The sequence below is a fragment of the Apteryx mantelli genome, chromosome 10, assembly GCF_036417845.1.
Source record: "Apteryx mantelli isolate bAptMan1 chromosome 10, bAptMan1.hap1, whole genome shotgun sequence".
Taxonomy (NCBI): domain Eukaryota; kingdom Metazoa; phylum Chordata; class Aves; order Apterygiformes; family Apterygidae; genus Apteryx; species Apteryx mantelli.
The window spans coordinates 23,656,996-24,212,813 of record NC_089987.1 but is presented as its reverse complement, the minus strand read 5'-3'; the positions used below and the strand labels follow the sequence as shown (position 1 = coordinate 24,212,813).

The 555,818-nt window shown below is 51.3% G+C and overlaps 23 protein-coding genes and 16 non-coding genes across 52 annotated transcripts in view; 15 read left to right on the top strand and 24 right to left on the bottom strand.

Moving 5' to 3' along the window:
- LOC106484537 (SNF-related serine/threonine-protein kinase-like) overlaps nucleotides 1-4,573 on the top strand; it is an 11,036-nt gene extending 6,463 nt beyond the window's left edge. For both annotated transcript variants that reach the window (XM_067302769.1, XM_067302770.1), the window contains exons 3-6: nucleotides 332-473; nucleotides 772-984; nucleotides 1,227-1,355; nucleotides 1,667-4,573. In XM_067302769.1, the coding sequence (XP_067158870.1) occupies nucleotides 332-473; nucleotides 772-984; nucleotides 1,227-1,355; nucleotides 1,667-2,663 (1,481 nt within the window). In that variant the 3' untranslated portion in view covers nucleotides 2,664-4,573. The remainder of the gene's footprint in view (nucleotides 1-331; nucleotides 474-771; nucleotides 985-1,226; nucleotides 1,356-1,666) is intronic.
- Nucleotides 4,574-20,296: 15,723 nt separating this feature from the next.
- LOC136992860 (C-signal-like) lies at nucleotides 20,297-28,149 on the bottom strand. Of its 2 annotated transcripts, XM_067302767.1 has the most exons (6): nucleotides 27,929-28,140; nucleotides 24,272-24,323; nucleotides 22,590-22,777; nucleotides 21,863-22,021; nucleotides 21,423-21,533; nucleotides 20,297-20,601 (listed from the first exon to the last, which is right to left on the bottom strand). In XM_067302767.1, exons 1-6 carry the CDS (start codon nucleotides 28,073-28,075, stop codon nucleotides 20,488-20,490), a joined length of 771 nt encoding a protein of 256 aa, XP_067158868.1. In that variant the 5' UTR covers nucleotides 28,076-28,140; the 3' UTR covers nucleotides 20,297-20,487. The 2 variants fall into 2 exon arrangements, with proteins under 2 accessions (XP_067158868.1, XP_067158869.1); XM_067302768.1 differs by lacking the exon at nucleotides 21,423-21,533 and having other exon boundaries at nucleotides 27,929-28,149.
- Nucleotides 28,150-46,465: 18,316 nt separating this feature from the next.
- On the top strand, nucleotides 46,466-49,364 carry LOC106484504 (C-signal-like). The gene is made up of 6 exons (XM_067302937.1): nucleotides 46,466-46,657; nucleotides 47,161-47,212; nucleotides 47,623-47,810; nucleotides 48,166-48,324; nucleotides 48,716-48,835; nucleotides 49,146-49,364. The coding sequence occupies exons 1-6, from the start codon at nucleotides 46,511-46,513 to the stop codon at nucleotides 49,257-49,259; spliced, it is 780 nt and encodes a 259-aa protein (XP_067159038.1). The 5' UTR covers nucleotides 46,466-46,510; the 3' UTR covers nucleotides 49,260-49,364.
- A 2,764-nt stretch (nucleotides 49,365-52,128) lies between these two features.
- On the bottom strand, nucleotides 52,129-52,200 carry TRNAE-CUC (transfer RNA glutamic acid (anticodon CUC)). Its single transcript has one exon. It is a non-coding gene; the product is annotated as a tRNA-Glu (tRNA).
- Nucleotides 52,201-53,493: 1,293 nt separating this feature from the next.
- Nucleotides 53,494-53,567, top strand: TRNAN-GUU (transfer RNA asparagine (anticodon GUU)). The gene has a single exon. It is a non-coding gene; the product is annotated as a tRNA-Asn (tRNA).
- Nucleotides 53,568-55,656: 2,089 nt separating this feature from the next.
- On the top strand, nucleotides 55,657-55,728 carry TRNAH-GUG (transfer RNA histidin (anticodon GUG)). Its single transcript has one exon. It is a non-coding gene; the product is annotated as a tRNA-His (tRNA).
- A 1,102-nt stretch (nucleotides 55,729-56,830) lies between these two features.
- On the bottom strand, nucleotides 56,831-56,924 carry TRNAI-UAU (transfer RNA isoleucine (anticodon UAU)). The gene is made up of 2 exons: nucleotides 56,887-56,924; nucleotides 56,831-56,866 (listed from the first exon to the last, which is right to left on the bottom strand). It is a non-coding gene; the product is annotated as a tRNA-Ile (tRNA).
- A 13,185-nt stretch (nucleotides 56,925-70,109) lies between these two features.
- CCL17 (C-C motif chemokine ligand 17) lies at nucleotides 70,110-71,488 on the bottom strand. Its single transcript, XM_013948641.2, has 3 exons — nucleotides 71,384-71,488; nucleotides 70,771-70,882; nucleotides 70,110-70,355 (listed from the first exon to the last, which is right to left on the bottom strand). The coding sequence occupies exons 1-3, from the start codon at nucleotides 71,448-71,450 to the stop codon at nucleotides 70,250-70,252; spliced, it is 285 nt and encodes a 94-aa protein (XP_013804095.1). The 5' UTR covers nucleotides 71,451-71,488; the 3' UTR covers nucleotides 70,110-70,249.
- An 11,959-nt stretch (nucleotides 71,489-83,447) lies between these two features.
- LOC106489439 (fractalkine-like) lies at nucleotides 83,448-89,395 on the bottom strand. Its single transcript, XM_067302935.1, has 3 exons — nucleotides 89,267-89,395; nucleotides 85,592-85,712; nucleotides 83,448-84,683 (listed from the first exon to the last, which is right to left on the bottom strand). Exons 1-3 carry the CDS (start codon nucleotides 89,331-89,333, stop codon nucleotides 83,495-83,497), a joined length of 1,377 nt encoding a protein of 458 aa, XP_067159036.1. The 5' UTR covers nucleotides 89,334-89,395; the 3' UTR covers nucleotides 83,448-83,494.
- A 14,683-nt stretch (nucleotides 89,396-104,078) lies between these two features.
- TRNAL-CAG (transfer RNA leucine (anticodon CAG)) lies at nucleotides 104,079-104,161 on the top strand. The gene has a single exon. It is a non-coding gene; the product is annotated as a tRNA-Leu (tRNA).
- A 117-nt stretch (nucleotides 104,162-104,278) lies between these two features.
- Nucleotides 104,279-104,361, bottom strand: TRNAL-CAG (transfer RNA leucine (anticodon CAG)). The gene has a single exon. It is a non-coding gene; the product is annotated as a tRNA-Leu (tRNA).
- Nucleotides 104,362-105,775: 1,414 nt separating this feature from the next.
- Nucleotides 105,776-114,342, top strand: PLLP (plasmolipin). The gene is made up of 4 exons (XM_067302766.1): nucleotides 105,776-105,790; nucleotides 111,956-112,129; nucleotides 113,416-113,535; nucleotides 113,617-114,342. The coding sequence occupies exons 1-4, from the start codon at nucleotides 105,776-105,778 to the stop codon at nucleotides 113,728-113,730; spliced, it is 423 nt and encodes a 140-aa protein (XP_067158867.1). The 3' UTR covers nucleotides 113,731-114,342.
- A 4,145-nt stretch (nucleotides 114,343-118,487) lies between these two features.
- ARL2BP (ADP ribosylation factor like GTPase 2 binding protein) lies at nucleotides 118,488-128,610 on the bottom strand. The gene is made up of 7 exons (XM_067302765.1): nucleotides 128,558-128,610; nucleotides 127,335-127,394; nucleotides 125,035-125,096; nucleotides 123,153-123,259; nucleotides 122,354-122,439; nucleotides 119,845-119,941; nucleotides 118,488-118,817 (listed from the first exon to the last, which is right to left on the bottom strand). Exons 2-7 carry the CDS (start codon nucleotides 127,370-127,372, stop codon nucleotides 118,737-118,739), a joined length of 471 nt encoding a protein of 156 aa, XP_067158866.1. The 5' UTR covers nucleotides 127,373-127,394; nucleotides 128,558-128,610; the 3' UTR covers nucleotides 118,488-118,736.
- Nucleotides 128,611-129,346: 736 nt separating this feature from the next.
- RSPRY1 (ring finger and SPRY domain containing 1) lies at nucleotides 129,347-171,625 on the bottom strand. 2 transcript variants are annotated; one of them, XM_067302764.1, is made up of 16 exons: nucleotides 171,552-171,625; nucleotides 159,647-159,831; nucleotides 156,930-157,424; nucleotides 153,114-153,166; nucleotides 151,510-151,622; nucleotides 148,776-148,902; nucleotides 147,193-147,251; nucleotides 145,139-145,205; nucleotides 144,253-144,384; nucleotides 142,848-142,963; nucleotides 141,898-142,041; nucleotides 138,544-138,655; nucleotides 137,414-137,516; nucleotides 135,720-135,872; nucleotides 133,208-133,312; nucleotides 129,347-132,234 (listed from the first exon to the last, which is right to left on the bottom strand). In XM_067302764.1, exons 3-16 carry the CDS (start codon nucleotides 157,274-157,276, stop codon nucleotides 132,138-132,140), a joined length of 1,728 nt encoding a protein of 575 aa, XP_067158865.1. In that variant the 5' UTR covers nucleotides 157,277-157,424; nucleotides 159,647-159,831; nucleotides 171,552-171,625; the 3' UTR covers nucleotides 129,347-132,137. The 2 variants fall into 2 exon arrangements, with proteins under 2 accessions (XP_067158865.1, XP_013804103.1); XM_013948649.2 differs by lacking the exon at nucleotides 171,552-171,625 and adding an exon at nucleotides 163,656-163,914.
- Nucleotides 171,626-171,968: 343 nt separating this feature from the next.
- On the top strand, nucleotides 171,969-187,478 carry PSME3IP1 (proteasome activator subunit 3 interacting protein 1). The gene is made up of 7 exons (XM_067302763.1): nucleotides 171,969-172,063; nucleotides 175,536-175,676; nucleotides 175,866-175,964; nucleotides 179,391-179,513; nucleotides 183,339-183,471; nucleotides 185,428-185,492; nucleotides 186,707-187,478. Exons 2-7 carry the CDS (start codon nucleotides 175,547-175,549, stop codon nucleotides 186,922-186,924), a joined length of 768 nt encoding a protein of 255 aa, XP_067158864.1. The 5' UTR covers nucleotides 171,969-172,063; nucleotides 175,536-175,546; the 3' UTR covers nucleotides 186,925-187,478.
- A 3,585-nt stretch (nucleotides 187,479-191,063) lies between these two features.
- On the bottom strand, nucleotides 191,064-283,195 carry CPNE2 (copine 2). 2 transcript variants are annotated; one of them, XM_067302761.1, is made up of 16 exons: nucleotides 283,099-283,195; nucleotides 259,119-259,315; nucleotides 247,497-247,676; nucleotides 243,919-243,993; nucleotides 238,537-238,608; nucleotides 232,066-232,149; nucleotides 227,680-227,769; nucleotides 226,851-226,949; nucleotides 220,187-220,273; nucleotides 219,300-219,359; nucleotides 215,097-215,230; nucleotides 214,096-214,150; nucleotides 206,655-206,706; nucleotides 204,283-204,416; nucleotides 193,013-193,249; nucleotides 191,064-191,664 (listed from the first exon to the last, which is right to left on the bottom strand). In XM_067302761.1, exons 2-16 carry the CDS (start codon nucleotides 259,284-259,286, stop codon nucleotides 191,557-191,559), a joined length of 1,635 nt encoding a protein of 544 aa, XP_067158862.1. In that variant the 5' UTR covers nucleotides 259,287-259,315; nucleotides 283,099-283,195; the 3' UTR covers nucleotides 191,064-191,556. The 2 variants fall into 2 exon arrangements, with proteins under 2 accessions (XP_067158862.1, XP_067158863.1); XM_067302762.1 differs by lacking the exons at nucleotides 214,096-214,150; nucleotides 215,097-215,230.
- Nucleotides 283,196-286,329: 3,134 nt separating this feature from the next.
- On the bottom strand, nucleotides 286,330-343,213 carry NLRC5 (NLR family CARD domain containing 5). Of its 4 annotated transcripts, none has more exons than XM_067302758.1 (49): nucleotides 343,162-343,213; nucleotides 337,542-337,732; nucleotides 336,664-336,964; nucleotides 333,308-333,370; nucleotides 330,069-330,134; nucleotides 326,158-327,913; nucleotides 324,234-324,317; nucleotides 322,135-322,218; nucleotides 321,968-322,051; nucleotides 320,084-320,173; nucleotides 319,190-319,240; nucleotides 318,757-318,813; nucleotides 318,240-318,305; nucleotides 317,435-317,518; nucleotides 316,388-316,471; nucleotides 315,873-315,962; nucleotides 315,125-315,190; nucleotides 314,020-314,097; nucleotides 313,214-313,297; nucleotides 312,087-312,170; nucleotides 310,946-311,035; nucleotides 310,768-310,815; nucleotides 310,245-310,319; nucleotides 309,210-309,293; nucleotides 308,128-308,211; nucleotides 307,048-307,137; nucleotides 306,877-306,939; nucleotides 306,093-306,176; nucleotides 305,566-305,649; nucleotides 304,818-304,907; nucleotides 304,449-304,514; nucleotides 303,592-303,675; nucleotides 303,420-303,503; nucleotides 302,665-302,751; nucleotides 301,972-302,052; nucleotides 301,342-301,425; nucleotides 300,872-300,955; nucleotides 300,048-300,131; nucleotides 299,240-299,323; nucleotides 299,062-299,145; nucleotides 298,263-298,346; nucleotides 297,208-297,291; nucleotides 295,991-296,074; nucleotides 294,746-294,829; nucleotides 293,663-293,746; nucleotides 293,226-293,309; nucleotides 290,936-291,019; nucleotides 289,731-289,814; nucleotides 286,330-288,624 (listed from the first exon to the last, which is right to left on the bottom strand). In XM_067302758.1, exons 2-49 carry the CDS (start codon nucleotides 337,545-337,547, stop codon nucleotides 288,540-288,542), a joined length of 5,649 nt encoding a protein of 1,882 aa, XP_067158859.1. In that variant the 5' UTR covers nucleotides 337,548-337,732; nucleotides 343,162-343,213; the 3' UTR covers nucleotides 286,330-288,539. The 4 variants fall into 4 exon arrangements, with proteins under 4 accessions (XP_067158859.1, XP_067158858.1, XP_067158860.1 ...); XM_067302757.1 differs by lacking the exon at nucleotides 343,162-343,213 and adding an exon at nucleotides 341,891-342,035; XM_067302759.1 differs by lacking the exons at nucleotides 316,388-316,471; nucleotides 343,162-343,213 and adding an exon at nucleotides 341,891-342,035.
- A 1,379-nt stretch (nucleotides 343,214-344,592) lies between these two features.
- CETP (cholesteryl ester transfer protein) lies at nucleotides 344,593-355,382 on the bottom strand. Its single transcript, XM_067302934.1, has 16 exons — nucleotides 355,238-355,382; nucleotides 353,919-354,033; nucleotides 352,848-352,982; nucleotides 352,086-352,156; nucleotides 350,812-350,899; nucleotides 350,604-350,673; nucleotides 349,891-349,951; nucleotides 349,129-349,220; nucleotides 348,634-348,813; nucleotides 347,850-347,900; nucleotides 347,331-347,498; nucleotides 345,697-345,764; nucleotides 345,529-345,571; nucleotides 345,374-345,443; nucleotides 344,956-345,041; nucleotides 344,593-344,860 (listed from the first exon to the last, which is right to left on the bottom strand). The coding sequence occupies exons 1-16, from the start codon at nucleotides 355,380-355,382 to the stop codon at nucleotides 344,786-344,788; spliced, it is 1,518 nt and encodes a 505-aa protein (XP_067159035.1). The 3' UTR covers nucleotides 344,593-344,785.
- A 6,196-nt stretch (nucleotides 355,383-361,578) lies between these two features.
- HERPUD1 (homocysteine inducible ER protein with ubiquitin like domain 1) lies at nucleotides 361,579-370,324 on the bottom strand. 2 transcript variants are annotated; one of them, XM_067302754.1, is made up of 8 exons: nucleotides 370,162-370,324; nucleotides 368,475-368,552; nucleotides 368,317-368,391; nucleotides 367,048-367,169; nucleotides 366,551-366,673; nucleotides 365,522-365,869; nucleotides 364,103-364,208; nucleotides 361,579-363,196 (listed from the first exon to the last, which is right to left on the bottom strand). In XM_067302754.1, the coding sequence occupies exons 1-8, from the start codon at nucleotides 370,291-370,293 to the stop codon at nucleotides 363,026-363,028; spliced, it is 1,155 nt and encodes a 384-aa protein (XP_067158855.1). In that variant the 5' UTR covers nucleotides 370,294-370,324; the 3' UTR covers nucleotides 361,579-363,025. The 2 variants fall into 2 exon arrangements, with proteins under 2 accessions (XP_067158855.1, XP_067158856.1); XM_067302755.1 differs by having other exon boundaries at nucleotides 361,579-363,193.
- A 5,263-nt stretch (nucleotides 370,325-375,587) lies between these two features.
- Nucleotides 375,588-382,963, top strand: PARD6A (par-6 family cell polarity regulator alpha). Its single transcript, XM_067302933.1, has 3 exons — nucleotides 375,588-375,685; nucleotides 377,192-377,414; nucleotides 381,390-382,963. Exons 1-3 carry the CDS (start codon nucleotides 375,623-375,625, stop codon nucleotides 382,175-382,177), a joined length of 1,074 nt encoding a protein of 357 aa, XP_067159034.1. The 5' UTR covers nucleotides 375,588-375,622; the 3' UTR covers nucleotides 382,178-382,963.
- A 3,495-nt stretch (nucleotides 382,964-386,458) lies between these two features.
- Nucleotides 386,459-402,031, bottom strand: ENKD1 (enkurin domain containing 1). Of its 2 annotated transcripts, XM_067302932.1 has the most exons (9): nucleotides 401,898-402,031; nucleotides 401,425-401,518; nucleotides 396,013-396,121; nucleotides 395,034-395,258; nucleotides 393,444-393,616; nucleotides 389,629-389,790; nucleotides 388,968-389,137; nucleotides 387,881-388,017; nucleotides 386,459-387,367 (listed from the first exon to the last, which is right to left on the bottom strand). In XM_067302932.1, exons 3-9 carry the CDS (start codon nucleotides 396,095-396,097, stop codon nucleotides 387,207-387,209), a joined length of 1,113 nt encoding a protein of 370 aa, XP_067159033.1. In that variant the 5' UTR covers nucleotides 396,098-396,121; nucleotides 401,425-401,518; nucleotides 401,898-402,031; the 3' UTR covers nucleotides 386,459-387,206. The 2 variants fall into 2 exon arrangements, with proteins under 2 accessions (XP_067159033.1, XP_013804093.2); XM_013948639.2 differs by lacking the exon at nucleotides 401,898-402,031 and having other exon boundaries at nucleotides 396,013-396,115; nucleotides 401,425-401,605.
- Nucleotides 402,032-413,854: 11,823 nt separating this feature from the next.
- On the bottom strand, nucleotides 413,855-429,835 carry GFOD2 (Gfo/Idh/MocA-like oxidoreductase domain containing 2). Of its 2 annotated transcripts, none has more exons than XM_067302931.1 (3): nucleotides 429,740-429,835; nucleotides 423,451-423,794; nucleotides 413,855-416,155 (listed from the first exon to the last, which is right to left on the bottom strand). In XM_067302931.1, the coding sequence occupies exons 2-3, from the start codon at nucleotides 423,707-423,709 to the stop codon at nucleotides 415,257-415,259; spliced, it is 1,158 nt and encodes a 385-aa protein (XP_067159032.1). In that variant the 5' UTR covers nucleotides 423,710-423,794; nucleotides 429,740-429,835; the 3' UTR covers nucleotides 413,855-415,256. The 2 variants fall into 2 exon arrangements, with proteins under 2 accessions (XP_067159032.1, XP_013804090.2); XM_013948636.2 differs by lacking the exon at nucleotides 429,740-429,835 and adding an exon at nucleotides 424,098-424,146.
- Nucleotides 429,836-442,555: 12,720 nt separating this feature from the next.
- On the top strand, nucleotides 442,556-446,893 carry LOC136992891 (uncharacterized). The gene is made up of 6 exons (XM_067302928.1): nucleotides 442,556-442,722; nucleotides 444,209-444,517; nucleotides 444,771-444,824; nucleotides 445,109-445,213; nucleotides 445,785-445,831; nucleotides 446,540-446,893. The coding sequence occupies exons 1-6, from the start codon at nucleotides 442,608-442,610 to the stop codon at nucleotides 446,705-446,707; spliced, it is 798 nt and encodes a 265-aa protein (XP_067159029.1). The 5' UTR covers nucleotides 442,556-442,607; the 3' UTR covers nucleotides 446,708-446,893.
- Nucleotides 446,894-449,993: 3,100 nt separating this feature from the next.
- Nucleotides 449,994-450,064, top strand: TRNAG-GCC (transfer RNA glycine (anticodon GCC)). Its single transcript has one exon. It is a non-coding gene; the product is annotated as a tRNA-Gly (tRNA).
- A 629-nt stretch (nucleotides 450,065-450,693) lies between these two features.
- Nucleotides 450,694-450,764, bottom strand: TRNAG-GCC (transfer RNA glycine (anticodon GCC)). Its single transcript has one exon. It is a non-coding gene; the product is annotated as a tRNA-Gly (tRNA).
- A 1,545-nt stretch (nucleotides 450,765-452,309) lies between these two features.
- On the bottom strand, nucleotides 452,310-452,380 carry TRNAG-GCC (transfer RNA glycine (anticodon GCC)). The gene has a single exon. It is a non-coding gene; the product is annotated as a tRNA-Gly (tRNA).
- Nucleotides 452,381-455,474: 3,094 nt separating this feature from the next.
- On the bottom strand, nucleotides 455,475-455,545 carry TRNAG-GCC (transfer RNA glycine (anticodon GCC)). Its single transcript has one exon. It is a non-coding gene; the product is annotated as a tRNA-Gly (tRNA).
- A 1,546-nt stretch (nucleotides 455,546-457,091) lies between these two features.
- Nucleotides 457,092-457,162, bottom strand: TRNAG-GCC (transfer RNA glycine (anticodon GCC)). Its single transcript has one exon. It is a non-coding gene; the product is annotated as a tRNA-Gly (tRNA).
- Nucleotides 457,163-458,707: 1,545 nt separating this feature from the next.
- Nucleotides 458,708-458,778, bottom strand: TRNAG-GCC (transfer RNA glycine (anticodon GCC)). Its single transcript has one exon. It is a non-coding gene; the product is annotated as a tRNA-Gly (tRNA).
- A 3,094-nt stretch (nucleotides 458,779-461,872) lies between these two features.
- Nucleotides 461,873-461,943, bottom strand: TRNAG-GCC (transfer RNA glycine (anticodon GCC)). The gene has a single exon. It is a non-coding gene; the product is annotated as a tRNA-Gly (tRNA).
- Nucleotides 461,944-463,489: 1,546 nt separating this feature from the next.
- Nucleotides 463,490-463,560, bottom strand: TRNAG-GCC (transfer RNA glycine (anticodon GCC)). The gene has a single exon. It is a non-coding gene; the product is annotated as a tRNA-Gly (tRNA).
- An 11,698-nt stretch (nucleotides 463,561-475,258) lies between these two features.
- TRNAG-GCC (transfer RNA glycine (anticodon GCC)) lies at nucleotides 475,259-475,329 on the top strand. The gene has a single exon. It is a non-coding gene; the product is annotated as a tRNA-Gly (tRNA).
- Nucleotides 475,330-477,844: 2,515 nt separating this feature from the next.
- Nucleotides 477,845-477,915, top strand: TRNAG-GCC (transfer RNA glycine (anticodon GCC)). The gene has a single exon. It is a non-coding gene; the product is annotated as a tRNA-Gly (tRNA).
- Nucleotides 477,916-481,863: 3,948 nt separating this feature from the next.
- On the bottom strand, nucleotides 481,864-490,140 carry CIAPIN1 (cytokine induced apoptosis inhibitor 1). 2 transcript variants are annotated; one of them, XM_067302752.1, is made up of 9 exons: nucleotides 490,078-490,140; nucleotides 486,788-486,963; nucleotides 486,327-486,479; nucleotides 484,814-484,887; nucleotides 484,245-484,413; nucleotides 483,964-484,037; nucleotides 483,515-483,630; nucleotides 482,631-482,700; nucleotides 481,864-482,070 (listed from the first exon to the last, which is right to left on the bottom strand). In XM_067302752.1, exons 2-9 carry the CDS (start codon nucleotides 486,942-486,944, stop codon nucleotides 481,960-481,962), a joined length of 924 nt encoding a protein of 307 aa, XP_067158853.1. In that variant the 5' UTR covers nucleotides 486,945-486,963; nucleotides 490,078-490,140; the 3' UTR covers nucleotides 481,864-481,959. The 2 variants fall into 2 exon arrangements, with proteins under 2 accessions (XP_067158853.1, XP_067158854.1); XM_067302753.1 differs by lacking the exon at nucleotides 490,078-490,140 and adding an exon at nucleotides 487,128-487,218.
- A 16-nt stretch (nucleotides 490,141-490,156) lies between these two features.
- COQ9 (coenzyme Q9) lies at nucleotides 490,157-499,998 on the top strand. The gene is made up of 9 exons (XM_067302751.1): nucleotides 490,157-490,240; nucleotides 492,074-492,245; nucleotides 492,860-492,995; nucleotides 493,369-493,511; nucleotides 493,787-493,871; nucleotides 495,060-495,164; nucleotides 497,175-497,330; nucleotides 497,737-497,790; nucleotides 499,773-499,998. The coding sequence occupies exons 1-9, from the start codon at nucleotides 490,177-490,179 to the stop codon at nucleotides 499,806-499,808; spliced, it is 951 nt and encodes a 316-aa protein (XP_067158852.1). The 5' UTR covers nucleotides 490,157-490,176; the 3' UTR covers nucleotides 499,809-499,998.
- A 115-nt stretch (nucleotides 499,999-500,113) lies between these two features.
- On the top strand, nucleotides 500,114-508,163 carry POLR2C (RNA polymerase II subunit C). The gene is made up of 9 exons (XM_067302750.1): nucleotides 500,114-500,226; nucleotides 501,136-501,185; nucleotides 501,451-501,519; nucleotides 501,723-501,775; nucleotides 501,902-502,030; nucleotides 502,570-502,621; nucleotides 503,158-503,326; nucleotides 506,813-506,887; nucleotides 507,607-508,163. Exons 1-9 carry the CDS (start codon nucleotides 500,141-500,143, stop codon nucleotides 507,749-507,751), a joined length of 828 nt encoding a protein of 275 aa, XP_067158851.1. The 5' UTR covers nucleotides 500,114-500,140; the 3' UTR covers nucleotides 507,752-508,163.
- A 1,025-nt stretch (nucleotides 508,164-509,188) lies between these two features.
- DOK4 (docking protein 4) lies at nucleotides 509,189-518,851 on the bottom strand. Of its 3 annotated transcripts, XM_067302749.1 has the most exons (9): nucleotides 518,757-518,851; nucleotides 515,387-515,675; nucleotides 514,281-514,388; nucleotides 513,887-514,001; nucleotides 513,501-513,620; nucleotides 513,218-513,407; nucleotides 511,748-511,886; nucleotides 511,283-511,406; nucleotides 509,189-511,186 (listed from the first exon to the last, which is right to left on the bottom strand). In XM_067302749.1, exons 2-9 carry the CDS (start codon nucleotides 515,450-515,452, stop codon nucleotides 511,062-511,064), a joined length of 987 nt encoding a protein of 328 aa, XP_067158850.1. In that variant the 5' UTR covers nucleotides 515,453-515,675; nucleotides 518,757-518,851; the 3' UTR covers nucleotides 509,189-511,061. The 3 variants fall into 3 exon arrangements, with proteins under 3 accessions (XP_067158850.1, XP_067158847.1, XP_067158848.1); XM_067302746.1 differs by having other exon boundaries at nucleotides 509,189-511,406; XM_067302747.1 differs by lacking the exon at nucleotides 518,757-518,851 and having other exon boundaries at nucleotides 509,189-511,406; nucleotides 515,387-515,883.
- A 1,414-nt stretch (nucleotides 518,852-520,265) lies between these two features.
- Nucleotides 520,266-533,732, bottom strand: CCDC102A (coiled-coil domain containing 102A). Its single transcript, XM_067302745.1, has 9 exons — nucleotides 533,666-533,732; nucleotides 529,395-530,201; nucleotides 526,258-526,475; nucleotides 525,975-526,083; nucleotides 525,482-525,598; nucleotides 524,988-525,197; nucleotides 524,456-524,626; nucleotides 523,798-523,901; nucleotides 520,266-520,961 (listed from the first exon to the last, which is right to left on the bottom strand). Exons 2-9 carry the CDS (start codon nucleotides 529,998-530,000, stop codon nucleotides 520,835-520,837), a joined length of 1,662 nt encoding a protein of 553 aa, XP_067158846.1. The 5' UTR covers nucleotides 530,001-530,201; nucleotides 533,666-533,732; the 3' UTR covers nucleotides 520,266-520,834.
- Nucleotides 533,733-538,563: 4,831 nt separating this feature from the next.
- Nucleotides 538,564-543,965, top strand: ADGRG5 (adhesion G protein-coupled receptor G5). The gene is made up of 12 exons (XM_067302927.1): nucleotides 538,564-538,637; nucleotides 538,907-538,991; nucleotides 539,161-539,299; nucleotides 540,044-540,178; nucleotides 540,355-540,471; nucleotides 540,832-540,874; nucleotides 541,095-541,201; nucleotides 541,474-541,592; nucleotides 541,727-541,992; nucleotides 542,329-542,428; nucleotides 542,996-543,258; nucleotides 543,497-543,965. The coding sequence occupies exons 1-12, from the start codon at nucleotides 538,574-538,576 to the stop codon at nucleotides 543,580-543,582; spliced, it is 1,524 nt and encodes a 507-aa protein (XP_067159028.1). The 5' UTR covers nucleotides 538,564-538,573; the 3' UTR covers nucleotides 543,583-543,965.
- The last annotated feature ends 11,853 nt before the right edge of the window (nucleotides 543,966-555,818 follow it).

Here is a 555,818-nt window from a genome sequence, read left to right as displayed (position 1 = left end):
GGCATCCCCTCCAAAGGGCCCTGGTGTTTGAGCTCTCTCCTGCGCAGTGGAGGATGCAGTCTGAACACCTTCAGGCGCCAAGACTTGGCCCAGACCTGTTCTCCTGGAGAGTATGGGATCTCTGCATGAGCACAGACCTCGTTTCTGCTCTCACACTCTGCAGCCCCTATGGACACTAAGTGCTCAACAAAACCTGTGGAGCTGCTCCCCCCCAGGGCAATGCCAAAGGTCTGGGCTTTCCTTGTAGGTTCTCAAACCCAGCCTGGCAGCTGTGGCTGCATTGATCTTCTCAGAGGGGTTGCTGAGCTGCATCCTTCTCTTCCTCTTGCAGACATCTGGAGCTTGGGTGTCATCCTCTACATGCTGGTGTGTGGCCACCCACCCTTCCAGGAGGCCAACGACAGCGAGACGCTCACCATGATCATGGACTGTCGCTACACTGTCCCACCACACGTGTCAGCACAGTGCTCTGAGTACGCACCTCTCCCCACCCAATCCCCCCCTCACTGGCATGTTGGGCCTCCTGGCCCTAGTACAGCATGCCGCAGGTGGACACCCATCGGTGCTGCCTGACTCACTGCCCTTGTGGGTGGGTGCCCCATCCACGAAGGGGTGGGGATATTTGGAGGCTGGGTGGGCAATAAGCTGTGGTCTTGCAGCAGCTCTGGGGTGAGTGCTATCTGGTCTCAGATCGCAGCTGTGCTGGGTTGTGTTTTGCAGCCCTATGCATACACTCTACTGCTGGATTTGACACATGCCTTCTCCTGGCAGTCTCATCTCCAGGATGCTGCAGCGGGACCCCAAGCAGCGTGCCTCCCTGGAGCAGATTGAGAGCCACGCATGGCTGCAGGGGGTGGACCCGTCCCCCGCCAGCCACTCCCTGCTGCCCCTCACGTCACACAAGCGGGTGTCCAAGGAGGAGCATGACATCATCATCCAGGCCATGACATGTGGGAACATTGCAGACCGGGACACCATCCAGGAGTGAGTGATGGGGTGTGTCCCCACATGTGCAGTCAGTGTTGTCTGGCTGTCAGGTGGGAGGGAGCAGAGGGGATACTGAGGCAGGACTCCCTAAAGAAGAGCTCCTGAGGCTTGGGGGGCTGGGGGATGGTCCCTCCAAGCACATCTCCTGGGTAATGCATGGCTAGCAGCACTCCTTCATGCACTGATGTGGGTGCTGGGCTTGTCTCTCCCTTTCCTCCCCTCCCTGCCACATCCCCTAGGGCTCTCGAGGCTGACCGCTACAACCACATCACGGCTACGTACTTCCTGCTGGCGGAGAGGATGCTGAGGGAGAAGCAGGGCCACCGTCTAAGCCTTGTCTACAACCTGGCCAAGCAGGTCCAGAGCAGGTGAGCCCTGCTACTCCAGATCCCCATGCCCGGTGCCCCTGCCAACCTCATACTGGGCCCTCCAGTCCCACAGGCCAGAGCAGGCAATGGCCAGCCCTGGCACACTGCCCAAAGCCCAGACTGAGCACATTCTGCAGGTGCAGGGTGGAGAAAATGGTCCCCACAGGATACCAGGATGCCCATGTAGCCCCCACACAGGGTCCCTGCTGGCCCCACATCCCTGTTCATGCCTCAGACCTCACTGTTCCCCTGTGTCAGTGCATGGCCATGCTCCAGGCTGGACTGACTCTTCCATTCCCCCTATCTCTCAGGACCAACTTGTCGGACACTTTCAGCCCCATGGGCAGAACCAGCGACCTTTCACCGTTCACAGAGGTGCCAACCAGCCTCACCGCAGGTCCCGGCCCCCAGCCACCCTCCCTGCACATCAGGGGCAATGATGGAGATATCAGCCATGGAAGCAGGCAGCACGCTCGAGCACTGCTGAAGGCCCCCGTCATCGAGACAACTATTACCAAGAGTGCCCCGGCCCTGCAGCAGATCTGCGAGGAAGAGGAGGAAGATGAGGAGGAGGAGAGGAAACCCAGTGTGACTGAAAGGAAAAGTAGCTCATTGAACCAGGAGCAGATGCGAGACTTCCTGCACTCCAGGGCCTGCCGGTTGTCATGCCATGGGGAGGCACTGGGCTCAGGGGCAGAACCAGCTGCATGGCGTGAGGTGGGGGGCTGGGGCATGTGCCAGCCGGTGACAGATGCTCGGGGATGTGCTGCCTGGGATGGGAAGGGTGGGATCAGAGAAGGACATGAAGAGCTCAGGGCTGGCAGGTTCTCCCTGGAGATGCGGGGTGATGGAGCAGCAGGCAAAGCTGAGCCCACTGTGAAGAAGGAAGATGCTGAGCACAGGAACGCTTGGGCAGAGGCCCCCAAGGAAATGGGTGCTGTCCTGTCACCCAAGAGCTGTGAAAACCCTGGCGCTGGGGTCCCTCAGGCCCAGGGGGCAGAGACAACCTCCACTGCCCTGTTGGGCTCACTGGGGCCCGCAGACAAGTCCCAAGGGCCCCAGGCACCCACCATACCTTGCAGTCAAGCCAAGCCAGTGGCAGAGAGCTCCATCCCCGGCCCTGGGGGCACTGAGGCAGGTGCGGAGAATGTGATAAAGCTGGACCCAGGTAAAAACAAGAGTGCCAGCCTCAGAGACAGGATCCTGCAGTTTCCACTGTGTGAGAAAGCCCTGGCCTTCAAAATCCGGCCCAGCTCCAAGGAGAGCCTCCTGTCCCTGGGGCAGTTCAACTGTTGCCATGTGATTTAGGCCCAGGCTCAGGTTGTGAGGGAACCACCCCATTGCTGAGGATGTGAGTGTGGCTCCATGGCTGGGGTGCTGGCAGGCACGCACAGGGCTGAGAGCCTTCATGCTGCTTCAACCCTGCTCCCCTCTGTTTCATCCTTCCTTTGCCCCACAGAGCAGAGGCTGAGGGACTGGGGATGGGCATGCTACCCCTCCCATGTGGCCCTGCTCCACCTGCTTTGCCACCCCTTCCTGCAGTCCCCAACCTACCTGCTCTGTGCCACCTCCCACTGGCACCCAGGGCCTAGCACCCACCTTGGGTACCTGCAGCTGCTCCTTACAGGCTGGCTGGGCACCAAGCAGGAGGTAAGCTGGGACAGAGCATCCCCAGGGCACCCATCATGGCCAGAGGGAGCTGTCACCCTCTCTGGGTCATTGGGACAGCCCCCAATGCCCGGCAGAAAGCCCCATTTCCTCCATCTGGGCTAGAAATGAGGTTTGTGGTTGTTGTGCAGCTGGCAAATGCTGGTGCTACCCCTTTCCTTCCTACCCCTGGGCCCACCCCACACCAGGGTGGGGTTCCCTCCCTGCACAGGTTGGCATGCCCTGAAATGCCAGGGGTGAAGGGCTGCTTGGACATCTCCAGGGCCTAGCTGGCCACCAGTCCACCACTGGCTGGGGGATGGGGAGGCAGATGAACAACAACACATTTTTTAACTACTAGAAATAATTTTTTTAAATAGTCTATTTTAATGTAATTCAACAGAGATTGCTATATCCCCCTACCCATATCTGAGCACTCCCGGGATGGGGGTCCTGCCCCCAGCCCAGCAGCATGCGTGGCCCCAGGGCCAGGCTGTCTAGTCAGGCCACCCCCTTCCCAGGGGATGGCTCTGAGGCAATCACTTCTCCATCTGCAGTCCTCCCTGCCACCCTCCCCTGGGCTGGATGTGGGCACAAGCTGGGGCCAGGCACAGGCCTGCCCCATGTGTGCGCCCAATTGAATGCTGTCCTGCAGGCCTCCCTACACAGATAAGCTTTCTATTTATTATCTCTTTGTTTTCTTGCTGGCAAGAAATGAATAGTGACCAATGTGTGAGACAGAGTTCAGGCTGAGCTCTGTGTAGCATGCACTGAACGGATCAGAGCCGCTGGAAAGCAAAGTTCATCAGTCCAATAAAATGAGCTCTTGATTTCAAAGTAGTTGCTGTGTCTTGTCACTGGTCCCTGAGAAGCAAAACTGTTGCCATCCCATAGCCATTCCGTGGGGCAGGGCACCAGGGCTGGATGCTGTCCATGCAGGATACTGTGGAGCATCTGCCCAAGCCAAGTCCCTTGATCCTGGCAGAGCAGGGATTTTGAACGGGATCAAAGCAAATGGAGAAAGACAGTGCATAGCTCCCAGTAATATCTCTCCCCATCACCACTCTCCTACCTCAGCCCCAAAAGCCTTCCCTTGCTAGTCCTTGGCAGACGCTTGTTTCCCCAGCTCAGGGTGTCCTGCTGTATGTCCTTCTGATACTGCAAGGATGGGCAGGGATGTGGGACCATATCCTTCTTCTGGGCAACATCCCCTGTCTGTGCCTCTCTCTGCATCTGTTTCACAACAGGCTCTCTCCTGGGAGGGTGCAAGTGATGTATACACAGCCCACGGCCCTGACAAAGTCCTAGGCCTGCACGGTAGTGAGAGCTGCCCACCCCCGCTTCCCCTGGGAAGCCTGGGTTTCTCTAGCAGACAGCAGTAGGACCTAGAGATTGGAGCAGGGGTGGGAGGGTCCTGGGTAGCTGAGCTCTTCTGGTGGTGGGAAGGCAGTGAGGCCTCGCGGCTAGAACTGGGGTGGGGGTAGCCCATCAGCCAGGCTCCCTGGGATGGGTGCAGGGACTGGAGCCCCTCTTCTCTCCCTGCCAAAACTCTGGGATGAGCACAGGAGTGGAGGGAGCTAGAGGGGAGCAGTGCACAAAGGCAGAGGACAGGGAAGGACAAGAGAGTGGAACGGAGTTTTCTTCTCTCTCCTGTTCATGCCCTGGCCCCAGGTGTCTCCTGGGTTTCTGTCTGCGGAGGGACAAGCAAGACAGACTTTTCCACAAAGCTCTTCCTCCCCAGAGCCCTATGTATGGAGGAGCCTGACAGGCTGATCCGGTGTCGCTGGCTCAGCCAAAAGGTGATGCTGATCCCTGCATTCCCACCTGTGGCTCCCTCTTCCTCTCCTTCTGCCTGGGAGGGTGCTGCCTGCCCTGGGACTGCGCAGGGATAGCCTCACTCCATTTCTGGAGTGCTCCTGCACTGAGGGAGGAATAACTCCAGGCACCAGTACAGGCTGGGGGCTGACCTGCTGGAAAGCAGCTCTGCGGAGAAGGACCTGGGAGTGCTGGTGGACAACAAGTTCAGCATGAGGCAGCAAGGTGCCCTTGTGGCCAAGAGGGCCAATGGTATCCTGGGGTGCATCAGGAAGAGTGTTGCCAGCAGGTCGAGGGAGGTGATTCTCCCCCTCTACTCAGCCCTGGTGAGGCCACATCTGGAGCACTGCGTCCAGTTCTGGGCTCCCCAGTACAAGAGGGATGTGGCACTACTGGAGCAAGTCCAGCGGAGGGCTACTAAGATGATTAGGGGACTGGAGCATCTCTCTTATGAGGAAAGGCTGAGAGAGCTGGGCCTGTTTAGCCTGGAGAAGAGAAGGCCGAGAGGGGATCTATCAATGTGTACAAATATCTGAAGGGAGGGTGTCAAGAGGATGGAGCCAGGCTCTTTTCAGTGGTGCCCAGCAACAGGACACGAGGCAATGGGCACAAACTGAAACACAGACAGTTCCATCTGAACATGAGGAAAAACTTCTTCACTGTGAGGGTGACAGAGCACTGGCACAGGTTGCCCAGAGAGGTTGTGGAGTCTCCTTCTCTGGAGATATTCAAAACCCACCTGGACGCAATCCTGTGCGACGTGCTCTAGGTGACCCTGCTTGAGCAGGGGGGTTGGACTAGATGATCTCCTGAGATCCCTTCCAACCTCAACCGTTCTGTGATTCTGTGATTCTATGATTTCCCTTCCTGGGGGGGGGGGGGGGTGGAATTACAGCATTTTTTCTTTGGCCTGGGCCTACTCTATTTTCCAAAAACCAGGAGAAGAAAATGTCCAAAGGCTGGAGGTAGATGGGGGCAGCGGTGGGGGATGACAGCAGCGGCATTATCGAGGGAGTGGGAAGGATGCAACTGGGGCTGGGGAACAGCAGCTGCTTGGGGTCACTGTGCCACTCAAGCCATTGCCCTGATTGCACACAGCAGTAGTAGTCTGGGGGGCTCCTGGCAGGTAGCAGCAGGGCCAGAGAGATTGATGGGGGCTTGGATTTTCCTGCTTTGTGAAAAGTAATGCCTGAAATGAAGCAGTAGAGTCCAGCAGACAAGACTGGGTGCCCATGGGCCTGTTCTGTCTCTTTCTGCATTGGGACATGTGCTTTTTATGGGATGGGGAGCATCCATGGCCTGGAAACAATGTCCTCATCTCCATGGTGAGTTTGTTCAGCCCCCAGCTGCGGGGCTAGCAAGGCTTTCCTTGTGCAGGGCAAGGTTTGGGAGCACCAAGAGGAGATCAAATGACTGGCTGTGTTGGTGTAAGGAGTCTCCCAATGGAGCAGACAAGAGTTGGGTTCATGGAGCCTATATCCGCTTCCTCTCTTGGATTTGTAACCCTCCTTTTGACGGGTAGGACAGGTGCATTGTGCATCTTCACAGCAGAAAAATATCCTTCCTGGGCACTGTGGCCATGCATCATAAAAGCAAACAAAAAAGCCCAGCTAGAAACACTCAAGATTGAGAAGTCACTCAAAGTTTCCCTAGACAGTTACCCCTGGCCAGGGCTAATAGTGAGGGAAGGAGCCATGGGGTCAAGAGCAGAGACAGCTGCCTGCCTGCTTAGGGCAAGCACAGAGGAAAAAAGGTTTTCAGGTAGTTTGAAAGCAGACATGCTCTATTTGTACTTTTGAAACTAGGCTGAGTTTTTTCTGTCCTCTTGCATTACCACCACTGGTGGTGGTTTGGAGAAAGCCCTCCCTGCCCTCTGGGTGTACCGCACCTTCACCAGGGGCTGCCCAGATGACTGCGCTCCCCTGAGGTGAGCAACAGAAGCACTGGCATTTGGAGGAGGAGGGGTTATTGGGGACGAATACTCTGGAAGGATCGGTCCAGACCTCTTTCTTGTGCCAAAGCTCCAATCTCTCCATGGAGCAGTTGCAAGGGAAACCCGGGAGATTGGAGCTAATCCCAGCCCTCATCAGTCCTTGCCTGTGAGACAAATTCCAATTGCAGAGAATTACAGAGAACATAGATGCTTGAAGAAGTGAAATCATAGGTAACGAACTCTCATCTGAAAAGTATAAATCTCTTGGCAAATTGTGTATGTGTGTGTATATAAATATATTGTTCCTCCCCTACTCCACCTCCTAGGAACATGGTGAAGCATCATCCTGATGCTCCCTGTAGCTCCTAACTCGCCAGTACTGGGAGCACTTCATCTGAGGTGGGTCAGAGCTGCCTGGCAGAGAGTTGCGATGCTGGCGCTGCCACATGTCGCTGCCATCTCCAGAGCCCAGCTTCTCAGGGAAAAAACAGGGAAATCAGGTGCAGGGAAGTATCCCTGTGCGGTCAGCACAAACTCTGTGCATGTTCCCCTCCCCAAGGGCCCTGGAGATCTTGTGCTGCTGGTGGGAGGCCTGGTGATCCCTGTGGCATCTCTCAAGCCCTGGACACTGAGGTGAGGGGTGTTGCAGGGCTAGTGACCGTCAGGTGTGCCCAGGTGGTGAGAAGCAGGAAGGGACTCTCCATGCCCATGGCTAGTTGAGTGCTGGTAGGGATTGGCGGGTGCCAGTACAGACATTGTCTCTGAATTAGTCCATGCAGCAGCTGTGTGTATCTGACTCCCTGCAAAATGCGCTTCATCCCACTCCTGGCTGGGCCCGCAGACAGAAACAGCAGAAGCTACATCCATGGGCCTGTGTAACACAGGGCTCCCAGCTTGCACCCAGGCAATCCAGTGACTCACAGCCATGCTGGCTGAAGCAGAGGGGCAGATCCAAAGCTGCAAGGGTTAAACAAGTAAGGTTTGCCCGGCCATGTCTAAGGGTGAGTCAGGCAGGAGCTCTTAGCAATAAGGAAGAGTAAATGGGCTTGATCGGCAGTCAGTCTCAAATGCTTCTGAATCAATTAGACACTCTCCCATTCTGGCTCTGGGGCAATACCTATGATCTGCATGGGGTGGGAATGCATGATAACACAGTTCTCCTTCCAGGCATGATAACAGAATCTCCTTCTGCAGACAACACACAGTACCTAGAAAGACGTAGGAAGAGCTTCTGTTAGCTCTTGATGATCCTGCCCTGGATGGGATTTCCAAGGTAACAGCTGTCTGGAATCTCCCTTTTATTCCCAGGAGAAGCAGCCATCTACCACTGCCAGAGAAGCAGCCATCTACCACTGCCCTGACTCACCACAGAATTAACAACAATATTTTATTCTCTGCTGGTACTGCTCCAAACAGAATTTTTAAGATAAGAAACCCTTAACATGTAAACCCATTAACACATGTAAATCTAAAAAGACTCCATAAGAACCAAAGTAATTTTTTTCATACAAATGAGGTCTGCACCTAGCAAGAGAGAGCGGGAGGAAGAAGTAAAAGAAAAGAAGAAAGGAAGGAAAGCAAGCAGGTCCAAGCCCAACACCAGGATCTTGACTACACTCACCACTTCTCACTTTACTCATATGTGAAAGTGAAGCTCTTTCTCTCTCATAATTCTCTCACACTCTTTTTTCCTAATGCTCTCAGAGACATCTATCTTTAGTCAGTCATCCTTGCTGTAAGTTTCTTTCCTCTGAATTTTAACTGGATAATATTTCAGATTCTGGAGGACCCCCTTGCCAGAGGAATTCCTGGGTGATATAGCCTCTGTTTGATTAAATTGGGAGTTGCTAAGTTAACACAGGGCTGACTAAAGACATGATCCTATGTTCGTAGTAGAAATCCTGTTTTACCAGCAACTATTATTAAGGAACCCTATAACAAAATATGCATGCTTGTACATTCATGTTCCTATATTTTATTTCTGTCAATAAGACTCTGAATTTATTAATAACATGATCTGTATGTGTGTCTCATTGGGAATATGGCTACTGGCCTGTGCGCTTGTTACCCTGATGAGATGGAAGGAGCAGACTGGGATTGACCCCTGCACTTGGCCTAGTGATTCCTCATTCCTGGGTGCCCTGGGCTGCAGAGGAGCCTCCAGAGAAGGTATAAGGGTCTCTGTCTGCCCCAGGAGCTGCACCTCCCTGGAAGGCAAGGGCAGAGTGTTTTCATCTCGCCCCCAGCCTCCCTGTGCCAAACCAAACTGAGCAAGGCTTGCTTCTGATACGTGACTCTGGGTAAGGCTCAGAACAACCACAACCAGTAAGAGGTGCTTGCAGCCAAGTTCTCTTGGGCTCCTTACGCTGGCCCTGGCATGCCTATTCCAGCTCCAGAACAACTGCCCCTCTATCACAGCCCGGCAGGCAAGAGTGGCCTCATGGATAGCACAGCCCTGACTACAGCAGGTGGCGCTGGTGCGTCTCACCAGTCGGCAATCACCTGGGGTGTCTACGGCCTGAAGGACCACACTGCGGAGCTGTGCGGGAATGTAGCGATAAGAAAATGAGATGACACTGCAGAAACTCTCAATTCCGGTAGGACGTTGGGAAAATTAGTGATAAAGAAGTAAAACAAGGGAACTGTAGGGAATAATGAAACCTGATTAGATAAAAGATAATTCAGCTTGTGATTGGTTTAAACTGCTACTTTCAGGGGGAACAATGGGGAGAACTACAAAAGATTAATGCCATCCTGTATGGGGTGGACCCTGCTCTGGACAGCTGGACAACCCCCAGGACCCCCACCCGGTGAGAAGGAGATACCTGCACAGTGATTCCTCCATGACCAACGGGACATTGAGGGATCGGAATCCATAAGACAGCAACTCCGTTGCGAACCCGAAGGGCATGTAGAATTGTATTTTAATGCTTGGCTATAGCAAATTGGGCTGAAAGACTGCAATGCAGAAGTGAGCAATAAATTATTATAATTGACAGCCATGCTGCACCTGGAGTCCTTGCTCTTTTATGGATCCCCTTAAGTTAGTGAACATCTGAAAGAATCCCGGGTGCAGTGCCATCCTTGGTGCAACGCCACAACCACTGAGCTTCCTCTCTTCCCAAACTGACACCTTCGCCCTGGCAGATTCACAGGACGAAGGAGCCTCCAGCAAGGACACCCACCTACTACATCCAACACGAAGTGCTCACAGCCAAGCTCCCCTGGGCCAGAAGCAAACTCACAGCCAGCATCCAAGCCCTGTGCCTTCTGGTGGCCTGTCAGGTACTCAGGCAGAAGTGACCTCACAAGCACATACCCCCACCACATGCCTGCTGCTGCCCTATGGTCTTAAAGGACAGTAAAAATATTTTCCCCAGCCATGAACATGCTGCTGACCTCATGATCAACTTCCACACCTAACTGCCTGCTGCTGGCTTATCAGGAACTCAAGCAGAAGTCAATACCCAAGCCATTAGCACAGTGCTAGCCTTGCAGAAAGAAGTGACCTCATAGCAACCTTCCCAGCGATGTGCCTCCTTTTAGTAGACCAGATACCGAGACAGAGGTGAGCTCACAATTTTCCCAGCAGTGTGCCTGCTACTGGTCTATCAGATACTGAGAAACAACTGACCTCATAAGCACATTCTCCACTTCAGAGCCTGCTGCTGGCCTAGCAGCTTCTCACACAGAAGGGACTCAAAGACACATTTGCAGCCAGGTGCCTGCTGCAGGCCTTCCAGGTACTCTTTCAGAAGAGACCTCACAAGCAACTTCTACGCCCATCTGCCTGCTGCAGAAACCTGTCTACACACATAGAGCTGACCTCACAGTCTCCTTCACAGTCAAGTGCCTGTCAGTGCCTGCTCCTGTCCAATCAGGTACTCAGGCAGAAGTGACCTCACAATCAACATCCAATTCTTGTTCCTCATCCTGGCCTATCAGGTACTCAGGTAGAAGTGACCTCACAATCAACACCCAAGCCATGTGCCTGCTGCTGCCCTATCAGCTGCTTACAAAAATTGACTTGACAATGCTGATCTTCTTACAAGCTGTCATGGACAGTAGTGACCTCCAACCAACATCCCAGACTGCAAACTCATCCTGGCACTGCAGCTGCTGAGATTGAAGAGACCTGCCACATGGCAAGCTGCATCTTCTCTCCCCTCTGGCAAATATGTCTTCTCTACTGGGAGGCTTCTCCAACTCACGTCATGACCTCTTGAAGTCTGCCTACCCACCCGCAGACTGACAAAAAAAAAAAAAAAAAAACAAGAAAGAAAAAAAAAGAGCTCCCAGGCAGCACCTGGTCCTGAAGATCACTCTTGGCAGAACAGCTCTGGAGATCTCACTACGCACACCCCAGCCACATGGCTAGCTACTGAATGACCTCCCTGAGTCACGTTGAGGCCTTGCACTGCTCATAGTGCAGCAAAGCACTCATTAGGTACCATTTACTACCCCAAAAAACATTAGTTCTGCCTAGGTAGTACCTACAACTAGCCTGTGAAACTTGACAATTGGAGAAAGGCCTGCAAGTAATTCTTGGCAACATTTTCTAATAGGATGATTGCATAGGAGGAGCAATTATGAAACTGAAGACAGCACAGCCTCATGTCTGAGTCAGAGTGAGAAGCCTCCTGCAACACAGAAGTCTATTTCCTTCCAAAATGCAGAACAAACCTAGCTAATCCTCTACGCATCAACAAGCATTCTCCTATTTCATGCTTGGACAATTTGAAAAACACAGAAGGACTCGGGCAAGGGCATCTCAATTGGTAAAACCAGCAGAGGTGGAATTTAGCAACTCGTCGTCCTGACCTATGAGTATGGAAATAACAATGGCAAGTGGAAGACTGGCTGTTCATCAAGGCACTTGAGAAGCAAACAGCTCACAGTTACACAGCTGATCTGGATGCATCCTTCAGGATGCTTCCAGGGTCACAGGTCTCTGGCCGAAGCAAGAGGCAAGGAGCAAAAACAACGGCTAGGGCACTGCATGACATATAGGGATAGCCGTGGCTCTCAGACCCACTCTGAAATGCAATTTTCAGAATAAAAGAGAACACTGGGAAGGACACCTCGCGAGGACACAAGCAAGCCAGGTAAACTTTGCCCAGCTCCAAAATGAAGCTCTGAGCAGGACCTGGGGAGCACAGTGGGAGCAGCAGCTCAGGGAAAGGCTTTAAAATGGATCTCAGACCAGCTACATGGGAATAGTGTCCTGCATCCAAAACAACCCCACCAAGTCACCGCAGCTGAGCTAGTCTGGCTCGCAGGTCGGTTCCCCCTCTTTTACAGGTCGCTTTGTCCCGTGGTCACAGCCCCACTAGAACCTTCTGGAGCTCCTGGAGGAAAGCAGCCCCATCCCAGCACCGCTGCCCCCGCCCCAGCGTGAGGCATTTTAACACACCCACAGCCCCCACCAAACCCACTCAAACGCTCCCTCTCTCCTGCTCTTTTCTCTCCTTCTTTTCTCCCTCTCCTATTTCGCTTCTCTTTCACATCTTTTTCTTTTTTTTCCACATGGTGGAATCCGATTGGCTGAAAGACACATCAGCAAATCTGGCCCCGCCCTCCTCTTGCCGGCCAACAGGAGGGCCGCACTGGGGGCGGTGCCATGGAAACCTTGTGGCCACGTGATCAGGCAGGCCCCTTTCTGCCCCCTTCTCCCCCCTCCACCCGGGGGGGGGGGATCACCAGCCGATAGGGCAGCAGCAGGCACATGGCTTGGGTGTTGATTGTGAGGTCACTTCTACCTGAGTACCTGATTGGACAGGAGCAGGCACTGACAGGCACTTGACAGTGAAGGTGACTGTGAGGTCAGCTCTACCTGTGGAGACAGGTTTCTGCAACAGCGCTGTGTCGCAGGAATGGCCGCATTCAGCTGTGCGGAGGTTGACCATTCTTACGGGTCAGCTGCGTGCAGACAAGCTGCCCCACATGGGTTTCCCTTACTCAGACTTTCAGGCTTGGCCTTTTGAGCCCAAGGGCTAGAAATAAAAGGAAATACCCATGGTGGGGCCATCTGGAGGAACCAAAACTGGGATTCTCTAGGCATTCAAAAGTCTGCCCATGGAAGGCTGCATGGGCATGCTGGTGCTAGGTGTCCAGTGCTGGGGGACTGTATCCTGCAAGGTGCTGGGCAGCCCCTGCAGGTGTTGGCCTTGGAGTGTGTTGTGCATTGGGCTGGCACCAATACGGCGCGTGTGCCTGTGCGTGTGTCTGTGCACACACATGCAGGGTTGTACCGGGAGTGCATTCGTGTGTACATGTGCCCCTGCCTACTGCAGTGTGCACATGTGCATACACGTGTGGAGCCGGAGTGGCATGTCTCTGCATGCATGCCAGGCCCCTGCAGTACGTATGTGTGCACTGCAGTGTGTCTGCGTACACACCCCGGGCATGAAGCCAGTGGGCCCCTGCTTCTTGTGGTACCTCTGCCTGGAGCTTGCCAGCCCCTGTCAAGGCAGTGCAACTCCCATCACTCCCACTGCCTTGTCCCAGGCTGCTTGCGCCTTTCCTGCACTGCCCTGTCAATGTGCGTCTGTTCTGCACCCTGCAGTACCCAGGCCCCATGGAGTCCAGCCCTACTATGTACCCTGGGGTGCCAGCATCCCTCTGAGATGCTCATGGCCAGGGGAGCAAGGCTGGGCTCTGGAGTCCTTTTGCTTCGGCTTGAAGTGCTTTTAATGTGGTATCGTCTGGGGACCATCTCCCAGCACTAACTGGGCTGCAGAGAAAAGAGACAGGGACAAGTGGGGCTGGACAATCCAAGCTCCAAGCACATTGTTGGGGAGGCAGTGGGACAGCCCAGAGCATCTCCCTGACAACCCTCATGGGCCCAGTGGCTGGGTGACATACCTGTGCTCCTGCCTGGCCTCAGCCACACGGACACCGATGCTTAAGAAACGCAGCTCCACAGTGGCCAGCACTGGGAGGATACGGCCGCAGTGTAGAAGGTAAAGCTGTGCTGATGGGGGGACTGAGCCCTCTTCCTCACCAGACAAGAAAGGGGGAACAAATCTGGCACTGTTCAGTTGCAGGAGAATGAGGTGGCTTGGAGAAAGTTCCTCAAACGGTATCTGATCTTTGTTTATCCAAGAAGCTACAGGTAGCAAAGCCTCCTCCAGAGACTGCACAGTCCAAGTATGTCCTGGTTCTTTAAATGAAGCAGGTGAAGTGTTGCAATTTTCTTTCTCAAAAGAGCTTTTCTCCAAACTGTTTATGAAGTATTTGAGTTAAATTTGTGCAAAGTTGGGAGTGCTCAATGTAAAGCCGTCACCTCAGTGGTGCCTCTTCAGCTGGCCAGGGAGGCTTCCAGAGGAAGCACCAGGCAGGATTCAACTAGCTACAGTAGGGAAAGAACAAGGAGGGAAACACACACAAGTAAATCCTTCAGGACCTCCTCTCCCCCCAGAAAGACAAAAGTGCAAGCATCCTTCCTTGCAAGGGTACCTGGGGGTATGGACTGGCAAGCCCACCCTTGGAAGACTTGGGGAAGGGAGACCTGCCAGGAGGGTGCTACTGGGCCCCGGGGAGGTAAGGCCTGAAGTAAGCTTCTGCTACTGATCCAGCAACAGGCTTTGTACTGTCCTGCCAGGGTAGCCGGGGAGCCTTCCCAGCTCCAGACAAATGGAGCAGAGAGCAGCACGCTGGGCAGCAGTGGGTTAAACTCGAGGTGGGATTTGGTGAGCTGCTTCCTCCCAGCTAACAATAATACTGTGAGGGGGAGAGGGGATGCACAATGGGCCCTGCAGGGCCTGATAGCGGCCGAGTAACCCTGGCCCCGCAGCTGCAGCAGTGCAGGAGGAAGCCTCCGCGCGTTATCTGCTGGCCCCACACAGCCTCTTTGGCAGCCCTTTTACCGCAGGGACCGAGATGTGCTTCCTCGTGTGCAGCGTGCAGCATGCACCCGGGCCAGGTCCTAGTGCTGTCATGGTAGTCCTGTGCCCCAGCACCCTCCTCTGCTTTTCCCAGCATCGCTGCCACATCAGGCACCCTCAGACAGCACCAGGGCCCCGGACAAGCCCACCTTTCAAGCAATGGAAAGTCTGCTATCCCGCTGGACCCCAGGATTGCAGCTCTGGGAATGATCGCCTGGGGCTCTGAGCCACAGAGGCGCAGTGCTTCCCAGCACAGAGATGCCCGCACCGTGCCCATCCTGCTAGCCCATGCTATGGACAGTGCCCACACCTTGGCAGAATGAAGAGCTGTTCCAGCTGGAAGCAGGTGCAGCCTCGTGTGAGTGGGATTCCAGGTCCTGGCTGAGGTTCCTGCAGCTCTGTCTGCCTGTGCTCCTTGTCCTTCCCCTGCCGGCTGAGGTCTGCTGCATCCAGAGCTGCTGAGACCAGCTGCCCTGGCTACGATGGCTGTTGCTCCTCTTGCCTGCTGGGCTGCATCTCCCAGCACTTCCTCATGTGCTGGCTGTTTCTGACCTTCCTCCCATCTGCTGCTCCACCTCCCATAGAGCTGTGGCAGTCAGCTCCATGTCACAGGAGCAGCGCCCTTTTCCCTTCCCAGTCTCTTCTTTCACCTGTCTCTTCCTGGAGCTGGCTTTGCTTTCACAAGGGTTCTGCCACGTGCTGCTCTCCCCACTCATGCACTCTAAGACAGTCTCGCCCTGATCCTCGGGATCCTCGCCCTGGATCCCTGCCCTGGATGGTTCCTCTGGGGCTCCCCGTGTCCTTCCCACTGCAGTCCCAACCCCATGGGCATTTCTGACCCCAGCTCCTGGGGCAACAAGTCTTTGCCAGTGGCTCTTGGGCTGAAGCTGGCGGAAGACCTGGAAAATGGGTCTTTCCTGATGGTAAGATGTTCCCTGAAGTCAGTCCCTGGGCCTTGGAGCAGCACTGGGCTCACCAGAGCAGAGACATATGATTGCTCCTGGATACTCCTGTGGCTCACAGGGCCTGACAGGACAGCCAGAGCTGCTCTGCCTTGTGGGGAGTGATGGAGGGGCTGGCTTGGTTCAGGATGCCAGTGGGGCTTGGGGAGACAGGTCCCGTACAGCCCCCATATGAAGGACCCCTCCGGATGGTGGTCCAGATTTCCCCACATGCTGTACCCAGCATCCGCCCGGGATGGTGACCAAGTTCTGCGGTGCCATCCCCATTGTCCGTCTCTTCCAACAGATGATTGTTTTTCTTGGGACCTTGGTTTCAGTTTCACGCTGTTCTGCAAACCTGTCAGCTCCTCCTGTGTCTGTGGTCCCTCTACGTCTTGGACCTGGCTGCGAGGAGGCCAGACTCTCGCCATCATCTCTTTGCTGTTCCCCATTATAGGCAGAGGAGCTTTGGAGGTGTGTGCTCCCAGCTACCTTGGGGAACTCTCTGCAGCATCATCTCTTGTTTTTATTTCTGCACTGCAGGTGCAACCATCAGCTGGGAGGGCAAATTCTTTGATTACTTTGGAGCTGGGTCCTCTGCGCAGATGTGCATGTTAGAGGATGGGCAAAACTCCAATCTGCACCCAATCTGGTTGGGTCCAATCTGCATCCAGCCGACAGCTTCAGATTAGAGACATGTTAGGGAGACCCTGCTTTTAGCTGCTAAAAGCAGATGGATCTTGAATCATCCTTGCTCTCTCCCAGCTTGCCTGTGCTTCTACAGAGTGCTAGATGGCCTGATTGAGCTGGCCCTTCAAGTGCCTATGCTGAGTCCTGTGAAAGGATGGTGCATGGGGCTGCACGTGGCAGCAGGCTCTCCAAGGATGCTCTCCAAGGATTGCTGTCTCTCACTGCCACTAAAGCACTGGCACTGCCAGTCATCCTTCCACAACACAACAGGGGCCAGAAAGGGCAGACATGGATGAAGGAGGAAACTGTGGGCATGCTGAGCAAGAAATCTGTTGCTGTCCTGGAAAGGGAGTGCAGCTGAGTGGAGAGGCCATGAGTATGTGACCAGCCTCAGTGCCCCTCGCCCATCACTGTGGGCCAGGTGAGCACCAAGATCAGACACTGCCCAGAGCTGGGAGATAAGCCCAACACAAAGGGCAAAGCCAGCAAAAGGAAGAAAAGGGAGTGAGCAAGGCAGGAAACATCAGGCAGGAGAGGAAATGGGGAGATAATCAGCTGCATAAAGCACAAACACCCGGAATATGAGCAAAGGAAAAGCAAACACTACTTGGCAAGCATTTGAGCTGGAAGATCTGCCCATCTGGCCTCTTTCTGAGCCTTCCCAGGGAACAGGCGTCCCAGAGCAAGGTGTTTGGGCATCCCTGGCCTCTGAGGTACCATGGCTGGCATAGCCTTTGGAAACTCAGCTCTGGACATGTCCATACTCCCTGGGATGAACCTAGTGTAAGGCTTGGGGAGCAGCTAGCCTAGCTTGGGATGACAAAGCACCCAGAGGTGACTCCCAGTTGGGAGAAAAGGTTTCTGGGTTCCCTGGAAGACATGACAGGGGGCAGAGTCTGGGCAGTGCTGCCTCAGTCTCCTGTTTGCTTGAAAACTGGGACCAACATTGACAGACCTGCTGCCACTGCATGGCAATTAGCCTGCTGCACAGGGAATGTCCAAGTGCCGGAACGGAAGACTCTGCTGGGCTGGGCTTCCTACGGGCCATTGCTCATGGTGCTTCAACACATAGCACCCCCTTGAGGCTTGTTCTCATCCCCAGCGGCTGGGCTTCTAGTAGTGCAAGAGTGGGCTTCATCTGCACAGCTTCCTACACCTCCTACCCCTGCCTTGGGCACTCCTGGAGCACACAGGGCTGCCCACTTCCCAGGAGACCTGCCTATGCTGGGATGTCTCCATTCCCAGTGGGGCTGGGGACAGAGGTGCTCACAGATTTGCCAGCCTCTAGCATCTGGCCTGAGCTCAGCCAAAACCCCACTGCCACGGCACGTGGGCAGCCGTTCTGTGCCCCAGTGCTGACCATCACCAGCACTGCAGACGGTCCTGGCAGTGGAGCTGATGGAGCCTGTCCCACCTTCCAGCAATCCCATTTCTCCGAGTATGGCCAGGAAAGCAGCTGCATCTGTCTCCTGGGGCTGGCAACGATGTTGGGGGGCAGAGGGGTGTCACAGGTGATAAGCTGCCTACAAGCAATGGTGGGATCCCTGGCATAGCCCATCTACCAGTGCCCAGCACATGGCATGGGGCAGGAGGGAGAAAACTCACAGGGCGAGATAAACATGGGAAAGATAGGCATGGAGCCAGCTCACAGTGGCTGGCTGGGCTTCAGCTAGCTTGTGTGGAGCAACTAGGACGGGAGTGCTTCTGCCCAAGGGCGAGAGGGGCACTTGTTGGAGGCTCGGCCACATCTCTGAGCCAGTGCTGGGCAATGGCTGAGTGCAACCGTATCCCTAGCTGCAGGATCAGGCCTCCCCCCATGCTCCAGTCCTTTGGAGACATTGTTTTGCACATGGGATGTTTCTCACTGCAGGAGCCTTGTCCTCCTGCTGCAATCACAGTGCTTACAAATGCCCAGAGAGGTGCCCAGATGTGCACTGCCTCCTCCGGCTATAGATATGAGGTGGGGCTGGAAAGGAAAACAGCAAAGATGAGCAAGCATCAGTGTGGGGAGCCAAGTGGCTGGGAAGCACCCAGACTGCCGTGGGCTTCCCTGAGCGGGAGCAGCCTTGAGCCAGGGGTGCCAGCATTGCTCTGAGTCCCTGGCGCAGCTCGGTTTGTTTGGATGGATGCTGATGGCAGGAGGAAAAAGTTGAGGCCAGTGTCTCCCTGCCAGGGTGCCTCTGTGCAGCAGTGGGCGCCTCATGCATGGGTACCACTCCCAGCAGCTCTGCTGGCAGCACGCAGCACCATTTCCCAAGCGCCTTGGAAAGCACATTACAGGCCTTGGGAAGCAATTTACAGCCTGGGCATCAGGAAGACAGACAGCAAGCTCTGAACAGCCCAGGGGCCTGGCTTCCTTTGGCACAGCCAGGCAGGAGTTGGCATTAGCCCCATGATAGGGATAGGGAAGTGGAGCCCCAGCTCTGGGAGAGAATGGGGCTGGAATCCAGGCCTCCTGGCTCCTTTCTCCAGAAAGAAACTGTCCTTTTGCTAGAGCAAGTGCCTGCAGGGTAAGGGTTTCCCTCTCCATCCAGGGGTGCTTCCAGCACCCCTGAACTCTGTAGGGGCAGCTTGCCTCTCCTTCCATGCACGGCTGGACACTGTGGCTGCCTGGGGCTACTGGAAAGGTGGTACATGGAGCCATGGACACAAGCCCATGAGGTCTGGCAGCATTGCTACCTCCAGCCATAGGAACCTCATCCCTGCAGCAAAGCAAGGATAGCCCATGGGATGCAGAGCACCAGGTTCCTAGGCACAGGCTGCAACTCAGGCTGCAGGTGGTCCCTGCTGTCCCCCTTCCTGACCTCTCCAAACATTAGGCTGCCAAATTGCTGCCAGTGGCTTGGGAGGAACTGGAGCCAGTGAGGAAAACCTCTCCACTGCCTGTGACTCACCAGGCTCCTGGGAGGGAGGGGCAAGCCCGTGCCAGAGCTTGTCAGCTCACCTTGGTGGGGCAGAGCCACGGCCCCAGCCCAGCAATCTGCCCCTCATGCTCTGTGTGCCTGTGAGGGTGAAGTCTGGGTGAGGGGAGCCTGCAGCATTCACACTCATGGTTTGGAAATGGGGGACTCCTGTGCAGAGAAGCACAAGGCCTTGAACCTCTGGAACAACTGGAGCTGCCCAGCAAGCCCCATCCCTCCTGCAGAGAGGTATGACCCCAGAGGAGCCCAGAACCAGAGGGAGAGCAATGCTTCAGCCACACCTCAAGACTAGCCAGGAGATGTGGTAGCCGCTGGAAGAAGCAACAGTGGAAAACTCTGGGCTTTCCTCTCCTGTAATCCAGGTAGTTCTGTGCACCTGAGACTTGGCCTGGTTTTGAAGGAGCTTCCAGCTCCTTTTCCCAACATCCCCCCCAAGCAAAAGCTCTTCCCAGAAGATGCAGCCAGGGGCAGAGCCCTCCAGCTTTCTGAAGCTGCAAAAATCAAGTACTGCCCCAAAATCCTTTTCTTTGGGGGTGCTACCACCTCCTGGGCAAATTCATGCAGTCCAGGGCTGTGCAGCTCATGCAGAAGCCCTATCTGCTGCAGAAGGTCAGTTATTAAGGTAGATGCTCAGCTTCTCCATTGGCAGAAGAAGCGCCATTCCCACACTGTACTTTCCAATAGGACTGAATTTCCTCCAGTCAGGGGTACTGAGCCCAGTTGTGGTCTGATACTGGAATGGCTGGCCACCTGAAACTGCAAAACTGGAGCATGGTGCTAACAGGCCTCTCATTCCAGCCCCAAAGCTCCTCTCAAGGACCTTGTGTCTAGCTCAAAGCCCCCCCAGGAAGTCTGCAGCAAAGAGGCTGTGCTGGTGGCAGGCTTTGGGTGGAGGCATGCAGAGACCAGGCTGAGCCATATGCACTCAGCAGCCACAGAAGATAAGAGGGCTTTGTGCTAGTTAAATAGCCCCTGGGGCCTTCCTTGTGTTCAGAGCAGTCCAAGGTAAGGCAGAGAGACCACCAGGTTATTTTTTGAGGGGCCAGCTTCAGGCCAGGGCAGAGACGGCCTTGGCAGGGACACTGCAGCTGGGAGAAGACACAGGTACTATTGGTTGCACTATGTTTATTAGTAACTCTGACACAGGGATCACAGACTGTCCCGCATGTCCGGGGTGGGGTCATCCCAGGCAGCTCACTTGAAGACCACAGAGGGCTGAGCAGGTGATTCAGTACACCTGAAGTCCCCTGGCACTGCGTGGTCTCTTGCAGGGGCAGGCAGTGTGTGCTGTGCTGCTTCTCACCAAGGAATAGCTTTGCCTTCCCAGTTGAGCAGGCTCCCACTGTGCTTCTCAGACAGAATCGGCAGTACAGACAGCAGCCCCCGCACGCTTGTGTCCGCTGTCAGATCAGCCTGCAATGATCCAACAAAGGGCATGGTTGAGGAGCAGGATTGAGACGCCACAGCCATCGCTGGCCATCCACCAACATGCACTCAGCTGTGCACATCCACAGCAAGGCTCCTTCTGCCCAGACTCAGCATGAGAGGCACAGGAGGTGCGACAGGTCATTTTTGTGAGTGGATAGCAGGTACCATATGCTCATTGGCAGCTTGAATGGAGGCAGCTTGGGCTAGGAAGCCAGCTGCAGGCTTTGTGAGCAGGGACAGTAACCACACACATCGGCTTAGCCAAGCAGGCCATGTAAAACATCCTGCTGCAAGTGTGATGCTACAGGCAGGCTTCTCAAACCTCCAGGGCTGCAGGGACAGCCCTCCCCAAAACAGGGATCCTGCAGTGTGAACAGGATAACTGGAGACCTCCTGGGTCTGCAGCTCTCTGAAGAAGGGGATGCAGGACAGGAAAGTGCTGCTCTGTTCACTCCTGCTCCATTGAATCCCGGTTCTCTGCTCCTCTCTGGGCCTGTCCAAAGCCTTTACCCTCCTGAACAGGCCTCCTAGCAGACCTGGATGTGCTGCCCTGGTGCAGGACATGTGCTGATGCTATTTCCCAGAATGCCCTTGCAGTGAAGTATTTCTCAGTCAGCGCATACAGGCTCTGCAGGGGCCCAGCACAGACCCAGGCAACTCGTGGCCTAGCAGGCAGCTTCTTCTCACATGCATCCCTCCTCCTGAGAGCAGTCTTGACCACCTGAGGCACCTCAAGCATGAGTGTGAGTTTGCTGGGCTGGATCCCGTACGTGGGGCCCCCTCACCCCTGCCCAGCCAGAACCCACCTCCTGGGTGCCCATGTCGGTTTTCACCCAGCCAGGGTGAAGCGCCACGCAGAGGATTCCGGTCTCCTCGTAGGTCAGAGCCTGGCACTTGGTGAGCATGTTGAGGGCAGCCTGGAAGAGGAAGGGAGCATAAGCAGCAGGCAGCGCTTAGCAGTAGAAAGCGCCACACACCAGGCTCCACTCCAATGTCTGCCTCAAGGCGAAGGAGAAAAACCAACGCCAGGTCTCCAGGAGACAACGCAGAGTATGTGTCTTCCTTCAGTGAGCAGTGGCCAGGTGGGGGCTGGGCACGGAGATGCCCAGAACGCTCAGGCTACAACTGGTACAGTTAAGTCTCTCTATCTCGCAAGCTCAGGTGCTGCCCTGAGACCAGGCCTGGCAAGGGCTAGCTCTTGCTCCTGCTGAGCTCACAAGGGCAGGCAGGGTCCCGGTCTCCATACCTTGCTGCAGCGGTAGGAGATGACAGGCTTGAAGAAGGACTCAGAAGTTTTCTCGATGGACCCCATAATGGTGGAGATGTTGATGATGGCTGCCTTGCTGCAACTCAGTCCCTTGTCTGTGCTCTCCCGGGCAGCTTTCTTCAGCAGGGGAAGGAACGCCTGGGGAGAAGCAGCATGGGGTGCCTGTGCCTTGAGCCAGCCCCACTTCTGGCAACTGCAGCTCAGCCTCTCTGCAGCAGGGAGGATGAGGAGGAACAGTGGGAGCCCGGGTGTTTTGCTGCAGTGGCCCTGCCCCCTCCCTCCCAGGGCCCTTTGCAAAGTAATCTGGGATCTCTGTCATGACCACAGCAAAGAGGTGTGTGGCCAAAGACATAGGAAATGAAGGCCAGGCCCAGACTCCCTGCCAAATGGCTCCAATACCAAGGGGAAGCTCCTGCACCAATGAAGCCGCTGTCAGAGTGAAGCACAAAGCTGCAGTTTAGCTCCCTGCCTTGGCTTTGATTTCAGCACAGAGAAGTGGTGCCTAATACTCTGGCTCTGTAGCACCAGAGAAACAAAGGCAGTTTGTCCTGCAGGGTCTATGCTGACTCTCTCCAAGCCTCAACCAGCTGCATGCTCCTCCAGAGATGTGCAGGCAGCCATGCTCTCTGTATATCAGGCTGCAGACCCAGCTATGCTCAGCTGGGCCAAATTCCCCCTCTGTGGTGACTTCTGTCCCCAGGGTTACCTGGGCCATCAGCAGTGGCCCCACTGCATTGGTCTTGTATGCCCTTATCATCTCTTCAGAGTCCACCGTATCCAGCGTCGCTGGGGCGTAAATGCCAGCGTTGTTTATCAGCAGATTCAGGCCTGCACCATTCAGCTTCCCCTCCACGATCTTCACTGCACTGATAATGGCTGAGGGATCTGCAACATCTGCAGAGACAAAGGACAGGGTTTGAGAGCCATGGCTGACCTGATATCCCCCAGGCAGAGGTGTCTTCATTTCCTTGTAGAGCCAGAGCAGCCTTGGGGCTGACTGGGGACCGACAATACTCAAGGATGGATGTTCCTGTGGAAATCTCAGACTGGAGTTTTTTGGGCAGGGGGAGCAGCCTGGCCCTGGTCCAAGTCGTGGTGGATGGCCAGACCATGGCACACTCAGGCTGCCCTGGGTCTGCTGCACAGGCTGCAATCTTAAAGCAGTGCCTGTCCTACAGCAACATCTGCTCTCCTGGGAGAGCCATTCACAGAGGCCAAGGATGCTAACTGGCTTGGCCAGCGCTGGTTGGACCCTTCCATACAGGGGAGGGCTCCAAGCTGGGCTCCTGGTGCAGAGGAATGAACCCCCAGGACAGCCCACTCTCACACGTGTGGTAGCACAACCTGACAAAAGGGGCTGCTCCTGGCACCACTTGCAGTTGGCTGTCAACAGGTCCATCTCGACTGGGCTTAGCAGGAGTGCTCGAGAAAAAGGCCTGACTGTGGTTAGCGCCACCCCTGCCAGGGGAACGTCTGATTTTTGAATGCTAGGCATCTTTGTAACCTCTGCATCCAAGGTCCACCCAAGGGGCCCAGCAGGAAAAGACGCTCAACAACAGCTCTCTGTCCTGGCCTTCGTGGTCTCCCATCTGTGGACACCAGATGGTGCTGTGCAACCAGCTCAGAGCATCCTGAAACCCACAGGCTCCAACAGGTCCTACAGCTGTCTCCTCCGCCCCGCAGAATGAGTTCAGGGTGCCCCACTACCATCAGCCCAAGGGCTCCCCCCGGGGCATCCCACAGGGCAAAGCCACCCTGGAGACAGTCCCGTGGTGGCACAGTGCTACTGTGCCTTCCCTGCTGTGTCAGGATAGGCACCAGCAGCTCTGGCCTCCCATCCGTGAACAAAGTCCCTCCTTAAGCAGTTTCTGAGGAGCCGTGAGGCAGAGCGGAAGGTGGAACAGTCCCGACATGGGCTGTGTCGGGTCCTACTGCAGGATTGCTCTGCAGGACCCTATAGCCCTGTGCAGGCTCTGGGACAGCCACGCAGCTTTTCAGTGGAGCTGCCTTCCTCCCAGAGCCCTCTGAGTCTCACAGGTCTATCTGGGACTTGGGGTCAACATGGCTCAGCTGCATCAAGGCGCAAGGAAGCAACAACTCTGCTAGCAGAGTTGGAGGTGCCCAGGACTGGTCTCAAGTGCCTCCCAGTCCTGTGGCCACAGGACAAGGGGGCTCCAAGGAGCAGGGTACTGGGGGCAGGGAGACACAGGGGCTGAGGTACGTCCGGAGGAACTGGGCTTTTGGCAGTGGTGCTTGAAGCCTAAGTGTTGGGCAGCTCTTAAGAACTGGAGCCCAATACAGAGCCTGCAGGTGGGGAGGGAGGGAATGGAGAAATGGGGCCTCTGTGGCTAGCAGTGATGCATCCACTCAGAGGCAGAGTGCACCTACCCAGCTTCACAAGAACCAGGTTTGGGTGCCTGGACGCCAGATCTCTCAGCTCCTACAAAAAGAAACATGGAAACAATCAGGGCACCAGTAATCGTCCACCCTAAGGGAAACATCTTCCAGAGGGCCTTGCCTTCCCCCCAGGCCAGAGGGAGGAGATTAGTCCACACATGTGAATGGCTGCACATGGGGCCTGTCTAGGTGCTCAGGTATTTCCTAGGGTCCACAAAGCAACAGCCACATACACAGAGCAAAATGCTGTCACAACTGCAAGATGCTATGGTCACTCTTTCAATGGCTGCTTGGGTCTACATGCATAACACAGCCAGATCCACAGCAAAGGATGGGCACAAATTATTAAGGACCAGCTTACCTGGGGAATGATGCAAACCAACCAGGAATAAGGCCAGAAGAGTCTCCCAGAGGCTGCTGGAAGTGTTACAGGTCTGGGAATGACCAGGAATGCATTCCTGCCATTCCTGATGCTGTGCATCATCCTTGCTGCTGCAGGTGACTAGCCCTTGTACTGCCCTGTCCTTGGCTTTCCTATTTGTTCAACATTTCTCACCACAAGGATCATAGTCACCTCTAGCAACTCACTGGCCCTGCATTTTCATCCAGGTATTTTTAGCTAAAGAGCAGGGGGTTGTGTGGATCCATGCCTGCTCCAGTCTCCCCAGGACGCTGCTGAACAGCCGGGCCTGGCTGATGAATGTGAAGGCAGCAAAACACAGCTTTGGGGCCTGCACCTAAAGCACCTTCACACACATGCCAGACACAGACCTGCATGCAGATGGGGAGGGGACAAGAACTACACGGACAGCAACATCTGCTTCCCCCCTACAAGGACCTGGAGATTTGCCCCTTCTTTTTCTTGTAATTGGCTTAAAACAGTGTATCTTATCATATAACAGACACAGTTTGTCTGTGAAAACCTTGAGAAAACCTGTGAAAACCCTGAGAAAATAGGTTTAAAATAAATAGGGAGCTGCAGGACTGGGCAAGATCTCCACAGACCTTTCCCAGGACCAAAAGCGGTTTGTGTGCTCCTAGGTCATCAGCCCCTGAGTTTTGCCATGTTCAGCGGCACTGACCAAAGAGGGTAGGAGCACTGGCCTAAGTGCCTTGTCAGACTCAAAAGGCTTGAAGGCTGGGGAAGTCTTATCTGGATCCAAATAGCACAATCCCAGGACCCACTCTGCTCTGGACACTACATCTTACCCACTCAAGTGAAATGAAGCACTTTGCAAACTTTTATTGATTACTTTTGCCCAAAGGTAAAGGGTTCAGAAGCCCTTTTCAAAAAGGATAAAACCCAAAATGAGACTTTCAGCTTTGCGGTTCTTAACAGCTCTTTGCTTTCTCCCACTACAGCAGGTTTTAAATGACTGAAATCAAACCACCACATTCAACCTGGCCAAAACGATTATCTTTTACAACTATTTAAAATCTCTAACAGACAAATCCACAGAGAATGTGAGAGAGGAAATGCAAATCAGTGACGTCTCATGAGCTGCTGCAATCCCTTGGGCTCATCCTACCAGTGTGGAGTGGGAGCACTGGTCCTGGCAGCAGTCAGAGCTCAGTTGTCCCCTGGAGCTCTGTGCTTCACCATCAGGCTCTGCATTCTCACATTCCCTCTGGGCACAGGAAGTGATGGAAAATACTTCTAAAGGGTTTGCAGTGGCCAACAGGCATTTTTCCTCTCATGAAGTGCTTTGTTCAGCTGCTGGCCTCGAGAACCTCACAGCTCCCTGGGGTAAGTCTAGCCCCACTCACCCCCCAACATCTGATCCAGCCATGAAGGGGCAGGAGGAGTGAGTGTGGCTCTGACCTGGCGGAGGGTCACCTCACTCTCTGTCCCTCATGGTCACTGACTTCAGTAACACCTTGAAAATGCTGCCCTCACCCTGCCTCAGCTGGACAAGGCTTAAAGAAGCATACTGTGCCTGAGAGCAATGCACAGGGACCCTCTGGGAGAAATCAGCTCCAGTCCAGCCCTGCAAACAAGTCCTTTGATCTCATCAGTAACTGTCCAAGCCCAGCATGTGTCGGGGGAGAACGGGCAAAAATAAGGGACTGGAACTAGCTTTCACCCATCCAGTTTGGGCACCAGCAGCAGCAGCAGCAGGAGTTCTGCACCTCTGTGCTGGCAGCAGGGTTCGTTAGTCTCACCGTACTGTGACTACTCACACCTCAGAATAGCACAGGCAGCAAGCATGAGAAGAGCACACCATCCCAAGGACCCTCTAAGGTGTGCTTCCTGCATGCTCTGTGCTGGCCCCTGCACATGGCCAAGCTCTGAGAAGATGCAGCAAAAAGTCAGCCAAAGCTTGCCCTTGTCAGAGCGGTTGTCTCTCTTCTGATATTTTAGTGGGTCTGAGTAAGTGCAGGAAGAACAAAGCTGGCCTTAGTGGAAATAAAGGAAACTGGAAGTGTGGTGCTTTGTTCCCATGATTTCCTGCTGAAACGACATGTGTGTGTCTCTCATATTTCAGTGAGGTGGAAAGCAGGGGAGGGAAGGTCCCATGGCTGCTTTCAGACTCCATGGGCTGTCAGCTCATCAACTGCCAGATTTTGGGGAGATCAGTAACATATTGCAGAACTGGCAAGAGCAGCATCACTGTGACTCATATGAGATCAGACAGCCGCAGCAGCCACAGAGTCAGACCCTATCTTGCGCTAGCTGAAGCAACGGTCACCATGCACAGGGAAAGAAGGAGGGCTGGTTGCAGCACTGCCAATGTAATCTCAAATAGCTCAGTGGTGGAGTTCAAGAACAGTGCGGGCTTTCTCTTCTCTCACTTCTGCCAGTTGCATAAGAGACTTTCAAAGGGACTTTCATACCAAACATGCACCGCAGGCAGCACTCAGTGCAAGCATGAGAGGCATGAGATTCCTATGTAACTCAGATCATGATTTTTTTTGTTGTTGTTGAAGTTATCTGAGCATGTAACTAATGGCAACTGCCTGTGCCCAGAGACGCTGCCAACATGGTCAAAAGTCACTGCATGGCTGGATCTAGCCGGTGAGCTCAGAGCATGGGGCTCCATAAGGCAGAGCTGTGTGCACCTCCAGGCTGCCTAACAGTACGGCTCCCGGTCACCTTCCCTCTGCCTGCTCCCATGAGGAGATACAGCACCCAGCCTAGCTCCAAGGGCAGTGCAGCAGCCTGGGCCTGCCGCTGTGCCCGGGCAACGCCTCACCCCGAAGCAGGAGCACCCCCGACGCACAGCTTGCCAAGTCCAGCCTGCAGCTGGGGTCTGACTCACACCTGAGTCTGACCCCCGGGCAAGTCCGACCTGCAGTCGGGGTGTAACCTGCAGCGGGGGTGGGACCACGGGCGGGGGCCGACTGCGGCCAAGTTTGGCCCCCGGCCGGGGTCTGACCCGCAGCCGAGCCTGGCCCACAGCCAGGGCTGTCCCGCAGCCGGGCCCCGGCGGCCGCGCCGGGCCGCGCCGGGCCGGGCGGCACTGGGAGCGGCTGCCTGCCGGCACGTGCAGCCGCCGCGGGGGCCGCCGAGCTGCCGCGGCCCCGCTGCCGCCGCGCCGGGGCCCGGCCGCGTAGCCGAGGCCCAGCCCGGGGCCGCCGCGCTCTGCCCGCCCCGGGGCGGCCGAGGCGGAGCGGGTCGCAGTCGCAGCCGCGGCGCCGCGCACTGACCTGGGCCCGCGGCCCCTCGGGGTCCCGGCACGTCGCGAAGATCCAGGCGGGGGGCCGGGGCCCGCCCAGCAGCTGCTTCACCAGCTCCAGCCCGATGCCGCGGTTGGAGCCGGTGAGCAGCACGGCGCGAGCCCGCAGCGCCGCCATGCCCTCGCTCGCCCTGGGGCTCCGGGGGCCGGCGCGGCCCGGCCCGGGCCTTCCGGGGCCGCCCCGCGCTGCCGCCCGGGGGCCGGCCCGGGCCTTGCGGGGCCGCCCCGCTCCGCAGCCGCTGCCGCCCGGGGGCCGCCCGGGGGCCGGCCCGGGCCTTGCGGGGCCGCCCCGCTCCGCAGCCGCGGCCGGTCTGGGGGGCGGGGAGCGGCGGCGCGGCCCTCCGGGGAGGCGAGGCGAGGTGAGGCGAGGGCCCGCGGCCGTTCCCTGGGCAGAGCCGCAAGGGGAAGGGGCCGCGGCCCCTGGCAGGGCCCAGGTGGTGTCGGCGTGGGGAGGTTTCCCCAGAAGGGTTTGTGCCCGCGACCCCAAAGCCAGGTCCCCCACGAGAGCAGCCTGCGCCCTCCTGGGCCCCGTGGCTGGATGTGCCAGGCTGAGGTCTCTGCTCTGCCTCCGGCCAGGCTGACTCGGGCCGGGGTCGTGGGGGGTGATGATTTTTCTCACTTAGCGTTCAGCCCAACAGCTCGTCAGACAAGCTGGGTTTGAAACGTCACCCAAGAAGGCCTGAGCACAGCTTCAGGGCAGAGGCACGCACCCCGGGGCAGCGAGCCCAGCGTTGGCCCAAGCCCGGCCCGCAGCCCTGCCACCTGTCCGCTGCCTCTTCCCAGTGGGCCTGGGGTCCTGGTGCTGCTCAGATCTCCCTGCTCTTACTTACTCTGAAACAGCAGCCCCAAGGGTGGCCTGGGTTCCCCACTGGGAGGAGCAGTGGTTTACTGGGGAATTTTCAGGGGGCCGGGATTTTCTAGAGCTGTCTCAGCAGATTAGAGGGGGCTCCAGATCTTCCCACAGGTAGGATGGAGGGGAGAAGGAGGGAATTTCCAGCATCTCTGAGAAGCTAGGTGGTACCTCCAGCACCTTTGGCATAGAGATGTGATACATCCACGCTCCTGGGAAGGTAAAAAGTCCCAGTGTTGACTCAGGGGTTTACAATTTGTCAGGCAGGTACCCAGTATTTCACAGCTCGCTCTTATGGCCCACACAGAAATCAGCCTGATTTTGCCCTCTCCAGGCTAATCAGATCATGCATCCATAAAGTAAGCGTGCTGCAGTGCAAGGACACAGCTGCTCTGGGAGGCTTTCCCTACTTCCTTTGCTGATGGGCATCAGGAATCTGGTTCCAAAGGCATGGAAAAGAATAAAGCAAGAAAAAGGCTTGGTAGCACTAGGGCTGGGAGAAGCGCTGGAAAGAGAGAAATGAAGAGAGACTAAGTATCAGTGTCAACTGGAGGATGGTGTGTGGATGGGACGTACATGTTCTAACTCTGCTGTCTGCCCGGGTGGATATTGATGTGATGGAGTTTCCTGTTTTGTTTTAGTTTCAGTTATTATATGGGAAACTATATGCATGAACAACATTAAAATCCCATCATGGTGACTGTACAATGAGAAGCTCAACAGTGAAGTAATCACTGAGCAGCTCATATATATATAAATATATAAATATATATAAATATATATATATAAACATTATTATTTATGTTGCTGATTTTCATTCTTACTTGACAAACACTAGACAAAACACCTCTGATACCAATAAATAAACCAGCGTATAAATAATGATATCATATCAATTTGGCAAAATTATCAAGCAGCTTGTGCTAACTTCACTCTGCTCCATTGCAGTTCAGTGACATTGCTGTGCCTCTACTCCCTAGTTTGCCTTATGATATAAAAATGCTTTGACTACCCTTTGGTTTTAAACAGCTACACAGAAATTGGAGTTTACTAAAAATAAATCTTTGATTGTGCCAATAAATACTACAAAGCAGAAACCTTCATTATAACATAGTTTTTAATCAAGGTCCGTTCTCCTTCTCCTGCCTCGTTATATTCTCAGGCCCTGAATTGGGTGACTTGTCACCAGGAGTCCTGCTCCATCTGTTGCAAGGACTGGAAGATGTTTAGGAAATTAGGAGGGGTGCCTACAAAGAAACAGTCTTGATGAACTGCACTGAGAAATGTTTTTTTAGTGGCCTATTACACAGAGATCCTGTGTGTTGTGGGCACATCACATTAACCAACTCTTTGTAGATACTCACTTCAAAGACCCCTGGAAACAGGGATCGTCTGTGATCTGCTGTGTAGAAATGGTTAGCATGCACAGCCACAGCTGAGGTCAGTAGGAACTCTGTTCTGAACATAGTTAACGCAAGCCATGAAAAAAAAAGCGTGGTCTAGGCATGTGAAATTGAATACTTCACAGACTGCTTACCTCACTTTTATGCTTCAGTTCTCCATGTTCAAAAGAGGGGATTATAAATTTTTTGCAAACCTCATTAGTTAAATGTTGTGAGGCTACCCAAAGGTGATAGAGAAATGCAAAAAATATATATATATGTGTGTATATATATATATATAAGCTTACCTGAGTGCTTTATTTTCTCAGCAACATAGAGGCCTTGGTGACTTCCTCCTCCTGATGTATACGACATGGTGGCCTGGCTAATGCTGCCTGGTAAAACCTGTTTCTGATCTTACTGAGCTTTGGAGTGCTTGAGTGTTTAACTACAAACATGAACCAAGCATTTTTGTCTGTAACTTCTACCCACTTTGAGGTGCGTCGCTTGAATATTTTATACAGATGGTAGTAACAGACCTGACTGAAGCTTTTTGCACACCGAAGCAGTGGGAAAAATAGGTAAGAAATCAAAAGAAAGGTTGTTATAAACAAAGTGGTGGGAACTGTACTAGAAGGATCCTTAAAGCCCACAGAGTTTCTTGTTCTGAAGAGGCAATGAGTATGGAATAGCAGTAATGCTATTGTTGTTACAACCTGGGTTACTGTCTGTGTTATATATTCACTTCTTTGATATGAAGGCACGTTTCTTAGTTCTTTTTGGCAAGTTTAATTAAAAAGACTGCAGGGGTACCCTTCCCCCCAGTCCCAAGTCTCCCAAACCCAAAGCAAATACAGGATTTTCCCTTGCATGTTTTTATGACCCACTTGCGTAGAGGAATTTTTCAGAATAGTCACAGAGTGTACAAGTGTTTTGAGCTAATTAAACATTTACATACTGTCAAACTCGTTGATTACTTCTTCCACTTATGTTTACAGTAGCTTAGAGAGATCCTGGGTCCTTTTCATAACATATTGCTGTTTTCATGAAACATTTTCTTTAATTGGGGACATTTTCTTTAAACAGGAACATTTTCTTCAATCAGGGACCTACCTCCCTGTTTTGCTAGGTGAGCTTCTTCCCACTTGCTAGTTAGTGGAAGCACTTTAATTTCTTATTCTTCAGGGTATTGCTTTCTCGGTTGTTTTCCATTCATGGTTCCTCATTTCTTGATAAGAGCTAGGCTATGTTGAAGCTGAATACTAAGGTTGTTGCTCTGGGACGTTGGTCTTTTTGTGTCTGCCTAATGCCATGCATACAGTTTGGGTTGAATTCATCTTCTCCTCCACCACTTGTTCTACCTCTTTACTGCCATGCTACCCTCAACTCCTCTCTGATCTTGGTGACTGCTGGCTTCCTCTGAACACAGCTCTGCTATGTCTTTACAAACCCCTCACTGCCCACTGTGACAGTTGTTTCTCACTGCAGCCCCTGATGTTGTCCATGTGACCCTTAGATTTAATATCCTGTCCCATTGCTGGAAGTGGTGACCCTCAGAAACAGGAGATGAAGCTGAGCCATTTCCTACAAAGGAAGAAATCCTACTACAGGCTTAAGGTTTTTTTCCATGTCTTTCTTTGGTGTGTTCCTTAGTTAGGGTTTCAGTCAAATGTTTGGGTTCCGCTGTCTGAGAGGTTGGACTCTCACCACTGACCATCCAGTGGGGGCTGGTAAAACACTTTTAGGAGGAAGGTCATACACTTTGGCTTTAGCAAAGAAGAGGGACTAGAAAGGAGTTTTTTGTTCCCCCCCCCAGCATCATCAACCATTCATCAGGTGATAAATGCCAACTGCTCTTGCTGGCCTTGCCTCATTCTCTCATTACAACCCACTGATGTCCATCCAAGAAACTCACAAGCTGATCATTAAGCCATAAGTGTTTATAAGACAGGGGTATATCTTTTTGTCACATAAGGGAGCCCATTCTCAGACATCCCTGGTAGTAAATATGATATTGGGGGAAAAAAAATCCTGCCTGGTTGTCCATAGGTCCCCCTCAGGACATCTTCCAGTTCCTCCCTGAGGGTGGTAGGAAAGAGGCCAGTGGTGGTCTGCTGTGTTCCCTTGGGCCCTGGTAGTGTGGGTCTGCCACCCTGGTTGGCTCCCAGTGCTGCCAGCACTGCTGTGCCACCATCTGCAGGTGGCTGAGGTCTCTTGACTGCTCTTATGAGATGGATTTACCCCAGAAAAGTGCTTCTGAAGCCAGGCTGAGGCTCCTAGCTGACACTGGATCCAAATCCTGTGGCCCAGGTCAGGTTGTGTGCATAGTCTGAGCACTGTAAATCCTTTTCAGGGAAACATTTCCTTGAAAAAAATCACCACATAACTTTGCTGAGGTCTCTACAGGGGTGTTCAAGGCTCTGCACTTGCAGCTAGCTCTCCTGTCATCCTTGATGCCAGCCAACCCTGGGCATTAGACCACAAGTCAGATGTGTCCAAGAGAGTTCTCAAGCTATGCAGAAGGACTCCTGCAGGGAACATGGCTGTGCTGACCTCTGCAAGCCTAGTTCAGAGCAGACAACACCCAAACCATCTTTATGTTTTTCTCCCTCTTGCAACAGAAGTTAGTTCCTGAGAAATTGGTGTGGAGTGGCTGAGCCAGAGCTGTTGCACTTTCTCTTTGCATTTGCAGGGAAGGCTCTGTCTCCACGCTTTCTCTCTGTACCTTTCCTGACAGTCTTAAAACTGAGTGAGGGCAATGCAGTACATCACAAAATCTCCTGGTCAATGGACTTGTCTATGTTTGGGCAACTGAATCAAGCTCACTGTGTCTGAAAATCAGTCCAAATCTGTTGTGCTCTGTCTATATTTGGGATATGAAAGGCAGCAGTTAAAAGGTGTTGGTCAACATTTTTCAAACTGTCAAGTGAAAAGGGGCAGCAAAGTTTCCCACAGATTAGTGTGTCTTCCTTGACTGATCTTGTTATCTAAGGAGGTGCAAAGTCTGGCCAAAGCTTTTTTTTACAGCTGGGGCACTGAGAGTCCTCTCTTCTGTGTGGCTGCCTCTTTTCACTAAATGTTAGGACTTAAACTGTCCTTGGACCTTCACCATCTGTCAAACTTGGCTCAAAAGTTCAAGGGAGTCAAGAGTTATTAAGGTAGGACACACAGATAGAGAAGAGACTGGTTCTCCATCCATGTCATTACCTAACCCTCCTTTCTGTAGGTGATCAGGTTAAGAAATGCCTATTATCTTGCCTTAATATCCTTCTAACCAAATATAAGGAGGTCAGCAGGGTTAAACATCAGCCAAGATCAGGCTGGAAGCATTGGTGACTGCCATATCACAGAGGAAAAATGTGATGTCATTCAATTTTCAGTCAAAACCAGAAGAGGAGGAGAGAAGAAGTGAGTCAGAGAAGCAAAAAAATGACAGAGGAATAGAAAGGTGACAGGAGAACACGAGAATCACATGCTGGGTTGAAGAGAAGGGGTCACAGTAAGTTTACTAAACCTACTGGAGCAGCAAGTTTCCTCCATCTCTCATGGTCCAATCAGGACATCCGATGGGTCCATTATTTCCAGATATAAAGTCACCACCCAGCCCTAAGCTGGATATTACATTGTGGACAGACTGGTAAGGGATGGGAGCGAGATGGGATGAAGCTTTTGGGTGTGGAGAAGACAAAAAGATTGCCATTGTGGTGTCCTAGCCAAGAGCAGCTTCTGCAGAGAGTGGCGCAGTATTGGGAGTGACAGCCCTGGGCAGCCTAGAAAGGTAAGAGTGAACAGGACCTGCGCATGTGGGTATGTGGATCCTGTTGCCCTTGACCTCTGCAGTGTGGTCACTGATTGCAGCCATGCTTTTGAAAACCCAGTTCCGCATTCCTGTCCGCCAGCGGGAATGACTCACCCATGGGGAGCTGTGAGCAGGCCTCCTGCAATTGGGATTCAGAGAAGCAGGCCACCATTTTCATCACTAGTGTTGAAGAAATTCTCAATATATTTGGGTTAGGTCAGAACAGAACAAATAGATTTTACTATAGCTAGCTACAGGAGAGAGCACATGGAGGCAAAGGTGACAATAAGCCTCACCTATATAGTCTCTGCCTACCAAACAGGAACAAAGCCTTTTATGTACTTTCTTACTTATTCGGGAAGCTTCTTAAACAATCGAAGGTCATAATCAACAACCTTTCCTTTTATGGAACGCTCTACATGCCTCCTGCCTCAAGGCTGGTTGGATCCAGTTTTAATGGGTAATTCGATGCTAGAACAGTTAAAACATGACAGCCCTCAGCCAAAATTGCCTTTTAAATCTCTGAACAGTATATAAACCTTAAAATGCATTACATAGTCTGTATATATACACAAACTGCCACAACTGGCCCCTTGGAGACTACCAGTCTCGCACCTAGAGTGTGATAGAAGAGCTGCAGATGCCTAGCTCAGGGCTCCTAAACAGGACCTCTCACTGCTTAGGCAATGCTGTCCCTTCCTCTGCTCTTGCCTCTAGGTTCCCTTATTCAACTGAAATGAGCATAAGTTTATCAATTTCTTCCTTCTCTTGCTCACGAGCTTCTAGCACAGCAAGGCAGATACCCTGTACATCTTTGACCTTTTGCTGTCTTGATGGATGGTTCCAATTTAAGCAACAGTTACAAAAAGGTAACAGACAGCACTTAAGAAGAAAACATACAAAGCATAATACTACTATAACACAGACAATTATAAGAAATCCATATACAATCTTAATTCTTAGAGACCCAAACCGGTTCCACAAACTCCAGCTGTCTTCCTGATACAGTTGCGCAGCTGCTTTATGAATTCTCACACAGAATCACAGAATCACAGAATGGTTGAGGTTGGAAGGGACCTCAGGAGATCATCTAGTCCAACCCCCCTGCTCAAGCAGGGTCACCTAGAGCACATTGCACAGGATCGCGTCCAGGCAGGTTTTGAATATCTCCAGAGAAGGAGACTCCACAATCTCACTGGGCAACCTCTTCCAGTCCTCTGTCACCCTCACAGTGAAGAAGTTTTTCCTCATGTTCAGATGGAACTGCCTGTGTTTTAGTCTGTGCCCGTTGCCTCGCGTCCTGTCGCTGGGCACCACTGAAAAGAGTCTGGTCCCATCCTCTTGACACCCTCCCTTTAGATACTTGTACACATTAGTAAGATCCCCTCTCAGCCTTCTCTTCTCTAGGCTAAACAGGTCCAGCTCCCTCAGTCTTTCCTCATAAGAGAGACGCTCCAGTCCCCTAATCATCTTCGTAGCCCTTCGCTGGACTCTCTCCAGTAGTGCCACATCCCTCTTGTACTGGGGAGCCCAGAACTGGACGCAGTACTCTAGATGTGGCCTCACCAGGGCTGAGTAGAGGGGGAGAATCACCTCCCTCCACCTGCTGGCAACACTCTTCGTGATGCACCCCAGGATACCATTAGCCCTCTTGGCCACAAGGGCACCTTGCTGCCTCATGCTGAACTTGGTGTCCACCAGCACTCCCAGGTCCTTCTCCGCAGAGCTGCTTTCCAGCAGGTCAACCCCCAACCTGTACTGGTGCATGGGGTTATTCCTCCCAAGGTGCAGGACCCTGCACTTCCCTTTGTTGAACTTCAGGAGGTTCCTCTCTGCCCACCTCTCCAGCCTGTTCAGGTCTCTCTGAATGGCAGCACAGCCCTCTGGTGTATCGGCCGCTCCTCCCAGTTTTGTATCATCAGCAAACTTGCTGAGGGTGCACTCTGTGCCTTCATCCAGGTCATTGATGAAGAAGTTGAACAAGACTGGACCCAGTACTGACCCCTGGGGGACACCGCTAGCTACAGGCCTCCAACTAGACTCTGTGCCGCTGATCACAACCCTCTGAGCTCTGCCATTCTGCCACTTCTCAATCCACCTCCCTGTCCACTCATCTAGCCCACACTCCCTGAGCTTGTCTATGAGGATGTTATGGGAGACAGTATCAAAAGCCTTGCTGAAGTCAAGGTAGACAACATCCACTGCTCTCCCCTCATCTACCCAGCCAGTCATTTCATCACAGAAGGCTATCAGATTGGTTAAGCATGATTTCCCCTTGGTGAAGCCCTGCTGACTACTCCTGATCACTTTCTTGTCCTCCACATGCTTGGAGATGGCCTCCAGGATGAGCTGCTGCATCACCTTTGCAGGGATGCAGGTGAGGCTGACTGGCCTGTAGTTCCCTGGGTCCTCCTTCTTGCCCTTCTCGAAGACTGGGGTGACATTGGCTTTCTTCCAGCCCTCAGGCACCTCTCCTGTTCTCCATGACCATTCAAAGATGATGGAGAGTGGCCTAGCAATAACGTCCGCCAGCTCCCTCAGCACTCGTGGGTGCATCCCATCGGGGCCCATGGATTTGTGCGTGTCAAGTTTGCTTAAATGATCTCTAACCCGATCCTCCTCGACCAAGGGAAAGTTTTCCTTTCTCCAGACTTTCTCTCTTGCCTCCAGGGTCTGGGATTCCTGAGGGCTGTCCTTAGCAGTAAAGACTGAAGCAAAGGCGGCATTCAGTAACTCTGCCTTCTCTCACCAGGGCACCCACCCCATTCAGCAGTGGGCCCACATTTTCCCTAGTCTTCCTTTTGCTACTGATGTATTTGAAGAAGCCCTTCTTGTTGTCCTTGACATCCCTTGCCAGATTTAATTCCAAATGGGCCTTGGCCTTCTTCATTGCATCTCTGCATACTCTGACAACGTGCCTATAGTCCTCCCAAATGGCCTGTCTCCCTTTCCACATCCTATATACTTCCTTCTTCTGGCTGAGTTTTGCCAGGAGCTCCTTGTCATCCATGCAGGTCTCCTGCCTCCTTTGCTTGACTTCCTACTCATAGGGATGCACCACTCTTGAGCCTGGAGGAAGTGATGTTTGAATATTAACCAGCTCTCTTGAACGCCCCTTCCTTCTAGGGCCCTAACCCATGGGATTCCTCCAAGTAGGTCCCTGAAGAGGCCAAAGTTTGCTCTCCTGAAGTCCAGGGTTGCGATCCTACTTGGTGCCCTGCCTCCTCCTCTCAGGATCCTGAACTCCACCATCTCATGGTCACTGCAGCCAAGGCTGCCCTCGACCTTCACATCTTCCACCAGTCCTTCTTTGTTTGTTAGTATGAGGTCCAGCAGCACACCTCTCCTTGTTGGCTCCTCCACCACCTGTGCCAAGAAGTTGTCACCAATGCTCCGCAGGAACCTCCTGGACTGTTTGTGCCTAGCTGTGTTGTCTTTCCTGCAGATATCAGGGTGGTTGAAGTCCCCCATGAGAACCAGGGCCTGGGCATCATTTATTTTTTCATTATTGTCAGGGATATAAGTACAACATTCTTGGCTAGTGTTTCCTAGAGTGCTGGGCTGGCGCTCACTTGTTATAACTGCCCCACATTCATAACAAATGGGAACAATTTCTATTGTAGCAATTACTTGGACAAATTCTTTACATTTCTTTTCAAATAGGCCCAAGTGAGTTTTGAAGTGTTCCATGGGCCCTTATCAAACTCAAATTTAGGTCTATTTGAAAGATTAACAGGAACTGGAATCATTGGTATGCCCCCCTTTGCATGAATTAGGAAGTGGGCGCAAACCCAACAGTTTGAAGTATTTATATCTTGGGTATATTGGATTAACGTATTAAAAAAAATACTTGCACAACATGTAGCCAAATAAGCAACAACTATTGTTAACCAAAACATTTCAATCTATCAATAACTATCTAGACCTAGATCTTAAATTCTGTAAGTTGACTGAGATACAAATGGCGACTTATCCACTGGGTGATCTGTGTTCCTCAGAAAAAGAGATGTCTGTTCTTCTGGTGGAACTCTCTTGCACTGCAGTGTGAATCCAGTTAGGCAAGTCCTCGCACTTCAGTGCAGTGTTAGTGATTAGCGGCACTTGGTAGGGTCCTTTCCACCATGGCTGTAAGGCATTCTTCCGTTGGAATGCTTTAATATACTCCCAGTCTCCTGGTTCTAGGGAATGACAAGGTTCAACAGGTAAGGCCTGTAAGGCCTGGAGTACCTGTGTGTGGAGAGATCTTACACATTTCATTAAAGCTTTACAATAATTCAACAGTACCTCCTAATCAGTTAGTTATAAATTAGTTTGAGACAAATAGAAAAGTCTCTCTCTATATATATATATATACACAATACATAATCAAACCTTATTTCATTGTGATGCCATGGTTTAAGCAGAAAAGCAGAGTTTTTTATCCAAAACCCAGTTGCATTACAACCATCTTCTACAGTACAACAAGCCATGCTGCCAAGACATAGTCCTTTCAATAATGCTTCATTTGTTATTTATTACCTGAACCCTTTTTTTTTTTCAGCCGTAGTGGTAATAGCTATATGCGGATGTTATCATTGTGAAAGCCACGATGCACTTTCTGGGAAAATAGTTCCTGTAAGTTACTTGAGTCTGACTATGAAAAGTTATATTTTTATGTGTCTTTCCTATTGTTCACCACACAGTCTAAGACTGTGCACTACAGAAATACAGTTTGCAGTTCAGTGCTAAGTGGAGGATTAGATAAACAAATGAACTGTCATTCAATGTTCAGTAATGTGCTTCAGCTTAATTACATACAAGGCTGAATTTTTATCATATTAACACTTGTCTGAGAGAAGGAAAGACAAAGATCTGTTTTAGTGTTTGTAGCCTAAAAGTTTTTGTCAGTTTGAGAATTGACTGATGTGAGAAACTATCCCACGGTAGCAGGGTAGGGGAGTGCTTTCTCGTGTTATTTTAACAGGCTCCAAAGCTAAGGCAAAAGTTTTGGCTTCGGTCTATTTTGTTCCCTTCCCAGACATTAGGTTAGAACCATATAAATTCCTAAATTAGCAGTGCTCCTCTGTTTCAAAGGCTATACCGTTCAGGCATGAGTCACTGTTACAAGTCCTGCCCCTCCATTACCACTGCCATCATTGAATACATTGTCAGACTCATCCATTTCATTTTTTGAGAGTATTTATAGAGTATCCTAGTAAGCTACACCTAGCATTTCTCCGTTACTCACTATACGTTAACTCTCATAGAGTCCCGGGGCAGTAGCAAGGAAAATGTCCTTTAAACATGCAGTTCTGGATTTGGTGTTAAGATAAAGGTTCCCAGCTCCTTTAAAGGCTTTTTTAGTTCTCTCAAAAGCCATAAACTTCCATATAAATCATTAACTCCTTATGCCAATAGTCTGAAGTCCTACGTGCTAAGCACTTGATGAAATCTCAACCTTTAGCATCAAAGTTAATTAAGGTTTTGGTGGAAATGTCTGGTTTGAAATATAAATAATGCACTGAAGAGCTTGAGTTTCTAAAGAAAAATCAGACTGTGTCACAGACAGTGTTAGCTTACTGACAAGATAGCCAAACCCACAATTTTATAAAAATCTTTACTACTTTACATATTTTAATTTCAACTGTCTATTGAAAAGCAGCTATTAGTTTTATCTTCAGTCCAGTGTACTGCTTCAACAAGTCTGTAGCCAGTAAATATAAAAGCCCAAAGATATACAACCTCATATAGGAATGCTCATAAGTATTAACATTACAGCTGGACCTTGAAGCCAACACAAACTTTTCTGTTAGTATTGTTAGTGATTTCCTTGTTGGCAACACACGTTACTATGGAGGAAAATAAAACCCCAAGGATTTCAGGTCAAAAGGATCAAAAGACAGGCAACACCAAAGTCCATCTAGCATCAATGACATTGTTAAAAAGAAGACTTTGAAGCCTGATCTTATTCGTAAGCGTAAAGAAGTAACATGTAAGCCACAAAATCTAAATTGAACACAACTGTAGCAGATCAGGTCTTCGGACTGAAACCCAACAGCTTTAACCACTTCTCTAATTTTACAATTTTATTGCATAGGCCTAGATCATTTTAACATCCTGAATGCAGTTTAGCCAACCTGCATCATAGAGAATGCTTAAATGTGACAAAACTCCCCCTCTCTCTCTACAAAGACACTGGAAAGCTGGTTTTAAAAATCTGTATTGCCCCTACACATTGGCATAATTTTAATGCGTGACAAAATTTCTAGAAGTGCAGTAGAGTTCAGAAAGCCTATCAGAGATTCCCATAAACATCACAGCAACAGCAATGGTACCTATAACCAAGCTTCACAGGTGCCATATTAGAATTGTTATTGAAAGAAAGTGATCATGCACTGCTTACAAGAAACCCCTGGCTCAGGAACTTTGGTGACATTCAGACCTCAGGAGTCTGGACCAGAGAACCTTCCGTGGGCTTGGAAAGAGAGGAATGGCTTTACGCACTGTCTGAGATAGCCAAAAATGGCTTATGGTTCCCCATAGATCCATCAGGAGGTTTAGAGACAAGGCAGTTCCTACAGCTGTCCCAAAGTCTGACGTGGAAGACACTTGCAGCTTCTAGCTCACTGCAGGTACTTAGGGAAGAGTCAGTTGCCAGCTCTTTTTACACATCTTGTAACTAATGTGAGCAAACCATTAATCCTAGCTCACCTGCTCCTGAACTGCAGTGAGACTGAGCACAGCCTCCTGAGCCAGCCAAAAGTCTCTCTTCCTCTGGTCCCCACAGGGAGGAGCAGGGACATGATCTCTAGTGGGCATACCCTGCTCCCTGATCAGATGATTATTAAATGATGTTTGGGGCAAACAGCAGCACAATGCAAAGGGCAGAGGCCACTCAGAATCCTGCCTCAGCCTTGGTTTCTTCCCGTGTTAAGACATCGTTTGCTATGTCAGAGTCCTGAGTGCTTTGCATCCTCTTTCCTCCCTGCCAGGGGTTTGGGTGCCAGGGCTCAAGGCTAGCTCTGATACAGTGCATTTGTAAACTGGGATCAGGCTGCTGGGAAAACAGCAAGGTTGTGAAAGAGGGCCATGAGAAGCCTCACTGGGAACTCCCCACTTCACTCGGGAGCTGCATTTAAACTCAACCCTCACCCTTGGTCATTGCTTGAGCTATGTTGCAGCCATGCCCGGGCCTGGCCATGCACTTCGCTGACCCTGCCCTTCCCTTGCTGAGTGGACTTTGAGCTTGGCCTCAGACATGCCTCAGCACTTCGGACTTGGCTGGCAACCACTGGACTGTGCCTGGCCCTTGTTCCTGTCATTCAGCCAGCTCTGCCCTCCTTGCTTGGGTGCTGTGGGCCTGTGCCCTGTCGGGGAGGCCCCTGCATCTCCAGCCTTGCTGTGTCCCTCAGGTCCCACCTGCCTGCCTTTTAGGTGCAGCCTGATCCTGCTGCTCCCGGACACTCTAATAGCACCTTCAAAGACTTTGTTTTCTCATGTTTCGAAAGCTTGGGTTGGAAGATGACAAATTGAGCAAACAAGTGGATGAAAATAAAAGAAGCCTCGTACTCAGATAGGATTTTTCACTGACAGATCCCTTTACAATGGGGTGTCATTAGTCTTCTTTTACAGATGAGAAAATGAATCACAGAGGGTGGGCATGACTTGCCCAGCTTCATGATGCAGGCAGTGATGGGGCTGTGTAAGTCCCACACCACCACCTGATTAGCTCTTCGTTCATTTCTATCTACTGATTCTTCAGCAAGTGAATATTATGTGCTGACATGGCCTCAAACTGCCCTAAATACTTAGTGGAGTGAATAAGCTGCATAAATGCCAATGCATTTATTATTACATGGTAGATTAAACTTACTAAAGATAATTTTGTCATGCACCCATTCCCCAGGCTAACAAAGAAAAGCATAATTACATAAGCAACACTGGAATTGCCCTTTGTGCAAACATCAAGATGGGTGTGAACACAACTGAGCTTTCATAACTGATAGAGGAGAAGGTGTGGATGAATTTGTGTGAAAAATGACTCGGACTGTTCCTAGCTTGGTAACATAGAAAGCCCCTGTGCGTGAAATGCAGCTGTCTTTGGTTCTGGGTGACAGAAGTACAGTCCCACACTGCACATCCTAGCTGTAATGCCTGGCCTGAGCTATTGGGCAGCACAGTCAGCCTGGCAGCAGTACTGGGCTTCACTGGTGCTAGTGCGGAGCTGTCTGCACCTAGCTCCTATGGGCGATGTGGAGAGGGGGACTTTGACCAAGGCACTTATCCTTGCAGAAAGACAACCCAGGGCACATGAGCTCTCCTGCGGCCTGGCAGAAGGACTGCTCCACTCAGGACTGCTTCTGCAGTATGATTTCTCATGGCCGCCTGTTGTCCTCATGCCCTGGAGAGTATGTGGTTGTGAACTGTGTGTTCTGGTGGAAACCCAGGGCTCCTGGAAACTTTTGGGACCATTACTAGGACACTCAGGTCTCTTCCCCAGATCCTGAGCCTGCGCTACCTGAGCATCTATGAGGTGTCCACCTTCCTTTGCATGGTAGGGTTCAGGCATACCATCACAGAACTGGGTCGGTAGGAGGGGACCTCTGGAGGTCTCTGCTCCAACCCCTGCTCCAAAGTGGTTCAGTTAGAGCTAGAGGTTGTTCAGGGTAGTGTCCAGTCAAGATCTGAAAATCTCCAGGGATGGAGATCCCACACCCGCTCTTGGCTCTCAGACTTGCTCCAGACTGTTACTGTCTGTCCTCCACTGGGGAGCCCAGACTGTGTCAGTGTCCAGATGTGGTCTCACCAGAGCCAAATGGAAGGCAATAGTCCCTCTCCTCACCCCACTGGCTGCACTCTTGCTAAGCCTGCCCTGGTGCTTTGGCACAGGGGCATCCTGCTGACTTATGGCCAGCTTTTTGTCTCTCAGCACCCCCAGTGCTTTTTCTGCAGCCCTGCTCCTCTGGCAGCCACCCCAGCCTGGCCTGCTGCATGGGCTGCTTCCTCCCAGGGGAGTACATTGTGTTTGCCTTTGCTCCATGACGTTCCTGATGGCCCAATCCTCCAGCCTGTCAAGGTCCCACTGAACAGCAGCCCTGCCCTCCAAGATATCGATTGCTCCCTTTGGTTTGGTACCAGACACAAACCTGCTGAGAGTGGACTCTGGCCCATCAGCCAGGTCTGATAAAAATATTAAACAGGATACATCTTAGTGTTGATCCCCGAGGAACACCACAAGTGACTGGCCACCAGCTGGAATTTCTACAGCTAATCACAGCTCCTTTAGCCTGGTGATCTAGTCAGTTTTCCACTCATCATGTAATTCATTTCACTCATCATGACCAGTACGCCCCAGTTTTTGGCAATAAATATACCATGGGAGACTATGTCAAAAACCTTGCTGAAATCAAGGTTTACAACGTCCTCTTATTCTCTCCTTGGAGGAGGGGAAAGACTCAGATGAAAAGGCAGAGAGTGAGACAGTGGCACAAAGTGTGTGCAGGAGCCCCATCTGACAGGACAGGGGCATCCAGGATACGGTGCTGGGCATGGGGTGGTGCAAGAGCTGAGAAAGGATTCATTCATCCCACTCCTGAAGAAGACTGCCTCTTCTCATCTGGTTTTGCACCCATGACAGAGCCTTAGTACGCCTCCCCGCCATGTTTAACTTGCATTATTGTACACCCTGATCTCTGCTGCTCGGTCACTGTTTGAGTAAAGATATTCTAAAAGCAGCTCTTGGGAAGATGCTGCTTGTCCTGAGCTGGCTCCTCAGCCTCTGTTGATGCCAGAAGAGGGCTGAGCTCCCAAAGGGAGAATATCCCAGCTGTGTGAAACTATGAGAGAGCTTGGCTGGAGGGGTGAAGGGAGCTTCCTGCCTGGCCAGGACACTCAGCTCCCCTTGTATCACCCCTTAGCCATAGGGAAAAGTGGATCCTGACCAAGAGATTGGGGCAGAGTCAGAGAATTCCCCAGAGGCAAGGGCTAATGCCAAAGTGAGGGCACTACAAATGAGAATGTTTGTCAAAGGTGCAAAGTCCAGATCTAAATGAGACCCATGCTGATTTGATAAGAAACACTGATCTGTCCTGTTCTGGATAAACATGGACTGTGACCACCTGAGCCACTGCCTGAGGGAGAGTCTAGCGTATGCAGGCTAGAAAAGGAAGACTAGATCACTCAGGCAGCTGGACCATGCCAAGTCAGACACAAAGAGGCATAGTGGACACTGCCACGGTAATGGAGCCTTGTGCTTTTGGCGTTGTTGAGAACTGTTCAGAGTATAGCCAGTGGAAGCACCCTGCACTCTGCGCTGCAACTAGAGACAGCCAGAGCACACATGCCTCCAGCACTCCCAGCAAGGCCCAAGCCAGCAGGGCTGGAGGGAAGGCAAGAATGGGCAGCGAGGAAGGAAGGGGCCTACGGAGACAGAAGTAAACAAGCCTCTTTAGTTTCCATTTTGGATCAGTTCCCTGATCCAGACCACAACTCTGCTGCCTGAATAGGAGTGCTGGCACAGGGCAGACAGTGAGACGGGTGCAGCATGGCAGGACTGCCTGTTTTGGTGGCACCATGGTGACTGTAGAACTGGCCTGAGGTAAAGGGGTACCCAGGAATAAACTTGGGCACAGCAATATTTTGAGGATGTTTTGTTTGGGAGGAAGGTGAATGCAGCAATGAATGATGTGAGGGTGAGGTGCTGCAGGCTCAGAGCAGAACTGAGTCAGATGCAGGTGCAGGACTGAGTGGGGGCAGAGATGGACCTTCTGGTGGACATCCCTTCCCCCAGCCCCAAGCCATGTTCCTCTGACTGGGTTTGGTGAGGGCACCCCAGGCAATGTTGCCCCAGAGGGGCAGGGAGGACCTGCCTCACTAGTGGAGTCTGCCAGCCCAGCTCCAGAAAACAGGCGGGTGTGGGGAGGAGGAAAGGGGCTACTGCTGCAGTATGAGAGCTCACTTGGCAGTGCAGCTGGTTAACACTACTGCCAAGACATCCTGGGGGAGAAGGAGACATCTCAGAAGTATCAGTAGCTCCACTGCTGCCCTTCTATCCAGCACCCCAGTCTTCCATGGCTTTGGGACTCAGTGCTTGAAAGCAAGGGATTGCCAAGAGGTTTCTAGGGCTCTTTGCAGGTGAGCTGAGTGCAGAGACACTTGTGGGAGCAGGTGCACACAAAGGGCACACAGCCTAATTCCCACACTGCACATCCTGGCTGTAATGCTTGGCCCGAGCTATTGGGCATCACAGTCAGCCTGGTGGCAGTAGAGAATCACAGAATCACAGAATGGTTGAGGTTGGAAGGGACCTCTGAAGATCGTCTAAGTCCAACCCCCCTGCTCAAGCAGGATCACCTAGAGCACATTGTACAGGATAGCATCCAGGCGGGTTTTGAATATCTCCAGAGAAGGAGACTCCACAACTTCTCTGGGCAACCTGTTCCAGTGCTCTGTCACCCTCACAGTGAAGTTTTTCCTCATATTCAGATGGAACTTCCTGTGTTTCAGGTTGTGCCCGTTGCCTCGCGTCCTGTCGCTGGGCACCACTGAAAAGAGTCTGGTCCCATCCTCTTGACACCCTCCCTTTAGATATTTGTATACATTGATAAGATCCCCTCTCAGTGCTCTCTTCTCCAGAGTACTTTTCCAAGTACCAAGCTTCGCTGGTGCTAGTGCGGAGCTCCTATGGGCGATGTGGAGAGGGGGGCTTTGACCAAGGCACTTATCCTTGCAGAAAGACAACCCAGGGCACATGAGCCCTCCTGTGCCCTGGCAGAAGGACTGCTCCACTCAGGACTGCTTCTGCAGTATGATTTCTCATGGAGCAGCTGCTCTGCACTCCAACATGGCACAGATGCACACTCACACTGGGATTGTGTGCCACAGCTCCCAGAGGGAAGCTCAAGACTGGAGACAGCATCCAAAACGGGATGGAGTGCATGAATAGCAGAGGTGATGTGCAGACTGTGCAGGGTCCACTTCCTTCTGCCAGAAGGCAATGCTGGTGGTTTGCTCTGCAGGTCTTTTATGGGATGGTCAGGGATAGGACATTTACTTGGAAGACAGGGGAGAGCAGAGGAGCCTCCTGCAGCTCCATGTGAGGGGCTCTGGAAACCAGCAGAAGGGGAATGAGTTCAACCTGCCTCTGGTGTTATATGGGTAAGATGCAGAAAGCCTGTGAAGCTGTCAAGCCCGCCTGAGCCATGGGACACCCTGCGTCCCTTCCACAGGCTGTGCCCTCCCTCCTCGCTCAGCACAGCTTCTCCTGAGCAGAGTGGCTGATTGTTCCTGCTTCACAGGATCAAGATCCTAGAGGTCAGTTGTGTATGTCTGGGAACATTAAGTGCCTTTTGCCCTTTGCAGTGATGAGGGGCGGCTCCCAGCCAGGACCTGGGTCCTAGAGAGTTTGAAGAGCTGGAGAGTCTGTATCTAGAGCCGAGGCTTTGTGCAAGCCCTAAGTGGGTGGGGTGGCAGTTGAACAGGCTATAAGTAGCATTAGGGAACTGAGTGAACTATGCAAGCTAGAGCAGAGGCAGGAGGAGCAGCATGGCAGGACTCCGTGTCCGCTCTGCTCTGGTCACTGGGACCAATCGAGGAATCGGCCTGGAAATTGTCAAGCAGCTCCTGCAGATGCCAAACCCTCCTGAGTGGATCTTTGCAGCCTGCCGGGACCCCAAGGGAGAGCGAGCACAGGTGAGGCTCAGCAGAGCTGGCTTTGCTGGGGGCCGGAAGCGTAGGGCAGCATGTGCTGCCAGGGCAGCGTGTTGGGGCCAGGAGAAGATTTGTAAGGGCTCAGATGGGAAGCTGCAACCCTGCACCCCAGTTGCCAGGGCACCGGGCAGCCCAGCTAGCACGGCTGTGGGACGAGCTGTACATGGGGTGTGCAGAGGGGCCAGGGCTCCTGGAGGACAGCAAGGGAGCTCTTGGCACAGCCTGGCACCCATCTCCTCAAGGGCTAGAGGGAAAGGGCTTGTGTCTGCAACAGGAGGTCAGAGGGTGAAGTAGTGGCACGTGATGTGTGCAGGAGGCACGGAGCCCTGTCTGACTGGAGCAGGGCATCAAGGGTAGGGTGCTGGGCATGGGGGAGTGCGGGGGCAGAGCAGGAGTGACGGTGGCTGTGCCTGGGACAGGCTGAGAGCTGTCCTCTGCCCAGGTGCCCCTGCCTCTCTGTGCCCATGTTGTCCCCTCTCTTGCAGGAGTTACAACATTTGGCCTCCAAGCACCCCAGCCTGGTCATCATCCCGCTCGGTAGGTGCTCCTGGCTGTGCCCCAAGGGTGAGAGTCCCTTGCCCAGGCTCCCTCTTTAACCAGCACTGTGTCCTCCCGCAGTCCTGCCACTCGCCTGGGATGCTGTGCACACCCCAGCAACCCAGTGAGAGGTGGGAGCTGTGCCAACAGTCCCAGCACGTTGTGGGGGAAACAGGCTCGCTGCTGTCACTGCTGCCCACGGCCTGTCTCCAGTCGTGCTGGGACCCTGCCTTCCTGCCTGGCAGTGGCCCTGGACTCCTCTGTCCTCTGGGGCTGTTTCTCCCAGGTGCCCTGATTCCTGCCCCAGCACGTCCCTGAGGGCAGACGGGGCTCCTGTCCCGTGGCATCAGGCATGATGGGAGCCACGAAGGGGAAGCGGGTGCTTACCTCCCCCTGTGTTGGCTCTGTAGAAGTCACCGACCCCGCCAGCATCCAGGCAGCAGCAGCCAGAGTCAGGGAGCACCTGAAGGGCTCTGGACTGAACCTCCTCATCAACAACGCTGCAATGGTGTTGAACAGGACATTGGATATGGAGACGCTGCAGGACATGTCCCAGGTGTATGCCACCAACACGATTGGGCCCCTGCTGGTGAGCCAGGTGAGGACCCCCACCTGTGGCTTTGCAGCTCAGCTCCAGGGAACATCCCTTTCCCTTGGCTCCAGCTCCCCAAGCCAGGACATCCCAGGCAGGTGGGAAGGGCTGAGGGAAAGGGCCTGGTCTCTGCTCTGGTGCCCAGTGGGCTCTCATCCTGGCAAAGGGCCTTGCATTTTCCAGCTCAGATGGGGAGTGCATGGAGCCATGGGTCAGTACCAAGGAGGAGGAGCCTGGTGGTCTGAGGCTGCGAGAGCAGGAATCTGCTTACTGCTTTGGTACTGATGTGCCGCACTGTGGAAGGAGCAGGTCCTCTCTCCTGAACCACATCTGCACAGGCCCCTCTTTCCTCTCCTTGCAGGCATTCCTGCCCTTGCTGAAGAAGGCTGCCCAGGGAAGCCCGAGTTCTGAGCTGAGCTGCAGCAAGGCAGCCATCATCAACATGTCCAGCTCTGCTGGCTCCATTGAGGAAGTGTATTTATGGGATTATGGGCAATCTGTCTCATACCGCTGCAGCAAGGTACTGCCACGCTGTGCTGGGCATGAGCCCCCACATTTTTTTCTCTCCAAAGCACCCTCCAAGCCCTCTTGTGACTCCCCTCCCTCCCTCCACCTCTCTCCACTTGCAACAGTTCTTGGGAGTCCCTTTCTCCCTCTCACAGCGCTCAGCCCTTCCCGTCCCTGCCAGGAGATGCTGTATCCCACTTCCCAGCCTCATTCTCAGAGGGCTGTGCAGGGACCAACCTTCAGCTGTGCTGGGTGTCTGTGCATGGAGACTGTGGCAGCCCTGTGTGTCCCAGGGAGCCCTCCTCGCCTGCCCTCCTCTGCCCCTGCCTTGGGGTCTGCACATGTTCCCTTTGGGAGGGGACTTTTTTCCTCCCCACAGTGATCCTTGTGGTGTCTCCCTGCAGGCTGCTCTGAACATGCTCACCAAGTGCCAGTCCTTGGGGTACCGGCAGCACGGCATCCTTTGTGCTGCTCTCCACCCTGGCTGGGTGCAAACGGACATGGGGAGCACAGTAGAACACAAGGTAGGATTTTTTCTGGGGCAGGTCCAGAAGAACCTCATCATTCAGGAACCCAGAGAGTCCTATGTCCTGAACATCCCGAGACCTGCTGGGCTCTGGTGGAGCTGTCTGGACAATGCTCTGAGCTTGAGGCGCAGGAGGGAAGCAGATGACAGACAGGGACTCTTCCTGTGAAGTGCTGGTGTCTCCTCACTTCACTCACCCCAGAGAGCCCCAAGCCGCAGGCTCAGGGAGACAGTGGCCCAAGCAGGAGACAGGTCAGACCTTCAGAAGGCCTTGGGCACATGACTGTGTTTCTGCTCTGTCCCTGCAGCCCCCATTGACAACGGACGCGAGCGTACAAGGGATGCTGAACGTGCTCTGCTCCCTGTCTGAGAAGGACACTGGGACTTTCCTGGACTGGGAAGGGAAAGTAGTGCCCTGGTGAGACACCAGCCCAGTGTCGTGCCAGGATCCTGGCAGCAGGTCCTTTTGCTGCTGCACTGCGCTGTGCCTATGCCCTCAATAAACCCGTGTCTCTAAGCAACAAGTAGCACTGTCTGGGCCTTCTTCTTCTTCTCCTATTAACTTTCAAAGTTAGCATAAGGGTCTTTGCTAGTCCTTTGATAGAACTCCTCAGAGTTCTTTCTGCAGCTAATGGAGCTGATTTAGTCTGAATTTCAGATGTCGTCTGCTGGGGGGGGCCTGGCCATCATCCTGCCAGGGAGGTGCCCCTGGTCTTAGCCCTGAGTGCAGATGGTCTCATCCCCAAATTCTTCATATTCCCTATGACTGGAGCAGGGCATCAAGGGTAGGGTGCTAAGCATGGGGGAGTGCAGGTGTCCCCGAAATCGGGAGAAAAACTCCTTAACACCAATGTAGCATTAAGAAGCAGGCATTCTCTTTATTATGGCGCTGGGTGCACAGTGCTCCACCCAACGTGCACACCGTGTGTCACATCATCTGAAGTTTATATCGCTCTATCATATACATATGCATTAAATTTCCAGGAATTATTATACATATTCATTCTATTTCCTAGAACTAATTACTACATTTACATAATCATTACGCATGCGGTTTGAGTCTCTGGGGGTCTTCTGTGGGGGTCTCTGGTGGTCTCTGGTGGTCCCTAGTGGTGTCAGAAGAGGTGTCACTCAGCATCTTGCCATGAACTTTGCTCTACTTTTCCATACATGGTCTCAACTTGGCCTGCTTCCTTGTCGGAGAAAAGCTGTCTTGGTCCTAATCTTGGCTCCAACTGGCTTCTGCTGGTTTATCTGTACTTTCTCAGGATGTATCAGTCCCAGCTGCACCTGTGTCCTTTGGTATGTTTGTCTGAGGCTCCTGTTGAGACTCCTTCTTGTCGAGCTGGTAACAGTTCCCCCATTCCCCCCCCCCCCTTCGAGAATCTTCCTTGTCTGGGGCCTTTTGGTAACAGTCCCGCAACAGTCTCCCCATAGCTGCCAGCTGGAGCTGTGGGATGGGAAGGCTGGAGGATCAGACAGTTCCCAGCAGTCCCCACTAGCAAAGGAGCTGCAGGAGGTACCTTGAGGAGGTTTTTCTGTGCTGAGTTGTGCAGGGAGTGGATTCCAAAACCTCTAGTTCCAGCACCAACACCAGTGGTTGTGTGAACCAAGGAGTGACTTCCTGCCCTGCCCAAAGGTTGTAAAGGGCTACCTTCACACCCTCTCCTGGTCCAATAAGGCCACGAGAAATGGAGGAAAACAATACCTCATACTAAAACATGAGCATACTTTGCTGTTTCTCTGCTCCCTGGGCTGGGTCATCCTTTGCACTGGACTCTGCTATCGGTCCTGCAGTTTGGTCTTTTTTAGCCTCATTAATACGTTGCAGGAGGTCCTGCTTCCTCCCACTTTCCAGCTCCACGCTCACAGCCTGCACTGTAGGGAGTCCACTGCCCAGCCCATGCAGGCCTCCTCTGGATGTTCACTCTTAAAACAGCACAACCCTGCCCACACGCTCACCTCTCCTTGTGACCCATCTAGCTCCCTGCAAGTGGCAAAGATCCACTCTGGAGGGGTTGGTAGCTCAAGAAATCACTTCACCAGCCCGAGGCTGATTCCACAATTGCATCTGGTTACCAGGACACTCTGAATGTTAAAGTCTGCCATCACCACTGAGATACAGAGCTCAGGCTCCGGCCTACATGCTCTGCACTGGCCATTGATTCCACCTGCCTAAAGCCAGTGAGACTATAGAGGCATCTCTCAAAAGGTTGGATCTCCAAGCCATGTTAGAGGATCAGATTGTTCGTTATGAGCTCTAACAATATAGAAACTATGCAATGAGGCCAGCATGCATGGCTGCAGGAGGGCTGTCTATGCAGCCCCTGCCTCAGCTCTGTGTGCCAGTCCCTGAGCATGGCATGCAAATCAACAGCCAAATGCTTAGTCAGCCCACAGTTAACTAAGGAATTGTTTACAGCTAGGAGTTAACAGGCAGGTCCCACAAGATTTCTCTGGGAATAGAACAAAGATCTTATTATCCGCCAGACACAGGGGCTTTAGGCACTAAAGTCCTCTTTCTACAAGAGAGTAATTAGTCATGCTGAGTGTTTGAACAGTGAATAAGTATTTTACTCATGCCACAGCAATTCAGAAAGGCCCTTTAGTCTCACTCTTTTGTGCCTCAGGACCCCTTTTTTTGCACTCTGTTGCATCCCAGGGCCCTCTGAATGGCTTGTGCTCCTCTCAGGATACCTCCATTTGTACTCCTGTGCACCTCTGTCCCATCTCTTTGCCCTCCTGTGTGCTCCAGGATCTCCTGTTTGCCTCCCCATGTGTCTTTGTCCCCACCATTTGCCCTTCAGGAGCAGAGACCACGGAAGGGGAGCTTCCCAAAGCCCTGGTCAGTGTGCAAGAGCACCAGCCCTCATGCCAGTGGTGACATGCACTGGGAAGCATGGGAAGGGTCTCTCATGGCCTTTACTGCAGAGTCGCCTGCTCCTGCCTCTGTGGGATGGGATAGTGCAGGGAGCTCAGGTCTGAAAGATAAGGCAGCTCCTGCGGCAGGTGAGTCACGTCCCACAGACGCAGAGAGCCTTTCTGTGTCACCCAGTGCCTCCCAGGAGCCACAAGGAAAAGGGTATTCTCTGAGGGGATTTGGCAGAAGACAGGACTGCTCTGGAGCTGGATGCACAAGCAAGCCCAGGATGGCTGTTGCAACAGAGGAAATGCCCTGGTCCTTGTGCCTGCTCAGAGCTCTTTGTGGGTCCGATAGGGTCCCCCACTTCCTTTCAGGCTAAGCTGCCCCCAAGGGGGGAGGCCTGGCTTGCTGGGGCAATAGGGAGCCCTTTCCCTGGCTGGGAATCGAACCCAGGCCGCGGCAGTGAGAGTGCCGAATCCTGACCACTAGACCACCAGGGAGGAGATGCCCAAGCTGCCCGTGCACCTGCTGGTGGGCACCAGCCCAGCCCTGTGGGGGACCAGCCCCTCCAACCACAGCCCCACACAGTCAGTCAGGAAGGCAAATTGCCACGGCAGCCAGAGCCTTCCCGGGCAACTTCGCAGGCATTCTTCCTTCTTTCTGAGAATGCTGCCCTCAGAGGGCCAGGGCCTCTGGGCAGAGGGCACCTTGCAACAGGAAGGCCCAGGGAGCGCAAGGCAGTGATGTGGAGGGGGCTGGTCACCGCTGCACACAGGTTTGCGCCGTGAGCTATTGGCAGCGTGGTTGAGGCAAGGGCCTTGGGGCTCTTTCTGCACATTCAAATGCCCTTTTGCGCTGCTGAGATGGCCCCGGCTCTAGTCACGACACGCTGCCAGGAGGACACAACCAGTCGAGCTTCATAGCTCCTAACACCTTGGCAAAAACACCCTCCTGCATTGAATTCGGCTGCAGCTCTCCTAAGTGCGCCTCTGTGGGACAAAACTGCCTGTATTTCCGTTTCAAGCCAAGAGGGCTCACACACTGCTGTGCTCACAGAGCTCTGAACTGGCTCCCTGGGAGGGGAGTCTCTCCTCTGCCAGCGTCAGTCCATCGCCACGCAGAGAGGAAGCCACCGTGTGCCTCACTCGAATGCCTGCTCTGAAACAACCCCTGCCCCAAGCACTTCTTATTCTGGAAGTCTTTGAGAAATGGTCCTGAGGGCGCTGGCAGGGTCTGATGGTGCTGGGGCTCACAGGAAGCACAGACACCACTCAGTACCTATGGGCAGTGGACCCCGGGTGCTCAGGGCCCATCCAGGAGAGGAGCCTCCTGCTGCTGGCACCACTTCTACACTTTGCTCCGTGCAGGGGTGGCCAGAGGGAGAGGAGCAAATCCCTCGCCCTGAGTCACCTCAGCCAGGTCAGCAGTGCTGTGTGTGTGGCCGCTGTCCTGCCTCCAGCACCAGGAGCAGAGCAGGTGGGCACGGGAAGTGCCCTCTAAGGAGAGCTGCGCCCACCAGCTCTCTCTCGACACACAGCGTGTGGGAAAGCGACGCTGGAAGAGACTGAGAAAAAGCCTGTCCCCGAGCCACCTCCACCACGTGGTGCGTGCACATGCCCTCCACCTGCGCTGCTCTCTGTGCATGCAGCAGCACGGGAACCGGGCTGCAGCTCTGGCTCGGCCTTTCCCTGGCTCTTGGGATAGGGCCCAAGATCAGGGGCATTGCCAGTCCCTCAGCACTGAGGTGTGCGATGACACAGAAGGGAGCATCACCGAGACAGTCCTTGGTGGGGGTCTCTGTGGTGCAATGGGTGAGCACGCTCGGCTGTTAACCGAGAGGCTGGTGGTTCGAGCCCACCCAGGGACAGCCTCCTTTTGGCGGCACGCGTGGTGGGCTTGCCAGCAGGGACCCGCTGCTGTGCAATGTCCCTGAGCATCAACAGGTGCTCACAGTGCACCACCCACCACACTGGTGCCCTCGCCACAGCCACGCTGAGTGACGCTCCTCAGCGTCCTCAGCACCTGCTGAGGGGAATCGGGTGCTGGCTTCTCCCACATCCCTCCTGGGAAACTGCTCCTCTGCAGAGTGAGTGGCTCTGGCTGCCTGCAGTTGTGCTGCTGCCCTTGTGGGCAGCGCTGCCCTGCCGTGACCCATGTGCCAAGGCCTGAGCCCTGCGGTAGAGGCCTCTTGGCACCCTTAGCAGTGGTTCCGTCTCATACCATGAAGATCCTGCATGCAGGCCTCAGAGGAGGCCGCTGCTCAGCCTTTTGCTTTGGCTTGGGCCTGACCACAGGAGCCTGCAGCACCTGCTCCTCAGCAGAGAGGCAGGATTTGCCTTTTTCCCTTCCCCGGCGGGGCTTCCACTCCCAGGCAGAGACAGCACCAACTCTCCAGCAAGCGGGCTGGCCACTCAGTGCCCAAGGAAGTGTGACTGGACCCTGGGTCAAACTCTGCTTCCAGAAGATTTACCTAGCCATTTAATCCCGTCATGGTTTTGTTGTCCAAGTAAATCCCCAGAATTTATGCATCCGCTGTACAAATGAGAGTTAGGTCCCGAGAAGTGATGCTGTCTGTGCGGGGGTGAACTTCCTCTTAAGGCCGAGGTGGCAATGGGCAAATCTTGTGTCTTCTCCCTCGAGTGGCTGGAGGGTCCACGTGCTTGGCATTTGTGACCAAGATTAGCTTGGAGTTGCTGCAGCTGCTTTGACTCTTGGTCTTGGAGCAGAGCATTTGTCTGAGAAGGAAAACTCTCCTTTTGGAGCCCTGAGGACACAGCTGAGCTGGCGGGACAGAAGTGCTGCATCAACACCCACAGGACCCCTACCTTGCCTGGCCTCTCTTCCGAGGACGAGGAATGGGGTCACTCCAGGGAGGTACCGGGGGATGGCTCACATTTGCTCCTTTGTGCCTCTGGGGACAGTGAAAAACCAGAGCAAACAGATAAAGCGGAGGAGAAGGAGAGCTTGAGAAGGGCTGGGGCAGTGCTCTGGAACTATCAGCTGGCCAGAAATCTCAGCAGCCTGAGACAACAAAACCTGATGGCATGGGCTATGAATCCACCTTTCTGAGAAACCGGAGCCAAAATCCAGCTCCTTACACCGCTCAGCTACATCACCTCACGCAACATATCCGCTGTGGTATGCACATGCCTTCCCCCTACACCACCCTCTGTCCAGCTGGCTACACGAGCCGCTCTTTGCGGAGTTGTCCTTTCCTCATCGCCAGCCCCTGGACATGCTGTGAAACCACCCTGTAACTTCCTTCAGTGCAGTTCTTTGCCATCCCCAAGAACGGATAGTTCTGAAACGGCGAATATAGAGCGTGAACTTGCCCCCCCACTCCTAGGGAGGCACGTGAGGGCTTGCTCTGTTCAGGTGCTGGTCCGCAAGGACACAGCCTCACATTTTCTGGCTTCTCCCTGCTAGCTTGCCTTCACCTGACAGCTCTGACTACTCAGCCTTGCCGCTCCGTGGTAATGGGGATACGCGCACATCTGCTGAAAGCAGGGACTGAGTCCCCAGGCGCAAGGATTGTGTTCCCAGCCCTCACAGGCTGTGGGGCCAACGGCTTGCTGAGGAGCGCTGAGAGCAGGCTGTTCAGGTGGGCTAGAAGGAGACTCCCGGGGAAGGAAGCGCTTCCCTTGGTTGGCTTCCTGCCTTGCGAGAAGGCTTCCAGCCTCCCTTAGGTAAGGGGCGGGCTACTGGAGACAGGACTTTTGTTCTGCCCCTTCTCCTGGCATGCGGTGGGGTCCTGGCAGTTGAGGCTGGCGGCAAATGCGCGTGATGGGGCTGCAGAGTCAGGTGAGCTTTTGTTGCTCGTGTGAGCGTGCATGGGGGCCGGATGCTGCAGGATGCTGCAGGAAGGGCAGTTATGAGGCCCTTGCTGTTCCCACCCTGTTGCCTGAAGGAGGCAGGAGGGGAATATGGCCCAAGGAGGAAAGGCAATCGCATGGGCAGCTGTGATCGTATAGTGGTTAGTACTCTGCGTTGTGGCCGCAGCAACCTCGGTTCGAATCCGAGTCACAGCAAGGGTTTTGCAAAGCCCGCTGCCTGACAAGGAGACTTTGAAAAGACGAGGGAGGCACCTGCAAGGACGGGCCAACGCGTTGGTTTCCCAAGAGGCCATGGCCTAGGAAGGAGGTACAAGCTCTTCTGTGCTCTCTGCTCCAAACATTCCACGGGCTCATGCCTAAAATGATTTCCTGGTTTCTAGTGATTGTGCAATGTCTTCTCCTGTGGGGCTGCCGTGGCAGCTGCGCCTGCCTCTGGGAAAGCATTCAAGTTTCTCCATTCGCCAGGCAAAGCTTGAGAACTGAGAGACTCTGCCTGGAAAGCACCCAGCTCTTCACCTCCCCTTTCTCTTGCCCTTGCTCCCCATTTTGCAATAAGGGGACTCTCAGCTCCACACCGAAACCACCCTGCAACCCTAGCCCAACTGCAACTGCCACCCCACTCCATAGAGACCCAACACCACTAGCTCTTCCCTGGGAGAAAGAGGACGTTTTTTTCTTCACGGGGAGCGTGTGACTTTTCTGAGGCTGTGCCACCACGCTTGAACTCTTTATTCCTGTTCCGGCCAGGCTGTAAGCTGGCTGCGGGAAGGACACCCTCCATGGAAGGGCGGAGCTCCCTTTCTGCCTTGCCTGCAGAGTGAGAGGAGCTGTGAGGCGGCAGGTTTTGCCTGCAGCTCCACCCCAGTGCGCGGCTGCGGAGAGCCAAGAGTGCTTCCTCCTGGCCTGCCTGGAGGTGGAAAGGTTGTCTAGGAAGGATCTGCCACAGCGAGGCTGGGCAGCTGGTGCTGGGAGAGCATCCGCCTGGAGGGGAAATGCTGAAAAGCCAAAGGAAAATGATAGCGTCTGAGCACTGAGTGGGGTCTGGACGCTCTGGGGAAGAGGTGCACCTGCTGCAGAGAAGAGAAGGGAGGAGAGCCCAGCTCTGCCGCCGGGGTCCTGAACTGAGTGCTATGTGGGCAGGTCAAGCCCAGGTCAAGCCTGGAACGGCCCCAAGTGCTTCTGCTGTTCCAAGGTGTCTGTATTGACGGTTCCCAGCATGTCTGTATTGCGACAGATATCACTGCTAGAAAGCTGCACTGCCCAAGGAAAGGGGAAGCACTGCTTGGTCAAAAGACCATGCTCCAGGTGAGGCTTGAACTCACACCCTCAGCATCCCTCTGCTTCGCACTGCTGTATAAGTACTGCGTGCTGGCCCATTGCGCCACTGGAGCACACTTGGAAAGGTGGACTGGAGCCCACGAGCAAACATTTTTGCCTGTGATCACCGTGGCTCATCAGCATTAACCTGGCACCTCTAGTGCTTTGTTCCCGGTTCGGAGGAGATGCATGGACAGGCTTCAGGGAGCCCAGAGTTTGGAAAAGGCTGACAGGGCTGTCGAGCAGCCTTGAGCTGACCGTGGTTTACAGGGAGCTACTAGGTGCAGCTTTGAAAACTAATTCAAGAAAGCTCTAAAAAAATCAACCCCGTCCATGAGGCAAGAGAAGGGCAAACACAGGCATGCTGCTTTCCTGCCCCTTGGCCTTTTCTGCTACAGCCTGTGACTTGCAGAGCTGTGGAGGACCCGGGGGTCTTGATGGCCTGTCTCCCCACCACGTACCACAGCAGGATTGCAGAGCTGGACCTCGGAGGTGCTCCTGGCCTAGCAGGTCCAGGGGACAGGAGCATCCTCGGAGTATCCCTGAGGCCAATGGCAGACAGGACAGGGCTGGAGCCCAGGAAGGAGCAAAACGTGGCTCTGTGTCATGCCCCGTAGGGGGGGAGGCATGGTCTTGGAGAACACCCTGTGGGGATGGGGATGCCCCCAGCACAAGGAGGGGGGAGTTCATGGCCTCATACAGCTCCTGGGGTGGCAGGGGCTCTGCCTTCCTCCCCTGGGTGTGCCCAGCAGGGGCCGTGCAGGAGGGGAAAGGGCATCTGCTCCCCACCCTCAGAGCCCCAACCTGGGTGCCTGAGGGGCTCCCCTGGCCCACGGGGCATTGCACACACTTGTGCATGCGGAAGGGCAGGCATCTCCACCTGCAGGCAGCAGTCAGTGGTTGCAGGGATGGGGACACTATGCGCCCTCCAGGCGATGAACAGAGCACAGCTGCACTCCGCTGCAACTCTCCTCCTCTGCCCTTAACTCTTCCCCATACAATCCTGAGAAGGGCTCCAGGGTCCCCAGACACCAGCCCCTATTGCACCCCGGGGCTGTGGGCACATCCGGTGCAGCTGTGTCCTGGCCACCATGCTGTGTGAGGTGTGTGCGCACTGTGCTGTGTCTCTGTGCGTGGGGAGAGCGTGTGCCTGCGTGCAAATGCGTGTGCAGTGTCAGTGATGTTCCGGGCTGGGCATGTGCACTGCGGAGGTGCAGTCCTGGCTGTGTGTGAGGGTCTTGGCGAGTGAGAGGTGTGAGCTCTGTGCGTGTGCATCCTGTAGAGGGCAATGAAGGAAGGGGCGTGTGTGTGTGTGCGTGTGCACTGTCCTGACAGTGGGTTAGGAGGTGGTGTGCATGCACATCCAGTCTGTTCACGCGGGTCTGTATGCTGCGGTCCGTGTACGGGCGTAGTTCTGTTACGGCTCTACAAATAACTGTGGAGGAGCACATGGGGTTTAACAGCTCTTCCTTTCATCTTTCCTGCAGCACCGTCCTTTGTGAGGCACAGGCCGGTTACTCCAGCTGTGAGCAAGCACCCACCACTTTTCTTTTGCCCTTGTAGGTAGATTTTAATACCCTCTTTGCTAACAGCTCCGTGGCTGCAATGGAGACCACACGGAGAGCAGCCGTGGGAGCTCCCACGCTGACAGGCCTCCACTGGGCCCTGGAGCTGCAGCGCCTTGGGACTGGTCGCTCTTCAGGCCCAGGCAGGCTTCCACAGCTAGCAAGATGGCTCAGGACCATGCTTCCAGACTTTCCCGCAATGTTCACATCTCCTCTGCACCGCCGGCAAGTCCTGGTACCTCTCCCTTTGATCCCGGAGAGTCATCTGCTGCCCAGGGCTAGGGCATTAAAAAGGAACCACTTGGTTCTAGGCCCAGGGAGAAGGGCACGGAAAGGCTGCAGGCCTAGTGCAGGGCGGGTCTTCTGCGATCTGCTTCTGCTGGCATCTCTGTGCTTTCTAGGATGGCACAGGGGCCCTAGTGTCCAAGGCAAGGACATGGCAAGGTCCCATGTGCCACTAATCAGCCTGTGGAGGAGTCAGGCGGGGGGTGAGACTCTGGACCCAGCTGGCATTGATCCACAGGGCAAAGCATCCAGGTGTGCAGACTTGGGGAGACAAGGATGGAGTGTCTGTTTGGAAAAGGGAGAGCCAAAAGCCTGGAGGAATCCTTTCATCTTTGGAAGCCACAACGTTCTGGTCCCGTCTGGAAATCCCACCCCTGAGTGCCCAACACCTGCCCCTGGGCTGGAAGGGTGCCTGGTCCCAGGCCACAGCCTCCAAAGCCTGTTGCTCTCCCACGAGGGCTGCCAGCAAAAGACCCCCCCTTCCCTTGGGGGCTCCCGGGTGTGGAGGGAAGGCCAGTAGAGGGGAAGGGGAAACACCACCCCTAGCGGGAGAAATTTACCAGAGGAACTGCTTCTCTTCGGAATTCCTCCGCCAATTCAGCTCTACTCTCCGTTTCCACTCCTCCCCATGCACTTGGTAAGTCTCCAAGAGCTGCAGGGTGTGTTGCTCGGACAGAAAGCTGGCTGCAAGAGCAGGGAAAAGTTCTCTCCTCTCTTCCGGCTGAGACCCTCCTGCCTCTGCTCTCTACCAGCCGCTGCACACACGCTCCCGCTGCTACCCACAGCCTTCAACTCGCCATGCAGCTTGGGGCTGCCTGGCATCTGGGGCTAGCCCAGGTCATTCCCACGGCAAGAGAAATCGGGCAACGTGTAGCCAGCCCCAGAGCTCAGGCACTGGGCTTCTCACACCTTGGACAGTGCTGCCACTCGAGTTTCCCAGGCCGGCGCCAGGGCTGGTGCACACTTACTCTTTGTGCAGCCTCAGCAGCCTCTCTGCCTTGCTCTTCTTCTCCATTCTGTGCAGGAAGGCAGCAGTGCTCTCCTCTTTCCCAAGCGGGGGCACTGGTGAGGGTGGCCGAACCTCAGGCAGTGTTTCATGATGCCACCAAGCCTGCGGTGGCACCAGAGAACAAATCTGAGGCTGCTTCCGACCCCCCTCAGGTGCTCTCAACTTGCAGCGCAGCAGAAGCCAGCAACTACAGGATACCACCAGGGCTCTGGTCCCTGGCATCTGAAACAGAGACAGAGGCATGTGAGAGCATACCAGCGACATTACCGCGTTGCTTGGAAAGGCAGCAACTCCTTCTTGTGCTCAGGGAAGAGGCTGCCACCAGGACACCTGAAACAAAGCTTTCTTGCCAAATATTAGTCCTCAACTAGGAAAGCAGAAGATGCACAGCTCAGAGCTGAGACTGGGGAGCAACATTGCCAGGTGTTTTGCAGGGGCAAGTCTGCAAGGGCAAGACAGTCAAGGAGGACACTTCTTCTCTCCTACAGCAGAAGTCAGGCACAGGAGAAGGCGATTGCTTAGCCAGGGTTTCTTCAGGCTGGCTTTTGCCTGTTGGCTTGCTATGAGCCTCTGATCCTTGTCCAAGGATTCAGACAGTTGCATGCACTGCATGGAAGAGGAGAGAGAGAGAGACCCAGCCCTTGCTTTGCCTCTGCCCAGTGGGTAAGACCTGGGAGTTCCAACTCGCTGATTGGTGTCCAAGCAGCCGTGCAGGGTCTGATGAGGGAGCTCTGGGAACATGGCCTGACGAAAAGGCCCCGGCCCCGGCCCCGAGAACAGGCTGGGCATAGTCCACAGCAGCAGAGAGAAGGAGGAGGCAGGCCTGGGAAGCAGCAGCTGGGCTACAGCCTTCTTGTGTCTCTGTGAGCAAATCTTTTACCCCTCGGAAGGAGTGAGGGCTTCAGCTCTGACTGCTTTCACATTGCAGCTGCCTAAGGACACCTGGAAGCCTGGGTTGAAGGGCACAGCCCCACGAGAGAGCTGGGGAAGGGCATTGGGCTGGGGTGAGGAGACAGGCTGGGTCAGGCTGACCATGCCAAGCAGTGTGTGGATGCACGTGCGGGACAGAAGAGCCCCGTTCATGCCAGCGGGCCTCCAGGGGCACTGGGAAGGGCTGGTCAGCACCAGAGTGCCACAGATCCCTGCCTGCGTTGTGGCCTCTGTCCCCAGAAACTGCCTACTTGTGAGCCCCTAAAACCCTCACCATTCTCATTTCTAGCACAGGCAGCGGGATGCTGGGCTAGCCGGAGCCTTGGCCTAACCCAGGGCAGCTCTTCCCACGTTCTCCTATGTCACCCAGACCACTGCGTACGAGAGAAGGATGCTAGAGAGAGTTGACGTTGCTGGAGAGCATGCCTGCCCCGCTGGCCAGGAAGGTCCTGGCAGACCAGCAGAGATCAGTTCAGTCGTCCTTTGACAGGTGGCCAGAAGAACTAGGCACAGCACAGGCAAGTGATTGACTTACCCTGAGAAGAGCTTCTAGCAGCTTTCCAGTGTGATCCACTGTGAGGAGAAAGCCCTCATAAAATCTCGTGGTCACATCCTTGTTTCAGACGGAGAGAATGCCAATGTCCTTGAAGGCAAAGTCCACGTCCTGTCCTTTCGAGATGGCCTGGAAGAAGGCCACTGCGGTATCAATTATGCACTGCTGCACCGTTGTAAAAGGCATGCGGGCGCACACTGCTAGATCCTCATACCTCAGCATGACGATTCTTACATCAGCTAGAGAGCAGCAAAAGAGGAACAAAGTCACCTCTGCAGCAGGGCAGCAGGCTCCACTAACAAGGGGACAACACTTTCTGGCAAGACACTGCTGCTACAGAGCAGGCTCTTGACTGCTCTGCTGCAGCCCCCCGGAGCGTTTTACGGAGCCCCTTCTGGGAAGAGCCAGAGCACTCTGCAAACTGAGGGGCTCAGGGGGCAGCAGTGATTTTGCCAGTGCAGGAAGCGGAAGAAGAAAACTAACTGTCTGGTAGGAACACTTCACCGGTGGGCAGGACAAGGTGGGCAGATGGGTGCAGGTCCCATGACAAAGTGCACAGCGCCAGGTCATTGGGACTGTGCCCACAGCCCGTGCACTCTGGCTAAGCCTATGCCGTGTCAATAGAGGCAAGGAAGAAGCAAAGTGCAAGGACGGCACAGCAGCCCATAAGGATTCATCTGTGCCCCTGCGCCCTCATAGCCAGCAAATGTCTCTGCTTTTGAGGCCAGCGTCCTATCCCTCCCACGCACCCAGCTGGAGGCGTATTGTTAGGAAAGGACACCCCGGGGGCCCCTCTGAGCAGTTGCCCCTGGGTGGCCCTGTGCAGCTTGAACGAGTTGAAGTTGTTCTCAGGCAGGCCGCTTGAGGCATTCGGTCATGTCTTCAGAGCAGTTTGCATGCACCTCAAGCTTGGCACAAGGGCAGGCAAAGCTTTTAACCGCTCTTCTTACCAGGGACATCTTCTTGAGCACATCGGGCCTGGTATTCCTGGGCAACAACCTCCGATAAGCGAAACATGGGTCTCCGAACAATGGAAACCTCGCCGTTCATGGTGCACACGTAGTGTTTAAGCACATAGAATATGCCCACTCCTAATACCTTGACACCCTGAGAACAGCAAAGGGAGAGAAGGAACAAGCATCAGCATCCTGGAGGCAAAAAAGGCAACCAATGACTTGCCAGAGTGTGGGGCTGCTGCTCTGTGCCCTGCCCACCCCTACCATGCAAAGGGCAGAATGGGGCACTTGGGAAAGCTTTGGAGAGAAAGCATATGCTCCAGACCTTTCTCTGCTCTTGCTCCTCTGCTGTGCCCCAAAATCTCTTGGCAAAAGCAACAGCAGAGGCAACATTGCTCCTCGACATACAGTCGGAGGGCTTTCCAACAGCGGGGACAAGCCCTGAAATGGGGACCAGGCTTTGGTATTTCCATGCTGGCACTGGAGGGGAGAGAAGGCCCCAAAAGTGCTGAACACTCGTCTGCTTTGGCTGGACTTTCACGGTTACCTCTGGTGCCAGAGAAGCTGCTCTGTGGCACATTTGCCCAGGGCAGTGTCCTGCAGGGGTGCTGCTGCTCTCCTCAGGGGAGGGAAGCAATGGCACTGCATGGCACAGGGATGTCAGGACAAGGCAAACTGTCAGCATTTCGTGAGGGGAGGAACAGGACACAAGATGCACCTCGTTCTCTGCCAAGTGCTCCAGAACATATTCGGACACGCTGTCCCAAATGGTAACAATCTCTGGAAAGCAAGGCAAAGAGAGGTCATGCTCCAAGTCAGCAAGCTCACAACCATTCGGCACCCTGCTCACCAGGGAGGTGACAAGTGCCGGTGAGATGAAGCGTACTGCCACCCCAATTCACAACACGCAAGGCACTCCACAGGACGGGAGGTGCAGAGCTGAGCACAGTGCAAGGACACCACACGGACACCTCCGCCCACCTCTAAGCACAGCTCCTATCCTTTCAGGAGTGCATGCCAAAGGGTGACCCACCCACTAGGGAAATGGGTCACAGCAGCGAGAGGACGGCGCCTCCCCTGCAGGGACCACTTTCACCCCCGTTCCACACTTACACACACACATACACACACACACACACACACGCACACACACACACACACACACACTCTGCACGACCGCCTGAGCAGCTCCAGCCCTTTCACCCAGCCAGGGGCTCAGGGCACGCAATCCCCACTGCGAGGCAATGCAGGACCCTTGGTGCCAGGGAGGTGCCTGCCTGGCACTGCCTCTGCCTGGAGGTGCCCAAGAAGGCAGGGACAGAGGAAGGTCCTCAGGACGACGACCCAGCAGTCCCAGCTGCCAAACACACCCCTGGGCCAGCAAGGGATGAGCAGCCTGGTCTACTGTGGCACCCACTTGCCCTGTGCAGCCCTCCCCCACAGAGCCCAGCATTTCCATAGCTGTTCTCAGAGCTCACACCGTCTACAGCACTCAGAAAATACCTCTTGCAAGCCTTACCATAGCATCTGAGATTCCGGAGCGTTGGAAACGCGCTTAGCCACAGCTCGTCCATCTTCATGCCGCCTCATGCGCAATGAGGCCCTGGAGCAGGAGGGTGAGGAGGAAAGTTCTCCTCCCAGTCGCCTCCTTTCACTGGACACCACTGACAAGAGTCTGGCTCCATCTTCTTTACTTCCCCCATCCTGTATTTGGACACACTGACAAGAGCCCCTGTGGGCCTTTGCGTCTCCAGCCCAAACAGTGCCAGCTCTGTCAGCCTCTCCTCGTGTGACACGTGCTTCCCTCAGTCATCTTTGTGGCCTTTTGCTGGACTTGCTCCGGTATGGCCACATCTTGTACTGGGCCCAGCACTCATACAGGTCTCTCCCTGGCGCCTGCTGGAGGGCTGCTTGACCCTCTTGAATCACAACTTTGCTGGAACAAGAGCTCAAAGCTCCCAGTTTGACTGCACTCATGCCTCACTGCCATGCACTTGCCTGATGGATGGTTGAGCTGGGCCACCATCTCTGGGTCTGCCCTGCTTGCCTCCCTTGGGGGCTGTGGGATGGGGCCCTTGCTGGCGAGGACCCTGCGCTGCTGGTCGCGTTATCCCCCTCGGCTCCCAGGGCCTCGGCCCTCGGGGGCAGCTGGCCCTTGCTGTGCCTTAACGATGTAGTGGTGAGTATGCCTGCCGGTCTCGTTTGGTCCCCCGATGTGGAGGCATAAGCCTTTTGTCTGCACTACGTGGCTGGGCTGGAAGGTCCCCTCAGAGGGGAAAGCCAGATGAGATGTCTGGGAGGAGGAAAGGCCTGTGGCGGGGGATGGTTTCTCTCTGCACGCTGGCAAGAGCACACGCCTGTGGTGCCACTCTGCTCCCAGCAGCCCGGGGGCCGAGAGGAGCTCCCTGCATGGGCTTCTTGTCCCCAGCATCAAGGCCATGCACAGGCAGGGGCAGGTTTTGATGGCCCCTGCCTGCAACTGATGCAAACATAACCAACACAGACCTACAGGTACCTGGGCTCTTGTGCTGGACGGGGTGTTGGCCCTGGTTACCAGGGAGGTGATGCGAGCTGCCCCTGCCCCCAGACACAGTATCGTTCAGCCAGAACCTGCCCGGGTTTGGGGTCTTCGAGGCTTTCTCTGAGGTTTTGTGGTGGGAGGAGATGGGGCTGTTCTGGGAGGCACACAGTGAAATGGCCCGAGATGAGTCCCCATTGCCTTCCCTGCCTGAGTCTGCCGGCGTCGCTCAGGGCCCCCTTGGATACCTGGGCACGGCAGTGAGGGCTGAGAGCACGACGGGCCCAGCCCAGCGAGCAGCGCTGAGCACACGGGGGCTGGCTGTGCTAGATGACCCCTCGGGAAAGCCCTTGGTGGCAGGGGGCAGGCAGGTGCTTGCCCTGCACCCGTGCAGTCCCTCGCCCATGGCTCTCCTCTCCCCACAGGCGTCGCCGCCTGCCCGGACCCCTGCTCCCCAGCGATGGCCCTTGCTCCTCGGCACAGCGCTCCGGGCTCTGCGCAGAGCTTTCTCCTGCAGCTGTGTCACGGGGCAGTGAGAGGGACGGTGCAATGATGCAAGGGCCAGGCAGGTCTCCTGAGATCGGGGCTGGCCCTGAGGATGTGCAACACAAAGAGGGGGAGCAACGGAGACGCACACAGTCACGTCAGAGGCACACACACCTGCACTCTGTCACAAACACTCATCAGGCTACAGCCATTCCTGCTTCCAATAAAGACCTGGGAAGCTTTTCCCCCACTGCTACTTTGTGCTAGGTCGACCTCCAGAGAGAGCCTGGGGCAGGCCAAACCCAGGAAGGCAGAGAGAGCTGCAGGGAAACCCGGTCAGGCGTTGCCAGTCACAGAGCAGCCGGGGTGGGAAGGTGCTTTGGCGGGTCTCTGCTCCGACCTCCTGCTGCAAGCGGGGCCGACTGGAGCTGGCTTCCCAGGGCCTGGTGCCGTTGAGGTGCGATTGGCTCCATGGATTCCTCCACAACTCTGGGCCCCTGGTCCAGTGCTCGACCACCCTTAGGCTACAGTGTTTTCTCCTGTCTCTCATGGGGATTTCCCCTGCCACTGCCCCTCATCCGGTCCCCGGGCACCTCTGGGAAGGCTCTGGCTCCATCCTCTCGCCACCCTCCCATTAGGCAGATACAGGTAGCGGTCTGATCCCCCCACGCCTTCTCTTCTCCCAGCTGAACAGTCTCAGTGCCCACGGCCTCTCCTCACACGTCCTGTGCTCCAACTCCCAGCCTGCCCCACAGTGGGCACCTCCACACTCCCTTCAGGGTATCCCTGCCCTCATGTGGGTCCCCCACAGGCCACAGTCCCCACAGAGGCGTACCTCTGCTGGCATGGAGCACCTCCTTCCAAAAGTACGTCTCCAGCCATGACCCCAGCAATGACCCCCCTGCATGCATTGCCTTTGCTTCCTTCTGCTTTTCTCCAAAAACGTGCCTTGGCACCCTTCTCCTCACATGTGCCCTTTCGTGTGGCCTGCTGTGTCTCCTCCCATGCCACCCTGAGCAGGGGCATCTCTGGCCCTGCTGCTGCCTGCCCCAGGGAGGGGATGGCTCCCGGTGCCCCATAGCTCCCTGTCTCCCTCTCTCCATGCTGCCCCCATCGGGAGAAAGTCTTGCTTGGGCCATGCGTGGTGCTGCTGGGTCCCTGCTGCCCCAGCTGGGGGGAGCTCCCAGAGCCCCCGGCCCTGCACAGGCAGCCCCAAGCAGCACCCCAAGGTGGCACTGCTTGCTCCGGAGTAAGGACTGGTCATAGGGACTGTCAGGGGCTGGGGGGAGGCTCTACTGCCCAGGAAGAGGCAGGAGGGAGGGAGGGGTGAGCCAGGGCCTGGCAGCCCCCCAGGAGCTGGTGGAGAGGTGGGGCAGCCCCACAGCGGGAGCAGCAAGGGAAGGGGCCAAGGAGCAGGAGGCAATCCAAGGTGCCTCTTGCTCCTCAAGGAGCCCCAGGATGGAGCTGTTTGACCCATGTGTTGGCTCTGTTAGCAGGACAAACTCCCCAAGATGTTGTGCATTGAGCCCGGCACTCGGGTGAAGCAGTGCAGTGAGTTCCCATCCCAGCCCTTCAGGCAGCAGAGCAAAGCCCCTCTGCTGTGTGGTGCTTGGGCAGGGCTGAGCCCCCGGCAGGGCACATCTTGAGGAGTGTCCCTGTCGCTGTCCCCAGGGTGCTGCCATCATGCTGGGATTGGCTTAAGTCCTGCTGCAGCCCCAGGGTATGGCACAGCCCAGTGCCAGAAGGAGGAAAAAGAGGGACACTTGGTCCTGTCCCATCTGAGTTTCCTCATCTCTCTTTCAGTCCATGCAGCACCCAGCAGCTCAGACATCAGCGCCGCATTGCGGGGGGTGGCAGGCAGCTCGGGTCATCTCCCCTGGCTCCAGCCCTCTCTGCCACAACCCCAGGAGCCCTCCGTTCTGCCCCATGCAGCCTTGTCTCTCCCAGCACGGTGTTGCTTCTGTCGGGGCAGCACGGGGAGCGGCCCTGCAGCAGTCGGCTGTGCTGGGGCTGCCTCCCCTGGCCAGGGCAGGTTCCCTGCGGGCTCTGAGCTCAAGGCAGCCCCTGCTTGTGTGCGGGCCAGGCAAGGAGAGGAAGGGTCCCCCAAATCTCTCTCTCAGCTTGTCACCGCTTGGTTTGCCAGGCTGTCGGTAGCTGAAGCCAGGCTTTTCGTATTTCTTTGACTGCCCTGCAGTTCTTAGCAGGGGAGGGTTGCTGGGAGGAGCTGGTGCCCCTCAAATCCCATTTTCCCGGCAGAGCAGTGGACTGGTAAGGCAGCGCTTTCAGCCAGAGCCAATTGCTGGCTGATGCCTTCCTTTCTCAGAGGTCTGGTGGACCCAAGGCCAGCGGTGCTGCCTGCAGCCCAGTGCCCAGGCTGTGGTCAGAGGAGACATGCTCCTCGCATTGGTCCTGAGAGCTCGGCACCGGGAGGCACAGCACCCGCCAGCTGCCGTCATCCACCGCAGTCCACAGTTGTCACTGGGCATGTCTGGGTCACCAGAGGAAAGGGAAAATCTAGACGACGTTGGAGTCAATCAGACAGAATGGAGTGCAGAGGGGATATAATGCAATAGGCCCATAGCGCTTAGGGGGAGTACGCTGTGAATGTATAGTTAGACTAGTTTCAGTTAAGTCCAAGTTATACAATAAGTAAGCATGTAACAAAGTTCAGCTGATATTACTGTAAGCATGTAACTCAACAAGTAATTCACCGTCACCTGGGATTGGGCTGGGAGGAAGGAGCAGAATGGCACAGCAGGGCCTGGCCCCCACTGCCACCCCCTGCCCAGCCCCATGGCAGGGCCTGGCCCCCACTGCCACCCCCTGCCTGCAGCTGCGGTGGGGGGAGGACACGGCCGCTGCCCCCAGCCCCCCACTGCCGTTCTTCCCCTCCCCAAAGCCGCAGCCCAGCTCACCGGCCCACCAGCTGAATCCCTTGCTCAGTTCATACTGCCCGCTCTCCTTTTTCTGGTTAAATGGACAGGCAGCGACAAGAAGAAATCCGCCTGCAATTAAGAAGCCTCCACAGCCACAAGCCCTGCAGACACCTGAGCCAATGTTGGTGGGTGCTGGCAGCCCTGCACTGTCTTCACTTGCCTCTGCAGCAGGGATTGAATCGGAGAGCCCTTGCTTGGGTAGTGGCCCCTTCACAAGCTGGGCCCTGAGGGCCTTTCCCTTGAGCGACCTGCGAGATGTCTTATGCCGCTCCTTCAAATTTCTTTTTGAAGGCCAGGGTGAGCTCTGCATCGCTGTCAGAAGAGGGCACTAAGATGAAGGAAGCAGCCGGCTTCCAGAGGCTGCTGAAGAGTAAAGCGCTGAGTTTGAAACGCTGCCTCAAGCTGAAGCCCCTTTTGGTGCACCCCAGGGATGTGCTGGTGTGTTTTGGTGGTGCTTGTGAGCTCTCCGGTCCCCAGCCGCGCGGTGGGTCAGGGCCATGCCGCAGCCCTGGACACTCTTGCCTCTGCCATGAAGGCACCGCCGGGGTGCCGTGGCAGCAGTCCTGTGCCCCAGCAGCTGGGATGCCAGCAACAGGGCTTTTGGCAGCTCCAGCTTCCCTCTTCTTGCCCTGCAAGGGGTGAAGCCCAGGCTGCCTGCAGGGATGGGGTACTGCTGTCCCCAGTCCTCCTCCGGAGAGGCAGTGCAGCTCCAAAACCATATTGCAAAGCCCGCAGCCCCGGGCACAGGCTGTGGTGGGTTTCAGGGTGCATGCTGGGGTGCAGACCATGGGATCTACAAGCCTCTGAGGCCAGGGCACACCAGGACACACAGGGACAAGGCCATGCAGGTCTGACCCTGCAAGAGAGACCGCAGGAAGGCCTTGGGGTGGCCCTGGGCTGAGAGCAGCGGCAAGCAGGAGGCTCCGCAGGCTCTGGGCCCCAAACTGACAGCAAATTGTGCCTAAAAGCTGTCAGAGGAGGCTTCAACCCCGGTCAGGTCCCCTTGACGTGAACACCCAACTCTGCAGCAGCAGAGGCCAGGACAGACAGCTACAGGAGCAGGGCTGGGAGCCCATCCCCAGCCCTGGGAGCCCCTCAGGGACAGGGCAGAGGTGGGGATGGCCCCGGACAACAGGGCCCATGGCCACCAGACACCACTGCACCAGCCTGCCCCATGTCGGGAGCACGGCCCGTGCTGCTTGGGGCCGGCAAGGGCATCATCTCCCAGCCCAGCTTGTAGGGCTGAAGTTTTTCTAACCCCTTTGAGCCTCTGAGCCCCTTTCTACAGACTCTGCATTGCCCCAGGCTCCTCCACCTTCCCTTTTGCACCCTCTGACATCCCCATGCGCAGAGCCTCCTGCTGAACAAGCCACCAGGGTCACTCCACCTCCTAGAGACAGGGTGAAAGACACGGGCTATATCTGATGGCATCTTTCTCAGGAATAATTTAGCTAATTTTTTTTTCCCAGTCTACACTCCCTCTTCCTCATAACCTTAGGGGCAAAACGCTGATCTCCCTTTTATGATTTGCAAGAGACAAATATTCACCCCTTGTTTCCTGTAGCTAATCAATCCTGATCCCAGTCACATCAGAAGTGGTAGTAGCTCTTAATAAATTCAATTAGTTCATGGGACTTATTTGAAAGTCCTAAGAGGCCCAATGTGGCTCTGAGCCAGGAAGAGCTCCCTGCTTTCAGCTGCTTGGGAGTAGCTGTGAGGAGCTGAGGAAGACACTGTCCTCTCATCCCATCTTCCTGCCCGGCCGAGGCCTGGCCCCAGTTGCAGTAAGACCCTGCAAAGGCTTTGGAGGGCTGTGGGAAGAGCCCTTGCCCCACCTGCCCCTCAGCCTCTAGCACAACTGGCTCTGTGCCCCTGGCTGGCAGGTGGTAGTGCGGCTGCTGGGGCTGGGAGAAGAAAGAAATTCATACTCCAGTGCTGTGTGAAGTAAACCTTTATTTCGTTGCTGCACTCCATGGGTGGGTTCTGGCAGGGCATGGGCACCCTAGGAGCTGATACCTGGCTCACTGGCATGGGGCAGGTCTCCGGTAGGCCAGTGCTGTCTCTCAGCATCAAGGACTTGCCACAGTCCCTTTCCAGGAGGTTGAGTATAAATCTTTCCACCAGAAAGATGGGTAGCCTGAACTGGGGTTTCTGCTGTAGATCACGGAGCATGAGCACTCTTCTTTTTTTGAAGTTTCTCAACTGCTTTCTTCACCCAGGGCAGGTTCAGGTCTGCACAGACCTTGCTCCCATTCTTAGTCTCAAACCTGCCGAGATTAAGGGGAAAGCTTGATGAGAAACAGCAGCTGCAGTCCCACTCATGAGCCCACCGCCTTCCCTTCCTTGCACTCGCTTTCCCTTCCCTTTGGCTCTGCAGGCTGCCCTGGGTATTTGGTGTCTTCACAAGTAGCTCAACCCATGGTCCAAGGCCTCCATCCCTTTGGGAGCCACAGCAGACTTGTGTCAGGCTTTCTCTGGCCCTGCAGAAGGGGACGGACAGTAACATCCTCCCCTGCTCATGCTACAGGACAGCTACCTGGCTGCAGTCACTCTGGAGGAGGCCACACAGATGCATCCTGGTCCCCCACATGTAGCTATGTCCCTGTCACTAGATGGGATGGGCGAAAGCCCCTGTGGTGTCCCCGGAAACAGTGCAGTAGTAGGGAAGTTATCGGAACTTACACGACTGCTGGAAAGAAACACTCCTTGGAGGTCTCATAGAAATTCTTCAGATTAGCAAATCGGAGAGCATGTTTTGTATAACTGAAGCAGCATTCTGTAGGTGCGTAAGGGGCTGAAAAAGTAAGAGAGAAAGAGAGAGAGAGAGAGAGAGAGAGAGAGAGAGCGACACCGTGAACACTGGTTTTCGAAAGCAATCTTTAAGACCTTTTTTAAAGCCTGGCTGAAACACACACGCCTTCAAATTTTGCAGTCTCTACTTTAGAGAGTCCCATGGGATCTCCTTTCTGGGGCAAGAGGAGGAACTCCAGTACCCAGTGAGGCAGAATGTTACCCCCAGTGCATGCCAGCCCTGGAGCCAGCTTTGCCAAGGCCACCTGGTCCAGGGTACTGTCTCCCTCCTTCCTTACCCTCCAAGGACATTCAGCGCAGTGCCAACCAGGAGACCTCTGGGGTTGCTCCTCCTGGCAGTGGCATCATCCCCACTCCCCGCTCAGGTTTCTTGCCTGACCTCCTTGGTGGGACAAACCCAGCAGCAGCCCTGGAGTCCCCATACCCCCCAACCATAGCAGGAGCCAGTGATAGCAGCCTGCTGGCAGCAGGCAAAGCACCTCACCTGCTGTGCAGTGTGGGGAGAAGGTGAGGAGCAGCATGAGCGCCAGGACTGTCCTCACGCCGAGCATGGTGGCTGTGTAAGGGCTCTTCCTCAGCACAGTGATGCTCTGCCTCTCCTGAGGAGCTCGAATGTTAGCTCAGGCACAGAGGCACCACAATTTATCCTCTGTACTTCCTCCCCAGATTAGCTGCTTTCCAGAGAATTTCTACCAAATTCAAGTGAAAGCACTATGTGTTTTCTGAGGCTGAGGGGCTTTCCATGTCACATGTGGGATCTTTAGGGCTATAGACAGAGATAATCCCTAGAAAGACAGGACAAACAAAGTTCAACCACTTCTGCATTCTCTGTAAATTGTGACCAGTCAGTGGGAAGCTGCAGAGTCCATGGGGGAAGTGAAGTCTTACTCCTCCAAGAAAGCGTAAATTCAAGGGCTCCAAAAACCACAGAAAATGGATGTGCAGTGATAAAACAGGGAATGCCATGCTCTCAACATGAACTGTTCAGCCTTCAAGCAAAAATAAATGTGCTGGAGAGAGTGAATTACTGGCTCAATTGGATCACTTGTGAAATCCCAGTGGAGCAAAAATGCGGTAACCTCTTCCTCCTCCAACCCTTTGTGGCTGGAAAGATGGAGGATGTCAAATAATGCCAGAAATTGCATCACATTCTGGACTTCCTATGAAGAGGAAAACAAGTTATCCATAAAAAATCCCCATTTATAATTGGGAACTGAGGGGCAAAGTGAGAAAGGGGTGCAGCTGAGTGCTCCCTTGCAGAGGAGGATGGTTAAGCCCTTTGACTTCAGGACAGAGCAGGAGGCTTCCTTCAGGCTGAAGGAAGTGGAAGGAAAAGTTTGTGTTTAAGGTTTGGGGTGTTTTTCTAGCATCTTCTTTCTCTCTGCAGCCTTGTAGTCTCCCAGGACCCATGGGGACCTGCACAAAGGAGTTGCAGATCAGGGTCAGCCTCTCTGTGTTAACCTGAGGATTGCTTCTCCCCTCTGTGCTTGACTTTCTCTTTCTCACCCAGTCACTCAATCCCACCAGATCCTTCTGCATGTCTTTGCCAGTCACTCACATCCCCTGCCCTGAAGCTCATCCCTTTACCATTCCCTCTTTTTTTCAGGCCATAAGTGAATGCATGGAGAAGCATAGTCCCTGTGCAGATCCCCAGGGTGTCATGGTTCTCCCTTATCCACTGTGAGCCCTGTCCCTTTACTCCCCTCTCTGTCCCACACAGACAGCTAAGGGTTCACCATGAGCTCTCCTCGAAATTTTTACCCCCTCAGCCATCCTTCTCCCCTTTGGTGCTGGGTTTGAGCAAGAGGTTATGTTCCCAGGCACAGGGACAGTGCGCCCAGTGGGAGGGCCACTGAGCCCCCAGCAGTGGGTGCCTGCCCCACAGCTGGTGTAAATCAGGAGAGCTGAGTTCCCGTAGGGGCACTGCACTGTTTGCACAAGAGTAAGATGATGCCAGGCATGGCACAGCCAGGAGGACAGAGCGTGGTGTGGCAGCTGGGGGAGAAGGACTCTCTCTGGGGCTTCATTGCTCCTTTTTCCTCTGGCACTCATGGAACAGGACTCCGAAAGCAAATCTCCCTGACTTACTCTTTTTACTTTTGCCCCTGCAAACTGCCTCTCAAAGAATTTCAATGACATTCAACAGGATATCTAATGCAGTGTGTTCCCCAGACGCTTCCCATTTAGCTCACTGGGAAGCGACGCGCTGTTTGAGGAAAGACAAACCCACCACTTCTTCCTTCTTTGGAAGGAGATTGCCACAGTCTGCAGGGACAATGGTCACAGGCTGACCAGGGGAGGCGAGTTGGGCTCTGGAGCACAGCTTATACTGAATAACCACAAGCAGAGGTCAGGACCGCCTGCCCTGACTGGGAGCTTTCCTACAGACTTGCAGAGGTAACGTGTAACATGGGAGCAGCCTCTCCAGCAGTCAGCATTTACCCTGCACGTATGCTCCTTCCAGCAGTCCCATCTCAAAGAAAGCTGACAGAAAGAGGCACCATTAGCTCCTGAGTCATCAGGACCAAATGGATGAACATGCCGCTCATTCAATACAGCACCTTTATGGTTACATTTTAGTGTCCCAGGCCAGAAACAGCAGATTGGAGAAGGACCTGTCCTGCTGCAGCCAGCTAATGCAGAGCAGGGCATGCTCATCTGCATGACCCCCAGAGCAAGTACCTGGAGAATGCAGCCATCAATGTAAGGATGTGTATCCTCTTCACCCGTCCTCATCCTCTGGGATCAAAACCTAGCCACAGCCAGGGGCACCACACAGTTGTTTGTGCCATTAATGGGATCATCATGGATGATGATCCTTTGCAGTAGCCAGTAAGAGAGATAAGACGGCAGGCAAAGGTACTTAGTCTATCCCAGCTTACAGGGATCCCCAGCTGGCCACAGCTTTGGGGTGACTCTGTCTGCTCCTTTCCTCATTAACAAACTCTACATATTTGCCAAAAGGGTAGGAACAGGCAAAGCAACATTTTATCAGAACATAAATGAATACCGTGACTTCTTTAAAACCCAGCAGCCCCAGAAGTACTAGGTAGGATAGCCTAAAAATAACAAAGCATTTCTAAACAAGCTCCATGACACCTAAAGGCAATACCTTTCCTTGTGCTTGGGGTTCAGCCCAGCAATTCAATATCTCCCTAGGCTGCGATAAACTCCTTGTGCCCTCCTATCAATTCCCAAAAGCATCTTTCCTTTCTCCCAGAGCCTTTGTGTGTGCTCTCTTCCCTTCTCAGCCATCTCCCCATTTCTGCAGTGCACAGCCCCTCCTTGCAGCCTCACACACCTCTCCCTCAAATCTGGGCCATGGTTTCTAGGGCTGGAGCAGTTTCCCAACCCAGAGAGACCATCTCAGCACACGCAGCTGCTGGAGCGAAGCCCCCAGGCAACCTTTTGGAGACCACAACACACAGTGAACTACAGCCAAAGTGATTACACCAAGCTGGGGACATAGACCATATCACAGTTTCCGATGCCTCTGGCTCCAGCCACATTTTTGTCTTGCCTGTGATTTGCAGAGGACTGGGGCATCAGAGTGTAGGCACCATGCTGCTATCATCCCCATGGCAGAGGCAAAGACTGTGCCCCCAAGCCAGGGGATGGCAGGCTCTCCTGCAGCCAGGACACTTGCATCCACAGCCTGGGGGAGTGCACAGCCTGCCCTAATTACATCTGGGGGTAAAAACACATGCCCAAGGGCCAGACCTTGAGCAACACAGAAGGCTCATCTGGGAAGCATTTGGGGATTACACAGGCCCGACCTTGCCAGAAGCTCATCACATGCACCCCCCCCTATCTGGGTCCTCAGTCAGGGGCAATTGCTATGGAGGGCTGCTTTTGGTGCACAGGTGGGGCAGCAGGGCTCTGACATCTATGTGGTGCCAGGCTGCTGAACCCACCGAGTCTCCCAGCTGATCACTTTCTGCAGGACTGCTAGCTGGGAGCATGGGGCAGAGCAGAGCCCAGTGACCCAGCAAAGGAAGGGCACAGGAGCTGTGGGAGAGAGGACTATGAGAACAGGGGCACTCAGTGGCCAGGTTCAGGGGATGGAGAGGGTTTTGAGAAATAGGTAAAATGCTAGTGCAGTCCCATGCCTGTGGACTGTGTTTGTTTTTTTGGCAGATCTGGCTCAGGCTCTTCTTCTTCCCCTTTAGCAGATTTTCAAGACATCCCTACTGCAGCTAAACAATGCGTAGGTCCCTGGAGGCCTCTTGTTGTCTATTATTTTGGGGAAGGGAAAGGCTGATGTGTAGTCATTAACTGAGGGACGCTGGAAAGCCCCAGTCCTGGCTGAGGTTCCCTTTTCATTTGAATAAGCACTGAAGAGTTTCCTTGTTTACATTAAAAAATATATATCATCATCTTGATTGTGCAAAAGGAGGAGGAAGGCAGCTTGGGGACATCTCGGGTGCAATGTTCACCAGCACTTGTTCCAGTATGGAGAAGAAGGAGCCACAAAGAACAAGATATGTGCGTGGAACCTGAGTCTCAGTGGTAACTGAGCACTACCAACTCTGCTGAGAAAATACAGCAGAGAGCAGCCATGTGGTTGTCACACCACTTGGGAAAGCACAGGCTCTGCACTGCCAAAGCAACCTGACTGCAAAGACAGGCATGACAGCTGCACTATTCTACCTGGACATCACTGAGTGCCTGAAACCTGCCTCCAAGGAAGCAGTGGGACTGTTAGGGATAAACCTTTTTCTATTCTCTTTCATGCTACATATTCACTTTGAGTTTTCTCCATTTATAATATGAAACATTCTAGTTTTTCTTCTCTTAAAAACTCAGCTTTCTGAGCATAAAACCCTTCCACATTGTGTTGGGGTGCTCACTCTGTGGTCTCCTCTGCTCTCTTTCAAAGCTCTGGCTGACTCAGGATGTGTTCACAAAACAAACACGATGCTCTCATTCCTTCCAAGAGCCAGAGCTCACACTGGGACTTTGGGCGCGTGTACACCAGCTCCTGCAGGCTGGAAACACACTGTCAAAAGAGGGAAATGCAGAGTCTTGTCCAAAGTCTGCTTCCTCCAACTGGACACTGGAGACCACCAAATACTGGAAACTGGTGATCTACCAAACCGCACCCTTTGCGATAAGTCGTGTCCGGAGTCAGGAGACACAAAGGCAGGGCTGCAGGAAGGAAGCATCCAGGAGCCCTTCCCCAGGAGGTTATTAGTACCAACTCACTAGGCTAGCTTGCCCATCAGCTCCGGGAATAAAGCAGCTCTTCCTTGTACCCTGAGATACAGAAACTCATTGAGGCCAGGCAGGGAACTCCAGCAACAAACACCAAGCAGAGAGTGAGGGGCAGATGCATCTGGACTAGAAACTGCAAGTAGCCACTTTGCAAGGGGGGGGAAAAAAAGTATGATGCCAGTTATTTCAAATTATGGCACATAGGTGGGAGAGAATGACAGAGAACTCGGGGAAGGATTTTTATCCTTCCTATATCCATATAGAACATACCAAGACACATAGCAAGGAATTGAGAACCTGAAAATAAACTAGCAGAGGAGAAAGAAGGATAAGGCACCCTTGTCTTGCTGCTGACTTCCCACTTGTGGGTCATGCCAATTCTTTCCAGCCTTACCAATACAAAACAAAAAAAAAAACAAAAAAAAAAACAAAAACACGCACACTCTGTGTAAGCAGTGACCCTCCCAGGCTCCTGCAGGAAAACCCTGCTTAGAGAAGGGGGCTGGTAAACCTCTTTTCAGTACAGATCTTCCAGATCTGCAGATGGCAGACGAAAATATAGCTGGGACCTGCTCTGAAGCAGACTTTTTCTAGTTTCTCCAGTGAGGTTGATCAACTGCATTGAGGTTAAGCAAAGGATGGATCTGGGATGTCACATGGAGATTGGCAAAGCGTTGCTGCTCCCAAGGGAGAATCTGCGTGGGGAAGGCTTTTGTTTAAGGTGGAAGTCTGAGGGGGAATAGTGTTTGGTGAGGATTTCAACCCTGATCTTTCTTAGTCCATCTAGAGCTAGAGAATGCATTAGACAAAGCAGTGGAGACCTGCTCTAAGTCAGTTTTTAGAGCAAAGCTGGGATCAAAGCTTTGACAGTAGATAAAGTCAGGGATGGACTATGGAAACAATTTCTGCTGAAAGTGGGAAACTTCTAATGATTTAATTCTGAATAAAATCAGTCCCAATAACTCCAAGAAGGCAGTAGAGCAAGTATGAACTTACTTGTCCCTTGGTTTTTCATATCTCTTGAAGCATGCTGAATTTTTAGCATAAAGGAAAAATAATTGTCAATAGAAAGAATGCAATGAGAAAAAAAAGTTATATCAAGGTTCCTGAATATTGTAATAAAAAAATGTATTTGTGCTGAATGTGTTCTGAGCTGGAAAGGTGACATCACTTCCTTCCTTGGAGGACTCCTTTCACATCTTAACTCTGGAGAAAGACTTGCTTTGTGGCCTTGTAGCATATCTGGCAGAACTCAAGGGTCCTTCAGAAATGACCCTTTGTCCCATTACCCAAGACCTGAAGGCTGTCACTGAGAGGGTCTGACCATGGTGAGTCTTGAAAACACCTGTATTTATCTTATGGGGACTTAGCTACAAAAATGGCCCTTGTAGTGGAGTGAGTAGTGACACATTCCTCGTAAAAGCAAAGATGAGGCAAACAAGAAGCATGGGAGACCTGCCTGGGAAGAACCGCAGCCACACAACAAAACTGCAGCTGTGCTATAGGAGAGGCAAAAAAACTGCACTTCCTTACCATGTATTGGCAGGGGCCTTTTCTGCCACATCTTCAGCATTTTCTTGTAAGATCAGGATAAATCCTTAACTGAAGGCATCAATGGGTTCAAAATGCCTATGGCCTTCAGAAGAAAGGGGAATTGGCTCCTGTGGTTGCAGCTGCTGTGCAGTGGTGTGATAGGGTTGCAAGACATAGCTCAGCACGAGCATTCAGCATCCGGGCTAACAGCTCCCAGCAAACACAGAAAGGGAACCTCAGCAGAGAGTGAAGCATGAAGAGGAGATGAAAGACCTTTTGGTAACCCAATACATGCCTCAAAAGCCTTATCCAGAGATGAGCTGAAAGGAACATGATGTAAGAACATCCTACATTCTGCTAAGCCAGTATTAGGAAAGGGGTGGTAAGTTAGTTTGATCATAGGCTGCACTAAGCATGTACCTGTTTATACAATATTTCATAAGAAAAAACACATAGAGAACAGGGACAGACCCAGCTGAAAGATCCTGTAAATCCCAACCCAAGTTGCAAACCTGAGTGCACAGAGAGCTGCAGGAGGTTCTGCTCCATTACCCTGGAGAGAAGTCAAGGCTTGAAGAAGACAACAGCAAGGGTTCAGAGTACAGGGAACAGTGAGAGCTGGACAAGCCAGGAGCCAACGGTCTCCCCTGCACAGGCAGGGCCCTCATTGACAGGGTGAGGTCCCACAGGTTCTGAACACAACGAGCAGAACCAGGTGCTGGTAAAAGGGTCCCTTGACAGTCCCAGACACAGCAAAGTGAAGAACCAGGTCCAGGATCCACACTGCAGGGAGGGGGAGGTCATCTGCTCAGGAGCAGCAGGACTTGAGGCCAGAGACAGGGCTACAATACCAAAGGGTCTATCCAGGAGACCAGCAACCTGCAGCATATATCCAATGTCTATTTGGGACACAGGCCAGAGTCAGGACATGAGACAGATACACCTACAACACAGCTCAGGCAAAGACTGAAGGCACAGGCCTGAGCCTAAATGGGGCTCTAAGGCCATGGGGGAGGGAGTCCACCCACCGATGAGGCTTGTCAGGGCAATTAAGGCTATTCAGTGCCCTCAAGGCCTGACACAGCCCTGTCTGACCACTACTGTGGGGTAGTGAAGGCATGGAAGTGAGTCTGTGTGCAGTCCCAGTGACTTCTTGGTCTCCTAAGGGCAATCAAAGCAGCCAGCTAATGAAGCGGTACAGATGGTTCACACCGATGTGCAGGTGGAGAACAAATATGTTAGTCAGCAAGGTACCAGAAAGGGCATGCCATGCCCATGGGGCAGGAATACCCTCCCATCTTTGGTCCCAGTGGCTCCTGTGGGTTGGAGGAGAAACCTCAAGGCAGAAGCGCTTGTTTTGCATGCTAGCTGCAGGAGGCAAGGCTTGTTCTACTTGAGCGTTACAGACCTGGCATTAGTTAACTCCTGGGCCAAATTCTTTAGCCTGCTACATCTAAGGCAGCCCGTGAACCTCTAGGAGGAACAAGAGAAGGTGCAAATGTGTCCATCCTTTGCATAAGGTATTTCTTTGCCCAGTCAGATGAGAGAAAGGAGGGAGCAGCAGGAAAGCTGGCAGGGGAAAGTGTGCTGTGTGCATGAGTATTCAAATTCTCCCTGGGTGCTTTGGAGACAGTCCCCAAAGCTCCCAGCCCAGTGCCAGGTGCTTACACTGGCTTCCCATATTGGAAGTGATTCATCATCACTGGGGTTATGGGCTGACTTGTTTATAAAGCCTCCCCCTCCCTTGCACACTCTCTTCCCTGACAGCACAGAGAGGAGAAAAAAATGTGCTTCTCTTTCCACAAAGCCTCTTTGCAAAATGGCCTTTCTGGCCTGGTGGTTTATTCTCATGAAGTTATTTTTGACCTCGCCATCTCCTCGTGTAACCTCCCCTGGGCTGTGCCAGGAGCACGGCACGTACGCAGAGCAGAGTGGCTGTGCAGCAGAGCAGCACAGTTCTGGGGCATGGCTGGGGCGAGGACTCCTGGGCTGGAGGAGAGACACGCATCACTGACCCCCTTTTTATTTCTAACTTCAGGCGCCTCCTCAGCTTGAGCCTAGATTTGCCCAGAAGCGTGTCAGCATGAGAGGAGCTGGGGTCAAAGCCCATAGCTGCTAAGAGTTCAGTCTTGCAGTATCTGTCTTCAGAATGCCTCACTTCTGCACGCATCTGGAGGGGAAGGCAGAGAGCCTTAATCCTGGCAAGGCACGTCTGCCAGCAACACTGGCAGCTGGCCCAGCTCCGGGACTAACTTGCTTGTACTGCATCGCCTTTCCCACTTCTCCGCAACATTAGAGAATGAGCATGCAAGAGTAGCCCAGGGCCTGGCTGGAGGTGAGAGAACGGCGCCTGTTGGCTTTTTGATCCCTTACAGAACTGAGGTAGAGCAAAACTTTTTCCCACAGGATGCTGTCCAGTTGTCAGTTTGCCTTAGCAGGATCGGAAATGCTACTCTGAGAAAAGATTCTTGGCAAGCCTAAAACCCATAAACAGTAAAGAGATGGAGCAATAGCCCAGCCACACCAGTGCTGCTGGCTTTACCATCTCTCAGTAGCGCTGGAAGTTCCCCCCCACATCACTTTTAATCACACGCACCCTTCCCTCTGTAGGCACTAGACCTAGTTTATTCAGCCCTAGCGTGACTCCTCTGAAGACAGCAGTTTTTAACATAAGGATTTTATTACCTTTTAGTCCAAAAGAAATACAGAAAATATATATCACACTCATATACACTCAATACACAAATATATCAGAGCTTATAACATTCACTGCTCTCTAGAACATATTAAAGCTTAAATCCTGTGAACCTGTAATATTTACAGGCTCCACGTTTCTGAGCCTGTCACCCACAAGCAGTAAACAGCTACATTCACCTTGTGCCTTTCCAAACTGTCCATCACACAGCATAAAGCAAGGAGAAACAGTGGTCCTCACACTGCCCTGGCTGTGATGGGTAGGGAGGAAACTGCCCCAGTTTAAAAAAAAAAAAAGCCATTTCATGCCCCCAGCAGCTGCTCAAACCCCTCTCTGGGGCAGAGGCTGGAAAGGTCCCACGGGGAAACCCTGGCTGCCCTCTCGGTGCACCCGGAGATCCTGAGGGCAGGGTGCCAGCACCCTGCCATGACAAGCATGGCTGCAGCCAGCAGCAGGGTAGGGACAGCTGACATTAGGAGGGAACATGGCTTTTGTGTTCCCCCTGGGCGGCAGCTGCCCTGTGCAGACTCACCGATAGCCATGGAAATACATCAGCATGGCAAACACGAGGACAGATCAAGGCTGGAGAAACACCCCCCCCCGACAATGAGCGCCAGCATGACCATGGTAGCTGGAAGATCATGGGCAGGCAAGCTGGCCTGAGGAACTGAAACCTGGCTCCTTTCGAATGCCATGGTGGGACTCGAAGTGATCAGGTCTGCAGCGGTATGCCTTTATCTCCCCAGCATGGCCAAGGCCTTTGCTCACAACTGCTTTGGAGGGAAGAAAAGCACAGGAAAACGACTGTCCACTCCATTTGCTACAGTATCTGAAGAGACTGTAGTTTTACCTGTACCCACTGTGACTGTGATCTGTACCCACTGTGACCCACAGCTTGGAAAGTGAGCAAGAATAACAGCACACAGTGACAACTCTTAAGGAGTTGTGTCCCGCCTACCCATGTCCCAAGGAAAACCCCGAGAGCAACCCTGCTCTTGTGGACATACTCAAACCATCCAAGATTAGTAAAAAAAATCAACAAGGCATAGTATTTTTCAGCATAGCATGGTCTAGTTCCAGACTCTACAACACGCCACACACAAGAACATGACATTGCATGCATTTGCATCACTACAGAACTTCACTACAAAAATAATGTTTCTCATATTTTATATAAAAATAATGCTATAGTACAGTGTTCCACAAACTGCAAGGCCACAGATCCCAGCTGGAGGAATTCCTGTGTGCAGGAGTGGGATGGGTGGGGAGGCAGCACTGACGGTTGCTGCAATCCTTTGGGTAAATCAACCCCATCCAGTGCTACAGGGCAGGGGCTGCGCAGGGAGGCTTCCACACAAGGGTGGATTTCACCCAAGATTCTTGATTATAATTAATCTGATTGCATTCTGTACCTCTTCTACCTGCAACCCCCCAGACAAATCTCTGGTTCCCTCTTCCAAGTCAAAAAAGAACTGCAGAGATAAGGGGTTGAATGATATCAGAAAACAAAGGCCATTGCAGTCAGTCGTTTCTACCCTGAGAACTGGATCTGATAGATCTAATGGGCCAGCCTTTCTCTAGCTGTGCTTTACAGTTGGTTCATCATCTTTGCTTTGAGCAGCTTGCTTATTATATGTTTTTTCTCTCTTGTTCCACATGCATATTTATACTTTGGGACATGATCCACTGAGGTTAATCACTGCAGGATTAGACCCTCGATATGCATAAATACATCATCTCCTGAAGACCTTTACATGCTCAGGCAAAATTCATAGTGTGGTAAGCAGGACTAAATGTTAAATACGGGCCTTCAGGAACTGGCCACAGATAAAAGATAAGGCTTATGTACACAGCGATGTCTAGATGTGTGAAAATTAGAAATAAACTGGGTTTAAAAAAAAATCTCTGTTACTGTTATGATGCTTTAATAGCCCAGTGATCAATGCTATAAAAAAAGCTAAAATGAAACCAAAGCATAGGACCATGAACAGGCTTTTTATACCTTCTTCTGGATCAGCAAAAGTGCTTATTTCCAGAGACAGAATACAGGACTGAAAGGAACATAAGTCTGCTGTAGTGGAATAATTCCTGCATTACTAAATCCAGAATTGCATTTAGCTACTCCAGAAATGTATTTCCTGGCTTTTGTGCTTGCTAAACAGCAGAACACAGCAAAAAACCCTCCAATGTTATCACAGGAATAGCAAAGTTATTGGGTCCCTCTGATGATTTCTCCTTAGGTTTTTCTGGTTTGCCACAGCTCCTCTTCCACACAGTGTTATTCAGCTCATCTTCATTATCCTACCCTGGTGTTGGACACAACTGGACACAGGGTACATATGCTGGAAGAAGACTTTAATGGCAGGTACCCAGATTTGCCAAGAATCAGGTCTCAGGCTAAATCTGTAAATGCAACCGCCCTTAGCTGTTTTAAGAGAATAGTGGCCTGATTTTGAGGTGGAGATAAACTGCGGGTTGTCAGCATCTCTGAAAGTGAAACCTCTAGAACTGGTCTTCAGTTCCCTATAAATTTAGACAAATTAGATTTAGTTTTAGTCACCTTTGTCTGAAAAGCTGGATAGTACCTCTCAGGGCTCTAGCAAGAGTTAATGGGGTATTTAGTCAGGCCTGGAGAGCCAGCACCCCACTGACTGTCAACATCAGTCTTGGTCTGACAGAGCAGTGACTCAAAGTGCAAAAAATAAAGCAGCAGAGAGTTTGTAAGTGCAAAATATGTGTTTTGGTGTTACGATTGCTCAACGTGGCAGAGCGTTCTGCCTGAGTCCAGTAGTGTGGGTGAGTGGGTGGTTCCTCAGCTGGGTCATGATGAAACACAGAAAAATTCCCAGCACCAATTCAGAAACTCACTTTGGCCCACCACCTGGCAAAAAGCATCCAAGCAGCTCTAGAACAGCAATGTCCTTTGTACATAACAGTGCCAGAAAGAAAGGCTTATCATTTACTCCCAAAATACTGTCATTGCTTAATGACAACTTAGATATATTTTTGGACATTCTGCTCTGCAAAAAAACCATTTTCTTTGGTATTTGTATTCCCCGGCTTGTTTTGTACCGGTCATCAGATCAGTATAAAATTAGCTTTCCTACAGCAACACAAAGGATCTACGCCAAAAATGTCCATGCCATAAAGCATTCAGATTACTTCCACTGGATAGACATTGGCTTGGTGTCCCTTCTGCTGGTAGAGCAAGCCCTGTACCATTTCCATCGGCATTGCTTCTTTTTTGATTCCCAATTTTTTATATAGCCATACAGCAGCACTGCAAACAATCAGACCACCTACCAGAGAAACTGGGATGACAAAGTGCATTTGGGATCTTGACAAGAAGCTGGGAAAAGGTGCATCATTTGTTTTTTTTGTAGTCAGCTGTGCTCTGACTTGGCCTGAGAATGTTTGACTGGTAAAAGCTGATGTATCTGGAAGATCTTGCTTTCCTAAAGGTGATGAACGTTCAGGCGTTCTAGTATCAAAAGCATCTGTCCAGGAACCAAAAACTTTGTTGATGTGGACAGAATGACCTTCATCTATGACAGCTGTGGAGTTTAAAGCAGAAACTGAAGTAGCATCTGGTGGAAAAGGTGTTGTCGGGGTTGTGGTAATCTCAGTACTGCCTAGGATGGAGGGAAGATCTGAATTAAAACTCCTAGAAGCAATGTCTGATGTGTTGGCTCTTGCACTTGTAGGGCCTAGGGATTCATCCATGGAACCTACAAAATGGTCTGATGCTTTGGTAATGGACACAGGGTCTGAATTCAAGCTAGGAGAAGTCATGTCTGGAACAACAGCTGTAGCATTTGTGGTATATCCTACAGGTTCTTCTATAGATCCTGCAGAGTTCTCAAAGCCATGCACAAGAGCCGTGGAATGTGGAATAGACTGGCTGGGGACCGTGCCTGCTGCATAAGTTGTTGAATGTGCAGTAGCTTTTGTCGAATCTCTGTTTGCTTCTGAACTCATTTCAGAGTGGGCAGCAATTTCCCATATCACAGGGGACGATCCTGTAGAGAACTGTGTGATGTACTGTACGGCTGGTGTGGGTTTGCTGGACACCTCTGTCCTGAGAGTAGGAGCATCCAAAATTGTCGTGCCAGCCCCTTGAAAAGTACTGGTTGGAGCAGCGGCTTGAGATGGAGCAGCTACTGTAAGACCAACATGTTTGTGAAAAACGCCAGGAGCTTCTGGCACTGCTGCTGAAGTGGCAGCATGTGGAAGTGGGGATGCTGCTGAGGCCTTTTTCTGGTCCAATTTCCATATGACCTTCTTCACCCAGGCTTCTCTTGGATCTGCACAAATCTCCCAGGACTTCTTCTGAGTAATAAATCTGAAGTGAAAATAAAAAGGGAATACTTACTAGATACAGAAAACACTGTCTTAGTCTATCAGTGTGACACAGAAAGCATCCAGAGACGCTGGGAAATGCTGACTCTCTCAGGCCTCTACCATAGTAACACTGTCTGGGTTGGATGGATTATTTATGTCAGGAGGGCAAATGCCTCAATGATCTAATTTAGTTATCAGCAGTTGAACATGACTCATAGGTGAATGGCTTCCTCTAGGCAGGCTTTCTCTTTCGAAAGCATTGTTCAAATGTTCAGAAGGAGTGCTTGCTTTCAACATTACAGAACAATAAGCTTGGCAGGCACCGGCTGCACGGGGTAAGAACACATGAAAACAAAACCCTTGTGTTTTACTGAGAGAGACTTTCCGAGGTCAGTCCAGCAGACTCGCTTTGGAGCAACCTCCTGAGCTGAAATAAAGTGGTCTTGATGGTGCCTCACTCTCAGGGTAAGTCAAAGATGACAATTATTCTGGGGCAAAAAGGTAGCTTTTTTTTTGTCCAGAAAAGTGACTGGGTCTGAATCTGTTTCCACTGAAAATACCTACTTTCACAGTAATGTGTGAACTCTTACTCTCTGTGTGCTTGCATTTCCCCATTCCACCAGTATGTACCTTCATCAGTTCTTTTCCTCATGTATTTATCACTCATGACAGTGACTGTCTCACTGTGTGTGTGGACAGAAACCAGTGCAGTTTGGGCCCTGACCTCACTTGGAGGCTATAGGTTTTTAAATGGGGGGGGGGGGAAGCACCCTCCAAATAAATATCAGTGTTTGCTCTGTTTCCAAAATGCTCTTTGTTTCCAAACAAGGGCATTGGCTGACAGGGTTTCTACTTAATCAGTTGTGGAGTGAATATTGCAAGGGAATTGGACAGTAAGATGGTACTTACATGATGCCTTGTTTGGTGCATTGTGGTTCAGTCCTGCGATAGCTTTTTATCCGTTCCTCAGGTATTCTGGATGTAAAACGGCCACACTCCTTTGAACACTTCAGATGTGCTTTAGGTTGCCCTGAAATAAAATTTTCAACATATTAAACATTGGTTTATCATTAGATACAATAAAAATTGGCACTGATTCTTCTTCCTCATTCTCTCTTTAGGAGTCCAAAGCTTATCACAGAAGTTTCCAATCTCTGCTAAAATGAGGTGTCTTTACGAAAACAAATCCTGTCAAGGCCATGATTATTGGAATCATCCAAACAGGTCAGATGATACCCCTAAAAAATAGGTCAGAAAGCCCCTAAAAAATACTGTGAAAACTCTTGGGGTCTTGGAACACAGTTGCAGTTTGCCTTATAGGATATGCAGGAACTGCTTGGGAATCTGCAGGGCCTTTCACCTTTGGATTAGTAGTTCCCCTAGAAATATCATCCCTCCACACAGCTTAGCTGTGAGACAGGAGGACTAGTCTCAGCAGAATTCTCAGAAGACAAATTTCTTCATCCCCAAAAGACCTACTACAGCCATCAATAACTGGCTGTTGGTGCAGACAGAGCAGATCAGAAGGTAGGATGCTTGTCCTGTCTGTCTCCATCAGCTATATTTCTTCCCCTTGTAGGTCTTCCTCCCCAAGCAAACATCCTAACTCTCTGTTCAGCTTGGTTGTTATACAGTTTCTGAATGCTACTTGGACTCGGAGAAAAGGCACAAAGAAAGGATCTTTTGGTGAATGATATGTTGCTTCCATAGCTTTTATCTAAGTAGGGACATCTCAACAGCGCAGCTTCAAAGCCACAGCACAATTTCTCATCAAACTTATGTTTTCCACTCCACTAGAAAGTATGGTTTTCATTTTGCAAAGTGTAAAAATAAAACCCCACTTGATTCAGCAAAAGCATACAGCCTTGGGGAGAATTCATTCCAGCACCTTATTATTCCTGCCTCAAAGAATAAGCATTTGCCAAGTGAGTAGAGGTTACACAACACAGTCTGGCAATTCACTTTCTATGGCCCAGGGGGCAAAACTTAGAAAAACAAGTCCTAACTTCTCCAAAGTCCCCTCTGAAGAAAAGAGCTGGAGGCTGGTTTAAATCATGTAGTCTCTACAAAACACTCAGATTCCCAGATGAATTTGGTGAAGTTCAGTTGGGAATGATCCAGCCATTGGGTGTAAGAATGAGCGTCGCTCCAGGAACATCCTCAGAGCTTGGGGGATCTGTCCAGTGTCTTTTGATACATTTACTGAGGAAAACCATGGTTGCAAAGAAATCCCTATCAAACCCTCCTGTGGCCCTTCTACAGAAGAACATTTCAATCTCTACATCTCTGTAATGCTAAACCAAAACCCTCTGTTTAGACAGTAGTGTTTTCTGTGGCACTTTCATTAGCTATGGCACATAGCTATGGCTGGTGTCTTCCACTTCCAGGAACACTGTTCAACACATGATGCACTGCAACAAGAGAGGCAGATCCTTCCCCACTGACAGGCAGGGATCTGCATGGCAGGGAGCGCACAGGGGCTGCTCAGAGGAAAGCATTACTACTCTACCACTCTACTCCAGGGCACAGATATTTAGTTCTGCAAGTCCACAGAACCACCATGCCCCAAATACATCACGGCATGATTTAACATCCTTGAACCCTTCATCAGAAAGCACAGAAGACAATTAACCCAGTCTCTATGCCACAGGGAGAGGGCAGACTGCTGTCAGCATCCTAAAACCTTGCAACAAGGCAGGATTTGTCAGGAAATGCCCTACAACCACCACCCGCAGAGAAAAGCCAGAGTCCCAAAGGCCTTTCCACTCTGATCAAGGGAAAAAAGGCTTGGGACAGATTTAACCTTGAGCATGAAGAAAGAAATTCAGGATATTTAAAATCATGCAACTAAGGCCCTGAGCTGAAAAAGGGAACATTTTATTTGCCTCATAGTTTATTGCTTAGAGCAGTGACTGTCTTTGGATAGGCATGGAGGGAATATATCCCAAATGTGTCTCTTATGGCTCCTGTTAGCTAGGAGAGGTCCAACTACTGAGCTGCTCCTCAAACATCTTTCCTTTGAGAAATCCCAGTTCAAAGAAAGGCTAATAATCAATAACTGATTTTCCAGTTGTTTTCATAAAGAAATGGTTTGAAATTAGCTGAACTAATGATGTTTTTTCCCCAGAGTGGAGGGGCTTGGAAAGCATATTCCAAGGAGAGGGCAGAGCCACAGCTACGAGAAAGTCCCCTGAGTTAAAGGAACATACACGGTCACAGGGAGCACAGTGCCAGCCCTGGTGTCTTCTGTCCTCCCAGAGCATGCAGCCCCACATCTCCAAGCTCTATCCAAACCTTTGCCAAGGGGATCTTAGGGAAAGCCAAGGCCTGGGAGTTTTCCCACCCATGGCCCCCACTCCTCAGAGGGCACACTGGAAGCCTTCAATACCTGCTTTTCAGGATGATTCCTCAAGAGACTCTGGGCAAGGAGAGCCACCACATCCCCAGGTAATATCCTTGTTTCTGCAGAGCCCACTTGACTCCATCCCTTTCCTTCATCCATTAGGAGATGGATGCTTGGCCACATGCAGGCAGAGCTAGGCAGTGTTGAAGCGGGTAGCATGTTGCCAGGGAAGGATAAACCAGTCAGAGTCCCCACTGCCCACATTATTCGGGCAAGCCCTGGAGAACCTGCCCTGCCCCACTGTGGAGGATGAGGGGATGCACAGGTACCCTGACGGAGGTGTGAGGAGAGGAGGAACCTCCTTCCCCAGTTATCTTTCTTGCTGTCTTCATTCCTCCCATCTGGTGGCAGCAGGGGAACAAGCACAGATCTTAAGGGCTCTCTGCCTCTTTCCCTTCCCATAGCAGAGAATACACCATCCCCTCGTAGGAGGCAAAGTCCAGCTTTGTCTGCACTGCTGAGAAGCCTGCTGCTAGCCTGGCGTTCAACCCTGCTTAATTGCTGCTCTTGTGAAGCAATTACTGATCTACGTGATAGATGCCTTAAACTGAGATCAGCCCAGGGAGAAATGCACCCACCTCCTGTCCTCTTCTCCAGCTTCCACTCAGCCCACCACCCCAGAGCATGCAAGGATCTCTATCCAGAGACTAGCAGAGCGTCTCCCACCTGTACATACACACAGGTGAGGCATTAGCAGGAGAGCATACGCAGTGACCGCAGCTGCAGGCAACACACCACACACCGACATCTGGGGCACAGGCGTCCTGAGACCTGGGTGCCTGTATGGACAGACACCCATCCTTTGACAGACTGTGATCTGCCTCCCTTGCCTTGTCCCAGGGGGGACTTTGTGTCATGTTTCTTTTCTAATACTGACCATTAAAAGTCTCTCCAGCAATCCCCCCACCTACCCTCAGTGCAAACAGGTAACAAGCCATCACAGGGGTGTTGACTACTTTGCTGCAAGGAGTACTGTTGTAGCCTCCCCACTTCACTTCCCAAAATGCCCAGCCTGTTCCTGCCAAAAGATTTCCCACAGTCAATGAAGGGACATGGTCTCTTACTGCCTTTAATCTGACTCAGCACCAGACTTCCCCACCAGGCACACTTCACCAACCCCTTGCATTAACGTCACCACTCTCCTAGGGAGCCCAGAGGTTTTAAGTGGAGTCGTGCCTTACCTTCAGTCAGGGTCCCCAGATACAAGACCCTCAGCACAAACAGGACCTGCAGAGAAAGAGTCTTCATGTTCCTGTGATCTGCAGTAGGAAGGGTACACGGAGAAGGCTTACAGGCAGTATTTTTGTTCCTGATTGCCTACTGTATCCCCTGGAGCAATAAAGCTGCTGCAGCTCATTCCAAGAGTATAAAATCCCGACAGGAGTTTCCACTGTTATTTAGCTCCCCCGCATGTATCTCACAGTGACGACAGTAGGCGGAGGGAAGAGCTGGGACGGGGAGGGAATATTGCTTGTATTCAGGAGCTAGACAACTCCTGAAATTCCCCAGCAAATTTACATAAGCTTTTCATAGCACATGTGAAGCACCTCCAAACTCATTGACAAATAAGTCTGGAAGGGAACTTTGGAAGTCAGCTACTGCATCCTCCTATCTCACTGGCATGTCTCTCACACAGACAGCCTGTGCTACAGCATCACTTTCCTTAGACTTTGAAGGCTTTCCCCTAACTCCAACCCACAGCTCCCTGACACCCATTAAGCCTCTGATTTACCCTGGACACAACAGCAGTTATTCCCCTCCTTTTTGAAGCCATCTTAGAGCAGAATCATCAGGTAGCATTTGCTCATCAGCATCACAAGTTCATCAGCTAGGCTGGTGAACTGACACCAGTCTGCCTGTTAGGAGATGAGAACACCACCAGAGCCAAACGAAGCTGTGAGCCGAGAGACTCAGTGGCCTCCCTGAGCAACGACTGCAGAGATAAGGCTGTAGGGATAGTGGGATGTGCATTAGCTCTCCAGGGACACCTCAGCTACCCATGCTAGCTGGGTCACACTCACATGGATGGGCTGCTGGCCCTGCTGTGCTTACCAACCAGCGGTAAAAGAGCCTCCCAGAGATCCTCTTCTGGCCAGCATGCTCTAAGTCTGCAGCCATGCTGCCCTGTGCTGGCAGGGAGCTGTGACCATCCCAGCTCTCTGTTAGCAGTCTCTGCAACTACTAGCTATTCTTAGGTCCGACCTCAACCAGTTTCTTGTTTCTTGGGCATGCCATCTGTGGTGCACTTGCTAATATAGCCCTGCCCTCTGGTATATGACAAGGTATTAGCCATTAGGTTCTTGCTGATGCTAAGAACATGGGTAACAGGTCCCTGGTTCTGGAATCAACAGGGATGGCTTAGGGGATTCCCAGCACTTGCAACAAGCCAGATCTGAAGTGGACCTGCCAACATGGAGTCATATCCTGCACTTTTACTTCCTCTTTTATATCACAGATCCCAGTTGAATACATAATTTCCCCTGCCAACTCCCTCTACCAAAAGTCGAAGATAAGATCAAGTTTGAGACAGTGTGGCTCCCCTTGAAATCTTTTTTCCCAGAGATTTTTTAGGTGAGAAAATCTTTTCTTTTCTCTCTGGTGGAAATCTGGCTTCTCTGAGCCAGGGGAAATTCCAACAATTCTAGTTATGGGATTTTTTTTCCAAAACAGAGGAAAAACCCTGAAGTTCCCATAAGATGAATTTTCTAAAGATTTGGACAAAACTCCCGGCTACTAACTTCAGCCTTTGCTTATATTATAATAGATAGCAAAACCCCTTTTGAAAGGCATTTAAAAAATTTAAAAATCTTGAACTAGTCTATTTGATCCAGTCAGAATAGAAAATACTGTATCTATTGGGACACTTTTCTACCCCACTTCCCTAAATAGCATTTTTTCAGGCTCAGCAGAGCATTGCAGGAAGTTTTTATTCCAGGAACTGGCATTGTCTGAGGCTGAACACCCTGGCTGCTTGTTTCAATAGCATAACCAACCCACGCTCACATCTCCCCTGTAAAAACAGGTTATGCTCCTTCTGCAAACAGATAAGACTGAGGAAAGGCCCCAGCATGCCCGTAAGGTAGTAAGGTGAGTGCTTTTGTTTGTTAGAGGCATGATCTGGGGCAGACTTTGTTTGGTTTTAAGGTGCACACAGCTCTTTGGCAGGGTATAGCAGCTGCTTTCCCTGCACTGAGTGGACTGATACTGATTTTTACCTACTAGGGGACTTTGTTGCTCCAGGATACCTGCCTCTCAGTGACTGAAGATCTCCCAGCGAGCTCGGGAGCTGGATTTGGAGGCACCACCTGCAAAAGGAAATCCCACAGCATAAGGGCAGAGGGCAGCTGCCTGGAGAGCAGCCTCAGTGTGACTCTGCAGGACACAGAAAACCGTCAAGTGCCAGCAGCTTTGTGAGCCTAAGCCACCAGCGAACCCTACAGTTACCACCAAAACCAGGCCACAAAGGCACAGCAATCGACTCAGACAGGACTGGGCAGCTCCGACAAACTGTGACAGCCTAGACAGCAGAAAACTGGCATCATAGCTCCCAGCCCACTTCCTCTACCACCCTTCCCATCTCATTGCACACATGTCCCTCCACCACACCAGTCCCATCCTCTTACTGCGCTTCTTCCAGATCTTTCACAACTTTGAAAAACCCAAAGCCAGGGAACCTAGTGTAGCTCAGAAGATTTTCTGCTGCTACTAGCAAAAAGCCATAGGCTTTGTATTGATCTGACAGTGAAGGGTCTTGGGACTTCTCTGGGCTTGTCTTGGCCTCAGTCGATTTTCATTTATTTGGTTATGATGGAAATTGTCTAGGCAATTGCTATTGCCTAAATTTTAGTTTTGCTTTAGTTTATAGGAATAGCAAGTAGTTATTCAGTGTGGCTTTGGGACTGTAAAATAAAACATGATGTGGAAGAGGGCAGGCACACGATGATACTGGCAGTCCCAGTCCATAAACACAAATCACAGTGGTCAATCAGTGGATTGCAGCCCTGTGAGTCAGATAAAATCAGCTTTCAAGATAGTAAGGAACAGAAAAATGGGGTAACTGGGAACCAGTGGACAAAATTAACACATAGGCAGACTGTGTGATGAAAATGTATAGAAATGAAATGAAGCAGACCAAGGCTGAGGAGGAACAAAGCCCACCATGAACATTATATCATTCCAGCAAAGACCTCAGGATGCTGACAAGCACATCACAACTCCCCTCCATTCTTCCTTAGGAAGACTTGAAGAAGATTTCTTGAGGTCACCCTTAGGACCGAGACATGCCTTGAAAGGGTGACCTAACACTGAAGAACAGTAGTAGATACCAGGAAAGCTTTCTCTTTTTTCCTGTATAACAACTTACCCGCAGTATTAATGAGGCTTTTCTGCATTAACTAGAAAATTTGGACTATTAGACTGCTAAAACCTTAACTGGACTAACAATAATTTTTGAGGTCTATATATATGTCATGTTCCCTTTTGCCAATAACAAGATTTTGGTGGAATGCATTCAGTTTCCACAGTCTCCCAAGGCAGTCAGATTTAGACATAAAATGTCTCCTGCAGGCAGCACACACTGCTGACAGCACCCCACCGACTGCAAACATGATCTGGCCTTGGGAAGGACAACCTGGAAGACAGAAAGGAAACAAACAGGAATGTGCCATGCAACCCCAGTGCTATGCTCTGCTTGTGGATACCTTTGGCCTAACCTGCCTGGCATCTTTTATAAAGATCTTGTGGTAAATCCAGAAGAGACCTTTCTTTGTTACTATGAAGGTGAAGATGAAAAAGGAGAACCAATGTCCAAATGACAGGATACAGGCAATCTGGATTTACGTGTTTGCTTAGAGCACAGCCAATAACAGCCTTCTCTTGCAAACAGCATTCTCCCCTACTGTAGAGGAGCAATCTGAGGTTTAGTAGTCAGGACAGCCACATATGTCCACACTGCACAATCAGGCTATAAATCAGCAAGCTCAAGCACCAGCAAACGTGGTTGGCTTGGATCTCTGCCATGGTCCATTTATCTCAGAAATAAGGAGGAAGGCCTTTCAGCCTAGTCTGACACATGGCCAGGGAAAAAAACATGAACAAACATATGTATAAGCAACCTTGATTGGGTTAGGGAAGACAGACCACACCTAATGCACTGTGCACTGTCAGACTTGGGACTGTAACCTCTGGGCCAGATAACCCAACTCCAAGTTTGATCCTTAGCACTAGGAAAAGGACTCTGTGACTCAAGCCAAACAGTTCAGTGGCAAGGTTGGAGTTTGGACTGTCTGGCTCCAATTCCTGCTCCACTCTAAGGAAAGTTACATATCAGCCATAATGGATGTCCTGCTACTTAAACACTGGCTCTGCTGCAGAGAAAAGGAGAGCAAGGTCTGGTGTGGACTGGATGTGAGTGGCTGCACAGGACATGCTGAGAAGCCTCATCTGATGCCATACCCATAACTTTTGGTTTCTCTCTGGCAAGCATTAGCTGGGTATGTTTGCTCGGTGCTCCAAACCTTGGATACCATGGGCCAAATCCCCTCTTCCCCATCAGAGACAGAAAATTAGCTCCATCACTCTGAGCATTTCCCATCCACTGCAGCTTTTCTAGGGCTCTCCACAGGCAAGTGCTTGAGCTGTGCACTGTACAGTCTCAAGGTTCTCGCAGAGAGGTGGAAGGCATGACTAACACCGGGGGAATTGTTCTTGAAGGCAAAAAGCAGCTTGACCCTTCAAAAGCAATATGCAAGGAGAACAAGAGTTGTGTACTAAATAAACAGTAAACGACACTAAAACTTGGCCCTTGTCCTTCAGGGTGTTTCCATGTTAGAAATGCATGTTCCTTGGCCATTCTTGTTCCCCATACAGGAAGGACTAGGCGCTCTGTGTTACAGTAGGTCTGTCTTCCTGGAAACCATGTGCTCTGGACCTAGAAGGCTGTACGTTATCTGGAAGAAAAACACCCCAGTTCTGATCAGACAATAATGGCAATGACTTCCACTGCATGATGAGAGAGCTCCCCAGACCCCAGCAACTAGTCTTCTAGGCTGAACTGGAGCAGGGAAGCCCAGCACCTCTGGTAGTAGATCCCTTGCTCACCATGATGCCGAGTTTCTCCTCCCTGTCATGGAAGCTTAGTAGAAGGAGGTGACGGGAACACAGTTGGCTGTTGGGAATAACCAGCCAGTCTTTATGTGCAAAGGAGACAGGGTGAACCAGGACTCCAGCTCTGGACATATGATGAGATTCTCTTTCCTCTCTTCGTGCCTGTTGTACCTACTCCTACCCTTCCTCTGTTGTTTGAGCAGAGGTAAGCAGAGTCCTGGGTAAGCAGCAGTTTGCACCTGCTCCTGAGTTACTCATGTGAACCCACCGTAGTGGCTCTGGGAACCTCTAGACATAGGCAGCAACCATGAGTTGCTGGAGTAATGTCATCTCTCACCCTCTTCCAAAGTAAGGGGAACCAACACCAAAGCACAAGCATGACTTTCTCTGCTTACTCACAGCTCCAAGCTGCCTTGTGGCGACTTGATGCTTCACCGTACCCACCTCTCCTTGGCGGGGCTGGCGGCTCAACCACTTTCAATCCCCCTTTACTGCAGCACAGCTACAGGGAGAACATACCCGAAAGCATTAGACCCAAGGCAGCTAAAGCACTACTGCAGCAGTGCTGTGCACACTTACCAGAACTGGGCTTCTGCTTCTCTCGGGGACCTCACATCCAGTGAGGTCTGTGTGTCAGGACACAGGAGACCTATTGAATGCGTACCACAGACGAGGCCAGTGCCTGCAGCTTGTCCCTGATGTAAGGGATGTTCTGTGTCTGCATAGAACGATTGCAGCGTAATCCCCTGCATATAGGGAGCTTCCGAAGTCCCAAAGCTACTGTTCTGAAGTCCCACAGCTGTTGTTTCTTCACAGCCACAGTCAACACTGCTGCTCCCACCATGGTCTGCTGTCCAGAAATCCTGGACAACCATCCACATTCCTCTGTAATGAAGCACCAACTCCCATGAGAGAACAGATGACCACTGTCCTGCAGCCTCTGTCACTGGCCTTGCACACATTTCCAGAGCTGAAGTGATTCCCCAGTCCTCCATCATAAATCAAAGGGGAAAATGATCTTTCACAACACTCATTCATAAAGCAGATTTACCCCTGCAACAGCAATGCCACCGAGCTATCAGGATAGTTTGTTTTCTTGCAGACTGGTCTAAAATGGCACAGGAATATTTTAATGTCTTCCCTCTTACAAAAACAGCTGGTTTTTCACACAATGATTTCCCAGCTTTGTTCCATGAGCGCAGACACTTGGTGCTCCGAGAATACTATAAAAGACTTGCATCTGGAGAAACCCCTATGGCTTTTCCAGTGCCATTATGTGTCTGTCAAACCATTTGGTGGTATGGCCCAGAGCAGACCAGAAATGACCCAACAACCTCAGCTGTCCTGGCCAAGGCAACAAGTACCAGCCTCAGAAGACTACTCCTTAGAGCCAAAGGTGACCTCTCATTTTGGAAATTCCCTCACTCTATGCTGAATATAAAGCTCTTGAGCCATTAATATAGTAAAAGAGAGTACTAAAAGACAGGGAATCCAGAAAATCTTTTTGGCAAAGCATGACTTTGAGCTTTCTCATATTAAAGAAAAAGGCAGGAAACGAGGAGCAGCTGTTTGGGACTGTCTGTATTCAGCATCTCTTCAGGGGATGGAGCAAACACTATTTGGAAAGTAACTGCTTGTGTTTTTAAGAAAACACTTTACTTAGAAAATGTTGTTTTTAAAAATAGCAGAGAAGATCATACAAGCTTTCACTTCTCTGAAAATGATCGTTTCCTCCTTTCTTGCGAAGGAAAGCAAATTTGGGCTCAACAGACAGTGTCCAGCACACAGAGCAAAGTGCTGACGCGCTGTAATTTTCCAGTGAGGCAGCCCACGGCTACCAGTCAGGACCCCAAGCCAGCCAGGCCACAGGGGGCTAGCCCCAGCCTGGGGGGGAGCCCCAGCCTTATCTTGCCTTCAGTCACTTCCAAGTGCTTCAGTGCAAAACCAGATGTCTCGAGGTTCTTCTTTACCCCTGCATCAAATAGCACAGGGGGTGGCGGGGGGGTAACAGGGATCGGGTCATGTGGTGCTGGCCATGGGATGGAGCTCTTTCCCCTGGCAGCACCGCATCCCAAACACATCCTTGCCCCACAAGCCAGGAGCCGATCCCAGTGGCAGATTGCTGTGAGAGGCAAGCCACGGCATGGGTAGCATAGGCAGTCGGGTGAGTCGCACACACAGCGCACAGGATTTGACCAATCTGCAAACACCAGACAGGGCAGGGATTAGCCATGCTGCTTGCACATGTGTTGCAGAAAGGTGCATGACTGCAGTAATCAATGCCTCTCCTCAGCAGCCAGAATCGAGAACAAACCACTCCTCTGCAACCATCCCAGGGAGGCTGCCAGGGACAACAAATGGCTGCTGCAATAAACAAGATTTAAGCTGGTTTAAAACACTGCATGCAAAGAAACAAACACAGAGCCAGTTGGCTTGCAGCACAGTTAAGATCTTCCTAAACAGGACTCACTTATTTCCTGCAGAGCAACCCAGTCACTGGGAGCAAGCTCTTCCCCACTACAGGAGGTGGGGAAGGCTCTTCTTGGGATGTGTGGCTAGGTGACATATATGAAATTGGGGCTACTTTCCAGCTAAGGCAAAGGATCATGCTGGGACTCAGCCAGAATGGGCTGCCTGCGCACACCAGGGCCCAGAGGGCTCCTGCTAAGTGCATGCAGAGCTGGAGAGATGTCCTGGTGTTGCAATCTGTGTAGCTTCAGACCCTGAAGGCAATTATTTCCACAGAACTGGCATGAAGAAGGAAGTGCCAGAATAGCCCCAAAGGGCTGTCTTTCACCACTGCACTGTAGGCAAGATGGGGGAGCGCAGCAGCAGGTCTGGTCACAACGAGCGTGACAGAAACCTTCACATACGATAGAAAGCCTTAGCTGCTGCAGGAGTTGGTGCCAGGACTGCCCTTGTGTAGGAGTGGCCATGCTGTGTCTGTCCCCAAGGTGGGCAGGGGCGGGGGGGGGGGGGGGGAAGTGTCTCTTCTCTTTCCCATCAGTGCCCTACATGGCAAATGATCCTCCAAGGGTCATTGTGGCCACAAGCAAAAGGTAGGGAGCAGGAAGCATACCATGGCTCTACTATTGCACCTCTGCCAGAGCCCAGGACAAGGCTGGTACCTGCTGCCATGACTGTGGAAGAGGATGAAGGCATATGTCTCTTCGCAGCAGCCCCATCCCTCCCTCCCTCTCTCTTTCCCATAGCAGCAGGAGCAGCAAGTCCACCACACCAGCAATCCACCCATCCAGCCCCATCTCACAGCAGGAACAGCCAGGCACTGGCCTCAGCCCTTCACTCCAGGGACAGAAGAACTCAGTGCTGCTGAGCTCCTGCCTACTGCGCATGCAGACCTTGAGACCCATCGGATGACTTTCAAGCACCTCTGCCTGCCTGTGTGGGCCAGCATAAACATCAGCGCTCCAGACTGTCACTTCCTGCTCCTCCAACCAACTTGTTTGTACATGAATGCTGCCAGTCCAAGGAAGGAGCTTACCAGAAGCAGCTCTTTCTGTTGCTTTCTCGGAAAAGCTCACTGTTTTCCATCTTCTTAGGGCATGAGGCCACATGCTTTCCAACAGCAGCTGCAGGACCAGTTTGACATAGGCTCATCGTTAAGCTGGGACAGTGGGAGAAGGAGAGACTCCCAAGACTCCTCTGTGAAGGTACTGCTGGGGCTGACCCTTAACTCTGCAAGAGTCTGGGGTAGGATTGGCACCACTGCAGGGAATCAGGAGCAGGCCTCATGACCCCTCACAGGACTCAAAACTCACACATGCAGCTCTCTCAAAAGGGTCCTAACCCTAATGTTTCACACAGCTCAGCACAGCTGCAGATCAAGCAGCCGCTTACTTGTGACATTGGGGAGAAAATTTGTTCAGATCTAGATGCCCCAGGTCCCAGGGTCCCTCCACCGGCCCAACAGGCCTGAATGGAGAATCAGACTCTGCAGCCCAACCTGTGCACCCTACATGTGTCTATGTCCAGAGTGGACTGGGCCAAGCTAGACAGCAACACTTTTATCCAGGATTAAAAAATATTCAGCAGTTTTCTACAGACCTATGCTTCTAAAACTCAGCCTTATCCTAACCTAAAATTTAGGTCTCACCTAGGAAAGCAACTCCAAGATGCTCAAAAAAAGCCTGGGACCAGATTAAGCTTGAGGGTTCACAGAACTATAGCTGCAGAGTCCTGATTACTGTGGGATTGTCTAAAAACATGGCGATAGAAGCTGAGGGCTGGATGAGCAAGCTAGATCCCCTCCAATGGGTTCTCAAATCCTAAACCTAAAGCCCACCTCCAGCACTACTACAAATTTCAGCACAAGGTGTTCAGTGCTACTTCACACCAGACCTCAGTTTCCCTGTGTGAGCCCACAGTTCAGCAACAAAACCTACCCTTTGGCCTCTGCCCTTTTGAATTCTACCTCCGCGAGAGATGATGGCACCAGCATGCCTTCCCAAAGGGCAAGAGGAGCTGCCACATGCAGTGCTCTACTATGCTGCACCTGACAGTAAGTCTGATCTGGCCCTCTCCAACATGCTCTCAGATCCCTGCCAGGCTCTCACAGAAACCAGACACCACAGCCCTGCTCTCTTAGGCCCTCCAGACCAAAGTTGTCACCCCACTTGCCTGTTAAAGAAGCCCACTTGTTTAAGCAGCTCTTTCCGCCAAGCCTCAGGCACAGGCTGAGTTCACAGTTCATCCCCAGGGGATGCACATGAGCTGCAGCAAACAGCCTCAGGAGTCTCTACAGGTCCCAAAACCCAACAAGCCTTTACATGAACTCACACAAGAAACACACACAACTCAACAAACGCTGGCACACCTTTCTCTACACAGTCTCTTAACCCTTTTCAAGACTCCTTCTGGCTCAGCTGAGAGACTAGAGAGTCACCAGGCCCCTTTCTCTCCCTCCCACTCCCAGCCTCTCTCCAGGTTTCAGCTATAACCTTGCAGTTGACACTCTCTCTCACCAGTTTATTTAGGTGATCAGAGTAAATTTGGTCCCAGTGGAACACACTTTCGCCTTAACTGAACTCTCCTGAGATTATCACAGCTGCATGCCTCCTCCATCACCCTGTGCCTCATGCAAGCACTCCTCCAACCATCTCCAGACCAGCGGGCAGCAAATAGCAACAGGGAAAGCTGCCATAACAGAGGCTGGATCTACGGGGAGATTCCCCTAAGAGGAGACACCAGCAGTACTTGGGCAGATCTTCCAAAATGCAGCTGTGACCTAGAGCAGCAAGAGGTTGGGGTGGATGAGAAGTATGTTTTTAGGTTCACTGCAGTTGTCTCATCTCCTGAAATAGGAACAGGTTACGGATGCTGGCCATTAACACTTCACTGTTAGCTGGAGATAGCGAAAAAAAATGGGCTGCAGGGGCAAGGGGCAAGGGACAAGGGAGATTCCTGCCCTGGGCCACAATTACTCAAAATAATCCTGATGAGGCAGGGTATGGAGGTCAGGAGAACTGAAGAAAACATACACGAGGCAACCCAGCAATTCAAAATGCTATTTGGGGAATAGCAGCCTGAGACAGAGCTGATCTTGTCATGTGCTGTACCAGGGCTTGTGACTGAAGGCATTCATACGTGCAACCTGTGTCTCAAAATGAAACCAACCATCTGCTGCAAGAACAGACTTGCCTGTGGGGTACCAGTCCAGAGACACAGACAGTGCTCCACATCCAGCCCCAGCCCACACCTCCAGAACGCTGCACGTTTACCCTGCTCTAAGACTTAGCAAGCATAGGTCTGGTTGAGGGGTGGAATTGGGAAACAAACTGACTACAGGCAATAAGACATCCCAGGACACCCAGATCTGTGACAGACAGGACAGGGGAGCAACAGCAGTGTTAGAGAAAAGGCAAAAAAGAGCCATCTGGGAACATCTCCACCATTAGCAGCCCACAGGCTCCCTTCTTCACCCAGCTGGAGGGGTGCAAGGCAGTGGTGCAGACAGCCCTCTACTCCGTGAGCCTCCTGGCCACCACCTCCAGGCATCTGGTGAAGAGGAAAGGCTCCTATTAGCAAGGGATGCAAGGTTTTCCCTTGGCACTTACCAGATGGCTGATAAAACAAACCCGAGACACCCCCAGCTCCTGGCACGTGGCCAAGGCTCCTCGCTGGTCCCACTGTACAACCCACCCAGCCCTATAGGTACTATGGCCCACAACTGCGGTGCATCCTCTTCCGCTCTTTGAAAGGATACAGCTTGCACCAAGGAAATCAAACAGCACTCTCCCACTTGGGAATGCAGGCAGTAGATTATCCTGAGTTGTAAGGGGCTCTGCTTCTTGCACCACATGCCACATGTGGCTATTACTATTTCCTCAGCAAAAGTTTCTGTGCTAAGAATCTATCCATAGCACCACTTCCTTCCCACAGCTACAGAATTAACACCCTTCTCCCCCTCCAAGTGCTGCAACACCAGGAGATCTAACTAGGTGCAGGTAGCTCAGAGCCAGTGCCAGCTGCTATCAGTGGACTAGGACTCCCAAATACCAAAGTCACTGTGAGTTCTTGGTGCCTACACAGCTGGGACTCCCCTAGGAGGCCCTCTCCTGCTCTCCCACCTTCTCTGGATCCCACAGCAGGAACTACACCCACACATCAAGGGGCCATGTGGCTGCAATGAGTTCAGCACTATTGTATCATTTCCTGTCTACTGAGATTCAGCACGTGGACGTGGACAAACATCCTGCCTCGGCACCGGAAATGTCTCCAGTCAGACTGTTGTGAGGCCACTGGGACATTTACTGTAGGACAATGGGCTGGCTAACAAATTCAAAAAGTGGGTTTTTTTTCTGTTGACTTTTTATGATCCTCTGGACATGGGTTTTTCCCTTTCTGCCTGCCCATTCACTGAGCCTTTTTTAGCCACTCTCCCGACTTTCTTTCTTTGAGACATCTCCCTCAAAGATAGCTCAGAACAATTCCTCTGAGCCATGAGCATGAGCAGAGAGTGCAGTAAGCTGAAGGCAGGCTCAATATAGATTTTTCTCCAAATTGAAAGCTAAAGTATTTTCAGTAAAAGCGTTTTCAGGGAAGGGCTGGTCCCAAAGGTTTAATGCCCTGGGAAGTGCAGGCAGGTGCAGCTCTGGCTCGGATCAGTGCCATGGGCATCTCTCAGGGCTGAACGGATTTGAACAGACAAAGGGACCACAGTTTGGCCACCAAAACTGGGCCTTGAATCACTCCCTGGGGCTCAACCACACTGGCCTCAAGTGGTTTAAGTTACTAGTTTACAGGAGCAGCTCTAGAAGGGATTTGCAACCAAGACCTCATGTTACCCTCTCAGGCCAGCATGGACAGGTCCCACAGTGGCCGGTCCCCTTCTGTGCCAGCACACAGCACTTCCCCAGCAGAGACAAGGGCTGGGGGAGACAGGGAGAGAGGAGCAGATCCACAGAGGACTTTGTCTCACAACTGAACCACGTGTGATGCAGACTGCCCCAAAAGCACTGTTCACCTCCCCACATCAGAGCTAACACAGGCTGCCTGTCTAGGGTGAGAGGGAAGGAGGATCTGACCAAACTTGACCAGTCTTCACAGAGCAGTGAGAAAAGTCCCATTACTCAGTAACAAAGCAGAAAAAAAAATCCAAGGTTAATGCAGCAACTTGTGGAAGAGCACAGCTGGCCAACCCTGCCAGGATACCAGCTCTTCCACTGTTATTGCATAAATCTAGTATCTCTACCTCACTCCAGAAAACCTAGAATACAGCATGGGTAATCAGAAAAGAGTGAAATACATCTTCCAGCCTTCCTTGCTTGAAGAGAAGGAGGGATAGAGACACTGCACCATCTCCCTGGTGAGAGTGGCCATTTCCCAAGAGATGAAGGCATTGTACTGAACATGCAAGTGTTGTTCAAAACATCCTAGCATGTCCTTCAATCCCGTAGCAGTCCTCACTTCTCCAGAATAATTTATATTACATTTAGTATGAAAACAATATTAAACATACTCCAAAGAAGCATGAGAACCTGCCCTAAAGTGTTGAGATGATTTGCCTTTTCAATGCTATAGGGAAATCTAAGCATTGAGTTCTCTGCAACTGACCCACGTAACAGAGAATCAGCTGTTGCCACATCCTCAAGAAAGATGCTGTCAGCTATTTCTGGTCCCCATTTTTTTTCTTAAGAAAAATACATATGCATACCATTTGAGGGGTTGCTACACTTTCTTTTCTTCTCACACTTCCTAAAATGTTTGTCACTCACAAACACCAGGGTGCTAAACTGCCTGGAGAAGTGAGCCAAACTTGCAAATGAAACATAGGTTAACTCACACCATCAGTGGGGCAGAGAGTTAATGAAGGGTTTATATTACTTTGGGAGCAGGGACAGGCCCAGAAAAAGCCCTAAGGCAACTGCAAGGTGTCACAGACTGCAATACAACAGCAGATGGAAAACAGATAACAAGGCTTCACTCCCAGGACTCCCTCTCATTGAATGTTGAATGGGAACTATAAGAAGCATTGGATTCTCTGTGTCTAAATATACTACTTTTGAAGAATATCATGGTGAGGGAGAAGCCAGTACAACAGGCCAAAACACTTCCTATGCCTTCAAAGAGGCAAGTTACCAAGCTGCTGTGCTTGCTGCCAGCACATGAGGACCACACTTTGCCCAGTACAAACCTTTTATTGCAGCATGGCATCCAGCCCCATTCCAGCTTCACACCACCCTCCTCAGCCCTGCTCCCATCCCTGGAGAGGCAAGCGCCCAGCGCCACCCAAATCTCACAGGCTCCTGGCCATCGGCCCCGCAAGTATCAGCATGTTGGCACGGGAGGAAGCTTGGTGTGGTCAGATGCCAGCAAGACATGAGACTCACACTTTCAGCCATGGTGTGGTTTGGACCACATTCTTCTGTGTTTCTTTTCCCTTTCTTTTCCTTGTTTTCCCCAGGTCAGGAGAGCAAAGACTAGCCAAGCTCTAATGTGCACACACTTGTGCACAAGCATCAGGAATTTCCCCAGACCAGGCAGGAACTTCCAGAGGGTATATTTGTCTGGCAGATGGAAATGATCTTGGCAGGTTAACTCACACTCCAAATTTAGCCTCTGCAAAACAGGCTCTATTGTTTAGTTGGTTGTTTTAAGGCACGTGAGGGCACCGGCTTCTTTGAAAGTGACTTCTGAGGAGTGAACTGTTTGTAAGATTTAACCCCTTGCCCTTCATGTGCAGCAGCAGTGGCTTTATGCCTTCAGCTTTGCCACATGGTGCTGAAGCAGAGGGAAAGGAGCTTTTTACCACCGAGAGACACATTTGTGCCTTTGCCAGGCACCATGCAAAATCTCACGGTAAAACCAAACAATGAGAAGCGACCGCAAACGCTTCTTGTGCGTCAAGTGATGCCACCCCCAGGTGCAGGCCTGGCTTTCCAGGGCAGCACCGGCCCTTGCCCCCTGCGCTTCTCCCCACGCCATCTGGCGGGTGGCTGGGTGAGAGGGGGGCCCTTGGGTGTAACAGCCCGTTGACCACTGACGGCCCCTCCGAACAGCCAGGGGGTCCCGCAGCAGCCACGCGCCAACCGCCGAAAGCCACAGCAGCTCCCGGGCGCCACGGCAAATAGGCAGCGGGGGTCACGGGCGCTGCCGACGCTCTCAGTCCTTGCCCAGGAGATCCTCGGAGACGGGAAAAAGAGCGCGCACAAGCCGCGGCGGTCGCTGCGACCTGCCGGCAGGGAAGGACGGGCAGCGCCCCCTGGTCGCCACAGCGCGCCGCTCCCCGCCTCCCTCACGGCCAGGCCACGACGCTCCCCAGCGGCGCGCGACCGCGGCGGGAGAGGCGAGGCGAGGGGCTGAGGGCGCCTGCGCAGAGGGCGCGGCTCCAGGTTGTGTACAGCGCGGCGGGCGGGTTTTTTCAGAGCTGTCAGGATGGCCGAGCGGTCTAAGGCGCTGCGTTCAGGTCGCAGTCTCCCCTGGAGGCGTGGGTTCGAATCCCACTTCTGACAAGTGCTGAGTCTTTTGACTTTCTGCCGCTCTCCGCAGACGCTTTTACCGCCGGCTCCTCCCCCGCGCCCGCCCAGCGATTAAAAAGGCAGAGCCCCGGCCGCGGCAAAAAGGGAGCTTGTCAGAAGTGGGATTCGAACCCACGCCTCCAGGGGAGACTGCGACCTGAACGCAGCGCCTTAGACCGCTCGGCCATCCTGACCCGCTGTCTTAACGTTTCCCTGCAGCCAGCTTGGAGCGAGGTCCAGGGACGGCCTTGAGGCGATAGGTTTGGGTGTCGCTGACGGCTGGACCGGAGCAGGGGACAATAGCGGGGGTTATTGTCTCCCGGAGCAGGGTTGCCGTTGCTAACCAGGCCCAGGTGTGCCCTCACTGGGGCTGGGTGGAAGCAGAGCAGGACTCGGGCACTGGGCAGACTTGGCTCGCTTCACCCTCCCCGTTCCTCCTGGTGAGGGGCAGCCCCACGGCAGGGCCAAGCCCCCCTGATGCTCGGCCGGGCCAGGCCTGTGCGGGTGTTGCAGCTCCCTCGGCATGGCTGGGCCCTGTGAGGCAATAGCTCTGTGGACCCGAAAGAGGGGGAACTGGTGAGGAAAGGCCCCTCATCTGCTCCCCCCACACGTGGATGGCGATGAACATGCAGTGCTGGCCAAAGCAGCTCCTCTCCGCCAGCTCGGAACAGACGTCCTCTCATCCTCCTTGCTTCATCCCATCTCTCCTTCTTGCAGAGTGCACACAATGTGACTTTTCTTGCTGAGACCTTCTGCTCCCGCAGGTGGGAACATCGCGTGGACACGGGCTCCATGCAGGGCCAGGCCCCCTCCCATGGCTCCAAGCGGGACGCTGGGCCCTGGGCCCATCGCCCCCGAGCCCGCGGGGCGCTGCGGTGGACAGACGCAGGAGCTTTCCCAGGGACGGCAGGTCCCAGCCGCCCGCGGTTCAGTCCAGCACATTTCCCCACAAGTCCACCCCCAGCAGACCCATGTGGAGGTGAGAGCTGGGGGAAAAGATTTTATCCAGCCTCGTGCGGCTGCAATGGCCCCACAGCATCACGACCAGCCTTCTGCAAGACCACGAGTGATGCTGGTGACACAGCGTCACCGCGGCGGTGGCAGCAGTCTCCTCGCAGAAGAAAAACCCGACCCTCGCCTACGAAACCCAGGCTCCAAAAGTGCGTTTTCCGGCCCACGGAGAGTTACGGCACAGAGCAGCAACGACGGCAGGGCAGAGGCCAAAGGGCACCTCAGAAAGGGGGGTTATCGGGGCAAGCGGCTCGACGTGTTCCTGCGCTAACGGCTTGGCCCTTCACGCACCCCTGGAGCCGCCGGGCCCCCCCTGCCGGGCCGCCCCGTCCCGCGGCCGCGCTCCGTGTCCTGCCCCGCCCCGCCCCGCCGGGGCTCGGTGCCCGCGGCCGCGCTCCGTGTCCCCGCCCCGCCCCGCCCCGCCGGGGCTCGGTGCCCGCGGCCGCGCCGGGCGCAGCTGCCGCCGGGGCCCGCGGCATGGCGGGGCCGCGCGGCGCCGTGAGGACGCGGAGCAGCTCGCCGAGCGCTGCCGCGCTGCCCGCGCCGCGCGCCGCCGCCCTCGACGGCGCCTTCCTGCGCTCGCCGCTCGGCGGGCTCATGGGCGCCCAAGCCGTGAGTACTGGGGCCCGGGCCGGGGGGGCGGGCGCTTCCCGGCTGCCGCCGGGGCTCGGCTCGGCTCGGCTCGGCGACCCCCGCTTTCCCCGCGTCGCGCCCCGTCGGGCAGAGCCTCCTCCTTCCACCCCCAGCGCCCAGGTCCCGCGGTGCTGCCCAGCTTTCTCTCCTCGCTCGCCCTAACGACGTGACAGCTTCTCAGATGCCTACAGAAAGTCCAGCTGGATCAGACCGCCCGCGTTTCTCTTTGCCTAGAAAATCGGTTTCCTCCTGGTAGAAAGTCGGTGCGTCGCTTTGCCTCGACGTGCTGCATTTTATCGGTTCTCCAGTTGCCTCTCTGCCTGTGCTAGTCCTGCCCTGAAGGTTTTGCTCTGAAGCGTTGCATCCTTCCGACGAGCAGGTCTAGAGACGGGCAGCTCACCTCCCCTTCCCTCCGTGGTGCGCATAAAAGCTCTGTGTGTGCTGGTCTCCGGGCACAGCGTACTACTTGCAACTTGTTAGACAGCTTGCAATAATTTCTGAGGGAATTTTCATGTGCCGCATCTTTCATAGCTTTATCTGGTCCAGTCAGCCTGAGAGCATTATGCACTTTAAATGTTTTTCTTCCACCTGCAGCGTGGCAGTTCCCACTCCCACCCCATACCTCATCATTGGCCTGGCCGAAAACAGAGGCTAGCTTTCCCTTTGCCTCCGGGGCCATCCCCAGCCTGTCCTCCCTGAGACACAACAGCCTCGCTCCCTCCTTCTTCCTTCCCTCTTTAATGCTGGAAGAAACTTTTGCTGCTTGTTCTAATATCCTCTGCCAGGTGCAATTCAGCTCGACACCTGGCAGCGCTCGGGGTCGTGCATAGGCTGGTCTATGTATGCAGCTCCGAGGACACAAGCAAGCGGGTCCCCAGCCGCCTTTCCCACTCTGGCACCCACAGCCGCATTGCAGGGATCTGGGTATCGGGGCGGAAATGTGTTGGGTGGGTGAGAGCTTCCCACTGAATTGCGTTTGCCCTTTTGCCTTCTCCCCCTTGGTCTGGCTCTGTGCCGCTGAGCTTCAGGATCCAGCCTGTGCCGGGGGAGCCGCACAATGTGGGCTGCAAGCATGTGGACTATTTTGGCCAGGAGAGACGTTCAAGGGAAGCGTGAAGGCAAACGGGACAGAGAGACAGAGGCTGCTTGTATGAAGCATGATTGCCCCGACCAAGGCGTGCAGGGGGGGACCGTCACGGGGCTGGCACGCTCCCTAGGCGCTCCAAGCATTCGTCCTTCCCTGCAGTAAGACTTTGAGGGCTGCTTTCAGGCAAGCCGAAGGGTCTCAGCGCAAAGCGCAGCCAAAATGAACAGAAGCGTCACACGAATGCCTCTCCCTTCAGCCTCAGGCTCAGAATTGATCAGGAGTCAGATGCAGAATAAACTCCAGCTTCTGCTTTCAGCTGTACATGAGACCTCGTATACAACAACACGGGCGCATGCAGTTGGGCATTCGGCTGTATATAGGGGCACGCATGAGCTGTCCAGTCATTCGCTTAGCGAAAACCCGCGGTGTGGTCCCGCTGGGGTGGGGAGCCCACCCCCTGCGCTTTTGCTCACACCTTTCCCCGAGGCAGTGTTGTGGAGCAGGCAGATCAGCCACCGTGACGTCCTGGGCAGGGACGGGGGCTGCAGCGCTGCGGGGACGGAGGGGACTCCTGTGACTCCCAAGCACAGGACCCACGTGCAGTCCCCACACAGCCCACAGCAGAAGCCGAGCAGTGGGAATAAACCCTCTAAGCAGCCGCTGTGAAAAAGCCGGCGCTGTCCTGAGCAATCCACCCTGGGTTTCAGGCATGGGGGAGGCCAGGACTCTTTACAGCATGCGGACAGTCTCACAGGTAGAAACCTGAGGATGGGCAATTAAGGGATTAATCTGCAATAGGTGCAAATCCACCCATATAGAAGGCTAAGAGATCTGTAGCCTCCTTCCTTTTAAAAGCACCTCTACCACTCCCTTCTTAAGGTTTAGGCCCCTGGGCATGGCTGAGCTGGTTGAAGCACTCCAGAGGGGGATCAGGGAAGGATATTGCAAGGGGGGTGTCTTTCAGGAGCATCAGGAAAGAGAGATGGAGCCAAGACCAGCAGAAGCTGCCCTTCTAGCAACCCTTCAGCCCCAGCGCCTGGTCCCTTCCCCAACCTCCCCAGCCCATCAGCATCACTGCTTGGTCCATACAACTTCCTTTCACAGCCGCTGCATGCAGCGGTGTTAGATGTGCTTGCACAGTCCCCATCCACCCAGACGCTCTGCTCCCCGAGACCTCTCTCCTAAGAGCTCCTGCTTTTGGTCCCAGAAGCTGCAATGTTAGTGCATCCCCCAGTGGGTGCCAGAGCCCGGAGCAGGGCAGCTTGCACATGCCGTCTCCTGCTCCATGAGCACACTGGGTTTTTTCCTATACATGTTTCTCCCAAATGCGTAGTTTGCAATCACGAGTGTTAGAAACTGATGTGAAGAAAAGGAGGCATTGTCCAGACTGAGGCAACAGTAGCTGAGCACCAAGGCTTTGTATTCCAGCAGCACAATGGCTGTTGTGTTGCCTAGTTTTTCTTCTATGACAATAAGCAATGAAGACTTACATAGCGCCAGTCGTGGCAGATCGAGGGCCCAACTAGCTGCTTTTGAAAGGGCCATTCTCCTCCCCATCAGTGCTCGATTAATAGATTTATCGTGGCCTGCGGTTTCCCTGTCAGAACTAGAGGTGAGCATGGGAGCTGGTCACCACGCGGGGCTGGGATGCTCTCCCCAGCACTGCTCCGCCAGGCTGCTCCAAAAAGGGCAGATCCAAACCACAGCTGGAAATCCGAGTAAGCAGAATATGCATTTGGGGCATAGTCTGATCTCAACTTTGTTCTGGGGCTGGCTCTCAGCGTCTTTGGCAGTCGTGAGCCTCTCTGCCTGCGGTGCCTTTTGGCACAGCGGGGACTGCGCAGAGGGACCAGTGGTTTTGCAGGGGTCGGCAGCCCCACAGCAGCTCTGTCCCTGCAGAGACAGCACCTGCCCTGCCTGAAATGAGTTTTTCCGTGCTGAGGAGCTGAGTTGGGAGATCTCCCTGGCACATTTGGTTGTGCTTTGAAACATGGAGCTCGAGACCCTGAGCTTGCCTCCCTGAGGCTGGTTCGATGGGCTCTTGGGCTGAGTTGTGGTCCAGCCAGGAAGCAATGAAGAGCACGCAGAAGCTGGACCTCAGTGCCCGGGCAGGCCTTTGCGGCTGCAGAACCAGCACAGGGCAAGAGAAAAAGGTAGAGAAAGGGTTATAAAATTGGGCAGAGCTGCAGGCAACAGGCTCTTCTGCTTCATCTGCCACCTACCAGCCAAGCTTGTGCCAAAGCCAACGAGATGCAGCCTCCCCTTGTACCAGGACACTGACCTGTGGTTGGTGAAACCCTCGCAGGTGGGAGTCCCCCTGGGACCTCCATTTTTAGCAGAGGGCTGCTGATTTGCACCCACAAGGATCCACCTGGGCGGGTAGCTCACATGGTGTAAAACCAGCCTCAGCCCACCAGGCTGGATTTTAAAGAGTGGCTGCGAGCATCCAATACTGTGTGAGCGGGACAACCCACGCGCGCCAGGCTCCTTGCATTTGCACCGCCCGTGCTGTTTGCTTTGTGAGGGTCTTCGGGAGCGGAACGCTTTTCCAAGCCATCCCAGTGCACCGGCATCTTAATCTCTGCCTGCTCTGCCAGGGGTAGGGGCCATCTAAATTAATAAATAGCTGCAAACTTGCTACTGTGGCTGCTCTGGGGAGTTCCCTGGGGAGGGGACAGTGGCAAAAGTGGTTCGCCACTCCCTGGCCAGCATCACTGCTGGCAAAGCAAGCCAGCATCTCTTCCAGAGCCCAAAGATCAAGGGTGAACACAGCACAGGGAGGACAAGTTATTTTTTCCGCCTTCCTAAAAGAGAGAGGAAAAATGAGACGAAGGAGAAACCGCACTAGGGCTGGGCTCTTCCACTTCAGTCTAGCACAGTAGAAATTTTTGGTATCGGCAACATTTGGGTTTGGGGCAGCAGTAGGTTGGGTTTGTTACCATGGCTCAGCCTGACAGGCAGTAATCGTTAAGCCATTTGTTCAGCAGTCATATTTAGCATGGCTGGATTAGTAAACTGAGAAACTCAACGGCTGAATGGCTTTGCACAAGTTTGCCCTGGTGCTGGAAGAGTATGAGGAATAGGAAGACAGGGCTGCCTTAAGGTGCTGCTTATCCATGTGGACAAAAGCAAGAGGGTGGAGGTGCAGCGCAGCGAGGTGCGGCACCCAAGGGCAGTCCAGAGCTGGAGGACGGAAAAATGGTAATGCCACCATAAAAGATCAGCTACATCTTTCAGCTGAAACTGGTTCCTGTGAGAGAGTTCAGCTCTCCAGTCCTAAATGCCCCTGCGTGCTGAGTTGATGTGATCCCCTTAGAAATGCAAACAGAAATCTTGAGGTTTTTTATGACACTGAATAAGGGCCAAGAATTGTTTCTCGGCATATTTTTTGTTGTGCACTGGAAATAAAGGACTTGTCTACTTGATTTTTCCCAGATTACTCTGTAGGTAGCTTGCAGGCACATGACGCCACAATTGCTATGTAATTAAACCTGCTTAACTGAGAAAGGCGAGCCCTTAAAGCCGTTTATGCAGGGTGTATAAACCAAACCAAACCAGACCAGACCGAACCAAACAGTGGAGAGAAAGGCTCTTTTTGTTTTAGACATGCTGCACCTGGGGGAAGTGAAGGCTGAACTGAGGCCCCAGGAGCCACCATACACCTGGCTCTCATCCAGCCTTGCTGATGTCCCTGACGCTGAGCCAGGCACCTGCTGCCTCCTCCTGCTGAGACCAGCCCCCGGCCATGGGTGCTGCTGGGTGAGACAGGACCTGCAGCAGTGGGGCCCTATCAGCTCCAGGACACACCTGGAGAGCTGGGCTGAGCTGGTCGCAAGAGCCAACATGAGTCAGGAGGGAACACCTGCCATTGGGAAGGTCCTTGTCCTCTGTCACCTTCAGCAGGTGGACAGGAGATGCTCCTGGTTTGTGTTCACATGTGCTTCCCCACCTGCCCTGGGTCTGGCACCATCGTCTCTGAGCACCTTACCTTGCCCAGCCCACAGGTGCTTCTTCAGCATCAGCAGCTTCGGTGGCTAGCTGCAGGCTTCATTTCCGTTGCCCCAGGCAGTCTAACAAGGGACGTGAAGCATCCAGGACTCAGCGTGAGCCAGCCAGCATTAGGCACAGCCATGCGTTTGGCTGAAGGGAAGACACGAGGTCCACATGGGTGTCCGTTGGCATTTGTGTTCTCAGAGCAGCTGCCCCATGTGTCCGGCGTGACAAGGCAGGGAGGGAGAAGGACCAGCAGCTGGAGGCACAGCTCAGGAGCCAGGGTACCACCCAGCCTTGCTCAGGGCCACCACGAAAATTGGGGTGGAGCAGGGGCACGTTGGATGCTGAGGAAGGGATTGGCCAGGAACAAAAAATACCAACCACCACATAGGGGTAAAGCTGATTTCCCGGCCTGGCAGGCAGCTCGCTGCTTGGGATGCCCGGGTTTCACAGGTCCTTCCTCCTCGTGGCAGCTCCCAGGGCAAGTAGTGCAGGGAACAAGCCCAGCCTTGAGTAACAAGGGTCCCAGATGGACTCCCTGGTATGAGTTGTCCCCATGGTCCAGCCCTGCTCTGCGTCCGTTGTGTGACTGCGCTGAGGTGTTTGCAAGGACGCAGGGTTTTGCCTGTATCTCTGTCCAGGGCCAGGGGAACCCAATTGCCATATATGCTGGTGAGCTCCGGTTCATGGGCAACACTGCTTTTATTCAGGTTGAATTCAGGCGATCTGGCAAGTCTGGCGTGTGCTCGGAGATGATACACAGCCCAGGACTGCAGTGCCACAGGGCTAATCCCAGGACAGCGATCTGGGCACAGAGAACCAGAAGGCAACAAGCAGGGCCAGGAGGAAACGCATCCTGTGGCAGACGAATTCAGAGAGCAGCACAGACACACAACACAGCTCTCATAAAGTCACCCCCTTTCCTCTGGAAGACATTCAAGCCAGCAGCGTATTTACCCTGCTTTGCATTGCAACATTCTCAGTTCAGCAATTGGGACGTGCCAGCCAGATTTTTACATTTAGGGGAATCACAGCCTGAACCCTTTCCCCTTTTTACCCTGCAGGTGCTTGGCTTACTGGTGTGGGCTCTTATCGCTGACACAACATACCACCTCCATCCGGCATACGGCTGGGTGATGTTTGTATCCATCTTTTTCTGGATAACAACACTCATTTTCTTTGTGATATATCTCCTGCAACTCCACTTGAAATTCTACGTGGTCCCCTGGCCCCTCGTGGTAAGTACCCTAAGGGAGAATAAATGGGGGCATCTCAACTAGGAATCAGTCCTGCGGGAAACGCTTAGAGAGGACCAAGGCTTAGGGCTTTTCAGGGCTGATGGAAGAAAGTCCTCTGCACTCTGCCCATGACATTGTTTCATTCTGCCCCTCAGTTGCTTAGAAATTTAAAAGAACGGGGAGCCCTGTTTCTGCGAGCCTGTGTTAATGCAGGAAGTTAGGACCTTTCTGCAAATGCTGCAGTGGTCGTGTCTACCAGAAATCTCTCAGTGCAATCAGGAGCGCACTTAATGTGATGTTAAACTGAGTTTCGTCCCACGCGTGAGGGGCTGGACCCTTTTCCCTGCTGTGCGAAACTGGAGGAAAGGCCCTGGACTTCATTCAGAGCTCCCGTATCTTCTGGGGAAGAAGGAGGAATGTGAAATCGGTTTAACTGGACCAGTGCAAAGCCAGATGGCATTTGTAGCCCCATATACAAACATATAGGAGCACATCCCAGCATAAACACTGGCTGGAGCAGCACCTTGTCTCTGCCACCTGGCTACCTGGGCACCAGTCACCTGTACCCTCCCCACACTCACTGTCTGGCCCCCGTTCAGCTTCGCAAACAGTTTTGCTTTCCTCAGTGCCCCAAGTCAGGGTGCTTCAAATAGCTGCTTGCAAGCAAGAGTGAAACTTTGGGATTTCCCAACAACAGAGGTGTGACGGAGACAAGCCCAGAATAGATGAAACTTAACCCATGTCACAGCTGCAGCCCTGCTGTCCCTGGGCAGTCAGAAGAAAAACAAACAAACAAAACCCAAAACAGCCTCTTAAAAATCAGTAGTTAAATAACTCAGGGGAAAGGCACAGGCATGATTAAATCACAGTCAATTCCGTAGCTCAGAAGGGACCCAACCACATCTTGCACTTGGGTTGCTTTGCAGCAAGGATGGGATCATCTGGGGTGGTCCCAACAGGCTGTAGCACAAAGCTGGCCCATGCAAGGAAAGCTGCCGTTAGATGCCCCAAGGGTGTAAGAGCGGGTTTCCTTGATATGAAATTCACAGTGAAGAGAGGGCGAGAGGCCACGGTTGTCCATTTTTTGCTCATTCTTGTCTGTGCTCCCAGCTGCCCTCATGCTCATCCCCCAGGGACAATCCTGACCTCATTTTTTGCAAGATGCTAGTACTCAATCTTTTGCTTTTGGATGTACCCTACCTGAATGCCTCCAGTCAGCATCAGGCATGCACTGCTCGGTATACCATGGAGTCTGGACCTCATAACCCTTTCTTTGCCTTCCCCAGCTAGTGATCTTCAATGCTACGGCAACCGTGCTGTATATCACCGCTTTTGTAACATGCTCCGCGGCTGTCCAGCCTACATCATGGCGCCAGTGGGATTACAACAGAAGAGCTGCAGCATCTGTAAGTACCGGCAGCGTATGCAAGGGCTAAGGTGGTCAGGTGGCCAATGTGCTCACATGTTGCTGTGCTCCTCTCTTCCAGTTCTTTGCCTGCCTCGTGATGATTGCCTACGGGGCAAGCACCTTCTTCAGCTTCCGTGCCTGGAAAGGACTTGGCAGCAACGCTGCCACCAGCCAAGTGAATAACCATGCCTAAGAAGCAGAAAGTGAAGCACAAACCTGGACCATTCTAAGCCAGTTTACAATCAGGCAGGAGTAGGATGGCTCGGCGGATTTGCAGTGGGTTACGGAGCCTCTCACAACACTCAGTCTCTTATTCAAATCAGCCTGTGTTGGTAGTGACAGTCATTACTGGCCCATGTGCCAGCAGTGGTGTGGAAGCTGTTCTGTGGTCTCCAATGACGCTTCCAGTTGATGCGTCCACAGCACAAACCCACCACAACCAGTGTTGTCACTGGCAGCCTCAGCAGAAAACCAAGGACTGACTGGAGACTGAAATTCCTGCTTGTCCTTGAGATTCATTCTTCCTCTCACACATCCCAAAGGAATCACATCCTTGCTAGAGCAGCTCAGCTGAGAGGACTTAATTCAGCACATATCATCAACACTAAAATTCACTAAAACCAAACCCAAGTTCCTGTCTCTGGTCATTAACAGCTAGAGTGTAAATAACTGCAATTAACTCGATATGTAAATGGTGGCAGAGCTGGAGGATGAAGACTAAGCAAAACAAGAAGTCTAAACTGTTAGTGTATTGATTTCTAAAAAACTGGAAGCACTTTATGTTTTAAATAAAAATCTTCCAAAATCCAACACTTGAGTCTGTCAAGAAAAGGTTTTCAGTAAAATCTTGCATCCTATCAGAGCAAAGACTGCATGTAAAGCAAGCCATAAAGCCAAGAGGTAAGCAGAGATTTCACTGGCAGAAGAGACTACCACTTCCCGCTGCATAAGGGCATTACAATCTGGCCCCAAGGGAGAAGGTACCAAGTCCACAGGGTTCATATCGGTCTGCTTTATAGAGAGAGACACATACATATATAGAGATAGGCAAAGGATTTGCTGTGCTCCCTCCTTTAGGCACAAAGGCTCTCATCACCCTAGAAGCCACTGAATTCACGTGGCCGCAAATTTCCCTTTTGGTATTTACTTTAGCAAGTTATGCCTATTAGCTACAGGTAGTCTTCAAAAAGTTAAATTAAGCTTGCAAATGTTCTAGGAACAGAGTCAGTCCCGCAGGAGCACAGGTAGCTCCATGCATGTGTACAAAACTGTGCTGCTCTACCACCAGTGAAGAAGACAAGCTTGACCATTTATTTCTGGAGAACTTGAGGTGACATTTCTTGAAACTGGAACAGATGCCCACACAGACACAGCAACCTTTTCTTTCACATACTTTCCTTCTTGTAAAAACTAACACAAATATATTAAATACATTTAACCTATTTACAGATCTTTCCACACAGGGAAGTTAGCACATAGTAAGCTAGACTCCAAACTTGCATCAAACTTTGCATGGGAAAAATTCTAAAAACTTGTCTGCAGAGGTAGGCTCAGGAAATTTATCTACATTAATGAAAAGTGTGAATTTAAAAGGGATTGGACAAACTGCATTAGACCCTGGCAGATTTAGCTTTATTTGCTTTGGAAGAGAAGTAAATGAAGTGTCAAATTTCAAGAAATATATATAAAAATCAATATTTATATATATAAATCAATAACAGTAAGAAAGTTAGCCTCTATGCATTTTTATGACAAAATTAAAACTCTAAAAAGTGAAACCAGACTTGCGCAAAGATAGTCCACAACATAGAGAAATTTAATTTCTTAAAAAAGACCCTCTATCAGATGGAAAATGCATCGAGCCAGAAAACCAGTTATAGAAATGTTGCAGAGATGAACTACACCAGGAACACCAGACCACAGAAAACGTACAGCTAGAAGAGACAGCACGTTCATGAGAGTGGTACAGAAACAGAAAGGATTTGGTCTGAATAGCTCCGCTCAAGCTGGGAGAGCTTTGTTGCAAATTTTAGTGGTGGAAAGACCGTGACCTAAAATTGCAGTGAAAAAGGAGTTCCACCCCCAGACGAAACTTCTGCCTGAACTGGCATCATCACACACCTGACTATTTACAAAGAGCACGTACGTCTGCATGACGGTTGTTCAAACCAACGGATTCAGAGACTTCCCTCCGCACAAATAATATAAACAGGTCAACTATGTCCTCTTCTTACAACTAAACAGACGAAACTATTTTAACATGTTACTTACGTTTTTTTACACAATAAATTAATTTGACAAAGCTAAGCAGTGAACTGGTGAGGTGAGAAAGCAAAGTTCATAGCACAGTGTATCAAAAGCAGGAAATGAAGCACCACAAACCTGTGAAACAGTGAACAGCGACACTTTGGTATACAGCAAACACTTAGATACTATTCCCTATCAAAATGAGAATTCATCCAAAACTGTGCCTTGCAGACTCTGAAACTAGAAGCGACTGTGAATACAAAAGAATTCCATTCGGAAAATAACTGCTTGAGGTATTCACTTATACTGCCATTTTTTCCAATAATTAACTGGAACAATGGTAACCAGAAAAGAATGAAAACTTTTTCGGTAAAAAGTGACAGGAGTATTTTTAGTTTTACTTGCAAGCAATTATTTTAGTTCAACACTAAACAATGAATTAAAATGTCAGTAGGGTTCTTTTAAAAGTTGATAAAATCTGTTCCTGACATTAAAAGGTCGGTATTATATATACAGGTAAGAAGTTAACAAAAGAACAAAAGAACAGTGTCCATGCACTGACAATAGAAAAACAACTAGATTCAAGGTTTAAATTTCTCTCATTTTAACCTTTGGATTCAGAAGGGAAGGGAACTGCATTCAGCCTGTATTAAAAATATGACCTAATGTTTTCATAATTTGTTTTTCTGGGAATAAATAATTCAGAATATTCTCTCTGCTCGTTAACTGTGCATGCTGCCCGGAGCACTGCCATCCAAGCGCAAGGGAAATGCTGTTATTTATAGCAAAGGTGGTAGGTAGATCTGTAAAAAAAACTATGAATCCTGGTGGGATGACCCCAACTGACAGAGCTTCACTGACTTCACTGCTGTCAGCAGGATCAGGAACATGTGTTTCAAACCACAATACTGAAACTTAATTTTAGGGATACACTCATATTGCCTTAGCATATCATAGAGGCAGATTACTGTGGCTGAAAACAGAGTCAAACTGAGCTCGCGTGAGATGTTCAGCTGAACAGAAAGCATACAGAACTGCTTCTGATCAAAACACATCCAGAAGGATTTCTAAGTAAGAACAGCTAGTTCTTCCATTTTTTCCTACAGACACTTCTTGCAATTTTAAATTTTGCTTCAGCTTGTTTCTTTTATCATTCAATCTGACCAGAGTAAATAATTTATTGGAAGAAAAAAATAATCCTGACAGTGTAGTTTTTTGTTTTTTTTTTTTAAAGGAAGCATGTGTATGTATGTGTACAAATGAGGGAGATTTCAACACACTAGAACAATTCTAGCCAGAAAACTGTAGAGCGATCAGCAAAACACACTGGAAACCTAATGAGGTTAATTAATGCATTCATAAATTCGGTACAGATAAAGACAGTCAGAATACCAGGATACTACACTTAGCGCTGTTAGTCAGTGTCTACCAATCATTATCATCTCACCACAAGCCTGTTTAATTTTATCTAATTTGGTAGTAAATATGGCTTATTTTTGCCCGCATGGCTAGAAGTCTTCACTAGCATGCAAAAAACTGTTTCAGCTGCAGAACAAAATCCTCGTCCTTTTGAAATCAGTGACAGAAGTCATCACAAACAGGATTTCATCTCATTTGCCCTGGTAAGGCATTTCCTGGCCACAAACACAAATCTGTAACGGCCCAGCCATAATTTTGCTCTCTCTAGGCTAGGTTCTTGTTGGGCGGCAGCCACTGATCAGCAGCTTCACCGCTGCCAAAGGGCATCTCCCCCAATTGCATAAACCTTGTGCAGAACAGAGCAGAGGGGTTCTGCTCGTAATTCTTTCTACAGGATCAAGAGCGTATGTTTCAGTCTACTCTTACACTTTTAAGGATGTACTCACATTGCCTGAGCATGTCGTTAAGCAGCGGATTAATGTGTCTGAAGAGCATAAGAAGAGAGGGTCAGTGCAGCTCCAAATACGTTGTAATTCCAACTGTCGACAGAGCTGCACCTGGGTTTTGCGACAGTGGAAGGCTTATGGCCACAGCTCTACCAGCAAGTAATTCATCTCTTTTTCAATGGATGTTGAAAAAGGCATTGCTGCACTAATATCGCCAGCAGTTTAGGCATTAATTTAGCATGCTAATTAAAATGAATGTTTGCTAATTAGAGCATTAAATGACATGGTGGTAAACATGCCTGTGTCTGATTTACTGTCAAGCTTATGTTATGAGAAATGATGCAAATACACCACTGCTGAAAAGAAGGTAAGAAATTGCATACTATGGGCAAGATTTAGGTTTATTATAGCTATTTTTGCAATGTAGTTTAGCTGGGGCCTGAAAAAAAGTGAATCAGAGAACTTTGCGCGTTAAGGACGGCACAGATTTACACACTAACATATCAATTATCAAAGAAATGAGTGGCAGCCTCATGCTAGAACATCTACATGTTAAAACACATTCTTCCTTTAGAAAGCTGGACCATTTCAGATCACATTAAAGTATAAATTAAAAAAAGAAACTGATGAGGGAAGAGAGACTCAGAGGTTATGTATTCGCACCTGTCCTTCCCAGAGCAGGATGGACATACTCTTTTTACACTGCCTTCTCGATTCTGAGAAGCATTACACTTTAGGGAGATGGTTAAGATGCCAACACAAATAACACGCACATAGTCCTATTTACTGCCTTCTGAGAGTGCTGAGCTTCTCAGCATGTATAACAGTTTGGCTGGTATAGGTGGTATATATTTATTAAAAACAATTACTCTGGTAGAGTTGAAATTTTCTTCTGCTGTAGTCACAGAATACCAACTGGAATTCACAAACATAGGTTTCTAGGATTAGGCCTTTGAAGGCATAGTCTGGAAAATGAGTCAGTTTTCATCACGTAAAAGCACCTTGATTCTCATGACCTTTAGTGTTTTAATGTCCAAATGAAAGCAAGAGCACTCATCTGGAGAGGGAAGCTAGTGTACAAACTCCTCTAGGAAGAGGATATTGATGATTTGTTTAATGATGTCACCACTAACCCACTGCTTAAATCCAGACTTCGACCTTCTTTTTCCTAGAAAAAAAATGAGAGAAAAAGAAATTCTTGATTCTCTTTTGGAATAAGCAGGCTCCTAAATTCAAAAGATGAAACAGGCAATTCATATTATGCTTATTAAATCAAATCAATGTAAAAAAAAAAAAAGGTGTTACCCTGAGCATCTATAATCATACACATTTTGCTGTGAGACTTGAACAAAATCCCTAGCAGAGCGTTTGTTTTTTCCTGTTCATGGTGAATAGGAATAGGTGAATCCAGACATCAAAAACAAATTGCGTGGGAAAACTTGGAGTTAAATACCTCTCCTGGCACTGTGCCAGCTATACGTCCAGGTCAAATCACTGCCGTTTGCTTACATGTGGTCAAGCAAGCCCAGCTAACAGGCCCACCCCAACATAAAGTACAAGGGGACACACAAAATAAGAGTGCATACAGCAAACCCTTACCTCCTGCGCTCAAGGCACTACCAAAATCGAGTTTCCATGGGTTTTCCTATCAAGACTGATGCAATTGGTATCTCCACAGGTGCAAACCCCAAAAGAAATTATTCCTGCTGCTGAGATATGAGCTGTCTTCTCCTCTACCTGCCCCCTATTTTCGTCAAAGCTTAAAGGGAGGGACTTTTTAAACTTTCACACGTATTTCATTCCTTAGGAAAAGGCCCACCCAAAAACCTTCTTTAATTTTTATTTTGTTCCTCCAGCTTGGACTGAGAGGAGGAGAAATACAAATAGATAAAACTTAAAAAGACAGTTTGGGATTAGCTAGAAAAAGGTCGACACTCAAAAGATGTGGAAAGCATGCGTCTCTAAAGAACCGCACCGCATATCCACTTCACTCAGGTCTTCTACAAACTATTAAATGTGCATTTTGAGTTTGTTTAAATAGCCACTAAATTAAGTTATTTTCCTTTTGATCTGGTACAGCCCTTGAATAAATACTGTTACCTATTGCAGTAACACTGCCTTTGGTACTCTCATGCAGAGCTATATAAAAACAACCACCACTATGCGATGGAAACAGAACAATGTGATATACTTACAGCTCTGTAATCCAAGAACATTTCTTTAAAAGCCAGGAAGTCAGTAAACGTGAGAAGCATATCAAATATATCACCTGCCATTTCATCTTTGTGCTGTCTACAAAGAAGAGAAGAAGCTGGAGAATTAGAAAACTGTGTGGGAAAAATTCATTTTTTAGAATGATTTGAGGTCAAAACCTGAGGACAAGTTGAACAATATCAAGATTAAAACAAGAATGTTATTAAAAGCCTAACATAAAGCAAAATTCTGAACAATATTCCCTTTCAGTATCTGCAATCCAAGTACATTAATATTATATTTACTCGTTTTTATATGATTGAATCAATCTAAATCCAAGATGTAAGAGTATTACATCAATCCTTGAAAACCAAAGAATGTTGCTTGCAAGTCAACAGAAGTAAAACTCAACTAGCCTTTTACTTACCCAAAACTATGGAAATAATAAAAGCGTCCTCAAGCCCTTTGATAGCTTCAAGAACTGCTATTAATAAAGCTATCCATTTCAATCAGATGTCAAGTAGATACCCCATATCTGCACATGTGAGGCAAAATCCCTGCTCCTGGGAGGCTGGGGGATCAATGGGAATAAAAATGAAGTAGGAATAAAAGGCTGTCTGGACCTAACCACTGGGGACTAGAACATATATCCTAGAGCTCTCCTGGTAAGGTTAAAGAGGTAGGTATAGACCACAAATTCACAGAGTGTAATAAAAAAAATGTATAAGGAAGATGTGAATGTCTGGTTTTCAAGTTTTGAGCAAAAAAAATTTTGGGTTTCAGGTCACTGTCGGTTTTTTCCTTTACCAGAGCAGACCAGCAGTCTTAGAAAATTCACAGCTCACACCAGACCCCAAATAAAGATAGAAGGGAATGGCAACAACATCTAATTGAATAAGAACTGCTGTGTATGTTGGCACATTAGCTCTGATGCCTAGCTGAAAGAGTAAAATTGGAGAAAAGCGTGGACAGCGCTCTGAGTTGCACAGATGTACATTTGCATGGGTAGGATGTTTCCAACGCATGACTACAGCAGCCTTGGATCTCGGAGATGGTATTAAGGGAGCATCGAGGGTTGCTACTTCATACATCTGATCACTAGGTTTAATTTACTTTGACAAGCTGTGCAGTGCCCTGGGACAACACAGGCAACCTCACTATGTAACAACTTACTATTTTCAGGCTTAGTAGATAAAATGCAAGATGGGTACATTGTTCCTATTGAGTAAACACTTCCATCTGGATATCTAAGGTATCAAGTGCAATTCTGAAATGGGAAATCGAGTATTTCAGGATACACACACCATTAAACTACTTTGCTAGCTCTGCAGTCTTGGATTCTAGAAACAACTTAAAAAATACACTCCAGCCTTTCCAAACACTATGTTTACAATAAAACTACGCATCAACTAAAGAAAAGGGAATGGAATAAACAACCAAAGAACTACATATTAAAGAATGAGGGGGAAATTCCATTTACTCCTTAGAGATGGAAGGGGCTAGAAGATTAGGGATGTACTTCCTTACCTTGAGAACTGAAACAGCTCAGGGTAAGATCTAAACAGTCCCTTGGAAGGTGACAGAGCTCAGGAAAGGGCACACAAGGATCATAAACATCCCTTAAGAATGAGGGACCGTACTGATGATATTTGGTATAAGACTTGGGATAAAAATATTTTAGAAGAAAAACTCTGTGTTCCTCAACATGCCATATTGGCATATTTCATCTTTCCTACCAGTCCTACCAGTTTCCAAAGTTTTTTTTGGTTTGTTTTTTTTTTTTCTTAGTTCCTATCAAAAGGGGCTTTACCTTAAACAGTATATCTTCTAAGCACACTACTATGCTTTCACAGTAATTTCCCAGTGTTTTATTTAAAAGAATAAAATTGATTAAAATATTTTAAGAGATTCAGTTCCCAATTACACTTGATATTTGTATTAAAGGGGAAAAGTCATCTTTTAAAACTGAATTCTTCGTGAAGTCAGTTAAGCTAAAGATGACCAAATATAAAAATCTAAGACAGACCAAACTTTTCTCTAAATGCTTTGCACAGAAATTGCAATAAAAGGCATTTATTCACATAGCTCCTGAAAGACTTCCAAGATATTTAATGTCCAACATAGCCTGAAAGAGAGAAATTGCTTAACGAGACCCAGCTTTTCACTTCAATGGCCTGGCTTCAAAAGCCAAAGTGACAACAATGTGGGGGGTGGGGGAAGTCAATGTTCTCATTCTGATTTCTCCGTTCATTACAACCCAACATATTTCAGCATGACAGTTTAGAAATTTAGAGTAGCAGGACATAATGAAGGTAAGAAAAGCACTCAGTCAGTAGCACTGCATGCATGAACACTTTTTAAATCATTACTATTGCTATTTAAATGGGAATCTCCTTCTCAAGGGAGAGTCCTCAAACCTAAGTTTTATTCTAGATAGGACAAATGAATTGAGAAAAAGGACATAACCCCCCTCACCCCCCCCACCAACCAAAAGCAAAGACGACAACTTACTGCAATGACATTGTGAACGCAGTCATATTAAAACCAGGAATCCGATCAAGCAGTTTTTCTTCAATGTATTTCTCTACTAAACAGATCTAAAAAAGACAAAAACAAAACAAAAAAACCCTACAGCATCACAGTAAACTTCACGTGCAGATTTCAAAACACTGGATTTTCCTTACATTGACACCTTATTCTCCACGGTATTATCTTCACTAGGTAAAGAAGCCTGCAGATTCCTGAGCTAGGCAACGCTAGTTCAAATATTCACATCATCACTGACAAGCTGTGGCTCGACATTTTTGCTGGTACTAGGTGCGAAAGCAAACATTATTTCTTTGGATCCAGTAACAACTTATTTTAAATTCATTTTATGGTATTGACTGATACAGTTTCATAATCATTCTTTGTGAGATGATTGTGAAAGATGTACAAGGTCAGGAGGAAGCTGCCTTGTACAAAGAATGTCATTAAGCTCTCCATTACACTAAATAATACAACCAGAAAAGAATGATCTCTATTGCAGTCATCACGTATGTTACCTGCTACAAAATTAGGTTAAAATTCTGTTCAAGAGAATTACACAAGTTTCAAAACATCTGTAAAAGTTTTCAGGTGGAACAAACATAGGAAACTAGAGCTCAAAAAAACATCTTCCTTGCTCACAGGTCATGACTATGCATCAAACACAGAGAGCGGACAATGTTAGCTTCACTCCACGTAAACCCAGTATTTATAAAGGAGGGCATGCAGAGTAAAAATAAAAATAAAAAAGCAATACATGCGAAGAACAGGAAAAATATCTTACGTATTCGTTAAAAATAGAAGTATAGATGAGCTTGTTTTCTTCTGAGTCATCAAATTCCTGGTAGTGCTTCTCCATAAAACTCCTCTGTATTAGCTGGAAATCATCATCTGGGCCACAACAAAAATACATCACACAGTTATGAGTCTAGTCATTCTTATTGTAACACAGAAACTACGTTCACTAGAGCTCTGTCTCATTGTCACAACTACGGAGCACTACACACGTGCCGAGTCAGTCGTAACAGTACAGCAACTGTTGCTGAGCCGTAATTTCTGATCCATCTGGGAGCAGACAGATGCTGCTGTGGGAGGGCAGCAGCCAGTTCTTTCAGGGCACATAACCAAGGATGCTACAAGCCGAAGCTACTTCGGTTAAGGGACCTGAATCAACAGGGTAGCAGCACATCAGTCTACGTTTTCACAGCAGCTGTGTATTCAAAATAGAACAGGACACATTTGCAAAACATCTAAAATGCTGTGAAAAACCTAACAAGGTCCACAATCATTACTCAAAAGTTTCACTTACACTCAGTATTAACACCAAAGCCCTCCTGCTTTACGTTTCATTAATAAGGTTATTTATAACAACCCTTTTTCTGTTCAGGCTCTTGAGTCAGCAAAAAAATATATATTTTTATAAAGTGAACACCTCTCCCCCTATAGGAATACAAAATAAATTCTTTTCCTTGATTTAAGAAATATTAGTGAAACTCCCAAATTTGTATTCAATTGCTGAAGAATCTTCTTTTCCAGTTGTGGAAGGAAAGAAAAATAACAAGGAGCAAGATAACCATTAAAGTCATCACTAAATTCAACAGAACAGGTATAAATATAAAATTTACTTATACATAGTGTTAAAATACGCCAACCTGAGCTTTCTAAACCCTAACACATTCAAAATTTGTATTGTTAGCATTTCTCCACATTCAATTACATCACCAGGCAAACTGAGGCTGCAGAACACACAAGCACTCTGGGAAAGACATGGTTAAAGAGATTATTTATTGTTCTTAGGAAGTAGCAGATGGCTGATTAGCATGAATTCTCTCTTTGCATCTTGTACACTACTTCCTTGCACACACTGACTTCTCAGTTGAAATTATGGCCCCGAGAATTTAGGACTTTTTATTGCCTAAGCTCACATGATGAGATTGGGTCCACCCAACACTCCCTGCCACGCTCTGATTGTACACATGCGTGCAGGTTACATGCGACAAAATCAGCTTAGAAGGTTAGTCTCAAAAAGTGACAACTGGAAAGACATGATGACATGCATCTCCAGTTCAGTCATGCTGCTGCAAATACATATCTCCATGTTCAGCAGAGACAGGACAAGCAGCAACACACTTAACTGCAGCACAGGTGGTTCCATATTAGACATTATGAAAGGCTTCCTGCAGGAACAACAGCTAAACACTAGAACAAACTGCTGAGACAGATCGTGGAAGCTCTGCTGATGGAAGCTTCCAAGCCTATCCTGATAAATGTGGTAGGAGAGGTTTCGGCAGAGCTGGGGAAAGGAAGACAACCTCTCAAGGTCTCTTTCATCCCTTTCTAAGAGGGCAAAGATCCCAGAAACTTTTGATTTCTATGTGGAAAGTTAAAAGTGCCTTTACTGTTTATGAAGAAGGACTGATTGTACTGCAGTGGTGCGAGGACACATTTTTAAGACTCATAAGCACGCTGTTATGAGAACAGCACACAGAAGACTTCTGTGCATAGTTTTCCTACAGTACCAGGTTAGCAATCATGAGAACTAAGGAAGGAAAGCTTCTATGAAGCAGAGAGAGGCTATTTTGGCTCTGTACGTCCAGCAATTAGAGGAGCAGCTTGGAACATTTTTAGCACTCATCTTGTTGTCTATAACTACTTGCAGAGCTTACCCATTATAATATCCTCCAGATACCCAACAACTGCATCAAACTCTGCATCAGAAGGGGAGGAGCTGAAAGCAAAGAAAGACAGTATTACATATGTATACACTTCAGTCAGAATAGAAATAAAAATTAGAAAGTGTTGTGGAAAGCCTAAACAAAAGTAAGCCCAGTAATTACCAGATAAGTGAATGATTTTCTAGCTTCCACCTACAAAATAGCCCACAACACTGAAAATCTAACCGATAATAAGACTGCTTAATGGGGATTCTCATCAGGGCTCCACTGCGTATTCACTAGATAAGTGCCTAATTCAAAAGAAGTGGTGTTTTACTGGCACTAAAGGTAATTCCAGTCCTGATGCTGAGGTGACATGAAGAGTGCAGGTAGAGCTGTAAACAAGCACTTTCCATCCCATGAACGTAGGCTACTAAAACAAGCCTCCTTTCTCTCTCTACCCTGCAGAACTCTACGTGGTGGTCATAGAACTGTTTATGACACACTCTAGGGAGTATTTTGAAATACTTGGCCCTGCAGAAACACTTACTTCCCTTAAACTCTCTCTGTATATATGTATATTTTATAACTGACGAAATTTAAGTATTTTTCTTATGCAAGAAACAGGTTTGCATGCTCTGAAATAGATGGTATAATCTCATAAAGTCATTCTATCACCACACAGCAAATATTAAACAACATTATGTACCTGAAGTCATCCTAGAAATCATTGTTATCTGTATTTCACGATTTCAGCTCCCTCTGCTAAATTTATTATTGTGCAGCTTGTTCAGACACATTAGATAACCCATAGCACCTGCTCGACCTTGGCATTCTGAGATCATCATTAGTGGGAGATGAACTACATGCCTCAGCAGATGAGGCACAGGCTTTTCTTACATGTCAAGGATACAAGCTTTATAGGACATTTTTCTTAAAAAAAAAAAGTTAGCTTCAGTCAGTGAAAGCTCCATTTAATTTAAATTCAAATTTCCCTCTATTAAGCAGAGCAGACTACCATTTCAGACAATGTTATTTAAAACCCAGAACATTTATTTTGCTATTAAACGACAGTCCAGTGAACCTAAACCAGCGACAGTTTAACTGTTTGGCCATAGGACTCATTTTGACCAGGAAAAAGGTGAAGGCATTTGATTACTGAAGGTGTCTGAACATCAAGTGATGCTCTAACAACATTTGTGATCTGTTAAGCCTAGGAAGGCAAGCAGAGAAAACACAAGTGCATGGAAAGGCATGCTATTCCACCAGAGGGCATAACACCACAAGAAAAGGAGCTCACACATGACAGTTGAAGCATTACATATTCCAAGTGTCATATTTATGACTTCAGGCAACAGGGCTTATCACTTTCCATTTACATATAAAGACAGGAGACTTTGCTCTGGGTAATTTCCGCTCTTTATTTTTTTTTAATAAGCATTACCATCGAGCAGATGAAAAAAGAAATAGGAGAAATTCTTCTCATTTTTATAACTTATTCTAACAGTGATGAAAAATTTAAAATATTAATTTAAAACAGTTTAAACTTGCAAAACAGATCAAAGGATTTTAACTGCTTCAAAATAGCAACAATCCTATCTCTCTGTACAACACATATATATCTGCATATCTGAACAAATATGCTCTGACAAATCTTGCGGCGGTTTAAGACATTTGCCGCCTCATCAGGTCTAGGCCATGTCGCAGAAGCACCTGAAGGGAACATGTGGCCTTTCAGTCCACAGAGCACAAGAAATGTGCCTGTGAACTACAGTGACAGAGGCCCAGGCACACATCCCCATCTGCCACCTTCACCACAAGCTTTAAGAGATGAGTAGGCCAGGCAAATGAAGGGGGAAGCAGGGTCTTGGAACTACTAGCGTAAAATTTGTTTGAGGCCACCTGTAGAATGTCTTACATGTCTGGAAGGGGTACATTCAAACACACAGAGATATTCGCTTCTTAAAATCTATAATATAAGACAACATAAGGTGTCAGCAAGCAGAGGGAATTTTTGAATTTAAAATGAATACAAAGAACAGCTCTCAGCCTATAGTGTTTATTTTGATCACTCAGCAAGGGCTACCTGGTGCTATGCTTGTTACAGCCATATTTAGCTTGACTTCATCTAAACTCTGAACTGGAGTTATTCCTTCCTGGGACTTTGCATTGTTCCATGTCCTTGTTCTCCTAAGAGGCAGGATCTGTTAATCAGTATGGTCTAACTTCATTCTTGTAATTATATTCCTATTAAGATATTTTAACTAGGAAATAGTTTATTGAAAACTTGACACAGAATAAAATCTACTTACATGGCGACACCAAAGTTTTCCTCATCTGAAGTCTCCATTTTTACTGCATAACCTATTGGACTGGAGAAAAGACAAACCACTATATTACTGTTATTGAGGTGGTTTTCCTTTTAGGACAGAATACTAAGGGACAACATATGCCTTAGCAGTAATGCTATTTCAATCTTTTAATTACCAGACGCACCTCGAATAGCTAACCAAGAGAGAAACTTTAGTTTTTAGACCTCAGAACTTCAGAATCATATTCACCCAGAAATGACTGCTCTCTACTTTGTTTCAGTAACAATCCAAATCCTCAAGGAACTTTCTGAGCCTCCTCAGAGAACAGGCTCAAAATTGCACACAACTGCACTTAGTCTCTGAAAGGGGGGTTCAGGCGACCCTTAAACCTTTTCTCCTGAAGCTTTCTCACTGACTGTTCTCAGGATACAAGAAAATAAGAACAGATGGGATGAAGAGGCCACCCTGGTCCAGCATCTCCCGGACAGCTTGCAGATGAGGGTCTGGATAGCAATCCCAGGCGTCAGGGCCGGGCTGCATCACGGCCAACCGCTCGGCCCCGTGGCTCTGAGCAGTCACTGACCCGTCACACGGGAATGGCACGCAGCACCCAGTGCCACTGAGATAGGATCAGTGCAACAGCCGGCTGGATACTGGGTGCGCACTGGGGACGCCCTGCTCCTGCCACCCTTGCTGGCTTATAACCAGTGCCAGCCTTTGGAGCACCCAACTAGGGATGGGCCCCAGCTCTTCAGCATGGCCCCACGGCACAGAAGGGGGATGAAAGAGACCCTTCCCCCCCCCCCCAATCTCGGCTCCTCAGCAGAGCCAAGACGCCGGGCCTGCTCCTCCCCCCTCCCCAAAAAGCACCCAAGCATCCGGCCTCCCTCACCTCCTTCCCCGCAAAGGGACCCAGGCGACCGGCCGTCGTCATCTCCCCGCTCCAAAAGGGGTCCGGGCGACAGGCCCGTATCGTTCCCTCCCCCAAAAGGGACCCAGGCGTCCGGCCCTTATCATCACCCCCCCCACACACACACACACACACACAAACAGGGACCCAGGCGTCCGGCCCGCATCGCCTCCCTCCCTCAAAGGGACCCAGGTGACCAGCCCGTATCATTCGCTCCCCCCAGGAGGGACCCAGGCATCCGGCCCCTCTGATCTCCACAACCCCCCCCAAAGAAAAGGGGCCCAAGCGTCCGGCCCCGGCCCCCCGCACCTACCGCCGGTCACCGCAGCCAGCAGGGCCTCCCCATCGCACGCGTTACACCCCCCCCCGTCCCCGCGGCCGTCGCCTGGGAAACGCTTCCTTCCGACCCGGCCGCAGCCAACCGCAGAGCGGAGGCGGCGGCAGAGGGCCCGCCCCCAGCGGCAGGGACCAATGGGAGAGCGGAGCCGGCGCGGCGGAGCGGGCAGGCGCCGCCGCCACCGGGGAGGGTCGCGCGGCCGCGCAGGGCGGGCCCGGCCGCGGAGAGGGGGCCCGGCGGCAGCTCGGTGCTGGCGCGGGGGCACGGACCGAGTTAGAGGACCAGGCATCAAAGACCATCCTACCAAGAAAAAAAAAAAAAAATATATATATATATATACACACACACACACACAATGTGCTTCCTTAGGACGCACGTAAAAATCGCCCCCCCCCGGCCGCCATTATTGATGCCGGCTTCCCCTCGCAGCGGGCGGCTCCGCTGTGAGGAGAAACACAGCCAGACTGGCAAGCTCCACGCTGGCGAAATTTAGGTCAGCGATCCAGGCAGCTGCGCATACATCGAGGGCTGCGTTCGGGCTCTGACCCAAAGCTCTTGAAGGTTGTTTCATGCAAGCTTAAAAACAGCCGCAGGGTACAGAGCTCCTTTCCGCGGGGAAGCACGTGGCGAGCTCGCCCTCCACGTTCATCTGGGACCCCCCTACGTTTCCACAGGTTGCCCTCCTGGCCCTTTTGGCTCTTGGAAGTTTTAACCTCAGCTCTCACTAGAAGTGAAGTAAAGGAACTGAAGAACAAAAGAAAGAAAAAAAGTCGTCAATACATTTTATTTTTAATGAACAACTTGACTACAGTTCCTTTCCCCTTCTCCGTTGCTCGGGTTTCCCACCTGCAGGCCTGCGAAGCCATGGTCTTCCTTCCAGGGCCCACAAGTCCTCGAGAAAGGGCAGAGCAGGCAGGGGCCGACCAGTCTCAGCGAGCAAGCCCCGTGCCCGATCACGCACGCACCCGGGCCTGCTTTACAAAGACATTCCCATCCTGAATTTCGGTAGGAAGCCAGCCGAATTGTACAGTCTTTCAGTTTGTGAAATGAATAGGACAGTTCTCTGCAACAGCTAAGGACTGGCATGGTGACGGGGCTCAGAGACAGCAGCACGCGCTCACAGGCTCCCTCCTCCTGCGCCGCTGCCTTCCTCTGCGCCGCGCCAGCTGTGTGGAAGATGGTCCAGGGCAAAAATTCTCCAAAGCATTCACATCTTTTCCAACAAACAACACAGGCACTTAGTCCCATATCCACAAAGGCGTCTAGGCTCTCAGGTGCCCTAGGTTTCAGTGGAACAGCATGCACCTAAAGGCCGTTGTGGACCTGGGTCTTAAGAGCTTAATCTCATACAACAGTTGATATGAATCAGGAGTCTTAGGCACTTTTGAAAATTTTACCTCAGTTAATCTTGGCCAAGGAAACCAAAACCCTGAAGTTATTAGGATCTATTAAGGCAGAGTTCCAAATGGTTCCTTCCCACTTCTTCCCTAAAGTATGGTTGGTACCTTTGTACTTTGCACCTTAGGGATAAAAGCTACCCTTGCATTCAGAAGCATTAAAAAATTGGTTTTAAATGATTCTGAAATTCTATGAAGCTTGTGGCAGTGACAATGTTTACATGTTTGCTCATTCAGCACCTAGCCAAAAGGGACTCAGCCCTGACTAGCAAAGTGGGATACACCAAAATCTAGTAAAATACAGTCAATGAGGAAATGAAGTCCTCATGGCATGGATTTGCCATTCTGACTTTAATCAAAACAGGCATCCAAGGTGGAAGAGAATTCATATTTTAGCAAAAAGACTAAACATGACACCATTTTTGATTCAGTCTGTATTTGGAAAAAGTCAACATGAAAATGATTTACAGAACTTTCCTAGTTCACACAGTTTACTTCAGAGGCTCACTGGAGATTTATTTTATTCTTGATGGAATTCAGCACCCTTCAGTTAGCAAAGGCAAAACATGAAAGTAGGTGCTAACAGGCTTGATTTTGGGACCTGTGCACAGTGCTCTTAGCTCCTGCTTAGGTCAGTAGGAAACAAGAGTGCTCAGCATGAACAGTCAGCCCTCAGCTTCACTTTGTTAATACTTGACACTTTACTAGTACAATGAAGACAATTAAAAAAAAAAATACATCACAGCATGAGAATTCACTACAATGGCCTCTGCTGTTGAATCACTGCCAAGAGGTGGGATGGTTTTGGTGCAAGTTGTGTGTGAATTAGCAGAGTTCTACTATAAACCCAGACACTTAAAAAAAATAATTAAAAAAAAAAAAGTACAAGTCTTGGAAGAGACCGAGTCATATCCTCAGTTGGTGCAAAATAAGCATAACTCCACTGACTTTAGCACTACTTCTCTAATTGACACCAGATGTGAATCTGATTCCTTGCAGAAACCTAGTAAAACAGTCAAAAGCTGCCTGCTGAAATGCGTCCTTAACATACGAATGTCACAAATGTATAATTAAAGTGGTGCAGAGATTCCCACTAAATGATCCCTACCAAAACCACAAAGTGTGGCCCCAAACCTGCTCAGAGCAGGACTGACATGTGGCAAGCAAGGTGCATATTTTAAGAGTTACAGAGGAGGCCTGAACTTGCTATCCAATAACTTTTTTTTTCTTTCCTTTTAAATAAACTGGCTGAGAATTCTTCTTCAATCTTTTAAGATAGCTCAATATTTTCAAAGTGAACATAACTTTCAAAAACAATACTGATTAAAAAAAGATGATTGATGATACCTTAAAAAATACCTAGAATATCAAACTAATTCCAGTCCAGCATTACAATTAGTTAAGAATACCTCCTGAAAATTATATCCTCACAAAAAAATGTGGGTACTGAAGTTAAAAGCATCAGAAACATTATGTACTTGAAAGTACCGCCAATCTTTTAATGTTTAAAAACAAATCAGAACATTCTTTGGAATCACCAAGTTATTAAAAAATGTGAATTTCTCTACAGTCTCCACACTGTCTTTTCAAATCAGTCTGTGTACAGATTAAGTCTTTGAGCGGTTTAATATCCACTGTCTGAAAATACAGAGTCTCTGACCAGCAGGAGGCTACATGAAACAAGAAACATTGGCATTCTTTTTTAGTATACCGACTTCTGCCAAAAATAGAGACTATCGAGCACAAGACAGAATGGCCCTGTTCTAGGAGATATTTCTTTTCCTTTTTTTTTTTTCTTTTCTTTTTTTTTTTAAATGCATTGTATGTGTACTTCCAGTGCAAATTCTTTCAGCACTTGTGACAGGCGAGAAGGAAAGGGGGAGGAAAAGAGACACTCTCCTGTGGTCTTGCTTGGAGATAACCAATAGCCATAACACACTGAACTACCAGCTTTCATTACTGTTGAAACCAATTCCCATTGCTGGCAACTTGAAATAGCTTATTAAAGATTTCATTTTTAAGATAAACAGACTACAGTTTAGCATGAAATCTGGCCGTGGCTATGGTTCTACGTGCGTAAAGATTGGTTAAGAGATGCTTTCCCCCTTCAGTATTGGATGGAGTTCGTTAAAAACAAGTCTGTGGCATTTCTCCACGTGTCATGAAATGTGAGAGATCTGTCTGACTCTAGTTTGAATTTCCTGTCGACACAATGGGCAGGTCTCCAGTTGCAAGGCACACTCCATGCACAGGTCACTGAATGAGAAGGAAAAAAAGTGCAGTTAAAGCCTGAATTTACAAAATAATAAAAATTAAAAAGAAAAAAAATCCAGGCACTAAGCAATTTATTCAGCCTGCTAGCAAAACAGTCAAGATAAGTCTTCCAGTGTGGAGATTAGAAATTGCCAAGTCAGGTGTTGTGGATACACAGGCTTTGAGAGGAACTCCTGCTGCTCAGCATCTTACAGACCTAAAACTGCTGGGGCAGTCAGTCAGGATTACACTTGCACACTCGTGTTAATCTTAATCTTGGAGAACAAGAATCCCAATGCCCTGTGTGATTCTGTCCTGACTTTGTCCTGAGACACACTGGGCATACTTGTTCTCCTTTTAACTTTGTGGCAGCCAGACAAAAGACCCACGGCAAGACTTCTGTTAGTGCTCTGAAAAACACTACGGAACTGGACTTAACTGAATTTCCTAGTAGGCTACTTCAATGCAGGAAAAGGGTATTATGGTATCACTTCTATTGGTGTCCCATTCTTACTTCTTAGAGAAATCTGTGACTTGAGATAACCCATTTATTGAATATTTATTGTGTATTTGAATATATAATGAATTTTTTGTTCTCACATGTTGTGGATTTTACAGCACAATTACCAAGCTGGCGTTCATCAGCAACACCTTCAAGACCAAGGAATTAAACTTAGAAGCCCAGGGATAGCATATGTGCTTAGCCACAATACTGTATCCTCTCCATGCCTCCCTTCTCCCCAAACACTGGAACACATTTAGGGATTAAGTCAGCTCAGGGGTGACATGGGAGAAATGGTGAGACTACTACATTTAGCCTGTATCTTTCACATCCTTAAAAGGATGGAGCATTTTCTGTAGGCTGCAGTCACTCAAAATAAGCAAGAACTGTATCTGATCTTGTTTAAGCTCAATGTCAAACATACATATTCTCTCTCTCTCTCTCTTTATTTATATATATATATTTTTAATTTACCTGTGTCCACACGGCCTGAGTTCTGTGTCTGCTATCTCATCACAGCAAAGTGTGCAGCAGTTCTCTCGGATACTCACTTGCTTCAGCAAAGCCAGGCGTCTGTGCCTGAAGAAAAAGAGACCACCCCCACTTTCACATTATACTCAAAACTATAGATTCGTAAGTACTCTAGAGTACTGCATCAGACCAATGCAGCACTTGCCTGTGCTACTCAACATGAGTACTGATAAGCATAAATTAAAAACATCCCACAAAAAAAGCTTAAAACATGCAAAGATGTTCAGAGCTGTCTTTGACTTCCTGGTCTTGCCTATTTCAGAGAGGGACAAAATGAGTTAGATTACAATTCCTCTAGCTCCCACAGCTGAGCATTTCCAAAAAATTGTTATTTAATATCTGTGTATTTTAAAGAGCATTAAAAAAAAGCATATCAGCAAAGTTCAGAAGTCCCATAATGCTGTAGGACAGTTTAAAACAAACAAACAAAAAAAAACAGATGCAAAAGAAAACCAACAACCCAATATGGCAACTGCCACATGTAAGGACATAATATGCACTATATTCTCTGTCTTTTATCATATAAAAAGGAGGCCCTAGAACAGTTCAGCCATTAAAAACCATACATGTAATAGAGTTCATATTATGAAGAATGTAATTTTTAGTCAAATGGGTTTTAAGGAAGAAATAAGACCACATGATATTTCTGACCAGAAAGTGATACTAGAGTAAATGGGTAGAAATCCCACACTAGTTGAAATATCACATTTCAAATATGAAACAAATATGCTATGTGTCAGAAATGTTTAATGGTAGGTTGAAGTGTCTAGCCCAGACTACGTCTTGACACTAAATGCGTTATATTCAGCATGACTCTACATAAGCCTATAGGACCTCCTGTGATGGATAATTAGGATCCACTTAGGTCCTTTTTTCCTGTCACCTTCAAGATCAAAGCAATCTTTTAATTTAGTTTATAGTTTCCAAACAGTTTGGATTGGATGGCAGGGATAATCTTTGTATACACAAAGAGCAATAGTATCCAGCCTTGAACAGACTCTTTCAGTGCTATCACATGTTAAATAGGCTCTAACCCAGGAGGACAAAATTTCTCCAGTCAAACATCAACAGGAAGCCAATTTCTTCTAGTTTCTCTCTGCAGCTTTTGGCACAATCAAAAAGGAGCTCTCACAGCTACTGCTTAAACACAGCGAGTCTAGGGCCAGAGTGAGATCAATACCAATCACATCTTATCAGCAGCTCTTTTTAGCACACAGCTAAAAACCTGCAAAAACCCTCAGCTAACGCATGAAACTAAGATAGAAAAAGCACTTTATTTGAACAGAGGGCTGACCAAGGATGATAACTAACAGATCATCTTAAGGGATTAAGTCAGGTCTTCAGTACAAAGAAAAGCCCTCACTCATAGCACCTTCGGTCACAAGGAGGTATAAATCACTGTGGCTATAAGGAACTGCACAGTAGCCTTGCAGGTTGGATTTGATTTTTGCATTGCATAAATTCAGTATACTGAGTCTCAAGCTCTGCCAACATGCAATTCAGTAGATCCAAGAGCAAGTTTGTTTTTCTTCCCTCACTGAGGCCACTTAAATACCTAATCCACTTGAATGAACGGCTAGATTTTTCAAAACCCATCTCAGTGACTTTTACTGTAGTCAGAGATACTCACCTCCAACAACAACAAAAAAAGCTTAATTAGAAGCAACAAAAGATTACTTCAATCATACACATCAGCATCATTCTAGAGAGCCTAGACTTCTACGCACTCAGGGAGGGCTGGAAATCTAGGTACAAATAGTTTGTCAGAATTTTTTCCACAAACAGTAGCAAGATAATGATACAATGTACCAGAAGATTTTTCTATTACTAATAACCTAAAACAAAAAAGCCAGTAAATTTCATTCCCGCCAGAAATTCAGAATTCAAGAAAAATTTACCCCAAACCAACAGAAGGTTCAGTTTTTATTTGGCTTGGTTTATATTTAGGTGGGTAAGCTGTTCTAAATTTGAATAATCTTTGTTCATAGTATCATTCACAAATGGGGAGCTTTCACCTGGATCCGAAAAGAAGAATAACTTCAAGTTTCACAATCGTTCAGTACCGTTACTTTGCCAACATCACAATCACATCACAAATTAGGTCAATTTTAAACAGAGACGCCATTTTTTAATTAAAACTATTCCTCCTCAACCAACTTAATATTCAAGGCAGGAGGCACTTTTATTACAAGCATTTCACTGTCACAGTACTAGTTGAAATTAATTTAGTTTAATATTGCAGACAATGATTTTAATTTGATGGATTTTGGTCATATATCTGCTGTCCTACCTAGTTATGTTGTACCAGGGTCTATGGTCCAACCCTTTTCTGAACATGGAGGAGTGACACCATCAACAGTAACTTTGCTAAGTACAGCTTAAGACTGCACAACCAAGAAACAAAGCATATAACTTCTCTACATGCAAACACACTCAAACCAGACAAAAGGATTACCTTGGCAAAATGATTTTCTCTTCTGCTGTCAGAAAGGCATAATCATTAAAGGTGCTAAATTTGATTGATGGTGGATACTTGAAAGGTTTTGCCCCAAAGTTGAACTCACATTGTTGATAGGACATGAAACTAGCTGCAGCAAAAAAGCCAGAACTGCAGTATGAAGAAAAACAAACATTTTAGGGCAACTTAAAGCAATAAGAGCACTTTTATTATCAAATCAAAATATGCCCTGAAACAAAGAGACAAATTTCTTCAGCACAAACATGCAGCTAAAGCTGACTGGGAGAAAAGCACTAACAAATCCAGTTTCAGCTGTACATCCGTCCCTTGTTCAGTTCTTAACTTCTGAATTTACTATCAGAAGTTATCTGAATTTCCTACTGAGTCAATCAATGAAAGTCTGCATACTCTACAACTAGGATTAGTCACACTTACACCAAGAGCAAATACATACATCTGAACAGCCCACAACCTGATCCTCTTTACACTGATCAGCTCAGATCTCTCCTTCAGCACTGGAATTTGAAAAAACATTTTTCTTCCAAACAATTGCTGTTTAGCAGAGTTTTGAGGAGCAGCGTCAACTGCCAGTGACACTTACAGGCACACCACTCCTGTTCCTGCTCTTTTGTTTGACTAGGCACAAATCTGGGGAACGTGCAGCAAATCTGGAGCACACACGTTGTGTGGAACCTGTGCAAGATGAGTTCAGGTCTGTGAGCTCTATTAGGACAATGTCCATCTGCTTCTCCTTGCCCTTACAGGATTACCTCAGCACAGCTGTCTTTTCTTCACAGTCATACAGACACCTTATAAAAACACCACAACTATCACCTCTTTAGTGCTACTTACAGAGAGGACCCAAGCTGAATAACACGAATAATATGCTGAGTTAAGTTCTGATAGAGTAACAGAATCTGTTAAGCATATAAATGACATACTTCACATGAAGAACTACAAGTTAAATGGTCAAAATATTCCACACTTTAAACTGTGCTACTGTTTTGATTGTATCTTGAACTTCATTTTGAGGAGAAAACATGAACAAAATCATTAGCACAGTAACAGTCAATTACTAAGTACTGTATTTTTTAATTAAGCTGAGCAAGAAGCCTCTCAAGTTTCCTCAAGTTTCCCACCAGCTTACCTTCTCAGAGCTAAAAGACTGGACTTTTCCATTAGAGTCAGAGGAATTAGCCACATGTTAATTTTAACAGGAGGTAGAACAATAAAGCCTAACGCCCTTCTGTAGTGCTGTCAGACCCATCCTTCCATGAATATTCAATATACTACTACAGGAACCAGCCCCACCGAACTGCAGCAAGTTAATACACACTTCAGAATTTGCAGGACTGAGGCATTTTTCTTTGAAAAGATCCAGAGTTCCTCAAGCACTACTAGGAATTTGTTCATCTTTGCTACAACCTCATTCTGTTTTGGTGATGTTCTAGTCTGACACTAGAAAGCCTGAGCTGAACTTAGCTTTGGAAGCTCTCAGGTATTTACTTTGGGCCCTGAAATCCACTTGCAAAACGATATCCAAGTTGCCTATTTCTAAGAAACTTTCAATAGAGAGGTCTGCTTAATGATGGTATTTATGGCAAGCAAATATCAGTTTACATTTCAAATGAGAAACATTTTCATACAATTAGATTATTATCCATACAGGTTACAAATGAGCACATACTTACACAGCAGATGAAAATACTTGCTTCTCAGCAGGAAGCTGGTTTCCATTTAAATAGAAGATCATTTGCTTTTCTTGCAAGTCTAGTAGAAATCCTATTGTGTCTCCTTATGTGCAAAACAAAGATAATTTAAAGATTTCAGTCGTGTTAAATAAAAAAAATAACTGTTTCAGCTATTTGTAAGCACTGCATATCTCACTATGAGTTGTCTCACTAAGAAGGAACTGTTCGAAAAAGCATAGAGGAAGAAACAGTGAGACAGATAATAACTAGGAGGGGAAAAAAGCAGGAAAAAATAATCAAAAAATAAAATATTTTAGATTGCCAGAGCATTAATACCACATACATGTGAATGTACTGCAGAGTGTTAGCCAAAGCCAGAGAAAGCTTTCTCCCTTGGTCTCTCTCCCTGCCTATTTTACACCCATTGCAGATATCTTCAGAACATATATTTTCTAAAGTCTAAGAAGTTTCTAACATGCTTGTACAAACTGTCTTTTTGCCCCTCTCCCCATTTTTTTTTTAAAGGATGTGTTAATTTAGCCAGACTTGGAGAGATTTTTAATAGAAGGAAGGTGGCACAGTTCATACAAGCATTGCATACACATATACTCCTGCCAAGATTTCAAATCTGAGATCAAGAACATATCTTTGTTGTCCAAGTAGTTATCCAAGAATTTAAAGTAAGAAGGACAGTGCCACTCCCCTTTAACCATGATCTACAAACTAGAAAAGTTTTTTTTTCCTCCTCTAAAATAACTGATTCAGCCTAAGGCAGACACCCAGCAGGGAACATTTCAACACAGTTTTTTGGATGTTTGTAGGACTACATTATGATGAAAAGTGTCCAGCAACTTTAATTGGTACTATGATTTGTACTCTGCCTATGGAAAAAAAAAAAGACAGTAAAAAGACTCTCTTGCCATATATTGTGAAACAGGAAAGTAGTTCTCAGTTTACTGCATCAAATGCTAGTAAAGACACAATAATTATTAAATCTTTAGTATCACCAAGATTAGGCAACAACTGCTTCATCCACACCTACTAACAAACTAAGTATTCTGGATGCCTGCAAGAGGAAAAGTCTTGTGCAGAAATCCAGTTAGGATAAACACTAGAAATGGACTAAATACCTTCTTTCCAACAGGGATGGGAATGTGGTTTACTTCTGGCATTATACCAAATCAGCTGCCGGCAGCCATCGTATGCGCAGGAGTATTCATCGTCCCCGATGCCATAACCTTCCTTTAGAAAAAAGTGAAGCATTTCAGTTTAGCCCTTCTGTGTGAGGAATGGCTGCAAAGTCTATTTTTATTCAACTAAACCATTCATCCAAGAGTGGAAAGCATCCCCCCCCCCAAGGTTCTTTTTCAAACTAGTCTTCATTTCATTTTCACATCAAAAGACATTTGGTGGGGGTGAGGAGGGGGAAAAAGGGGACTGTCTCCAAAGTGTTTTTCGTCTTCTGTGAGCTCAAATCATTTCTGTCTACTAAATTTGATCATACATTTATCTCAAACTATAAATCTCAACTCTAGTACCCAAATAGCAGCGTTAATGTTTTGAAGCTTAAAAAGACAACACAGGAAGTGTAACCACTCTCTTATCTTGAAGTCCCAGCAGCAAACTTGTAATGTCTTCCCCCACAAGTTATCATCTATGTGTCACCAGAACATACAGCACTCAAAAAGAGAACAGTCCCACAGACTCTTCACTAAATTTGTGCATATGGTGTCCCTTTCAGTGACAGTCTCCCTCAATTTGTAAGAGCATTACCAAGCAGTAGTCCCAAGGTCCCATAAAAAATGCGAGGCATTCAAAATTTCAAGAGTGGAAGAACAACCCATCATGTAGGAGAGCCCAAATGAGAAACCCCAAAGCATTTTGGAAGATAGCTTCCTCATGCTCAGCATGGTTTGTTTGTAGTGCGAACACTAGCCAGTGTCTGACCACGCAAGTCTCAGATGTCCTAAATTAATTTTAAGTCCGGCTAATGAGTGTACAATGTTATATTTAGGACTATTTGTCTTTTTGTTACACATGCTGTAAATAAAGAGTTATTCTGATGAGTGATATATCCAGTGGAAAAGTCCACCCTGATATTTCTGGTAGAAACCTTATGAACATATATACCAGCAGTATTTACCCACCAGTAAAACAATTGCAGCTCAGAGATGTGACATCTCCTATTTTCATACCATGTATAGGAAGCACAGGCAAAAAATGCATACACATCAAGTGTCTTAACAGTAAGTGGCAAAAATCTTTTAAGCCTCTTAGTATGCTAAAGGCAGACACAACTGCCACTCATTTCAAACAGTTTCCACTACAGCCAGCATGAGCAATGCCTCTGCTCAGGACAGGTCTCTAGGTTTTTTTGTCCCTTCTTTAAATTGCACTCGCAATTCCATGCTAGAGATGTGAGACTGGACTTTGGAAATGACCTAGAGATATGTACGTGTTATACACCAGCAGAGGAGAATGTGACTTACATGAATGGATGGAAGAAACTCAGCAAGAAGACAGAACTCGCAGGAAGACTTAAGCAAGATGGTGAGAAAGCCTGCTCTCCCATTCCTGTTGCACTTCTTTCCTCTCCTTGGCATGTTTCTCTTGCACCCCCCACCATCACCAATACTTACTTGTATGTCTGTAATTGGCCTAGCTTCACATTAGCTTCTGCATTGAGCCAGCTGTAGAATGATTTTCTATAATAATCAGAAATGAGCAGTTTTAACTGCTCTTCTCTACATTTAAAGGAAAAAAGAGATAATCTTTCTCCTATATTAAGCTGCAAGCGGGAACATGAAATCACGCAAATACAGCAATACAGAACAGCTCGAGGTGTATTTCTTATTCCAGCTCAGCCAGCTAAAATGTCAACCTAAAATCCCAGCCCTTTATTTCCATTCGGGTCAGTGGCAGTAGGCTTAGGCTGTACATGCCCTTTGCCATCCTGCACAGTACTGAACTTCAGGGTGGCTGAGCTTGGAAGGCTGATAATATGGAAAGCCCCCTCTAAGCTAAACACCATGCAATCTGGAGTCAGGAAGACGGACGTCAGCATTCTTCAGTTTTTGAAGCAGATTATTTTTTTGGGTAGCAGTCACTACACTTTCTCAGTATCATGGAAGTACACAAGCACATATGCTACAGCATACTGAGTTTACAACAGCCATACAGAGTTACCATGAAGATTTAAAATTTCAGAACTCTAAACTCTGTCTTTGGTTAGTCTTTTCACTGTTAATATAATGAAATCTGTCGAAGAACTTCCCCTCATCTAATAAAAAATTTTTGCAGACCTGATTTAATAATCTAGCACAACTGGCAAGACATTTGCCTATGATTAAGAATGAAGTGACCAATTCTTTTAATGCCAATGAAAGCACCAAGTGCTATTTATCTGAGTTTTGAGAAATTCACAGACTGAGTGTGTTTGGCAGCTTTTACATCCATATTCACACCCCTCTCCACCCACACATGCACACACATGCAGATACATACCCACACACACACAACTTTAAAGGGTAGAAGAGACACCACGCCAAACATTGTTTTATTTCCACATACGTATTTTTGAAACTGAAAGTCAGTCTTCACTGTCTCCTGGCTTTGTGGTATTTGCTGGCCTCTGGACTGGAGTACTGAGCAATGTAAACACAAAAAAACCCCTCAGACTTTTAACTTTCCGCTCATATCAACTTAGTGGACATTGTAATCTTGGCTTCTTCTAAAGTATTATGTGCAAATGATCCCTAACAGCAACAGACAATCTCAGATCTTAAGGGTATATCCCCCAGCACATTTTGCCATGATTTATCCAGGCAGAAAATGAAGCAGGAGAGTCCTAATGACATCTCAACTAACATTTGAGATTATTCTTTGACTATAGGTTTAGACTTTGTGTCCACATGGCACTTCACGCTTTAACGCTAATAGGTACGCATTTTTAAGAATAAACTTGTAAGAAGAATACTTAGAATCAAGAATAAGATACAAAGTTAACTGCACGAGAGCGAGAGCAAAGCAAACTGCAAAGACAGACAGATGTACTCATTCCATATTATCAGAATAAAGACAAGAGTGATTGCATGATAATCTGCTAGTTTTTAGTGAGCACTTGTTTACTTCATAAAAACAACACAGACAGTAACCAATGCCCTTATCTACAGTCAGTTTCCAAGAAGAGACTAGTCCACGGGAAACAAGCCATTTCCCTGTAGCTTCCTAAACAGACAGTGGCATCTAGATAGCAAAAGCTGGCACCGCTAGCAGCTACACAATATTTTTGTAAACAGTGTCAGTCCGTAGCACTGACAACCCAGCACTTTTCCTGTACCACTAAATTCACCAGAAATAACCCTTCAAAAGTACAGAAATTTTTGAGGAAAAGACACAGGTGCTCAGTTTTTGCCACAGAATAATCACAGTTATTTTTATAGGTGTTGTAAGTAGAATACTGAAGTTACATTACATGTACTCACATGGTTGAGAAACTTGCTGTCTTTGGTAGCCCATCCTATCTGCATCACTCCCGAAGTAATTACTGTAACTTCATAGTACCAGACTCCAGAATCGACGCAGAACGTACATCTAACACTTTCAAAGGATGAAGCATCACATCGAGCCTACCAAAACCAAAGCAAAAATTAAGTTTCTACAAACTAGCATTCAAACAAGCCCCTTCCTCCCCTGGATCAAGTTTCTTGCATGTAAGAACATACCAGCACAGTTTTGGAGGCACCTGAACTTCAGAAAAAAGTGACCTCTCTTTAAAACCAAAATAGTCACATCCTAACTAGCTGGCATTTTACTAAGGAGGCAAGACTGAAAATGTTCAGTGATAAGCCACACAAAAAAGTAGAGGGTCAATGGGATCAGTTTAAAGATTTAAAGACTAAAACAACCAAGATGACAGACCTAAGTCATCAATCATTAGCAGACTCCTGGTAGGTACAAAGGAGGGAGAGGTTTTCCACGTGCACATATCAACATGCACCTAGAAGTAGTGGAACAAAGTTTTAGAAAAAAGAAACCTTGAAGCTGAAGAGAGGGGAAAAAATAGAAATCCTACTGCTATAGGCTTTTCAAGGGTAGACTGGACAAGCAATAGCAAGCATACTTTGTGAACAATTTTAGTCAAAATGAGCAAAAAGCCAGCTGACTCTTAAGTATTTTCCTCACTTTTCTGAAATTCTGGGGCACAGATGCAGGTGTTACTTTACTGTGAGTGCTTCTAGAATTGAGATTAGTACAGCGGTGTTACAACCCTAAGACAAAGTAAACTTTCTATACAAAGCCAGCAAAAAGCTTTGATTATTTCTAAGGAAATACAGGAACACATAGCAAACAAAAATAGTTAAATTCTGTCTTTTTCTTCAAACTTTTTTTTTTTTTTTTTTTTTTAGGTTGAAACTATGAAATGACATCCTACCTCTAATCCATGCGGTGAGATCTTAAGGTATTCACTGACATCATTACTGTTCAGCATAGCCCTAATGTTGGTCAAGTCAACCTTCTCATATGTAAGCTGTCTGCCTTCTTTTAAAACTGCAGAATAAAATTAGTTTGAATTATTGCTGCAGCAAAACTTAGTTTTAAATATTTCATTTGGTGACAATCAATCCTTTTAGGACACAATTAATTTTTGGCATAACCAAATGAAATACCGACATTTTGACTGCATGAAATCAGCATCACTTACAATAACACTGTATGTTAAATATCTTCTGAACATTAGAACACAATCTATACTTCCGATTAGAACTTCTACAGACTAATCACTGCTTTCAGGAAACCCAGAGGCAAACATAAGGCATCCAAGTTCGTACCAAGATGCCATGTTTTCAGGATTTACCATCATATTTATATATTTAGTTAGGTGGAGTTTTCCTGCTCCATTACACGTGACAAAGATTGGGGGGTAGGGGAAGAAGGCAATGACAAGGGGAAAGCAAGGATTCAGAGCTTTTGACCCTCACATTTTCAGATAGGTGATGAACTTAGTGAGGCACAGAAGCTCTTCCTCTCTTCTTCCTTCCTCTTTCCCCCTTTCACAGGGAAGGACCAGAAGCATTAATCTTCCCAGGTGTCAAATTATTGACATAAACATGTTAATTTACAAATCAAAGATCTTATCCTAGGACCACTTTATATATCAGTAAAAGCATCGTAGAAAGTTTGGGATGTTTACTAAGCACTACTGACATTGGCCTGCCATAAGCTGGCCAAATCCACATAAAGCCAAACAAGACTTATTACCCAAATTTAACCCAAAGGCATTAGAAACTATAGGTCCCTTAGATACAGTTACTGGGCCCTGCAAATTACAACTAAACAAGTGAATTTGGGGATTGTTAATTGTCGTAAAGGATAAATATAGTAAAGTGCTTGTCAATCTACTCTTCGCTCTCAATCACTAGAATAAAAAGTGTTAATAATTCTTTGTGACTGTGCGCTGCTGGCAAGATCACGTAAGATCATGTCAGTGGCTAGTGACAGCACTAGGATATGTCAGTAATCCAGCTGTACCACAGAGACAGAGCTAGCATGATCTAGCTACTCATCACCTCTGCTGAAACATGGGTTACCAGAGATACAGTGCAAAGAATTTTCAATGCAGCTCAGACGGAGAGCGCAAACCACTTCCTTTCCAAAAGAGGAGACATAGTTACATGTGGATACATGTAGGCTTTTTTTTTTTTTGAGAGAGAGTGATTACAAATGCAAATCAGGTTTATTTACAATAAGTGCTTATACAAATCAAAACACAAAGCAGTGTTGCATTTCTTTGAAGAAGTTCTTAATATTAAATTAATCCATCCCTTTGTTATACCTACACAGATTGTCTAAACTCCACTGGGCACAGAATCCAACCTGGCGTTTTAAATAGTCTGGATTATCTGTCCATTTCTCTAGCAAGATCAGTTGGTCACTAATGCATGATTCAGAAACTGTCATTTTATTTTCACCTGTAATTTAAGAGCAAAAAAGAATAACTGCTATAAACTAGGGATAAGTTTAGTTAAAAAGAATAACATTGTACATATGCAATAGAAAATTTTTTTTAAACCTCAACTTTACAAATAGCATGAAGTTCTTTTCACAAGCAAGCATATGAAATTACTTAGCACTCAGATATACCACTTCACTGTAGGCAGCCACATCCCCCAAAGACTTAGATCATAGCTGTTCTCCATCTCTTTATTAAGATATTTTTTTTTCAGTGACAAAGGTCTCAAGTCATAAGACTTCATGTAGCAACTTCTAGCTGAGGAGGACTGAAATGAGTTTCAGTAAATCTCTTAGGGGTTTGGGGGTGGGAGGGTAGGGTTGTGACCAAAGCAACAACTATTTCTTCATGCCTATAAATGCCCAGTCACAGCTGTTCTCCAACTCTTTATTAAAAGATTTTTTTTCAGTGACAAAGGTCACATGTCGTAAGTCTTTATGTAGCAATTTCTAGCTCAGGAGGACTGACGTTTCAGCAAATGTCTCGAAGTTGTTTGTTTGTTTGTTTTGCTTTGCTTTTGGGAGGGGGAAGGTGTCACTGAAGCAATAAGTATTTCTTCCCGCCTGTAAATCCACCAACATTCCTTTTTTTACATCTGTGTTCCCATCAACCCAGTCTTTCCCACTCTCTTAACAAATGTGATCAGATGAAGCAAATGGCAGTCATGCAGTAGAAGCCATACTATTACTCTTACAGTTAAGGCTGATACTTACTTGTTTGTGCAAACTTCTCCAGGGCTATTAGTGCAAAAAGCATCACTGTCGGATGGGACTGGAAATTCTAAACATGGGCAGCAAGAAAATTTGTTTGATAAATACATGGCACAGACACGTAGGAAAAGCTGTTAGTCTGTCATAGAATATGTTAGGTTGAAAGGGATCTCTGAAGGTCATCTAGTCCATCGTCCTGTTGAAAGCTGGTTCACATAGATCAGGCTGCTCAGGCCCTTGTCCATCCAAGTATCTCCAAAGGGTGGAGATCCCACAGCCTCTCAGGAACCGTGGTCTAATACTTGACCACCCTTCATGATGGAAAATTTTTTCCCTCTTATCTACAGAATTTTCCATTTACAGCTTGTGCCTTTTACCTCTTACCCTATCAATGTGCACCTTCAAGAAGAGCCTTTTCCATACCCTCCCACTAGGCAGCTGTAGATAGCAATAAGATCTTCCCCTAACATTCTCTTTCTCCAGGCTAAATAAACCCAATTCTCTCAGCCAAGTTAACAAAATAGTATTTCATCCTATAGCAATTTATATTCTCAAAGCTATCCATACGAGAATGAGGCATTGATGTAGCCTGGCAATACAGATAGTGGGAGGGCATGAGGAAAAGAAAGAGGAAGGGATAAGAGGATGAATACTTTCATAAAAAATACATTTACATTAATTCTAGCATCTAAAGAATGACTAACAGACCAAGTACGTAACACCTCAACCAGGATGTGCTTAGTCCCCCCTCCTCCCAAGAGTTCATAGCAAATAACTTAAAGTCAACCAACCAGGCATATTAGACTGGCTCCTCAAAATGGCCATCTTTTCATCTCACACCAGTCTCAGACCTACGCAACTGGGTTTATTTCATTTGAGATGCTCCTGACCTAACAAGTGAAATCAGAATCGATTTTTAAGTCAATAGCCCTGAGCACTGACTCAAGAGCACTGAATAAAAGCCTGTTTTTTCTAGACCAAAGAACAGAACCGTTTTTTCAAAAGAACTCTCAACTTTCTGAATGTGCTCCATGAAGCCTCATTCCTCTAATGTAAAATTAAAAAAATAAATAAATAAAAAGGGAAAAGAGAGAGAGAGATGAGGACTTTAAATGTAAAGAAGTAATCTAAAATGATTATTCAGAGGATAAAAAGCTTGTATTTGATAATTAGAGAATTACTGACTAAAAATTATATACTTGAGGTGCACTTTTTTTTTTTTAATCTCCTAGACTAGCTGTGCAGTTTTCAGTTTGTCCTAACAGTAATTAACACTTGCAAAGAAGTGCCATATAAAAATTAATAGGGAGGTTGGTTCCGTCTGATGACTTTTCAAATCCTTTTCAAGAAGCATAAAATATTTGCTTTCTCACCTGGTACAGCAACAACAAAATAGCCCCTGAATATATTCAGGTATAGCCTTTCTACCATTTCCCTCAAGTTGTTCAAGTGCATTCAGTGTCAGTGGGAATTATCCTCCTGTTAAGCTGAGATACAGTTTGATCAACTTTTCTACTAATGCTTAAGTGGAGTTTGAAATTAGCAGGCAACAAGGTAATTGGATGAGGAAAAGGTATAAACTTCAATAGACAGCCTGTTGTGCTATGACATGCAAGAAAGCACAGTTATTTTAAAGACAGCAAGGTCCCAAATGTTTTTTTTGTGTGTATTTTCAGTAGGCCTCTCTGAACTTATTAAATGTCAATTTTCTATTATGTTACCAGTATTTACCAACTATGACCCTAACTTTTCACAATAATCCAAAAATAATTTGCGTTATTTGCTTCTCAATGCTTGACTAATAAGAACTTTAACACAAAGATGGTCCCTGAGGGTCAAAGGTCCGTCTAGTGCAGGCCACTGTCAGAGAAAGGACACAACAGAAGATGTGCAAAAAAAATTTTGAATGAAAGATACTTTGTTCAAAGACAAACATAAAAGCCAGACCTGCATTGTGACACAAGTACTTTCTCTTTTTAAAAAATTGACACTACTTTCCAAGAAAACGGGAGTAATTGTCATGCATGAATACATACAAAAAGAACTAGGACACTTACCAAGCTATGAAGTAAATATTCCAATATGCCTGGGCTGAGTAAGCCTATACTTGCAGGACCTGCAAAAACATTAAAAATTAAATCCATGCGTAGGAACAATCATACTCTCATCCTTGCACAGAACTTTTAATCAGAAGAGAATAAATTAAAAGAACAGCTAAGAACACTGACTTTGCAACAAAACAAAACTATAAAAAAGAACGATCATTGTTCCCCTAAGTCAAGTATTTGCTACAAAAATAATTACACAGTTACTGCCAAATTACAAACATTTTCAGTTTACTTGTCGTAAATGAGTACACAGTTCTAGCTATACTTCATAGTTTTTGAAGCAAGAATCCTTCTGTCAGCCTCTGATTAACATTTTTATGCCCATATAATTTTGAAGAGAGCAGGGAACCACTTACTTCTAGAGTCAAAGCATAAAGACTAGCTCCCTTCATCAAAAGCACAAAATAAGCAAAACTGACAGTGTCTAATATAGCCTACTTGACAGTTAACTACACAATTTGCAGCTAATTTTGCACTATAGTAAGCAGCCAACTAGAAAATGCCCTGAAATACTGCCTGTTTCATCGGTAGAGAGATATAAGGGAATCAAACACTGATATCTGTGAACGCTGAACAAATTCTAATGAGTTCCAAGACAACATTAACAGATCTGCTGGCTGAGCTTGTACAAGATCTGCTCCTGGGGCACTAAGAGGAAAGCAGACACAAGAACTCATTTTAAACTTGCTATAACAAGAAGGTAGAAGTATTACAATACAAAAATGCTTCCTTCACTTGTTCTTCTCTCTCTCTTTTTTTTTTTTTTTGGCGAGAGAAATATTGAAATTATGCTTTTAACGACCATTCAGTGATAGCGGACATTCACTTTGGCCTCATTCCCTTTTTCTGTCCGCTTTCAGAAAACAGAGCAAAAAACTAGATACAAAAAAGAGCATTAGCAAGAAGGAAACTTAAGCTTAAGCTTCCAGCAGGGTACTACAAATAACAGGGAATAAAAAGATCTATATTAAAAAAGTCACCTTAAAATAGAATATGCAGCAATGTAACACAGCAGAGGAAATTTCTTCAGGTAACAACCTTAGAACACTACCAGTCTAGTAGAAAGAGCATCTTTCTTCTATCCTTCTATACAGCCTCTAAGAATATCAATTTAATATTCTTGTCTACTGGCTAAAGCACTAAGTACTCTCAGTGGTTCTCACCCACCCAGATTAGGCCTAGAGAAAAGATTGATTACCAGTGTTAAGGCCATATATTGTAAGCATAAACATTGCTCCACAAATGTATATATTCCAATTTGGCAACCATGCATCGAAACAGTTTGATCTTTTCAAGCATCTGGAATTGTAAATCAGCCGACTCGGACCAAAGCTAGTCCCTGACGACCGAATGTTTTAACCCTTTAATCGAGCAGCAGACTTGGCCACACCAGTCAGACAAGGTCTCTCCTCGATGCAAAACGTTACTCAGTTCTAAGAACACATTTCTGAGCCGGTCTGCATAGCGGGTGCTAAAGCAATAGGTACTTCAGAGAGTCAGATGCAAGCTTTCAGCAGGCTCCCTCTGCTCACCTGCTAATTTCTCTGCTAAACAGCCCAGTACTGCAGTTGTATTCCGATGTTTGGCAGGGTGACAAGCATCCTGGCAAGCAGCAGCTCCGCTTAAATTTAGTATTTCAGTTAACTTTTGTAATGCATCCTAAAAAACAAAATTAGAAATCTCTTCAACATTACTGAAGGATATGATTTTCCCCTCTTAATTCAATATATTACAAGCAATGATTTTTATACCATATTACCAAAAAAGCAGCATCATATATATTGCAGACACCAAGGGATGGTTATCTTCTTATCTTAGAAGATAATACAGAACAGATGGGAAGATATGAAGTTCAGTGTAGGGGCTGTAACTTTAAAATTACCAGCAATGTCATAGTTACGACCAAAAACTCATGACACTTCTGGCCATACACAAATGAACTACTTATAGTAAGCAGAACTTGAATAGCAGATGAAAGCAACAATACAGACCAGCACCAATGGCACTACTGCCATCTAATTTCAGACACTGTTTCAAGTGTTCAAAAACCCACTCCCTCTCCAAAAAAAGCTAATTTAGACTTTGAAATTTAGAATTAGAGAAATCTGTCAAAAAAAAAAAAAAAAAAGCCTATATTCCACATCATAAATTTAAGATAGATCTAAAACATAACCACCATGTTCTGGGTAGTTTTACCATGGTTAATCCAGAGCCAGAACAAGTTACCCCACAGAGAAGGAAGGAAAAAAAAAGGGGGGGGGGGAATCCCACAAATTTCCTAATACCCCCCAACTTCCCAGACTTCTATGAAAATTTCAGCTGATTCAGATATAAACTGCATAATCTCAGGATAGGCTCTAATTAAAACAAAATAACTCCTCATCCTGAAGTAATCAGCAGGCCATTTAGAAAAAAAAAAAATAGTATTACTCAAGTTGCATGTTTACATGCTTTTTGAATTGCGTTCTGAGCAAGACTTAAATCAATGCACTGCATTAGAGTCTGAGGTTTGTACAGAGATAACACAGAAAAGTAGTCGTGCTCCCAAAAGAACAGCCACAAAGGCAAAACTGATGAACAGGGCTGACACAAAGTAGAAAGAACAGGGAAGAAGGAAAGGATGACTGAGCCACAGACGTGGGATGGAGAAGCCTAATGAAAATTAGACTGATGACAGACTCTGATACTGCCTTTAGACAATAATAGAACTGTCACAAAGATTAAGTATTTTGAGTTAAATAAAGACTTTATAGAATAAACAGACTTTACTGCACTGCCATTTTCACTTCATGGACTATGGCCTACCAAAACAGAAAATGGAATATGGCCTGCTACTGTTCTCCAGCTGTAACAGAAGTTTGGCACTGACTTAAAACCCTAAGACAGAAAACTTCAGCTTATCCTGAATAAGCAAAGACTGAACAGCAGCAAACGCTTTACTAGGCTGCATGTGATCTGCAGATCGCAGGACTGTAACTCCTTGCCCCTCATTGTATCATGCAGAAAATACAAAGGAAAAAAAGCCCATGTACAACCTCCCAAAACAAGCATCTTATTCCTTCTGTCTTGTTAAGGTCAACCATTTCGAAGCTTACTCCTTAAAATTAAAGCACCTAAACAAGAGTGATGTGGCTTTCAAAAAGCAAATCATTTGATTACTGAGTACACTGTATAGCTGAGCAAAAATTACAATATCACTCTTAGTATGAGGCATTAACGATGGTCTCCAGTTCCTGGTTTCTTCTTCAAAACAGGGAAATTATTCCTATTTCTAGTGGTGGGTTTGTTTTTAGGATCGTTTCACAGTCTACATGGCAGCCATACAACATTTAACTTGGTCAAAAGACTCAGGAGACTTTAATTAATGGCCTAGAGGGAAAAAAAAATGCTTTAGTTATAGGGTTTGCCTAACTCTCCAGCCACTCATCTGTTTACGTAAGACACAAAAACTACCCAGTTTTTTTACATCCATGACAGTGCAAAATGAAGACTAAAACTGGCAGTGTAAGTCGGTTCATAAATGAAAGCAGCAACAACACCATCATCAATGTCTGATGCAATAAGATAATGACAAGCATATGAAGACAGACAACTTCTGTGATGCTGTTTTTCCTCCGCACAACCATTGTGTCTACGGGATTCAAGAACGCTTAGCACATTGAAGCACTTGAGGCCCTCATTAAAATACACATACCAACGCAGCAGGAACACATTCATCTGTTTTTGGATGGAAAGATAACCCAGTCGTCAGTAAAAAGTGTTTGAATTTGCCAAAGTTGTATGTAGATAGTTCATAGTTTAATAAAAATGTCATCTGTTACACTTAATACATGCACTTGTGTTGCATGCCTCATATGCAGGCAAAGAATTGTAGTTTCCTTCCTCTAGTTCCAAAAGTCACACATCTACAAAACTTCTAAATTTGAACTGCTTTTGTAGCATCCGTACACACTCACTGCTTAACATGTATACCAGACAGCAAGAGAGAAGAGCAACGAAGAGGACAGCTAAAGACCAAAGGCCTCAGGTTCCTCCCCACAGACTAGATTTTTTCCACTTTTTCTACAGTGCTTCTACCATTAAGTAGCAATTGCATACCAAGTCCCTACAAATTACTCCAACTTACAAGTTGCACCCATTTTCTGATCACCTAACACCCAATCTGGTTTGCATCACTGATGAAAACCACCAAGAAGCTATCATGGGACTGACAACCACAAATGACTGAAATTTGTCCATGGAGAAACGCACATTATTTAGACTTACTTTTGTTGGCAGCGGACATTCATCAAGTAGTAACGTTATAACAGCTGGTCCCAGTGGATCTTCTAACGGAATAACTCTAATTAAAGACTGGACAACTTCCAACCAGCCTTCATCTGTCAACCACAAAACAGAAATAACACTCAGAATAGCACTGCAATTCTGAAGTGTTCAAAATATATTGGTAAATATAAATTTAAACTTTCAATCATCACGATAACCCAGCTAGTTTACAGACACTAGGGAAAAAAAAAATTTTTTTTAAAGTTTATATTTTACATCAATGTCTTAGTTTGCAGTAGCTTGGAAGTTTAATTTCAAGGAGAAAGAAAAAAAAGTATACAACAACTTGGATAACACTAAGTATCTTAATTTTTTGAGAATAGTCTTGCCCAGGCCTGAGCATCCTTTAGCTTCCCCTAAAATTAAAAAGTAACACTCATGACCAGAATGGACAAGCACTTTTTACCAGCATAGTCCTCAGAGTTCAGTGTCTAATGCTAACTCTAGGGGTTAAACAGTGCATCCGCTACAATACTGAAGAAATACTTTTCCTAGCTGGAATCAAAGCACCCTTCTTTAACTCCCTCTAGTTACACCAGCCTCAGCGGAACTGCCCTAATTGTTCCATGCCTGGTCTTCTCAAGAAAATTTGTTTTCATAAGCAACAGTTCTCATCATCTCATGAGTAGACAAGGTCTTCCACTTGCAGGTAACCAAAGATTCATATATAAGATGTTAAAGATAAACTACTAATAATGTAAACAGATTTGGGTGTTCAACAAGTAGATGCCTTAGAAGTGAAAATAAAGGTCTGAGTCTGTGTCTGCGTACAGGCAAGTGAGTGAGGTTGAAGAGACTTAGTGCTCCCTGCAACAATGACAAGTCAACAGGTAACACATTGATCTTTGAGTTTTATGAGTACATTACTCTGAAAAACATTTTACTGAATAGCTGTAATATCGAATCAGGTTGATTACCTTATTCTAATATGGAAATATGTTTTCTGGGACAAATACCAACTCTACTAAAAGAGACAATAATTCACCTCAACCAGAAATTTGATGGTCTTGAGTAGGGAGATTTTCTCCTACTGTAACAAGAGATAAAACAACCCTTGTACAAACACAGTGCAGTTTGCAGGAGAATTTAAGGACAGGGACAGCAATAACCAATATAAATAAGCAGAAGTCTAAGAACAGCAAAACCCAAGACAGAAGGTATGCACAATTTACCATCACTATTCGAAGAACATGGGTTTAAACCATGCCTACGTATATGGGTCAGTTCTGCCCTATTGCAAACAGACATTCTTTGTGGCTTACGGTTTAACATCATTACAATGCGTTTGTGGCCATCGACTGGCCACTTCTGGAGACTTCCTGTAGAAAGTTTAAGGGAGTTCAAATAAAATCATACAAGTGCAATGAGCTCAGTGAAGCTTCTGAAGTGCAGAACTGTTTCAAATTCCAAGTCACTAGGGCTACAGGAAGTCACAATGTACAGCTGCCACGTATTTTTCTTAGCAAAGAGAAGGGGATTTTTTTGTTTGTTGTTTTTTTTGCTTTGCAGTCACAACTGAAATGCCCAGCACAGTGCCTTGATACCTGTTTCTGCCATTTCATGCAACGTGATCATTGAATAAGGAGGCTCCTGGTCACTGAAAGAGATATTACACAGGTCAAAATTGATGTACAACTATCAACATAATACACCAAATAAAATGATAATGCACAGACAAATATGAATCCAGTAAGTGTTTAACAAAAGAAAGTTACTTAGCCTGCAGACTACTAATACCCTTTTTAGATCTGAAGCGCAGATGGGATTTGAGCCATTTTCTGCCTCAAAGTCAACATCTGAATATCTACAATAGCTGATAAGTGACACAGTGATCCATATCTGCATGTCTAAAAGCTAAACATAAAGCTTAGGCTTAGTGCTATTCATTAGCAAAATTCCTCAGAGTGTGTAACAAGACACTGTATTTCAGAGGTCATGAAGCGAACAAAGAGCAGCAAACAAAGAAGAGATCATTGGAATACCTTAAACTTTCTTTTTTTCTAGAAATTCTCTGCAAAAAATATTTTGTATATAAAATATAACCAAAGGGCAAGCCACCTAACAGCATCACAGGCTTCAAACACATTAACAAGAGCTGCAGGAAGCAGTTAAGGCAGCTAAACGGAAGATATTTAGCCCCATTCTCTTTTCAAACACGAATAGCAAAAGAGTTCAGTTAGATTAGTTCCTCAATCTGGCTCGCTGGAGCAAGGGCAGGAACCCATGGCCAGACCATCTGCTCCGAACACGTACTACCACTGAGAGTTTCTGAAGCAGGGTCCCAAATTCCTGTTCAGTAAGCATCTCCAGGACCAAAAAAAGCTTGTGCAAGCAGATGCACCTTCAGTTCAGCATGCTCAGATGCTTCATTTAGTGCTACTTAGGCATTTGTACTAACCCCAGGCTTAGAACAAAAAGGTACGTTCCAAAACCAATTTCTATAACACCCCATGAAATCAAACTGGAACTTCTAAACTTGGAGGAATTCTAGAAAATCTCAACACAGATTAAGTATGCAGCTAAAAAAGCCACCTACTCTGGAGGGCCTAATTATAAACTCAGTTTTGACTCAAAATGCATGATAAAAATATGTGCTTTTCTTACCAAAAAACTGACATTCCCTATTAAATAGTTCCACATTTTCGTATTGCTGTAATATTCGAAACAAATCATGGTTTTTTGGCCCTGCCAAGAATCTCTTTGCCTTTCCTGTGGAAACTAATCTCACCAGCAGGAAAAAGCACTAGAGATGCAAGCAAAATTACCTCAACAGAAAGGATGCAAAATCTCAAAGAAAGAAGAAAAAAGTACCAAAATTACAAATAAAGGCTATGATGAAAAAAGGATGAAGTTTTGATCTGCAAGATGTCCCAATTCCCTCATGGATAGCAGGTGTTAGCGGTACCAGAACTGAGCAAAGTAGAGTCCTGTGCCACTAATTTACCATTTTAGCCACTTAATATCCAAACATCCCACCTTCCTCCTATTTGGAGGGGAAAAAAAAAACAAAACCAAAAAATCTAGAAGTCATTTTTCCAATTTTGTAATTTGTGGAGCAGCACTTTGTAAAGATTCCAAAATTAGTACTTATTCTTGTGAGGACAGGGAATGGAACTTAACTCATTTCCTTCTAGATACAAGGGAGAAAAAAGCTGTTTTCCAGTACGTTTTTGAGATTTGATCAGAAAAAAAAAAAAAACACAGTAAAAAGGGAAAACAACTGTTCATTGCAGATCCCACTATAGGTCCACATGTACTAACTTTCACGATAGAATTTGGAAAAAAAGAGTTGTCAGAAGAATTTTTTTGCGCTCTGTTCTTGCGCCACTATTTTTTGCTCTTCAGGGCTTTACTACAAAACTGAAGTCCGTATTTCCAACTGGCTCTTACTTCCACAGTTTCATCTGCGTTTTGATTTTATTCTGGCATATTTCTCAACAAGGGGAAAAAAAAAAAAAAAAGACTTGTCAGCATCCCTATTGTTTCGCTCAGTCTCAGTTTTGGTGTTTTCAAAAGACAAAAATCAAGTTCTATGTTCACGAACACACAATAATGGGAAATACTTATTCCTGCAGTCTCTTGCTTGCACTGAAAAACAAGATTTCCAGACTTGGATGTTTTTCAAGCAAGCATTCCTATTAATCTACAAAGGGACTGAGGTCTAGCAGAAAGGTTCCTTAAAATTTTTCCAGTTGCATTTAGACAGTTTGTCTCACAAACAGATCCGCTGTTATTCATGGCTATAGGTCGTCGTCTTAATTGCAATAACTTGTAATATTTAACTGTGTTATAAAACCAAGTCGGCCAGAGAGAGCCAAACTCTACTCAGAGGTACACAGTGACAGCACAAGAGGCAACAGGAACGAGCTGGAACATCAGAAATTCCAGCTCCATATATACACTTTTTTTTTTAAGCCCCAAAGGTGGTTGAACACTGGAACAGGGACCCAGAGAGGTGGAGAATCTCCATTTTTTGAAGATGTTCCAACACTTGACTGGACAAGGCCCTGAGCAACCTGCTCTAACTAGACCTGTTTCTTGAGCAGGAGGCTGGACTGGATGAACATCCAGAGATCCCTTCCAGCCCACATGATTCTGCGATTCTAAGGAAGTAACTAAGTCTCTTTAAAAAATGCAGTAGCTTCAGGAATTTGGCAGAAATAGGCCAGAATCAGTGGAATAACTATGCTTATTATCACTCGGTAACACAGGAAAGCGCTTACAAGATTACAAAACTGATTGCAAAACCCACAGGAACAGGATCAGCTACACACAAAAATGTTGTTAAATGGCTTAAGTAGATGAACTGAGGGCAGAGGGGAAGGCATGCGAGATAACGGAGAGATTCTCAAAAAATCTGAGATTATTTTGATGAAGACAGATCACAAAACCCTGATAAAAAAAAAACAGACAACAAAAAACAAACAAACAAACAGCCCCCTGAAAATACTGTCTTGGATTTAAATTTTCAGACAAAACAGTTGACCTGGTATTTCCATTTAAAGCATTTTACAACAGCAAGGCAAACTCCTCCTGCAGGCACATTTCAGATCCACCATGCCGGTATATGAATGAAGGCTCATTTATCCCGAGTCTCATCCAGCTTAAACTCAAATCCCAGCTGTGAAGGTACAATAGTGCCTTTTCCTCCTGTTTTGGTCTTTCCAATTCCTAACCTGCATCTAATCCAAAAGGTGATGAGCTAACTTATTCCATCACTTTTGAGGTCCTTTTAAAGCTCTGTAGAAAGCTATGCAAAAACAAAAAATAAGGATGAATCCATAAATATCCCACACACCCTCAGTGGATGCTTTGAGCATGCAAGGAATGCAATACTGGGATCATGAGCTGAACAGTCGCAACATGCAGTCTTTAAAAAGTAGTCAGACTTATAACTGGAAAGAAAACCTCAGTCTGTCTATACAAATTAACAGAGATCAAAGCTCTTAGTTTTGCTTTACCATTTCCAGAGAAGTAAATACAGCCTGAAAACAGAAATCTTACAGAAGAACCAGTTTTTAGGACAGAAGTTCCCAAACTCTGGCATGTTTGCTGCTTCCTAACTGTGCATCTATGCCAGGTAATAAATATTGAGCACACTCCTCATCCCATCTGGGTGTAGGCCCATACAGGAACTGTAAGAAGCTCCTCAACTCCTGGAAGAGTCTGTACCTGGGCACTCAGGAGCTACTTCTATTACCTAGGAAAGGTGCTCCTCGCCTAAGCCTCCAGGAGTAAACACGCTGCTGCTTCGGGGAGGGTCAGGTGTAGATCGGTGAGAGGATGGAGTCACAGTTTGAGAGAAGACAAGAACATGGTATTTTCATTCAGGTTGAATTATTCCGTGAGGAGGTACTTACTTATCTACTAACGTCCGAATTACAGCCAGTGTGTCAAGTACCAGCCCATCCACATTCTGTTTTTTCCTTCTTGGTTCATGAGGCCCTCGCCCCCTCCTGGGTGGCCGGACAGGGTCCCTTGGGTGGCTTCTTGCTTCAGGTACATGTGCTCTACTGTGCTCCGTTTGCCGATTCTGAGATTCTGCATTGTCTTCGGCTCCGCTATCATCTCGGCAAACACAGGAGTTTCCCATATTGCTAGCCCCCAAGGCTCCCAGTAAATGGGGAACGTGGTGCTCTAGAGTCAGCAGTAAACCTCGAAGAAGGCTTCTGCTAGCATAGAACACAACCAAAGCAACTACAATCATCTAGAAAGTTTTAACAGTAATATTTGTATGATCCTGAATTGTGATTTTTGCATTATATGCGTTGCTACCAGCTGGAATGAATGGGAAGTTGGAGACTTAGTATCCGACATTATCAGCTAAAATACACATTGGTCATCCAGAAGCAGGTCTGAAAAAGCAAACCCAAAACAAGAGTCAGTGTTATTTCTTTTACTGAATAATACAAAAATTTCTATTTTAGTAAACAGAGTCAGTCTTGGTGCATATAACACCTAGGAAACAAGGTTGGCATCTGAAGTCTCTTGGAGGGGAGGAGGAAGTGGAGGGGGGGAGAAGTAGGGAGTTCACTGTGTAGCTGCCCCCAGTACATACACACACTATTCCTATCAACACTACCTATTATTTCCCAGTTCTTCCAAGATTTTTGGATGCAAAGGAACACCTTTGCCCTTAAATCTAGCACACTGCCGCCCTTCAAGTAGCAATACCTACAACACAAACCACAGCTTGATTTTTTCCTTTATCCTCTATAGAGAGATACTGTTCAGGCCACCCAACTAAAAGACTGAACATTTAAGGTTCTCATTTCACATCAGGAGTAGTCAGCATCACTCACAAACAGACTCTGCAAAACAGGCCACAACTATGAGACTACTTCTGTACAGCTGTGGCTACCTCAACAAACAATAGACTTAACAGTGAACCGGCTGTTTAGTCCATTTGTGCATAAATATGATTTTTTTGGAATGTGCCTACATCAACTGGAATCTCACCCAAAGATGCTCCAAGTACTGACCCTGAAATAAATGGGAATTGCAGATGCAGATTTTAATACCTACAAATCTTAACTGTTGGGATGCTGAGAGGGGTGTTTTCTGTGCAAGTTGCATACCTCTTTGGATCTAGCATCAACCCAGTCTTCCCTTTTTGGGAACCAAGACTAATTCAGTCATTTTTCGTTCTTAATGCAAGTAGTCTGGATCAAGTACAGGCCCGTTAGTACTGGGATTGTGGGACAGTCCCTACTAATCGCTGAATCAAGAAGACTAGCAATAGCAAAAGGATTCAAAACCCAACCTCATTACAAGTTCTTTCTCCAAGGCATAGACAGCTATATTTCTACAGAACTTTATATAAAGTCTCAACTAAAAGGGGGAAATGCCCTACAAAAGATAGATAGCATGTCACTACTCTCACACTTCTATAATGTCAGAATGAACAAGTAACTTTTAAGACTACATGCATGTTATTCTTTCAAGAATCTAAAATTAACATTTAAGATACAAAATACTAATAACTCATTACAGGATATTTGTCATAATTTCTAGTTAAGCCATCTACTTAACAGCAAACATAGCACCTTACTTTTAAAAGAAAGTCAAAGACAGTTGCCACCTTTGAAATATGAAATGTCCCCTCCCGTCTGAGACAACTGGCAACCGTGCAATAGCTGGCTGCCATTCAGGCAAGACCATAATAACATTAGTTGGGAAGCCAGACACAGGTCATATGAGCAAGCATAACATCAAGTTTCTGAATGGATAGCTGTCACCGGGAAAGCACTTCCAGCAAACCCTCAGACTCTTCTGCAGGTTCAAAGTAGGTTATCTTCTTGTAGTACAATGAAGAGTTCAATATTAAGAAATTAAGTGAAGGTTAACTAGCAAAAAAATCCCTCAGGGGATATTAAATGCAAAAAATACAAGATTTTCAGTTCATGGAATCCCTAAACCACGGATTGCTAAAAGAGTTTTAATATCACAATATGCTTGGCTTATTCTCTAAGCAGCTGGACCACAAGAAGGTGTGGGACACCAAGCTCAGTAGTCCTTTTGTCTGAACCAATACAGATATTATGTTATCTTCTCAGTCAGTCAGTAAAAAGTAGATGTCAGGGTGTCATACAAATTCCATAGGTCTTAAAGGAAATTGTGTAAGATTAGAACCAGTCTAGCCCAAATAACCTTAAAAGCTACCAAAAAAACCCACAAAAACAACAACGAAAAAAACACCACACACACCCCTCGTTTAAATGCAAAATATGTCTTTTTGAGGAAGAATATGCATGTACCCAGATCATTTAAGGCTATTTTATTAACATAACGTTAAAACGTAAAACTGCATTATTAATGTGTTAAACATTAAGAACCTGGATTTAGTTAACCTGTTCTGTAACTTTTTATAAAAATGTTAACACTATGATTGGTCAGTTTTGATAACCAGGTGCAAATTGACTGTAAAAAGCAGTATTTTAGTGATTAGCAAAGAGTAGGAACCAGCCTAAGAAAACAAGAGAGAGCTAAGTCAAGATAAAAAATGATCATTGAAACCAAGGCTTTATGGTTCACAACTGAAAGCATTATTAAAAACAAGTGATTAGGATCAACTCACCGTTAAGTTGGTTCAGGAACAGTGGGACTTGCTCAGTAAAGTGCTGTAACAGAAATGGACTGTACTTCCCTAGGGCGTACAGGCAGTTGTATCCGGAAAAGCAGCACTATATAAGCCTTTATCTTGGGCGGTGAATCATTCTACTTGACTCTGCTTTCACTTTGAGAAACTACACTGAAGAGTCCCTGAAGACAGAAGGAGAAGAAAGAACAATTCACTTGGAAACTGCCTCCAAGACAGACATATTCCACCTCCTCAATGCACCTGCAATGACATTGTGTCATGCTTTATTTTCAACTACATTCAGCCTTTACGGGGGAAAGTTCTGTCAATACTTCAAAAAGCAATTTGCCACCTACTAGTTTTAGGACTAAACACAGCTACAGAAAACCCAATCTGTTTTTTCACAACCTTGGTATTCCAGACGCTACAGAAAATACAGAGCAGTGACCGATTCCTCCCCTCAAATTACTACTTATAGGAAGAAAAAAGGAAACATTAATATCGGTTCCAGATCACCCTCAAGTAGTGACAGCAGAAAATAAAAGCAAGTACAGTATATAAGTTGATTAGATAAAGAGAAGAGAAACAACAGGATAAACTCCCTTTATTCAGTAAAACAGCTGAGTTTGACCATGTTCATTTGTGCATCAAGGTCAGCCATAGCCAAAAGAGTTCATTTTCAAGCCTTGAACTAAAACTGAAAGACTAAACACTTTGGAATATAAGCTACAGAAAGGGCTTGCTATAGATCAACCCTGCAAGCAAGCCTTCTCTGGACAGAGTAAAAATGCATAGAGATAGGTTCTGAAGTGCAAAGGAAAATGAGGAATTTTAACTTTTTTTTTTTTTTTTTTTTTTTTTTTTAAGAAAAATCTAGTGATGTACTAGACTGTATTTGAGGTGGTATATTATACACAGCTTTACAACCATATAGCGAAGTATGGCCTTAGCATTAGTTTGCCAGTACCAATTCCCACTCCATCACTGTCATTGCTGAAAATAAAGAGGACTGAGTTTTGTTCATCAAATTTTAGTTCAGGGCCAACTGCAGGATTGAACAGGGAAATACAAAAGTTAAACAGGTAAGCATAGTCCCTCTCTCTGCCTCTGCAGCATTTCACAATGGCACAAAGAAAAAGAAAGGACAAAATATTTCTTCCCACGCAAAAATCAATTGTGTTTAAGCAATGGGAGACAGTCACCTAATTGGGACACCCATTTAGTCAAGGTATGTCTTCCACGATACAAACTATGTTTTCAAACAAGAAAAAGGCACTTCTAAAAAGACTTTAATCGCCTAAAAGAGGGAGAGAAAAAAAAAAAGAAAGAAAAACAGAGAACAAATCAAGAATATCTGAACAACAATACTGAGTTAGGTCTAGGTAAGCTTACCAGCTTACCTGACAGCAGACACTTAAAGAAGTCAATTGCTGTTAAAAAATAACTAAGGCAGAGAATTAATCTTTCATAATCCATTATCTTCTTTCAGTAGTTACATAGCTAAGAGTCTCAGCAACCATTTTTAAAATTTAGCCGTGTTTCTTTATAATGCCACGAGTAAGTGTTAACCAAAGCATACTAGCTTTCTTAAAATGTGAAAGGTAAAAGCCACAAATTGTACCAAATTCCCCGATGATACAGTTTTTAAAGACTGATGTGACATTATGACATGATATTAACACAACTGTGTTAAGAGTTAAGATCCACCTAAGCATCAAAACAAGAGTAAGAACAAACTTCCCTGGAAGGCCACTGGAAAACCAAAAACCTATCCCTTCTTGTCGAGACTACAGGGACATCAAAAGAACACCATTTTCTGAAACAATTTGTGCAAGTCAAAACAGAGCCAAAGATGCTCGTGTGAAACAACTGCGAGTGGATATGTCAGCAATAGTTAAGCTGCACTACAGAGAGCAAAAAACCCTCTGTGTTAAAAGCTGTGAGCAGTTTCTCCACTATTAGCTTGATGTTGTGTCAGATATTCCTAAATGCTAGAAAGCCCCACTCCTTCCGGAGAGTTTCACATTTGCCTGAAGAACATTCTTAGGTAAATTTAGAAAGTGATAACGAGACTATAAAAACTGGTTACAAAAGCAGCTGCATTTATAAAAGTGTTGATGCTTTTGCTTTATTTTTGATGCTATTTTAAAAGAAGCTGAATCCCAAGTTTTTAAATACAAGAAATAGTAAAGGCAGAGTTCAGTATTTGCTTCTCAACAGGCCAAGTCATTCACTCACTCTGGATTTTGACCATCAAATGCTATTTTGGGATGCAGGACTAATAAGCTGCCAAACACATGATCTAAATATAAGTTCTTACTCAAAAAAAAAAATCCGAAACTAATCTCTCTCCTTTCAAATCTTACTCTAAACAGGTAGTGCTAAAACGGGTGAGAGCAGCAGTCTGACACCTTCTCTTCCACAACCTGCAGTAGGCGCACAGAAGCCACTGCCCAGGCATGCACGCACGCCCCAGCTGGCAGCCAGGAGCAGGGCTCTGAGGACATTTTGCCCTAAAGAAACCATGTGAGCCTCATGTCTTTTGAGCGGAACACCTCCGTTAAATGGGAGAAAAGCAACTGCCGAGGCCCTCCTGAAGCCTGTCAGCAGAAACTTTCCACGACTGAGAACACAAAACCCCTGCATATATCCACCAGCCTTCGTGACTGTTCCCACTACAGCAGAACAAGTCACTTTCCCAATCGTACTGGTCTCCTGGCAGAGAGAAATGTGAAGGCATGTAAAGGAGCTACAAGCTGACTGATCTTCCACAGCTGGAAGCCTAAGGGGAAAAAGCATCAGTCACGAACGTGGACACTATTTGAGTGCATTTACAGGTGCCTGGCAGCGTTGATACCCAGCTTTCCCAACAGCGGCCTCATCTCAATCATCTGACAGCACACGCCAATGGAGAAGTCAGCTGAAAATGGCATTAGTCTCATTTTCTCTGTAAGACACAGCCCAGGAATCAGTGATTCATCCCCTCAAATATTTGGTTACGGTCAACCATAATACTGCTTCATGATGGAAAAAGCCTCTCCTTCCCATGAAATGGGAGCATATTGCCAAGCAAACAAGAAACTCATACACATAAATGAGTGAAGAAAGTTTCAGCTACTAAAACCGCTTTTCCAGCGCCTGTAACATGTTTCCCGTCTCAGAGTAACACAGTAGCTCAGGCTGCAAATGACACAGTAATGCTGGTGGCTTTTCAAATGAAAAACCAGAAGAGTTTTGGACAGCAATTTCCTATTAAGGAGATAAATAATTAGAAATATTCTCTGAGCATTTCTTTCCCAAAGAAATGATGCCCCTAAAAAGGAAGGGATTGAAATACTTGTGATGGCACTCAGATGAAAAGTTCGAACTATCAAGAGAAGGAAATACAGCTATGAATTGCTCAAAGTTAATCATCTTAGTTATAGACATAAGAGGGAAAAAACAGCTGCTGGCAAATATAGGCTTTCATAACACAGAGAAGATCTCCATTTTTAAATGACTGCAGCAGGGGAAGAAAAGCAAGCACTTCCAGTAAATAAATACAATTAAAAAGTGAAGTTGGGACTTTCTGAGATCACATCGAGAACAGAAGTAAAACCTCTCAGGTGAAAGACTTGTGTAACTAAAGAGAAACAGCCACTTAGCTTCCATTGCGGTTACCAAGCAGCATATGCAAGAAAGTGGACTGCAGGCTTCAGGATGAGCGATTAAATGCTGACTCTGTGCTGATTCTTCTGCATATAATAATTCAACTACGGAATACTGCGGAATCTGAAACAAACCCCTAATTCTTTTTTCTTTTTTAATTTCCTTAAAAAAAATCCTGGTAGGTTAACACTAGCGTTCAAATTCTATGGGAAACGAGCATTTGCAATGTGTTATCATCTGCAGTACAAAGCCACTGCCACAGTCCTTTTCCTTTCTGCTAATCATAGTAAAGGCATCAAGATCCAAACGCTGACTGACCTGTGCCTGTTTCACAGAGAAGGAAGGAGACAGATCATACCTCAAAGTATCCAGCTTTGGCCCAAGCACCTGTCAGTGGAAACCCCCAGAGTTGCACAGAGCTCATCCAACAGTCTGCGCTTTAATCCTGCAATCTTCTCTCGTAAGTAATCCTAGTTTAGTCACAAAACAGGTAGCAGTTGAAGGATCTGGTCTAATGTAGAATCTGTTTTTAAACTGGTACAGGAATGCTAAAGTTAATATCTGGATTTAAGTGAACTTCACTTTCTAATCTAAGCTAGTGTCTCCAGAGTAGGACTGGTAAACACAGTAGCAACAGGAGAGAGTACTGCCCTCTCGCTGCTGCCCAGGTTTTGCCTTATCTGTAGTTAAGGAGAGACCTGTCCCCAGGGTTCTTCAAACACCAGGGACTGCTCTGTTACAGCTCTTTCCGAAATAGAAATTAGAGTACTCACCGCCTCCCAGCTTCCTCTCTCTGAGCTCATAATTTCTCTTCTCATGATTGTTTAGATGGAACTGTCCTTTGTACCCTGACCTTTAAAAAAAAGAAACCTTAGTTTTGCTTTCAGCACTTAGTAAGTCTCAACCACCTATTCAACACCAGTATCAATAAACCAGAACTTGACTTCCAGATTCATTATCCCCCAACTTGTAGAGGGTCTTTACTTCTTTTCAAAGACAAATATAGAAGGAGAGGTTCTGCTCTTAAGTTTTGAGGCAGATGAATACTTCTTTTGAGACAATGATCTTTGTTAACAAACAGTGGTATCCAAAAGCTCTAGGGAAGTTTAAGGAGAGATTTGGCTGGTGTTGTAGAGCTGTATTAGACTCAGCACCTGATCAAGGAGCAGAGTATAATCCACTGTTCCAGAAGTGACAGGAAGATAAGGATAATGCCCTGCAAATGCCAGGAACACTAGCCCTGCAAACTGAAGCAATGTAGGCACACTAAATAAAATTGATTAGCTACACCATATTAAGTTTTGGCATTTGGACATTTTTTCAGAGACTTAGAAATCAATCCTTGATCAATTCAGGTTAATCGTCCTTACTGCCCCCTTAAAGCTTCAGACTTTGTCAGCAATAAAGGAATTTCCTAATTTTGACAAAAAAAGTTCAAGACATCAGGATTCAAAACAAAGGCCTAAGAAATTCCAGAACAGAGACAATGCTGGGAGGAAAGTATGGAGACTCTTTCCTTTGAGCACCAAGCAGAGGTACAGAATTGTTTAATAATAATAATAATAATAATAAAATCTCAAGCCAGCAATGACTTTTTTTTAAGGAAATTAGTAATAGCCCATTCCAGAAAGATTAATATTTTACCTGTATTACTATCCAGTTTTCTTCAAATTTTCAAAAAAAAGTTTTCTCAAAGTATAGAGAGGTCAATTCATTGATGCGCAGGTTTTTATTACAATGAAATGCATCTCGTTTAAGGCACTTCATCCATTAGCAAAAAATAAACTACTAAAGCACTCGGACACAATCAGAGATGGAGCAGTTCAAACATGGTCCCATAATGTAGTCCTACCACAGAAACAGGCTATAGGGCTATGCTTGCACAGGGGCAGCTGAGTAATCAAAATGCTGCCTATAGAAAGATGCTACAAGTAAAGATTGCTGGAGGAAGAGGTTTGTCAGTAAACCGCCAGCTTTGTGCGATTGAGCTGAAATGGTGAAATCCCAGGGTTCTGCTATTTCTTGTCCGTAAACTAACCTTAGAGCTTCCTGCCTTTTGCTTCTCCTAGATCTGTGTTCAATGCTGTGGCTTGTTTTCAGCGAAAGATTAGCTACAGCACTCTGTAGAAGGCACAACAGTTTCCTTGTCTAGACCACAGAAATGAGCCCAGCTAAATGGTATGACTAAGCTATTACGAATGCAGAAAATACACTGAAACATTCTGGATGTGTGAAGGATTTTGATAACATTGCTGAAAAATTCAGCGACGTCTCAGTTGGAAGCTTGCACTGTCAGTTGTCAGACAACTGCCTAAGATAGCAAATCACAGAGCAAACAGCGTCTAGAACCTCCTATTCTCAGCCGCACCAACTTTTGTCATTTTGTGACATTGGCTATCATCTCAAACATGAAAAAATAACGTTGGTGGCAGGAAGCAGGCCAAGGAACCTTCCACTTCTCGGTAATTCAAGTAGCATCAGAGGATGGCCCAAGCCTTCAGTGACAGTAGCTGAAAGCCAGTTTTGCGACCTTCCTTGCAAACCATGGAGAGATGGCAGTTGTTCACTATTTTAAGTTCAGGACTGTATAGAGAAAGTGGGAGATGTCCTTCCAATTCTCTTTCCTCCTGTAAGTGGATACAATAACAGCTGTTCCAAAGACTGCTCCCTGAGCCAAATATAACATGTAGGTCACTAGGTTAGCAAATTGGCCTTAAAGGCACTCAGAGGAAGCGTGATCCCTGCCCCAGGGTTTTGGGGCTGAACTCTGTAGAACTTCACACACAGCTCCGGGCAGGTCACTTGAACTCCTTATCTCACCCATAAAAAACAAGAATGCAACCTTATTTCTCCCCATTTGTCTGTTTAGGTCCTGGATTGAGGACCTTCTACTCTCTGCCCCACTATAAGTCTACCAGCAAAGTATACTCCAAAAGAGCCCCTGATGTTGGGTAGATGGTCATGTATAATAGAAGCATTTCTGTGAGCAGCAAAACCGGTGACACCACATTTCACAAACATCTGTCTCCTCAGACTGAGCTCCCACGTGGATTTTTTGACATCTAGTAAGTAATAAAGCTCACACTGCAGCCCTTCGCTTGAGAATATAGATCCCGCTGTCCAGTAGCCTTTTTTTTTTTTTTCTCCACAAAGCTTATAGCAACATAGTATCTTTGAGGCCTGGGCCTGTATGATGAAACTCGGCAGAAGTTGGCCTGCAGCTGAGAAGAGCAAAGGGAACTGCCTGCGAGAAGGAACAGTCTACGTGAATGAAGATTAGGAACTGGACAGAAGATGGGTGTGTGTGCATTTCAAAAGGCAGTCTAAAAATGGTTTAAATGAAAGTGTGTGCCCATTTTAGCTCATTATGGATGCGTGTCAAAAAAGGCAGAAGGCTCAAACATCATTTCAGAAGCTTTCAAAAATAATGATGATATCAAGAACGAGAGTCACTGTAATTTTGGACTTTTCCTAAATAGCTTCTTGAGGAATTTCAAAAGGATTACAATTTAAGCTTTTTTGGACAATTATATTTAGATATTATTTTGCCAAATGTCTCAAAGATAGACTGGGGTTAAAGTTCTAAACAGACTAAAACTCTCCCATTGTTCAAATTTTAAATCTTTTACACCACTGCTGACACACTAACCAGAGTTTTCCAGAGTGCAAATACATCATTTTGCATTGTCATTTTGTATTATTTACCATTATAAAGAGACGAACATTTTTAAAAGTCATGAAGAACTTTAAACTTTCTTCATGTCACAAGACAGCTTTGTTTTTAGGAGAGAGAACAGTAGGGCACCTGCTGGATTTTCTTTTTTCAAGATCACTTTCCATGTCCCACTCTGCCTGCAGTCAGATAAAATATACGCACAAACCGTACAATCTTCTGAAAGAGGTTAGAGGGCAGCCTGTGAACTACATGACTCAACTCTATTAATATCAGTTAGTACACATGTACTGAAACAAGCAATACAAAAAGCCAGGTCAATACCAGAACATACTTAATTCAAAATGGCACCAAATCTGGTCCTTCTCCTTATGTCCAGCAAAACACCCAAAATGTTCAGAAACTTAAAGTCAAAATGAAGTGTTTCCATAGCAAAAAAGCCTTGAGAGAAAAATAACTACAGTTGCAAGTGTGTTGCACGCTTAGAAACTGCTACTTCTACAAGGGGAAAGATGTATCTGGAAAGGGATGGCTTTCTGGTCATTGATCATGGTGAGTCACTGAACCCTCATTAATAAACATACATGAATAAACAAGAAGTGGTACACCTGAGTATCCCAAAATGACCTATCAATATACAAAGTCCCCATGGCAGAGCTGGCAAAACTTCTGAAGCACAAGCTCGGCCACCATAATGGTAGAACGTGGTACCAAATAACTTACAAGCACAGTCAAACATAGATCATGATCCACTGGTCAGTCACAAAATCTAGGAGTCATGCTTGAACATTTGACTCATCTTAGACCCCAAGGATACAATGAAGAATAGCAAAGGAAATAAAGATCATGCTGGCACAACTGCTGCCACAACACACCAAGTTTACAGTCACTGCATACAAATCAGGAAGGAAAAACAAAGCAAGTCATCGAGATGCAAGGAAATGTAAAGCACAAAATGACAAGACAGAATTCTAATAAGATACTTGAGAGACGATGAACCTAAGAGCAGTATATCTGCCTGTGCTACTTTAAAGAGACAAATGACTTCAAAACCTACCGAGTAATCACCATTTCAGGAGAAAAGTATAATATAGAGTTGAAAATGCTGAACACAACATACTGACAAGGGAGCAGAACAGAACAAACCTCATCACTGTAGCTCACCTTCAATTCTACTACCAGGTGACAGTATTTTAACTTGCTACTTCTAGGCTGAGAGGGACCTGTCACAGTGTATGTGCAGAGCTCCACTCCATTTTGTGAAGATATCAACAAACGTGTAAATGACCTGAAGAGAGCAACAGGAGATGTTTCAAAATACAACGCATTATCAGCTACGGGAGATTTTTAATGGGGAAGGAAACATGAACACGGAAGCCTAAAGTAACAGAACAATAAGTGTTCCATAACAAATCACCACATTTATCACTAACCTATTGCTTTGGCTACTAAATATCTTCCATGTTACTCCTCCTTAATCTTCAAGAAGAAAGCTTATGGGAAATGGACTTTGATATCACCTGATGGGCAGAATAAGAGAGATGCCATAGTTTATAGATAGAAATCAAAAGACTACAAGTAATTTATTTCAGACCATAAATTAGCATGGTCATCCATGAGGCTCACAACAAACAAAACTTGCTGAGAGCCAAGACCTCTGATGTAAAAATAATCAGTATTCTTCGTGGTTGTGCAGAAACCAGCCTATCCCTTCTAAAAGAAAAAGGAAAAATTGGGGGGGGAGGGGAGAGAACAACATAGAGTGGGATTATGAGAGCCACTGAACATCATTGAAACACGAGACCAGAGAGCAGGATACTAAAGTGGTTAACAGATGAAGTGTTGCAATTGAATACCATACATTGGAGACAAACAAAAAAAGAAAGTGAAAGCCTTAAAGAAAACAATAACCCTCTTTTCCCTCAAACACACCCAGATACTATATTTGAAGATAAGGAGACAGAGCAGAGTATCTGATCCAGAGATATCAGCAATCTAAAAGTAGGTAACTAACTGAGACTAAGCTGACGAAGAATAAGCAATAGCAAGAGTAACTACAGGAGTTGTATAGGATACAAAACACTACATTAAAATATCCTGGAGGAGCTTCCCATAAAGCGATGGAAAGCAGATGCTAAAAACTGCCAGAATTAGCAGGGACCTCAAGACAGTGTTTGGATGAAAAGGGGAAAGACAGCAAGAAGCAGTCATGCAGCTACAGCTGTGCTGCAAGCATTTGAAAAAATACAGTAAAGGCAACACACAGCCTATTCAACCAGACTTACAAATGAGAACAAATAGCAGTGAATGGGGCACAAAGCAATAACAGTAATGACCTAAAGGAAGAATAACAGAACTGGGTGCCAAGACTACAGAAGAATTCTCTTGCTGAGTGGGCTCGGGCAGAGGAGAACAAAGGCATATGCAAAAGCACTTGCCGAATTACAGGCCAGATTTAGACCAGAGCAAAGAACAGATCAATTCTTTGCAGCTGGATAAATCTAGAAGAAAGATACACTAACAGCATCCTCGACTCCTAAAATGATACAACAAGTTTTAAGAATGCATGGTCCTCCAGAAATGGATAGCTAAATAAATGAGTCCAAAATAGTGGCAGCAGGAGACAAGTAGCTGATAAGAGTATTTCAGATTGCTTGTGGGTGATGAGAATACCCACCATAAACAAATTTGTTCAGCTTAGCAAGGCAATAGGAAAGATTTTAATACTAAGAAGTAAAAGGGGAAGAGTTGCAGTAGACAGGAAGACGACAAATGTATTTATGAGTAAAGCAGAACTGAACTGAGGATCACCATAAGACAAAAACAAACCAAATAAATGCATCAACTGGAAGACAAAAGACAAAGATGAAAAACCTGAGACAAAACTATTGCCAATTCGGAAAAAAAACCCTCCTTGTTTATGTTGAAGAATGCATATACCGACACAGACATTAAAAAAATAAACAAAAAATACAGAAAACAGTGGGATGCCTAGACAGTTAAATATATTTAGAGAAAAAGACAGCTCTCATGACTGTACTTCCACATGAGCCAAAGTCTCGTCGCATGAGGAAAGCTGATAAATTAAAAGACTGACTACCAAAATGAACTCTGGGGCTGGGGTGGTTATTGAGAGATTCAGAGTAAGATTTAGCAATAACAAAACAGAAGAAAACCCTGACACTCAGGACTTGCAGCGGGAATGTACCCAGAAAGGATATGGTACCAACTGATACATGGCAGAAGTTAAGGATTAGCAATAAAAAATTAGAGGGAAAAAAACAAAGATGTGTGTGATGGAAACAGTGACCAATAGGACAGAATGAAAGGGCTTAAAAATAAATGCATGTTTGATACTGATAGATTGCAAAGCAATGAAGAAACTTGTTCTATAACCACCAAACTAAGAGTATAAAACAGTACGATGGGGTTACCACACTAGCAGGAAAGGTGCCACTGCCTAATCTATTGTCCAAGCAAGCAAAACAAAAGATCTGGATAAATAACTGCATTTTGTAGTTTACTCAATATCATCATATTTTCCCTGTAAAACAGAAAAGTTGTTCTGTAGAAATGTTTTTAAAACCAAAGAGTGGTAAATAAAGTTTTTAGGATTCAGACTTTCTCTGTTAGTAAAAAAGTATTCCTGGGCAAAACAAAATTCTTCTGAATGTCTCTTGGCTCCCAAGAGATCGCAGAGAAGCATATCATTCTGCCTTCTGTATACTAAAACCCAATCGCTTTCAACGCGCTGTAGCAGAGCTCTTGTTCTGCAAGTCATAGAAGTATCAGGAAGATCTCTCAGGACCCGAGACGCGCTGTTAAAAAGTTGGAATACCTTGCTGTGCCGAATGCCAGCAGCTTTGGGGAGCACGAGCCTAGCAGGAGCAAACTCCCGTCTCATTCAAGTTTTTGGAGTTTTCTTAGGCAAGCTTCTAAGGTTACATCGAAACCAAGCTCAGCGCTCGGGGCCTCCATGCAAAGCGTTCAGCGAGCATTTAAGCATGCAAGCAGCCCAGCAGAGCACAACGAAAACAGAGGCTGATCTTGGCCCCTTGCCTTTTTTTGTTGTTGTTTTTCCCCTCCTCCTTTCTTTCTTTTTAAGCACGTATAAATAGCTCCAGTTATGCAATCTGCTCCACCACAAGCCACGGCAGTACCTGCATAAATAAGCGTTACTCTGGCCAGCGAGGGTCACCGGGCATGACACCAGGACCGGAGCTCGCCGGGCACCGGCCCGGCCCCTCGCCCCAGCCACGTCCCGGACTTCCCGGGCACCAAGCGCCGGGCACCGGCCCAGCAGCAGCCACACGCGCAGCTCCCGGTCCCCGGCGGGGAGCGCCGCGCCCTCCGGAGCCCCCGGCCCCAACGGCCGGGAGCGCAGGGACGATCCCGCCGGGCTGCGGGCGCCCGGCTCGGGGGGTGCGCGGCGCGCCGGGCCCACCGCCCCCCGCAGCGCCGCCCGGCCCGGCCCGGCCCGGCGCGGCGCTGCCCCTTCCCCTCAGCGCCGGCCCGGCCCCCGCTCCGCCCGCCCCACCCCGCCGCAGCCCCCCGCCGCCCCGCGCCCGCGCGGCTACGCACCGGGGCCGCGCGGCGCCCGCGCCCCCTCGGGCCGGCGGCGAGGCGGCGCCGCTCCTTTGTGCCGCCGCGGCGCGCGGCGGAAAGATGGAGGCCACACACCGACCATCCCCGCCCCGCCCCGCCCCCCGCCGTCTCCCGGGCGACCCGCCCCTGCCCCGCCCCGGCCCCGCCGGGCAAACCTCGCCCAATCCCGGCGCGGGGCCGCCCTGACGTCGCCTCGCAGCCAATCGCCGGCGCGGGGCCGCCCTGACGTCGCCTCGCAGCCAGTCGCCGGCGCGCCCCTCGTACGCGCGGAGTGGCGGCCGTCTGCCCTCCTTCCCGTAAGAACGGCTAGGATTGGCTAGCGGGGGGAGGGGCTGCCTGTGGAAGAGCTCTCTCGATTGGCTCTCTCGGGAGGAAGGGGCGGGGCGACCGGCGGCGGCGAGCGAACCGGGGCGGTCCTGCGGGAGGGGATCAATGGCGGCGCTCTAGGTTGGGCTGCGCGTCTCTCTGTAACGGGCCAACGGGCCGCGGTACGTGCTGGCGGCGCTGCCCGCGGCCACAGCCCCGGGCAGGGGCGGAGGGGGGGGCCGGGGCTCCGAGAGCGCGGGAGGAACCGGGCCGGGCCGGGCTGGGCTGGGCCGGGCCGGGCCGGGCCGGGCCGGGCTGGGCTGGACGAGCGCGGGGGCCGGAGGGGGCCGGGGCCCTGCAAGCGGGGACTCGGGCCGGGCCGGGCCGCCCCTGGGGCTCGTTCCCGGGGCGGTTCAGCCGCTGGGAAGCGGCGAAAGGAGGCAGCGGGGCGAGGCTGGGCGGCGCGGGCCGGGAACAGGCCTTGCCCGCCCCGGGCCTCCCCGGGGAAGCCGCCTTCCCTTTGCACGTCTGTGGGCAGCCCTGGAAAGCGGGGCCAGGGGCCCGGTGACGGTCCCCGGCTGCTGCTGCTCTCTTCGTGTCGGGCTCAGGGTTTGCTCCCCGGGGGCCTCCGGCTTGGCACCGGTGCCCTGTTTGGTGCCCTGTGGAGCTCCTAGGAGTTTGTTACAGCCGTGTGTTGATTTGCCCATTAATGATGGTGGTCTTAACGTGTTGGAAGGTGTACACGAGTACCAGGGATACCGCCTCTGCTGCAGACATGTTCCAGCCTGAGTAATGACAAGGACTGTGAATTTTTATTTTTAAATAGTGGGATTGTTACCATCTAATAGCACAAAAAAAGCCCAATTTACTGCTTGGACTTGTATTCTTGTGCAGTTACAATGATGGCGTCTGGTTTCCTCATTAAAACATAGTCACTGGACAAGCAGGTTAGTAAGAGGGCAGCTTCCAAGCATATGAAGTATTTCTTCTGGTTTGGAAGACTTTGTGGGTATATGCATGTGTGAGATGGGGGAAGGAAAAGAATACAGCAGGATTAGCAGACCTTTAAGTGCACATATATCTACATGCTTTGCTGTATGATTTTTTTTTTTTCCATCTCTGTGCCCCGGGATGTGGTTGTCAATAGAGTTGTCATTTGATGACATATGTGTCATTAGATGCCACTCTCCAGGATTATAGTGAAAGTACCTTAGTTCTACGTCACATCATAATTCAAGCCTAATCTGCTTCAAGTATTTTACAATATATTGCTTAAGTGAACTGGCTGAACCAGAAGGCAGATGGTTTGCTGTTGAAAGCTTTAGTCCTAAGATGGTACTGTGTCCTTGCTGACTCTGTCTCTTCATTTAGCTTTTATGGGTTTTTTTTTTTGTTTGTTTGTTTGTTTGTCACCATAGTAGACGTTTCCTGCCTAAAGGACAGGTTGAAGTGACACAAGTGGGGAACAAAATTTTCTTGCTTATGCAACACTTCAGTAGGAAAGCTGGTCTTGTGATTAGGGCCAGTGTTCAGGAGAGAGCTTCAATTTTCAGTTTCTCTACAGATTTTCTGCTCAAACCACTTTTGGAAATGACATTCCAAAGTGCACATGTGCCATGCTTCCTGGAAACTGGACTCATCTTAGGGGTGGGTTTTTGTTAGATTAAAAAAGGAAAATCACCAGCCCTTGACCTCTCCTTCCTTTCTCTACCTTTAAGAAGAGAATCTTTTTCTTTTCTTCTTTGTCTTGTTTTGTTAGTTCCCATCTTACAAATACCTCATGTCTTAGCAAATATTTGTACAGCGCTTAACCTAGATCTCTGCTGGGACCTCCATTTGTCACTTGTGGTACAAACAATAGCCCACAAAAGCATCAGTTTCTGTAGGAGTTTCAGGCCTCTGCTTCCTGTAGGAGTGGTTCTTTGTGGTACAAAGGAAATATGATAAACTGGTTCCTTCCATTGCTTTTGAGTTATTGCCTCCTTCCCAAGAAGAATATAGGTACTCGGTTTTGTTCCAGTGTGGAAAGGCAGGCAGAGCTAGATCCTAAATGAATAATACTTAGCAGTGTGTGGCAATTATCTGTAGTCCTTGAGATACTTGCTGAAGTTATATTGAGGAAATATGAAGAAACCAGAAAAGTGTGATGCTAGCATGACTTTAAATGTATAGCTATTGATCCTGTGTTTATATTGTACTGGAGTATACAGGCTTGATATAAGAAAAATAAATTAGCATTAATGCCTCTTGTGGCCCATGGAGCGGGCAGAATAACTTGGAGGAGCCACTTAAGACTTGCACAAGCAGTCTGTCGTCGTTTCATCCTGGGGTTGTAGGTGTCAAGACCATGAATTTCCTTTTTAGGATGTCTCTGTGGAGGATCTCCACCCTGGGCCTAGTATTGAAATGGGATACCTGCCCAGTACTCAAAGATTACAGTCTCTTGAAGTAGACGGCAGGTTTGTTAAGAGTCAAGGAGCTGTACTTGCTTGGTTTGGTAATGCTGCTCCAATCTCTTAATCCCAGCCTCACTGCAGCCAGAAGGAATTCCCTCTTTCCCTCACCTTTTGGGTTCTCTATAACCTTGCCAAAGAACTTGATTTTTTTTTTTCTTTTTTTCATATCTAATCTCTGTTAATTTCCACGCACACGTTCGCACATGCTCGCACAGGCTCACACCACTCTAAACGCCCTGGTTCTGAAGTTTCTTCATGCTGCCTGCACGCTATTAGAGAGCTATTAGGGTGAGTAGGAGAGGCAAGCTCTGACCCTACTTTCTCTGGGAGTGGTGGTTACAATAATGTCCTCGTGAGGACAGGAGGTTTGGGCTGGGGCATGCCAAATTGCTCTCTGGGGATGATGCACGCATCATCTTGACACACAGCGATGCAAAAGGCTTCGGAAGACTGGAGAGTTTAGCTGCTAATTTCTGAAATCACTGAAAATAGGCATACTTCAAGTTTTCACAGGATGGGCAAAAACTTATGTAAAATGAAGGCTGAGTTTCATGTTGAGAGCGGAGAGGTATAGGAAGTGAAAGAAAAGCATGTGAGAGGCTTTTCTTTTTTTTTTTTTTCTTTTTTTTTCTTTTTTACCTCTCTTTCGTTTGCCAAGGTAAATCCAAGATGAGGTGAGGAACATTACATTAAAATGTCACTTTTAGAAAAGCATCCCGAGGCAGACAACTAACAGGGAAGACGTAACTATGAGAAATAGTAAAGAAAGAATAATAGGTGGTGCTATTAGTCTTACCAGTTTTGCAGCAATTAGGTATTTCAACGAGTGCTTACTGGTCTTTAGACAACTGAAGTTATTATTCATCCCCTAATGTTATGGGTAATTTTACTGGTGTAAAAGGTATTCTGTGTCTTTAGACTGTAGTATAAGAATGTAACATCTACTTTTTATATCTTGATATACTCATTTATCTCCCTACCTCTGAAAACATCCTACAAGAGATGTGAATTGGGTAGCGTTTTTTAACAATTTGTATCAAGCGTTATTCTGTATTTTTAGTTTCTAGGCTCCACTGCTTTCTCTCTGAAAGAATCTTATAAGTGCAGCAGGTCTGCTTTTCAGGCTGGGTAGTAGTAGCCTCGTGTGCTGACGAGTGAAGTCAGGCCTCTGGTGTCTTTCCTGTTGTGTTTTTGACAGCCTGTCCCACAATGGATGGGGGAGATGGTACTGCTGACCTTGTGATTAACAAGAGGTTTGTGTCTGAAGCGGAGCTAGAGGAACGGCGAAAGAGAAGGCAAGAGGAATGGGAAAAGGTCCGAAAACCTGAAGATCCAGAAGGTATGGAATGTATTTTAATGATTTTAGGAAAGAGATCCAAGAATATTTCACTTTCATGGCAAATGGAAGTAGAGGGGTAATAGCCTATATTTTGCAAGTTCAAAAGATCAAGTGAAGAACTTAAGAACTGTTGGTGGCTTAGTGTGTCTAATGTATGGTCTCATTTCATGATTTTTTCCTTTCTTTCAGAATGCCCGGAAGAGGCATATGACCCACGTTCATTGTATGAAAGACTTCAGGAGCAGAGAGAAAAGAAACAGCAGGAGTTTGAGGAGCAATTTAAATTCAGTAAGCACCAACAGTTATTATTTTGAACTGAAAAACAGCAAAAAGACAGTAGATTTTCCTGCAGATAATGTATTATTCTGTACGCCAAGACAACACTGCACACATGTGAAACTCAAAAGTTGCTTGCATTTATTAAGCTTCATTCCTGTAAAATTTGGAATATCAGGCTTGTTTTGCACATTAAACAAACAAAAAAGATCCTGACATCAGTTCATGGAAAAGTGGAAATGTAACCTGGTTTCCTGACTCCTGAACTCATGCTGTAACACAAGACCATCATAAGTGAATCAATAAAAATAAATACTGTTCCAGCCGGTGTTACATTTCCTACCCATAATTAGTTGAGTCAAACTTCTGTGAATGATTTGAGGTCAGGATTAACATTCAGAAGAAGTAAATATACAGGAGCTGATTCTTCAAAAACTGGATACTTGGCTCTTGTGGAAATGGAATGAAAACCTAATTTCTACTGATGTTTGAATTTCTGGTTTTATAGAAGAAGCCTTTGCATTGTATTACCTGTATATGTGCTGCTGTGTGCAAAGATGATAATGAGAACTAGAGAAGTATTAGTCAACCATTTGGGGAGAAAGGTAACTATTGTGTCTATCTAAAGAGAAGTGAGGATGATACTGTGGGACTCCATTTTAAGGTGGGTTCTAATCGATTTTGGTTCTTTAGCTGGAAGCCTTATCCTCAAACTGTTGCTTTCTTTAAGCTCTGATTTGCATAACTGGATTTTGTCTAGAGTTTCTTATTGTTGCCACACAACAAAACTATTTGTTTCCATTATGGCACAGTGTTTGAGTTCTATTAAATACACTCCCTGATCCTGCAGATACTACCAAGCACAATGCTAATTCCCGTAATGGCCTCACTAATTTTTGTAGTATATACTTGCCTGCAGCCAAATTGCTTTGGGAGACGATCAGTGTTGGGAGGACTATGGACCACCAGTTTACCTAATCAGAGCTGAGCCAAATTTGGCCTTTTGTGACAATTTTTGTCCCTTCACCTGCTTTAATTTCCCTTAAAAATGGTTACAAGTATTTCAACTATCCACAGGAATTTTGGAGGAGTAGGAAATGAGTTCTGTTTTTCTGCCTTGTCATTCAGATCAGTCAGAATTGATGATGGGACTGGGAGAGAGAAAGCATTAAAGCTGAAAAATTATGTCTGCATAAGCGCACAAAATTAGTTAGTCTAAACCTTGTGTAGATAAGAGACAATATACAGACTAACGATTCTTCCTTCTGCCAGATTATTCAGCATTGAAAAAATTTGTCTTCTAGTGTTTACCTTTTTAAAATAAAACCATTTTACTATATCATTTTGAATGAAAAATATAACCAGTGTCCTCTAACTCACCACTTTTAAACTTTCTTTCTAAACAATGATGGATAATCAAAATGAGGATAAATGGAAATTGTTTCCTGTCTCTTAACTTGCACTATTATTGGTAGTGGTGAAAAGTACAGAGATGAGCATTAATGTAGATCTTCAGCTGTCCCTACAGAATTCTTTCTGACCTACTGCTGTTAGAACCGCTTTTGAGATGGAGAGTTTCCATTTTACTTCACTAAACATTTAATCCAGGTCCTCTTTGATGATATGACTAACCAATTTGTGTCCCAGTGGCCACCAGGCAACTGACTGCGAGTGCCTAGAAGTTGACTACTTCTAATAGCTGTCCAAATTAACTGCTTCCCTTGCCCAGTTGTATTAGATCTGTAGTGTCTTTGCTTTGTTTTAGGAAACTTGTAAACCAAGTACTGGAATGAGAAGCATCTATGAGAGAGAGGTTGGGGAAATAAGCCAAATACTGCTTTTAAGGCAACCCTTACAGAATAACACTAATGAGATACCTGCTATCTGGAGAGCAAATGCTTCTTTCTACTAAATACTTCTTTCTTCTAAAGGACTATTTAGTAGGTAAGCTCTGTAATGCCAGCCATAAGAACCTCTTCAGATGCTTCTCTTAGTTTTCAGATCAGGCAGCCATACAGTGAAATTAATTCATGTCACTTGCATCAAAAAATGTCCAGAGTTTCACTGCTTTTGCTGTCTGTTTGAAGAGGCCCTGAACGGTAGTGAATGGTACAAGTTACTGTTTGGACATGTAGGAATGAGTTCTCCGTTCTTACAGTTGGAAAGACTAGGGTTCAATGTTTAAAAAGTAACCTTAAAAATTGATTTCTAGACCTCTTCCATCAAAAACAGAAGTTTGCTGATTATCGGTGTGAAAGGATTTATTAACTTGTCATTAAAGTGAGTAGGACTTGACTATGTGAGTGGAGATTAAAAACGTATGGCTGCCTCATGTAAAGGCCTAAAAATCCTGATATGGAATTAAACTGTAATGAAGACTAAAGGTGGTGTACAGGCTAAGATTTCTTAGGATGACTGGAAACAGAAAGATTAGGTCTTTTTAAAACAGCATTTTTATTACCTTTCTAAATATATCATTTTGACTGAGAGACATTGAAAATTTGCAGAACAGAAATTCAAAGACCTTCATACTGAACTAGTGTGTACTCTTCTTGAAGGAAGATAAAATGTTTACGTGTTTAGAGATCATTTATTTTTATTTATTTTTAGTTTGAAGTTAAGACTTGTTTTGAGTCTTTTTTTTTTTTTAACAGATGTTGATCTCTGTTAAATCTCTAGTTTTTTGCTTTAAGAAAATGTACTTCCTAGTTTGAGGCAAGATTTATGCGGAGAAGTAATGTCTTTTTTCCAACTACTGGTTAATTTAATAGTGCATTTGGAGGTGACAGGTTTCACTCACTGTCTAAAACCAAAGCAACAAATATATCATTGCTTAATGTGTGTTATTCCTTATTTTGTGTAACCTGTTCCAAATGGCCACTCAGAACCGAAGAAAGGCTGCTTGTGTGAAAACTTGGTCGGTTTTCCCTAATTGTATCAGCAAATCTAGTAGCACTACATGGCTTCTTTCTACAGATTTTGCCTTGCTTTTCTCCTTAGTAATACTGCTATGTTTGAACTGTGTTAGTCTGTTGTCGTTTGTGTGCTTGAATGTTTAGGAGTTCAGGCTTGTCAGCGTCCAGTGTCATTAACCGGCAAGTAATTTTACTTAATTAGAGAAGCAAGCAGATAGCTTATCCTTCATGGGGTTTGCTTTGTACCCTTTACTTGGCTGTATAGGGTAACTGCTAGAGTACACGATTTACTCTGCCACCCAGGACTCTACTCCCCACGTTCCCAGTGCTCAGTACAAGTTGTCCTACCTCAGCGGTGTTAAAAATGTCGTCGGCAAGATGTGGATGGTTACCTCTGTTTTATGAGGCACTTTGAAATCACTGAATGAAAAATGCTATAAGAGAATGGCTAACTAATGCGAGACAAATACCTACTCTCCAAATGGCTTTAGTTTATAAATATGCATTCTTTTCCTTTATTCAGAAAATATGGTAAGAGGCTTAGATGAAGATGAGACACATTTCCTTGATGAGGTTTCTCGGCAGCAGGAGCTAATAGAAAAGCAACGAAGAGAAGAAGAGCTGAAAGAACTGAATGAATACAGAATATCCTTTGCACTGAAGTGGCTAGCAGTTGTATATAGGAGATTAAGAGACTGTACTGTAGTTTTATTTTGTAATTCACAGTCTTCCTATAAAACCACTGTACAGAACATGTATAGTAATCACCTTTTAAAGTTTAACCTTTTTTTTGTAGTTTTGATCTCCCATTATAGTGTGTTTGTCTGTTTTTGTTTTTTTTTCCCCCCATGTCTTCAATATTTTTCCTTTCCCCCAATTGCTTTTTTTCTTATTGAGAGCATGAAATATCAAAGCCAAAAAGAGAAAGTGTATGTAAAGGAAACACAGGCTATTACTTCTAATCTTTTGTTTTCGTCCTTTCATTGAAAACCAAATATTATTGAGTTGTTTTTAACTGTATATTAGCTGTTCTTAAGGTACCTGTTTGAAATAGTGTTTGAATTGCTCTCTCCATTATTCTGTTTGAAGTATTAGGTATGTTTTCCCCTGCTGATAGCTGCAGGATGAGAAATTAAGAGTAAGTGAACCAGCCATGCAGATGTGACTTTCTTTCGGGAAGCCGGCACCAGTGGAGGCTTGGCTGCTTTGGATAATACAGTCTTTCAGACAGTGCTTAGGACGAGCCAGTTACGATTTGCTGTTAAATGCCACTGTTCATGAAGATGTGCTGGAGAGCAATATAGGATGCTTTTTCTCTCTAATCTTTGCCAGGGAGGGGAGGTTGGGAATGATTTCAGGACTTCTGCCTGTGCTAAGCTGAACGTTGTTTTTTAAGGGTCAGGAGGAGAAGTGGTTTACCTTGTCTGTGCAGAAGCTGATGGTTCCTTCGCCTCTTTTTGAATCCTGATGAAAATCATCATCAGTGAACAAAGTGTGAGTTCTCTAGGATGCTTTGGTATAAATGAAAGAGTTTATGGACACAAGGAAGAACAAACAGCTCATATTTGAACTGACCAAAAATAGCGGGCAAAAAAAGCTGAATAATGCTGGTGCTACAGAGATCTGCATTACCACGTATTACTTATAAATCTTCTCCACTACAGATTATTAACTTGATTGTGTGTTCTGTGAAGAACATCTAAGTTGTCTCACCAATTTATCTTTAGGAAAAAGGCAATACTGTTACATTTTTCCCTTGAGAAATAAGCCATAGCTGGCAGATGGGTTTGGAATATTGCCTTGGTCTGTTGGATCTAATGATGGGGTGTTCATGGGATATATTTAGGTTCTGTGATATTTGCTTGCAGGCCTGGCAGATTCAGGGATGTGCACTATAGGACTGTGCTGTAGAAGCAGCTGACAGCTGTAGTTAGGTCACATATGTCCAGGGATGAACCGTACCAGCCCAGAAGGAATGTTCTGTTGTCTTGAATTAGCCACATTATACGCTGATCCCTGAACTTACTGAACAGGGCCTCTTCCAAACTTAGCGCTTCTAACCTCAGTCTTTGCAGCCTTAACAATATCTTCTGATTTTTGTATCCAAAGTCTTGCTGTAAATTAAACTGTAGAACTCATTGCTAATGGCATTTATAGAGGGAGATGCTTTTGTCTGAGGTCACCTCATCTCACAAAAAGCTGAGAAGTTTTGCCCATTCTTCTTCCTCATTCCACCTTTTTTTAAACCTAATGTTGCAGGCAACCTCAGAGCAACTTGCAAAGTGGCTCATCTGCCAACTTTTGGTGGTAGTCTTTCAAAATGCAAAATATGGTTCTTTACAGCATTAAGTATAAGCAGATTGTTACTAAAGGTTTATCGCTGTAGTGACAAAATGCACTAGCTGCTGTGCAAACCTTCTGCATCTAGTGGTGCCGCACAAGAGCTCTTCCAAACTAAAAAGAGGAAGGTCAATTCAGTGGGTTTGATTATTTGGTCATTTGCATGGATATGTAGAAATTTTGCTTCATACTGCATGATTGTTTTTTGCTTTTGCTCCTTAGCCTACTCCTTCATGATTGTCTGATTTTGTTTAATTAAAGATTTTACAGATTTTTTTTTTTTAAGCCAGTTCCAAGAAGTGTTAGAGAACAACTTCTTCTTGTCTTAAATATTATGCAAACATAGAAAGAACCCCTCTCCAAGGAACTTAAGCTTTCCTGTAGAACAGCTTTTTTTAGTGCAGTTGACATTTAAGATTGAGACATTTATTTTAATATAATCTTACTGAGAGAGGACACACTTTTGCTAGGTATAGTGTTACATTAGCTAGCAACTGCAGTACATGTAAAAATCTGTTGAAGCTGATAGCCATTCATGTTAAATGTGCCGTGTCTCTGGTAGCTTAGGAGTATTAAGAGAATAGCATCCTGGACAAAAGCAAAAAGCCCATAATTTGATATCTTTGAAAAGAAAAGGCGTTGGTTTCCTCAGCAAGACTTTTGCAGTGCAATATTAGAAGGTAACAGGGCAGTGAACGTTAAGTGTGGAAGAGACAAATACTGCAGTGTGTAGAAACGTGTTGCAGTAGGAGCTATTTTGACATAAAACAAGCTTTCGGATTACTTCTAGTAGCCACAGGATGGCACTCCTGTGTCATCTTAAACAATTGAACAGCATGGTTTTGACTGCTGAGACATTTGGTTGAGGAAGGGATAAGTTTGGATTACTGATACATCCTTAGGAAAATCAAATAAAATCAAATATCATCTGAATGCTCACAATTTTGAAGTGATTGGAGACTTTGAGCGTGTCGTTTCAAAGCAAGGTGCAAGGGTTTTTAATTAGCAAGTACTCAGTGGAAAAGAAGAACAAACCTCTGCCACTTTAAATATGTGGTCCATCAGTATGAAATTCTCTATCTAATATTTACATGTAGCAGTTGGCATACCTGGGAAACTCAGGGCTTGGTTGTGTCATCTGATCAATGGAACTGTAGTCAAAGAAGACACTAATAGAAAACTAGATTTAAGGTTATAAACAAGTATCCTTTTAAGTTAGGCTAATTCTCCTTCACTATGTGCAATTGTAAAGTTTCACAGAAGCTTTTATGACTCCACTGTTACCTCATTACAAACGTGATCTTTGAGAGACTTCATTTTATGAGATGCAACTGAACGTTAATCATGTTATAGGGGACAGGACTAGATACTGCCGTAGGAGGAGATCTATTAGTGTACTTTCAGATCGAGTGTGCCTTAATAAGGGATGAAGCTCCTTCTTATCCAGTCTGAGAAGTTTAAACTTCTCCACTTCATTATAGGTTTCATCTGCACCCCACCTTTCTAACACTGTTTTAAGCTACTTATTTTTTCTGTGCGTTCATAGTCTTTTGGGTGAATGTTGGACCCCATACACCCTTGATTGGATTTGCCTCTTTCCTTTTGGATTTGGTGTTCAAACTGGCAATGAATGAGCAATCTGCTTCAATAATAACATTGTGGCCCTTGCAAAGAAATGAGCTGAAAAAAGTTAGTGTGATAAGTACTAATACAGAAAACTGAACTGTTTTGCTTTGGCAGTAGAGGGAAGTACTGGGTTGCCCAATGCGATTTTGGTCCAGTTCAACCTTTTTGTTTCTGTGACCTTTAGTAAAAGGCAGGAGGATGCACATGTTTATGGATGCTGGATGTGCTGTGTGTTTGCCCTTTCCTACTTCCAAAACGCAATTCCTATTCTACATAAGCTGTTATCTACTGCCTGGAGGTCTTTAAAGGGAGAGCTGGTACCTGAAGCAGCATCTAAGTGAAAAGTGTGAAGGCTCTTCTGACCGAAGGTGCCAGCTAAATGTCATTACAATAAATTTCTTTCTATGTAGTATGTGATTTAACAGCAGGGCTGGCTAAATATATCAAAGAGGAAGTATTTTTTCTCTCCATTCCTTCCTTATTGATCCTTAACCCTTAATTCACAGCACTCTCACCAAAGTGGGAGTCAGTACGGACCCAAAGAAGGAAACTGAGAAGAAATTGCCCATGAAGTCAGTGGAAAACAAGAACAAATTCTCTCAGGCAAAGCTGTTGGCAGGAGCTGTGAAACACAGAAGGTTAGTTTCACACCTCTATAAATTCATGAGGAACGGAACCTGGTTAACAGTGTAAAGGCAGGCAGGCCAAAACTGCCTCCAGAGAGTGAGGTGTGAACCTTAGCTCTAAAGAAAAAAGGGGGAAGGTATAAGAAAAGACCAGCCTTGTTTCTATAGGTTCTCACAAACTGTGGGGAAAACATGAGGCAATTCAAATAGATAAGCATGTGTAAAGCAAGTGGGTAGACTTCTTCATTCTAGAACTGCCAAGCTTGTGCAGTCTTGCTTTGGGATCCAGAGGCAATGTATTTTACATCTCTATTTGAAAATATCAGTGTCACCTCACTCGTGTAATTTGATTCATATCTGCATAATTCATCAGTTTATTTTATCTGTGTCTAAAGTTGAGGTTTTGAATTGTTGCTGGGAGCAGCATGCGGAAGAGGTAGGTTATGAGAAAAGAACTTTGTGTACTGATCTGACCTTAGGGCAACAGGCAAATTTTCCTTGTTTCTTGCTGATTTGCATTGATACAACATCACCCTTTCTATCTATGGTAGTTGGGTTCATGGTCTGTTTGCTATTTGGCCTTGGCCTGCAAACATAGCTGCTGATGTGCTACAGGTTATGGAGAAATTAGGTATCTGGGGCCAGATTTGTTTCCCATAGACTAGTCATCTACTATTCAGATGATCACTGACATCTAGAAATTAAGTTGGTGTTTTCGAATCTGTCCCAGACAGAAAGAGACGCTGTTTAGTTCCCAATACACCAGTACCTGTTTGCGTGTCTGGGGAAGTTGAATGTATGGGTTTTGGATAGTTGTTTGTTTGTTTTTTCTTTTTCTTTTTTTTTTTAGGGAAGAGGAGGAAAAACTCTTGACTGATAACATGCAACCAACAATGTTTTCTTTTCTCTTTAACTATTAGTACTTAAGCCAGTAGGATGTAGAGAAGGAGCTGGTATGTGCTTCATGACACATCTGAAGTCTGCAGATGGCATCTCTTTGAAGAGACTGACATGCCAATGCCATTACAGACTTCTCTGCAGTCTTCTATTTCTGCAGTGCTATTGTCTATTGCAAACTGGCCAAGGTCAAGTGTAGCATGAGTTCAGCATCCGCTCTGTGGGTTTTGTGGCTTGCCCGTAACTGGCTTCTACTCCCTGCACAGAATAACCTTTCATCTGCATTGCATGTCTTGACAGGGACAGAAAAGAATTAATGCACAGAAATGCTGGTATTTCATCACTGGAGTTCATCACAGCTGAGTTTAGGAAGCATGTGTTAATGTGAATGGCCTAGGATTGGGAACATGCAAGAGGGGAAAAAAACACTGACAAGGAAGAGCTATAGAAGCTCTGAAGAGTCAGAAGTCTGAGTAACGCTCCATTTCCCCAATACTGCTTTGGACCCAAATAGGATCCCTTTCTCTGTTAGGTCAGACGCTGCAGCTGCGTGTGAAATTCTGCAAAATTTACTAGGCTTCTTAGTGGGTACAGGATTTCTAGAAGTCTTCAAAAAGGCTCTCTAGGTGCTTGAGGGGAGGGTAAGAAAACCCTGGAAGGGGAAGAACACCAGTGTTGCACCAATAAGTGAAGTAATCATCCACTTGCTACTATTCAAGCATGTGGTCGTATGGAATGGCCGAAGCTTGTGTAGTCACCCCTGTCGGGTTACTTTCAGCTGGATAGGCAGCCCTGGAGTTAGCTGTGTATTACTGTGCAAGAAATCTGGCTTAGATTCCCAGAGGCATGTTTCTGTATCCCAGGGGATACCTGTAGTGTAGGTACTGAGTCTTTCTAGGATTCTGCCATGTTCCCTGAGGGGCCCCAGTTAACACCAGGTAGAAATGGTGATGGTCTTCAAGGGACTCTGCTGGAATTCTCTGTAGCATTTGAGGCAAAAATGTGACATTAACTTCACAGTAATCAAGTGGCTGCTTCTGAGGAACAAGACGATTCCTTGTTTGTTCACAGTTCGGATGGTGGTAACAGCGTGAAGAGGTTGAAACTAGACACTGACCATGATGAGAAGAATCAAGGTATGTCCTGATTTCTGCATTTGGGAAGCTGACTGCCTCTTGCCTGAATTGCTAACTTAATTACCAGTGTTAAATCTGATAGAGGGTTTGCTTTTCCCCTCCTTCATTATGCAAGGCAGCACAGACTGTGGATGGCATATTATCATCTCTTAAAGCATTGGAAATGGTAACTATAGGCACTGACAGATGTTGCAGCCATCACAGAAAATAGGGCTGGAAGGAGGCTTTATGGGTCATCAGTCTATCCCCTGCCTAAACCGCTCCTGACAGGTGTTTGTCTAAGCTGCTCTTAAATCTCCACAGTCAGAGATTGTGCACCCTCCTTAGGCAGTTTATTCTAGTGCTCAACTGATTTTACCCTTAAAGTGTTTTACCTGATAACTACTGTAAGTCTCCTTAGCTGCATTTCAAGCCTAATGTTTGTTGTCTGGTCCACAGGAGACAGGCAGAACAGATCGTTCCCTTCCTTTTCCCCCTCCTGGGTTGCCCCCTGCCACTGCCACACACACACACGCACTCCCCAGCAGCATTTGATGCGTTTATACACATCCACTGTTAACTTTTCATGCTATGAAGTGACCTTGTCCATCATGAAATCAATTTGTTTCGGGAAATTATGGCCAACTGTAAGGAAAATTAAGTTGCATTTCAGTCGTAGCTGTCATGGCTGCAATTGACTTGCTGTCAAGATACCCTGACACAAATAGGATGAGCTGCAATCATGTAATGACAACCCAAGGCACTTCCTGAAACTCCTTCTGTTCAGTTAACTTTCAGAACACTGGAAAAAACTAATTAGCTGTGGAAGATTGGAGACGTTGACTAGCAGAGCAATGGAACGAAACTTTTTCCTAACTATGCTGTTACATGGCACAAATATTCAATTACACAAAGCAGAGCTATTTATTCTTATTTAGTGGGCTTGGTATTTGACAAGCATCTAACTGACAACTTTGGAATAAAAATCTGTAATGCCAGCACGGAGCTGGACTTGAACTAGTGATGAGAAAAAAATCCCTTGAGGTGGCAAGTCCTTCCTGTCAGAACAGCTTTAGTGTAGCATAAAGCTGCCTTATGCTTTAATTAAATCCTGCATTCATCCACTACTGATGTGGCCATAGCAGGTGAATGGCACACAGCTGTTCCTGTGCTGTGAGGCTGATTAAAAGCCCTTTCCTCCACTCTTGTTTTTGACTAAGGTACCTTTCTTTCAGAAAAACCATCCGGTGTTTCCTTGGGGAGCAGCTCAGTGGGAGGCTCCACAGTCCACTGTCCCTCAGCAGCCGTGTGCATTGGGATCCTGCCTGGCCTGGGCGCCTACTCGGGAAGCAGTGATTCCGAGTCCAGCTCGGATAGCGAAGGCACTATTAATTCCACTGGAAAGATCGTCTCCTCTGTCTTTCGTAGCAACAGTTTCTTTGATGGTCCATAACAAAATCCGTCCATGTGTAATGTAGTGCGGAGTATCTTCCACAGCCCTGGTGGATGCTTGATGCATCCTTCTGCCCCAAATATAATCTTCCTAGCTAACCTTTCAACTTTAAACCTTGGTACCCTCAGATTCTTCTAAAATAACCCATTGAATCCTCCTTTTCTTTTTTCTTTTTTCTTTCTCCCAACTTTCCATTTCTGGGGTGCATACTGAGCCTGAGAGAAAGGTTGCCACCCTGAACCAGAGGACAGACCTACTAATGTAATCAAGGTCTGTGGACAGGGAGGAGAAGGCATTATCTTTTAAATTTCTTAAGGAAAGAAAAAAGTTTCCTGGTGATCTAAGAAGTTTACACAAGACTAACAGGCAGAAAATATTCACTTGAAGCACTGAAGTCTTGTAGAAACAGCCATGTGTTCTGTTTTAAAATGTCATTTTTATTCTGTATTTGAGAAATGGGGGCAGAATAAAAATCAAACAGATGGTGAAGTGTAGATTGCCATGACACTGTAAAGAAGTTTTAGTGTTACATGATTAAAGACATTCTGAATGCATTTCTCTCCTGGCTTGTGCCATTCATAATTGTGCCCATTCCATTAAGCAATTTCTGCTGTACCCAACCAGCCCCTTGCCCAAACCACCATCCAAGAGACGTGCAAGCCAGCCTCCTGCAAATGCGGAGACAGTGAGGCAAAACTCTTGTTCTGAATGAGTTCAGAGAAACTGTAGCTGACTGCTCTACTAAAAAACCTATTGCTCCTGTACCAGCACTTGAAAAATCATTCAGCTTTTCTGCAATAGCTTCCTGAAGAACATGAATCCAGAGCAGGTGGGATATCTAGGTCAAACCTTTTTGTGTGCGTGCACACACCAAAGAACTCTACCATCCTTTGCAGTAGAAGAGTGGACAGTTACTGAAGTTTTTTTGGGACATAAGAAGCCTTAAATGGGAGTACTTATGAGTGGCGTGGACAAGGGCTGCAGTCATGAGCAATAAGCAGGCTGTGAAAGCCGAGGACCCCCCCTTTTCATCTCTACACACAAACGGTGCTGATGGGAGGCTGGTGGGTTGGAACAGCTAGACTTGACTGCTCAAGGGTGGGAATTTCTTTATGACAGTCTCCCACATGGCAGTCCTGCTCTACTTACTAGACTCAGAAGTGTCTGAGCTTCTGAGAAAACAGGTGGGAGGGGAAGAGCTGATGTGTACATACCAAAGTACAGTTATCTGAATGTGACACTGAGCAACTGGGAAGGCAGCAGCTGGAATAGAAATGGTGAGAGCCTGTAGTAGGATTCCTGCCTTATGTCAAGGGTTGAACTTTCCTGGAGGAAACAAGGAAAGTTATTATGCTGAAAATATCTTCAGTGCTTTCCCCAAGCCTCTCCAGCAGGAATACAAGCCACAAGGGGCAGAGTTTTTTCTTAGGTTGCTGGACACGGAATCTTTTCAGTGTGGCTCATAATGATGCCAACATTGTCTCATGGTATTACGTATTTGTGCCTTTGCTGTTGGTTTACAAAGCCCTGTCCCACAATGGGGACATCAGTGAATTATTTAGCACTGGATCCCCTGCAAACACCCTGTGACCCCCTTGTTTTTCTGAGTGGCCTGGCACCTCTTGCGTTTGCTCCAGAGTTGCTCTTGCCTCTTCACTAGCTTTTGTAATTATGGTGCTTTCAGGTGGCAAATAACAGGATCTCTTGCTGCCTCCCTAATGCTTTGCTTTTGATGACTTTCATTGCACTTAGCTATGGAGTGAAAGGGAAGTGGCACACACAAATGTGCCTGTTCTTCTTGAAAGGTGCACGTGCAAGAGCCTCGAGCAGCTGAAGTGAGAAATGTAGGTGTCCTTGCCTTGTCTTGTTAGATCACAGTAATCTCTAAATATTGTCAGAACAGCCTGGCCTGGCTGTGAACATGCTGGGGATCGCTTTTCTGGGTGATGTTTTGTACAACCACAGTCAAGCAAAGTGGTTGTGCTGGATTCAAACAGAAACTTTGGGATTTTGCAGCCAGTTTTGAGCAGATGTGGTGTTCTTCAAGGGCTGTACATGAGGCCAGAAGGGAGGTCCTGCTGGCTATATTAGACCCTGCGTGGCCAGAAGGAGCCATAACTCAGTCAAAGCAGGCATGTGCGACCCCTCTTTCCTCTCATTCCCAGGAGAGCAGGAGTAGGGCAGTAGCGGGATCCCTTTTGCTCATCCAAGGCTTTGAGTTTGAGTCATCTCCTCCAAACTACTCCTGTGGCCTGGCCTGTGTAAATGAACTGCAGAGCAGTCCCAGCTGCAGTCAGTATGTTTACTTGCCCTGTTCACCTTCTTACACTCCAAAGTCATTTGAGGCCAAAATAGTTAAGTGCGTTCAGAGATCTGCAGGGGCACAAAGACTGCAAGGGGTAGAGGGTAGCTTAGACCTTCTGAAAACAGCAGCGGTGGCAGTAACTCTGCCTTGGGGAGGGCATGCTAGGGAAGAATGGATGACTCCATCAACTCTGTCATTTAGTGGTGCACTGGATTTTTTTTTTTAAGACCGTCCCTCTGTATTTGGTACAACTGCATAGCATCTGCTTCATCTCCTTTCCAAGGACTCTGCTTCATAAACTACTTGTTGTCTGAGCTAGTTGTTAAGGCTTCAGAGAGGTGTTAAAAAAAAAAAAAAAACTGCTGGCAGAAGAGCTTGTTGCTAGTGCAGCTGTATGCGAGGTTTTCTTAAAGAAAGAACTATTCTCTCCTGAGCCACAGACTTTGAGCTGGAAGCTGAGCATTACAGAGCCTGCTTAGGAGGCAACTGGAACCATATACACAGCTCTTTTTTAAACCAGCCACCTTTCAAAGCCAGCTTCCCCATTTGGGAAAGGGGGTTGGGTCCCCCCCCCCCCCCCCCCCCCCCGCTCCTTCCAGGGACCTTTGCAAGGACACACTCTTTCACCAAGCAGCCCCACCTTTACCAAGGATGAGGCTGGCACAGGTCCTCGCGCCACTGAGCCATACTTGGACCTGCTGGGGACAGTGGTAGGGCCTCACCATCAGCTTTGGCTCTGTGCTCTGGCCATGGCGTGTGCAAGCCGGCTGCGGGGCTGCCTGCATGATGGCAGTGTGGCTGCAGCAGTGACAACCAGCCATTTCACGATGATGGTCGGTGACAATCAGCGGTGCCAATGTGGCACGCACATGTGCAAATCTGCTGCAGGCTTTACTTGGGGGGGGGGGGGGCAGCAAGGAGACATGACACTCCCACTGCAAGCAGCTTAGCTAACAAGGAGGAGGCACGTCAAGCCTAACTGAGTTTGAGCTGAGGCTGCATTGCTGGTGATGCCTGTAAGGTATGCAACTTTCTACCAGCCATCTTCAAAAGGCCTTAATCTAGTTAACAACAGAACAAAGCAGTAATTAGCGCTGAAGATATCACTTTTCTGATCCTCCGCTCAAAAGAACTCCAAGAGACTAGGATTTAATTACCCAGGTGCCGCCACAATCACTCTTCTGCCAGCCAGCAGTGAGCTTTTGTTACTTAGACTTGGAAAGATTTCTAGAGAGGAAGCAGCAAGGAACCATCAGATTCTCTCACTGGTTTGATGCAGGCTCACTGGTCTTCTCCCTGGCCCAAAGAGCTGCACCCCTGCAAACTGCCCCCAGCTCAGGGGCAACCTGACCACCAAGTTACTGCCCATGCCCACATGCAGGAGGGGTGGGCAAAGCACTTGGTATGGCTTCCTCAGGCTCACAAAACTTCCCCAAGAAGTGGCCTGCTCATCTGTGGGTTTGTTGGGCTTTATTTTTTTTCCCCCACGCAGAAGAGTTTGCAGCTTTTGAGATAACTGCAGATGAGTCGAAGCAGTTGCAGCCCCAGCAACAGGCCTAGGGTTGCCTTAAAACGTCATCAAAGGCCTGGGAAGTAGGACCATCACCCTGCTGTCACTGCCCAAAAGGTTTTTTTTTTAAATCATCATCACAGTGTTAGGCTTCACGGTGCTGTACTGTGCGATGGAGTAATCCCTGGCCCAGCACTTGGCCCCTGTCCTCGGGTTGGGATGGCGCCACGCTCAGCCACGCTGTGCAGCCACCACACCAGCCTATATTTGAACCCCTGTTATGTGCTCCAAGACCTTTTGATGGTCCGACTGGATCGGAGAACCTTGTTTTAAATGTCCCGGTTTCTTTATTAACCTGAGTATAACAAATATAACATGTACACAGTATAAAAATGAACATAGAGCATGATAGAGGTACAACACAGATACATGACCTATACAAGGACCAGTTCATTGAATGGTAATAATAATAATAATATATTAAGTGTTTCATTGCTTGGAAAAAGCAAGTTTTGATTGTAAAAATTGTGTCTTGTTCCACTAAAATTATACAAAGTACATTCAATACTGAAAAGTGACTCAACAGAGCAGGACCAGGGCATGACCTGGCCTCTTAGTGTTACCTCAGCCCAGGACCGTACAAAATGAATCCAGCTGCTTCTCTGGGATGCATTTTAAGACCTTAACAATTAAATTAAGAAGTACAAATTTGGGTGTTTTGGGGAGGGTATTCTTCTTTTAAAAGCATGTGAAACATGCGCTTTCAGTAAAACCAACAGACTTCAGCGACATGCAGACGGCACTGCCTGGCACGGCTCTACGCAGGCTCCGAGTTGATGGGTGGCAGGTTTTGGTGCTTAAAGTACTGCACAACTTGCTGGGGCAGCTCTGCCAGCACAGCTTTGGCCAGAGTTTCCTTGGGGGCCTGCAGGCAACAAGAAACACAAGCATGAGAACGGCTGTAGGGCACAGACCGAGGGCTCAGTGCCGTTTAGGGGAGGCCACCGCAGGTGCCTAGAGAAGAGGAAGAGCAGGGCGAACACGAATGGCCCTTCCCCAGTACTTGCCCAGCTCCAAACTTTGGCATTTCACTTAATACCCTCTAGAGGCTGTACTGGAAGACACCATGAACGGTATCTAGCCGCCTCTTGACACTTAGGATTTCCTACACTTGGGCTTATTACATCTTCCTCGTGGGCGATAATTCCCTAGTGGGTAGGGAATAAAACATCCTCTGTAGGGTACAAAAAAACCAGGTATTGAGTAACAGTAAGTGAACTGGAAATACACTGATTTGTTGCAAAATAAAAGGAAAGATAAGCACAGTTTGATTTTCTGCATTCTTTGGCAATTCTGCTGGCAGCCAGGAGCGGCCAGCGCATGGCGTAGCCGGCGCCAACCCCCAGGCCAGGGCTGACTCCCATCCGACGGAGAACAGCGGAGGACTGCAGCTGGGCTCGGCTTTTGTTTTCTCATTAACTTTCCTCCTCCGTGAAATGCCAGGTCAGAGCCTGGGCAGCTGGAATCCAGCCTGGTGGGTGGAGGGATATGTGCGGGGACAGCACAGGCATTACACGAGCTTGTACAGCTGCAAACCGCCGCGGGCGCTGGGCCGGCACCAGGAGCGCTGCCAGCCCATTACTCACCTCCCAGGGCAATTGGGCATGAAGCGCTTTGCGAGGGGCAAGTCACCAGCGCCTGCCGAGGATCAAGCAGGAGACACCAGCCACAGGAGCGCGGTGAGGGCTGCAAGCCCGACTCTGCCCCAGCTCGCCCTGGAGCCCTGGCCATGCTGCAATCAGCCTCGGTCCCAGCGTAAACCGAGCAACACGGGGGAAGGTGCAAGTCCACCCAGAAGATGCTGAGCTCACTCCTTTCTGCCCCTGGCTGCCTCTAAAGTAGTTGCTCCCAAACCTTTCAGCATCCCCTGGGGTCACCACCACTTCTAAGATCATTTCCAGGCTTGGGACCGCATTTCTGGCCAAAATCCCCTCCTCGGGCACAGATTTCCACCAAGCTCTGGCACCAGGAGCTCCTAGTTGGGTCAGGGCTGCCAGCGCGGGAAGCGCTGCTCAAAGCACCAAACCAAAGCCAGGTGCTGCCTCGCCTTGCTACGGCGGTGCAGGATGGCTGGCCCAACGGCCGGAATAACACCGCAGCCCCGGGGGGACGCCCACTTGCAGCCCAGCAGCAGCACGGACGCGAGGGTCCAGCCCCAGGGCAGTGGTGGGCTGGAGATGCAGCCCGCGGGCCCGCGAGCCGCCCACACTCACGTTGCGGAAATCCCGGAAGGGCACGAACTGCACGATGTCACGGGCAGCTTCCTCGCCGGTGTACGAGCGCAGCACACGGTTGTCCCCGTCCAGGAACTCCATGGCGGCGAAGTCGGCATTGCCCACCCCCACGATGATGATGGACATGGGCAGCTTGGATGCCTGCACCACGGCGTGTCTCGTCTCGTCCATGTCGCTGATGACTCCGTCCGTGATGATGAGGAGGATGAAGTATTGCTGCGGAGATGAGAGCAGAGGGGAGGAAGCAAGAGAGAACTGTAACACCTGCTGATTTCCTGCCAGAGGCAGGAGCAAGGGGAAATCACCGACTAATTTACTATACTTGATGATGGAAAGGAGGCTCTGGAGGAGCGGCCAGCCCGCCTCGCTGCTGTTTTCATTTCCGGCAAGGCAGAGGGTCTCTGCTCCTTCCCTCCAGCACCATCTCCGCTTCTGGCTCGGCCTCAGCCGTGCGCCAGAGAGGGTCTCTGCAGGCACTGGGCACACGCGAGCCGCAAAGCCAAGGACGGATCCCCAGATATTGGCTAACAGACGGTGCCACAGCCTAAATATCCCCCCAGCCCATGTTCCTCAGCAGCCTGGCACCCATCAGACCGCACGGCCAGATGGGGGACGGCCCCGCAAGCGGGAGATGAGCACTTGCCCATTGGCGCTGCTGCCGGATGCCCCTGCAACGCCGGCATCTGCCTGGGGACTGACACACAACCCCTCACCCAGCCGCCTGCTTCGAGACAGGCCGCCGGGCGCCACCGAGCCCCTCGGGAGGAAGAGCATGGACATCTGGCTTCTCTCCACCGCCCGGCACGTTCAGGTCACCGTATTGCAGATGCCCAATTTGGGGACCACAGGCCGAGGCAGATGTTTCAGGGAGTCGCCTATAATGATTACGAACGCGCCGATTCCAGCGCTCAGGTGCTTAGCACGAGCGCCGCACGCTCGTCTCACGGATGAGCAGGCTGGTCCCCTGCAGCATCCCCAGCTGGCACGAATGGCTGCTGGGTGCATCTGGGAGCAGCGGTAAACCCTCCCAAAAAATCCCGCTGGTCTTCGCCGGCTCTTCTGGCAGTAAATAAGCGGGCACGGCCCGGCTGAGGAGCAGCACCGTTCTGAGCGCCCAAGGGGACACCTCGTGGGACAGTCACGGCCAATGCAGCTGGGGAAGTCAGAGCTCAGCCAGCAGCGTGTTTTTATGCTAGGGAAATACCAAAGGTCAAAAGCAAACACGCTTAAGAGAACCGCCGCGTTCGCTTTGACACGACTTTCATCGAGGTTTCTGCTCAAAAGGGGCAAACTGCCTGGTCGCTCGCACACCCTGCGCGGCGTGCAGGAGCAGCCCCTGCTCAGAGCCCTCTTCCGACTTGTTTTGGCCCCTTTACCCCGTGGCGATGGGGCGAGTTTCTCAGGCTCAGCAAACATTCAGTTATTTCTACAGAGCGGAACAGCTCCCGCAGAAAAGCATCTGCGTCGGCCGCCCCCCCGGCATGCACCCAAGAGCCCAGAAGAGGACGTTCGCTTCCGAACTCGGTTCAGTAAGTCTGCGACATGTGGACACCAGAAAAGACCAGCTCGTCCATCTCCTCCACCTCAGGGGAGCGCGAGGCTGCAATTTTGGCACATTAGGCATCCTCTGTGCGCTGGAGAAATGACGAAAAACAAGCGCTTCAGAGCATTAAAGCTCTTTGTTTCTCTCCTCATTCTTTCCACTTCCTCACGAAACCACTAGCTCAGAAATCCTAGAAGCAGCAAGAGAAGGAATACAGCCCAAAGCCCGTTTTCTTGTGTTTTCCCCAGCCCACATCTTGTCTCCCCAAATCTTCCCTAAGTGTTTTCTTCCTTCCACCTTCCCTTGCGTTAAACTCCAAGTACAAATTAGGCTTGTTCACGTTTAAATAAGACACGAGGCTTCCCAAGCACATAAAAATAACTGCAGCAAGCATGGGAGGGAAACGGCCCCGAGTCAGCGCTGCCTTTCAAGCACAGCGCTCCAGTCTCCCGGATTCAGACACACTCCAGTCTTTCCACGTCTGAGGATGCTTTTCCGAATCCAGGGCAGAGAGCCAGCCCCCCCTTCCTAAATCTGACTGCTCCGTGAGTGTCAGCCCTGCTGGCTAAGCACCGTCTGATTTTCAGGGTTTTCTTAAAGAGTGAATCGTGTGAGTGATGGGAGCTGTTAGTCTGAGTGACGGGTGTGAAGAGCAGGACTCAGGAGCTGGAGAATTGAGGGTATAAAAAAAAAAGCCTCTCTAGTTTTTCCATCCCTGTCTTCCCTCATACGCTCTCCCCCCTCCTTTTTTTCCCCCAAAGCAGGGTTGGTTTCTGAAACCGCTTTTGTTTCGTGCATGCCAAAGCGGCCATGCTGTACAACCACAGAGATTCAGAGACCCAGCTCCCTGCCCCGAAACGCTCCAAATCACCAGCAATCTGCAGAAAGCCGCCGGGCGGCTAGTGCTAACGGGGCCCCCGTCTGCCCTGAGCTTTCTGCTCAGAGGGGAAATATGTCCCGAGAAGCAGAAACAGGGGATTTCTGAAACACAGACGCACACAAGCTGGCTAGAAAAAAAGAAAAATGTTTTCTAGAGGGAGATTTATAGAGGAATGAAGGGTTTAGTTTCCAGAATTAGCATCAACAATAATTTTTGGTATTAGGCTTTGCTTTTTTTTCCCGCTCTCCGCTTACTAAACTCCAGGAGAAGACTGCCTGCGTGCTCTGCATGCTTTTACACCAGTGGCTGGTACTGGGCATTACTGGAAGCAGGAGAACTGACTGGGGCCTGACCCTGTCTAGGACAGGAGGAAGAGTAAAAGCTTGAGGAGAACAGCAGATAACAAGCAAAACTTCAGGCTGATTCCACCTTTTCTCCCAGTATTTGCAAAAAAAACCCCAAAGCAAACTTTGCCTCTGTGCATGAGAAGGAAACACGAAATCCCGTCTCCCTCTGTTCCCCCTTTCTGCAAAATCCCTGACGGGATCAGGGAAAAGCACTACCAACTACGCGGGAGGAGAGATGGGAGCAGAGCTCACCAGCTGCTTATCGCTACATATTTCAGAGGCCAAGTGAAACACGAGACGATACTGGAGATCACCGTTAAAGCTGGAGGGGCGGCAGCAGAGGACTCCCGCAGGGGCGCCACATGCCACGGCATCGCCTGGAGAGTCCCCAAACTGGCCGCGACAGTGTTAGACCGGCTCCTTTTGGAGCAGGAGGGACTTTTCCTCCTTTCCTCAAGCCCTGCTGCAACCCCGAGCCTGTTGCCTGCACTTGGGAGGCCGAGGAGGAGCCCCGCTGCGCTCAGGTGCCGTGCTCCTCACCCCACACCTGCTACACAACCCTGGCAACTTAGGAGCCCGGGCTGCAGTTTCCACCAGGCATTTCATAAGCTGAGCATGCAATTCCCATGGAAAGGGAATAGAAACTAAGCCTGGCTGGAAAGGCCTTGACTCCTCCTGGACTGTGCACACGCACTGGCCAACGCAGATGCTGATCAACAAGGGTTGTTCAAAGAGGTTTTGAAGGCAGCGGTGCAAACCTTCTCAGGAGCACCGTCCCATAAGAACCCAGTTCTGGGAGGGGAGACACAAGTCAGCTCAGACGTAAGGACTCCACCGGTCTCATCCGCACAGCCGTGGCTCTGATTTGCAATTTGAGGCATCAGTAAACGCCACCCAAGGGTAACACATGGGTGCAGGCCACCTGCTTCTGGTTGACCATCTGCACTACCCAGGGAATACGCAGTGCTAACTTGGCACGCGTCTCTGCCAACCTGACGTTTGAGCCGCTGGACTCTCTCTGCGTCCAGCCCGCACGGTGCCGTGGGCAGGGGACGCTTCTGCCCCCCTGTCAGCCCGTGGCAGTGACAGCGGCAGCCTGCTCGTCCCTTGGAGAGCACATGCCCTTGCGGGGCAGCAGGTCAGCGCCCCTCCGTCCTCCCTCGGACCCTTCATCTGATGCCTGGTACAGCCGTCCGTCACGCAGGAGCCGCCGCTGTCTGCGTTTTAGGGCTAGCGACAGCAAGAGAAATCAAAGCCGGACTGAAGAACCGGCTCTCTGGAGAGGGAGGGAGAGGAGATGCATCTAAATGAGGCTCCCTGCCGGAGAGGCTGCGGAGACGTGCAGATAACGAACGGCGCGGTAGCCCCCCGGCCTTGTTCCAGCTGCACCGGCCCCCATTTATTTGCTTAGCGGTTTATTCAATGCCGCCGTCTCCCACCGAAAGCACGCAGGAAGGGCCGCGCTCTAATTACAACTGTGCTTCAAAAAAATCCCGATTTTAACAATATCAAGCCACTGCTGACGCCGCGGTGGGACACAAGTTCAGCCGGAGGGAAGCGGGGGGGCCTGGGCGAATGATTAGATGGCGAAAGCTGCAGCCTGAAGACCGCCCTGCACCCAGAGCGCGGATAGCGCCGAGCGCAAGGACGCGAGTCGCAGCCCTCTTCAGCGCCTCCTCGGATAACTAAGCCCACCCAGGTTGTACACCGCGTCGGGCTCGCAGGCTGCCAGGTAAAACTCTGGATCGGGGAAAAAAAAGAATATTTTCTCAGCATGTAATGCCGAGCGCGTTACCCGCGTGCTCAGCCGGGACAGGCCGGGCTGGAGATCGTTCTTCATGTCCAGCGCAGGTCGCCGGCGCATAAACCTGCCGCCTGACCGGGCAGCACCGTTCGCCGCTTCTCCTCTTTTTGTGGTTAAAATGGCTGATCTCTGAATCCGACATGAGCTCTGGGAGATGATTACTGATTATATGTTAACAAAATCAGTTATTTTGGACTCGGATGCATAAGCAAGACTTCAAGGGATTAGGTGGCATTAAACAACGTGCAGGAAGAAAAGGGGAGGTTCGGAAAGCAGGAATTCTGCTGGAAAGGTGTGTTTTAATTCCCCAAAGCTTATTAATCCTTCCCTGAGCATCAAGACAGACGCCCGTAGTCTCTCTCTCGCTCCCCCCCTCCCCGACACACACATGTTTGAGCGCTTCCATCCCCCAAGAGCTGGCGGCTCCTTTGTTTGTGATCCATGTTGCCATGGAAAAAGTACAAGGGTTTGGGGGTTTATTTGAAATGTTAGGAAAAAGCACCTCTGCCACACGGGAGCTTAATGAGACCAGGAGGAAAAGGAGGGCTCGGATCCAGCAAACGCAGCCGGGCGCATGCTGCAGGCTCCCCCGGAGCGGGGCAGCGAGCACGATCCCGGGGCAGGCACCGCGGCGAGAGCAGCATCTTGCATTTGCGTTTCCCGCAGTTCTGCCAAGTCTCCCAGGCAGCTTCTCGGCACGCCGTCATCCCAGCTGCCTACCCGGGGCGCCTCTGCTGCTCTCTGTGGAAGTGGCATGGAAAATCCAGCTCGGATGAGCGCAGAAGGTGCCTCGGTGAAGATCTGCCCGGCCAGGCGGCCAAGATCTGGGCAGCCAGATGGGCAACAAGGTCCGGGCAATGAAGCCACCTATAAAGCCAAAGCTGCTAATCATGTACAGGTGACTTTTGGAAAGGTCTAGGGCTGCGCACAGAGAGATCCCCCATAATGTGTTACGAGCACCATCGCCTCGGCCCTCCCCAGCTGGGACTGGAAGCCCACCCTCCGAAGGTGCCCTTGCTCTTTGGCCACGTAGCTTCTGCACCTCACACGAACGGGGCCTCCTTTTGAGCAACTCCTCCGCTCTGTGGGAGCAGCAGTAGAAGTAACCACAGCCACTTCTGCCTGGTTTGCACCTTAAATCTCCCCCATCAGCAAAACCCATCCATCGCAACCACACTGCTATGATTCCAAGAGTCAACAGACAAAGATGCAGTACAGACACATCAGTTTTAACCGGTAAAGAGCATCTGCAGAGCAGCTGAAGGCAGCCTCAGGGAGAGTCAAGACTGGAGAAACGGCCTCCCAAGTGGCTTTTCAAGCCATGACGGTGCAGTGGAGATGGGACTAAGCAAGGATGCTCTGTCCACAGTTCAGAAACGCAAGCCCAGGTTGCACGCTTTCCTCCGTGCTTAGAAAAGCCGCCATGTGGAGTTCAGTTCCACTTGCACGATCGCTCTGAACCTCCCAAACCTCCCAACCTCTCAACAGATCCATGCCAGAACTGTTTACTATTCATTTTTTTCAGCTGGCCGATGGTGCCCTCCAATGTGCTTACGAAGCAAACAAAAACACCCATTGCTGGTTTCACGCCTAAAAATAAAACGCGCTTTTCTCCCTGAAAAGAGGCTGCTGTCATCTTCCCAGCCGGTGGCTCTTTGTCATGAGGCTATTATTATAGACGACATTGTTGAGGGGGGTTTTGCTGTAGGCATTTAAGATTGGATCAAAGAGGAGAAGGCCACAGGGGAGTGAAAACCCTTATCAATAATTCTTTGTGCTTCCAAAAAAGAAAGAGCCAATTCAGACTTGCCTATGATGGAACTATTACTTCAGTGCATATTATTTAAAATCTCCCTTGATTAAACTATTAGTGCCAACGGAGGGGTGCAATTTGCATATGATTAGTGCCGCTGTACAGCGCAAGGCCTGTGGGCTTCTCCCCCCGCTCCACTCTCCATTTCTGACATAGAAAGAGAAAATTAAAAACAAGGAGCGAGCTGGATTTACACTGAATTAAACCAAATTCAGACTTTACCACAAGAAGATAAGTGCATAACTGCAGCAGGCACCGGAACCTCCAGCAGCAAGGAGCTTTTTTAAGTAGGGGGTGATGGAGCAGGAAGCGCTGAAAAGACATTAAGATCAGGGAGGGGATGGCAGGAAGCATTAAGACTCTCTTGAAAAGGCAGCAACTGAAGTGGCTTATTTTAATTAAGAAGACAAAGAAAAAGAGAGAAGAAAAAGGCAGTATTTCCATGTGCCCACAGCTGGGAAAAGATGAGCACAAAAGGCAAGGCAAGAAATGGGTCCCCTCGGAGACAGGACTGCGTGGTTTCAGGTGCAACCAGCTTTGCTCCAACTATGAACCAAGAAAGCTTTTACATTAGCTGCTCACCCCAAACCAGCTCCTGCCACCCATGTGCTTATGCCCAAACTGAGCTGGTTTTGGCCAGCAAAGCACGGAAAGCTATTTCCTGCTCTCTCCCCTGCAGGGAGTGGGGTTAGACCTGCCGGCCTCCTTGGACAGACGGCTCCTTCTGCTCCTGTGGGCACATACAAGCCAGTTTGCCACAAAAGCTTTGAAATCGGACCCCAGCACTAATGGAAAAATAAGAGGTAAAAGAAGAGCAGCGAGCCATTGTTTCAGACAGCCGGAGAAACTGTGAGACACTGGAAATGAAGAACAGGATGATTACCCCAGCAAAATAGGAAGGGTGGAGCCCAGCCGGGTTTTAAGGGGAAAAAGCCTTCAAGCAACGCTGCTTCACTCCCACAGGTCACTTGTGCCAACTAAGGCAATCTCGGACACGCTGGAGTAACCTGGCTCCGAGCTCACACTGCAATCCTGCACCCTCAAGGCAACGGAGCTGGTGCAAAAAGGCAGCTCAGCAGCAGGCAGATCCACGCCGAGCCCCTCCAAGCCGCAATTCCTGCCGCAGGTCAGAGGGCTCCATTTGGCGAACGGACACAACTGTGGATGCCGTCAGGAACAGCCTTTACACGCACTGCTACCCACACACGTTCGTTCACACAGGGCAGGGTCTCAGGAGGATCTGTTTCTCCAGTTCCCTCTCCAGGGACTCCATATCCAAGCCGGTGCAACAAGCTCTTTGGGTCTTGCCCCCGCATCAGCCCAAAAGAGCTCCTTCTTACAGTCTTAAGATGCTCTTCACACCATGAAGAGGCATCTTAATTACCAGTAGCATGGCTGGACTCATGGCTGCAGCTCCCCAGTGCCTCCCGGCGCATGGATTCAGACACGTCAGCAGTTGGGCCATCCAGCTAAACCGGTTCTCTTTAAATCACAACATCTTTCTCCTCTTGCTCCAACATCACCCTCCAAGTAACGTTCTGCCACGGTCTGTCTCTCACACAAGAGCCTCGTGGCCTGGTGCAATGGAGCGCAGTTGTAGGGGGCCTCTGTGCTAATAAGCAGCTTTTTGACATATGGATGTAAACAGTCTGATGGACTAATTAACTGTGAGTTCAAGGACTGCTGAGCGGCTGGAAGCAGCCGCTTGGGAACCCAAATTCTGGCTCTGAATCCGTTGTTTGTCCAAGTAGCGTGAAAAGCCATGATAAAATAGAGCCATCTGATGGTTTTCTGATTTTTATATCGAAGGAGGAAAACCAAAAAGGTCTTCTCCAAGCAAAAGTTCCAAGTTCAGTCGTCAGCCACATCACAAACATTATACTGGAAGCCACCGCACACCCCAGGCAAGCAGTGTGGTCGTGCTGCAAGAGGATTGTATTGCTCGGGGCAATTTTCTTGGTAAAGAAACAAATGGGGTTGCTCTCTCATTTTTCAAGGTTGGAAGTATATCACCAAGTCCCTCCAGGAGAATCTCTTCAGAGAACTTCACTGAGGAGGGGGAGATGCTTTAACCAAGACGATCTTTCTCCAACTGCTTGTTGTGTGTTGAAGTGAAAGAAGCCAAAGGTTTAAAAACACTCGAAGAACCTCTTTCCAGTTGCTCAAGTTTCCCATTCTTATTACAGCAGGCTTATCACCATCCTAGTTCCCTCGTGGTCCCCAGGACAGCCCAATTAATCCTGCACCACACAGAAGCAGGAGACTATTTTGAAAGCAACAGGACCACATTTTCCAGGACTATCATTCCTCCTTTTGCAAGAATATAATGTACGGTAAGAACTCCATTGTGCATTCTGTGAAAAAAAAATCACTTCCTTTAGCTTGTCTGATATCCATTATCAAGTCATTTCCTGAGGTATCTCACAGGCCTTGCCCATAAAAGTTAGGGAGAAATCAATCAACTTTTTTTTACCATTCATGATTTTATGCATCTCTACCGTTGGGTCCTGGTCTTATCTCTTCTTGTACAAAAGCTGTTCCATGACTCCGAACATCTTGGTCAACTTTCTCACTACCATTTCCGGGGCTACTTGATCCTTTTTGAGGTGATGGGACCAGAATTTCATACGGTACTCAAGACATTTGTATAAATTCAAGGGACACCCATCTCATGGCATTTCCTGCCTTGGTCTCAGTTCATTCTCCAATAATTTCTGATTTTCAATAGCTGCAATTTTGTTGACTGTTGTCATGTTTGGGTGTTTTTTTTTTTCCCAAGAAGCATCTTCAACGACTCTACATTCTCTGTCTAAAGTGATGACAGCTAACTTAGAGCCCATGGCTGGGCTTTACAGACAGGGTTAGTTTTAACTCTCTGCCAAGTGTTTTCCATTCATCAACATGGGGCAAAGGAATAGCAGATGCATTTCGGCCACTAGGGATGAGGAGCTCTTCCCTCAATTGTTCGCAGGCAGCTTTAATCTCAGCTCCCCTAAATAGTTTGGTATCATCAGCCAGCTTTTGTCTGCTAAACATTTCATGTAGCTGGGAGAGGAAGTTTATCAGTGAAGCTGCAGCCACCACAAGACTTCAGACAGACAAAATCATCTGCCATCCTGTTGGCTGTTCCTCCCACCTGGCAATTTGTTGTATTTTTTGCTAAATCCAAACCAGGTGCTTTCTCCTGCGATTAGCCAGGACTGAAGCCAACTCTGCACCACGTCTCCCACAGCATTATGGCTACTTGAGCAGGTTTGGGAGGGCACAGATATGATGCCGGGTCCCCTGGTTCCTCTGCTTCCCCTGCACATAGGGGCTGTGCCTCAGGGGATGCTCCTGGTGGAAGGACCCTGCCTCGCCGCTTCCATCTTTGGAGCAAAGGGAAAGCAGAGACACAAAATCAGAGCTCAGGCCTTGCCTTCCACTGCCAAAACCCTTTGGGACTGCCACCGTACTGTCAAATCTGAAGAAAAGTGAGACACCAGGGGTTTACTCTGAGGCTGTTAGTGGAGCCAGCCACTGCCAGGATAAAGGGGAGAGGGCTGGCTGGTGCGCTGATCCCAGTGGTGAGCGCAGAAACACTTACGGACTTGATCAGGAGTGTGGCAACCCAATTAACTTGGATGGAAGAATCCAAGGAAGATAAGCCTTCAGAAACACTCTGCCAGTAGCAAACACACTTGCTGACTGCACTCATTTTCCTAAACTTTTTTGCTTAAGTTCTTACTACTCAGAGCTCTGAAGTGGTGTCACGCTCTTGGAGCTGGAGCTTGTGAGACGTTACTGAGGTCTGAGGCAAGTTCCTGGTAATGTCAACAAGGAAGCCCAAGTCCCCAGGGCCAGGCCTGCAGGCCAGTAGCTACTGCAAAGCATTCTCATGTGCAGCTCTGCCTCGGTCTCAGCCCTGCCCACAGTCCATCTGGCTCAAGGCACCTAACAGGGACTGAGTACCTTGCCAGCCCTGCTCAGTCCTGAGGCATCCCTGGAGACACAAACCGACACCAGACAGAGGGCCCTGACAACTGCAAATACCAACAGCAGCCTCCTCCCACACAGGAATTGAGCCCTTGTCTCTCCTGATGTGAAAGCGAGTGAACAGAGATTACTGTGACGATTTATCCACCCAGTAATCCACTGAGCGTCTTGCTCTACCCGTTCTCAGTGTGCCCTGTGTAAGGTCCAGCATACCTCATTCATCTCCTGCCTTCAGAGCACACTTGCTTCCAATGCCAGGTTAGAAGAGAACAAACTGCCTGCAGTAAAGCCAGGGTCCAGACAAAGGCATAAGACACGATCATATGGCTGTAAAGACTGGCCTAGTATGGAATAGCACTATCCCTAGCCACCACCCGCTCTGTCCTCTCTCTTTCTCTGTATCTTGTGGATCATCTTTTTCACGGCCCTACTGGAGCACAAGGTTGGGGCGATGCAAATTGCCACAGAGTTTTACAGTTGACCTGAGTGAATCCACCATGGCAGCTTCTCAGAGATGAGGACCAGAGGCAATCTCATGGGGAAGCTGTGACACACTCTAGGATTACAGCAGCCCGGTGAATAACTAAATGAGGGTGGACAGCAACAAGTCCTCATATTGAGGTCCGTGCCAGGGATGTGTTGTTCAGTACAGCCAGAGAGACAGCACCTATCAGACCACCCAGGAAGTCAAAAGAGAGCCAGGGCTGATGACTGCTAGGGTGTCTGGGTGATCTGGGTGGATTAAATCCCCTAGTGGGTCTTTTCCACCTGGCCCTTTTGCGACCTCACATCCTCAAGGGGGCACCCAGATGTTGAACCCAACAACTCGCTGCGAAATGCTGAGCTAAGGCAGTGACATCGATAAAGAGAGGAACAGTCAAACTTACAGTCGCAAACTCCTGCTGGGTTGCCTGAGCTGCGAACCGGGCCACGTGATTGACGATAGGAGAGAAGTTGGTCGGTCCGTAGAAGCGGATGTGAGGCAGGCAGGCTGAGTACGCTTGGACAATGCCTTCAACACCTTCAGGGAAACCAGAGAAGCCAAACATTACAATATGCAACATCCCGGCCAGCCACAAGTTCAATTCCATGTTCCAAACATACTTCACTAATAATTCCATGTGGTCTGAAGTTACAAAACATTTTTTCCCCAGACTCTTCCAGCTCATCGAGTTTCATCCAGCTGCACTCAAATTTTCTAAAAACAGGGCTTTGCTCATCGGCCACTTTGTAGCAGATTCTCAGACCTTCTCAGTAAGAGAGGCCTCATGGCACTCACAAAGAAAGTTTTCCTTATGTTTCTGCAAAAATCTCCAAACCAGACAAAGAAGAAGAGCAAAAAGAAAAGCACTTCCTAGTCTCTGAGTGTAACCAAAAACCAGATAGACACAAAGCAGACAAGGTAGCAGAGAGAAGCAGAAACACCCTGGGAACTTACAAACAGTGTTTGGGAAACACCACTCTGACCCGCAAGTCATCAGAGACTCTTTTGCTTCTGTTGCACCATGAACCTGTCCAAGAAGGTTTTTCTGCCAGTTGGTTGGCCAGGACTATCCTTCCCAACTCACGCAAGGCAGAAGAATAAGCCAACCTTAGAACAGTTTCTTTATGAACTGTTTGCCAACATTAGCAAGGGGATAAGGATTAATCTCTTACAATGTACAGTTTACAGCTGTACTGACGCTGTAACTCATTTTTAAGACCCTTGTGCTTTTGTATCAAAAGGCTAAGCTTTCACGGTGGGGCTTGCTTAGCTCTGAGGTTCCCCATTTCATATTAGGGGAACCACAGTTATTTGAGAACAGCTTAAATCCCTTGGCTTCAATCTGCACCATAAAGACACACAAAAGGAAATAAACAGGACGTTACCCTCAGAGGCAAAGGGGACGGGGCTGCACTGCCTTGCCTTGCCTTGAGGGCCATCTCCTATCATCTAGGAGAGCAGGCACCAACAGAGCCCTGCAAACCCCCCTGCCGAACTTGGGCTTTTATGGCATGGCAGTGAGCACTCCAACTCCAGCTGTGCCCTGAACTCTCAGCTGCTCCCATCCCTTTACCTCTCTTTTAAAGTGTCTGTGTACACATAAATTACATGCACCTGCTGTTACACGCACATGCAAACTCCCTTTACAGATGGGAAGAAAGACTGAATGAGGTTCTGCTTTGCAACCTCCCACCACCCTTTCTTCCTGGTGGGTTTTGACCTGGGATCTGCCAATTTTCAGGTGGTAAACCATCACATTAGACAGAGCACTGATGTGTGGACAGAGCTCTCATCACTTCCACTGCTTTTACAGCCCTGACTCCACAACCACTTGGATGCAAACAGCATCCGAGCTGCATTTCACAGGATGCCGTAATGGGGCTGGCACGGGCCATACAGGGGCTCAGCAGTTCTCCTGCCTGCACGAAACTGCTGCGTGATATCAAGCCAAATCACTTTTCCCTTCCTTGCCTCAGTTTCACTGGCATAATATGAGGTAAATAGCTAATCTCATGATACATGTGTGAGTAATTCATAAACTATTAACTCCACAATTAATCAGCTGATAATCAGTTCCTTGGGGAGGAATTGTCACTGATAGACCCGTACAGCACTTAGAAACCCAGGACTGTGGCTTCTGTTTTCTACAACATATCCAATAAATAAGGGTCAAACAGCATGCTTTACAACTGTCAGAAGGGAACTTAATGAAGTAAATATAGCAGAAAAGCAGATGTTCATAGCAAGCTTTCATAGACTAGTGACTAGTGAATGAGGTCTGGAGGCTGACCAAACTCCAGCCTTGCTGGGGTAAAGCAGAGGTCAAGCCAGACAACTTTTGCAGCCCATGGTAGCCCCTAGCATTTATGATTTGAGCAGTTCTTCAACAATTACCATGATCAGCTTTCAATTCCTAAATAAACTACAGAAGCACTAAGAAGCAGGTAACACTGAATTCCCCGTCTGGTCACCAGGCCTAGCATTTCTTACTGGCTTGCTGTTGGAGCAGACGGCTGATGGGACACGTCAGAACGAAGGCGTACTTCAGGCTGTCTGAATCCAGTTTCATTTTACACTGGGACCTCCTACACACCCCCAGATTTCCTCTGCTTTCCTTTGAGTGAGCATTTTGTTCTTACTCTGCTCCACCGTTCATGTCTGGCTCTGACCAGACCTTTGAAAAATTCCTAAGACAAGTTATAGGTGAAACACAAAGGAGAGGACAGAAGACACTGAAGGTATGTCAGGAGTATTAGAGATCTGCTGGATACTCACCTGAACAGAATGGGTTGGTTGGATTGAAGTTAATGGCAAACTCATGGGACACCTGGGAAGAAGAAAAGACCTCAGTTAACATAGAAGGTTACTGCAGAGCTGGATGCTTGCTATCAGTTTAGCTAGATGCTGCAAATTTGGGGTCTGGCTCTCAACCACCACATCACAGGGAGACCCAGTCCTGGCAGCATCCCAGCTCCCCAGCTCCCTGCAAATGGCGCTGTGCAGCACAAGGAAGAAAGGATCTTTTCCTTGCGGGAAAGGAAAAGCTCCTGGAACCGCTCATTTGCCCGCTGAATGCTGGAAACGCACTTTCACAGCAACTGGAAAGTGATACAAGTGCATGCTGCTGCCAGAGTGTTGTCCCTCATCTCCTCCAGTTCCCGGCACTCCCCACAAATTCCTGCCTCTTGTGCCCACACCAGTGCTCGGGCAGCCACAAAGCAGGCTGGGTTCAGGAACCGATCTGGCTGGGGGCTAACCTGTCAAAGATGGCACCCAATGATTAGCTTCTTGATCTGGGTCACCATGACGGTGAAAGTCAGCACAGGAGAGGTGACATGAATGCTCAGGCGTGGTGGACAAGTACCAGCACAGACAGTGTTCATTTTCATTGACCATTAAATCACCCCTCCTCCAGTGTAGGTGCAAGATGCTCCAGGTTTTCCACCATGCCCTCCCAACCTGGAGGAGATGGTCTCATTGGTGCAAGATGGTGCAAGAGAGGGGTCAGGACTCCTGGATTTTAATATGAGTCTTGCCAGTGTTGGTGTGGGCGAACAATTTGTTTGGGGAATAAGCATCAAATCCATGTGCCTAACTCCCTAATTCTGCTGCCTGTAATTTAGGCACTTTAAGGAGCAGGCTCTCAGCAGTACCAAGGACGCACGACTCTATCTCTGCACCTCTAAAAATTGAAGGAGTGATTTGGGATTTTAGGTGACTAGTCTAAGGGCTCTAAAATGAAAAGATCCCACTTTGTTCATGCCAGAGTTTCAAAACAATGATATTTTCTCCCTCTCACAAGGGTGGTGGTTTGCTGAGATTCTCAGCCAGGGGATCGCTTCAGGATATGCGTATTCATAAAGCTAGCAAAATCAATGTCCTCTAAAACTCAATGTGAAGCAGAAGTCCTCCGAGACTGCATAAGCAACATGCATCTGATTCAGAATTTCCAATTATAATGGGCATTGTGTCGAAAGCAGCAGAAACTATTTTTGCAAGACAGTGTGGGGTGGGAAACAACAAACAAAAGTAGGTCAAATTAAAACTCTTTCCCATGCTGCAAAGCTGATTAGTTGTTGTACAGGCAAACATTAGCAGCCTGCTTGGGTATCTTCATGCCAGCTGAGTGCAATCAATAATGCTCCCATTCATATCAATAAGTACCAGTCTGGCCGGAGCCCGTGGCAGGCACATACCAGTTGTGGTGGCTGGGCTGAGCCTGCCAGGGCCTCCAGCTAATGGACTTTCTGAGCTAGACTCGGGGTCTTTTCATCTGGTAGCCTGTAAAGGATTTCTCCTCTATGGATGCATCTAATCAGATTTAACCCCCAACGTGAGCAGAAAGAACCCCATGGGCTTCGTATCACACCCAGGGTCTGACTTAGAAAATCCCAGCCCTGATTTCACCATGACTCACCCCAGCAGGAGGAACAAGTTCAGGTGAGGAACCGGCATGTCCAGCTAGCTGTGCAGAGAGATGCCAGGCTGCAAGGTCGGGAGAGAAACTCATGCACCTCCTCCACCAAAAGCAGCCCTTTTCCTCCAACTCACACAAAAAGGTCACCTGAGACACAACTCTGAAAATGCCGCCTGTTCGACTTTGCCTGGGCAAACCATAAAAGATCCTAGAACAAGCTACAGGGCAGGGCACATTCAAACTTCTGCCATACAAACATTTGTAGGCAAAAATATTTCTTTTTTTGCATCCCAAACCAGGGGTTTCTCTTTCTTTTAAGCAGCAATGAAATGGTTTGGAGCTGTTTTCCTCACTTGTTGCAGTACTAGCTGCAGAGTAGACCCCCCTGGGTGGCAGAGGTGTTTCAAAACCTCCTCTGGAATTTTCACAGATTATATATATATCTCTGCTAGAAAATTCAACAGGAGGGCTTCAAAATTAAAAAAAAATGGATCTCAATCCCTATTCAGCTCCACAGTTTGTAAAGCAGTTGCTGCAGAGTCTGATTAAATGTATATATAGCATATATGGGTTTCACATTCACTAGTAACTACAAGACTGTTCCCAACAGGGAGAAACTCTCTCTAGCAGCCATGACAGGTAAGAAATTCAGTCATTATACTCTGGTCCAGCTCTGGATGGGGGAGAGGCTGTAGGGTGGAAGCTCCATCTTTTCCCATCAGGAATTATGAATGTGCTTTCCAGAAGCATGGCCAGAGAGTCACAACAGAGAACAGACTTTGGAAATAGCGCTGGTTTGGGAGCCTGAAAACCTGGAATCAAGTCCTGGTCCCACTGTGACCTCCCCGAGCGATCCAAACCCCAGCATAACTCAGGTTCCCCATAGGCACAGGCAAACGGATCGAAAGCCTTGGGGGCGGCCTGTCTTGCTACGCACCCCGGTGAAGCTGCCAGCTTCGATTTGAGACTCTTGAGCTCCACAGAAACAAAAATAACACATTTCCTTTGGCTGGCCCCAATTTGCTGAACTGCCTGTGTCAGAAAATGAGTCTAGCTGGCTACTGGGCAGTGCAACTTGAGCACAGCTCCTAAACCCAAGCAGAAAGCTACCAGTGGGACTTAGATTTTAAGCATCGGTCGCTACGATGCTGTCTTGCCTTTGCCTCATCCCACATAAATTGAAACCCATCTGCTTCCTTCTCCTGTTTCCTACTGGGAAACTGCTTGAGGCTCTTTACAGAGCTGTTACATTTCAAGATGTTCTTTGACATTTCCAACGAGACTTTTGTGTGCAAAATATCTCGTTCAGATTGGTTCTTTGAAAGTATTTGGTGGTGCCATGGCAACAAGAGCACGATTAGAACAAAGCACAACTTATATGACTCTTCTCTTTAATCATCTTCCTCACTTTTATTCTGGTTCATAGTCTACAATAGCCACCCTTGGCTGTTGGTCGGCATGGTCAGAGTGTTACCTACTGCAGGTACAAAGTGTTACATGCAGATATTCCCCAAGGGGCATATTAGCCATGCTACTTCCAACTGAGCACCTGGAGTGAAAATAAGACATTGGTTTCAACAAAGAACAGCCATTCTGGCTTCAAAACTATGAGTCTTGATTGCCTTAGTTAGTGAGCTGAGCTGGAGGGACCTGTGCCCTGGCAGGGCTGGCCATAGCTCTGTGGCTGGACTGGGCAGGGGAAGGTGAGGGAGGGATGAAGTGCCTTGATGAGCTGGTGCGGGGAGGTTGAGCGGGTGAAGCCCCGGGACATCGGAAGAGCCAGTGGGGATTCAAACAGGCTGAAGCAAGTGGGGGACTGGAGGGGGGCACTGGAAAGCAGAACTGTAGAGGAGAACAGACCCTGGCTCGGTTTTGCTTGAGACAGCAGGATTCAGCTCAAATTCTCACAATGTGGAAATCATTCCACAACTGGAAAAAAAAAATCAGAACTGCCTGACCAAGACTGATGGGGCACTTGTGCTTGTCCCGGGTGCTAGCAACCACCGTCACTGACTTGAGAAAATGAGTGGTTTACTCCAGGCAGGTGATCTTGATGGATGCATCAAACATCCAGGGATGGAGAGCTGCTCTCTGGCCGGGGCTTAACGAGGTTTAGAAACCACTCTGGCAAGGGAATAAGGTGGTTTCTCTGGTACGGCCCCCAGGCCCGTGGGAGCAGGAGGAGCAGATGGAAAGGTTTCTACAGCACGTTTGCAGGAGGGCAGGCAGTGCCACACTGGGCAGAGGAATAAGGTCCCACTCTTCCCACATGGCTACCATCAGCATCCTCAACGGGTTACCTGCATCTAAACTAGCAGCAAGGACCACTTCCAGCCTTCTGGGCTGTGCTCGCTGCTCATATCTTCCCACGGCGCACAACCCTGCTCTTTACACTCTGCTAGGTGACTTCCCTCCCAGCCTACTAGGACGGAGGTGCTTTTCACGTGCCGGAGGTCCACAGTTCAAACGCAATCACTGCCGAGGCAGCCCAGTTTTACCCGCAGTCACTGATGCCTTGGGGGGGGGGTCTAATCATGCCCCCGGCCCTGGAGGCCTTGATGGCTCAGCCTCGCTGGGCTGACAGCGGTGCGTGACGCACCCAGGGCGATTAGCAAAGCGGTGCCGGAGCCAAGCAATGCATTTCACCCACAGGCCCTGCCTCAAACGCATTGACGGCAAAGCGGGTTGCTCAGAGTGACAATTTGCCCATTCCCCCACACCCCTGCCAGCCCATCAAGCAGCCCAAGCTGCCAAACTCTCCCCATCCCCACCGCATTTTCCGTTCCGATTTCCCTCCGCAAATAATAAATCCCTCGACGACAACCGATTGTTATCAATTGGAAGCTGCTTACCAAGATTTTCCCACAAAAAACTGGTGAAGCGACAGACCAGAGACATTTGCTGGCCAAGGAGGATGAATCAGCTCCAAAGTGCACATGGAGGGATCTCCTCCTGCGCCTGGCAAAGAGCAATAGCTCCCGCTTGAGTCAAATGAATTTTGGCTGCCTGTAGGCCAGAGAGACTGGCTTGAAATGGTAAAAACCGTAACATGCAGATGGGGCAGAAAAAGCAAGCTCGGCAACATCCCTGATCTACTGCTCCTCTGTGCTCAGGCCCACTGGCAAATGCACGGCAGAGTGGCACCAACACACGTGCCCTGTTTATTTTATTGCATCCTCGCCAGCCCAGAAGCCACATCACCAGGGCGCAACAGAGCCCGCTTTCGTTGCTGATGACGGCTGGGTAAATTCAGCTGGCGCAGAAGGCGGTCGCCTTTTGCACGCCGTGCACTACGTGGGTTCTCAATAGCGCTGCGTCTTTCCAAGTTTAAAGAATGACGCTTGATGCTGAATAACACGCTTGGTAGCCTTTTCTGTCTTGTAGGAAACTCCCTGCCTCTGGGCTCTACCCCACAGTCAAGGCCAGCTGAGAGGCTTGAGACCTTGTAGACGCAGAGCTTAGGTGGAAACTGTAGGACACTGCTGCTCCCTGCCTCCAGGAGCCAGTCTTTTCAGGCAGCGGACCTTAAGTTGTGGCTTGCAGTTGGTGGTTGCCCACATGGCAGTGATGAGTGGCTCAGGACTGGTTTTCCAACAGTGGAGTCTCAGTATGTGTTAGAAATGGCCCAGATGGTTTTCCTTCACTGGGAGGAAGGATGTGGGTCCAAGACCAGGGGATTTTATGTAAGCTTCCTGCCAGAGGGGTGAGTTCGCAAGGGAGGTGCTTGGGCATGATGGACTTGTTGGCATTAGTTCACAGGCTAGCAGCACTATTTCAAGGTTTGCAGCATGCCTACAGGGCTCTGCAGGTGTGCTGGCGTACACCGAGTCATTGATACAACCAGCCTTTTTCTCACCGAGGGATTTGCAGGTGAGCCAACAGGAATTATGAGAGAGATTGCAGCAGCTACGCACCACCCCAGAAAAGGCAGGAAAGGAGAGCATGAGAACCCAAGGCTCTCCCCTCTGAACAGCCGGCTCAATTCCAACCAACAGGTCCAGACAAACCACAGGAGCATCAGAGCAGTCCCTGTATTAGTATTAGTAGTAGTAGTATCCAAAAGAAAGCACAAGGCCTCAGCAGGCAGAACATCCCCAGCTTTGAGGGCCAGCAACATGAAGGTTAATGGTCCTATTCACAGCTGCTCATGACTTATGTGCTCTCCTCTGCTCAGCCCAGAACAATACTCACCTCCCTTCCTCCCATTCCTATTGCAAAGAAAACAAAAGGCTTTCTGAGATTCAACCCCAGCCCGGCGCCAGAGATTGGGGACATATCAAAAACAGCAGGCAGAAATAATGCACATTAAGGGCATTAGCAAAGAGAGCAGCCAAAAGAACCGGCCAGTAATGAAACACTGTGGTTTTCCCAGAACATCTTTGCAGACACATTATGGAGAATCAGGGAGAGTCGAGGCTGTAAATCACAGCTTCCCACCAGACAGCAACTACTGCTAGAACAGCCCCTGCCCCTCGGTTTCCATCTCAGCTGCCACCTTCCAGCACTCACCTCTCAGTCTGGGTTACTACAGTAGAAATATCGGGGCTCCACCGCACAAAGTGTTGTACAGGCACAAAGAAAAGGGTGAGCCAGTGCCCTGAGGGGTTCACAGGCCAAAGAAAGATAAGTTGGAGAAAACAGCAGAGAAAATAAATGATTTCCCCACAGTTACTCAGACGACGGGGCCAGCAGTGACTCCAGGAACAGAGCGTAATTCTCCTAATCCTGTTGCAACCCAGGCAACGCGGATGGCTTTGCCTCCGCAGACCGAGTCCCAGAGCATCCTGTGAAGGTGGCACCATGGGAGCAATGTGCCACCGGCCTCTTTTGGGCAGAAGCATTCGAGGTCTGCCTGCTTGTGAATGATTATCAAGCAGACAACAGGGGTAAAAAGCACGGAGCCCCCCAAGGGATGTCCCCAGGTGCGGTGGGGGCAGAAAAAGGGAGAGCAGTGACAAAGAGCTTAACCAAAAGAGATGCGGAGATGCTGGTTATACACCCTCTGAGAACAACCAGCGCTCAGCATGTGCTGGTCCATCCTGGAAGCTGGATTTTGGGGGAGCTGAACTACCCCAGCCTGCCAAAGCCTTTCCAAAGTCTCCTGCTGGAGCAGCAGCATTTGTGGTGGAAATGCTGGCCCCACCAGGCTCCCAGGGATGCTCAGAATACTGCTGCGCTCTGCCATATGTCAAGCGAGATGTTTCAGCACATGCCTTTGCAGAACGGTGGTGCCTTTAACCCCTTCTGTGCCCAAGCCCAACAAAAGATCAACGGTGGCTTTTAGGAAACCTCCTGAGATGCTGGAATGGAAATGGTGTGTCACACCAACAACACTGAGGAAATCATAGCAAGGCCCTTCTGCTCTAATCCACTCCCACGTCTTGCAGACGCCACCCATGCGACAATGTCGAGGCTACTCACTTCCCAGCCCCCTTCCAGATTTTGCTTCTGTCTGACATACTCATCCAGGGGCCCTTTCCCTTGCCCAGAATTGTCCCTGCCTCCTGCCAGGAAGATGAATCAACAGCTGACTCTGCCCATTAATGCCAGGGAGCTGCTGCTTTAATGCCAGTCTAAAAGAGAGGAACTGGCTGCCTGCGCTCCATCCCCACCTCGCCACCCACACACACTGTCACTTTTCATCCTCCCCCAGCTGAAAGCCTGTGTCCACCAAGTCCCCCCTCTGCCCGAGAGCTTTTTGCCTACTGAGCCAGCCGGGAAGCCCAGACAGCTCCGATCCTGCCCAGGCTCTGTCGGGACGAGCACATTTTAAACATGCGAACCACCACTTCACTTTACCTTCCAGTCCGGTGGGAGCTGGGCACCAAATCCCAGAGCAGGAAACATTTTGTCTCTACAAAAGAAGAAAACAAAAAAACCCATATGGGTGTATTTACACACACACACACACACACACACACACACACACAGCCTGCTTGCACAGCTCTTGCTAAAAGGCATGCTCCTTCGGTTACAAAAGACCTCCTCGTGTTACCAGCTGGGCCAACACCCAACTGTCCCATCCACTACAACGGAAGTGCCACGTGTACAGCTGACCCCAGCACTAAAAAGGGTGCCAGCCTTCCCTTGCCCCCAGGTGACATAGTGGCTTTAAAAATCATGAGAGCTGAACAGAGAAAGAAGATGGTTGCCCCTTTGACTTTTGATCTTTAGGGAGAAAAGAGTTAAGCTTTGCTTTGTCAACCACAAGGACTAAAAGCATCCCCTCACCTAAACAGCTGAGTATCTTGCAGTCATATATGTCCAGAAGCTGGGGATTTAAAAAAATTAACCATCTCTTTTGGTCCCAAAAGCTGGCATTGCCCAGCATGGCAATTCCAACAGATTTCTCTTTTGTTTTCTCTAGTGTCTCAGATGTTCTCCTATGTTACACACAGATCACACCTCAGAGTGGCTGGGGAACAAGACACCTTGACAGTGTGGCTGCTAATGGCAAATATCACCAGGCTGAGGGCATCTATCTTTGTACTGAGAAAGCACCAAATGACTGGTCTCCGACTGCCCCGAGTAAAGGGCACTGAACTACTTTCAGCTGCAAGGATGGGGAGAGAGGAGAAATTTTCTCTGTCCTTACACGTCTCCTCATTGAATTGCCTGCAGCTAAATATAGATGGCTACTTTCTCCCAAAGACATCTTCAAAAGCAAGGTAATATTTACCCCTACTTTGCAGATGAGAAATCAAGGCACAGAAATGGGTGAAATGCATCCCAGCAGCCCTTCAGTAAGCCAGGAAAATGCCTGTAAAATAATGGTGGAAGCCCAAAGGCACAGTGCTTACGAGTCATAGTCCTGAATGATCTGACCAACAGCCCAGATAGCCGACAGATATTCATTTGTTCCCATGGGGTTGATATAGTGCAAAGAGGAGGGGTCTCGCGGGTTCCCGTTGGAGGCTGTGAAGTCAATTCCGACCTGAGTTGCAAGAGAGAAGCACAGACCCATCCTCTATTAGACGTCACCATTACACACCTAGCCACCAATTCTCCATTGACTTTGAGATCACGACACAGTCCAATCAAGACCCAAAACTTCTGAAAGTTTAACAAAATGCAGTTCTTTGGCTTACCTAAAAAGGCCCTAATTAAATACTCAGTTAGGCAAAGCAACCCACTATTATCCTTGAATTTTTCACCATAAAACATCATACACAAGGTGTCCCGAAGCTCCCCGGTCCTGGAGCAAGCCATTACCATTTCCAGCACTCCCGCCTGGGGCTGCCTATCTCCCAAATGTTAAGCACAGTGACCAAGTAGCTCCATGGACGCAAAAGAGGCCAGGGTTCCCTGTACATTCAGATCTCAAGGTCTTTGACTCTGGTGTCCGAAAAAGAGACACAACCCTGAGTGGAGCTTTTCCTGCAGCTGGGCCGTTGTAAGGGCTGCTCTACACTGGGCTTCCCCAGGGTCCAGTATAGGTTGAGGTCTCAGGGCATCTGATGGTCAGCAAGGAATTGATGCATCACCTTTCCTCTACCAGGCTCTCTATTCAAAAACATTTGTAGGAACTTACACGTGAGGCCTCGGACCCAGTTGAATCCGGTCAAAAGTGGCGAGACGATGAGCCAACAGATTTAGAAATGACTGGGAAGGAAGAGTGAGGAAGAGACAAGCAGACGGCGTGACTGCATTTGCCTTGTTTGCTTAGCAAATAGGCAAAACCCAAAATAACTCCGCCGGCTAAATTGAGCTCAGGGGATTTGCACTGGATTTTGCTCTGTATCTGTAATGAGAGAGGATAAACTCAGCTCATGAGCTAGCAACCGCTAACGACTGGGCCAAAGCCAGGGGTGCGTAAAGATGAGACTCACTCAATAAATGAGTGTGTGTAACCGATGGGCCAGGATCAAGGCCGGCGTCAGGCAGAGGCAGTGCGGGCTGTCCTGCCCTGTTCAGCGTGCCGACAGAGGACACAAACCAGCTCCAGGAAAAGACGAATTCGCTGCCTGTTTTGCTGGTGCTGATGGGGAACAGGCCGGATGCCCCCTTTGACAGGCCCGATGCAGGCAAGCCTGCCCGTGGCCAAGGATGGCCATGAAGGGCAAGGGCCGGCCGGGCACCCAGCACCCTCCCAAGGCTCATCACAGAATGGTTGAGGTTGGAAGGGACCTCTGGCGATCGTCTAAGCCCAACCACCCTGCTGAAGCAGGGTCACCTAGAGCACGTTGCACAGGATTGCGTCCAGGTGGGTTTTGAAGATCTCCAGAGAAGGAGACTCCACAACCTCTCTGGGCAACCTGTTCCAGTGCTCTGTCACCCCCACAGTAAAGAAGTTTTCCCTCATACTCCTCATATTTCATATTTCTCATATTTCCTCATATTCCTCATCCCTGCAGGGTTATTCTATCCTCAGTCTTGGCAAGGATTTTGTCTCTGATTTTGCTGAGAAGCTTTGAGAAGGGACAGTGGCCCGGCTGGAGCAAGAACAAGGCATAGCCCAGGATGACGGCTATCACCTTGCGCCAGCAAAGTGGCCCAAGTAGCCAGCAGTGGGTGGACAGACACAGAGGAGGAAAACACAAGAAGTCCTAGCAAAATGCTGCCTCTTCAGCATGCAAGCTTAGACCTACCTATATGCAGTTTGCAGCTATAAAACCTGCCGTGGTGCAGCCCAGTTTATGAAACACACAGCTTCAAATAAAACAAAAGATGCATCTACCACACCAGTGAACTTTCATCTGCAGAGTCCCCAAGACAAATGTACCCCTCAGATCACCCTACTCCTGTCCGCCTGCACACACCAGTGACAGCGTGGGCTCCCAAGGTTCAGTTTCCCTCTGGTTTTCTCTCCTAGGCACGCTTTGCCACCTGCGTGCCCAGGTTCCTGCCAAGCCAAACCACTGGCCATCGAGGTTTCCTCCTGCCACCGAGGAATTCGATGGCCTGCAGGAACCATCTCTCGGGTTTTTTTGGTTTCCGGATGCGCCGAGGGGAAGGCACAGCGCCAAATGATCGCTTCAGCTTTGGCACAGACTAAGAAAGGTTCAGCTGCGAGCAAGACTCGCGTCTCACTTTAACCCAAGTGACTTTTAGCTCCCCAGCCCGCATGAAGCTAACACCGGAGGGAAAGCAAGAAGAAGGGGGAAGGAGAGGCAGCGCTGGCTCTTTCCGCCGGCTTCCCTCTAACGAACACCCCTGGGAGCGACACGGGGCTCTGCCCTGTATCAGCGGTTACCCCAAGCATTGGTTTTGCTGCTTATTCAGCTCGTCTCAAAGGCAGGCTGACCCCGCTCTTCCCCGCGAAGACGGCCCGTTCCGAGCCCTCCTCTTCCCCGCTGACACGTTCCTGTGTTATTGGTGTCCCGCAGGAGCTCGGGGGCCAGGGAAGACCAAACCCTCCCGCACTGGGCACTGCACAGATGCAAGATCCCAGCCTCAGAAAGCCTCTAGTGCTGTCAGAGAGCGAGAGGGAAACTGAGGCACGGGGAGGTGGCTCCGCACGAGTCAGGCACGTAACGCAGCACTGCCCCAGGACGCTACCAAGGGACCGAGCAGCCCTCGAACAAATTTCTTAGGGATGCAGCCAATCTCCTGCTAGCACAAAGCAGACAGGCAGAAATGCTGTTTTTAGATCTCCCCTCTTCCCTGCCGCTTTGAGGCTTCTCTCCAGCAGCAACCTCTTCTTCCAGCTCCTCGCCGTCTCCCGCGACATGATGTGAATGTCAGCGAGGCAGCGTGCACCTGAGCGCACAAGCTGCCCTTCTGAATTGCAGGGCTGCACGCCGCGGTCTCCTCCTCCCCGCTCCGGCATTTCGGCAGGGTACTGCACCTACCATATACGATGCAAAAATCCACCCAGGCAAACACAAATCAAAGAACCAGGTGCCTTGGGAGGGGAAAAACCCCAGTGCCCTCGGGAAACCAGTATATCTTTAAACGAGGAGGCAGACTAATTTATACGAGAGCTTTGTGCTACCAGTAAACTTAATGGATTTTCCTCTTCTATTCACTCTTTCACACCAAGACCTTAGCACATAGCAGCAGAATGGCATATAAAAAGCTCTTGCACTTGTTCCAGTTTCTATGGCAACTCTTCTTCCTCCTCCTCCTCCTACTCCCCCCCCCATGTTTTTAGACAAGACAACAAAATAAAAATTGAAATGCTGCGTGTGCCCTGAGCTCTCTACTCTATCAGAAAAGTTTGCAGAAATTAAAAGGCTAAAGTGTGTGGGGGGAAAAGCCCACTTATTTTCTGTCATGGTTTCACTCAAGGGTTGCAACTTCCTCTTTTAATTACTCTTGACAAACTGCTCCTGCTCCAGATCAAATGAGGGTTGAAACGCAAATAAGAATTCAGAATGTTGTCTCGTTAACTGCCGAAAGCCTCTCAGCTGAGTCCAAAATAAGCAAATCTCGCTCAAAAATCCAGCTGGTGGCTAAAACCAGTAACAGGCAGACCTCAAGAGATGATCAGACTGTCCCCAGGGAGGAGAGGAAACACCAGGCTGGTGCAGGCTGGGAGACGGCACATGGGGTCTCCCCAGGACAAAATCTCCTGCTCAGGGCTCCCTTCGAACGAGCCGAGGCCAGCGTTGCCCGTCCTTGGAAGGACAGTCCCTTGTCGTAAGGGCAGCACTTCTACGTTTAGACAGAAATGAGGAAATGCCGCTGCAAAACTTGGGAGTGAAGTTGGTAAAACATCGTGAAGACTTGGAAGAAGGTCTTTGCAGAAGTCTGGTCTTCAACATTAGTCCTGAAAACTAGCTAGCTGGGCTGTTGGATGCACCTGAGCATCGCTGTAGCGATCCAAAAAGTCCCCACACCACATGGCTTAAAAGCAAAATATGGCACCTCCTCCTTGCTGTCATACCCCACTCAACCAAGCCAGCCACATCTGGCTCCATGGCTAAGTTGGCCGATGTTCAGCCACCTGTATCTATAATTTAATGCCCACCTTGGTAGAGTCTCATGCAGAGAACCCTCCCGCATTTTGACAATTTTGTATTTGTTACCATTACTGGGCAAAAAGCAGCAAAAGCCCTTACAGTAAACATCAGCTGGCAGCCTCCCAGGATGTAGTCGAGGAAGGAGAAATCTCTGATTATCTGAAAGAAGAACAAAGTAAAGGTTTCAGCAACCCTCATCATGGCAGGAAAAAAAAAAAATCCCACCGAAACTGCCCGAGTCTCCAGTCACCGTGCTTCCAGGTCTTCAGGAAACTTTATCCATGTGGCAAAGCAAATGGGAAGAAGCACCTGGCTTTTCCATGGCAGCATTTTGGCACTTCATGAATCACGCATGGAGTGGGACCAAGCAGGGCCAGTGAGTCAGTTAATAGCCGGCGTAAAAGGCTTGAACGGGGGACCTCGAGGGCTGAAAGTGTCAGTGGTGGCAAACCGAACTGAACTGATCCGAAAAGCCTCTCCCCATGGCCAAAATAGGCTCACACCATCTGCAGATTTAGAGCTTGGTAAACACACACTCCCCTGTATGCCACTGCTGTATGAAGGGAGGACTTCACTAACCCCATGGTGTAGAAAAAGGACTTTTCCCACCCAAAATCAACGCTTGCTTCCAAAGGAGACACCGAGCAATTGGTTTCTGCCAACCCTGTAGCTCGGGCTTCGTGCTGACACTGCCCGCATGAGAATCGCGCTCCTCCTCGGGAACGTGGCCAGCCACCCATCTGGGCTCGGGATGACACTAGCAATTTATTCTAGCACAAGGCACCAATGAGATAGCAAATGGGTGTAATCGTTAGTGAGCCAAGTGGAGAGAAACCAGGGATGGAAAGAGGTTGTGTATGCCACAGGAGCAGCACTCGGAAACGCAGGAGCGCTGGAGACAGGAAGGGAGCAGAAAAAAGCTCCGTGCAATTTAAAGACTCAAACTGGGTGAGGAATAGAACGAAATATCCAAGCTTTGTACTCACTTTGCAGGACTTGACAATGATGATCCCAGAGTTCTTGTAATTCTTTTTCTTCTTTTGCTTTTTGGGATTAATGCACTCTAGCTCTAGCTGTAACACACAACACAGACACCAACATGAAAGCGGTGCCGGGCTGCCCCAGTCAGCAGCAATCTCTGCGAGCCGATTAGCCCGCCTGGACTTGCACAGCCAAGAGCTAGGCCAGCCGCCGCAAACGCCAAACAGCGATGGTGATGGCATGAACCATTTCCCCTTCGCAGGGGCTGGCCGCATCCTGCTGCGGCACCTCCCAGCTGCTCATTTCAAAGCGCTCAGGAGACATGAGTGAATCACGGCAAGTTACTGCTGTGGAAAGGGAAACTGAGGCACAGGACCTGCTTGGGAAGGGGTTACTTTTCCTTTCCAGGGGTTTTCAACTTGACATGCCCAACACCTGGCTCACCTGGCAGCGGAGACACCCCAGGGAAGTTACCGGGGGTCTCAGAAAGTCGGGCTCTGAACACCGTTGGTGTGGGTGATAACGCTGTACCCTTGTGAACCGCATAGGGCAGGGCTTTGGGATGCAACAGGAGAGAGAATAGCTTCCCCAGGGACTTTTAAGATGTGCCTAGCATTGGTTGCAATCCGCCCCTTTGCAAGGAAACCACTTTGCCTTTTGGAAATAAATTCAGTCTGGGGGTGGTTTAGTAGTAACAAAGGGGGAGACCACTTTAGAGGTAGACAGTCACTTTGACTTTCCTTTCAGAGAAAGAGAGGCTTGCAAGAGCCCAGAAACACCGAGGTAAGTCAGCAAACCCCAGATGGCTACTGGAAGGATGGAAGACAACAGGGTGTACCCTGGGGCATGGACAGGGAAAGGCCGTTCAAAAACAACTGCAAAACTGAACAGCCTGAATGCTGCAGAGTCCTGTAGCACTACCCCAACAACCGGGACAACACACCAATAATTAGGGCAGGCCAGAATCTTTCCTCAAAAGCTTTGGGAAAAATAAAAAGCCTCTCTGAATATTCAGAAAGTAAATTTCCTGGATGCAAACTTTGCATTTCACAACCTGACCAAAAGCAAAATACAGATCTATTGGCAGAATCCCCTGAATTCGAACAAATCTGCGCAGAAGATCCAGCTGGGTCGCCCCAACATGCTAGGAGGTGTCTCCCGCACTGGTCCATCCAGCCACCATAGGATGGTCCCAGCTGGTCTGAGCTCAGCTCCCCACAGCAACCTGCTGCCCAGCCTCGCCGTCCTCCAAGAGCTGGCAGAGAACCGCTGGCAGCCCAAGAAATGCCTCCTTGCTTCACCCGGGGCCACTCACAGCCACTATTCAATAGCATCAGCCTGCAGACCTTGCACGGGCCCCCGTGGTGTGACCAGTCACAGCATCACTCTCACGACTAACTGGTATCTTTTTCCCTCTGGAGCACGGCTCATTGCTCCCACAGCCGCCGGAGGCTGAATAATTCCCCTCTGCCCAGAATGTTTGACAGTATTGATAAGCCAGCCCAGCTCCTCAAGGATTTTCTTCACGCCTATGTGAATTTAACTTCTCCAGGGTCCCCATGCTCTGAATTGGTTAGGGCTCATCCTTTATTTTCCTTTAACTCTACCAACCAGCTACCACCCCTCCCCAGTGCTGGGACCCAACCTGCCCACAGTCGCAGACCCACAGCAGGTCCACGTGCAGTCACGTCCTCTCCTGTGGCCTGGGCTCTCTTTATTCCCTGCGCCTTGATGCAAGGCATTAGACCTCTCTGAAAAAAATGCTGTGCTATAGATAGCCAGCTGGTTTACAGCTCTCCGCTTGCCTGAGTGCAATTCTAGTAGTTCCCCCCGCTGGTCCTCCCCTCCAGCAAGCAATAAATATGTTCAATAGGAAGCCGAGAAATGGCCCCACTTCCAAGGAGCTCACAGGAGAAGGAGGCACCTTGCAGCTGAGAGCCTGGAAGGAGATCAGAGCTCACTAGATTGCAATAGGCTGGGGGTGAGGGATGCAATGTTCAAGGAGGTGTTTCTAGAGTAGAAGTGACCAGGGAGAGAAGGATTAGGAGGGACAGAGAGAGAAAGGGAAGGTAGAGGCAGGAAGGAGGAAGAGTCCAAAGGGTGCGGACAGCGGGATAAAAGCTGGGGTAATTACAAGGGAAAAGCTCGAGCAGAGCTGTGAGAGGACCCAACAGGAGTTGGAGGGAGGAACCAATGCCAGTCAGGCCCCATTGGGTAAATACACCACTTTATGCTGAGCTCTCAACTGCTCTCTTCCCACAATCAGGCCATGGCTGGAGATTGCTAAGAATCAGTGAAGAAAGAGCACAGGAAGGAAATATAATGTCAATTCTACAGCTGGAGGAAGAAGGGAAGTGGGGCACCAACAGAGCAAATGTCCTTCCTTGTCCACAGCAGCAAACCTCAAATCTTCCCTGATCATTTCTCCACTAAACAGCATGCTCACCAGGCCCCACAGATTTCCTAGGGCCTGAGATTTTAACTACAGGGCACCCAGCTGCACCTCCCTCCCCCTGGCTCAGCAGCAGACCTGTATTTTATTTGCCAGGATCACACATGGTTTGGAAAAGAGCCATCAACAGAGTGAGTTCTCAGGGCAGCTCAGGTGCATTTGATTACCCAAAACAAGTGGCCAGGCTTGGAGATCAGCTCAGCACATCAGGGCTCAAAGAGGTGGGCTCGGACAAACAGGTACCAAAATCCTGCAAAGTCCCTACCATGCTCTGGGTGCCCAGCCCTTAAAACTGCTCTGCCAAACAACTCCCCATCACCTCCTCGAGGGACCTGAGCTTGGCACGTCTCTTTCCAGCACTGGAAAAACCCTTCTCCTGATGAGGAAAAAGTAAAGCAGCATCTTCATCAGCTTTGGTGAATGGACACGAGAAAACGGAGGCGAAGCGAAGCCAGGAGATGGGGTCTGAATGCCGACCTAGAGATCCCTGGGCAGCTGCATACGCCAGCAAAGGGAGCCAAGGCAGACACGTGGCACTCGCTCCCGGGATCTGAAGTGATGAGGCTGCAGGGCTATTTAGAGCAGGCAGCTGAATTTAGAAGCACGGGGGACCAGACAAACGCAAAAGCAAAAGCCGAGGAGTTTCACCAATCATGAGCTGTCGGAAGGCAGGGGCAGACGGTAAACAAGACACTTGTGCACGTATTTGCAAGTTATTGCAGGGGAACAGCCTGGCTCTGCCCTTCTCCTCGTGACCTCTCTGCTCCCAAACCGGCGGCAGCACCGAGGAGAGCCCACAGGAGGTCAGAGAGGAGGCGTTTTGGCTCAGGCCTTGGACACAGAGGAGGTTGGCAGCTACTGCTCTTCCATTTGTGCCCAGGTAGTGGTGGGACCTAGCAGCACCTCGCTCAGCAGCTCCCGGCCTTCTCCAATTGACAGTCCCCTCTGTTTCCCTGTGGGGAAGGGGCAGACGCTCTGCAGCACATTTAAGCCTGCTGACCACAGATCCGCTTTTCTTTGCTCCCTTACACACCCTTGGGAGCAGTCCACGAACTTGCAAACACCAGATCTCGCATGACAAGAGAAGGGTGGCGTTCCCCTAGGAAAGGCCCTCAAAGAAAACCCTGCCACGAATCTCCCCAGGAGACGGGAGCAGAGCGCTTCCGCCCATGACGCATTGGTAGGAATGAGGGATGAAGGGCCAAGCCACATGCCGACTGCAGCGTTCGCATTCCCACACGAACGCCAAGGCTGGATACCCAGCTGCCTGATCCTGCACAGGCAGGGACAGAGGTGGGTGAGACCCCGACATCCAACATCAGTAGTGACCAGCTCTTCCTGCACTGTTAGCTGGATCCCAGTAGCCCTGGTAGCCCACTCTCCTGGCTTTTAAATAAAAGGAAAAGATGAGCTCAAAGCAGGTGCCCGCTCAGGCTTCAGTGCTGAGACAGATGCTCTGGATGTGGTCTTCTCCACCTACCCCAAGCCTTTATGGGTCCAGGGCAGCACTGGGATGGAGTTTGGATCCTGAGGTGTAACCATCCAAACAGCAGCACCACACAGTCCTTCAGAGGCCAGCACCGCAGGCTGGCCACAGACTACCATACTGCAGAGGAACGTGTGACCAGAGAAGGGACGGGACAGCAAGGGATGAGGTGAGAAGAGATCTTGCTGGGCAGCCTTCCAGGCAGCCAACAAAATCAGACAGCAAACGGGGCTCAACCTTCAGCTGCCTGTTGCACTGCAGCTCTTGCAGTACATATAAATAAAAGCATATTTGGCCAAGAATTTCGGCCAGCTCATGTCCCAGTATAGGTCAAATACCAGCACATCCAGGAAAAAAAACCCAAACATCAACAGAACAGAAATAAATACCCTCTAGGGCAGAAAACAAACGCCTGAATCATTCTGACAAGAGCTCACAGTAAGAGCAGCACTGGTTGATAGGGCCAATGTGGCCCAGGCCCTGGAGAAAGACACTGGGATTTAGTAGAGCAGGACTCCTTAGCCCAGAGGGAAAAGCTGTGGCTAAGGAAGAGGCTGGACCATGTACACACTGCAAGGAGCAGTTTTTGCCCCCCAGTCTTACAGAGCTAGGAACTCACAGCTAACTCCCTGCAGTAAATGCAGAAAATTTTGTAGGTGCTCTACTGCTGCATCCCAACCCCAAACCATCCTGGTACCAGAGGTTCCCACAAACACGTCCTTTTTGATGCGCTGGGAGGTGATCGCAGCCCTCTACCACCCAGGGGCTCCAGGCTGAAGCAAAGCTCAGAGCTACAAGCGGTTTCTAGGCACAACATGGGGAAGACCCTAAGGAGAGCGAGGCCTTAAAGCAAGGGGTGCAATACCGTAAGCCCGGCACCAGCCTGGAGCTGCAGCTATAGTCTGACAGTCTGTCCATCCCAGCGCTCTGTCTGGCCATTGCAAGTGGCTGCTGGACAGAGAGGGCATAAAGGGAGTAGAGGGGATAAGAGCACTCCCATGCCCTAGCACAGGAATTAGTTAAAATGCACATAAAACACAACACCAGGAGTAGGACTCTTCATTCAGACAAGGCAAAACTCTCCCGTGCCTCAGTTTCCCCATCACTGAGGAACCCATAGAGATCAGTGAAGTTGCGTGTGGTGCTCCAAATACCAAGAGCGTTCAAGGAAGCATTCAGCAACACCATTTGGCCAGCGGGATGTGTTTGCCCCTGCCGTTTTGCAGCTGGAACAGCTGCTCTAAGCAGACAGGAGACCATCCTTTCAACCATGTTATGAGTAGAGCCTGAACCAAAGTGCTCCGGATGTGGTAAGAAGTCTTTTCCTCCCCCATCTCAGACAGGCCACGGCCAGATAGTGCTGCTCAGTCTACAAACACGCCAGCACACTGGTCGACAGCAAGAACATCTCTGTTCCTGTTTCTGTATTTACCCTCATCAACATGGCCACACCAAAGGATGAGACAGGTCACAAGGAACCATCTCAGGGAGAAGGGATGGGGAACTGCGATACAAGGCGGTGATAAGCAGCGCTTGCTTGCTTTTGGAGACAGCTTCCTCTGCTCAGAGCCCGCAGCCAGCTCAGCTCGGAGAGCAGCGTTGGCTGGGGCGTGCCGGGGGACAGAGTTCCCGGGGAATGGATGGCACCTGACCTTTCCCGAGGCAGTCTTCATCCCTGCCCAAATGCCACTGGTGTTCCCAGGGGCGCTGGGAGACAGTAATGGACAAGCCATGCAAGAGAAAGAGGCAGAGAAAGACCCGTCCTCAGCTGTACCCATGCCATGCTCTCAGACGTGTTATTCACAGGGGCACGGGAGCACAGACACACATCAAAGTGAATTTAACTCTGTCTTACAATCAGTGTTTCTCAGTGTCAGATGGGGAGAAAAGAGGATTTTATTGCTAGGCTGTAGGGGTCAATTCCAGTGGAAAAAGGGGCTCAATCCTTAACTTTGACACAAACAGCCTGTGAGTCTTGGACAGGATACTTCATCTTTGTGCCTCAGTTTCCCAGCTGGGAAACTTTTCTAATTTGGCTGTGAGTTCTGTGTTTTATAGACACCCACTTCTCAGCCAAGACCTCCTCTAGCTTTTAATCTTAGATATGACTGCTATAAAAAGCCCTGTTTATCCCAGAGTTTTTTCACAACATGCCTTAAATCAGGCAGCATCTGAAAAGATTTTTGCTTGGCATTTCAGCAGAAAGATGGGGACACCTTTTGCCACAAAACCAATGCTGAGTTGCACGGGAGCTGGCACCACCTCTCAGTGGCAGGGCAGACAGAGTTCCAACAGCATGTCACACTGGCTACTCACTGGGAGAGGAAAGACAGGTTCCCCCCTCCCATTCCGGCCTCCCAAAATCACAGGGCATACTCAACAGCAGAGCAAGGAGCACAAGAGAACGTAGGAGGAAGTGTCAGCAACATGAGCCTCAAACTGTTACATCTCTGATGGCTTTAGATGCCACTCCAGACATCTCCACAGAGCCTGCAGACAAGACTGCCTTAGCTCTAACTCAGCTGTTTTAGTTACAAAAGTGGTGTGACTCACAGCGTGGGTGGGAGGAGAAAGGAATTTGGACTTGGCCTCTTCTCAGGGCCTTCACTAACCCCAACACAGGTCCAAGGTCTCACTGTGAGCAGCAAAAAAACCCTAAATAACCCACTCCACCATCAGCCCATCCACCAACCCTTCTTTGCTCTTCCTCCCAGGAAACATCAGCACTTACTGGAAAGGCATCTTGGGCTTCACACATCCTGGCCACCGAGGTCTGAAACTCCCCAATGAAGTCGTGTCCTCCATCGCTGTCGTAGTCGTAACACATGACCTAAGGCAGAAGGAGCACAAATCAGCCTCAGACACAGCAAACATTCACTATTAGGAGTGCAAAATACATATTCTCTCTCTGCTCTGCCCACGAGCGGGCCTCATCCTCCTGTGTGTAGTGGAGAGGCCATCTCTGCCTCATGCCACCCATGCTGGAGCAGCTGGGGAGGCTCTGCAGCCAGTCTGTCTCATTGCACAGCTGCCAGAGAAGAGCAATGCCCTGCAGCTGTGCAAAATAACTCCTCCCAGGGCTCTCTTAGAGGTTCCACACTTCTCACTGCCAGCTGCGGCCAATGCCATGACCACCCATGGGTTGCCCAGGCTCTTGGGAGCCCACCCAAGGGGCTGCCAGCTGCCTAGTGCCTCTCACACTGCCCTGCTAATGCCACCCTGGAGAGAAAGCTGGAGAGCTGGGAGCAAGAGGGCTGGAGCACAAGGGTCTCAGAAGCACCCTTGGTGATCCCCCAGGCTCTCCGCTGGTGGGTGCAAGCCACAACACTTCCCAATGGTCAGCAGCAGATGTGTGTGCTCACACTTGTCCCTCACTAAGCCAACGTAGCTGCCCTTACAACAGGAAGGACCAGCAGCATCACTTGTCGAGGTTTCCAACTCCTCCTTTAAGAGGACCCAAAACGAGTTTCTTATAAACACGCCATGGGGTTTCAGATGTTTAAAGGAGGGGATCACAGAGGCCAACCACCACGATACCAGCTGAAGAGCCCCACAGTTACCTTTATCAGCTTCTCTACGTCTCCATCGCACAGCGACACTAAAGGCACAGTGAATGGCTTCCAGACAGGGTCCAACGTGTACTTGATCACCTGTGGGGTGGGAACATAGGGATGGAGTCACTACAGATACATGTGAAATAGGAGAGTTGAGCACAAAGTAGGGGACAGGTTTCCAAGAGAGGTCCTGGACCAGGTTCTCGGGGGGCAGGCCAGGCGTGCCGCAGAAAGCCCTGTCTCCGTCCTTTTCTGCCTCCTCAGCTGAGACACAGTAGTTCCCCAGCTGCCAGTTCCTAGGTGATAGCAAGCATGAGGTACAACGTATTTGCTTGTATCACCTCTGGTGATTTAACCACCTCCAAGGGCAATTAAGGAAACCTGTTGGACAAAACAGCACAGGCAGCAAAGCAGAACAGCCCCCAGCAAGTCCACATCTCTCACCTCGTCCATGTAACATCTGCCCGAGATGAAGAAATACAATTGACACCTTTTGACTGTTACTGAGAGAATGTAATCACTTGGTGGAAACCTGGAGGGCTAAGCAAATGCTGGCAGGCTCTGGGTATACTTCTGGGCATATCAGAGCTGCCTGCAGGACATGCGAAGACCCTCTTCTACAAAGGCGCCCGGCTCAAAAAGAGAGATTCGGCTGATTTTTAGTCTGGAGCACAATGTTCAGAGGTGCCAAAGCCCTGGCACAGGATGAATCACAGCCTTTTCATGAGATCATTTCTCACCAAAGCAGCAGCAGCAAAAATTCACACCAGGAAGTCATTTTACTATATGTTTTCACTAGGAAAAAGGAGGAACAGGAAGCATGACAGCAACAGCAATGAGGGGGGGACAGGTAAATTGATTTATACACGTGCATTCATATCACAAGAAACGGGCCTGATGAAACAGCCATTCGAGAAGGTTCAAAGGCCAGTGTTACACAGAGCTCAATGTTACAGTGCCTTCTCATTCTCAGGCTGCACCTGAAAATACCCCATTTCCTTACACGCATGGAGGGATTATAACCCGTGGAACTCACTGCGGCAGGGTATTACCGAAGCACCGAGTTTCCCTGGGTTCAAAGGAAAAAGGAAATGAAGAAGAAGAAAAAAAAAAATCAGGAAACTCAGACACTGGGCAGCAAAGGGTAGACTGCAGATTAAGCCTGCTCTGTGCCAATATGACAGAGGTGGAGATTTGTGCCAGTAGGTAAAAGCAGCCCTCTCCTTTCTCCAAAGCCATCAGGCACTTCTGCTGTGCCCAGCACCAGCCCAGCCAGGTGAGGAGCAGGTCCATCATCACCGCTACAGGACGGAGCTGGCAAATAACCACAGAGGAATCAGGCTTTTATCTTTACAGACAGGCTCCTGCGAGAGAACAGGAAAAAACCCTGACACTGCAAGCAGGGTTTAGCAGGGAATTTGTAAACACCTCCTCCACGAGGTTGAAAAGAGCAGGGAGGAACCCACGCGCCCCAGGAACGCGAGCGCTACAGTGCCCATATGCTGCCAGACACCGGGGCCCGAGGGTGGGTGTGCGGAAGGAGCCGGGCTCAGTTCGGCACACGGCACCCAGCTGGGCATTCACACTTTCCCTTAAATAACATGCTGTAACGAGCGCCCTAATCCTTCCCTGCCAGACACCTCCCTTGTGGCATGACAAATGCTAGGCGTAGACTAGCAGCTAATTACATTCACACGCCAAAAGCTGCGGGAACAGGTAACCGTTTTTCTTTGTATCCCGTCTCAAAATATGAAGCTATTCCTCTGGTTCGGGATTCCTCCGAGGGCAGTGGTTTACTTCCAGGGCTGGGAAGAACGAAGCTATCGGAGAGCCCGTAAGGCATGCAACATTTCCTCCCCTACCTCAGCCACTTAAAAAAAAACTGGTTAGGCCCTCAGCCACCAAAGGACAGGACAGCCGGTGGCAGGGACTTGGGGAGCGATCCGGAAGAAAACCAGCTCTGCCTAAACCGGCTCCCCCATATATCTGACCTGCTCACAGAGATCCCAATGACGGCTGCCCCACAGCTGTGCGCAGTGACATTCCCAGTCCCCATGTCCCTTCCAAGAGGAAAGGATTGGAGGGCGCTCAAAATCCACATGTCGGAAAAATACGTTTAAACGCTTTTTAAGTCAAGGCCCAGTTATCCCCACCAAACAGCAGGAAACGACCAAAGAGCATGATCCCAGCTTGCTCCCGCAGTGCAGAGACTTAAACAGAAAGACTGAGTGTGAATGAAACATGAATGGAAATGTGTGTGGGAAAGCACCAGAAAAAACAACAGAGCTGGGACTAAAAGGATGGCCCATATCAACAATGAAGGACGTCGCTCTCAGCAGGAAAACTGTGAAGCGCATTGCCTGTGTCGAGCACAGAAGGTCTGTGCTCCGATAAAACCACAGCGCGGACAACTCGGCTGTGGAAAAGCTGCACTCTGACCACAGGAGAACGGCAGCAGGGTTATAGCCCATCACACGTGCCGGTCCTCCTCCTGCTAGCCCGACAAGAAGGCAGGCTGTGGCCACAGAGATGGCTACATCCCAAATGTATATCCCAGACAAGGAAAAGCAGACCACAGGCAGCAACTCCTAGAAGCTGTAGAGGCTGAAGCAAGCAAGAGTCTGAAGGAAAGGACAACCCCATAACACCTGGAGACTCCTAAAGGATGGGAAAGATCTGTCCAAAACCTAGGTCATCGTCACCAATCAAGAAAAACCCAAGACACGTGATGAGGACTCAGCAGCTGGTGTCCCTTCCCCTGTGTCTCACACAAGTGATCCTGTCTGGACCATTTGGTACGCACGTCTTGGTGCTTATAGGCATGGGGGTGTGTGAGTGAAAGAAATCTATGAGAGAAGGAACAGCAGTGGGAAAAATCAACTCACTTAGTGATTTTGTTAATAAGTATCACCTTTCCCCTTCTGCAGGAGTTCACCTTGTGTTTTGTTACAATTTCCTACAGTGGGACCACAGGGTCCTTAATCAAGCCTTGGGAGAAAAGAAAGAGAGAGGTGTGAAACGTGGTGTGATCAGACACTCTTCCTCCGGCACGCTGGTTCCTGTGACCCCCTCCGGCAGCTATCACCCCCCAGTGCCAGCTGGCAGCAACTATGTGCAAAAGAAAAAGCCTCTTCCCTTAAAACAAGCTTTGAAGAGGGAGGGGGGAAAAGCCATCAAAAGCCACTTATTAGCCTGCCTTTAAAAAAGAAGGGAGCTGATGGTTGTCCCGTCTCTCGCAGCAAAGCTCGAAGGGAAAGCAGAAGTGCCACGGCCTGTCGCCGGGGAAGCACCCGAGCACCTTCTGCTCCATGATGGCCTGCGCTTTCGCCCTCCTCCTCAGGGTCCAGACCTTCACCCTGCTCGTTTTGAAAACGCTCAGGCCGCTTCTCCCTGCTGCTTACTCCGCAGCATGAATCGCAAGGGCGGCAGCTGCCCTGTCGGCAGGCTGGGAAGGTGCTCAATGCGTGGGTGGTGCAGAGCATTGCAGCTCCTCTAACTGGAATACTCCATGCCCAGGCTGTGTTTTTCTTCGCAGTATTGTTGGCTTTAGCAGCTTGAAAACATAATCGAAAGGGAGCTCAGAGCACGATTTTGCAGCAGGTGTGAGCAGGGGATGGAGAAGGTTTTGCTGCCCGTGACTACACACATCTGGACCAAAGCACAAACCTAGCTTCTTCCTTGGCTAGGACTCCAACACTGTTAAACACAAGACCCAAATGCTCACGTGATGGAAGCTGGAGATATCTGCACAGCCTCCCAAGGCCAGCTAATAGCTGGTAACGCTTCTTCTAAACTCTTTCCTGTTGCTGTTCCACCCGGGCCACCTCCAGCCAGCACTCACCTCCTCTCCCCACACTGGTTCTCCCAGGTCATGGCTCATCCTGCTGCTCCCTCACATGGGGGAAGAGTGATCCAGGGCATGGCCAGCACCGAGACTGAGCCAGGAGCGACGGTTTGTCTCCCCTCCCTCCATCCCTTTGACTCATGCTTATGCTTAAACAGGGCCTCACAACCAAGAGAGTGTGTGGGACCATGCAAGGGACACCTGGATTCCATGAAATAAATACAGACCCAGGCTACTGAATCACATCTAGGTTGAAGGAATCAAGTCATAAGGTTAAGAGACTACTGCCTTCTGTGCTTAGTAGATACAGTAGTGAATAGTATAAAGAGAGACTTACAATTCTTTTTAAAAAAAACATGGCCTCAGTAAGTCCTCATCTGTCTGAGTCCAGCAGCCTCAGCCGGACAGGGCAAGCAGCAATGTGGTTTTGAAATCCCTGGCTCCCACTCGCTCATTATCAGCAATCCACGAGATAATGACATCAAAGACAAAAAAAGCTAAATTAACATTAGTGGTGCTGCAGTAACTCCAGTCAGAGTACCACTCACCTCCGTTCTGTGGACCAGCATCCATTTCCCATCGTCACCTGGTTTATAAAACTCTAAGAAGGGGTCTGACTTTCCAAACAGGTCCTGGGGAAGAACAACAGTATGGGTTACACAGTGATTTTCAAGCAACCGGTTCATGGTCAAGCAACAGCCAGGCCAACTGAGACCTCCTTCCCTTCCCTTTTCCTGTAACTCCATCAACAGATGGACGTTGGACAGGACTGAACATGGACACGAGCCCAACTGACCACAAGCCTTACTGAACATCCCACAGCCAAGTGTGCAAGACTAATGGGTAGATTAATGCCACGCACAGCACATACAAACATGGGCCTGGGCTGGTCAGAACAAATGCCGGGTGCCTGCTGTAGATCTCAGAGAAGATCTCAAGGTGCCTCAGCTCTGCCTCAGCCAAACTGATAAAAGACAGCTTTAAAATCGGTCAAAAAGCATGTCTCCAGGCCAATTGAAAGACTGATCTTAAAATCCCACCTCTGGTTACATGAGTGCAGTTCTGTGTTACAGTCAGATCCTCATGCAGATGCTATCATTTAATAAATGACCAGTTGCACACGTGGGTCCTGGCCAGCTGCCGGTACTGCTCGCTGGCCCACCCACCAACAGGTAAAAAGCAGTGCCGGTGGGACCCAGCCTCCTTTGGTGTCCTCCTGCCGAGCCACCTTCAATACAAAAGGCTGCTTCACAAATTTCCCTTTCCCTGGCATAGTTAAAATTTAACTCTTCTGTCGTGCTTTTCATTCACAGAGCATCGAGTAAAGGAATGGTCTTATTTCACTACCAAGCCGCAGAGCAAGGAAGCCAGTTATCGGCAGTGACGTTTAGGAGGTAAAGCACCCCTGCGTTCCTCCTCTGACACCCAGGCTAATGATGCAGCTTGCAGCGCTGTGATACTGCGCTGCTTGACAATGTCATCGGTCCTGGGACCAGCTGAACATTACACTTTTTTAAATCAATGGGGACAGGGCTCTACGTGCAGAAAAAGCTCTAAATCTTTTAGGAGCAGTTGAGCTAGGATCCTGGGAAGGACAGAGAGCGTACCAAGCAGGGCGACACTGCAAAAAGCTTTACGAACTCTTGCAGCCAAGAAATAGCCTGCGACACAATGCCGTGCACACGATCCTGGACAGTGCCTGAGCATCAAGAGCGCTTGGGAGAGCACAGCGCTGCCAGGATGGAGCCGTGCCGGGTTGTGTTGACCCTGTCTCAGGGAGAGGGGAAGGTGGGGTGACCTCTTGAGACACCGTCTCCAACCCTAGCATGCTGTGAGTGCCAGGATGCTGATTTTTGCAGATGTTTAAGAGCTGGTCACGCAAATCTTGACGTTCCCGCCACGTTCCCCAGTTTGGTTTTCATGCAGCGGGTGACTCGGCACCCTGGGCGTATGCCCGCGGGATTGCACTCCCAGGAGCCCAGCACCCAGCAGGCTCTCTGGACAAAGATGCTACGGAAAGCAGCCCAGCTGGGAGGCAGCTGAGCTTGGGTTTAGAAAAACATCCAAAGCTTAAAAGACTGAAAGGAAAAAAAAAAAGAAAAGAATTACGAAGTGCACAAGTGTCTTGAGGGAAAAAAAAAAGCCTCCTACACACAGCAATAAAGCAGGAGCAGAGCAAATCTTTAAGGAATAAGCTGCATTAGTGTTGACAGAGATCAGATAACACCCTCCGAGATACGCAGACTTCAGCCTTTCCTGCCAGCGCCTCCTTAGATAGGGCCCTGGTAAAGGGCTGCCTGTTTTTCTCCCGGTTTATGAGAAACAGGCAGACACATATCCCTCCTTGCTATCTGCATGTAGCCTATTTCGGGGCACTTGCCCCGCTTGCGGAGCCACCTGTGAGCAGGCAGAGATCTCGGTTCAGCTTTGGGAGTAGGTCTGAAGCCAGGAAAGCAGGACAGAGAGTGGCGGGGGCTGGATCACCATCGGAAAGACACTCTAGTATTTAAAAGCGGAATCTCATTCCCATTCAGAAAAACTAGGAAGTGGTTAAAAGCAAACCAAAGCCAAAATATTCGGAATTACCTCATATTTAATGAGAACTCAAGCCTCTTCAGCTGGGTTTTCTCCCAGCTGAAGTGGAGATAGCTGCTTGAATCCTATGAACAGCTGGAGGAATTTCCTACCAGTTTGAGCAGGGATTCTCCGGGTTTCCAGGCCACGCGGTGGGGATGCAGAGGCAGGCTCCTAGCTGTGTATAGGAAGCCTGGAAGCCCTGGGATCCCTCCTCCAGAGACAGCCCAAGAAGCAAGGGCTGTTATGGACACAGGTCCTAGCAACTCCCCAGCAGAAAACCAATTAACATTTCTATCCAAATCCTACCTGTTTCCAAAGCCAGCTGGAAACGTAAATCACTGCAAAGCATTTTGGCTTGGAGGAGCCATAACCTGCTTTGGCCAAAATTCACAGTCATCTCCGATGACTGCTTTCATTTTATTTTATTTTATTTACAGCCAGTCAGTAGAGAAGAGCAGGCCATAAAGGCTTGCAGAGAGATTCTCTGGGGTGAGGTGATTCTCTTTTTCTCCTACCATTTTGCACACATTTGTGGGAAAGAAAAACAGGCCATTCTTTCTACAGGGGAAACTATTATGATACAGTTCTGTTCCTACTTACCTGGAGCCTGAACTCACTGCTTTAAAGCTTTACTGTTAAATTAAAGAACTAGCAACGTGTAGCTAATCCCCAAGGATCCTGGCCCTGCCTGCACTCATTTAACCTTCATCCCACAGTGGTTTCCTTATTCAGTGAGAGTTGGTCAAGGCATTGGTCCAGACGACAGAAAGGAGCTTTGAAAGATGTTTGATGTGATCCTATGCACACCGGAGAGGTCCGGTTTGCAAGTCCGATCAGCCTTGCCCCATTCAAAGCAGGGTGGAAGATGCCTCCAAGCCACAGGATTGTGGACTGCTATTTTAAAACTTCAGATACCAACACTTCACCCACACAAGCCCAGCAGGAGACACAAACTCAGCAACGAAAAGGGCACAGCAGACCAGACTGATCTGCTACCTGGTTCAAACATCTCTTTCATCCAAACTGGGTCTTGCACATCACCGACAAGGAGGGTAGCGGCGGCACTTCCGCAAGATGCAGTGCCACAATATGGAGCTTTTAGCACCAGTTCTGGCTTACAGCACTCTCCACCTGCCTATGCCGAAGCATCTCACCTGTCCTCCTGCTGCCCCCACAGGTGGGTTGTACAAATGTCTGTGGGGCTATGTTTATCTAGGCTGATCCTGGGTAAAAATACCTTTTTTTTTTTCCCGCAGGCTATTTTTTTCTTTAAAAAAAAACTCTGCAAAGAGCTGATCTGTCAGGAGGGACAAAATCCTCAGGCTGGCTCTGCTGCTGATACTTCTCCCTCTGCGAAGCCTCGCCATCTGAAGCAAGGTAGCAAGCAGCACATGGAGAAACAACGGACGTGTGATGTGGAGGAAGAACCTGCTCTTTGCCAGAGGACAGTCCCAGCATCGGGGTGGTCACAGGGAAGGAGCTGCCTGGGGCTGAGCATGGCTCCAAGCAGTGTTTGCAGCACAGCTGCCAGGAAGGGAAAGGTTTAACCATGCAGGTTAAATTATTGCTACCCAGAGGGGAGACTGGCCAAATCTGACTTCTCCGCAATGCTTTCTATTGAGCTGGTTTTAAGAGTTAGAAGAAAAGCAGAGAATTCACGGGGAAAACACACATGCTCAGACACTTGCACCTTCTCACCCCACACAGCCAGACTAGTCCTAGGGGGAATGTGTACACACACAAGCACACACACACGTGTGCACACACACACACCATGGTATGCAGCCCTGGACGGCAGCTTGGCAGGTCGAAAGGTCCTCACCGAGTCGGGATTCCTGATGCATGTGGGTGCCTGCAGCTTCGGCTCAGCATGTGCAGCCAGAGGATCCCATGGCCCCCAATCATATCCTGTAGGATCTTATCCAGGAGACTCAGAGAAGATGCTTGAGCCTCCCAGCAGGCCATAGCCTTGCCCCCACCCCGGCTATGGGCTGTGTTGTGTTGGAGGGGGTTATCTCCCAGACCGCTGTCAGGTGCCTCATCCCTTGACTGGTTTTTGCCTAGTTGCTCTTGTTATCTTCCATCGATGACCAATAACTGCCCATCAGTGAGTTGTTTAGAGCCCAACCACCTCTTTTCAGCCCGTCATCTATTTTCAAGGCTCCTGCTATTAGCCCAGCCTGCACTCTGCATTGTAACAAAACACACCCGGTACCGAGTTCTTACAAATTCAGACCAATAACAAGCCTAAAGGCCAGGATGGGGGTCTTGCACAGCTAGCATAAGATAAAGTTAGCATGATGCTGGTGGCCAGGTGCTAGCAGGGGCAATACTGCATTTAATGGGTCACAAGGCAACACTGCAATTTTTCCCGCAACGCACTCCCATGCTGGAAGGCAGCGCAGCTTCTGAGGCTCTGTGCTCCGCGCAGGATTTCGGCAACGAACGTATGACTCTCATCACAGGCTGCCGGGTGGGAAAGACCAGCGGGAACAGTAAAGGAAACTAAATCTCCTGCAGTAGACACAGCCTGTGAAGGGAGTTAAAACTATGATAATGCTGATAAAGACAAAGGCATCTGATCTGGGACAGTGGTGGAAACTGAGTGCTTCTGCTGAGAAGAGAGCTGCTGAAAAGTGGGGTTTCCAGGTCATGGAGAAGTTCAGGATTTCTTTAAAACAAATTGAGTTCAATCCAATTTCCTTTTACATGCTCAAGGACAATTTAAATTGTGTTTCACTTTGAAGTGACATCAACATCTTTTGCCCGTTACCAAGACTATGAGCACCACAGCACTGCTCTGTGTTATGGGAATCAGCAAAGAAACCCAGTTAGCTGTTGATAACGGCAGGCGGTCACTGAGGTGAAGCCTGAAGCTACAGAGGAAAGAGCTTTTTGCTGACACCTATTGATAAACTGCAGGGAGACCTAGAAAGAATAGCATTATTCAGAGTCCTTATCCCAGTGTAACCCCATATCTATATTACAAACAGCCTGCCTAAAGCGTTGCAGGTGACGTTGAATTATTGCATCTTGATTTTGGGTCTGAAGGTCAACGGACCCGTATGTATGATGCCCTATTTGAGCAATATCACAAGATTTCAGCTTTGCATAACCAGGCAGAGGAACTCGGTCGCAAACCAGGTTAGGAAGGCAACTCCTGTCCACGGAGCGAGTGGTGCCACCAAATAACTTGCTGTTATAACAAGTGCTCATATGCCTGAGGTACCAGTGCTGTGGGGATGGCCCCAGGTCCTTAGCACTGCTCTTCAAAATGGCCATGGCTGCAAAGGGACCCCAAAGCATGAAGGAATAGTACCTGGCCTGCCATGATAGCTCATTTCTTGCTTGGCAAGACAGCAGAGGCATTTTCTTGGAGCACCAGAAGAAAATTATCACATTAGGGATTTCTTCACTGACACACATAGGATTCACTCTCAGCCAGGTCTCAGAGGAAGCCACTAGCTCAAGGACATCATCCAGTCCATTTGGGAAATGGCGTTATTTGGGGATTCCTTACCAGGGGCATTCAGCTCTTTTTCACTACAGAGTACAAGACCTGGTAGGGTAAGTGGGAGGGAGAGGAAACAACAGTTGTCAACAGTTGAGAAGAATCCTTGGATAAACTTTGTATCCATCTCTTCTGGACAACGGGATGGGACAACCCAAAACTTCTGCCCCCCCAAAATACCCTTCTGCCTGGATGCTTGCTTTACTGAGGTTTGAAAACTGAGGGCCACCCCGTCAATAACACAAGCTCCAGAGAGACTAGGAAGAAAAAAAAAAATCCCATCGATTGCTTAGCAACAGAACTGGTTTAAGAAGAATAGCTCTGGCTGCTTGGTAAATAAAGTCAGATTGCTCTGTTCAGGAAGGCTTATGGTTTCCCGTGTATCACACACAAGCAAAACCCATGCATTATCTACTTCCACAAGGTCAACGCTTCTTCCTTGGGAAAAGACAGGCCCTCCTGTTTGAAATATAAAATAACATTTACTCAGTTTAGAGAAGGGCTAAAGGCAACAAGCAGGCAGCACTTTTGAAATACTGCTGAAATGCTGATTTGATTCAGGAGGTATCAAAACTGTCAGCTCCGTCAGGAAACATTTCCAAAAAATAGCCACTAAGGTAACAAATCTGGCTCCAAACACTGTCTTGAAGACATGACAGGACACAGATCCGGTGTGACACATGATCTTTCCATCTCCATGTGCATTATGAAGAAAGCACTACAGGGACAACAGAGAAACAGAGGCACAAGTTTACCTAGCAGCCAGAGGCATAGGCAGGACTTGAATCCAGAGCTCCAGTCCCAGCCTAATGCCATCCTCAGTAGGGCTGTTTTCAGTCACTGCTATACCCATAAGTAAAGATTTCTTTAGATTTCATAGCCTGTAAAGCAAAGACGTTTGACAGCATCTTGTAGACACAACACCGCTTACCTTTTTATCCAGTTTTCTGCCAGCCATGCTCAGAGTAATCACTCTGTTATCTGAGAGCTCTTGGGCAGCTATCTGAAAGACAAGGGAAAGTTGTATTTGTTTTCAGCGTGAAAAGTAAGTGAACACCAAGCCAAAAACCAGAGAATTCAGAACCTGAGGACAAATGCTCTGGAGATACTTCTGTAACTTCTGCAGAGACTATATCCAAGCCAATATATTTGAACATCAATATTTCACTATTGAGGAGCGAAACTCATTTTACCTTTGCCAACCAATGGGTAACTTGGGACCAAAGCCTACTCCCTCGCTGCTCCCTGTAAGGCAGAAGGAAGGAGAAAAAGCCCCAGCTTCCCTTGCATCAGCACTGTCATTTATCCTGCAAGGAGACAGTTTATATATATAAGAGGAAACCAAATAGGCACCTAGCGCTGCTGCTGACCTTGCAGCCAGAGCCCTGGGGACATCTACCAGCCTAGACACCTTCACCATGGGGCTGGGTCCAGGGAAATCTGTTCGCTTGCGGGGCTGGGAGTCAACAGTTAATGATGAAGCCTCTCAAGCGCACAGCGCCACATGGGAACGGACCGCCGGGATGCTCCAGGCAGCCTCCTTCCCATGCACAGTCAGCTCTAAATCCGCTCCCGTCGGAAGGGAGCCTCTCCTGCATCCCTCACCCAGCCATGTTGGTCCTTTGCGGCAAAGCTGCTCGGATGCGCGAGGGCCCTGAGGTGACGCTCGGCTCCAAGCCTCCTCAAACCAGGGGAGATGGCCACAGGGCCGTGCCTCTCTCCTCTCGGGCCTTTTGATGCAACAGCCACAAATTTCTGGCCACTTGCCAGTGGAAACTGGGCATTTTCCCCCCCTTTTCCCCGTTCCTTCCTCACTAAGTTTTAGGAAAAACCTGAAAAGGGAAAGGAACTCCACAGGAAGGGCAGCACAGAGATCAGAGTTATGGAAATAGAGCTGACATCAAATGCAACAGCATGTACTTTCCCCTAGCACTGGAAAAAATAACAACACTAATCAGGACTGAGCAATACTGACTTCCCAAAATGATCAGAAAAGAAACCGTGAATCACAAAGCATCTGTGAACAAACTTTTCGCCCTTCTTGGGTGCCGCGCAAAAGGATCCAAGACGTCCGACAGCAAAGTCTGAGCCTGTTTCACCTGGCCTCCTCTGAGCGAGGGCTCCCGCGCGTCCCCACCAGGCTCCGGGATGTTATGAAGCCACCAAGGATGGAGCCAAGAGGGAGCAGGAGCCATGCAAAGCCTTGCCAACAAGCTGCGCCGCCTCTTCCTCTATTTACCGGGCTGGGAAAGAAAAAAAGCAACTGGCCCTTCGCATGGGGGAAATCCAGGAGGCACCGATGGCTTCGGCATACGTCACCCAAGGATACGGCCCCACGGCTGACAACCCAGCCCTTGCTCCCGACAGGCTGCAGCAGGCACAAGTGCAGCCCAGCTTATTTCAGTTTAAGAGACATTTCGCACATGCACTTCAAAATGGCTTTGACTGCCAAGCACCAGTGGGCCGGTTTTGTCTGGAACATGATCTAATGAGTCTCTTGGTATTTTAAGAAAGGGAATGTTTATAACAAAAAAAAAAAAAAAACTTATTCACTTCTGTCAGCAGTAATTTGCTGAATCACTTATATTTTGTCCTTAAGGCTGTGCCCTGCCCAACCATCTGTTCCCTACTCCCCTATCGCCCTGCTCCTTGCCCTTTCCCCTGCCCTAATGCAGTCCAGCCCAAAACCCAGTAGTGGAACCTCTCCCTTGACACCACTGGCCCCGGGGCAGCTATGGATAGAAAGGGAAGGAGACAGCAGCAGAACACCCTGAAGCACAGAGGGGACATTTTTCCTCTTATTAATGAGCTAGCTTCCCAAGGATTGCCTTGCGCTAGATCGCACAAGGAGGCTGGGTTTTTTTACTACACGCACGCAGTACAGTAATTACAGCCAGGCCTTTATAAAACTCGGTGAAATCAAGGGGACAATTTTCCTCAGAATGAGCAATCAGAGGATTATTTGCACTTATGAAAACCATGGAGTTTGCCGAGATAATTAGACTGAGTTGTAGCCTTTGAATCTGCCTGGGCAGCTGGGCTAGGGAACGAGCCACAGCTCCTGCACAGCTATCAGAGCAAAGCGTCTTAGGCAAAGGCAGGTCTCTTTGGTCCACAGAACAAACAAATACAAGCCCTCGCCACCCAGACGTTCACTTCTAACTGGAGCAACAAGTGCCATGAGCTGAACTTATTGCAAGGGGCAGGCTAGAGCTACGAGAAGCTAAACAGGACTCCGAAACAAGTCCAAATACTAACCTGAGGGTTCAGAGAGGTGGGTTGAAAACCCTTGGTTTAATTTGCTTGTAGGCAGTGGGGGACAGGAGGTGTTCTGCACAGTTACTGAAGATGCTGCTTGCTGTGCAGTCATATCCCAGGTGGAGGATCTGCTTGCTACAAGTAAAACCAGTTTCTCTCTCCCCCGTATACATATGTATCACTGTAGATAAAGTCAGAAGTCCCCTACTAGCAAATGCAGCAGGTAACTCTCTGCATCATGAGACGAACTGGCAGTATAAGGACCTCTATGGAAACCCTAATCTAAGGAACAAGAGGAGGTTCACTTCCCAGACTGACTCCAGCACAGAGAGAGCTGGTCATGGCACATGATCTGAGTGTAAACCTGAGTCCTGAGGGACTGCAGAGAACTGACCCTCTTCCCATTCCTAAAAAGAGGTAAAATGAAATCCCAACCACGGCACGCAGCTGGCATCATGATGCTTGCTGCAGGGAACAGGGTGGGACACGCTCTCCACTCGCTCTCTTTAGGTTGCTTGTGCTCACAAGGTTCCCGATGGGCTCAGGGATGCTGCTGGTGTGAGATCTTCCACCTCGGCCACACATGCAACACGGAGATGCTCCCTTATGCTACGAGCATAATAAATTCCCTGGGGAGACCCCACACAGGGCTCTGTTTGCCGCAAGGACCATAAACTTGGATTTCTTTAAGGATATTTTTTTCAAACATGTGGATTGTTCCCTGTTTACTTTAAAATGAGCCATGGTACCAGTCTTCTCCTGCACCTAGTCCTTTGTGGGCCTGGACCACATGTGGCCACTGGAAACAGTGCCAGAAACAGAAGCTGTAGGGAAGCAGATCCAAGAGAACTTTTCTTTGCAAGTGTTCACGGGGAGGTTTGACACATGTGTCAACTCATTTGATTCCCTTTCCGGTCCGTTTTCAAAATGCCTTTGTTGACTCGATGGTTTGTGAGCTGCGGCTGCAGAGCTCCCCCATCTCGATAGAAGGAAGCATTGAAAACCTACCAGCCTTCCACCAGCGTCAGCACCTGAGCCAGGGTGGAAATTTGCCCTTCACTGGTCACACTCCTCACAAAAACTTACTCAGCTTGGAGTCCCCATGTTTTAGGGCTCACTGGGCTGGTGCAGGCTGGAAAGAAGCTTGACCACAACCAAGCCCTTTCCAAAGGAGTCAGAAATTCCTTTTCAGCTGCTGAATGGGGAGGAGATGAAAGGACTCCATTATGCAATGAATTAACTTGGGTCCTATTTCCATGATGAAGTCAACTGCAAGGATGCTCTAGTGAGGCAGAAAGCACCATGCAGTGTCCAAAGTCTTGTCACAGGACCCATCAGTGTCACCAGGATCTGGGACAAACCAGACGCTTGTACCACACTGGTGCAGGTCCTGACAGTATCTTCCCATGGCCAGTACAGCCAATAATAATCCACAATCCACTTCAACCGGCAGAGGCACGTCTTTTATTCAAGTGACAGAAATCAAGGCTTTTCATGTTAAAAGACCTCAGGATTGATTCCTACAAATACAGGATTGTTTCCTACTGATACGGTGACATGCTTTGGGATTTCCTCATCTATTTAAGCTTAGGGACCCCTCACTTGATCCCATCAATTCAGCCAAGGCACTTCTAGTGCATTCATCACCATGACATTTGTGTGCTGCAGTTAAGAAAATGGATACTTGGAAAAAGTTGAAGGGAATGCGGGTGAGGAAGGTGGGGTTTGGCTCCAAAATCCACGTTTGGTATGCACTGATGTTTATAGAGTCCAAAGCAGAAGACTCCTTCTCCGTCGCTGCTTATAGCCCAAAACTCGCAGTCCTAACACGGGGGGTCACCATGCTCCAACGCTGCGACCAGCTGCAAGAGAAAGGGGCTCCCAGCACATGTGAGCTGGCCACAGTCTATTTTCATCACCCAGTCTGATTTAAGTGGGTGGCAAAAAACCCCAAATCAGAATATTACAGAAACAGAACAAAATGAACTAGACATCTCAGACCCTTTGGTTTTAATGGCATATTAGTGACTGATAAGAAGTTTCCTTTTCTAAAGCATGCAACTTGGGAACTTGACCGGAAACTTTTAATCTGGTCCACTTCTTCCCACCCCAAGTGTCGGATGGGGTGGGCAGAGCCCAGGACTCGGGGAAGACATACGGCATTGGGTACCGCTTGTGAACTTGGCAGCTGCTTTTCTTTTTGCATTTAAAGATTAACTGCAGCAATTAAGAGAGAAAAGCAGACCGCAGCTTCCCAGTCTCTCTAGCAAACAGCAATGGAGATGCTTTTGCAGCAACCACACCCTGGTCTTTTAAACTGCTTTTAAACCCTTCCAAGGCTCTTTAGACCTAATTGTGGTTTAACCCCTTGTGGGCCACCTCGAGTCACAGGGCGGAAGGAAAAGCCTTTTCTCCCACATCTTTGCTGCCCAGCTGCGAGTCTAACAAAGCCCCTAACTAACGCAGAAAAGAGAGCCAAGAGCCTGGGGGAGGGGGAAACGGGCCTAAATTTAGTCTTTTCATTTTTAAAAATATCCCTAAACAGATCAGCAGCGGGAATGCCACCGCCTGAAGGGGTCTGCATCAGGAGCAGAGGCTGTTGCTAAGAGACCTGTTGCTACCGCACAACTCCCATCCTCTTACTACAAACAAAACCACTGATTATCAGCGCCGTAATCAGCCCTTTTACCTCCATCTGCTCCAGGGAGGGCTGAATAGACATTTTGTATCACAAGATAACAAACAACAACAACACACATTTACTTTGTATTTCACCAAATTTAGGTTTTCTTATTTTAGTGCTCAGAGACGGAAATCAAGATCCAAGTCTCACAGCGCTGGACCCCCAAAGGACACGGGGCAAGACGGTCCCTGCCCTAACTACGTCATCCTCCAAACAGACCAAAGGTGGCAGGCAAACAGGAGGCAAAGGACCTGAAGTTAGTGACAAACCATAAACCCTGGGCTCCTGGGCCCCACGCGAGCGTCCTGCCTCGTCCCCGGTTTATTATCTGTATTTAAACACTCAATATGCAACATAAATGAGTAACCGTACCGTTATCATCCCTTTCCCAGCTGGTTTGCCATTCCCCAGAAGGAGAGTTCTTGTTATTTTCTTGCTGGAGACGATCTAGAGAAGGCAAAGAAGATAAAGTCCTGATTATACAAGTGATCGAAAGCGGAGTCATAAGCAAGTGATCATTGCTCACATTAGTTAATTCTGATGAAGCATTCCCAACAGCAGAAGACAGACACAGCATTCAAAAAAGACCAGGGTAACACTCATGTCACCACCATGACCCCCGGCACCTGAACGAAGCTCCTTGCTCGTCACGAGAACAAGCCCCAGGACGTGGCGGCTGTGACGGCAGCACCCTCCGACACAGCCGAGCCCTCGGGGGACAGGGCAGCCGTCAAACAGGGGGCTGGAACGATCTGTATAACACATCGCCTCCAATTTGACCCGCGGAGCAAGTCAGTGGGATCTCACGGAGCCAGAGTTACCGTGATTTGTTCCGAGCAAAATTACAAGCCAGCTTTTTCAACCCCATTTTAAATACTTCCTTGGACCACAAAAGGAAATTCCTTTTTCTACTACTGCGACCACTGTATTTCCACGGCTGAATCCTGATACAACTGGGACGCTCACCCGCAAGGCCTCCAGGACCCACTGCCAAGCAAGGCACCAGGGCGAATACTGTCACAAGGTGTTTTTCCCCTGTCTTTTACCTCTGGCTCATAAGAGACAAGACAGGACCATCTAGGAGCTGAATAAAACCCCTTGCAATTTTCCTGGCTCAGTGAGTTTCAGTTGCCTTTCGAGCTGGGGATCCTGCAAGCTTTTCCAAAGGAGGTGCAAATCCCTGCATAACAAACTGGGACCTGCTGAAACCAGCCTTGCTCACCTCCTTTACTTCTCGGGAACCCCTTCAAAACCTAAGGGCTACAGTTTAAGCAAATGCAGTCCCATCCATCCTTCTACCTCCACCCTCAGTCCTATGTCACATTTTCAGCATCCATTAGCACCAGTTTAAGAAAGTAATAATAATAATAACAAGTAATGAAACGGCTTAACTTCTTGCTCCTGCTGCCCCCGCACGAGACCAAGTGACCCAGCTACACTCAGGTTCTTTCCATTCCTCCCCAGCAATGCTTCTCTCCCTCTTTTTGCAATTGCAAGGAAAAGCTCCTCCTCATTGTGGTTAGCTGCACAGGAGTCCTGCAGTTACGCTGGGATCTTCGATCCAGTCGCGTCCTGGAGCTTTTCCTCCAGAAAGGCATAGGAACTGCCAAATAACATAAACTACACATTTGTGCAACGTTGCATACAGGGCGGGGAAATTTCCTCCTAACCCTGGCTAGGAGAAACCACTTACAGCCGGAAGCCTGCAGTTTGATCCCTGTTAGATTCCATTTGGCCACAGAGGTCATTACAGGTCCGAGAATGATGCAGCCGCCCTTTTAAATCTCACCACGGACCTAATTAGCTGCAATACAATGATCTGGCTAATCTGACAGAGCTCTGATGCAAACTCAGAATTGAAAAGTCAGATGTTCATTTTGTGGTTCCTCAGAGCCAGATTATTTCTACCCAAGTCTGCTCTCTTTCCCATCCAATAACTGCTCATGCCTCAAAACCGGGCAGGTTTATGAAAACATCTCACCAGATAAAAAACAGAGATCGAAACATAGCCAGAAAACCCACAGCAGCCTGGCTGAACCCACAAGCCCAAGCCCTCCCTGTTTCATATCTCTCCTCATCAGACACCCTGGCACACGTGCTACCGCTCCAATCTGCCTCCCCGCGTGATCAGGCTGTGCTGCAAACCCGGGACTTGCAGCGCGCCAGGAGGCTGCGCTCTCCACAGGGAGGCAAGAACAAAATTTCAGGCAGAACACCTCCAGGAATGGCTTAACTCCAGTCTTAACCTACAAGGCATAGACTGAAGAGATACATTCAAAGCTTAGAGGTTGCAATGTTTCATTAAGAATAGAGGAAAAGAGAAAAGGAGAAACAATCACCCCATTCCAAGCTGGCATCCGTTACGGACTAGGCGTCAACCAGAAGCTCACGTATCACTGGCTTGGGTTTATGGGAACTGAAGCAAAAACTCCAAACTGGGTGCACGCAAAAGGCAAGTTCTCTTTTGCAGAGTGTGAATAGTTGCAGGAGTTTACAAGAGTTACAAGTGTTCAGAGTTATCTTTTCTCTAATGAGGATTTTTTTAATTTTTTTTTTTTAAGAAAAAAAAAGGAAACTGAATTATCACAAGACAGCTGAGGAATGTGAGACTGGAGACAGCCTCATGCTGTCAGTGAAGCTGAATAAATCTCCCTTTGCTGTCCAAATGGAGGAGTGCCACTGAGCAGTCCTCTTCCCCCTCTGTGCCGGATGCCCTGCACACTCTGAGACGGGCACTGGCTTGTGTCATTACAGAGCACTCCCAAAAACCCGGCCCACGAGAGATGTTATATCTCAAACTTTGTAACTATAAACGCTCTTCTGACAAGTCAAGGTCTTGAGTGCCAGAACAGAGTTGGCAATGGGAAGGTTATTCATCCCCCTTTGGCATAATGGCAGAGCCACGTTACAGCCTGTGTAATAATGTGATCACATTCACGATCCTCCCCGAACACCTTGTGCTGGCTGCCCACCCCAACCCACCTATTATATTGTCTGCTTCCTCCTGGTTCCCAGCACTGAGCACAAAAGAGAGAATTTCTCCCAGTGTCTATGCTCATGCCAGGTACCACAGAAGCCCTGGGCAGCTGGATGCTGAAAAAGAATGGAAAAATCCCACTCATTTCCTGCCTCTGAGTCAGAGCATGCTCAAAAGAGAGAGAAGTTTAGAGAATTTAGCTGTCAAATCCTAAAAGGGTCTGGGCTCTTGCAAAACAGAGACCTTTCAAAAGCTTATAAATTGCATGTGCCCCGAAACCTTTTCCACAAGAAGAACAGAAGACACATTCGTGCACCAACATGCTAAAGTAGGAGACATGATTTGCTATACAATTGCAAGGTTATTCTGCCTGTGGACAAAGCAAGGTCTGTTTTCAATGCCTTGTTCTCAAAAAGAAGAACAAACAACCGTTTTTATTACAAAAACTTTGCAAAAAAAGAAAAGAAAAACATGCACTGTATTACATTCAGGCAGACAACCGAGAAAGAGCTGTAGACTGAATTCATCTTAACTTAAAGCATCTGAAAGTTTCCCAAGTCCAAATCCAAGCTAGTCATTGGGGCTCCTACTATAACCCAGAGAGAGAAACAAGTACCTCCAAAGGCGTCCAAGATAAGTGTCGAAGATAATTCAGTGCATCAGCCTCCCCTACGTCCACCAGGGGTTTTAATTCTCTCTGCAGGCAATAGCAGGAGCCCGTATAACTAGTTTAAACATGGAAAAATAGCTAGGAGACTTCTAAATTCAGATGAGAAGAACCCCAGCCCTAACATGGAACAGCTCAAATGCGACCAAGTTATATGAAAGTAGCTTTGGCCAGGAAGGACCCAGCAACTTAACTGTAGATCACAGCAGCAGCTCTAATCCCCTCACTTCCCTGTGGCTGATATTATTTGGGGTCCCTTTGCTGAGGAGCAGTGAGCTGCAGGGGGCCAGGATGTCTGAGACTCACCATGCCCAGCGTGCAGGAGAATTCGCCCAGAAAGTCATGCTCGTACAGCTGCATGCTCGACTTGTCCTGGTCAAACAGGGCAAACTTGAGCTTCTGCACTTCTTCAAAGTGATAGTCGACGATGAACTTCTTTGAGAAAGCTGGGTTGAGGTTGTTCACAGCTGTCTCTGTCCTGTCGAGCTGCAACAAAAAAAAGGGGCACAAGTATTCAGATACCTACATCCTAACTTCATGACATGTGGGAGTGCCAACCTAGCCAAGGCTCAGGGTGGATTCAAAGCTTCTTGAAGCCAGTCTTTGCATTTGCTTCTGACATCTCTTCTCCTAGGACACGAAAGGCCCCTTGAGCTCATGTTCTCAAACACCTCCTCGCTCCCACACCAGCCTCCACCACCTCACCATTTGGACTGTATTTGTGGCACCAGCTCAGCTTGTTCCCCACACCCAGCCCCAATCAAGAACTTAAAAATCTGTAGAGGATTTTGCACTGCATTTCTTCACCTGGGCGATTCATCTCAAGCGCACAGGTCCAACAGAAGCAACCTATACAGTTAACCCCTATACTGTTCTGCGACACTCCCTGGAAACTCCTCACCAGAATGCTTCTCCGATCCTCAGCCAGCCAGACCTGCATAGCCATAATGCTTTCTAAGGCAGGCCAAACCTATGTTTCTTTCAAGCTGTGCAGCTAACAAGGACAAGCAAAAAATTTTAAAAAATGTTTTACAACTCAGAACAGTAACCCTCTAACGTTTCCCACTAGAACCTCAAAATGAAACATCCATGTGGTTTCTCCTTTCCTGGCCCACCATAGCAAAAGAAAAAAAAAAAAAAATCACAGTCCATTTTTCATGGATTTAGCTGAGCATTAGGAGAAACAAGAGGATGGAAAGACGCAGAAGACAATACTTCAATAGGCTTTGTCATCCAAAATAGCTCAGGAAGTCCCTCAACCACAGAGAGCATCTTAGTATTTATAACCTTCTTCATACAAGTAGGACCGGGACGCAGAGATTACATTAAGTGACTAGCACAGGAGAGACTTGAGACGGGGCCAAATTTGAATCTCCCAAGTCCCTGAGGTATCTACTCCAGCAGCCTAGATCTCGGCCACTTAGAGATGCAATGCATCCCATTTCTGGCTACTGACTGAAAATCTCCTGGCTAAATCCAGTCAGCTTTCTCCCCCCAGTCTCATTTCTGTAATGAGATGGCCTCTCCATATGCAGACGTGAGGCTCCAGACTGCAAAGCTCTGCGTGAAAAATTCTCACCCTTCTGTCGATACTGCCAGAAAACCTGCAGTTTGGATACTACTGCGCTAAGCAAGGACAGCTTTTGTCAGCTTAGACATGTTGTTTGGAGAGCTGGTGCTGGCAGGATAACTCTTCTCGGCGTGTTGTGCCTCTTCTCTGATATTTCAGGAACAGTAGGAGGGGTGTGCTAACACAACGCCAGCCCAGACATGCCACAAGCTCCTGCCTGTGAGCCACAGTCACCCACTGGACGTATGGATTTCACATTGGCTCGTCCACCCCACGGCCATGGGAAACACTTAGCACCTTTCTCCAAAAGGACTTCCCCAGAAGCAGGACCAGCCTTCAGAGGAGAAAGTGGGAGAAGAGCAGATGGAAGCAATATCGCTTCTCCAAAACCTCTAAAACCCACCAGCCCACGCTAGCACCCCACCAGTCAGGACCAGCCAAGCCGGCTTCCTAAATCTGATGAGCTCCCAAGACTCGCAGACAGCACCCAGCCCAGGCTCCCTGGCAGGGGCACAATCCAACCAGCGCAGCCATGACCTGGAGCATCTCGGATCCATCCTCAGACATCCCAAAGAAGCAACCCAATTCTCAAGAGCCGATAAAAACTTACCATTTAGATAAGACATTTTAAAAGAAAAAAAAAATTTTTTTTCAAAGCATCAGCCTTAATTCCCAGCAACTGAATACCACGGTGATAGATACCTTCAGAAAAGCTACAGCTGCATGTTGGACTGGTGCAGTGCTGACAGCAGGGCCAGTGAGCAGGTTGAAATAAAAGATGTCTCAAAAAATAAAATGAAATAAAATAATAAAATAAAATAGCAAAGAGTCTGTGCACTGTTGGCCAGCAGAATAACATTGGGGAAGCTCATGACCGTGGTAGGAGCTTCGAAGGGCTGATAGCCATGGGGGAAGCAGCTCCTTGTTCAGTCAGCCCTTACACTGAGCCCTTACATTGAGCAGGTGACCTGGGCCCATCAACAGCCTTGGTTTCCAGGGCTCAGGACCCCAAGGTGAAGGAAAACTGCTGTGTGTACTTGGGTCTAACAAGGTGCTTGGTGGCCCAGAAACGAGAGTGCATGGAGGTTAAATGCGGAGCTGCAAACTGAGAGGACCATGAAGCCGGCATGGAGAACCCACAGTTAGAGAGTAAGGATGAACGAGACCTGCCTGGGAACTCCACATGCAGCACTGCGGGAGAGATCCTGGAGCCAAGAACAGCGATAAGAGCAGAAGAAACTTGGCAGGCAGCCGGTGGAAGTGTGAGTTTACAACACAGCATGGCACAGATGGACACAAAATCTTGGCTTAGCCAAAAATCTCGGGGACAGCCATGCTGGAGAGCAGGGGATGCTCCCTCTGCTTGCAGAGCTCCAGTACCAAACCCCATAACTCCCACTGCCAGAGGACCAAGAGGACCTTAGTGCCCTAAAATTTAAGCCAATCTGGCAGATGTGGAGCAGGAGAAACTCAAATATTGCCCTGACTGGGAAAATGAAGCAGAGAGAAGTTGGTGTATTCACCCAAGGTCCTTCAGAATATGGCAAAGGAGGGTCTAAGCCCTCATTTCAGGACCCGTTTTCCCCACCCGGCCACCCTCCATCCCTAAAGGTGCTGGGAAAGGGCAAGTTTGGAGGACAACATACAAAATACCCTGGGAGCTAAAAAGGACAGAAATAAAGCTGGAAGCACAGCTTGACTAAGTGACTGCTGAACAGGAAATGAAGGGTATGGCATAATAACCATTTACAAATGCTTGCAGGGATAAATTACAAGGATAAACTGCAAGCAAGCAAATGAAATAAGAGTTTTGGTAAGGAAAGACAGCTACAAATATTGTGATAGTTTGGAGAAGAAAAAAAAAAGGGGGGGGGGAAGAGTTCTCAGCCAATTTTATAACAGGCTTCCTGCAAGATGGATGAGACTGTGGGAGAAAATCCCATGGAAAGCACTGAACACCCGGAGCACTTGAGCTTCTCAGGCTTGACGAAGAGTCACAAAACCAGACCAGCCTGGGAACAGTCTTGCCCTGACAAAGTTGGCAGATGAGGTGGTAGCGTCGGTCTTTTTTCCATTTCACTCTGTTATTCCAGGATAAAGTTACAGGAGCAACTAAAACAGAAAGAAAGGCACACGCGCTCCGGTGTGATTTTATCAAAAATACGCTTCTCTTAAACACTTTGGGAGACGGCCTCCTGAGCTGGTGGTACTACGCCTCTTGCACATGAACAATATCCCTGCCCGGGCCAAAGGCTTCCAGGTGCACAGGGGCTCCAGTGTGGACATGCTTTTCTTGGCTGCAAGCGCTGGAAACGGCTGCTGCTTTGAGCCCTACGCAGAGCTGCGAGCGCTGTACAGCCCTGAGCTGCCATCTGAAAGGGAGCACTGTTGAGATTTGCAGAGCGATGACTTGCAGCATCCAGAGCCTGCTGCACCTCCGAGATGACAGCCCCAAAAGTTTGCAAGAGTGATTAACTCACCAGCAATTCCCCAGTTGCTCCAGACTGCTTTCTTATCAGCCACGGTTTCTTCCCCATACAAGGATCTGCAAACTCTGATTGTCAACAAAACAACGGGGGGCTTCTCGTTGCTCACAGCCCCTCGTGTTTTAGGGGCCAAGCTACTTTGGATGCACCTTCCCGTAACCCTTTCCACTGGGTCACAATAGTTGCATAGGAGGCACCTTGGGGAACAGCACCCCAAAAGCAGAGCTGGGAGGGTATGGACTGTTCCCTTCCCATGAGATAACTCATGAAGGTCACCCCGATCCAGGAGGCCTCGTCCCACCTATATCCAGTTTGCTTTCAGCTGGCTCCAGGTCTGCAAACAAAAGACTGCACTAAGGAGGAGATCAGATCAGCTGGATCAGGCCCATCGCGGGCTGCTTGGAGCTGAGCGCAGAGGAGGGAACAGATCAAACCTCACATTCATGATCAAACCTCTGGGCTGTCCTTCCACACACCACTTTGCTAACAAAGAGAAATCTTCCCTCCTCCTTCCCCCAAGTCATTTAAAAGCAACCACCATGGCAAGAAGAGATGTTTCCTTCCTCATTTCAAGCCCAGTGGTACCCACGTCTCACCCATCATTCCTGGGTCTTCCAAAAGTTGCTGCCACGTGGTGTTAGAGCACTCCCTCCCTCATGGACACACGCGGGAAGGCACTGAACATTACCACCACCACACAGCCCAAATGAGCACCATTCCTTGCTTCGCAGCTTGGAAACCCAACCCTGGGGAGGGCTGAGCTAGCAGACACAACCCAGGCCCATGGCAACACTTCTGCTGGAAAGCAGCCTCTGCCCTGACATCCATGGGTGGCGTCAGGAGGGCAGGGTGCAGAGGACGTCTCCCAGAACCGGAGAGCTGGAAATAGGCACATTATAAGGGGGGGGGGGGGGGAAGAGAGATACAGAACACACCTTAGTCCCCATGAAATATATTCAGCAGGAGAAGGTTTTTGGAGGGACTGAGTGGAAACATGGTAAGTTTGCTATATATACCAACTATGGCAGTATTTTTAAAGTTGGTGGCTTAGTCTGCCTTAATTGCCAGGAAAACGAGTAAACTAATGCTACATTCTCAGAATAGCTACCTGCTGTAACCTCTGGGAAGACAGAAATCAAATAAATCAACCCCAGTGGGCTGCGAGCTGGCCAGTGCAACGCAGCTCCACACAGTTCCTTCCTTCCTTGCCACCTCCCCATACCGAAGGACCCCAAACTTCTGCTCAAAGAGAAGCAATGGACACTCATGAGCTCTCCCTATTTAAATAGCACTGCACACACAAATCTGCTTTCAAGCCTCCGAGACAAGAGTATGCTTCCCCCAGCAGCAGGCAGCACAGAGATGGATTTCAGCTCCTCTCGCATTCCCTGAGTGATCGAAAGCCAGGGACCAAAGCAGGGCAGCATGAAAAGTGAGTTCACACAAGGCAGCAGCTTCCCCTTGGGGCAAACGGGCAGCTGAGAGGAGGGCAGCAGGCTGCCTACGCATTTCCCTGCCCAGCCACTATCCAAAACACCTCCTTGGCTAGGACTAAGACAAGCAGAGAGCCGTTCTGGATGCGTTCCCATTCCAGAGGGGGAAAGCTGGGCTTGCAGAGGCTGAAAAAGGCTGGGAGGATGGGGAAGAAGAGCCCAACACACCATTGTGTCACCACACATTGTGTCATCCAGCATCCTATGAAGACCCATGGGACTGTGGCCAAGCTTTCTGACCTTATGAGCCATGTACTACATTCTGCCATGCCAGACACACAGGACAGCAGAGAGAAGGGAGAGGAGCAGCTTGCTGTCCCAGGTCTCAGTAACCCTTTCGCTACCTCCAACTCAAGTGTTTTACCTCAACCTCGTGAGAGACTGAAGAGCAGAAACAAACTCTGTCATGGTGTTGTGCTTTGAATGGTTGCTAATGCTGCAAATAAAATACCACAGCTCAAGGGAAGAACAGCCTTCACCACCAAAACCAGTCCCCTCATCACCCAGCAGCTGGGGCACACCTCAAACAAGGGTCTGAAGGGGTGGCCCAAGGAAGGGGGGGACGAAACCCAGCAAACATGTTTTGAGTTAGCACTTGCAGAGTGAAAGGGCTTCCTTCAAAGCCCAGCCATGAAAGTATTTAACCACCTGCCTACTGTCAGTGCGAAGCACACCTAAACTGCAAGGTTGCAGTTGCTTGTCATACATATTTTGATCTCTGGTTTGATATAGCTCTTCATCTTCAAATTTGCCAATGACCATCAAGCACAAGGCCTTTTCACGACACATCCACCACGAGACAAACTTGCCATCAGCTCCTTTCTTCTCCCTTCCCTCTGAACATTTACACATTTACTTACCCTGTAAAGTGTAAAACTGTCTTTGCAAGGCAAGAGCAGAAAAGCATAAGGGTTTTTAAGAGAAACCAGGCTAATTAAAGATTTCTGTTCAGACAAGAGTCTCAATTCTACCAAACAAGCAGAAAACCAGGAAAGCGTCTCAAATGACAGATCTTATGTTGAATGGCGGTAGCCAAAGAGCTCTCCAGCTCCAGAAGGGAGGTTTGCTAGAGATGTTTAAGCAACCCCAGCACTTGGGAGATGCTGTCACAAGTGCAAAGGAAAGCTTGAGCTGAAAGAGTAGTCAGAGTCCTACCTAGAAGGAACAATCAGTGCTTGGTTTGCAGACCTGGACAAAAGCAAGAGTGAGGAGCAGGGGAAGGGGGGCACTTCTAGCACTGAGGAAATGTGGGAAGGACACAATTTTGGAACAGAGACTCTGCACTGTACTTCCTTCCTCCCTTCCCCTCTCCTCCAGAGACATCCTCAGAGTCACAGCTCAAGAAACACCGGCCAAAAGGTTGGCAACTGACTCAGTGGCTTAAATATCCAGCTCAGACCAAGCTGTGCCTAGAAGACAAACAAGCCCTCAACAGCACGAGTAAGCAGCGATGTTCCACCATACCCCATGCTTGGGGCTGGAAAGATGATTCACAAGGGGCACAAAAGAAATGGCACAGCTGAGTCATAAGTGTCCCTACTCCCTGCATCATGGGCCAGGTCTTCCGTGGCTACCGCAACATGATGTCATCAGGCAGAAAATTAATACGTTACCCATTTTTATGTCACTTCTTGGCTTGTGTTTTCTGTTCCTTCCCTTTCCCCCTCAAGGCTGATTCACAGAGACTTTTAGTTCCTATTAAGCTTAGTAAGACAAAATAATTGTATTTGGGAACAAATCTGACAGCTAGAAAAAACAGTGAACAGAATCCTTTTTGTTGGCATTACCAGGTGCTGCAGCCTCAAATCCACCACCCAGCTATCAGATGCTGGCACGAGCACGCCTGGGTCTGAAGGAAGAGACCCATGTCCTAAAGGAGGGCTGATATTCGTGGCTTCTCTCTCTGTCACTAATCAGTCCAGAGGAGGCACATACAGCGTCAGTGCTTGTCAGCACATGCAATGGGATGAGTTCATCCTGCTTAGCTTGTTACTGCCTGCCCCGCTCCATCCCCTGCATTTAGCTGTGTTATTAAAGCCACCACTTACAGACATTAAACTGATTCATTTTAGGCCAATTACATTAACTGTGACAAGCCTCCTATTTCACCTGTCCCACCTCTTGCCATAAATCAGTCTGATATGGACACTCTGCATGAAGACAGACCATGTTTAAATTTCAGTATGTATTACATCCCCAGGACATTTGAGGCAGCATCACATGGTGACACAGCAAAGTTAAGAAAGCTTCATCTGTGAGGTCTTCCAGTGACTATCCTGGGAACCTGGTGATGCCATGACAAAAGGCATGTCTGCATGACCTAAATCCATGCAGGACAACACAGGCACCCCTAGGTTAGCTCTAAACCAAGGTGGCCTGAGCTTCAAATACCAAAGCAGCCCTCAGCAGGTCTCGGGAAGGCTCATATGGCCAGTGTGGCGACAGCGACTTGGCATCAGTACCCATCCAGCAAGGCTATTGCCCACTAGCCCATCTCTCCTGCCTGCAGCAACACTTCCTCTGGCAGCCCAGCTACAGACCAAACCATCCATCGCTACCATGGTGTGTGCAGGTATGAGATGATTTCTAGTCCTACTTGTGCCCTCACCAGCGGGTTGGCGGATCTTGGCCAGCTGCGCTCAGAGCCTGAGCCTTCTGCACACAGAAGCAATGATGATCCCCGTTTTCCATCTGGAGGCAGCCCGGTGCCTGGCAGCAAAGCTCTAAATATGCCGCCTGTCAGTTTTAACAAGATGCTGACCTCCGCTGAAACCACAGAAGCAAAGCATCTAGCAATCTGCCATTCAAGACCAACTTCCAGTACCTATTTTGCCAATTAAAAAAAAGCTAAAAATAGCAGGGAGGAAAAAAAAAACAACAACATGTTTGATTGTATTGTAAAAGAAACACTGGAATCAAAACTGCTGGACTGAGACATTACTGACAGTAAAAGAGAAGTTCCTGAGAAATACAATCAGCTCAAAGAGATGCCACCTAACAAGACTGGAAAGCTCATTAATCTCATCCAGGTTGCTGAGCTAATACCACCAACTTGATTCCAGGCCCCAGCAGCAGTGAGGTCTTCCCCTGCACCTACCCTGCTGACCCTGCTGGCACCCAGGAGATCAGCTGCAGGATACCTTCAGTGATGCCCATTCATTCACCAGCTCCTTGGCCAAATGCTCAGGCTCCCCAACTAGTCAAGGTACCACAGAAACAGGGCCACCTAATTTCCTGGGAACTGGGATGGTCATTTGTTTCAGTTAGGTGATTTAATGCCCTTCGGCTACTTGTTTTGTCCTCCCTGACCAGGCCTGCATTCAAACCCGTGCCTGTATCCATCACATCTGCATGCGGAGCTTATCTGCTCCCTCTCAGGAGCCAACCAAAACAAGTCTGAGAAGCTGGCACCTATGTGGGAGGGTCACCCAAGTGAAACGTCTTGCTGGGGCAATAATACCGCTGGTAATAACCAAGGTATATTTGTTTAAAGCCAATGTGGGCAGCTCTGGGTGCGCTGCAGTGACGGCAGCGCGCACACCCGCAGTCCCGGGAGCGGCTTGCAGTGGCTGCAGCAGGGTGAGGCACCCCTGTGCCATTTCCTAGCAGGAGGAGGATTTTCCCAGCAGGAGGAGGATCTGGCTGGTGGGTCTTCTGGGAAGCAAATTCTTGGGATCGAGCCAGCATTTTACTTATGCTACCAAATAATTTAGACAGCCGCTAAGGGTAAATTCCCTCGCACTCCATTAGCTGAGCAAGCAGCTTCACACTGTCGAAGCAGAGGGCTGGAAACAACACCACACAACGGCTCCTTGTGCGCTGCTCGCATCTCGGAGAGAACAGATTCATCCCTTGTTCACCCACGGCTAGGGACAGCGCAAGCACGGAAAATCCTCCTGTCCTTAAAGAGCTTTTCATCAGCAGGACCTTGCCCTGGAGTAAGCTTGTGCGGTGGGGAGGGAGACAAAAATCAGTGCAGCTCTTAGCTCCTTTAGGCATAAAAGGAAAATACAAACAAAAACACTCTGTCAGAGCAATGTGCTTCCCCCACACAGACCAGGGCCAGGGCACGTCCCTGTACAGAACCTCAGCACTGACATGCAAACTGCTCCCAGAGCTGGGCACATCTGCTGAGCAGGATATTTTGGTAAATCCAGGGAAAACCAGTGCTAGCAGGGAGGATAATCCCTGCCCTCTTCTGTTCTTATAGGAATTACCTTTCCTATTTGCAAGGAGCCGCCTTCGGAAACCAAGCAAGTAACAAGATCCTCTGCAGTTTCTCCTCAGTGCCTCCTGGTATTAAATATGGCAGGTGAAGCACACACTTACGAGATTTCTGGTAAGGATGAAAGATGAATGGGTGCAAAGAGTTCAAAGGCTTCTCCTCAGGATTTTCCAGCTGCTTGCTGTCCATCTGGAACAGAGCAGATCCCAATCCCCCTGTGCATCTAATTCACAATATTCACCTTTCCCCGTCCCATGGTCTTGCCCCTCTCAGTAAATGACAGCTCACAAGCTCATTAAACATGCAACTTAAGGCCTCGTTGACCTTGATATAATTCTTGGAAAAGATCCCAGGTATTCAACTACAAGCTTCCCTGAATAGCTCTATTCTGCAGGACAGATCTGCCAGCCCATCATCCAGCCCATTCTGTCCCACAGAAACAGCAACTCTTCAAGTCAAACCCAAAGAACAGCTTTATATATGGCTTGGGTCCCAGAAACAGTTCATCTTGACTGCCCTAGAACTGCCCCTTGTTCCAAGAGGACTTCACACCATCTAATGGTCACATACACTTAGCATTTTTAGACAAGCAAGTCAGAAGTGCTCCCAGCTCACTGTGGACTGAGAAGTGCCTGGGACCAATTCAAACACGGCGAGATCCTTGCAGGCCCACCACGTGCCTTGCCAGAAGGTGACATTTTGAGATTTGCAATTAAATCTAACTTGTCATCACGACACCTGTCAGCTCGAAACAGAAACCACCCCAGGTGAGCAGAATGGTAGCAAAAGCAGATGCGCCACAGTTAACACACCTGCGCCACATGTGTAACCTTGAGAGGACTGAAAGGATTTTCGTCTCTGCTTTGGAAGGTAGTTTAAAGGAGGAACCAGAGCTGACCCTGATGAAGCTGCTTCATTCATAAGGGATGCGGGAAATCTTCAAAGGTGCAGCTTCAGTGCAGCTTTTCCCTCTGCAACAGATCTCTCCACGCTTTGCGCTGAGAGCACCGAAAGACCTTCCACACCCACCCCCGTTCCCCTGGCACAATACGCAGCCTCCAGACTGGTACGAAATTCCTGGTTCAACACAGGGGGGGGGAAAAAAAAAAAAAATCAAGAGAGACTGATCTTCAGAGAAGCAGCTCCTTTCTCTGCGGCAGCATCAAGGGGCAGCCATTCGCACCGTGACACTGCACAGAGATGGGCACGCTGAAAACAATCTCTGTCCTGATCAAAAGATAAATATTATTCAGAAGTGGACACCCAGAACCCCGCGCAGCTTTGAAAGCTCACCCGCACCCACTCGCAAACCCTGGCTGGAAGTCTCACAAGCGCAAGCTCATCCCTGAGATTTCTACTTCTTGCTGTTAAAAGCACCTTGACAAGAGCCGGTATCTCAGAACTCCTACGCCAGCCTCCGGCTGGGCCCTGGGCACAGAGGGAAGGGAAAAATAAAGATGTTTAAAGAAATGTTAATCCAACTGGATCCAGCCGTGAGTAACACAGAGGCTCGGCTCTGGTTAGGAATCAAGGTCTGTCCTTGTTTAGTCTGTGTGTCTTCCTCCGGCACTTGTTAACAGAGCAAAACATGCTATCACGCCTTTTTACTGAATTCTGATTGTACAAGACTTCCTGCGCACAGCTGGGGAACGGGATGGTTTATATAACAGTTACAGCTATAGCCTGATATCCCCCTAACGTGAGCTATTCCTTCTCAGTCGGAGCCGCAATCTTACAGCTAACGTATACAATTCTCCTCGTGTGAGCAGCCTCTTTTAGGTTCAGCGGAGCTACTCAAATGAATAAAATGACACACGCTGCTGAGAAGGGCCTGGGAGCCCTTCTCAGATCCCAAATCTGGACAGAGCCTCCAGCCCCACGAGGATGAGCCGAGGGTACCACCGCTCTGCCCCCCAGCTTGGCTGCCACTGGAAGGAAGCCCGGGAGTGGATTGGAGCCAAGGTGGTTTCCAGGCGTTGCCCTGCTCTGGATAAGCAGGAATCAGTTTAAACACAGCTTCCTTCGCGACACGTACAAGCAGCATTTAGTGCCCCCTTGCCCAAATCAGTCTGCACTGAAATACAAGCATCATTTGGAGACATCGACATCAGGTAAATCACATGAGCTGGAAATCAGGACAACTTCAGGACTTACCTCTACCCATTTTCCATTGACTTCCATGAACAGGACGCAAAAGGGGTCAGATTTGGAAGTGACATCCCTATCCAGAAGGTTTTGGCCACACACAGACAACTCGACTTTGCAAACGCAGTACTGGGTGCCAATCGGCCCCGCCGGAGTGGGGCTCGCTGTATACGCCATGGACTCCAGCAGTAGCAACTCCAGACAGTCTGTGGGATGCAAGAGAAAGTAGAAAAGCATTAGTGCAAGTGGAAAGACTGGCAACCACGCGGCTGTAGGCAATGCTACGTTGGCGCAGGGGGCCTGGGCACAGGAGGGGTGGCCGCATCCAGAGTCTCAGGCTCTTACATTAGCTCTCTCCTGAAACGAAATGAGTTACCAGCCTCTCTAGGTACCAAACCTTCTCTTCTGACCAGTTACCCTCTCCATGTGGATACTGTAACAGGCAGACATCCTGTGTGGTAGGAGCCCAACAGCGTAACCACAATCTGCGGTGGTTTAGCTCCACAAATAACAGAGATTTTTGTTTATCCCCCAAGAGAGTAGGAAGACACAGACAGCGTCTCAGGCACGAAGAGGCAGACCTGAAGGTGGGCTTTGGAGCCTAAAAACTCACATAGCGCAGCTATATCAGCTGGCCCAAAAAAGGATATCGCTGCCACTGCCGCTCCCTATAAACACAGCTTTGTTTATGAGACAGATCCACCGCCACCGACCTCCCACCTCCCGCCCGAGCTCCTTGCTCACTTCTGCTATCCTCCCTCGTTGCGCCTGCAGGGATTGATGCTCTCCGATGCCTACCCTCCCCTGCTGCTTTCTACAAGCGCCAACAGTTACGTAGGGGGAGCGAGAGCTTCGCAGCCTTCAACAGAAAGGATTTGAAGGAAAGGGGGAGCAGCAAAAGGCAACAGGGGAATGAAAGGTAAAGGAGCGGAAAGTGTGGGCCACACTAGAAGATGAGACTGCTTGAACCCGTCTAACCAGCCAACACTAGAATAACACAGAGCAGCAAGTGAGTCTTACCCTAGCCCTTAAGTCCAGTATGCCCCACCTTGGAGTTATTTGCATCACCCAGCCGTCATACAGCACACATCAGCCTCGAATACTGAAGAAGTAAGAGACTAGTCCTCAGGTGCATAAACACGATGGATCGGTGTTTCGCGTGCGCACATAGGTGAGCACCCGTGTGTGCGCGCATATACACACGCACAGAGCCCAGGGTGAGCATGTCCAGCCCAGGAATAAATATGCCACCACCAGCACGGAGGTGGCGAGATCTCCAACGTGACTTGAGGTACCTAGAGGTCACAGCCACTCTGTCGAGCACTCTGCCAGATCTTCTGCTGATATCTCCAGACGACACTTTTGAATCCAAGCAGGGAAAGGGTCCCCTTTTCTTCCCTTTCTTTGTTTCTCCTTCCCTTTCAACCCTTTCTTCCAGCATAATTTTTTTTTTGCCAGGGACGGTGCAGGGGGGAGGGGAGAGGATTACATTCCCATGACATTTTCCCGCATGAAAACTGTTCTTATGACATCTTTTGAATGGGAGCAGAGTGGAAATAAGGCTCAAAGCACGGGGATTTCTCCCCGATCTCATGGGAGGGGCAAGCTCTCTCATTTAGCTGTTCCAGCAAGTCCCATGGGACTTGTATTCCCAGGCGGTCCCTGCTGGGAAACGGATGGGTTTGTCCCATCCTTGCTCTCCTTCAGACAGAAAAGCAACAAAACTACTCTTTGTGCAGTCCACTAGTGAGCACAGGGCAAGATAAGGATGGAAAGAAACCATCTTCCCACAAATGGAATAAAATTAACTGTGCTGATGCCTTGGTTTTGCCCCATTTGGTCTGCAAGAAGCACAGATGGAGGTTCTTGGAAATTTCAAGTCATCGTCCCACCATACGAAACGCTTCCAGGCTGTCACAGCGCGGTGGGACGCAGAGCCAGGATGGGCCCAAGCCACGATGGCCAAACTTGAATTCTGTCCCCAAATTGTCATGCAGGATGGGGTGAGAGCTTGAGGATCCAGTGGGGTGGAGGGAAACTTCAACCCTGAGCTCTGGCTCAGTCCTATTTCTAGCCTTGCCACCAGGCCAGAGGGAAGCAGCTCTAATATCAGTTAAAACGCAGCACTATTTGGTTCACAGAAGAGCAAGGCAAATGTGACAACCACCGTGTGACCTGGTGCATGGGCTGATTTACAGGGCGCTGATAAAAACCATCTGTTATAATAAGAGCTCAGGAAAAGTCTACTATCAAAGCTATTTGCAACAGATAAATATGAGCTTTACACTATCATTATGGCAACAATCCCATCCATCTCCCACGTGACATTTCTGCATTCTGATGTGCAGATTACTTGGCAAGAAACATCAAAGGTCTTCAACAGAGAAGAGGGAAGAGAGGAAGAAAAAGAACGAAAAAGCATTTTCTGATTAAATTATAGCAATAATCCTTCGTGGCTGGGGTTGCTATTGGAGAGAGCGAACTGTTTTCAGTAGCTGGTTCGAAACCCTTCTCCATATCCCTCTTCTTCAAGAGCAGCTCCTGGCTCACCCACTTTATCTTAAAACCTTAAACATCACCTTCCTCCACCTTGATAAACCATCTGCTTCTCTGTGGGAATAAAACCCCACTTTATACTTGTTTATCTTGCCCAGGCACAAATATTTACAAATGTTTGCGCTCTTCAGCTGCTACGAGGAAGCTCCGGGGCTGCTCCCTTCCCTTTCGGTTTAATCTTCTGAGCGGTGGATGTGCTAATCCCAACCACGCATTTTTGCAGGCACCACCATAACACAGGGCTGCCGAAAACAGCCTCCCGGGACCCAAAGGCAAACCGCCAGGCAAATAAAGCAGAGCACGTGTTGGCGTACGGATGGCATGCATCCATCCCCTCTCCTTCCTTTCCCCTGCCCGGAGGCAAAGGTGAGCTTTTGCACCCAACACGGACGTCTGCTCCGAGCAGCCAGCCTCAAATATCACAGCTGCGATTAATACCGAGCGAATCCAGCAAAAGAGGAAAACAACTCACACTTCCAAACCTCCGAGCCGTTCTTGCCCTGTTTGCCACGATTTCTGCTCAGCACTAAAGTGCACCCTAAAAAACAGAGGGGCACAATCGCGTCGGCTCCAAAGGGACCCGGCTGCCTCTCCACAAGAAGCAGCAAGAAGAAACCCCCTTCCCGTGCGTGACCGCACACCTCCCCAAACAGAAACCACCTCCCTTCCCGGAACGGGGTTTGCTCTCATCTGCAACAACCGCTCTCATAGCCTGGCGCAGTCATTCCCAGTTTTCAGCTACGCGAAATCAAAACCGGCAGCTCACGCAAGGAACGGGAATGTCGAGCAATATCCCTTTGGCGTTTAAAATGATCCAGGACACAGAAGGCTTCAGAGGCATGTGGAAGAAAAAAAAATCCTCCGGTCCCGTTCACCTCGAAGCCCTGCCTGCGGTGGGAAAAAGTGATTCAAAATGTCACGGCCTTACGGGATCGACCTTCTTTCTTTCAAGCCTCTGCTGCCAGTTGCGGCTAAAACAAAGATTTTTTTGTTTTTAATACACAGATGATGCAATCAAAGTCTTAAAATAGCCAGGCCTGTTCTATTTATGCCGCTGTCCGTCTGCGGCTCACTCCTAAAAGCAAACACAGGGCAGCAGTGCCGGCATGAACCTGGGCCGGCAGGAGCAGGGAGAGCCGGGTTGGGTTTTTCCATCTCTCCTTCCCCTAGATCTCCTCTCCGCCTCAGAAAAAAAGCGGTGGCAGCAAATGACTCAGTGGAAAAAGTTTTTTCCCAGGGCCGCCTGGCACACCACCACCCTCTCCCCCAGGAAGAGAAGTCACGTTAGGCAGAGCTCCCGGTCAACCTGGGGCACATTAGGGCAGAGTCCTGGCAAGACGCGACTCTTCCTGGGAAGGATCCGCTCCCAGCCCAGGTGCAAAGGGCACTGCGGGCACCTGAAATCGGAAATCCAGACACTGGCTTCTCCCTTTTCTCTGCCTAAGGACACACAAGACGGAGCAAGGCTCTTTTATGCCGGCTATGAGGCCCCGAAAGTCCAACCCCATCTCTCAGGTGCCAATGACAGAACCCTGTATTTGGCTCCCCCAAGAAGGCAAAAGGCAACAGAAAGACCCAACCCATCCCCACGCAGCCCCAGTTCCAGTAAAGATGATTCTTCCACGGAAGAGGGGAACTCAGACTCCGTGGTCCGTGAGCTGTGCTGTCAGTGCCCAGCAGTTGGTGGGATGTTGCAGGAAGGGTTTCATCCTGGTGTCCCAAAGCTAAATATCTGTGCCTGAGTGGGGGACGCAACTTGGCTTCATGTATTCGGAACGAAACTGATGCGGGCTTGCTGGCATCAGACGAGAAAACATTGCTCATTAGGACTGCGGCAGGTTGGACTGTACTGAGCAAAGCCGTCTCTTAATCCACAAGCATCACCAGTACATGGCAAGGTGTCCTCCACAGATCTGCTGGTCCAGCTAGCCCACTGAGCCCGATTCACCATCAGCAATGGAGATGTCGAAGAGACGGGTTGCTCTGCGGTATCGCCTGCCAACTCAGAGCATGCCATCCCTCCCCCATCCAGTCCATCCGGACTTATCCGGAGCTGGACCAATGCCTGCACACCACACACACTTGCACTAACGCCGTGAGATCAGAGTCCAAGCAGCCAGGGCCTGGCTGAAAGGTCACATCCCGCCCTACCCCTGGCCCGCCCTTCGCTGCACTTTTCCCTTGTGTCAGCATGGATCCCCTCGGAAAGGCACAGAGCAGGTCATGGATGCTGTGATGCTGGTTTGGGCCCCTGAAGCTCCTGAAACTGGCTCTCCACAAGGCTAGAGAAGAGCCTGCAGGAGAGACGTGGCAGGATTGCCCAGCTGGCAATGGCAAGCCCTAGGCCAACCCCGCCATAAAACCCCAAGGAGTGCAAATGGATGGAAGCAGGCACTGCTACCAAATAACAGTGCCCAGCCACCTCTTCCCAGTGCTGCACCTTGCCTTCTGCAGGCATAAAGGTTTGCATGTTCCCAAATCAGATCAGGGACCTGATCCAGCTGAAAACCAATTCATTTAAAAGCAAAAAGTCATTTTTTCAGCCAGATTGGCTCCCCAACTATTTCACTGGGCATTCACAAAAATGACAGTGATAACACTAAGTGCTGCAGGGTGCAGAAGGCCAAAAGCAGAGCACAGACACGTCTGTAGGTCCTACCATAACACATACCCACCTACGCCACCCAGCCTTAGCACCCATCTCGCCCCGCTTTCCAGGGAGAACTCAGCCACAGGATCAGCCTCCTCTCTCCTGGCAGAGTTACATCAGCAAAAAATGTCTTTATTATCCCTAGCACCTTTCCTCCCACTACACATACTCCCTGGGCCAGCTGATGTCAACTGGCACAAATCCATTAGCTTCACTGGGAGACAGGGACTGATGCCAAGCAAGGATTTGGCCTTTGCGTTCTCTGCAGAGTAGTGAGGGCAGCAGCTGGACAACACATCAGGCAGTTAAGTGTCCCTCTCGCTCATAGATTTCACATCTGAGGCACTACAAGGCTTGAATGAGAGAGTGGCAGAAGATTTAACCCCCAGTAAATGCCTTAAACTCAGGGGAAGTTGAGCTGGCACCAAAAGAAAACACACAGGAGCTGGCTCTCCAACATCTATATTCCAGTCTCTCTTCCTTTTTTGTTCTCGTCTCTCAGCATTCGCCGCCCTAAATAAAGTCCTTCCACTCACTTGGCATCTGCAGTCAAATATTCTCCGAACATATAATCACTGCTGCCAGGTTTGTGCTTATCAAACTGCCACGTGATTTCCTAGGGAAATACAAGCCCGGCTCAGGGCTACTCAGCTTCCAAGAGCAGACAAAGCAGAACGCGTTCAACCCAAGTCAACCGTGCATCTGCGCCCGGTCCCCCTGGGTCTCTCTTCCCACCTTGAAGTCGTGCCCCAGAAATACGCAGAGACATTTAGGTGATCAGCCAGGATTGCCAGACATGGCCTATATTGAAACAAGGCCTCAGCGGTAAGGACAAAGTTTCAGTTCCCCTATGGACCTGCCTGACATTGGCCACAGCAGCCTGAAGGTGGGTAATAAGAACAGGGCAAGGGTGGAGAGACACGTTCCCCAGATACTTCCTGGGCTCCAGCAACTAGCAGTTCAAGGATTTCCTAAGCTGGACCCATCTTTGTACTTAATAGCCCTCAAGTAGTTTTTCTTATGTGACTTTGTCACCTGTAAACCACCGTGTCCATGATGTCCTGCAGCAAGGAGCTTCAACCGCGTGCGAGCACGCCTGCTATTCTGCCGATTTCTCCAGTGGGACACGTGCGGAAGGACCTGCCAGAAGCACTTGGATCGTTTTTTCTCTTATTTTAAAGGGGAGGAGGGGAAGGAGGCACCCGTCTTTCAAACAAACTGCTACCTCGGGAGGTTTTCTTCTCTCCCCTGGAAGAGAAATGCAGCAAGAAGCGCATTGCACTGGCCGCACTACGGCACTGTTTTAAGCATTAACAGGGAGAAAAGGAAAAAAAAATAAGATCACACCAGGTCAGAGTTTGCATTACTAAAATGCATTATTAAAAATGCCGGCCCCGGTATTTTTAACCTTGGGTTAGGAGCCTGAATTGGGGTTTACCATATCACTGAACCGCAGCCCTGCACGTGGGCTTCGTGGGGCTGATTACTTCCGTAAAAAGCTCCCCGGCACGCACAGACACAGCACGGCACCTCGCATTCGCCCTTGGTGCCGACATCTCTTCCAGAGCCAGGATCGAGGGCCCCAGTTCACACTCAAGGTGGCGGCACAGGTCAGCTTAATCCGAATTACGGCACGGACACCCAGGTCCCAGCCCTGCTCCTTAGAGCTATGTGAATATTTGCAAAAGGTTTTGCACAACACTTCCAAGTTGGTGAAAGATCCCCTTTTTTCTTTCTTTCTTTTTTTTTTTAATAAAGAATTTCAACACAGCATGAAGCCACCCCCTGCTTCCTGCTTCCTACTCACGCTCAGCCCGTTCCAACTTCCTCTCCATTTTCTGAAGAAACATAAACAGCGCGTGATTGGGAAAAATGATCCAAAACGTTTCACTGTGTTTTAAACAAAACATTGGGGGGGCTTTTTTTTTCTTTTTTTTTTTTTTTTAAAAAGATTAACAGTACCATCAAACCTCAGTGATTTTTTTTTTCCCCCTAAAGAAATCAATACGCTTATTTTCACCAAAAATGCAAGGCGTAGTTGAAGCAGCCCCAAAAGTAGCAATATGCACCACCGTCCTGAATTATGGAAAGTCCCTCTGTGTCCACCTCGGGAAACCTTCTCCCCCCTGTGAAAAATGGTTGGGGATTTTTGTAATACTTAACAGAATTTAGCCGTGACTCAGTTTACCCACTCAGGGTGCTCTGCTACAGTCTTAGTAAAGTGAAGAAGCAACTTCCTTTCCTGGAAGAGGAAAAAATCAGAGAGATAGCAATCAGACAGGTAAACGTGGGTTCATACAAAGGATATCTTCTAGCTTACTGATGGACAGAGTTACCCCAGAGACCCAGCGGGAGAGCAGCGGTGCCCACAGGAGGGAGAAGAACGCGTGAACGCGGCTTGTCAGAAGACTGAAACGACGGATCAAAGCGTTAGGACGCAGAAATTGGTCACCCCCAGCAGCGGCAAAGATGAAACGCGGCGCACACGGAGCCGGAGAGGCAAGTAAAAGCAAGGATGTGCTGCGATGGATGCCCGGCACGGCTCCCCCGCCTTCGAAACCTGCCTCAACCGCTTCGCTCCCTCCTGTAAACAAACACAGTCATCTCCTGAATTATTTTTGCAAAGCAAAACTGTTTGCCGTTCAGTCTCGCCTAGGCAACACGGTGCATTCACCAGCCTGCACCTGGTTTTAATAACAGCCTCGCTACCTTTTGAATGCACGTGCAATTAGTCATGCACACAGCCCCGAGCCGCGCAGCCCTGCCGGTCCCGTCAAGAGCAAGCCTCCTCCTGCAAAAACCTCTACTGCGGGCAAGGAGGCTGGAGGAAGCAGAAAGGAGATGTTTTCATACGGAAACACGGCGTGGATCCGCAGCCTGTCCTCCAAAACACCAGGAGGGCTGGGAGGGCTCCTGGCCTCCTGGGGCTGGTGTGGGTATGAACCTGAACTTGAGGTTTGCAGAACGCAAGCCCGAACCGGGAAGGGGGCATTCAGGACCCCCGTTGCTCAGCCCCGGCAGCAAATGTAACAGGTGTTTCTCCTCCATAAAACACTGCTCCAGGAAGCTCACTGCAATGATTTACCTTTGGCACCCTCTACGATCAGAAGATCTTTAATGCATTTCTCTCCTGTGAAGTAGGAAAGAGCAATTCTCCCCTTTTAAGGGGAAGCTGAACAACTGCCCCAGGTATCCCCATACGGGTGGCAGGGCTGGGATTGAACTCGGGTCTCCCAAATCCCAGCAGGTTCAGGGTAGACCTGGCATAGAGGGGACGTACATGCTGGATTTGGCCAACACTCCCCTTACACCCATCCGGCACAAAACACTATGTGCGAGCAAGTCCCACAGCACTTGCCAACGGAAGGAGCCCAGAGGCAGAACAACTGTACTGAGACATTTTGGGGCCCCTGAAAATACATCCCTATGCTTTTCCCTTCCTTTCCAGCCCTCTACTCACCCTGCATCCTATCCATTGCAGACCGTACCCCTTTCCTTGTGCCAGGGGCTGCTTGCCCCTTCCACAGTGTCACCCCACAGCTCACTGCTGAGCACTTACCCTCAAATGCAGCATATTTGGGCACGCTAGACTCGGAGCACATGCCTGGCTCTTTGCTTGCCAACAGCTGCTGTGGATCCACATGAAAGGGCACAGACCCGACCGCGGGAAAGATTCACACACCCTGCCCCAGACTGGCACCACTGGAAACACAAAGTCCAGCCTCTCAGGGAAGCATCAGCGGTCTCAAGGGCCTCAAGACAAAATGAATATGCAGTTTCCCAGATGAACCCTTCCTGATGAAGCAGCGTTAGACAGTTTCCAACAGGTAATCACTGATGTGAGGTTTCATTGCATTGGTGCTGCGAGATCCCATCGTGAGCAAGCAGCAACAATGACTGCTGACTGGTGGCCCGGGCAATCTCAGGGCCAACTCCGGCTTGCTGCCGGACCGTGGTGTGACCTTGGGCAAGTCGTTGGAGGCACCTGACCCTTCATTTCCCCTCCCAACCTTTGCCTCCCCTTGCCTACTGCAGTGGTGGTCTCTCATCGTATGAAGATACTTGACATGGAGCGTTGACCACATCGAAAACTCCCACCTGGCCTCAACCCTAGTGGAGCAGCTTCCTAAAGAAATGATGCTTAGGCAGTCACAGTTTAACCATTTCCAACCCTTCTTCTCCAAAACTGATCCCTCTGGTAACTTCTGAGCAGCCTTTTCAGGCAGATTTTAGCCAGCAATCCCATCCAGGGAAAGCTGCAGCACAAACTCAACTCTTCAACAACAGGTGTGCCCTCGCTTAGGACTCAACTGCAAATGGTTGGCACATAGCCCAAATCCCCCACACACTGTCTGCTGAAGAAGCTGGCCAAAAACACCTGGCCAAAAAGCCAGAGGCTGCACAGATACCAGGGCAGCAAGCAAATAACCTCCTCCCAGGTGGAAGATGATCGGCAGAGTCATGTCCAGGTGGTCATAAGTCCTCCATGCCATAAATCGCCAGTGGTTTAAGTGCCTGGAAGTCACAAAGCACAGTCACCCGCTGACATAGCTCCAGGGGCTGCAGCAGGCTTCCAGCAGCATCAGATCTGGCCCCCAAAGTGGGTTAATTTAAGCCTGTCCAGAAAGCTCTGTCCATATTTCATCATGTTCGTAGCAAATATAGGCTAAAAAGAGGGAGCCCAGTTCTGACCCCTTTACTCTAGGAGCATTCCTCTTTCATTCAGTGACACTTTTGGCATGAGCTATACGACTCAATGTCTGCTAAAGAAGTGAGATCAGACCGCGGGAAATACTGTGGCAAAGTAAGCCAGATCTTTAAGCTCAACCCATGCCCGTGCTTTGAATAACATTAGGAAAAGCTGCAGGTATCTGTATGTTAGACAAACAGCAGTGAGGATGCTTATTTGGAAATGCCTCAAGGCATTTATTTCCTTTCTTAGTTACACCTATTTCTGCCCTATCCAGCTGCGTCAGAGATGTTCAGGACTACAACCTCCCAGCACCCTGGGAGAGGCAAACAAGTATCCCCATCGTCCTGCAGCTCGCAAGGGCAACAGAGATGGGGTAAAAGCCCAAGGCTCTAAGAAGAAACGGTGGCAGAAATGGAAAATGAGCCAGAGTCCCAGACAAGCACACTGAATACAAGCCCATCTTTACAGCACTCCTTATTTCAGGCACTTTCGGGGAAAGATGTTTTCTTTCTTCCATCATTCACCATTCTCAATGAGAGCTTTGCTTTCATACAGTAAAACGCCATTTGGTGATATCTGCATGAATTTATCACGGGGGAGGGAGGGGAAGGCGTCTTTAATGGTTTGGGAAATGGTTCAAATGCCTTTTTTGTGGTAGCTCTAAAACACTTTGCATTTGAATGGTTGGCCTTGGCAGGTACAGCATATGCAATGAAGCTTGGGCTGTGCCAGCCACAGGCAGGACTGGATTCAGAAATGAAAGCAGGGTCTAAGGGGGTAGTTGAGTAATGCAAGGTTTAACCCAGCATTTAACCCAGCGACCCCAAAGCTCTTTCTGAAAGCAGGCTATGGAAGCCAAATGAGCATGGTGGCTGCTACCCAGATCCACAGCTCAGCACGTGACCCCCAGCTCTCCTCGAGCTGGCAGCACAAGCCACCACTCCCGGGTTCCTGGGAGGGCAAAGCCATACTTCTTAGCAAGATCAGGATGAGCCAAGAGAGCGAGGCAGTCCCTGGTGGCCTGATCCTGTCCCATCACCTGTTCCCATCCTCTCGCATATGCATCCTGGAGAGTATCACTTGGCAATGAGCATTATGCCTGCCCTGTGCCCCTGATGCTCAGGTGTGCGTCAAAGAGCAGCTCCCACGCATTGCACAACCACGGGAAGACCTTCCCAAATCACGGCCGGTGATTTGCATTTCAGCAGAGCAGCTGGGCCAGCCCTCACGTCCCGATGGAGGGCGTGAGGCTGGACGCAGGCCGCTCACCAGGACCCGAGTGAACACACTGGAGCTAAGAGGAGGCTCGGAGATGGTAATGTGTACTCACACAGGCACATGCACACGCTTCAGAGTGTGGGAAACAAGAGGCAGCGCTGACAAATTAAATAATCTGAAGAGGCAACAGCTGAGCAGGCTCATGCATGCAAGAAAACAGAGCAAAAAAAAAAAAAAAAAAAGAGCTGCAAGGCTTGTAATTTCCCAGGAGCCAAATCCAGAGTAGGCCATAGACTGAGAGCAAGGCAGCAGGGTGGTGTAGACACCTGGATGAGGTGGTCAAGTGGAGGAAACAGTTTGATCATCCAGGCCGTCAGAGATGAAGACAACCATCAAGTCCACCTTGCTATATCTGGTGGACTCATAATGAGCCAGGCCCTGCAGGGTTGACTGAAACACAAATCACAGAACGTCCTCGGTGACAGCCTGGCCAAGAGGAGGACACGTGCTTCCCTTCCCTGGCCAGGACAGAGAATTAGAGGGAGATGGGGTTTAACTCTAAACAAGCCTTGCAGCTCAAAGTCAAAGTAATCACAAAATGCCACTCCAAAATGGAAAACGGAAACTCTGGGGACCAGAGGAAAGTCTCGGCTCTATTTGCACACAAAACCTTTTGTTTAAGCCAAAGCGTTCACAGGGACCCCACACAAACTTACAAGGACTGTTTTAAATCAGCCCAAAGCTACATTTTCATTAAGTTCCCATCTCTTTAAATATCAATCGATCAGGGCCCCTTCTGCCATGCGAGCAGTGCAAAGAAGAGGGCCAGGCAGTAACGCCGGCTTTGCTCTTCCATGGAAGCTCAGATGGGGAATAAATTATGCGATGACAAACACAGCCACTCATGAGAGGTTTGTCAACAGCTTTCATGGCCAAGATAGAAACCCTTATGACTCAGAGATAACTCTTCCAAAATGTAGGGCGCTTACAAACTAATTCAAGCTACAGACTTTCTTACACTCATGAAGTGTGCCAACTTTACTGTATCCAGTTTTACATCTTACATGGTGCTGGTGTCATACTTCAACAGTGTGTTAAAAAGTGGAAGGCTTTCAACAATGTGATAAAATGCTGTTTTGTCCTCGGACTCTGCTGTGTTGTAACACCCAGGATGGACTGGGTTGGGCTGGTGAAGGAGAAGAGAGAAGTGAAGGATATAAGACTTGCAGCAGAACTTGACAGGAAAGCAATGAATGGGAACAAAAGCACAATGCAGAATTCACCTAAAAAAGGAGGCAAAAAGGCCAAGCTTCCTCTACAGTCAATGGAGAGAGACTGGCATCTTAAGAGGGTACCTTGTACTTTGCTAGGGGGTCTCAGGTAAACAGGCGGTATTGTCCTTTTCATGAGCTTCCAGGAACCGAGGGCAACTAGCCTAACCCTTAGGTGGCTGGAGTTAGGCCAGATTAATTCATTGCCCAGTATCCAACACTTGGACAAAGCACTCAGGATTAACCAAGGTTGCACCCAGAGCCAGCATTAATTCCAGCACTTCCTAATTTCAAGAGTTAGAGCTGGGAACATCCAGTTCTGCCTGCAGGAGAAGTTACGTGCGTGGAAATATGGACTGCACAGAAAGAAACATGGACCACCCCTATTGTCTCATACTCATTTAAGGGCCGGCAAGACAATGGCATGGCTTTCCAAGGGGCAGGACTGTCATTCCCACAGGATGTACAGGGATACTAAGATCACCAGCAGACCACAAAGGGACAGTTTAACCCAGCAGGAGATCCACCTCCAGACAGCAACAGGAGAGATAACGGGGAATGACCCACTAATCAACATCCAAGCTTTGATAACCAGAAGCTTGGGTTATAACTTTAGGACAAGACCTGAAGACGCGCTTCCCACTCAGCAGGAGGGTTACCCTTTCTAAGGAGTCACTAGCCAGAACGAAACCAAGCCATTGCCGTTATTGTGCTTTCACTTCATGCCAGCTCAAACTTTAAAGGCTTTGCTTAAGCCCTGTAGCAACAACCTCCTGAAATGCTCAGCAAGCAAAAGCAGTCCTGTAACCCCCGAGCGGTATTTTGCTGAGACTGAGTCACTCGAGCAACTCACAGGCTCTCTGGGATGTACCCACAGTGACTTTTATCATTCCCTTTGCAGCCTTGGGATGTGCATCTCCAACTCGCAGATTTGAGAGTCCCATCAAGCCTTCCACCACCTGCTTCCCCGGCCTCACCCAGCCTTTCCAGCCCCACAAACAAGTGCCTGCTACAGGGGCAAAGATTTCTGCTTCCCTGCCCTGGATGAGTGACAGGCGACATGAAACCCACTGCAGCCATAAAACCTCCTCCAGATCTTCCAGTGGGGGACTGCAAGGAGAAGCCCAGGACATTCAGTGAGAGACTGCTTTCCTATCACAGGAAAACACAGGTCATTAAAAGAAGCACGTGATTTGGCTTCGATCCACCCTGCGCTGCTGGTCAACCAGACTTCAAGCCCCTTCCCGAGCTCAGAGAGGTCGCTGTCTCGGTGGAGTCCCTCGGTAAGGCCAGCTCTGCTTGCTGCTCAGGTGAAGAGGGGATCTTCCCAAAACCACCCCGGGCAGCCAGCTGGCTCACAGGGGCTCAGCCAGGTCGCCACCCTTTCAGGCTACGTTGTGTGAGGAACGGAGCCATGACTCGGCCTGTCGCACCATGGGTGCTGCTCCCCAGACTGCCTGAGAATGCCTGTGGGCAACCAGCTCTGTGGGGGGGACAGGGCAGAGCTCTGGGGCAGAGGAGGGTGGCTCCCAACCTGCTCAGGACAGACGCCGAGGTCCCCGGGGCGCCGAGGACGCAGCTGCAGGGAGGTTACCACAATTTCACTTACTCTGGTGCTGCAACTCCCGGCAGAGGAGCATGAATCACTGCTGTGCAGACATGTCTTATCTCCTTCCATTTTGCTGTCGGGTTTCTCTCCTCCCGTCGGCTTACAGAGCGCAAAGGACTCCCTGGTTGGGCATCGAGCCGAGAGGTGCTACAGCATGCTGCTGAGCCCGAGGCGGGGGCCAGCGGCGCACTCAGGGTTGCGTCACCCAGATTCGTCGACTTGTGGCAGACTCCCAGGGCAGCTCCGGGGTTGGGACAGCTCTGAGCATCCTGCCAAGGCTGCCCTGGAGCTGCCGAGGATGCATGGGCACGTGCCAGGTGGAAACTGGTGAGGAAACATGCCAAGCTGAGCATCTCCCACATGCCAGCTCCAGTTCCGATCTTCCTTGAAGCACCCCAAGAGCCAGGCGCAAGGAAGGACCAGCTACAACAAAACGGTCCTCGACAGACCCTGCGCCCTCCTCACAGCCTATTCCTGCATTTTGCCACCCTTCCCACTAGAAACCCTCCCTTGCTGCAGCTCCAGCCTCTCTTTGCCCTATCCACCACGGATGGGGAAGCTCATCTATTCCCTCCTTGTTGGCAACAGCCTTCCACGCACCTGGAGACTGCTACCCTGCTTCCTCACCGCCCGCTCGTCTTTCCCACAGCCACAGAACGGGAACGTCCCCCTTCCGCTTGCCTTTCTCCCAGGGCATTCAGTGAGGTCTGCAGGGATCCCATCCAACTCATACCAAGGCAGCCGGCTTCCCCAGTGCCCTGCGGAGTCGGGGCGCTAACAAGTACAATAACAGCGCAATATATTACACTGTAATAGTAGTGTAAAAACAGGTGGAGCACACAAGACCCTGGAGGGAAAGGGGATTAGGAAACACTATTATTTACTGTTGGTCGCGCTGGCTGAGCTCCTCTGATACCTGGAAGTGCTGCTTAGCAGCGATACTTAGCACTTACAAGAGGCCTTGCAGGCTCCAAGTGCTTTGCAAGCACTGATAAATTAACTCCACTCCGTTCCCTTTGCTCCCCCAGGACAGCCAAGTCGTTTTCTCATCACACAGGGAACCTGACTGAGGGAGCCAAACCGCATCCTAATGAGTGGGAAATCCCAGCAGGGATCCCTGCAGACAGCAAGGAGCCAGATGGGAGGAGATGGAGAGATGTCACCATTTGCTGGCCAAGCAGGAGCTGAACTCAGGAGCACCAGGTTTGGGAGGGGAAAGCTCTACCCGCTCCATCCCACTTCCGCAGAGGCAAACCACCACTGCTACCGTTGGGGCAGCAACCGCAACCTTGGACACACATTCATCCGCAACGGCCACAGCACGTGAGGATGTGACCATCCCCGTTTGCTGTTTTCTGCAGACTTCCCACATCACCTTGGGCAAAGCACCTCATTTCTCTGCCTGTTTCCCATCTCCCCTACCTTCCCCCGGAGGGTCGAACCGAAGGCCTGTGAGCTGCCTGGGCTGGCCCAGGTAGGAGACACCTGAAGCCCAGGGCAGTGACATGATTGAACCTGTCAGGAGACAAGCACCCACTCGCAGTGGCATCTGCTCCACGCCAGCTCTCCTGCTGGGCAGCAGGACATCTCTGCCACTGCACGCCCCAGCTGGGAGCCCTGGTACACGCTAACCACACGTGGGGCTTTGCTGCTTGGGCAACACCACACTGAAGCAGGCATGACTGCCCTAGCAGACCGCGTCCTCTCCCTGTTGGGATTTTAGACCATACAGAGGGCTATCAACAACTGGAGGTAGGAAAGATGCTCTGAAGAAAGGCAACGATTTGGGCAGATAGGAGCAATGTTCCCCTCGCCAGGACCCATGAGCACTGGCAAGCTCAGCTTCTGCCTCCCCATACTACCAGTAAAGCAGAGGCCTAAGCAGCACCATCCATTGCTTGTCTTGTTGTTTAAAAACAAAACAAAACAAAAAAATCTAAAAAGCAACTCAAAAGCACCTTCCCCTGCCCAGTTAAGAGTCAGGCAGCCTCTGCAAACATCCATCAAAACACAAATCCAACATCTCCACCTGCCTCTTGCGATCGCTGTACATGGCGATGTGGCTGCTGGACTCCGGGAGAGGGGTGCCAGCGAAGTAAGTGCCTCAGGATGAAGGACCAATTTCAACCCAAAGGGCACTGCCAGCAGTGGATTTCCCAGCTGCTCCCAGCACTCGGTCTGGAGGAAACCTGAGATGCGTTTACACAGAAATGCAGCTTTCCTTGTACCGTTAGTCCTGCTTGCCTCCTTCGCCCACGCGGCAGGACACAGAGCGCAGGACCCGCATCCTCGCAGAGGGTCTCCCATCCTCAGAGACTCGGTGTTCGAGCACAGAAATTGGAGTTTTAAGGGAGCCAGGGGTGCGCAGGTAGACCAAAGCATCTTTAAATGTTTTCTGGAGTCGAGACAGCCTTCGATGCCAGCTGGCTGGCACCGACACAGCGCCCTCAAGCAGAGAGGCTGCCCTGGTACTTCAGTAATGAAGAGCAACCACGTTTGCTCTCCAACACGCGCTGCATGAAGCCTTAAAACATCATTACCCAGTTCACTGAGGCTGAGCACGGCAAATCGCTTACCAGAAAGAAGTCACCAGTCCTGAAGAGCATAAGAGCTGAGCGCTACGGAGAGGACAGGTCACCAGCCAGGCATGGCCACCGGGCTCCCAGCGGCCAAGATGCTCCCGTAATTCCCACTTGGCGGAAAGCAACAGGCCGCAACTCAGCAAACGAAAGCAAAACTAGCTCTTCCGCAGCCCGCGGCCATGTACAGAGGGAGGTGGAAAGATTAAAAAAAAAAAAAAAGAAAAAAAAAAAAAGGTCTCAAGTTGCTGCAGAGACTAAGCACATTTTAGAAGAGTGCTTAGAAAACCAGGAACGGAAAAAAGAGAAAAAAACGATTTCCTCTAAACCTGAGGAAAAAAAAGAGGCCGATTCTGAGGAGCAGTACTGGATTACTCCACCAGCTGAGCGACTGTGCAGGTGACAACCCGGACACAGCTGGGTAACCAGGCTGAGCACCCGGCGCTGATGGGGTCTCTCATGCCCATCATTTGCCCCATGCCCTGTTAACCAGTCACCCGCAAAGCAGCGTTGCGGTTTCCCGAGTGGTAGCAGCACCGGGCTCGCTGCTCCGAAACAGAGAAAGGACGAGCGAGAGAGGGCAAGAGCAGAGCACAAGGGTGTCCTCCTTTAAAGACACGCGGTGACGGCTGAGCCGTGCGGAGCTGACCCGATTCAAGTTTTCACTGCCAAGCGCACATTTGGGTTAGACAGGCTAAGAAGACTGCACATTTTCGCTTGAATGCAGGCTTCCTCCAGGGCCCAATTTAGGGAAATCTGTGATGTAGGGCAGAAAACATCGCAATGTCACTCTGAATGCTGGAGATCACATCAATTCCTTTACACGCATCGTCCCTGCAAAGCAGACCCAAGGAAAAGGCTTGCGTGCCGGCTTCCTACCAGCTGTGTCGATACATCACTTACTGCTCGGGCGGCCCCTTCCCTTCACTACCTGTAAGCCGAAAATGATCTTACACGTTCCCCCCGGGCGAGCGTGAGACGGGATCCTGCAACGCCAGCTCCTCGCTGGGTGACAGGCAGCTCCCAGTACGTGCAGCACCTGCAGGAAGCTCTGTCTAAAGAGAGGCACATGCAAAACATCGAAATTTCACTTCCTCGTGGCAGAGAGATTCATCTCAGACACATGCACCGGTAAACTCAGGACTACGTATAGCTCCTGTTTTAAATTTTAGCTTCTAGCCATTGCATTAAGACTTTCCCATCACGTTACTACAGCAGCCATAAAATAGCTGGGCTTACTCTCAAGATGGGGGGAATATATCTGCTTCATATACCAGTAAAAACAAACGTTATTTTCAAGTTTGGGGAAAGAAGGCTGACTTAATTAAACCTAGACCCCCACGAAATTTAAAAGAGTAGCACAGCAGCATGTGGAAGCTGAGCTGTAGCAAAAGTCAAGCCACCAGCAGCACATCTGGCAGCCGAGTTTGCTAAAAAAGAAAAAAAAAAAAAAACACATCTAGGGCTTTCACTCTGCTGAGGCTCCCTAGGAAGGTGCAGAGAAAACCTCTCTTTCATTCCAGTCTCTCATTTGGTTTTATTTCTCTCGAAGTCAAGCAGGAGCGAGGGGCAAAAGGCCTAATTCCCTCGGCTCTCGGACAAGCGAAGCAAGAGGTAGTCATCCTCCCAGCCACCTACAATCAGTCCAGTCCATTAGCAGTAATGCAATGCTGCTCTCCCCGGGCCAGCCTGAATTAGGTGTAAAATGTTTGAGGGCAAAACCATTTTTCTCCTTCTCTGCCCAATATGCTTAACGCAGGCTTATTTAACTTATTAAAATCATAAATGCTGGCTTTCTGAATTTTAACTGAATTCCTCTTTCCAGCCAAAAGCAGCTCACCATATATCGTCAGCCAGAGAAAGGTAATCATCACTTAGGTAATGAGAAATGGTTTTAAGCGTTTTCTAACGCAGCTCCATGCCAAAATTACAACTAGGCCATTTGGGAAGACCCAGCCGGCAGCCCCCCAGGGTGGATCAGCCTGCAGGTCCCTCCATCCCAGGTCCCCAGAGAAGACAAGGAACAGCAATTCAAGCAGCAAGGACAGACCCAGCAACCAGAGACGTCCTCCCTGGCACACTGTGCTGCTCCTGCCAAGCAAGGAGACAATATTTATCTGCTACTGGGGAAGAGCAGGATGGGTGTCCGTCCTTCCACGCAGCTGCCACCACCCTGAATCGCATCCCTTCGCAAAAGCAGCAGCCACGATCTTACCCCATCCCGATCCCCTCATACGGCAGTAGCCCAACCCCAAGGCCAGGACCAGCAGCCTCTTTGGAAGAGGGGACAACACAGAAGGCTTTGGGGACAACCCAAATGTCCCATCTAACCCACGCGGCTGTAAGCGGTCCGGATGACGGGGAGCACGTATTCCTCCGGACAAGAGCAATGCTACCAAACTAAGTAGAGCACCTTTTCCACTGGAAATGAATGTATGAATATTTCCCCCACAAAATTCAAGGCACCACCACAAAAAAGCACAGGGTTGGTGTCCGTGGCCAACCAGTGTTTGCCGGGTACTTCTCCTGCTTCTGCGGTGAGCTAGAGCTGCCGGCTGGCCCCAGGGGATTCAACAGGTTTGCCTTGTTCTCACTTATCTACAGACGGAGCAACAAGATCTTCGCACTCCAGCTCCGTGGGCAAAACCAGCAACAGAAAGACCGGAGCAAGCGACCATCTGCGCCACCCAGCATGTCCCCAGCTGACTCCATGGGGTGACACATTTTGGCCAGCATGTTTCATCACGACCAACGCAGTCCTCTTCTCCCTGCGCTTCCCTGTCCATATCCAGCTGCCATCTCTTCCCGATAGCTGTATCATAAATCAATTGGGGCAAGGATCGGCTGTTTGCTTAACAGTCAGAACTTCAAAGCCCTTCCCCTAATAACATAAAGAAAAATTAATAGGTAGTTTTGTGCAGTGCTTATTCGTGATGGTGTGCAGATACCAAGCCACAGCGACACTGGGGAAAGAAAACCCTCTGTGCGCAGCAGAGGTAGCTCAGCGTACAGGAAAATACAGGAAAATACAGCATTTCGTTTGCAACAGCCCTCTCCCATGTGAATTTGCTGACGTCTGATAGAACAGATTTTTAGTCTTTCCCTCCACGGAGGGACTTCCGTCACCTCTCACCTGTCCATCCACCAACTTACGCCAACTTACAGAAACTCAGCATCTTTTAGGCCCCATCCTGCATCAAACCGGGCAGAACCTGGTCAGAACAAGAGGGATGCAAATACCCAGCGCCATTGCATCTGCCTGGTTTCACTGGGGAGCGAGGCTAAACAAAAACACCCGGCCTTAAGTCTTTATTCTGGAAGCTGCACCTTAGCGTCCCTAAGGGCTGGAGCTCCCCTTCACACCGCACACAGGTAAAGCTCCCACTAAGAACCAGTGCAGCTTTACTCTCATCAGTAAGACCTAATCTTTTCCTAAACATATATTTTTTTAATCTTCTGGCTTTGCAGCAGAGAGATACTGCCAGGCTGGCACTTGACGCACTAAGCTCATCCTGATATGGATTTCTATGACAGAGATACAAAACCCTGAATGCAGTGGTTTATAATGAGAATTAAGGCTGATAAATTCTTAACTCCTTTCCAACGGCTTTAGAGACTGCTAGAGGGAATGTAAAACTTGATTTAAGTGGTTGCACAGTCCTGGACTAGCTGTTTAACAGCAAAACTTGTGTTCCCAGCTCCTGTGAATTTTAAAATAAGCCTCATGAGGTCTGATGTTTCTTTGTAAATCCTCAGCTTCTGGAATCACAAGATCATGGAAAATCCAGAACCAGGAGGGATGGTGACCGTTTTAGACGTGAGCTTTTTCCTGCTGGCTGCGGGAAAGAGACAGAAAACCTGACAGTTCCCAAACCCAAAGCCTCAGAAAAAAAGAGCAGGCAAATAAAAAATGCAGCCATTACTGCTGAATACTACGGTTTGTTTTTCCGACGCACTACCACCATTTCTGTGACTATAAAATGTGGGCTCCTCACTCACCAGAGTTCTTGGGAATTACTTTTTTTCCTTGCTCCTGCAATCAAAACAACCAACCTCTCTGGCCAAAGCAAAGTGAGCAGCCAGGAAACTGAACCAAAACGGTAAAAAATGATGACTCAGGAAACATTTTACACAGGTTTAAAAGACAAACAGTAGGGTTTCGGGGGGGGGGGGAAGTGCTCGATTCTTTTTTTTCATGCTGTTTTGTGGTTTTGCAGCCTGCCAGGAACACAGATTCAAACGCTTGTCTGCTCCACCGTGCCAGAAAGTTACCTTTTCTTCTCCTTCCCCGCAGCCGGCTTTTGAATGAAATCCAAGACTCCCAAATAATGAGCTCCTTATGAGCGCTGGCAACGCTGAACTAGGACAGGAGACTGCAAGCGTTGCTCTTTCATCAATTAACCCGGCATCACATTCACAGCACTCCAACAACTCCGGGCGAACAAGCTCTGATTTACGGGCGCACGAGCGATTCTGGTCAGCTTTCCCCCGAGGCCAATACTCCAGGCAGAGATTTCCACTGAAGTCAGTGGGAAATTCTTTCCACCGAGTTTAACAGGAGCAAGAGACTAAGTTATTAGTCCCGGACTAATAACAAGCCCCACCGTGACTCCCCAAAGCGCTACCAGGCAAACAAAGCCAATGCAATTCCAGTATACAACCGAGCAGACGGGTGAATCGCGGGGTTACCAACAGCCGCTCCAGCATTACCCACTCGCGCTATTTTGGGGCGAGAGCCGGGTCGCCGGGAGATGAGGCTGCTGAGAACTGCTGGGGAACGCTACAGCTGAAGCCCGGCAGATACATCCCTGCAGGGCAAAGAGCACCTTCACTCCGCTGCTGAGCTGGAGCTGCCGAATCCTAAGAGGATTTTTCCTCAGCAGAAACCATGGTGCGCAGGGTCTGCATCCCTCTCCTGGGATGGCGAAGCACCAGGCTCCCGTAAATCCCTGCCAGCAACGGTTTTATGAACCGTACAACCTTGCCGGCAAGCAGCACTGGGTCCCTCGCTGTCCAACGGGTCAAACCCCAACAGTAAGGATGTTCCCCAGCGCTTACACGTGCTGATGCAGCTCTGTGTGATTTTATTTCCCTTTAAATCATTCAGCCAAACTCAGAAAGGCAGCGGAGAGGGAGAAGCGTTACAGCTCGACGGTCTCAAACACCTGTAGGTAGCCCAGCTAGGCTCCCAGAGCTGCATTTAGCAGCCCCTGCTAAATGGACGCAAACCGAGACGCGGGGGCTATGCCCCCCCCGACCTGGTCCTGGGAACAGCATGACGCACACTGCCAACGCCTACGGAGGTGGTCTGCCAGCGAATGCCATCTCCGGGGGCGTAAGGGGTACCCGAGCCCTCAGAAGAGCAGATCCAGGATTTCTCGTCTACCCAGTGCAAGTGCTAGGGGCTGCCGATACTGCAGCTAGTCGCACCTTCGAGGGCACCCGAAAGCCTCACCTGACGCTTCCCCTCCACGTTATTCCAGCTGGGATGCCCCAGAAGCAACTACAGAGGCTCCAGCAGGCAAACAAAACCAGCCACCATCAAAAAATCTGGTGTCCCAGGCTATCGCATAGCTGTACCCAAAGCAAATGCATCATTTCCCCAAGGTTACACCAGGAAAACATTCTCCACCTATTCATTGCTTCAAACCAGCTCCTTTCCACATGCCCTGAGCTTTTGTTCCCAGTCTTCCTCCCATCACCCTGCTCCCTGCCCCCTCCGATAGGGCTCGATTTGATGTCACTTCTGGCCTGTAATAAAACATTTTCTGACCCCTGAAAAGCACAGTGATGGCATACATGGGCAAGAGAGCTCAAACGCTGGCCCTGCTATTAAGAAATTCATGACTTGATCTTTTCTCTCCACTGGTAAGTCCCCCCTGGCTCCCAATGGTCGGGAAGATGCCTGTGTGTGTGTGTCTACAAGAACCCACATGCACAAGTGGCTGCTAGCAGCCAAAGATCTTTCAATAGCAGCAAAAGCAGATACCTGGTCTGGCAGGAGAAGACCGAGGCAGGAGAAATAGGAGCAATATTCAGATCTGAGCACTCCAGAGCTGTCTTCGCACCAGCCTGATTCCAATTCCAGCTTCTTCAACAAGGTTCAGGTGCATCTCCAGGAGGCTTCAAATTCGGGGCTCACATTCATGGGGATTTTCCCAATTCCTTCCCCGACAGGCGGCTCAGGCTCTCGGAGGAGTAGGATCCAGCCCTTTGGAGACGTTTCTGCCACTGCTGCCCCAAAGCTTCTACTCTACCCTGCACCCTCCCACCTCCTGTTCCACCTCTCCTGCAGGGAACAGCTAGGAAGGGTATGTTTGCCCACAAAGTGCTCCGGCACACGGCCCCGCTGCCTTTAACCAGGCTGCTCGCCTAAGTTAGGCTTCCTCACACGAAGACTTATCGTATCAGGTCCTCCGTGTGGCGGATCTGATGGGAAAACACTTCCCCGCCTGTCATCCTCCGAACGCTTCAGGCTGCTCCGCTTGCCAGGATCTCAGAGAACGAGGAGTCTTGCTGGGGACGGAGCTCTTCCTACCGCCCCAGCAGCCTTCTCCAGAGAGGGGGGCAGGCCGTGCGCCCCTGCAAGAGCAGACCCTCTACGTCGCCCCTCGAGCTTCGGACCAACGCGGCGTGGCACAAAGGCGACCACGAGCCGCCGCAGCAGCAGAGCTGCCAACAGCTCCCGGAGAAGCGCTTCGGCGCTCGCCAGCCTTCAGCTCACCGCTTCCCCCCTGCCACTCGCACCGGAGCCGGAGGAGACCAAGCGCCGCGCTACCGGGAAAAAGAGCTACCAAACATCCGAAGTCTCCCGGAGAGCAGCCATGGGACGGCAGTGTCTGTCCCGGGGATCGCTCTTCCAGCGTGGCTGCTCCGGTTGGAGCGGAAGCTCCTGCAGGCAACAGGTCTGCTTATCCTCTCCGCAGCCCCGCAGGGCGAGCGGCGACACGGAAGGGAAGTTTTACACCAGAGCAGCAACGCGCCCGAAAGGGAGGGAACCAGGGACGGGGAGGAGAGCGCGTAGGGACTGGGATGGTTTATTCCAGGGGAGGGAAGGCAGAGGGGGAACTGCACCATCTCCAGCGCCTGCTGCACACGGGAAAGGGAACATCCAGGGCGGAAAGCCCCAAAGAAAGAGCAACAGGCACGAACTGCAGCCAGGGATATGGGGGGGACGCAGAGACAAGGGAACCCTCGCAGCGGCGGGGCTGCCCGCAGCGCGCAGCGGTCGCCGGCGAGGGCTGCGGGACCGGCGGGCGCAGAGCGCAGAGCGCAGGACGACCCCGCCGCCCGTCCCCGCCGCTCCCCGCACGGCGAGGCCGGCGCTCTCGGAGCCGCCGCGGCCCCGCTGCCCCCCGCCCCTCGGCCCGTGCCGGCGGCGGCGAGTCGCGGCACCGTCCCGCCGGTACTCACCGCCGGGCCGCAGCCGGGGCCGGGGCCGGGCCGAGCAGCTCCCCGCGGGCTCAGCGCCTCACCATGGCCGCTGCCCGCGGCCTCCCGCGCCGCCCGGGGGGCGCGGCCGGGGCCGGGCGGGGAGCGGCGGCGGCGGCGGCGGCGGCGGGACGCCCCGCCCCTCCCCCGCGCCCGCGGCGCTCGGCCCCGCCCCGCCCCGCCCCCCCGGTGCCCCCGCGGCGCCCCCGCGGCACGAGGCCGCCCCGCCCCCCCCGGTGCTCCTGTGGGGAGCGGCCGCCGCGGGGAAGGGCCGCGAGGGGGCTGCGAAGCGCGGGGTGCGGGAGGGGGGTGCGAAAATTGCGATTTGTCTGCATCAAAATGAAAAAAAAAAAGGTTTTTTTAGGGCGAGGATGGAGGGAATTAACGGAGGAGAGAGAAACCGCGTGGAACTAGCCCGTGCCCGCTGCTTTGGGGAACGGCGTCAGGGCTGTTTGGCGTTCCGGGGTGTTTCCTCTCGCTCTCCCCCCAAAAAGCCCCCCTTGGAGCTAAGCTACCTGCCAAGTGAGCAGACGTTTCCCTTGAACACACACCTTGCGGCGAAGAGCCTCCGGTTCAGGGCGGGAGCGTTTTCCGAGGCGAAAAAGGAGCCTTTCGAAAATTCCCCAGTTTGCTGCATTTTTGTATCAGTACTGTATTCCCGCCCGTTTTCCTCACAACCTTTTGCCAAGGTGATCTCAGGAAACCCCTTAAAAACACCAGGGGAAGGGCTGGCAGGCTGCTTCCCTTGTCACCCCCCCCCCCAGCCGCGATGAAACCGCAGCTTTTCGGAGACGCGCCGCCTCGCTCTCCGATCGAAAAAAGGCCAATTTTGCGCTGCCCGGACCCTGATGGGTAGCGAAGCGCGGGTTTAGCTCCTCGTTCGCGTTTGAGCTGACGTACACCATGGCCCCGGACAGCCCTCGCGTGAGGGAGCGCCCGCGGGGAAGCAAGCAGCTGCGGGGCGCCTCGCGTGGCAGGGGGCCGCCGGTTTTCGGGTGCCCACAGGCCGAGGAGGGACCCTTTCCCTCCGCGGGGAAGGCGACGGCGACCTGCTGCCCCAAATTACGCCTGTAATTCACCCCACTCGGCCCAAGGAGCTTCTGGGCCGATACCATCAGTGTTTATATCCAATGCACCATTAGCATCCTGACCTGAAGCTTGGCTTACGTGTCATCAGAATTAAGGGATATTTAGACAGATATTTTTTGATATGGAGAGAGGGTAATAAGATGGAAAGCCGCCCTTGGAGGCTTCAAATTACGTGACTCGCCTGTGTTTGTGCAGGGCCATTTACTGTGGGCTTTGCTAGGGCTTTTAAAGGCTCACGGGCGAAATAAATAAATAATCCTATACCCCCAGTTACCTGCTTTCCCCTCTCCTGGAGCTAAAACAGTTGCAGCCAGCAGATCTTTAAGGCGCCGAGTCGCTTTGCGCTCCTGGTCATGTCCCTGCCTCCCTGCGGCCCGTCTCCGGTGCTCAGCCGCCCCCCAGGCAGGAGCAGCGGAGGCGCCAGGGCCACCGGCATGTGGCACAGGCGGCCCCAGAGAACGGGCTCACAAGTTATTAATGCTCGGGCTCAGCATGGGTAGCGTGACTTTTTGGGGAGCATCTGGCTAAAAGCTGAGCCCAAGCGCCATTTTTCGGGAGCAAACCCACCTTTTTGTGTAGTCAGTACATGTCTGAACTGTGCGAGAAGTGAGGTTTGTGTCAGGCCAGTATTCACTAATGTCAATGTGCCTATTTTTCTCTGAAATAAGTTTTTCCGTTGTTTTCTCTCCTGCCCAACACCATGCCTCAAAGTCACAACAGGTTCAGAGCTGGTTTTATCAGAGGGGAAACAGCAACTGAGTTTTCAGGCTCTATGAAATTGCATCCGCTGCATGCAAAAGCTTGCTCAGCCCATCTTCATATATTCTGTAGCACAAAACCTGGGCTCCTCACTGCCCTCCAGCAGCGTGTTTATTTGCAGCAGTGCATTTATTTCTAAAGATCTCGTCTCAGGGGGCAAAAACCCTTCTGCGTATGAAACCAGTATTGACTAGCCCATTCATTGTCTTCCTGAGACAGCAGGCAGCCAGAAACTATAGGGGTGTGTGGAGCATCCTGACAAATTTCCATTTTTGGACCATGGCAAATCTGAAACCGAACAGTAACAGCTCTAAAATGGACCACAATAATTATCTAGTCAGCAATCGCTTTAGCACTCAGCCATCTCACACAATCCCAGATGGCCTCCCATGTCTTCCTGCACACCCTGAGGTTAATTTAAAACCTCACAATTGGACCAAGCCTCCAGGTTCCCCTTGAAAATGTTTCAGACACAACTGCAAGCTGCAAATATGGAAATCAGCACACTGAGAATGGGAAGCACGGCAAGGAGAGGCCAGCCTAAAAGTACCTGGCATTCGATATAAAAAACAAACTAGGGACCGATTACATCATTCTGTTTCATATGTAACTCAATCCAAATCTCGATTTTTTTAATGAAATGTCCACTAAGTGTCAGAGCAACACAGTATTTAAGGGCCTAAATCAGTGATTAAACCCAGTTAGCAGCAGAGAACACGCGACCTTTGAGTCCGGGCACTCCAGGGGAGAACCCAGGTGCTCAAAGATAGCATAGATCCCTATTTTAGCCAGTCCAGATCGCTGGGCTGTAGATAACTGCTTTCCATTCTTGGGTTTTTGCTGACACCTGGTGTTCTGGAAAAGATGCCATCTGATTACGTCCTGCAAGTCCCTTTGCTTTAGTTATGATGACCACTCTCTCCTTTGCTTTGGTTATGATGACCACTCTCTCAGGTCAGAAGGATGTGTGTTTGGGAGCTAATCCTGATTTCTGAAAAGAACCTGAGGAATGCAAGCGTGCACTTAGATTTCAGAGGCACTCTTTATTGTCTGAAGTCAACAGAAATGCTGCATGAATAGTTTTAGCATGCCTTGTGATGTTCTTACAAGCCTCCCGGTATTTGATGTATGTTTGCTAACATCAGGAGCCAGGGGAACTGTAGTGTGTGTCGGGGGGGAATCTCAGGTTTCATTTATTTTTAAACAGTACATTTCATTGCAAGGGAAAATAATCCGGTATTGTGATCCAAACCCAACAGACCTGTATTAGAATGGTTGCTCTACCCAAGGCAGCTATTTAGGGTTAGCATCCAAGACCCAGAAACCATAAGTGACTGGAAACAGAAAACGAAAAGGAATTCACGATCAAGCACTCAAAGTGGCATTCTTATTTATTCAGTTAGAGCACATTTATTCCCATCAGAAAAAGGGGGGGAAAACAATATACGGGATGGCATGTTTCAAACCAGTGAAAGAGGAAAAATAAATTACCATGGCACCTGAACAAATAAAAATACAAGAGTGCTTTTCATCAATACAAGCAATACGATACAATGGAGCTAGGCAGACATCTGTTTGACAGTGGTGGTCTCTATTTTTCCCCATGGTACATGGACCTGTGATAACAGCCAAAAGACTTACTGCGGTCACTTTTGAAGATGTCAAAATGGCCATTACAAAGTACATTAAGAAGTATGATCCCAGTACTTTTCTCCTTCATACAGAGTAAAACACAGCCTCTATTATCTATGACAGATCGTACTTAGTCCTACTAGAATGATGTTGAAAATGCAGGGGAAAAAATGACTTTTCAGCTCACAGCCTGGATCAAAATGGACTGCTATTGAAAGCTCTGTCCACCCTCTTGCATTTCCAAAAGAAGCCCTGGGAGACCAGAGGAAGAGACTGTCCCACTAACAAGCACTCCCTCCTGGAAAGCTGTGAAGAGCTAACAGTACTGAGGCACCTTTTCGTATGCGATCACACTGCCTTGCACTCTGTTCCTTTGATGGGCACTAGAAAGATTTGCGGCTGCAAATTAGATCTGAAAATGCAGAATAACAGCCACGTTTAGTAAAGCTTATATTTAAATTCCAGCGTTTAAATCTCAGCTACTTGAATTATGGCCTAATAAGGAATTTCACCTTTTTTTTCTTTGTTGTTGTTTTTAAATCCTTTTCAGAGTACAGTCTTCTCTGCAAAACACATCCTACCTCTGTGCAACAACGTCAATATCTCACAGAGCCTAATGTTATCCCTAAATAAGGACAGTGGCTCCTCCAGAAATAACAGGCACCAGCTGTCCCTCTCCTCTGCTCAAAGGTCTGCCTGATCAGCATTTCTGCTTCATTCCAAAAACCTACCCTGCCCAAATTAGACCAACACACTCTCCCCAGGCAAATGCTGCTGTAAACAAAATGCCATAAATAAACCCACCACAAGGATTAAATATTCCCAGCACAAACATGTAACAAAAAGTACATACAATATAACAACAACTTAATAAATAACGTGAATGGCATGGCCCCACTCCCGCAACACGAGCTGTTGTTCCGCACATGCAAGGGGCAGTCACGGTCTGTCTCATCTGCTGCACAGCAAACTCAGCGCTTGGGATCTTCTCCCTCCAGTTCCCACACGCCCAACATCCACTGCCCAGAGATATGCAGGCTTTGGGGTTCAGGGAATTGCAGAGGCTTGAAGGATCCCTTATGTAATCAGAACGGCTGCATTTTGAGGTAACTTGCCACTTGCTTCACCTCAAAAAGATCAGTGCAACTGAGCAGTCCAAAAACCCACAGTTCTAGAAAAGCACATATGAAAATGTCCCCTCACACTGAATAGTCAGTTTTGTTACAAATTATTTTATGACCTCAGTACTTCAAGTTTTCTCACTGAAATCTATGATGTTGGCCTTTCCACATCATCACAGTACAATTACTGGTCGTTGCTGGACAATGATTTGAAATTTCAAAAGTCTTGAAGTTTTCACTAGGAAACTGAGGCAATTCTGTAGGAAAAAGAGCCTGCTATCAAGCAAACAAATATATATATATATATATATATAAAACAGTTATATACATTATATTTTTTTTCCTAAAAATCATAGAGGTATTTCACACAGTTGTACACAATTTTCAAATGGCCTGTTTGAGTGCATTTCTAATAGTGTCAAATTTTACATCCTCTCCTGGAAGATGTTCACGCTTTTACTGCAACTTCCTGTACGTGTTCTAATCTTGATTAAAAATAATGAAATATCCCACTGGTTTTCAGAAAGCCTGAGCAGATGCATCTCATCCTCTTGGAAAGAGTTTAAAAGTTGGTATGCGGAGAACCCTGCCTGCTCAGCAGCAATTCCTTACAATACTTTTTGCTCTTCTGTACCATAAAAGCTCACAATAAACAGAACACATGTAAATGTTCACACTTGTTTAAGCGCAGTGAAGGAAGACCTCATGCTTACTGTTTTCGTATGGCTCTTGGCTTTCTGGATTCTTCAGAATCCCTTTCAGTGCAATTTTTGAGGGCAATGGAAGACAGAGAGCAGTTCCTAGCCACTCAAGGGCTTTTCTTTACTCGTAGAAGGAGAAACGCAGTCTTGAGTCCTGGCTTGTCAAATTCTCAGCGAGGCCCTTAGGCACCGGATTGTTCCACAGCCTACAATGAGAGCAAAGACATTATTGTAGGACATGGTGTGGTGAGGCAAGAATATGGCTCGGTGAAGACAGCAGCTGACTGGATGAGGTAGCTTTGGGCTTTTTCAAAGCAGGCCCCACGGTGAGACAGGAGAAAGGCATGGCCGTATCTCAGTGACAGAGCAGCAACCCAGCAGCTGGCCCGAGTGATCTAGCTGGGGAGAGAGATTAAGGCTTTGAAAGTCCTCAAGCTGCTGGGATCTCAGAAAGGAGAGAAGAGCTGAGCCACATAAGCAACCTGGATTACATGAGCCACCCTTCTTCATCTACCTAATTTCTTGAAGTTTACCCCAAAGCTGCCCATATTGTGCCTTTAGCTTGCAAATGGGAGTGCCCCAAGGAGTCAGTGGGACTGTATGCTGTCCTGCACCCAGCCGACCTCAGCAAGCACACAGTAGCCCCGAGCTCCAGGTGGGACCAGAAATATTCCTCAGTGGTTGCTCTGAGGCTGCTCTCATTGTTGGTGAAGTCAGAGCCTGTTATGAGCCAAAGAGACAGCTCAGGTAGGACTGGACAGTTGGCTTTTGGGACTTGGTATGCTCTTAGAATAGTGACTTTTCAAATGAGTGAAGGATGGGTAGGTCTCTCTTGCAAGAGAAGGTTTCTACTGGAGTTTGATATACAGGGTTTGGCAGAGCAATGACACAGAGTGGGAAAAACTAGGAGTGTCCAAGTATCTGCAAGATATGGATCCCAGGAGAGAGGGTGGGATGGGGCAGGAAAATATGTGGGAAGTGGAACCAGATGTAATGGGAAAAAGAAAATTTAAAGGGAAAATGCAACAAATTTCCTGACAGGGAGACATTACACAAGTGGCCTTCATTTTTGTCTCATTTAAAGCCAGTAAGTCTTTTCAGTCCCTTTTTCCCATGACTTTCTGAGGAGGTGGAGCTGGTCTAGAAAACCCTCAGCTTACTTGGCTTGTGTTTGGGTCTGGTGCAGTATCCTAACTCCACACTGGCTAACCCAGGGCAGCAGGCCAGCAGGGTCACGTCCATCTCAGAACTGGTCACCCCGACGTCCCCTGGCTGAGCCAATACCCACCCAGCCTCCGTGACACCTACTCACCTTATGAATTGAATTTTTGGGCACTTGGCAAGTTCTTCTGCTAGTTTTGTGGCCCCACAGGCTCCAATGAGATTTTTCTCCAGACTGTTTTAAAAAACAAAGAGAGAGCTTTAAAAAACAAAACAAAATCAGGAATGGAAAACAGTGAGATTATCACTGGCTCCTTCTCCTATCCCAGAAGAGCTACACTTTTGCGCAAGCACAGCAATGCTCCACAGCTCACATCAGCCTCATCTTTATCACGATGGCCCTGTTCATACAAGCGTGTGCTGCTCCCCATGACCTCCTTCCAGCACAGGACCTGTAAGCAGATCTCCTGCCCTCAGAGCATTCTGACAAAGCCCACTGCAACCTTGGGGCCAAAAAATGCTAGAAACAGCTCCTCTTGCCTCATACACAACCTTTTTGCTTGTACCTGCGAAACAGCCAGGCAAACTTTACTATGTAGTTTCCTTGCCCGAGACAAATAAGAAACAGTTTCTGATCCTCTGAACCACAGACTAATGTTTTCATATAGCTAAGAATACGTATCATGTATTTCAAAGGGCCAAAAGGAGGAAAGCTCCATGAACAGTTCTTGGGCAGGAGATGATAGTCTCTCCCATGGGATAGGGCTGGGCTGTGATGCCACTGAGCTCATGTGTGACCTGGTGACGTCAACCCCAGCTACTGGTTGCACTGAAACTCAGGAGCTGCATTTGAGCTTCCTGTGAGCTCCTATGACCCAAGACCCACAGTCTGGTTGCTCCATTCTGGGGATGGGAGTTCATGTCTTGCTGCAGACATTCACAAAGGAAGACTCTCTGAGCAAGCTACTCATCTAGACCGTCCTTCTAGTCATCAGAGAGAAATAAAAACTTGCAGGAAGCAGCTCACCTGAGATCGTTAAATGATATGACTCATGCCTGAGAAATATCAGTTTCTCTTCCCTGACTCAGACTGGAAGCTTAGTAGGACTAGGTTCTGCTTAGATACCTACAGTGCAAACACCTCAGATAAAACAAGTGCTACTTGAATGCCTCTCTACACTGTCTATCACACTAGGAAGGCTGGCCACTGGTGTACACAGCAGGCTAAGCAAGAATTTGAACTGCAAAAGCCTGTCTCTGTTGTTCTTAGCATGCATCCCCTTACTGGAAGGGCTGCAATTGAAGGCTCAAAGATACAAAAAGTTTCCCTGGGGTTACTCTCAGGGTTGTACTCACTCTAACATCTTCAGCTTTTCCATCCTTGGGAGAGCACTGGCCAACTCTCGGGCTCCTCTGTCACCAAGGGTGTTCCAAGACAATCTGAGATGGACAAGAAATCCCAACTGGTGAGTCAGCCAAGCCCAACGGAGGGTGAACAGGGTGGACGTAAGGGGAACAACAAGCACTGCTGTGATACGCCCCGTCACAGATTAGCCCAGTCAAGAGCTTATCGCCCTCTTATCACAGCAGGTAAACATTCCCCTGCTTTACAAGCTTAAACTGAGGAATTTCCTCAGTTTTGCCATGTCTTTCTGTGTATAATAAGACACCAGGCTGCCTCACCACACAGTCCAGGGACTGTGGTTATCTCTGGAGTCCTGTAGGTCCCAGGAATGAGACGCCAAAGGTAGAAGTGACAGTTGAGCATACAGCTTTATCCCAGGACGCTCATCGTTGTGCTAGTGGTGTTAAACTATTGCAGCAGCTAAGGTGGCCCTCAGACCTGCTCTTAAATCCTCCCTTTGGCTCTAAGCTCTTTCAAAGCATAGCTCACAGGGCACTTGAAAGAGTGGGGTTTTCACTTTCTGGTATGTTAGTACATGAGAAAATATTTCAGATCCTTTCTTTGCTACCAGCTGCACAGCCTGGCCATTTCCTTCTCACCTGGAAAGCAAAATCCTAGCATGGCACCAGTCAGTGCTTCACTACAACACTCAGCTGAATGATCCTGGGGTCACCCCACACAGTCACTCCTCTGCCCGATTCTGGGGAATCCCAGAATTTGTGTGTCACATGTAGGAGACAAAAATAAAGGCAGAACAGGAGCTGGCTCAAGAACTGGGGCCTTCCACTGAACAAGTTCATGGGCTGTTCAGGGATTTCACAGGCGTCAGGAGATTGCACCCTCTGGTCACCCAAATTTTCCCAATGATAAAACCCATACGTGCCTTCACTGACAAGATAAGCCCCCTCCTAACACTGCAAATAAAGGAAAGTCCATCAATCTAACACACTAATGTACTGCAGTACTAGTAACTCCCCACACAGTTAACTAGTCCTAGTGTCATGCTGCAAAAAGCAGCAACATACCTATGCACTGAACATTGCTTTACTCATCCCCTTACTCCATTTCTGACTCCCCAGGAATGTTGCAAGACTGCTCCCCCCCACCCAGATTACGTGGCATTAGCGTCAGACATCACCTCTCCCAGGACTGGCAATAAAATCCTGCTTTGACCTAGCACCCTGAGTCCTAAGATATCTGTGATCGCCACACAGATACCTTCTAAGGAAGGGAGAGGAAGGTCTGATGGGCTTATAACCCATGTATCATGTGATTCAAACCATTTGTGAGTACTTTGTAGAAGAGAAAATTGAGGCATATAAGAGTAACATGACAATCAAGGGTTGCCCAGCTGGCCACAGCAGAGCTGATTAGAAACCTTAGGTCTGCCTATCCACTAGGCAGAGCTAGTGATCAGTGATCTCAGCCTGGTTCCTAGGAGGTCTGTCTCCCATCAACATCTCCCGCTGTGTCAATCTTTGTTACTGCTACAGTCAGCTCCGGATCTACGAGGCTACATACCCCATGGGAGCCTTAAATGCTAGTCCTATCAGCATCAAAGTTAAGGTACTTCTAGTACAACGGGGCAAACTGCATTTAAAAAGACATTAGCTAAGGCAGGTTCACTGCAAGTTTCTTGCTGAGGTTCTCTTGGACAGGTGAACACATATCAGAATGTGGTTAGCCTCTCTATGCTATTTATTTAAAACATATTAAACATCCACAATTCAGTGCAATCCCTTTTATTCCAGTGTGGACAGGGTCCAAATGGGTAAGTGTACAAGCTGAATTCACTTTGCTTTGAGTTCCCAGTTCATGCTCTACAATTACACAGAGAAGCTCCTGCTCTGCTCTGAGAGCCAACTGCACCCATCTCAAAAATGGAGGCAAAACTTGGACTACGGAGAACAAGGACTAGGACTCTGTCCCTCCTCCCAAAGGAGATGCTAAAACATGAAAGATAATGGGCAGAGTCTAAAGATGAGTGTTTTCCTCCATGTTCTGTTCAGCTCTTCAGACTCAGCTTCCAATAAGCTGCTAGTTATACCAGGAAGTGTTTCCCAGTGAATTTAGTCAATTAGTAAATTCCTAGTAAATTTATCACTAAAAAGTACGTAGCAGTAAGTATCATTAAATATTTAGCAGGGTCAGATGTGCACTGTCACCGTGATAGTAACAGCAGATATTAAGATAAGCACGACCTGTATGTTGGAGGAAGCCCCCATCCATCCCCACACTCACATTATCTCCTCCATGGAAGGGCATTGTCTGAAGCCGTGAGAAAGCGATTTAGAAGCATCATCAGTGATTCCACAGAGTTTCAAGCTGAAGCAAGGAGGAGAGAGAAAAAAAAAAAAGGTTTTGCATTTGTAATAACTTGTATTCAACATCAACAATCAGTGAACAGAGAGTCAGGCACTATGTAACCACATCTGGGGCTCCCCTGGGAAATCCAGAGCGTCAGACTCGCAGATCTGGCAAGCAGGGAAAGGCAGGTGAGCTTTGAGCTGTCTGGCCACATCCCCAGCCAGCGTAAATGGGCACAATGTGCTGGGGTGAGAACCAGCGGGGAATACGGCACCGGCACCGGCCCCGTCTGCGGCACTGTTGTCCTGACAGTGCTGCAAACAGGGCCAGCCATGCTCTGCCCCGGTGGCATTCAATGCCCTGGTACTTACTCAATCTTTCGGAGGTGTTCAAAGCACGGCAGTCCCTCAGACAGGGCATGGATACCTCCTTCCCCAAGGCAATTTTCTGATAAGCTGTAAGAATAATGGGAAAGCTTTGAGTGGCTGCAGGAAAAGCAGCTACAGTCAGAGAAGAGCCAGAGCCGAGACATAACTACGTGAGTTAACAGATCAATAACTAGTAGGCAGGCTAAGATAAGTGAGGACTCTAGAGACAGCAGGGACAGGCCAGATTAGGACATGGCAACTCAGGGTTAGTTTCCTGCTCGGTGAAATGGGAATGACAGCCCTGCTCTAAGTGGCAAGCATAAATCCTTGCAGCAGTGAAAGGCCTGGAGACAGTAACATGGAGTTATGTCAGTGCCTGAGATGGACAGATCTGCACCATATCATGTGTTGCATCTGAAACTGGGGATGAGAAGTTATACTAGAGTTAATGACTGGTGTGACTGAAGAGGAATGAAGGTAAACTTGTCCAAAGGGACAGTGGGAAGAAGAAATGGCTCTCAAAGGCTCAGTGGGCAGCAGTAACTGCCTTCCAGCCTTTACTAGCGTGTGCTGCTCCATTCTTATCTACCAGCAAACATGAGCCATGGCATCTGTCCCACCTAAATTACCAGCACCCTAATTCATTTTGTCATTTAACAATGTACATATAACAGAATGATGGCATCAAAGGTGCAGGAGGAAGAGTTACTTACACAGTCTGCATTCTTTCAGTCCTGTATTTAGAAATTTTGTCATTCACCCTGTTAGTGCATACAAAAGTTCTAAGGCACCTATCTATACAAACCCAAGCAAACAGCACTGGCAAACAGGGTTTGACATCTAAAGGGATCTAAGCTGCTCCCCAGGCAGTGCAGAGCAGCAGACTGCAGAGAGCGTTTCCTCTCATCCTGTCTAAAGCGTCAAGGATCGGTGGATGAATTGCCTTCTATGGAATCACCCTCAGCCCTGAGCACGGAAAGAGCCTACATGACTGCCTCAGGTCTCTGAGCTGAAATGATTCCCGTCCACAGAGTAGTATCGGCGCACACATTCGGCACCATCCCAAGCACTCCTGCCATGGCCTACCTCATCTCTTCCAGCAGCCGACATCCCACCAGGGCTCTGGCCAGCTCTGTGCCTCCTGTTGGCCCAATATTATTGTTCTGCAAGCTGACAAAAGAAACACAAGGACTTGGGAGTTATTTCAGGATAAAGCTGTAACAAAAGCTCATATTCAACTTGCTAAGAAGAAAACTGCCACATCTTTTGAATCAGCACCTGGTGCTGGAAATAACCTGGGATCCTTGTGGTTCACTCTTAACAAAGGGGCCTTGAAAACAGGGTGGCAACAGTGGGGGCCGGCAATGTGGCTAGCAAGTCACATGGTTCTCTGCTGCTTTGGGTGACACCTGGCCCTACGGACACGCAGGTCACTGGATTTGCCCATGCTCCCAATGAAGGAGTGCATTTAGGCAGCTGATGCAAAAGCAAACGCTGCATGGCACAGCTGGGAGTCCTTGTCCAACTCTGTGCTCAAGGGATCGATTTGAGATGACAGTGAGGAACGACCTTAGGAACCAAAGAGTGGATGGGACCTCAAGTCTGCAGATATCCCAACATCTTTCCAGTGGAGACAAGAACCTATCCACAAGCACTGAAGTTTCCCAGCACTGGGATTGCTTTTCTTAGTTATCTTTTGAGGATGCTTTAGACATAGCTTGGAAAACATCCTGTAGGCTAATTGAACCAAGCTCTTTTAACTCACCGATCTCTTGCTTTGCTACTGTGACACAGTATGAGAATATCCTATGGATTAGAGCCTTGGAAAAACTCCCATACAAGGTTTAAAAATATGGTACCACTGAGTTCAGGGGGGAATATGACTCAGGTGACTGCACAAAATAATAAGGGACCACACAGATGCTCATATTTATGCTTACATCACACCAGAACAAGAGAACAGCCAGAGGCATTAGAAGTTAATGTGGTCAAAGTCCATTAAAAGGGTTATTCTACTGTATACACAATGCCTGATTCATCTGTAAAGTTAATGCTGCAAGAAATTATACAGGAATAGCTGATGTGACACTGCTCATGGAGTGACTTAAGGCAATAAATAATAAAGGAATATGGTCAGTGCTTGATGCCGCAGAGTACCTGAAGAGGGTTTCTCAATCCTGAGCCACTTAAAATAATCCTGAGCCACTTAAAATAATCTCTGACTCATGGACCACTTCAGTGTATGCCTATTTCCCTTTTCAGCACTTTCTTTCAGCCATTCCAGATATTCCCAGCAGATCCTGCTTTCCTGGGGCAGAGGCTGACACTTACTGCAGGATCTTCAGGTCACTCATGTGAGGCAGACAGAGGGCAAGTTTCACTGCTGTCTTGTCGCCGAAAACATTCCTAGATAGTCTGGAAGGAGCAGAAACAAAATGTTACTGGCAGCAAACTACAGAGCCTCATTCTCACCTGTGTGTGACCGACACGTATCTGTGACCCACATTCCTCACCCACATGTGCATGGGACTATTGTGGAAGAAGTGAATGTCCTCCATCCAAAGGACACTGGGGATGGGCAGAGATAACGAGGACATTTTGTAATCCTGCAGCAGAAGCTGAACAGTGAAGTAAAATATGCTATGTTCACACTGTGGCGATGCTTCGGGATATCACCTTGGTGGTATCACAGACAGACAGAAAGCTATATAAGTGACTCATACTCTTTATTCCTTTTTTTTGGTGTTGTAAAATTTCGCTGCTTTCTTGCAGTCAACCTGGCTCGTCCCACAAACTAGCCAAGCCAGGACTCCTTTGGCACAGGAGAGACTGTTGCCCTGTGAACATGTTAGAGGACTCTTAGTGCCCAGCGGTAGAAGGTGTCCTGTGTGTGTGGAAGCCATCAGAGCAAGATGCCACATTTTGGAAATGCTATTTCCTCCAGCATCTGTTGCCTCAGACACCTCAGGAATGCACTGATCTTCCTTATTGACTGGGTTGCATGATCAGCTGGAATCATTCTGAAATTGCACTTTTTAATATGTGCCCTTAGTCAAGTACCTTACAATCTGAAGGTGATGTGAATAGCTCCTGCATTTTCATTGCACCAGAAATAACTCTTTCTAATCTGTTTTCTTTCTTTCTTTCTTTTTTTAATATGGCAGGGGCACATTCATCCTGTAAACTGGTCTGGAATGAAATGACTGATAATAAACTCAGCTGTGAATAAAAATTCTAATTGTCATCTTCCCTCCATTTTACAGCCACGCAGACTAATGCTGATTTCTTAGGCAACACATGCACTGCACAGCCCTTGAGTTTAAGCTCTTCCCCACTGATGGAGTCTGTACAGTTTGGGGGAATCTCCAAGAGACTGCAATGAACATATAATCCCAAAACCTAGCTGACAGAGCCATGGGGTTTACCCTGCTTTCATAAGAATCAGTGGTAAAACTGATTTTGGCTTTACTGGCACCAAATCAGACTTGGTTTCTATGCCTTTATTTTTGCTCAGCTTCCTGAAAGGACACTGGAAATCACACACTTACAGTAACTCCTCGATGTGCTTGCAACAGGCAAGAGCATCCATGAGCTTTTCTCCTCCAACAGGACTAGGACTGTTTCCAGAGAGGCTAAAATAAGCATGAAATACTCTCAGTGACTGAACAAGAACCAGAATGTACCAGGTTAAGGTGTTTCCTTGTGGGCTGGTATAATAGGAGACTCAGGGCAGTGTAATGATGGGCTACACAGGGCTGCAGTGGTGTGTCCAGCGGTGACACAGGTCTCTAGAAAATGCCTTGGGAAAACAAGATTTGTAGTATATTTTCATCAAGTACTGAGACATTCCTGCCCCTGCAGTTTCCAAGAAAATGGAGCAGTTTTTTCTCTATCAGACAAAACTGGGAAAATCCTTATCTTTTAAGGAGTTTCCAGGTTTTTTTAATTTCGAAAAATTAAGAGAGGCACACCCCAGATCTGAGCCTAACAGGCAGCCTGGATGCCCTAATTTCTGTTCCCTCAGAGAAGAGACAGCTTGAATCCATAACTCTGAGAAAGTACCTTGCCCAGAGACTGTGTCCTTGCCTTGGCAAATTCTCAATTTTACTCCTATTTCTCCTAAGAAAAGAAAGGCAACATAGCAACACTGGGGGCCATGACACTGGGAACCCTACATAGCCCAAGAAAAGGTGCTGCACGGATCTAAGACTGGTACGTTTCCCCGCAAGCCTGCAAGTTTATTTTCCAAGACACAACTGAGCTAGCGGCATCTCCGCTCAAAAAAGCTAGTGAAAGCAGGCAAGTGCTCACTGCTGTCTCCGGGGACAACTGCCCGAGAAAATGAGTGTAACCTTCACTCTTAGAAAGTTTGTTACACCAGCAGGGAAAGTTGGTGTCAGGCCCAGCTGTACTTAGGGAGGGCAGGAGAGGAAAGACCTTCCATTGGCTTTGTAGATTTTTTATGAGGTCTTCGATGAGACTGAAAACCCTGGAAGGAGTTTGGAACATTGTATAAATGAAGGCAACACAGAGCTTCCCACACAGGCTTTCCCACCAACTGTGGCTGTAACCAAAATCAAGCCAAGCAAACAAAGTGACTCACTTGATTCTTTTCAGGTTTGGCATTTCCATCAGGACAGCAGCTATATTTATCAGGCCTGGATCTCCAATCTTGTTGTGACTTAAACTTTAAAGAAGGGGAAAAAAGACTGCGTTGTAAAGGAAAATGATAAGTGTCAGACAAAGCACGGCATCTTATTAAACATCTCCCATCTGCTGGATGACACAAAGTTCGCCTCTGACCTTGGTAGCAGAATTAAAGAGCTGCTTCTCTTTAATGTCCCATGAAAACCTAATAACTGTTAATGAGGCATTAAAAAAATCACAAATAGCAACCAAAATCACTGCAAGATCTTATTAACTGATGGGAAATTACTTGAGTCAGAATCCCAAGTGAGGCATGGTTATCGTGTTCCAGACTACTACGGCCCAGGGTGCAGAAGGGACGGGACATGGCTAGAGAGGAAGGCAAAAAAGCAGAGCTAGGCTGGGATTGGATCTAGATTCAGACCTTTCCAGAGCAGGGAAGTGCTGGGTCCAAGGCAATCCCAGGAGAGAAGGGAGCCTCCAGCCCTATTCTGGATCCAGGAGATTCCAGGGAAGATTTAAATCTGGAGGCTTCGTTTAACACGCGACTACAGCAAAGTGGGATTACACCAAACTCTCCCCTTCTGAACATCAAGCTCTGATTTCCGTTAACCTACGGCACCTCATAGAAGAGCATTTTGCAACCTCCCTGCTTTTGTAACCACCCTGTGTATAATACACCTGGATCTCCCCAAACATCAGCACTAGTTCTTACCTCTCTGCTGATAGGAGTCTGCAAGAAATGAGGAACTTACTTTATTTCCTCCAAGTAGTGCATTTTCCTCAAGGCTTCTGCGAGCCTGGAGCAGCCATCATCACCAATACTGTTATGGTTCAAGCTGGAAATGAGAGCCCCAGAAAAAAATGGATGTTAAGCTAGCGTTCTTCAAAATTACAAGCAAGGCTATGGGTGAGCCGCAGTTACATACTTACAGAAGCCTTTTCAGAGATGGCATTTCACAGAGTCCCAGCACAAGCTTAGGAATGGTAACATCACTGAGTCTCATGTGGCCTAGGCTAAAAGACAAAGGAACAACTAACTACTCATGGGTCAGGGCAAGGTGCAAGTGCAGTCGTGTGAGCAAACAGAGCAGAGGAGTGCAGAACAAGGGCAGAAGAGAAGTGGGAGTGTATTTTAATCCCTGTGAATAATTTTCAGCTTTGCTCTCTAAAGTGATTCTACTGGATGCTTTTGGATCCTGATAAAGCACCAAGAATCCCAAATCTCTGGAGCAAGAACTGCTGTTGGCCTCAGGCTGCCCAGCCCCTCATGCAGCAGGGTGCCACTGTGACCGCAGCACAGATGGCAAAGCTCTCAAGTCAGTGAAATACACAGTCCAGTTGCACTTCAGAAGGTACATGAAGGTGCTTGGAAAAGCCACCTCAGAGTGCAGCCCGCCAGACCACCCTCTGGGACTAAAATGCTGGCTCTGGAATTACTGCACTGGAATTGCTGCCTCCCAGCTGAGACATGATCCGTACAAATACCAGCTACCAAAGCAGTTGATTCCCCCATTGGACATTCCCTGCCACAGACCATTGATCTCAGTCTCTCCCACCCATCCCTTATTGCAAATAAAAAGGAAGTGTTGCTTCTTCCGTATCCGAAGTCCACCAGCCATCAGGAAACACATCTATCTGTCCATCTGCCCACACTATGGGCAGAAAGGAGGATGTGGTTTAACTAAAGAGTCTAGAAAGACCTGACAGACTCTGGACAGCCTGGTGACAACACACTTACTTAAGCTCTTCAATAGCCTGGCACTTCTGCAAGCCAGTGATCAAGTAATCAATTCCAGTTGGCATAATACTGCTAGAGGTCAGCCTGCAAAACAGCAAGGAACAAACAAGAAGGTCAGGTCTCAGTCCATTGAGGAAGAGGAGAGTTTACTTCCTCACTGATGGGTAAGGTGCCCCTGTTCCAGCCTCCATCTAGCAGAGAAATCAGGGTCCAGCAGGTTTTGGGAGACTTCTATACCACCCATGCACAGGACTACAAGGACTGGGTAGTTCAGAGAGATCTCGGAAATGCAGGATGCATACATGTACCAAATAACACAGTCTCGGCTGGAGTCAACCAACCCCAGCAGAGAACATGGCCCACAGCATTTCACTGGGCAAAGATACCACTTATAAGCCAGCCTCTCATCTACAGGCAGTCAAAGAGAGCTGTGAAGACAACTGAATGGTATTCATACCAGAAAAAGCTCTTTTACATGGTAGGGCAGTATAGAATTATCTACAATGTAAACAAGAGTCAAGGTCTCAGTCTTAAATTACTTTTATTTCAAAAAGGGGGGAGAGGAGAATCAGGATCTAGCCAAAACCTCAAGACATGCACATGGTACTTCAGTAACCACCTATAGCACCAATTGCAGAGAGCTGCAGAGTTCATAACCTAGACAGGGCTCAGCACAGATCACAGAGCTCATGGCCACCTTCCAGAAAAAGAGCGTTTCAGAGAGGATCAGGGCGAGGTAGAGGGTTTAGCAAACCGTAAAACACAGCAGAGAGACCACAGCTGTGCACATTCAGCAGCAGAAAAAATCATGGATGGGGACATACCCAAACTTCTTCAACTCTGGAAGAGGCAGCAGAATACTGACTAGCATTTCTGCTTCATCACCGTGGAGCTCAACATGGGACCATCTGCAAGAACAGCACAACAGGTCTGGGCTATACCCACTGACAAGAAAAGGTCTGTACCCAGCCCACAGCTAAAGCACTCAGGCGCTGGGACACTCAAGAAGGTCCCAGGACACCTGAGAAGGTCCCATGGAAGCTCCTAGTCAAGGTAAGAAAGCACAGGTTATCTGGGCAGAGGAGCAATTTAGACACATTCACAGGATGACCCAGAAAGCCTCTGAGTGTACAGGCCATTTCTATTTTCTATCCAAACACTCTAAGTAAAACAGAAGGCGAGTCTGGACACCGGGTACTGGGACCTTGCACTGCCATCTCCCCTGCCCCCCTTCACACAAAAGGACAAGCTACTTCCTTCCCCCCCAAAAAGCCTGTGATGCCTGGCAACTCACCTCAATTCCTGAAGCTGGGCACATTTTTCATGAACCCTTTGACAGAAACAAGCACGCTTGACTTCCGGCTCGTACAGTTTCAATCTGTGGGATGCAAACACACACAACTGCCCGTGATGACCAGCAATCTTTGCAGCTGCGCACAGCCTTCCCACTGCAGCATCCTTTAGAGCAAGGCTTAGGAAGAGATCAGAGCCCTGTGCCCTCTCTGGGCTCTCCTGCTATGTCCTGTCTGTCCCACTGTCCAGTGTAGGGAAACACAGCCCTTTCCCAGCTGCACAAGGACACAGTTACCTTCTTTGGCAGCTACACAAAGGGAAAAGACAGTAACACTATTCCCTCCCTAGATGTTCATACAGAAGCCAGAATGTCTTAAAAGTCTCCAGAAGCCTGAGTGACCACAGTCCTGAGGGCAAGGTAGGCATATTTTTCATGCAGGTCTAGTATGGGCCTGAAGGAGGTTGGCCTGCAAGACACATGCATGTGGATAATCCCTCAGCATGTGTGGTACAGAGGTGCTCTGAAACTGAGCACAAGGAGCCCAGAGCTCCAGACCCTACTAAGATTTTTTTGATCCCATGGTGAGTTGCAGAACAAGCAGCAAATAATGACAAACAGCAACTTTCTCACCTGCTAACAACCGACTCCACCTTCTCCAGGCAGGGTGGGAACCCCATGCATAATTGGAAGAGGCCTTTATCTTTATGTATCCTGGAAGGCAGAGATGAGAGAACATCACAAGGCTGTGTATTCTTGGGGGGAGAAAATGCTATTTTCCAGAAGAATAATCAGGAGGACTGGATGGGACACGACTATGCTGTTGCACGAATGCTGATCACCTCTCTCTGAAGAGGTTTGCAATGTTTAACCTAGTTCCAAAAACAGTCTCTAATTCTAAATGAGCCAGTCCAGGGGCAGCCGAATTCACAAAGCCTGCTTCCTATGGCCTTGTGACGTGTTCTCTGGTGTTCAGTATGACACAAGCACAGTCAGAAGCTTTTTCTGAGATTGGGAGGACATTGCTCTCCTGTATGAATTCTCCATGCCTAATACAGGCTAAATAGCCGATCAGCTTTCCCCCAAGTGAGACGAGGAACAGGGGCTCCCTTCCACTATCTGACCACAAACCTTCTAAGAACTGCTAACTGTCAGATATCTGGATCAAACTCAGTTCAAGTTGGCTAGTGGCTTACAAATGCACTGGAGACAGAGAAGAGAGAACAATAGAGCAAGTAAGAGCACTAGCTTCAATCCTGTTTCCTTAAAAAAAATCAGGATAAAGGAAAAGATATAAAAGATACCAGAACTTGAGGCACTACTTACGTGATCTCGGTAATGTTCCCACAGGCCTGGACAGCCAGCTCAAGAAGACTCGTGACACTTTCTTTACATACCCATGGCTCTTCTATGCTGTAAAGCAGAATACAGGCAGCTCTGCTTTATTTTCATGCATGGATCCATCTCCAATTCTATCAGCTGAGTGCTCAGCACTCTAATATAAAAGGAAAGGCTGCTACGCTCATCAGAGCACAGTTATGTCTACATAGGAAACAGGACACAAACTGGGAATAAAAAGATGAGAAGCAGCCTAGTTTCCCTGCAGAGGTGGATGCAAACTTCAACTTCTGTCCTGTCTGTCTACCACTAAAAGCAAGGGGAAGGAATGTGACCTTTGCACTCTTACGCAACACGGTTTGGGAAGTGAAGAATTAGTTACCTATGTGAACTGTGCGATACTCTGGTGAGGCCTAGTTGAGGACACATTAGGAATGTGCTCACACAGAATTAATATCCTTCTTTATAAGGCAGGTAAAGGTCTAGAAAGACAGCAGAAACTACAGCCACAGCTTTATCTGAAGCAGCAGAGTGCTCTGAGATGCCAGGGGGATTAGCTCAGCAATAAATCAGGAAGATAAAGTTGAAATACCAACACCTTAGAGTCATCCATGGGAATTTCTCGGACCAATGATACTTATCTTTGGAAGAACCACAGCTCACTGATGCTTTTGATGAAAGGAGATCTTAGATTATCAGACCAGCCCCAGGTTGATATCTAGAACATCCCAGCGACACTGTACCTGATTTTCAGAGAACCCAGACTTTTCTTCAGGGAATGCAGAAGAGTCTTTGCAGTTTGGACTGTCACATTGTTCTTTGAGGATCTAGAACCAAAGGTCATTGTAAAGAAAGGCTTGCAAACAGGCCAAGCCAAATAGGTCCAAGCAGGTTTTCTATCAGTCATTAACTCACACATATTCTGTCAGACTGGAGCACTTTTCCAGGACCAAGCACAGCTTTTCCAAGTGCTCTGGCTGAAAGTTGCACTCTGCGAGTCTGAAAGGAAGCAAAAGAAAGTGGTCTTAGTTTCTAATGAACAGTCAGACTTTCTGACCCAGCAATCTCAGGCATCACAGCCTTTCCTCACAGAAAAAGAATGGTACCAAAACCTTAAATGCTTTGTAGGGCTTCCAAAGGAGATTCTGGCAATGCTTTAAAAGCATCTGTTGAGATGTTCTCATGCAGGCCTCCATAAGGGGTTTCCTATGGCAATGCTACAGCTTTTCATAGCACCTGTGACTGACCCCACAGAGACCATGGTGACACCAAGCAGATACCCACCATGATACACTCTAAGGTCCTGGTCATCTGATCATCCAGAGAAGGGACCTGCCCAGAGCACACCCCAGATCTTTTTTGATGCAAACACCTTGTTTTCTTCACCGGGGAAACTAAAGCATGGAGTGGAGTGGGGAAAAATATGGCTGGGTCTCACCCCCATATAAAGCCAGAAGCATTCAGATATAACCAGTTCAGATATAACCAAGGTGACAATGACTGAATAAGATCTATGAAGGCAGACAAGGCAGTGAGACACCTTCAGCAGACTGCGGAGGTGAAGAACAGTCAGCAGGGAAGCTGTGAGATAAGGGATTCTCGGTGATGTGAAAAAGCTCTTCCCATAAGGTGAATCAACGAAAATGTACCATCTATTACTGCAAAATACCACTGTGCCAGGAGCTAGGAGGTGAAAAGAGGTTTTGTCTGCCTTCTCCCTAGAAAAGATACCACCTTTGTCAAAGAAATCACAAAAAAATCTGTACTGTTACCTCAAAATCTTTCTCGGGTCATCTCCGCTTGTCAGCTTGATGATTAAAGTTGCTTTGGAGCACAAACTGCACAGAGAAGACATGTGAGTGTAGGATATAGAGGGAAAGTGACTATTTCCCCAGTGGTCAGAATTTAAGGGTACATCAAAAGGCACGAAGCAACACAGCACAGCAATGATGTTGCTACCCAACCCAGTTATGCTTGACCAGTAGAAATGGACATAAACAAAAGCTTTGCACGCACAAATACACATAAAATTAGTTGACAATGTGGCCCTTGTTGTTATTAACTGAAGATCATAAACTATAGGATAACTAAGAGGTAAATACACAGAGAAGAGTCAGGAATCAGTGACAAGAAACACACACCTGACTTGAACTTCAGTGGTATTTCCAGATGTGGAAAAGGCATTTATGAGATCCAGAACTCCATCCTGAGAAATCCTGTTATGGCTGAGACTGCAAAGAAGAGAACAGGAAAGTTCTTCAGGTGTTAAGGGGGTTGTCTCCAAGCTCCTTAGCCACAGAAGCTAAATTCAAGTTGGCACTGAAGGCAGAGCAGTTTGTGGGGTGCAGGTCCCCTCCTGCCAGAGCTAAATGCACCAAACCCCTCCAAGACACAGCACCAAAAGCTTGGGTGACAAAGCCAACTTCCAACTTGCCTGACTGGCACTATAGAGGCAGCCTGCACAGACTCTTCCCCCATCAAAGAGGGACGAAGAGAGACCCGAGTAGGGCACATCTAAGCTCACAAGGTCTCTGTGCACTGAGTTATTCAAAGAGGATAATGCTCGTAGAGAGGCGATGAACTGAAAACTCAGGGGACTGGGTCAACTTCTGTCATGCTACTCCACTCAGGACCATATTAACTCCCACTGATGCTAAGAGAAAGACTGACTGACTTCAGCAGGATTTGGATCAGACCCTGAGTCACATCCATAGCTCACTCAGACCTTGGCTTCTCCAGCAGGATTGGGTAAGAGGCATGGCAACTGGCTCCATGGGGGATCCCTCGCAGACCCTTCTGCTAGGCACCTGCTGCTCCCCTGGGGCATCCTGCTCTAGAAAGGGCTCAAGAAATTCCCTGAATACTCAGATTCACAGTGCATTTTCTTACTTGAGGGAACAGGTAATGGGTGCCTGATGCAAGTGATCCAAGAGGCACCTCAGGCCTTCATCTCCCAGATGATTCCTAGAAAGACTGAAAGGCAGAAGAACAAGGTGACAAACTGAAACTCAGCCTATAAAGCAATAATGCTCCTGTAAGAAGCTTCTGAGGAAAAAGATAAACTTCCTGGGCTTAAATCCCAGCCCAGACATTACAGTTCTGTCTAATACAAGCCACTGCCCTACAAACACGAGCTCCAGAGAGGTAACTCTCAGATGAAGCCACAGCATGAAATACATCAAAACAGCCACTGAGTGAAAATCCCAAAGATGCTGTCCCATACAAGCTCAAGTCCTCTCAAAATACATGTAGAGGAGCTGTGTGATTACTAATTATCTTCTGTTTCCAAATATTTTGAGACAGCACACTGGCACACACAGATAGGCTGAGAAACCCAGGGCAATGCTGAACCACACAGACTCAGCTCTCCCTCAGTGACTCCTGTTCAAGGTCACAGGAACACAAGCCCCACTTACTCTACTTCTGCTAGCCACCCATGCTGCTCCAGGACTCTGCAGAGCTCATCTATCTGTTCTTGACCGATGGCGCAGTCAATCAGTCTGTGTAAAAGACAACAGGAGTGTTACAGTATGCCCAGCAACCACGCTCAGCATGAGCACTGATAGCCACCCATCAGCAGCTGCTTTTTTATACCAGTCTCTGTGCAACACTTGGGTCTTTGAAGCTGAACACCTGATCCCTCTGCTGAGATGAATGTCCTTAGCTTTGTCAGTGTTAGATGTTTCTCACACCACGTCCATGAAGTTTGTAATGATCAACCCAATGTTACAGGTCAGAAAGAAACCTTTTATTGCCTGGGTGGCTAACTGGAGACAGCCTTCTTTATACAGGGACAGCAAGCAACCATCACTCCCATAGAGGTTGCAGATGCATAACACATACACATCACGCCGATGCTCACCTGGAGTTGATCACCCAAAATTTGAGGAACATGAGGAAAATGACAGATAGAGCTCAATTCAGTTGCCTGTGCAGTGGGATCTGATGCCATTCATGATGACCAGGCGTAGTCTAACTGCCACTTAAGTTATGGGCCTCTTCTATCCCATGGCATCTTAAATGGTACTAAGACTTGCATTTAGGCAGCTGAATTGAGCCCTAGAACCCTGGTTACTAGTCCTAGTTCTTTGATTACCAGCCCACATGTCTTCATACAACCACAAGGTTTATCTACTTGCACTAGTATTTCAAACCTAGTTAAAATAAGTGAATTTATAATGAAGTGTTGCATGCCAGTACCTGCAGGATGTCTCTTTGCTTTCCATGCTTGTTCCAAAATGCAAAAAAGCATTTTCACTTGACCTGCAGCAAACACAAAGACAGTCCTTCAGCCACGTTTTTCAAAGAAGACAAGCTTTGTATTTCCTTCAGAGCTGAGCAGCTGGGCTACAAACAGTCTGAGTGTCTTACCTCACTTCTACCTTTGTGATTCGCTCACAGAGATTGATGGAGTTGACCAGTAAGACAGTGCAACATGGAGAAAAGTTATTGTTCCTAATACTGGAAAGGAGTAGAAAGAAAGAAGAATGAAATCAGCTCCCAGGAAGAATGGCTCCTATACATAGGGTCTGATTCTCCCATTGCTTACTCTGACATGCAAAAGCCTGGATCCATCCCATTTAATTCAAGATCACTGAGTGAGGATCTGAAGTTTGGAGCGTGGGGTTCCCTCTGTATCAACAAAGAGGGCAAGACATCCCCAGGGAGAGTTTCAGATCTCAGCTGAAACCTTGGCTCAGTTGTGCTAGATCACCCTCTGCAAGCACTTCTTCATCTGCTTGGACTAACAAGAGAGCACAGACCAAGGGTTTACCCTGAACACCTCCTCTTGGGGTGGTGAAGGGCAGGCAATTGCATCGCATTGAAAAGAACCTCTCAAGTGAGTGAATTCAGTCTCTCAAGATGGCAGCTCCTCCACACTATAATCCCTTGCAGGAGACGACCAAGCTCCTTCTGTGCTTTTTGCCCCAGTGGTGGGGCTGCCCCAGCCCTGACTGCACCTCTGGGTGGATGCCTAATTCCAAGCCTAAATAGCTGACGTGCTGCTAGGAAACACTTGGCGTTGAGCAGGGCAGGATGCCAGATGCCTGCGGGGGCAGAGCCATGGGATGCTGGCCACACACAGGTGCTCTGTCTGTGTGTTGTTATTGCATCTTCACAGACAAGTCCTACATCTGTTACAGATTCTGGAAGTGATGTTCCATGGGACCTGAGTGAGGGTTAGCAGGGATGCTGGGCCTGGGGTGGGCATTTTGCCTCCTGTCCTTTTTCTCCCCTCTATGTGTCATTAAAGAAAAAAGGCTCAGCGCTGCTTTGGTTCTAGAAACAAGACAGGTACAGGTGTGAAAGAGTTTGAGGGAGCCGGAGTTTTCTTTGCCTTGCTCGTTAATCTACAAAGACTGATTATTGCTCATAAGACACACTGTGATATTAGCACTTTCCAGACCAATGGTTCAGGGGAACAATCAAAGCAGGGACCCCAAACATTACCTCAGTAGTGTCAGACGACAGAGATAGGGCAGGAAGGTCAGTAATCTCACAATGCACTGGTCATTCAATGAATTTCCAGACAGCCTGCAAAACAGGGAAGAAAACAAGTTCCAAGAGATGCTGGGACAATCTGTAAGTATTTCTGTAAAATCTATATGGACACACACACATGTGCATGGGTGAGTCTTGGGCAAATGCTGAAACAAGGGCATGTCCAGAAATGCGCTGAAAGTGGAGCCAGATTTAGTCCTTATGACTAAAGAGACTGGCCCTTGTAAGCGTTTTTTCATAACCAGTCAAAATTCCAGTTTTAAGTTTCACTTTTCTGTTAGTGTAAGTTTATAAAACTATGCTACTGATGTATTTCCTGCATGCAATACTGGTATCATGCTATTTGTTACTATTTAATTTTTGTTCGAGCAATATTCTTTTAATTTTCTTGGCACCAGGCTCCTGTCTGCAGGGTGACCAGCTCTTCAGGAGTTTGGTTCATGGCTTACCGGACAAGGTGCTCTCACTCTGGCTATATTGCAAGCCAGGATCTCAAGGACTAGCTGGTAGTAGCTGTGCTTCACCATATGACTGAGGAAGAGTAGGAGAGCACGTTTTCTGGGGTGTTTATACACAGACATGACAGACTTAGAAAAGGCCAAAATCTGTCTGAAACAGAGAGGACAGTGCAAGGTGTGGATTTATCTAAACCTCTGGGTGAAGTCTTGGGGTGTTTCTAGGAGGCTGTGGTGGGCCAGCTCAGAGGTCCCATATGCTGCACAGGGCCTGCTCTGAATGCTGTCTTCCAGCTAGCAGTCTGAGAAAGCAGCCCTGCTGGGAGAAGACATTTCCCTGTCCTGCCCTGGACTCTGCCTGGGAAAAACAGATCTCACTTGCCCATTCCTTGCACACTGTTACACGCAGCCTGGCTTCCTCCACCTGCTCCTCAGCTGTAGGTACAGGTCAACTGAGGACAGCAGAGTGATGCTGATTCCCATCTGCTGCTTACCTGACTACTGTCTCCGCATCTGTGGGCTGGGAAGACAGACAGACAGATAGACAAACGCGGTTGCTGACTGCGTAGCACTTACTCAATTTCTGTCAGCTGGGTACATTCAGCCAGGCTCTGGCACAGCCTGGTCACGTCCTCAGGACCCATTGCGCAGTCCCTGAGACTGAAGCAAACGAAGCGCTCAGGAGCTGAACACTTCCCACGACCATGCTATGGCAACACTCCCTCCCACCCCCACCCCAAAATACTGCATTACTTGGGTGTTGCCTCCCTGGAGCCACATCACAAGTACTTAAATTGCCTCTAGAGACTGGACAGCATCCTCCCCCGCTCAGTACCATCTCAGCTTTCCTGGAGCAAGGCTGAGGATGGTGCCTCCTCTATCCTTCTCCAAAAAGGAAATCGGAAAAACCTCCCAGGGTGACAAAGCCTGGCAGGTCTCCATGGGATGAGTGCAACAGCCAGCCAGGTCTGTATCTCATTAATTACAGGTGGCAGCCTCCCCCACAGGAAAGCAAGACAACGTCTAAGAGCTTGGCCAAGCAGAAGGTGCACTTTTTATTTTAATATAAACACTCGTAGCAGTGGATGTCCCAAGTCTACCCCAGGAGGGTGTATTATTCACCCAACTGCCTCTGGAATATGACTCTGTCTCTCCAGTGGCCACACAGCACAAACAGTAGGGACAGGAATGATGGCAGCTGGCCTGGAAGGCTTTACCAAATTATACCAGCCAAGACCTTCTTCCTTGTAATCAAGTGTTATTTTGGGGATTGGCCTCCCTGACCAGTTTCAGTAGGGGAGGGAATGGAAAGGATAGATTTTAAACATAGACCTTTTCCAGAAGTGTCTCCATGTGGAATATGTGTCACCTCCCCCTCCCATTTCTGTGCCTGCTCCATCAGTCATGATGGGTTATGCACAGAGGAAAGAAACATCTGCTTTCCAAGAGAGCTGAATCTGCCTCCGAAGGTAGACAGGGCACCGAGCAGCTCTTTGAGGAGACAGAGCTGGAGAGACACGTTGAGTCCCACATGTTAAGCTAAAGATACAGACCCCACAGCCATCTCTCCTCACACTCCTGGGTGACAAAAGGAAGCTGGGGTTGCCATACCGAAAGCACTGGCCATTTGCTACAGGCTTGGGATGCGCCAGGAAACTTCTTCTGGATCTGCTGGTACTTCTGACTCTGGGGAAAGAATGGTTTCCCCCCATCAGCTGTGCTGATGTTATTGCCCCCATTTAGCAGACTCCCCATCCTGCAGCTTGGGGAGGTGGTGGCAGTGGCCTCATGCTCCAGTCCACCTCCCTTCTTCACCTGCCAGAATTAGGGTCCCGTTGTCCCCAGAACAGAAAGGGTCTTACTGTGTCTCTCCCAGAGTCCAGAGAGCTCTGCATCCATGACCATAGACCCAGTCAGCACCAGGACACTACAGTCTGCTCCATACCCTCAAACTGCTGTCAGTCACCCCCAAAAGCATCGCCCTGCTACTCCCTGCTTCCACCACCCTGACTGGAGCTCAGAGCCAAATGGCTCTTTTATTGGGACACCTCAGGGACTCACACATCACCATCTACATAAGGTCTGGTGATGAGGAGCTTGAAAGGCTTAGACAATTCAGTGGGTACAATTTTACCTGATTCTTTCCCAAAAGGTTATATGAACCACCTGCGTGTGTCCTAAGCTGTAACCGGAAGAGAACATAATTAGCACAGAGTTTGAAGACAAACAAACACTCCTGTATCATTCCCTGAAAACCAGGTCCTTCAGTCTTAAATAGCACAGAACCATAGGAAAAAAACTCCCAGCCATACCTGAGGTTCATTGTTTTAATGTGTTTCAGTGTAGATAAGGAATGAGCTAAGGAAAACACCGAGTTCAGAGAGATCTGATTGTCATTCAGCCTAGAAGAAGGAGAGATGAAATCAGCTGCTGGAAGCAAAACTATTAGCAATTTACACAGAGTCACCAGATTAAAATAGAGATCCTTGTCCAACACTCAGAGGCTGCTTCTCTGTCACCTTGCCGTTCCTGTTTCCAACTGCAGTTCTGCCCACACAACTCATTCCAGTGTGTGTTAAATACAGGCATCGCTTTGAGAGTTCTTCCTACCTTACTCTGATGCAAGGCAAGAACAACTCTTTGGCTGCCCGTGCAATCATGGCAGTACAAAACCCACAGTAATGAAGATCAGACTCAGGTCTATTAGGTCTATCACAGTATCTAGTGTGACAGCAGGTGGCTTGCATGATGCTGGAGGGAAAAACCCAGGTGAACGGCAGCAGTGTGTTTTATGGCACTGAAGTGAGGAGAAGCTGGAAACTACCAGTAACTGCATAGGAGCAGTCTTGGTTTGAGAACAGTTCAATAATCAAACAGTAGCAATAAGTATCTCTTTCGATAGAGAAGAACGATGCTACAACTCTTAACCCAGCCTCTTGTACAGTGCATTTGTAATGGGAGTGCCAGGCAAAATACTCAAAAATATAAGCCATGACCAGGGCAGAATTCAGATCTCACTGCTGAAGCTGGAGCTCCCCAGCATTTATCTTCCAAAGATGCCCAGTCCTGTGAGATGAAAGTCTGCTCTTCTCACCCACCTCATATGGAATGAGGAGAGGAAAAATTTGGTGGCCTGTTAAAGATCTCAGCCTGTTTTAGAAACCAGGCAACACCTTCCCACAAGACCACATGTCTCCTTCAGAGTACTGAGTGCACAGCCTCTCAGGCACTGATCTCAGTGAAGTTTCAAGTGCAATCAATCTGTCCTGGACCAGAGATAAGGAAAGACCAGACAGCACAGTGGATCTACCCTTAACAAAACACAGAATATAATGTCTGTATCAGATGCTACACTTGATCCTGAACAGCCCTTCCCAAACCTGGACTGTGTTTCTACAACCAATACTCCTACAAAAACCTATCTATAAGCAAGGAGAAACAGGAGCTACTTACTTGAGTGAACGTAACATTTTCAAACTCGGGAGGAACTGAAACAGCTGCCAAAGGCCGTTGTCTCCCAGAGCTGTATTTGATAGGCTAGGATTTAAAGGAAGGTATTTAATTTTTATAGGGGAAAAAAAACCAAATAGACCAAAGACAGCTCTTAGTATCAAGACCTCTGAAAACAGAACATTGGCACCCTAGTTCAAATAACATGCACACTTCCCCTTCTCCTCTGAGAACTAAAACCTACAGGGAATCTTGGGGCTGGAGTTACACCAACACAAGAGAGCTAAAATCCTAGCTCAGGGCTCCTCCTTTCCTCACATAGTGACCCCTCTGGTCTGAGAGTGCTTCTTCATGCAGTTACCAGGGATCAGGAGGCCACAAGTCTGAGAAATGATCAGCCTGGACAGGCCCAACAGAAGAGCAGGCAGTAGTCCCAGAGAAGGAATCCCTCAGACGGATGATATTAGCGCCTAAGGATTAAAATGGGCTATGTGCCCACATCAGCTCAAGAGGTTAAAGAACAAAGGCTAAAAATCCCTCTCACAGACTGCCAGGCTTATGGGAATAGCCAGCCCCCAAGGCTGTTACACAGACTACATGATTGTGCTGCTCCTTGTTTTGCCCTCCAGATCTAGGTAGGAGTGTGTGTCGCTAGCATGATGGACATCTCTTCATCAGTGCTGGGTCTGCTGACCTCTGGGTGTTAACAAACTGAATGATTCCTCCTAAGTAGCCCTTGCAGAGGCAAAAACTTTGGTGCGGAAGGTCCTTGCACACAGTGTGTGGTGTGGGATCACTAGCAGAGCACAGACTCCCACCCCCAGTTTGGGTAGGATTCTTCATCCCCTACGGCTTTGTTCCCAAATGCAAAAATTACACGGCAAGGCTTGTGTAATACCTGAAGTCAGGCTACATGATCAGATAGTCCCTTTCTGGATTTATAACCTGTCATCTTTGCCCTAAGAAAGCACTAGAACTGTATGTCTCCATGGCAAAGGATGTAAAAAACCCATCTTTCATAAGGCTATGTCTCTACCACCCTCTCTGGAGAACACTGCAGGACAGGCAAATGGCATTTTCACAATATCCCAACAAATGGCAAATATAGACCATAAGGGTAAAGGACTCACTCCAGCTCTGAGATATTGCTACATTCCTTCAGGACTGCACACAGCTTCTCCAGGTCGCTGACTTGAAAATGACTGTCAGTCAGTCTAGGAGGAAAAGAGAAATCAGTGGTCCAGGACTGCAAGTTTGCAAAGACTGTAAACCTCACTCCTTCAAAAAGCCAGATAATAAATCAGGAGATGGTGTAAAATTTGTGAAATTAATAATTCCCTTGAAACACCTTGCTTTTCTTGGCTGCAAAAACTGATAACCTGTGCTTCAGGCTCTTATCTGCAAGAGGAGAGTAAAGAGATGCACTAAATCTCAAAGGAAACCTGTGGCACAAAGAACCCAGTCCTCAGCATCCTGGTTAAAAGGCTTTAGGCACAATGTTTTCATTCCTCTCTGCAGCCTAAAAAAACAGCTGGGCACACTCTGAGCTATAGCTGCAGCATAATCTGATGGGCATCCAAATGTGGGTCCAGCTCAGGACGCACTTCCAAAGAACAGCAGCAAACCCCTCCAACACTGTGAGCTCTGTCACTACCAGCTCTCCCCACTCTGATATAGGAGCTGATTCACTAACCACACAGTCACCATGCTGCAAGCAAGAGACCGTAACCCAGAGTCTTGTAGGAGACCACAAATGCTAACCACAGAGCTTACTGTGCCGCAAGCCGGGACTGTGAACACCGTGACAAACAGCTGACTGAGGGGGTCTTTACCAGCCCTCTGTGATTCATCATTCAACTTGGAATCACTTGGATACGCTGGTTTCATCAGCTGTAGGATCCAGAGATTGGTAATACATGAAAATTTGTCAAATTACCTTATTCTTTTTGAAGCAGCAGGTGTCTGGTTTTCCTCTTCATCTGCCTGGTCACCAGTAGAGAACACTGGGTCTCCCCTAGTAGGTGAGCGCAAAAGCAGAACAAATTAAGGGCAAATTTCTTACACTTCAGCAATTTGGGAGATCCCTGGGGCTCACATGGCTCTAGTCCACACTCCTATCTTGCCAAATCTTCCCAGGGATTAACCAAATACTTGAGAGTACAGGCAACTGGGTGAGAAGGGAAAGAAAGACAGATTTCCCATCTGGTTTCAGTTTGATGGAGAATTCAGCTTTTGCCTAAACATGTTTTGTGAATAGCATCCACGTCTGCAGAAAAACTCTGGTTGCTCATGAATAAATGCAACCTCCAAATCACAAAATACCTGGGTTTGAAATGTTATCTGGTACCTTAAAAGAGTCACAGGTCGTGTGCCTCAGGCTGTCGTTCTCCTCCAAACATGGGCACAACAACTGGGTTGCATGCTGTGATAGCCCTGCTCTTCCTCCCTGGCTGAGAGGTCAGATGCAGGTGTATCATGGGAATTGCTATTTTACAATGGTTTCAGTCCATGGAGAACAAGAGCATAAATAAACAAGCCTATGGCTCCCACAAGCATCAGGGGACCATTTCAGAATCAAAAAGCTGGACTGAGCTGTTTTGACTCATGATTTTCTGAGGGGAAAAATAAAGCCTCAAACTTATTTTGAGTTAGGAGTACCATAACCCAGAATGCATAGTGTACTGAACTAGATTCTTCTAAATATGCAGGGATCTGTGAATCTGTTGCGAATCTGGTTTGGGGGTTTGTTTTTCTTTACTATTCACTGTTATCGGATAGCACAGCTGTCATTAAAAACCCTGCTTTGTTTAGGATGCTATTGGTGAAACATGCTCTAGAGCCATAAAACAAAATCAAATACTACAGAAGCTAGTCAAAAACTTCCAAAATGACCAAGAAAACCAGGAGAAAGTACTACCTTTAGATTCAGTGGAGGACAAAAGGCAAGAATTGCTGTGAGATGAGTCATTATCCTTTGGCTCTCAGGTTATGAGACCTAAATAGGATGCTGAGGAAAAAACATCTGTCCAAACATTCTCTACCTGGGATGAGGAGAAGCAGATTCTCTGTCTCCTGTAAACCTCAGGATTGCAGTCTTATGCCAAAGGCTGAGGGAGGAAGAGAAGGAAGAGAAGTTAATCAACATCACATTTTGGTTATTTAGATGAATTCATGTTTTATGAATGCTTGATTTTGCTGGAGATCTCTTCAAAACTCTTTGTTGCCATCAATCACTTCAAATATTCCCAAAGCAAGCAAAAGATCATGCCATTAGTTTTAAATCCTGAGTAGATCACTTTATCTAGTATCAGATGACTCAGTTTCTCAGAACCATTCAAAGAGAAGGTGCAGACAAAACTGTTTCACCTGAAAACAACCCCAATGGAAACCAATGTTGGAAACCAATTGGAAACCCCAATGTTTCCAATGGAAAGTTATAGGAGGAGAACTTCCACTCCACTTCAGGAGATATCACCAGTTCTTATGCTCCACAGAGAACCTCTCTCCAAAACTTCTCAGGGCAGAGAGAAGGAAAGAGTCTAAAACTGTCCCCATGCATGAAAGGATGTGCAGTCCTGTACCCTGGGCTCTCTCAAATTTTCCTGGTTCATGGTTCAGATAGAGTTAACTTACAGCAATGTAACAAATCACCATGTGTAAGTGCTAGCAACTATCTGTGTGCATGGTCTTCACCCACGCACTTCTGAGGTGGTTTAGCACAAATCTCAGAACCTAACTCTCAGACTTGTATATTGAGGTTAGCTTCAAAAATGATTCTTCAAGACTCACCTGACTTCTACCTCCTTTATCTTCCGGCAGGCATTTACTGACTCCAACAAACTGCAAATGCCATCAACAGAAAGGTGGTTTTGACTGAGACTGAGAAACAGAAAAAAGACAAATAGCTGGTCACCGAAATCGCACATGCCGTAAGTTCAAGGAAGGACCATACTGATGGAAGTGGCCATTAATATGCTGCATGCTTGAACCCACTTCATCTCAAAAGTGTCTTGATGGAAAACAGACCACTATTTCAGAGAAAGGGGTTTTAACGGAAGGGTGCTTTAGCACTTCAGATGCATTCAGACCAGCTTCTGCATGTGATGCTCTGAGCACGTGAGCAACTTCAGCCTGAACAGTCTCGCAGGGTGGGACTCATCCTTCCTTGAGAGTGCTCAGGGCTGCTCCTGCAGCAGTGCTCTGGGCGAGGCCTTCGTCACTTTGATCTCTGCTCATCACTTCTGCATGGTCTGTGCCAGCTTCAAAAAAAAGGGCAATCTGGTTTTGTATGAGGCAACACTTACTCCAACTGCTTCGAAACTGATATCCAAGGGAGGTATTTCAGCAACCAGCTGCAGCCTTCATCTCCAAGCTTGTTACCTGATAAACTGAGGCATTTTCCAGTTAGTAGGGACTGTTTTGAACAGTATAAATAACAAAGCCCTCAAAATCTGCTTCCTTTCCCTCTCTTACAATTGTTTTCTTGCCTGGACTGCTGTTCTCTCCCAGAGCAATCCCCCCTGTCTCCTCTACTTCTCTCTGCAACTTCGGACACAGAGTTTTATCCCTAGGGCAACATGTCTCATGTTTTAGGCCCCAGAAACATCTTACTTCAGAAAACCTGGGAAGGAGTAGGAAACAAAAAAGCATTTGAGTGGGTGGTTACCGCCCTCCTGGAAGGAAAAAAAACATTGGACAACAAAGATCTCCAGATCCCAACTAAAATCAGTGAGCTAGAAAGCTAGGCTTTTGGGTGTAGCTAAATCCAAGATACAAGCTGGACTGAACTGCCTTGCAACAGATATTCCTGTGCCAGTACAGACCAACCAGAAGGACAGCTCTACAGCTAAATCTAAGTGGCCCCATATGTAGGCAAATAAGGCCTGGTGGGGCTGGCACTCCTTGCAACGGGTAGGGAGAGGATCCCTTGTCTTCCTCCTCTCACTTCTCCCAGAAGTGCCGGATGGCCTTAGAAGACAAAAGGACAACACACAAGCGATCTGTCATCCCTTCAGAGGATCCCAGGATTCTCCAGAGCTCTCACAGCTCCACATTGGCTCCAATGTGCTGCACTGCTTCGTGAGCAGGGTCCGCTCTGTGCCTGGCATCTCTCGTTACAGCCCCAGAGAGCCAGAGGCTGCAGCTGTCACAGCAACCCCACAGTTACTCGGTACCCATCTCCTGAACCACTCTAGAAATCCCCAACCAGGATCCCAGGAAGCCTAACAAAGAGTTCTGGGATCCCTCCTTGGGGCCGGGCCCCATGTCTCACTGCCGGCCTCTCCACAGCACATCCCCTGCTCCCCCCCGCAACCTGTAGCATAACAACGGGAAGGAAATGGAGCACTTACTCCACTTCTGAGAGATGGGGGCAGCTCTGGAGAATGGCAACGATCTCCTGCACATGCTGAGGACACAGGCTGCGACCCTGCAAGCTGAGAACAGGAAGGGTCAATGAGCAGCGAGGGGACGGCGGGCCCCAGGCTTTCGTGGCATCCTTTTCTCCAGGCAAAGACACACAGACCAATGCCAGGAGATGGAGGTTTTACTCCCTGCTCTGCCACACAATCCTGGGCGTATTGCTTTGGCTCTCCGTGCTCCTTGCTGCAAAAGGAGTGCGGAGGGCTGCACTTGGAAAGTGCTGTGCGAGTGCAAAGCCTGGTTTCAGAGCCGCCTGGCACTGCCATCCACGTGAAGGGGGTGGACATAATCGTTCTTGTTGCACCGAGCCATGAGGACAAGAGAAAGAGGCATGGGAGGGACATTGCTCAACTTCAGTGTGCTCAGGCAACATGCCTAAGCTCTCCTATTTTGAGAAGAGCCAGGAGTCTCTTCTGGAGGCCAGGCCAGAAAGAAAAACATATGGCTCACATCTTTGGTAGCTACAAGAATATATGGCAACATGTGGATGGCCAAAGAACCTCTGCCTCTCCAGGGCTGTAGAGCCCAACAATAAGGAAATGAAGCCACTAGTATGGCCAGACAGCGATTTTTACATTTCTTTTAGTTCACTGACTCAAGTTTATTTCTGATGTTTTCTTATGTGGAAATAGTCTTTGTGCTTAAGGACAAACACAGCTGATATTCTTGTCTTTCTGTGGTACCTGTCATGTGAGGATCACATTAACCAGCAGGAATTTCAATGCCCTCTCTTACCATAACTTCATATGTCTAGTCTGAGTCACATGTTCCTTATTCTCTTCCACTTTCAAATCCAAAGGTCTGCAAACAAGCAAAATATTTGGCCTTTAATACGCCTTCACAAAATATCTGAGGACTTAGGAGCTGGTTAGTATTTTCTGGAAGTTTTTAGGGAGAAACCACAGGGTCTGCCTTCTCCTGCCCAGCCCTACCATGCAATGGTTGAAAGGTTTTCAAGAGCCCAAAGACCTCTCTCAGGAGGTGTGAGCAGTCAGCACAAGGGGTGTCCATGTGGGATTTCACTGCATATATGAACCAACTTGATGCTGAGCCCACATTCAAAGGCATTGATAAGATTCAGGCTGTTTTGTCTCAGACATGAGACTGCACCACCACAGGAGGTGATAAGTGTATCCGCCTGTACCAAGAGAACCTCAGTCTGTCTTAAAACAGCACAAGACGGCTGTTCAGGCATCTGGACAGGAACAGTTTCTAGCTGACTCAAGGCCTGGCAGAGCCAGTTCACACATACCTGTGAAAAACTGTGAAGTCCCCTGAGGACTGCGCAACACAGGGCAAGGGGAGTTTCCTATCAGGGAACAAGAGACTGTCAAAGTTTCTTAATTAGGGTCAAATTCACCCTTCCCTCACAAGCGTGCACAAGCAGGGAGAACATAGGAGCCAACTAGAAAAAGAACGGAGTCTTCTGCTCTGCTTATCTCCATACACAAATCTCCACTGCATCAGCATCAGCAGCTTTGCAACAGAAATGCACCACTCCAGACTTACAGAGGCACTAAGGCCCTGCCTTTGTGGACCTGGCCAGTAGGTCTGTGCAAAGACCTCCTCTTTTGGTTTACCTTCTTCAACCAGTTCTGTTGCTGGGGTGGTTACAGTGACACCAAGCTGATGGTTTGAATCAGCATAACTTTAAATAAAGCATGACACCAAGTGCAAATTCTCACCTTGGGACTTTTCCAGATTGGCCAGAAAAATATATTATCACAGTGTCCTTCCTGAAAAGGAGATCCAAGTCAACGTTAGGGCACAGGTGGGAGGATGACATTTCTTTTGTAGAGATGCTCAGTAAGGACCAAGGCTGTGCTGTCTGCTAAAGAGGGCCTTGATCTGCCGTGCTAGCACATTCTAACAGGCAAGCCAAAAAGCAGCAGGATGCCCTACATGCTGAATTGGGGCTGCAGCACTCACAGAGAATAACAGAGTTAAACAGAAATGGGTTGGGTGTTTTCTTGCAAGGCCAGCAGTTTACTGGAAGGAGGTTCAGTATTCCCAAAAACTCCATTCCAGCAAGAAGAATGGGAAAAAGCTGTATGCAGTATGACTTCCCTTGAGTTACACCAAGGATTAATTTGGCCTGTTAAACTTGCAACGTAAGCCAACTGTAAGAGTTAGGATTCAAAAATTTGCCCCCTTCTCTGTCATTTTGGACCTATGAAAGCATCAAAACCCATAATTTAAAGGAACACTGAGATACAGCTACTTAATTTCATATCTTTTCAGTAAACCGAGCTGATTTATAGCAAATTTATGGTGGCCAGTAAAGAACTGTGGCCCAGTTGGTGCATTGCAGAGCTTAAAAAACAAGTTTAGATCCTCTTACATATGAGGAGATATTACACACTGCAAATCAATTTTTAAACCAAGGATAAAATGACCTATTAAAAAAAATATAAACACTAAGCCCATAATATAATTTATTCAAATTGTTTCAATCAGACAACAGAAGAAAAGAGCAGAACTCCTTTTCCATTGATTTTGTTTACTAAATAATTAAGCTGCAAAACAGAGTCCATTTTTAAAGACAGCACATGTTTTTAACCGCTCTCATATACTGATACCTGACATGCAGTTCAGTAGCATTTTGACACGCGACGACTTCCTTTGCCAAGATGAGAACAACGTTCAAGGAAAGATTGTTGTAGCTCAGACTGTGAATACCAGGAGAACACAACGTCAGCTGCTGGACCCAACAGCACACTCCTCTGTCATGCAAATGCACTCCGCTTCACACCCCAAACACTCTGAAGCACACACGTGCTTTTAACTAGCAGGTTCCTCCAAAATTTTAGAATTTTGCATTTAAGACCCAACAAAGACACTATCAGACCACAGTTTTTCCCTCTCAGTTATAGTTCCCATGAATTTAGAAGGAGACAATTCCTATATGTGCAACAGAAGAATCAATAACCATTTTTGACCAAAATTGTAAGGGATGCACTTATGACTACACAATTGACCCACACTGCAAAATTAAATTCTTACCGTAACAAATCAAGCAATTTAAGTACAGCATATTAAAGAAGAGTGGTCTAAACCCGCACATTTAAAACAGCCCTGAAACCATGATACTAGCAAACTCTGAGGATTTATTCTTTAAGCACACATTTACGCTGTTTCTTTACTTGTTGGACTTCACTCAACATGAGACATAAGGTCTTGCTCCTACAAATCCTGTGCCTGTTTTCAGGACTACGGAGCACCATTCCCACAGACCGCAAAGGAATCATCCACGACAGTAACACTGCGTGTGTGTAAGAGAAACGTGGGAAGCAATGAGGCTTACAATTACACTGGCTTCCTACCTTTTCCATATACTAAACCGCTTCACTGGGGACATGACGGCATTTCCATGAATCTGTTACCCAGTGTCCAGCAGAGCAGAGGAGCAGGTGCATTCCCCCTTTTCTCCTTCTTTCTGCCAAGCTTTTAAACACTTCTAACCACGCTGAAAGGCCAACAGTTAATTACTGGATGGGGTCCAGCAATGACTGCAGGTTTTTTGGGTTCACCAGCTTGCATGTGGGGGAATGGGTAAGACCTTTAAAGGCAGAGTCACTCCTGATTAGCTGGGGTGGGCAGGCAGTGCTGGGGATTGGCCGGACTTTGCCTTCCCGCAGGGGCAGCACAGCTTTGTGGCTACTCCTCCGCCACCGAAATGCAAAGTGTGACACTCGCAGCAGCTCTGCTCTGCCTGCTGCTGCTTGAGCTGCCCCTGCTGCCCTTTCAAAGGCAAACACACGGTAAATAAGTTGCATAGACTGGTTTCCTAAGTTGCCTTTTTCCCCTCGTGAGCCTAAATAACTGAGGACTGCCTTTGTTCAGGGACCTTTCTCTCCTGCTCTCTTCCTGACTTTAAATCCCTTCACAGATCAGGCTGGTTCTTTCCACCTGAAGAGATGCAGATTTACGTGGGAGTTTTCCTAGTGGTCAGTCCTGTGCAAGGAGTTTTAATCAAAAAGGGGTCTCAATCCAGGGAAGTGGCTAAAGAAAAGGCTGGGAAGGCAGCAATGGAGCCACCCTCTCTTATACAGGGGTGAAGCATCTCAATCTGAGCCTGACAAAGGGGAAGAGAGGTGAGGAAGAAGAAGAGGAAGAAGTTGTGCCATGCACCAAGTTGAGCACAGGCCTTGTAATTCCTAGAGAGGTGTCAGTGGTGGTAGAGCTCCCTAGGGACTGTTTTTAAATAGGTGGGTCAGGAACTGCCTGCAAATGTGAAGCTGAGTTGATCTCAAACCGAGCCACACCACCTCCAGCATAGCCCCATCTGCATTGTGAAATATCTGTACCCCAGGCTACTGCCCCACATGTCCCCCAGTGGCACTTCTGACCCTACCCCAGGCATCCAGCAACTCTGCTCTGGTGGGGACCTAAACCCTCTCAGATGCTCTGCTTGGTTTCTCAATGCCCGCCATGCTAAATAGGTTTAAGTCATTTTTACTCACTCTATTTTCTTTAGCTTTTCCATTCTGGAAAACACATCCATCACCCTCTTCACCTCCAGGTCCCGTATCCGATTGTCCTGCAAGCTGCACACAGACTGTCTCATCAGTATCCCAGGCCCCCAAGGAATGACCGGCTGATTTGAGTGGTGTCGCCACCACACACTCACTTTATTTCCTCAAGCTGGAGGCAATGTGACGAAGCCTGGACCAGGTTAGATAGCCCCTTGGCTGTGACGATGCCGCCTGTCAACCTGGAAAAGAAAGAATCATTCAAAAGAAGCACAGGGGAGACTAGCATGCCATGGAGCACACGGCAAAACCGCTCTCAGATGTGTGCCTGAGCCGCACTCCCAGTACACACACACACACAGAGAAGATGTGGCCTGACTCCATTGCCTGCAACCAACTTTCAACTCCCGTTCAACCAGGGCAAAATTCAACCCGGTGGCATCTCTTTGCTATGCATATTCATCCCTCGCAGCTCACAGCCTCTTGCGGGTGCCAGACACTATTCTCTCCCCGCTTTGCAGTCTGCAGAAGGCTGACAGGAAAACCTACCCTAAACCACTTCCAGAAGAAAGTTCGGCTTGTAACCAAGCCCGTGCCTGCTCCCCTGCCTCAGCCACTGGAGAGAGCCGCTATTACTCCTGTCTAGACCTCAAAACCCAGGTGCAGTCTCCCACCCACTTTTCTCTCATTTGCACAGCCAGGCTGTGTCTAAATCTTGCCATTCCTCTCTGCCTGTTCCGCTTTTCCAGCTCTCTTCATTTTGCTAAGCTCAGGGGTGGAGGGTATGCCCTTTACTGTGGATGTGCATCTGAGGCTGGGGCTTCCCTCCGAGAGGCATGAGATTGCAGACGGCAGCAGTTTCGCTAGCCCGACGGCTTTAAGGGTGGGGGTTTGCAGCAGTTTTGCTAGTAAGGAAACCACCGTTCTTCCCAGGCCTGGGAGAGGGCAATACGACTGCAGAAGTCTGCTAACGCAGGCATCGCTTCCAAGGATGGCCACAGACCTCTAGAGCTCAGTGTTTCCTCTGCTTCTGCTCAGTGACTCTACCGCTGCCATGACTGTACTGCTCCCCCAACTGTTTCCCCATGCGCTGCGAGCGACGCTCACGCGGCAGGCTCACAGCCCTCACGAGGCCCTTCTGCTCCGTGAAGTCAGGCTCTAGATTCAGTCTTCAGCCTGATTTAAGGTTCATCACGAGAGAAACCAACCCCATAGATGGCTGTCTCCCAGCTACAGCCCATCTACAGCACAAAACTGCCATCAGCAATGCAGGGCCTGGGTAGCCTGCCAAGCCAGGTTGTCCTCCAAGGTAGAACTTGCTCCTGCAAGACCCCCGTAATGGCACTGCCTGGGCAAGGGCTGAGCAACTTCCAACATTTACAGTGTGCGAGAGTAGCAAGGCCTACGTGAAGTCACTACCCTCTCATGCAAGAATATTTCTGTAGAGACTCGTCGCAAAGCACTTACTCAAGCCAGCTTGGCTAACTGCAATCCCTTCTTCATCTCATTTTCTTACTGATACCTCCCCTTCTTCCTCTAGCTCTAGAAAAGGAAGCCTGCGGTTTAACCCTGGAGTCCTCCTGCCATTTCTCCTTGCCCTTGCTCTCCCTGTCTGAATGGAGCTTGACTGAAGCTCCAAAACAAACCAAAACAGTGTTTTCCAAGGCTTTTTTTTGGTGGGGGGAGGTCCTCAAATCAAAGAGCCACCTACTCTTTTTGAGAATAATCTGCTACCCACCTGGTACCCTGATCTGTGCATGTGCATCAAAGGAGCCAACTCCCTGCAAGGAGTACCAACAGGCCCTGAGAGCCAGCTTCTGGCAGTACCTGTGGGCAGAAGAAACAACTCTTCTCTGCCAAACACAGGGGCATGTGTGTGCAGAGGGGGTCTTTTATTTGCAAAATATGCCCTGACTCTCAGTATCTGACACCACTACTGGGAGACAGACGGAAGGCGAGTGTTCCCTAAGGAAGCTACTGCCTTTTTTGGGTGCTGTGGAGCACAAATACTCTGGTTCCTTACAGAACTTGTACTCGCCTTCCCTGTTCTTCCAGCAGTCAGCAATGCAATACTCCTCGTGGTATTGGGTAGCAGCACAAAACAAGAACCACACGTATCTGTGCTGCTCCCTCAGACACCACATTACTCTCTGTGCAGCACTGCACAGAGCAGATGAGCCTAAAGGGAGCAGATGTAATTAAACTGCAAGATGGAAACACAGGAGAAGAGGCCCTAACCTTACTAGCAAACGCTTACTCAAGCTTCTTCAGGCTCCCCATTTTTTGTAGGCTCCTGGAAAGAGCAGCAGCAAAGTCATCATCACATCTCCTACTCCGAAAGCTAAAACATGAAGAAAAAAAAATAAACACAACAAAGAACAAAAGAAACTAACCCACAGAGTACGTTAAAACATGATAAAAAGGAAAACACACTGAATTTCTATTGAAACAGCTGTTACATCATCTTCTCTTTTGCAGCATCTTTATCTTTTCACACAACTGTGAATACCTCTTAAACTCACACACCTACTGCAAGTACCTCAAGAGGAGAAGGCCCCTGCCTTTTGGTACAGCGACACCATGTGTAATTGTTGCCATATATGAAGAGAAGGCACAATCGCACGTCCCACCAGAGTCAGGACTCTAGAAAGTCATTCTTGACATAAGATCAGGATCTGCTCCTGGTCACACGTAGGCAAACCGAACTCTCACAAACAGAATGTCTAAAAGCCCCTGTGTGATGAGTCACTGAGTTAAAAAAGGGTTGGATTCAGTCCAAATGCTTTAAGCTCGGGTGACGGTATAGTCAAAATTGTCTAGAATATAAAAGGCATGAGGTTTATAGGAAAATGCATCTCTTTTATAGAACCTACTGGTGTTGTTGGAAAGAAAATAGTCCAACAGGTAAGGCAGACAAGCCCTTCTTTGAATCATTTCCTTCTATGATGGGAGGCATTAATACACAGCACCATTGGCTGCATCTTTTATAGTACAGGTTTTATACAAGTAAGAAAGTAGTTGACATGCTTGGGGACCCACTGCCCTTCACCTGCCCTTCCAAGACAGAGTACTCCCAGTGCTCACATCCTGAGGACCGTAACTGTAAGTTGGCACAGACTCAAAGGTGTAAGAGCCTGGGAAGGACCTTCAAAAAAACACCTCTTCTCTTAATTTGGGGGAACACCCCCACCAATCTCAGATGTCTGCCAAATCTGTTCTTTGGAAGCAGAAGAGACTATGCACTGCCCTAAGGCCTGTGTCAGCTACTTAGAGTTGGGATGTATCATCAGAAAGCTTTTCCACCAGGTAATTAAATGGCATTCCTCTCCTCCTTAATGGAGGCACAGAAGAATTGATTGCTGTCCTTTTTACAATGATTTCAGTATCCAGGTTTTCACGTCTCTGTTTATGCTTCTCTACTTTGGAGCAGACAATGTCCTTTTGTTCCGCCTTTTCACATAACTTTGGGAGATTTTATACCTTTACAATCATTCTTGACACCTTCACCAGGCGAACTCCAGCCTGCTCCCTCTGCCATAAAGTGCAGCTCTCTCAGCCAGGTGTGCTCCTTTGAACCTTCTTCCAATAGGTCAAGATTGTCGAGAATTCCCATCCTGGCTCCTTCCCATCTTCTCCACATTCACAAACTCTAGACATATTCCTCCGAATCATTCATAAAAATATGGAATGAGATCAGTCCCACAACAGGATCCCAAGAGATTCTCCTTGAAGAGTTCTTCCAGCATGACAGCAAACCATTGGTGGAGTGTAGCTTAGAGTGCAGTTGTGGCCTCCTGTTCACCTAGCTTATGGTGATTTCACTTAGATCACAGTTCTCTCATTTGCATGTTAGATCCTTCTTACTTTTCTAATGTCAAGAAATACCTACCATTTTCTCCCTTATCTATTAGGCTAATTATCTTGTTGTTTGATTGCTTTGGTCAAAACAAAGAATGAAACAAACAAAAAAAACAACCAGAATGGATTTATCACCTTAACATCCTTCAATCACTCATAAATTCATTATTTAATAAATTTCTTCAGTACCAAAGTTAGGCTACCCAGACCAGAATTTCTCTCATAACTGTTCCTCCCTTTTAAATCATAAATACCATGTTTGTCCTTCCCACCCCTTAACCCCTTCTCTCAGCCCATCAGCACAAAGCACGCAATGTGTTTACCTCAAATGCACTACATTTTTACAGCTGGCCAGAACCTCTAAACAGTCAACATCCATGGGACATCCTGCAAAATCCAGATGAGTCAAATCCTGGCCTGAGTTTATGACAAAAACCAAAGCTGACATGTCCAGAGGTGTCAGTCTAAAGTTTTTAAACTCATACTTGAAATTCAGCAGGCTCCCAATGTGCTGTGCTACTTCAGGGTCTTGCGTTTCAAATGTGCAATGGCAGAGCTCAATGACCTTAGGTCCTGTCAGATGAGTGGTTGCCAGCCTCTTGAGAGACTGCAGGATGGCATCTTGCTTATCCTGCACCCAAGCTTCGTCTTGTTCAGCCAGCAACATGAGGAATGTCCTACACTCTTTCGAAGACAGGCCTGAGAGGAAGATGTGAAAACTCTCCATGAACTCTGTCTTTGCTTCATTCTTTAAAGTCCACTTTGACTTCAAAGAGAACTTCTTCTTCAGGTAGTTCTTGTCCACTCTCTTACTTACCATGAGACACAGTGCTGCAAAAAACTCCTGCAAACTCAAGTGCACAAAGGAATAGCCAGCCTCTGGGAGGCTGCCACTTGTCTTCACCTCAAAGACAGTCAGCAGTCCATGTAACGAAGCAAATTCTTCCACGTGCTCTGGAATATCACCAACATAAAATACAAGCTTCTTATCTTCCAGGCCTTTCAAGGCAAGATCACACAGACCCAAAATGGCCTTCTTGTTACAGTTCAGCTGAGTCTCCTCACTGCCTGCATGCTCTCCCTGCTGTTTGTTTATGAAGATGAGAAGCATTTTGATATAAAACTGTGTCATAGTCTGAGGAAGCTCCACACTTGTCTGATGTTTAAGGAGCAAATATTCCAGACAGATGCAGACAACATAACACAGAGCAGGGATCAGGCACATGCTGAGGAGCTTGATGTTGTTCTTCAGGTGAGCAATCGCCTGCTCTTTGAAAGAATGCTGATGAAAATAGTGGCTGACATATTCCTCAACCTTTTCATGGTCAAATCCCCAAATTTCTGCTAGCAAATCTACTGTGTTTAGTAAGAAGTCAGGTAATCTCTTAGGTCGGCTGGTGACCAACACTGTGCAACCAGGTAGGAGTGTTCCATGACAGAGGTCTGCAAAGAGCTCAGATATAGACATAGGGGACGGAGGGGCTGGGAATCTCTTAGAAGAGGATGACACATCCATGTTACCTGCAAACTCATCCAGCCCATCAAAAATGATCAATGTATGCTGGGCATTTTCCAGGAGGTGCTGGAACACTATATCAGGGCTGTCTTCTGGCTGAAGAAACAGGTCAAACAGAAGCTCCTTCAAAGTCAGTTTTCTTTTCAGTAAGTTCAGCTGCCGAAACTCAAACAGGAAAGTGAGGAGAAATTGATGTAAGACGCCTTCTGCCCATTTCTGACAAATCCTGTGCATTAGCATGGTTTTGCCTGTACCTGGTTTGCCAAATAAAAAGATCACTTTTGTGGTACCTGACCTAACAACACTGTCAAACAGATCTGACACTTTCACAGCTGTATCCACGCATTCTTCTGGTTCTGGAGTAAGTGCCACATCCTCTCGGGGCTTATCTGTTCTCTCTTTTAATCGAGAAGCTTTGCTCTGCCGAATAACAAGGTTGACAAAGGCTTGGTTGAAAGTCGGTGGCTGCATTTGTCCCTGTGCTGCTGGTCCGGCTGCTCTCCTACTGCCATATCTTTGGCGGACTGAATTGATGAGAAGATGCCGGTACCTTTCAGCTGAATCTAAGAGAGAAGATGACAGAGTGAGGATGAGGGCAAAAATGTAAGTTCTCAGCCATGAGTGATCAGAAATACTGCCACTCATACACAAAGAAACACCGGCCCAGATCGGGGGCTGTTCCATGGAACCAGCCAGAGATGACAAATTTTGAAAGCATGAAAATAACCCATGATTTCTCCTATTTTTACACAGGGGCTGAAAGAGGAGAAGAAAATTCAGAAAAAAAGGTGAAATAGCTTCATATAAAAACTATATCTTATTTATCTCTTTAAGAATGAAAGTTAGGTGTTGGTATATTATGCATATGCATAACTCCCCGTTCACCCATGCTGGCCTTGTACCGCACTTGCTCAACTTTCTGCATTTTGGGACGGACCTTTCATGTGTTTTGAGGTTGTCTTTGAAGATTTTGTAACACGGGATTTTTTCATTTCCTTCCTTCCTCCACCCTTCCTCCCCCGCCCCCAAGATCTATTTCCAGGGCTACATACTTCTTTTTGATGCTTTTATGCACATTTCTCCATGTGCATTTGAAACAACACTCCAAGCCAATCACTTGGCCCTGGGAATAGCCAAGCAACAGCACAGCAGTACATCTAGCCAAATAGTCATGCAACAATAAATTAACAATCAAACCAGCAGACTCCATTCACAACAAGTAACCAGCTGTGCTTGTATGTACAAACACGTGTTGCTGTTCTCCAGAGTAGCAACTTTTCCTCCTTCTGCTTCAGCTGAGCCCAGTATCAGGTTTCCCTCACATCCAGTGTAAGAATAAGACAGATGCTCCTCGTAGAGGAAATCACCGGCTGAGGTTCCCTGGGCTGCACTGTGCAAGGGGTAACACTGGACACAGGGACAGAGGTTACAGCAGCCTCTCTACCTTCAAAATCTGTGGGTCCCTAACAAGCACCAGGGAAGGTGAGAAAGTTCCCCAGCGGGAGCCGTCTTTGCAATATGAGGAGGCTCAGCCACTTTTCTGTGCTGAACTGAGCCAGAGCAATGCACTGATCAAGGCAAGATGTTCACCACCAACATCCTGCTGACGTGGATTACTTTTGCTACAGACAATACTGCACAGTGCTTTGATAAGCAGGCTGCCAGGACCCAGTCATGGCCTGATAAGGCTGGCTAGCTGGTAACAGTGGGAATCTAAGATCCCTCAAGAGGGAAGAATCTGTCCCTGATGATATCAGCATCTCTTTGTTAGGGAGAGAGCAATGTTGATAATGAAAGGTGTTCAGCACCTTCTGACAAACCCTGTTCTCATTGCTTTTAAGTTTGCTGAGTTTTAACATCATCAGATAAGACAGCGCCTCCTGGGAGCACCTCCTCAAGGAGAAGTTTCCTGCTTGTAAACTTCTGGTCAAAAGCACTCAAGTCTTTCCTCAGGGAGAAACACTTTCATTTTTGTACTTTGAAGCCAAGGCTTGAAATATGGCTCCAGCCCAGGCCTACGAGGGCTGACCAGGGTTTTTCCCCCAAAGGCTTCTCCTGGCAGCTGCTAGCTTTGCCATCCTCCCTGTGTTTCCCCACCAGTGGCATGAGGCAGAGCAGGGCTCTGGGGGGGAGAGAAGCTAAAAGCAGAAGTAGAAAAGGGTAAAGAGGGGCAAATGAGGAAAGAAATGATGCTAACACCAGTGTCATACAGCCCTCAGGCCTGTGCAGGCCACTCCATCTTTCCTGAAATTACTCTGACATGACTTTATCATCACTCACCTATTTGCTTATTTCTTTATTCTAGGGGTGAGCTTAAATCATCCTCATGAGTTTTTACTGTGCTAGAGAAACTCTGGAGCCTTTAATGAGTTTTAAATTGTCAGTATGTCTCCTGACTTGGTTTAAAAAAGTACTTAAATACAGGGATAACCAATAGCTGGTTGCTTTACAGACATATCCTTCTTCAAGGGAGTTCTTAGCCTATGCCATCTACATCCTTTTTCCTCAGGTGGGATTTAGTGAATCTCTGCGGGGTCCCATTGCCCTTATATTTTATAATCTGTCGCATTAAGAGTTTATGCAGCCACAAAACAAAAGTTTTGTTTGAGAAGAACAAAAGAAGGGGGTTTATTTCTTGGGTGTTTTTGGAAAGAAGTTGAAGAGGTCCTTCCTCAGAGGGGAGCACACCACTGCTCTGCTTCTGGAACATCTGCATACCTAGTCGCTGCTGTTTAGCATCTTTATCACTCATAGAGCTGGTGCAATGGCGGCGACGATCAAAACCTGAAAATAGAAAAGTACAAACATGTCAAAGCAGCACTTTGAATGTCACCTTATTAGAGCTCAGTGGGGTGCTGAAAAAAGGCAAAATGGAAGAGACACAACTACTTGCAGATCTAGGCTGAGTTTACAGAATTGTTTTTGCAGTTGTGGAGTTCCCATCCTCGGAGATATTCAAAACCCGTCTGGATGCAGTCCTGGGCAACCTGCTCTAGCTGACCCTGCTTGAGCAGGGGGGTTGAACCAGATGATCTCCAGAGGTCCCTTCCAACCTCAACCACTCTGTGATTCTATAACTGAAGTAAAAGCAGAGGTGCATCCAAGTATAGAAAGTCAGCCTGGGCTGGTCCTCAAGAGGCCAATCCATTTCCTTGTCCAAACCAGAGTACACTAGAGCTCTCACAAGTGACAGAGGTGTCTAGGCTGTTTTAAAGACCTTCAGTAATAGAGGCCCCTCAACTACTCCAGGCAATTCATTCCAACACTTCAGTTTATACAGTGTTTCCTAGTAGATAACGTCAGACTTGCCTGGCATAGTATGAGCCATTAGTTTCTTGTTCTATCTACTATGGACATAGGCCCTCTAAGTTAGACATTCTTAGTAGTGATGGAGATCCACCACCTCCCTGGGACAAATAACCAGCTATGAGGATTCAACACTTATCTAATACCGGAGTATGACTTTGATTGTGCTTCACAGAGCAGTTAGTTAATATCCAAATTTTATCACTCTCAGCCAGCAACATCTGGGACATCAGAAACAGGCAAGCTGCTGGTGGAAGCCTGGCTTTGAAAATTTTTGCAGGAAACAATGTGAGTTTTCAAAAGCATGTTTTGCACGAGATGTGTTGGATTTAGCAAATGATGCTCAGATCCTTTTGCTCAATCCCCCCATTTGTTGAGGAGCATAGTGCTAAGCAGTGCCAGAACCTTAGCCAAAAGGTACCATAACAGCCTTATATAAAGCATCCTTGGAACTGACCCTACTGGCAGCACAGCTGCTGGAAGGCAAAAAAAAAAGAGGTATAAGCAATTCCCAGTTCTGGGGAGGATACCAAAGTAGAAAGAGCAGTAAAGGCTGCAGGCAGCCTAGTCAAAGGATTTATATTGTGAGCATTCGTAAAGCAAAGGAGAGTGTGCAGGGAGTACATACTCTTGAGCATGTGCACGCTTTTGAAAGCGCACGCTTTTGAGCATGTGAAAGAAGCCTGACAGACTTGAGACGAAGATACACCAAAGAGCTGTACCCTGTATCACAGCTACACGCTGTAGCAAAGCCCACAGCCCAGGTTCTTTGAACTGCTCGCCACTCCTCCTCAGGATTTAAGCCTACCCAAAGCAGGATAAGCCCATGTGATGGACCTGAAAGAGAGCAGCAACAGGAAGGACCAATGACCAGACATATCCTCACTCCACAGAAAGTTTCCTTGTGAGCAAAGCTAACTGTCAGATCAGCCTCCAAAAGCTCAGCTGGCCAGAAAGCACATGGCAAAGGCACTATAAATACTGCAACCTCACTGGTGAGTCTGCTCATAAGCTGGGCTCTGGATCTGCCTTGCTTTGAATACCAAAGTGCACAGGAAATGCTTTGTTACCCTGCGGGAACAGGGCAGTGACCAGTTATTTTTGGAGAACTCATGACACACGAGATACTGTATTTGCACTGCTGGGACTGAGACGCAGCCTCCGAGTGACCACCAGAGGCAAAAGTGTCTCTGCGACCACAGGAACGGGTGGAATGGCAAATGGTTGGTTGGGAGCTGAGATTTAAAAAGGGGAACGCCAGCAGACATGGGCAAGGCAGGGGCAGGTGGGATGCGGCTGAAAGCCTCCCTCTCCCTGGCCAGGAGCATGAAGTGATTGATGCACGCACATGGGTTATAAGCTATTGAGGGCACAGGCAAATCTCATCAAGAACCACAGCCAGCTCAGCAAGAGGTTCAAGCTGCTATCAGTGCAAGTGCCTAAGCCAGTCTCCAGATTCGCACAGCAGGAATGGGAGCTCTCCCAGCAAAACCAAGAGCAGTTTTTCCTTCAGATAACTCATTTCTTAGCAAGGCACAGGCCAGCACCAAAGCCACGCTCTGCCACCAACATTAAGCACCTCTACAGGACCCAAGGCCTGCACTGTGCTCCCTGCGCCGTTGGGGTCCCCAGCTCGGGAAGGGAGTCTGCAAGACTCCTCAGGGCTGCAGCCTGCAGAATACAAGGGCTCATTCCCAGCTGCTTTGCTTTCCTCCAATACACGTTCCAGGGGGATGCAAACTGAGAGCAGCTTTCTGTGCAGACGTGTATCAGTGGATAATCTGGATTCTTTTTGCTGCTATCACCACCATTTATCCACTCAGAAAGCTGCAAGTCAGTCATCTCCTTTCTATCTCTTTCCCCTGTGAGACTGTTCATACAGGCAGGGCAACAGGGCTGGTGTTTCATTTCTAGAAACCGAATACCAGATGACTGAAAAGACAACTCAGAATTTTATTTAGCAGCCTCCAGTCCTTCCAGTAACTGTTACATGAGCGCCAAGAGACATTGCTCAGTGGTGACACATAATCTTGAGTATTTTCACTTTTCACCAAAGGCTTTTGACTGACTTTCAGGTTTGATGCCAATGCAAAGTGCATGGGGAAGTGGAGGGTGACCTAACAAATCCCTCATCTCCTGACCTGCACTGAGTGGGAAGGCCTCAGCCCTGAAACAAGCCCTAGAAATACCACTACCCATTCTTTTAAACTCTCACTCTGACATCTCTAAAACAGTTTCTCCTGGATCAACTGTAAATTTGTCTGTCTGCTCTTTCTTTAAAAGTCAAACCAGCATCCTCCACCTACCAATGAGTCAACCACACCAAAGGCACAAAACAGGGAGGTGTTGCAGAGAAACTGGGTGATTCCCTTGCCTAGAGAAACAAAAGTGAATGAGCTCCTTAGCAAAGTTAGGGCCAACAGGGCTTTTCTGAAATGCAGGGAGAGGAAATGAAACAAGGAAGTTTCACCTGGAAAGCATGGAGAACAGAAAAAAATCAAAACTGAAGTTGCAGTGACTTTCTCCCCCAACTTTTCCAGCGTTGTGGTCCATATGTCACAATATATGGGATATTTGTAGCCCTGCCCAGCCCTTGGGGAGAGCAGATAAATTCCAGGAGTAGAGCACCCCAGAGCCCATCCCAGCCTTACCTCTTGGCACACGCGTCCCCTCACTCAAACCTGCGCGTGCTTCTTGCTTCTGGCTTAAATTACCTAAAAGGGTTGAATCGGAAATGAAATATGGTTATTGCCAGTATCCTGCTCTTGAAATCTGTGGTGCTGCTGGCCAGGCAAAAGCAAAGGGCAAGCAGCTCACAACACATACAGTGGTACGAAGCAAATGTCAGTAGAAAGGCTGAGGCAACGCAGCCAAGTTTCAGGCTCCCCACCTAATCCTCTCCTTTCAGCTTGCCCTGAAATAGAGTTACCCTCTGCTTTCAGGTGAGGAGTGAAACACATCTCATTCAAACTCAGAGTGTGAGCAGCTTTAGCTGATCGAAAACCACACTGCAGCCAAAAGGGGAAATCCCTACTCTGCCCTGTTCCCGCATCGAGATGTTTTTGTGATGAAACCCTCGGTAGCATTAGTTGGCAGGCCAGCCAGGGACCTCCTCTGACTTGCTGCACAGCTGTACAAGGAGAAGAATTGAAGCAGGGAGGCTCAAGCTGCCAGGAAACCCCACCTAGCATACCCATCTTCACAGACTATGTCCAAAAAACTTCAGAGAGCAGTCCAGCTCAGACCAAACTGAAGTCAGGATACCGACAGGACCGTTTTGTTCAGATAAGCTCCTCTCTGAAAACATCCCTCTCCAAAATCAGATGGGAAGCCTTCGTACACGGGTTACTTTCATTGGCATTTCCAGCATTCCCCAGCTGGGAACACAGCTGGGGAACTTCAGCATCAGCACAAAGCAACCAAGAACAAGGCTCCAAATGGGCATGTGCACTGTGCCATGGCCACACACAAAATCCATTCAATGGTTTGAATACCTCGACCCTTGCTCTATGTGTCATGTAAAGCAGAGTAAGCCAGTTCTGCTGCTGAAAGACTTGGTCCTGCTGTTTCTCCACTGCCCGTCTCAAGCCCTACTCTCATCCCTTGGTGTCAGCACGCATGTTCATGCAGCCATTCAACAAACTAAGTCGCAGAACTGATCCGTGTCATAACTGCTGCTCAGATTGGTTTTAACCTGAATCAGTTCTCCAGCCTGGTTCATCATGTGGCCTCACAAACTCTTTTCTCTAGGAGTAACTTTATGAAATGGTTACAGCAATCTAATGGGTACCTGCTGCTGCAGGGAGCCACGTGGTGTCATTGCACACTCCCTCATCTCAGCTGCAGGCACCCACCACCTCCTACACCACCTTTGACGCTCACTGACCCTGCACGAGCCAGTTTCGGCAGCTAAGCTGGCTGAGAACTATTTGCTTGTGTTTGCAGGTCTAGTTCCCTGCTGGTCTGGCAGACCCACCTGAAGACAAACCTGGGGATCTGGCAAAACCTGAAGGGCAGTTGCACACTTTGCTACTGTAACGGGTGGTCCTGTGTCCCCCTGCCAAGCACCAAGACCCACCCAATCCCTTGGGACAGCCCTTGCATTCACACAGCTATGCAGGGAGTCAGAATGAACTGAAAATTACCCCTAGACCAAAACCAAAAGCAATTCATCTTCAGCAGGACGAGTGACACTAACCTGTTAGATAGCACACCACACTAAAACCAGGATAAGCCAACCCCGAAGCCTTAAAAAACCTTTCCTTTTATGATATGTCAGTGCATTAAAAGGCTAAAATCTGTTTCAGCTCCAGTCCCGACAGAAAGCCCACCTCAATCCTTGCTCCCTTCCTGCTGATTGTCTAATTTTCCCCCCTCTTAATTCTGCAAAAGTAACTGCTGCTGCAGTTGGTTAGTAAGGCTGCATCAGCCTGACTGATGCAAATCACAAGTTACTGCAGAAAGAGTGTTAAAGATCATATTGTTAGGAAGAGTTCATGATGTCAGACTTCCTGCTAAGCAGGATGTTGACAGAAAAGAAGCAATAAATAGATGAAGTAAAACAGTAAGGGATAAACTGTAGCTGATGCCGTAGACTTTAATGAAGGAGAGCATGTGTGCACACTTTGTGTACAGTCTACAATGTAATATTCACTGTAGTGACCAGAGTTTCTATGGATCAGATGATCCTTTCATCAGCCAGCGAAGCCACTGCTTACAGGTGCAAACTAGAGCTATGGAGAAGTGGTTTTCCTGCCATGTGAGAATTTTAAGACTTTTATATTTCTTCCCTTCCTGGATCATGAAAATAAAAAATAGCAATTAAAAAAAAAACATGGAACAAGAAGATATCTTTTTCTTCTTCAAAGAAGTCTATCAAAACATTTCATCTCAGCTTTATTGGAAAGGGGGTGCAAAATTTTTAGTCTGTTTTTGTTTTTTTAATTTTTTTTACCTTAACTTACACTTCTAAGCCAAAAATTCTCCTTCCAGGAAAAAATAACCATGACAAATTTCAGCTGTTTCAAAACCTTTCTTCAAGAAGTCTGGAAGAGAACATTTGGAAAAATAACTTTCTGACCAAGAAATATGGATTGAAGCTAAATTATCTGATTAAGAAAATATTGCCATCAAAAAACTCCTGAACTACTCTAGCATCAATGCTTTATGTCTTACTGCTGCTGTGACATGCTCCACTCTCCCAAAAAGCAGCCAGGAATCCCTACAGCACAGCACACCTTCTTCCTCGTATTTCAAATACACCTAATTACCACCTTGAAAACAGCATTTTCTGCCTGGGCAAAAAGACTTTGCTTTCAGGGACATTTCCAATTTGGGAATCTAGATGATATGACCATTCAAGTTCCCATAGGGTCCACAGAAACCCTCCATCCTTAAATCAGGCCAACTGTTCTTGAAAGAGTGACCACAGGCCTCCCTTCTCCACAGGTTACTAGCACCTGGCAGGATCAGGACGCAGAGGAGTGAACCCAAAGGGATTCCCCTGGACTTCTCTCCTGCCCAAATACCTATTTGTAAAAGCTCACTCCACTGCTGGCCCACTGCAACTGGCAGAAGAGTATTCAAAGCGAGGTGGTGCTGGCAGTGACGTGAGTAATGTGCCCAATGTGCCAAGAAAGTGCCCAACAATGCCAGCAGGGCATCGCCGTGCTGAAAAAGCACATCTGAACCTATGAACTGTCGTTATTTAGGGGCAATAACTCTTCTTGGAGGGACTGATCTTATTCCAAAGAATATGAGGAAAGATGGGCAGGGTGAGCCAGAAAGAAAGTCAGACTACGTTTTATCTAGTGGCTTGGGCTAGCTCATAGCTGCCTAGACACCATGGAGTGGAAAATCACATCTCACCAATGAGGGCACGAGGCACTGAATGAGTAGGCAAGAGCATTAGTGGCACTGCTGCCTAAACTGGTTTGTTGGCTACAGAGGGCCAATGCACTGGCTGTTGTTGGAGATGGTCAGAGGAAGCTGGCCCAGTCTCTATTACCTTCTCCTGCACAGCTCATGAGCAGTATCTCCAGATCCAGGGGGAGGTCACACTCCATGCAGAGGTACTGTACAAACTGTTTCCAGGTGGCAGGGCCAGCCTTCTCCAGCAGGTCAAGGAGCACTGAGACCTTCTCTTTGTGGTCAGTGATGCCATCCAAGCCACTGAGGGTCACCCCTGGGAGGAAGCGCTGAGAGGTCGTGAGCAGCCAGTCAGGACGGTGACCGAGGAACTCCACTAGCTGGGGGCGAGCACTTGCTATGGCTGTCTTCAGGTTTAGATCATCCATCTGAAAAGGGGGCTAGGGGGGTGAAACCAGAGAGGGTAGCAGTGGGCGTAGGAGCAAGAGGTGTTCATCCACACAACCCTGCTACCAAGCACCGAGCATAGCCCTTGATGACTATCTGTTTTTCTATGCTTTGATCCACCCAGAACCACTTATTTGCCTTACTCTCCCACTACGCAGTGGCAAAATCCTGGCCTGGATATTGTGGCGCAGCGACTGCAGTGTTTGCCTGCACAGTGCTCGATACACTGATACCGCAAGGGAAAGAGCAAACACCAAAAGTCCATTCTCTGTGGAATCAGCCAAGAAGCCACCATATTGATGGCTACATCGATACAATGGCCAGCTACAAACTGTAACATCTCAGGCATCTTTCACATGCAGCAGGACCTCCGCAGAGGCTTGGGACTCAAAGGGCAAGATACTTCCCTGCACAAAAGGCTCAGGCAGCTGTTCTTGCCATTCATTTTGCCTGGACGAGCAATACATTTCTGCTTTGGTGACAATGTGACAATGGTGACATCCTTCACTTCCCATGCCAGTTCCCCCTCCACTTCCCCTTCTTTCCCACAGCACATTCATGTTTTCCTACCTGCATCGTTGTGTGGTCAGTCTCCCTTTGGTTGTTCTACGTGCAATCCAGCAGCATATTCAAACGCAATGGTGGCTTCCTCTCCATACCCTACCAACAGACCGATCTGCTATTGGCACAGTTTCACCATGGAGTGGCACCCTAATGCATGTTGTGTGTCTGTACGCAGAAGCCTCGCTCTGTGTGAACGCCTAGGAGAAATAACAACAGAGCAGGATGTAGACATGAAGGGCACATGCAATTACACAGGTCACAGATCTAGAAGCTCTGCCTTTGATCCTGGGAAAAGCTGTGGAGCTTTTTCATCTCCACAGGTTGCAACCTCAACTCAAACCAGCAGTGATCACAAAGTCTGGACATCTGAGGATCTACTACTGATGTGATACAAATGAGGGACTCAGTCTTGTCCTCTGAGATGCAAGTGAAGAAAATGAGCTTTACAGGAACACTAGAAAGGAATCGCAATTTTTCTGATGTCACTGCCTGACTTGAGCTGCTCTTCCATGTCAACCTGCTGCTCTTAGCAGAAGTCAAACACAGAAGAAGATAAAGCAGCTTGCTCAACTCAGGCAGTAAGACCAGAAAAATTGTGGAAAGCTAATCACGTGAGGCTGCTCAGGTCTCGTGAAAGAATTTCAGGTGCACGGAACTGACAAATAGAGCTGAGATGGCACTTTGGGGAGAGAGCCCAGGAGCACTGGTTTCTCTGACAATGATTACCATCCTGCACACCTCCAAATGTCCTGCAGCAGGACCCTGGCACAAGCTAAGCCAGCATCAGGTCCATGCCACTGTGCTATCCTCAGCAGCCTGCTGCCTATGCCAGGGTCTAAAGCCAGCTCTGACTAAAGCTACCACCATCACCACCACTTTTGCAGAAAAGCAGAGAAACAGAAACCACAGGGAGCAGCCTCCGTGCTACTCCCTCCCCATCAAATTCCTGTCTTGCATCTAAAGGAGATGGTCCCTGCAGGTCCAAGACTGCTGTGTGTTAATGTTTTTGGTGTGGGGAAAATTCCCACAGTTGCTTTAATACCTTCTGGGTTGGGGCAGGGAGGCTCTCGTGCTCATCCAAGCCAGCTCAGGCACAGAAAGCTATAGTGCGGCACTGTCCAACCTAACAGGCTGTGCTGAGAAGCAGGGCACATTCGCCAGGGTCTCACGCTAATATGGCATCACGCAGACAGTCCCTCACACAGAGATTTCCGCACCTCTAGCAAGATCCGGAGAGCATGCGTTGGCAAGGTGGTGCAGAAACCACTCTGTGCAATCCAGGATGAGGGTGGGTAGCAAAAGGGAGTGAGAACAAAACAAAATAGAGTGAGTCTGCAGCCTGCGGTGTAGCCTAAGAATGCAGAGCAATATTCAGGGTGGTTCAGAGAAACCCCAGGTCCGCAGGCTCCGGCCCTCCCTCATTGCCTCTCCTGGACATCACAGGAGCAAGGTTTGACCTTCTCAATAGGAGATGCTGCTGATGAGGGATTCCTGATGCGCTCTCAGGTTTCATGACTCCAAGGGATGCTCTGATTCAAAGATGTCCAGCTTCAAGTTGCTAGTATGGCTTAGCATCAAGCTTTGGCTCTCTCTAGCTATTCAACCATAGTAACTCCCTAGGACAAATGATTTATCTTTGCCTTCTACCCTGTACATGCAAAAAGCAAACAGGTCTGAGGTAACAGCCCTGCAACCAAAGACCGGTTCATCCCAGGAAGTCTGAGTTTACATGGGTGTGCGAAGGAGTGGGGACGGGGCAGTGACGAACCTAGTTCAGCATGAGAGCAAAAAGCTGGTATCGCTGTTGAGTGGAAGTATCCTGTTGGGAGGAAGAGTTTCCTCATCTAACCAGGCTTGCACACTCAGTGCTATCCTCCTTCGACTGTCCTTTCTTGAGCAGTCCTTCTCAACCCAACAACAACAGTGCCCCCACCACCGCAGGGGTGGAGTGATGAGGAAGCCCTTCCACATAGCTCACATCCTCTAGTATTCAACCCTCACTCCGCAGACATGTTCTCTTCTGCACCAACTCATTCAGGTAGCGACATTAAAAGTAAACCAGAGGCCTTCAGGCTTTTGCCGCCTTCTTGACCCGGCCAAGGAGGGAGGTGGGAGATTTATGTGGAGCTCAGGGAGGAACCAAGCAGAAGTAGAAGACAGAAAGATGATCTGATAGAAAGAGCCAAGACTTTCCTATCACAACAGAGACAACTCCTAATTCATCTGAGAGTTACCCTCATGTTGGAGGGACCTCACAGCACAACCATGCCACTCACAGGGGCGCAGAGCATGGGGAGAAGGTCATCTCTCCCACATCCCCGTTGGGCACAGCACACACCCAGCAGCTGAAGACAGAACAAAGAGCAGGAGCCAGGATGGAGCGCTGGAGGTAAAACTGCTCGAGACGTTTGTCCGACTCAAGTCAAAGAAGACTTCTTTTCCCCCGTAATCCAGCACAGCTCCCTGCCATCTCCGCACTGCACCTCTTCAAACAACCTCATATGTAACTCAGACAGCGCTGAGTTAATGTAGCAACAGGATGTGACCTGATTCAGTGCAGCAGCAGGGGACTGGTTGGGAAGGATCTAGCTGATCTCTTCTGTTCCTGACTTCCAGAAACCAAGCAGATTCCTGATAAGACCAAAGCTGATGATATTGTAAATTCTTTTACTAATCTCTGACTCTGACGGTCAAAACCATGCCACAAGTTGACTATTATACAATATCACTGTATACTGTTATCATATAGTATCACTGCAGAAGAAGACTGTATCCAGATTCCCATTCCAGGTCAAGCTTTCAGGATGTGTAACATAAAAAGTGAGTCAGCTCTGAGATCCGTCAAAATGTGGGTCAAAACCCCAATTTTTAAAAATCCACTAATGGCACTCATTCGGTATTCTAATAAAAACAACAACAACAAAATCCTGGTGAAATGATAAGAAAATTGGGCTTAACCACAGTCAATGTTCTCCTCATACCTTTTCTGTGATGCCAAAAATGGAAACTCTGAACCTTATTGGAAAGGATGCTGTGTGTTTTCCTTTCAAAATATTTTATGGCATGAAATGTTTTATGAAATGAAATTCATTTTATACTATAAATTATACAAACAAAGACTGCTAGTAGGAACACACACACAAAAGACTTAAAGGAAACAATGTTTCAATTAACTGGAAACTTTTAACACTTCCCTTGTAAACTTTCAAATTTAAGTTGCCATTCAAAACAAACTGCAAAATATCAGAACTTCTTGCACAACAAACTTCAATTCCCAACTTTTAGAGACTCTCTCATTTTACTTCTTATCCAGCTGAAAAACAGAGATCACTGTAGACAGCAGTGGCCTGACTTTATTCCCCTGATGACTGAGAACTAGCTATGTAACAGGAACATATTAAAAAATAATAATAATAAAAAAAAGACCTTAATGTCACCAAACACTGAAAGCCATTCAGCCAAAGAGCAGACTAACACGAACGAATAGTGAAAGAATCATATTCAAGAAGAAAACAACAGTAAAAAGTTAGTTTGAAGTGTAGGCACTACTGCACAGCTCCTGTATTAATACAGCTTTACTAAATAAGCAGACACAACACCAGAAACAGTGGGCAGCAACCTACAGTAAAATGCCAGGAGTTACCTCTCGGCTCAGAATGAGGCACAAAAGCCTGCCGAGAAGAGCCAGAAACCCTCCGAGCCCTGTCCCAGTCCTTCAAATGCACCGGCAGAAAAAAAAAAAAATCAACCACAATGGAAAAATGGCATTCACACCATTCCCGGCCATGAAAATTAAAACCGAAACGTGAAGCTCCCTGTTGCAAATCTATCACCCGCTTGCTTGCTCTGAGAAGCATATGCTACTTACCAAGGGGAGGAAAAGCCTCCAAAGAGAGCACCACCGAAAAAGGGGGTCGCAGAACAAAAGAGTTGGAGGTATGATGTCCGCGGCCTTGATTTCACCACGGATTACACAACACTACTCCCCCAGATAACTACAGGTTTTCAGCGCCTTTTGTGACTTGGTGAGCAAGGACTGTGAAAATGAAACTAAAAATAGGTAGGAATTCCCCAACCTTAACTCTTCTGATCCTTGATAAAAACAGTCAGATCAGCCAAAATGCCCCCCAAAAAGCAACAGAAGAGTGTTATTCTAAAAAAAAAAAAAAAAAAAAAAAGCTGGATAATAATTTAGATAAGCATTGGAGCACTGGTCCAAATTAGGGGATTTGGGGGTGAACAGTCTCAGTGGAGTAGATTCCTGCTTGCCTTTGGTTAAGGCTCTCGCAGGGGAAATACTGCTATCTATATGCACAGGTCTGATGATCCTCGGGGAAGGGAAAGTATTTATTTACCATTTCTGTTGAGCTGTTATGAGCTTTTCACCGCAGGATAGAAAGAGGTCCCCACTTCCCACGAATTAGCCACCCTGCCCAAAAGCCGATGCAGTCCACGGCAGGGTCCTGGACGAGGCAAGGCAGCACATAACACTGTTTCAAAGTTCATTTACTGGAATAAAAATAACCAGACTCAGCAATACCCATATTCCTGGGGGGAAAAAGGAAAAAAAAAAAAAAAAAAAAAAAAAAAAGCTTGTTCTTGCAATCTTTTCTAGAGCACAGTGGCAAGAGGGAAGGAGGCTGTGGCTGCCCGGGAAGCGGAGGGCCGGAGGCGACCGGGTGCCCTGCCAAGGCAGCGAGGAGGAGCTGGGGAGGCCGAAGGTCCCATTTCACCATCTCTACCATCGCACCATGCCTGCCGCGCCAAGCCTCCGGCTGGCGGTTCAACCGGAGCAAAGTTTGCTCTGGGCCACCAAGACAAAGCGGTGAGGCCAGGGGAGATGCACCCGTTGCAGGCAAAGTGGCAGCTACACGCCCAAAAAACCCGAGCGTCGCACCGTTTGGTTGACCGATATGTCGCTCTGGCTTGTGAAAGCCACAACGCTTTTGTCTTTTCTTTTCCCCCCCCCCCCCCCCTTTCTGCAGGGTTAAAATAACTGGTTTTAGCAGTTTTGGAATGAACAATTTCCTGCCCGCTTTTCTCGCAGCAACGTCCTCCTCAGACCAGAAGCTCGGCCGAAAGGGGCTGAACGCACCCGAAAGCAAAAGCGACTTCCAACGAGGCTCTTGGTTTTATACGTCGCCACCGGAAAGCTGAGGGTCCGGCGAGGCCACTGAAGCCCCGCATCAGCCGGACACGGAGCCCGGGAAGCGCCCCCCACGTTACCTGCACAGGACGCCCCAAGCTGCGGGATGAACCCCATTTACTCAGACGCCCCTTCTCTTTAAGGGACTCGGGGGGACGAGGGAATAAGAGGGGACGCACCTGCTCCAGCCTGCCGCCATGCCGTAGGCCCCGTGTTTGGGACCCGCTGGAAACGCAGCTGCCTCCAGCTGCGGGCAGGGCGGAAGCTGGTGGCCGGACGCTGCCTGACGTGGCGTCACCGCCACCATCGCCACCGCAGGTCCCGCTCGGCGCCGGCTCCTCGGCCGTCGGCGGGGGAACGGCGAGGCCGAGGGGGGCGCGACGCCTCGACCCTCGCGCCCGGCCCCGCACGCGCGACGCGCCCTGAGGCGGGAGGGAGCCGCCGGGGGGGGGGGGCGGCGGCGGCCCCCGCGTCACTCACCGAGGCGGCAGCCCGGCGCCCGCCGCGAGCTCCCATCGCATCGCATCGCACCGCACCGCACCGCCGCGAAAGCGAAAGCGGCGCCGCGGCAGCGGCTCTGCCGGGAAAGCACGTGGGGCCGCGCCGCGGGCTCCGCGCCAGGCCTCGGCCGCCGCGGGGCGCCAGGGGGCGCCGCCGCCGCCGTCCCCGGCACCGCTGAGGAGAGCGGGGCCCCCCTGCGCGGCGTTTCTGGGCACCTGCCGCCCCAGCACGCAGGAGGGACGCGAGGGCCCTGCCCCGCCGGGCGCCATTTCGCCCCCTCTCAGCGGGCACAGCGGCAGCCAGGGCGGGAGAGCTGCCTCGTGCGGCAGGGTCGGGGGCTCCAAGCGAGCGGCGAGGGCGGCCGGCGGGCAGGTGGCGCGGGGGGGAAAGGCGGCCCCCGAGGCGGGGGGTCTTCGAGGCCACCGCGCGTCCCAGCGCGACGTGGCCCCGTGGCCCCTGAAGCAACCTCAAACCCGACCGTTGTGCGGAGCGAGGAAGGGCCGGGGAGCCGTGGGGCCTCTGCTGCTGAGGCGACAGCGCCCTGGTTCGGTCCCACCAGGAGGGCACCCATGGCCACGCGGGGGACGCAGCCCCCCCCGCCTAGGGCAGCAGGCTCGCAGAGCTCCTCGGGGGAGCCCAACTCCAACACATTGCTTCGCAGGGGAGGATAACATCGTGCTCTGCCTTTATTATGGTACAGTCATAAAATCCTTAAATGCAGGTCTGGTGCTTTAGTTTTCTTCCCCATGAAAAGTTTAATTTAAAAAAAAAGGGGGAGGGGGAGCAAAAATTGGTACAGGAAAATAACTGCACTGCTTCAGATAAGTTAATGCATTGTAGTAGGAAGGAACAAAAACTTGCTGACTGGGTAGATATAGTTTCTCTTATAATCTCTTCCTTATCATTTTTATTGCTTAAGTTTGCTCCCAGCATCCCAACAACACGAATGTAAAAATGCACCTAGAGCTCTACGCAGTGTTTCAGTCTCTGTAAAGAAAGTACCGAGGACATGAGATCTCTCCATTTTTATACAGCCCTGCTAATTTACATACCCTTCACTTTCTTCTGCAATACTTGGGTCTTTCGACATCGCTGCTTCTGAGCTTACTTGGAGTTTGGTAATGTTATTCGAGTTGCTTAAGTCCATCAAGGTCAGGAGCCTCTTGCTACATCTCAGTGAGACTCTTGCCGGAAACAAAAGGCAGGTTCAGAACAAAAAGGTGCTACGTTTCCAAACTGTGGCAACAGAGATGCCAGACACCGGGCAAAGCCTTCTTGTTGGCGCCCATGAGTGCTGACCCAGAGCCCACAGACTCCACAAATTCAACCCTCACTCCTAAGCACACAAGTCCTATCAAGAGCCTGAAACAGGAGACTGTGTAGAGATGTGGACAATGGCATCTTTGCAGAGGAAAGGCTCAGTGGAGATACAGTTGCACGGAAACTGGAGCATTTCTCCAGAAAAGAAAAGAAAATTCAGCATCACTTTTAATGTCTGGGAACTGCTGGAAGCTGATCTAAATCAGCTTGGCTTTCAGTTGGTTCCCACACCATCTTTCTGTTTGCACAGGAGTTCCCACACTCCTTTATGAAGAGATCAGGTCTATAATGTTTTCTCAAGAAAATCAAGCAGCAAATGATCCGGGAAGCTAAAGTCAAGTTGTACAATTAAGTATCCCTAAGAAGGGTGAGGAGAAAAAAAAGTGTTATATTAACTTATACCGCACTTCCAACAAAGGCTTTGAAAACCAGGTATTTTTGAACTCTGCCTACCTTTCTTGTGATGATCTCAGGGCTTCTGATTTCAAACAGATGAAGCCCTTTGCTGTTCATCAGTGAAGTTAAAGTAGGTTCGATCCCTACGGAATCGATAAAACTATCCAGTTACAAGTATGGCCTTCGTGGCTTGACGTTCCCCATGTACTGTGACCCATCTGCCCGCTGCCAAAAGCTAATTGTACCCCAACGCCCCATGACCTTCGGCCCGATGGGAAACTCGCTCCCCTTGTCCCAACCATTTACAAAGGCTTCCCATTTCCCAAGTGAATCTAGCAGAAATTCCCACCAGTGATGTGAGATTCCCCTTAGCTGTAAGGGTTATTGCTGTGGTTTTTTCAGTGCTTAGGATTAGGAGATCTGCTGTTAGACACTTCATTGAGTACTTTGGCACTTCCGTAAAGGGAAAACTCACTTGAAATCACTTCTGGGATGCCAGTGACTGAGATCATTTTCTGCAGGAAGTTTCTTATGGATTGGTCATTCTGAAAGCCAGAAAAATCATACAAAAAGGTTTTACAGGCATATTTTAATAACGAATGGCCTAGAGAATGCATGTTAAGGACTTACCCCGCTTGGATCAGCCATGCATTTAAAGGCTTTAAACTCTATCCTGAAGAGAAGGAAAAGGGGGGGGAAAAGCAGGACAGTAAGGGCTGTAGAAATCTTCTTCTCCCTGCTGCTCTCAAACATGGGCTAAAAGGGGCAGTGAAATGCTCAAGAGACCCCAGTACCAACCTGGAGTCCAAGGGGTGCAAAATTAGTTTCTTTTCCACATAGGCAGCTTGGATAGTGACAGTGATTTCCTGCACAGAAATGAACAGCATAGTTCAGATGTAGCATAGTTTAGCTCCACCTTGCCTTATAGCAGGGATTTACATTTGGAAATTCTGGTTTATTTGCCATGACCCAATGTTCAACATCTCTCTGGCTGCACCTCCAGATATCGCCAGGGAAGGACAACATTTTCCTTCTGCATTTGCATGCAACAAATGCTCCCTGATGTCCACAGCCTCTGCCTATGGGGCACTGGACACTAGCTTAATCTGAGAAGCACTGTATATAAGTATCCACTCTGAGGTTTCAATACTGAAAGAAAGCTTTAGAAGTTCCCCAGACCATCCTTGCCACACTGCACAGAACGGATGTTTTGCCATTTTACTGAGTCCTGTGTAAGGAAAGAAGTGGTTACTTAGGGTACTGTTTCACAATGTCCATCTCAAGCTGAAGGGTCATCAAATTGGTTGGGGAAAGTCTACCCCCAGGGTTGCCAGTGCTACCACAGGCAGTCTTGCCACACTGTTGTTATTTATAGCCAAATTAAAAAAAGAAGCCAATCTCTGAGTTCTGGCCGTTTGTGCTCATTTCCTCCTTTTTATCTGTATGCAAATGTTTGTTAAAAAGGAACATTCTGTTATCCAACTGCAGGTCACCACCAGAGATCTGGCAGGCCAGGAGCAGACCACATCCTGAGAACTGCCATTTTAGGGACCTCTAGTTAGGGTCTTCCGCAGTCCTACTCAAAGTTGTCTCAAGATATCACCTAGAGCACAAAAAACAGCTATGCCTGTTTCCCCCAAATACCCTGCTAACTCATCTCATTGTGATACCTGCAGAGAACAGGAGGGACTGTTCTTGATAACAGCCACGCAGGAGATTGAAACTTCCAGTCTACCCCCAGGCAATGATTTGCTTTCGTGCAGTGCTTAGTGCCTACACCAGCTCATCATTGCAGGGCTGGATAAACATACTGCCTTCTTGTGAGGTTACTCACCACAGCAAGGCTGTTGGCATTTCTTTTTGCTACCTTCTTAGATTCAGTATAAAGCAAAATCCTTGGTTTTGGATAAACCAATGAAGAACTTTTATACAGGATACACAGAAGAAGAGGTTATATTTTGAGTCTCTCTTTAGAGCTATATCTTCATTTCAGAGACAACCACCCTCTAAGTGGAGGTCTGAGCTAGAATTTGTGAACACAAAGTTTTCCAAATTAATACATTCCCTCAGTGTTTCCGTTCTCTCCTAAAATACTGCAGTTAAAGGAGTTTCACCTTGTCTGTATTGAGGCAGGTTCGTAGAGGCTCACCAGAGCTTTCTGGTTTTGCAGTTACCACCTTGCACACCAGTGATATACTGGCCTAATAGAGTGACCTTGTTGGCTCTACATCTATCATCATTCCCAGCCCCAAATGTCAGGGAAAGAGATGGGAGCATTAAAAGGATCTGGCATTCTCCACTTCCCATAGCTCAGCAGCCATGCCCTTTTCCAAAGGCTTCCAGCCATTAATGTCCCTGAGCACCAGGAGTGGTCTAGACTCAGGACAGAGCCTGTTCCAAGATTTTTGCAGTCAGGAAAAGCAAGAACTGACCTTCTCCATATACAGAGCCATCAGGGACTCTTTTCCTGGGGGAAAGACGCTGATCTCCACAGCTACCAAAGACTTCACCACTGTCCCTTCAGGCTGGAGAGAGATATGGGGACGGGCGAGACTCCACACCTTGGCCACAGAATCATTGTAGGAGGCGCCTTGAAAAATCTAGTTCAAATAAAGAGCAACAGAGGAGTCAGGCTTTTGCCATATCACATCTCAGTTTCATGCCAACTTGCCATGCAACTGCATCCCCTTTGTAGCACCCAATTCCTCCTCCAGTTCTCCCAGGCCCAATAGCCTAGCTGGGCTTCAGGGAAGCTGTGCCTGCACAGGGGCTGGAGAAATCCTCCCTGCAAAGCACAGCGGTTCCTCCATCAGCCCCTGGGCTGAAGCAGGTTTTACCGCTCCAGACTCTTGAGATGGCAAGGGAAGGACATGAGATGTTACAATGCAACAGAATCAGCTTGAGAGGTTCCTTGTTCAACAGAAAGAGCTTTGAACAGGATCAAAAGTTACCATCTGCACTGTCCTCCGCTGAGCCGCTGTGTCTTCGATTTCGAACAGCGCCTTCAGAAACAAACCAGAAACAGATTTTAGAAAAAACAAAAGAGGTGGTCAGGGTTAGTGTGAATCCAGGTTGGGCGGACCAGAACATGAATGTGTGGCCTGCAGCCACTTCAGAGGCACAGCTGGATTCCTCCTGAGTTCACCTCCTTTCTGCCTCAGCACTCTCACAGAAAAATTGGGTTACTTCACAACTCAGTAGACAAATTTTCTATCAGCTGACATTATCTCGCTAAGGATAACCAAGTCAGAGAGTATAATAGACCAGCCCACCTTCTCTGACATTTGTCCCCTAGGCCAGAGAAGTTCATCTATTTAGATAGAAAGTAAGCATCACTCCCCATGACTGACACACCACTCTGAAGAGATGCACTACATGCTCTGAAAACCGTGTGGGACCAAGCCATCCAAATTCCCACTTCCAGGAACAGCTGGCAGTTGTCAGCCACACAATAAACTCTCCTTTGTTCTCCCATATACTCTGGGACTCAAAGGAACAACTATTTTGGCCTGATATTACTATCAAGCCATTTTGACCCAAAATTACCTGGTTGCACATATTTGCTAAGATGGTATCAATTTTCTGACCAGGCTCACACATAGTTTCTGACTACAGATTTCTATCTTCTACAGAAAGCAGCTCTCACAAAAAAACAGTATTTAGAGAATTTTTGTCCTCTCCACAATATACCATGTAATATACTGGTAGGGAAGGAACCACCCCTCAAATAGTCACCTGCAACTTCTCCCCTACAATGGTCAATGTCAGGCGCTCATCTAAGAAAGCCGCTGAAGCCAGAGAGTTGAGGATATGTTCGGACAGCCAGAAGTAGAGCATTCGGGATTCAGACAGCAGAGATGGGGAGAAAAGAGAGTCACTGAAGACATCAGAGTAGTTCTTGTACTGGACAAGGCCCTTTGAAGGAGAGCAAGTGTGTTGACAACGACAAGTATTAAGGAGATGGGACAAAACATCCATACTTGGACTTTCTGCTTGTCACTTCAGGGCAAAGGGCTGGCTGGCTAGATTCAGAGCAGAGAGCAAGCTGCTCAGCTGGTCAAAAGGCTGGGATCGGACAGCTCAGCCAGGCTCGGCTGCCCATGTTGCAGACTTACCTTTGGCTGGGTGCAGACACGCACCATGTCGGCAAGGAGCCAGCCCTTCCCAGTCTTCCCAATAAACATTGTGGGCAGAAAACCTTTGGTCTCTGAGCAGCCTGGGTTACTTTACCTTGTGATGAGATTCTAGATAATTTGCTTTTATTAAAGGAACTGATGCAAGGGAGATATCAAGTCTGATATCCTCATCTCGGACAAAATTTGCTGCAGGAAGAAAGCAAACAAAAAAAAACCCCGCACCTGAAATATGATTGTAAGGAGAGCTTGCAAAATTCAATTTTAAGACTTGCTGCAGAGCACTAACGAAGGTGACCCAGCAATTATAAAAGGAGCATGCAGAAGCATGGGACTGGGAGGTCCAGGACATTTGAGTGCTAGTCTTGACCTTGCCACTGCTCACTGTGACTCAGTTTCCCCACTGGGAAATAGGGATACTTACTCTTAGTTTTACATTCCTCTCCTTTTCCCTAACATTTGGGACTGGGAACTGTGGAAAAAATCTTTGGCAGGCAGATACAGATGCTTTTCAATATTTTAGCCCTAATGCTTCACTGCACGCTCAAGTTCAGGCTAACAAACGTCATTCTTTCTGCAGCTATCCTGCACCTCTGGTCACCAACTAACGAAGGAGAAATACCTTATGAACTGAAACATGTCTTTCAATCAGTGCAGTCACTCTTGAAAATCAACCTGAAGCACACGTTTCAAAGCGTAAAATTGCTAAGGTGTCTTTTGCTGCTGTCTCAGGACTTGGGATCCCAGACATGTTTTCAAAGGACTTTTTTGATGGATACGGTTACTGCCCTGCTGGTGTCTGGCTAAAGTGTTATAAGCTGCATGTAGAAAAGGAAAGCAGAAAATCAAGAATATTTACCTGCTAAGTCCTGTATAAAATTTGCCAGCACCTGGGCAAGAAAATTGATTTCCTCGCAAACCTACAAGAGGAAAGAAGAGAAAAACAGAAGGGGTGTGTGGAGGGGGTTGGGGGGGGGGATTTGGGGTTGTGCCATGCCAATATCTGGGCTCTGCTCAGTCTCACAAGTGACAATCTCACATTGGCATAATGCCACTGATTTCATTTAATGACCTGCTTCAGGAGAGCTTAAGATCTTCTCCCTGTTGATCTGCTGCCAGGAGACCCAGCTGCAAGTTGGATGCACGCCATCACACTGGTGCTGTGCTCCAGCACAACCCGACCCTCTGAATCCCACTCCTGGTGGAGGAAGGTTTGGGCCACAAGGTTGTCCTGGGAATTGGCACAACTGAGGAACAGGGAGGTGGCCACCTCCACTGGTGTCACATGCGCCAAGGAGAGGGTCTTCAGGCAGGAGAAACAGAGCTGGGCCATGTGGGGAGATCTGCTGGAGTTGTCAGTCTGAAGCCAGAGCTGGAGATCGCAGCATCAGCATAACCTCCCAGCTCGTCCAAGCTGGGGGCAGAGTTTGTGGATTCTTTTCACTTGTAGTGTTTTTTACAAACACAAAAATGCATTGCTGCTATCTTGTGGACATACATGAGCAGAGCACGGAGGAGCTAGCAGCATACAAACCAACCTTTGCTTCGTCTGCAGGTGGCAATTGATCTTACCTTGCTCTTGAGAACAAGCTTCAAAGTAAAGGCGATGAAATTTGTGAAGAGCTGCTTCAGCCAGCCCGGCCTGTGCAAGACATGGAGTGTGGTCAGAGAGACACCCAGCAGAGCCCGCGATGGGCAACACTCGGGCCAGAGCGCTTGGGACCCCACCGCCTTGCAGCTCTGCAAGCTAAGCCCTAAAATTGGAGGGGAACAGACTCACTCCTTGTCTCCCTGGAGGTGAAGCGTCAGTTTGTGGAAAGTCAGGTAGCAGTCCGAGGCATCGGCAGCCACCTGGTCCTCCTGGCACACTGCACAGGACAGAAAAAAAAAAAAAGCAAGCAATGACAGCCAACTCGCTACTGAGATGAGGAGGATGAGCTCACTTAGCAAGAACCATGGAGATGGAGCAGGGCTTCACTGGAGAGGGCCAGCTGGGGCTCCCTGCGTGGGGGTTTCACCACCGAGCCGTATGAAGGACACTGGGAGCACCAAACGCTTACGTTTGGAAAGGAGCTCATTTCTGGAGCACTGTGCTTGGCACAGAACCACAAGTGCCAGTGAAGGTTTCCGAAAGACTCAGGACACTACAAAGTCGGGGCAGGCAGGACTGCCTTACACCTGGACGCAGAGTTTCTGCTTGCAGCACACTGCGTCCAGCAAAGCTCACTTACAGGGCACCTCTCTCCATGCTTCAGATACCTCTCAGCTTCACTAGCTGCTACCATCAGGGACTTGGTTGTGCCTTAAAGTCACCTGGAAAATCTGGACAGTAGTGTACAGCCCATGAGCCAGAACGGGTAGAGAATTAAGTCACATTGCAAAGAGTTTGGAAATTGTAATATACTGTCATTGAGAGCTTCGTGCTACTATCCCACCGGGGGCTTCCCAGAGCCTGGAAAGCATGTTTGGAGGCAAACAGAATAAACCTCCCTCTGATCCCATTAGGGAGGGTGGAGGAGTGCCGCTTGCCTCTGTCCCCCTCTGGTCTAAGCCGTGAGCTATTGACCTTCCCAAGGAAGATGCTTCATTTGCCATAGCATGTCTCGGGCCTGACCCGGAGATAGGTGAACAAGCAGACTGTAAGGATGTTCACACCTCCAGCAACACAGCCCTCATTTAGCTCACTCTTTTGAGAAATGCCCATGTTTTTTTCAAGTCATCCTGCCCTGAAAGAGATAAAAGCTGATCCTGAAGGTAGGACAGAAGTCCGGGCAGTTCTTCGTGTAAATTGGCATTATCTTGCTGAAATGATTTGTAGCAGCCTCCTTTGCTTGGTCTGTTAAAGCTATTAGCTCTTCAAGGGCCAGGTTGTCTCTTGCCCCGTGTGCATGGAAGAGCGCAGGGCAGCAGAGTCTCTGGATGCCATCTGATCTCCGCGGAGGAGAGCGGAGCCAGCGCAGGGTTCCCTGCTCCCGGCCACGACATGTCCTGCTGCCTTGGAGGAAGCCCACACACAAAGGACCTAGCAGCTAGCGATCCCCAGCTCTTACTTACTCAGTTTAACATTTATCTGGAGATCAATTGAAGACTCGATTTCAAAACCGACTGAATGAAAAAGTTGCAAACTGTAATGGAAGAACAGAAAAAGTTCAGCAATCACACATCCGTGACAGGAGCAGGTTCTCCCTGACCGGACACCAGCAATGGGCTGGATTTTATAACACTGTTTGCAGAAGTCTTTGCACGGTGGGGTACAAAACACCAGTGTGCTGCAACCTGCCACAAAACCTCTGGCTTCAAAGCATTGCAAACCACCGCTATAGCAGCACTTAGGAAAATGGGAGCATTAAGCCCTTTTTTTGCACTCAGACCTTTTCCCCTTGGACAAAAAAGTGCGGGGGACTGTTGCCCCCACAACCTGCTTCTTTCTGGCGGTAATTCTGAAGGGCGGTGGACTTCGGGGTCACCAGGACACAGCTCTCCTGGAGGGAAGAGCTCTGCCACAAACCCACCGCAGTCTCCTCCATCCCCATCAGCCGGCTCTGGGAGGGCAGCATCAGGCAGGAGATGAGCAGGAGAAAGTCAGGGAGAAGCAACGAAGGCAGTGGGAGAAAGCCAACTGCAGGTTTTGCCCTTCTCGCCTCCTCATGCAACCAAAAGCAATAAGAGACCCAAGGAGGCTGAGTAGCACTGCTACATAGAGCCTGAATGATGCAAGATTTTAAGTAACTCTGCCCTTGCTAAAAGCCAGAGGAGAGGGAACCTGCAGTTCAGTACAGGAGCAGTGGAGCAAGCAGGAGGTTCCTGGGTACTTACAACCAGGCCCCAGCATAGCCGTAGTTCAGGGTCCCTTTGAAGACGGCTGTCACGTTTTTAATGGCAATGTCAATGGCATCATTTTCCTTGAGCTCCACATCACTCTGCTCAATGGACAAGTTGTCGACCTGGATGCTGGAAAGAACAAAAACCCGGTGTGTTCCCAACCCATGGCTGTGCTCGGTGCAGGGCCCCCGATCGTGGAAGACATGTTCATTCTCAAGCACATGGCATTTCTAAAGCGGCCTGTGCCTCCCCTGGAAAGTGCTCAGGAGGCTTTGCAAATTAAAGGGGCTAAACACAACGGCAAGGCTGCTTTCACTCAACCTCGTGCCCTGCTCCCCACAAACCAAGGTCCTCTCCTCTCCTGCGATGTTTCAGTACAAGCACAGGGATTACTTTAAACATCCTGAAAGATGTGCAGAGCAATGTGCTATGGAAAAAGCCAGGTTTTATTGCAGTGCTCTTTTTCAGTAGGAAACTTCTCCTGCATTTGCATCACTGTATTCATCTCACTACATATGTTTTCTCCTAATAATGATCCAGTTAGCAACACAGCAAAATGCAGCCTCGTTTGTCACAGAACGTTTACAAGTGAAATCGTGCTGTAAAGGATGGTTTCGTCAGTCCCAGGCTGTGTCCCATCTTTGCACTGAGTAAGCCACTGGCACCATCTATCGGCGAACGGGCCACCAGGAAAGCTGAGAAAGCTCCTCGCAGCCCCGATGGACAGAGCTTTCCATCGTGATTTTCAGAGGTCTCCTCTACTATGTTGCCTTTACTGTCTCCCCACAGAAGAGGAACAGCTCCTAAATAACATGTATGCAGCCTAAATCCTAAAATGCAGATCATTTGTCCAAAAAGCACAGACTAAGTCTTGCAATGCAAGTTATTTGTCTGAACAGCATAGGTTGGAAAGGGTGTTTGCCCTGGTCCAGGCCAGCGCTTGCCCTTTGCTTTAAGCAGGAGTTACTGCATCAAAGCTTCCTCCCAGGCAAGTTTCTGATCCCCTCCATCAGCCTGCACCTCCCATGGCACAGAAAGGAGCCAGAAGCATGCAGCGATACTCACTTTGTCAGCCTGTAGGCCACCTTGCCGAGGAACCGCACGGACCTTTCGCCGGTGATATTTGGGAATTTGGCATTTCTGAACGCTGCTTGAATGACCTGTGCCGTTTCCTGGTTCACTGCACGCGGAAGAAAAGGGCAAAGATAAACTGCAGTCTTTCCTAGTTATAAAGTTAGGTCCACACGCTGTATTAAAGCACTATGAAAGAGCTTTATCAAAGGTACCTCCTAACCATCAGGCTTAAGGGAGCACTAGAAGTAACTTCATAGTAAATAGAAAAAAAGTCATAACTTTAGCAGCTGATGGCAGCTGGGGACAGCACTGTACATGGCTTGACAGTCACAAATAAGCTGTTCCCAAGTCAAGCTCAGCTTTCCCACACCCAACCTGTGCTTTAGGGGCAGATTTTGGAAAGGTCCAGGCTGTGCTTGTCTTTACACTGCACAAGCTGTTGACTTTACCCCATTGCTCTGCTATAGCAGACTCCCAATAAGCTGAACGATGCTGAGAGCAGGAGCAATCGGACTCCAAGGAGATCTTGGACTTATCAGATCTGATGGTGCCTGACAGCACTAAGTAACATCGTTTGTCCTCTCTCTGGAAAGAGAGCCAGGGAAATGGGAGAGCCTGAAAATCACCTGTACTGCAGTCAACTGTTGGTCCTCTAAAGATAAACCTCTGAAACTGAGGTTTCTGTACCCATTGCACTGAAGTTATTCTGCCCATTCCAGCCTCAACTTTGGGCACATCTCAGGCAGAGGATGAGCTTTGTACAGGAACATTTTCTTCGAGAAATACCCACTCTCCATTTGGCCCAGCATGCTTCTCTGCACATACTGTCAACCAAGGGGATGGGACAGAACCATTTTTGCTCACTCTTTGCAGAAGCGCTAGTTATTCCCCCACCACCACAGAGCCCCAAACCCTTGCAAAAAACCTGCAGGCAGGGGAGAAACACTGCTTCTCCGCTTCCACAGACCAATGCCTGGAGGTGAGATTGCAGCAAGGAATTGAACACTTTCTCACTTGCACTAGTTCTTCCATCACTCCAGCCCCCAGGAGCAGCAGCTTTGCTAAGCGCTTGTCTAAGGGCAAGCATTGGGCACGGTTTTCTAGCTCCTTTCAGGAGCTGTGGCTATTCAGGTCATACGGGTGCCCATGGTTTAACCTGTGCTCCCAGGCAGATGTTAATACATCTCTCTAGAAAAACAGTTCCCCGAGAGCTGCAGGAAGCAAGGAACATCCTCACCTGGATGATCTTCCATCACTAATATCTCCTGTTGGGGAGGGGGGAAAGCCAGCCCAGTATAGCAGGGACTTACACAGCAATGCCGCGGGCTTCGTCATCCTGCAGACGATCCCCGTGATGCTGTAAGGGAACGGCCCGAACTCACAGGCTGCTAACGCGTGGACAAGCGCTAGCAAGATCCCGAAGGTCCCCAGCCTCATCGTGCCAGCCCGAAGCATCCTTGGCTGGAGCAGAGAGCACGGACAAGATCGACTGATCCTTGGCCCTGGCAAAGGCTGCTTTCATACCTCCAAGCAGAGCTCATTCAAAGCAGGACATGACCTGCTTCCTCTAGTCATCAAAACTCATCACAAGTTTCCTAATCTTCTTATAGTTTCCTTAACCCTCTTCAAGTCACACACTGCCTTCCTCCCACAGCAGGCGCTTGGCTGCAGGACGTAGGTCTCCTGCCAAGGCTGCTCTAACATGGGGGTAGCTGCATCAGCGCTGATGGAGAAGATGGGTGCAGAGATTGGAGGGGGAAAAATTTGCGGGAGCGGCCTTGAGCTTTGCCCACAGCCAGTTCACCATCTGCTCTTAGCACGGAAATTTCCATATGTTATAGGGATGCTCACGTTTTCTTGCAGCAACTTCTCTGCAAAGCCCTGTTTAAAGGTCCCAGCCTGCTTTATTAACTATTACCCCCTCCCCTGCTTTTGGGCACACGGCAGGGAAACTGAGGCACTCTCGCAGGAAGAGGGGCCCGGGAGACCCTCCAGCTGCTGCCCTGTGACCCCACATCTCCCACCTCCCTGGAGAGCACCGTGACCACAAGACGATTGCTCCCACCACCCTGGGATGCTCCCAGCCTCTCCACTTGACAGTGGCTATTTTGGGGACCCATCGCCCAGTTTCCCACCTTCCAGATGGGGAAGAAGCTTCCAAGCCAGAGCTTTTCACGCACCCGCCCTCAGCTGCTATTTAGGAAATGCTAGAAACCCAAGTTCAAATCCACTGCTTGGGCACACCTGCCCCGCACACCCCGGGTCCCATCACAAAACAAGCTCCAGGACAAGCAGGACCCGGGTTATTTCAGCAACGAGGCTCCCGGAGGGACCCACGAGCCAATTCACCACCGCGACCAAGGGAGAGGAAAAGGCGAGATCTTCATGCTGCTGCAGGAGCCTGCTCGACCGCCTGAGTGCAGTGAGCCTGCCGAGCGAGGCAGGGCACCGGCCTCCCTCCTCTCCCCAGCCCGCTTCTTGCCCTCCCCAAGCCTGGGCTCGCTGGAGCTCGGTGTTTGCCCTGTGCCGGGCGAGCATGCTTCCTCCAGGGAGCCCCATCATCCGGCAGCCCCCGCCCTGCTGCATTGTTTTCTTCCCGAGTTGAGAAAGTGAACGGCCTCGGGTACCCCGGCGGGAGGCACTCGCGGTCGCTGACCCGCCAAGAGAAACCGAGCGGCCGGAGCCTTCCTCCAAACTTCGCCAGGGGAACGGCGCAGGGGCTCAGGACAGACTCCCTGCTGCGAGTGGTACCGGGCTGGCCGATCCCACGTTATGAATCAATGGCCCCATGTTGGAAACGTAAGTGAAGAAAGCAGCACACAACGTGCACTCGAAGTGTCCATCCATCCCAGCTGCGCCAGCTCCTACGAAGCCGCCTGAAGCCACCGCGGTGTCCCCCACGGCATCCTTGCTGCCCTGGCAGGGAGCCACCGACACCTGGAGAGGGGAAACATCTTCACGGAGAAGCTGCAAAGGGCACAAATGTGTCATTACCCCGGGCTGTTACAAAGGGAGCTGAGTTCCTGCTCCTCTTAAGCATATAAATGAAATGGGCTTTAAGGAACACAAGTCTTCTGCTGGCTTTGGTTTCTATCCTTCAGCTCACCCCTCTCACACGTCCAATCCTTCCACAGTCAAAAGGCAGAGGAGGGCTGTTAGAGCAGTGGCTGAGGCCTGGGGAAGGCCTAGCTTTGATATGGGGGCACCCGGCACTGGTGCCCAAGGTTCGGTAAGGGTGAGGAGCACATCCAGCACACTGCTGCAGGCACCATCCAGCGCTTTTGCAGCTCCCATGCTCCTTCACCGCTTCAGATGCTTCCTCTAGCAGACAGCCCGAGCTGGAAGAGCAAGGAAGGAGAGGGGACTCGCGGGCATTGACCTCCAGCAGGAACAGGAAAGCCAGCAATTTTCCGACTACAACAGCAAAAGCATCTGGAATGCAGAGGTGCAGGGAGCATCCCTGCCCTGGAGTAACCAGCCGGAGGAGGCTACGACAGGAGGGACGCAGCAGCCAGCCCTCCTGCTGTCAGCACAAGTCGGGGCAGACTAGCAGGAGGCAGGGCACATGCCTTCCCGGCCTCCTTGCCTTTTTTGGCTGAAAAGTAACACAGTTAAGCTTGCAAGCAGCTTCTCCACTGCACTGAATGAGGCATAGGCACATGGGGACCCATGAGAGGGTGGCGCGGGGACACTGAGCAAGGAAATAATGTTATTTTGCCATTTAAAAATCCAAAGAAAGATTGATTTCCAGCCTGCTGTGCAGTGCTCAGAAAGGGGATGGTGGAAGAGCTTTCGATAAGTATTTGCTGTGCAAGGCTTTGCGTGAAGGCCACACGTGCACACATATACGTGCTCACCACCTTGCTGGGGGCCAGACTCTGCCATCAGTGACTGGGGTTGTTTTTCCCCACAGTATCCAGAGCAGAGGTTCTTGGTGGTGCCATTAATCTTTGCTCTACACTGACCCAAACCTTCAGTGTTATCCTGCAGCTGCTTCCTGAGGTAGCCTTCCAGGTAGCAGGGCCACGTCCTGCTCTGTCAGCGAGATGGGCTCTGGCATCACCTCCAGGCCCTCTCATAGTCCCTGAACCGGTGAGGAGAGGGAAGAGTACCCCGTACCAAGCACAGCCAGCAGCACCAAGAGGGGCTGCAGCAACCTTCTCACACACTGAATAGACCCTGTCTGGGGTCACTCCAACCCACCAGCTAGAGACAGGTGTCAGCAGGGATGTCACAGGGGAGTTTGGCCCAGGTGCTGAAAAGCCTGAGAGCTTTTGCTAGATGTGGCACAGCACAAATTTGGGATGCTGGGCCCTGGCCTTGCAGGAACAACGGCACTGCGCTCCCTGCCAGCACAGCAGACCCACCAGCTAAAGAAAGCAATTGTTTGCTGGTGCCTACAGCACTGACATGAAGGTGATCTGCAGGCTCAGCTCCCTCCACACCAGCCTAACTGAAGAAAAATTTAAAGCAAGCGTACACCTACTGCCCCATCTCAGCATCTTGCAAGATGTTCGTACTAATGAGGGCATGGGATCGCCCTGCTTGCAGGAGCAGAGGAGACAGCAGTAGCAATGCTGGAGGATGGGGAAGAAGCACACTCCCCTCATCCTCCTAGTAAACCCATCTGGACTCATACTGCCCAACACACACATCAAAATGACTTACCCGGGGATCACAGGAAGGCAAGCCAGCTTCGCAGCTAGCCCAAACCCAGCTGCCGCTGTCTCGCCCTGATCTGGCAGCTCAGCAGGAAGAGGCCCTGGTAAATCCCAAGCTGATGCAGGAACCCACTTGTCAAATGTCCAGCTTTGTCCCTCAGAGACTGCAATTAAGTCTCATGTTGTCCGCTGTTGTGTTTTAAGGCTCCAGCAGCAGGAGTCTTTGGATGAAAAGAGACTCAGCTTCGAAAAGAAGTTATTTCACAGTTATGGTCACAGCTTGAAGTTGTGACCATGACAGGTTTTCATATTAGGCAGCAAATAAATTCACAAACTCTTGTTTACAATCATAAGGTTTTAAAAGGTAATAAACTATCACATAGGAGGCAAATAATCCATGGCTTTTTGAACAAGGGAAAGAAGTCTCAAGTATGTTTTTCACAAACTTCCCCTGAAACCAAACTAACATCTTCCCTCCCAGCATCACCAAAGACCCAAAATAGCTGGCGCACACACAGCCCCAGGTGAGCCTAGGGTTTTCACGGGTGAAACTGCTGAAAGCCCAGTAGAAGAGCAGCCAGTTGTGTCTATGCAGCACTGACTGCACTGCCAAACCCAGACTGAAAAAGCATCAAATACAACTTTTGTTGCTGACACAAGAAGCTCTGGGTGGTTCCTTTGCTAGGCAGCACGTGCCAGTGAGGGAACCAGCACAAGGCGTGCATAGGAGAAACATCTTCCAGCAGCTAGCATTTGCCCAATGCTCCTTGGCAGGCAGCTGAGAATTAACCAACCTCCAGCTCTTCACCACAAGCTTGTGATGCTGGCCATAGAGCAGGCCTAGTGTTTTGCCTTCAGGATAGCATTTAATTTGATATTCAGACAAAATTAAACACTAGCAAGAGTCTCAAGTCTGAAGATAACAGTTCTGCAAATCCCACTCTGTCCTCTCATGTACCAAACAGCTACGAACGGATTGCAATCACAAGGTGAAAGAATAAAGAGAGGTTGCAACCCTTTGCTGCAGAAGTGCACAGCTGTTCCGATGTCCCCAGCTGCAGAGGACCAAGGGGAGGACAATGCATGTGCACAGGCAAAATGACTCTGGGGAAGAAGGGGAAATTAGGCCCTTCCAAAGTCTGTGCTGAACAGCAACCTCAGTCTCATTTTATTTATGTTCTGAGAGTTAAGGACAGAAGAAATCCATGGTGATAAACAGGACCTCAACAACTCTTCAAATAAACAATCTTTTAGATGTATCTACGGTGAGAAGAAAAAAAGCCTGAGATAAGGCAGACCATACATTTCTCTCTTGAGCTGTTTGCCAGCAAGGACAAGGATCTGCTCACAATCAGGGGAAGCAGCCAGAGGCTTTCAGAAGACAACGCAGCAGAGAGGCTGGTTGTATTCCACTGCTCGCTTTGCCACCCTGTGGCCAGTCACCACCTCCACAACCAGGTTGGTTTGAGGGATGAACTGGACAGCACACCGATGTCTGAACAAACACATTAGTTGCAGTAGCACTCAAATGACAAGCATGAAGATGTAACATAGGAGCTGGATCACTCAGTTTAAATGTTGTGCCCCAAGCCAAACCATTCTCCCTTTCTGGCTTCTTAAACCCATAACCCCAAAGTTGCAGAAAACTGCATTTAGGAAGGGCCTCAAGAAGTCACCTGCCTGCTTCTGCTGTCCCAGCAGAGGATCACGTTATTCCTTGCTATTGTTTATTCTGTTCCCTGAAAACTTCTCACACTGGAAGTCACCAATGTTCACTTTTTCCTAATGTCTAACCTCAATTCCCTTGACTAATTTAAGGCTTGTGCCAATTGCCTTGCCCACAGCTGACATGCAGGTCATCCCCTTTTCAGTATTTACATATTTGAATATTTCCACTGCTCTTTCTCCAAGCTAAGCAGCCTCAGCTCCTTCCATCATCTCACCCCAGCCATGTTTCCACACCTCCATCATCCCCGCTTGCTTTAGGGCTTTCTAGCTCAGCCGTAACATTAAGAGCAGTGCCAACTGCCACAGAAGCTGAGGGCTTAAAGCTGATTAGAGCAGAATAACACCAATTAGAGCTACAACACACCCAGGCAGCCGGACTCATTCAGTCCGGATCACTGAGCCGCACACCCATCGGGCAGACGCTCCCATTTTGCTCTTTGGCCACCGGTGTTCTTGTCTGGGTGCAGCAGTTTAAGCTATGTAGTGCTTACTTTGATGCAATTTGTCCAGCGCTCTGCCTACCTGCAGTCATCAGTTTCCCTCCTCCCCAATGGCAAACAAATGCATACATTTCACTAAGTCATTAAAAAAATACACTCAAAGGCCATTCCATCCTTCCAGGTAGTTTTTTCCAGCCAGTTTTGGACCAATCTGCCCAGTTTTGCATGGCTTCAGTTATAAAAAAACTCAAAAATGGGACTGCTCTTTTACTCCTACACCTCTGATAACTCTTCAGATAGAGATGTTTCACAGCAAGTAATCCAGAAATTGATTCTTGTTACCTAAACTACTAAAAAACAGTTTCTTATTGCCAAGAAACACCCTCTTGAGACCAGGGCCAAGGCATCTCAGTTGATTTAGGCACTCTGACACACCCAAATTATGAGTAGACCAACCCTGTAAGAGAAATCCATCATCCTCAAAATGCCATGCTGAGCACAGGTGGGCTCACCAGGGCTGGGGCAAGAAGGGAGAGAGGACAACCTCAGAGCATCCTCTAAGGCTTGCTCACTCTAGGTACGTTCTGCTTAAGCAACAAAATTCACTACCTCTGGAACTACTTCAAAGTATTTACAGAAGACTATTGCTAAATTTTATCACCTTGCCTGCCTTCCCTCCCATGCCCCCCTTCCCCTCCTCCCAAAACCAATTTCCAGCAAATTGAAAACATGGTAAAAAAGTACTTCTTGGCAAGAGGTTCAGAAACAGGAACTGTTGGCTCTGAACAATGAGTTATCATTAAAAAAACTTGCTGCAGCAGGTAACATTGACTAACCATCTTTAATGTCAGTCTAACCTGAAATGGCAAGATCAGGCATTACAGATTAAGCAGTTAAAATTGATTGTACACAAACTCATGCATGTTAGCACTGACAACATTTTAATCTTAGCAGTTTTGCCATCTATCAGCAAGCAGCACTGAGGAAAAGTGGTCTGAGTTTCATGACTATTGTCCCTAGACACAGCATGCTCGAAGATAATTTAATCCCTGAGCCAAGGTAATGCATTGCAAAGCCAACAAAAGTCACACTGCACCAAAGGGACCGAATTCCAGCTTTCCAAATGTCTGCAGAATTCCTTGCTTCAAGAGTGTCCATGACCTTTGTGCCTACACAAATTGTTTGCTCATGGAAAGCCACCCAAGACACTTAAAATACTAAAGGTCACTGAAGAATATATTTAGGTAAGGGGCAGGGTTTAAATATTTGCAAGCATCCTTTTCACCTCATGATGCAACTTATCTATCCATTTTTCCACTAAAAAAACAAACAATTCAAGATCACAGCCTGCACTTTGCACAGGTAATCTCCAGATTGTTGTTGAGTGCATACAAGTACAGATATAAATGCATGCAAGTTTTATTGAAGGCCTTAACTGTATTAGAAATGAAAGGCAACACAATGAAGAAACTACTAAAAATTGCTCTGGAGTGAAAATACATCTAAGGTGAATACAGAACTTGACTATTAACTTTATAACCAAGAGCAGTGAAAAAAGTCCATATTAAATAAATTCTGGATATCTAGAATTGAATGCATTTACTTTTCTCCCATGATTTGGGAGTAGAAAAGTTATACCTTGATTTTAAAGTATCTGAATTTGACAACCTGAAATTTAACCTGTAACTCAGCTGACCCATAGATAATTGCTTATCAAGAGGTCACTGTCTTCCCTTTCCCTGCTTTGTCAAACAAGGAAATTGCACTGTATGTCTTTCATAGGAAAATATTTACACAGGAAAAAAATTAAAATTAAGCACTATTATTGAAGCAATTTAACAATAAATCTTTCCTAAAAATTCTGCTAATGCATATCTAGCAATTTATCGTTTGGAGATACTACACTCAGTGTAATTTAAATAGCGTTTGAAACATTCCAACAGGAATCACATTGCACTGGAAGAAGCACTGTGCTTCTCTTACATTTCTGTACACACCTGCCTAGAGCCTGTGCATTATTGCACAGGTTTACAATACCAAGCTTCTACATAGGTACCTATTACACTACAGAATGAAGTTCTTTGGAATGAAGACAAGCACAGCACATCTCAGTCTCTATGCCGGAACGACTTAAGGCTTCTTGCAGCTTTGTTTGCTTGGTCAATGCAAGCCAGAGGAAACGTCATCCATTTTCACTCATGTTTTGGAGCTGATTTAATCAGGTAGATTAAAACTTGCTGAAGCTTCAGACAAGTAGACCAGTGTCAAATCAGTTGCGGACTGCTCCAGGCCCTTCCGGAAGGAGGGATGCAAAGAAAGTCTTGAAAAAAAGCCATGCTGTGCTCATAAATGAAGGGTTGGCCTGCTGGTATTCCAGTAAAACTTGTCCCTCCTCAGAAGATGCCCCTGGCTCATCTACTCCGCCTGCATTTTCTTCCTGCTGAAATAAAGGATATTTAGTAAATGAGTAGCCTTTTAGAAAAATGCAGTTTGACACCTGATTTTATCTTGTTATTGTTACTCTTTCAGAATATGAAAGGCATACTTCTGTACCAAAATATCATCCCTGAACAACCACACAGCTGGAAGAGCAAACTGCACACTATTGTTGCTGGTTTACTCAGGGTATATGTTCAAGAACTCTGTTTAGGACAAATACCTACAGCAAGAAAACAGTGACACACACAAGACCAAAACAAGTGAACTGTTTATACATTTACAATCATCTTTAAATAACATTCACCAACATGAACCAAAAAAGTCAACATGAAGTGAAACACTCAGACTGCTTATACATTCAAGTAAATCCTGTCACTAGATTAGACTAAACATTGTCTTCAGTTACAGAATCTGTTCAGCTTGCGGCAAGACTAGTCTTACTGAAACAGGTATGAACCTACCCCTACCTACTGCAAACACCTGCCTTCTCCCCAGTTGCATGAAAAATCTGATGAGCCTACGAGTTCTGCTACAAAGGTACCTTCTTCTAATCAAGACTTTTGTGGCATAAAATGCCAGAGTTGCATATTTATGATGAATACCAGGATTACACTCTAAAACAGAAATAAATTCCCATTAGATGACAGACTTTCAGTTCCATAAAAAACCACAACACTGTGAGGACATACTAACAGACAGAAACTACAAGATAACCTGCAGCCTGAAATATTTTGTAGAACAGGAATTGACCATGCCAAAGGAAAAAGTAGGCTGGCGATTATTCCACCATGGAAAATAGCTTCTGACAAAAATTTAGAATTTTCCTTTTTGCTACTACCTGCAGTTAGCAAACTGAAAATAAAGCTTCACAGGATTTCATATTCATGGTTTAAAAACAAGACAGTACCTGTAAATTATTGTTCTGATCCTGGTTTACAGCAGCTCGAGGAGGAACATTGTTTGGGAAGGGCTGAACTGGCCTTCGTCTAAATGGAAGCCATCCAACACGATGCCTAGGAAAGCAAATAGATTTATTAATACTGGTGAAACACTCTTGCCTGTTACATCAGGACAGTTCAAGTAACATCTGACTGCTCAAAGACTTACAAACTGCAAGTTCAACATATTGAGATCTAGTCTGCCCTGACCCATGGAAACACTGGAAGTACTTTCAAAGTCTTCTCTATTGACAAAGAAACTATGAGGTAGAAGCAGAAGATTGAAGATCTGGTAGAATTCAAAGTAACAGGTATAAAGCTGGAGGTTGTGCTGCTTAATCAAGACCCTAAGCCTGCTGGAGCATGCTGATACAGGTACGAGGAGAGCTTGGAGTTTGCTTTAAGTGTTAGGCACACCCCTGGGTAACTTCTCTGCGCTCACCCTAAGAAAGCTGCACAACAAACAACTTAGGACTGGCACTGTCTCACAAACATGCAACAGGCCATAAAGAGCTGCTTAGGAAATCAGTGTCACTGCAGCGACTGCACCTTGCAACCTAAAACGCAAACTGTTTACAGTTAGAATTTAATAGTGATAATCCTAAAATGTAAGGACTACTAATGAAGCAAATAACTCTCTAAATTTTGCGCAGACTTTGGAGAGTGAAAAGCTGAATGTTTGAACTGTTTCACAGTATCAGCTTCTAGACCTACCAACAGCAATTCAAAGGCCAGTATTACTTGTTTCACTGGTGGTCAAAAAATTTAAGAGGGGACAGATTATCTTTCCTAGACAAAAGAGTCCAAATCTACCAGCTGAAGGCCTGTCATCTTTATTGACCTTATCTAAGAGATGGCCCAAGTTTTTCCTCTAGGAAGACTGGAAAACTCAGGACATTCGTACTCAGCTTAGTTTTGTCTGCTCTCCAGAGAGGTAGCACCCAGCAGAAAAACCCATGTGGCTACACGACTTACAGATAAGGTATGAAATTCTCTTCCAGCCAGACTTCATGCAACTGTTTCCAAACAGGCAAGTGTTACTTACTACATTTGAACCTACACGTGGGTCCAAGAGTTTTCAGGGACTTTACTGAACTACTTTCATTTCAAACAGTTCTCTAAAGAAAGCCAACTATGCCAGAATAAGCTTTAACATGACGAAGTAACATACCATCCACTATCACCCACTCTTCATCCAATCCAGGAGCAGGCTATAGCTATATTTTTAATGCTAAACGCTAAGTTATACCAGGATAAAAGGAGTGCTTCAACTTTTCTGCATAAGAGTCATATGAAACTCAAATACAAGAAAGCTCAACACAGTAGAGCTTAATATTTCAATGACGTGTTTTCAAATATAATACTAAATATTAATATCATACACTTACAGATACATCAAAACAGTGCCACCCATAACGAGGAGAAATCTGCTGACACTGGAGTAGAAATAGATGATGTTGACAAAGACATAGAAGAGTGTTGCTGAGTAGAGCCAGTCCAACCAATCTCGATTGCCACCCTCCTCCTCTTCCTCCATGAGCGGACCCCCTTGGGCATTCATTCGTAGGTTTTGGTTGGCTGCTGGGTTAACCTGCGGAGCAACGTTCTGGTTTCCAGGCTGATTTTGTGCAGGAAATGGGTCTGGGAGAGGAGCAGGGGATGTCACTGGTGCCACTGGTATCTCCTGAGAATGTTGTGTACGGGATGGGTCAGCAGATGCAGCAGTAGAAGCCAAGCTGAAAACCAGAGAAAAGTACAGAATAAAGCTTGATCAAATGCTTTTACATCTGATGTTGGTATTAAAAACTGCTCAATCTGTTAAAAGTGTAAAACTAGAGTCACATTATATATGCAAGTAAAAATCAAGTTTATCAACTACAGCAAGGTAGAAGATGCAAGTTCTGGTTCTTCCTATGACAACAGTTGAGTGATGACTTGAGCAAGTCAACCCATGCCACAGTTTTACCTTCAGTTTTACAAATAAATTCAACACTTTGTAGAAGCTTTCCAATACCTTTAGATTGCTCAGAAAGCATTTTTACAATCCTTGGCTCTACCTATGACAAGGATTTACAGTCAGTGGTCTATAACCTACTTTAAGTAGCCAGAAAAAGATGGCACAGAGATAAGGCTCATCAGCAGGATTTAATTTACTCTGCAGACAGCTGCCCTCCCAGTGGAAAAAGTTCAAAATCTGCAAATTGCAAGACTCAACCACTGGCCTATACAGTGAGCCAAACACTAAGTGACAGTTAGAGGCACATGCCACATGTATTTCCACACCATGCAATATAAGGTACAAAAAAGTGTATCCCAACTGAGTTGCATCAAAAGAGAACTGCCACAAGCTATTTCCCTATATTAGTTTCTACTTTCCACAGGTAGGTTTTTTTTGTTTTTTTTTAAAGAAAACTTACTATTGCATGTAATATTGTCTTGCATAAATCTGCTGAAACCAGGACATCTGAAGCATGCTGTAAGTTGTGTAAGCAGAGAACCCAGAAGCCACACTTCGGAAGGGATGCTGAGCTGTTTCAAGCCTTGTTTGAAATATAAACATAATACAGCTGTTAATAAACACAGGACAAACTGGGAGACTGTTTTATTACATGACACATTCAAACAGCTTCTGCCATTTTGTGCATCCCAAACAAAATTCATTCATATTTTTAAGGCATTTAACAAAAGCATCTCTTTACCCACATGAATAAAGGGAAGATTTTCAACCAATAGGGCAGAGCATTTCCCTTTAGCTTCTTCAGTGTCCACTAAAGCTTATAGATCCTCATCACCCTTGGCCTATACGCTATTGGCTTAATATCGAACATGTGACATAAGGGGCTTGTATTCAAAAGTCTGCCCAGATTGACAACATTTTAAGAACCTGACTGATGTATGCAACAAGCATGTTTACCTGGTACTAGCTTCCACTGAAGCCTGGCTGTCAGAAGAGCATCTCTGTCTTTCACCATTTGAGGAGGATACAGAAGGTTCTCGACTAGCATCTGGCAGTACTTTTGGCTGACCAGTTTTAACCTGGGGGTAACAAAGCAGTGAGGACTTATTCAGAACACTAAGAAAGTCTTACGCAAAAAAGGTTACACCACACTGAACAGTTTTAGAAGCACCATTACACAGTTCATACACTTCGTCCTGCAGCACCTCCCCTCTAGGTGCTGTCACAGTACTAGCACTGCTCTTAATCACCATTCCACCAGCAACTCATCAACATTTTAAAGCTCCTTAAAAGTGACTTGATTTTACCCTTTTCACTTCCAAGATATCTAGGTCTATATTTCCTAATTCTGTCACACATACAGTCAGGTCCTGTCTGGTTATAAAAATGCACTTGGAAAAATACAGAGAACTGCACTCAAAACAGTTTGACTTGTTAGCTATAACGTGTTTATACTTGCACACAAACTGCTGTATAGAGATGCTAAGTCAAGAGCTTCTCTGTGCTAATGTATCTGTACAACATCCAGACCAGAGCTGGCTCACATCTGGCAAACTCCAAGCTTAAGCAGACTAAACTCAAATTGTCTATAATGGAAAATATAAGCGTACTTTTAAGTACGCTAACACATTCTTGGAAGTAAAATACATCTTTGGCCATTTGGTATCTATTGCACTTAACACCAGTAAGTACTCAGTTCAAGTACTAATGCTTATCTTTAGCTTCCTGTATGCTGTCTTTCCAAGTCTTTAATGAGAGCAGTTAGTCTTCAGCTAACGGTCTTCTTTCTTCCTCACACTCTGATATGGGGTCCGAAGTCCTTTTCTGTCCTAAAACGACTATTTTCTGCCCACAAGCACAGTCTTTCTGTTCAAAAGACCCAGGCATGTGACAGGTTATACACTATTTAACAAAACTGAATTTACCAGATATAGGCTTTGCCTGGTACTGAAATGCTGTATTTTACAGCTAGGTTGTAGTTTTGATATTTCTCAGCAAATGCCATAAAAATCTTTACTTATGAACCATAAATCAATTTGTATTGAACTTATTCAAAATAGTTTTCACATCTCTAACCAACAAAACTACCACCAGAAGCAATGCTGTTATTACACCTGCAAGAAAAACCCTACAGCATCAGTGATATTTAAAATAGCCATTACTTTCCATTCTTCGGATAGTCATAAACTCAAGATTCAGAGTAGTATGTTAAGTCAGTACGTCTACCTTTGCATTGGTTTCTTGTGCAGTCGCAGGATTCTTGAGGTTGTACACCAGATGAAGAGCATGCAATTCCTCCTGCTAAAACATAAGTGAGGGCATGTTAAAAAGCAATTGTTTTACCTCACTTGAAATATTAGCGCAGCATAAAAGAATTTTTATACCTTCGGCAGCAACTCTCTCAGATAATGATGATCAAGCAGTAGCTTCCCAGAGTAAATCAATCTTTGGTCCTCTTCGGGCTTTGAGGGAAGACAGAGTATGGTGGTTACTTACTCTGGCAAGTGCACACAAACATTAGACATTTGCATTATGCATAAAATTGATTAATACAATCTGTGGCCAAATGGACAGATGCTTGCAATTGTAAGTACCTTGCACATTAGGTTGCATGCGGAATTGTGCACATGCAAGAACTTGGCTAATACGATTAGAACAGTTGATTACTGAAGTGCAAAATTCCTAGCACTGAGATCTAAATCAGCAGGAGGATAAAATGCATTCCTTTAGCAAAGGACTTGCTACATGCCAACTCTTTTACAGTCCTGACAAAAGCCTCTGTGCTTCTTGGAGAGGTTTGCAGTACTGTCTAATCTGAGCAGCGCTAAAGGAGCTATCAAATAAAACTGTTAGACCCTTTGAGATGAATCTGTGCAGCTGTTCACCTAAAATCCTCCTACTGCTGCAAAACAGTCAGTGAGAACATAATCTTGTTTCTGGGCAATCACCCTCCCCACAGGAAAAGTAAGTCTTCACATAGCTTATTGGAGCTTTCATACATGCTAGTAAGTCACATCTCAAGTGGCCGCTAAAGAAGTTCACACATGTGATGCAATGCAGTTAGAACCTAGAGCAGCATCCAGAAGCTGGACGAGGTGGCTTGCTTCCACTGAACTTAGTCATCAAGAGGCAAAAGCGTATATCCTCCAGTGAGAGCGTTTTGTATGTGAACTTATGCCAGCTGCCCATCAAGCGAGACGAACAGCACTACATGTTTACTGAACTTTCATGATGTCAATCCGCAAGATCATGTGACTTAAAGCAATTCGGACTTCTGCATTTGAAATTTCAGAGAGTTCTGCAAAGTCTGTTACAGAGCTATAAACCTACTGAGCTGCTGTCTTCAAGGTCTCTCATTTTACAGTGCAAGAATCAGCTTTCAAATGCTGCTTCTATTAAATCAAAAAGGTCTCTCAGTCCACTGTCTACATCCAAGGTATTTTATGAGATTTCATAGATACTGTTCAACAGGAAACCTTGCAGATACACAGTTTTTGCATAAGCAGTAATATTTATCGACCTTGCCTGCAGTTCAGATCAAATTCTCCCAGAAAAAGTAGAAAAGTTTCCAATCATATGCTGTAAACACCTCGAAAGTACACCCAGTGCCCTATCAGGCAAAGTTAATATTTAACAGCGGTTAAACAAGAAACCGAATTAACTCCCAAAATAACTTCCAGCGCAGTTTACACAAGTTTCGCGTCTATATTTATCAGCAAACAACGGGCAACTGATGCAATGTGGTGCATGACCCCCCCCTCCCCCGGATCATTTGCAGAAGCAGGTGCTGGAAACGCTCCCCCCCCTTTTTTCCCCCCTCCCTCAATCTCGCTAAGGACTTGCGTCACTTGGCCGAACCGGCGGCGGCCCCGGAAGCACCGCCGAGCCTCTCCCCCGACTCGGCAGCCGGAGACTCGCAGTCACCCCACCGGGGCGGCTCCCGCCGGGCCGGGGGTAGCGCCCGCAGCCGCGACGGACTCGCCCCCGGCGACCGTTAGGGGCGAGGCGGGAAGCGGCTCGCGCACGGGGCCGACCCCGTTAGAAGGGGGGTGTAGGGGGGTAAGAACTCACCGGTGCCTCGGGAATGAGGCGGCGCAGCTCGGCCTTGAGGCGCCGCACGGTCCAGGCGGGCTCGGCGCAGAGCCGCAGGTCGGGGTGCCGCTGCGTGGGGCTCTTGACGAGCAGCGCGAAAGACTCCTCCATGGCAGACGCCCTCCCGTACCCGAGCCGGCAAGGTGGCGGCCGCCCCTTGGCCGCCGGCGGGGCTTTATAGCACCTCGGGTCACGCCCCAGCCCGCTCCGCCCCGCCCCTCAGCCTGGCCGCGCTGGCTGGAGTTGATTGGCTGCGGCGGGAGAAGAGGCTGCCACGTGGGCCAATGGGAAGGAGAGTCGCGTGGAGCCCGACAGGAGGGCGGTGGCAGGGAGCAGCGGGCAGGACGCGTGATTGGGCGGTGCCGAGGGGAAGAGGGGGGTCTCCGGGGCGTTGCCGGGGCGCGGGGGGGGGGGGGTCGCCTAGGGGTTACCATGGCGACGGGGCCTTGGCCGGGCCGGGTGCCCGGCGAGGGGTTTGGCGGCCATTGCGCGGTGCCAGCGGTGCCCCTTTGCGCTGGAAACACGGTTATCCGTGCCTTGCTGCTGCTCGCCTCACAGATTCTGGCTGTAATTTCCAAACACCAATAACACAGCCTCCTCTCTCACTTCATGGTCTTCTCTTTCCTGAAAAGCAGAGAGAGGCTCTGTGGTGGAGGTGTTTTAGTGAGCTCTCTGCTCTCTTGTGTGTCACCTGCTCGGACCAAAGCTCCGTAATACATTGGCTGCGGCTGCCAGGCCAGTTTAAGGGATTCCTGGCTTCAGTCTTCTCTTTCCCCCTCCTCTACAACAGCAACGCAGCTCTCTGGGGGGGCTGCAGTGTGCCGGATCTACAGGCTGATCCAAGTGAAACATCACCTTTTTTTTGATATTTTACCAGATCTACACAACTCCCTAAACAATTTTGTTCCTGAAACTGGGTGGGGGGAGACCACAACAGCTTCTGCATGGGTCCAAAATAAGCGTGCAGGGGTGTGCAGGCTGTTGGCGAAGTGTGAGAATTCCTTAAGCTACCACTGGCAACAAATTTACTCTCCTCTTGTAGAAGTGCAGCTTCAGAATCCTCTTTCAGATACTCATCTTCCTTCGAGACATGATCCAGCAACAGGAAAACCAGTGGTAATGATACTAATGCACCAGGAGAGGGGTTTTGTGTACTTTTTAAAAAAAGAAGTAAGAATGTGAGAAGTCAGTTGTATCTATCTGCACTACATATTTACTCTGCTTGTTTCATTAGCTGCTTAGTACTCTTTGGCAAACATACCTGTTGCCCAAAGGCACGGATAGATGATTTTGCAGCCAATAGCTGATTTTGCAACCAGAAAAGACGCTCGGCCACTGGGGCTCATCATCCCTCAGCTTCCTGAGGAAAATCTGTGCCCACAGGGCATTACTGTCTTGGGAAACAACAAATAAAATCGGAATGAAATGACCTGAGTTTAAGTTTGGTCTGACGGACCATTCACACCCGCCGGAGTACAACAGCACACCTTGCATGGATGAAGAAAGCAGGTGGGCCCATTCCTGTATGGCATCCTTCCCCTCAAAGACTGCTGCAGGAATCAGAATAGCTTAAGAGCTGTAGAAGAGCCGTGCTCCTCATTTACTCTGCCCTCGTCTATCCTTGAGCAGACTCAGCACTAAACGGGAGGGACTTCATTCCCCAATCCCAACCACTAAGTCAACTCGGTAACCACAAAGACAAGGAGAGATGGCCTAAGACTGTCCCTGTGCCAGCAGGGACCGTGATCTGTGTCCCCCAGCTCCTGTTGGCAGTGGAAGAGGGAAAGCCGAATGAAATGTCAAAGGGCATCCTTGCAAATGTCCCCCGTTAAGGACAGGGTGCCTTTGTTTGCTGCTTGCTCGGTTGCAGCCTTTGTTCAGAGTGCCCAGAGGGCTCCCGTGGGTGGCAGGGACAAAGTCCTGGAGACACTAGTATCGCATTAGGCTCCCCCAAACGCCAGGCATGGCAGAGATGCCGGGGACAGAGACAAGACGGAGATCCCACGACTCAGGAAGCGGAGCAGCGCATAAAGAAGCAGCTGGAGCCCTGCACGGTGCTAGGGGGCCACAGGCAGCTCATCATCGGTCTCTCCAAAACCCACTGCACTCGCAAGCATCAGAGCGAGCTGCACAGCATCCATCCTTTGCACACTGTCAGCTCCCCAGGAGAAATGGCAATTATTTGGGGCCTCACTGAAAACATCCAAGGCTGACTGGAAGAGGGGCCCGGAGAGGTGGAATCGCCATCCTTGCAAGTTTTTGAGACCCCAGTGGACAAACCCCAAGCAACCTTATGACTCTGCTTTGAGCAGGGAGGTGGACAAGTGACGTCCTGAGGTGCCTTCCAACCTGAACATTTCTGTGGTTCCAACTTCAATATTTCTCCTCCGAGTTAGTAGGAGGTGCTGAGCCCCTGGGAAAGGCAGACCCTGCCTTCAGGCCCTCACTATCTTCACCTGAAGCATCTGTGAACTGACAGCTCTGAAATGAGGGGACACACCTGGACATTGGGTAGCATGTGCTCCAGTCCCAGAGGCTGATTCGGAGCTCTTGAAACAGAGGCAAAACAAATATCTGCCCTGATACTATCTGCTTAACTTAGGTTTTGTTCCGTAGCAACACATTCGCAGACACCGCTCCAAACGCAAGCTGTGACTAGCATGTGATCAACACTGTGCTTTGAACAATTAACTCTGGTTTGCCAAAATTGTAGACGAAGGGCTCCAAGCTTATTTTGCCACCAATGCCTGTGTAAACATTAACCCCCGTGTAAATCAGGATTATCTCACTGACCTCAGCACGATTCCTGTGTGAAAAAAAGCTCAGGATTAAACCTGGGGAGGGGGGCCCAAATTGCCGATTAGTTGATAGCAGTGTTTGGAGTTAGGCTAATTTTCACTACAGAACAATCTCACTCCAGTGACCTGGAACAACAGGAGCAGCCGGTGGAGAATTTTACTATAGGCAAAGAAACGTCCTGGAGCCTCAGAGACTGGCGTATGATGGCTGCAACACCTCTCTGCCCAGCATGCGATCTCCGCAACACCTCCCTGCCCAGGTGCAGGGACGCAGTGGATGAGAGCGTGCCAAAAGACACCATCTGGCTTATGCGGGCCTGCTGTTTTGGTGATCCCGGGACGTGATGCAATTGGGAGCTGTCCGAAGGTCGCTCCGCAGGACTGGATAGGTCAAAGATCAGGAGACAGCGTGATTCAAACACATCCGGCTGATTCTCGGGATTTGGTTCAGTATATTTATTCAGGAGGAAGCGCTGTGTTTGTCAGATATCTCGCTTAATAAAACGTTTCTTAATGCCCCTTCGATTGGTGTGGCTGTGCACAAGTTTTTCTCTGAGCCCTTGAACAAGATTTTGGTCCTGGGAGGACTTTCTACATGCCGGGTTTTTTGACTTTTGGAGAGGGCACGCTGCGAACAGGCAGGGAGCTCGCAGCGCGCTGTGGTTCCTGACTGGCATCACACCCAGGCAGAGCTGCACCCACCTGGGCAGCGGATGGGATTTGGCAAAAAAGGGTCGCCTGCGTATCTCTTCAAGCATTTCTGGGCATAAACAGAGCAACTTCTACTCGGGACATATCCTGAGCGCATCAGCCACAGAAATAACCAGCAGCACCCCAGGAAATCTGCTCCAGCATGAACAGCATGGCCAGGCGGTCTGACCCTGGGAGAAGCACAGCAATGCTGAACATTTTGCCATATATCCAGCGAACTCTGAAAAGCTGCATTACAAATAACCCTCCTTCCTTTAGGCTTTTCCACCACTCAGTAAATCGATGCATTTGTGTCTGGCCGGGTTAAAATGTGTGCTAGCCTTCCCAGACCCTCATTGCTCCGAAGGGGTAAAGAAACTTTCCTGCGAGACTGGGGGAGAAAAATCGGAAAGAATTTGTAACCAGTAAGCCGAAAATAATCAGCGCCGCAGCATGTTGCAGGCTGTGTTGGACACTGTCCCCGAACAGCATGATTGCAGCATGTTGCAACCCAAACCTGCCAGGGATGCTCCCGTTTCCCAACACAGTTTCATGCTATTTGGGGGCTTCTGCCCCACCTGCAGCCACGTGGCTCAGCCAGTTTGCTGCTGCCCGTCGCTAGCAATACGCCGCAGGCTTTATAGCAATCATACCGGGCCTCAGGACGTGTCAGGCTTTGGCCTGTCTTGAACTTATTTTAGCTTGATTTTAGGTTTAATCTGCAAAAATCGTTCAAGAAATTTTTGCTGTGCCTGCAGCTTGCTGTTGGATCAGATGCCTGTTGTCCAGCTTGTCCTGGCTGTAACAGCACCTGGCAGTCAGGTTCTGTTGTCTATCCCATGGTTTGGAGCTTGTTTAGTTATATTATTACTTAAATTGCTTTAGCCTTGGTTTTGCTTAGCTTTGTGCAATTGCATGGCCCTCCTCCCCAAAAGGTGTCCTAGAATAAATGGGGAAAAGACTACCAAACCTGCGTAATAGCGGAGTAACTCCCCCCCAGGATCAGTAGGAGAGGGAGGAGAAGAGCGTGACCCCTCAACGAGCACGGGCTTGAGACGTATTAAAATATCCCTGCACTGAGAAGGGAGAAATGCTCTCAGCGGTGCCACTGTGCTCCTCTCGGGGCGAAGAACTGCGGATGCTGGTGAGCTGCTGAAACTCTGGACGAGAACCTCCCATCAGGGAGAAGGGGCCGACGCTGGTGTCTATTGACTTTATTGTACCACTAACGATCCTGAATAGAGATGGGATGACTTGGATTGCAAGTGTCGCTCCTGTCGCGACTGCACGACTAAGGAAATTGGCCCCTGCCGATGCGTTTGGTGGGCCGTTCGCCCCGACGCGGCGAGCAGACGGGCCGTGAGGAAGAGGAGAATTAGGCCCGGCTGTTGTTGGACGCCCGCGGAGGCCGTGCCGCAGGCCCTGCGTGGAGGAGAGAGCCCTGATGGGAGACTCTCTCTTCCATGCGCGCGCGGGGCTGGCAGCGGAGCCCCCTGGAAGCCGCCCCGGGCCGGGATGGCCGCGGGCATGTCCCCATGGCGCTGCCCGGCCTGGGGGGGCCCAGGTCCCGCTGCCACCGGCCGCGCGGCGTCCTGCCCTCCCTGCCGGGGCGGCTGCGGTGCCGGGGTGCCCGGGGCGCCGGGACGGCTGCGGGCCGCGGTGCCGGGGTGCCCGGGCGCCGGCGGGGCCCTCGCGGGCCGCGCCGCGCTGCTGCCTCCGGGCGCCGCTGGGCCGCGCCGCGCCGTTACCAGGGCGACGTTGTCGGCAACGTCCAGCCCCGCGGCGCGGCGCGCCGGCCCCGCCCCCCGGCCCCGCCTCGGCCAATGGCGCGGCGGCGCCGGGCCGGGCCGCCGCTGACGTCATGGCCGGTGAAAATCCCCCGTGGCCGCGGAGCGGCGGCGGCGGCGGGAGCGGCGGGGCCCGGCCCGGCGCGGGGCGGCCGCCGGCGCAGCATGGCCAAGCACCACCGCACGCCGGCGCGCAGCGCCGAGCCCGTCATCGAGGTCAAGAGCAAGGTAAGCGCCCGCCCCCGCGGCCGGTGCGGCCCCGCCGCTCCGCCCCCCGCGCCGGCCCGGCCGGACCCGCTCCCCCCGCGCCGCCGCGGCGCCGCCGGCAGCGGGGGTGCTCGGGGCACGGCGCGGCTGCCCGGCCGCTCCGCTCGGCTGCGGCGGCAGCGCTGCCCCGGCCTCCCGCTCCCGCAGCCGAGCGCGCCCGGCGCCGCCGGGGGCTGCGGGCGCCGCGGGCAGCAGCGCCGCCCGGGCGCGCGCCCAGATGTGCGCGCTCGGCCAGATGTGCGCGCTCACGGGGGGGTGTGCTCGGCCAGATGTGCGCGCTCGCGGGGCATGCACCTGCACAGGCGCGTGCGTCCGCGGGTGCCCCATCCAGATGTGCGCGCTCGCCGAGGCGTGCACTCACCCCCACGGGTGCGCTCCCCGCGGCGTGCAGCCACACCACGGGTGCCCTCCCCCAGGCGCCCGCTCGCCCGGCGCCGCGCTCCCCGTCAGGCCTTCGCCTGCCCGCGCCTCCGCGCCGAGGCCCTGCTTCGCCCCACGGTCCCTTTGGGCCCCCGCTGGCCCTGCGCACCTTGCCCGCACCCGGCCCCGAGCATGGCGCAGCCGTGGGGGCTCTCTCAGCGGGGTCGTCACCGGATTTGGGAGCCAGTTCTCAGCCGGCTCCTCTTTCGTCGCATCCGACTCCTCCAATAATTAACGAAGTCGCTCAAGAGGCGCTACAGAAGCGCCCGTGTCGCGGGGCAGGGAGCCCCGGTGTCACGGTGCCGCCCCCCGTGCTGGCTGAGGCCGTCAGCTAGGGACGGTCCTGCTCCGTCCCCGTTTTAATTCCTCTTTTTTTGCACCGTCAATGCCTTCCGGTCGCAAATGGGATTAGTGTTTCCTCGCTCGGCGGAGGGCGTTGGGCGCCCGCGCCGGGATGAGCGAGCTGCGCGCCCAGGGTGTTCTTGTACGGGCCAGGTTTGCCGTCCCCTCTCATCGGTTGGGTTCAGTGTCCCCTCTTGGGCCAACTTGTAGTGAGTTACGCCAAAACGTGGGTGCTTCTAGCGCTGGCCGGCCTGGCAGCCGTGGCTACGGGTACGTCTGGACAGTCCCGCCGCTCCTCCTTCCTCGCCCGTGTGAGCAGACCTCCGCCTTGTCCCTTCGGGGTTCAAAGAGGAAAATGTAGAGCTGCTTCTCCTTCTCTTCTCGGAGGCCAGGCCTGGCAGATGGGCTGCGCGTGGGGCGCTGATGCCCGCTACCCTTATCGCTAGAGCTGCCCCAGCGCCGAAAAGATTTGGGCATTTGGTGCCGGCCAAGCAGTGAACGAGACAGTGAGGAAGGTTTTGGGAGCAAGGAGGGGAAGAAGGGGTTGAAGCTCAGGATTTCTGCAGAAGGAAGGGGTCTCTGCAGCAAGGGTGCTCCAGCGTTGGCCCTTCTCCCTACCAGCTTGCAGAGGAGCTCTGCCGTGGGTCTGTCCCGTGGGCCGGGAGCGAGCCCTGCCCCGCGCCTGACCCTTCTTCTCCTCCGCAGTTCGACGCCGAGTTTCGCCGCTTTGCCATGAAACGCTCCAGCGTGGGCAGCTTCCAGGACTTCTACCGCCTGCTGCAGACCGTGCACCAGATCCCCCGCGTGGACGTGCTGCTGGGCTACACGGACGTCCACGGCGACTTGCTGCCCATCAACAACGATGACAACTACCACAAGGCCCTGTCCTCCGCCAACCCCCTCCTCAGGGTCATCATCCAGAAAAAAGGTGAGTGCAAGCCGCCAGGGCCGGAGAAGGGTGCTGGAGCCGGCACTCCCCTACGGAGCCAGGATGTCCTCCAAGGAGAAGGCGAGCGGGTTGAGCCGACATCCCGTGGTACCTCCGGTCCCACGGTCGGGCTGCGCTGTTGCCTCCACCGAGTTGAGGGTGTGCTGCGTGACAGTCTCCTGCCTTGCCAGAGGTTGGGCCCACCTGACGCGTACTCTCCGGCCACGCTCTTCGGCGGACGGCTCCAGCGGAGATGTCGCCAGAAGGGCATGAGGGCAAGCGAGGGGCGAGCGCTGGGCGACGTGGTGGATCTTCCCCACTGCGAAGGGCCGCCAAGAGGGGCTGCTCTGCCCCGGCGGGAGGCTGCGCACAGCCCGTGCTGCAATTCCCCGGCTGGAGAGAGGGAATCCTCAGGATTCGCTGCTTTGAAGTCGCATTTCCAGCCAGGCTTGCGTGGGCTCCGTAAAAACACAGCATGCTCTTGTGCCTGCCGCCGCTGGGATCCCGATCCAGCTCCCTCCCCTAAGGCCACGGAAGCGATCGTTTTGGCAGGGCTCTCAGGGTTGCCAGATGCAGCTGATTCCTTTTTTTTTCCCCTCGTCTCCAGAGGGAGGAGGCCCATCTCTGCCCCGGCAGCCCAGGGGCTTGTCCTGACCGCAGAGGCTTGTCCTCGGAGAGCAGCTTCCTCCTTCTGGAGCGCGGAATAGCCGCGGTAGCGACATCCCTAGGAAGGGCTGCTGGCGCTACAAAGATGAAAGGCTTCTAGTGACAAACGCCTCGGGTACGTCTCACCTTCATCGGGGCGGTGGAGATGAGGCCGGCCCGCGAGACGCCCTTCTGCCCAGTTTATTAGTGCCGAGGCTTTTTAAGCATCCGGCGAAAGTCCGCGAAGCTGTGGCCTGCTCGGAAAGCCCTGGCTCCAACGGCACGGCGCCCGCAGCAGCCTGGGGTTTCCAGCTAACGTCTGGACGGAGCCCCTGGGCGAGCGGTGATGCCTTGCCGGGTCCTAGCGGCATCTCCGGCCGCTGTGCTGCTGAGCCGGGTTTTTCCTCCCGCGTGGGGGTGATGCGGGAAGCACTCGCCTTGCATTTCGTTCCTCCGTGGCTAAGTGGGGACCAGGAGGCCTTTCCATCCGGGAAAGGTACCTGCATGGCTTGGGGACGTGGGGAGATGGCAGAGAGGATCCAGGCTGAAGGCAGGGAGGGGAGGCCGGAGCCCGTGACCTGCTCCGGGAGCTGCCGCCAGCAGCAGCGTCTCCCTGGCACTGGAGGGAATCCAGGCTGCGCGCGATGCGTCTGTCACTCCTCTTCTCGGACGAGGGAAAGCGGAGGTGTAGCGAGAGGTAAACGACTTGCCCAAGGTTGCGGAGCCGGCCAGGCCGGCGTGCCCAGATCTTCCTGGCATCCGGGTGGCCGAGCGGCGTTCCCTCGTCCCTGGCTCGGGTGGCTTTTGGTGCAGGCCTGCAGCTGGCTTTTCCCAGAGCCGGAGCCAGACCCGGGCTCCGGCGCGGGGAATCGGCTCAGGGCTGGGACGTGGGCTCGCGCCGGCTGCCTTGTTCCCAGAGCCGCCTCGTTCGCTGCTGGGAAAAGCCCGCGAGGGGCGTGTGGGCGACCGCGCCGAGCTGGCGCAGCGCAAGAGCGGGCGGCCTCTGTCCCGCACCGCGGGCAGCGGGATGAGGAGGACGAGGAAGGCTCCGCTCGCCCCGGCAGAGGCCGGGAGAGGGGGCACCGCGGCGGGAGGCGTTCGGAGATGGCCACGAGCCATCCCTGGGTGAATCACGTCTGATTTAAAATGGATCCAGGTCACCCCGGGGCTGAGCTGTAGTCAAACCAGTCCGGGGCGGCTGGGGATGCGGCTGCAGGGCCTCGTTCACGCGTCGGGCTGAGCACGGGGTGTGCGGGTGTGCGTGCACACGCGTGTGCGTGTACGCGTGCACGCACGGACGCGTCGGTGGGCTCCAGAGCAGCAAGACGCAGCCGGCGCTGCAGAAGGAGTCGAAGAGCAAATGTTACAAGCTCCGTTTCTCTGCCGTCGCCCCTTTGGATGCCTCCTTAGCTGGACTCTCGCACGGAGGCGGCGAAGTCCCCGCGGGTCCCACTGGGCTCGCAGGGTGCTTGTGGCCAGTCCGGTGGGGTACGCGGGAAAGGGGACTTGGCTCCTCCGGCCTCGGGGCGCCTGTGGCTGCCGTGCCGCTGGCTCTCCCCGGGGAAGGGCAGGGAAAGCCCCGCACCGCTAGCAGGATGGGGCCGACCTCGCGGCGTCGCTGGGGCCAGCCTTGGCCACGGGGCGCCGACCTGCCCGGCCCAGCCGCTCCGCACCCCTCGGCTCGACCCCAGGGAGCGGAACCGCTCGCTGCAATAGCTGTGGGAAAGCCTCGACCGCCCTTCCCCGAGCTAAAAATAGGCAAGGGAGTATTGCAGGGAGATATTTATAACCCAGGAGCCCTGGCAGGCTGGCTCGTCCTGGGAGAAACCCTGCTGCCTCTGGGCTTCGTGGGGGTCTCGGCACCCATCCGGCCGGAGTGGGCTCCGGGTGCTGCCGGGGGGCACATCCGGGGCGGATGCTGTGCCTCGGTGGCACGGGGGAGCTGCTGCTTCCCCCTCACCGTGGCACCGGGGCCAGGCTCTCCGTTACCATCACCATCCTTTTACCGGCATTGGGGGTTGTTTCGGGACTGTGCTGGATGGCAGGATAACCCATCAGCGCAGGCTGGGCACCCCTGGGTGCTGCTGGAAAGGAGCTGGGGGTGCCGGTGGTGCCAGGCTGAGCCCGAGCCAGCAGTTGCTCTCATGAAGCAGTCTGCGCGCCAGGCGATTCGGAGGAGCGTGGCCAGCAGATCGAGGGAGGCTGGTAGTCCCCGTGGGGGACTTGCCGGCAATGCCACCTCCAGTTTTGGGCCCCCCAAGTCAAAAGGGACGTGCAGAAACCAGAGAGGGACCAGAGGATGCTCCCAGATGGCCGGGGCCTAGGTGGGAGGTGGCGGAGCCGGGTCCCCCGTGGGGCTGCCGGAGGGGAGGCCCCAAGGGGGACCCTGGCGGTCCCTTCCCACAAACGCTGCTGCGGGTCCTCCGAGGCCGGCAGATCCCCCGCTCACGCGGCCTGACTCACCCTCAGGGTGACTCAGCCCTGGGGAGCAATTTGGCATTACAGCACGCAAGCCCCTGGCAAGCGGCACGAGCTTGTCCGACCTTCCTCCTCCTCCTCCTCTCACGGTGCAGCCAGGCGACCTATGATCCCAGGGCACTGCACCGCTGCCGTTGGGGATGGGCCTGGGGTGCCAGGGCTGTGAGCCGGGACAGGGGCCACTCGGGGGGGGGCTGCACGGGGGCACCGCTGCCCCTCGCTGCCTTCGGCTCCTCGCACCCCGCAGGGTGGGCGCAGCGGCTCCCCTTGCAGCGAGACTGAGCCGAACTGCCTCTGCAGAGCTGGCACCTCCGCGGGCAGGACAGGCTAACGGCGTGTGCCCGGCATCAGCGTGGTGGGGTGGATTCGCCCCGCTGGGAGGGCCCTGAAAGTGCCTGCACCCTCCTTGTGTGGGGGCAGCTGGTGCTGGGTTCCCTTTCTGCTAACCCAAACTGGGGCACTGCTGTGACTCCGGGGCCATCAGGGCTGGCAGCTCCAGCGTTAAGCCGCAGAGTTTGGCTTAAAGTGTGATTAAGGCTGAATCACTGGCTAGATCCCACTAATCCTGGCCTCACGTATGCTGGGTAATCCCAGGAGATGGGCCCAGAGCCTCAGCAGGGTAGATCCGTGCTAGACACCTGCCCCAGCAGAGACCTGCTGCAGGAAAAGCCAGGGTGATGCTCTAGAGAAGACAGACCCGTGAGACCTGGGAGCAGGGCACTTCTCCCACTGGGTCCTGTAATAGCCGAGGCCAAAGGACCTGGTTCCCTGAGTCACCGGGTGATCGCTGGGGCAGGAGGCACCGGCTGGCTGAGCGCTGCCTGACCCCGCATCCCCCCTTGCTCTCTGCAGCAGAGTCCGACGCCAGCGTCTTCGCCTCCAACTCCTTGCAGCGGAAGAAGAAGGGGCTGCTGCGTCCCGCGCACTACCGGGCCAAGCCTCACCTCCTCATCGGCATGCCCCAGGACTTCCGGCAGATCTCGTCCATCATCGACGTGGACATCCTGCCCGAGACCCACCGCCGCGTCCGGCTCCACAAGCACGGCTCCGACAAGCCACTGGGCTTCTACATCCGCGACGGCGTCAGCGTGCGCGTGGCCCCGCAGGGCGTCGAGAAGGTGCCCGGCATCTTCATCTCCCGCCTGGTGAAGGGCGGCTTGGCGGAGAGCACGGGGCTGTTGGCCGTGAGCGACGAGATCCTGGAGGTCAACGGCATCGACGTGGCCGGCAAGTCCCTGGACCAGGTGACGGACATGATGGTGGCCAACAGCCACAACCTCATCATCACCGTCAAGCCGGCCAACCAGCGCAACAACGTCATCCGCAGCAGCAAGGCCTCGGGCAGCTCGGGCATGTCCACGGACAGCACCCCCAGCCAGCAGACACCCAGCCCGGCCTCGCAGTACTTGAGCAACTACAGCACGGCCGAGAGCGACGAGGAGGGCGACCTGGTCATCGAGAGCGACAGCACGCCCCACTACGTCCCCAGCGGCTGCCCCAACGGGGGCCCCGCCGACAGACCCCTCCAGCGGAGCCTGTCCCCGCACAGCTCGCGGGGCTCCCTGCAGTCGCTCGGCAGCCACGACGGCAGCCCCGGCCGGGGCAGCGGGCGGGAGGACGGCACCCTCCTCACCCTATAGCCGCGGGGTCCCGCTCCCCCGAGACCCTTCGCAGCAGTGTTACGGGCCGGGCCCCGCGGCCAGCCGGGTTTCCTCGCCGCCGGACTGTTCGTGGGCGCCGGGGCGAGGAGAGGGGGCCGCTGGGGAGGGTGCAGAGCGGGGCTGCCCCTCCTGCCCTCTCCCAGCACCCATGTGCACGGGGAGCCCCGCTGCGGTTCCTGCTTGCGCCAGGCACTGCCCACCCACACCCCCAGGCCTCCCTCCCCTTCTTCTTCCAAACAAGTTGGGGTTTTTTTGTTTTTTTGTTTTTTATTGTTTTATTGAAATATGCATCATCATTTAATATATTGCAATGGACAGTAAAACCTTTTCTAGAAAGCTCTCCCACTTGTCCGTGCTTCACTTCACCGCAGGGGTCAGGCCCCATGGAGCCCAGCTGCCCTGGGGCCACGGCTACTTGCTGTCCTCCCTCTCGACAGGGAGGTGTCCCTATGGGACAGGGCAGGCCTGGCCCATGGTCTGTCCCCTGGGAGCACGTCGGGTCCGGTACGAGCCTCTGTGTACCCAGCACAGGTCCTCTGGGAGTAAGGGCCATGTAGGTCCCCAGGTGGGGGATAGCAGCTAGGGACCCTGGCCATCCCGCAGCCTCGCTGGAGGATCACGTGGCCCTACACGTGCAAGGCAATGCCTGGGAGCTGCGACCACGGCATGGGAGCTGCCAGGCTTTGCTGCTGCTCTAGGTGACCCCAGTGAGATGCTCCAGGGAGGCCCATTGCAAGGAGGAGCAGGGGTTTGGGAGGATGCTGGGACACATCTCTTCTCCATCCCATGGTGTGTGCCCAGGCTGTCCTGGGCAGCAAGCCTGGCATGCTACCCAGCGTGGTGAGCCTCATCTGGCCCATTCCCACCTTGCAGCGGGGACAATGTGCTGAGTTTGCAGTAGACACCTGGCAGGGAGAGGCAATGGGATGTCTGCAGGGAGCTGGGGAGCACCCAGGCTGGCAGTGGGCACCCGTAAACCCTGCTAGGGATGGTGCATCTCCAGCCTCCTCCTCCAGCTCCAAGTGTGGAGGGCCATAGCCATCCCTCCTGCTCACCTGGGGTCTGCATAGCACCCCAGCACCCTCAATCTCTCTCCCAGCACCTTGTGCCTAAGTCTCATGTTAATGGTCAGTGGCATCTGGTGTGGGCCGTTGCCAGGCTGTAGCTGCAGCTTTGCTGCCAGCCTAGTCCAGCCCAAGGACAACAGAGGAGCTGCTGTGACTGCTCCTCCAAGCATCTCTCTGCCTAAAAGGAGGATGCTATGTGGGTTGGAGTAATACTCCCACAGAGCAAGAGCTTCCAGGGACCAGTCAGACTCATAGCAGTGTTGGCTTCTCTGTCTCACACCTTGTTCCTCATCCAAGCTGGAAGCAGGCCTGGCCAGATGATGGCTGGACACCCCCATGGTCCTTCAGCCTGGCTTGGCTCATACCAGTAGAGGCTGAGCAGCCCCATCAGCTACAGCTCAGGTGGAAGCACAACTGGCTGCAATGTCCCTGAGGATCTGGCTTTCCCCAGATGCTGCATCCACTACCTCCCAGTCTACCCACACACACTGCAATCCCAACCCAACCTTCTCAGGCTTGAAGGCCTCTAGGCAAGAGGGAAAGATGGGGATAGCTGCTCAGAAAGCCTCCCACTCCCCATGACCTGGCGTTGAGGTGGCGGCAACACTTGTGGGGACCAGCACTGAGGCACAGGGCTGCCTGAGGCAGCCGTGTTACTCACCACATCCTGCCCAGGCCGATGCTGGTGGAGGGAGAGCCAGACCATTTCCGCCAGCAAGAGGAACAGGTCCTGTTCACCTTGGCTAACCATCAGGAACTGAATCGATTCCAGCAGCCACACGCAGCTCCTTGTCCCAAGGCAGGGATGACCGAAAGGCACACAATGGCACAGTCCAAACTTGGCCTGCACCCTGGAGAGGCCAGCACATGCAGCACGGAGGCAGTGGGGCCAGCTGAATGAGGCCTGGGTGCTCAAATGCAGCATCCCCTCCAGGTACATGGGAGTCTGGATGGCTGGCCCACAGCCCTCCTCGGCTATCGTGGCAGTGTAGCCTTCACCCAACACTACCTTTGGGCTCCCTCCGTGAACCCCTTGGCTCCCCTGCACCAGGGTACCTGAAACTTCGCCAGCAGCTGGAAAGGAAGCCGCTGTATTCATTTATCGAGGACAATCCTACTGGGCTGGTTCTCCCCGCTGAAGGTCTCTTTGCGGGTGCTACTGCCAATGGCACATGGTGGGACTTAGAGCATGGGACATGGAAGACCTGCAACTCTCAGGGCCTGAAGGGACTACACTGATTCTCATGTTTGATAATATGTCTGGAGAGCAGCCCAGGTCCCAGTCTTACCTGGAGCATGCAGGATCTTAGAAGAGCAATGGAGGGCTGAGGCTCAGAGCAGCTCTACATGCCCCAGTCCCCCCACGCAGGGCAGCTGAGGGTTTCCGAGTCTGTGCCAGCCAGCCAAGCTGTTACGGGGGGGGGGGGGGGGGGGGGGGGGGGGGGGGGTTGCTCACAGCACAATGAACCAGGCCCCAGACGGGCAAGAGAGCAAACCAGACAGCAAAGCTGGTTAAGCCAGACTTGGTTAGGGCAGGGAGGTCCACGTGAGCTGGTTTGCATGGCCCTCAGGCTGCCCAGGAGCAGGGCTGGGGCTGCTCTAACCACAGCTCTAATCCAGCACAGCTCAGTCGCGCTGTGGTCTGCTTGCCGCGAGGATAGCCCCGAAGGAGCTGGGGACAATTCTTCCAGTTTGGCATCGTGCCTTCTCCAGCTTCCAAGCACAGAAAGCTTCAGCTGCCCTTGGCAGCAGCATCCTTCCTCGATGTCCCAGGGCACCGCAGAGCATCGGGCACCTCAGAGCATCGGCCCACAAAGAGGCTGTGGGCAGAGCTAGACTGGTCTGCAACAGCCCTGGACTGAGACTGCTTGGGATGGTACAGAGCTGCTCTAGATCCCACCACTGAGCCCAGCAGTGTCCAGAAAAGTACTGAAGAGCAATAGCAAAGTGGCCAGCACCTGGCTTGTCCCCCATCCTTACAGAAAAGGAGGATTTCCCTCTTTCTCCTTGGCCAGTTTGAGCCACAGTCTCAAACAAGCAGGCCTCAACTGAAGTCCATACTAGGGCAGATCCTGTTCAACAGCTTCACCAAAGACTGGGACAAGAGCACCGAGTGCACCACCACCACGTCTGCAGAAAACAATTAATTGCTGTGTGCTGTAGGACAGGGCTGCCTCTCAAAGGAACCTCAACTACCTGGAAAAAAGGCCAACCAGGACCTCATGAAGTTCGGCAGAGGGAAATACAAAACCCTGCCCCAGGGATGGAATAAGTCCATGCAAAAGGACACACTGGGACAACTGGCTGTGGAACAGATCTGCAAAAATACCCAGGAGTGCTGGTAGATGTCAAGCTGTCTATGAACCAGCAGTGTGCCCTCATGGTGGTGAAGGCCAACTGCACCTGGGCTGCACTGCAAGAGCACTACGAGCAGGTCAAGGGAAGTGATTATTTCCCTCCACTCGGCACTCATGCAGCTGCATCTGGATACTGTGCGCAGCGTTCGCCCCCTCCCCATGCAGTGAAAGGACAAGAGGCAACTGGCACAAGTTGCAACAAGGGAAATTCTGATGGGACTTCAGGAAAAAAAGTCTTCCCCATGAGAGTGGTGCAATCCTGGGACTGAGGCCCAGAGAGGTGGTGGCATCACCATCCTCAGAGATTTTTCATACTCAGCTGGACAAGGCCCTGAGCAGTCTGATCTAGCTGTGGAGCTGGCCCTGCTCTGAGCAGGAGATGGACTAGGACTCTCCAGAGATCCCTTCTAGCCTAAATCCTTCCAAGGTTCATGCAGCAGGATCATTGCAAAGGCCTGCACAGGTCCACCTATGGCACCTGACGGTAAGCAGGCAGTGAGCTCACCTGCACAATGACACCTGCCCTGCTGTGCTCTGCATACCTGAAGACTGGGATCCGGCTGGATTTCTGCTCATGTTTGGCTTCTCCACTCACAAGTCCACCAATGCATCCCAACATCCCAGCATTCCGATACCTAACCTCACTGGCTCCTTCAGGCTTGCAGAGTCTGCTGCCATCACATACAGCCCACAGCCCCCATGTGGGGGGACCGACAGCTCTCCCCTCGGCTGCATTACATCAACGCTTCTGGTTTCCACTGGCCCACTGCCACCACCACCACTCTTCAGGCCCTGCTGAGCCTGCTCAGAGCTGCAAGTTGCTGTACACACCAATGGAGAGAAACAAGATGTTTTATTGGAGCACATCCTGCCCCATGGACAACGAAGGTTTCTGCAGACACCCTGCTGGGTTGGCTACTGACAGATGCCCCTGCTGCCGCCCCAGCTCTTTCCTGGGAGGGAAGGACTGGAGCGCTCTGCCCCTTTCCCTTGAGCTGTTCCTTAGCTGCTGAACACATCCAGCAGGTCAGAGGGTGTACAGGCACCACCTGTGTGCTCAGGATAGGTCAGCGCTGAGGCCCAGGGCATGCATGGCAGACATGCAGCACAAGTTTTTTTGTGGCTGCAGCTGGTCAGGCTGCCTCTAAGTGCAGCCAAGTGTGCAGGTGCAGGAATGAGCCATGCCCAAGGACTAGTTAAGGAGAAAAAGGGGCACAAGGAGCACCAAGCCCAGAGGCAGCAGCATGGGAGACCTCCTACCATTTCCAGAAAAAGGGAAATAAGAGGTGATGAGATCCATCTGGTGGATCAAGAGCACAGAGCAGACCTCTGTGAGAAGTCAAGCAGTACAGAAACAACTGTTCTCCATACTGCACAGAGATAGTAAATTAACTCATCTCCCTTCCTTTCCCCTGGACGAGACACAACCTTGGAGGGTGAGCAAGAGATGCCAACTGCACATGAGACCTGCATGGGCCCAGGGTCCTGAACTTGCCTTCCTCCCTCCCAGACTGACTATCAGCCCTTCTCCAGCAATGAAGGATGTTCACACAAAGCAGCACAACACACCCAACCCCCAATGGCTCAGGAGTCTAGTTTGATGAAGACCTTGGGCCTGGAAAAAATTTTGAGGGCCTCCTCTATCTGGGATAGTTTTCTCTCTAGCTCCATGCGCCTCTTCTGAATGCTCAGGGTGTCCGCACGCACTGGAAGCATCACCAGGTCCTTCACCAGCTGCTCTTGGCCTGCAAAAAAGGAAAGCTGTGTAAGTGGAAGAGCAAATAAAGTCATTTTTGTCCAAACACTATGAACTTGGAAGCAGTGGAACAAGGACCTAGAAAGAACATCCATCCTTGGATTCAAAACACAGCTGGATCAGGCCCAGAGAGACCTGCTCTAACTTTGCAGTAGCTCTGCTTTGAGCAAGGGTTGGACTAGAGACATCTGGAGGTCCTTACAACCTAAATCTATGATTTTAAGAGAAACCCTAACATCATTGGGCCAAGCCCACCCCTGACGGTCCTGTAACTTGCAAGCCCTACCAAGCTGGAAGGGATCATTCTTTCTGCATACACACAGAACACACCGTTCAAGGGTGGCTATTCATGCAACATCTCAACTACATGTCTTATTCTGGACAACTCATCAGGGGGAAGAAAATTAGGTGGAAAACCTGTGCCCCAGAACTTTGCTCTCCCTAATCCTGGCTAGGATCTCTTATTTTTCTGAGCTAGAATTCCTATTTCTTTTCCTCTTACTCTGCTTCAGATTGCTGAGGGTCTCCAGCCGCTGGCCCTCAGGCATCATGGTATGACCAGGCGGTGTGTCAGGATCTGGCAGGTTTCGCTGCTGCTCCTCCAACTGTCTGCGCCACAGCTCCTTCCTCTCCAACAGGCTGGCAAGGCAGAACAAGAGCACATTTTGGCATATTTGGAAGGAAGGGTCACCCAGGGCAGGACAGCCCAGGGAAAACAGGCAGAGGCTAGAAACTGGGCCCTCCAAAGCCTCCCAGTCCCCATGTTGCTGTCTGAGGACACAGAGATCAGTGTTGTCAGCATGCACAGACCATACTCCACCCACCCTGCCAGCACATGCCCTTGCCAAAAAGGGAAACACCCTTATACTTAGCCCACACAGACTTAGGCTGGATTTGGACTCCTTGGAGGCAAGAGCTTCTGCTCCCTGCTTCCAGTCCAGGCCACCGAGCCCTCTCAAAAGCATCTATGGGCAAATGATGGAATGAACTCGTGGCTTACAGCCAGGAATGCTGACAAGGAATGGCAGACGCAGCAGAGAGCCAAAGAACTGAAACAGTGGTCAGTCTTAGGACGGTGTCACCCAGAAGCTGCTAGGGGCCACAGAACCATTTTTGTACTTGGAACCCCAAAACGCAGCAAATTAACAGTTTGCTGTTCCTTAGACTCCAAGCGCAAGGCAGGATGAACACTTGCGAGGCAAAGCAAGCTATCTGCCTCTCTGAAAGCACCTTTTCATACTGAAGCTATGTTGCATGGAGCAACAATCTGAGTTTACAATCAGGCAGGAGCACATTTCTCAGAACTCACAGAGCATCCACATGCTAGCATCAACATCCAGCAACAAGCAAAGGAGGAGGAGACCAAATTCTTTCCAAGCTCAGTCACGCTGGCCATGGGATGCTCGTTAAGTCAGCAAACCAGCAGGGATTGTATATATTCCCCAGGCTACAGCAAATTGCGCTGCTAGCATATGGCAAGAGACACTCCTACGCTCATTCCCGTTTCTATCTATGCAGAAGCTGGCGGACAAGGGGAAGAGTCAGGCTTGTTACAGGAAGCCTCGTGGACCAAATTGGGATAGACATACTACTGTGGTACGTGGCCCTTTTGTTTGGTGTTGTACTCTTCCTGCTCCCGGTGCTTCTGTTCCAGCAGCTCAGCCAGGGTTTGCAATGACTGGGAACGCCGCAACGGGGCCCGCTTGGCGTTGCGGGCATTGTGTTTAATGAAGTCAATGCTCTTGCCCTCCACCTGGATCTGAAAGAAGAGAGAGGGAGGCAGTGGGGGCTGGCTGGGCAGACGCACTCGTGCAGCTGCCCCCCAGGGGACAAAGGAAATAGTCAGGGACCTGCACAAGACACTGAACTGCAGGTGTACTACAGTAGGATGGACATTTCCTCAACCAACCCCATCTCAGTATCCTGAAAAGCCCTAGGAAAAGCAGATGTGAGATCGCTTGCACTTCTAAAGCGAGGAGGTGGGATTTTCAAAGGAAATTTCAGTCTCTCTTTAAACATGAGCAAGGAAGAAGCCAGAGCATAGTATTAGCAATCCTTGAACCCCTGTCTCACCACTCCTGTGGTCAAGGTCCTGTTCCTTCCTTCCAGCCAGAAACAGTATTTACAGATCTCCCTGCTCATGCAGTGCATCCGACCCAGTACTTTTGAAGGAACACATGAAGAGTACAAAGCAGGAGCAACAGGCAAGTGTCAGAAAACCCGGGAGCATGCAGTCAGCATGCAACTCACCTTGGCTTCGGCACCTGGTGCCTCTGGAGCCTCTGTGTCTGCCTCTGCTTTCATTCTGGCAAGGCTTGGAGACAGCGGCCTGCATGGCTTGATCCCAGAGCCACATCGAGAATATGCCCTCAGGAATTTCAAAGCCTCTGGATTTGGAGGTGGGGAGCTTTCCTGGGAAAAGCGAGAAAAGACATGCTACTGGAGGGATGCTGGAGTAAAGAGAAACCCATTCAACAAAGTTTGGGTGGTCAACCACAAGCTCAGCCACAAGTTTCCAGCAGACAGATGACAGCATGTCCTTTCTGCCACTATTTGGCAGAAGTTCTTGGGGGAAGGCAATCCATACACAAATCATAGCCAGCAAAGGCCAAAGCAGACCGCCAACAGCATCAAATCTGGACCTGTCAACTGAGCTTCGTGAAGTAACACTAAAAAAAAAAAAAGGAAAGAAAAAAAAAGAAAAAACAAGCATGCAGATCACATGGATGCAAAGCATTGACATTGTTCCAGAGAGTCCCTTTTTACTGACTAATCCTTTAGGCATGGAAAGACAGCAACACCAGATGATCCAAGAGACTCACCTACCAGTGCTAGGGACAATCTCAGTGGTGGGACAATCCAAACTGACAGTGATCATGACTCCTTAAAAAGCAGAGGGTGAAAAGGGTAAATGGCAGTGTGAAGTAAGTGTTCTGAAAGTTGAGAGACACATACCAGTCTCCCTAGTTGGTAATGCTATAGAATTTGAACTTTCAGTAGAAGCCACCCCTCCTCCATAAATCCGAGACATGCTACAGAGACCTGCTATAGCAAACTTTAATGAAATGGCATACGCAGGCACGAAGCTGGCAGACGCACAGATTAGATGCTGTCCTCAAGGTTCACTCTATTCAGCACCCCAAATCTGTGCTTATCCTATTCTAGACAGAAAGATGCCCAGCTCAAAACAGGAGAAGAGAGTGAGAGAGTCTGGTGGTTTGGGGAGGCTGGAATTGTATCTCAAAGGCATCTTCAACAGCAGTGATTAGCATCAGCACAGTGCAACACTGGTTGAGGTCTCAGTCAGTCTTGTTGCAGACTCCCTGTTAAATAGCCCCCAAACAAACTCTGAAAATTGGAAGTTAATGCTGTGGCAAGTGGGTGGCCTTATGACAAATACCACTAGGACACTGCTCTACTTCTGGAAGTTAAAGGGACTAACGGGTATCCTCCAGATCTTTACAGACACCCAAAGTCTCAACTGCTCTGTCACCAAAGAACTGCAGTCCACTTAAGGCAGATTCCTTGTTGCCTGGTTACTTGGTAGTCCTGAAGACTGAAGGGGGAGATAGAACAGTAACATCAGCAACGCTGGTGTAAAGAGGACCAGGCTGCTACTGTATGCGATGCCTCAGCACTGCCTAGCCTGATCATACTTCAAAGTCTTTCTTCAAGAGACGCCAGGAGACTCAGATCTTGCCGACAAGTTAATGAGAAGTTCCTCTAACTAGTGTGGTCGATTAGAAGTCAAATAAATTTGTGATCTTAAGTAGGAGTGTGCTAGCAGAGCACAGTGTGCCCCATCTCCCTTCGTGAGAGCACCAAGACACTGTCAAAACCCTTTTCAAAGAAGCTGCTACAATTAACAGCCACAAGGACAGATGAGAGAAAAGAAACCCCACACAAGACATCAAGACCTAACAGAATCAACTTAAATCTCTCAGCAGAAGCTCCACAGAAGATGGAGATCCTTCAGAGGGAACGCACTAGCTCTAGGAGGGCAGCAGTAACAGTTAAAGTGACATGAGTCAGCACCAGGGCCTTCTGCCACCTCCCTCTGGAGGAATCTGCAGAGCACTAGTAACAACGTGGAGAAACTGTCTGCAAATAGACCATCCCCTTCTCCCCAGAACAGAAGAAAAAAATATCTCAATCTTCCTCTAACCTAAAGGATTTGTCAAACAAGAGTGTAGGCTTGTGTTCCTAAAGCACATGTGGCTTTGCTCCTTTCTACATGAAAGGGTCATGGATGTCACAGAGTGGGTTGGTGGCAGACTGGAAAGAAGGGATGCAGTATTTGGAACTACTGGCTTGGAAATCATCTTGCCAGTTTTTGCAATTGTTGTCAATACATATAACACTTTTAGTGTCAAAAGTTGGTCCAAGGGCTACAGACTGGAGATGAAGAGGGACTTGGTGAAGCTTCCAGCTCACTTACTGAGCACCAAGGAAAGGTTTGCATAAATGAAGATCACCCAGTTTGCAGCTACCATCTGCACAAGCGACAGCTCACTGTGTGGCTCCTTTCCACACAGAGCAGTTGGTGCCAAAGACAGAACAGAGAAGGAGACCATGAAGGAATACTGGGGACTTGCAGAGGAACAAAGCCCTTTCCTGAGCAGCTGACAAACCTGAAGCAAAGGGGAATGCAGGATCCAACAGTGAGAGGTTACTCCTGAGAGCCAGCTGCTTAACAGCTGAAGTGGCAGGTCTGCACCTCCCCTTCCTCAGCAGGCATCTCTCATGAGAGGCTGAAGCTGGAAGGGAGCCCCCACGAACCGCCAGGAGGTCTCTAGGGCTGATGGTGGGCACAGCACTCTTGCCCTCAGCTGTGCGGCAGGGAACAGACCATCTATAACACTAGGAGCCACAATGTCTACTTCTTTTGGCTGAAGGAAGAGGACGACTGAAGGCAAAGGTCACCTGAATGACAGAGGCCTCCCAGCTCCAAACTGATGATCCACTCAAAATGGATCCACCCAAAATGGATACACCCAAAGATAGCAGTGGAACTTTTCTTATCTCTCCCTGTGGGTCTTAACTGTACAATCCGTACAAACAGGTACCCTTCTACCCAAGACAGCCCACCTCATACATTTTGCAAGGCCCTCTGACAGAGGAACTACTTGAACACTGTTAGGCTCAGGGAAGCCACCAGGGAGAAAAGATTATTCAGAGAAAGAAAAAGAAAGCAACCAAAGAAAAACAAAACCTTCGCAAAGCCAGGCAGGTGTGCAGAACATGAGCCATAAATGTTTCAGCACAGAAAGCTTGGGAAAGACTTAGAAAACAAGGCATGACCCACATCCCTTCTCCCACAAGCACATGTACAAAAGATGAGAAGTACACACACCCTTACAGGTTGTGCTAGAGCTACGAGGCCTCCACCTTGATTGCCTGGGTAGATGTTTGTATGCACCCACTGCACAGTGAATGTTCACCGGGACAACTGCTTGAAGAAGAATCTGGAGATACAGGGCCCTCAGGACCCCTGAGGGTCTACAGGCTCGTAACAGGTGGACTGGAGTTCAGTGGCCAGCAGCCTGAAGGCCTACCTCTCCTTTTCTGTCCCAATTCCATGCAGAAATGGTGAGGACCATGATCTGTGGGGCAGAATACCACAGCCTTTTGGCATGAACTCCAGACAAGAGTTGCCCCAAACACCGTAAAGTTGAAAAGCTGGATACACCTCAAGACATTGCACATGCTGTGCAGGCTGCACCGCATTCCCCCAGGAAGCGCCTTTAGATCCCTGCAATAGAATGGCCAAGTGGGAGCCTGCAGCCACAGGGGCGTGATGGGATTTTTCTCTTCTCTGCTTCCCTTATGTGAGGGCTTTATTTGGCCAGACAGGACAGGGATTATTACAGCAGTTGCTCTCTGGATCCACGCCACATGTTCTTGCTCAGCATACAGTCCCACTATCACATCTGCCCTCCCTGCTTCAGCACTGAGTTGCCCCAAACCCATGGGGTCTGGGGCTCTCCCGTCTCCAGTGCCCCACAGACCCATCGGCTGACCTGCACCCCTGGGCCTGAAGAGTTAAGAGCTCAGTGGGTACTGACCTGAAGTTTGGCCTTCACCTTTGACTCCACATTGTCATATTTCTGGGATTTCCACAGAGCCTTCACAGGCTTGGGCTGGCTGTGCTCACGAGCTTGCTCCTTCTCTTTGCATTTCTTCTGAATCTCCTTTATTCGCCTCACATTTTCCTTCTCATGGTCCTTGGACTCTTTCCCTGCACAGCAAGGGGAGACACAGCCTTCACCCCTCAGACACTGCCAACAGACACAGACTCTTGGAGCACCAGAGTTGACAGCTCCATCATCAGAGCGAGTTCAATTACCCACAGAAACCTCAAGCTCTCCCCTCTCCTGCAGACTCGACAATCTGTTGCGGGCTTTCCTCCCATGCTACATGCACATTCCTGGAGTGACTCCACTCTGCCATGGACTAAGACCCCAGAGTGCCTGGATGAGTGTCAGCACAGGTCTATGTGCATTCCTGGTGTTGGCAGACTCCCTCATTCTTAAGGAACATGGCCCACTTGTCCCATTTTGGACTTTGCCAGACCAACCATGTCTGCCCTTGTCATACTCTCGAGAGCTAGGCCAATGTTCATGTTTCTGAACCTAACAAAACCAGCTCTGCTTCACAAGAAAAGAAAGGTGTCCAGCTGTCCCTGTCTCAGATGCCAGGGAGAAGATCAACAGGTCTGTTGGGCACAGAAGGGAATGCTGGTTAACAGCAACCACAGAGTCTTGAACCAGCGCTGTTCTTGGTTTCAGGTTCAGGGCCAGCTGTTTTTCCAGGAGACATCACCAAAAATTTGGAGCATATTTTTTTGGTTTTGAATCGAGCAACAAAAGTGATCCCTCCTTGGGCCCCCCAAGACAGGGAAGAGAGCTGACACAACCAGACCCTCTTCCATTCCCCTCCTGCTTTGGCACAGCAGTTGTGGCAGCCATCAGCTGACATTCACCACACTGGTGACAGATAGGGCCAGGGTCAGCACCAGCATATGAGGCAACTTAAGTGACAGCCAGTACTCGGCTTCCTCTCTTCTTTTTTGGACCTCCCTACTTACTCTGGGTGACTTCCCTAGGGAAGGGAGTGTCTTTTGCACTTTGTACTTCCCTCCACTGTTCTCATTATCCACGTACTTAGACTGTTTTCCTGAATCCTGGCCTCAGTAGCAATGAATTCTCCAGGTTAAACATGCTCTATAAAGATGGATCAAGTGAAATCCTAATATAAGTTTGACTAAAATGATACTGGTTATATTCAGAGGCAGCAAATTAGAAGGGCTGGATTTATTTCCAGCATCTCTAAATAGTCTCTAATCCATGACTAGTCCTCAGTCCAAATTAAACAGTGTCTTTTTCACAGCCCATCTTCCAACTGCAGACCTAGGCCAGATTGGAGTCAGGGAGGCCACAGCAGCAACCACTCCAGGATGGGCAGTGGCCCAGGGACATCACTGCCAGCCCACACACAGGCAGACCAAACGCAGGAGATGTAGTGATCAGCCCTGTGACACTCAGGTTCTCCCACATCTGGGGCAGCAGAGCAGAGGAATCCACCCAAACCCCTGACGTTTCATCCCTGGTCCTGAGCATGAACCACGTCAGCAACCACGATTCAGCTGTACTTACTCTTCACTGGCAGGCCCCTGTCAAGGGAGATCCCTTCAAGCTGCAGTAAGAGACTGACTGTTCCCTTTTGCCCTTTTTCCAGAATGTCCCTTCCAGTGGGACGAATGCGAGGGGCTGGCTGGACCTGGCGGGCACTGCCCAAAGTGGGATATGGGTTAGGAATTGGGTCCAGGGAGCCAAAGGTAAAATCCAGCTTCTGTGCATTCCCTTCCAGCCTCCCTCGAGCTAAAGAGAAAGAAACAGAAGCAGGTTATCAAGAATGACTTTACCTCATGCTTTTCTTCACCTGCAGCTATAAACAATACACAAGGCACCTCCCCACCTGTACCTTATCTTTTCCCATCTTTCAGGTGTACAGAACACCTTTAGGATCATCATCAGTGAGGCAGGAGAAATACCTGCACCAGTACGAGTGGAGACCAAGACTGCTGAGCACACCAAAGAGTAAGGACATAAAACCTTTGAGTCCAGCAAAGGGCTACTAAGATGATTAAAGGACTAGAGCATCTCTCACAAGAGGAAAGGCTGAGAGAGCCGGGACTGTTCAGCCTGGAGAGGAAAGGCGGGGGAATCTTATCAATACCTTTAAATATCTGAAGGGAGAATATAAAGAGGATGGGGCCAGAATATTTTCACTCATGCCAAGCAATAGGATGGGAGGCAATGGGCACAAAATGAAGCACAGGAAGTTCTGTCTGAACATAAGGAATAACTTCTTTGCTGTGAGGGTGACTGAGCACTGGAACAGGTTGCCCAGAGAGGTTGTGGAGTCTCCTTCCTTGGAGATATACAAAAGCCGTCTGGACAGGGTCCTGGGCAACATGCTCTATGTGATCCTGCTGGAGCAGGAGGGCTGGACTAGTTGATCTCCAGAGGTCCCTTCCAACCTCAACCATTCTGTGATTCTGTGAAAATGGGTATGCTGTCTCATGTCAAAGTCCAAAAAAAGCAGATACATTATAAGCACTCAAGGACTCACCTGAGAAAGGACGTTTGTAATAATCTGGAAAGAGTGTAGGGTCTGGAGGAATGGGTCCAGAAATCTTGGATGGCCCTTCACACATTCTGCTGTCACTTGGCTTCTGCAACTGAAACCAAACATCACTGAGAACAGAAATGAATAGGGCTCATTGAGCCATTGAAAAGCAACATTTAATACACATTTAGACTTCTGACCTTCATTAGAAAGAGCTCACACCCAGCTACAGAAACATCCTTTAGGAAATCAGCCAAAACTGGACTCTGTGGGGTGAAGGCCCTTAACAGCAGCACCATCCCCACTGTATGACTAACCAGTGTTCTTACCAGAGTTGAACCTGAAGTGTCCATGGTCACTAAAATACCTATATTTTCAGTACAGAAAATCTTTCCTGGCTTTGCTCTCCCATACAGAAACATCTAATACAGATAGGCAAGCAGGAGCCAAGCTGTTATAACTGCCCTGTGTGCTTTTAACCCACAGCAAATACAAGGTAGTTTGACATCATCTGACACATTTTAGCCTTAGATTTGAATTATCTTGCACCACGGGCTCTTTCCAAATAACTATGATGCTTCACACACAACCCGCCCAATGTAACCCGAATCCCCCACCCCATGCAGCCAAGTCCCTCTGCTGTATCACGAGCGAGAGATGTGCCAGTGAAGTCACCATGTTTGAGCAGGCTGGGGTTGAACCTCAAAAGGACCCAAGACAAAACACTTCACCCCAAGACTGTAGGGGCAGATGCTTCATTTCTAGGGAAGAGTCCTGAGACAAAAAGAGCCCAGCTGGTCTCTCAGATCTCAGGGAGAAGGGGGAGTTAGCTGTTTCTGAAAACATCTTGTTCGTTTCTTAATAACTTTTCAAAGCAGACCAACGGAGACCAACACAGATCCACAAATCCCTGTCCCAGCTGCTTTCTGGCATACCCCGTTATTGGCTGTCTGGTCTAGCTCACACTGGTTCCTGCTGTCTCTCTCTCCTCCCTCTGACAAGGAAGGAATACACTGCCCTCCAACACGCGAGCGGCCAGCATCTATGTCCTTGTGATGCTGACCGAGATCTTTTGGACAACAAACTTGGGGGACTTGCTCCCTGCTCAGAAAATAAGGATTCAAAACCGTTGATTCTGCATCAACAGGCCCAGACTGCTGGTAAACTTCTGGCAGATGCCACAGGAGCTTGACCCCGTATTAGGATCACGCCATAATTTTGACGGGAGCCAGGACAGATTGGCTAGAGTAACTACTGCTCAGTTAATGAGCTGGGGCTAGAACCGGCATGCCCTTACTCCCAAGTCAGTAATTTAAAGATTTCAGAGACAGCTGCATGGGAAAAACCCCTTTCAGGATCCTCAGCATCCTAGCACTGAAGGGAAACAGCATCTTCAGTTTAATTTATAAGCCAATAAACGATCGGTACAAGGATGAGTGAGCCTGTGTCATAGCAACTAATGCACTGCAGTCTTCCTTGCTAAATCACCCTTGTTGATGTGAGACCCATTAGCAAAAAGCTGTTATTCATCTCCCGCACACAAGAGGCAAGGTAAGCAATGGTGACTATTGCACATCAGTAAGCAAGTTCAGTGGCTTGTCTGTACCCAGTTACTCTGGAAAAGCTGTTTCTAAAGTTTCAGAACAGACTCTCAGTCTGAGGTAAGAGGACAATGTTTTGGTATTATTTGGTCTCCTTTTTAATGGATCCAACTAAGCCAGGACAGGTTCTCTTACTCTAGAAAAAAAGTGTTCACCACAAAATTACTCTAGAATAGGTACTGGCCTTGAAATTCACATCTGATCTTGATCTGAACTCACTTTCAAACCCAGTAATTTACACACAAAATGACAGACTGAAAGCGAGACCTGTAACAGAGCAGGCAATTAATGCGGGGGATTGAAGGAGGAAAGGCAAGTTGACGGGAGGCGGGGGATGGAGGGCTGACTTAAACCTTAGCACAAGTCACATCTCATGTCCCAACAGCACCTGGCCCTGCCGCATGGAATTTGCAAATTACACCCACTCCCTGATTTGCAAGTCACATTGCCTCTGGATTTGGATCTTGCAAGATCAGACAACCTCATTACAATAGTATTTTGCCTATCTAGGTATCTACAGAGAACTCATCTTTGTGGGATACGAGCCCTTAGCATCAGTCTCTCAGCCCTAAGATGAAGCAGCCAAGCCTTCAGCTACCAACGATCAGCACAGACTTCCCAAGCTGCTGCTCTGCTCCTGTTTCTTGGCCGTGCCAACCAAAGGCGCATGCAGACGACACAGGCGAGAGAACCTAATGGCTCACGTCTGCCAAAAGGGGATGTGCTGACCATCTCCATGCTCTCCCGCTGCCATTCCCATCCCTCTGCTTCATTTCTTGTGACAGCTCTGCAGCTCAGATGATCCTGTGTAGAGCTGATTCAACTCACTGCACCTGCAGGAAACAATTCACTTCTTTTGGTGGGTTAATTTTCTGCCTGTTTGACCTTCTGTTTAAACATAACCTGGCTGCTGCATCCACGGGGGATCACAGAAGCACTGGAGCAAGCACAAGGACAACAGTGGGTGCGTTTGCCTGTGAATACAGGGGAGGAAGGAAAAGAGAACAGAAGTAGCCCTTTTCAATAGTGACCTGATAGCTGGCTCAGCCACACTGGTTAAATTGCACCCAGGAAAGCATCTTCTTTACCTGTGTGTTAGAACACTAAAGGTCAAAAACACAAATATCTGACTGCCCTGAAGATGCCAGGAGAAAGACACTATTTAGGGCCTTTGCAGGCTATGGCATTTTAGAGGTGCAGGCAGACTGTGAACTCAATCCTGTCAAATACAGGTAAAGGGATATATATGTGCAACTCCTCTGACTTCTTAACCCCACGCAAGACTGCAGAACTGGCTAGGGAAGCAGTGATGCTGCTCCTAGCCACAGGGCTACATGAACCCTAGATTTCTATTCCCTGCTCACCTGAAATTAGCCCAGCTACAAAAGAGGTGTACCGCAGTTGCCAGAGTAACCAAAATACTTCAGCATTCCTTATTCATCCAGTCTGAGCCAGGCTGGCTCAAAGCATTTTCTTTCTTGACTGGGTGCTCACTTTCTCTTCGGGACCACAGCTTAATCCCGGCCTGGGAGTCATGAAACACAGCTCCAGCCCTACCTCTTTCCCAGAGTAGCCCGATAAGTTTAAGGACCATCGATTCAACTCTTCGTGCTCTTTGTCCCAGCTAATCAAATGGTAAAAATGTTACTTATCCTCCCAGTAAAGCAGCCGGAAATCTTTCAGAGCCTGGGAGAACCGTGACTTCATTTTTGTGGCTTGTTTTTGTTATCGTAGTTAAGGAAACTACAAAACGCACAAACGGACACAGCTTTGTCAGGTGTTCTTCACAGCCCAGCCAAAACCTGAACCTGAGCTATATCTGACTTTCAAGCACTCCCTTTTCTTCACAGATCACATTGCTGCTGTGCCTGGGGCCCTGGCCAGAAGGCTGCCGCCACACACAGAGTCGAAGCAAAACTAGCCTCATGCCTTCATGAGCCAACCTCTGCAAAAAGCACTGGAAATCCCACAGCTGTGATAAGCTGTGGTAACTAGAGCAAATCATCCGAAACAAAATAAAGGGCTAGTCTCAATTCAACTGGTCTTGGCTGTTTGCTCCATCCCTCCATACTCTTAGCTTAAATGGCAAGTAACCCTGGGATCACCCTTAGGGCCCAGTGTCATGCAGGCTGGCACACAGAGCTGGGATCACACCTATCGCAGAAGCTCTAGGGCAAAATCAGGGGTTAGGAAACAAGGTCACAAGAGCAAACGCTGCAGGTCAAGAGGGACCGAGCTTGCTCCTCTTCCAGCCGAGGGCTGAAACGCTCCTTGCTTCCAGGATTCCAATAACAGCACTAGTTCGGCACGCAGGATGAGTGTGTTTAATAGGAAGGGGAAGAAGAGAATGGAGACAGAACAGGAAAAAAGAGAGGGTGTGGAACTGGACAGTGTGTCCCTGACTCCTGAAGCCTAAGTGACACTCAAAGTGCAATTTACTGTACCACGAATCTATCCGGGTGACTTTAGTCCACGCGCATGCTTTCCCCTTGCTACTCTGTGCAGATCGCAATGCGATAGACTAATAATCTCCTTTTAACACCGTTCCCCATGCATTTTCCCTCAGACACCAGCTCCTCACCACCTGCCAGTCTCCGAGACCTATTTTCTCTTTTGCCTCTCTGAAAACAAAGGGGGCCAGGTAGAGCCAACTGTGGTGCTGGCGTTTGTATTTGGGACATCTGTTCCCTAGGAGTTGGGCCTGTGTCCATGAACAGCCCCTCAGGAACAAAGCCAGCTTATACATTCTGTCTAATGAGTCGAGAGCATATCCTGCAGCAGCAGCCTTGAACAGGAGGTAAATGAGAGCTGCGCTCAGCACTGGAAGGTAGGCAGAGACTGATGCGGGTATTTCAGAGTAGGAGCGGAGATGCAGCCAGATCCTCTATCACAATGACAAGGAAGGCAGTGGAGGAGGACAACAAAAAGACACCCCACCTTAACACGTGGGATTCTTCTCTGATGCAAGGATGAATCACGTGCTGAGATTACAGGACCTGACACGCAACGCTTAGCTATCAGAGATGGAGACAGAAGCTTGCACGTTGGGGTCCAAAATCGCCACTGGCTGTTTCATTACAGAAAATCAACAGAAAGCCTGTTTCGGGAGTCGTGCTGAGATTCAATACCCCACTGAACAACATCTGGATACCCCTAAAAAACATCCCTGGCTCCTTTCATTTCCTGTGTTACAAGGGAGGCAGTGGGTGGGAAAAGGGCGGCCAGAAAAACAGATCTCAGGGTGCCACAACCTGACTGCCCAGAAAATCTGGAGCAATTCACACAGGTGCCCAATAGTTTGGGTAGGCAGAAGCTCACCAACACTTCACCAAGGGGGTGCAGCGACCCCTCCTTCCCCTAGGAGACCACCCACTGCCCGAAACAGCCTGTGGCTGATACAGTTCCACCACAGAAAGGCTGCAGGCAGTCGCCAAAGCTGCACTTCACTAATACTTCATTAATACCCTCAAAACAACCGAGCCACCCCTGCAGGTCCCCGGTGCTGGGCTTTTCTGAGCCTCACTCCATCACGCTGAAACTCCAGTCACATCTGAACAGCCCACGTGCCTCAGCAAGCCGATTCCTCCAGGAGCACCGTATCCTGACACCAAAAACACCCTGCTCACAAACAGCCTCGCTGTTGGAAGACTTGAAAGCCAGGCCTGCACTACCAGAGAAAACATTTCAGCCGGAATTAGTTGTTATCGCAAGAACCCAAGAAACGTTCCCACTGAGACTCGGGCAAGGCTGAAAAACAGATCGCCGTAGGACGAGGCACCGGGATGCCTCCTTGGATGCCGGAGGGAGAACTCACCGAGGGAGGCCGCAGAGAGACTCTTCCAGGCAAGTCCTGAAACCAGGAACGAGGCAGCGCGCCGAGGAGCCTTCCGACGAGCTTTCCAGCGCACCTGAAGAACCGGGGTTACAGATCAAGGGCTCCGCAGGAGCCGCAGCCCCGAGCCGCGTCCCGCTTGTCCACGCAGCTGCGAGTCCCCCCCTCTGCTCCCCCCCCCACACCAGACCTGGTGCTGTTAAAACCCCGACTAGCCCCGAGCTTGTCGCGTTTCAGCGTTAAACCAGGGGCCGCAGCAGGGAGCCTGCGGAGAGCAGCGGGCCGCAAGCGGAGGCCGCGGCCTGACCCGCTCGGGCCCAGCGTTGCGCTTCGCCCCGCAGGGAGCCCCAACGTGCCCGGCGCCGCGGGGCAGCCGCCTCCCCGCGCGGCAGGCGGTGCCTGCGGCCCGGGGGAAGGCGGCGGCCCTGCCACCCCCGGCCGCAGCCCGCACCGACCCGCCCGCCGCCGCCCGCCGCGGGGTGAAGGCCCGGCGCCGCCGCGCTCCCCCGGCAACAGCCGCTTCCGCCCGGCCGCCGCGCCGCGCCGCGCCGGGGAGGGGACGGGAACGGGGACGGGGACGGGGACGGGGGGCGGCCCTGGCCGGGTCGGGCCCCCCCGCCCGGGGCAGGGCCGGGGAGCCGCGGCCTGGCGGCGCTGCCCCCTCCCGCGGCTGTAGCGGCCCCTCAGCGCCAGGCCGCCGGCGCTGCCCCCTCCCTCCCCCCGGCCTGGCTCGGGCCCGGCGGCGGCCCTGCCTGGCGGCGGCCAGCGCGGCGGCTCGGCTGTGCCTGCGGGGGGGTCGAGGCGGCGGGGGAGAGCGGCCGCGGCGGGGGGCTTGGGGGCGCGAGTGCCCCGGCCGGGCCCCGCCGGCCCCCTCCCCTCCCCGCTGGGCCCTGCAGCTCGCTCGCGCCGCCCGAGGCTCCGCGGCTTCTTGGCTGAGGGAGTTTTGGGTCGCCCCGTTGGGTGGCTCGGGGGCAGGCCCGGGACCCTGCTCCAGCCCGAGGCACAAGGTGGGAAGCGGGATCGGCCGGATCCCAGGGCAGGGAACGTCCGCTTGGGAAAAGCCAGGCAGGTGTTGCGCAAACGCGCTCCGCGCTGCAGCAAACAGCGAGCAAGACGAGTGTCGAGGCGCGTCGGGCATCTCCCCCTCGGGCAGGCTGGCAAAGTCACCTCGGCGGTGCCGTGCAGCAGCACCCGCTGCCCCGTCGGGCTGCGTATCTCTAATCGAGTGATTTGCCCTGCAAAAAGTCACTAACAGACCAGTCTTCCCCTGCCTGGAGAAGCCTCAGCCTAGACAGGACTGAACAAACTGCGATAACAACTAATTCCGGCTGAAATGTTTTCTCTGGTAGCGCAGGCCTGGCTTTCAAGTCTTCCTAAGCAAAAGATAAGAAGGAAGTGGGATGAGGACTGCCGCTTCCATCAGGAGCAAGCTGCCAGACTGGCTCAGTCGCTCCTCCAGCCGCTCCGGCAGGGATGCGCTTTCGCAGCAGGGTGAAACCCATCTCAAACGCCGCCGCTGTCGGAAAGGAGCTGGTGAGGGCAGGACGAAAGCAAAACGCTGAGAACATGACCGGCGTCCAAGCAGAGCGGGAACGGGCAGGCAGGAAAAGCTCCCTGCCCTTGGCTGCGGGGAGGACCAGCGGGCTCGTGATACGCTCGTAACCCTTCCGCAAGGGCCTGGTTTTCCATGGCCAGGGTGTCACCTCCGCACGTTGAGCACCCCACCCAGGGACCTGGGAAAACCATCCTCCACTTTCCAGCACTCAAGGAGCTAGTTTTCCCTGCTTTTGATATTTTTATCAAAGGGACAAAAGGGAGATCAGCACTAGATAAGCAGGCAACTAACTGATTCCTAAACTGTACCAAAAGCAGTGTGCTTATTTTCCTCTAGAAGATACCTTGTAGGCCAGCCAGCTGCTTTTCCCCTCCCATGTTCACCGATTACCCTAATAAATCACCCTGAGTAGGAAAACACCCTGCAGAAAACTCTTCCTTAAAGTCTCTTGTACAGTTTCCGCTGCGCTCTAGCATTTAGACCCCAATGTGGGAATGTAGTGCCTTAGGTTAGGGTGATCACTCAGCTCAGACACATCTAGACAGAGCTGATGGCTTAGATTTCTCTGCGCCTTTGTAATTACAAATCGCCTCCACTTTATCACTCCCTTTTTAACTGGATGTAGTTCTCAGACACGGTAATCTATGCAGAACAGCCTTGTTTCAGGCCTTCATGACAACCCTTCTTTCAAAGATTTATCTCCCCATTTTTTCAGGGCCTCCATGCCCTGCTGACTCCACTGAATTTTGACATGCACCTTAAATTAAAAGGAGGAACTTACTTGCTTTAAACAGTGCTGTAACGCCTCTTGCTCCCATAGCATGTGCTCATATGCTTTCTAGCACCCAAAAAGCAAAAAAAAAAAAAAAAAAAAAAAGTTGCAAGCAAAGCAAAAAAATGAACACCTGCAGGTGTGGGAATGGATTCCCCCATATCCAAATTTCAATTCATAATTTGGTGCATGTCTTGGAAGAAAATTCAGAACATTCTGAAAATTCTAGGAACAGAACTAGGTTTGAGACATATTTTGATGGAGTATTTTATTATTTCTCCTTTCTGTGATTTTCTTTCCAATTCCAGCAGCTGAACTTTTATTTTCTAGGATAAATCTGTCTTTTCACTCTTAACCTTATTTGGTGAGGTGGAGGAGGCAGAGAGCATGCTCTTCATCAAGCTGAGAGGCCACCATTCGCTTGGTGAATGGAGAAGACTTCCTTGGCATGGTCAAACCAGTGTTCCTTTGGTGATGCTAGAAGTGACAGAGAGGCCACAAGAGGTTCAGCAACACAACGGTAGCAGAATGACCACACTAACCACGTTCAGCTGCTTCAGAAGACCATGACGTGTGTGGATGTGCTTGGTCATAATCCTGCTAACATATTCAGATTCAATAAAATCCTGTGGCATGGAGCGAAGCAAAAGCAGCACGTGGGAGCAAAGGTGAGGTGAGGAATGGTCACAGGGATAACGCAGGGGCTGGTCCTTCCTCCCCGCAGCTGTAAAACGTGCTCACCTTGTTCTGTAATGTCTCGTTCCTGGTGGTTGCATTGCTGGCCCCAGGCAAGCTGCTGGCGGGTGCCTGAGGAGCCCAGCCCTGCCGCAGGGCACACAGCAAGCCCTGCCTGCCCTCCTGCCTCCCCTTAAAGCTTCAGGGTGCAAAAGTCAAATGAAATCTTTGCATTTTCCCACCAAAGTCTTGCTGCGGCCGTGAAGGATGGGACTTGGTGATGGTCACTATAGGACCCGCAGCAGCATTTGTGGGAAGGGACCACCAGGGTCCCTCGTCCCCCTTGGAGCAGGGCCAACACCAGCACCGGGTAGGGGCATTCGTGTCCTGCTGAGCCCTGACGGAGCCCCCACCTTCTGGTGACCAGTCCCAGGGCTGCACCCCCCCCTCCCTGGGATGGAGTGGTCCCAGGGCCCCCCTGAGCCTCCCAACCCATAATTTGGGGGCACTGCCTCTCCTTGCACTGTTTGGCACCACCCAGAAGAGTTTGGCTCCATCCTCCTTGAACCTTCCCTGGGCGATCGCCCTGGGGCCTCCTCTCGGTCAGCCTCACAGGGCCCAGCTCCACCACCTACCCTCCTAGACCATGTCCCCCAGCACCGGCCATCTGGGAGCATCTGCTGGTCCCTCTCCAGTTTCTCCACATCCTTTTTCAGGCGGGGAGCCCAAAAGTGGATGCGGTTTTGCTGGTGCATCCCCACAGCGCCGTGCAGGGGGTTACCGGCCGCCCTCGAGGCATTCTGGAATTTCGCTTTCCAACTGAAGCCATTTGAAACCAAACCCCAAAGCCAACCCCCAGGGCACGAGAGAGGCTCAAAAGAGAGCTGTGGGGAGGACAGGTTTGAAGTGACACAGCTCATCCGTTATTGCGGCTTGAACACTTGCAACCGGCTTTTGCAGCTCTGTGCCTCTGGGCCCCAGCCATCGCCTGTGCCAAATCTACATGTGCTGGCTGCCTTCCAGGTAGGCGTCTGTTTATAAGGAGATTTAGTGGCTGGAAAGGGAAGCTGGACTGTGCAGGGACCAGCAGTAAGATGCTCTTTTCACTGTTGAGGGTAATTAGTGCCTGAAGCTGCTCGGAGTTGTAGTCAGCCAGTGGAAATGCTTAAATCATGTTTGGATGTCTCTAGAAAAGGCGAGACAGGAATTCGGGACAGTCTCCTGAATGAAGGAGGCTAGATGAGAAAGCTATAGTGGGTCTTTATTATATATTAAATCCGTGGGAAACTAGGTACTGAGCTGTTTTGTTGGATCTGATCCCTGGGTCTGTGCTGGTCCCCAGCTGTGTCCCCATCCTCAGAGCCCCCAGGATACCAGTGTTACAGGTGTCCCCTCCTTGCTTCATAGTCTCTTCCAGTCCCTGCTCACCATTCTCCAGGCCATCTCGGTTCCTTTTCCCCTCCCAAGGGTTACATTGAGGGTCACTTGCCTCCGACAGATCTGTTTTTTCCATAAAAAGCAGGGCAGAGACACAGCTACTCAAATTCATCTGTCATAGGCTAAGCTAGCTGCTGCATCCATGTGATGTGCCAGTGGTCCTCCCCTTTTTCCCTGTGGAAGGGGAGGCAATGCCAAGGCTTAGGTCAGACCCTGGAAGCTGATGGTTGACCTGAAAGAGGTACAACAAAGAGGTGCAAGGTGTGTTGGGGGGGATTGGGATCTTTTGGCAGTTCAGGGTGGAGTGGGGAGGGATAGAGATATGGGTCTGCTGTGGGGAAGTGGGTCAGTTACAGATTGAGTGAACCAACAGCATGAAGGAGAAGGAGGGCTAATGGCTGAGCACGAGATGTGGCTCCAGCCTCAGTGCTGGCTTCAATGCAGCTCATGGAGGTATTGCTCCAGGAAGAGCTCAGCCTGCTCAAACCCACCACCCTGACCCTGAGGCTGTGAAGAGGGCAGTGCATCTCGGCAGCTCCGTACAGAGAAACAGCCCGTGCTGAGGATCCCATGTCCATGCAGAGGGGGTTTGCCTTGGCCTGGCTCCAACCTGGCTGGGCAAAGGATTGCACTTTGGGATGAAGTCCTGAGCCAAACCAAACTTTCATGTAGACGTTGGTCTGTGACCCAGAGTGTCTGCCACGTGGACGTTTGTGTTGGAACTTCTGCCATGGTGAGAAGTCCCAGGGAGAAGAAGCCAAGAGGGAAGGCCCTACCTCGGCACATCCTCTCCCAGCTGTCAGCAGCCCTGGAAAACCCAAACATCAAAGCTTTGGAGGTGAAGAGAGATTTCGTGTTTGACATGGGTATTATGATGAACCCAAAGAGAAGTCTTCTTGCCCTGGTGCCACAAATCAGAGCATTTGCCCCAGTGTGAACCTTGCGAGAGAATGGGGGGCCCCTGATGTGCCCCAGAATTTGGGGAGGAGAAAGTCACAGAGAAAGTGTCTTTCTGCAAAGGATGAATATCCCTGGGGCAGCGACTGCTCCCCAGAAACAAAAAGTACCATGTTACTGTTAAGTCTTTCTCAAGCCAGGAAGAGATGATCCCAAATATTTATCTGTGATTTTCCAGTTAAACTGCATGAAATGGCAGCCAAATAATTTCCAGCCAACACTTTGTCCAGTTGGTTAACAGTTTTCTGCCATGGTAGCACACTCAACTGGTCTCCCCAGCCACTGCATGGGGCCTCGCAATGGCACCACAGGCGATGCCTCCTTCTGTTGCTGGAGGTGCAGGGTTGCAGCTGAGAGCCCAAGGAAGGGGAGTCCTTATTCCCATATTGAAATACGGAGGCCTTGTGAGCCACACGGACACTGCCATTCTCACCCGCCATAGAAAACCACTGCAGGAACATGGGCTTGCTCCCGTCTGTGGTCTAGCTGGGTCCATCGCCAAGACCTTGTGGCCACAATGGGTGTAAAACCATAAATCCAGATGGTTCTTAACCACTGGCAAAGGGTTCCAGCCACAGTGACAGGGTCAGCAAAGACCATGCCAGGGTCTGAGAAGAGAGGGCGCTGGGCTGGGCAGCCTGGGAGCGTTATTTGTTAATGATGTCTTCCCACATCCTGCCGCAGTGGGATGAGGATGGGCGAGGTGTTGTTGTTCATGCCGAGCTGTATGAGGAGGAGATGCAGAAGAACAAAGAGCTCTTTCCGGAGCTGAAGGACCTCAGATCTGTCTCAGCACTGCAGGTCTGGCTGCTAGCCTACGGCTTCCAACTCAAGGAAGCAAAGTAAGTCACCACATCTCCTTCGTGAGCCAACATTGTGTTGCAATGAAACTAGGACTCACTGCACTGGGAACAGCCACCAGCAAGGCCTGGATCTGCCCTGGGTGCACTTGCATTGTGTGAGGGTGAAACAAGGTCAGGAGGAAGGGGATGAGTGTAGCCCTGAAGATATTACCATCAAAGATTTGCAGCTTAGTGCCAGGACATCTTTCTGCTTTGGTTTTTATTTTGTGCTGTTGAGATTTAAGGACCTCAGTTTGTAGTAATTTTAAGAGTTGCTTAGAGCTCAAAAGAGCGGATAGACCAGAGATAAGTGCATAAAGGGAGAAGCCCAAGGGGATGTGGGGTCAACAATAAAAAGGGAACCAAAGTCTAGCTGACCAAGTCCGAGGTCAAGCCAGCAAGGCAAGGGGAGGAGCAGCAAGGTGCATGAATAGCATGGGCATGGCGGCAACATAGCTCAGGCAAGGACCAAGGGTGAGGGCTGAGCTTAAATGCAGCTCCTGAGCCAGGGGCTAGAGGCCCTGCCAAGATGTCTCACACCTTAGCTTTTTCCCCACAGCCTGATGCCAGGTTACAGCTGCACCAGCTCAGAGCTGGCCTTGAGCCCAGGCAGCCTGTTTCGGTCCTGCAGGGTCGATTCGCAAATACTCGTCTTCCAGCACACTGATTTCCAGAAGCCGCCTCCCAAAGCTGAAGAGACAGATGCCCTCAGAGGCAATTCTGGCCTCTCTGCCACACATCAGAAGAAAAGGAAGAGAGGGAAAAAGATGGGCAGCCTGTCCTCTCCTACAGCCAGCTCTGGAAGGGCTGGCCTGAATGTGCTGGGTGAGCAAAGAGCGGTGGCTGCAGCCACATCGGCTGGCCTGGCAGGGCATGGTGTCTGCAAGGGCTGGCATCTGTTTTAATTATTTTAACTGAGTCATCTCAGGAATGATGCCAGCCTCAGGGCTTAGTCCACAGCACGACAGAGTGGCCCACAGCCCTGCTGCTGCTCCCAAATCTGGCGGTGTTCCTGTGGGTTGGGTGATGACCACGGTTCTGCTACTGGTGAGTTTTCAGCTGGGCACCACAATGCCAGAACAGGCTCACCAGAGCTCTTCCCTCCAGCTGGTATTTTGTCTCTGGGCTATGGCCGCATATTCCACTTTCGTCCCACCAGGCAGCCTCAGCTAGAGGGCATCTGCCTCCCCCTTCAACTTGTACCTCTCAGAAAAAAAAAACCCAGCCACCAGCTAAGCCAGGTTTTGCTTACAAACCTCTTCTTTCCTTAAGTCACCACCTTGTCATGCCCCAAGAACTTCCCTGTCCTCTAGGGATGCACAGGTTGGATCCAGAGAAGATGCTACCCTTGGGCCACTGAGGGACAATCATCCCTTAGGAGCAGCATTTCTCCCAATGGGATGCTGCAGCCCAGCTTGAGTTGGCCATGGCTGCTCTTTGAGGGGGCAGATAAAGCAATGGGTGCTCTGCCCCAGACTCCTGTCCTAGCCTGGGATAATATTCCCCCCCCCCCCGCTTCCTCCCAGGCCTGTTGCAGCCTGTGAGATAGAGTGAAGCCCTGGCAGGGAAGGGGTTATCAGTGGTGCGCTCTTCTTGTACCTATGCTAGGACAACGGCCGCGTCTGCGACCCTTATACCAGTACATCAACTTGGACAGCCTGGAGCCGAGCTACCCATCAGAGGAGGAATGTGAAGCGGCAGGGCAGGCTGGGCCGGACCGGGTCGCTGGAGCCTCAGGGAGGGCAACTACTCTAGAGATGGAGAGTGAGCTCCAAGGAGGTAAAAGCAAACATGTTGAGTGATTTGAAGTCCTTTTGGGTTACCGTCTTGGGTGCCTGCTCCTTGCAGCAGACAATGCATGTCTGAGCTTGCTGGAGAGGAGCCTTCCCCGAAGCCCACACACCTTCCTGGATTCACATCTAGAGTCTTCTAGAAACGGTGGAGAGGAGTAAACACTACGGGCATGGTTAATTCCATCTTAAGGTGGATGATGGTCTCTGCTGGAAGCTGGCATGCTCAGTCCCTGCCAGAACTCCTGCCCCACACTCGTGCACATCTCGCCCATCCCTGCTGCCTCCATTGTGTGCACCTCTCACACCACCTTCATCTTCCTCCTCCCAATCAATAAGGGTAAAATGCAATAATAATGGTAAAAGCAAGCAAAGGTTGCTCTAACAAAATGAATCATTTCTGAGCTTTTAGCTACAGATCCATTTTCTATCTTTGAAATGTTACTCTCAATTCTTGGTCACAGGTAGTTGAAAAGAGACTTTTTTTAAAGTTTGCTTGTTGTTTTTTTTTAACCTGGGATGATTCCCTGGTCAGACAAGCAGCTCAACCTCTGACCTGCTGTACCAGCCCTGGTGAGGGGTGGCAAGCACATGCAGGCAGGAAGGAGCAGGGTTAGACCAGGATTGCCCTGACAGCCCTAGTTCAGCAAGGCCTGGCTGATTATCATCCTGCTTTGTTGCCCTTTGGGGTAATCTGGAGTCAGAGGTAAGTGACAGTTTCCATCTGGAATATAAAACACTCTTGACACCATATCAGGCTACAAATGCATCACATACTGAGTGCAGTGCAAGGCATCAGTTATACATAAACTCTTTTAAAGCATCACGACTGAAGGAGTACCTGTTTCCAACAGAGATCGCAAATAACATTGCCCTGTGGGGTGGATAGCTGCAAAGACATGTCTGCAAAGACATGCCAAAAAAATGTCTCTACATTGCCCTCCTGGTCATCCTCAGCTTCAGGGCAAAGACAGAGCGACCCCCCACAGGTCACAGACTGAAAGTGTGTCACTGCAAAATTAGGGGTCATTGCCTCCCTCCCAGTGCACAGCTCCTACCTGGCAATTTTTGTCAGTACAAGTGGGATCCATCAGCTCCTTCTCCACAAGCACGTGCTGCTAGGTGGCACTACCAAACAGCTGGAGAGCTTCCATGGAAGCAGCAGAAAGCACCAGGATGGCGTATATTATCAAAACAGGCTTCCCCTTTTTGTTGATCTGCAGCATTTGACCCCAAGAGCCATCTGCCCATAGCAAACTAGCTGATCTGAGGACTGGAAATTCATTCCACTGTCAGTGGGATGAAGCTTAGCAGCCTCTCTCATGCACACCCATGCAGTGCAGGCGCAGGGCTAGACACTGAGGACCCCATGCGAGTCCACATGCGGAACCAAGTCAGGAGAGGGAGTGAGCTGCCAGCAGGTCACAGAGATAGACAGGGAGAGGGGGAATGGCTGAGAAGGACTGGGAACCAGGAAGGATCCCAGCTTCCCTGTGTTCTCCGGAAGCTGGTCTCATCCTGCCAGTGACCAAAGAGAGACCTGCCAGTCCTCATAGCTCGTCTCCCTAGAAATGAAGGCTTTGCTCCTCGCTGTGCTGCTCTTGGGGGCTTCCCTAAGGCGCAAACCAGCAGGGTCTGAATTGAGCTGTCATTCAAACACCGAATGCAATGTGGCCGCTCGACTCCTCCTGACCTCAGCTAAGCCACCGCCTTTTAGACTCAACAGCAGCTAGGCTCTGCAGTCCTGCCGCTCTCGAGTGCTTGTGACTGGCTATAAATGAGGAAAACGGAGGGAGAAGAGCTGGTGCAATTCAGACCATCTGTTTTATCAGAAAGGACAGCAAGCCTTTAGCCCCTGTGGTTACCTGACATGGTAGAACATCACCTGGACTTGCAGCACTTACAGCTCACTGCTGTTTTCGCTCTGCTGCTGGCAGTGGCTCTCCAGCAGATCCACCTTTCTGGCAGGTTTTGTCGCCTTATCCTGCTTCTTCAGCCCTAGCTTCTATCTTTTAGAGAAGCTACTTAGTCAGATGTCTCTGGTTCACCATTTGCAGCAGCTCTTTCACTAGGTTTTCTCTTGTCGCTCTTCAGTAGCCCAACTAAACAGATTAGGACCTCTCCCACCAGCACAGCACCATTCAGTTGAGTCTATAGTCTCCAGGGTCAATAATTTTCAACACGTGGTGGGACAAAGCCACGGCCAGCCTGAGCTAGTGTTGTTGACAGTAATGCCCCAAACAAGAGGTTGGGCTGGACACCCAGAGGTCCCATCTCCCTGCCACTGCTGGCATCCTGCTGGGGCAAATACTGGGTTTTACTCAGTTTCGGAGGAGGGGGCTTGGCAGTTGATGCACTCACTTCTCTTGCAGGTACCTGGGCCAGCAGCACTCCAGAAATCCCAGTCCCAGCAGTGGATGACAAATCCACCCAGGTTGATGTCGAGAAGATGCTCAGTGTGTGCACAACTCACCTCGTGCCACCTCTCTCACCTCAGTATAAATAGTCACGCAGCTCTGTGTGTCCTATTTGGCCACTACAGCCTAACCTGCAGGGTTGTGATCACAGCATTGCTCATACAAACCTGTTTCCCCCCCCCCCGTTTGTTTTAAAACAAAGCAGAGAATATGATTTGCCTGAAAAAAAGCATTTTTTCTTTATAAAACTGCATGTTGCTCAGCCTTAGGATCCGCAGGCTATCATTCCTTTTGTTATTTATGAATCGTTCCTTTATTTATTTATGAAATGCAGGGAGCCTGGGAACCAGCTGTGTGCCACACTGCAAGATCACCCTGCGCAGGGCAGATTGGAAGGGATGCTACAGTGCTGCCGGTCAATGGGGCAGACCGTAGAGTGCACCCCCTTCCCAAACACTTCCCACTGATTTTTAAAAACTAAACCCATGCACTAGAACATGCACTGTCCAGAAACATAGTGTATCATTGCAATGGGCTTAACATGAGCCTGGAACAACATTTAGCACAAATTGCTGCTTAAATCAGACTCTTAGGACCCAACTGAAGAAATGAGATACACTTCCACAGCAGTGGTCCAGGTATTTCTTGGGGGAGATGGTATGAATCGTGGCTCACCCTGGCCCACTAAAGCTTCTTGTGCAGGAGTTAGCTCTGAGAGCAGTGCCGACTAGCAGGCATTTCCACTACTTCTCTGTTAGATGAACATGGGGGAGCTTGACTCCATGATGAGGATCCACCTGTGTGTTCCTTTGGGCACCATCCCAATACACTGTCACCCTAAGTCAGACAGCTGGATACCGTAACCAGCCTATGAGAAGCCCTTTGCTCCTCTCCCTGCACTTCTGCAGTCAGGGCTCCTGCTCACCCAGGGGTCTTGGCATCCTCCTTCTTCTGCTGGGATCATTTGGGTCTACCTGGACCTGTTTTGTGCTCCTCTCTTCTCCTCTAGCAGAAGGAGTTTTACTTTAAGATTTTCTGCTCAATGTAAACGTATGACTTGGTGGCAGAAGATAAGTTTCTCCATTCAAGGAGGGCAGCTTCAAAAAAGGTATAAAACCAGCCTGAAATAAGCCAAAGCTATGCTCTCTGAGTGAAGGTAGCGATTATTCCAGGTAAGCTCAGGAGACATTAATTTACCCATTTTATGTAGCACATAGACATCAGAGATAGTAGATGCTCAGAGTTATGGCAGAAACAGTCCACTATCAGTAAAGAAAGGCTTGCGGAAATGCAGATCTCTCGCTGGTCCAGCTGATACAGTTGGGAATAGTGAATAAACTTCAACTATTCACTTTCTTTATCCAACCTACAGCAAAGATGAGATTGCTCAGAGCACAGGACCAGCCACAATCCTACCCTCTAAAGCAGCATGTCAGTAGACTTGTTGCTGACAGAGTTGAAAGTAAAGAGAGTTACCTGAATTAAGAACTAAGCAAAGAAACCAGTCCCATCAGTCCGACAGGGATTTTGCTTCTTCCAGCAATTTTTGCATTGAGGTAGACGGAAAATAGAGATCATTAATCACAAAGGTTGATAGGAAGGAAACAACAAAGAGGTGGGAAATAGATTTCACGTGACATTCTTTCCATTGGTGATACATGGGTGACCAGTAGCTTTTCTTGGGTACTGCAAAAGTATCTCCTTGTTTTTCACACCCACCTACCCAGGTAGAAACAAAAGAGCATGGAAAGAAGTAATGACTTAGCAGGCAATTAACCCCAAACATGAGAAGTTGCAATGAACAGCTATAAACAAACAGAATCTTCTTTGCTGCCATAAAACATCTGCTACAACAGGGAGTGCTGTGCTAGCAACAAATGTGATCAGGAGACCATCACTATTAATTAGGCTGCTTTCAGCTGGTCCAAATCAAACACACAAACAAATAGCTGCATAAAGAATGCCCTCAACAAACACAACTTTTTATTTCTGTAGAAAACAAGTCAGATACTCTTCAGGAAGGACCAGCTTACGAAAAAGCTGTTTGCATGTTAATGTACATAAATATACAGGGTTACAATTTAGTGGGAAATACATTTAAAAAACTTTCAAGTACACAAAATAAACATAGTAAAATTGGATTATCCTTTCCGAACAACCACTTTAAGAGAGAAACATTTCTCAAACGGAATGAGCTTCCACTCATGATGTGCCAGATATCTCCACTGGATATGCACTGTAAGAGGGCACGAGGATGGACAGGACCAGAAGGTAAATATCCAGTGTTTGAGATTAAGAACAAACTTACCAGGACAGTTCAGTCCCTCTTCTCTTTAGCTCTCAGGATTTGCGTAGTGTGACGATTCCCCAGCCAGCCCATAAGAGCTGCGAGAGGTAGGAAAATACCCCCTTCCTTCCACCTTCAGATTTCTAGAAGGTTAATGTTTTACAGCTTCATTAACAACGACCTTGTGGAAAATCCTGCGCCCCACCTGTGACACCGTGAGGCCATTATTAACAGTCACAGAAATGAGAAAATAGCAACACAGTCTTGGCATTTAGGCTGCCAGGCAGTAAACACAACTGATGGACGCGGCACCCATAGAAAAAAGCTGCTGGATGCAATCAGCCTCCTGAGTAGAAGGAATAATGTCTGCAGCTACGGAAAAAGAGCACAAATCATCACAGACTTCCAGAACAGTTTCCTCGTGACTGTTGAGACACTCAACAGAGAATTCATAGCATCATTTAAAAAAAATAGCAGATTACATGAATTTGAAAGACTTTTGCCATGTACAGGAAGCCAAAGACTGATCCTTATTTTACCAACTATATTTTGTTCCTTCTACTCTTTGTACTCCAGGAGTTTAGAGACCTGTTACATCACCACACTTTTTTCTTTTATAAAATTTTACAAACTGAGGAGTAAAACTAAGTCAATCCCCAAGAGAGAAGGCAAAGGCACCTGAACAGTAGATGCTCCCTGATCCTGCTCTACTTGCTTTTTTGTTAAAACTGTTAAAATAAGCGACCTGTGCATTTGGGATTGCGTCCCATTTCCAAGCCATGCAATGGCAGAGATCCCACGCTTCACTTCAGCTACTGCAAGTGCAAAGGGCAATTCAAGTTTTCTTAACAGTCTTCAAAACAAAAATTAAACATTTGGAAAAACGGAAACATTTAAAACTCTTCAAACAATTCGAAATCAGAACAGTTTCTATCAGAACATGACATATTTTACACACATTAAAAAAAAAAAAACCAAGAGATTCAGCATATTAAATAAGAATCTACATATCTTAAAAACAGAGAGATTTTTACAATTGCAGCCGGAAATGTTAATTGTCCCATCTTCCAAGACAGGACTGTTCATAAGTTATTTCTTTGCAGTGCCTCACACAGATTTTGGTTGGCATCTGGTTCCTCAGTCATCACTTCCACAGCTTCCCACTCCCCTGACCTGCTGGATTTCTTGATGGCCTCTACTACACTTTGCATGTACAGGCCATCTTCAAAAGAGGCTGCCATAGAAACAGGTTTATGATCCCACGTCCGACGATCTTCCTGGTCTTGGAAAGACTGTCGCAATGCTTGCACCATGTACACCATTCCTTTTAGGTAGAGCAGTGGGATGTCTTTAAATCCTTTTTCCAAAAGGCCTTTGTTGACAGTCAGAGAATCTGTAAACAGTAGTTCTTCCTGGAGCGCCGTGTTCTTCTGCCCATACAAGTCCGTCCCACGAGCTATAAGGCGACCGGCGGATCCAACAACCATGACTTCATGAATGAACGATCCAGGCATGTTAAAGTTGAGAGTCACAGTGCAACAGACACCCTCACTCATTAGCATCTGAAAAAAGCAGAAGTCATCGCTAGTGACGTGACGGATCCCACTTATAGCTGTGTTCTGCTTCACAAAAGTCTTGAGCAAACCGTGCACTTTCTCCGCTTTCCTGCTGGTGAGATGAGTTAAGAGGTCGATAATGTACGTTCCCATCGTATGCAGGCCACCTCCTCCCATTAACTCATCGCAGATCCAGTTGTACTTGTGGCTGAGCAGGCTTCCGCCGTAAACTCGCACGTCACAGATCATCACATTGCCCACGTAGTGTTCTTCTATCAGCTGCTTCATCTTCACAAAGGCGGGCAAGAAACGGAGAACGTTGCCAACGATGCTCATCAGCTTGGGATAATACCTGGCAGCTGTAACCATTCTGAAGGCATCCACAGAGGTAGCAGCTTTCTCACAGATCACGTTCTTCCCTATTCCTGCAGTATAAAAAAAAGAAATAATAAGGCACGCATGGAAGACAAACATGCTCAGACGCCCCAAAGGTGGCCATGAAGCAATGTTTTCTAAGAGTCAGGCTTTCCTGGTGCAATTTCAAAGGCAAAGGTCTAGGAATTAAAATAAGAACATCAACTGTGCAGCAAGACTCAAAGCTGCTTCCAAGATGTTTTGGTTGCAGAGCCAACAAACTCCCACAGAGAAAGGCTCCGAAGAAGGAGAGGGTTTTTAGACAGTGACAAGATATTACAGTGATGGCCATTTGGTGGGGCAGCTCAGTTGTTCCATTTTAATTCTGCTCTTTCAACTTAAGGGTAGCAGGTAGCAGGGCATTTCATTTAGAAGCATGTTCCAAAAATGAAACAGTCCCACTAAAATAAATCTGATATACTCTGGGCTTCCCAAATCAGAAAGAAATCCTTAAGACTCAGCGACTGCTTTAAACTCTGCATAGGGGGACACCCACTACCACCACCCTTTAGTTTCTCTGCTTTCCCTCTAGTAGGGTGCTCATTCAGATCTCCCCAACTGCCTTTTTTTTCCTTTTAAAAGAATACTGCATTTCAGGAAATCTCCCTCTTGCAGGCAAATTCGGGTGAAATTGGATCACAATGCCATGAGTTATTAGGTGGGACAGGAATAGGCAGATGGTCAAACAGCATCAAAGCAAGACACAAATGCTTAAACAGCCAGAGAAGGAAAATCATCATGGGAATCTGTGCTCTGCAGAGAGAAGGTGACTGAAGGGGAGATTTGATTATGACTTTGTATTTTACTATCACTATGAATGTATTATTTTAATAAATTAATAGAAATGGGAGATACAAGATACTTAAGGGCCTGTATAGAGAGAGAACACAAGAATTAGAAATAATGTTTTTGGTAAGTGGATTGCTTCAACACAATTGCTAATCGAAAAGCAAGACATTTTGGTCTGTATATATAGGACAATTGTATCGGTGGGAATGACTTCTGCTTGTATAGTTAGACAGCAAAGGTGACTATATGAGATGTATAGATGAGAACCGCATTTGCAAGCTGACCCACTTGAGGTCTTATTGCTAGCAATGCGCCTTCATCTCCCTCCCAGCCTGAACCAACGTGGGCAATCAATAAATTCATTCTTTTACTTCTAAGCTGAAATAAAGCAATACAAAACAGCATCTCAGGGCAAGCTTCAACCAAAATCCCACATCCCATGCTCTGCTGGGATTCCTTCTCCCTTCCTCATCCTCACCTTTTTCTTCCTTCCTTCTTCTCTAGTTTTACTTTTCCATATATGCCTATTCTGATAAAATACTTGCAAGCATTTTTCAATATAATATCCAGAAACACATCTGAAGTCTCCAGACATTAACTGGTGATGTCAGACTTGAAGGTCAGCCTCTTCATGCTACATTTTCTGCCCAAGAGTTACAGGAAACACAGCATACGGCAGCAAGCACCTCTCTCAAAGCTACTCCTAACACAGAAGTGGACGGCGCTCCTTTCTCAGAACCGCCTTGGTTTTTTTAACGATTCCCCAACGTAAAGATAGCAGCATGATCATTTAAATCAGGCTCTTACATAATATGGGAAGCTGAATCCCACACTGCAGTTCCTGCATCGAACGCTCCACCTCCTGGCTGGACCGAGGAAACCTTTCGGTAAGCCATCCGAACGGTCTAGCTGCTGGTGAGCAGAATAAAGTGAAAACGGAGCTCTTGTGACAAATCTCTAGGCCCAGCTCAGCCAGGGAACAGGTACAGCTAAAGCCACCTCTAAGCATATACTTCTAATGGCTAAAATCAAAATCCAGTCAGGAGAATGACTACAACGTTGTCATTGCCAGCAATGGTTTGAGTACAAACGGTTCTTATCCAAAGAGCACAAAAATAATAAACCTCAGGTTTTGTTAATTCTTAGCGGTCTTTTCCAAAGAAATCCCCTAAATAAACGTACATCGAAAGAAGCTTTGATGAACAAAGGGTCAGGTCAAACTCCCTGGGGTCTCCAGGAGCTCGGGTGTGCTCCCCACTATCTTGCTGCCTGCCAGATATTCCTGGTTACCCACTGGTAACACGTTCAGGGACCGTTTCTGACCATTTCCAGGCAGCTCAGCTGCCTGTGGGACCACAGTACAAGATGAAGCTTTTGCCACAGGTTGTCCTAAGAGCGCGTCTCAGCACCTCCTCTGTGCATACCTCGAAGTGCATCTCCCCCATCTAGCTGACGGAACATATTAGCTTCTATGGACAATTGCTCCACCGAAGCCCTCCGAGGAAGCTAGGGAGAGATTTAATCTCACTCCCCCAAACTTATCTTATTTTCTCCTTATTCAAGAAATAGGCTGTCCGTTCTACATCATAAAAGCCAGTGCCCTTTTGCTTCCTGGGAGATGCAAGTTTCTCTGTTAGCCCACACTGCAGTTAACAACTCGGAGCCTCCACAGACCCTCTACGTTTTGGTGATGATTCCTTGGAAAGTGTTTCGCACTCTCAGTGTTATATTCTTTATCAGTGAATGTGAAACGACATTAATCATCTTAGTATGAAGGTACGTGGCTCTTCGCTAGCTCTTGGACTGATAACAACTGCAATTAACCCTGAATGGGCTTGAGGTGACTTGGTCTTAACGTCCTTCCCAAAGCAGTGTTGAGTTCTGCCCTGGAGAGGGTGTAAGGGAAGGCATTAGGTGGCTGCATGCCTTTCTACCGGTATTTGGGTTAGAAGCGGAAAAGGCAAAAAGTGATTTTTTTTTTTTTAACTTGCTCTCTTTACCATTTTATATCTCCAACCATTTCTGATGGCTTTGCCAACAGAAACAGGCTCTGGCACCAGTGAGATTCCACTACGTGAGCAGAGGAAGGACGTGCTGATGTGACCGGAGTGCAAAACCTGATTACACACCCCCAGCAAAAACATCCAGCTCCCTTGACTTGTAGCAGTTTGGCTCTGCCACCTGCAATGGGGTGACTGTCCCTTCTGTAGGGTGCAGGATCTAAGGAGCAGCTAAACCCTATTTCATCAAGGTCTTTTCATGATGATGCTTTTGGAGACGTCTAAGACGCAGGAAGAGCATACCCAGACGTTAAAGTGGTCCTGTGTAACCTTAGCACTTAATGAAACTGAGGAGGGTAGCTCAGTTCACCGTTTCTTTTGGGGACTAGGGCCACCAGCCTTGCAGAGTCGGTCAGTCTCTCACTCTTCTTGTCAGGCTAGGTCATCCTCTTTTCTCCCTTCCCCCCTTCTTAAGGGAGACTCCAGCAGAGGAAAAAATGTCTTTTGAAGACCTGGCTTGAACATGGTTCCAAGCCAGACAGAGGGATGAGCTTACAAATTGGGGTTAAGGCCAAAAAAAAATTAATCATCATCCAGTAAAACCCAGAACCTACATCTAGTGCTAGTAAGTTATGCACGCTTGGGTCTGTCCTCTGGTACTAAGACTGACCGGCATAGAAGAGCCCATACCCATACCACAAACGTACCTTACTTTCCAGAGCAGGATGCCTGCATCCAAAGTGCTAACTAGGAACAGGGTTTAGCCCAAATTGGCTCCTAAATTGTGCCTGGAGGTTGCTTGGGGGTCTGACAGCTGGCACTGACCAAAACCGCTCCACCAGGGACCACTCCAACTATTCCACAGTCCAGACTGCGTCCAGGCTTGAGCAGGTGGAAGCTGAATGGGAAGTACGTATCGAATGCCTGTAGGACCACCTGAGATGAAAGAGGGTCCTTGAAACACCTTCTGTATTTCTACCAGAAGGCTTAATAAAAGCTTGAACACTCATTATTCCTTACCAAAGCAATCGGATCAGACTCTGAACAGACTGCTCCTCTCTTCCTGATACAGCAGAAATCACCTTTTCAAAATATATTTCCAAGTAGATACACTCTTTAGAACGTTTATTACTAGCTCCATGTGCAGGAGAAAACTATTCTTATTTATGGCTGTTTAATTGGCTGTTGCAGTAGGAGGGAGAGGAAAGAAAAAAAACTGACTCCATACCCAGGATTCCTTAAACAAGCTATCCACTCCCATATTCAGAAGTAAAACCCCACGCTAGATTCCAGGAATTTTCAAACTGATTCCTGACTCAGGAAATAAGCTAAACATTTAAAAAGACATCCTTCACCTCTTATTCATTTAATATACCCAAACCATCGTTTCGGTCAGTGAAATAGCTGATTCAGAGTGTGTTTACACCCTATGGAAGCAATCAAAAAGTAACAGATGAACCGAGACTTTTTGGATGGCAGAATAAACTAAATCTTTTTTTTTTTTTTAATCCTATGTGAATATGTCCATTCCATTGAACTGAAGCGCCACAACTTTATTCACCTGCTTTTGAATAATGGAAGATATCTGAGGTTAAACCTAGGAAGATGCAAAACTGGCCATTACTAAAGCATACTAGACTACTGCTTTGCCCATCGTAAGAATTTGGGAGGGACAGAGGAGTCTTCATAAAATAACCAGCTTAGTTTCAGACTCGCTTGCTTTGGAAGCCTCCCAGTGGATGACAGCTCATTCCAAAACGCTCTCTTTCATTTCATTTCTTGTTTGCCTAAGTCTTGAAAAGACCTCCGTGCTATTTGTTACAGAGACGGGAAGCACAGTATGCAAAGCGCGTTCACAACACGCTTGTCCGTCCTGTTTCAGGACAGGAAAGCTGCATTTGTCAGAATGCAAAGCAGCGATACAGCCCTTGCTGATTCTCTCCGTCATAATTAACAGGTACGTGCTATAATCCGCAGTGACTCTACAAAATCAGGTGTCCAAACAGTGTATTTTGCAAAGATTTCTTATTCTTAAACTATGTAATCAACCCAGGAAGTTCAAAACATACTAAGTAAAAGGCTTCCTCTGTAGCCATTCCACAAACTACCCATTTAAAGGCTGGGCTCTGTATGGGCAACAGTGTTACCATTTACGTCCTGAAGAAATTTTTATCTGAGGATTTCTAATGTTTTGTCTCCTTAAACTCGGCTTCCTATACATATTGTTATACTTTACATTCCACTCCGGCCCGTCACTCAGCTCTGAGTTCATTTAACACAGAGGTGAAAGCATTTTAACTGCGGGACATGAACCCCAAATTAAATTTAGTTCCTCCGAGATCAAAAGCAGCACAAATTTTAGAACAGCTCCTTGCTTTACCTGCTGTTGAGATAAACCATGAGATTACACTGTCTTAATTTGAATTATTCTCTAGGCTTTGATCTGTTTTGTCTGGTTCGTGAATTCAATCTAGTGTTATTACTTTGCCCCTGTCACGCCAGGATTTTACCTCTGCTTGTTTCTGGGTGTCAATCAGTGAGAAATTAAACGCAAATAAACAGAACACCCTGGAAACAGCAGGCCTCTCCTTTTTGCCAGTAATAAAATGTAAGCACATGATATGACACACCATTGCACCACATCTGATCTTCCCTAAATCCCTGTCTCTCAGCTGGTAAAACATCAGTCTAGGATCGTATACAATCCCCAGCCACGAATCTTCTAATCCCAAATATCACTATTTCAATGTGAATCTGCCCAAAAGACGTACTTCACGTCTTTGACCCTATTCTGATTTTGCGTTGCTCCAAAACGCTGAATCATAACCAGCTATCCAACACTGCGCTTAAAACATGTCACGACATATTTGGTAGCAGGTATATAAATGCCCTTTCGACAAATCTAGAAAGCTGAAAGACAGGAGCAGCCTCATACTGGGTTCGAGAGAGCTGCACCAGTTTTCAGAGGGGAACATTTCAGGGAATATAGAAATAAGTGAAGAATCAACTGTCCTTTGCTACTTCATCCATCGATTTGCCTAGCAGTTTCGACTTCCCATTAAAGCATTAATACCTATCTCGCAGTCGAGCATACATACCACCTCTGGGCTTCTGCGCCAGTTTTGATTCCCTTGCCTCCTCTGGGTAATGCCATCTGATGGGTTCCCAGATTTTGCAGAAAGAACCCAAATTCATCTTTTAGTTACTAATTCAGAGAAGGTTCAAATCTCCCTTTTAGCTCACTTCACACTTGACCATCAAAAGCGATGAGAGCTAGTGAAATGCTTATTACCTAACAAGTGTTTAAAAGAATTTTCAATATTTAAGAGATTGACTTACGGTTCAAATATTGAAAAAACAGAACTTCTTAGACTTAAAGAAGTCTAACAATGTAAACAAAAATCAAACAAATTAACAACGTAAAAGATGATAAAGCCTGTGCATTTCTCTGTGCATGTCTAAGTGGCATTTCAAAAGGTTTGTGCGAGGAGTTATTTACTTCCCAAACAAATTACTGTAGAGCAAAGAGGTTAAGAACAACAAACCACCCCGGCTCACACGGTTTAACGTATTTCTCCCTCCTAGAATTAATTCAAGTGCATCTACTGGAAACATAATGAAAATATCACACTTGTCATTTGCAGAATTACATACGAAGTCACACCAGCGCTGTACTATGCAAGAAGAGCATTAACACTACAAAGTCACGCACTGGAAAATTAAGAAACGTCAGGATGCCCACGCAGTTGGCTCCTACCTTCCTGCCCGACCAGTTCAGTACAGCGTCCCTCCTCTCGGAGACACTTTGACCCAGACTTCCTCGTTGGATCCCTCCTGCCATCCCACAGGGACCAACACCTGTCCCTTCCCCAACATCTGGGCCCTCCATTTCAGCTGAAAGGATTCCTCGAGCACATCTGCACTCAGGACCTCACCAGCCTGCTGCAGACGGACGCCGCTGAGCTGCGGCCAGGCTAACAGCATACTTGCTGAAGGCAGTGTCTTCCGAGAATTTAAGTTCTCGCTCATAAGACTATCGAGTAGATGCGAACATTTTCTTCCAAGACTTGTAACTTTCAAATGTTGTTTTATTTGTGGGGAAAATAAGCAGCGCAGCTGAACAATCCTCCCCTTCAGCTCCAAAGCAAATTTCAGGTTCCTATTCCAGAGCACAGGGAGATTTGTAACGAAGTAAGCAAGATTTTTTTTTTTTAAATGGGCATAACCCCCCCCCCTTCTCTGAATTAGCTCAACCATTTTTATTACAATCTCCCTACCATAAATTCAGTCTGAAAAGGACACAGGCCTATAAATAGTGTTATAACCATAAATAGTATTTTTACAAGAAATTCTGGGTAACCTTCCTTGCAGATGGCTTTGCCAATTCCAAACAAAACAGCCTTTAGCGCTGCATGGGCGCATTGGCACAACTAGAATAGTACTGCGATAAGAGGCTCAAACTGCAATCTGCCAATAAGCTCCGGATATTGGGGCCAACTCCAAAGATAAAAAGGTACCTAGAGCTTTCACAGCAATTTGCCGAGTTAGCGGTGGAGGGATATTGATGCAAACCAAATCTACGTCCTGGTGCAGCAAGACGTCATCAGTCCGACTCGTGTAGAAGGAGATGTTCATTTCCTCCGCCAGCTGTTTTGCTTCCTCTTCAGTCTTCCCCCAAAGCGCTTCGATGGAGAAGCCTTCCGCTCTCAGCAAGGGGACCAGTACCCGGGCAGTGCTGCCAGTTCCAAAAACGCCCACTCCAGGAAGCATTTTCATTCTGCGTTCATTCAAGCATCAGGGTCTATATGTAGGCCTTCGATAAAATGCTAAACTCCTCAGCTTTCCGTTTTGACCGCAGTTCCTAAAACACAAAAAGTTACAAGCGAGTATCAACAGAGGGCACGTTTTGACATCGAATGCATCAAGTCCGAATGCTACCTATTATCATTCATGTGGCACGCAAAAATATTCAAAGATCCTCACAAAGAAAAAAAGAAAAAGAGAAAAGCAAAGCAAAAAAAAAACCTTGCAGTTCTTGGAGAAATAATATTAAGGGTAAGGGTCCTATTGCAGAGGACAGGAAGAGCGATAAGAAAGCAGTTTGACTAAGTCATGAGTTTCTCCCAAGCTTCAAAACACAGGAAGCTTGTACAGAAATACGTACGAGCATGCCAGGACAAGTCAGAAAAGTCAAGGCACAAACTGGAACTGAGAGGAGACATCGAGGGGACAGGACATACAGTTTAATCGCATCAGCAGTAAGAGCAGCGCTGCTGAAGTTGGGATAATGTCAGTCTCTAAATAAGATAAAGGTTTGCGAGATGAGGTAATACCTTTTATTAGGGCAACTGATACAGCTGGAAAAAATAGGCAGGCTTTTGAGCACATGAGCCTTTTTTCCAAACTAAACACACAAGTTGAAAACAACTATTTTGAGTTTAGCAATTACGCCAAACAGTTAAGACACTCCAGAGAAAGCCTAGGAAATATGTTCTGTGGGGAAAGCTGGGATTCCCTGAACTTGTTTAGCCTGGAGAGGAGGAAGCTAAAAGGAGACATAATGTCACTGTTAAAACACACAGAAGGCTGCTTCGAAAAGGAAAAGGATATTCTTCTATCTGTGTCCATTGCGGGTACTTAAGGTTTTCCTCAACTCTGAACCAGTTAAAAATATCTCCTTCTCCCCATGATATTTAGTCTCTGGGAATGCAGGTTCTTGCACACAATTATTATATTTCCTATATACAAACATTTGGTTTAGCCAAACTTAAAAAAAAAAAAAAAAACCACAAACATATTTCCTGATAAATTAATCCCTTCAGATCCTTACTTGCATGCCTGTCTTAAAATTGCCTCTGGCCACAGCTTCCTTTAGTATTTAAAGCTCTGCCTTCCAAGAGGCACACCAGAAGTCTGCGCAGTCTGTGATGCCACTGCAACCTATGATTTGGTTTTTGTTGTTGAGTGCTTTTTTTCGCATTTCTATCTACTACGCCCACTTTTGATCGTCTTTCTCATGTTTAGAAAACTTTTTTTTTTTAAACAAAAAAGAAAAAAGGTCATTCAGAATCAGGTTTCCTTAGAAGTCTATAATGAAAAGGCATCATCATGTTGCAAACAGAACTGCTACCAGTATCAGAAAAAATCCCCGCAAGCCATCCTACAGGCAACAAGAGACGATCTATTTTTGACAGAGACAGAACAAAGCACAGTTACAACATCTCCCCGTCCTAAAACGCTCACACTGAAGTTACAACGTGTGAAAGCAAATCCTGACACACTAAGTACTAGCATATAAGCCAAAGTACCCACAGGGCAAATGTTTTATATGCTATTAGCGTTTCATTAGCTTGGGGGCGTTGCCTGTACAAGTACGTACACTGACCAGCATAACAATAATTATAATACTGACTGAACATCTAGGTATTTTTATGATATAAACACTGAACTAGAAAATAGAAGCATCAGCATTTGTGATTATTTATTTTGCAATATACATACAAATATTTATGGATGCTATAAAATGTTAGGAAACATTCACCGAATTAATTCTACACTTTTTTTTTCCTTGTTCTGTGGGACATTAGGTTTGCAGTGATACACTTGTCTTTCCTTATAAACGTGAACAAAGTTCATTTGCATTTAGAGTTTACTCCTCTTTCTTCAACGCTTAGTGGAACACTCAAATAAGGATGGTATCAAAATGAAATGTTTCTTTTTCTGCAGAAGAAGATAGCTTACTGGAAGGAAAGACGGTTTATATTCACGATTGTTTTCTGTAAACCAAATGAACAAAAATACCTTCCATCCAGTTGTCAGGCTTTAAGTATAAATCTTAAAGTCGCCACACACGTATTTGGCAGTTTACAGCTGGAATAAGAAGAAGTGCCTGCGGTAAAAAGAATTCTTCTTTTTGAACACACACAAACTAAACATATTGGAATACAGGCAGAGCAAGTACATGTCTGCCTGCAAAAGATTGCACAGACACGCTCAAAAACATCGAAACTACACAACATACAACAAAAGTTTAGAAAAGGGTGAATGGCTTGAAACTGCTAAGAGCACACTGTAGTACTTAACATATATAATACGAGACTCTTGCCTTTCAAGGAAGCTGATTTCCATAACATTTGTTCATTTTAAGGGTTTTCTTTTTTTCAGTTTCTTGTCCAACTGCCTCTTAAAAGTCCCAGTCGCATAGCATTCACTCTAAACTCACCTACTCCCAAAAAATAGCGTGCAGCTGCTTCAGCATCCCCAACAGCTATTGGCCCAGAGCCACAAGAAGTAGCATTTTACTTCCACGGAGACCCACCGTCGATCGCATAACGCCTTAAGGACACCACCAACTCACCGCCAAGCGCCCCAACGGAAGTCCAGAACCATCGCGAACCGGCAAGCCCAATCTCAGCCACGAGTCCCAGCGACTCAACCCCGCTCTCGGCAACCGAAGATGCGGCTCGCGCCCCCAGCAGGGTTTGAGAGCCCCCCCAAATAATGCAGCTGGTTGGTTCCGCAGAGAGAAAAGTGTCACCGGCCAGAGGGCATGTCCCTCTTCCCTGCCTTGAGGGCTCCCTGTAGCCTCTTGCTCCCTCTCTAGTCTTTACCAAGTGGAAAGTCAGAGTGGGATCAGCGTGGATGTTGAAGGGCAATGAAAATAAAGTATTATACAGGATAAGTCACAGAGTATATGCGATGCGGACAGAATTAGGATAAATACTAAGAGAGCCGCAACAGAGATTCTGCAAAAGCTTTGGAAACGGGGTACCAATACGTACCCCATGCAGCACACACACTAGCGAACTACGTCGCAGAGCCTGTACCTGGGGCATTCCTGGGGCATTCCTGCCCGGGACACCCCCGGGAAGCAACCTGAAAAAGCAGCGTATCAGAACAAGCTCCCCATTGAGAAAAGAGGAATCTGCAATTAAGAGATTTCTTCCTAAGAAACGACAGAGAGACCAAAAGAACATCACTGTGTCACTGCAAAAATCCCTGGTGCACCTTCCTGTTGAACACTGTGTGCGTTTCTGATCCTTCTCATCTAAGGAAAAAAAAGAAAAAAGTAGAACTGGAAAAGTCTCCGACAAAGGCAATCAAAAGCACACATCTTCCATATAACGAACACCTAACCAAGCAAAGACTCCTCAGCCTGGCAGAGATTACCAAGGGGGATACTACGGAGGTAAGAGTCACGAGTGGCACAGACAGCAGGGAGAAAGACCGATTTTTCCACCATCTCCTCCGTTACAAAAACCAGCGCAGAGCTAATAGAAAGCAGGATCAAAACAATCTGAAGAAAGTGGTTCTTGTCACAAGACTTTCAGAAGCCGTGAAATGCCTTGCCACAGGATATTGTGGATGCTAACAGTTTACATGGATCCAAAGGGAGAACAGACAAGTTTAAGGAACCCCCCGAGGGTTACTAACCACGCAGAAGTCGTATCTAGCTCAACAAGCAGCTGAGCTGAAAACGCCTGGAAGTTGAGCAAGCGCAGAGAGAGAGAGCGGAAAAGGGGCATCGGTGTACGTTTGCGTTGTTCTTACACTCTTCTTCGGGCTTGTGCTATCAGAGATGGGCTAGTACGTCTTTGCACGGTCTTATCACCCTGTTTGAGGTAGGAAAATGAAATTGTCTCCTTTTGCAGATACATTGATCTGCAAACATGACTTGGAACAGCCGCCAGCACACGCTGACTGAAGGCCTGGAAGACGATACCACTCGGAGCCATTTCTGTAAGTGTCTCGTTGAAATTTGGGTATCTAGAGTCACACAAGCATATGCTGCCAAGTGTCCCCAAGAAGTCAAACAGCTCCCTTCTTTGGCTGCAGGATGGGACTCCAAATGCATGGCAACATCGAGCAGAACAGAAACAGTCCTGAGAAAGAAAGGCCTGAACCTGAGGAGACAAGCACCAGCTTCTGTGCCCTCCAAACACCAACTTAGAAAGAGGTGCAATTTCTACACAGTTACTCTGGGACCCAGCAAGTCTAAAGCCTTAACACAAGACTGACCAAATTAGTCACACAAATAGACGAACAGCCTTTTATAAGCCAGTCTTTCAGAAAAGAATAATTCCTATATGTTGACATCTCTCGTGAGCAAACACTGGAACGAACACTTTTGTGAGGACGCTCCCTACCATGGAGCACCAGAAGGCAGGACTTTTATCTGGAAGTGAAAATTGGATTGAAACCATTATCCTGCAGGTTGAGCGATACAAATCAATTTTCCTTTTAGAGAGGCAAAATCATCGATGCCTGCAGCATCATTCTGAACTTGCATTTTCAAACAGAGGCACTTAAAGCTCTTAAATCTAATCTTGTCTCTAGCTGCCTTTCCTTTTTGTAACCACAAAACGCTTCTATTCTTTGATGGATTTCACAATGTGTTTGAAGTCGCATCCTACAGTCACAGGAAGGAGTTGTTTGACTTTTTGGGATACATAGCAATAAACGCATGACTCAATACAATGAAAAAAACATGATTATTCCTACAGAATTTGATAATGATTCAATCTCGTGTTGAAGCAGTCAGAGTTTAGGAGGCAGAAATCTCAAAAACTCAGGGCTACAATAGCCTGAAACAGTTTGTGGATAATTACAGGTGGCCAAATAGAGTGAAAAACACAGTCTGTGTTCAAAAAGATGCCAGTTAGCGTAACACTGGCTCTGCAGAAGGAAAGAGCAATTCTTACTTCTCTAACTCAGCCTTAAAGATTCCATTTTGGTTCCAAGGAAAGAGATGTTGAGGTACTCGGTGCAGGAGCATACCAACAACTAGGGCACGTTTTTATTCAGCCAGATGCTGCTGCCTTCTTTGCAAGGAAGGTGAGGACAAGTAACAAGGCCTGTGCAAGTCATAAAGGCTCGCGACTGGTTGCGACATCCCCATGGATCTTAAGGACGCCTAAGAATCTTTGACAAAATCCACGCAGGAACCGAGCCAATTTTCACCCTAAGGCAGAGGTCTTTCACAAGTGACATTAAGGCACCGCCGAGACGGAAAGCCTGTAAAAACAGATGCTGCCTCCAAACCGTCAGCATTGCGAGGATCCCAGCAGAGGCGTCGGGGATGCCGGTGGAGGCTGCGAGCACGACTTGCCAACAGGGTTCCTGCAGGAACAGAGCCGGAGGCATCTCGCCGGTGCCCCCCGAGACCAGCTGCGTTCCCTCAAGGAGGCCGACGCCGCTTCTCTACCCAGCTCAGCGCAAGCGGACGGGGTGACAGCCCACGGAGTGGCGAGCCTCGAGCGCTCCTGCCACCCCTCCGCACACGGCGGGTGCGATGCTCCGTCCTCCCAGAGCGGGATGTGCAGCCCGGGCTGGAAAGGCCCGTTCCCGGCACCCGCGGCTCCCCCCGAGGTCCCCCGGGGCCAAGCGCGGCGGGCAGGGCCGGGCCGGGCCGGGCCGGGCCAGGGGCGGCGGCAGCCGGAGAACCGCGGAAACCACGCCGGCCCCCGCGCCGGGCCGCGAGGCTCGGCTCCCGCCCCGAGGGGCGGCGCGGGGCAGGGCGGCGGCCCCGGGGACGCCCCGGCACGGCCCACGGCGCGCTCCCGCCGAGCGGAGCCGCAGCGCTGCGGCGGCCGGGGCAGACCCTCACCTCACCCCTCACCTCACCTCACCGGCCCGCACGGAGACGCCGGCCGGCCGCGGCACGGCGCCAGGCAGGCCCCGCCGGGACCCCCGGGCCCCTCACCGGGCAGGGCCGCGCCGCGCCCCCACCCCCGGCACGGCGAGGCCAGGCCAGGCCCGCCCCCCCCGCCGCCGTGCGGCCCCGGGAGCGCGGCGAGCGGCCCCTACCTGCTGCCGGCCGGCGGAGGGGCTGCGCGGCGCCGCCCCGCCTCGCCCCCCGCGCATCTTCGCGCCGGGCGCGCTCCCGCCGCGGCGGCCGCTCGCTCCCGGCACCGCCCTGCCCGGCCGCCCGGCGCGCGCGCATGCGCGGCGACCGCAGCCCTCGGTGGGCGGGGCGGCGGCGGGGCGGCGGCGGGGCGGCGGCGGGGCGGCAGCGCGCATGCGCGCGGCGGGAGGGGCGGGCGCGTCCCACAGCAGGGGCGCTGAGGGGCTGCGGCGCCTCCCGGCCGGGCAGGCTGCAAAGCTGCGGCTCGTGGTCGCAGGTCCCGTCGCGGGGGAGCCCAAGGCCCCGCCACGGCGATGCTTTCCGGGGCTGGGCCGAAGACCGTCCTAGTGCTGAGGCTGCACAATCGGACCTGTGCTGCGCGGGTCGGGGACAAACTGCGGCGCTGAGCGGCCCTTCAGCGCTGGGAGCTGCTCAGGCCACTTGAGGGCAGTGCGAACACGCGTCCCAGGAGAGCCAGGGTTTACAAACCGCTGGACCCACCCTCGGCTCAAGGAGTCACAGTCCTCCTCTCTCAAGCGCCCGAAGCCAGAGCAGTTGCTTGCAGAGCAAGGACCCCCAGCTCTGGAGCCTCGCTGGCCCCTTCAGCAGTCTGTGCCCTGACCGCTTGTAGGAACCTTCCAAAGCAGGAGTTTGCCTGAGCAGCCACCCCGCTGCCAAGGGCTCTGCACCGTTCACGTGTTGCACTGCCGAGAGCTGGCACCCTTCTCCCTCCCCTGCCTCCTGTGCAGCTCTGAAAGAGCCACAGGACCAGCCAGGGCCATGGGAGCTTGCTAAACAGAATCACTCGCCCTGCTCCTGGTATATCCATTTCCCAGGACAGCTGGAACCGGGCCCTTCACACTGCTGGTAGTCAGGAAAAGCCTCTGGCTCTGGTACCCCACACCTTTGCTGATGCTTGCTGTAGCAGGACTGCTCTAAGCCTGACTTGGGACCAGGAAAGGGGCCTCACTCTTGCTTTACAGCTGTAAACATGCAACAACACGGCCTCCGGGGACACCCCAACCATGCAGCGAGCAGCCCCTGGCTGTGTCCCAGCCCTGCCGGGCTCAGCAGAAGGGCTGCAGCACCCAGGGCTGCTGGGGGAGGAAGGGGCAAGAGGAGGCTACCCCACCGGCTCCAGCCTCCTGCCGCTTCAGGGACCCTGCGCCGGGGCTGGCACCAGCTCAGGGCCCGGCCCGGCCCGGCCCCCCTGGAGCAGAGGGGAGCGAGGAGCCGCGACCCAGGACAGCTACCGAGGGTGCCAACATCACCTCCCAGCCAGAACGGGGCAGGGGCTCTTAAAATGGCGGCGTCATGGGCGGCTTCAGCCCAGCCACGTGACGTGAGACCTGTCACTAGGCCGGAGGCGAGGAGGAGGGCGGGTGTTCGGCCGACTGACAGCGCCGACAGTCAGTAGGAGGCCGGTGCGGCGTATCGTCAGCGACGGTGGTGAAGCACAGCGGCTCGGCGGCCGGGGTGAGGGCGAGGCCTGTGGGGCGCCCCGCGGTTTTGCTCTCCGTACTCCCCGCTGCGAGGCGCCCCGCCGCCATCGAGGGGGCTGCAGGTCCCGGCTGCCCTGCCGGAGCCGCAGGGGAGTAGGGAAGCGGTTGTCTGAGCGCCCCGGCGGCCCAGCGCGAGGGGCTGTTCAGGGAGAGGCGGCAGGCCGGCTGCCCTGCCTTCCTCTCCTCCTCCCGGCATCCACGGTCACTGGATTAAGGACATTAGTGGGACTTCGTCTTCCTCTGCATCTCCTCTAATTTGGAGGTGTCCTATTTGATATGTGGGGGCTAGACCTGCACGCAGCACTTGAGACGCTCATACACCAAGTTTGATATAGTGGAAAACAATGCTTTGTGTGTTGTGGCTGTATCCCTGTCCAAAACCTGCCCTAGATCCAGTGAGCCACCTCCAGACTGCATTGAAGTCAAAGATCCACTTGGTGGATCGTGGCTTCACTGAGCCATTTTGCAGCCTTGTGCTTCCATGGTCCCTCTCTGTGAGGTGTCTTGGTGATAGGTCCCAGGAACTGGGCTCTTGGATCAGTCCGTCTCAGGATCCTTCTTTCTGTCCAGAGAAAGAATGAACTGAGTTTTCCTGGGCTTAGTCTTTAGTTCAGGGGATTTTTGCCTCACTGCTAGTCTGTTGTTCAAGGAAGTTTCTTGTTACAGGCTGACTGAGAGCAGGATTCTGCCAGGCACTGTAAAGAATAACTTCCAAGACCCTAGTGTGATATGTGCTAATTTGTTGCATCAAAGTGAGAAACAGCCTTGGGAATATCTTGTATTGTGGTATGTGCTAATTTGTTACATCAGCGAGAAACAGCCTTGGGAACATCTGTGGGAACATCCTACAGCCTGTGGTGGGGGGCATGTACCCCGCCTGAGAAAATTGAGTTGAGCTAGCGAAGCGGCAATGTTAGTTTAGATAGCCTAATATGGCGCACAATGCAGAGGAAGACTCCAGCCTTCATCCCCACGACCACCAGAGGGCTGAAGAAGACCCCCTAGCAACAGCCGGCGCAACCGCAGAAGTTACAGGAGGTGCCCCATATACCCGGAACTGGAATCTCATATAAGGAGACTGTGAGGGGGGGGTTGCGCGCGCCGTTGGTGGAGCAGGAGACTCCCCGGCCGCCCAGCGCTGTTTTGCTTACTTGTGACTTGCTCAATTATTCTATTAAATTGGGATTTATGCAACCCGGCCCGAGTGGTTGTCAATTTGTCACGTTTACCTATAACAATTTTGGTGCCGTGACTTGGATGCAGGTCTCCCTGGTTTCGGGACTCTGACTCAGGGGAGGCGCCCCATCCCATCTTCGGATGGCCCCTGAGTGGGTAGTTCCCCTACCACAACCTGTATTTCCGAACCCTAAATCAGGACAAGTAAGCAAAAGAACTGCAGTACCCCGTAAACTTTGTGCACGAAGATCCGAACGAAGACTCAGGACTGAGTGAGTATTGGTATGCGGTTCCGTTTGGTTGGGGTGGGATACCCGGAGCATGTCTGAGTGAGACGTCCCCAGGGGACGGAGTGAGTGCGGACCCTCCAGGAGGGTGATTGTGTAGCGGGGGACCGAAAAGGGGCACCCGTCAGCCGACTGGGCCGCCCACTGCGAAGGGACAACCATCCTAGCAGATAAAGACTCGGGTGGTGTGAGTGCGGTCCCCCGAGGAGAGAGAAAGTGACTGGGGTGGGTGCTCCGGAAGATGGGACAGAAAAAGAGCAAGTCTTCTGATCCCATAGAGGGCTTTACGGTACGGTTACCGGATATACCGCCCGATAGCCCTTTAGGATTAATGATTAAGTATTGGAACGATTGGCCCTCCAGAAAAGGCAAAAGCCGAGAAAAAATGGTATATTACTGCATGCAAGTATGGGGTGGGAAGCAGATTAGAAGAGACCACCTTTATTGGCCAGTATACGGGTCTTTTGAAAATTGGATATGTCAGGCTCTAAATATATATGTGAATTCAAAAGAGCCCTTTAGTTTAGAAGAAAGTGAGTACGCTAGTTTATGGATAAGACCAGATACTCGGACCATGATATTTACCCTGAAGGAGAAAGGTCCGAGGAAGAAAAGCAAAATACTGGAGGAACTTCTCGTTTCTCCTCCCCCCTGTATTCCCTCAGCTCCGGCTCAAAACCCAACACCAGCCCCTCCTCGTAGCCCCTCTCCAACGACCCCAGACCGGGATCTAGACCCTCCTAGTTCCCCAGAAGAAACCCGAAGGGTCACGAGGGGAGGTGGGCGATCTGATCAGCTGTACCCCTTGCGAGAACTCCCCATGGGAGGACCGCAGCCGGGGATGGGATTTGTGTCTATGCCCCTGAGTTCAGGGGACGTACGGGATTTTAAGAAAGAAATGGGGAATTTATTAGAAGACCCTTTAGGGGTGGCTGAAAAATTAAATCAGTTTTTAGGTCCTAGCCTTTATACATGGGAGGAATTACAATCCATTTTAAGCATATTATTTACAGCGGAAGAAAGGGAAATGATCCGTAGGGCTGGGATGCGGATTTGGGATCAACAACACCAGCAAGGTCCCGCAGCAGATATTAAATGGCCCACCCAACGGCCGGACTGGGACAATCAGAATGCTGAGCATCGGACACATATGTCCGATCTGAGAACCATAATAGTTCAGGGAATCAGGGAATCTGTTCCCAGGGGGCAAAATATTAATAAGGCCTTCATGGAACAACAAAAGAAGGATGAGACACCAACAGAATGGCTCGAAAGACTTAGAAAAAATCTGCAACTTTATTCCGGGGTAGACCTCAGTACCCCTGTGGGACAGGCTCTATTGAAAACACAGTTTGTAGCAAAGGCCTTTCCAGATATCAGAAGAAAGCTAGAGAAGTTAGATGATTGGCAGGATAGGGGGCTGGACGAATTGCTGAGGGAAGCTCAGAAAGTGCATGTGCGGAGGGAAGAGGAAACCCATCGGCGGCAGGCAAAGATTCTGGTGGCAGCAGTCCGAGAAGGACAGAGAGGAATCCAGGCACAGCCCTCTAGGTCGTATAACAGACCTAAAAGAAAGCCACTTCACCAAGAAGGACAACCCAGAGAAGTTGTGACAAGGGACTTGAGGCAGGTTGAGTGTTTTTATTGCCAGAAAAAAGGGCATCTGAAGAGGAATTGTAGGAAGCGAATGCAGGATGAGCAAATGTTCCAAGAAGATTGGGGGGGGGTCAGGGGCTCTATCTGCTGGGGACTCATAAAGGAACCGAGCCCTTGATAAAATTGAAATTAGGTCCCCAGCGACAAGAAGTAGAATTCCTCGTGGATTCTGGGGCAGAAAGATCTACTGTCCAAATGGTACCCTGGGGGTGTAAACCATCCCCAGAGAAATTACAAGTGATAGGAGCTAAGGGAGAACCCTTTAAGGTCCAAGTAATTAAAAATGTGGAAATAGAATCAGACTCTCGATTAAGTGTTGGACCCTTTTTATTAGTTCCCAAAGCTGAATATAATTTACTGGGCCGAGATATGATGGTTGAATTAGGAGTCAATTTAGAAGTAGAGAATCAAGAATTAGTTATAAAATTACGCACCCTTATATTGAGGATGAGGCCAAAATCAACCCTGAAGTTTGGTATACCCCAGAATCAGTAGGGAAACTAGATATTGCTCCCTTTGAAGTGAGTATACGGAATCCAGAAATCCCTGTTAGAGTCAAGCAATATCCAATGTCACAGGAAGGGAGGCAAGGACTCCGACCAATAATCCAGAGGCTAATAAATCAAAAGTTACTGGAGCCTTGTATGTCTCCCCATAATACCCCCATACTACCCATAAAGAAATCAGACGGTACTTATAGATTGGTACAAGATTTAAGATCAAGTGTTTACCCTTAGCCTTGTTGGATATACGAACTCGGCCCAGAACTGACACAGGAGTCTCCCCTTTTGAAATGTTATATGGGATGCCATATGATTTAGAAATACCAAAAGAACATCCTAAAGTAGAAGAGAGATTATTACAGAAATATATTACAGAGCTTATGAAGAGAAGACAAGAACTGATAAAGAAAGGACTAATAGTACAGAGACCTCCACTAGATGTAGCCATTCACCGAGTTAACCCTGGAGACAAGGTCTTAATTAAAACCTGGAAAGACTCGTCCTTGACTCCCCACTGGGAGGGACCTTTTCTTGTCTTGCTTACCACAGACACTGCTATTCGCACCGCAGAGCGAGGATGGACACATGCCAGCAGAATTAAAGGGCCGATCTCAGAATCATCGTGGGAAGCCTTTGGAAACCCGGACAATTTAAAAGTAACCTTTAAGAAGAAACCTGGAAACCTCGATAAGTGAGACCACATTTTGTAAAACCTAACATAGTATTTGTTATAACCCCACACTGTATTTGTTATCCCTTTGTGCGTTATGCATGTAGGGTTTGTGAAGGGAAGTAGTGGACTCATTGTTAGTACAGGTATCTCCCTAGCGGCATTTGCCGCCCTTGTTACGACAAAATTGACTTATTGGACATTGAAAGATCTTAAGAAAAGATCGGTAGAATGGTGGGAAGCCTTTGTTAAAAGGCCAACATTAAAAACACCAATTGTAGGTGGACCATGCCGTATGTTGGGTGTCTCTCTCGAAAAACTGGGAAGCCTTTCAAATCAGAAAGGCACATAAAGGAGGTTCCCCTGAAGAATACGGCTGCTGTCGAGAAGACGGTACACCCTGCTGCTCTGAGCAAAAGAGTAGGCAGAGGAGACAGAGACGTATAGAAACTGTGGGGATCGAGGCCGACAAGCCACCTCCTAAGCAGGAATACCTAAAGTTATAAGACCCAGACTCTTTAAAGTCCCAGAAACACTTGGCATCACGGGTCGTCCTTCCAAGGTATTAGGAGTTCGTAAATATCTGTTAACCAAACCATGGGTCCACTACTCCTCTGGAAGATGATTGTGCTGGGCTTATTAGGAAGACGAATCAAAGGGGAACATAATGTACACCAACCCTTTAAATGGTCATTAATAAGGTGGGAAGATCAAAAAGTGATCCAAGTGCAAAGTGTACCCGGGAACCCTACATTCACACCTACCTTGTGTGAATTGGTACCCATTGAGCCATGTTCGAGTCGAAGAGAGTTCGGGAAACCGTTTTACTTTTGTCCTAGTTCTAATCCTGGGCGAGGATACTGTAACTACCCAAACTCTTATTATTGTGCTTATTGGGGATGTGAAACTATAGCCTCTGATTGGACTCCAGGAGCAGGGTCAGATAAGTTTTTATCAGTAAAATGGGGGCCTTCTGGGTGTACCCCCCCCAAGGAGGATTTCCAGCTGGGGTATCGGGGAAATCCCCACTATACCCCCCCAGGAACTTGTAAACATTTAGTGATAAATATCACCCGTCCGGAGGATCCGGGATGGTTTTTGGGAAAGACCTGGGGAGTCCGGTTCTGGGAGTCCGGGACCGATAGAGGTGGATTAATTTTCATAAAGAAAGAAAGTGTGCGACCTACTCCTCAAGCAATAGGACCGAATCTAGTTGTTAAAGGGGTGGAATCAAGAATCAAACCCACGAGTGTGATCATGAATTCGACAAGTATTCCTATGAACCACCCCACCCCGAAAGATACTGTTGTAATCTCAGAAAGTAAAGCCACAGAGAGGGTAGACAATCCTCTGTGGAAGGTTGTGCAAGCAACCTACAAAGTATTAAATGCTACAACCCCTAGTATAACCACCCATTGCTGGTTATGCTACGACATAAGACCCCCTTTTTATGAAGCAATAGGAGTAAATATGACATATACTTTAAGCAGTGATTCCGACTCACATTGTCAATGGGAAGATAAGAAGAAGGGGTTAACCATGGAACAAGTTACGGGAATGGGAATGTGTATTGGCAAAGTACCAAAATCAAAAAGAAAGCTGTGTGGGTCTATAACATTGCAAACCTACACCTCCGAAAATGGATGGATTATTCCCACCAAAGGAACTAGATGGATATGCTCAAAAACGGGCCTAACTCCCTGTGTCTCCCTAAAGGTACTCCGTGGGTCCCCAGAATATTGTATACAAGTGGAAGTAGTTCCAAGGATCTTGTACCATCCAGAAAATGTGATGTACGATCATTGGGACACCCCTCACCCAGTCCGAGTAAAGAGGGAACCAATCACCCCAATTACTATAGCCACCTTACTGGGCCTCCGGGCAGTGGGAGCGGGAACCAGAATCTCCTCCTTAGTGATGCAACAGCAGAGCCTCGGCACCCTACGGGCGGCAGTGGATGAGGACTTGGAACGAATAGAAAAATCCATTACAGCCTTAGAAAAGTCGTTGACATCGCTATCAGAAGTAGTGTTACAGAACAGGAGAGGGATGGACCTCTTATTTTTGCAACAGGGGGGATTGTGTGCAGCCCTAGGAGAAGAATGTTGTTTTTACGCGGATCATACAGGAGTTGTCAGGGATACTATGGCGAAACTGAGAGAAGGCCTTGAAAGGCGTAAAAAGGAAAGAGAAGCCCAGCAAGGGTGGTATGAATCATGGTTCAGTCGTTCTCCCTGGCTAACAACCTTATTGTCTACAATCGCGGGTCCATTAGCTTTACTAGTACTTGTGTTGACCTTTGGGCCGTGTATAGTAAATAAAATAATTAACTTAGCAAAAAGCAGACTCGAAGCTGCCCACCTACTGTTGATAAAAAGTCAATATGAACAACTAAATGAAGATGAGAGTAAGCATAACCCTATGCTCTCCCTGGCACAGGAGGCTGTTGCTCGATTTGATGAACAAATTAAAAGGGACCAAAACAAAAAGGGGGGATTGTGATATGTGCTAATTTGTTGCATCAAAGTGAGAAACAGCCTTGGGAATATCTTGTATTGTGGTATGTGCTAATTTGTTACATCAGCGAGAAACAGCCTTGGGAACATCTGTGGGAACATCCTACAGCCTGTGGTGGGGGGCATGTACCCCGCCTGAGAAAATTGAGTTGAGCTAGCGAAGCGGCAATGTTAGTTTAGATAGCCTAATATGGCGCACAATGCAGAGGAAGACTCCAGCCTTCATCCCCACGACCACCAGAGGGCTGAAGAAGACCCCCTAGCAACAGCCGGCGCAACCGCAGAAGTTACAGGAGGTGCCCCATATACCCGGAACTGGAATCTCATATAAGGAGACTGTGAGGGGGGGGTTGCGCGCGCCGTTGGTGGAGCAGGAGACTCCCCGGCCGCCCAGCGCTGTTTTGCTTACTTGTGACTTGCTCAATTATTCTATTAAATTGGAATTTATACAACCCAGCCCGAGTGGTTGTCAATTTGTCACGTTTACCTATAACACTAGGGAAGGCAGAGCCATGCAGCATCCAAAGAAGAGCTCCTACACAACCACCACGCTTGGCCTGAGGACAACCCCTGTCCTCCTGCTGCTCCTTCTCCTCTCCCAACACTGCACAGGGGGTGAGTGGTCATCTCAGGGCAGAGCAGGGCCAGCTCCTCACAACAGGCTGTGAAGAGCAGCAGGAGAAGGAGACTTCAGCAGCCATTTCCCAGGGGATGTGTCAGGCCACAGCAAAGGCCAGCTGCTCCCTAAGGGTCAGGGAGCTGGTGGCCAAGCACAATAACATGGCCAGCAGGGCAGGGGCCTCACTAGCCCAGGCCCAGTCCCACAGTACCTGAGCAAGGTGAGCAGGGCAGGCCCAGAGATGGTAGCCATGTTCAACCAAGAGTCCACATCATCAGGCAAGTTTGTGGTGATGAGGCAAGTCTGAGGTCAAGCCAGGAAGTCAGCCCAAAGGTCAGGATCAGGTCTGGTGAGGGTAACCAAGATGAGAAACAGTCCAGTGATTGTCAGGTGGGTCCATAGCGATGAGGCAGGACTGATGTCAAGCTGGGATGTCAATCCAGGAGTTGGGGTCTGCAGCCAGGCACAAGCATGGCCAAGCTGGAGGCCAGTGCTCTTACTACATAGCTCAGGTAGGGGCTGAAGGCCCAGGGCTGAACATAAATGAGCTTCTGGGCCCATGTTGGGTGCATGTGTGGAGGTCCCAGGTGAGGCTGGTCAGGGCCATTAAGGCCAATTAGTACATCAGGGCCTGGACAGGATGAATGTGTGGAGGTTCTTTGTGGGGATCTGCACTTGGATATGTGTATGGACTGACTGGATCTTGGGAGCCTCTGGAAATGCAATTCAGGTTGTGCCCTCAAATGGGAAACACCCAAATCCTTGGCCCTTGACTTGGTGCCCTGGCATCACTATGTGGTTTGGCAGCTGCAACACCCCTCACAACAAGGGCTGTAGGGTGCCTGGGTCAGGGCTGTTCCTTTTTTCATCAGCGTTTCCAACTTTTGCGCTTGTCACAATAAAGAGAAACAAATTCCTGCCATGGGTGTGCTGAGCTCTCTCTAGCATGAGAGTCCCAACCCCTGGGGCAGGACCTCAGGCAGATGTTCAGGGCTGTTGCATTTCCCCAGTGCTGTACAAGGGAGTGTGGAGATGCTGAGAAACTCCACAGCCTGTCCTGTGTCATATATTGTGCAATGTGTGATACAGATGTCTGACAACACAGCGCACCCAATGCTACTAACAGCATTTGTGATTTCCTGCTTGGTTTTCTTTGCAGAAAAGTACATGAGGTGTTGCATTATGTATATGAAAAAAACTATTTGAACTCATCAGCTATGGAGTTTCAGTGAGAGTCCCAGGGATCTTTCCTTACCAGCAGTTGTGTAAGTACACAGCGCTCTCACTGCTTGGATTTGCCTCCTCCCTCAGTCAGAACATTATGATTGGGAACTAGAGCAGCTCTCACCCATCCCTTCCTGCCACAGAAACACCTCACTGTGGTGAAAGACGGGGTCCAGCTGGGAGGGACTCTGGGAGGAGAGCAGCTCCGTGGAGTCAGCAGTAGAAAAAACATTAAACTTTGGTCCTTTCTGCACAGCTGTGCTAATGCCAGTCTTGGAAAACTCAGAAATGCACTGTTTGCCCTGCACGCAGAGGGCGCTGCCTGCCGGAGTAGTCATTCCTAGTCCCTGTCTGCGCTGGGGCTGCATACAGGGCTACGAGGGAGTGGGGGAAAGTCATACGTGGAAAGGGAAGAGCTCACAGTTCTTGTTATCACTGACTTTTCTTACCAAGCTCTTGTGCTTCTCGCTGCAGGTTTGTGACTGTTCGTGGTGTTGAGCTTTGTGTTGACCCAAGGATAGCCTGGGTGATTAAAGCAATGGAAAAACTTGGAAGAGAGAACTGAAACCTTTGGTCTGCTATCCACAGTTAGGCTCACACATCTGATGTGCTCAGATTGCAGTTAAAATTGATTCTTATTCTTGTGTCCCCAGGCCAGAAAACCCAACCGGGGTCTGGAAGTGTGGCAAGGCTTGTAACACTGGCAGTAACACAGGCCCGGCAACACTTGGACAATCTTTCTGTTTCCTTCACTCTCTTAATTGTGATTTAGCAGATTATCCTAGTACCTAATTGAGCACAGAATCCAGATTGCTTAAGGCAGACTAGATAAGACTTGTACATAATCATGGCGCAGTACAGTTCCTGTCTTGGTCTCGGTCTACCTTCTGTGTCAGAGACAACTGAAGATGACTGCAGGTGCTACGCTGCTGGGGAAATGAGGGATGTCTTCCTAAAGAGCTGGAAGTTTTCAGCCACCCAAAAAGGATGTCCTGATCTTCCTAGTGTAAGCAAATCATCTGCACTGGGACCAGTGCTTATCAGGGAATAAAGGACTATTTTCATCTGTTCCCTTGGCTGCTCTTTGTATTTTGTTTGGATCTCCTGACAAGACCAGCATTAATGCTGGTTTGTGTGGATGAGGCGTTGCATTAGCTTACAGCAAAGCCGAATTGGCCCAAACTGCTTTCCAGGCCACCATGCCATAGCCCTTGTGCTCTCAGATCCTCTCTTGCCTTTGGTCTGGTCTCCTCTGGGTCAGTGGTCCTGCCTTCTTCATCCACAGCAGCACATTTGGAGGAGTTATGCTTCCTGCTCTGTCCACCTCAGAATCCCTGTCTTCTGGCATCTCTGAGATGGGGGACCTAAATAAAAACGGTGCTGCGAAGGAGTTCACCTTGTGTCTGCTTGTCAGTAACATAAAACACGGGAACTAGAATGGAAATGAAAGGGAAACAAGCAACAAGTAAATGTCATCAGAAAATCATGAGGAGGAAAGAGGAAGACTCTGAATGCAGAGAGGAGCCAAACATCAGAAAGAATGTGGGAAGAGACATTCAGAGAGGTCCAAAGGAGAGAGCAAGAGAGACGCAGAGTCTCTCACTTGCCACACTTGCAGCATGAATTTTTTTACAGGCAGACCAGAAACCGCACTATCAATCCCTCCCAGCAGGCTGGGACAACTTATCATTAATGACAATATGGCCCTCCTGCCAGCAAATATCCGGCTGCCTTTGCTTTTTCTCCATGTGAGAGAGTTCACAAATGAGCGTTCAGTTGTGCTTCCGTCAGGAGGCTCCATTGACTGCTAAGGAAAAGTGCTGATGAAGAGGTCTAAGAGCAAAGCCTTTCCTCCAGGAGACACACAGAGGCTCTGGGAAGCATGTGGGGCTGTGTGCACCCAACACAAAGGGTCCAGGGGAAATCCAGGATGTGGAGAGTTGCAGCCAAAGCTGATTCCTTAGGAATCTGAGCTCTCTGTAACAAAGATGTCCTGGGGCTTTGGGAACGCACCTGTGAGGTGGAGGGGTGCAGGATCAGATCAGGGGTTACTCCAACATCCCCAAACTCTGTGTTGCCTTCTTTCTGAAACCCTCCTTCAGTCTTTGCATTTCAGTTTTTTGCATTTCAGAATTTGTTCATTGTTATTCCTGTCTGCATCAGCACCAGGCACATGTGATTGGCATGAAGCCGAAGGAAGTTCTGTCTGAATATAAGAAAAAACTTCACTGTGAGGGTGACTGAGCACTGGAACAGGTTGCCCAGAGAGGTTGTGGAGTCTCCTTCCTTGGAGATACTCAAAAGCTGTCGGGACTCAGTCCTGGACAGCCTGTTCTAGGTGACCCTGCTTGAGCAGGGAGGTTGGACTACCTGATCTCCAGGTGTCCCTTCCAACCTCAATCATTCTGTGAATTAAACAGCAGACACAAGAGTTAACATCAGGTTGACGTGAGGGAAACCAAGAAGAGAGGAAGCCTCCGTACGTAAAGGGAACTAACTACATGTGAGCAGGAAGCGAAGAGGAGGAGAGCTCCTAGGAGTGCAGGGAGGGCTCTGGCTCCCCGCGGCTAGCGAGTGACCGTTTTGCTGCAGAGAGAGAGACAGGAAAGCTCCAAATCGACCCACTACATGCATCACGGTCGCTGCAAGGCTCTGGAGAGTTCATCAAAGAAGACAGCATGAAGATCCTGCTGGCAACCAGCTTTCTGCCCATGCTCTTCCTTGTGTGGCCGCCCATGAGTGAGACCCTATACGCTCTCTGCTCTGACTGTGGGTCAGAAGAGGAGACAGCTGGTAAGAGCGGATGGCGGAAGGGGCAGTGGCATTGCCCAGGGTCTAGCTGGTGCTCTGGGACCATGGCTTGCTGGCAGCCAGGGTGCATTGGCTCTTGGTTCTCTTGAGCTCTGGGAATTTGCCATCGATTTGCGGGGTCTGCATCACCAGTCCCTACAAGATTGCCAATTTCTCTGCCTTGGCTTGGGAGAGTCACCTTTTTTCTGAACCCTCCTGTCTTTGTGCTAGGAAAGCACCTGCAGGAGGTTTGGGACAAAGCTGCCTCTGTTTTCCCACGTTCCCGGTACTCTTCTTGCAGCATTTAACACTCCTTTTGCACCGCCACCTCACCATGTGCTTTCCAGAGGCTCGACCCTGCACAGGCTCTGGGTTCTGCTCACAGGGACCACAGTGTTTTGAACCAGCCTTTTCCCCAGCAGCAGGAAGAGGAGACAGGAGAAAAAAAGAGGTGGAGATGCTCGTAACCCTGTGGCTGGGAAAGGGGAAACTGGGGGTGCCCACAGCTTCACATGGAGGATGTCTCTACGCCTCTGAGACCTTGGGAACCGGGAATGGGCTTTTCTGCCTCTGAGGTCTGCAGCACCTATTAGACAACGTGACCAGAGATCCTGAACCCCCGACTACCCTCTCCTGGGAAGGAGGGCTGAGACGCAGGCGCAGGCGGGCTGAGGTCAGTCCCCACCCCTAAGCTCACCCCGCTGTCAGGAGCTGGGGAGGCTGGACAAGGGCGGCGGGGTGAGCTTAGGCCCGGCCGAAGCAGATCCTTCCTGGGGGTCATTTCAAAGATGAGCAGACAGGAGAAGTTATTTCGAAGGGAAAGAAGGTTTTACGCCCACATCGTGTGGCACCTTCAGGGAGCAAGGCCAGGCAGCTCCATCGTCAGGGGCTGAGTTTCACGGACCAGTTTCCCATCCCTCCTTCTGAGGAAGGCCCCTGCCACCAACTCTGCAATGTGCATTTGTGAGCCTGAAGCTGGGGACAAATGTAGGAAATATAGAGAAGTGGGGTTGGGGTGAAGCCAGGGAGGTTGTGGGGGTCTCTTAGGTATCTGTAATTCTCTAAGGCTGGCTGTGTCCCTACACCTAGTCCTCAATCCCAGCACACCCATGTTTCACTCCGTGAACGATGGAGCCTGGAACGAGCGGCCTCGGCAATGCCTCCCGGTTTGGGTGCCTGAAGACCCTTCTGCCTAGGTTGCCTTAGGTCCTCTCACAGGAGCAGATGTCTCCTCTCTGATCGGTTGCAGTTTTTGATCCTTTGTGATAAAAAGAAATGTTTGTGCACTGCACAACACTGGGTGGCACTAATCAACATGCACCATTTTAATATTCAGTGTTGAGGAACGTTTAGCAGCCAGCTTTGGAAAAGAACATCAGCTGCTGGAGAAAAGGACAGTTATGTGACCTCTCATCTTTTATGAGCAACATGTGCCAATGGAATGTGTCTGCTACCAGGTACAATCTTTTTATGCTTTTGTTTCCTCCAGAAATCTCTGACCTGATTGTGTACCAGACCTCAGGGCCGATCAGCCAGTCAGAAGGGTCGAACGTCACTGTGGAGTGCGTGTTCGAGATGCCATCCACGCACCTCGCCGCACGTGTGGAGTGGTACAAACAGAACGAGCTGGTGGCGGAGGGGCAAAACAACTGCCAAACCCTGTCTCCAGGAAAAAACTCTGCCAATCTCACCTTGACTAACGTGCGTGTAGCCGACACAGGAACTTACGTGTGCGTGGTGTTGATTGCAGGAAGGAACTTGACGGGCAGAGGAAACGGCACTCAAGTGACAGTTTTCAGTAAGTGGCACCACTTCCCACCGGGTTTTCATGGGAGTGATGAGCAGGGAGAGAAGGTTGCTACAGTGAACGCTCTCCAAAACGATCCCGTGACCGCTATGCTTCAACACACCTTGCTCAGTCTGTGCGTGGCATTACCGTCGCTGCTCTGACACCAATACAGACACCCCAAACCCGCTAAGTCCTGAGCTAGAGGTGACAGCGGTGACCCGCTGTCTCTGTGCTGGCCCTCACTTGTTTTTCTGTCCTCCAGCTCGGGACCCAGAGGCACCTCAGACCGATGCCCCCGGCCAGGACACCCAGGCAGGTGAGCTCCCACGGACCTGGGTGCAGGTGTGTTAGAGCCCAGCACTGCCCAAACCACCTGCAGCTGCAAACTTTGGGCAGAGGGATGTGGGCAGGAGGGGGGAAACGCAGGCAGGGGGCCCCTCGGAGAACCTGTCTCTCGCAGTGGTGTTGATGCTGCCGATGACCTTGGAAAAGAAACCCCCCCAAAGAAGCAGCACCACAAGTGCCTGCAAGCCGAAGCATGTGTCACTGTGCAGTGGGACAGGAGTTAATGAGTGTTTCTTTTGTCGTGATGTGTCACAGGACTTGGCCTTTTTCTTTACGCCATGCTTGGAGTAGCGGTCGGGGTATTTTTCTCCTTGCCAGCACTTTGTGTCGTGGTGTGGCAGTGCAAAACGAGCACCAAAGGTAAGGCTGACCTGGGCTAAGCCGCCATCTCCAGTGGGAGCTGGTAAGCGCCTCCCTGTGACCTGCCTGTTTAGACACACAGAGCCTTGGGAGATGTTCTGCCTTCGCTCTCTTGTCACCCTGTGTAGCTCGCAGACCCGAGTACACAACCCTCCCTGCTTACTCGGTGGCAGGGCCAGTTTCCCCTGCACAAGTACCTCCTGCCTGTCCCAGAAGAAACCCATCCGGGGATGAGGAGAACATTCGCTCCCCCATTTCCTCTGTCCGGTGGCTGATAAAAGCACTAGTTTATGCCACAAGCTGCAGACACAGTCCATGCAAAACAGGTCTTCCCCGTTACTGCCCGTGCCTCCAGAAATGGCAAGTCAAGGCTTTTCTTCAACCCCTCAAAGGCACTTTTCTAAAATCCTTGCCAGCCGCTTACACTCCTCAGCCACAAGCCTACGGTTGTCTGTCTTCAGAGCCAACCAGCCTCAGAACCCCTTCGTCTCCTGCAACAGAGACAACAAGACCAATGCTGTTGTTTTCTACAATTAAAATAATAATAAATCAACTACATTCTCTTTTTCAGGAAAACTTGAGAAGAGGGAAGTGACAGAGATGAATCAGCTGAGCACGGTAAGCTACAGAGAGCTTTGTCCTTCACACACATCTCTGCACATCTCCTTCTCTCTGTGATAAAAAGCACTGGCTGTTGAATGCCCATTTAAAGGACTTAAAAGTAACAGTTAAATCAGCTTTGCATTGGTAAGCAGACTCCAGAAACCATGGTCCTAAACACCATGGGCCATAAGGGGGTTTAAGCGTCTCACTTGCTATTAAATAGGAGCTTGCAGACTCACAAATAAATACTGCCTCTAGACAGACTCTGCTAAAATGCAGCACCAGCCCAAACAGAAAGCTTCAGAAACAGCCGTGCGGTGCGTGCTAGCCTGGGAGGTGGCCGAGAGCGAGTGAGTTAAAAAATGGGAGCAGGGGCAGATGCCTTGCTTGTTCCCCTGCAATGATTAAACAGGGTCTTCAGGGGTTAAAAAAAAAAAAAATCAGCACTTTTTTCTAAGCAATTAGAAAGGGAAGTTCAAGGCGAGAGCAAACTTTGTGCTGGGCCAGGCGCCGTTTCTGAATATCGGGACACTGGAGGATGCTATGTTTTTGTCGACATGCAGCTCAGGAGTGCGGGGGGCTTATTTACGAGTCGGGGAGCAGCTTCCTGAGAAGCCGGACCCTCTTTGACAGTGCTCGGCTGGGGGAAAACGTTTGATCCTGTGGCTTGGCACATGCAGAACTGACAGCCCAGGCTCCGCTCACTGCTCCCTTCCTCTGCAGCCTCCCCTGGCATCTCAAACCGATGAGGTGACTTATGCTGACCTGAACTTCAAGAAGGAGGAGACAAAACCTGCCTCAGACGTTGTTTACGCTGAAGTAAAACCCTGGCAAAAGTCGAGGGAGGAGAACACCAGTGCTACCTATGCAGAAGTGAACGTTTTCCGTTAAGAAGAGGGCGAAAGGGGAAGATTGGAGGGACAAGGAGCATCTCACATGCCTGCCAGGGATGTATTCCCTGATCACCAGGCATTTGCTCTCAAGGAGGTGCAATCTTGGAGACCAGAGCCCTCTATTTACACCCAAATGGGTATCAATGTGAGCCTCCCTCCTTCTGCTTGACATCGCACTGGAAGACACCAGCCCTTCAGGTGAAGAAGGGGCTCGCCCAGCCCCTTTCCCCCTTGCCTTGCCGCAGAAGGGCCAGTCAGGACAGCAGTCGCGCTGTGAGCACCGCCGCATCTCAGCGACTCGTTTGACAGTCTCCGATCACTGCAGGGCCATTGTAGCGAGCTCCTCCGAACCTCAGGAACGTCACCGGGCACCACGTGTGGCCACCCTGATGCGGGAAGCACGCACTCTCCGGATGGCACTCGGTGTGCTGAGTGAGTGGCCCTGAGGAGCTCTCCTCCCGGCCCTGAGGGACATCTACGCTGATAAAGCCCAGGAGCAATTTTCCGGGTTTTCTCACTTCATCTGGAGCAGGAGTCTTCTGTGAAGTGACTTGACCCTGCTCTGATGCGCTCGCTCGAAGCACAAGAAATGGGTCAGGAAAGCCATCATTTGCTTTGCAGAGGTACTCTGCAGGTACAGCTGCAATGATCTACGTGGAGCTGCTCCTCATACCAAGAGTGGACATGTATCTTCATGTATATAGAGCTTTACCGTAATTAAAAAATAAGAAAATAAAAGGTGTGGTTTTCACTATCACTATTTCCAGTCATATACTGATGACGGAGACCCGTCTGTCCTGGAGGAACTGCTGCAGAGCAATGAAACCTTTTTGGTTTTCCCCCTCAGTCCAGTTTCAGATCAACTACCAACTGGAGAGCCCCAAAGCAACGGAAGCGGAGCCTGCGGACACTCGTCCTCGAGGCAGGGGTTCTCGTTAACCCTCCCGACGGGGCAGGTATAATCAGGGTCACACACGGCCAGAAAGACACAGCCACAGGGAAGGGCTATAGAAGGGAGAAAAACTGGGAAGAAAACGAATATTTGTGGGGAGCAACCAGTGAAAAAGACATTAGCTCCTTCTGGGCATCCACGGGACCTGGGGAAGGAGGATTGCTGGGAGGGTGCCCCAACTTGGAAAGGGAAGGCATAAACTAAAAGTTGAGGGAGAAGTGGAGCCGAAACCTCAACGGCAGGTCCTGAAGGCACTGGAAGAGAAACTGTGGTTCGAAACACTCAATATTCTTTCTCCAGATGGTCTGGAGAAAGCTGAGGTAGTTGTAGTCCCGTTTTTGCGTTCTCCTTCACACTTGAGGTTAGCTGGGATCAGATCTGTGACAGCATTTTTGACAAGGAAACAAGGGAGCAGGCCAGAACCGGGAAAGAAGAGGTTAAATCACATTAGAGAAGTTAGACAAGTGAGCAAGACATGAAGAAATTCACCCACAAGTGCTTGGGGAACTAAGTGAAGAAAAATCTCTTAAGATCTAGCGGTCTTTTGCAAGAGCGTGGAAGAGGGATGGGCATAACATGGTAGAGGCGCGTCTATTTTTAAAAAGGCGAAGCGGGTAAATTCAGATCAGATCTTCAGAATTTCCATTCTCGGAGCTACTAGGTGTCTTTCTACTATTGCTTTCCGCTACGTTCTCTTTCTACCTGCTACTTGTTACGAACAGAGGATTAAGCAAGGGTGGGGGTGCCTATCGGGCGATAAGGGGACGCTGAATGCAGCAGCCCCCAAATTTGTATTTGCCACCTTGGTACAGAGAGAGGTTCAGTCCCTTGCATGAGCTGGAGGGTTTCCTCCCTCCTGCGAGCGCTGCTCTCTGCGCGGAGGGGCCTCCTGAGGAAGGATTTGAGCACAGGCAGATGAAAGAGAAGGGGAGAGGTCAGCACGGAAGGGAGAAAACTGAAGAGATTTAGGGAGAGAAGAACAGAAAGAGAGAGGTGGAGGGAAGTGGAGGAGAGAAAGAGAAAGAGAAGAAGAGGAGAGACCAGAAGAGGCAGAAGAAGGGGAGGAAGCTGGGGGAGAAAAATAGCTCGGGCTAAGGAAACCACTGACTATATCTTAGCCGCAGGGGAAACAGCAGTTAAATAGTCGGGTGATCAATCTTATTTCTGCTGACAAGTTCCTTTGACCTTAATACCTATGAAGTTCTTAGAGCCACGTAAAGAGGTTTATTCCTTGCTCTTCATGGGAACTGCCCGGTTCACGCACCTTCCTGGCCGGCAATGCAGCTGGTTCTCGTTCGAGGGAGCAGGGGACCTGTTCTTATTTCTCGGGAAAGGAAGGCTATCATCATATTTATTTAAGAGCAAAGTAGCCCACGTCAAGTAACCTGCAAAGACCCCGAGAGAAGCTTCCTGGCCTCAGCGCCGATCAGACTCCGTAGGGGATGCGGGATAGCAGACGGCCACCCCGCTAGGGGGAATTACCGAGCCGCCTGTGCAAGACATCCGTCCGCAATACTCAAGTGGAAAGCAATGCATCGGAACGTGCTTTTCCCAGCACGAAGACAGGCAGCTCGTCCAACTCGAGGAAAGGAAAGCAGGAGCGCATGAAGCATGGGAAACCCCCCAGCTGCCGCTGCCTCCGGAGCATGAAGCCCTGCAAGACGGTGTCCCAGCCGTGACTTGAGCATGGGGAGGGCGAGGAGAGGACGCACTGGGATGTTTCCCCGCGAACGGCTCTCCGTACGACAGCCCTGAGCCAGCTCCAGGACGAGAAGGGACAAAATGGACATTCCTGTCTGAGGAAATAAATAAGAGACCGTCCCGGGCAAGGGATCTGCTCTATCTCCTGCTGTTCAGGAGACCCTAAGAGAGGTAGAAACAGCACGGAGAAAAATGCCGTTAATCTCACCTGTCAAGGGAATACTAAAAGCTATAGATGCTAACTTCAGTTAAGCAATATGGTGGTGGTGGCAGGCGCAGGCAAGGCCAGGGACAGGGCTGGGGACAGCTGCGGCTGTGCCAGGCAGAGGGGCGCCGGGCCCTGCCCAAGGGGATGCTCAGGTGTTTCCCTCGCGACAGGTTCTCCTACTCCTCGCAGTGGTGTGCAAGCCTAGCCAGGTGCTCGTGATGTGCTGTTAACTCTGGAGCCTAATGACAACGCCCTTCATTGCCACCGTGTCTCGGGCAGCACAGTCTGGTGCTCTCACGGCTTGAGGCCCTGCGACCAGAGCAGGGTGTTTGGGTCGTTGTCCTTGTGGGGTCCCCAGCAGCGGTGGCCCCTGCGCAAGGGGGTGCTCAGGTGTGGGGCAGCCGTGGGGGAGCCCCACATCTGGCATTGGTGGTTCAGTGGGAGAATTCTCGCCTGCCACGCGGGAGGCCCGGGTTCGATTCCCGGCCAATGCAGCCCTGCTTTTCCCCCCCCCCCAGGGCCGCCCCCGCATGCGCCTGCCCCCAGCCCTGCCCTTGCCTGCGCCTGCCCCCACCTCCTGCTCCAGCCCCACGGCTGGGGTTGCCCTGGCCTGGCAGGGCTGCTGCTGGGGCTGCTGCTGCCCCCAGAGGCAGCTGCCTTTTGGAGCTGGCAGCGCTGCTTTGCCACGCTTTGGCCTCCTGCCTCAGCCCCAACTGTTGATGCGGTTGGTGTTTCCCTCGCGGCAGGTTCTCCTGCCCCTCGCGGTGGTGTGCGAGCCTAGCCAGGTGCTTGCGATGCGCTGACTCCTTAGGGTCTCCTCAGTGACAAGAAAAATGGTCTAATTTCGAAAAAGGAGGAATTCCCGTAACCAGGGAGGCTCTTTGAAGCCTCCGCACTGGAAGCCAGTCAAGGGCAGAGCTGAGACTCCTGGAAGCTCCTTGCTGCCGCTGGCACCAGGGCTCTGTGCAGCCAGGCTGGGACCAAGGCAAGAACGTCAGCAGCGCCCGGCTCTGGGGCACCGTTGGCACCTCTTGCCGTTCGGTGTCGAGTTTGGGAGAGGAGCAGGAGCAGCTGTGGGCAGGGCATGCGGGGGCAGCCCTGGGGGGGGGGGGAAAAGCAGGGCTGCATTGGCCGGGAATCGAACCCGGGCCTCCCGCGTGGCAGGCGAGAATTCTCCCACTGAACCACCAATGCCAGATGTGGGGCTCCCCCACGGCTGCCCCACACCTGAGCACCCCCTTGCGCAGGGGCCACCGCTGCTGGGGACCCCACAAGGACAACGACCCAAACACCCTGCTCTGGTCGCAGGGCTCAAGCCGTGAGAGCTCCAGTTTTTGGTGCCTGAGCCATGGTGGCAACAAATGGAGTATTCATTAGGCTCCAGAGTTAACAGCACATCACAAGCACCCAGCTAGGCTCACACATCACTGCGAGAAGTAGGAGAACCTGCCACGAGGGAAACACCTGAGCACCCCCTTGGGCAGGGCCCACAGCCCCTCGCTGCCACCCACCGGCCACACTCGCTCCACTGCCCTCCTGGGTGGCACCGGCACCGGCGCAACCCCGGCCCTGCCGCAACCCTCCAGCCCGGCCCGGCCAGGGCTGCCGCTGCTGCCGCTGCAGCCGCGCCACTGTGGGCCCCCAGTGCCGGGCAGGGTTGGGGCTGCCGGTGCTGCTGCTGCGCCACTGAGGCAGCCGCGCTTTGGGGCCGGCAGGGGCCCGGCCTCGGTGGCAGCGCCTCTCCCTAGGGTGGTGGCCAAGGGGGAGCCTGGCATGGTGGCAGTGAGTGGCGCTGGCGGCAGGCGGTGGTGTGCGAGCCTAGCCGGGTGCTTGTGATGTGCTGTTAACTCTGGAGCCTAATGACAACGCCCTTCATTGCCACCGTGTCTCGGGCAGCACAATCTGGTGCTCTCATGGCTTGAGGCCTGCAATCAGAGCAGGGTGTTTGGGTCGTTGTCCTTGTGGGGTCCCCAGCAGCGGTGGCCCCTGCGCAAGGGGGTGCTCAGGTGTGGGGCAGCCGTGGGGGAGCCCCACATCTGGCATTGGTGGTTCAGTGGGAGAATTCTTGCCTGCCACGCGGGAGGCCCGGGTTCGACTCCCGGCCAATGCAGCCCTGATTTCCCCCCCTGCCCAGGGCTGCCCCCGCATGCGCCTGCCCACAGCTGCTCCTGCTCCTCTCCCAAACTCGACACCGAACGGCAAGAGGTGCCAACGGTGCCCCAGAGCCGGGCGCTGCTGACGTTCTTGCCTTGGTCCCAGCCTGGCTGCACAGAGCCCTGGTGCCAGCGGCAGCAAGGAGCTTCCAGGAGTCTCAGCTCTGCCCTTGACTGGCTTCCAGTGCGGAGCGTTCAAAGAGCCTCCCCGGTTACGGGAATTCCTCCTTTTTCGAAATTAGACCATTTTTCTTGTCACTGAGGAGACCCTAAGGAGTCAGCGCATCGCAAGCACCTGGCTAGGCTCGCACACCACCGCGAGGGGCAGGAGAACCTGCCGCGAGGGAAACACCAACCGCATCAACAGTTGGGGCTGAGGCAGGAGGCCAAAGCGTGGCAAAGCAGCGCTGCCAGCTCCAAAAGGCAGCTGCCTCTGGGGGCAGCAGCAGCCCCAGCAGCAGCCCTGCCAGGCCAGGGCGACCCCAGCCGTGGGGCTGGAGCAGGAGGTGGGGGCAGGCGCAGGCAAGGGCAGGGCTGGGGGCAGGCGCATGCGGGGGCAGCCCTGGGGGGGGGGGAAAAGCAGGGCTGCATTGGCCGGGAATCGAACCCGGGCCTCCCGCGTGGCAGGCGAGAATTCTCCCACTGAACCACCAATGCCAGATGTGGGGCTCCCCCACGGCTGTCCCACACCTGAGCACCCCCTTGCGCAGGGGCCACCGCTGCTGGGGACCCCACAAGGACAACGACCCAAACACCCTGCTCTGGTCGCAGGCCTCAAGCTGTGAGAGATCCAGTTTGTGATGGCCGAGCCATGGTGGCAATGAAGGGTGTTGTCATTAGGCTCCAGAGTTAACAGCACATCACAAGCACCCGGCTAGGCTCGCACATCACCGCCTGCCGCCAGCACCCCTCGCTGCCACCATGCCAGGCTCCCCCTTGGCCACCACCCCAGGGAGAGGCGCTGCCACCGAGGCCGGGCCCCTGCCGGCCCCAAAGCGCGGCTGCCTCAGTGGCGCAACAGCAGCACCGGCAGTCCCAGCCCTGCCCGGCACTGGGGGCCCACGGTGGCGCGGCTGCAGCGGCAGCAGCGGCAGCACTGGCCGAGCCGGGCTGGGGGTTGCGGCAGGGCCGGGGTTGCGCCAGCGCCAGCTGGGAGGGCAGTGGAGCGAGTGTGGCCACTGGGTGGCAGCAAGAGGCGCTGGGCCCTGCCCAAGGGGGTGCTCAGGTGTTTCCCTCGCGACGGGTTCTCCTACTTCTCGCAGTGGTGTGCGAGCCTAGCCAGGTGCTTGCGATGTGCTGTTAACTCTGGAGCCTAATGAATACTCCATTTGTTGCCACCCTGTCTCGGGCAGCACAATCTGGCGCTCTCACGGCTTGAGCCCTGCAATCAGAGCAGGGTGTTTGGGTCGTTGTCCTTGTGGGGTCCCCAGCAGCGGTGGCCCCTGCGCAAGGGGGTGCTCAGGTGTGGGGCAGCCGTGGGGGAGCCCCACATCTGGCATTGGTGGTTCAGTGGGAGAATTCTCGCCTGCCATGCGGGAGGCCCGGGTTCGATTCCCGGCCAATGCAGCCCTGCTTTTCCCCCCCCCCACAGGGCCGCCCCCGCAGCAGCCCCTGCCCCTCTGCCCGCCACAGCTGCCACCGGCTGCCCCTGCTGCAGACCCCACCACCGCCGGCTGCCTGGGCCAGGCAGGGCTGGGGCTGGGGGTGCTGCTGCTGCCGCCCCCAGGGGCAGCTGCGTTTTGGGGCCGGCGGCGCTGGCTCGTGGCCCCTTGTGCTCCAGCGGCATCCTGGGCGCTGCTGCAGCTGCCCCATCTCCCTCCAGGCTGCTGCCGCTGCTGCCACCCCTCTGAGCAGGGAGGGGGCTCTGCCCGCGCCACTGCACACGACAGCAACTCTGGAGCCTAATGACCACCTTGCTGTGGCAGTGGCGTGGCGGGCAGCAGAAAGAGCCGCTCTCGTGTCTGAGCGCCCAGCTCGGAACCCGTCCGCTCGGGTCCTTGTCCCCGGTGTCTGCCAGGCAGCTGTGAGCGACGCGAGGGGCCGTGCAGGTGCCCCCGTGGGGCTGCGCTCCTCCTTGTGCTTCCTCACCCAGTGCTCCGCAAAAGCGGGCTGCAGAACCGCCCGCCGTGGCTCCCGAGCGGCCGTGCGGGCCTTGGCCCCCCCCTTGCACCCGGGCCAGCGGCGGCAGCAGGACGCGGCGGCCGCGGGGCACCGATGGAGGCTGCAGCGGTGAAATGGGGCTCGGGGTGGAAATGGGGCTCCGGGCGACCACAAGGGCTGCGCAGCTCCGCTCAGCGTGCGCGGGGAGGAAAGCCTGGGAGATCGCGTCCACGGCAGCATGGGATTTGGGGGCTGCCTCTGCAACATACGGATGTGCAAGAGGGGGACAGGGAGGGCGACCGAGGGTTTGGGACCAGGCCCGTCGCACGACTTTCCCCACGCTGCTCCTCGCCTCCTGCTCTTCCCCATTGCGCAGCACAGACAGCTCAGACCTGGGCTTTTCTCCAGCTGCAGAAGCTCGGGAAGGCATCTCGCCTGATAAACGCGATGTCGCGACGAAGTGGAGCTATAGAGGACCTCGGGAGGACCTGCTGCAGATGAGGGGACGCGTTTCTCCCCACCTGGTTCGCTCCAGATAGGGTGTTTCAAGGCTCGGGTGACGTTTCGGGTCTCCTCGGTGGCAGCTCTGCTCCGCTGCCTCCCTCCGGCGGCTGCGCTCGAGCGTGCCTGGTCCTCTTGGCTGCCAGCATCCCCGGCTCTGCAAAGCCTGGCACCCAGGGAAGCCCATCACATGGGTGCTTCTGCTTTCACCTCCCCCCGTGTCTCGTTTCCCCCGAATTTCGGCAGAACGGCTCCTCCTTAGGGTCTCCTCAGTGACAAGAAAAATGGTCTAATTTAGAAAAAGGAGGAATTCCCGTAACCGGGGAGGCTCTTTGAACGCTCCGCACTGGAAGCCAGTCAAGGGCAGAGCTGAGACTCCTGGAAGCTCCTTGCTGCCGCTGGCACCAGGGCTCTGTGCAGCCAGGCTGGGACCAAGGCAAGAACGTCAGCAGCGCCCGGCTCTGGGGCACCGTTGGCACCTCTTGCCGTTTGGTGTCGAGTTTGGGAGAGGAGCAGGAGCAGCTGTGGGCAGGCGCATGCGGGGGCAGCCCTGGGCAGGGGGGGAAATCAGGGCTGCATTGGCCGGGAGTCGAACCCGGGCCTCCCGCGTGGCAGGCAAGAATTCTCCCACTGAACCACCAATGCCAGATGTGGGGCTCCCCCACGGCTGCCCCACACCTGAGCACCCCCTTGCGCAGGGGCCACCGCTGCTGGGGACCCCACAAGGACAACGACCCAAACACCCTGCTCTGGTCGCAGGGCCTCAAGCCATGAGAGCACAAGATTGTGCTGCCCAAGACACAGTGGCAATGAAGGGCGTTGTCATTAGGCTCCAGAGTTAACAGCACATCACAAGCACCTGGCTAGGCTCGCACACCACCGCGAGGGGTAGGAGAACCTGCTGCGAGGGAAACACCAACCGCATCAACAGTTGGGGCTGAGGCAGGAGGCCAAAGTGTGGCAAAGCAGCGCTGCCAGCTCCAAAAGGCAGCTGCCTCTGGGGGCAGCAGCAGCCCCAGCAGCAGCCCTGCCAGGCCAGGGCGACCCCAGCCGTGGGGCTGGAGCAGGAGGTGGGGGCAGGCGCAGGCAAGGGCAGGGCTGGGGGCAGGCGCATGCGGGGGCGGCCCTGGGGGGGGGGGAAAAGCAGGGCTGCATTGGCCGGGAATCGAACCCGGGCCTCCCGCGTGGCAGGCGAGAATTCTCCCACTGAACCACCAATGCCAGATGTGGGGCTCCCCCACGGCTGCCCCACACCTGAGCACCCCCTTGTGCAGGGGCCACTGCTGCTGGGGACCCCACAAGGACAACGACCCAAACACCCTGCTCTGGTCGCAGGGCCTCAAGCCGTGAGAGCACCAGACTGTGCTGCCCGAGACACGGTGGCAATGAAGGGCGTTATCATTAGGCTCCAGAGTTAACAGCACATCACAAGCACCCGGCTAGGCTCGCACACCACCGCCTGCCGCCAGCGCCACTCACTGCCACCAAGCCAGGCTCCTCCTTGGCCACCACCCCAGGGAGAGGCGTTGCCACCGAGGCCGGGCCCCTGCCGGCCCCAAAGCGCGGCTGCCTCAGTGGCGCAGCAGCAGCACTGGCAGCCCGAACCCTGCCCGGCACTGGGGGCCCACGGTGGCGCGGCTGCAGCGGCAGCAGCGGCAGCCCTGGCTGGGCCGGGCTGGGGGTCGCGGCAGGGCCGGGGCTGCTCCAGCGCCAGCCGGGAGGGCAGTGGAGCGAGTGTGGCCGGTGGGTGGCAGCGAGGGGCGCTGAGCCCTGCCCAAGGGGTGCTCAGGTGTTTCCCTCGTGGCAGGTTCTCCTACCCCTCGCAGTGATGTGTGAGCCTAGCCAGGTGCTTGTGATGTGCTGTTAACTCTGGAGCCTAATGAATACTCCATTTGTTGCCACCCTGTCTCGGGCAGCACAAACTGGAGCTCTCACAGCTTGAGGCCCTGCAATCAGAGCAGGGTGTTTGGGTCGTTGTCCTTGTGGGGTCCCCAGCAGCGGTGGCCCCTGCGCAAGGGGGTGCTCAGGTGTGGGGCAGCCGTGGGGGAGCCCCACATCTGGCATTGGTGGTTCAGTGGGAGAATTCTCGCCTGCCATGTGGGAGGCCTGGGTTCGATTCCCGGCCAATGCAGCCCTGCTTTTCCCCCCCCCCCAGGGCCGCCCCCGCATGCGCCTGCCCCCAGCCCTGCCCTTGCCTGTGCCTGCCCCCACCTCCTGCTCCAGCCCCACGGCTGGGGTTGCCCTGGCCTGGCAGGGCTGCTGCTGGGGCTGCTGCTGCCCCCAGAGGCAGCTGCCTTTTGGAGCTGGCAGCGCTGCTTTGCCACACTTTGGCCTCCTGCCTCAGCCCCAACTGTTGATGCGGTTGGTGTTTCCCTCGCGGCAGGTTCTCCTGCCCCTCGCGGTGGTGTGCGAGCCTAGCCAGGTGCTTGCGATGCGCTGACTCCTTAGGGTCTCCTCAGTGACAAGAAAAATGGTCTAATTTCGAAAAAGGAGGAATTCCCGTAACCAGGGAGGCTCTTTGAAGCCTCCGCACTGGAAGCCAGTCAAGGGCAGAGCTGAGACTCCTGGAAGCTCCTTGCTGCCGCTGGCACCAGGGCTCTGTGCAGCCAGGCTGGGACCAAGGCAAGAACGTCAGCAGCGCCCGGCTCTGGGGCACCGTTGGCACCTCTTGCCGTTCGGTGTCGAGTTTGGGAGAGGAGCAGGAGCAGCTGTGGGCAGGGCAGGGCATGCGGGGGCAGCCCTGGGGGGGGGGGGGTAAAAGCAGGGCTGCATTGGCCGGGAATCGAACCCGGGCCTCCCGCGTGGCAGGCGAGAATTCTCCCACTGAACCACCAATGCCAGATGTGGGGCTCCCCCACGGCTGCCCCACACCTGAGCACCCCCTTGCGCAGGGGCCACCGCTGCTGGGGACCCCACAAGGACAACGACCCAAACACCCTGCTCTGGTCGCAGGGCTCAAGCCGTGAGAGCTCCAGTTTTTGGTGCCTGAGCCATGGTGGCAACAAATGGAGTATTCATTAGGCTCCAGAGTTAACAGCACATCACAAGCACCCAGCTAGGCTCACACATCACTGCGAGAAGTAGGAGAACCTGCCACGAGGGAAACACCTGAGCACCCCCTTGGGCAGGGCCCACAGCCCCTCGCTGCCACCCACCGGCCACACTCGCTCCACTGCCCTCCTGGGTGGCACCGGCACCGGCGCAACCCCGGCCCTGCCGCAACCCTCCAGCCCGGCCCGGCCAGGGCTGCCGCTGCTGCCGCTGCAGCCGCGCCACTGTGGGCCCCCAGTGCCGGGCAGGGTTGGGGCTGCCGGTGCTGCTGCTGCGCCACTGAGGCAGCCGCGCTTTGGGGCCGGCAGGGGCCCGGCCTCGGTGGCAGCGCCTCTCCCTAGGGTGGTGGCCAAGGGGGAGCCTGGCATGGTGGCAGTGAGTGGCGCTGGCGGCAGGCGGTGGTGTGCGAGCCTAGCCGGGTGCTTGTGATGTGCTGTTAACTCTGGAGCCTAATGACAACGCCCTTCATTGCCACCGTGTCTCGGGCAGCACAATCTGGTGCTCTCATGGCTTGAGGCCTGCAATCAGAGCAGGGTGTTTGGGTCGTTGTCCTTGTGGGGTCCCCAGCAGCGGTGGCCCCTGCGCAAGGGGGTGCTCAGGTGTGGGGCAGCCGTGGGGGAGCCCCACATCTGGCATTGGTGGTTCAGTGGGAGAATTCTTGCCTGCCACGCGGGAGGCCCGGGTTCGACTCCCGGCCAATGCAGCCCTGATTTCCCCCCCTGCCCAGGGCTGCCCCCGCATGCGCCTGCCCACAGCTGCTCCTGCTCCTCTCCCAAACTCGACACCGAACGGCAAGAGGTGCCAACGGTGCCCCAGAGCCGGGCGCTGCTGACGTTCTTGCCTTGGTCCCAGCCTGGCTGCACAGAGCCCTGGTGCCAGCAGCAGCAAGGAGCTTCCAAGAGTCTCAGCTCTGCCCTTGACTGGCTTCCAGTGCGGAGCGTTCAAAGAGCCTCCCCGGTTACGGGAATTCCTCCTTTTTCGAAATTAGACCATTTTTCTTGTCACTGAGGAGACCCTAAGGAGTCAGCGCATCGCAAGCACCTGGCTAGGCTCGCACACCACCGCGAGGGGCAGGAGAACCTGCCGCGAGGGAAACACCAACCGCATCAACAGTTGGGGCTGAGGCAGGAGGCCAAAGCGTGGCAAAGCAGCGCTGCCAGCTCCAAAAGGCAGCTGCCTCTGGGGGCAGCAGCAGCCCCAGCAGCAGCCCTGCCAGGCCAGGGCGACCCCAGCCGTGGGGCTGGAGCAGGAGGTGGGGGCAGGCGCAGGCAAGGGCAGGGCTGGGGGCAGGCGCATGCGGGGGCAGCCCTGGGGGGGGGGGAAAAGCAGGGCTGCATTGGCCGGGAATCGAACCCGGGCCTCCCGCGTGGCAGGCGAGAATTCTCCCACTGAACCACCAATGCCAGATGTGGGGCTCCCCCACGGCTGTCCCACACCTGAGCACCCCCTTGCGCAGGGGCCACCGCTGCTGGGGACCCCACAAGGACAACGACCCAAACACCCTGCTCTGGTCGCAGGCCTCAAGCTGTGAGAGATCCAGTTTGTGATGGCCGAGCCATGGTGGCAATGAAGGGTGTTGTCATTAGGCTCCAGAGTTAACAGCACATCACAAGCACCCGGCTAGGCTCGCACATCACCGCCTGCCGCCAGCACCCCTCGCTGCCACCATGCCAGGCTCCCCCTTGGCCACCACCCCAGGGAGAGGCGCTGCCACCGAGGCCGGGCCCCTGCCGGCCCCAAAGCGCGGCTGCCTCAGTGGCGCAACAGCAGCACCGGCAGTCCCAGCCCTGCCCGGCACTGGGGGCCCACGGTGGCGCGGCTGCAGCGGCAGCAGCGGCAGCACTGGCCGAGCCGGGCTGGGGGTTGCGGCAGGGCCGGGGTTGCGCCAGCGCCAGCTGGGAGGGCAGTGGAGCGAGTGTGGCCACTGGGTGGCAGCAAGAGGCGCTGGGCCCTGCCCAAGGGGGTGCTCAGGTGTTTCCCTCGCGACGGGTTCTCCTACTTCTCGCAGTGGTGTGCGAGCCTAGCCAGGTGCTTGCGATGTGCTGTTAACTCTGGAGCCTAATGAATACTCCATTTGTTGCCACCCTGTCTCGGGCAGCACAATCTGGCGCTCTCACGGCTTGAGCCCTGCAATCAGAGCAGGGTGTTTGGGTCGTTGTCCTTGTGGGGTCCCCAGCAGCGGTGGCCCCTGCGCAAGGGGGTGCTCAGGTGTGGGGCAGCCGTGGGGGAGCCCCACATCTGGCATTGGTGGTTCAGTGGGAGAATTCTCGCCTGCCATGCGGGAGGCCCGGGTTCGATTCCCGGCCAATGCAGCCCTGCTTTTCCCCCCCCCCACAGGGCCGCCCCCGCAGCAGCCCCTGCCCCTCTGCCCGCCACAGCTGCCACCGGCTGCCCCTGCTGCAGACCCCACCACCGCCGGCTGCCTGGGCCAGGCAGGGCTGGGGCTGGGGGTGCTGCTGCTGCCGCCCCCAGGGGCAGCTGCGTTTTGGGGCCGGCGGCGCTGGCTCGTGGCCCCTTGTGCTCCAGCGGCATCCTGGGCGCTGCTGCAGCTGCCCCATCTCCCTCCAGGCTGCTGCCGCTGCTGCCACCCCTCTGAGCAGGGAGGGGGCTCTGCCCGCGCCACTGCACACGACAGCAACTCTGGAGCCTAATGACCACCTTGCTGTGGCAGTGGCGTGGCGGGCAGCAGAAAGAGCCGCTCTCGTGTCTGAGCGCCCAGCTCGGAACCCGTCCGCTCGGGTCCTTGTCCCCGGTGTCTGCCAGGCAGCTGTGAGCGACGCGAGGGGCCGTGCAGGTGCCCCCGTGGGGCTGCGCTCCTCCTTGTGCTTCCTCACCCAGTGCTCCGCAAAAGCGGGCTGCAGAACCGCCCGCCGTGGCTCCCGAGCGGCCGTGCGGGCCTTGGCCCCCCCCTTGCACCCGGGCCAGCGGCGGCAGCAGGACGCGGCGGCCGCGGGGCACCGATGGAGGCTGCAGCGGTGAAATGGGGCTCGGGGTGGAAATGGGGCTCCGGGCGACCACAAGGGCTGCGCAGCTCCGCTCAGCGTGCGCGGGGAGGAAAGCCTGGGAGATCGCGTCCACGGCAGCATGGGATTTGGGGGCTGCCTCTGCAACATACGGATGTGCAAGAGGGGGACAGGGAGGGCGACCGAGGGTTTGGGACCAGGCCCGTCGCACGACTTTCCCCACGCTGCTCCTCGCCTCCTGCTCTTCCCCATTGCGCAGCACAGACAGCTCAGACCTGGGCTTTTCTCCAGCTGCAGAAGCTCGGGAAGGCATCTCGCCTGATAAACGCGATGTCGCGACGAAGTGGAGCTATAGAGGACCTCGGGAGGACCTGCTGCAGATGAGGGGACGCGTTTCTCCCCACCTGGTTCGCTCCAGATAGGGTGTTTCAAGGCTCGGGTGACGTTTCGGGTCTCCTCGGTGGCAGCTCTGCTCCGCTGCCTCCCTCCGGCGGCTGCGCTCGAGCGTGCCTGGTCCTCTTGGCTGCCAGCATCCCCGGCTCTGCAAAGCCTGGCACCCAGGGAAGCCCATCACATGGGTGCTTCTGCTTTCACCTCCCCCCGTGTCTCGTTTCCCCCGAATTTCGGCAGAACGGCTCCTCCTTAGGGTCTCCTCAGTGACAAGAAAAATGGTCTAATTTAGAAAAAGGAGGAATTCCCGTAACCGGGGAGGCTCTTTGAACGCTCCGCACTGGAAGCCAGTCAAGGGCAGAGCTGAGACTCCTGGAAGCTCCTTGCTGCCGCTGGCACCAGGGCTCTGTGCAGCCAGGCTGGGACCAAGGCAAGAACGTCAGCAGCGCCCGGCTCTGGGGCACCGTTGGCACCTCTTGCCGTTCGGTGTCGAGTTTGGGAGAGGAGCAGGAGCAGCTGTGGGCAGGCGCATGCGGGGGCAGCCCTGGGCAGGGGGGGAAATCAGGGCTGCATTGGCCGGGAGTCGAACCCGGGCCTCCCGCGTGGCAGGCAAGAATTCTCCCACTGAACCACCAATGCCAGATGTGGGGCTCCCCCACGGCTGCCCCACACCTGAGCACCCCCTTGCGCAGGGGCCACCGCTGCTGGGGACCCCACAAGGACAACGACCCAAACACCCTGCTCTGGTCGCAGGGCCTCAAGCCATGAGAGCACAAGATTGTGCTGCCCAAGACACAGTGGCAATGAAGGGCGTTGTCATTAGGCTCCAGAGTTAACAGCACATCACAAGCACCTGGCTAGGCTCGCACACCACCGCGAGGGGTAGGAGAACCTGCTGCGAGGGAAACACCAACCGCATCAACAGTTGGGGCTGAGGCAGGAGGCCAAAGTGTGGCAAAGCAGCGCTGCCAGCTCCAAAAGGCAGCTGCCTCTGGGGGCAGCAGCAGCCCCAGCAGCAGCCCTGCCAGGCCAGGGCGACCCCAGCCGTGGGGCTGGAGCAGGAGGTGGGGGCAGGCGCAGGCAAGGGCAGGGCTGGGGGCAGGCGCATGCGGGGGCGGCCCTGGGGGGGGGGGAAAAGCAGGGCTGCATTGGCCGGGAATCGAACCCGGGCCTCCCGCGTGGCAGGCGAGAATTCTCCCACTGAACCACCAATGCCAGATGTGGGGCTCCCCCACGGCTGCCCCACACCTGAGCACCCCCTTGTGCAGGGGCCACTGCTGCTGGGGACCCCACAAGGACAACGACCCAAACACCCTGCTCTGGTCGCAGGGCCTCAAGCCGTGAGAGCACCAGACTGTGCTGCCCGAGACACGGTGGCAATGAAGGGCGTTATCATTAGGCTCCAGAGTTAACAGCACATCACAAGCACCCGGCTAGGCTCGCACACCACCGCCTGCCGCCAGCGCCACTCACTGCCACCAAGCCAGGCTCCTCCTTGGCCACCACCCCAGGGAGAGGCGTTGCCACCGAGGCCGGGCCCCTGCCGGCCCCAAAGCGCGGCTGCCTCAGTGGCGCAGCAGCAGCACTGGCAGCCCGAACCCTGCCCGGCACTGGGGGCCCACGGTGGCGCGGCTGCAGCGGCAGCAGCGGCAGCCCTGGCTGGGCCGGGCTGGGGGTCGCGGCAGGGCCGGGGCTGCTCCAGCGCCAGCCGGGAGGGCAGTGGAGCGAGTGTGGCCGGTGGGTGGCAGCGAGGGGCGCTGAGCCCTGCCCAAGGGGTGCTCAGGTGTTTCCCTCGTGGCAGGTTCTCCTACCCCTCGCAGTGATGTGTGAGCCTAGCCAGGTGCTTGTGATGTGCTGTTAACTCTGGAGCCTAATGAATACTCCATTTGTTGCCACCCTGTCTCGGGCAGCACAAACTGGAGCTCTCACAGCTTGAGGCCCTGCAATCAGAGCAGGGTGTTTGGGTCGTTGTCCTTGTGGGGTCCCCAGCAGCGGTGGCCCCTGCGCAAGGGGGTGCTCAGGTGTGGGGCAGCCGTGGGGGAGCCCCACATCTGGCATTGGTGGTTCAGTGGGAGAATTCTCGCCTGCCATGTGGGAGGCCTGGGTTCGATTCCCGGCCAATGCAGCCCTGCTTTTCCCCCCCCCCCAGGGCCGCCCCCGCATGCGCCTGCCCCCAGCCCTGCCCTTGCCTGTGCCTGCCCCCACCTCCTGCTCCAGCCCCACGGCTGGGGTTGCCCTGGCCTGGCAGGGCTGCTGCTGGGGCTGCTGCTGCCCCCAGAGGCAGCTGCCTTTTGGAGCTGGCAGCGCTGCTTTGCCACACTTTGGCCTCCTGCCTCAGCCCCAACTGTTGATGCGGTTGGTGTTTCCCTCGCGGCAGGTTCTCCTGCCCCTCGCGGTGGTGTGCGAGCCTAGCCAGGTGCTTGCGATGCGCTGACTCCTTAGGGTCTCCTCAGTGACAAGAAAAATGGTCTAATTTCGAAAAAGGAGGAATTCCCGTAACCAGGGAGGCTCTTTGAAGCCTCCGCACTGGAAGCCAGTCAAGGGCAGAGCTGAGACTCCTGGAAGCTCCTTGCTGCCGCTGGCACCAGGGCTCTGTGCAGCCAGGCTGGGACCAAGGCAAGAACGTCAGCAGCGCCCGGCTCTGGGGCACCGTTGGCACCTCTTGCCGTTCGGTGTCGAGTTTGGGAGAGGAGCAGGAGCAGCTGTGGGCAGGGCAGGGCATGCGGGGGCAGCCCTGGGGGGGGGGGGGTAAAAGCAGGGCTGCATTGGCCGGGAATCGAACCCGGGCCTCCCGCGTGGCAGGCGAGAATTCTCCCACTGAACCACCAATGCCAGATGTGAGGCTCCCCCACGGCTGCCCCACACCTGAGCACCCCCTTGCGCAGGGGCCACCGCTGCTGGGGACCCCACAAGGACAACGACCCAAAAGGCCTGCTCTGGTCGCAGGGCCTCAAGCCGTGAGAGCTCCAGACTGTGCTGCCCGAGACATGATGGCAACAAACGCAGTAGTCATTAGGCTCCAGAGTTAACAGCACATCACAAGCACCCAGCTAGGCTCACACATCACTGCGAGGGGTAGGAGAACCTGCCACGAGGGAAACACCTGAGCACCCCTTGGGCAGAGCCCACAGCCCCTCGCTGCCACCCACCGGCCACACTCGCTCCACTGCCCTCCCGGCTGGCGCCAGCGCAGCCCTGGCCCTGCCGCAACCCTCCAGCCCGGCCCGGCCAGGGCTGCTGCTGCTGCTGCCGCACCACCGCAGACCCCCAGCGCCGGGCAGGGCTGGGGCTGCCAGCGCTGCTGCTGCGCCACTGAGGCAGCTGCACTTTGGGGCCGGCAGGGGCCCAGCCTCGGTGGCAGCAGCTCTCGCCGGGGTGGTGGCCAAGGGGGAGCCTGGCGTGGTGGCAGCAAGGGGCGCTGGTGGCAGGTGGTGGTGTGCGAGCCTAGCCAGGTGCTCATGATGTGCTGTTAACTCTGGAGCCTAATGACAACACCCTTCGTTGCCACCATGGCTCAGGCAGCACAAACTGGAGCTCTCACGGCTTGAGCCCTGCGACCAGAGCAGGGTGTTTGGGTCGTTGTCCTTGTGGGGTCCCCAGCAGCGGTGGCCCCTGCGCAAGGGGGTGCTCAGGTGTGGGGCAGCCGTGGGGGAGCCCCACATCTGGCATTGGTGGTTCAGTGGGAGAATTCTCGCCTGCCATGCGGGAGGCCCGGGTTCGATTCCTGGCCAATGCAGCCCTGATTTCCCCCCCCCCCCCCCAGGGCTGCCCCCGCATGCGCCTGCCCACAGCTGCTCCTGTTCCTCTCCCAAACTCGACACCGAACGGCAAGAGGTGCCAACGGTGCCCCAGAGCCGGGCGCTGCTGACGTTCTTGCCTTGGTCCCAGCCTGGCTGCACAGAGCCCTGGTGCCAGCGGCAGCAAGGAGCTTCCAGGAGTCTCAGCTCTGCCCTTGACTGGCTTCCAGTGCGGAGGCTTCAAAGAGCCTCCCTGGTTACGGGAATTCCTCCTTTTTCGAAATTAGACCATTTTTCTTGTCACTGAGGAGACCCTAAGGAGTCAGCGCATCGCAAGCACCTGGCTAGGCTCGCACACCACCGCGAGGGGCAGGAGAACCTGCCGCGAGGGAAACACCAACCGCATCAACAGTTGGGGCTGAGGCAGGAGGCCAAAGCGTGGCAAAGCAGCGCTGCCAGCTCCAAAAGGCAGCTGCCTCTGGGGGCAGCAGCAGCCCCAGCAGCAGCCCTGCCAGGCCAGGGCGACCCCAGCCGTGGGGCTGGAGCAGGAGGTGGGGGCAGGCGCAGGCAAGGGCAGGGCTGGGGGCAGGCGCATGCGGGGGCGGCCCTGGGGGGGGGGGAAAAGCAGGGCTGCATTGGCCGGGAATCGAACCCGGGCCTCCCGCGTGGCAGGCGAGAATTCTCCCACTGAACCACCAATGCCAGATGTGGGGCTCCCCCACGGCTGCCTCACACCTGAGCAACCCCTTGCACAGGTGCCACCGCTGCTGGGGACCCCACAAGGACAACGACCCAAACACCCTGCTCTGATTGCAGGGCCTCAAGCCGTGAGAGCGCCAGACTGTGCTGCCCGAGACATGATGGCAACAAACGCAGTAGTCATTAGGCTCCAGAGTTAACAGCACATCACAAGCACCCAGCTAGGCTCACACATCACTGCGAGGGGTAGGAGAACCTGCCACGAGGGAAACACCTGAGCACCCCCTTGCACAGGGGCCACTGCTGCTGGGGACCCCACAAGGACAACGACCCAAACACCCTGCTCTGATCGCAGGGCTCAAGCCATGAGAGCTCCAGTTTGTGCTGCCTGAGCCATGGTGGCAACGAAGGGTGTTGTCATTAGGCTCCAGAGTTAACAGCACAACACAAGCACCTGGCTAGGCTCGCACACCACCGCCTGCCGCCAGCACCCCTCGCTGCCACCATGCCAGGCTCCCCCTTGGCCACCACCCCAGGGAGAGGCACTGCCACCGAGGCCGGGCCCCTGCCGGCCCCAAAGCGCGGCTGCCTCAGTGGCGCAACAGCAGCACCAGCAGCCCCAGCCCTGCCCGGCACTGGGGGCCCACGGTGGCGCGGCTGCAGCGGCAGCGGTGGCAGCCCTGGCCAGACTGGGCTGGGGGTTGCGGCAGGGCCGGGGTTGCGCCAGCGCCAGCCGGGAGGGCAGTGGAGCGAGTGTGGCCACTGGGTGGCAGCAAGAGGCGCTGGGCCCTGCCCAAGGGGGTGCTCAGGTGTTTGCCTCGCGACGGGTTCTCCTACTTCTCGCAGTGGTGTGCGAGCCTAGCCAGGTGCTTGCGATGTGCTGTTAACTCTGGAGCCTAATGACTACTCCATTTGTTGCCACCGTGTCTCGGGCAGCACAAACTGGCGCTCTCATGGCCTGAGGCCCTGCGATCAGAGCAGGGTGTTTGGGTCGTTGTCCTTGTGGGGTCCCCAGCAGCGGTGGCCCCTGCGCAAGGGGGTGCTCAGGTGTGGGGCAGCCGTGGGGGAGCCCCACATCTGGCATTGGTGGTTCAGTGGGAGAATTCTCGCCTGCCATGCGGGAGGCCCGGGTTCGATTCCTGGCCAATGCAGCCCTGATTTCCCCCCCCCCCCCCCAGGGCTGCCCCCGCATGCGCCTGCCCACAGCTGCTCCTGTTCCTCTCCCAAACTCGACACCGAACGGCAAGAGGTGCCAACGGTGCCCCAGAGCCGGGCGCTGCTGACGTTCTTGCCTTGGTCCCAGCCTGGCTGCACAGAGCCCTGGTGCCAGCGGCAGCAAGGAGCTTCCAGGAGTCTCAGCTCTGCCCTTGACTGGCTTCCAGTGCGGAGGCTTCAAAGAGCCTCCCTGGTTACGGGAATTCCTCCTTTTTCGAAATTAGACCATTTTTCTTGTCACTGAGGAGACCCTAAGGAGTCAGCGCATCGCAAGCACCTGGCTAGGCTCGCACACCACCGCGAGGGGCAGGAGAACCTGCCGCGAGGGAAACACCAACCGCATCAACAGTTGGGGCTGAGGCAGGAGGCCAAAGCGTGGCAAAGCAGCGCTGCCAGCTCCAAAAGGCAGCTGCCTCTGGGGGCAGCAGCAGCCCCAGCAGCAGCCCTGCCAGGCCAGGGCGACCCCAGCCGTGGGGCTGGAGCAGGAGGTGGGGGCAGGCGCAGGCAAGGGCAGGGCTGGGGGCAGGCGCATGCGGGGGCGGCCCTGGGGGGGGGGGAAAAGCAGGGCTGCATTGGCCGGGAATCGAACCCGGGCCTCCCGCGTGGCAGGCGAGAATTCTCCCACTGAACCACCAATGCCAGATGTGGGGCTCCCCCACGGCTGCCCCACACCTGAGCACCCCCTTGCGCAGGGGCCACCGCTGCTGGGGACCCCACAAGGACAACGACCCAAACACCCTGCTCTGATTGCAGGGCCTCAAGCCGTGAGAGCGCCAGACTGTGCTGCCCGAGACATGATGGCAACAAACGCAGTAGTCATTAGGCTCCAGAGTTAACAGCACATCACAAGCACCCAGCTAGGCTCACACATCACTGCGAGGGGTAGGAGAACCTGCCACGAGGGAAACACCTGAGCACCCCCTTGCACAGGGGCCACTGCTGCTGGGGACCCCACAAGGACAACGACCCAAACACCCTGCTCTGATCGCAGGGCTCAAGCCATGAGAGCTCCAGTTTGTGCTGCCTGAGCCATGGTGGCAACGAAGGGTGTTGTCATTAGGCTCCAGAGTTAACAGCACAACACAAGCACCTGGCTAGGCTCGCACACCACCGCCTGCCGCCAGCACCCCTCGCTGCCACCATGCCAGGCTCCCCCTTGGCCACCACCCCAGGGAGAGGCACTGCCACCGAGGCCGGGCCCCTGCCGGCCCCAAAGCGCGGCTGCCTCAGTGGCGCAACAGCAGCACCAGCAGCCCCAGCCCTGCCCGGCACTGGGGGCCCACGGTGGCGCGGCTGCAGCGGCAGCGGTGGCAGCCCTGGCCAGACTGGGCTGGGGGTTGCGGCAGGGCCGGGGTTGCGCCAGCGCCAGCCGGGAGGGCAGTGGAGCGAGTGTGGCCACTGGGTGGCAGCAAGAGGCGCTGGGCCCTGCCCAAGGGGGTGCTCAGGTGTTTGCCTCGCGACGGGTTCTCCTACTTCTCGCAGTGGTGTGCGAGCCTAGCCAGGTGCTTGCGATGTGCTGTTAACTCTGGAGCCTAATGACTACTCCATTTGTTGCCACCGTGTCTCGGGCAGCACAAACTGGCGCTCTCATGGCCTGAGGCCCTGCGATCAGAGCAGGGTGTTTGGGTCGTTGTCCTTGTGGGGTCCCCAGCAGCGGTGGCCCCTGCGCAAGGGGGTGCTCAGGTGTGGGGCAGCCGTGGGGGAGCCCCACATCTGGCATTGGTGGTTCAGTGGGAGAATTCTCGCCTGCCATGCGGGAGGCCCGGGTTCGATTCCTGGCCAATGCAGCCCTGATTTCCCCCCCCCCCCCCAGGGCTGCCCCCGCATGCGCCTGCCCACAGCTGCTCCTGTTCCTCTCCCAAACTCGACACCGAACGGCAAGAGGTGCCAACGGTGCCCCAGAGCCGGGCGCTGCTGACGTTCTTGCCTTGGTCCCAGCCTGGCTGCACAGAGCCCTGGTGCCAGCGGCAGCAAGGAGCTTCCAGGAGTCTCAGCTCTGCCCTTGACTGGCTTCCAGTGCGGAGGCTTCAAAGAGCCTCCCTGGTTACGGGAATTCCTCCTTTTTCGAAATTAGACCATTTTTCTTGTCACTGAGGAGACCCTAAGGAGTCAGCGCATCGCAAGCACCTGGCTAGGCTCGCACACCACCGCGAGGGGCAGGAGAACCTGCCGCGAGGGAAACACCAACCGCATCAACAGTTGGGGCTGAGGCAGGAGGCCAAAGCGTGGCAAAGCAGCGCTGCCAGCTCCAAAAGGCAGCTGCCTCTGGGGGCAGCAGCAGCCCCAGCAGCAGCCCTGCCAGGCCAGGGCGACCCCAGCCGTGGGGCTGGAGCAGGAGGTGGGGGCAGGCGCAGGCAAGGGCAGGGCTGGGGGCAGGCGCATGCGGGGGCGGCCCTGGGGGGGGGGGAAAAGCAGGGCTGCATTGGCCGGGAATCGAACCCGGGCCTCCCGCGTGGCAGGCGAGAATTCTCCCACTGAACCACCAATGCCAGATGTGGGGCTCCCCCACGGCTGCCCCACACCTGAGCACCCCCTTGCGCAGGGGCCACCGCTGCTGGGGACCCCACAAGGACAACGACCCAAACACCCTGCTCTGATTGCAGGGCCTCAAGCCGTGAGAGCGCCAGACTGTGCTGCCCGAGACATGATGGCAACAAACGCAGTAGTCATTAGGCTCCAGAGTTAACAGCACATCACAAGCACCCAGCTAGGCTCACACATCACTGCGAGGGGTAGGAGAACCTGCCACGAGGGAAACACCTGAGCACCCCCTTGCACAGGGGCCACTGCTGCTGGGGACCCCACAAGGACAACGACCCAAACACCCTGCTCTGATCGCAGGGCTCAAGCCATGAGAGCTCCAGTTTGTGCTGCCTGAGCCATGGTGGCAACGAAGGGTGTTGTCATTAGGCTCCAGAGTTAACAGCACAACACAAGCACCTGGCTAGGCTCGCACACCACCGCCTGCCGCCAGCACCCCTCGCTGCCACCATGCCAGGCTCCCCCTTGGCCACCACCCCAGGGAGAGGCACTGCCACCGAGGCCGGGCCCCTGCCGGCCCCAAAGCGCGGCTGCCTCAGTGGCGCAACAGCAGCACCAGCAGCCCCAGCCCTGCCCGGCACTGGGGGCCCACGGTGGCGCGGCTGCAGCGGCAGCGGTGGCAGCCCTGGCCAGACTGGGCTGGGGGTTGCGGCAGGGCCGGGGTTGCGCCAGCGCCAGCCGGGAGGGCAGTGGAGCGAGTGTGGCCACTGGGTGGCAGCAAGAGGCGCTGGGCCCTGCCCAAGGGGGTGCTCAGGTGTTTGCCTCGCGACGGGTTCTCCTACTTCTCGCAGTGGTGTGCGAGCCTAGCCAGGTGCTTGCGATGTGCTGTTAACTCTGGAGCCTAATGACTACTCCATTTGTTGCCACCGTGTCTCGGGCAGCACAAACTGGCGCTCTCATGGCCTGAGGCCCTGCGATCAGAGCAGGGTGTTTGGGTCGTTGTCCTTGTGGGGTCCCCAGCAGCGGTGGCCCCTGCGCAAGGGGGTGCTCAGGTGTGGGGCAGCCGTGGGGGAGCCCCACATCTGGCATTGGTGGTTCAGTGGGAGAATTCTCGCCTGCCATGCGGGAGGCCCGGGTTCGATTCCTGGCCAATGCAGCCCTGATTTCCCCCCCCCCCCCCAGGGCTGCCCCCGCATGCGCCTGCCCACAGCTGCTCCTGTTCCTCTCCCAAACTCGACACCGAACGGCAAGAGGTGCCAACGGTGCCCCAGAGCCGGGCGCTGCTGACGTTCTTGCCTTGGTCCCAGCCTGGCTGCACAGAGCCCTGGTGCCAGCGGCAGCAAGGAGCTTCCAGGAGTCTCAGCTCTGCCCTTGACTGGCTTCCAGTGCGGAGGCTTCAAAGAGCCTCCCTGGTTACGGGAATTCCTCCTTTTTCGAAATTAGACCATTTTTCTTGTCACTGAGGAGACCCTAAGGAGTCAGCGCATCGCAAGCACCTGGCTAGGCTCGCACACCACCGCGAGGGGCAGGAGAACCTGCCGCGAGGGAAACACCAACCGCATCAACAGTTGGGGCTGAGGCAGGAGGCCAAAGCGTGGCAAAGCAGCGCTGCCAGCTCCAAAAGGCAGCTGCCTCTGGGGGCAGCAGCAGCCCCAGCAGCAGCCCTGCCAGGCCAGGGCGACCCCAGCCGTGGGGCTGGAGCAGGAGGTGGGGGCAGGCGCAGGCAAGGGCAGGGCTGGGGGCAGGCGCATGCGGGGGCGGCCCTGGGGGGGGGGGAAAAGCAGGGCTGCATTGGCCGGGAATCGAACCCGGGCCTCCCGCGTGGCAGGCGAGAATTCTCCCACTGAACCACCAATGCCAGATGTGGGGCTCCCCCACGGCTGCCTCACACCTGAGCAACCCCTTGCACAGGTGCCACCGCTGCTGGGGACCCCACAAGGACAACGACCCAAACACCCTGCTCTGATTGCAGGGCCTCAAGCCGTGAGAGCGCCAGACTGTGCTGCCCGAGACATGATGGCAACAAACGCAGTAGTCATTAGGCTCCAGAGTTAACAGCACATCACAAGCACCCAGCTAGGCTCACACATCACTGCGAGGGGTAGGAGAACCTGCCACGAGGGAAACACCTGAGCACCCCCTTGCACAGGGGCCACTGCTGCTGGGGACCCCACAAGGACAACGACCCAAACACCCTGCTCTGATCGCAGGGCTCAAGCCATGAGAGCTCCAGTTTGTGCTGCCTGAGCCATGGTGGCAACGAAGGGTGTTGTCATTAGGCTCCAGAGTTAACAGCACAACACAAGCACCTGGCTAGGCTCGCACACCACCGCCTGCCGCCAGCACCCCTCGCTGCCACCATGCCAGGCTCCCCCTTGGCCACCACCCCAGGGAGAGGCACTGCCACCGAGGCCGGGCCCCTGCCGGCCCCAAAGCGCGGCTGCCTCAGTGGCGCAACAGCAGCACCAGCAGCCCCAGCCCTGCCCGGCACTGGGGGCCCACGGTGGCGCGGCTGCAGCGGCAGCGGTGGCAGCCCTGGCCAGACTGGGCTGGGGGTTGCGGCAGGGCCGGGGTTGCGCCAGCGCCAGCCGGGAGGGCAGTGGAGCGAGTGTGGCCACTGGGTGGCAGCAAGAGGCGCTGGGCCCTGCCCAAGGGGGTGCTCAGGTGTTTGCCTCGCGACGGGTTCTCCTACTTCTCGCAGTGGTGTGCGAGCCTAGCCAGGTGCTTGCGATGTGCTGTTAACTCTGGAGCCTAATGACTACTCCATTTGTTGCCACCGTGTCTCGGGCAGCACAAACTGGCGCTCTCATGGCCTGAGGCCCTGCGATCAGAGCAGGGTGTTTGGGTCGTTGTCCTTGTGGGGTCCCCAGCAGCGGTGGCCCCTGCGCAAGGGGGTGCTCAGGTGTGGGGCAGCCGTGGGGGAGCCCCACATCTGGCATTGGTGGTTCAGTGGGAGAATTCTCGCCTGCCATGCGGGAGGCCCGGGTTCGATTCCTGGCCAATGCAGCCCTGATTTCCCCCCCCCCCCCCAGGGCTGCCCCCGCATGCGCCTGCCCACAGCTGCTCCTGTTCCTCTCCCAAACTCGACACCGAACGGCAAGAGGTGCCAACGGTGCCCCAGAGCCGGGCGCTGCTGACGTTCTTGCCTTGGTCCCAGCCTGGCTGCACAGAGCCCTGGTGCCAGCGGCAGCAAGGAGCTTCCAGGAGTCTCAGCTCTGCCCTTGACTGGCTTCCAGTGCGGAGGCTTCAAAGAGCCTCCCTGGTTACGGGAATTCCTCCTTTTTCGAAATTAGACCATTTTTCTTGTCACTGAGGAGACCCTAAGGAGTCAGCGCATCGCAAGCACCTGGCTAGGCTCGCACACCACCGCGAGGGGCAGGAGAACCTGCCGCGAGGGAAACACCAACCGCATCAACAGTTGGGGCTGAGGCAGGAGGCCAAAGCGTGGCAAAGCAGCGCTGCCAGCTCCAAAAGGCAGCTGCCTCTGGGGGCAGCAGCAGCCCCAGCAGCAGCCCTGCCAGGCCAGGGCGACCCCAGCCGTGGGGCTGGAGCAGGAGGTGGGGGCAGGCGCAGGCAAGGGCAGGGCTGGGGGCAGGCGCATGCGGGGGCGGCCCTGGGGGGGGGGGAAAAGCAGGGCTGCATTGGCCGGGAATCGAACCCGGGCCTCCCGCGTGGCAGGCGAGAATTCTCCCACTGAACCACCAATGCCAGATGTGGGGCTCCCCCACGGCTGCCTCACACCTGAGCAACCCCTTGCACAGGTGCCACCGCTGCTGGGGACCCCACAAGGACAACGACCCAAACACCCTGCTCTGATTGCAGGGCCTCAAGCCGTGAGAGCGCCAGACTGTGCTGCCCGAGACATGATGGCAACAAACGCAGTAGTCATTAGGCTCCAGAGTTAACAGCACATCACAAGCACCCAGCTAGGCTCACACATCACTGCGAGGGGTAGGAGAACCTGCCACGAGGGAAACACCTGAGCACCCCCTTGCACAGGGGCCACTGCTGCTGGGGACCCCACAAGGACAACGACCCAAACACCCTGCTCTGATCGCAGGGCTCAAGCCATGAGAGCTCCAGTTTGTGCTGCCTGAGCCATGGTGGCAACGAAGGGTGTTGTCATTAGGCTCCAGAGTTAACAGCACAACACAAGCACCTGGCTAGGCTCGCACACCACCGCCTGCCGCCAGCACCCCTCGCTGCCACCATGCCAGGCTCCCCCTTGGCCACCACCCCAGGGAGAGGCACTGCCACCGAGGCCGGGCCCCTGCCGGCCCCAAAGCGCGGCTGCCTCAGTGGCGCAACAGCAGCACCAGCAGCCCCAGCCCTGCCCGGCACTGGGGGCCCACGGTGGCGCGGCTGCAGCGGCAGCGGTGGCAGCCCTGGCCAGACTGGGCTGGGGGTTGCGGCAGGGCCGGGGTTGCGCCAGCGCCAGCCGGGAGGGCAGTGGAGCGAGTGTGGCCACTGGGTGGCAGCAAGAGGCGCTGGGCCCTGCCCAAGGGGGTGCTCAGGTGTTTGCCTCGCGACGGGTTCTCCTACTTCTCGCAGTGGTGTGCGAGCCTAGCCAGGTGCTTGCGATGTGCTGTTAACTCTGGAGCCTAATGACTACTCCATTTGTTGCCACCGTGTCTCGGGCAGCACAAACTGGCGCTCTCATGGCCTGAGGCCCTGCGATCAGAGCAGGGTGTTTGGGTCGTTGTCCTTGTGGGGTCCCCAGCAGCGGTGGCCCCTGCGCAAGGGGGTGCTCAGGTGTGGGGCAGCCGTGGGGGAGCCCCACATCTGGCATTGGTGGTTCAGTGGGAGAATTCTCGCCTGCCATGCGGGAGGCCCGGGTTCGATTCCTGGCCAATGCAGCCCTGATTTCCCCCCCCCCCCCCCAGGGCTGCCCCCGCATGCGCCTGCCCACAGCTGCTCCTGTTCCTCTCCCAAACTCGACACCGAACGGCAAGAGGTGCCAACGGTGCCCCAGAGCCGGGCGCTGCTGACGTTCTTGCCTTGGTCCCAGCCTGGCTGCACAGAGCCCTGGTGCCAGCGGCAGCAAGGAGCTTCCAGGAGTCTCAGCTCTGCCCTTGACTGGCTTCCAGTGCGGAGCGTTCAAAGAGCCTCCCCGGTTACGGGAATTCCTCCTTTTTCGAAATTAGACCATTTTTCTTGTCACTGAGGAGACCCTAAGGAGTCAGCGCATCGCAAGCACCTGGCTAGGCTCGCACACCACCGCGAGGGGCAGGAGAACCTGCCGCGAGGGAAACACCAACCGCATCAACAGTTGGGGCTGAGGCAGGAGGCCAAAGCGTGGCAAAGCAGCGCTGCCAGCTCCAAAAGGCAGCTGCCTCTGGGGGCAGCAGCAGCCCCAGCAGCAGCCCTGCCAGGCCAGGGCGACCCCAGCCGTGGGGCTGGAGCAGGAGGTGGGGGCAGGCGCAGGCAAGGGCAGGGCTGGGGGCAGGCGCATGCGGGGGCGGCCCTGGGGGGGGGGGAAAAGCAGGGCTGCATTGGCCGGGAATCGAACCCGGGCCTCCCGCGTGGCAGGCGAGAATTCTCCCACTGAACCACCAATGCCAGATGTGGGGCTCCCCCACGGCTGCCCCACACCTGAGCACCCCCTTGCGCAGGGGCCACCGCTGCTGGGGACCCCACAAGGACAACGACCCAAACACCCTGCTCTGATTGCAGACCTCAAGCCATGAGAGCACCAGATTGTGCTGCCTGAGCCATGGTGGCAACGAAGGGCCTTGTCATTAGGCTCCAGAGTTAACAGCACATTGCAAGCACCTGGCTAGGCTTGCACACCACCACCTGCCGCCAGTGCCCCTCGCTGCCACCATGCCAGGCTCCCCCTTGGCCACCACCCCAGGGAGAGGCGTTGCCACCGAGGCCGGGCCCCTGCCGGCCCCAAAGCGCGGCTGCCTCAGTGGCGCAGCAGCAGCACCGGCAGCCCCAGCCCTGCCCGAAGCTGGGGGCCCACGGCGGCACAGCTGCAGCGGCAGCAGCAGCAGCCCTGGCCGAGCCGGGCTGGGGGTTGCGGCAGGGCCGGGGCTGTGCCGGTGCCGGCCGGGAGGGCAGTGGAGCGAGTGTGGCCACTGGGTGGCAGCGAGGGGCTGTGGGCCCTGCCCAAGGGGGTGCTCAGGTGTTTCCCTCGTGGCAGGTTCTCCTACCCCTCGCAGTGGTGTGTGAGCCTAGCCAGGTGCTTGCGATGTGCTGTTAACTCTGGAGCCTAATGAATACTCCATTTGTTGCCACCCTGTCTCGGGCAGCACAATCTGGCGCTCTCACAGCTTTAGGCCCTGCAACCAGAGCAGGGTGTTTGGGTCGTTGTCCTTGTGGGGTCCCCAGCAGTGGTGGCCCCTGCGCAAGGGGGTGCTCAGGTGTGAGGCAGCCGTGGGGGAGCCCCACATCTGGCATTGGTGGTTCAGTGGGAGAATTCTCGCCTGCCACGCGGGAGGCCCGGGTTCGATTCCCGGCCAATGCAGCCCTGCTTTCCCCCCCCCCCCCCCCCAGGGCTGCCCCCGCATGCCCTGCCCTGCCCACAGCTGCTCCTGCTCCTCTCCCAAACTCGACACCAAACGGCAAGAGGTGCCAACGGTGCCCCAGAGCCGGGCGCTGCTGACGTTCTTGCCTTGGTCCCAGCCTGGCTGCACAGAGCCCTGGTGCCAGCGGCAGCAAGGAGCTTCCAGGAGTCTCAGCTCTGCCCTTGACTGGCTTCCAGTGCGGAGGCTTCAAAGAGCCTCCCTGGTTACGGGAATTCCTCCTTTTTCGAAATTAGACCATTTTTCTTGTCACTGAGGAGACCCTAAGGAGGAGCCGTTCTGCCGAAATTCGGGGGAAACGAGGCACGGGGGGAGGTGAAAGCAGAAGCACCCATGTGATGGGCTTCCCTGGGTGCCAGGCTTTGCAGAGCCGGGGATGCTGGCAGCCAAGAGGACCAGGCACGCTCGAGCGCAGCCGCCAGAGGGAGGCAGCGGAGCAGAGCTGCCACCGAGGAGACCCGAAACGTCACCCGAGCCTTGAAACACCCTATCTGGAGCGAACCAGGTGGGGAGAAACGCGTCCCCTCATCTGCAGCAGGTCCTCCCGAGGTCCTCTATAGCTCCACTTCGTCGCGACATCGTGTTTATCAGGCGAGATGCCTTCCCGAGCTTCTGCAGCTGGAGAAAAGCCCAGGTCTGAGCTGTCTGTGCTGCGCAATGGGGAAGAGCAGGAGGCGAGGAGCAGCGTGGGGAAAGTCGTGCGACGGGCCTGGTCCCAAACCCTCCCAAACCCTCGGTCGCCCTCCCTTTCCCGCTCTCACACGTCCGTATGTTGCAGAGGCAGCCCCCAAATCCCATGCTGCCGTGGACGCGATCTCCCAGGCTTTCCTCCCCGCGCACGCTGAGCGGAGCTGCGCAGCCCTCGTGGTCGCCCGGAGCCCCATGCTCACCCGGAGCCCCATTTCACCGCTGCAGCCTCCATCGGTGCCCCGCGGCCGCCGCGTCCTGCTGCCGCCGCTGGCCCGGGTGCAAGGGGGGGGGCCAAGGCCCGCACGGCCGCTCGGGAGCCACGGCGGGCGGTTCTGCAGCCCGCTTTTGCGGAGCACTGGGTGAGGAAGCACAAGGAGGAGCGCAGCCCCACGGGGGCACCTGCACGGCCCCTCGCGTCGCTCACAGCTGCCTGGCAGACACCGGGGACAAGGACCCGAGCGGACGGGTTCCGAGCTGGGCGCTCAGACACGAGAGCGGCTCTTTCTGCTGCCCGCCACGCCACTGCCACAGCAAGGTGGTCATTAGGCTCCAGAGTTGCTGTCGTGTGCAGTGGCGCGGGCAGAGCCCCCTCCCTGCTCAGAGGGGTGGCAGCAGCGGCAGCAGCCTGGAGGGAGATGGGGCAGCTGCAGCAGCGCCCAGGATGCCGCTGGAGCACAAGGGGCCACGAGCCAGCGCCGCCGGCCCCAAAACGCAGCTGCCCCTGGGGGCGGCAGCAGCAGCACCCCCAGCCCCGGCCCAGGCAGCCGGCGGTGGTGGGGTCTGCAGCAGGGGCAGCCGGTGGCAGGGCTGGCGCAGGCAGAGGGGCAGGGGCTGCTGCGGGGGCAGCCAAGGGGGGGAAAAGCAGGGCTGCATTGGCCGGGAATCGAACCCGGGCCTCCCGCGTGGCAGGCGAGAATTCTCCCACTGAACCACCAATGCCAGATGTGGGGCTCCCCCACGGCTGCCCCACACCTGAGCACCCCTTTGCGCAGGGGCCACCGCTGCTGGGGACCCCACAAGGACAACGACCCAAACACCCTGCTCTGATCGCAGGGCTCAAGCCATGAGAGCACCAGATTTTGCTGCCCGAGACACGGTGGCAATGAAGGGCGTTGTCATTAGGCTCCAGAGTTAACAGCACAACACAAGCACCCGGCTAGGCTCGCACACCACTGCGAGAAGTAGGAGAACCTGCCGCGAGGGAAACACCTGAGCACCCCTTGGGCAGGGCCCACAGCCCCTCGCTGCCACCCACCCTCCACACTCACTCCACTACCCTCCCGGCCGGCGCCGGCATGGCCCCCGCCCTGCCGCAACCCCCAGTGCGGTCTGGCCAGGGCTGCCGCTGCAGCCGTGCCGCCGCAGACCCCCAGCGCTGGGCAGGGCTGGGGCTGCTGGTGCTGCTGCTGCGCCACTGAGGCAGCCGCGCTTTGGGGCCGGCAGGGGCCCGGCCTCGGTGGCAGCGCCTCTCCCTGGGGTGGTGGCCAAGGGGGAGCCTGGCGTGGTGGCAGCGAGGGGTGCTGGCGGCAGGTGGTGGTGTGCGAGCCTAGCCAGGTGCTTGTGATGTGCTGTTAACTCTGGAGCCTAATGACAACGCCCTTCATTGCCACCATGGCTCGGCCATCACAAACTGGATCTCTCACAGCTTGAGGCCTGCGACCAGAGCAGGGTGTTTGGGTCGTTGTCCTTGTGGGGTCCCCAGCAGCGGTGGCCCCTGCGCAAGGGGGTGCTCAGGTGTGGGGCAGCCGTGGGGGAGCCCCACATCTGGCATTGGTGGTTCAGTGGGAGAATTCTCGCCTGCCACGCGGGAGGCCCGGGTTCGATTCCCGGCCAATGCAGCCCTGCTTTTCCCCCCCCCCCCCGCTCCTGCTCCTCTCCCAAACTCGACACCAAACGGCAAGAGGTGCCAACAGTGCCCCAGAGCCGGGCGCTGCTGACGTTCTTGCCTTGGTCCCAGCCTGGCTGCACAGAGCCCCGGTGCCAGCGGCAGCAAGGAGCTTCCAGGAGTCTCAGCTCTGCCCTTGACTGGCTTCCAGTGCGGAGGGTTCAAACACCCACCACCCACCCCCGGCTTTCAGACGAGATACCTGTCTCGATGCAGAACTCGAGGAAAGCGAGGAACGCTTCCATAGTAAGGCGTCCATTCTCCTTAGGGATCTCAGTCCAGAAATCAGGGAGAAACACTAATTTGCCCTCGTTCATGGATAACAGCAGCCAATTATCCAACTGGGAAAAGTTAAAGCCTCTCAGTTTTGAGAGAAGTGTGTCGTTGGGGCCGATGCTTAATTCACCGGCTGTTTTCCCGTCCCCTTGGAGCAATAGGCAAGAAGGCTTGCACCGCCCCAAGCATTCCCACACCGCCGGCAGGGGTTAGCAGGCTCTTCTTCATTTCCGCTGCTGCTCCCTGCCCTGGCTGGGTTTAACTGAGAAGAAAATATATGGGAGCAGCAGGAAGAAGTGCCTTTGACTTCCTAACTGCGATTCCCTTTGGAGAGCTGGGTCGGAAGGGTTAATAGACCCAAGTGGGGTCCTTAAGGTCATCGTCAATATGTGACAAAAACGTATTAAACTTTTCCAACCCCAGCTCCCAGCTACCTGCAGTGACGTGGAGATGTTGGCCTGGCCAGGACGGCCCAGGCTCCAGGCTCAGCTCTATCTAGTAAGGCCACAGGGGGATCGGCTCAAGCCGGCCACTACCCAGGCAGTGGTGAGGAGGAGAAATCTGGTCCACACGCTTGGAAAAAAACACCTTGGAAAAGACGAATACATTCCTAAGATAGAGAGGGCAACTGGCAGCCGAGGGGCCGGACAGGACCTGCAAGGCAGGTTTTCTCGGTCCTTGGGACAGCACATTTGTCCCTTGCCAACTCCTTCCCAAGTCCCCGCAGAACGCCTTCCCGTGCCCATCCGTGGGCCTCCCCACAGCCTTCCCGGCTGCAAGGGAAGGAGGCCCCAGCCTCGGGTCACTCAGTCCCTGGGGACAAGCCCTACCACCTCTCACCCTCCCAGATGCACGGTGGGTGGCCGGAGATCAGGACTAGGTTGGAAGGACAAGGAGAGGGCAGACACTGTGCCTGCAGCCTGTAGCAGACCCTGACTAGCAAAGGAAGGGGGCTAAAAGGATAAATATTCATCAAACCCAGCTTGATAGTAGCATATTCCCACCCGGATGATGTTCCATGGCCAAAGTCCATCCCCGTTTGAGGGCCTCTCACACAGCAAAAAGAGCAAGTGACACTATTTAAAGAGGAAAACAAGATTATACAGCCCAAACCATGATTAACTGAACTCAGCAGTATCTGCAAGTGCTTCCAGCTTGTTTAAATTCCACTTGAGTGAATCATCATGAAACAAAAGCCTCTGCCACCTCCTCCTCCCTCATCTCACTTACTCCTGAAGGGAAAGCAGAACTCAGCCTAAGGACTACCTTTACCTAGGACCTCTCACATGGAAACATCCAGCTCATTTAATCCAGGCACCGAGCAGTTCTGTCTCTAGAAAGGGCACTGCCCTCCTCCTGCTCCAGGAAAGAGGACTTCAGCTCCCAAACTTTGGGGCCTATACACCGTTGCAAACTCCGACACTTCTACCCAGGACCACCAGTTTAGCCACACTGAACTAGCAAATGCCTTAACATCTCTGCTTTAACATGCTTCCACTGACCAACTGGCCGCCCTGGCCTGGGAGGCAGGCTGTGGTCTGCTGAGCAATGCAGAAGCCTCCACCGCCGAAGGTGTCTTTGTCCCAACCCCAAATTCCAGCTAAGTTCACACCCTGCATGTAAACATGTAAACGAAAATCCCAGCCTTGTTGGTATCAGGTAAACCGCCATCCTGGTTTCACTCTTTTTAATTACCAAAAGAAAAAAAGAATCCCAGCCAGTTCCTTTTCTGCACCCCTTGATGTCTTACATCACTCTCCTCCACGAAAAGGTGACACCTGCTTTTCCAGCTCCAGCTCCATTTCTCTTGACCACAGCGGAGATCCTATCTTCAGCTGCCAGTAAAATTGGGGGGGGGGAAGGAAAAAAAAAAAAAGGATAAAGGTGCATGGAGGTTTTTACCCATTTTGTTTGATCACGAGATGGGAGCACTAACAGCTTCATGGGACACATTTATCACGAGATCAGCGTCTCCACGGGAATTGCTAGTGCTGACAACAGAGCCAAGGATCCAGGAGCAGGATGAGGAAAGGGTTCCAGGAGAGCCGTGCTCTTGCCAGGGGGTAGCCAACAACACTGCCCTTGTATTTACAAGCACTCGGGAAGTCACCGTAGCCTGCCAGTCCCTCGTGTTCACCTCCGGCTCCTAAGTACCAAGTACGGCACGGCAGTGTCTTCCCCTTGATCCACACAGGGTACCTTCCACACCTTGAGGTCTCCTGCACACTCGTTCCTCTCCCTGCAAGCTTTGTTCTCTTAACGACGAGAAAGCCTCTTTCTGGAATTAATACTGAATTTAAAAAAAGTGAATCTAGACATCTTGATTCTATTCTTTCTAATGGGTACCACGCATTCGAATGCTTTCAGCGGAACAATTTTTACAGGAGAATTCCAAGATGTATTGCGTGACCCAACTCTTTAACAGTTCCAGGAATCACAAACAGACCCAAGCTCAAATTAAATGAGTAGAGACTGAGTAAAAGGAGACATACGTTTCGAATGCCACTAACACCAGCTTTAAAACAGATGCTTTACTGTTGGTCACATTTATTTTAAGAACTGAGCCTTTCATCGCAACTCCCTGCGTGAGTTTGTTGCGCAACTCAGGCAGCATAGTGACAAGAAGTCACGCTCTGTAGAGCGGCGGCTCCAAACAGAGCAATCCCTTTACAAGACGCTGGATTTGGGTTTCCCACCTTTCCTTCCCTGGAGAGGAGAAAGGCTGGCACAGAAGAAGAACAGCTCCCTCATCCCGCACCCGCGTGGATGCTTCACTAGCAGTAATTATGCAAATAAATAAAGAGCTGTCAGTATCTCATGGAGAGGAAGCAGAGAGTGACCACAGATCATCCAGAAATTAAGTTATTGCTATGTTCTCACTTATCAGACACTGTGGGTAACTCAGCTGGTAACCACCAAAAGAGCTGACAGTCTTAGATTACCCTTGTGCTACCAGTTCATGCCGGATGGAAAGGTGTGGGGGAACAACGCAGGGATCCTGTTTAATCCACTCCCTGCCTTAAGGGCAGGAGGTTTCTCAGTCCCAGTTAATCTTTTTCACTTTGATGGAAATAGGGAGGGGGGAATCATCGGCAGGCTCCCAAAACGCTTGGAAATTCACCACGCCTGCCAAACTTTGCAAAGGAGCTCCCCGTTACATCGTACATCACTAGGTGTACTTACTACTCCTGACTTACAACAGGAGCTGCTGAGCCACCTTCACGTGGTAAGGAACCGCAGGTTCAAATTTCCAAGAGCGCAGGAGCCCAGTGTCACCTTGAAAGCTAAGCCGGAGCTGCTGATTCACCAGGGATAAATGCGGCAAGGAGCGGTACGCTGCGGGCTAGGGGAAGCACCAACGAGGCTCCTGCCACGCACCCATAAGGTCAGCTTGACACTCAATTCCACTTCCCTCTCCTAGTGGGACATGCTGTGATGGACAGCGTCTCAATATCAAGTCAAGCCACCTAAAACAAGGAGTAACATCAAGAAGTCTAACACATACAAGACCACCTGTCACCAAAGATGATCAGATACCCCAAGGTTGGTTACATCTGATGAGCTCACAGCAGTGTCAGTGCCCACAGTGTCCCTCCTCATGAGGAGTATTGGCTGGAGAGCATGAATTTGAGAGGATGAAGAGGACTGGAAGAAGCTCTGCAACTCAGACTGATGGAAAAGCAGAGGAGTCCTTTGCAGGACACCCAGAAACGTCTTTCTGTTAGGCATCGTGCAGCTGGTTCTCTTTCAGAAGAATCTTCTCTCCAGGTTTGAATGCTGGCATCCCCAGGTAAGGGCAGCTGGCACAGCGGAACGCATCTCCCAGGTAGCACTGGCAAGAGAAGGAAAAGCACTTTCCGTTAAATCGAAAACCAGGGGCAATTTTCAGTTCTCTCCCACCGTGATATGGTTTATCCCTTCTGCCTCCCCTCAACACACGCTTGAGGTCAGTTAGCAGAACTGCGCAGGGCCCTGCACGCACACGGAAGAAGCCAGTTTCCACCCCAGCCCCACAGGAGGGCGGCCTCACCCAGGCGCTGCTGCTGCGCGCTGCGCTTCAGCAGCTCCCTAGCCACCACCAAGTCCCCCCGCGCTCCCGTAAGGCGATCTTTAACGAGCAAATCGCTGATTAGCGTGCCAGCAGGTAGGTAAAGGTTCACTGTTCACTGACTCCTGCATGGGTGGTGGTGTGCTCTCACAGACAGCACGCGGGTGCAGGGCAGCAGGCTGTTTTAAGAGCCAAGACAAGCAGGACAAGCAGCTGTGCAGAATCTGCACGGGCAGCGTTTGAAAACAGAAAGCCAGTTTAGCGAGCGGTCACTCAAGAAGATAGTTCTTAGACACAGATTGTGCAGTACAAACCACAGTATAGAACAAAAAGCCATCATTTACATTTCCACAGGCAGATTTGGGTTGTGAGCTCTTCTTCTCCTGTTCCAGCTCTTCAGCCAGGCCACACGTGCTGTAGAAAACAAGGAAATCACCTGCATCTTTCGGCTTAAAGGTTATGGGTCACCAAAACCTGGTCCGGCCCTGCTCACACACAACAGGTAACAGCCCTCACTCTGTCGCAGGACACAGCTGATCCTGGGAATTTCACATTCTCTGACGACATGTTTTCTAAAAACCAAGTGCTGAAGCACATTCCTCTGGTTGAAACCAAGTGGAAAAATGACTCTAAAGTACTTGGTGATCTTTTTAAACCTACGTGGGCTATTTCTTCCGGAAATCTGAGAAAGAAGCAGGATTTTAGTGAAGGCTGTACAAATTGTGCAGCCACCCTCTACCCCCAAGACTGTTCACGGTATCAGTGCAGTAATTTCTAGCAGTTTCAGTGCAGCTGGCCAAACGGTGAGAGGAAGATGCGTTTAGAATTACCTTTCTGTAGCTGGACTAACTTTTAACATGAACTGATTAATCAAAAGTGTTTTGGTTTTTAGTTAAATTTAGTGGATGTTTAGACTGATATTGTTAAACCTCCACAACTCTTCAAATAAAGCAAGCTCTAAGGTCTTCAAAGGGCACTTAAGATGCTGGACACTTTAAGAGTCAGGCAAAGCAACTTCACCTGGCCAGCATTTCTAAATTTAGTACCTTAAACAAATCTTATTGTATTTGGACTTGCATTCAGATTGCTAAGATAAAAACAGATACAAACCAAATGAACCATGCTTTGAAGAACAGAAAGTGCCTACAGTCTTTTTTAAAATGGTGCAACTGTAAGGGTTCAATATTACAGTTAAGAGATTCACCAATAGGCTAATCCCAACACTGACCAGTTCTTGCAGGCTTTCTTCTTGCCCATTTCTTTGCAAGACGGAGCTCTGAGAGATGATGGATCTGGCTTCTTCAAGTCTTCTGAATCCAACAGCTCATCTGAGTCCAGAAGATCCTGGAAACGCACCATGGAAGACACAACCCAGGAAAGGGACTCGTCAGTATGTAATGATGTTGCTGCATTATGTTCAAAGAAATGGTACTATCTGAATAGCATTAACTTTAAAGTGCTGCAGCCCTGCCCTCTTATCTACGTCTCCTCTCCACACTCGCTGCACCTCTGGGCACCCAAGACCTCATACAGTAGCAGAGAAATTTTGCCCTAGGGCTGTTGTTCTACCTCTCAAGTTGTAAAGCTTGCCAAGTGGCACAGCTGAAACTATTTAGAGTAGGAAAGAACAGAAGGGAGAGGGAGCAACAGCAAAGCCTCACAAATAAATATAGATACCATCTCTTCATCATTCATATCATTGGCAGAGAGAGTCCACAGCTTAGCAGTAGCCGGATCCACAGAGGGCTTTCCTGGAGCCAAAACAAAGAAAGAGACAGTAGTTACTCCAGCCACTGTCCCGTCTACTCCCAATAAATGGAATTCAAACAACTCCGGAAAGCCCCACCCTGTAAGTTTGTACTTCTGACTGTAGCACTCCCTACCCCAGAGCTGTCTCACTATTTCAAGAGATGCTTGTCACTGAGAGGCAGGCAATCCAGACATTCACCACTTCTTACCTGAAGGACCAGGCTTCTTGCCAAAGGAAAGTTTGAGCTGACTTGAGGATCCCACTTCAAAGTTCGGTTTCCTGCCTTCTAGCTGAACGATGAGAAGGTCATTGCCTTGGTAACCCAAATGCTCTCGGACCGACTGGGCCTCCTCTGGGGTCAGAGGTTCCTTTTGCAGCTGCAACGCAAGATCTTGGGTTAACCTCAGGCAGAACCACCTTATTTCAGTGCCCAGTCCAGAACCGCTTTGAATAGCTGTGACTGGCTCCCTTCGGCTCTGGCTACTCATCCCCCAAAGCAGGAGGTTCAGTCAGGCCCAGCTGCAGCGTAACGGAAAGAGCTGTTCAGCATGATGCCAGACAGCGGTCACGATAAGCGACAGGTACCTTTTAACTTTCAACTCTAAAGAAAAACATCATCTTTGCAGTACGTTTTTACGGCAGGCAGCGTTCACGTATATTTACAGCAAACCTGGGTGGCTAAAGAGCTACTACCTAGCAAGTCTTTCAGAAATCCCTGATCTACTTTTCAAGATAACAGCATGAGGGAGTTTCTTGATGCAGTTAGTACACACATACCTCCTTCACTTCCACCAGCCCAGAGAGAGTCAGAGCTGTGGGGAGTTTGGCTGCTGTCTTGATTTTGCTGCTTTCTGGAAGACACAAAAGCAGGAGGTAAGAGGAGGGAAGAATAAGACTAGAGGTCACTGAGAAACAGACGTGGTGCTTGAAACACGGAAGAGCAAGAGCTTTGTAAGGAAGCACCCAAGCCAAACCTTGGTTTAAAATGGGCCCTCTCCAGTTCATAGCAGGAACAAACCAGAATAGAGAGTCAGCAGCTTGTTCATTAGAATAATGGCCTGAGGTTACAAAGCTAGTTCTAGCTCTGCATCTGTTCTGTATATGCCAAAACCTTCCCGAATCCTATTAACACCCATTTAAAAAAAAAAAAACCCTCCCTCCCAAAAACATTTTAACATATTAAAATGAATAACTCATGAAGTTTTCAAAACATGAACTCCTACATGAACATTTTATTCAGAAACATAACATTCAAGAGCTAATTCTAGGAGACAAAAGTTATTAGTCACTATTTAATCATAAACTCATAACAGGCCTCTTCCCCTGGGCACAAAATAGCACTGAAAAAAATTCACCCACCTTCTCACACTAGTCCCACTTGCACTTTATTCCAAGTCCACCAAATTCCTGCCTGCCAGATAGGACTTTGGAAACAAGAAACCCATCTACTCCTGACTTTGCCTGGTCTTTTTTGTTTCCCAGAAATGTTCCCCCTGTAAGGTACTGCCGGCACTGCAGAGCCACTACCAGTTTCAGTACATTGGCAAATCCTCCTAACCTCAAGGAGGAGTTTTCTGCTGCCAGTTAAATCACCATTTTCAGCACTGTAGATTATGCCAACAAAAACCACAGTCAGCACGGATGCTTCTATTCTTATCAGGCCGGGAGTTATTTCCTCCTTCCAGCCTGAACCAACTCACTACGCCAACAAGGTTTGAAGGTAGGTCAAGCCTAAGACAGAGAGATAATCTTGTATCCACCTCCTAGTGTATTCCTCCAGTTGTCCCATGAAACACCTGCAGGTGCTCTGGCTTCACTCTTAAGACTTAGTCCAAACATTTCTACCTTTTCTGGATAACAGATTCTCAGCTGACTTCTGGGACAGTCTCTCTCAGCATTTATTGCTAACTCGTTACATCTAAAGGCACAGTACTTTTCTCAGGACACCTATTTTCAAAGTCACGTCAGAAGCTCTTCAAAAATGTGACACCTGTAGTAATATTTAACTCTTCAAGTTCTAGCAGAAGACCAATGTCCATTGAACTTTTTGGTGTGGTTTAGGAACAAGCCTATTCTGCACTTTCGATAGAAGAAGAATCCTTGTAGACATCTTGGATGGCTACCAACTTGAACACAGGATAAAAACCCTGCTATTCAGGTTAGTGTGCGAGGAGAACGGAAGTCTTTACTTTGAATGTCAGTCAGGGTTCCTGCTCCTCTCATTTCAGCCTAATCCTCACAAGAATTTCTTTGGTTAGTTTGAAAGCAGAACTGGTGCAGATTCTCTCACCTGATTCTGTAACCACCGGTTCTTTCAGGAGGACACGGCCCCCTGGCTTAAGTATCCGAGCTATTTCTGCCAGTACATCTGCGCTGTGCTGCACTGTACTACCTGGCACCATGCCAGAGAGAATTACATCGAAACTGGACTCCCCATGAGCCGCTAAAAAGAACGAGAGATGAAGATATAAGGTGATACAATTTTAAATACATACACACACACACCCCTTGCTTAATACATCCGTTTCACCCCCTTTCCACATCTCTCATGCTTGTGCACAACAGCGATAGTTGATTAAAGACACTAGTCATGAGAAGCATGAGGAGGGTGAATCACCTTCTTTGCTGTATTGCCAGTGGTAAGAGTTAGTTACCGATATTATTCCGAATGCCTATCTACAAACCAGGGCAGCTCATAGAATAAAATACCCTTTTCATTTAGAGTAGTGAAAAAAATAAGATCATTCTTACACTGAGACAGTTGGTTAATGTTTTCCACGGACACACGGACATCAGCTCCCACCAGTGCCTGAATTCTATCCACCAAATCCTTCAGCGCCTCAACTGGCGAGGAGGTGTCCCAGACGATGGCCACACGCTGGCCAGGTACAATTCCGTACTCGCCCATCTCTGCAGCAGCACCAAACCTGGCAGGGAGAGATAGCAGAAGGGGTGGTGAGGGAGAGAAGGACAAGAATGAGACAAGGTGATTAAGGGACTGGAGCTCCTCTTAGATGAGGAGAGGCTGAGAGAGCTGGGACTGTTTAGGCTGGAGAAGGCTCTGAGGGAACTTATCAATGTGTATAAATACCTGACGGGAGGATGTCGAGAGGATGGGACCAGACTCTTCTCAGTGACAGGAATGAGAGGCAACGGGCACAAACCGAAACACAGGAAATTCCAACTGAGCACAAGAAAATGCTTTTACTGTGGGGGTGGTTGAACACTGGAACAGGCTGCCCAGAGGGGCTGTGGAGTCTCCATCCTCGGAGATATTGAAAACCTGACTGGATGCGGTCCTGGGTAACCTGCTCTAGAGGACCGTGCTTGAGAAGGGGTTTGGACCAGATGATCTCCAGAGGTGCCTCCCAACACCAACTATTCTGCAATTCTGTGAAGAAGGCTAAGTGCCAAGAACACCAGAAGACCTCCATGGAGTGTGACTTAATCCACAGAGCATTGCCTTCTTGTAATAAATGGGATTATTTTCAGGAGACAGGCAGCACAGAGTTCCCACAAGCTGAGTGTTAATGCAGCGTTAAGAAATGTCTACATTTAAGAGCGTAATTCAGTTGCTGTCCAGTTAGAAGGCCTGTTTCTCAGGGAGACTGCAAGCTTTGTTTAAAAACAAAACAAAACACTTACCTACTTTCCTTAAAGATTTAAATAAAGATTTATACAGGATTTCTAGAATTCCAGACTAGTGACAACTACTTGACGTTAAGCACTAGCTTGCCCCTTCTGCTCTGAACATGACCCAGTGGGCGTACATTTCCACCGTACATGAGAAACGGTGACATGTGACAGTCTTGAGAAAAGACCAAAGTCCAAAGAAAATCTGCATTACAAAGGTATCATTTATATAGCTTAGCATGCAGTCACCTGTACTTATAGAAGCACAGAGTACTGAAACAAAAGTCACCTGTGCTGACCACTGAACGGATTACCTAGCCTCTTTTATTTCACACATCCAGTCCAATCTACTTCCTATATAATTTAACACAACCATGGGGAACAGAGAGCACTGCAGAACATGCTAGTTGCACACTGCTTCTTCCAATTAGATGCGAGCTACATGCTTGCTTTGGAAGAGCCTGTTATATGTAAGGTCTTTAGCACAAACCGTATCAACACGGGGCATCCCGGATATCTACTGGAAGCACTGTGCATCCTGGCGTTCCATAGTTGGGTCTTCCCCTTGCAATATCAAGTTGCAACCTTTCAAGGCAGCCTCACAAGTAAGATATCCCAGTAGGTCCCAAACATAATGTCAGCACAGTATAAGGAAAGTGATTTCAGTCAGAGCCCAAACTATATAAACAACAATACCACTCTGCATCAATCCCTTGAAACATAATCAAAAGAAATTAGGAAACTACTGGAGTCCTCAAGGACATGATGTTATAATCAGCCTTCAGTTAGTGTAACAGCTAGGAATGACAGACACGCACAAGTTAAATTCTCAACAGGGCCATGGGGGAATATTTTTGCCCCCATAACTTCCAATATTATTTAAAATGCAAGGTTCTGTGTACCAGCCTACACTCTCTTTGTTCTTTTAAACATCTCCAGCTTTAAAATACAATGACCTGGCTTGCTAAACCATCACAACGTTTGGCTTTGTCACCATGAATAACTTTCTTTTATCACAAGCAAGCAGGATTCTTGCCAGTTACAATTAAGTTCCTTCGTGCCACATCAGGGAGGTGGCCCTAGGACTGGGTAGACAGTATGCTGGAAGGGGAGGTCCTTATCTTAATTTCACATACGTTTAACAGCCCTTGAGGCTCAGGACTCTTACTCCCAAAAATAGGGCGAGGAAAGAGTTTTAAACAATATTGGAGGTTTCCAGCTTTGATAGCTTAACAAATCTTCTGTTCTCCAAGATACCCTGTACAGCACATCAAAACTGCAAACTAGTGTTCTGAGGGCTCAGCGTCTTGTGATGCAAATCGAGAAGCTCCTAGCGACCTAAGACTCAGTTCAGCGCGGCAGGCAACAACTAAACTGGACCTACAGATGCCGAATATTTTAAATACATTCCCTCATGCAGAAAGGGAGGCCTAAATCTCTAAGCCACGGAGGCAGAAACAGTTTGTAGGGATTTGGAATGAGCTACATGAAGCTGGGATGAAAAGCAAGCATTTGAATAAATGGTAATAAAAAAAAAACAGTTTGTCAAGAAAAACCGGAAATACTCCAGTTCATTTTGAGACAAGAGACATGAACAGTAGATAAGTCACTGGGTTTCGCTTCTTGCTAGTCTGACAAGCAGCTAACGCGCCCAGGAGTTGCACAATGATGTGACAAACACTATCAAGGTTATTTCTTTGACTTCAGCCACAGCAGCTACATGGCCATGACAGGCCTTGGAGCCTCTCATTCCCGAAGGGCTCCTGTCCAAGCGCAGGTCTCCCAACCGTTGCTTCAGACAAAGGTATAGTCTTTGATTCCAGGCTGCTTGACCTTCCCAACATGGTGGTTACGGTAGATTAAAGCTTCAGAGACTGCTGGGAGCGGCAAGGAGCTCTCCTTTGAAGCTCTAACTATCTCTCTGAAGATGTAACTAGCCATGTTCCTCAGCAAGGAACCTGAGCAGATTTTACCGCCTAAGAGCGGCCACATCGGCGCCTCGGGGGAGCCCGAAACTGCCGGCAGCACCGAGCCGCTCCTTCCTCCAAGGACACGAGCTGTCGCCGACCGCCAAAGGGAGGCGGCGGGCAGACACAGCAGCGCCCCGGCCCGCACAAACCGTGCGGGGGCGCCGAGCACGGCGGCGGAGGGGGCAGTTCGGGCTGCCGCGGCTCGGTTTGAGAGGAAACGGCCAAGAGGCCCCTTCCCCGCCCCCCCACCCCTCCCCCGCAGCGGCGAGGCGAGGCCTCGGCAGGGCTTTCTCAAGGGGAAAAAGCAGACTACGGGCCGCACCGCAACCCGCCCCGGGGGTGGGAGGAAACGCAGGGGTTTGCCGGAGGGCGCCGGGCGGTGCCGCTGCGGACAGGCGCCCCCCACCCGGCCCCGGCCCCGGCCCCGGCCCCGCTCACCTCAGCGACGCGCGCGGCTCCGCTCGGCTCCGTCTGACGGCGTCACCCCGCGGCGCAGCCCGCCCCCCGCGACGTCATCGCTCTCTGCCCGCTTCCAAGATGGCGGCGGCGGCGGCGGGCAGCCTGCGGCGCGCGGGCTGGCGGCTGTGGCGCGGCCGGCCGGGTGAGGCGGGCGGGCGGGCGAGGGGGGCGCGCGCGCGCGCGGGGCGGTGCGGCGCGGGAGGGGGGCGGGGGGGAGCGCGCGCGCCTTTGCGCGCGTTGCGGCAGGCGGGGCGGGGCGGGGCGCGGGGAGGGGAGGGGGAAGGTGAGGTGAAGGGCAGCGGCGGGGCGCCGCCAGGGGGCGGCAGGGCCCGGCGGGGCTTCCCGCCCGCGGCGCGGGGGCGGGGCCCGGGCGGCGGTTGGGGTGGCGCGTGGCGGCGACGCGGCCTCGCTGCCGCTCGACGCCGCTCGACGCCACGGCGGGCCGGCCTTGGGGTCGGGGCGCAGGCAGCCGCCTGGCTCGGCTCCGGCTTTGGCCGTGCTGGCGAGGCGCTGGACGCTTGGCACGGCGCAGGGGTGCAGGCCTCGGCCTGGGAGCCGGTAACAGTTTTGCCCTGGAGTCCACGTGGACAACGAGGGCGAGCCCTTCCTTACCGGCTCTCCACATGACAGGGCAATAGTTAGGAAGCTCGGAGGCAAATGACCTTACTGATAACGGTCTCTTCTGGAAAATGAAGCGGTCGGATGAAGGATATTGCATAGGCCTGCTTTTAAAACGTGCTAGCTACGGTTAAGATGTAAAGAAACTCATTTTTGATGGTCAGCAGATTGGCCCGTTAAACCTTTCTACACCCTGAGTAAAACTGTCCCATGCTGTATACATAAGGCTTTCCCCGGAGAGTGAACTTGCAGGATCTCTGGGCTGCGCTGTGCGCAGAGACTGTTCTTTCTGAGCCAAGCGCAGCCAGTCGAAAATGTTAAAACTTGCTTATGGGACGAAAAAAAGGCTAACAGCATTTCTGGCGTTTGCAAGCCGGCGCTATTCAGTCCAGCACAGTCAGTCCAGCAAAAATCAACCCCCTCTTTTGATCAAGAGAAATTGGACTGGTGTGTCCGTCAGAAAAATCATTGATCTGCATATAAATATTACATGACAATTTAGCTAGCTTTCCTTTTCAGCCGCGTGCGGGTTTAATGTCTGAGTCTAGTTCCCGCTCTAGCACTTACATAACAAGCCCTGCACATTCTTTCCGCCGCGTACGGCTTGACATGACTCTCAGAATAGCTGGCAAAGGAATTCAGTAAAACAGCTGGCCGGCTTATTCGTTCTTTTTTTCATCACTGTGGAACATTTACCGGAAAACTGAAGTAAGAGATTGGTTTCCTGTGAGTTTGCAAAGGAAAATGGGTTGTCAGTAAACCCAGGACTTAGGGTTGAGTGCTTTTTAAGAGCAGGTTTGTCCCTTTAAGATATATGCAACCTGAGCTTATTAAAAAACAAAACCTCAAGGCAGTTAAATTAAAAATTCTCATAGAATAGCCATGATTGAAAGACGTGTTGTCTTTGAGTCATCTTAGAACTCGACACAGTGATCAGCACGTTGTATCTGTTAAGACTGCTGTCTCTCCTGAGTATCACTCATCCCTTGTCCCGGGCTCAGTGGTCGACACTTCCAACTGATCTGTGGACCCAAAAGGACCAAAAAGGAGAGGCTGTGCAGGACTCTGATAAATGCTTGTTTGCACGGTCGCCAGTGCAAGACTGTGAAAGTCCTTGCTGTGGAAGCAGTGCTGTCTGCAGGGGTCTCTTTCTCACAAAACGCGTTCTCTTTATTTTCATCAAGTAAATGTCATCCTCAGCTGGGAGGGGTTTTTCTCCGAAGTAGAGAAATACTGTCTCCCTCCAGAATTTTCTGGGTCTTTCAGCAGTATTTGCCACAGCTCTCTTCTTCCCCTTACGTTCCCATGCTTTTCTCTTGTTTGAAGGAGACGTCTGACTCTCTCGTTTCCATTTCAGTGGTCAGGTGCCAGCTCTACCCACCCCAGCGCGCCTTCCACGCCTCAGCTGTGCTCAGGAGAGTCTTGGATGAGCACAAGAAGGAGCCATCAGCATCTTCCTCTCAGCAGCAGTTTGATTCCCATCCTACAGATCACCAGCCTGAGCAGGAACCTCAGGGCCCTCGCCCCAGGTAACTTATTTAGCTCTTTTTTAGTGCTCTCCTGTCAACAGTGGGATTGGAAGGCCTTGCTCTGCTGAAACTCATGTCTGCTCAAAGACAGCGAGATCCAGAGTTAATCCAGAGCGTCAAACTTCAGCAGCTGGAGATCTGATTTGCTCTGACAGTGCAAATTCCACTGGCCATCGCAGAGTCAAGGTGGGACTTGCTTTCAGGAAGGAACCTCTGTAGCCTGCAAAGCACGAGCCTTCACTTCTGGATTTTTTTCTGTAAATTTACAGTTATGTTGTCCATCTGTCCGTAAATTTAAAGGCCATTAGAAAAACTTATAGTTAGCATAGTTTTTTTTTTTTTAAAGGAGGTTGATATCTGAGCCTGATCAGTCTCCAGATAACCATCTCGATCGAGACCTCCCTTATTTCTATCTTTTCCCCTTATGACAAAGGTTGATTAAGAATCCTTTTTCTGGAATGGTAGGATTTTGGAGGAAGAGGTGGGATTTTGTACTAAACGAGCAGATCTTGAAGTGTGTCTGCACACAGCGGTGGCAGTGAATGAACGGTAGAGTCCAGGTTGCTGACGTTTGATGGTGACGTTCCCCTCACTGTAACAATACCTTCTCATAGTTACACTGGCCAGGGCGGCCAGGAGTCTGAGGACTATGAGAGCGAGGAGCAGCTGCAGCATCGAATCCTCACAGCAGCGCTGGAGTTTGTGCCTGAACATGGCTGGACCGCGGAAGCCATTGCAGAGGGAGCCAAGGTATGCGGGGAGAGAAGCGAAGAACCAGTTGAAAACTGGACGGAGCTGACGTTCAAAGACAGCCAGGCCTGCATGCTTCCCCCACATACTCTTGGGCAACGCACCCTAGTCAGGGTGGTTATACCAGCAAATGAGACTGGGCAGAAACGAATCCCAGCTACTACAAGATAACTCTGTCAAAGTTAAACTAAGGCACAACGTACAGTAGTGATCCTAAAGAGAGGAACACATGTACACAAAGAGCTTTTTAATGCAGTATTGTTTTGTTTAAATTTACATAGCATCATGTACAAAATAAATACAAAATATTTCCTAGCTGGATCCTGCTTGGTAATGTATGACCTGGTCTATCCTCCTTTCCTTTTCCCTGCAGACCCTGGGTCTCTCCGTTGCTGCGGCAGGGATGTTTCACAGTGATGGCAGTGAACTGATCCTGCACTTTGTGTCTCAGTGCAACACCAAGCTCGCCGAGCTGCTGGAGCAGGAGCAAAAACTAGTGCAGCTGGGCGAAACAGAGTGAGTGCTGGGTATGAAAAGACACCTTCCTTGGCACACAAGTATTTGGGATTGGATAAACAGAGGGGTTATCCAGGAGACAGATACTTAAGTAAAAGTGTAACTTATCCAAATAAACCTACCTTCTTTGACACAGAGTTGGACCAGAGGTAGGAAGGATACATAACAGTTTGTATCTCTAATGCTGAAGCAGGACAGAGGTTGATTTTTTTTTTCAAGTTCAGAATTGAGTTTAGCTTAGATATTCTTCATATTTGCATTTTTTCCTCTTCCAGAAAGAAGGCTACAGATCAGTTCCTGAGAGATGCTCTGGAAGCCAGACTAAGGATGCTGATTCCATATATTGAGAAGTGGCCCCAGGTATAAAATGAGTATAAGGATTGTCTTTCTTGTCTGTATTTTAAACATCCTGTGGCCTTTAACCCAGTCTCTCCACCAGACTGGTTCAAGGCTGTAAATGAAATCTGCGGTAGGTGTTTCAAATGATTTGTAGCTTCCAAGAGGAGAGCACCCTTGGAAGGAGGCAATTAAAGGTGTCTTTGGAACAACACTATTTCTTGCAGTTCCCAAAAGGCAAACCTCTCTGTTGTTCACTCCACCCACCTGGGATCTGCAGGGGATAACCTGTGTCTCCACTTAGTTGTACTTGAAGCATTGTTGCAAGTTAGGCTCCTTGCAACGCTGTTGCAGCTGCACTGGTATCGCCTGAAACTTGGAAATGCAGAACTACTGCTTTGTTGCAAGAAACTGCCCTGCCTAGCGTGTGAGTGAGCAACTCTTGACAATCTGAGGAGGGTAGCTCTATAAACTGAGAGGGTTTTTGCTCCAAATTCAGATTTAATTCTCAAGCCATTCTTCCCAGGGTCAGAAGGGAATTGTGCCATAGTAAAAATTAAAGTGTTTCCATTGGGCAAAGAGGTTGCTACAAAGTTAACCTTTGTTGGCCAATTTAACCATCGCTGGTCTCCGGACAGCTGACTCCGGCGATCCCTGGGGAGAGAGAAGGGAGGATTCACAGCTTTGTTAGCATAACTTTGTCAGGGATGTGGTTGGTTTGTGACTCTTGCTGACATACGTGTTATTACATTCTTAAAAGGCTACGAGATCTCAGTAGGGCCATCATGGCTATATCTATTCTGCCCTTGGTAGCTGGGTTTGAGTTCAAAGTCGAATCCGGACAACCAAGCGATTTGACTCCCTGCCCGTAGGGACGCAGCACAAGTGTGAGTCAGCTCAGCCTGTGCTGGGTTTCCATGCCTGGAGAGGCAGCTCAGGAGAGCCAACACATGGCATCCGAGCTGAGCAGAGAGCTCGGGCTCCGGTACGTGCCGAGTTGTGAGCTCAGCTGCCGCACTGTACATTCCTCACAAAACTTGCTTCTTGGAAAGACCAGTGCCAGCTGAACGGACCTTGGAGGACTTGCCATGGGAGAAGCAGGCAAGTCAGTCGCAATAGGGAAAAGATACCAGAGCAAAGAAACGTTGCTTTGTTTGATGCTACGTCCTTCTCTCTTTGACTCTTCCATTTATCTGTCTATGTCCTTCTCAGGCTCTGAGCATCCTGCTGCTCCCACATAACATCCCTTCCGGCTTCAACCTCCTCACCAGCATGATTGATGATATATGGCACTACGCTGGAGACCAGTCCACAGATGTAAGTCTTTCTGCTGGGCTGGTTAGGGCTCTGCACGTCAGCAAAGCGAAGGATTGAAATAGGCACTGGCCTGTGTCTCTCTTGAAATGTTGAACGGGGACGACGTTTTCTGAAGCGCCTGCGGGGCTTCAGAAGCTATATTCTAATTTCCAAAGAGGCTTAGGAGCCAATGGAAATCACTTTTTAGGCAAATTAAAAGCACCTACTTTCCTAGACATATTTGTAAGCACTTCTTTTTTAGAACCCAGACAAAATTGCTGAAATTTTGAATTAGTGACTAAAAAGTTGATACACTATTCAATTAGCAAGAAATATATCTCTGTTGAAGCAGCTGTCTCTTCCACCAGCAATAGCATTTAATGATTTTACTTGAAAAGCTTTAAAGAATCTACCTAAAAATACCAGTAGCTTATTAAAGCTTTCATCTTTCTGGCAGGAAATAAAAGAAAATTATAACCTTAATTAAAGCAATTAATAAATTATTTTAATTCATATAGATGTAGGGAGAGATGGGAAAAACTAAATGAACTATTTTAACAAACTACTTTAATAAACTTCTTTTATGTGAGTATAAAAGAGAAGCTACTGCAGTGAAAAATAAATAAGATGATGGAAAAATTAAAGGAATAAGCCAGAAAAGAACTGAAAGGTCGTGATTGCATCAGGAACTGCAAGTCCCTTATGGGTTATGAAAGTCGCAGCGACACATCAGAGTCAGTGCCTGCACTGAGCCGTTCCTGAAGTCTCCTCACTGACTCAGGCAACAGAAGAGGTTCTTAAGCCTTTTTTTTTTTAACCTTTTATTTGCACCTTCTGATTGATATGCAAGAGTTTTCTTGGTGAGCTGCAATACTGATTGCACTCCCTCTTTTCCCAGTAAAGGGGTTTAATGTCACTTGCAGTAGAGCCCTCTTCAGAAAGCCAGGAGCTAGGTAGACTTTACACCCTTGCCTTGGGGACCCCTTCATGTGCTTTTCAGAGCAGGAGGAGAATCAGCACAAAGAATTCCGTCTCCGTCTCTCCGGGAGAGACCAGCTGCACCCGGCAACATGAGGGATCAAAGTTTGCAGGTCATGGTGCAAACAGTAGAGCTTTCAGTCAAACAGTTGTTTCATTTCTCTGGTGTTTTTTAATCATGAATGGAACAGCCAGTATTTTTAAAAGTACCTGGATTGTTTAACCACCATAATAGCAGCAAATGAGGTTGAAGACCCATTTTTATAAAAATATGTAATTTTTATCTGCCAATGATTCAAGTGCAGCTGGAAAAACTGAGGAGAGTTTCTGGGGTTGTTTTGTGCATCTTTGCACTGCTGTAACCTATTGTTATAACGCATCCCACAGCATTGTTGCCAGCAGTGTACTGATGCATTTAGAGGCTCAGCAGGCAATACTGGGATTTCAATGATAGGATTTGGGAAAGGTGTATCTCCCTGTGGTGTCTTGTTCGTTTCTGTCATCTGTTGGTTCCCTTTCTGGGAACCAACAGATGTGGCCTTTCTGGTGCAAACTACAGCTGAAGTTCAATATTAAATATAGAATTTTTTCTACTAGGTTAGATCTAGAATTGTAGCCTTGTATTTCCTGATAGGAGTCTTTAAGGCAAGATGAACTCTTGCTCAACGCAGCCGGCTAGCTGGGCAAGGGAGAATTCCTTTCTGTATGCTGCAGGTGCCTGCTTGCAACCAGAAGCAGGTGGTGGTGATTGTCACTACTTTGTTCAGCAGCTTTATACAAGTACTTGTGACCTCTGTGTGGTGCCACGGGAGCAGCTGTGCTGTCAGGTGTCACTGTTGGAGGGTGGCCCACTGCATCACAGAGACAAGTGATCCAGGAGTGAATGTGCAGTCCTAGAGCTCTGTTCACTAAGCAATTCCTTTCACCCGGGGCTGCCCAGTTGCTAATGATGGAGGGATGCTATCCTTTTTTTACTTGTTGTTCTCTGCTCTGCTTTCGTGGTCTGCATCCTTACAGGATTCAGGTCAATTCTCTCAATTCACACCCTTGCAGTTTAACTGGTACACTCGTCGGGCTGTGCTCACCGGCATCTACAACACCACGGAACTGGTGATGATGCAGGACTCATCCCCTGACTTTGAAGAGACTTGGCGCTTCCTGGAGAACAGGGTAGCTGATGCCATGAACATGGGCAATACAGCTAAGCAGGTAATGTTGTCGGCAAGGTCTATACGCAGCGTCCCCCTCTGCCGTAATATATGCGCAGACAGAGCTGGCTTTTCGATCGTGCAGGTCACATGCCTGCTTAGAAACCGCCTTGTACCTACCTACTTGCAGGTGACTGCATAAATGCTATCAGCTCAGCACCAATAAATGCTTAGGTATTTTCTAATAAAGTGACATACAGGCACCTCTCTATATCATACTGGCCCATTTAACTAGGAGACATATATTCCCAGGAAATCCCTTCTTTGTTTCTTATCTCTGGCTATTATTAATCTGCAGTGCTTGGCTTATATGAGCACCTTCCTGTAGCAAACATGTTTGTCACATCTCTGTATTTGGTGTAATGGCAGAAGAAAGCTAGAGGTCATGTTCCCCTCATGTCTCCTAGGTACAGTCAACCGGAGAAGCTCTTGTCCAGGGACTGATGGGAGCTGCAGTTACTGTAAGTAATGCTGAAACCAGCAAGGCTTTAAGGGCAGAATTGTTTCTGTTCCCTTCCACGCTTAATGTCAGCATGTTTTTCCTCCCAAATCTAGAGGACAGCAAGAAAGAGATTTCTCTTTCATAACTTAACTACGTGTAAGGATGACTTTCTGTGTAGTTGGGAGTCAGTTTGCTATTCTGTGGTGAAAGCACTTGTAATATGGTGCAAAAATAAAGCTGCAGCTGCAGGATGAGTGATCAGGATGAGAGACAGGAGATCAGAATAAAGATATAAAACTGTTCTCCATCTCTTGTAACACAGTCTCTTCCTCTGCCAGTCTCTGCATTGGAGATCTTGACAGGAGATCTGTGTGCCCGTGGAGACGCAAGAGGTGACACTTTTCCCTAACCCATAGCAGAATTACGTCCTCAATCTGCATTCTGCGAAAAGACTGCTTGGGTTGGCATGGCTTGCCTGAAATGCAAATGGAAGCTCCTGTCGCCTCTGGTGAGCTCATTGTCCACGTTAGGGTGTCTGCCAGTGTTTTTGGCCAAATTGCTACCTGGCAGACAATCATGATCATGACCTGCCTCTAGAAGTTGCTTTCGTGGTCTCGCTTGATTGCAATATCCTTCCAAAGAATTCATTCAATTCTTGGTAGCATCCCAGGCTGCTGTGTTCCCATTAAAGGTAGCTGCATTTTTCCGTAAGACATGAAGTAATCCCTTGTGTACTTAAGAATGATTTTTAAAGAGCTTCAAGGCCCACTGTGATGGTTTATTTGGATGCCTCCCATTGCGTATAGCATCAAAGTTATTTCCTGGTTGCCAGAAATACATTTCCTTTGTGCTTACAAGTACAAGAAAGATCCTGAGACATAAATTAGAAATCAGTTCTACTGTATGTTGTAGTTCTCGAGGATCTCTCCCACCTCCTTCCACCTGCAGCTATGGTGGATTCATTTCACATGCTTAGTGTTTCTCAGCCTCTCTCTGCATTCACACCCATAGTGTTTCTCCTGACGCTTGCCAAAAGCACGGTAGGATCCTCTACCAAAGAAATTCAAATGCAACTTGTTAGTATTCATCGTGTGTCAATATGATGCTCCACTATGAATTGCATCTGTGAAGTTTATGTCCCATTACTGGATGTTTAGTCTTATCTGTGCAATGGGAAGAATTACAAAAAACCACTAGAGCATTCTTCCGAAGGGAAACGGGTAGCAGCCAGCTGGTTAGTGCAAAAATATCAGTGTGTTAAGTCCGAGAAGGAACCAGGATGGGTCTCCCAAGTCCAAAGCCGCAGCCGGGACAGGGGTACTGAGCTCTCCAAGTTCATTCACAACAGATAAACAAGCTTACCGTCAGTAGGCTTCAGTTCAGTGTGCCTGGGTATATACAGTCACACAAATCGAAACAAGCTGACACCCACTAACCTAGAAAGTAAGAAAGGGCTTTCACAGCTCTTGGGGATACATCCGGCTGTTCCCCCGAGTGGATCTAGAGCAACATTTCTCCAACCTTTTTGCATTTACCCTCTTCTTTTGAGCGTAAATCACACCTTTCATCATCATGTCTCAACTTTGAAACTCACAAGCAAATGCAGCCACTCTTAACATCTACTTCAGCTTTCATACTCCGAAATAGGTGTTACATGATGGCATTGGAAGCAGCAGAGACCACAGCAGAGCAGAAGCCGACGCGTGTACCTTCTGGGCTGCAGCGTGTGCCATTCGTACCCAGAGGCGCAAATTTCCGCCTCCCGGATTGAAAAGTGCTGCTCATCCTGGCAGCCTGGGAGGATGGGTTAGTCCCAGAGCTGAGCCGCGAAAGGGGCACGCGGTGCGCGGGGATCGGTTTTGGCGGTGGAGGCAGAGCCTTCCCTTGAATAAGCAAAGATTCCCGGCTGCCTGGAAGGAAATAGGTGCGCAGCGCTTTTGCCGGAGGCACTAACGATGCTCAACCTTTTAATTTCCTTCCCGTTCTCCACGTATCCCACAGATAAAGAACCTGACCGGGCTGAACCAGCGTCGGTGAGGAGGCAGCGGCCGGCAGCACGCGGGGCTCTGCCGCCCCCCGCGCCGCCCCGTCGGACTTGTGTCGCCGCTGGAGCCGCGCTGGCGGCGCCGCCCGCGCTGGCGCCTCTCCGGGACCGGCTGAGCGCGGCCGCCCGGGCTCCCTGTTTGCGCCCCCTCCCCGGTTCGGCAATAAACGCGACCCCCCTGGCGCCGTGGCGGAGGTGTGCGGGGGAACCGGGCGGGCGGGCGGGGCCTGCGCGGCGGCGGCGGCCGCGAGGGGGCGGGCGCGGCGCGGCGCGGCGCGGCGGGCGGCGGGGCCGGGGCCGGGGCCGGGCGGGGGAGCGGGCGGCCATGCCGTACGCCAACCAGCCCACGGTGCGCATCACCGAGCTCACGGACGAGAACGTCAAGTTCATCATCGAGAACACGGACCTGGCGTGAGCGGCGGCGGCGGCGGCGGGCGGCGGCGAGGGCGGGCTGCGGCGGCGCGGCCTGGCTCGGCTCGGCGGCCGCCGCCGGGCGGGGCCCTGCCCGGGCCGCGCTGCACTGCGCCGCGCTGCGCCGCGCCGCCCGCCCGCTGGGTGCCGGCCGCTGGGGGCCGTTCCCGAGGCAGCCCCGGGACGGGGACGGGACCGGGGGGGGGGGGGGGGGGTCGCTGTCGGCCACGTCGCACCCGGGCGCGGGAGCCCCGGCCTGGCTGGCGGGCAGCGCCTCGGGGGCCGAAGCGGCCGGTGGAGGCGCCGCGCTAGGCCCCGCCGCCGCGGGAGAGACCCCAGCGCCTGGGCGCTGCCCCCCCCCCCCCCGCCGCCCCGTTGGCCGCCGCAGCGCCGCCCTGCCGGTTGGCAAGCGGCCGGCTCCATCCCTGCCCCGGGCGATGGGGACTGCGGGAGGCCGCCGGCCTGGCACGGCCGCCGCGCCGGCGCTTTCCTGAGGGCCCTGGGCCCGGGCTGCTGCCGTGGCGTCGCCCCTCGGCCCTGGCTCCCCGCGCTGGCGGTATTGGGAGAAAAATACTGCCGGGGTGAAGCTGCCGAGCGTGTTTTGTGGTGTTGCCTGAGAGAGGCAGAGCGACCTGCGCAGCCGGGATCGTCCGTCTCGGCTCGCTGCGCGTTAACCAGCTCCGTGTGCCGCCGGCGTGTGTCTTGGTCACGCGTGCGTTGCCCTGGTCTCAGGGGCAGGTTTCGGCGGCGCCTCCAAGTCAGCGCAGCTCCTCTGTGCGTGCGGCCTGCGTTAGCTGAGCTCGGTGTGAGCTCATGTGTCTCTGTCTTGAAGATCGGCTGATTCATTTTGGAGTTTGCAGCGTTGTGTTTCTCGGTGGCTAAATACTGTTATTCCTTTCTCTCTCTCAGGGTGGCGAATTCTATTCGAAGGGTGTTCATAGCCGAAGTTCCCATTATAGGTATTTGCCTTCGCTTATAATTTTGCCTGTTCATGGTCACAGTCCCTTATGCTGCTACTCCAGTTACTATCTCATCTGTTCCCATCTTTTTTTTCCTCCAAGTTGCCTTACTTAGATGACACCTGATGTTTAGCTGGTCCTGATGGATGTAATCTGTAGAGCGAATGCTGTCTCAACTTCCCTGAAGTCTCTGTAACATTTTCTGTTTTCTAAATGCTCTCCTACCTTCCCCACCTTTCTCAGCTTCTCTCTTTTCTCCTTACAGCCATCGACTGGGTCCAGATAGACGCCAACTCCTCTGTGCTCCACGATGAATTCATCGCACACAGACTGGGTGAGTCCCGGGCAGGTTAGAGGAGGAGAGTGCGGGAGACAGGCTAACACATACAGTAAGGAACAGGACATGGGCGAAATCTGTCTCTGGACTACTAATAGTGCCCTTGTTGTGTGGCTGCTATTCCTCTCCTGGTTTTGATAGGAGGGTAGGTGCTCCCACGGTCTCACTTGGATGTGTCTCTGATTGCTTTCTTTTCTCAGGCCTGATCCCACTCACCAGCGATGACATTGTGGATAAGATGCAGTATTCCAGAGTGAGTAGAGTAAAATGTCTTTGGTGCTTTCTTTGGTGAGGGCAGAGGTGTCTATCTACTTTGAAATGTTACTGATTCTGGCTAGGAGAGCTTTGGCCTCAAGGTTTTGACCTGTGTCTGTCTTAGGACTGCACGTGTGATGAGTTTTGTCCAGAGTGTTCTGTGGAGTTTACCCTGGATGTCCGGTGCAATGAAGACCAGACTCGTCACGTCACGTCACGCGATCTCATCTCCAACAACCCCCGTGTTATACCGGTCAGTGTCATATGCTCTCTGCCTGTCAGCAGGTCCCCTCTCTACGTTCCTATGGGGGCTGGGGTGGCTCACACATGGGATATATGTGTTTTAAAATGCTTTCAGCTGGAGGAGCCCTGTTCTGAGGCTGCACCCAGAGCTCACCACAGCCTGGCGGCTGCTTCTGGTAGTGGCCGCCTGGTTAAAGCCTAGCTGCGGCCTGCTGTCTCTTCCTTGCTTCAGCCGTGCTGCTGTGAGCAGCACATGTCACCTTCCAGCAGTCTTTCTGTGAGTGGCTGGACTGCGTCACAGAACCAAGCAGCTGCGCTGGGCCTAGACGGCAGTTTGGGAAGCCAGCAGGCTGGTTGGAGTGCGGTATCACTTGCGTGGCTGCAGCTGTCTGAATTGTCTTGATTTCCATTAAATAGGATTTGTCGCTGTGAATAAGTCACTCCAGGCTGGCTCTCTTGCACTCTGTCATTTTTGCAGGGAGCTGCCGTTTGACTTGGGAGAAAAGGTGATCTCGCCATTAATGCATCTGCTTTTCTCCTCTTGTGCAGGTGACATCTCGGAGCAGAGACAACGACCCCAATGACTACGTGGAGCAGGATGGTAAGTGATATTCCACTGGGAATAAGAGCTGCAGAAGGGAATGGATTTTCCTTTCAGGCTTTTTGAACTCTGCCTTCGTTTACTAATCATGTAACCCTAAGGCAGCCGTAAACCTGGGGCTGACATCTAAAGTGAGGAGCTGAGAGACACCAGCATCAACAGGGTTAGCATTTTGTCCAGGACCCAGACTTAATGCCACTTAAATGTTATCCCCAGGGCTAATGTTTTGTGTCAGAGATCTCTTCTCTCTCTCTTGTGAGAGCTCAGGGACAGCAAAGATGCAAAATGCTGTGCTGTCTGCTATGGCTTTAGGGTCTGAGCTGTGCCTCCGGACATGTGTGCAACCCCTCTTTTTACTTAGCAGGATGTTTCCTCGCTACACTGGGGACACTGGGGACCCTCAAAGAATCCAAGCAAGCTCTGGCTTCTGGTGACATCTCGCTGGGCCCTAATAATTACTGCCTTTGCCCTCGTGTGTTCCTGCACACTCATTCGTCCTCTGCAGCCTTCTCAAACTCGTTTGGGCTTCTCCTTAGATATCCTCATTGTGAAGCTGCGGAAGGGCCAGGAGCTCCGACTGCGAGCCTACGCCAAGAAGGGCTTTGGCAAGGAGCACGCCAAGTGGAACCCTACGGCTGGCGTAGCCTTTGAGTATGACCCGGACAACGCGTTGAGACACACAGTGTACCCTAAGCCAGAGGAGTGGTATGTCCTGCTCAACTGTACTGTGGGGCCAGGCTGGCTGTGTTTGGGGTGAGATACGTGGCCCTAAGGCAAAACCTGGGGTATCGAGTAAAACAACAGCTGTAATAATGGCTCAGAATTTCAACCTGATATTTAAGGGCTCCTAAACCTAAGCGTTCGGGTTTCTGCAGTGTCTGTATTTTTTTTCATTGCTGTTAACCCTCTGTGATAAGTATGGGTCAGTCTGGAGGGACTTGAAAAGATTTGCCAAAAGGCACTTTAGCTCCAGGGATAATTTTGGTCAGTAAATGATCCTGAGCATCCCCTTGCACGGACTATTCTCTGCTCCTATATTATGCTACCAAAGCCAGTTACTTTGTAGCTGCGCACAAGGTGGGCTGGTTTGTGGCCACCCCTTGTCTCTCCTCATGCAGTGTCCTTGAAACAGTTTTATCTCACTCCCTTTCACATTCTTTTGTGCCACTCCTTCATGTTTTTTCTTCCCTGCAAAAGCTGTGTGCAGTAGAGGGTAAGATTTGAGGAAGGAATGGAACCACTCTAGACAGAGGAGGATGCTATGAGAGCGGAGAGAGGAAGGTTAGGTTGCAAGGTTGATTTTGAAGCCCTGCCTGGTTGAGGAAGGCCCCGCGTGTGGCTCTGATTTCACCCATAGGTCTCCTTGCTCCTGGAGCTCATGCTGGGTTTTCCTCTTTGGCCCTCTCCTCTGCCCAGCCCCGACCAGAGTGCTGTATCACTCTGCTCCGGTAGTGTGCTGAGTCTTGGCCAAAGGTAGCATGGTTTTGCTCTTGGGAAGCTGCTACCCTGCTTTGGCCAGGGTGAGGACTTCAGCTAGCAGAATTTTTCCACCAGTAGATACCTGAGCTGCACCTAGTAGACATCCTGTCATGGACTACGCTGGATCCAGCAGCAGAGAGAGAGAGAAAGCAGGTGCTTCAAGCAGTGCAAGCTGAGAGCAGGAACTAGAGAAGGAAGGGGGTATGCCGCTGTAACAGCGGGGCGGTAGAGACAGCCTGAGCTCAAGGTCAGCAAGACGTCGGTGCAGGAGCAGGATTCGGCGCAAGGACCGCGGGAGCGAGGGCTGAGCAAGCAGGAACAAAGCCTTGAGCGCAGCTGCAGCTGGACAGAAGGCTGAGCAGCAGAAGGGGCTCAGCAGGCTTCCCTCCTGCATCAGGCATGTCGCTGTTGGGCCCCGCGTTGCCAAGGTTGACTCCGCAAATGGCTGCAAGCAGTAGCGGACAGGTAGTGGGCTATAGTCCTTCATGTTGCCCCTTGCTTAAGTCAGCTATCAGTGAACGAGCTTCCTGGAGGGAAGATTTCACCCCTAGATTTCACACCTCAACCAGACTGACGGGGTTTTCTGCTGTCACAGAGATGCTGTCGCAGGTTTGCGCTCTGGAGATTTGAGAAGCCTCTGCCATAGAGGGTGGAGTTGCAGGTGAATCTGTAATATGCATAAAATGGGCAGAAATCTGCCTGCAGCAATCCCAGGCCTGTTTTGTGGGTGGAAGGAGAAAACCCCGCTTGACTTTGATGGGTTCTGCAGGGCACTTTCGTGAGTCCGGTTCAGTCAGTCTGGGTGAGAACAGGAGATGTCAGGCGTTCAGTTCCCTCAGCAGTTCATCAGGGTGATACTCTGGGATCTGCAGCAGTAACCGGGCTGGCTGGTAGTGCAAGAAATTTGGAAATGGGCATGCTTTTCCTTAACATTAATGATCTTCGCATGAAGCTGGACTTTGGGAACTGCCAGCTGCAGACTAGGCCATCAACGGTAAAGTCCGTGTAAGGGGCTGGTTGTGACAAGGTGGTGCAGAGCAGGAGGAGGCTGCTGCTGAGAAGTTCCTCAGTCAGGAGCCCATCACGAGAATTGATGCGCAGGTAATTCAGGCCTCTCCTTCGTCGCCAGGAGTTCTGGGAGTAGAACTCAATAGTTTTGAAGCAGCCGAACGATTTGCGGCAAGCAAATTGCATCCAAGCTTAGTTGATTGTCTTGGGTCGTAGACTGGATGCTTGAGAAGCAAGAATGTCTCCTTGATCTGGAATTTCAAATCGGGATTTGAAATAATTTTAGGTTTCATTTTGGTGCTGAATAAATCTCTGGTTTGATTGATTGTGAGGCTAGATGTTAATTCTCCGACATTGATGCAGGTAGGTTTTGGAATATTGCTTTGAGCCATACAGACACATGCATGCAGGCTCAGGTTTACCTTCTTTTGGACACAGGATGCCACAGTGTGAGCTTAGGAGAGTTTGGGCTTTTGGAGACTTCAGTGTTGCGGAGAACAGCCCCAACTGCATAGCTGAACACATAGATGTCAGCAGTGAGGAGCTTCCTGGTCTGGGTGGCCCAAAGCAGTTGCTAATGTAGATTCTTTTGATGGCAGACTAGGCTGTGTCCTCATGAAGCTGGTGTTTTATACAATAAGTTGGGTATCTGGAAACAGTTTTTGAGAAGTCCTTCATAAAATACAGGCAAAAGCTGGAAAACCCCAAAGAAATGATGATTGCCATTGGAGCTGTCTGTTCCTTGATGGTATGTATTTCTTTCCAAGTCCATCTTAATCTATCTGAAGACAGTACAGAGACAAATGCCTCTGCTATCCAAGGATATTTATCTTTTTGGTTTGGTTTTACATAATAGTTGTTTTCTGAGGTATCTGAGCATCACAGACACAGCCAGGGTCTTGGAGAAGATTAGGATACTTGGCATTACGAACGATCAGACTGCACAGTGTGTTGGCCCAGCCCAGCTCTTTGATGTTGGGGTGATTTTTGGTAGCGATGTGTACAGGGGAGTGGAAGTGCAGGGCATGAGGAGTGCTGAACTCACTGGTGCAGCTGATGTCCGAAGTACAGGCAAGCCAGTCCTGAAGCTCCAGGAGAGGACATTTTTTCCACTGGCCCCTGGCCGATCAGGCCTCCCCATCTCAACTGTGCTGCAGAGACCGAGTGCTGGAGTGCTCCAGTGTTTTTTTAGCCCAGTAATCGGTAGCAAGAAAATAGCGCGGAGTCCATTCCTCCGTAAACACGGAGCGCAGGCTTTATAAACACAGTCTCTGCAGGCATCGTCATCCCTTCCCTGGAAGGACACTGTCAGACCGTACCAGCGCAGCTGCACGGAGCTGCAGTGCTGCACGTAGAGCCGGGCTGACCTCTTTCTCCAGCGCTGCTCAGAGAGGCAGGGAGGTGGCAGGTCCCACCAGGGACAGGGGAGTCGTTCCAGCTGTCGGAAATAACTCCATTGCAGCACTGGAGCAACAGTGCAGCAAACCTCACTATGAGACCTTCTAGGAGGGGAGGCACCATTTTCTTTTAGTGGTGCTGGGACCTTTGGACAGTGGTCTCTTTTCCGTGGAGTGAGCGTGGGTGGGATCAGTCGTGTCAGGGGACAGCAACCTCCCAAAAGCACCACTGAGCGCCTGGGCGCTGTGGGGCTAAGCACACTAGCGCGCGGGCTCTGTGCTAACCTTCCCTGCTGTTTGATTCCAGGCCCAAGAGCGAATACTCCGAGATCGATGAGGAAGATGCTCAGGCTCCCTATGATCCCAATGGGAAGCCAGAGAGGTAGGAACCTGAATGGGATCCCACTGCTGGAAAACAGGGCGATGCTGCTGGGTACATCTCTTTTGGCTTTTGCTGATACGTGTCAGATACTCTGTGCTGGAGTTTGCCAACCCAGCGAGCTGGTGTTCCCTGAAAAGCAGAGCAGGAGTTGGAGTTAAATGATGAAATTCCCCAGACTGGGAAGTTTTCCCCTCTGGGCAATACTAGACTCTTTTGAATTCATGCTAATCAGCAAGGCAGTGCAGCACTGGGTGGAGTGCGAGGCTTGGGGAGGAGGTGGCCTGGGCTGTCTGCGAAGACACCGATGTCATCAGCACGTGCGGTATTTATTCACCCGTGCGGGTCTTTCATGCCCCGATTACGGATAGTACCCCCACTCCCGCGTCGTTTGCATTGCAAAGGTGCCTGCAGCTAGTCAGTCGGTCTTGGCTCCCCTGGCGCGGGGCCCTACGCTGGCTCGCACGTTGCGGTGTCTGGATAGTGAAAATCTCAGAAGGGCTCTTAGCTGGAGCCACAAGTGCAGCTGTGACCTCTGCGTGGGTCTGCAGCCGTTGTAGAGGAGCAGCGCTGCCTGCTTGGGACGTCAGCAACGCAGACCGGCGCCCAGGAGATCTCCCTGCAGTGGGGCGTGATGGGCTGGGACGGCGCTGCAGGTGCTCTCTGGTTTTGCACCCCCTTGCAGAGCAGATGGTAACTTTTCCCCCTCCTTGTAACCTCAGGTTTTATTACAACGTGGAGTCCTGCGGTTCCCTTCGCCCGGAGACCATCGTTCTGTCTGCACTGTCTGGCCTGAAGAAGAAACTGAGCGACCTCCAGACCCAGCTGAGCCACGAGATTCAGAGCGACGTCCTCACTATAAACTGAGGTGGCCCCTCGGCAAGAGACTGTCCAGGCACGAGTGATGCAGAAGGTTCCTGCCTCTGCCCGGCAGCGGGCTGGGCAAAGCTGCACCTGCCTGGACTGAGGTTTTTGCCTCCCCATCTCCCTCTGCCTTTCCTGACCTGGCTCTGCTGTTCGGCGACACCTCTTCCCTTGCTCCCCCTCCCAAACAACGCCATCGTGACATGTACGGTAAAGCCGGAGGAGAATTTATGGGTATTGTGAATGTCTTTGCTGGGATGGGGTTTTTGTCCCTAAGTGATCCCAGTGTTTTAGCCCAGAGTTTTGGACTCTGGCCACGTGGCATTTGGAATTGGGAAGCACGTCCCTTGGTTACACAACCCTATCTTATTTGCATGTCCGTTCCTTACTGTGCTGAATAAAGCCTTACCCCCTATGTTCAGTCATCCCTGAAAGCTTGTCCGGGGCTGCAGGAAGAGATGTCACATCATTTACTTCTCTCCAATAGACATTAACTTAATGAGATCTGCTTTGGAGGGAGCAGTGCTCTCTACTGCTGATTGCTGCTCTTGACATTATCTCCTAAGGAGACTGAAACCTCCTCCAGTAAGTAGTCCTGTCGTTTACGGATCCAGCACTAGCTTTGAAGCATATGTTTGAAGCTGGGCTGGAAAGTGAGATGCTGCAGAAGGCAGTGCTGCAGGGGAGCCCAGATGGGCCAGGGAGGCTTAGCTGTATTTAAAGACTCCTTTGGAGCAGGCTCTATCCGTGCACTATATAATCTTCGTGTTAGGAGCTGGGATGCCAGGGACTCTCTCATTACTAACCCCCAGCTGACAGCTTGAAATGTGCCTACAACCCCCCAAGGTACGAGGTGGTTTATTTGCTGGGCTGGAGCTTGGGGCACGTACCAAACCATTGCCACCGGGTCAGCAGCTGAACAGCTCCAAAAGTTGCCTGGGTCACCCCTTCTCTTCCTCAGCACCTTCATCAGCACCTAGCAGGACTTAGGATGAGCTTCTCAGTGATGTTTTCTCTCTTGGCCACTGCTGGAGAGAACATGATCTACCTGGAGGGGGAGGCGTGTGCTGCTGTGCTCGTCCCAGTGTAGAAACAACATGGGCTATGGGCACGTGTCCCACACAGGGGCGCAAGGACATGTCCCCGAGCAGTGAGCTCCCAGGGCGGCTGGAGGATGAAAGCGGGCCATCGGTGTGCTGTTTCACCAATGCTCGCCAACGAGGGGACAACTCGCTACACCCTTCTCTCCTCCCCAGCTCTTTCAAGGCTTCACTTGAAACGTCCTTGCAGGGGCTGGAGGCAGAACAAAGCTTTCAGCCAAAGGCGCCGCCTCGTAGCGTTAGGAAATCTCCTCTCCGAATCAGCATTTTTCTCCCTCTTGGGCATGCGTTCTTGAGACTTGTACGTCCCGAGCACGTTTGGATGGAACAGACAAACAGGAAGGGTGGATAAGGATTGTTTATTCATAGAGCAAGTCCTTAAAAAAAAAAATAAAATAAAACAAAACCCCCCAAACATTTTTGGTAATAAACGCTCAATCCCATCTTCTCCAGATGAGGTGTGTAGCTGGGCCAAGCCAGGCTACACCTCTCATCCCCGAGGGAGGACGCGCTACCAGGCAGCGCTGGGGTGCTGACGAACCCATCCGCACCCAGCAGTAAGGCGGAGAGGGGTTGGGGGAAGAAGCAGCCCTTCTCCGGCCCGAAACTGCTCCAGCAGATCCCCAGCGTCATCCGCGAGCTACACAGACCCAAGACACAGTATTTACAGGCCACAGACCACAGGTTCCCACAGCACAACGCTCCTTATCCTAAGAGGAAGGACCTGGAGCTTTAAGGAGAAAAAAGAAACCCCACCAACCAACCAACCCAGACCAGAAGGAAAACTCAAAGGAAACACCTTAGTTTGTACTGCAATAAAAAGATAGCCCTTCTAAAGGAGTTCAATAAATAGGAGACCTAGAAAATCAATTGCTTTTGAGTTCAGGTGTGCAAGGTATTTCACCCGTTCTCACTGGTGCCCTCTGGCAGCAGCAGCGAGGCGGACGGAGAGCAAGGGATGGAAACGGGGATGCAGCTAAGACGAAAGGCGGCTTTTCCCCACCAGCGCCTCCTCCGTCTCGCTCCTGGGAGGCCTGGAGGGAAGCGAGGGCTCACGGCCAACGCGTCGTCTCCGCCCCGGGAATTTTTATTTCAGCAAAGCTGCTCCTCGAGGGACCGGTGCTACTGGCCAAAAACGGCTCCTGGGTTGCTCCCAGCCAGTTCTGCTGGACGCGTCGGCTGGGGGCACTGAAGCAAGGAGAGGCTGGCGATGAAGGAGCAAGAGGTGCTGGGGAACGGGTGGGCTTCCCTGGGGGCTGGGTGCCAGCAGAGGAGATGCCACCCGGCTCCAGCAGTCCTGGCGGTGCCCCCGCTGCATGCACAAGTCCTCCGTTGGGAAGGGAAAACCAGTTTCTCCTGAGACGTCTCGACTCTACAGCGTGCGTTTAAATATCTTCAAGAAGTGCAAAATGAGCTCAACGCTGCCTTGCAAGTCCTCCTGCTGAGAGGAGTCCCGTCTTCATGCAGGGCGAGGACACGGGATGCTCGGCTGGATGGCGGGGCTCGGTGGGAGGAGGTTGGTCCAGCACGGCGCTGCTCCTCCAGCTGCGTCTCCTTCACCGTGTGCAGGGCACCTCTTTCCCGTTCCCACCAGCGGTGACCACAGGGCACCCAACCGTTGCATAAAATTCACCGGTCCGTCCAAGCGCCGCGTGGGGGAAGCCAGGGATGTTCCCCCTCATGGCAGTGCTGCGCCAGGGCTGCCTTTCCCTGGCCCACGAGGTCACCTCCCCACTCTTCTCCGCCTCCCAGCTGTGTCCCCAAGACTTAAAAAACCTCTGAGCGTCTCCTCTTCCAAGGTCTCTTCGGTGGCTATGAAGTTTGCATTCGTGTGAGAAGGAAAAGTCTCGTCCTATATAATACGTGTGTGCAATATATATTTAAAATCATTTAACATAGAGCTAGTTATCACCTTCTGTAACGTCAGGCCAGGGCGAGAGCCCCCAGTGCCAGCACCTGGTCCCCAAAGGTCTTGGCGTGGAGGATGCATCTACCTGCCTCCATCTCCATCTCCCTGCGGCGAGGGGCTCTTCGCCTCTCCAAGGAGAGGGGAGGGTTCCCAGATCCTTGACACCCCCAGGTCAAAAAAAAAGGGGGGGGCAGAGGAGCACCCGAAAAGCAACCCTCTGAAGCCCCGTGTGTCCTGCGCTCCTCGGCTTCCCGCGCGCCTCGCTGCGGCAGGCCCCGGCGGCGGTTCCCCCCGCACCGCGGGCTCACTGAGCCGGTTTGGACTCCCTGCTTTCGCTCTTATCGCTTTTGGAGGGCTTTGGCTTCAATAAGATGAACCTGTTGAGGAGGTCGGTGTCCGAGCTGGCCTGGGCGCCCGAATACGCTTCCCCTGGGGACGAAGCACAGCTTGGTCTCGCGCCGGGGGCCCGCGGCGGGTCTCCGCGCCGGGCTGACGGAGGCGCGCGGGGCCGACGGGGACACTCACCGGCGTAGCTGGAGGACTCGGCGATGTTCTGCGAGCCGGTGATGTGGTGCCAGTAGGCGCTGCGGGGCAGCATGGTGGTGGGGGTGCAGGGGTAGGAGTAGTGCTCGGTGCCCTTGTTCAGCAGCTGGAAGCGGATGGAGAGGGGGTCAGGAGGTGCTGGTGGCCGCCAGCGCAGCGGCACCCCGAAACACCCCCTTTCCGGCAGGGACCCTGCAGGGTACAAGCCGCCTTGCAGATAAAGCAATCCGGAGGCCATGGAATTGCTCTCCCTGGGGCCTCGGGAGTAGCAATTCCTCCCAGCGAGAGCAAGGAGAGGCTGCAAACAGCCGTCGGAAACGTGGAGAGCAGGAACGGCACGTTGGCATGAGCCCGGAGCACATCAGGCAGCGCCACCCGGGACGGCTCACCGCCCCCTCCTCCATCAGGTCACCCCGAGCAAGCCGGGTCCCCGCGGTCCCCGCTCACCCGGACGTTCTTCTCCATCTCCAGCAGGACCCTCTTGTGCTGCTCGGCGATGGCCAACGTGGCGCTGTGCACGCGCTGGTAGATCTGCTCGCCCTCCTGGGTCTGGAAGGTGTAGAGGCCTTCGCCCGCGTCGCACATCCTGCCGGGCCAGAGCGCGGGGCGTCACGCCGGGCCGGGATGCTCCGTGCTCCCCCCCCCAGCAAGCCCCGCAGCTGCCTCCCAGTAATTCCCGCGCATGTCCGGCCACTCGCACGAGTGCCATCGAATCTATTTCCAGTTTGCTAAAAATACCGGAGAGTCGGAAGCAATCGAAACGCGGGCGTGCCAGGGCTCTCCCTCCCGCCCCTCTCCGGCTCTCCAGCACGGCTGCAGCCTCGGCAAGGCGCTCGGCTGCCTCTTTTCCAGGGGGATACACGGCGCCTTATTAACTAGCCCGTAAGAAGCCATCTGGCCTCTTGGCCAGCGAGCGACGGCTCAGGGCCGCGGGTCCCCGCTCCAATCTCTCCTGCAGCATTGCACTCGGCTGGGCGAGCAAGGAGCATCAATCCCACAGCCCCCAGCACCCAAAACCCTGAATTTTCCGGAGAGGTGCCAAGGAAGATGAGCTGGGGACGCGCAAAGCCTTAATTCAAGCTGGGTGGCAGGACACCAGCCGCCACCACCCACCGCCGCATTGCTTGAGTCCCTGGATCTGAGCTACCCGGCTGCCGTCGGGGGGGGCGGAGGCGATTTTGCACCGCTCCAGGGATGTGCCGCGACAGGCTAGCGATGCCGGGCGGCCCCGGGAGACAAGGGAGCAAAAGCAGAGCCTGCAAGAGCCGTTCGCCTCCCAGGAATGAAGGGGGGTTGTGCAGCATCCAAAGCAGAGAGATGATTAAAAACTCCCCTGCTCGGGACCGCGGCCAGCCCGGCATCTCGTGCTTTGCTTTAACCGCCGCCCCGCCGCAGCCCCGCGCTCACCCCGCGGCACAGGGCCGGCGACGGGCTGCGAAGGGCCCTTCCCTGGGGGAAAATAAATAAAAAATAAAAAATAATAATAATAAAAAAAATAATAATAAATAATCGCTGCCCGGATCCTGCTGCTGGAGGAATAAGCGGCGCCCTTAGTCGAGGCGCCTTTTCAAAGGCCCCGGGTGAGCGGGGAAATGGGGGGGGGGGGACGGGGGACCACCGCCTCCCTCCCCTTCGCTCCATAAAAGAGCCCAAAGTGATGAGTCAGTGGAAGCCGAGCGCCGGGATGAAAGGGAAGATCATGTTTCTTCCCCTCCGTAGCTGGTAATTAGCAGGAAAGTTCCTAATATAGTCAGGCCCGGCGGAGCCCAGCGAGCCTCCCGACGGCAGGAGCCCGGCTCCTGCAGGGCTCACAGCGTGGGTGGCCCCGGCGAGAGCCCGCAGCCGCCCCGAGGGACCCCCAACGCCGCGGCACGGGGCTGCCGACGGGCTGCGGGAGCGGCGAGGGCGACGTCTTACCGGCCGGCCTCGAAGGTGAAGCGGGTGGCGTCGCGCCCGTAGCGGCGCAAGGAGCACAGGGGCCAGGACACCAGCTTGACGCGGGGGTTGTGCATGTCCCAGAGGTAGATGTTTTCGTGGGTGATCTGCAGCTTGCACTCGCCGTACACGTCCAGGTTGGGGCAGGGGAGGAGGAACACGTTGAAGCGGTCTGCACGAGGAAGGGGGGGGGGGAAATAAATAGATAAAGACAGAAAGAAGCCCCCAAACTCAGCAGGGCGGTTGCCCCGCTGCCCGCTCTCACCCGTCTGCTCGCACTGCACGCCGGGGGCCAGCAGGTCGGGCTCCCCCAGGCTGATGTCGTTCAGGCGGGCGCCCAGGCACTCGACCGACAGCGTCTTGTACCACTCCTCGGCCTCCAGCTCTGCAAGGGACCAGCGGCAGCCACGGTGGGCGACGGCGGCGGCGAGCCGAACGCAGCGAGCGAGCGAGCAGCCGCCCCGCGGGGCCGGGGCGCACGGCCCGGCACGGCCCCTTGGAGCGGGTGCTCCACGGGTGCTCAACGGCCACCCTGGGCCACCTCCCTGCTGGAGCCCTGCGATGCATCCCTGGAGACCCGGTCCCCCGTCCCGTCCCGTCCCGGAGCGGGAATCGGCCGCCCCTGGCCGCCGTCAGCTGCTCCCTTCTCACCCGAATCGCAGGTGAAGGTCCGGGCCGAGTCATCGGGGAAGATGATGGCCACCGCCTGCCTCTTGGTCTCCTTCGGCAGCCGCGTGATGCACTTGACGTTGCTGATCTCCGTGACCTGCGGAGGCAGCGGGAGAGGATCACTGAGGGGTGCCGGCCCCCGAACCCGGCTGCATCCCCCTCCCGGGCCCACGGCGCCCCCAGCTCCCACGCTGCAGGTTCGAGCCAGGAGGGGCCCCTCCGACATGGGCCGGCTCCTTCAGGGGCCCCCGAAAAGCAGGCAGCAAAGCAGGCAGGCAGCGCAGGCAGCATCCGAGCGCCCTGCGGCCGCCGGGGCAGGGGACGAGGAGGCCAAGGCGCCGTTGCGGGGGCTCCGGGGCGAGGGCGGGCCGCTCACCTTGGGGCACCCGCGCAGGCATGCCGACTTCTCATCCGGGTACTTCTCCAGGCGCTGGGGGCCCTTGCTGGAGGATTTCCTGAAGACCAGCCAGCAGCGCCGGTAGATCTGCGGGACGGAGAGCGTGCCGGAGCTGGGGGGGGGGGAGCCAGCTCGGCAGCGCTCGGCTCCCACGCGGCGCTTCCCGGCTCCTGAGTCGCTAATTCCTCCCCTGGGGAACCAGGGAGACGTCCCCAGCCTGGCCTGCCCTGGGGGCGTCTGTGCACCCCCCCAGCACCCCCCCAGTGCTAATTGCAGAGCTTAATTAGCCCACGGGGGGGGGGGGGAAGGCCCCTAAGGACGTGGCGCTCCGAGGCCCCATCCTGGTGTCGCCCTGGTCCATCTCCCCCCGGCCCTGCGGCCTCCCCGGGGGGGGGGGGGGGAGGTGATGACGGGGATGCCCAGCCCCCCATCGCCCCCCCCCCAGCCCGCTCCCTCTTTGTTCGCCCTAATTAGCACGAAATTACCCAGCGTGCTCGCGGCTCCGAGCGATGGGGGACCGGCCCCCCGCCCGGCCGCCCGCTGGGCCTTCCCGGAGCCGGCCGGGAACGCCGCGAGCGCCCCGGCCCCCCCGCTCGGCTTGTGCCGCCCCCCAGGCCACCAAGGGGGGGGGGGACACAGTGGGCCGCCGCCTCGGCCCCTCGACGCCTCTCCCGCCGGTGCCGACCACGGCCGCCCCGGGGACCCGAAAACACGGGTCAGAGCCAGCGGCGCCGCCGCGTCACCTGCCAACACCCGCGCTGGCACCCGCCACCCCCACGGGGTCACTCGATGACTCGGGTATCAACAAGTGGAGCGGCCCCCCCCCCGCCCCAACCCTGCCAGCTCCGGGGCCGGGCTCGCTGCTGGAGGCGCCCAGCCGGCAGGATGCTCCCGGCTCGCGGGCGGCACCGGCGCGGGGAGATGCCGCCGGAAAAGAAGCCTCTCCGCGGATGCGCCGCGACACAAAGAGGGGCAGGGGCTCGCTCTCGCGGCCGCCCGGAGAAAGCCGGAGACCCCGCTCCGGCGGCGCATCCGCTCCGGCTCCGTCCTCCTCCCCCCGCCCCCCCCCCCCCAGCTCCGCTTACCCCCAGTTTCCTGCTCTTCATTTTCACGTAGCCTTGCTTGACGACGTCGTTCAAATTCGTAGCCATGGCGGAGGCCGGGCTGCCCTCGCCCCCGCCGCCGCCGCCGGGCTCCGCCGCCAGCCGCCTCGCCGGCTGCCCTCGCCCCCCCCGCTCCTCCTCTTCCTCCGTTCACCTGTCCTCGGATGCTCCCGGGCGCCGCCGCCGCCGCCTCACCGCCTCCTCCGCCCCGGCTTTGTTCTGGCGGCGGCCCTCATCCTCACCCTGCCGCTGGCTCCCTTCCCGGCACCGGCTGCGAAGCAAAAATGACAGCTAGATCTGAGACGGTGACATCTTTCCCTCTCGCTTTCTCCCTCCCTCTTCTCCTCCTCCTCCCTTTTCCGGCTGAACCATCTCGGCGAGGCAAGGTGGCTCGCGGCGGCGGCGGAGTGGAACAGTCCGCCGTTAACCCCTGCCTCCGCGGCGGCGATCCCACCGGCTCCCGGCGGCGGATACCTGTGTGACGCGTGACGACGGGGTCGGGGCTCTGACGGCGCTCGGGCAGGAGGGGCAGCACCGCGCCGCCCCGTCCCCGGCGCCCTCGAGAGGCGTCTGGCTTCTCCCGTTGGGGCGTCCGGCCCTTCTCGGCGCACCCTGGCGAGGCCCCGACGGAGCCGCCCGGCGAGAAGGGTTCCCGGGAGCCGTTCCGCCGCCCGCGAGGAACATCGCCTTCCCAGTGACTGTCCCCATCCCGCCCCACGCACGGCCTCGTCCCAGAACGGGTGTCTCCGGCCGACCCCTGTGCCTGTGCATCCCTCTCTCAGCCATCCTCCTTCTTCCCACCCCCCCCAATCCCAACATGAACGCCACTTCCAGCAGGAAGGCAAACCTAGGGGCCACCGGACACGCGCCCTCCTGACCCCCTGCGCCAAGGCCAGACCTCACCCACAGGTCTCCGTCACCTCTTGGACTTCCCCTCCTTCCTCCCAGACCGCTCACTTCGGTGGCAAAACTGCCGCAGCCACCAATGGTGGCATCAGTAGGGTTCAGTGTTAACGGTCTCTTGCCAGGAGCAGGACAAGTCAAGCGGTGGGAGAGCAGACTCTGCACCCCTTCCGGCAGCTCCGGGTTGGGGGATGCACAGGCAAGCGCCGGCTGTTTGCAGAGAGGCCTCGGCCACGCTCCCGAGCGGAGGCATCTGCCGGGCTGTCTCGCGCGTGGGCATCGCTTGTGCTCTCGGCATTTCCCTCCCCTTCGGAAAGGGGCACGAGGCCAAATCCGCGCCATTCATCTCCTCCGCTGCAATCCCATTCACGAGGCCACGGAGCGCCCAGCACCAGCTCCTCCTTTGCCGGCCCTCCGCGCCGGCGGGCTCCGGCTACCCCTCCACCGACCGCTGTGGGGGCCCGGCGCCTGCCCAGCAAAGCCGCCCTACGATCCCACAGCCGTCCCGGCTGAGCGAAGGCAAAAGCGGTTTGTTTATCCATTCGGAAAGACGCTTCGCCTGCGTTTCTATTTTTTTCCCCCCCTTCTTCCAGAGTCGTACGCAATTATCTTAAACGTCAGCGCCCGCGAGTCTGCGGCTCGGACCCCCCACGGCGCTCCGGTCCCGCGCGGCTCCGGCACGCGTGTGCCGCCCCGGCCAGGCGGCTTCGCCCACCCTGGGCCCTTCCAGGCTCGGCGGCGGGTGCCGAAACGGGCTGGGTGCCTGCGCACCCGGGTGAAGCAACGGAGCTGCCGGCGCCTCGGCGCTCCGACGGCCAGAGCCGCGCTCAAAGCGGCGCCGTCGGAGCAGAGCAGAGCGGAGCAGCTCCCCCGGCGCGTCGAGCTCGACGGACCTGCGGGATGCTCGGCGCCGGGCGCCGTGAGGTCAGGCTCTGCCGAAAGGCCGCGCGGGACGGCGCTACCGTGGCCCCCGGCGCCCACCCGGCCCCAAAACGCCGGGCGCCGCGAGCCGGAAATCCTCTCCGCCGGCACGGCCGGCTTCTCCCAACGAGCCCCCCGCGGGGCCGGGCCGGGGCGAGCTTGGACGGAGCCTCTTTCCTTCCAGGCGAGGGGAGGAGCAGGAGACGAGCCAGGAGCGGATCCCGCCGGCTGCCAGGAAAAGGCTCGGAAGTGCCTTGGCCTTGACACTAAGGAAATCCCAGGCTGGATTTCCTCTCCGGGCCCGGCATCAGGAGAAGGCCTGCAGGGCCGGGCCGAGCCAGGCCCCAGCGCGGATGGGGAAGCACTCCGGGCCTTTCTCCGATGCTCCCAGCGAGCGCCGGCCCGGAGCGAGCCTGGAGCAAGGGAGGATGAGCGGGTGGGGAGGGGGGCGAGCGCAGGACCCCGCTTTTGGGGACGGCACAGGCCAGGCACGCGCACCTCCGCGGCGCTCCGGCGGGAAACGCGGCCGGCCCTCGGAGGAACCCACCGGCCGGAGGGAGAGCCCCGTCACTGCCACCGCCTCCAAACTTCCCGGAGCCGCCTCATGCTTTTCCTGGATGGAAAAATGCCCTCCAGAAGGCAGTAACCTAGGAAACAGCCTGCCGGCAGCGGGATGGCAGCTCCTCCCCAGGGATGTTTATAACGCGAGACAGCTCCGAGCAGGACAGTCCGGTCCCAAAGAGCCCGGGATTATCCAGGGACAACGCGGCGGGCCTTTCCCTCGCGGCCAGGCGCCGGGATTACGGCCCACCCAGGCCTTTGGGCACTGAAGCCCAGGAGAAGCAGCTCCGGGTCTCCCCGCCAAGTGCCGCGGCCACCATCCCGGCCCGGCCGTTGTCCCCTCCGCGGCCAGGCCCTCGCTGGCACCGTGCTCCGCTCGGGAGAGGCCCAGCCCACCGGCTGCTCTCCGGCCAGGAGCACCGGCACCTCCATGGGGGACATCCCGTGCAGTCCGGTCGCACACGCGTGACGGCACCCCCAGGCCACGTGCCCGCCGGACGTGCCACCCCCGGGAAGCCAAGGACACAAGGGGGCATCTTCTGCCCCTCCAGACCTCGGCCACCTCCTGACCTGTGTCACCCCCAGAACCTTGGTCACCCCAGGCCTGTGTCACTGCCCGGAGCTCGGCCACCTGGACCTCGGCCACCCCCTGACCTGCATCACCCCCAGGACCTCAGTCACCCCAGGCCTGTGTCACTGCCCAGACCTCGGCCACCCGGACCTCGGCCACCCCTCGACCTGTGTCACCCCCGGACCTCAGCCACCCCCAGGGCTGCGTCACCCCCCCCCAAGACCTCAGCCACCCCCGACCTTTGTCGGCCCCCAACCTCGGCCACCCCCCGACCTCGCCCCCCCCCCCCGGGTCCAAGCCCCCTGGCCGCGTGTCACCCCGGCCCTCGGCCCCCCCCGGCCCGGTCGCCGCGTCCCCCCCCCCCCCGGCGCGGCCAGGCCGGCGCGTCGCCCTCACCCTGCTCCTCGCGGGGGCCCCGGCGTCCGGGCGCCGTGTCGCTGCGAGCCGCGGAGCAGCGCGCCGGGCGGGCGGGCGGCCGAGCCGGGCTCTGCTCGGCGGCGCCGGGGCCGCCCCCGCCGCCGCCGCCGCCGCGGCGCCGCCCGCGCCCGCCCCCCGCCCCCGGGCCTCAGTTTCCCCCCGCGGCCGCGCCGGCGCCGGCGGCTCGCGGGCGGCCGGGGCGCGGCGGGAGGCCGAGCGGCCCCGGGGGTGCAGCGGCCGCGGCCGCCCCGCCCCGCCGCATTCCTGCCCTCGGCCCCGCCTTTGCTAAGGAGGCACTGAAGAGAGGCTTCCTGCCCACGCGCCGACATCATTAAGCTTCAGAGTGAACGCCCCGCGGCAATTAACGAGAGGAGGCTGCTGCTCCGGGCTGCCTGCAGACTCAGGCAGACGGCACCGTGTCTTTCAGGGCGGCAGCCGGAGCACAGTGTCCCGGCTAGGGAAAAGGGAGAGGAAACATCCCCTCTCCCCATTTGCTTGCTGTGAAGCTTTCCAGCGCAAAGGTGGCGCGACATCCTACCTGGGCCACGACCTTCCTTTGGCCCCCCCGGAGTATTTTGGGTGCTTTTCGAGGCAAGGGCATTTGTGGCCACCGAAACTGTCTGCAGGCGCTTCCACCCTCCCCCCCACCCCCCAGGCTGATTTGTTTGGCCATAAAAGAATTAGCGTTCGCAGCAAATAAAGGATGTTAAAAACAGCAAGCGCCGAAGAGCCGTGCTTTTAGCCAATCAATTAAAAGGCAGCGCGAGGGGATTAGCTCACCCAAATATTAATTTTTAATGAGATTGCGTCTGAGTTCCTCCAAACCCCGCTCGCTGGGCTGCCTGGCCCTTGCCGGCTGCGCAGGGCTGCGCGGGGCCCGGGCTGGCGCGCTCGGCACCCATGGGTGGGTGCCCTGGGGCGAGCACCTCTGCCTGCCTGGCCGTGGGGGAAAAAAAGCATGAAAACGGCTCTAGAAATGCAACAAAACCCCCAAGGAGAGCGTGGGGCGAGCGGCGAACCGGAGCGCGGTCGCCGGCTGCCTTTTCGGTGGGCTCAGCCCGGCCCCCGGACACCTCGCGGCCCCTCGCTGGGCGCTGCTTAATGGGGAAAGTCCGTGTTTTATGCATGAGCCGAGCCGGGGAAGCGCGTCCGCAACGCGGGGCAAACGGCAGTATTGCGGGGGCCTCTTCAGCCCCCCGGGGCGAGCGGCGAAGGGGCGACGTGGCGGGATCTCTGCCCCCCGACCCCGGGGCGATCGCGGCCGTAACACATCCAGCCCTGCACGCGGCTTTCCGAGAAATGCCATTTCTTACGGCCGCTGCAGGCATCCCCGGCGGATGCTCGCGGCCCTGTGGCCGGGTGTCCCCGCTGTTCCCACTTCCCCCCTCGTTCCTGGGGGTCTCTGGGCGCAGCCGGAGCGGGGCTGTGAACCTGAAGGCAAAGAGCAGTGGGGACAGATGGGCAGCCCTTGTGCCAACATCATTAAGCTTCAGAGTGAACGCCCCTCTCAGCTCTATATTTATAATAAAAAAACATATACAAATACATACATATATATTATATATATATATATATATATATATATAAAGTAGACGGGATCAGTCTAGCTGGCTCCAGGGACCAGGCTTGTCCAGGTTAGCTGCGTCCCCTCTCCAACCTGGGTTTCTTCCTCCTGGTCTGCTCAGATGATGCTTATTCTGGTGTCCACGTCTCCGTCCCGAGAGGAGCCGGCGGCCGAGGGGCCCCAGGAGGCTGGCCGAGAGGCAGAGGCAGCGGGCTTGGGGCTATCAGCCCGCACGAGTTCCTCGCCACCGCTCTGTGCCTCAGTTTCCCCATCTGTAAGACAGCCGCCGCGTGGCCAGATTCCACCCGTTTGCAGCAAAGGCCCGGAGCTGGTTTGGGACGAGCCCCGCGGTGGCAGGCACTTGTCGGGAGAGGAGAGCCACCACGGGACGGCCCCGCGGCGGGCATCCCTCGGGCACCGCCGCCTCGCCCGGCCCCGGTCCCGGTTTGCGAAAGCCTGGGGCCGCGGCCAGCGAGCACCCCGGCCCCGGGCGCTAGGGAACCTGGATCTGCAGGTCCTCGTCCTCGTCCGGGTCGCTGGTGCCGTCTCCGGGGTCGTCGGGGCCGAAGCGGGCACTGCGCATCTTCCCGAAAAGCGGGGCGTTCTGCTGCCGCCGCAGCCTGCCGGAGGGGAGAGCTGGCTGGGGGGGGCGCCGGGACCCCGCGCCGTCCCCACCGCCCCGGCCGGAGCTGGGGACACCCGGCACGGGCCTTATGGGACATGGGAGCCGGGGCAGCTGGACAGCGACCCCGGCCTGGAAGGGCAGAATTAGGGGCTGCTTGGGGCCGAGGCTGGAGGTTTGGGTCCCCCCCCTGCGGCGGGAGGAAGGCGGGAGGAAGGCCAGAGCCCCTCACCCTCCTCTGAGTTTACATTCCAGCCGCCAAGTGGGTGTTACCTGCTGATAAAGCCAAATCCGTCCCGCTCGGAGGGAGTGGAGCTTAACAGGCTTTCGATGAAAGCGAGCAGGCCCGGGGGAAAACCGCCCGGAGGAGCCGTCGCTTCCCCACCCCGCGGACTGCCGGGGGGTCCTAGAGCAAACGCGGAGCTCGTCCCCCCCCAGCTCATCCCCTCCAGGGCTGGGGGAGCCCGCCGGATGCTCTGGGGTGGGCGGCAAGAAGGGGGTGAGCAGTAGGGGTCCCCGAAAGTTTAAGAGGCCGCGGGCTATCCCGGGAGACACGCAGCAGCCAAAAGTTTGGAGCGGCGAGCAACCGGTTTTTTTAAGAGCTGCCTCCTCCTCCTCCCAGTCAAAAATGGGTTTTCACCGAGTTTCCTCCATGCGGCTTTGGCTAAAAGCCTTCGGGGCGGAAGCAGGGCCCCAAAGTAAACCCGACACTAGCAATTATCCCGCTTTTCCCCCCCAAACTGCCTATTTTCAGCGGCCTGGACACGGCTCAGACAGGCACCTTCGCACAACCCGGCAGAGGGGGGAGAAGCGGAGCCGTGCCTCAGTTTCCCCAATCCCTAAAACCGACACCACTAGTGACTTCTCCAGCGGAGCATCCCAGAAACAGCTCGGTATGAACCACCGCGCAGGCTAATCCGCGGTGCCCAGGCACGGCACGGCCGTTCCCGGAGGAAGAGGCTCTCCTGCAGGAATGCGCCCGCATCTGGCTCCGGGGCGGGTGCCAGGGCAAACATCCACGTGCACGTGGGAGCCAAAACCCACGGGCTGGTAGCCCCAACCTGGCCCCAGCAGAGCCTGCGGGAGCCGCGGGAAGCTTCCCGGTGCTGGGAGGGCCGCGGCGGGGACACCGGAGGCTTCGGGCTCCGGCGCCAGCCTGCGCGCAGCCTCCCCGTCAATGGGAAGCGCTCGGTATTTTTAGCTCCTCACTTACCCTCGCATTAAAATTCATCAGCTGAATTTATGAGGCAAATTTGGAAATCAAAGACCCGAGATTGGGAAGAAAACAGTTCTCCCATCGGTCTCCGGTCAAAACGGACAAGTTTGCTGCATTTTACTGGAAAGCATGAATTATTTAGAGCAAGCGTGCGGGGCGGCTGGAGGGAGCAGGGAGGGGAGAGGATGAAGCCTCCATTATTCCTCTATGATTTAATGAAGGTGTCCCAATAAAATAAAGATCTAAAAAAAAAGAAAAACAACCCCAAGTGCCTCCCAGAGACACTCTCCGGTGGAGAATCGATTTCTCTCGTGGCCATTTCAGCTTTTTATCGCTGGAGAAGCAAAGTGAGGGCAGAGAAAGTTTTTAAGAGCAATACAACTAGAGAGCCCTTAGGGAAGCACCGGCTCCCTGGAGTAGCGGCTGCCCAGCTCCCACCTCCCCGCACGCCTCCCTCGCCCGGCACAGCCTCATCCTCCGTGAGGTTTTGCTCGGGGAGGTCCGTGCCGCCCCGGGGACGGGGACGGAGAAGCACGAAAGGTTCCTCAAGGTCACTAAAGAGCCGAGCCAGGCCCAGGCCAGGAGAAGTCGGTGAATTTGAGGGATGGACCTTCGATGCCCTTGAGGTGCTCACCTCAAAATGCAAAAAGGCATTTTGCATTTCTGAACATCCCAAATGGGACGAGCCCAGACGGGGTTGGGGGGTCCCAACCCAGGGGCAAAGATGCTCTTTGTTGGGCCAAAAGGACAAGCGGTGAAAGTGCCCCCGGTGCCCTGTCCTCCCTCCCGAAGCAGCCCTGGACAGAGCAGGGGTCCCGGCTGGCTCGAGCACAGCGCTTTGGGAACTACCGCAGCATCCTCCCGGTGCCAGGACGGAGGGAGCTTTCCCTGCTTTTAGCTTCCCGAAGGAAAGAGGCAGAAAAGACGGAGCGAGCGTGCCCCCGCCGAGCCCCGCGATCCATCACCACGCGGCGATAAAGCACTCGCCCGACAGCCTTCCCCGTACAACCTCCCTCCCTCCCTCTCCTCCGCTCGGTAGCCGTCCCCCCGGGGCTGGGAACGCTTCCGTGAATTAGCCCCCTTTGGAAAGAGCGCTTTGCTGCTGAGCGGCTCTTTATCATCGGCATGACACTTCTGCCCGGCTCCACGGGATAAATCACTCCGGGCAGATCGCCTGGCCGCGGCGCAACCCTTCGCCTCCCCTTGCTTCCGGCCGAGGGGCTCCGAGCACGTGGGCGCTGCTGGATGCGGACCACGCTCGGAGCCCGCCTGCCAAGGCCTGTTCAGGATGCTCAGAGCCTGCGTCCAGCATTGGACACTGGCGGGTGAAATCTAGGCCTGACCCAACGGTTAAGAAAACCAGGCTGCGCTGGGCACAGTCTAACAGTAATGTCACACCAGCTAGAACTGGCGCGAAGGCTGCCCTGAGGACACGGGGAGCTCTAGAGGCCCGTAGGCCCCCGCAAGCACAGTGTGAGCTCCTCCGTTCAGCCCAGAGGGATGCTGGTAGAGGGATGGTTGCAAAGAGCGCCCGATCCCATCCTTCGGCTTCCCCGGGTGCCTCCCCGCTGTTGCTGTGTGTGGTGCTCAAGTGGCACCACCACGGCCCTCTGCTCACCGGGACTGCAGGTGCTCCAGCTGCACCTGGAAGTTCTCGCTCTGCTCCGTCTGCTCGTCCAGCGACCGCTGCAGCTTCCGCGTCTGGTTGTGGGCCTCGTCCAGCTGCGGGACGGAGGGGAACGGGGCTGTCTTTGGCCATGGAGAGAGGGCAGAGCTCCCCAACGCCCGCTCTTCTCTCAGCCCCTTCCCCAAGAGCAACCTGCTCCCCATCTCCGGGATGGGACAAGCTGCGCCCGACGCTGCTACCAATCTGAGCCAGCCGAGATTTGAGCCTACAGCGTGGGCGAGACAAGCTCTTGGCACATCTCCCAGGCTGCATTTTTAACGCTCTTCTCCTGGTAGATCTTGGCACCTCCTTCACCGGAGCATAGTCAAGAGTTCAAGTCAGCCTGCTCCAGGCTGGGACCTTACTTCTGAGAGCGCTGCGGTGACAGCTCTAAGATAAGGGGATTTTCTGTTGTTAATGTAAAGAGAGAGGGAGTTTGAGCCCTGCTAACCCCAGGGCTCTCCAGCTTGCCAGCCACGCTCACCTCCCTGGTCCCTGAGGCACCCGTCACTCCCTCTGACCACCGCGGGGGTATTTTAATGCGCAGCTTTCTGAGAAAGACCATCTCTCCTCACCCATGCCACGGCTCTGGACACATTCAGGGACTCACCTCATCTTCAGCTTGGGCCAGCTCCTTCTTCAGCTCCTCCACTCTCAGGCGCAGTTTCTTCACCTCGCCTTCATGCTGCTCCACGCGGCGGTTGGCGTGGGCCAGCTCAGCCATCTTCTCCTGGTACTGCTTCTTCAGCTTCGTGTGGACGTGCTTCAGGTCAGCCAGCTCCTGTGGTGGGCACGGCAGGGCCAGGGCTGAGCGGGTGAGAGCACCCCCTGGCCAGCGCATACTCTGCCGTAGGACACCCCAGCAGCCCCTTTCCCCCCTGCCAAATAACTCTCCCTCCATGATGGAGGAGCTGAGATGGAGCCTACAAACGGGCTGATGTTCTCAACCAGAACTGTCACCCTCCACGTGAAGGGAATGAGCAGAGTGTGGGATCAAGGGTGTCCTGGGGGACCCAGACCCACCATTAGAGTGACATGGCACACAGGGATCCTGTTACCCGGGGCTCCCCAGACAGGGGGTGGCACGAGGCTGGGGGTGGCATGAGGCTGGGGGTGGCCCAGGCCTGGGCTGCCCATCCCACCTTGTTCTTCTCGAAGAGCTCGGCCTGGATGGTTTTGAGGTCGGTGTCCAGGGCGCTGGCTGTCTGGCGCCGCTTCCGAGCCAGCACCTCCTCCAGGTCCTCGATCTGTGCCCGCAGCTTCTTGTTCTCCCGCTCCAGGTTGAGCTTCTCGGTCTCCAGGCGCTCCCGCTTGCCCCACTCGGCCGCGTTCTCTGCCTGCAGCCGCTCCATCTGGGCAGGGGGACATCTCGCAGGCTCAGGCCCCTGGCCCTGGCTGCCCAGGGTGTCCCCCGGTGTAACGGCGGGGACTCCCCTCTGCTGCCATGCTCTCTTTGCTCTCTGCGCTGGTCAATGCCTCCCTCCCCACTGTGGTCACAGTCGTCCCAATCACCCCTTGAAACAGCCCCTTGAAGCCCTTCCTGCCCTTATTCCAGCGCAGCCAGCTGATGCCGTCCCCCTTGGCGAGGGCTCGGTCCTGCTGTCCCCACCGATGCAGCCCCGCAGCCCACCCTCACCTCCGTGCGCAGCTCAGCCAGCTTCTTGTCCATGCTGGAGCGAGCGCCCAGCTCGTCTTCCAGGTCCTCTGAGATGCGTCCCAGCTCGTCCTGGTGGATCTCCTTCAGGATGTTCAGCTGTGGGAGGACACAGAGCGGGAGGGAAGCAGTGAGCACTCTTACCCGAGGAGATTCGAACCCAGGTCCCGCTTCACCAGTCAGTCTCCATCTGGTTTGGGGGGGACGTGGCCCCCCTTGGCCACTCCACAACTGCCACCTGTAGCGGGGCCAGACATCTCCAAACCTCTGGGGAGGATGGATGGACTGATTATAGCTGGATCAATGGTGCTAGTTAAGACACTTAATTAATGAGCGCCCCAGGCGTGGGTGGCTTGCCTGGAGCGAGAGTGCCCCCTCGTGGAGTTGAGGCCAAGGGTCCCCATGCCCCTGGGGACAAGGCCACCTCCTCACAGCATCCCCGGCCCCGGCAGCAGTGCCAGACTCCTCTGCTCACCTGCTTCATCACCTCCTGCTTGTTCTTGTTCAGCTCCTCGTACTTGATCTTCCACTGGCTGAGCTCGCCCTCCAGCTTCTCGATGCTCTTGCTGAGCGCCAACTTGTCCCTGCGAAGAGGCGGCCCCACGTGAGGGCCCGCAGGACCCCCCGTCCCAGCCCATCCCGGCGGGAAGGGTCTCTGCCGGGCTCCTGCGCTGACCTTGCCTGCGTGGCCGAGACCCCTTGGGCTGGGTTGGGCTCACACCCCATGAGGGTAAATCCCCGCGACCCGGGGAACTCACTCGCGCTCCTTGAGCAGCACTTTCTGGGACTCGTCCAGCCTCAGCTTCAGGGCGGTCACTTTGGTGGCGTCCTCCTCAATGACGCTCATGTCCTCCCAGAGCAGGCGGTTCCTCTCCTGGCGGGTGAAGGAGGTCCGCACGCTCACGGTGCTCCGCTGCTCCCAGCACTCGGACCCGTCCTGTTTGCTCTTCAGGATGTTTTCCATCAGCTCAAACTCCTGCAGCCACACGGGGTGGCCAAGCAGGAGGAAGGTCACACAAAAAGAGATGAGCACCCTCAGCACGCAGTCACTGCCCACCCCTGTCCTCGGGGCCTCCAGCCTCCCAGCACCCACACCGAACCCCCAGTCACCTGGCCGGGGCGCACAGCAGGCAACACTGCTGCTGCCCTACACTGAGTGAGGGCAGTTCTGGCTCCCCGTTTTGGCACCCCGTATCCCAACCAGCTTGCACCCTCACCCATCTTTCCGGGCTTCACCCTGAGCAGAGGGATAACGAACAGCATCCCTCCATCCTGTACCACCAGCAGACACGAGGGAGCGTTACTGGGCCAAGCCACCCCGCAGCTGACGTCTAGAGGACCCACCACCCTGGCTGAGGTACCCGTTCCTCTTGGCCGTCTCCCCATACAAGACAACCACACCTTCTGCCGTCAGCCTCAGCATCCTGCTTTGATTACATGATGCGTTAAATTAGGGATGGGATAACACTGATTTATTAATCCAATCTCAGTGCAACCACTGCTTAGGTTCATCTTTAATTAGGCTCAGTGAGCGTGTGGCAAATTAGCTCGGTGTATAAAGCTCACTCAACATTTGCTTGCTTGTGCTTTTTTACATAAAATCCATAAAAAGCACGCCAACACCGCAGGAGGGAGGGGTGTTGTGCACACAGCTCTGCCTCCAGATCGCTGTCTAAGCTCTGCTCATTCCCGGGGCCAAGTCAGGGGAAAAACGGCCTCTCTGCTAACTGCATCAGGAGAAGACGCAGCTGATGATGTCCCCTTGGCTTCAGGCAGCGAGATCTCTCTCTGTGGCGGGCCCTGCCTCGGGAGCGGGGAAGTGGAGAACGGCAAAGCCTTTCTTCCCCGTCCAGTTTCTGCCATAACCGAGAAGACGCAGACAACTATCATTTGCTTTAAGATCAAAGCTCCTCCAGAGCAGCCAAGAATAATTTCTTTGGTTCAACCGGCTGAAAACTAGCTGGGCTTGAAAATGGGAGGTTCTCAGGCTGCAAAGCCTTGACAGTCTGCAGCGAGATTTTCTGTCGCTGCAGCCCATCGTCTGGAGAAGCTGTGGGCCCACGGAGGAGATATTTTTCCCCCGGCCTTGGAAGAAAACCTAAGACAAAAGCACCGCAGGGAGTAGCAGGGTCTACACTTGCATTGAAGACACTATAGGACCACAGAGCTCCCGACTGCGTTTAATCCATGTGTTCACATCCGACGCCACCACAAGCACCACAAGGTGAGGGATGGGCCTCCCTGTCCTTGTCCTTCAAGGACGTGGGGCCTCCCACATCGCATTGGACAAACGGCACAAAGAAGAGCCAGACTCTGCACCCTCATAAAGGGGAAATTACATCCTTAGGGTTTTTTTTTTTAGTGATGAGACGTCAAGTGCTCAGACTCTGATTCCTTTGACCAGCTGGGCCGTGCAGCAGCACGTGAGGAGTTTGGGAGGGCTCAGCCCTGCGGGTCAGATGCATGGAGACAGCTCAGCCTCTTTCGGTGCAGCACCGGCGCGGTTGCACAAGAAACAGGAGGAGGCCAGTGAGGCACAAGCGGAGGAAGATATTTTTGGGCAATAACTGCACCAATCCCAACACGCACCTCGCTCCTCTCCGGCTGGGCAGGAGGAGACAAAACGGCCGGTCCTCCCAGGAGACGCACGAGCCTCTGTATGCTTTTGCTACTGTTTGCAGCAAACGCAGCAGTCTGGAGCGTTAGAGCAAGACAGTGTTTACTTTCCCTGCTTCGAAATGTGCACACTGATTCTTTCGGGTGCTTACAGCAGAAATCCCATGTTCTGAGTAGGAACTATTGCATTCAGCGGTCTGCTTACAGTCACCATTTTCACCTCAATCTACTTTGGGACAAAGGGCAATTCTCTGGCAAGAAACGATCGCCTGCGTTCTGCTATCATATTTACTTTGATGGCCCCGGTACAATTATCCATGCTTATTTGTTAGTTTATTCTCGGATTTTGCTCTTTGCAACCATGCAATCAGATACACTAAGCAGTTATGAAATGGCAGCCGACGCTGCAATTTCTGTTCCTGTGTACTCGAGGACTGCTACATCTTGATTTAACTGACTGTAGAAGACAGCTGACTATCCAAGGACCTGTAATCATTCTTGGCGTGGCTCTGATTTCTCCTCCTTCATGAGTTACGTTCCTTCTGCATAGATCTCTGCCGAAAACCTGCACCAACTCCCCGGTGCATGCGCTGCTCCTGGGAGATGGTACCTGCACTCCCATAGCCACAGTTCCCTGTTCAGACACTGAATTTTGTTTAATACTTCCAAACATGATGCTCCACAGCATAGACCTTGCCTGGTATCCAGGTGATCTAGCTGCACCCAGGTTACAGGAGTCCTGGGCTGACTGTGCTGCTCCAAGAGGGGCTTGGCCCCACCACGCTGCTCCAAGAGGGGTCCAACCCTGCCACGCTGCTCCGAGAGGGGTTTGACCCCACCATGCTGCTCCAAGAGGGGTTTGACCCTGCCAACCTACTCCAAGAGGGGCTTGGCCCCACCATGCTGCTCCAAGAAGGGTCTGACCCCAGGAACCTGTCCCACCTGCAGGCATTTCAGCTGAGTCACAGCGACCTCGTTTTCCTCCCCAAATGCCCCTCCAAAGCCCGCTCTGCTGGGGTGGGATGGCAGCATGCGATAGCAAACTGGGACCATGAGACGTTGGTGCCACCCACGGCACGGTGGGCTGCGAAGGAGCCAGTCTGGCACAGCTGAGATGCCACCAGGGAGCGCGAGACCTCCCGGGACACAGCAAATCTCTCGCAGGGGGCACGGAGGTGCGCCAGCCCAGGAGCAAGAGGTTACCCCACCGCTGCCGGCGGGAGCATCCGTAGCTGCCCCATTCCTTCCTCCTGTTCCCGCACCCCCGCCGCATCCTCACCTTGTTTTTGGCTGGCTTGTCGGAGCCCACGTCTCGCACGGGCTCCTGCTCTGGGGCGGCCTCGCTCTCCTTCTCGGAGGCCACCCGGTTGTCCATCTCCTTCTCCTTCTCCTCCTCGCCCTTGAGGCGCGCCACCTCCTTGCCCAGCTGCTCGTTCTCGTTGAGCACCTCCTGCCGCTCTCGCTTGAGGCCCGTCAGCTCCTTGGTGAGCGTCTCCAGCTTGTGGCGCAGCTGGCGCACCTCCTCGCGCGCCTTGTTGCGCTCGGCCCGCACCTTGCTCCACTTCTCGCGCCAGTTGGCCGTGCAGTCCGACCACCAGCGCATGGTCTTCTCCATCTGGGCCGCCCGGGCCCGCGCCTCCTCCAGCTCGCGCAGCCGCAGCTCCTCGCGGCCCTCCCAGTCGCCCTCGAGGCAGGCGGCGCCCAGCAGGGGCAGCTGCGGGGGGCCGGGCGACGGCGTGCCGCTCGGCGGCGTCGGCGGCGGTGGCAGCGGCGCCGCCTCGGCCGGGCCGGCGCGCTCGGGGTGCGGGCTGCCCAGGATGGTGAGCAGCGAGCTCTTGGAGAGCTGCGGCGAGTCGGCGAGGCGCGAGCCGGCGCTCTGGCTCATGGCGGCGGGCTGGCGGGCGGCGGCGGTGGTGGCGGCGCGCCAGCAGGCATGGGGCAAGGACGCCGTCGCCTCCCCGAAACGCGGCCTCAGGAAGGTGGCGGCGGCCCGGGCCGGCTCAGCATCGCCGTGGCCCGCGGCGCGGCAGGCCGGCTCTCCTCACGGCCGGGCCGTGGCCATGACCCGGGGCGGCCGAGCGGGGACCTGCGGGAGGAAGAGGCGAGGAGTTACGGGGGCTCCGCTCTCCGCGGAGGGGCCGAGCGCGACACCTCGGATAACGGAGGAACCCAGCACGGGTATTTCGGAGCAGGACGGGTGTTTCGGAGCATCTCCTCTCTCCGTTGCTCCCTGGCCCGGGCCGCAAGGCCAAACCTCCTAACCCCGAGGTGTCCAGCTGCTCCCCACGATCATCCGCCACCTCCGGCTGCGCGAGTCCCTGCGGGGAGGGAAAGCGCAGCGCGGAGGGACGGGGCCGGCCGAGATGCCGGCGCGACGCCGTCCAGGCACCGCCGGGTCCCAGCCCGCCGCGCGGCGCGGAGATCCTGCTCGCCCGACGCGTTGGGGCGGCCCAGGGCGCCTCTGCCGTTGCGCTGGAGGCAGCAGCGCCCGCGTGAGGTCACCCGCGTGATGTCACCCGCGTGATGTCACCCATATGACGTCACCCACACGAGAACTGGCTCTCGCTGCGGCGGTGACAGCGTTAAACCCTGCGTCCGGCGGTGGCGGCGGCCTGGCCCAGCCCAGCCCGGGCGAGCAGGCCGCGGGGGCAGCGGTGGCCGTCGCCTCCCTTCCCCCTCGCTCCCGCCCGGCTCCACCGGGCGGGAGAACAACTCCGGAAAAGCGTTAACAGCCTGAAACCAGAGAGGCTCCGGGCGGCAAGGCCGGGCGCGCTCCCAGCCAAAGCCGGCCCGGGGAGCAAGCCGAGTCTGCCGGCTCCTCCCGGGGGCCGGCGGGGTGCGAGCTGAGGAGACGCAGGCGTCCGCCCGCGCAGGAGCCGGGAGGGGGCCGGATGTGGCGGAAAGCGTCCCTTGGCCGGGCTCGGCACTGGCCGGCGGCCGCGTCCCTCCCCTGCACCCGGGGGCGCCGGGCTCCCCGCGGCACGTCCCTCCGGCTCCCGGCGAGGGGGGTGCAGCGGCAGCGGCGGCGGCGGCGACTCTCGCCCCGCGCCGCCCTGCTTGCGCTCAAACCCGGGCGCCTAAAGGGGGGGCAGCGGCTCCCACCCCCCTCACCGCGGCGGGGGGCTGCGCACCGAGCCGGCCCTCCGTGCCCAGGCGCCGCCGAGCTTCCCCTGCGCCTCCGCGATGCGCACGGCGCTGCCCGCGGGCCGCCGGCACCGCCGCAGAGCGCTCCGGCGCGGGACGCTCGGGCGGCCCGGCCCCTTCGCTCGGCGGGATCCCCCTGCGGGGCAAAGCCGGCGGGCAGAGGGGCGCGAGGGGCCGGCAGCAGGTCCCGGGGAGGCGAATCCTCCCCGACCGCAAGAACCCGGCGCGGCAGCAGCGCGGCACCGGGGATCTGCCAAGCTGGTAAACCGCTCCAGGAAACCTCAATGGGAGGGCGCTGCCGACGCTAATGGGATAAACACAGAGCCCGAGGCCGGTCAGCCCGCAGCCTAATGGCCTCGGCCTCCCTAGCGGCGCTGGCAGCCGGACGCGGGAGCCGGTGCTGGCTCTCGGCACCCTGCATCCCCGGCGGAGGATGCAAAGTGGCCCCAAACGGTGCCGGCTCGCACTGCACGCGCAGCCCCGAGCTGCCCTCCGGGGGGACGTCTCCAGCGAGACCCCCGCACACGCCGGGCTGGAGGGCAGGACGTGCCGCAGAACCCGGCTCGGAGAGGCTGCGGCACCGCCCCGGCGCGATTGCAGGCCCTCCGAGCAGGAGAGGAACGCACGCGAAATAAAAAGGATGACTTGGGACCGCAAGCTTTGCAGGGTGGACACAGCTAACTCGCTCTAGAGGGGCCAAACCTGAGACGCTGTCGGCATCCAAAGTCACACACCCTTCGCCGCCAGCAAAACAGGGTCAGCAGCCTGGACAGGGACTGAGAGCCTGAGTCAGGGACAGGAAAGCGAAGAGAAACCCGGCAGCATGGAGCTCTGCAAGCAAGAGCAGTGAACACCGGAGGGAGTTTTCCTTTGGCACCTCTGGCTCAGGGCACCCAATTTCCTTCTTGGGATACAAAAGGGGATTTGGGAGTTGCACATTTGCCAACAGCGCGGTCATACCCAAAGTGCAAGCTTGGCAGGAGAGGTTGTCCATGTTCCAGCTTGCCTCCTAGGACAGCTGAGCACAGGCTTGATGCAGGGCCGGAAAAGGGATGCGGACAGCCCCAGAGATGCCCTGAGATTGTGGCCGGGGCAAATTCCCTTGCTCTGGGGACAAAGCAGCCCGCGCCAGCTCGGGAACCGGCCGCACACCTCCATGTGTCCCCCGTTTTCATGACAGCACAGCCCTGACCAGGAGCCAAACCCTGCCAGGCTCTGAGACCCGTTCCCAGAGTACAAGAGAGCAAAAACACCAACTGATTGCAATTATGCATTTTGTGCTGGGAGATAATGCACTTCTTCGATCTTATTCACTAAAATAGTTAAGAGCATTTTTTGCTGAAACACTCCAGAACATCCAGGCAAATGGCACAGAAAACTCTAGCTTGAAGGCTCTAAGTTGGGAAAAGTTACAAAGCAACCGAAAACAGGGCCAGGGAATTGCAGAGGTGAGTTTGGATATTTACTTTTCTGCTCTCTCTGCAGACAGTTTCTCTGGATAACAAACCCAGGTCGCCAGCAGGCAGACCCCCAAGCTGCTGTGCCATACCTTTGGGAAGCACGCACGGAGCATGGGACACCATGCAGTACCCACAGAGAGCAAGTACAGGGCACGGGATGCTGTGCAATATCCACGGGGAAAATGCGTAGTCTACGGAACGTGGTGCATTACCCATTGGGTGCAGAGCCCAGGATGCCGTGCAATACCCACAGACAGCATGCATCGTGGATATTGCACCGTGCGTGATCCTCGGGATGCCATGCAGCACGCATGGCGAGCGTGAGCAGAGCACGGGATGCCGTGCAATGCCCAGAGGGCGCACGGGGCTGCGCGCAACGCCCGCGGGGGGCACAGGGGGTGCAGCGGCTCCCTGCAATACCCTCGGGGACACGCGTGGTGCACGGGCTGCCGCCCGCTACCCACGGCGCGCGCCGGTGCCGCGGGACGCGCGCGCGCTGCCCCCTCGCCCCCCCCCACCCCGCGGCGCGCGCGCGCCCGGCGGGGGGCGGTTTTCCCGCGCGCGCCCCCCGGCGGCAGCCCGCGGGGGCGGCGCCGCCCCGCCCCCCGCGCCGCCCCATTGGCCGGCGGCGCTGCCCATCCGGCCGCCGCCGCGGTGACGCCGGGCCCGGTCCGCGGGGAGCGAGCCGCATTCCTGCGCGCGCGGCCCGGCCCGGCGCGGCCCGAAACCCGCCGCCCCCCCAACCCCCCCCCGCCCGGCCCGGCCCGGCCCGGCGCCTCCCGCCGCCCCCCGCCCGGCCCGGCCCGGCCCCGCCGAGCCCCGGGCGCGGCCCCCGCCCGCCCCGCCAAAGTTGCCCCGCAAGTTGCCCCGCAAGTTGCCCGCGCCGCCCCGCCGCCTCCCCCGCCGCCGTCCGGGCGCCGGCGCCCCCCCGGCGCGGCCCGCTCACCGGTGGCGGCGCGGCGGTGCCGTGCGGGAGCCGCGCGGGCCGGGGCGCTGCCGTCGGGAGTCTCCTCCCTCCCTGCCCTTCCTCCTCCTCCTCCTCCTCCTCCTCCCCCCGGGCCGGCGGCAGGGGCGGGCCGCGCCGGGCCGGGGGCGCCCGGAGCCCGCCGCCTCGCGCGGGGGCGCTTGCACGGCCCGGGCCCGGCAGCGGCGGCCGCCGCCGGTGCGCCCGCCCCGCCGCTGCGTGGCACGCGCGTGGCTGCCCGGGGGCACGCGTGCACCGGAGCGCGGCTTGCACGGCTTGGCACCCGGGCGCGCTCGCCTAGCGAGCGTCCGCGGTGTGTGCAGGGTGCTGGTGCGCACGGGAGCTTGCTCGCGGCGGGTCGTGCAGGCGTTTCGGCACCCAAATGTGTTGCATCCAAGTGTTTGCACCTAAGGGTGCTTGCACGGCGATGCTTGCAGCCAAGCGTGTTGCACACAAGGGGTTGCACCTAGGGGCGCTTGCACGGCAATGCTTGCAGCCGAGCATGTTGCACGCAAGGGTTTGCACCTAGGGGTGCTTGCACGGCGATGCTTGCAGCCGAGCGTGTTGCACGCAAGGGTTTGCACAAGGATGTTTGCACACTGCTGTTTGCGCGCGGGCATGCTTGCCCAGGGGTCTTGGCAAATGAACATGCTTGCACACGAGTGTTTCCACACGGCTGTGCTTGCTCACAGTCAGGCACGTTGCACACCAGTGCATTGCCTGGAAGGGCCTGCACAGGGGCAGGCTTGCACGTGGGCATATTCGCACGCCAGCGTGCGGCACACAAGCAGGCTAACGCCTGGCTGTTTGCACAGTGGCCTGCTTTCACACCAGGGTGGTGCACGGGGGGCTGCAGCTGCCTGCCTTCAGCGTGGCGCCGGCTTGTTTCTGGCCTCTTCAGGTCTGAGCGCTCCTAGAGCTGGTGGAAAGGTGGTGGCAGCACTGGAGGCCACCGGGCACCGGCTGTGACAATCAGGCTTGAGCTCCTTCCTTGGGCAGCCAGCATGGGCGCAGCGCTCGGGGCGCCGATGCTCTGCTTGCCGGCGGTTCCTCCTCCACCCTGCGAGCCCGAACGCGAGCTCGGGTCCTCCAGAGCGGCGCCTCGGCCTCTGAACCGCAGCATTTTCCCTCTGCTGGTTAATCTGTCCCGCCGGCACCGCGGAGGCCGGGCAGAGGCTGGGGAAGAGAAAGCTGTCAGCAGCTCTGGACTGCGCGGGCACGGACTGGAGCAAATGTCTCTTAAATTTAGAGCTCCGCCACCCGCCTCTTCCACCCCGGGGCTATTGCTGCGGCTTTAGCCGAGGGCCGGCTGCGCTCGGGATGAAGCAGCCCTCTATTTCTGGAACGAGAGAGGCGACGATGATGACAGAAACCAAAAGCCGCCTGGAGCGTGTAATTCAGGGACTCGGGCTTGCGAGCCTGCCCGGCTGCCGCGCTCCTGCGCCACCTCCCAACCCTGCTGCCTCGGCCGGTGGGCAAAGGTCTCGGTGACACCCCGTCCTTGTGAGCGTGGCAGAAGCAGGCAGCTGGATGGAGGAAAGAAGCTTTGCCAGAGCTCCTTCCCTCCCAAAGGAAGGGCAGGAGCATTGGCTCAACCCTGTATTAAACATCAAAGAATCCACGAGGGTGTGATGGACAGTGAGACGTTATGCGGTTACCTGGGGTTGTGTCCCTGCAAGCCCAGGAGTATTTCACAACGCAGGGTCTGGGTCATGCTATTCCCCTCCTATCTCGTCTTCCAGCAATAACACCATCTTCCCTGGATACTTTTCCCTTTGCTGGACGTTTTTCAGCCCAAAATACTGAAATGCAAAAGGCCCAGAGCATTCGTTTCCCGTGAGAGCAGGAGCGTCGCTAACACCCTTTTCTCCCCGAGGATTCGGCGAGCGGAGAGAATTAAGTTAAAGCAAAGCTAAGAACGCGTGTGCGTTTTCACCCCTCGCCTCCTCGCCTGCTGTTTTTCCGCTGCAAACACAGTCCGAAAAGCCAGAGGAAATGGATCGCTCACCCACGTTCGTTTTTCGGTGGTTTGCCTTGGGAGAGAACTTTCTTCTGTCTCGCCACCGCGGCGGGTCCTGCAGCCCACAGGCGCAGCGGAGCCTTTCCGGAGCCGGAAACCCTCGGCTCTGCCCGGCCTCCCTCCGCTCCCCCGGCCAGAGCTCTCCGTAAAGCCCGAAGAAGGACAAATTTGCAAACTGAAACGTGCTTAACGTGATCCTAATGCAGGATTTTGCAGCTCCTTCGAGCTGGCCTCGCACTGCTGGCCGGCGCCTTTGGGTTTTGCCGGTGAGCTGCGGGCGCCGCGCGTGGGGTTGTGCAGCCTCCTGACCTTAAAAACAGGTTCCGAAACTCGGCGACTTTTTTTTTTCTTGGAGAGCTAACCGGCGCAAAGGAGAGGGAGAAGTGACGCCGGATAAAAATAAACTTTCACTGTGATCTGAAATGAAGTTCCCTGTTTTGGCTGGAAGGGGACGTTGAAGTCATTTATTGAAAGAAAATAAAAGCAAAAGAGCGCTTCACACGAAAAGTCGTTTGGGACCGAGAAATTCAACCAAATCGTTTAGAAGGCACCAAAATTAAAAGTGCCGAGTGTTTCATTACTGTTTGCTTTGACACGCGCATCTTGGTAACACGTGCGCCAGCATTTTTTCCCCTTGCGAAAAATCAAAACGTTTTGGCCACAGCAAAGAGCTGCGTTGCCTTTTCGAGGGCTTTGTGGGATGGATCCGTCTGGCGATCCCACGCTTCGGTACCGGCAGTTCCCGGCTGGGCATCCTCCCAGCTTCCACCGCTTCGGCTTGCAAAGCCGGACGCAGGCAGAGCGAGGTGGGGGGGGCTAAAACCTGAGCCGGCCGAGGGATGACCCCGATTTACCATGTCCCCAAGGACTGACGTCTGCACCCAGGTGCCCTGGAGCTGGTGTTTCGGCCCACCAGATCCCGTGCAGCTGGACCTCGATCCGATCTGGAGGACGGGGTGTGGAAAGGGTCCTTTTTGGCAATAGCTGAGCATCAGCTGCAACATCAAACCATCCCTTGGAGCATCTCCTCTTGTACCCGGTCTCCCGTCCTGGCCTTCGGTGCCAGCAATCCCTGAGCGTGCACCGGGCTCGGGGGCCGTGATCCGGGAACTGCAGTCTCGGAGATGCCCTATTCCATGCCCGGGGGTGCAAACCTGCGCTGATGGGATCCGAGGGTGCCAGCAAGTGGGCTCTCCAGGCTCTGGGGGGAAGCGACTGCTTGCAGGAGAGCCAGGAGTCACTTCCAAGTGGCTAATTAGCCCATAGCAATGAAGAAGTTCGTTTGGGGCAGCAGCTTAAGTGCATCAGATCTATCCGGAAAGCAAATTGCCTTTGGACCGTGCCGAAGAGCATCCCTCCTCCCAAAGCCGGCCTGCGGCCTCAAACCCGTATAGGAGTCATCTGAATTTGGCGCCGGGGCTGGGGCTCCCCGCCTTGCTCCAGCTGCTACCCTGGGCCCTAGCAGGGCTTTTGCAAAGAATTAGGCAAAGGAAATCTAAAAGTGCTGTAGATTTAATCTGCTCATCTGCATGCAAACACTTCCTTTTCTGCTGCAGCGGCCTCCCGACACAGGCAGCGCCGGAGCCACGCAGGCTGGCAGAGCTCCTCGCACCCAGCCCGCCGCTCCGGAGGCACCCGAACGCCGGGAAAAGGGCCCCGCATCCGCCGGACGCCGCCGAGCGGGTAAGGGCTTCCTCCGCGCTGCTTGGGTCTCGCCGTAGGCACGGCTGGAATGAGACCCTGCATAGCGCCGGTGATAGAAGAAAGTGTGCGAGGGTGTTTTTCCCCCCCCCTTGGGGAAGTCAGACGGTAGCAGGGTGCTGGAAACGCGTCGGGGAGCCGCTGCTTTCCGTGCCCCGCGGAGACGGGGGGAGAGGGCGAGACGGGCCGTGGGAACCCCCGCGGGTGCCGAGGCTGCTCCTCCCCGCCGGCTCCTGCGTGGCTGCTTGCGCTCGGGGCCGCTCCGCTTCGGCTTGGTTTGACTTCGAGGCTGACGTCGCTGATGGGTCCGATCCCACCAGGTTCGCAAATTGGCCGGAGCACGACGTTAAAGAAAAAAAACAACCCCCCTAAAGTACAAATGTTTGCAATTCCCGAGGGGGAAGGAGGAGGGCTGAGCGGGCTGCGGGAAAACAGGGTTATTTATTGCAAAAAACCCTTTTAACGGAGTGCTGGGAGAAACCGCGGGGAGCATCCCTAGCTGGGGATTTGCATGCGCCGTGCCGGGCGCCGATGCCCCGGGGGCGGCAGCGTTTTGGGAGACCACGGAGCAAGGCGCGTCTCAAACCGTGCTGTTTGGAGACGGTGCAAGCGGGCAGCATCCACAGGGCGCGCGTGCAACGCGTCGCCCGGCCGGCAGCGCCGCTGGGAACTCCGGTAGCCCTTTGCCATCGCTCGTGTCAGCAGCGTGAAGGCACCTCTGCTCGGCACAGCCACCCCCCAAATAGTCGTGAAAGCATTTCCGTGCTTACTCGTGCATCGAGAGCGCCTTGCAGAATTAACGTCCCGAAGCTCGCCGTGCCTCAAAGCCTCCGTCGCCGGCAGTGGTCGCGCGGTTGCTTTCGGGGCTGCCGTGGCTGCAGCCGGCAGCGGAGCGGCGCGCCGTGTCGCAACCGATGCAAACCGTGCTCGACGCCCTGCACCCCTGGGCACCCGCGGCGGCAGGAAGCGCGCCGAGCTGGCCTGCTGCCAGCGCGCCCCGGCGCGGGCTCGCGGCGGCCGCCGCCGGCACCTCTCGACCCGCCTTGCGAGGATTTGCAGCTGGGCCACTGCGGGCCGGCGAGGCTCCCTGCAAAGCCCGAGCGGAGGCGAGCGGAGCCCCCGTGGGTGCCCGGGTGTCTTTTGCAGGAGCGGTGCAGAGTGCCCCGGAGATGAACGCCCCGCTGCTCAGCGCCCTCGTCCTCGCTCTCACCGTGGCTGCCCAGCGGTCCTACGGTAGGGACCAAACCTGCGCCGAACCTCTGGCCTCCGCGGCTCGATTCGATCGGGGGCAAAACCCTGGCGGGTTGGGGAGGGGTCCGCGGCGGCGCGGGGCGGCTTCCCCTCCCGCCCGGCGCTCAGCCCGCTCGCCGGCCCAAATTGAGCAAGGTGCGTGCGTGCATTCGGGCAGGGGGGGTGGGGGACCTGCTGTCCTGCAGAGCCCCGAGTGTCCGAAGCTCTCAGGACTCCCCCCCGGAAAGGCTGCTAACGTCTCACCCGTGCAGACACGGACAAAGTGGAGAAGGACGTGGCCACGCTGGATTCCCGGCTGCGGGAAGGCTGCGGCACCGCCGGTGACAACATGCCAAGGTGCGTTGGTGCTCTGCCAGCACCCCGCTGCGGGCCGTGGCGCTCCAGCTTTTTGGAACCTTTCCCTGCCCAATACCCCTGCGGGAGCCCCAGCCTCCCCGCTCCTGCTCGTCGCCTCTGGCCGCTCCGGCGTCGCCCTGACCCGCAGCCCCGCGGTTTTGCCCCGCAGGTTAAGCGCGCTCGAGCAGAAGCTGGCCAAAGTCAACTTCAAGCAGGAGATCCTCACCTTCAGGTTCACCACCATCCAGACCCACGTGTTCAAGCTCAGGGCCCAGGGCTTCAACGGTCTCAATCTCACCAGCCAGATGGTCAGTACCTGTGGGCTCCGCTGCCCGGCCGTCCTTTCCCGCCGGGAAATGTTGAATTTGGCCCCAAACCCTGCTGCAGTCCCGGGAAACACGCTGAGGCAGTGCTGCCCAGGGAAGGAAGATGTTCCCTGCAAAGTTGGGATTTGGGTGACGTGTCCCCGTCACTCGGTCCCGCAGTATGTGCTTGTCCTAAGGATCGGGAGGTCTCTGATGTCGGGCCTGGAGAAACTGCAAGGTCTGAGAGTCCGAATGTGTCTCTGGCACCTTGGCAGTGAGCTGGGGACATGCGTGCCGGGCCGTGAGCTGTCACCAGGCTGAGGGACGCGGTGGTGGCCCATGCTGATAACCGCGGGGCACGGCGTTGGGGGTTCCGGCCGCCCACGTGTGCCTCTCGCCGGGGTCGCCTGGGTCCTGGGGGCCCCCGCAGCCATGGCGAGTGCCTCCACCACCACCTCCTCCTCCAGCCGGGTGCTCCCCGGCCAGGGCAGCACCCAAGGGTGACGGCAGGGCTGGGCGTCCCTGGGACAGCGCAGGCCTTTGTCCTCCTCTAGTGGTCGGTCGGGATCAGAGCTCGGAAATCGCCCGACGCGTCTCGGCAGTGCGGTCCCTGCCGCCGGCAGGTCCTGTGCCGAAGGCGCTGGGTCCGGGCGCTGTGCTGGCCCAGCCCGGCTCGGGGATGGGGATGGGAACCGCTGTCCCTGTGGTTCTCCTCGCGTCTCAGCCAAGCTTTCTCCTCCTCCCCAGGCGCAGAACAGAGGGCGAAGCAGCATCCCGCAGCACGCCATGCGCTTCCCGGCAGAGCTGATGAAGGACATCCAGGCAGGAGAGGTCGAGCAGAAACTCATCTGCATTTACATCCACAGCCCTTGCATCTTCCAGGTGAGCCGTCCGCTGCGGCTTCACGCCCGTGGGCCGGGGTGGTGGGCAGCAGCGAGGGCAGCCCCCGGAGGTGTCCTTCGTGGCTCCTCTGCGGTGTCCTGAGAGCAGCTGCATCCCGCAACCCGCCACGAACCTCGTCCCCCCCGGGAACCGACGGGTGCCCCGACTCTTTGCAGGATGCGCGCAACAGCTCCGTGCTGAACGACCACATCTTGGGAGCCTTCCTCCGAAACGTCCGTGTCACCAACCTCAGCCAGCCCGTGGAGATCCAGTTCCAGCACAACAAAGTGCTGGTGAGTGAGCGACCAGCCCCTGGGGCCACCAACGCATGGGATGCTCCGGGAGGGATCAGAGCTGGGAAGAAGGGGCCAGTCCTGACTGGGGGGATCTGAATATTGAATATCGCTCGTTCTGCGGAGGGAAGCGGCGTAGCTCCGTTCCAGGCATGCATGATGCCTGCTAAGGGTGAGGGATGCGGGGATGACCCCAAGCACCAGGATTTTCCTTTGAGTTCAGGCAAATTAAGATTTTCCCTGCTTTGCATTGGGACCAGGACATTGCTTTGCCACCGGGGGGTTCCTTGGGGAGGACCCTGCCCCATCTCTAACCTCCTCCTTCCCCATCACTGACCTCCTCCTTGCCCTTCCCACCAGGACTCCTCCAACGCAATCTGCGTCTTCTGGCTGGACGGAGCCGGTGAGTGCGTCGGTGGCTGGGGCAGCAGAGCGAGGCCACCTCAGTGCCACCGTCCCCGGTGGCACTGCCAAACCGCCCCGGGGCAGCTCTCACTGAGAGTGAGAGGGCGAAGGGGGTGCCGAGCCCTAGCCCAAGCACCCATTCCTTCACCCCCATCAGCTCCGTGGGTGTCCTCAGGACCCCCTGGCTGCCTCTCTGATGGTGTTTCTCTCCCTGGCAGGAGGCAAGGGCTTGGGAAGCTGGAGCTCGGAGGGCTGCGAGACCAGGCACAGCCAGGGCACCGTCCTGTGCCTGTGCAACCACCTCACCTACTTCGCCGTGCTGCTGGTAGGACGGATGCCAATGGGTTGGCTGGGTGTTTTCACCTAACTAATCCCTTGTAAAGGCTGGTCCTTCGCCATGGCCCGATCCCTCTTTGGGCTCTTTTGCCCTAAAGCACTTCATTTTTTGATGAGAGGTGCCTTGCTGGGGGAGCGGAGCTTCTCTGGGCTGTTGGCGATGGGGTGCAGTGCCGTGATCGCTACGGGGTTGGTGTGTCCATGCTGGGGCCACACGCCACTAGCTCCTAAGCCCGGCCCTCCTCTCTCCTCCTCGGCCAGATCACGCCGGGTGACATCAGCCAGGCAGAGCTGGTGTCTCTCACCTACATCAGCATCGTGGGCTGCTCCATCTCAGCCGCTGCCTCGCTTTTCATCCTCCTCTTCTACTGCATCTTCAGGTAACTGTGGCCGTGACCACCTTGGCCCCAGGCACTGTGGCATCAGCACCGGCTCTCCTTTCCCAACCAGAGGGGGCCAGATGAGGACTTCCCACCACTCCAGCATCACCCCTTTTCTTATCCCTATCTTTTAGGAGGAAGAAGAGTGACGACACGACCAAAATCCACATGAACCTCCTGGGCGCGCTCTTCCTCCTGAACAGTGGGTTCCTGCTCAGCGAGCCGCTGGCCTTGGCCTCAGTGGGGCTGTGCCAGGCCACGGCCGCCTTCCTGCATGGGTGCCTCCTCTGCACCTTCGCCTGGATGGCTGCCGAGGCCTTCCACCTCTACCTCCTCCTCATCAAGGTCTACAACATCTACGTCCGGCGCTACCTCCTCAAGCTCTGCCTCTTTGGCTGGGGTGAGTGTGGCCTCTCTGGTCACTGCCACTGCCACAGTAGTCCCTGTTAGCAATGGTGGTGGGCAACCAGGGCGGGTGGTAGGCCCACCAGGAAGAAGGTCAGTGGAGGGGATGAGCATGGGTGCTGTCGCATGGGCCGGGGAGCTTGCTCATGCTGGAGATACCTGCAGCGGCGCTCGGCTCTCTGCAATGCCCATATGCTGGGACCCGTGCGTCGTGCTGCGGCAGTCGCCGTCTGCAGGCCCTCTGGGCTCCCCTGCCCCTTCTCCGATGAGCATGGCTGCGATTTCTCGCCCTGTCTTCTCCCCTGACCGTATTCTGTCTCCTGACCCACAGGTCTGCCAGCGTTGGTCGTAATTAGTATTTTGCTCTTCAAGAAAGACACCTATGGATACCTTGACATCAAAGTTGCTGATGGCTACAAAAATGCTACAATGTGAGTGCTGCAGCGTCCCCGGGCGCCATCGCGGCTCTGCTGAGGTGGGGATGAGGCCAAGCAGAAGCGGTTTGGCTGGAGGAGGAACCTCTTTCTCCTCCTCTTCCCTGCAGGGCGCCCGTTTCTCTGAGCGTGGCCGTTTCCCCGAAACGGGGAGCTCGCCGCGTGCGTGGGGAGGCGTCTCCTGCTGTCCCCCGTCCCTGCCATGGGTCAGTGCACCCCGAAGCAGCTTTAGGGCGTTATCCCCTGCCGGAGGCACCCATGTGTGGGTGCCATGGGATGTCCGGTGTGCGCGGCCACGCTGGGAGGCGCAGGGGGGGGACAGCTCCATCTCTCCCTTGCTCTGCTGCCAAGCCATGACCGCGTGGCACTGTCCCCCCTGCCAACGCGGGCCTGTCCCCCTCCACGCACGGGGCTTTTCCATGCACACTTGGCCCCCCAAAACCCCTTCTCAGGAGACATTAGCCCTTCTCCCCAAGCAAATATCCCTCCCGGCTGCTCCGGGCTGGATCTGCCGCCCCCGGGTGCTTCTCGGCTCTCCCCGATGGCACGGGCTCCCTCGTGCAGGTGCTGGCTCACCAGCCGGGCGGCTCACAATGGCACCCTGTGCTACGCCGGCCTCATCCTGCTCTTCAACACCCTGGTGCTGCTCATCGTCGTGAGGATACTGAGGAGCAGCCGGCGCCAGATGGGGACGGCGAGGAAGGACTGGGCGACGGTGCTGGGGCTCACCTGCCTGCTGGGCGTCACCTGGGGCCTGGCCTTCTTCAGCTTCGGCGTCTTCTTCGTCCCCCAGCTCTACCTCTTCACCATCCTCAACTCCCTGCAGGGTCAGTGGGAGCACCGGGCTTGGGAAGGGGATTTTGGGGGGAAAACCCCCTGCGTTGGGAGCAGCAGGTTCCTTGCAAGCTCCGCGCTCTCCCCGCGGTGGGAGGGACGAGTGACGGGCCGAGACCCCCACGCTCCCCGGGAGCCCGGGGGGGTTGGGCTGCTTGCTACGCCGTCCGCGCGTCGGTTATCCCGGCGGACGGCGGCGACCGACGGGCTGCGCCGCCTTTCCGCCCGCAGGTCTCTTCATCTGCCTGTGGTACCACGCTGTGCACTGCCGGATGGAGCGCGACCCCGCCAGCACCACCTCCAACGCCTCCAAGTGAGCCGGCCCGGCCGCCGGCGTCAGGGGCTGGCGGGGGGCTTCGCCGGCGATGGACCTGGGGGGCTGCACGGGGACCTCCTGCAGGTGCCCGGCGCGGAGCGTTTGGGCAGCCGGCGGCAAAACCCTTGGCCGGATGTTTTTCGGGCACGTGCAAATCCCCCGTGGGACCAGCGCGGCGTCTGCTCCGAGCAGGAGCATCCCCCGGCCGCCGCTCGGCGCCGGTGCCGCACGCGGCGCGGGAGGACAACCCGGCTTTCTTTAACAACGGAAGCGTTTGGGCTGCGAAGTGAAACGCCGGCGCTGCGGGAGCCGGCTGGCGCTTGGGGTTCGGAACGCCACGGCTCCGTCGCCGGCCTGCCTGGACCGCGCGGGAAGGCGAAGCAGGCACGGCGGGCCGGGGGCCGCCCCCGTTCGAACCGATCCGCTTTAGTCCCCCCCCCTTCCAGGCCCTGCCTTTATTTTTAAGCAAAATTGACTTTTCCTGCTGGAACCAGCCGCTCCTCATTAAAAGCGCTGCTTAATTAAAAAGGCGCTTTTGTGCCGGGAGCTCATTTTCCAGCAGCCGCAGGAGCCGTGCCGGCCTCGCTGGCGGCGCGGAGCCGTGCACTGCGGAGCGAGGCCCGCGCTGGCCTCCCACGGAGCCCGAGCCCGGCATGGCCGCGGAGGCCGCACCGGGAAACGCTCGGCTCTGCCGGCGGCCGAAGACCGGCCGACCCCGGCAGCGATTCCCTCGGCTTGACGCCGTTGTCGTTAATGAAGGTCCCGCTAGATGGCACGAGGTTTTCAAAGATTTTTCCCGGCTCTGCACCGCACGCGCAGCGGGGTCGGATGCCCAAGCGCCTCCGCACGGTCTCGGAAGCCGGAGCGGCTGTAACGGGCAAAGCCGAGGCCTCCTCCGCACTGCTGCTCGGGGCTCACTTTTCCGAGGAAGACGTAGGTCTCCCGCACCCTGCCCCTGCGCCCCGGGGGCGGTCGGCGGCTTCTCTTCTTGCCCCCGGGGGAAAACAGGTGCGCGGGGCTTTGACGCCGTCGCCTCTGGGGCTGCGACGCGGGGAAGCCCCCGGCTGCCAGGGTTTCCCCCGGGCTCGGGGAGCGCGGCGAGCTCGCTCCCGGCGCTGCGACATGTCTGGAGCCGGCAGGAAAAGGGGCCGTTTCTGATTCAGCCCCACCGGCGCGATTTAGCAACGCAAATTTGCGTTCCAGGCCCAGCCGGGACGACGGATGGGCTGTTCTCAGCCCTTCTCGCTAATGCCTCGGTTCTCCAGAAGCACTAATTATTTTTCATCTCCCACCAGGGGAAGGCAGGAATTCGTTATTCCTGGAAAGGAAAAGGCAGGAGAGGAGGGAAAGCTCCCATTTCTCCTGGATGCCCAGCCAGAGGCACGTCTGGGTGGGATTTTCCGTGCTGGGAGCGTTAAGTCCACGCGTTTGCAGCCCGGTGCTGGGGAGCTCGGGGTGGCGAGGGATGCTGCCGGCTCCCGCTGCCGCGTCTCGAGGACGGGACAGTCCCTGCTCAGCGTTTCGGCTCTCCTGCCTGAGCCGCGCTGCATCCTCCTTGGGCTCCCAGCGTGACGGCTCCACGCCGGAACGTGGGCTATCGGAGACAGGAGCCAGGTCTGCAAAAGCATGCAAGACCCTCGGTATTTGGGTATTTTGGTATTTTGGTATTTTGGCAGGGACTCCAGCGGGAGCATGATAGGACTGATTTATCCAGCAATGCAGGGAGCAATTGCAGCTCCGGATCCTTGCGGCAGCGAAGATGATGGTGACTAGCAGCCCTGCACCAGACGGTGCCCGGGAAGCGCGGTCCCGGTGGCACGGGCATCGGCACATCCGTCCTGGCAGCCGCTCCGCCGGGCACGTAGCGCTCCTGCGGGCTGCCAGGCACGGCCGTTTCCTCGAGGTCGGAGCTGAGATTGCCGCCGGCGGGTCTGGCCCGCGGCCAGTCCAGGGCTCCCAAGGTAAAAATGAGACAGGACAGAGGGGAAACAGGGGGGACAAAGTGCCGCCGGCCCAGGCCAACCCGACTCCTGACAGAGTGGCGCGCGGAGATTTGCCGGAGTGCACCGGGAGGAGCAGGCGCCGGGGCTGCTCATCTGCCGCGACCCTCTCTCTGGAGGCACCGGGTGGAAACGTCCCTCCCCAGACCCATTCCCAAAGCCGGCACTGAGATGGGGGTCAACCTCGGCCCCAAGCCCAGAGGCGGATGGGCTGGAAGAGCTTCTGCTCCTGGCCGAAGGCACGTCACGGGCGTCATGCTCCCAAGGCGCCCACAGCGCCGTAAATCCGCCCCGGCGTCCCTTCGGCGGCCACTGCGTTTTGTCCGTCCCGGCCTCCGGGTCGCTCTCCTCGCTGCTTGCTCAGCCGCGAGCCCAAGGGAAGGTCTCCTGGCGTGAGTCACGCGTGTTCCTGCTGACGGCATGTGCGCTGGCACCGCGCCTTTTTCCTGTTTCCGGCAGCGCTTAGGAAATGGCTGCCGCATCATTGCCTCCAGCGCCAGCTCTCCCGGGAAGGCGGAAAGCGCCGGCATCAGCGTCGGCATCTGGGCCCAAGGGTGGCTCTCGCCGGCGGTACCCGCCGCAGCATCACTCCGGCAGCCTCCATGCTGGGCATGTGCATCCCGACGTGCTTCGGACGCCGAGCCCCGGAGCGAGCCGAGGGGGGCCGGGCCAGACACGAGGTTACCGGAGGGAAAACCCGTGCTCTCATCCCTCTGTGCTTCCCAAACCTCCGACGAAGTTTGGGGGAGCGGGGAGGCATCCAGGGCTTCTCCGCTCCTCTGATGTGGTGCAGAGCTAATGGCAGCATCTCCACCAGTCCTCTCCCACGTCTCCGGAGCATCACGTCTAACCTCTTCCCGCTTGGAGGAGAAACCATCCCGTTTACCTTTCCTTTAGCCTTATCAAAGCGAGAGCTTGCTTATTTTCTCAGCGTGCTAGGCCTCACGTGGCGGCGGATTTCCAAGCCTAGGAAGTACACCAGGATACGCCGTGGCACAGGAGCTATGTTGCAATCGGACGGGGGCGGGTTGCACCCGATTCGGAGCCCGGGCTGGCTCCAGGGTTGCTGCGCGCACGCAGGCGGCTCGGGGCTGGCACCGAGCCCTGTGCGCTGAAGCACGCTGGCCCCTGGCCGAGGCGCCGCTCCGGGGGAGTTATTCCTTTTCCTAGGGCGAAAAATGCCATTCGCGGCATCGCATTGCACATGGGCGTTATCAGCGCCTCGCTAGCAGCCCCGGGCCAAAGCCCTGGAAATATAATCCTTGAAGTTTTGGGGCAACAGGCAGGACGGAATTAATCCAGGGACAGGTAGCAGCGTGGGCTCGGACCTCGACTCTCAAATCCCTTTCGGGATCCAGCCTTGGGTCCCCGCCGCCCTGGAGAGCAGAGACGAACACGAGTTCCCCGTGTCCTACAGGGGCGTCCCAAGCCAGCGCTTGCGCTGTCCTCGGATATCCTCGGGATCGGTTTTCACCCGGGCTTCGCTAACATCATTTCAGGCTTATGTGCAGTGCCGAGCCCTACCAGACAAAACGCTGCTAGTGCTCTCTGCGGCGGGGCGTTACAGCCCTGGCGCCCGGCGAGTCGCTGCTGCTATCGCTGCCTAACAGACGGAGCAACCCCGACACGACGGCGACCTGAAACCCGGCCGCTCGGTGAGGTTTTTCTGACGGCCGTCGGTCCCGCCGCTAAGACCGTCCCAACGGGAGGTGACGTGGCTGCAGCTTAAAGCCTCCCAGCTTTGCCCTAGCGCTTTGGAGCAGTGCTCACGCAAGGGTTATTAAATGAAATACCGACTTCAACATGCTGACTGACTTTTAAGCTTCCAGTGCAGGGTGGGCTTGTCTAGACGTCAGAGAAGACACGCATGCATGCACGTGCACACATGCATGCACGCGCCCAGCCTGGAGACACGAGCTTCTCCGGTGTCCTTTGATTTGCAGACCCTTGAGGTCCCGACGGGTGGGAAAAGGCACGGTGCCTTCCTTGCTCGGCTTTTCTGCACGTCCTCAGACCGGGAGCAGAAAACCGCTGCCTGGGAACATGCAGGCTGGTTTCAGTGAGTGATGCTTTCAGCAGCAGAGCTGCAGGATTTTTACGGAGAGGTTTAGTATCAGAATTGGCTGGGAATTTTGCAACAATGTTTTCGAAATCAGAACACCCTAGTTAGGCAAAAGCGATCCCAGATGAAGGGCATCAAAAATACGGGAAAATAAGGGTTCTGCTGGTTTTCATACAAAGTGAAAAATCCGTTTTTTATGCTGGAAGCTATTTTTCATTCTGAAGTTTAAGCGAGCGCACATAAAACCAGACCGCATGCTTTATGAGCGTGCTGAGGCAAGAGCTGATTTTATTACCAAGGGTTATAAAGTGGAGCCTGACAGGTCACACAACGCAGGAAGCCCTGCTGCGGCCATCCTGCTCTGCTGAGCCCGGCGTCCAAGAGCAAACGCCAGGGCGCACTGAGCCCCCAGCCCAGCTCCTGTGCAGGCACCAGGGTGGGATGGAGAGGGCAGACTGCGCCGGGCACAAACCCTGCATGCATATGGTGATGGGCATGGCCAGACCACCCTTTAGGAAGGCTGAAAGACACGGGGCCGGAGCCGAAAATGAGCCAGCTGTCCATCCCCATGGTGGCTACAGGCCATGGGCAGCCCCTCTCGTTGACAGCTGGAAGGACTGCAAGGATCCTGCTTGCCATGGCCACCGAGCCACCAGAAGAACATCTGGGGAACCCACCATGAGACCAAAAATGAGACTCAGTCCATCCTACTTCTGCAAGGCTGGGATTTCAGACCTAACTGCTCATACCGTGGTCTTCTCGAGCTCCTCCGAGCACAGCCCCATCTCCTCCAAGGCTCCTTCTTGCTCATTTTTGTGGTCTTTCCCAAAAGGCGCCTGCATTTGGCTCCTGGGATCTTGGCTCGGGTGGAGGTGAGCGCTGTCTCTGGAGCCAGGAAGGATGTTTTGTCTCGCGCCCGCTGGCAGGTTTGGGCACGAAGGTGGGCAGCTCTGAGCAGCCAAGGCAAAGCGACTGCAGGCAGGCTGGAGCGACTGTGGGGCAGATCCTCAGGTGTGATAAACCGCTTTTTCCATAGGAGATGCCAATTCCCAGACCCATTAGCTGGCACCCGCGGCAGACTGCTTGGCACCCCTCCGCTCCCCCCTCCCGCTTCCCAGCGCATGCCGTGGGGCCCCCCTCGCTGCAGCTCGAGCCCAGACAACGCTCAGCCCTCGGGGTTAGCACGTATTTTATGGAGAGACGCTGACAGAGCTGGGCTGGGCTAGTCTGGCGGAGAGGAGGTGAAGGGGAGAGCTAACAGCAGCCTACAACTACTTGAAGGCAGCTGCAAAGATGTTGGCGTCAAGCTCTTCTTGGTCGTACCAGGCGATATAACGAAAGCGGCATCGGCCATGGATTTGAGTCGGGAGGTTCAGCTCAGACACAAGAAAGAAAGGTTGCTACGAAGATTGCGCAGCCCTGGAACATTTCCCCAGAGAGTTGGGATCTCCAGCCTTGGAAGCTTTTAAGACTCAGCTAGACAAAGCCCTCTCTGCCCTCACCTAGTCCCGTCCAAGCAAGAGGCTGGACTGGAGACATCCTGACAGCCCTTCCAAACAACATTGCTATGATTTGTGCTGCTGCATCATCCCACTCACCCTCCTCCTTCTCTGACTCTAGCTGAATTCAAGGCCTGGGAGTGCCTCTCCAGTGACTGGGACAGGACCTGTAAACTGCAGAGTAACCAGCATGAGTAAACCCCAGCGTAACTACCCCAGAGTTACTGCAATGATCAGCCTGAGCAGCTGGAGACCAGCACCAACCCCTTGAGAACACCAGTGGACCATGCAGCAGCAGCCAGGGTGGAGGCATGAATGGGCATCAGGAGGTCACCGAATCCAGGGACAAATAGCAGTGGGACAGTGAGACCAGTGACGAATGATGTGAGGCCAACCCAGGCCGGACGGGAGCAGATGAACCTGTCACTGACCAGTCCCACCCATACCAAGGGGGTATCTGAAAGTATCGCCAGCATCCTGGAACCAAGTACGGGCAACACCAACCCACAACTTTTCTAGAGGGCCAAAACTGTTCTGGGATCAGAGCAGAGCTTTGCATGAAGCTCCTCCCTGGAGACAACCAGCACGACCCGCCCACACTCCTCAAACCTGGCATTTATTGTGTAGCTCCTCTGCACCTTTGCTGTCTCCCATGTTATCTCACCCACGGAGCAGATGAGAGACCTCCACCCACCTCCTGCTGAGGCCCCTGGGTGCAGGGAAAGACCCTTCAACACCTGGAGTCTATGGGAGACCAAAACCATGCAAAGGAGCCAGTGTTTCTCCTGCCCAGCTCTCCCTCACTCTTAAAACCCTTCCCTCCTCATAACCACAACCTCCTGCAGCTTTGCTTCTCTCCCCACCACCTTTGATGGCCCCTAGCCAGCCTCCCAGCCAGGAAAGGCCTTAGAAACACGGACACTGCTAATATTCTTAGGGACCTGGCTCCTGTCTTGGGCCACCAGCTCTGCTCACTACGCAGCCCTGCGGCGCTGGAGCTGAGCGGCCCAGCTGAGATGCTAGCATGGAGCTGACCTAGGTGAGACCTCTGGCTCTTGAGGCAGGTCTGGCCGATTCATGGCCTTGCCATTGCCCCTCTCTCCTAGCCCTTCTCCATGCAAAACAGGCCGAGGACTTGTGCCAGGAACACTCTGCCTGGTCGCTCCGAGAGGTGGCTATCTGCTGGCGCGTGGGGCTGGCACATGGTCCACTGATGTTCTCCAGGGCTTGGTGCCGGTCTCCTGCTGCTCCAGTGCAAGGCCCTCCTGGTGGCAACGCTGATCCCAGCCCTCAGTGAGCCGGGCTGCAGCCGCTCGCGGACAGCCCCCTGCCTTTTGGCTCTCTAGCAGTCACGAGAAACCCTGCGGGCGGGCTGACGTCACTAGGTAAGTCGCGCTGATCCTCAGGGCTCTGTCTGTGAAAAACATAAAGCTCTTTCACCGCCTTGGCGCTGGCGTCGCAGACGGCCGAGGGGGAGGCGCGTCTCGTTTTGCACGGGTTTCCTTCCCAGGTGCCGCAGCCTGTCGGCAGCCCCGGGCGGGGGAGGACGGGACCTTCCTGCTCCTCCCTGCGGTCTCGCAGGACCGTTTTTCTCCACTCTCTTTTCCCTTGCGCTCATCACCCGCTCGCGAAATTGGGAGCGCTTAGCGCATCCAAAGGCATCGTCCTGGCTGAAGCGCAGTGCCTGCCCGCTCCTGCCTGCCCCAACAGCCTCGTTTCTCCGCCAAGAGATTGCAGCTTTTCTCCGTGACTCTAAAACGTGCTGAGCTGGTGGTTTACCTCCAAATGCACGTACCCGTAGGTGGTCGGCTCCCGGGGAGCCAGGCTCTGCTGCTTGCACAGCGCCTACCGCAGCGGGGGTGCAGGGGCTTTTAGGAACTACCTGGAGCAATAAATCCTTATCAGACAGACTGGCTGCTGCCGGACTGGTCCCAAAGGCAAATTCCCCTCGGGAAGGACAACGCGAGGATTTCCTCCCCCTGCCCCTCTCAGCGAGGGCCTTTGAAGCAAGGCCTTAAAGATAATCTGATAATATCAACAAGTGCAGACGGCAACCTAAAAATAACTCCGCCGACCTCCTGATAACGCCGCCGACTGCAGACAAAAGCCTCTTTGTTCTCTAAACAGTGGCAAGGGGGCGGCCTGAAATGTCCTTTTCTCATCAGGAGGATGATCTCAAGCACAGGGAAACCGAGCAGTGACAGTAAGACACACGGGGCTGACACCTGGTCTGCCAGGAAGGGCCCGATCCTGCTCTGCGCAGCCCAGCCTGTGGGTGAGCAGGTCTTGGCTGGAAACGGCGAAGCAGGCGGAAGCACAAGGGGATGGGAGGTGGAGGAGAGAGCGAGATGCTTTTTCTTCTTCGTTTCTGGTGTTGTTTCCTCGCAGCAGGCAGATTTACAGGGTTTCCCAAAGAAGGCCAGCGAGCCGGTCACGATGACCGCAGCTGAAGGCTTGGCTGGAGGCAGCGACGCCGAGGGTACGGGCTGCACGCTGGAGCCTGCACCACGGCTCCCATCTGGAGCCACCGGAGCCCGGCACGCCGTGGGGCTCGGCTCTGGGTCCCGGGATGCTGCTCTTCGAAGCGAGCCTCATTCATCGCCCGGCCGTGTGACCAGCCGCGTGAGCTCACCGCGAGCGCCCAGCCCCGGCTTCCCGTGGGAATGGGAGTGCATGGAGCTGGCGTGCGCTCGTGTTTCACAGGGGAGAAGCTTCCTCTGCTGGCAAGCACATCTGGGCAGCTGTTGGGTCCTGGTTGTTGCCCTTCTCCAGCTGCACCCAGGGCAGAGGGAGGCTTTCCACGAGGCCGGTCCACCTCCGGTGGCGGGCTTCAACGCGGCTCCCCCTGACCCCCCAGCAGCCATAAGCCCAGGGAAGTTTTGAACTCAGACCTCTGCATCCGCAACAAAGTCGGGATAAGCTTATAGGCAAAGAGGATGGAGGCGCGAGAAGCCCTGCAGGAGTTTCCCGCGCTGCAGGGAGCCGGCGGGAGGGCTGAGACCGCGGGAACGGGGTGACTGCTGCCAAGGTGGAGGGGATGCTGCTGGGGCTGCCGGGCTGCTAACCTGCCCCAGGCTCATCCCTGGGCTCGTCCCCTTGCCGCCCGGCTCCGTCCCCGCTCTCCGTGCAGCCCTCGGCCTCGCAGGCAACGCCCGCTCGGAAACGCCGCCCGGCCTCGCTCAGGCGGCGGATAAAAGGGGATGCGCCCTGCTGCCTGCGGATGGAGCGGCGGAGACAAGGACGGTGCCAGGGCCGTCGGCTCCATCATCCCCCACACCGCCACCGTCGCCATCGTCTCCGAGCGCCCATCACCTTGGCAGCGGGCGCCGGGAGGTTGTTTTCCACCCTTCCCCCAACGAGAAAGAAAAGTCCTATTCAACCAGTTGCAAATATCTGCAAGGGTAACTATTTACTCAGGGCACTTCCTGGAAACCTCCCAACTGCCTTCTCCTCCCCCCCAGATCTCCTTGGAGCCTTTTTGCTTTTTTTTCTTTCGTCCTGGCGGCTTCTTTTCAGCGCTCACAAAAGGCTGGTTGGGGTGGAAATTGGCAGCGGCTCTCCCGCCGCGCCGCAGCCGCTTTGTTCCCTCTGCTCTCCCAGAGTCCATCGCTGTCACAGCGCTCCCAGCCTCAGCTCCCGCCGCGCGAGGCAGCTGGGAAGCGGGGGGCCTGCGGGGGGCCCCGCGCTGCGCTGGCACCGAGCGAGGGGGGGCTGAGATTTGCCATCCCCTCGCGCTGCCGAGGCACCAGCACCCCGCTGTCGCCAGCTCTCCACGGCATTCGGATGCCGAGCGAACCGGCGCAGCGGCGCAGGTTGCTGCTCTTTGCCCTGCTGCTCCGTCTCCTTCGTTTCCTGCACGGGACAAGGACAGTGCTCGTGGGGACACTCTGTTCTGGCTCCTTTTCTATTAACTTATTTTTAAGCCTTTTCTGCAGCCAGGCCGTGCAGCTTGCCAACCAAACAACTCCTTTCCTGCCCTGAACACTTGCCAGGCTCCTGTGCGGTATCAACTGAACTGGAAATACCCCGGAGCTGGCCCTCACTCGCAGCCCATCCTTCCGTGATCCCGGTGCACCCCGGATTTCTGCGCCACCTCCCGTCACCGGTTCCCCTCGCGGCCGTTGCTCCAGCACCCCACGAAGCCACAGGGTAGCGGGGCCGGGTAAAGGCAGCGCGGCACCTGCGGAGCCCTGCTGCGCTGTGCCCTGGGCCGGCTCCATCGCCAGCCCGGCCCGGCAGGGAGAACATGAGTGCGGGGACCTGGCGGAGCTGGGCAGAGCTGAGCTGGGCCAGGTCAGGCTTAGGAGGGGTGGACGGAGCCAAGCCGAGCTGAGCCGAGCTGAGCTGAGGCGGGCTGGGCAGAACCGGGCCGGGCCGGGCAGGTGCCGGTGCCGGTGCCGGTGCCGGGGGGGCACTGCCGCCGCCGGCCGCGGTGCTGGAGGGTCTCGGCGGAGCCGGTGCAGCGCCGTCGCCCGGGTCCCGCCCCGCTGAGTCACGGCCCGCCGGGGGGCGGGGGCGGAGCAGGCTGCCCCGCCGCGCCGAGCCCCGCCGAGCCCCGCCGCGCCGAGCCGCTCCGCGCCGCCCCGCTCCGCTCCGAGCCGAGCCGAGCCGCTCCCGTCCGCCGCGGGCTCCGCAGCGCGGCCCCGGCGCAGGTACCGAGGCGCGGGGGGCGGCTCAGCCCGGGCGGGAAGGGCGCGGGGAGGGGGCGGCGGGGCCGGCGATGGGAGAAGGTTTGCGGAGAGGCTGCGGAGCGGCAGCGACGGGGTGCTGCGGGGGCCCGGCGGGACGGGGAGCCGGGGGCGGCGGGGCGGGAGGGAAGGGGGCCGGCAGCAGGTGCGCTCGCTTTCGGGGATCCCCGGTGCTCCCCGACAGCCCCTTGCTGCGAGCACGGGGAGGGGATGCTGCGGGGTCTCTGGCTCTCCGTGCGTTTGGGGTGCGGGCAGGGAGCCGGCGTGCGCTGGCGCTGCGTCCGCGGGGCGTGCGGGTGCTGGTGGGGGACGCGCCTGTCCCCGACTGTCCCTGCAGGGCCCTGATCCCTGCAGCAGGCAGGGCAGTGCTGTTGGGGGCCTGAGCAGCGGCGCTTCCCAGCCGCAGGCCAGCACGACCCTGGGAATCCGTCACCTGCTGGGACTGGTGCCACTGGGAGGCACAGATGGGAATTGGGGTGTACCGTGGTCCGGGCTTGTGACGGGACACTTCCCACCCGCGTGCCTGAGCTGGGTGTGTGGCACGTCTCTGGCCGGGCAGAGGCGGACGGGGGTCTCCCCGCTGCGCTGCACTAGTCAAGATTGAGGTGCAACTTCTGCACCGAAGCCTCCGTCCCTGCGTGCCGGCTAGCCCATCCCTACGGGCTGTTCTTCTCCTTGCTAAATCGGGCTCTTCCTCACCTGCCCCGGCACCCGTCTCCTCTGCCCCCGGAGCCAGGCTGAATTCCAGGGCCGGGAAGTCGCGAATCCCCCCTGCGCCTCGCCAGGGCCAGCTGCTCCCGGCTGCTTCCTCCGGCACAGCTGAGCGCAGCAGAGCACCCCACCGCGGCGCAGCGCAGCGCGTGTGGCTGCCGCTTCCCACCCCAACCAACCCGGGGGCAACCGCGAGCGCGCTCAGCTCTTCCTTCCTTGCAGAGGGTGCAGCGTCCCCCCAGGACGACAGGCTTGTTTCAACAGGGTGATTGCTCTCCCCAAAAGTGCCTGCCGGGGGATTCCTCATGAAGAATTTCAATCTGCTTCTGCTGGTTCTGGCACGCCGCTGGGGTCTGCAGGGCTCAGAGCTGGTTTAGGGTGCTCGCCGCCTCCAAGCTGGCTGAGCTACCCCCCTTGAATCCAGCGAGACCAGCAGAAACCCAGCGAGACCAGCCGGAGAAGCGAAATTAAGTCTCCTGGAATAACCCGTTGGCAGCGAGTCTGAATCGCTGTTGGGCAGGGAACGCAGCCAGAGCTCATTTCATGGTCTGAGGCCTTCGGTACCCTGCTTCAGACGCCACCAGGAGCTGGCACCTAGACGTGGTTTTGGAGAACGAGCCCAGGAGAGCGAGGCTGGGCCTTGAGCAATCCTTGAAGTGCGGTCCTGACCGGGATCCCAGGCACAGCAGGTTTTGCTGTGCCGCCACGGCACCCACAATGAGTCAGGCCAAGGCCTAAAAAAACGCTGCATAGTTGATTGCAATCCAGCTCTTAATCCTGCAGGCCGGGGGCTGCTCTTCGCAGAGCAACAGGTTTGCAAACAACTGCGCGCTGCTGTGACGGGGAACCCCGGGGCTGGCAGCTCCCGCACCTTTCGGCGGCGCCAGCGGGCGTTCGAGCGACGCGGCTTCGCTGGGCTGGGAGATAAACTCTCACGGGCCACGGGCCGGGGGAGGACAGACGGCCGCGCCAAGCCTGCGCCGATGCGGTACCGGCTGGGCAGCAGCCTGCCGGCACCTGTTTTTCAGGAGTGCTTGGACCTGCCAACTCTTTTCCCATCAGCTCCCCAACAGCTGGCGTTTGGCAGGGACCTGGAGGGGGGTTTGGCCCCCAGGGCCTCTTACCTGCCTCCCCCAACCCGATGGGAAGGAAACACGGAGCAGGGAGGGCAAGGCACACCGTGATCCCGACCCGCGCGGGAGCGGGCGCCCGTTCAGCGAGGGCACACGCTGACCCCCTCCAGGCTGGGTGGTAATATTTAACGGAGGTATTAATCA

What these genes read in the sequence shown, in the direction of transcription:
- LOC136992860 (XM_067302767.1), bottom strand. Translation starts at nt 28,075, where the DNA reads ATGGCGGCGCTGCGGGCTCGCGCCGTGCTGCTCACCGGCTCCAACCGC. An exon ending in CCGAGGGGCCGCGGGCCCAG is followed by an intron (nt 24,324 to 27,928) that starts GTCAGTGCGCGG and finishes TTCTTTTTGTAG; the next exon opens with GAGCTGAGAGATCTGGCGTC. An exon ending in CCTGGTTCTTGTGAAGCTGG is followed by an intron (nt 22,778 to 24,271) that starts GTAGGTGCACTC and finishes TTGTCTCTGCAG; the next exon opens with ATGTTGCAGATCCCTCAGCC.
- LOC106484504 (XM_067302937.1), top strand. Translation starts at nt 46,511, where the DNA reads ATGGCAGGACTCCGTGTCCGCTCTGCTCTGGTCACTGGGACCAATCGA. An exon ending in CCAAGGGAGAGCGAGCACAG is followed by an intron (nt 46,658 to 47,160) that starts GTGAGGCTCAGC and finishes CCTCTCTTGCAG; the next exon opens with GAGTTACAACATTTGGCCTC. An exon ending in CCTGGTCATCATCCCGCTCG is followed by an intron (nt 47,213 to 47,622) that starts GTAGGTGCTCCT and finishes TTGGCTCTGTAG; the next exon opens with AAGTCACCGACCCCGCCAGC.
- CCL17 (XM_013948641.2), bottom strand. Translation starts at nt 71,450, where the DNA reads ATGCTCGGCGTGAGGACAGTCCTGGCGCTCATGCTGCTCCTCACCTTC. An exon ending in CTCCCCACACTGCACAGCAG is followed by an intron (nt 70,883 to 71,383) that starts GTGAGGTGCTTT and finishes TTACTTTTTCAG; the next exon opens with CCCCTTACGCACCTACAGAA. An exon ending in TGTTTCTTTCCAGCAGTCGT is followed by an intron (nt 70,356 to 70,770) that starts GTAAGTTCCGAT and finishes TAATCTCGGCAG; the next exon opens with GTTTGAGACTAAGAATGGGA.
- LOC106489439 (XM_067302935.1), bottom strand. Translation starts at nt 89,333, where the DNA reads ATGAAGACTCTTTCTCTGCAGGTCCTGTTTGTGCTGAGGGTCTTGTAT. An exon ending in TCTGGGGACCCTGACTGAAG is followed by an intron (nt 85,713 to 89,266) that starts GTAAGGCACGAC and finishes ATTTTATTTCAG; the next exon opens with GGCAACCTAAAGCACATCTG. An exon ending in TGCACCAAACAAGGCATCAT is followed by an intron (nt 84,684 to 85,591) that starts GTAAGTACCATC and finishes TTTTCACTTCAG; the next exon opens with ATTTATTACTCAGAAGAAGT.
- PLLP (XM_067302766.1), top strand. An exon ending in TGGTCCCCTGGCCCCTCGTG is followed by an intron (nt 112,130 to 113,415) that starts GTAAGTACCCTA and finishes TGCCTTCCCCAG; the next exon opens with CTAGTGATCTTCAATGCTAC. An exon ending in ACAGAAGAGCTGCAGCATCT is followed by an intron (nt 113,536 to 113,616) that starts GTAAGTACCGGC and finishes CCTCTCTTCCAG; the next exon opens with TTCTTTGCCTGCCTCGTGAT.
- ARL2BP (XM_067302765.1), bottom strand. Translation starts at nt 127,372, where the DNA reads ATGGAGACTTCAGATGAGGAAAACTTTGGTGTCGCCAT. An exon ending in TCTGGAGGATATTATAATGG is followed by an intron (nt 123,260 to 125,034) that starts GTAAGCTCTGCA and finishes GTTGTGGCCCAG; the next exon opens with ATGATGATTTCCAGCTAATA. An exon ending in TGTTCTTGGATTACAGAGCT is followed by an intron (nt 118,818 to 119,844) that starts GTAAGTATATCA and finishes TTTTTTTTCTAG; the next exon opens with GAAAAAGAAGGTCGAAGTCT.
- RSPRY1 (XM_067302764.1), bottom strand. Translation starts at nt 157,276, where the DNA reads ATGATTGTAGTTGCTTTGGTTGTGTTCTATGCTAGCAGAAGCCTTCTT. An exon ending in AATATTTACTTCATAGCTTG is followed by an intron (nt 145,206 to 147,192) that starts GTAAGTGTCCTA and finishes GCCCATGTTTAG; the next exon opens with AATTTCCAGTCCCATCCGAC. An exon ending in CTCAGGCCGTGTGGACACAG is followed by an intron (nt 132,235 to 133,207) that starts GTAAATTAAAAA and finishes CTTCTCATTCAG; the next exon opens with TGACCTGTGCATGGAGTGTG.
- PSME3IP1 (XM_067302763.1), top strand. Translation starts at nt 175,547, where the DNA reads ATGGATGGGGGAGATGGTACTGCTGACCTTGTGATTAACAAGAGGTTT. An exon ending in AGAACTGAATGAATACAGAA is followed by an intron (nt 179,514 to 183,338) that starts TATCCTTTGCAC and finishes CCTTAATTCACA; the next exon opens with GCACTCTCACCAAAGTGGGA. An exon ending in CCATGATGAGAAGAATCAAG is followed by an intron (nt 185,493 to 186,706) that starts GTATGTCCTGAT and finishes CCTTTCTTTCAG; the next exon opens with AAAAACCATCCGGTGTTTCC.
- CPNE2 (XM_067302761.1), bottom strand. Translation starts at nt 259,286, where the DNA reads ATGGCGTATACAGCGAGCCCCACTCCGGCGGGGCCGATTGGCACCCAG. An exon ending in ACGTAGAGAAGCTGATAAAG is followed by an intron (nt 226,950 to 227,679) that starts GTAACTGTGGGG and finishes CTTCTGCCTTAG; the next exon opens with GTCATGTGTTACGACTACGA. An exon ending in ATCATTCAGGACTATGACTC is followed by an intron (nt 214,151 to 215,096) that starts GTAAGCACTGTG and finishes CTTCTTTTGTAG; the next exon opens with AGACAAAATGTTTCCTGCTC.
- NLRC5 (XM_067302758.1), bottom strand. An exon ending in CTGGGTTCTCTGAAAATCAG is followed by an intron (nt 302,752 to 303,419) that starts GTACAGTGTCGC and finishes TCTGCTTTACAG; the next exon opens with CATAGAAGAGCCATGGGTAT. An exon ending in GAAAAGCTGAAGATGTTAGA is followed by an intron (nt 289,815 to 290,935) that starts GTGAGTACAACC and finishes TTTTTAAAACAG; the next exon opens with TCTGGAGAAAAATCTCATTG.
- CETP (XM_067302934.1), bottom strand. Translation starts at nt 355,382, where the DNA reads ATGCTTCGGGCTGGCACGATGAGGCTGGGGACCTTCGGGATCTTGCTA. An exon ending in TTGTAGGGGAGAAGTTGCAG is followed by an intron (nt 347,901 to 348,633) that starts GTGACTATTTGA and finishes TTGTTTCTGAAG; the next exon opens with GCGCTGTTCGAAATCGAAGA. An exon ending in GCATGGCTGATCCAAGCGGG is followed by an intron (nt 345,444 to 345,528) that starts GTAAGTCCTTAA and finishes TCTGGCTTTCAG; the next exon opens with AATGACCAATCCATAAGAAA.
- HERPUD1 (XM_067302754.1), bottom strand. Translation starts at nt 370,293, where the DNA reads ATGGAGGAGTCTTTCGCGCTGCTCGTCAAGAGCCCCACGCAGCGGCAC. An exon ending in CACAAGAAACCAATGCAAAG is followed by an intron (nt 367,170 to 368,316) that starts GTAGACGTACTG and finishes TGTTACCCCCAG; the next exon opens with GTTAAAACTGGTCAGCCAAA. An exon ending in TCAGTGGAAGCTAGTACCAG is followed by an intron (nt 366,674 to 367,047) that starts GTAAACATGCTT and finishes ATTTCAAACAAG; the next exon opens with GCTTGAAACAGCTCAGCATC.
- PARD6A (XM_067302933.1), top strand. Translation starts at nt 375,623, where the DNA reads ATGGCCAAGCACCACCGCACGCCGGCGCGCAGCGCCGAGCCCGTCATC. An exon ending in TCATCGAGGTCAAGAGCAAG is followed by an intron (nt 375,686 to 377,191) that starts GTAAGCGCCCGC and finishes TCTCCTCCGCAG; the next exon opens with TTCGACGCCGAGTTTCGCCG. An exon ending in GGTCATCATCCAGAAAAAAG is followed by an intron (nt 377,415 to 381,389) that starts GTGAGTGCAAGC and finishes TGCTCTCTGCAG; the next exon opens with CAGAGTCCGACGCCAGCGTC.
- ENKD1 (XM_067302932.1), bottom strand. Translation starts at nt 396,097, where the DNA reads ATGTGTGAAGGGCCATCCAAGATTTCTGGACCCATTCCTCCAGACCCT. An exon ending in AGGTGAAGGCCAAACTTCAG is followed by an intron (nt 389,791 to 393,443) that starts GTCAGTACCCAC and finishes CGCTTTTCCCAG; the next exon opens with GAAAGCTCCCCACCTCCAAA. An exon ending in CCTCAGCAATCTGAAGCAGA is followed by an intron (nt 387,368 to 387,880) that starts GTAAGAGGAAAA and finishes CCTTTTTTGCAG; the next exon opens with GCCAAGAGCAGCTGGTGAAG.
- GFOD2 (XM_067302931.1), bottom strand. Translation starts at nt 423,709, where the DNA reads ATGAAAATGCTTCCTGGAGTGGGCGTTTTTGGAACTGGCAGCACTGCC. An exon ending in AATTGCTGTGAAAGCTCTAG is followed by an intron (nt 416,156 to 423,450) that starts GTACCTTTTTAT and finishes TTTATACTGCAG; the next exon opens with GAATAGGGAAGAACGTGATC.
- LOC136992891 (XM_067302928.1), top strand. Translation starts at nt 442,608, where the DNA reads ATGAAGATCCTGCTGGCAACCAGCTTTCTGCCCATGCTCTTCCTTGTG. An exon ending in CACTCAAGTGACAGTTTTCA is followed by an intron (nt 444,518 to 444,770) that starts GTAAGTGGCACC and finishes TCTGTCCTCCAG; the next exon opens with CTCGGGACCCAGAGGCACCT. An exon ending in AGATGAATCAGCTGAGCACG is followed by an intron (nt 445,832 to 446,539) that starts GTAAGCTACAGA and finishes CTTCCTCTGCAG; the next exon opens with CCTCCCCTGGCATCTCAAAC.
- CIAPIN1 (XM_067302752.1), bottom strand. Translation starts at nt 486,944, where the DNA reads ATGGGCGAGTACGGAATTGTACCTGGCCAGCGTGTGGCCATCGTCTGG. An exon ending in GGCTGGTGGAAGTGAAGGAG is followed by an intron (nt 484,414 to 484,813) that starts GTATGTGTGTAC and finishes CTTGCGTTGCAG; the next exon opens with CTGCAAAAGGAACCTCTGAC. An exon ending in CAAGAAGCCTGGTCCTTCAG is followed by an intron (nt 484,038 to 484,244) that starts GTAAGAAGTGGT and finishes TTTTGGCTCCAG; the next exon opens with GAAAGCCCTCTGTGGATCCG.
- COQ9 (XM_067302751.1), top strand. Translation starts at nt 490,177, where the DNA reads ATGGCGGCGGCGGCGGCGGGCAGCCTGCGGCGCGCGGGCTGGCGGCTG. An exon ending in GTGCAGCTGGGCGAAACAGA is followed by an intron (nt 493,512 to 493,786) that starts GTGAGTGCTGGG and finishes TTCCTCTTCCAG; the next exon opens with AAAGAAGGCTACAGATCAGT. An exon ending in TGGGCAATACAGCTAAGCAG is followed by an intron (nt 497,331 to 497,736) that starts GTAATGTTGTCG and finishes CATGTCTCCTAG; the next exon opens with GTACAGTCAACCGGAGAAGC.
- POLR2C (XM_067302750.1), top strand. Translation starts at nt 500,141, where the DNA reads ATGCCGTACGCCAACCAGCCCACGGTGCGCATCACCGAGCTCACGGAC. An exon ending in ATCGAGAACACGGACCTGGC is followed by an intron (nt 500,227 to 501,135) that starts GTGAGCGGCGGC and finishes TCTCTCTCTCAG; the next exon opens with GGTGGCGAATTCTATTCGAA. An exon ending in TACCCTAAGCCAGAGGAGTG is followed by an intron (nt 503,327 to 506,812) that starts GTATGTCCTGCT and finishes GTTTGATTCCAG; the next exon opens with GCCCAAGAGCGAATACTCCG.
- DOK4 (XM_067302746.1), bottom strand. Translation starts at nt 515,452, where the DNA reads ATGGCTACGAATTTGAACGACGTCGTCAAGCAAGGCTACGTGAAAATG. An exon ending in GACCTTCACCTGCGATTCGG is followed by an intron (nt 513,621 to 513,886) that starts GTGAGAAGGGAG and finishes GGTCCCTTGCAG; the next exon opens with AGCTGGAGGCCGAGGAGTGG. An exon ending in AGATGGAGAAGAACGTCCGG is followed by an intron (nt 511,407 to 511,747) that starts GTGAGCGGGGAC and finishes ATCCGCTTCCAG; the next exon opens with CTGCTGAACAAGGGCACCGA.
- CCDC102A (XM_067302745.1), bottom strand. Translation starts at nt 530,000, where the DNA reads ATGAGCCAGAGCGCCGGCTCGCGCCTCGCCGACTCGCCGCAGCTCTCC. An exon ending in GTGCTGCTCAAGGAGCGCGA is followed by an intron (nt 526,084 to 526,257) that starts GTGAGTTCCCCG and finishes GCCTCTTCGCAG; the next exon opens with GGACAAGTTGGCGCTCAGCA. An exon ending in TGGCCCAAGCTGAAGATGAG is followed by an intron (nt 523,902 to 524,455) that starts GTGAGTCCCTGA and finishes TCCGTCCCGCAG; the next exon opens with CTGGACGAGGCCCACAACCA.
- ADGRG5 (XM_067302927.1), top strand. Translation starts at nt 538,574, where the DNA reads ATGAACGCCCCGCTGCTCAGCGCCCTCGTCCTCGCTCTCACCGTGGCT. An exon ending in GGCTGCCCAGCGGTCCTACG is followed by an intron (nt 538,638 to 538,906) that starts GTAGGGACCAAA and finishes TCACCCGTGCAG; the next exon opens with ACACGGACAAAGTGGAGAAG. An exon ending in TCCAGCACAACAAAGTGCTG is followed by an intron (nt 540,472 to 540,831) that starts GTGAGTGAGCGA and finishes CCTTCCCACCAG; the next exon opens with GACTCCTCCAACGCAATCTG.